At 45.7% G+C, this 576,716-nt stretch overlaps 1 protein-coding gene across 7 annotated transcripts; it reads right to left on the bottom strand.

Moving 5' to 3' along the window:
* Nucleotides 1-20,848: 20,848 nt before the first annotated feature.
* Nucleotides 20,849-322,381, bottom strand: ZFHX3 (zinc finger homeobox 3). 7 transcript variants are annotated; one of them, XM_050922216.1, is made up of 10 exons: nt 321,988-322,381; nt 223,990-226,742; nt 219,029-219,525; nt 154,657-154,888; nt 82,872-82,979; nt 65,800-65,933; nt 65,371-65,571; nt 55,651-55,753; nt 48,141-53,561; nt 20,849-22,383 (listed from the first exon to the last, which is right to left on the bottom strand). In XM_050922216.1, the coding sequence occupies exons 2-10, from the start codon at nt 226,694-226,696 to the stop codon at nt 22,367-22,369; spliced, it is 9,420 nt and encodes a 3,139-aa protein (XP_050778173.1). In that variant the 5' UTR covers nt 226,697-226,742; nt 321,988-322,381; the 3' UTR covers nt 20,849-22,366. The 7 variants fall into 7 exon arrangements, with proteins under 7 accessions (XP_050778173.1, XP_050778167.1, XP_050778169.1 ...); XM_050922210.1 differs by lacking the exon at nt 20,849-22,383 and adding an exon at nt 22,681-26,768; XM_050922212.1 differs by lacking the exons at nt 20,849-22,383; nt 321,988-322,381 and adding exons at nt 22,681-26,768; nt 315,852-315,877.
* Nucleotides 322,382-576,716: the final 254,335 nt, after the last annotated feature.

Genomic DNA, 576,716 nt, shown 5'->3' on the forward strand with positions numbered 1-576,716 from the left:
CAGGGGAGAGCTCATGCAGAGCCTGGTCCACACTATGTACATTAACCATGGCTCTCCAAGGGCCATTGCTTGTCACGGAATCTATGGCCAGAAGTGACCACCAGAGCGCACAGGCCACCAGCACCCACATACTAAACCCAACACCCGAAATCAGATCAAAGCATCCCAGCCCTCAGGAGCCTGGACTGTTCTGGCCACAGGCAGCGAACAGGAGGGACCAAGGTGCACCAGTGCCCGATGACCCATACCTTCCAATAGTGGGGTGGGGGGGGGGACAGAGTGAAGCTTCAACAGTGTTACTGAACATGCTCAGTACGAGCCAAGCAGCAAATCAGGGGTGGGGGTGAGGGCAGCACATGGCCCTGTGTGGCCCCGCCACACCACCTCTCCCAAGGGCCCCAACAGCTCCTGGATTGACCAGGTCTGAGGTATCCAGTCATTCGCTCCTTCTTGGGGAAGGCAGCAAAGCAAAAGCAGAGTCTCCACTGGACACCCTGGTACAGGTGATTGAATGTTCCAGCAGGTACCCCAGGGAGAGATCTGGTAACAGTGAAGTGAATGAAAGGGTTCCCCAGGAGAGTGGCGGTCAGTGGATTAACTCCAGAACAGAAGGTGCATCGGTACAAGGTCTGCACACAGGTACAGGAGGAGTAACATGCTCACAGATGTGCTCTGGCTCTGAGCACCAGCACCCTGCCCTAGTGAACCCTGCCCACAACAGTGCTTCTGCTTGGTAGCCTGCTCATCCACCTCCCAAGCACACACCTGGCTCCACAGCTAGCAAGGAAGCCTAGCTGGAAACAATGGTGCGTGATGGACTAAAACGCACCCATCTGAGGAGCAGAAGCCTGGATGGCACTAGGCGTGCAGGCCCCAGTCCCCCATTATCTCACTGGAAAGGAACTGATCCCAGGTGGAAAAAGAGCTCTGCAAAAACCCTGCAGCCAGGCTGGTGTTTGAGTCCAGTACAGAGTGTCATTAGTCTGGATGGAATGGAGGTTAAGGATAACCTAGGCATGGCCCAACATCTAAACAAGTACTTTGCCTCGGTTTTTAATAAGACTAGTGAGGAACCTTGCGATGATGGAGGGATGATAAATGGGAATGTGGATATGGAAGTGGATATTACTGCAACTGAGGTAGAGGCCGTACTTGAACAGCTCGATGGGTCGAAGTCGGAGGGCCCAGACAATCTCCACCCGAGGATATTAAAGGAACTGGCGCGTGAAATTGCGAGCCCGTTAGCGAGAATTTTTAAGCAATCGATAATCTCGGGTGTTGTGCCGTATGACTGGAGGATTGCTAATGTAGTTCCTATTTTTGAGAAAGGGAAAAAGAGTGATCTGGGTAATTATAGGCCTGTTAGCTTGACGTCTGTAGTATGTAAGGTCTTGGAAAAAATTTTAAGGGAGAAAGTAGTTAAGGACATAGAGGTCAATGGTAATTGGGACGAATTGCAACACGGATTTACTAAAGGTAGATCGTGCCAAACCAATCTGATCTCCTTCTTTGAGAAGGTGACGGATTACTTAGATAAAGGAAATGCGGTAGATATAATTTACCTAGATTTCAGTAAGGCGTTCGACACGGTTCCGCACGGGGAGCTGTTAGTTAAATTGGAAAAGCTGGGAGTGAATATGAAAGTTGTAAGGTGGATAAGGAACTGGTTAAAGGGGAGACTCCAGAGGGTCGTATTGAAAGGTGAACTGTCGGACTGGAAGGAGGTCACCAGTGGAGTCCCTCAAGGATCGGTTTTGGGACCGATCTTATTTAACCTTTTTATTACTGACCTTGGCACAAAGAGCGGGAATGTGCTAATAAAGTTCGCGGATGACACGAAGCTGGGGGGTATTGCTAACACGGAGAAGGACAGGGATACTATTCAAGAAGATCTGAACCACCTTGTAAACTGGAGTAATAGAAATAGGATGAAATACAATAGTGAAAAGTGCAAGGTCATGCATTTAGGAATTAATAATAAGAATTTTGGATATACGTTGGGGGCGCATCAGTTGGAAGCGACGGAGGAAGAGAAGGACCTTGGGGTACTGGTTGATAGCAGGATGACTATGAGTCACCAATGTGATACGGCTGTTAAAAAAGCAAATGCGATTTTGGGATGCATCAGGCGGGGTATTTCCTGCAAGGATAAGGAGGTGTTAGTACCGTTGTATACGGCGTTGGTGAGACCCCATCTGGAATACTGTGTGCAGTTCTGGTGTCCCATGTTCAAGAAGGATGAATTCAAACTGGAACAGGTTCAGAGACGGGCTACGAGGATGATCAGAGGAATGGAAAAACTGCCTTATGAAAGGAGACTCAAAGAGCTTGGCTTGTTTAGCCTGGCCAAAAGAAGGCTGAGGGGGGATATGCTCGCCCTATATAAATATATCAAGGGGGTTAACGTTAGGGAGGGAGAGGAATTATTTAAGTTTAGTACTAATGTAGCCACGAGGACGAATGGGTATAAACTGGATATTAGGAAGTTTAGACTTGAAATTAGACGAAGGTTTCTGACCATTAGGGGAGTGAAGTTCTGGAATAGCCTTCTGAGGGAAGTAGTAGGGGCAAAAGACTTTCCTGGCTTTAAGACAAAGCTTGATAAGTATATGGAGGGGATGTTATGATAGGATCGTTAATTTGGGCAATTGATCTTGAATTACCACCAGACAGGTCTGCTCAATGGTCTGCGGGGTGATGTTGCGTGCGATGGGTACTGAGTTGCTGCGGAGAACTCCTTCTTGGGTGCTGGCTGGTGACTCTTGCCCACATGCTCAGGGTTTAGCTGATCGCCATATTTGGGGTCGGGAAGGAATTTTCCTCCAGGGCGGATTGGCAGGTGCCCTGGAGGTTTTTTGCCTTCCCCTGCAGCGTGGGGCACGGGTCGCTTGCTGGTGATGTCTCTGCAGCTTGAGGTCTTCAAACCATTTTTGAGGATTTCAACAACTCGGTCCTGGGATAGGGGTTGTACAAAATTGGATGGGTGGGGTTCTGTGGCCTGCCTTGTGCAGGAGGTCAGACTAGATGATCAGATTGGTCCCTTCTGACCTATGAGTCTATGAGACTCAGGTACATGGCAGGGTCTGCATTACAGATAGAGGAGACAGGGTGAAGCCTCTCTTCTAAGCTTATCTCCTGTTACTGATCCATGCGCATCTCCAGGTCATGACTCTGGAAAGCAGAAGAGGAAAAAATGGATGATTTTCAAAAATGAGCATCTTAGCAGGACCTGCCCCTGCAATGAAACCCTCAGATCAGCTTCATCCCTGTGCCAGTCTGACCAACCGAATGAGGGGCATGGGCATCCCCCAGCCTCCAAGTCTGACAAAGAGTTTTTCTCTCTGAAATTACACTGGAAAGCAGCCACCACTTCAAGGGCTTTGGTGCTAAAATTTCCCCTAAGCTTAGAAATAGCCTCTGTGCCCTAATATCATCCCTCATGCCATACAGCGCAACCTGACGGCAGTCTGTAAGCACTAGGACTCCTGCTCATTCATAGAACCTGATGGAAGCAACGCAAGGCTTTCCCTCTTGGCTGGCCCCTCACTCATCACACTTACCCAGCATGGCATGAGGAAGAGGTCACTATCTAAAACACTTGGCACTAAATAGACGGGGACACACACAGGGCCACCATACTATGCCCGCAAACACACAGGCGCATGCATGCTGCTCCCCAAGACTGGGAGATGAGGGGGAGCTCCCCTCGTTAGCAGAGGAAGAGTTGTGCTCCTACATGCCACCTGCTTCTCTCGATACTCTAGGCAGCATCCTAGACAGAGATTTCCACAGCTTGGAAGCCGCATTAGGGCACAAAATGAGACATATGTAAAGCAGCCCTAAAGCTGAGCGAATGGCAGCACGTAGCTTACTCAGGGCACGGAACTGATGCTGGAGGAGTTCACTTGGTTAATGGAAAAATGAGCTGCTGGGCTTCCAGCAGCATCTACCAGAGCCATGGCACTTCCCTGGCATATGGAAACAAGGATGAAAAATGCATTTCACGCTTGTCTCCTCTGGTAACATCTCTGACCAAACAGTCAAAAAGGGACAATCATTCTAGCAGGCAAAGAAAAGGCAAATCTATTATACAGGCATGGCCATCAGCCCAGGGGTCTGTGGGTCCTGCTCCATCAGGTATAGCACTTTGGTATTGCACACCTCTCCTGTGGAGGGAGCGAGATGTCTGAGCTACTGATTAGAACAGGATTCTCAATAGTCACCCCTGCCTGTGCCAGCCCCTGAGGAGTCCCGCAGTGGAGGAATTCTAAGCAGAAATGGAACCCCCACCCTACAACAAGCTAACACATGCTGCTCTGGGAGCCACATTCACTGGGCTGGGACTATAGGGGCCAGATCTGCACTGCCCATTAGAGCCCTGGAGAAGAATATGAAATTCAGGAATTTACGGGAAACAGAAAAGCCTAAATCTCAGAGACCAAGTAGAGAACATGCCGACTCCAAACCAGAAAACGCAAAGGGCTTGAGAGTAAAGGCAATATGGCATTTACCACATTCCTGTCCTTTTTCTGCCTGCACAGGAAACCAGGTATTGATATCCAAAAATCTTTTGGAGGAAAAAGCCTCAGTATGAACAAATATGTTCCCTATGTGCTATTTCTACTGTCCATAGGCAGGTCTTGCTATGCTAGACCCATCTGGGCTTAGCACGAGGGAGGGAGGGGGTGGCCATATACCTGGATGTGCCCTATTAAAACCAGCTCTTGCCTGCTCAGTAATAGCCGAGCTGGGCTCTTGGGGAGCCTCTGTCATCCCTTCTCTGCTGACACTAGACAAAGGTGTGTGTCTCTGATAAGACATGGACGACCAGCATCTCCATGGCAACTGACTGAGCTCCAGATATCACACCTCATTACAAATGAGGATAGATAGTCAAAAATAATATATTAAAGTGGACAAATAAAAAAAGAAGCCTGCCTTCTATGTGGAGAGTAGATGAACTAAAACAAGTAACTTGGGGTGGGGGGCAGTGCGGGGGGGGGGGGGGCTTCCAGCAGGACAGATGCATATTTCACTCGTCAGTCCCCTGACTTTTTTTAATTTTATTTTACAGTCTACCCACCCTGCTGTGTCCTGAGAGATGAATGACGGGCACTGGGAGACGCAGGAGTGGAGACAGCGAGGGAGAGAAGGGAAACGTGGCCTATGGATTAATCAAAGAGTTGATTTCCTCGCTCTGAGTACCTTGCCGAACAAGAAACCCTGGGCCCAGGGGAATTGGGGATGTTCCACAGCCCAGTCCCTGGGACAGGAGAGAAGAGACTAATATGCCAAGAACACTGGTTTTCTGCATCTCATTATTTTTTGAAAATGAGCTACAGAAGGGATGTCCCCCAGACAGGGACTGACTTGCTAAGGCCCCCACAGCTTCTTTTATCAGAGCCATAGGGCTCTCGTTGGCCTACGCAGACCTGAAGGACCCACCTTCACTGCTCCTTTCCTGGGGCAAGGTGTAGTAGGACTGTGGGGCCTCCAGCAGGCGGCCATGGAGACCTGGCACACCCCATCACACCATCTTTAACGCCGTTAACAGACTGCCAAGCAGGGGTTTTCCCTATAAAACTCTCCACAGCAATATGGAAAGGGAACAAGGGACGCTGTCAGAATGAAAGGCTTACTTAATTCTCTACATTTACACATTTTAACTGTTTTTCCTTCCTTTTCTGTATCTTTAATTAAAAGGATACAAAGCCTTCTGCTGGTGGTTGCTACAATGGCAGTTGCCAGCAATAACCTGACACAAAGCCCCAGACCACATGTAACTGTTTCACATCACAGCGAACAAAGGATTCGTTAAGATCTTATCCTCTGTTGGGCCTGAGACACTCCCCTTTACAACACTGCAGGGGCAACATAGTTCTGGCCAAGGTCGAGCCCCTTCCCAGACAACATGCACAGGTGGAAAGGGAAATGCAAAATAAAGCATCAAGAGACCTGGTAACCCCACTGCCCACTCGGTACGAGTTGTAAGGCACTGTCAGAGTCTAGCTGAGCAAAGGCAGGAGCACAGTGGCGGAAGCACAGGGAGTGGAGCCTTGCACTTGGTCATTCTGAGTGCGGCTCTGACACAGGCGCACGACGTGGTCTTTCCCTCTAGTCTCTCGTTTGCTCTAACATGGGACAAGGCCGGTTTCTCACCAGGGCAGGGAGTGGGCAGGATCAGTTACCTGGAAAGAAGGCAGCTGCAAAAATGTCACAATCACCTAAGTGCAGATGAACAGAGGGAAGACATACCCTCGTCTCTCAAAAATGGCCTGGATTGGAGAAAACACCGTCTCCTTCACCTCTAAGGCTCCAGGGCCCAAGTACCTCTGACAGGCCTCCCAGTTCCTCTTCAGCTGGCTACAGCTGGGTGGGCTGGCTGGCTGGCAAAGGACAGGATCCACCCGCTCCTGATGGCCCTTTGCCCTGAGAAGAGGCCCTGACAGCTGGCCAGGAGGGGGACTTTATCGTGGCCTTTGCTGTGCAGCGCTAGCCATTCAGAACCGTGAGTCACCCCTGAGTGGCTCCGCTGCCATCTCTGTCACACCAGGCCCCTGCCAGGAACCTGGGACTGGTTCTCTAGAGATACGACTTGACGTCCCAGTTGAAAGATTCTATAAAAATACCCAAGAAGTGGCTTCGAGTCAAGCTGGAACTGCCGCACTACAGGTGTTGGGCCCTCTTCCTGCTTCCAGACACTCCTCTCCTTTCTGCGCACGTACCCCCGGCTGGACAGAGCTTTTCCCTTTGGCATGGTGTTTTCAGGGGCTTCCATTCCACAGTCCAAGCTGTCCCCCAGGCCGCCAGCACCACCAGTGCCGTTCTGCAGAGTCACAGAAGGTTTCTCCTCAGCCCCCAGAACTATTCGCGTTTGTTAGTGACAACTGGGCTTCAAAGGACCCCGTTCCATATCCTGACTTGTCTGGCACCCGTCAGCAGTGACAAGTTCCCGTCTCCTGGTGACAGGCACAGAGGTAGCAGGGCCAGCATTCATTGGGCCTAGCACCATTCAGGCAGCTTACAGGTTGAGGAAGGGCATAATGGGAGACCAGGCTGAGAGGCAGGCTGTGGAGAGGGGACTCCAGGGCTGAGTGTGTTTTGCTGTGATAGGTGACAGAATCTTCAGTTAAAACCTGAAAAAGCAGATCAACTTTGAGGTTTGTTAATCAAGGCATCCAAAACAGGACAGAACTCCCCACAACGGAACCAGCCCTCGCCTCTCTGGAATATTTCCCCTTACAGTCACTTTACACAATGCCATGTTATCCTGGGACCCTGCCACCTCTCCCCCCTGGCAGGACAGCTCAGGGGTGGCTCATATCCTCTCCCCCGCTAACTAGAGGCTGGCTCAGAGGTGTGGGGAGCGGGAGAAGTGGGACTGCATTCTAACCAGCAGGACCTTGGGCCCGTGAACAAAACCATTGGGATGAGGTGGCTCTGAGCATCACACACCATGCCTGGAAGGCAGCAGTTTGCAATGAGGAGTGATTCCCCACTGGCTCCCAGCACCCCTGTAGGGGGAAGTCTCTGTGCCCCATCTCCAAATCTGCCAAACCTGAGAGATGCCTGCGACAGAGCTGCAGTTGGAGTGTGAAATGCAGCGAGTCCAAAAAGTGCAGCAGGATACAATAAGACGGAGGCAAACCCAGCACGGGGAAATGGCAAAATCTATTAATCTGGGACTTGCGCTCCTGTTTCAGGCACCTGGTTCCCATTAATCTCCCCACACTAGATCCCTGAGTGCACCAGCATCTCCACCCTCCCTCCAGCCTTGTAAATTCAACCACAGATTTAATCTTTACAGATTCCGGCTGTGCAGGAGGAGGAGCGAATGGTGGTGATAGAGCCAGAGTCTGTCACAGTGAGAGTGTAACCACCCAGAGACCCTGCCTGCGAGAGCGCCCAGATGACATGCCGAGGGATTGCTTCCCGCCTGGAACCCCTTCCCACACAACAGGCGGGATAAGCCATTTTCCAAGAGCAGGGTATGGCTAGGCCGAAGGGACACATGTTGAAGTTATTAATATGCCTATGCTGTTCTCCCCACTGAGTTCAGTGATCAAAGACCCTGCTGAACGGAAATGGATACAGAGTCACAAAATGGACACTGAAATTCTACATTAAAAAACAGCTGTGCCCAAATACTCAGCAGTCTATGCACACATTAATCTGATTAGAGAGAGGAAGGAGAGCTTTTCCCTGCCTCTGCCCTGCTAATAATTTTCTGTCAATTCTGATTTTGCCTTAACCTCCGTCTAGCCCTACTGATGTCCCTGTGCACCAACAAAGTGAAAACAGAAGGTACTGTGAAAACTCAGCGATGGAACACTGGCCCCCGTTTGCAGGTGCTTCAGAATTTTGTTCACTGCCAAGACACAGCTGTTTCAGTCCCCTTCAGGCAAAGGCTGACCCCAGAATTTTTTTTTTGTTAACATTCTGTAGTAGAAACAGAGGGGAAATAGTTGGAAAATTCCCTTATCAACATGGCCAACAACACATGACATCTGGTCACTCACCGCTGGACACAGAGGGAATAGAAGATTAAAGAAGAAAATACCACAGGATTGCCAACACCAGGAGTTCAGAAGTCACCAGTCAGGCCACAAAAATCAGGAGCTTTCTTTAGACAGATTAGATTGTGTTTTTTGGTCTGATTTTATAACTCACCTGGCCCCTCACAATAGCTGTGAGACAGTCACAGCACTGCCAATGCTCACAGTTTATTGTCAGGAACGTGGTTTTGGCTCTCACTAGCAAGCCCCAACAAGCATGGGGCCTCAATTGGATCAGGCACTGTCCAAACACCAAGCACGAGACAGCACCAGGGCTGAAGAGTTTACAATCAATTGTAACGCCTGGTGGAGAATTTGTGCCCAAACACAACTCATATCAGGACCAGCAAACATCCACTAGCAGGGAACAACTGTCAACTCCTGCTGTGTGGCACTGGATTCCCTCTGTGGAAAGGCTGTATTGCTCCATAATGTCCTGAGGGATCCAGGCCCTGCTAGTGCTGGTGGCATGGGGCTGCTTTCTAGAGTGATATATTTATTAAATCAAGTTCTGACCTTTGTTGCGTTTACAAGGCAGAGTTGTCCACTCTCTGGCCACAGAAGCAAAATCTCCCTCTTACTGCTCCTAGGCTCTGTTAAACAAAGCTCTGAATGCGCCACCCTGGTCTTTAAAGGGGCAGCACTTACTAACTGAAATATACACATACTAGAATGCAACTGTGTAACAACTATTAATACAACAGCCAAATACTGTATTTTGAAAAATAAAAATAAACTCATTCAAACAATGACTCCAGGAGCCTCACATTAACTTTATGCACTTTAAATCCACTGAATTTGGGGTTAGGGCTGAAATTCAAAGGAGTCCAAACATGTTACGGTCTGGAAATACAAATTACAGTAGTGACACAACCCTAACTCTGCCCTGTAGTAACACCAGGCAGTAAACAGAGAATTCTGGTTGATGCATTAGATCACAGATTAAATTACACTGATTGTTGAAAAAAATCCTTTTTTTTTTTTCCTTCTTGCACCCCCTCTGCCACTTGTGTCACTTTCAAAATGGCCAGCTAGTTGTGGGCAAGCTAAGGACTCAGCTCCATTGAAACCAGTGGGAGATGGTAGACAGTTTTAAAGAGAGTAGCTGTACATAGAATATTCTGTAGAAGAACATTAGCCATCAGAAGAAACTTTCAATTAAGAACAACGGGGCCAACTTAACACTACCCCTCTGCCCCCCAAAGAGTCATTACCTGGTACGGTGAAATGGCCTTGCACCAGGTGCTGAATTTCCAGGAGGACCCATTTTAAACCTAATTTTAACTCAAACTAATTGGCCAATTTACTCATAAATTCTCAGAAAAATAATTCTGTACTCAAAGTAAGTGCTGTACATTCGGGGAGGATTAGACTGCATTCTGCACATGTAATAAAGTGTCTGGGTCCCTGTGTTCAGCCCTAACTATAGAACTGCAAGCAACACTGCCACAATGTATTTCTTCACACACCCCCAACCACAAAGTCAGAAGCACAAGTTACTACCATTTGAGCTGAAGATCCTGATCTCTCAGTGTAGCAACAATAGCTGTCGTACAGCTCTGTGGGTGTGCTGTGCTAGATGCACCAGTTATGGGGAGGATGGATGGCACTGGATGGAAATTGCCCAGTGGAACATTTGGTCATCAGAAAAAGGATGATTAATCAAAAGCAAGCTATTCAGTGGGAATGTGGTGAGTGGGACAAATCTTTGGAAGGCCACCAGAATGCAGGTTTCCTGCCAACTCACTCACCTGCCTGCCTCATCTACTAAAAAAAATTTAGCATACACAACTTTGTATGTAATTGAATCACTAGTGGCCGACGCAGACATCAACTGCGTTGATGCAGCTCACAACAGCACCTAATTTGGGTCACTCTTTCTGTATGGCAAGGTGGCTGAGACGTTGTTCTGTTATTTTAGAGAGCCAGGTTCTATGGCAAGATGTATCTGATGTGACCATGTGCAAGTTCTCAGTTATTTTACCTGTACATTTCAGTTATACCATGCGACCCCCCCACCCCACGCATGGTACGGTAACAGTAAGAAGCCTTGGTTTATAATGAGGGTTATAAAGCGCAGTCATAACGCATTCCAGTGAGGTAGGCAAAAGACAGCGGAATTTCATCGCACTGTTATTATTCTGCACTCCTCTAATGTTCTACATGCTGCACAAATCGCTGCCTGCTCAGGGGGGAGTGGATAATTAGTCAATTCTTTACTGCTCAAACCAAAAAAACATTTAACCCCCTGTTCAGCGGCCAAACCTGGGCCAAGAGACAGTCACTGCCATATAACTCATACACATTGAATCAATGGAGGTGCACCAATGAGTTTCGGGGGCGGGGGGGGGTGTGTCACAGCAAGATACTGGACGTTGCACTTCCTCTTAGCTACTGTTCCAAACGTGTGCTCTGACATAGGTCTTGTCCCCTGAAGCCCTTTCTCAGGGCCATGTCACTAAACTGGGCAAATAAGTGCAAAGTCAAAAAAAAGCAGGCTGCTTTCAGAGAAACAGCGCCTAGGAAATGAGCCAGTAAGCTATTCATAGAATATTAGGGTTGGAGAAGACCTCAGGAGGTATCTAGTCCACCCTCCTGCTCAAAGCAGGACCAACTAAATCATTCCAGCCAGGGCTTTGTCAAGCTGGCCCTTAAAAACCTCTAAGGAAGGAGATTCCACCACCTCTCTATGTAACCATTCCAGTGCTTCACAGGTGGTAGCATTACTAACAAGCAAATGACTAAGAGGTAACTGAATTTAGGCTTTGGCTCTGTGTGACAGGCCTATGTGAACAGCACTGAACTCGGCACACCTGCATCAGAGCTAATTAGCTGGGTTAGCGTATGGACACAAAGAAAGCACGATGCTAAGTATCCTCGCCCTTGCCCAAAAATAAAACCAGGCTGCTTTCCTCAGCCATACCACCTCATAAACACATAAGGCTTCCTTCAGCCAGCACAGCTAGTTTTCAAAGCCAACATTGTCCTCTGGACAACAGCCGATAGCCAGCTCTCGTTCTCTTCCTTCCTGGCTGGTTTATAAACCCTCAAGAAACCAGGTTCATGCTACCACCAAGGCTCATTCGGATTCTTTCATGGCGCACTTGCTCTTCCACCCACCTTTGTTAACTGACTGCGGCCGGTGGGTGGGGGGGGAGCTCGCTGCTGGGAGAGTTGCTTTTTGATACCTGTGTGACTTTAGCTGCCCTTTAAAAGGCATTCGCATATAGATGCGTAGAAAAATTGCCAATTAGGTATATAGGGTCCTGGACAGCTAATTAGCTATACAAGTAAATGCTATAAACACGACCCTTTCTCTCGGTGCAACACTGGTACACAGGACACTGGGGCATCATTCTTGCATAAAAGGATGGTTTGGGCCAGTAGCTCTATACGTGTTTTTGTAGCATGAAGAGATGATTGTAGGCACAGGGTGACCAGGTGTCTGGTTTTTGACCGGACCACCTGGTCGAAAAGGGATCCTGGCGGTTCCAGTCAGCACTGCTGAGCGGGCCATTGACTGTCTGGCTGGCGGTGCCGCACAGCAGGGCTGGCAGGCACTCAGCTAGCCTCCGTGCTGCGTGGCTCCCGGAAAGCAGCTGGCATGTCCCCGCTCTGGCTCCTATGCATAGGGGCAGCCAAGGGGCTCCGCACGCCACCCTCCACCCCAAGCGCCAATCTCACATCTCCCATTGGCTGGGAACTGCGGCCAATGGAGCTGTGGACGCAGTGCCTGCAGATGGGGCAGTGTGCAGACTCGGCTGGCCTTGCCTCCACATAGGCACCAGAGAGGGGACATGCCAGCTGCTTTCGGGAGCTGCTTGAGGTAAACGCTGCCCAGAGCCTGCACCCCTCAGGACCCATGTCCCAATCCCCCTCCTGCCATCCAAACCCTTCGATCCCAGCCCAGAGCACCCTCCTCCGCCTAAAACCCCTCATCCCCAGCCCCACCCTAGAGCCTGCACCCCCCAGCCAGAGCCCTCACACACACCCCTGTACCCTAACCCCCTGCCTCAGCCCAGAGCCCCCTCCTGCACCCCAAACCCCTCATCCCTGGCCCCGTCCCAGAGCCTGCACCCCTCACCTCCCTCCTGCACCCCAACCCCCTGAGCCAGCCCGGTGAAAATTGCAAGTGAGGGAGGGTGGGGAGAGCAAGCGACAGAGGGAGGGGGATTTAGTGAGCAGGGGGCAGGGCCTCAGAGGAGGGAACAGGGCAAGGATGTTCAGTTTAGCGTGAGTAGAAAGTTGGAAACTCTATGTAAGCCCAGTGTGTGTATGGCTGGTTCCATCACATCCCTGGTAGAAGAGCATGAATTAAAATGACTCTCTAGTGCCTTTGGCCATGAGGTGCGCACTGTTAAACGTAGAGGACAGAAGGGGTTCACACTGATGGAGTTAATCCTTCACTAGTGCAGCCACAGGCATGTACTGAGAGGTGTTGTGATGCCAGCCCCTAGCACAATGGGCTGGGGGAATGGCCTTTTCTCCTGGCACAGCTCAACATTTGAATAGTTACTCCACAACTGAAAGCTTTTAAACTGATTGTGCTCACAGCTGCATCTAAATGAATTTTACTGCCCAGGCAGCATCCAGGCTATTCAAATGGGCTGACTATGGGTGGGCAATTAATGAATATCAGCATTGTGCTTCCATCTTTTCTGTGGTGAATGAGGCTGGAGGCTCACTCCCCTCACGGAGCAATGCTTATGGACCACCACACTTCTGTGGGCGGCAGTTCCTGATGGGTGTGGGTTAGTGTTTCCTCTGATGCCAGCAGCAGCGAGTGAGAAGAGGGCAGAAATGTTCACCATGCCTCTAATGCAGAACTAGCCCCCAGAGCCTTGCCTATTTGAGCCTCAGGCTGGCTCCCCCCCTCTGGAGTTACTAGTTGGCAAAATGGAAAAAAGCAGACAACGTGCAGCTGCCTGGCTTGTGCTCACCTGCCACATGGAGGCTGCACACAAGAGGGACTGAATGGACAGGAGTGAGGTACTGATGACAAGGAACCAGAATAGTTGGTGCCGTGGCAGCTGACACCTCTTCCCTCTCCTTTTTGAGCTGCAGTCTCTTGAGTGAAGCCAGAGCCCAGGCAGTGTAGTTAATTAGGTCATCACACCAGCTTATGGGAACTAATGTACAAGTTCTGAACGATACCAAAACAGAAAGTCACTGGAGTGAAATCAGTAGCTCTACCGCATCCCCGGTAGAAGAGCATAATTAAAACAACTCTCTAGTGCCTTTGGCCATGAGGTGCGCACTGTTAAGCTTAGAGGAGAGAATGGGTTCACACTGACGGAGTTAATCCTTCACTAGTGTAGCCACAGGCATGTACTGAGGCTGGTTGTGGTGGTTTACTAGAACATCAGACTGTGCTTTCTTGGCAGGCCAGGTACATATACCATTTAGCAAAGGAATGCTTAAATAATTGAAACTGGTTAAAACTGGACCCTTTTCAGGCAGGCATTACAATCTGGCTTCGAAAATTGCATCAGTGCTGCCATTTCTGTTCTGAGAGAAAGACTCTGCCCAATCTCCAGCTGGAGTTGGTTGAAAACCAGGCTCAGATGTGAAGCAACAGCTCTCCTCAAGCCAGTTCTGAACAGCAGCAGTGCAGCAAGCTGGCTGGAGCCACAGCTCTCTTCCAAACAGGCTCTAAAAACTGCTTTGTCTGACTGACGTTCCTGGGGCCAGATTTCTCAACATGCACACAGCTGCCTACTGGCTTTGCAAAACATAGACTTCTCAGCCCCTTTGAAAGCCTGGACCCTATGTTACTGTGACGCTTTTGGAAACTTTACTCCAGTGCTCTCCCCAGGGTTGCCTGCAGAGTTTCTTTGCACTTGTGCCAGGAACTTATTCTCCATCACTAGCTGACCCTGTAGAATATGAGGGAGGGGGACACGGATTGACAGGTATTTGTAATTCTCTTAGCTGGAATGTTTTTCTCATCTGAAGATGGAAGCTAGCATAGCTGTAAATGAAGATGCGAACAATCCTCACTCTGGATTTAAAAAACAACAACATTGTGTGTGATGATGCTTTCACATGAAAAAGCCAACAATCTGCTCTCCAGAGAGGAGTGAATTTAAGCACATGGTGTGGCTGGAGCGGAAAGGGTTTTGATAACTGCGATTTACACACGTCACTGTTCAGGCTAAGGCAGAGTTACAGTGCTGATGGGAATCAACCTGCTTCGTGTGTTCAGATAATCACCTGCAAAGCTTCTCTCCATTTACAGAGATAAAAATGTGCTTTCCCCTATCACCCAATGAGCTAGATACATTGAGGTCTTTCACTTTAAGCATCAGGTAGAGCCCGGACATTGGGCTAAATGGACCTGTGGTCGCACCTGCTATTGCAATTGGAGGCTCCTGCAGCCTGCCACCTGTGCTAACGTAGGGTCTGTGGTGTGAATTACAATGCCCTCTCCTCCTTCAGATACTTGGATACATTTCACAAGCTGAATATTACTGACACGTTGGCTACAGCAGCTCCAAGACAGAGCCAGGCAGCAGATTTCAGGCTGTCCATGTCAGTATATACATAGGAGAGAACCATAACGGCACTAATGTTAGAGATGTGCAAGGGCCAAGCGGTCTGGCTAGCTCTTTCCCCGTCATGCTGCTTGAGCTGTTGGATTACTTAGTATTTTCCCCTCCATATTACTTAACAGCATCTGTTCCAACTCTCCTTACTCCTGCAGCTGCTGTCACTAATCCGCCTGAGTCCTGAGAGTTGTGCTAAATTCCTCCAGCGCCTGGCTCAGACTTTCCTCCTCCTTGTTTTAGGCTGGCAGTAAATTGCAAGGTGGCGCTATACTGCAGAATTCATACAATAACAGAAATACAGGCCTCTGCTTCGAACAGAAATTGAAAGCAAAACTGATGACAACTGTGGTTGAGAATCAAATATATGATACAGGGAGGCTACCACAGAAGTAATGGATGGGTGGCCCAGAAAAGTGGGACGGCCTCACAACAGACAGCAGATGTTACATGAGAGACAGGAAGAGCCCTTAGATGTTACAGTGCTCGAGGCTTACAACAGACAACTGCTGAGAGAGGACAGGATGGGGGAGAGAAAGGCCTTGTAAAAAGAGCTTCGCTCAAGGTCCCATAACTATTCTCCTTCCACTCCTCCACCCTTCCCTGCACAGGACACCAACCTGTTATTCCGCTGGTACCCTGGGATTAGAGTCAATTGCTACTGGGTCTCAATTTGCCAGGACAACCCTAATGCTGGCGGCCTACTTCCTGTGTCAGGGCAACCAGCAGTACACCCAAAGCACTGCTGCATCCCTCCCCTACAGGGCAGCATGTAAACAAACCTTTCCTTCTGTGGCTAATTCCTGGGCATGGAAAAACCAGTTACAGAGAACAAGGAGATGAGGCCATGTCCCTTTGATGTCAGCAAGCCACTGCCCAACTAGTGACAGAAAGCAAGCCGATGTGTGGAGCAGGAAAGCCGATCAAAGCCTTTGGCTACATCCATTTTATAAGTTGGTTACTACACAACTAGAGGCAAAAGCTTCCTTTGCCTCTGTGCATATGGTACCAAAGAAGAGCTGATGTCCCAAGGGAGCAAGACAGCACCCAGTCCAAAGACACAGCTGCAAACAAACACGAAGAGTTTCTGCTCTGTAGCACAATTCCAAGCCTCGCCTGGCTTGGGTTTCAGTTTTACATGTACTTTTATTATACCTTTCACTTTAACCCTGGACTAGTGACAGATACATTTCTTTTTCCTGTAAGTGATGCCAAAGAAAGTTTGCTGCATTTGCACTTGATCTCCTTTTACCAGATCAGAGAGAGCAGAAAGGTCTTTTTAGTTACATCAGAGGCCTGCACTGCTTCAGTTGCTGCCATTCTTTAAACTGGGAAGCAGTTGTAAAGCTTCTTGCTGGGAACTGGTGCAGCCCTGAGAAGTTTTCTGACCTATTTGAGTCTGATTTGCGCACTCAAGAATGGCTGTTTTAAACTGGAATTGTGCAGGCTAATCACTTGTGGGCTTGGTCCTGTAGGGAGTGACCTGATTCAAAACACTACAACAGCTGCACATCATCTGAAAACAGGGACATGCAGCTCTGATTAAACCCAAAGCCACTGACAGGCAACTCAGCACTGGTCTAAAATGGTGATTTTGGTTAAGGCTGCACCTATTGTCAAATCAGCGTGATTTCACAACACATGTAAAAGTTAACGTGTGCCATAATCCCCCCCCCCCGTGAAATTCACACCTTTCCTCTATTTTGTGCTCACTGTAGAGTGGGAGAAGAAAGCCTAAGATAGGGATGTGAGCAAGCTGATAAGAGGCAGTTGCGTTGGTGCCCTGGTTGGAACCAATTGGCCAATTCTTGGGCTTTATCAGGCTCAGCCTGCAGACCAGCCCTAGAGAGTAGTGGGGAGAGGCGGGAAAAGAAAATGGAGACAGGGGAGCCAACTTTCCCAGAGGAACCAGGGCTTTCTCAGGGTAGGGAGGCCAGGTGTCTGGTTTTTGACTGGACAGTCCAGTTGAAAAGGGGACCTGACAGTGTCTGGTCAGAGGCCTGACCGGACACCCAAAGTCTGGTTACTGTGGGTGGAGAGATGGTGCAGTGCTGGGTCATCACGCGCACCAGCTCCTACTCAGCCAGGGCCATCTCCTACCTGCGGCCGACGGCTGTAGCTCCCAGCCCTGGCTCCCCAGGTGAGATCCTCCTTTGATCCAGGCAGAGGAGTGGAGAGAGGGGAAAAGCCGTGAGTGGTGGAGGGAGGGGCCTAGGGGAAGAGGCAGGGCAGGGATGGGGTCTCAGGGGGAAGAGGTGGGGCAGGGCAGGTTCCAGCAATCCTGCTGGAGTGTCCAGTTTTTAAATATTAGAGTTGGCAACCTATCACTGAGGGATGGGTCTCCAATGATTCTTTTCCCTTCCCGCACTGCTGCTCTCTCTGATTTAGTTTTCAGGATCACGTCTGTGGCTGTACTGCTGATAAACTTAAGCTCCATAATTCACCAAGGACGCTGCTCCACTGCTACTGCAACAGAGGCAGGGCTGTGGTGCCACCAGGGATCAGGAGCCTTTGCTGCCATGTTGTCTAATCCTCCCCGTATCGAGCACAGTGGCAGCTTCACTAGGTGCAGAAATCATGAGCCAGGCCCCACAAACCATAAGGTTGGCAAAATAATTAGATGGTTGTAAGAAGATTATATTGTGCCAACCTCTGGGTGCCTGGCTGATTCTGAACCTTTGAAGCTAGCGAAGCTGCCGCTGTGCTCACACTCAGTGGCAGCGTAAAGGCTGCTGATCCTTGTCTGCACCACAGCCCTACCTCTGGCGCACCAGCAGTGTTTTGGCCCTCGCTACAGGCGCTCTCCCCCCGCCATGTGTCTGTCCCCTGCCCAGCAATTCATTCTGCAGCTCTAGGGGCTCTGCACCCTCCCTTGCCCCCATCCCAGGCTGGGTGCTGTGGGGAGCAGGAGGTGGGAGGGGGGGAACCCCTGCTCACAGGCAGGGCAGGGGGAGAGGAGCCACCTTGAGCTGCTGGGCTCACCCTGTTCTCCCAGCAACTCCTGTGAGAACGAGGCCTGCTCCTGTGGAGCAGGGGATAGGAGAGCCCCGCCTGCCCCCTGCCCCAGCCCCGATTGGCTGCTCTAGCTCAAGCAGTGGGGCTGGCCAGCAGTCACAGGGGCTCCCGCCAGACAGGCTTCAACCCTGGCTGAAATCCTGACTGGCGAGGAAATGGTGAGAGCTAGTGACACCGCAGGGGTTAAAGCACCTGAGCCCTGTCTACACTACAGTCTTCTTCACTCCACTGCCTGCCCTGAACACCAGTGACGAGCCCTGATTTCTGGAGGGGTGTGTCCCACTGTTCCCATAAGGCCTTTGGTTTTGTCCATTCCCCCATTTTTGAATGGTTCAGTCACCCCTCAGGGCACAGCTGGCTCTCACAACCCCACTTGCCATAGAGGATACTTCTGGAAACAAGCCTGGCAAAGGTTAAGCGAGTTTTCTGTATATGGAGAGTAAAACAGCACAGTAGACTCCACTCAAACTGGGAAAGTTCTGCCATATTTTGCTCACTGCACTATCAAAGCAACAGATTGCATGTGCCTCACACTGGTGTGCACACCCGGTGCTAGTCCAGTTGAACGTAAAAAGGAAAATGACATGACTGTCCTCTAGCAGCTGTGTGCCATATTCAGAAGAGGACATAGTTGGGTTTTGCTGCAGCTTGCTCCATGGAAAACAGGAATTGGGCACATTAACAATGCAAACTAAAACATGGCAATTTTCAGCTTGGTGGTAGCATTCCCGTCTGCTGATGTGCCTCTCAATGCATTGGCTAACTCAATTCTGCATCCCTTTGCTTCTTGCCCTTTTTCAGAAGAAAACTACAGCATACTAAAACACAAGTAGGGATTTAGTGTCCATCTTCAGACTTATACTGAAAGGTGTCTAAAGCTTTGTCTGGTGTTAACCATTAAAATGCATTTCTGAAATTTACTGTTGCCCTGGAACATTTGCCACTTTGGAACACGAAAAATGTCACTTTTCCCATGGAAAAAAATAGCTTGAATTATGGTTTTTACAAATTTACAACTAACAAGTATGCATGCCCTCAGTTAACTGAATTGACTTCTGTCGAGCAGGTGCGTGGCATGGCAAGCTTTTTTCCCCCCTGAAGCATTCCTACCTCCACAGTTACTGGAATGGTGTGCTGTCTTGGCAGACGAATGAGCACTTCTTTGTATCCCAGAAAATATCTTGCTTTTTTCAAATGTTCCTTAAAGAGGAAATTAAGTTAGAAAAAACATGTAAATAATGTTGAGTTGTAACACAAACCTTCAAGAGCCAGAAAACTAACAGCATCATAAAAAGCAGCCATGCCCCTTTATTCCCCGAGTGTGGTAAACTAGATATGAGTGATTGGATGTAGTATGCATTCAAGCCCTGTCATTCTTATTTTTGTGGGTGCAAAACAGTACAGTCTGTATCTTGCAAGATTATATACAGGTGCTACTTCCTGGGTGGCTTTGTACATACATTCAGCAACAAGGTCAAGATTTTCAAAAATAAGTGAGCCCTTTTTTAAAAGAGCCAATTCCACACACATTGGGTCACTGGGACCTGCTGCGTGCTCAGCACTTTTGAAAAAAAATCATCCCACATATTTGAGGAGTCTAAATGAAGAAGTAAAATAAAACACCCCAAACCAGAAGTACCCCTCTTCCCTGAGCTTTCTGGCTAGTCAATGTTCTAACCTTATTAATTAAAGAAAACATGTCTTCTCTCAAGCTTAGACTGTTGTTGTTTCCTGCTTCCCTTCACTGACTGATACTCAGGAGCGAGAAGCTCCCACCTGCCAGGGAAGGGTAGAATGCCGCTTACTACAGAGAAGTCTGCAGACCGTCCAAGGACACTATCATGCTAAACAGCCTTCAGATCTTACCTACAATGACTTTTTAAAAATTATTTATTCCTGTAGTTATAAATTAGAGATGAATGGGAGACCCTTGGGCTCTCTTTTGCAATGTGGCCCTTATTAATGAATTTCAAGGTTTTCCCACTGCAAGGGGCAGTTTTTGATAAGAGAAATGTACATGTTTACACTCAGCAGTTTACCAAGTTTTGCTCCCATTTCAGTCTCTGCTCTAGCAAGAGTGACGGGTTCTGTTATCAAAGGAAAGCGCAGTGAATCAACTACTTACCGTTCTTACCTTCCTTTGCTTCTGGTTTAATCAGCAGAAGAAAACATATGCTGACTGGCTCATTTCTAATTTACAGATGTGAAGCTGACATTATCTTGTAAGGCATCAAGCGTTATCTTTCTATCCATTAATTACAGTAATGTGCCCAGCTTTCTTACACAGTCATTTGGTAAAATTCAACTTGTACAATGCCCGTTTCATACACAACACATCCTAAAGCTGTAATACGAATGGTGCTACTTGGCTCATTACTTCCAATTAAACATTTGGACTCCATGCTGAGAAAAACTGATTCAAAGCACCAGCCCATGCACTCTCATACTAATGCAAACAGTGCCTATGGGCACACAACACCCACATGCTTGTAAGGGCAAATGACTATGCATGTGCGCGTGCGCACACACACACACTCTTGTGAGTGCACAGGGGGCATGTGCCTACAAGTATCTCCATGAACATCTAATTTCATGCACACAGATGAATGCACAAGAGTGTACACAGAGTCCTACCAGCGAGCGCACTTGCACGCACACACACACACAAAACCTTCACACACCTGGGGACATCGGAGACAAGAGCTTTTGCTCATTTTTTTTTAATGTATCACAATGAGCAGGAAACATACTTAATGAAATATTTTCAAAGGAGTATATTCAATTACCATCTACAATCAACTTAACTATGACAAAGTTTTTGTGACAATTTTTTTTTAAACTTTTGAAAGTTCCATGTGATTTCTGTTTGTCTCCATGTATTTTGGTACAGTTCGAGATCAGCATTGTTACAGTAACAAAAAAAGCTAACAAGACTACATTATAGAAAAACACCAAGAACATCATTTTTGGTTTCACTTGCTCTATTATTTGTACATTGCAAAGGCTGTTCATATACCTCTTCACCTCATTTACGCTTTCTGTTCTACCCAAACTTGCCCCCCCAAAATAAACAAAAAAATAGTCAAAGCTTTGTGTTTCACAGTGGGCAGTATCTCAGCCAACAAACCAACCAACCAAATTTCTGCTTCTATTTAAAATGTTTTAATTTAGTTAATTTATTTTAAAAAACAAAATATATTTTCACAAACATCAAGTGTGCTGGCTTGTGTTAATGCTTCTCTGCTGTCTGCATCTTCCTGCCTTGCCTGCTGCACGGGCGCAGGTTGGCCCTCTAAACACATGACTTACGGTGTAGAAACCTTTTTGCTCATTCTGCACCAGTGGTGAAAGGGCGCCTTTGTGTGTGAAATTTGGCCATCTTCGCCTCTTTAAAAAGCTTTTAATTTTAAAATAAACAGGAACCGGCTCTGTGCTGTGTTTAAAATCTTTTCCTTGTGGGGTTTTCCATCTCCCCCCTTTTCTAGGAAAAGCAGAAGGGAGGAGACCCCAGCTCTAGGGTTCTAGTTGGTGCTGTTCTAAACTGACTGAGTAGTACCAGCTACTTTGGGCTTGATGTCCAGCACCAGGCCACTTTGTGGGTTTTTCTATTTGAAACAGAAAAATGTATATTATGGGGAAATGTTTAAAAAGGCTTTGAAAATGGCCCCCTTCCCACAGCCTCTCAAGGAGCAGAGAGGTGCAAATTCTCAAGTAAAGGCCAGTCTGAAGGGCAGAAATATAGACAGATATTGAATTACTGGCATAAATGTTAGCGCTCATGAAAGTGAGAGACTAACAGTGCTGGCTACAGATTGGCTTGGTGTGAGCAGACAGGCACCATACAAGTTTCGCAACACAGCCCGTATGCATCTCAACCCTGACTGGCACCACACCTGGTATTCTAGTTCTGGGCCTCTCCTGAGCAGCGACTGCTAACTGTACCACAGTGTGTTAGAAGACATGGAGGTCGGGGAGAATAGTGATCTGATGGGGAAAATGATCCTCCAAGGACTTGGTTGAAACCATCACTCATTTCCTCTGCGATTGAAGCAGTTTTACAACTGAGGAGTCCACAGAACACCTTCAACCTCTGTGGAAATTCTGCAGCAGGAGTCAGACTTTGGCAACCTAACCCTTCTGATGCTCATCAATTTCACTTCGCGTGAGAGCACAGGATCTCAGCCTGGGCTGGAGAGAGTGAGCAGGCCCTGCACCCACTGCTGCATGGCACTTCAAAAGGATGAGGCAATCTCAGACTGAAAGAGTATCTAGAAATATTTAGAAAATATAAGGAAATGAGTTTAAAATACTTTTTTAGTGGGTGGGAAGGAAGAGGGAGAAGGAGGAGAGAGAAATTGCACTATGACCAAACGACATAATAAAAACCAAAAGAAAAGATTTCAAAAGATACCTAGCAGAATTTGACAGATAAAGGTAGTGTTAAATTGTTAACTTGTATCACACAGAGAACCAAAAACAAAACAAAATATTTCTATATGATACAGAGTAACATACAACAGTTAAATGGCAAAAAAAAAATATATATATATATATTTCATAGAATTACAAACAAGATAAAATAATGGAAAACAAAAAACTGTACAACTTTAGAATTTAAAAATGTTCATCTCAAACACAGGGAGAAATACAAGAACTTTGTTAAACGAAAACAGTTTGTTAAAATAGCAAACGCTTTGTGTACTTGTTTTTGTTTTCGACACCTTATGCTACAACTGGATACTCGTATGAATATTAGATGGTACTCTCTTTAGTATTGTCTACTTAAAAAACAATTAAAAAAAGAATTTGCACTGTGCATCAGCCTAGTTAGAAATATGTACAACATTTCAAGATCTAGTCTTTCATTAAACTAAAACCAAAAATTCATAAAAATAAGAGTCCTGGCTAAAAAATTAAATTCGTGTTTCATATCTCGGAATGCTCCAGTCTCTTGAAAAGTTGATGAGTGGCTTCAACATTGGGGAAAGAAGCCAGAAGGTGAACAATGGAACCTGCATTCACAGTCTTCGAAGTTCCCTTTTGAAATATAAGGAGGATGGCAGGGTGAATGGATTTCACACTTTCAAGGGGTGGGGAGGAAGGGAGATTGTTTCTGTTGATGTTTGGCTAGGGAAGTGAAACAGCAAGCATCTGTCTCCAAAATCTACATTTTAGCAGCACAAAGTTTTTCTTTCAAAGTACAGACCATAAGGGGTGTGTGTGTGTGTGTGTTTTCCACAAACAGGAATACAGAGATTAACAAACACAAGTGCCTCACATATGGGATATTTTTGTTTTGTTTTTGTTTTGCTTTCTGTACATTGCTATCTGATTCTTTGTGGGCTGCACCTCTCGGTCGCTCACCACTCAGACTGCCTAACACAAAGACAAAACTCTGAAGTAAAAACTTGTGTTTTGGTATGTTGAATTTTCATAAAGAATTGCCTCTCTGCTTGCAGAAGCAGCACAGATAACAACCTGGGTACTTTTTTATTCTTTTCTTTATTTAAACTTAGTTTTGTTTGTTTAAATCAGAAACAAATTCTCAAGTAAAAAGAAACCTTTTTGCTCATTCTGCACCAGTGGTGAAAGGGTGTGTCTTTGGATTTTATTTAAAGCATGAATTTTTTTTTTGAGAAAAAAATGTAACAAAAAGTTATTTTAAAAGAAGGAACAGATTGCAGCCTAATTACACAAACAAACAAACGCTTATAGTTTAGGAACAGAATCTTTGAAGCATTTACAAATGAGAAAAGGAAGAGAAAAAGGAAAATGAAAAATAAGAGATAAGTGCACAAGGGTAACAGACATAGGTAAATCGTATGTATATGTCTTAAAAAGTTTCAAACCCCCAACAAAAAATATTCTGCAAGGGATCCTACTGACCCCCAAAACCCTTTGAACTTCTTTCTTTAGTTTTTATAAAATAATTATGCAACCACCCTCTAAGAAATGAAGGCAGCGACCATAAGTGGAAGATTACAGGATGAGTGAAAGGGGAATAAAGGTTCAAAGGGGAGAAAAGCTTAGGCGAGTCAATGGATTGCAATCTATCTGGCTAGGAATGAACAAGACAACATCAAATGAGAAGCCGTCAGCTGGACCATACAAAAGCTAAATGTACACAAAAGGGTTTTTTCTTTTAAATCTACCATACTGCTTCAGTTCATTTCCAATGCAACAATCTACTCAACACCAAAAATGGTCATATCTATCATAAATACAGAAAGTCAGTTGTTTTAAAACTTATTTTTAAGCTCCAAGTCCTCAACACTCTGTGTTTTTTTCTGAAAAGTGGGAGTGCTTAACTTTTCCCCTTGAAATTGGCTTCATCAGAAAAGCTACCCTTAAAATCCCCAGAAAGCTAAAGCAATTCACATTGTTTCTCTTGAATACTTTCTGCCCATTTTAAATTAAAAAACAAAAAACTCCCCTCGCCCTCCCTAGCCCAAAACAACCCTTCCCCAAACCCAACAAAACAAAACTCTTTTCTGGAACAAAAAACAAAATGAAAAACCCAAAAAACAAACAAAAACATTTATATATATATATATATATATATATATATACACATACACACACACACACACACATATATATATATATATAAACAATGATTCTGAAAACAGAACAAAGTGTGAGCAATTGACCTGAGAATAAAAAGACATTACATTTCTTTTCTCTTTTAGCAAGCCATTGGTATCTGAATGCTAAGATAGCAAGAAATTTAAACTGTAGCACGGTGGGCTGCTTTCCCATACAGTGCATGCCGGCCTCTGCTGTGCTATCGATGTGGGGGCGTTATTGGAAAAGGGCAATATACAAGGGGCTTATGCTCCAAAGACACTAAGGAGGCAGTATGGACTTTTGTCTCCGAGACCAACAGGACAAATGTAAGAGGTTTTTTTTGTTTTGTTTTGTTTTTTAATTGAAAGAAAAAAATGTAAAACCCACCGGCACTGTTATATGGGAAAACAACCCACGCTTTTTCTTTTTTCTTTTTCTTTTTTTGGTTAGAAGCTTTGGAATTGCAGTTAGTCTATTTTTGAAATTGGTTTGTTATTCATTTTTTTATTTAAATTCATTTTTGTATTGTTCATCTTCAAAGCTTACAATCTGAAGGTGTCCATTCCTACACTAGTTAGACCACTGTCCTTCGGGCAGCTGGGGTCTTTAGGCCCCTCCCCCGGGCTAGCCGGTCCATCTGACTTTTGGCTAAGATCCGTGTCAGACTCCTCCGAATAGTCGTCTGTTGGCATTGAGGGCTGAACCCCTGAGGTGCTGCATGAACTTGAGGTAACCGTTGAAGATGAGGAGAGAGGAGGGAAAGAAGGAGGAGGCAGCTTCCCAAGTGGAGCCCGGGAGACCACTTGAGGCCAAGACTTTCTGGAGGTGTGGGGGGAAGCTGAAGAGGAAGAGGAGGACAGAGGGGCTTGGAGGCTGTCGTTTGAGTGAGCGGCAGACTGCGAGGTAGATGCGGTGCTAGGATCGGGGAGGCAGGCAGAGTGAGGTAATAGACTGGGGTGCTCTTTGGCGTTTCTTGCTGCTCTTGTGATTGTTCGGTGTTTGTGAGGGGCTGACTCGAGATGCTGACTCAGGGCTTCGTCCCCACACACTGTGCTCTCGCACGCCACACACTGGTACGAGCTGCTGCCCTTGCCGCTGCTGCCAGTGGGCACATGAAGCACCATCTCCTGCAGATTCACCACAGACTGGCCGAAGAAGCAGAGGGACTTCAGGTGGTTGCTGGCCGCCTCCTGGTCGCTGAAGCCCGCCTGGCACTTGCGGCAGACCAGCTTGTACTGCACCTTTGGAACAATGAAGGGGTCACACAGGGAGTCCGCACTTTTGCTTTCTGCTTCGGGCTCTTCTTGGGGTTTGGGCAGGATTGGGGACACCTCACAGGGTGCATTTTTCTGCTCTTCTTGTTTGGGGGATTCTTTGGCAGGGTCTTTGTCTGGAGTAGCAGCCCCCGGGGGGACTGGGGTTTGGCTTCCTTTGGGCTGTTGCTGCTGCTGCGCCTGCCTCTGCTGCTGCTGCTGCTGCGCTTGCCTCTGCTGCTGCTGCAACGCCTCCTGCAGACTCTGCTGATATTGCTGGTACTGCTGCAGCAAGGAGCTGGGGGACAGGCCCAGCAGAGCCTGGGACAGAGCAGGGCTGTAAGGGAACAGGCCTTCCATGCCGTACATGGGCTGCAGGTACCCGCTCTGCAAGGCCCCAGGAATCTGAGGGGCGTAATAGGGTGAAAAGCCTGGGACAAAGTAGGGAAGGAATTGGCTTGTAAGCAAGGCTGTTGGGTCTGAATTCAAGGCAGCCTGCAGGGCCTGAAGCTGGGCAGGCTCCACCGCATACTCCATGGTGGGTAGGGGGGCGGAAAGGGTCGCCGCGGGTGCCTCTCCTTTCTCCTTCTTGGGCCCCGGCAGGGAATCCCCTTTCCCTTTAGGCGCCTTCTCCTTCTCTTTAATCTTCTCACTTTCCTTATCCTTGCGCTGCTGCTGCTGCTGAGGAGCCAGTGCCACGGTTGCTTGTGCTGGAGTTGGGGAGCTCAGCGAGGCAGAGGGCTGTTTATTTGGTAATCCAGATGTGGGAAGGCTGGGTGAAGGGACGCTTGTGCTGGGCAGACCCATCAGGTTGGGTTTTGGAGAAGTTAAAGCTAAAGGGGGGAAGCAACAATAAAATCATTCAGCACCATGCAGGTCGAAGAGCCCTACCAGGAGTTATGGCTCGGCAGGGATGTCAGTCCCCGGCCCAGGCTGGATCCCGGCAGCGTCACCTGACGCCAGCTGCTCAGCCATGAGCCAGGCTGCAGGGGAGCAGCTCTGTAAGTGACACTTTTAACCTACAATGTGCTTTAGAAACGTGAGGTCAGGGTGCTAGCCTGGGACTCCAGAGACCGGCTTCAGTTCCCTGCTCAGCCAGACTCCCTTTGGACACTTGTCCTCTCTGTGCCTCAGTTCCCCCTCTGCACAATGGGGATGATAGCACTGCCCTGCCTCCCAGAGGGAGCGTTCATACAGACAGTAAAGACGGTCGGGAGTTCAAACTGTACAGGCCAGATAAACACCTAAGAATAGTGAGTTAATCCGTTCTGTTTCCCTACCTAGTTTTGGCGACAGGGCTGTTTGACTCACCATATTTAGCTGTCTAATACCTCGCACCAGAGATCAGCTTTCCGTACCACTCCCACAGCAAGGGGCCTGACTGTCCTGACCTGTTCTGGCTACAAGCAGATCCTGTCAGGCACGGAGGCAGCGGGGGCCGTGCTGACTTGGCAGAATGCCACCGGTGGACAGCAGCACTGATGCAGGGGAGATGGGGTGCGAAGGTGCTGCAATCATTTTTCCACTAATGAAAATAAATTTTAGTCTAAAAATATTTTAAAATGACAAATGACATTTTAAAAAGAAGAGAATGGAGGGGAGGGGGCAAACAGGGAAGGAAAGAAGTGGTGCAGAGCAAGAGGGGGGAAAGGAAAAGCAAAAGAACGAGTTATAACAGGTACAAAAGAAGAGCCCTCCTTTTCTTGTTTTCTTTGCCAGCTCACTGACTCCCACTGTCCTCCTCGAAGAAAGCAGATCTTCCCCTAACGCCAGTGTCCAACCACCTGAAGACCTCTCCCTCCCCCACCCTCTGTTCTTAGTCTGGCAAAATCCCTCTCTTGATGGTTGCAGAATGCTGGTAGGTGTCTGCTTTCCTAGGAAATGTTACATGCATATGAAGTACAGAATCCCCTTCATACTAGAGATGCCTGGAATGTCCCTTATTTGGCCAGGACAGATGAACGTCTGCTACAATCCATTATTTAGGAACTGCTGGAGGGTGTCCAAGGGGTCGGAGAGAGAGCAGCCAGGGGAATATTGGCGAGGCCAGGGAGGACTGCAGAAAGGAATAAGCACTTGCACTGTAACTAATCTGTTTTGTGTATAAAGTGATATGATGTTTGTTGTGTCCAGACACAGGACTGGAAAAGCAAGTGAAAAAGCCAGTGATTGGGGGAAAAGGGAACAGCTGGGAAACCATCGTCGAGAACAAGAGGGGCAGGTAAAGAGAAGAGCAAGAGACAACAATCCACAACTCTTTCACTTGCCAACATCTTCCCTAGACAATCAGACAATCCAATCCCAGATCAGCTAGCTGAGCGAGGAATATTGTGCACTGCAAATTGTAAGGGCTGGAAAAACTCTAAACTTCAGCAAGGCAAAAGTGGCAAACGTATAGTCCCATTCTCCGCTTTCACCCTGAGAAGGAGCCAGTGTTCAGTGGCAAACTGGGAGAGCCTCTGTTTCCAAACGCCAAGCATTAGTACACAGACTGCTAGGCTGTGGCCAATCACCACAATGACCTTTCCCTTCCCCAGCAGCTCTTTTCAGAGTGTAAGGCTGAGATCTTCAAAGGCACTTGGCATTTCAATGCCCATTACCAGTAAGCAGCTTGGAAAATCTCAGCCTAAACTCTTTGAGGCAGGGACTATGCCCTCTTCTGTGTCCATACCGTGCCAAGCACACTGTGGGCACCACTGAAAGCAAACACTAGGGTCTGTCTACACAGCAAAGAAAAACCTGAGGCTAGCCCATGCCAGCTCACTTAGGCTTCTGGGGCTTGGGTAAGGGGCTGTTCCATTGCTGTGTAGATGTTCCAGGCATAGCTGGAGCCCAAGCTCTGTGATCTTTCCACCTCGCAGGGTCCTAGAGTCCAGGCTCCCACCCAAGCCCAGAACAACTTAACAGCAATGGAACAGCCCTGCAGCTCAAGTCCCACGAGCCAGAGTCCACTGGCATGGGCCAGCCATGGATGTCTAGATGCTGGGTAGACATATGCTAATAATAGGATTGTAGACAACTCAGATCCCTGGTCCTCTCTTTGCTGGCCTTTCTCCGATATAACAATCAGTCACACAGCCTCATCTGACTAGGTGCAGACCTCAATGTAGAAATGCTAGTTTGTAAGAATAGAAGTAATTAACCCCACAGAAGGGATTTTTAAATATAAATAGCCACACATGAGCTGCTACGGACAAAGCACAAGCGACTCCTTTATGGTAGTGTTGCCAACCCTCCAGAACTGTTCTTGAGTTTCCAGGAATTAAAGATTAATCTTTAATGAAATAATATGTCATGTGACGAAACCTCCAGGAATAAGTCCAACCAATATCGGCAACCCTACTTTCTGGTGATGATAGTGCATACGTTCCCAGTCACAACAGCCGAAAGAGCATGTGATTAGTCAGACATTACCAACAGAATAAGAGAACTGTAAGATACCTCTTTCTAGAGGCAAGAATCAGAGGGATAGGAGTCTGGATCTGTAAAAGTAGCAAAGAGTCCTGTGGCACCTTATAGACTAACAGACGTATTGGAGCATGAGCTTTGGTGTATGCATCCAATGAAGTGGGTATTCACCCATGAAAGCTCATGCTCCAATACGTCTGCTAGTCTATAAGGTGCCATAGGACGCTTTGCTGCTCTTTCTAGAGGGATGTAACTGGAGCATTCTCATGAATGGATCTGCTCTGGTTAGTACTGACTACTCTTATCCTCTACGTCTGTCCCAACCAAAAACTGTGCCCAGTTACTTCAAAGCATGAAGTCATTTTCCATTTCCTATTTTGTGTGCGGCCAACCAGATCATCCCACGTCAGCCTATCTGAAAGTTATCCCCTCTAATTCCAGAGGTAACTCTAACTTCCTTCCAATTCATGTCCTGAATCAATTATGAAATACCACTCTTCCAAACACAAGGAGGGCTCCCCACTGAGAGACAGTTACATAAACTGATCTCTGACTAATGAGAGTTAGGAGATCCTCCCCTAAGAGCAGGTTCTCCTGTCACTGCCAATTGTGGGGTTCCTTGCACCTTCCTTTGAAGCAGCTGATATTGGCCACTGTTGGAGACAGGGTACTGGATAAGGACTTCTGGTTTGATCCAGACTGGAAATTCCTACATTCTTGCACTTGGTTTCCTGCAATAAATACTAGATCTGGATAAATATTCATTTGAAATCTTAATGAATTTGCTTGTGTCACAGCTCTTTTTTGCCATATTCTGTCAGCTTTCACAAGATTCATCTTGACCAGCATGGATACCTGTAGGAAGTAAATTTAAAATTTACTACCTGTGAACGTTTATCTGATTATAAAGGTTACACTCATCCATTGAGGGAAGAGAAACAATACCACGTGCCTTTTGAGATGTATCACAACTAAACAATACAGCTTTAATAACAAGCCACAGAGAACATGAAATTTGCCAGATATTTTCACCAGATAATTTATGAGAGAAAAATCACCATCAGTTTGTAGACAAACTACAAACCAATAAAAGGGAAAAAAAGCATGGAATAAATTATTCACTACAAATTATTCATTTTTCTCTGTTGCATACTTTTCAAAGTCTTTCCTAGACATAACTATGTTTCCCAAACTGGAGTTATTCCTACAGAGGAGACCCCATTTCCCTTCCCAGGTACACAGTACTTATGGGTGGCTCCTTGGATGTGTCATAGCAGTTTGCTATAATCAATTCCCAAGGTCCATACAACGTTGTTGTATCTTGGCATTCTAGGCCTGATTTTTTTCCTGACTGGAAAGGAAACCAAGGAAAGTCTTAGTTTGGGGAAGCAGAAAGAAGAAAAGACTTTGGGAGCTGCACCAAGGAACTTGTCTACAGCAGGTTTCCCCCCTAAAATTTCCCATGGGTGCAGCTCCACTGGTGGTAGGAAAAGTGTAGATGTGGTGCTGTCAGTTGCTGGCTTTTTAACCCTTGTTACTAAAACTGATGGGAAATGTTAGAGGAAAAAAAGCCTAGTGCAAAGAAGGCCTCAAAGGAAACCAGTAATGCCACATTCCCTTTCTCTTAGAAGCTTCCCTTGATTGGACTGGTTGGTGAGTCAAAAAACAATATATGAGCCAGGGTAACTAGAAGCAGTTAATTTTCTAGGCGGCAGGGAAAGCTGTTTCAATTTCTTCCAAAGAACTGAAAATCCACAGTAGCAATTTGACTCTTTCTGCATATCTGTCATAATGCCCAAGAGCCTAAGAGTTGATGTCACTGACAGGTACTTTTTCTACAGCTGCACAAGCAGCAATTGTTCCTTCAGCCAAAGGGCTCAAGAGTAGAAGGGAAAGTGCCTGTGCCAAGCAAAGTCATTGTGAACATCAGAAATGATCAACCTCATTAAACTCTCTCTAGATTCGGGAGAGCTGGGCATGGCTATTGCAGAGAACTGAACAGACGGAGTCTCTAAACTCTTTTGTCCTTATTGGGTAAAAATTCATGGATCCATAAACCTCTAATGCTGCCTCTGCCTTTCCAGTATGGGAGGCTTTGGGCATACAGCCTTGATGTAGTTCCAAAGTTTATGTAGTATTTAGATATCCCCTTAAGGCAAGAACCTAGTATTTTGGGTGGAAGTAAATGCACCCTAAGGTATACTCACAAAGGAGATGGATTAATAGTGGAACATGAAGCTGGCTAGTTTTCCCAGCAGAAGGGATAGCCAGTCACAATATAGTCTCCAGGGCTGTCAATCTTTACTCTACAGTTGTTAATAGCTGGGGCAAAAGGAGTGCCGCTGAAAGGGTTTGAAGCATCAGTCCTGTCCATTGCCATTGGCACACAAGTTCCTGAAAAGAGAGTCTCCTGATGCCTTGAAGGGGAAATAAAAGAAACATTCATTTTCTCATAGGCAGGGCCCACGTTTTCAGGGATCCCACAGCTGTGGGATTTGCTGCAGCATCAAGCCTTCCTGCAGATTTGTGCTGCAGAATCTAACCCTTCATTTAGGGAAATTCCTGCCTTATAGTTGCAAACTGCTCACAGGTGAACTGAGTGCAAACTGATGCAGAATCAGGAAATACTGCAGACAGCCAAAAATAGCCCTGACTAAGCTGTGCCTCTTAGGAGAGAGCGCTCAGGAGGTGAAAGGTCACCTTTGTACTTCCCAAAGCCTGGGCTGGGTCAGGGCAAGAGGGGCAGCATAAGGCCATTCCTGGCAGGAGAGATCCAGCTGCTTCTAGCTCCTTTATACCACAGCAGCAGCATAAGGGCCAGAATACAGTCAAGATCTGGGGCAAGGAGCTCTCAGTGAGGTGCAAAATGCCCCATTTATCTTGGTGTGATGTGGATTCTGAAAACTAATTATAATAATTTAAATGCTAGCATTGTTAACTATCTAGGGGCATGCCTACACTGCAGTAACACACCCACAGGTGGCCTGGATCAGATGCCTTGGGCTTGCGGGGCTTGGGCTATGGGGCTATAAGACTGCAGGAAGATGTTTGCACTGGGGCTGCAGCCTGAGTTCTGGGTGCTGCGAGATGGAAGACTGCAGGAGCCTGGGCTCCAGCCTAAGCCTGACGGGGGTGGGGGAGAGGGTGTCAATCTAAGATAGGCAACTTCAGGTATGAGCATAGCATAGTTGAAGTTGACGTATCTTAGATCGACTTACCACCCGTCCTCACGGTGCGGGATCGATGGCCGCTGCTCCCCCGTCAACTCCACTTCCGTCTCTTGCCCTGGTGGAGTTCCGGAGTCAGCGGGGAGCGCTTTTGGGGATTGATGTATCCGCTGATCCGGCAGGTAGCGTATACATACTTTAAGTAGCAGCTGATTGCTTTTAATGGCCAGAGTATGTAGCCTCATCTCTGCAGGATACTGATGGGGTTTTGGAAGAAATAGAGATAGTGATATAGCCCAAAGTGAAAATCTGATACAACACTGGTTAGAAATTTGGGCTGAGGCTTAAGACAGACCAATGCAGTATAAGGTTGGTTGGCCAACAGGGTCTACCGTTCCGAGAACGCTGAGATCAGCACGAAGTGATAGAGGAAGGAAGATCCCATGAACTAAGAGCCCCTCTCTGAGTATGGATAAGATGAAATTCACGGTACAAGAACCAGTAAAACCCCTGAATGGGACAGCACAAAAGAGCCTGTAAAATGGTTTCATCAGGGGACTGGTAAATACCGTGCTCCCTTTCACAGGGACATGATAAACCAGGGGTCTCAAACTCAAATGACCACATCACTGACACACACCCCTTGCTGCCTCTGGCTCCGCCCCCACTCTACCCCTTCCATTAGGCCCCGCCTCCTCCCACCCCTTCCCTGCCTCATTCCAACCCCTTCCGCGAAGTCCCCACCCCAACGCTGCCCCAGGGGGTGCGGCAGGGGGCTCAGGGCAGGGAGTTGGGTGCAGGAGGGGTGTGGGATGCGGCAGGGGGCTCAGGGCAGGGAGTTGGGTGCAGGAGGGGCATGGCAGGGGGCTCAGGGCAGGGAGTTGGGTGCTGGTGGGGTGTGGGATGCGGCAGGGGGCTCAGGGCAGGGATTTGGGTGCTGGAGGGGTGTGGGATGCGGCAGGGGACTCAGGGCAGGGAGCTGGGTGGAGGGGTGTGGGATGCGGCAGGGGGCTCAGGGCAGGGAGTTGGGTGCAGGTGGGGTGTGGGATGCGGCAGGGGGCTCAGGGCAGGGAGTTGGGTGCAGGAGGGGTGTGGGATGCGGCAGGGGGCTCAGGGCAGGGAGTTGGGTGCAGGAGGGGTGTGGGATGCGGCAGGGGGCTCAGGGCAGGGAGTTGGGTGCAGGAGGGGCATGGCAGGGGGCTCAGGGCAGGGAGTTGGGTGCTGGTGGGGTGTGGGATGCGGCAGGGGGCTCAGGGCAGGGATTTGGGTGCTGGAGGGGTGTGGGATGCGGCAGGGGACTCAGGGCAGGGAGTTGGGTGCAGGAGGAGTGTGGCAGGGGGCTCAGGGCAGGGAGTTGGGTGCTAGTGGGGTGTGGGATGCGGCAGGGGGCTCAGGGCAGGGAGTTGGGTGCTGGTGGGGTGTGGGATACGGCAGGGGGCTCAGGCAGGGAGTTGGGTGCTGGTGGGGTGTGGGGTGCGGCAGGGGGCTCAGGGCAGGGAGTTGGGTGCAGGAGGGGTGCGGCAGGGGCTCAGGGCAGGGATTTGGGTGCTGGTGGGGAGTGGGATGCGGCAGGGGGCTCAGGGCAGGGAGTTGGGTGCTGGTGGGGTGTGGGATGCAGCAGGGGCTCAGGGCAGGGATTTGGGTGCTGGAGGGGTATGGGATGCGGCAGGGGGCTCAGGGCAGGGAGTTGGGTGCAGGAGGGGTGTGGCAGGGGGCTCAGGGCAGGGAGTTGGGTGCTCGTGGGGTGTGGGATGCGGCAGGGGGCTCAGGGCAGGGAGTTGGGTGCTGGTGGGGTGTGGGATACGGCAGGGGGCTCAGGGCAGGGAGTTGGGTGCAGGAGGGGTGTGGGATGCGGCAGGGCGCTCAGGGCAGGGAGTTGGGTGCTTGTGGGGTGTGGGATATGGCAGGGGGCTCAGGGCAGGGAGTTGGGTGCAGGAGGGGTGTGGCAGGGGGCTCAAGGCAGGGATTTGGGTGCAGGAGGGGTGTGGGATGCGGCAGGGTCTCAGGCAGGGAGTTGGGTGCAGGAGGGGTGTGGCAGGCGGCTCAGTGTAGGGATTTGGGTGCTGGTGCGGTGTGGGATGCGGCAGGGGCTCAGGGCCGGGAGTTGGGTGCAGGAGGGGTGTGGGATGCGGCAGGGTCTCAGGGCAGGGAGTTGGGTGCAGGAGGGGTGTGGCAGGCGGCTCAGGGCAGGGATTTGGGTGCTGGTGGGGTGTGGGGTGCGGCAGGGGCTCAGGGCAGGGAGTTGGGTGCAGGAGGGGTGTGGGATGCGGCAGGGGGCTCAGGGCAGGGAGTTGGGTGCAGGAGGGGTGTGGGGTGCGGCAGGGGGCTCAGGGCAGGGAGTTGGGTGCAGGAGGGGTGTGGGGTGCGGCAGGGGGCTCAGGGCAGGGAGTTGGGTGCAGGAGGGGTGTGGGATACGGCAGGGGGCTCAGGGCAGGGAGTTGGGTGCAGGAGGGGTGTGGGATGCGGCAGGGCGCTCAGGGCAGGGAGTTGGGTGCAGGAGGGGTGTGGGATGCGGCAGGGCGCTCAGGGCAGGGAGTTGGGTGCTGGTGGGGTGTGGGATATGGCAGGGGGCTCAGGGCAGGGAGTTGGGTGCAGGAGGGGTGTGGCAGGGGGCTCAAGGCAGGGATTTGGGTGCAGGAGGGGTGTGGGATGCGGCAGGGTCTCAGGCAGGGAGTTGGGTGCAGGAGGGGTGTGGCAGGCGGCTCAGTGTAGGGATTTGGGTGCTGGTGCGGTGTGGGATGCGGCAGGGGCTCAGGGCCGGGAGTTGGGTGCAGGAGGGGTGTGGGATGCGGCAGGGTCTCAGGGCAGGGAGTTGGGTGCAGGAGGGGTGTGGCAGGCGGCTCAGGGCAGGGATTTGGGTGCTGGTGGGGTGTGGGGTGCGGCAGGGGCTCAGGGCAGGGAGTTGGGTGCAGGAGGGGTGTGGGATGTGGCAGGGGGCTCAGGGCAGGGAGTTGGGTGCTGGTGGGGTGTGGGATGCAGCAGGGGGCTCAGGGCAGGGAGTTGGGTGCAGGAGGGGTATGGCAGGGGGCTCAGGGCAGGGATTTGGGTGCTGGAGGGGTGTGGGATGCAGCAGGGGGCTCAGGGCAGGGAGTTGGGTGCAGGAGGAGTGTGGCAGGGGGCTCAGGGCAGGGAGTTGGGTGCTGGTGGGGTGTGGGATGCGGCAGAGGGCTCAGGGCAGGGAGTTGGGTGCAGGAGGGGTGCGGCAGGGGGCTCAGGGCAGGGATTTGGGTGCTGGAGGGGTGTGGGGTGCAGCAGGGGCTCAGGGCAGGGAGTTGGGTGCAGGAGGGGTGTGGCAGGGGGCTCAGGGCAGGGAGTTGGTGCTGGTGGGGTGTGGGATGCGGCAGGGGGCTCAGGGCAGGGAGTTGGGTGCAGGAGGGGTGTGGCAGGTGGCTCACGGCAGGGAGTGCAGGAGGGGTGTGGCAGGGGGCTCAGGGCAGGGAGTGCAGGAAAGGTGTGGCAGGGGGCTCAGGGCAGGGAGTTGGTGCTGGTGGGGTGTGGGATGTGGCAGGGGGCTCAGGGCAGGGAGTTGGGTGCTGGTGGGGTGTGGGATGCGGCAGGGGGCTCAGGGCAGGGATTTGGGTGCTGGTGGGGTGTGGGATGCGGCATGGGGCTCAGGGCAGGGATTTGGGTGCTGGTGGGGTGTGGGATGCGGCATGGGGCTCAGGGCAGGGAGTTGGGTGCAGGAGGGGTGTGGGATGCGGCAGGGTCTCAGGGCAGGGAGTTGGGTGCAGGAGGGGTGTGGCAGGGGGCTCAGGGCAGGGAGTTGGGTGCAGGAGGGGTGTGGGATGCGGCAGGGTCTCAGGGCAGGGAGTTGGGTGCAGGAGGGGTGTGGGGTGCGGCAGGGGGCTCAGGGCAGGGAGTTGGGTGCAGGAGGGGTGCGGCAGGGGGCTCAGGGCAGGGAGTTGGGTGGAGGGGTGTGGGGTGCGGCAGGGGGCTCAGGGCAGGGAGTTGGGTGCAGGAGGGGTGTGGCAGGGAGCTCAGGGCAGGGAGTTGGGTGCAGGAGGGGTGTGGCAGGGGGCTCAGGGCAGAGATTTGGGTGCTGGAGGGGTGTGGGATGCGGCAGGGGGCTCAGGGCAGGGAGTTGGGTGCTGGAGGGGTGTGGCAGGGGGCTCAGGGCAGGGAGTTGGGTGCAGGAGGGGTGTGGCAGGGGGCTCAGGGCAGGGAGTTGGGTGCTGGTGGGGTGTGGGATGCGGCAGGGGGCTCAGGGCAGGGATTTGGGTGCTGGTGGGGTGTGGGATGCGGCAGGGGGCTCAGGGCAGGGAGTTGAGTGCAGGAGGGGTGTGGCAGGTGGCTCACGGCAGGGAGTTGGGTGCAGGAGGGGTGTGGGGTGCGGCAGGGGGCTCAGGGCAGGGAGTTGGGTGCAGGAGGGGTGTGGCAGGGGGCTCAAGGCAGGGATTTGGGTGCAGGAGGGGTGTGGGATGCGGCAGGGTCTCAGGCAGGGAGTTGGGTGCAGGAGGGGTGTGGCAGGCGGCTCAGTGCAGGGATTTGGGTGCTGGTGGGGTGTGGGATGCGGCAGGGGCTCAGGGCCGGGAGTTGGGTGCAGGAGGGGTGTGGGATGCGGCAGGGTCTCAGGGCAGGGAGTTGGGTGCAGGAGGGGTGTGGCAGGCGGCTCAGGGCAGGGAGTTGGGTGCAGGAGGGGTGTGGGATGCGGCAGGGGGCTCAGGGCAGGGAGTTGGGTGCTGGTGGGGTGTGGGATACGGCAGGGGGCTCAGGGCAGGGATTTGGGTGCTGGTGGGGTGTGGGATGCGGCAGGGGGCTCAGGGCAGGGAGTTGGGTGCTGGTGGGGTGTGGGATGCAGCAGGGGGCTCAGGGCAGGGAGTTGGGTGCAGGAGGGGTATGGCAGGGGGCTCAGTGCAGGGATTTGGGTGCTGGAGGGGTGTGGGATGCAGCAGGGGGCTCAGGGCAGGGAGTTGGGTGCAGGAGGGGTGTGGCAGGTGGCTCACGGCAGGGAGTTGGGTGCAGGAGGGGTGTGGGGTGCGGCAGGGGGCTCAGGGCAGGGAGTTGGGTGCAGGAGGGGTGTGGCAGGGGGCTCAAGGCAGGGATTTGGGTGCAGGAGGGGTGTGGGATGCGGCAGGGTCTCAGGCAGGGAGTTGGGTGCAGGAGGGGTGTGGCAGGCGGCTCAGTGCAGGGATTTGGGTGCTGGTGGGGTGTGGGATGCGGCAGGGGCTCAGGGCCGGGAGTTGGGTGCAGGAGGGGTGTGGGATGCGGCAGGGTCTCAGGGCAGGGATTTGGGTGCTGGTGGGGTGTGGGATGCGGCAGGGTCTCAGGGCAGGGAGTTGGGTGCAGGAGGGGTGTGGCAGGCGGCTCAGGGCAGGGAGTTGGGTGCAGGAGGGGTGTGGGATGCGGCAGGGGGCTCAGGGCAGGGAGTTGGGTGCTGGTGGGGTGTGGGATACGGCAGGGGGCTCAGGGCAGGGATTTGGGTGCTGGTGGGGTGTGGGATGCGGCAGGGGGCTCAGGGCAGGGAGTTGGGTGCTGGTGGGGTGTGGGATGCAGCAGGGGGCTCAGGGCAGGGAGTTGGGTGCAGGAGGGGTATGGCAGGGGGCTCAGTGCAGGGATTTGGGTGCTGGAGGGGTGTGGGATGCAGCAGGGGGCTCAGGGCAGGGAGTTGGGTGCAGGAGGGGTGTGGCAGGGGGCTCAGGGCAGGGATTTGGTTGCTGGAGGGGTGTGGGGTGCGGCAGGGGGCTCAGGGCAGGGATTTGGGTGTGGGTGGGGTGTGGGGTGCGGCAGGGGGCTCAGGGCAGGGAGTTGGGTGCAGGAGGGGTGTGGGGTGCGGCAGGGGCTCAGGGCAGGGAGTTGGGTGCAGGAGGGGTGTGGGGTGCGGCAGGGGCTCAGGGCAGGGAGTTGGTGCTGGTGGGGTGTGGGATGCGGCAGGGGGCTCAGGGCAGGGAGTTGGGTGCAGGAGGGGTGTGGGGTGCAGCAGGGGGCTCAGGGCAGGGAGTTGGGTGCAGGAGGGGTGTGGGGTGCGGCAGGGGGCTCAGGGCAGGGAGTTGGGTGCAGGAGGGGTGTGGGGTGCGGCAGGGGGCTCAGGGCAGGGAGTTGGGTGCTGGTGGGGTGTGGGATGCAGCATGGGGCTCAGGGCAGGGAGTTGGGTGCAGGAGGGGTGTGGCAGGGGGCTCAGGGCAGGGAGTTGAGTGCTGGTGGGGTGTGGGATGCGGCAGGGGCTCAGGGCAGGGAGTTGGGTGCTGGTGGGGTGTGGGATGCGGCAGGGGGCTCAGGGCAGGGAGTTGAGTGCTGGTGGGGTGTGGGATGCAGCATGGGGCTCAGGGCAGGGAGTTGAGTGCTGGTGGGGTGTGGGATGTGGCAGGGGGCTCAGGGCAGGGAGTTGGGTGCAGGAGGGGTGCGGCAGGGGGCTCAGGGCAGGGAGTTGGGTGCAGGAGGGGTGTGGGGTGTGGCAGGGGGCTCAGGGCAGGGAGTTGGGTGCTGATGGGGTGTGGCAGGTGGCTCAGGGCAGGGATTTGGGTGCTGGTGGGGTGTGGGATGCGGCAGGGGGCTCAGGGCAGGGAGTTGGGTGCTGGAGGGGTGTGGGATGCGGCAGGGGGCTCAGGGCAGGGAGTTGGGTGCAGGAGGAGTGTGGCAGGGGGCTCAGGGCAGGGAGTTGGGTGCTGGTGGGGTGTGGGATGCGGCAGAGGGCTCAGGGCAGGGAGTTGGGTGCAGGAGGGGTGCGGCAGGGGGCTCAGGGCAAGGATTTGGGTGCTGGAGGGGTGTGGGGTGCAGCAGGGGCTCAGGGCAGGGAGTTGGGTGCAGGAGGGGTGTGGCAGGTGGCTCAGGGCAGGGAGTTGGTGCTGGTGGGGTGTGGGATGCGGCAGTGGGCTCAGGGCAGGGAGTTGGGTGCAGGAGGGGTGTGGCAGGTGGCTCAGGGCAGGGAGTTGGTGCTGGTGGGGTGTGGGATGCGGCAGGGGGCTCAGGGCAGGGAGTTGGGTGCAGGAGGGGTGTGGCAGGGGGCTCAGGGCAGGGAGTGCAGGAAAGGTGTGGCAGGGGGCTCAGGGCAGGGAGTTGGGTGCTGGTGGGGTGTGGGATGCGGCAGGGGGCTCAGGGCAGGGATTTGGGTGCTGGTGGGGTGTGGGATGCGGCATGGGGCTCAGGGCAGGGAGTTGGGTGCAGGAGGGGTGTGGGATGCGGCAGGGTCTCAGGGCAGGGAGTTGGGTGCAGGAGGGGTGTGGGATGCGGCAGGGTCTCAGGGTAGGGAGTTGGGTGCAGGAGGGGTGTGGGGTGCGGCAGGGGGCTCAGGGCAGGGAGTTGGGTGCAGGAGGGGTGCGGCAGGGGGCTCAGGGCAGGGAGTTGGGTGCAGGAGGGGTGTGGGGTGCGGCAGGGGGCTCAGGGCAGGGAGTTGGGTGCAGGAGGGGTGTGGCAGGGGGCTCAGGGCAGGGAGCTGGGTGGAGGGGTGTGGGATGCGGCAGGGGGCTCAGGGCAGGGAGTTGGGTGCAGGAGGGGTGTGGGGTGCGGCAGGGGGCTCAGGGCAGGGAGTTGGGTGCAGGAGGGGTGTGGCAGGGGGCTCAGGGCAGGGAGCTGGGTGGAGGGGTGTGGGATGCGGCAGGGGGCTCAGGGCAGGGAGTTGGGTGCAGGTGGGGTGTGGGATGCGGCAGGGGGCTCAGGGCAGGGAGTTGGGTGCAGGAGGGGTGTGGGATGCGGCAGGGGGCTCAGGGCAGGGAGTTGGGTGCAGGAGGGGTGTGGGATGCGGCAGGGGGCTCAGGGCAGGGAGCTGGGTGGAGGGGTGTGGGATGCGGCAGGGGGCTCAGGGCAGGGAGTTGAGTGCTGGTGGGGTGTGGGATGCAGCATGGGGCTTAGGGCAGGGAGTTGGGTGCAGGAGGGGTGTGGGGTGCGGCAGGGGGCTCAGGGCAGGGAGTTGGGTGCAGGAGGGGTGTGGGATGCGGCAGGGGGCTCAGGGCAGGGAGTTGGGTGCAGGAGGGGTGTGGGATGCGGCAGGGGGCTCAGGGCAGGGAGTTGGGTGCAGGAGGGGTGTGGGATGCGGCAGGGGGCTCAGGGCAGGGAGCTGGGTGGAGGGGTGTGGGATGCGTCAGGGGGCTCAGGGCAGGGAGTTGGGTGCTGGTGGGGTGTGGGATGCAGCAGGGGGCTCAGGGCAGGGAGTTGGGTGCAGGAGGGGTGTGGCAGGGGGCTCAGGGCAGGGAGTTGGGTGCTGGTGGGGTGTGGGATGCGGCAGGGGCTCAGGGCCGGGAGTTGGGTGCAGGAGGGGTGTGGGATGCGGCAGGGTCTCAGGGCAGGGAGTTGGGTGCAGGAGGGATGCGGCAGGGTCTCAGGGCAGGGAGTTGGGTGCAGGAGGGGTGTGGGATGCGGCAGGGTCTCAGGGCAGGGAGTTGGGTGCAGGAGGGGTGTGGGGTGCGGCAGGGGGCTCAGGGCAGGGAGTTGGGTGCAGGAGGGGTGTGGGATGCGGCAGGGGGCTCAGGGCAGGGAGCTGGGTGGAGGGGTGTGGGATGCGGCAGGGGGCTCAGGGCAGGGAGTTGAGTGCTGGTGGGGTGTGGGATGCAGCATGGGGCTTAGGGCAGGGAGTTGGGTGCAGGAGGGGTGTGGGGTGCGGCAGGGGGCTCAGGGCAGGGAGTTGGGTGCAGGAGGGGTGCGGCAGGGGGCTCAGGGCAGGGAGTTGGGTGCAGGAGGGGTGTGGGATGCGGCAGGGGGCTCAGGGCAGGGAGTTGGGTGCAGGAGGGGTGTGGGATGCGGCAGGGGGCTCAGGGCAGGGAGCTGGGTGGAGGGGTGTGGGATGCGTCAGGGGGCTCAGGGCAGGGAGTTGGGTGCTGGTGGGGTGTGGGATGCAGCAGGGGGCTCAGGGCAGGGAGTTGGGTGCAGGAGGGGTGTGGCAGGGGGCTCAGGGCAGGGAGTTGGGTGCTGGTGGGGTGTGGGATGCGGCAGGGGCTCAGGGCCGGGAGTTGGGTGCAGGAGGGGTGTGGGATGCGGCAGGGTCTCAGGGCAGGGAGTTGGGTGCAGGAGGGATGCGGCAGGGTCTCAGGGCAGGGAGTTGGGTGCAGGAGGGGTGTGGGATGCGGCAGGGTCTCAGGGCAGGGAGTTGGGTGCAGGAGGGGTGTGGGGTGCGGCAGGGGGCTCAGGGCAGGGAGTTGGGTGCAGGAGGGGTGTGGGATGCGGCAGGGGGCTCAGGGCAGGGAGCTGGGTGGAGGGGTGTGGGATGCGGCAGGGGGCTCAGGGCAGGGAGTTGAGTGCTGGTGGGGTGTGGGATGCAGCATGGGGCTCAGGGCAGGGAGTTGGGTGCAGGAGGGGTGTGGGGTGCGGCAGGGGGCTTAGGGCAGGGAGTTGGGTGCAGGAGGGGTGTGGGATGCGGCAGGGTCTCAGGGCAGGGAGTTGGGTGCAGGAGGGGTGTGGGGTGCGGCAGGGGGCTCAGGGCAGGGAGTTGGGTGCAGGAGGGGTGCGGCAGGGGGCTCAGGGCAGGGAGTTGGGTGCAGGAGGGGTGTGGGATGCGGCAGGGGGCTCAGGGCAGGGAGTTGGGTGCAGGAGGGGTGCGGCAGGGGGCTCAGGGCAGGGAGTTGGGTGCAGGAGGGGTGCGGCAGGGGGCTCAGGGCAGGGAGTTGGGTGCAGGAGGGGTGTGAGCTCCAGCCTGGCATCACTTACCTGGAGCGGCTCTGGGGCGGCAGCGGCACGCACCAGGGCCAGGGCCCGGTCCTGGCCCCATGCTGCTCCGTTCCAGGAAGCAGCTGGAACCGTGTCCCTGCAGCCCCTGGGGGAGGGGGAGGGGGAGGGGTTCCGAGCATGCGCTGCTCTTGCCGCTCCTCTAGGTACCTCCCACGAAGCTCCCATTGGCGGCAGTTCCCTGTTCCTGGCCAATAGGAGCTGCGGGGGGCGGTGCCTGGAAGGAGGCAATGCAGGAGCCCTGTGCCTCCTTCCCCCTCACTCCTGGAGCGAAGGGGCAGGCTGCCAGCTGTTCCAGAGAGCAGCACGGGGCTCGCAGCACCACAGGGGGCCATCTCGCGGGTAGGCGGGTGGGGGTTGCGGGAAGCTTGGCAGGCCACACACAAGAGCCCCGCGGGCCGCGTGTTTGAGACACCTGTGATAAGCACAAACAGTGATGGAGCAGACCTTCGCCATGGCTGAAATTGCTTTGCCACTGTCAGAGAGTGGAAAAAGTCTGGTAACCAAGCAGGAAAAAAGCCATGGCTTCTAGCATAACTTCTAATGAAGGGTTTTCTGGACTCCAGCAGTGCTGCCCTAATTTCTTCAGCTGAAGACATCCTGCCCTAGAAATTCAGAAGGTACACTGTCAGGTGAACACCCTGCTGTTTGGATGGGATAAAGGATCTTGACTTGAGGGAGGTGGAGTGGATGATCTTTGGAGAGAGCCAGAACCAGCTGTGCTATATCTAGTGTGGCACAACTAAGGTCACACTAGCTTTGTCTTGTCAAATCTTCCTGACTCTTGTGCATTGAGGATCCCTGTCCGTTCTCAAACAGAATTTTAGACACTCTTGTTCTGACTTGCAGCAAACTAGTTCATGATAAGCTCATCCTGCACATATCCGAAGAGCCACTGAGATTCAGAGAAACTACTCATGCTGATTTGCAGCCTTCAGAGTCGTGGTTGTTGGCTAAAATAGTGTTTAAGGGTCCTTCATTGTGAATGCATCATTCTCATGGTTTGCTTCCTGACACAAACTCCCTGTCTGTTCAGGTAATCTATCACAACCATAGTATCTGAGAGAATCTGCACTGAATTTTCTTTGATCCATGGGAAATGGGACCTGATAGCCAATCTGGTGACTTAAATCTCTAGCAAATTTGTATGGGACTGAACTCCTCAGGTCTCCATGACAATGAAGACTCAAAGCTCCTAGGTGTACCCCTCAACTCAGATTGCAATTATTAGCTAATGAACAAGAGCAGAGAAAGGTATCCACGTTAAGACATTCTCTGGTAGCACCCATCACAGAAGACAGCCTATGCCCTGCTGAGAGTAAACAAAGAAGGAGCAAGCCTCCTCCAAGACATGAATTACCCTGCGCTAAAACTGGGAGCTTGTAAGCCAGTCTTCCAGGTATGGATGTACCTGTTAGATCAGACACCAGATGTATCTGTCAAAACCAAGCATTTAAGGAATGCCCTCAGGACTGTTGCCAGCCTGAAAGGGCATGCCATGCACTGGTAGTGTTTTCTGGCCATCATAAACCTGAAGCACGTCCTGTGCCTTTACCTTCTTGAGATGTGGAAGTAGCACCTTGAAGGTTGAGGGTGAAGAGGAGGGGTTATGATTTCCAAAGAAGCTATGCATTATTTGATTTTCCTTAAATATTGGTTTAATTCATGGAGGTCCAGGATAGGACACAGGCCAGCATTTCTTTTAAGAATAATAAACTTTTCCTGCACTGTGCTTTAGCACCACACTTTTATGGTTCTTGTTATCATGAGGATTAAGACCTCTTCTCACAATAGTTTCTTCTGAGAAAGTACCCTGAAAAGGTATATTTTGGAATGGCTTTGAACCAAAGGGAGAATGCTTCATTCAATGATCTCTAGGGTCCAACAGTTAAAGAAATGGCTTTCTGTGCTTGGGATAAACAGTTCCTAAAGAGAGGAGTACAACAGGAAGCTGGGCAAGGGTCTAAATCTCTAAGAACTGGTGCTGAGTCCTCCAGCACATGCTTGCTTAGCTACAGCAGGACCGGCCATTGGGTCCCCAGGACTAGATGCCATTCATTAGCTGAGGCTGAAACAACAACTAAGGATGTTTGCAGAATAATTCAAGTCTTTCCCTGGGGAACTATAGAATATAGCACATAGGTGTATAAATCTAACTTCCTAGAAACTGAGTCAACAGAGGCAGGGTGTTTCAGACTTCTTTGGCTGGTTTCAACAGATCTTCATTAATAGGCTAGAAAGTTCTCTCTTTCTTACTTGGAATTCCAAGAATCCACACAAATTCTGTGAATTCTTGACCTTGGCAACTGCAGGAAACTCCAGAGCTACTGCCATTCTGCCCATTTTGCCCCTGAAAGGCCTAGGCATCACGCAGAGGAGAGGAGGAAGTAGTTAAGACAGTCTCATCCAGGGATGAGGATAAAAAGGGTGCCTCTAAAGGCTCTCCCACCAGTTCCTCTTCCTCCTCTGAGGTAGAGTGACTGAAGCATAAATACTGCAAGGGATGCAGAAAGAGCAGGCTACAGGATCCAGACAGGAGCCTTAGCCTTATCTGGAAGAAGAGACTTCCTGGGGAAAGGAGACTCTGATCTCTTATCATCGCTCTCCAATACAAGAGATGGAGGATCACAGGCCCCAAAAGCTCTCTCTCTACTCATATTGAGGAAATTCTAGGTAAAACTCTGGAGCTATCCAAGATCCCTTCTGGTGCTCCCCTGAGGTGTACCTGCAGCAGAATGTTAAAGAACCTGCTTTTCTCGATTTCAAGACTTCTGTGGGACTGAGTTGAGATCTGGCAGGAACTGTGGACTCTGGAGTCTGATGGCACTGGCTTAGTCTAGAACAGGGGCTCCTGTTGAGGACTCCTCCATATGGTGCCAGGCAAAGGACAGTTCTGGAGACAGCGTGACAAATCAGAAACCATTTGACACATCCTAAGAAGAGCAGTCAGGTGCAGCACTTAGGGCAGGTCCAAGTCCTCCAACATGTCCTCCTCCAGCATCTTCAAAGAATGGTCTCTCTTGTTCCTTTTTGGCCATGCCAGTCTGATGAGTGTTCTCAGGCAGATGAGATGACCATTCTGAAGAAGCCCTATTCTGAAACCCCAATAGTCCAGGGAAACCACACTGTGCTCCAGCTAGACTCAATAGTAGGGTCTTTGCTAGAGCACTTTTTCTTACTATGTGGCTTCCTCAAACCACTTGCACTGTAGAAGGTGCTCTACCTAGCTCCATTCAAAGAACTGCTGTAATAACTGGGGCCTAAGAGGCAAGGTATTTCCAGCAAAGATAAGGAGGTGTTAGTACCATTATATAAGGCTCTGGTGAGACCTCACCTGGAATACTGTGTGCAGTTCTGGTCTCCCATGTTTAAGAAGGATGAATTCAAACTGGAACAGGTTCAGAGACGGGCTACTAGGATGATCCGAGGAATGGAAAACCTGTCTTATGGAAGGAGACTCAAAGAGCTTGGCTTGTTTAGTCTAGCCAAAAGAAGGCTGAGGGGGGATATGCTTGCTCTTTATCAATATATCAGAGGGATTAATATTAGGGAAGGAGAGGAATTATTTAAGCTTAGTACCAATGTAGACACAAGAACAAATGGGTATAAACTGGACACTAGGAAGTTTAGACTTGAAATTAGACGAAGGTTTCTAACCATTAGAGGAGTGAAGTTCTGGAACAGCCTTCCAAGGGGAGTAGTGGGGGCAAAAGACATATCTGGCTTTAAGACTAAGCTTGATAAGTTTATGGAAGGGATGGTATGATGGGATAGCTTAATTTAGGCAATTGATCTTTGATTATCAGCGGATAAGTAGGCCATGTGGGCGGTGATGGGATGTTGGATGGGATGGGATCTGAGTTACTGCAGAGAATTCTTTCCTGAGTGCTGGTTGGTGAGTCTTGCCCACATGCTCAGGGTTTAGCTGATCGCCATATTTGGGGTCGGGAAGGAATTTTCCTCCAAGGCAGATTGGCAGAGGCCCTGGAGGTTTTTCACCTTCCCCTGCAGCGTGGGGCATGGGTCACTTGCTGGTGGATTCTCTGCAGCTTGAGGTCTTCAAACCACAATTTGAGGACTTCAATAACTCGGACATAGGTTAGGGGTTTGTTATAGAAGTGGATGGGTGAGATTCTGTGGCCTGCTTTGTGCAGGAGGTCAGACTAGATGATCACATTGGTCCCTTCTGACCTTAAAGTCTATGAGTCTATGTGAGCCTAACTGTTGGAAAAGCGGGTGGAAATGTATGAAATGGTTCTAGTCACCCGTAACAAGAAACGTGGATGGGAAAAGGTAACAAAAGTGCAACTCAGCCTGTTACAGAAGATTGTTTATAAAAATCAGTAAGAGTGGGGGCGGGGGAGAAGACAGTCTAAATAAATAGGCTTTACCAACACCACTCAAGGACTGACACTGGTACAAGTTTGCTGGGTCTCAGGAGTGGCCAAGACTGCGTGTCATGGCTGTGTTGCTCAGTGAGACTGCAAATATGAATCAACACCAAAGACAAGTTACATTTTCAAATCTTTGGTGTCCTTGTCTGTCCCCTCGTGCGTGTTTGTCTTGTTTTGTCTTCTAAGAAATGGGATTGGACTGTAACTGCAACAATAACCACAGCTTAAAACCATCTCAACTAAGTTATCTTTTTCCCAAAATGGACTGTTATTACCATCTCTAAAACCATCTATGAGACTGTCAAACAGAAGGCGCTTCCTTTTAAAAAGCTCTCTTCAGCTAGAGGGAACGGGAACAAGAGATGTTGTTAAAATGAAAGCCTTACTTATTTCCATTTCGTATGCTTTAAACCCCTCCCCTTTCTTTTCTATATCTTTAATAAAAGGTTAAAGATTTTTAATGGTGCGTTTGCCAAGCAAACAAGCATCCTGAGCTCTCTCTATTCCAAACCCTGGAGCTTGTTTAAAACTGTTTAATGCTGGACCATTTCAGGGTCATGTTAACACCTTGTTAGAGAAGGTGTCCCAGACTCATGCACTATATCAGAGAGTCGCTTCTGGACCTGAATCTCATAGTCCTTTTGGGTCCTGTAACAGCTATGGCAATTTCCTGCAATATCTTTGGGAAATCTTACAGTATTAAGCTGATGTCTCATTGTGGACCAGGGACTGTATGTAGTTCCATGGAAAAGGGAGACCACGGGTGTGTGTGGGGGTGTTATTTGGCAAATTCACTCCTGCTGTAACACCTCCAGAGAGCTACCATGTTCTGGGGAGGCACACATACACTAGTTTAAACTCCATTCACCAGGTGCCAACAAAGAAAGGACTTCTGGAAAAATGGCCTGAGTTTAAACTGACTCCGGGCCTTTTTTCCATGACTGCTCCAGCTGGCGAAGGAAGAGGAACGGAGGGTTCACTGGGGAGGATGGAGAATTCATAGCCTCTGTCTATGGAAAGTAGGCCATAAGGGAATTGTGTTTCCCTTTTACTGCCAACTATTGTTCAAAAAGAATCAGTGGCTGCATGGATACGCATGTAGGTGCTATTGTAAGGCACTCTGAAGGCTGTCATATAAAAAACACCAGATTTTCCATCACCATTTCTACAATGCAGTTTGTGTTGTCAATACAAACATCTGCAATATACTGAAAATTTGGGAGCAGTACCAAATTGAATTTAATGTAAAAAGAATCAACACAAGGGATATTGTATTGACTATATTATTCCTTTTTATATTTAATTCAATAAAAGCTTCAATTTTCATGTTACTTGAAGGTGCTGGAGAATTTACAGGATGTGTCAAAGCAAGCAGAGGTCCTTGCCCCACAGTACACAGGGCCTTGCTCACCAGATATGGAGACACACACAGCGAGTTAGTAAGTCTCTTGCCTTGCTAGAGAACTTGGATTAAGGAACTAGAGGTAAAATAACTACTCTTTACAGCCCACCAAGTAACATCACAGAACAGAGGGTTCATGAACCTGATTTCAGACATTGCCAGGGAAATATCCATTTGTGCTGAAGATGCAATACTAGGGAAAATGTCACATTTGAGCAGAGAGATGATGGTTCCAGAACCCACCTGTGTTGGATGGAGTGAAGCCTGGCAAGGATGGGCTGTTGAGGCCAGGGAGCAAGACTGGAGGGATGCCCTGTAGTGCTGGGTACGCAGTAGGAAGGTTAAGAGCTTGTAGAGGGGTATTATCAAACATGCCCTGCTGTTGAGCTGCCAGACCAAGAACCTCATTGGCTTTTTTGATCCGGTCCAACTCCTGCTGAGCCATCAACTGACGTACAGTAGCTGGGTCAAAGTACTCCTTCTCCTTATCCAACTGGCTTCCAATGGTGTCTTTAACTTTGGAGATATGCTGTTGAGAGAAGATATGGTCACGTACAGACAGCCGAGCGCTGTACTTGATGCCACACAAAGTGCACTCTGTTTTGGGTCCCTCGTAACTTGTTTGGTTTATACCAAAATGCTTGGCCATGCTTAGCTTGGACTTCTTCTCCTTTGCCCTAGCATTCTGGAACCAGACCTGAACAACTCTCTTTGGCAGTCCAATGTCATTACCTAGGACCTCACACTCCAGCATGGTAGGCGTCCTGTAGTCATTAAAGCATGACTTTAGAACTTTTAGCTGGAGATTAGTCATCTGAGTGCGAAAGCGTTTCTGCCCTGGCCGATCCCCACTGTCTCCAGACTTGCCTGCTGAACCACTGGCACCAGGGCTGGGTGAGCAGGGGTCTGCAAGGCTGGAGGTTTCGCTATAGTCCACAGTACCTTCATTGTCATACTCTTTACTATAAAAGCTGGGAGCTGGGCTGACAAGGCCAGAAGACAATCGATCTTCATACTCAGACATTGCTATCATGGCAGCCTTTGTCAGGCCCTCACTAGGTCCTGATGTTGATTTGAGTTCAGTTGCAATCCCTGTTGCACTATCGTTGTCTGCATTGCCTTCATCTCCTGTTGTAGTGTCTGTGATTGCAGTGTTGACAGAAGAGCAGTCATCATTGTCCAACTTTGTTTGGTCAAAGCTCAGATTAACTGAGGATATGGAAGGGCTTTCAAAGTCTTCTATTCCTTCCACTTTAATGGAGGACGGACTAAGCAGAGTTCGAGGTGAGAGCTCCATAGTTTTGCTTGCTGGTGAGAGAGGAATACCCTGACCATCACTACTGGTTGGTGGCAAGTGGGAAAAGCTTGCTCCATCAAAAATGTCCCCCTTCATTTGGAGTCCTCCATCACAGTCCAAGAGCATAGCAGACAGAGTCAAGTTGTACCCTGCTCTCTTAGCCTCATGCCAATGACGGGATCGGATATGAGCTTCCAGAGCCGTCTTTGCTTTAAAGAGAGCTCTGCAGAAAGGACACCGTCTATGGGCTTGGGCAGGCCCCACAGCTCTAAACTGCCCTTTTCTTTCCCGTGCTCGAGTGTTCTGAAACCAAACCTGCACAACACGTTTCTTCAAGCCTACCTCATGCGCAATGTGATCCAACATCTTCCGTGTTGGGTTAGAGTCAAGCAGGTACTTCTGGTACAGAATTTCCAGCTGTTCTGGGGTAATTGTTGTCCTTAGACGTTTATCTCTCTGAGGTTCTTCTCCGCCAGTCCCACTGTCATTTTCCCCAGGGCTTGCACTGGCCTTTTCCTCCAGCTTTCTCTTCAGAGTGTTCATTGTAGATGTTGGGGTTGAGGGTGAAGTGGCTGAGCTTGCTGGAATCTGAGGTAGAGTTCCAGATAGCAGCTGGCTTGCAAGTAGTGGATTACTGGGGTCAAAAAGCATGAAAGGCATATCTAGTGTCCTGTCCAGAAACTGCGGATGGATAAACTGGTTTTGTGCACTCAAAAAATGAAGCTGCTGATGCTCCTGCCAATGCTCAAAGGAGGGAAATGCCAGTTTGCATTGGTCACACTGGTACGGGATTAATTGAGGAGGTAGGTTTGCCAGTTGTTGAGGGGTGGACGTATGAAGGGGCTTGAGGGAAAGATGTGAGAGTTGAGATGGACTTGGGCTTGATTGTGGCAAAGGACACTGGGGTGGCTGTGGCTGTGGTGGAGGCTGTTGTAATGAGGATGGGGAGGATAATGGTGAGATCTTTTGGTGTGTTGAACTTGTCTTCTGTTCTCCTTGGTCTTGCTGCTGCTGAGGCTCTTGCTTTGGTTGCACTTGCTTATCTTGAGTTTGGTTTTGCTGTGTACTCAGAGGTTCAGATTGCTTTGGTTTCTCATCTGTAGCTTCTATTTTAGAACTATACATGGAGGAGTCATCTGCATCAGCTGTGAGCTGCACGAAGGCTGAAGAGGTTGCATTAGCTGAAGATGTGGGGGTGCTGTAAGCTTGAGAGGGCATTGGTGTGCTGCAGGAAGAACTGGTTGGTGTCAACAGCTCCATTGCATCCATAGAGTCTTCATTCTGGCTATCGTCCTGTCCATCCTCATCCTCATCCTTATAACAAAGCTTTTTCTGGTGTTTGATAAGATCAAAAATGCGCTGAAAGACTAGACTACATTTTTTGCACTGGTAGTTTAAGTTGCTCGTTCGAATGTACCTATCATTTGTAAGCTCCCGCCGTTCCCCATCTTTTCCTTCTCCTTGGTTCTCATAGTTTTTCCTAGCTTTCTGACGGGCGTTCTGGAACCACACCACTATAACACGTGTAGGGAGGTTCAGCAAATTAGAAAGTTGTTCAAATTCATCATCCTTTGGATAAGCATTAGCATCAAAAAAGTCCTGCAGGACTCTGAGCTGGTAATCAGTAAACCGTGTCCTGGAGGACCTCTTGCTTCCCCAGTATTCGTGCTTTTGAGGTTCTGGAGAGGGAGGCCGTGAGTCTATCTTCAGTTCTTCCAGGCTGGTAATTGGAGGATTGCTGAAGTTGTATGGGGAATCCTTGTTGCGCTGGCGTTCTTTAAACAGAGTGTTTCTAAACCAGTGTTTTATCACTTTCTGTGGCAGTCCGGACTTGTCTGCCATCTCTTTGATCTGTTCCTCACTGGGAGAGTTGTTAATATCAAAATACTGCCGAAGAACTCTGAGCTGGTCGTCTGTGATCCGAGTACGTGGCCTCTTGTTCTGCTGTTGCTGTAGAAGGCTAGGGTTGAGTTGATGTTGATACAGCTGAGCCAGGTCTGCAGGTAGAGGGTCTACAGGACCAAGCTGAGGTGGTAACTGGGCAGGTAATGTTTGTAGTGGCATAGTTTGCATCATAAGTGGTGAAAAGATGGGCAGCTCCATTGGCATAGAGAGCTGGGTGAGTGGCACAGATGGCTGGGCTGGTGCGATTGTAGGAGAAGTAATAGGTGGAGCAGAAGTAGGAATGGCAGGAGTGGAAGCTGGCTGAGGAGGTGCTGTGGGGAGTGGAGGTGGAGGAGGAGGTGGAGGCGGTGGTGGATCTGGAGTCTGAGGTCTCAGTGGATACAGTTTATCATAGTGCTCTCTGTACTGCTTGGCAAACCTCTCCAGCTGCTTAAAGGGGAAGTAGTGTTGGTGAACGTGCTCTTGGTGACTCTTTAGAATGAGGATGTTTGAGAAAAACTTGCCACATGTGTCACATTCAAGCTTTTCCAAGTTCTCACCCTGCTCTGTCTTCCCACTTTTCTTTTGCACCTTCTGCTTGTTCTCATTGTACTGAATAACCAGCTCAAAGCCAAAGTTTTCCAGCAAGGCTTTTGTGGCATTGCCTCTTGCATCAGATGCAATACGTGGAGGAAGTAGGGAGGGTTCTGAACTATTGCCTGGGGCAAAGTCCTTCTTGTCTTTGGGCTTTAGGTTGTCAGGCAGAGACTCCTTAGACAATGAACTGTTGTCTCCCCTCTCTGCATTTTCCCTTTCCCTCTGGGTGTCTTTCTCCTTCTCCTTGATAACGGATTTGTTTTTTTTCTCTTGATGCTGGCTCTGTTGTATATGGACAGAGTGAGGCTGTGACAGAGAGAGCTGGCCTTGCTGCTGTTGTAATATCTGCGTATGGCTCTGCTGTGGGAGCTGGACTTGAGCCTTTAAATCTTCCAGCAAATTTGGACCAGTACCAGACAGTGTCAGAGCGCCACTGGTCACAGGCAAGCTAACTTCTGGGTTGAGCTGGAACTCGGCACTGGGGATGTAAAATGGAAACAGAAGATGCTGCTGTTGCTGAAGCTGGAGCAGGGTCTCTGTGGCCATGGGGAAGTGTGGTAAGAGAGCAGGGTTGAACAGCTGAGACTGCAGGAGGGCAGCCTGTTGCTGCAACTCTTGCTGTAGGTGGGCCTGGACTTGGGCTTGCGCCTGTGCTAAGGTCTGAGCTTGTTGCTGTTGCTGCTGCCTGGATGCAATCATGTCTGCCAGTTTCTTCCGGTTGACATCCTTCGGCTCAGAAGGAGAGGAGATGTCAGCGCTAATGGGGTTACTCGACGGGGGAATTCCCACACTCTCACTGGATCCCTGGCTGAGTAAACTAGGGACTGGAGCTGTGCTAGCATTGCTGGTGTTGGTGGTTGTGAAGGTATTAGAGCTGCTAGTACTCACGGGACTTGATGTGGATGAACCCAGAGAGATACTGCTATTACCAATTCCATTACTATTGCCACTGCCACTAGCTGCCTCCAGCTTGGCAGCTCGAGCCTTGGTCTGGTGTAGGACAGACCTCATGTGGATCTCCAGTGTAGAACTCTGGCTGTAGGCCACATTGCAAGTGTTGCACTTAAAAGGTTTGTTATCTGGACTGCTGGTAGGTTCAGGTTGCCCAGTAGCAGACTCCTGAAGGGCTCTTTTCAGTTTATGCAGATGAGAAACTGAATTGTAATGGACCAAAAGAATGTTCTTTTGTGTGAAAGATTCTTTGCAGACCGTGCACTTGTATGGGCGAGATGGATCGAGAAACTTCTCCATGGTGAAATTAGGACCTTTCCTGAAAGGTAGGGCCCTCTTAGGTTCCAAGCCTGAGTCTTCTTGTACTGACCCAGAATCACTGCCAGTAGGACTCTGTTTATCTTCTAGGTCACTCTCTTCCTCTTTATCATCTTCAACAATGATAGTATGATCGTCAGCCAGCGAAGGATCACCCATAGCTAGGAGGTCTCCATTGACCAAAAGCCCACTGTAAAGCTGCTGAATGTCTGCTTCACTCAACTCCAGATGACTTGTCTCCAGGTGCTTCTTCAGAGCTTGGAAGGTTCGGAAACTGCGTTGGCAAAGACAACACATAGTAGCTGCTCTAATTACATGGTACTGAGAATGAAGTTGCAGCTTCTCGATGGTTTTGAAGGCCAGGCTGCACTGGTTGCAACGGTACTTGTAGACATGGCGATCGGACACTGGCAGTTGGGGCCGTTTAGCATGAACTTCATTGAAATGCGTCTGAAGGGCGGAAGAGCTTTTGAACACTTGGCTGCACCCCTTCTTCCAGCAAAGGAAGCCAGAGTCCTCTCTGGTGGAGCTCTGATCGGCAGGAACAGGTCTGGACTCTTCACTGTGCTCTACGCTCTCAGATGACAGAACGCTTTTTCCGGAGTCCTCAGAGGTCTCTGAAAACAGAACCGGAACAAAAAGGGTGAAGTGATGCAAGGAAGATACAGTTTAGACGGGGCTTGTCTCTGTCACTCATTTACAATTAAAATAAAAATATAAATCATTCATTTCTTAATTTGGATCCAATCCAGTACTTTCTTCCCCCTGGCCACAGAGGCATTTTCCTTCACCTCTACTTCTGCTGAGGCTGTTACTTCTCACCAAGTATTTTGTTAGCGCCCCCCATGCCCAAGATTACAGCAGCCTATGACACAGCTCAAGGCCCTCTCATAAAACATACCTTCCCCTTCTGTAAGCAGGCTAACGCCGCCATAAGAGTGTGTGGCCATCCCTCTCCATCAGTCTTGGAAGGAGGCCATGCCCCCTCGCTACATGCCAGCACATTATCCTTAGTGCAGAAGGACAGAATTTCCCCTAATATTCAGCTTAAGTTTTCACTTTCTTAACTTCACCTCATTATCCATGTTATGCCCCACTACACAACCCTAAATAATTCTTCTTTCACCTGGACTTTTACACCCTTTGACTATCCGTGGACTGTACACATCTCCCACATGATGTTGTTCAAACAAGCTGGGCATATTCACCCCCTTTAATTCCTCCTCAAATTAAACCCTGCGGTCCCATAACTATCTTTGTTACTTTTCCTTGCTGTCTCAGCTTGTCAAAGTCTTGCTGATAATGATGTGCCAAGAACTGAACGTGATATTAAGGTTCAGGTCCACTAACACTGCAAAAAAAGAGTGAAATTCAGCCCCTAATGGTCCCTACTCCACTGAAGGCTGCTACGCCCCAGGAGAACTCAGCCTTTTGGGGAAGGGAAAGCAGCTGTTCCACTGCAACCTTTCCTCCAGGTTCTACCCAAGAGAACAGAGCAGTTCTGGTAAGGGAGAGACACGCTTATTGGTGGAAGCTGAGGAGGGGATTTAAGGAATCAGCACATCTCCAGCAGCCCAAGCCATGCCACTGGTGTCCTCTCTGGAATGGTGCTGTTCACATGCAGGCCCTGTGGCAGAAAGGAGGTGGTGGTTGTCTTAATTCCAAACTACCTTATAGATCTCTCCCACTTTGGTCCCTGCACCAGGCTTGCACTGACAGAATCTGGCCTGGAGACTATTGCCTCTCCATCTGGAGACTAGGGACCTCACCTATGCACCCAAAACTGTAGTGTCTTTTTTTTGCCACCATATCACACACTAGAGTCAGGACTAAATAGCTGGCCACTGTTACTGGTAGGCACGACTTTACAACATTATACAGTAATAAAAAAGGCCAATGTAATTTTGAGCTGCCTTGCTAACGTGCCTCAACTGTGGTGTTACTTCAGTGAAATTAGCTGCTTCCTGGGCTGTATTCAAGATAGTGAGCAAAAAGGTAAAAAGTTTTAAATCTCACTACCAATTCTCTGAGTCACCCAGTATCAGAATTTCTCATGTCTGAAGAGGTATTTTAGTTCTTGTTTTAATACAACATCCTTTCCAAAAATTACTGGTTCTGGTTCTCTGTTCTGATGGAGAAGGATTTGAAACAAGCCTGGGGATCATTCTAAGCTACTTTTGGTCTACGCTAGTTTGGGGATCATCTGGGCACTGGACCTGCCCATGGCATAAATTAGAACACCCTCAAGATTGCTCTGTTGTGCACGGCTGTCAGTGATCCCCAGGTGCTGTTCTGACAGTGGGGGATCAGCCATGTGCAGAGACACTCCAGTCACACGCTTTTTTCCGACCATTGAGCCAACGCTAGTAGGAATGTGAGGTAGGAGCTGCTCTGGTGGCTCATCATCACTCTGAAGATTTCCCTGGAGCAGAGCAAATCAGCTCCAACATGCCCATAAATCAGGGCCTCAGACACAATGTTTATAAAATCAGTTCATTTCTGACCTAAGCAAACGTGTCCATCTGGAAATCCTGTTAGATCTCCTGCTGTCTGCAGTTGTCTTTGAAATGAATGATCTGAGGAGAAACTGCATGGGCAAGGGATAGCAATGAGGCCTTTTTCTCTCAGTGCATGGGAAACAAGAACAGTAAGCTGCCACAATTCAAAGCAGGATGATTTTTTTCAGGTAAGAGTTAAGTAACTGACCAGCCTTCTTCCCCGGCTCCTCTGCATTGGTGTTTCCATCTCTGTCTGGAGTGGCTGCTGGGAGAAACATACTGCTGGGCATCATCACTTCAGGTGTTGTCACCTGAGGAAGGAGGGATGGTGGGGAAAATGGGAGAGAGGAGAAATAAAAACAAAAACGTTTTTAAAATCTTTAAATAAGCAAAATTAGACATCAGCAGAAGTGTCACTTTTCTTAGCTCACTGAAGACTCCTGTTTATTAGACAAAGCTCACATCAGTAAAAAGTGTTTCTACAGTTACATTCTGGACATAATTAGCAGTGCACACTCGAAGAATAATCTTATTATTAATATTTTTCCTTTATGTAGAGTTCAGACTTTGATCACTGACAATGTTTTGTCATGGGCTGTGAAACTTTTTGTGCAACCAATTAGGTAGATAAGTTGAAAGGCCCACCTTAAGCTGCTGAAAACATAATAAGGCCCTAATTAAATCATACCTGTAAAGTACATTGTAATCTTGAACTAGGGAGCACTACAGCACTATTTTCAAAGTGTATTGATGCATAAAAAGGAGGGGCATGAGAAAGAAGAGTACAAATAAAGAGAGGTGACAAGAGAAAGGATGAATAAAGAAAGACTGAAAAGAGACGGCAAATGTCTGAAACACAAAACTTTTGTAATCCCTTCCATGTTCTGACTGTTGGAAAGAAAACAAGTGTTTACTCTGGCTCGCTTCAAAATTCTGTTTGCAATCAGCTGTGCTCTCATCAGCCCAAGACCCAGAGCCACGATTTTTACAAGAAACTAGTGATTCTGGATAGCTCAATTTTTGGAAGCCTGATTTGAGACACTTCCAAAGAAGCTTGGGTTTCAGGCTTTGCACCTTCGTAAGATCAGGCCCCCATAACGTAATTGAAGTTGGGCATCCAAAATCACTAGTTACTTTTGACAGTCTTGACCAAAAGGTCTAGTTCTTTGCCCAGTGCTTAACATCAGGCATGCAGCAACAAAACCCTATGTACTTCTGAGCGCCACACACCTAGCAACTTAAAGGCTGCTCTTCAACAGTGCTCCCCAACACAGCAGCTCAGGAAACCATTCAAGACCATTGTTCCCACTAGTGCAATCTCATAACACGGCCACATACAGGAGCTCACCCCACAAACAAGTGCTTGATGTCAGTTCTGCTGCTTTGATTGTCTGTGAGCATCCTCTCACCTAGATGCTAAAAGGAACATCCTTACCACGCCCTGAGTTCTTAGTGATTGAGGGAGCAGCAAACCCAAACGGACTCACAGTGCTATGCTCTGACACTGCCCTTTTCCAGTCACTGACTGCTGGGAGAACATGGCACGCTGTAGCCAGTGCTAACCTGTCACGGTCTCTAGTGAAGCTACAAAAGGGTCCCCTTCAGGCCAGGCAGAGGAATGGACTGATCCTTGGATTTCATGGCATAACAAATGATGCGATTACTTTCATACAATATAGCTACCTACCTTCTTCTAAGCAAACTTAAGTCATAGGCCACAAGGTGCATGCGGGATAACTAATGAAATACTAGCAAAGTCTGTGACTAAGGTATAGCTGAAATACTGTGAACTCTAAATAGGACATGATGTCTTCCTCACCGGCACTGATGTAAACCCTATACAGCATGTGTAGGGAAAGAAGGTCTGATCCAGCCATGCTCAGGTTCATGGGGAGCAGCAGCACATACATGGACAGCCTCACACGATGATCTGATTGTGAGAGATCTCGGCTGTCAGACAGCAGAGGGAAGGGATGCTGCGACTGCTCTGGCTACTCACACAGCTGTGCAAGGTGAGCTGTGCTTCATTTGTAATGAAAGAGGTGCTGGAGCTCACGTGATGTTTTTGCTTTGGTAACTGACACAGCAAGCCCAGAGGTGCCGGGGCTCTGAACGGCCGAGCCTAGCAGTTCTGGGACTCGGCCCTGGCACAAATTGAGCACTGAAGGTGAGTGATACAGACACAGCATGTGTGTTTTACAGATGTCTGCACCCTATAAAGGCAGCTGCCACTGATGAAGCACTAGGAAAGGGGTGGAGAATGCCAAACTCATTCCATCTTTTATTCCAAAGCAGAACATTTCTGAAGGCTGTGGCTGGTGAGTCCAGAGGGAATGCAAGAAGTGAAAGGTCACCGATTAATTCATAGTAACCAGACTCAGAGGAGGGGGAATGAGGTGGGAAGCAGAGGAGGAAAGACAGAAAGAAAGCAATGTCCCTCTCAGTTTTATCAGCAGGGAAAGTGCTTTCCCAGGATCTTTAGGAATTATCAAAAATAAATAACAAGAAATTTAAAAAACCCCAACAGAGTAGAAAAAATAAAATTATCTAACACCTCAGTAGCACATCATTATAGAAAACTGTGGGCTTTTTATACACATTACAGTAAGGCAGTCATCTCCACTAACAGACTCAGTACGACGGATCAGTAATTGTTTTCATACACTTTAATTAGAAAAACTCAGATGGCTATGAATAATAATGGAAAAGAGAGACTTTTGCACTTGAAAGGTTGAAGTCAATCAAGTGTGAATGACGGTAAAAAGGAAAAAAAAAAAAAAGACACCAATTCATCAGGGCTCTGTTGTCTCGCCGTGTCTTTAATCATAATTCCTGATTGGGATTCAAGAAGGCAGTAAGCAGAGTTTCTTTGTCTGACTTCACCTTCTGTCAATTAACTCACCCCGAAATATAATCATCAACCTCACATGCTCCTCTGCATCTTAATCTGGGCCTCCAAACCAGTAAATCCTGCCCCTCTATGTGCTTAAGTAACTACCTTTACCTACCTGCATCTCCACAGCCTCAGTTCTCCCCCCTTCTCCCTCTTTCCTCCCCCACACCCAGAAAGGGCTTTGCTACAGGAAATTGTTATAAGGCAGAAAATTCCTAGAGGAAACTGAGACAAAGGCAGAAGCGCAGGAAGTGAGAAATTGTGTGTGTGTCTGTGTATTCAGGACAACGGCAGGCTCTCCCAGCAAGCTATGCAAGGGAGCCACTGGCAGGTGAAACCCTGAATGCAAAGCTCCATGCTTGGCTCATTGCTTGATCTCCCCACCTCTCAGTTATTTGCCAGCTCAGCTCAGCTGCCCTCTTTGCTGCAGCCATCTTCCTGATGGGGGCTTCCCCCCTCCCACACCCTGTGTGTCTCCCGGAGGAAGTTGCCTCACCATTCATCAAACAGATCACTTGGCATACAGGCTGGGTCTCAAGCCCCCATCTTCATCTGTTTTCTTTCCACACGGGTAACTCTTTGAGGCAGAGACTATGGCTTCCTGTAAGTGCAGAGAGGGCCTGGCGCACACTGGTGATTTCACAATACAAATAAATAATCAGCGTATAAGGTGAAAAGGAAGGCACTGAATCCTGGCTGCCAATCACAGATAACCAGGTAAATGATTTATGGTTCTGTCTGTATTTAAATGGTGTAACTGTCATGGGTGGAAGGGCTGTGGAGGGTTGAGTCTTGTAGGGGAAGTTCACTTATATGCTGTTTCATGTGCTCACAGGTGGTCACCTCCCATTCAGCTGGTCCAGCAATAGCTGGGAACTAACCTAGCTCCAGTCTTCCAGACTCCTAAACGCTTGTATTTCCTCATTCAAGTTCCTCGAGTGCTTCCACAACACCACCATCATACGAACCAATATGAAGGTATTAAAACAACCCTAAGGTATGTATACAACCGCAATGCATCACTGTGTCCGCTTGCTGGGGTAACTCTAGACTTAGTAATTCTATGTACTGGGGCAGCACCGAGGAGCCCCAGCCATGACCCCATGGTGCTAGAAGCTGTACAAACTCAGAACAAAGAGATGGTCCCTGCCCCCAAAGAGCTCACAGTCTCCCTCTAGCATTTCCCTATTGCTTCTTAGCCACACTCATTGTACCATGTTCAAATCAGATTGTCATCCCCTTGGAGTTAGAGTTACATTTTTCTATCTGGGCTGAAAGTCACCTGCATGTTTCAACTCTAGAAAATAATTATCTAGTTCACTCTTGGAATTTCTAACCTGCCCATCCCCACAGTATGTAGGCATGTGTCCTAGGGGACCATACGCTAGCACTTCCTGGCTCTCTTGTAAGTCAGTCTTCTAGACAATGTTATCGTGTAGGCTATGAATGGTATCACCTACACAGGAAATGTATACCCAGTACTATCAGACCTTAATATGTTTCCTTCCTATCCTAGCAATGTCTCTCATGCAGTTTCCTGCTGCCCCAAGATGAAATTGGCTAGTGAGTATTTATGCGAGGGGTGAAAGTGGTCCCTGGTCTTTGTAGATGCTGAGAGCCCACTACTCCAGTTGAAGCCAGTAGAAGCTATAGGTGCTCAGCTTCTCTGGAAAGCAGGCTCCAGTATGTGTACCCGGTACCCCAAATCAGTGGCCAGTTTGGAAAAATTTGGTCCAATTGCTCAGTGTTACAAAGAGAGCAGAAATTGAACACAGATTTCCTCTCTCCTTGTCCTGTTTGTCTCCCTTAAGACTGTCCTCTCTCACAGAGACTAAGCCCGAATGCTAATCCTCAAGAAAAAATGAGCTTGCTGCTGTTTTTGAAAAGGACTCCGTAAGCTGCTTCCTCAGAGGAGACAGTCCAAAACGGCTGAGAGAAGTATGATCCTTCGGTGTGGAAATCCTGCTGAAATTGGGCCACACCCACACTCTTCAAGTGACAGCGCTGGAGAGCCTGTTGTAAGAGCCGAATGTAACAGCTCAGGGAGTGGACAAGGGGCTCAGTACAAACTCCAGTCTGCCAGCAATGCTGTGCTCAGTAAATGGCTGTTGGTCCCTGTTCTCACATTCCCCTCCTCCCACTTCCACACACCATACCCTTTTCTAAGGCTCAGCAAAGCTTATAGTTGGGGTTTTCAGAAAGCACTGCTTCACTGAGGCCTGAGCTGTGGTGGCTAGGATTCTCACTGTCTCATGGTAACACATCCGTACAGAGGTTCCCATCTTGGCCAGTCTCTCCTCTATTCTGACCCTACATACGTAACATGGGTCTTGGACACATCAAAGCCACGTACCCACCTTTGGACAATGACAAGAGATCAAGATTCTATACATTAGCTCTGCCTTCTCCCAGTGGCTGCCTCTGCCTGTCTGGGACGCAGGTCCAAGCCCATGGAAGTTCTAGGTAGCTCTTCATGAGCTCCCTCAACATGGCCAAAATAATTTAGATTTAAAAATAACCTCTCTAGCAAGGGTCTGAGGAAATACATTAATATCCCCTCTGTCCATGCAGGGGGGAAATGCACATGCAATGCAAGGTCCCCGAACCAGACAAAGGAGGGAATTTCCATTACAAAGAGAGAGAGGGGGCTGGAGTGAAAAGCTTCATTAGACTCAGAAAGGCAAAGCGATGGCAGTATACCAAGGTCACTTCTAATTTAGACCATCTAATTGGCAAACATGGCTCCAAATGGCTATCATCTCACAGGGCTCAGAATTAATGAAGCCCGATTATTTTCATTACCTTCATCCGAGATGGAGAATGAGACAGAATAAGAAAGAAGGGGAAGGGAGGGGGCAAGAGGGAGTGAGAGAGAAAAACTGACTGACAGCAGAAGGCAGACAGCAGTAAGAGGAGACAATAGAAAAGGAGAAAAGAATATAAAGATAGTGAGAGAGGAGAGAGGATGGCAGAAACAGGAAAGAATTATTTTGGGAGCAAGAGAGAAAAGAAAAAGATGAAAAGAGAGCTGGCGACAGGGAACAATGGAAGGACACCTTAAACACCGGACAAGAAAAATGACAACAGAATTCAATGGAGGCGAGAGGGATTTAGGGAAAGATAAAGGAAGCTGAGAGAGAGGCGGGAGAATTCCCTATTACTGGAGGCTGCCTGGGAAGCAGTCCCTGCTCCTATTTCGAGCCCATCAGTCTTGTCAATTGACTATGGAAGTGAACTGCACTTCACCCTCATTAAGGAGCTCTTGGCCAAAGCGGTGCAGGTCCAGGACTAGTGAAGTGGCTGTTGTGTGGAAAGACGACTAGACTAGTTTACAGCAGGTGAAATGCCACAGAAAACAAATTTTAAACACATTTATTCACCAGTGTAATCAAGTGGCAGCAGTAGAAGACTGGTGCAGACGGACTGGGGCTGCATGGAATGTTTCCTTCAGCTGTCAGGGTCTCTTGGGAGCGTCACTTACTGTATAAAAACTCTCTAGATTATGTCCTCCCCATCCATTAGATGCTGGGGTTGTTGCACACATGCCTTTGAGCTCCGGGACCTCTACATACCAATCACACACGTTTCTCTCATGCCTCCCCCCCCCCACTGATGGACTAGCAGAGTGTCTTGAGAGGATCAGTTCTCAGAAAGGAGGGCTAGTGCTCTGGCTATTCCCAGCAGGACTGTCCCAAAGTCACCCAGACTGCTTGTTGATATGAAAGGGAGAGGGACAAGAAACACACAGATATGAGATGCAGAGCATAAGCAAGCAGCTGTTACTATGGCAACAGACATATTAGACACTGCAGGTTCCTGAAAGGCGTCTGATAAGGTATTATTAACTTGAGCCTCCTTCAAATACTGAACGCAAAGACATCGTGTCAAAAGCAACCCGGCTCCCATTTATTGGGCTGCAATCCATTTATAGTGCATGAGCTGGGTCTCGGTGCCTTCAGATTGAGACAGGAATCTTGGCTGGAATGAGCAAAATTAGGAATTTACGGTGTTCCTGTGTCCACCACAAATGGTTGTTTCTTTATTTTTTTTTAAAAAACATGTTGTTTGCCATTTAAAGCAAAAGGAAAATATCTGCCTGCCCCCCGTTTGCTTTATTCAAAGCACGTAGACCATCCCACTTCCCTAGGTGTTATTTCCCCAGCACCACAGAGAAAAGCAGCCCAGGCTTCATGGACATGAACAAAGAAACAAGTCATGGGACAGGGTCACAGGAGACTCCCATCCTTTCTGATCTCAGCAGAAGGCTGGAACACTCCAGGTGCCCTGGACGGGGGTTGTTCAATCACTGGGTGAGTGAGGTCTTGATCACACACAGAAGGTGCACCAATCTAACTAAATTGCTTGCAGACTAAATGGTCTGAAGAATTCTGTGTATCGATTTAAATAAGGCATTCTTAACCATGACAGAGTGCCCACCCAAGGGGCGGTACCAATTTAACCACATCAGTCTTTAAACCAGTTTAGGTAAACTGGTACAACTTGTAGGTGTAGACAAGGCCTCATAAATTGACCCCATTTCTCTAGGCTAGAACAATGGAGAGCACTCTTGGCACACTGGGGACTCCCACTTGTATGGCAGAAGTTCTACTGCTACTCACTGCTCTCAAATTTCTTCTCTTCATGATAGGGACAAAATATTTTCATCTTCTGTTTGACTCTAAGCTGCCTTAGAATCTCAGTTCTTTGGGACAGTCCTTGAATATAAATGTATACAATGCCTCAGTTCGATCAGGCTCTGTCCTTGTTTGGGGCCTCTCAGGGTGTGTCAACACTGCAATTAGACACCCATGCCAACTGACTCAGGCTTGCGGGGCTCAGGCTACAGGGCTGATTAATTGCGGTGTAGGAGTTTGGGCTCAGGCTGGAGCCTGAGCATTGGGACCGTAAGAAGGGGGAGGGTCCTAGAGATTGAGCCTGAATGTCTACACTGCAATTAAACAGCTCCTCAGCCCGAGCCCCACGAGTCTGAGTCAGCTGGCACAGGCCAGCTGCAGGTTTTAATTGCAGTGTAGACATATCTTCAGTGCTATAAATGTTAGCTAACTAACATTCTCTTTCCAAAGCCCCCGGGTATTTTTTTATTGTTTATTATTGTTTTCACTGAGGACAGAAGTACCCGAATTTGGCATTTACTTAGGGGGGCAGTAATGGGACCTGTCAACACTGTTAGATGTTGATGTGTTCCAAGATCATGGTTCTCACACTGTGGTGCACAGATCTCTCCCAGATGTTCCTGGACCAACACTGATTGCCAGGCACAGCATCCCTTCTGGCACTTAATGAACTATTCTCCAGTGCGGAACAGAGCATTCCTTCAGCCCACCAGGAGCCAGGCATGGCAGAGGGAGGGGGATATGGCAGCAGACTTGGAAGGATGAGAAAGTGGGGGAAAAGCAGCAGAGGGAAGGAGAAATCTGACAAGCAAGGAGGGAGGAGAGAAAAAGACAGAAATCAAAGGGGAAAGAGGAAGACTGGTGCTGGATCAAGATCATGTGCTTCCACAAACTATGCCACCTAAGAAGAAACATGGACCCCTGGACATTTTTTCTTGTCTCCTGATACACATGGATTGGAATACTGGAAAGACAGGTGCACATACAAGATTATTTTTATTTAGTTGTATTGTTGCAGTGCTTAGAAGCCAAATTGTGCTAGGTGCTCCACAGAGATATCGTAAAAGCAAGTGCCCGATCAGCCAGTCCATGAGCGAGAGAATGTCGCTTGTACAAAAAGCCTGTTCAGAATGACAGCTTGAGCACCGCAATGTTAGAAATGTAATAAAAAGGACATTTCCCATCATGTACTGTAATGCTAATTTCCTTCTCAAATCAACTGGAGACAAACAGAATGCTGGATAAAGGCTTCCATCAGAGAGAGTGTTAGAACAAGACTCCCATGTTTGACACTTACAGCAATGCTGTAGAAGGGGAAAAAAAGTATGACAGAAACATCTTGGTACTGAACCAGATTTAACTGATCTCTCAAGTTTTGCTACACTTGTAGAGAAATTGCACTGGTGAAGATAGTCACAGCTGCACAAAGGTACAACCCACCGTGGAGAAACAATTACAAAAATTGATCTATTTCTAACTACATGTTTCCACGGAAATATTTGATATTATTTAGAAAATCTCCTCCATTTCAACGGCCTAAAGAACTTTCCACTTCAGAGAAGTTTAACTGACCATCCTTAAAGTTCAATTTAAAAGGAGGCATTTCAAAACATTTTGACAGTGACATTTTAAACAAGGAATTGACAGGATTTTACAGCCACACATTATCCATCTCACATGGGCCAACTACACAATATCCACATGGTTGTTATAGTTGCCTTGAAAAAAGTGATCTATTACTTGTAAAAAGTTACGTTATCTCTGACTGACTGATTTGTCATTGAAGGAACAGATCCTACTACTCCCATTTTGATGAGCATCGATCACTGACTGAAGAGCACAGTGTGAATTCCCCTGAGGCATTGTATCCCATGCCAGCTGCACCCTTGCCTCAAGAATGATAAAATTGCCCAAGACAGTAAACCTATTGCTTCTCCCAATTATGTTTTAAACAGAAAGCTAGTTCCTGATTTCCTGTAAACCATCACTTTAACGACCCCGGCTGTCCAGTTTCATGAGAGAGTTAACATGGCAGCACTTGCTCGCTTCTTCACAGTCACACGAACTGCTGCCTCTCCCACAAGCCTCCACCTAAGACTTGACTTTTGCAGTGACTTTAAAGGGTTGAGGGAGAGCATGTTTACTGAACATTCTTCTCAGTATCTCCACATGGTAACTCTTTCTCCTGATTGTGACGACCACCATGATACCCAAACATGGGCATGAGAAGAATCAAAGCAAGAGAAATTCGTGTAGGATCAAGGAGTGGGATCTTGGATCAGCAGGTTACATCAAAACTAGCCAGTGCCCATGGGCACAGGCAAGGCCCTTTCATTTATGCTAAGACAACTTCACTCTTGCTGGGAAGGCAGAAGGTGCACTTTGGCTCCCAGAGACTTACCGTCATGATGAGTTTTTCAACACAGTCAGGTGACACACTGTGCAGGTGCGTGAGGTGCAGCTGCAGATGAATCTTGTTGTTGAGCATGTCCTGGCAGAGCGGGCAGCGGAGCATGGGCTGCACTGAGTGCTGGGTCATGGCATGTACCCGAAGCCGGTTCACATCGGTGTTACTGTATTTGCAGTATGGACACTGATACGTCTATAGAGATGAAACAAAACATGCTGACTGAATCACGATTGACACAATCACTACTTATATTTCCTCCTTCTTTACAGCTTGACTGCAATAATCTTGTGCCTTTGTCCTACCACTCAATCACCACCTTTTCATCCACTTTTCTTTATCTCTAAACACCTGGGAAGTCAATTAACAGCATCCAGATTTTTATGGCTTTCCAGGAAGTAATGATGGGCTCCTGTGCCTCACCTGCTCTGATTTGGTCTCCTCCGAAGTTTTTGACCATTTAGAGGAGAGGGGTGACTCAGAGCTGCTGGGAAATGACATGCGTTTGGAGGATGCTGGAGACTCTGTCAGCTCCTTGTCTGCCTGGCTGGCTGGTGCTGCAAAGACAAATGAGATTAGCATTAGGACATCCCCATCAGGCCAGCTCTAAAGGGGTTCATGCTGGATGAAAAGATCAGTAATTCCATCCGTGCTGTTGTATTTTCTTGAAACAAACAGTCTAAGGATTTGAAGAGGAGGAACATCTGGGCCAAGTGGCATCTTACTAAACATGCTAGGGAGAAAGTACGAGTTTCTCTCTTGCTATCTGGCATTACTGGCACTAAGAAATAAGGAACTGTGACAGACCCATATAGCTACAAGCAGAAAAGCACAACCACTCACTCAGACTCCCTGGGTCAGTTTAAAATCTAGTAGATGCAAGACAGTCTTCTCCTGTGTTTACATGTGAGATTGGACCACTTGGCCATATGTCAGCGCTCGAGTGTCAGGATTCCCCCTCCTTCCAGGAAGAGTTGCTATACAGAGGACAATGCAGGATGAGATTCCTACCCTGAGTGCAGAAAGGTTCATACACAGCATGCTAAGCATTATGAGGCATTCATTCATTAAAGCCAGCCCAGGGCAGTGGTAGGTGCAACACAGAAGCTTCACATCTGGGTCCTACTCAGTCTCACTTTCCTAGACTGGCAGAGGCTGGGAGTTCAGAGTGTGGAATGCACTCAGCATTTGGGCAGAGGGCATGGCTGGTCTTACCCTCCACCAAGCAGTCCCACTGAAATCCCCAGGAAGTCTGGGTGACAGAGCCTGGCCTATGACCAGTGGTGGGACTGGCTCCGATATGGACACCAAGAATGGCTGTTTAGACAAACCTTAAACACGTTAATACAAAGCAATGGTATTCAAATTCAAATGTATACATAAAAGCAACAGAATCAGAGCTCAATGCAGAAAATATTCCAGGAAATTGATGCTGTTCCCAGAATGCACATCCTATGACCTATAAACCCTGTATTTTGGTAACCTGGAGTAAGTTAGTTTTTAGGACATCTATTATTTAAAAACTAGAAAGACAAGGATATTACACACAGCTCCCCCCCTGCCGAACACACATTCATAACAGTACTATAATCTGTCTTGAATCGACTTCAAACCCATTTCACCTTTAATGGGAGTTATTCATTTTCACTTGAAAGATAATACATGACAGCTGGATATTTAACATGATAGACTGGCAGCTGATTAACCAGGTGCTGTAACGTTCTTAGACTGGTTCCCCCATAGCCTGTTCCCAATCTCTTATTCACACTGTGAACCTGATGCTGTGGAACCAACCACACCTCACTTCAGAAGCTGCAGTCAGTGCACAGCTCAGATATGTCATTCACAAGCCAGAAACCCTTTCAAAGTTACCAAGGTGGGATTTATTCCAAAATGTGCCTTAAAATCGGAAATCTAATTCACACATTTAACAATTCCCCAGCACTAAGCATTCATAAAATAAACAGAGAGCAAAACCAGTTCCAGGAAAAGGGAGTCAGACAGACACTATGAATGGACATAAAAGGACCTGTGTCATTCTCATGGAGAGAGGATTTGATGAATGTTAGTGCTCCTGAATGTGTCCAAGTGATATAGTGGCGAGAGCCAGGACAGATGATTGGCAAGTTCTTCGTCACATAGGTCTGCTAATGCACTTAATTCCTGTCTTGCAGAACCCCTAATATTTCAGTCCTGTGTTCCTACAGTGATCTAATGCCTCTGTGTCAAATTTAAGCACATACCCCCAAAACACGTGCAGGATCCCAGTGTACCATTAAGACCTTTGTGCTGCTCATTCTACTAAAAAAAAAAAGGCCAACACTACAGCTTATTATTGTAAAAGAAGTCAATGCTTTCATGGTAAATCTACAGACATCAGAACGCATCCACCATTGTCTTGCCCACGTAGCAAGAACTTTTATTCAAACCTCCCTTGTGGATCAGAGATGGAGCTGCTTTAAAAAGATTTCTACAGAATTGAAGTTTACTTTCTGTTCAGGGGGAAAGGAAAGTAATCTCACAGTAAAAATGGAGCATCAGGGTTGTGGGTGAAGATGACCTGCCTGCCTGACCCCACGCCACGGGAAACAGTCCTCCAGATCTGATTCATGGTGTGACAGGAGAACAGCACTGAGCCCGGCTGTGCTTCATGAGCCCCCACCCTCCCAAGAACAATTCCTAGCAAGAGCTCCTTCGTCGTGGCAGTGGAAGATGATCCAGTGTTAAATTGCCTTGGCTGGTCCCTGCGTGACACGAGGCGAGAGGCCCCAGTAAGAAGGTGAACTACGGCTGATATTGTCCACTCCTCAGTTTGACCTCCAACATTAAAAGGTCAATCACAATTGGGAAGTCAAGCATCAGGCCCCAAGCTCTGTCTGCACACAGTCAGGCAGCAATTCAAGCACTACTCCCTTCCCTACTCATGGGGACTTGAATCACAGAGCCCTGCAAGATTTACGATGCCCTTCTGGGCTGGATTTCCAGTGAGGCACAGAAGGCATGTGCCTAGGGGCGCCAGCATTCTGGGGGTGCCTAAAAATGCAATGTTTGCTGCTCCCGGGTCCCAGCAGGGGGCGGGGCAGGGCCGGCTGAGGGGCATTCGGCCCCACGCAGCACTGCTGGGTGCTCCTACCATCAGGGAAGGTGAAGCAGGACCCTGTGGCAGGGGAAGAGCTCAGCAGTCCAATGCAGGCCCTGCCAGGCAAGTGCGACTTGAGGGAGCCCAGCCTGGGCAGGCCTTGCTCCTGCTCCTGCTCCAGCCTGGCTGATCGCGCCATGCCTGAGGGGCCAGAGCGATCAGCCTGGCAGACACAGTCATCTCCGGTCTTGGGAAGGTCTGTGCGTGTTGGGGTGCCAGGCAGTGGGGTCTCTGTGTGGGGCTGTGGGCAGTGGCGGGTCTGTGGGCGGGGGGCGCTGGGTAATGGTGTGCAAGGTGCTGTACTGTTGTGGTGGGGTCTGTGACCGAGGGGTGTGTGCGTGCTGAAGATGCTGTGCCTAGGGGCATATAAGGTGTAAATCTGGCCCTGTCCCCTTGCACTGACTGATAATTAGGTCTCCAGCATGGTTTGGGGAGGGACTCTCTGGGCTCTATCAACTTTCACTTCAACCCTTTAACTACTATTAGTTGAGTGCAACAGGCATCTAGTGATTCTTCTCCTGCGATGTTTGTGGCAGGAAGCGTCCCTATAGGATAAAAACTCCCCTTCCTAGATTTATTATCTGACAGTTTAACCACCTGTTTCATATACATTAAATGTAAAAATATACATGCAGGAGATGGATGTTCTCATGGGTACAATGTGTACAAGGTAACCGTAATTAAACACAAAAGTCTGTGTTAAAGTCTAAACAAATGTTTTATTTATCCAAGTCTCCCTATTGTGCCCTGCTATTGCCACATCCCTAGTATCTACGGTATGAGACATTAGGTTGGCCTGAGGCTCCCCAGGGAAGCTCAGGATGAACATTCCCAGAATTTGGTGGTCGAAATCAGACTTATCACCATGATCTTCCTGACACCTCCTGTCGGTAACGAGGAACATAAAAACAGAACTAGTCCTTTATTGACAACGTAAGTTTCTGGTTTTCACTCAGTGGAATGAACTGTGATTGACACATTGCAGGAGACATTCAGTGAGCAGGGACTGGCTTTGAGAGGGTTACTTGTGACATTAGATAAGACGTCACATTAAACTCCCACTGAATTATCAGAACTATTTTTTGGAAAAAGCTTCTGTGCTTAGAATCTACTGAGGTCTCTTCTCTGAGAAACATGCAGGAGAACTTATCTGTGTAACTTCTGGTGAGTGTTATTGTGAGTTGTGTATGAAAGTCAAACACTGCACAGTGACAAGGGAAAATAGAAATGCTGTCGCACAGTAAGTGATTCCAGCCATTACTGAGAATGTGCCACAGTCACTTTTCCAAGGTAAAGAATTCAAATGCTTTACAGTTTTGTACACAAAGAACTAAGGACCTACTTAATTTTGTCAAAAAGAAACCCCTATCTCTCTCAAACCTTATGGCTAACATGTGGGAAAAACAATCTTTGGAAATTTCCAACAATATGATCTCCTCTTCCACAGGAATAAGATTTGGTGTAATCCACGGCAGACTAGAGTAATTAACTCAGGAAATCCTGGGTTCTTGTATTTTGGCAATGCTGCTGATTCACACATCTTGGGAAGTCACCTGCATTTTCAGAGGTGGTCTTTAATTTTGGGAGCCCAGCTTCAGACAACAGAGGCTTGTTTTCACAGGTGATGAGTGCTGGCTGTTCTCTGAAGTCAGCTGGCACTGTGGATGCTTGGCTGCTCTGAATATCAGACCGTGGGTGTTTGAAGCACCCTAAATTAGTGCACCCTGGGCTGTTATGGCAGTTCTGCAACACCTGCAGCTACTAAGCTGTCTAACGAGCGTAGCCAGCTTCTGGAGCCATAGGCCTGTCTCTACGCCAGCCCTTGGTGAATAGGGGGATCCTCTGGTAACACAGGAGCTGCCCCCATTAACCTTCCTGCTATTGCTGGTGCATGGCCAGGTGTGGCTGGGGCATCCCTGGGTTTTGGTGACCTCTGTCTTCCATAATGGCTCCCTGGAGCCACAGGCAGTCAGCACAAGATATAGCAACATTTCAGACCACTAACTTCAGCTGAGGAACCATCCCGGCAAAGGATAGTTTAAATTCAGTTTGCTTCCTTCCCCTGATCTGGCTTGCCAGCCTTAACCTCTCTAGCATGGATACTTGTTTACTCCATAGGAGGGATGTGAAGATGAATTGGCTGTTTTCAGTGTTGTCAAAATGTATGCCACAAGAGACTGCTAAGGAGTATTTTTAAAGATAAAATTCGCATTTCGGCTATCAACACTGAGACCAAGTTACTGCTAATTGGCACCCACCCAAACCTACGGTATGTCAGATCTAAGTACACGAATGATCTTAGGATTAGCCATCATGGAACTAGTGATGGGACAGTGTCACAGAGCAGGGAGTTAAAAACTCCTTTACATTCTGGAGAAAGGGAGCATGCAAACCGCATCACTCTTGAGCACACCCAATGATTAACTGTAAAGCTTCAAAACAGACTTAGAAAAGAATGTGTATTAATTACCACATCACACACAGTCTGTCTGACCTACTCATCTGTTACAGAGTAGACTAGGATAAACATCCCGAAAAAAAGAAGTGTTGAAAACCTTGTATTTCACTTTCCTCCAAATCACTGCTCATCCAACTCACATACCCCCGTGCCACAATTAGGGGCCAAGGAGAGATTCTGCTCGCAGACCAGGGCTCTGCTCAAGAAAACAAATGAAAATGTGATAAAATGTCCTGAGCAGGAGGTAATGTGTGCATGGATTTGCTCATCTCAAGGTTTAAAGAACTAAAGAGGTTAGAAGAATATACCTTTCCACAGACAGAGAAGACATATATCTCACACCCATACCTGAAAGCAGTATGGCTGCAAGGCATTCTACCCTCCTGAAGCATTTCTGAGAGGCTACTTCTTCAGTGCTTATGCCAGACAACACCTGCTTTGCAGCATGGGGGGGATTCCCTCTCTCTATTTTAAAGGGGGGGATGCTACCCAGAAGTGACACTCATCCTTTTCTTTGCTAACCCCAGAGGTTAACACAGCAAGGGACCCAAAGAGCTGACTATGCTTGAGCCTTGTGGAAAGGCCAAAGGCAGCCGCCACCCCCTACCTTTCAACCATCAGACTCTCTTAGCTAAAGTACCACTGACAGCCCCTTCATCTAAACTTCCATCTCCCGACCCAGCAACATAATGGAGGAGCCAATTAAATGATTATTAATTCATGCTGCTTTCCGTAAGCCAGAGGTTCTCATCTCCCTGCATTCCGTAAACCAGCTTGCCACCTGCCCCACAAATTTATAGCAGGGTTTTTGCTACCTTGATTATGAAAATACTCTTCATACCAGCTCAGCAGCCAGTCTCGGCTACACTTTCAGCCCCACTAGAACGCTATTTTCGCTGCCTGATAGAAACTACAATTACCCAGTGGGGTTGCTGATTCCCACAGGCCTTTCTCCACAGTGACAGGTTCTTCAGACCTTTTCCTCAAATTTTTCCTGGAACAACCATATGGGACCCTACATACTGAAATTTTGTACCAAACTCTAACCCCCGAGTTAAATCTGGCTGCCTCTTGTAGAGGATTTTGTAGCGGGAGCTCCACATGGCCGTTTTACTCATTCAGTAGAAAGGTATCCTTGGAGTCCCTGTTGGTTCTGTCTGGAGAGCCCATGCTTGGAGAAGTGACAGGATTCTGTCATCCCTTTTCATTCCCCTATGTCAGAAGGCCTTCACCCTCCTATCTTTCTCAGAGTGGATGAGTGGTGAGGCAGCATTCTTACACTGGGGAGTGTTCACTGGAGCACACAGAGAAACATTTTTGGAATCCTGCAGACTTTGGTATCAAGTTTCAGGCAGCTCTCTCTATCGTACATTTGTTATTCCAGCAGGAACATACCAGTTATATTAATATAATAGGAATAAATACAAGTCAATAATTCCATTGAGGGATTCTAGTGACATAATAAACCATGAGACTAGAGCTTAAGCCTCACTGAAATGGAATTTCCTTGTCTAATATTGCTGCACTACTGCATGTTTGTTCCTTTTTGTGTTAATAACGTATGGTTAGAATGTTTCTTTCTGAAACGCTGTCTGTTTACATTCCCTATTCCCCAAAGGTCCCATTCATCCTAATGGGACGTTGTAGCCATACTAATAGGACTGAGTATCGCCTGTTGCTCTACTGGATTTTTTCAAACCCACATTTGATGAATAATAGGATCATACAGTAGATAAAATTAAATACACAGAGATATTTGCAAGTGCACTTTCGCACACAGACCTTTGTCTATCTTTTAAAAGTGTGACCCTGAAAAGGGTCAAAGGGATTTATTTTTCTAGCTTTGAGTTATACGTTTCATTCTGCAGTGAGTCTGAATAGCTGAACTGTTATTAAATATTTACCTTACCGCAGCACCCAGAAGCCCCAAACAGGATAAGGGGCTGTTCTCCTACACGAACAAACACACAGATGTGGTCCCTGCACCAATGAGCTTACAATATAAAACGACAAGCAAGACACAAAAGGTAGGAGACAAGAAGACAATTATATATACGTTTTGTAGTGACATCAATAATTTCTATCATCTTTCCCCAGCTTCCCTTCAGACCAGCCGTTAAGGGTTGGCTGATTTCCTGTGGGCTTCGCAACAGGAAAAGCCCTGCAGACTATGCTCTACGAAGGTGACACAGTAGGGAGGAATATGTGATGAGCAGACAAGTGAGTGGTCAAAGCAGCTGTAGCTGGCAGACCAGACTGGGACAGGATGCAATGTCACAAGAGACCAGAGCAGAGAAATAACACTAGCAGAGTTATGAAGGGTCTTGATGGTCAAGATAAGAAGCTTGAAATTGATACAGGGGGATCCAGCAGAAGGATTCAACTACAGGAGTTACATGGTCAGAGCAATGGGCCAGGACAACAACATGAAGTTAACAAGAAGTTTAAGTTGGTGCAGCAGGGTGGCTTGCCTCTTTAAGGGCTAGAGGCCAGGGCTCAGCCACACCTGTTTACTGTGGAGAGTTAGAAGGGCTCTTGCAGAGAGTACCCTGAGATCAGCAGAGTGGCCCCCGCCAGGAAGGCTTGGGAGTGGCCTGCTAAAGCAGGGAAGCCCCTGAGATACCCTGAGTGTAGGGCCTGAAGAAAGTCACTGACCCGAAAGCCAGCTCTGAGAAGGAAAGCTGGGGACTCCTCCCACAAGAGGAGAGAAAGACTGAACTGGGAGTGTGGCCTAAAGGGCCAACGTGTGTCAGGACTAAATAAACTGGACCTCAGAAGAAGAGCGTTCGATTACCTTTGGACTGTGCTGTGGAGTAAGTCCAATATTTTCTACCTTTCTAATCTGGGCAGTACTGTCCCATATCTTTAGAGCATATTATTACTGGGATGTACATGAAATCACCAGGTCATTGTTTTGCAATGCACAAGTCATGCATACAGGGACAACCCCTAATGTTGTACCTTTTCTTCCTAGCATAATCTTTAGTATTAAAGACCATGGGCACTGCTGGGGGACAATCTTGGTTGCTTTTTTTGGGAGAGGTTTACCAAATGAGTGGTTGAAAGGACTGCAGCATTTGGATTTCAATAGTTTGCTGATACTCAGTCTCATCGTATCTTAGTTGAAAAATGAACTAAAATGGCTAAGGTACAAAAACTCATTTGGACTGAAAACTGGACCAAAGACCATAGAAAAAGTTTAAGGCTAAAAGGCAGTTTTGTGCAGTGCAGAAGTGTCCACTGAGGAGTACAGGATCTTTTTTGGGTTCTGTCATTTCTAGCCTGGATGAGGCAGCAAACAGCATGGCTATGCAGCACATCACAGAACTGGCAAGAGCTGTAAATAGCAGTGAGGACATAAAATGAATAGAAAAAGACCTGTAGAGGTTAGAGACATGGACAGAACAGCCACGAGAGTCTATTTTTTAAACTGCTGCTAATGCATCTAGGAGGAAATAATCGACCAATGAGACTGAGTACGAAAAAGAATTAGGAGTGTCGAAGACTAGGTCATACCAGCATTATAGCTGTTCCCCTGCTGAGGGATCCAGTTATAATAAAGATGTCCTGTAAAACAGATAAAACACAGTTTAATCTTGCAATGTAGACAGGCTTAAACTGTTTTAATCACATTCTCATTGGGTACTATAGCCCTGCAACATAGGTGAGTTTTAGCCAAACTACAAGACTAATCTGTGTTTAAAGGACATTGAGCGGGGGACTTCTATGTTCTACCTGGTCTGCTTTCACGGTAGCAAGTGCAGAATAGGACTTTGGGGTTATAATGGATGGCAAAGTAGATAGGTGTTTACAATGTAATACGACACCAGAAGGCCATGGCATTGTGGGCTGCATGCAGAAATGCTCCTCTCTACAGAGCCCTCTTGTGATGGCACTGGGAATGCTACAGTCTGTTCTGAGTACTAGATTGGCTGAAAGATACTGATAAACTGAGGAAGTTCAGAGACGAGCAACAAAGCTGTGCAGGGGGCTGGAGGGGCTGACTGGAGGGAAAGACTAGCAATGCTAAATCCATGGGGCTTGACTAACAGACTCCCCAGGAAATGGGAGAAAGCATCTGTCTCCAAGGAGAAGGAGGGTTCTACACAGCGCGGGAGAGAGGAGTTACTGAGGCTGGGACAGGAGGTGTAACAAGATGGAATGGGAAGAGCAAATTCATGCAAAGACCTCCCTGGCACTGAGCCGTCCCAGGCTGAGTCTCCCAAGGGGAGGCGGAAGGAGTCTCAGCGCAAGGGACACTGCAAAGTAGGGCAGACAAAGCACTAGACAACGCCGCCCTGTAGCAACAACTGAGTCCAGTGCTGGGGCCCTAATGCTCCTCCCCATCTCTGCCTTCTATGACTGTAAGATTCAGCAACAAGACCTTCCAGAGCATTGTCCTGGGCCAGAGAACAGCGTCCCCAGCAGCACGTTGACCATATTTCCTTTATACGAATAATATACAGGCAAGTACAGTCAGACCTTGGAGATGGCGTCCTAGCTTAGAGATGAGCCATCAACGCTTTGCCAGCAAAGCCTCCGGGGGAGTTTTTGCAAGACACCAAGACACATGCATAGGCTCAAAACTCCCATGGGCTTTCAATGGGAGTTGGGTGCCTCAGTGCCCTCTTGTGCCTTGGAAGTCTGCTCCTGGTCTCTTGAGACTGAAGAGCAATTACACTGAGCTGCACGATCCCCCTATTTGTGCATCCCGCAGTTCGAAAGAAGCAGGGATCCAGAACTGCTCTAAATATGTCCTCCTGCCTTTGCCTCTCCTTTCCTCTTCCCACCTGATTTCTCCGCTTCCTTTACTCTCATGTCACCCAATATCCCAGACAGTAAGTGCCCACCAAATCTACAGATATTAAAAAAAGGCACGGGGGAGGGGTGGTAATAGATTTCTGCCAGGATGTGCCTGACATGTTTTTTTCAATTTCAGTAATTAGAAAGGCAGTGGACCTGTAGGAATTATTCATAAACTGCAGGAGCTGTGCAGTATACGTTTATGTTAAACATGTCAAATCCGATTGAAATCATGCCTGCCAGCCCCATACTCCATAAACACACTTTTCTGCAACAATTTCCCAGCTCTCAGCAGCCCATTAATACCTCCTTTAATAGCAATTACCACAGATTCAAATAAGGGATGCTCCATTGCACTAACTGCTCAGGGTTAGGTGAGCATCATGAATTAAAAAAAAAATAATAATTTTTTTTTCAAAGCCCTTCAGGCTAGTCCTCCAGAAATATTTCATTTCAATCTATATTTAAGTAGTGATTTAAAAAAACAAAAAAACACTGATGTACTGAAGTCCATACAACTGATAACATTAATAAAGTCTTTCATATAGCAGGGTCACTTGAGGTTGAGATGTTCTCTGACATTTTATCAACATTATATATTTCATGTTTAAAAATAATAAAACAAAATTCTTTAAATCCTGAATTGGTTTCCCTGGATATGACTCAGGACTCTTGGTGGAAACCAATGTGTCAGATATTAAACATTTACATCTAGCATTCATTCATATTTTCATGATTTGAAAATATGGTCAGGCAACAATTGCGGTTTTTTGCTTGTTTGTGATGAATCTGAAGTTAATCATGAAAACATGGATTTATTCTTTGCTCAGAGGCTGAGATTTGAGAATTGCCATTCTTCTTTGGCACTAAAATTGGAAGAGCTCGAACATAAAGACAGATAGGTAGGAAGGACCTTCAGGACCACTCATGCTGCATCTCTTGAAATGCACAAGCTATTTAATCCTACTACTGTAATGAAAATGAAAAGCAAACAAGCCCAATCCAGGAACAGGAAACATTAGCAATGTGCTTCTAAACCAATAAATAATTGATTTTAAAAAAGCACAAACATTCTGAACTCCTGTGAAAAGCTAGTGACTGTTCAGAGCCATTGGCCATGCTCTGGGGTCTGCCATGCATACAAAGCATTTGGACTAGTGAGTGTAAAAAATGAGAGAGCTTTTTTGTGCAACATAATGAAAACCCATTTGTAATTTCATTGTGGCCCATTTTATGATTTTGCTTTTTGCCAAACCTTCTAGAAATGGCTGGATTAACATCAAAATATGCAAAAATTCTAAATTTTGATTTGAAAACTGATCATTATGCACAAAAGATGCTGATTTTTTGGGGGGCGCGGGGGAGAATGTTACTTGAACACAGGACATTTTTATTCAAGAATAATCTGTTCTATTTACGAATTTTAAAAAAAGAAAATTTCACAGACTTGTTTTGAAACTGGAAAATTTTTATAAATTTGCAATGAAATAGGGAAACCTAAAGGGCTGAGTCTTTTCCTTTTCATTGCAAATATCTTTCAAAGATTTCATTCTGGCACACCATGCTGAGTGGTTGAAGAAGGCCAACTGCAGTGTTGACTGACCACTGACATTTTTCACTCTGCTCCAGCAATAAAGCTAATAATGGTTATAAGTTACAGAGCAGCTGTTCAGCAGAGGATCTCACAGTGCTTTACTAAGGTGGGTAATTATTCATTCTAGAGGTGGGAAACTGAGGCACAGAATGGTTAAGTAAATTCTGAAGGGTCACATAATGAGTCAGTGGAGGTTCTATTCTCTCCCTCCGCCTCTAAAGCTCTTTCTACTCCCTCCTTTCTCAATCACCGTGGCTACCACCACCATACTCTCTGTCATTCAGGCCTGAAACTTAGGCATCATCTCCTCTAAGTCTTCACATTTAGGCTGTATCTAAATCTTGCCAATTCTAAGATACCACCCCTTCGTATCTATTCATAGAGCTACAAAATTTCATCCAAGCTGTCATTATCTCATCTCGATGCAACATCCTTCTCTCTGGCCTTGAGAATGCAGTCTTGCTCTGCTCATAACCAGAACACAGCTACGAAGGTCATTTTCCTAGCCCACTGCTTTGACCATGTCATTCCTCTATTTGCATCCCTCCACTTGCTCCCTCTTCCCTATAGCATCAAACATTAGCTACTTATTTTCAGTTTCACGGCCCTTCATTACCTAAACCCTACCCAACATATCATCTCTCACTCGTTATTAAAAGGTGGACGCCTGCCTTGGATCAGATGATGATGTCAGCCTGCCTTGTCCACTTGTTAAATTTTTAAACATGCACCTTCACTCTTTTGCTGCCCTTCATGCTTAGAAGAAGTTCCTTTTAAACATCTGGGAAGCAATGTCCTTATCATCTTTCAGATCCCTCCTCTAAACAATATTGTCTCAGCAAAAGGAATGAGATGTGCTTGTGGCACCTCAGAGACTAACAAATGTATTTGGGCATAAGCTTTCGTGAGCTAAAACCCACTTCATCAGATGCATGCAGTGGAAAATAAAATAGGAGGATATATATACACAGAGAACATGAAAAAATGGGTGTTGCCATACCAACTATAATGAGAGTAATCAATTAAGGTGGACTATTATCAGCAGGAGGAAAAAAAAACTTTTGTAGTGATAAACAGGATGGCCCATTTCAAACAGTTGACAAAAAGATGTGAGTAACAGAAAGGGAAAAAATTAGCATGGGGAAGCAGTTTTTACTTTGTGTAATGACCCATCCACTCCCAGTCTTTATTCAAACCTAATTTAATGGTGTCCAGTTTGTAAATTAATTCCAGTTCTGCAGTTTCTCACTAGCAACCACACACCACACAACAAAAACACTAACCCAGGAACCTATCCCTGCAACAAAGCCTGTTGCCAACTCTGTCCACATATCTATTCAAGGGACACCATCATAGGACCTAATCACATCAGCCACGCCATCCAGGGCTCGTTCACCTGCACATCTACCAATGTGATATATTCCATCATGTGCAAGCAATGCCCCCCGCCATGTACATTGGCCAAACCAGACAGTGTCTATGCAAAAGAATACATGGACACAAATCAGACGTCAAGAATTATAACATTTAAAAACCAGTCGGAGAACACTTCAACCTCCCTACAGACCTAAAAGTTGCAATTCTCCAACAAAAAACCCTTCAAAAAACATACTCCATTGAGAAACTGCAGAGCTGGAATTAATTTGCAAACTGGACACCATTAAATTAGGTTTGAACAAAGACTGGGAGTGGATGGGTCATTACACAAAGTAAAAACTATTTCCCCATGCTAATTTTCCCCTACTGTTACTCACACCTTTTTGTCAACTGTTTGAAATGGGCCATCCTGTTTATCACTACAAACTTTTTTTTTCCCTCCTGCTGATAATAGTCCACCTTAATTGATTACTCATTATAGCTGGTATGGCAACACCCATTTTTTCATGTTCTCTGTGTATATATATCCTCCTATTTTATTTTCCACTGCATGCATCTGATGAAGTGGGTTTTAGCTCACGAAAGCTTATGCCCAAATACATTTGTTAGTCTCTAAGGTGCCACAAGGACTCCTTGTTGTTTTTGCTGGTACAGACTAACACAGCTACCACTCGGATTATTGTCTCATTGTTTCCTTGTAATCCCCCATCCATCTGTTGTCTCCTGTCTTATACTTAGACTGTAAGCTCATTGGAGCAGGGACTGTGTTTGTACAGTGGCTAGCTCAGTGGGTGCTGTGCATAACTACAGCTCTTAGGTGCTACCGTAATGCAAATAAACAAACATCATCAGGAACAGAAGCAGAGTCTCTTGACTTTCAGTCAAAAGCCCTGTTCACTGGCTCACGTGAGTGCTTGAACCTGCATTTCCCCCTTGCCCTGATCTTTCATTATCTTCAAGGGGATTCTGGAAGCAGAATGGACTCAACTGTAAGATTACAATTGCTCTGTATACCTACAAAGACAAGGTGGGCTACGCAATATCTGTTACTGGACTTGCTTCAGTTGGTGAGAGGAACAAGCTTTCGAGCCACACAGAGCTCACTCACCTTGTCCCGCTAATATCCGGGACAACATGGCTACAATCACATTGCTATGCTGCTCCAGTAAGAAAAGGTTTCGGTGTTTCTCTGGTTTGAAATAATGTGGGGTATTTTTATTATATGACAGAAATTAGGGCCCCAGTTCAACAAGGCACTTAAGCACGTGCTTAAATCCCACTAAACTCAGTGTCCCTGACCTTGCTACAGACTCTGGCCAGGGCAAGTCCAGTGCACCATTGGCTTCCTGGGGCTCTGTGGAAGCGCAGGGACCTGCCTATGTGGAGCCAGTTATAGCAGTGAGGCCTAATACCCAACAGTTTATTTCCCTTTAGATAATTTTTACACTAAGCAAAGATTAGAGGTGCTATAAATTGGTTTGAGTATTTCTTGTTTACATGGCACTTACATCAAAGATGGGCTAGGAATTTCACAGGAAAATGATAATACAAGGAGCTTGCCTGAAATGTCCAAGTCCAACATTGAGATTTTGTGGGTGAAAAAAAAAAAGGTTTTACAAAACTAAGAACTTATGTGAAAAAATTAAAATATATCACTGAAAACAATCTGAAAATTTAAAAACCTTCTCCTGCAGTGCTACGCATACCAGCGTGCCAGCACTGTGAGATAATTTGGAATACATTAACATTTACAAATAGTTCAAATAATCCTTTCAATGTGCTTCCCTTGCATTTGTTGACACTGAACTTCATTCATCTTCAATCTTGCTGCCCATTCACTCCGGTTGATGATGGTTAATTATTTGTATTGTGGTCGTGTTTGGGGGCTCCAACCAGTGGACAGGGTCCCATTGTACTACTCTTTGTACAAATACTTAGCAAAAGGATGGTCCCTGCTCCAGCGATCTTACGGTTTAAGTAGGTCCTGTCTGAAGTTCCTCACAGTCTTCTCTAGCTTACCTAACTTTCTGCCATCAGCACACTTGCCACCTGACCTTTGGCCCCATTTTCCTGTTATCAGTAAATCAGACAACACTGTCTTATTATGGAACTTGGGATCACTTCACTGTTAACCTTTTGCCATGGTGAAAGCTAAACGTTTATTTCTTTTTTGTTGTATCTTAGTCAGTTTCTAATCCATGCCAGACTTTTACCTCTCTCCCTGGAGATATGCAGCCTCGTGGGAGGAGCTTTGGAAAAGGACTGTCGTCAGTGGGTCTCCTTCAGGCACCATTTTGTTCAAGCTGAGGGAGACGAAGGAGGAGGACTGCGTAGAACGGATTCACAAACATTTCTGCATGCTCGTTGAGGCTTGTCTAGACTTGGAAAATGAGTCGTAACGTGTTAAAACAAAACCTATTTTCCCAGTCTTGACGTGCCCTTTGAAAGTGAAAGAATCAAAATCTTCCTGGAGGTGAAAGCAGGGATCATAATGCCCAACCCCGGTAAGACTGCATGCACTGCAGAGACCTGTGGCCTTCAGCTGTGGTTGACTGAGAAGCAGCTGTAAACAGGATGGGAACTATACTGGAGACGGCAGCCTGTGGAAGAGCTGTGCGCTCTCCCCCTCTCTCTGTGCTGGCCACGAAAGACAGAGTCAATGGGGCCAAACATCTGTGTTTCTGTCTAGCTACCTTGTGGAAGGGGAACATTTTAGATCGGCAGCATAAACAACCCTAAGGGGGAATTGCTGGGTTCCTCTCTCTTTGCCAGGACAGAGTGCCAGAACTCCTCAGACTTGGATGCTGGGAAATCAGAATCCCTCTTAATTCCCCTACCTGCAAGTAACCAGAACTGGTCAGCACAACCATGCTGCCAAGCGGAACTGCTACCTGCCTGTGACTCTATTCCTGGGAGTGAAAGTGACCCTCAAACTGCTTATTTCTCCATTTCTAATGAGCAGGGATTTTCCAAAGAGAGAGTTTTTTCACTTCTCACAAGTAAAAACATAGTGTATTTTCAATCGTGTTGTCAAAATTTTGTACAACTCTAGCAAAAAGTAAAAAAAGCAGTAAGTCTAGATAATACCTTGTCCTGCCATGAGTGCCGGGGACTGGACTAGATGACCTCTTGAAGTCCCTTCCAGTCCTATGATTCTGTGATTCTATGAAATAGCCTGATGGCAGGCTCTTCGGGGCAGGGGGAGTCTCACTGTTATGTTTGCACAGTGCACATCCACAACACAGCTGCAGCTGGTCCGAGTCAGCTGACGGGCTCACAGGCTCAGGCTGTGGGGCTATAGAACTGCAGTGTAGATGTTGGGCGTAGGCTGCAGCCCAAGCTCTGGGAGCCCATGAGGGGAGAGAAGCTCAGAGCCTGGACTCCAGCCTGAGCCTGAACATCTGGACTACAATTTATAGCCCCACAGCCTGAGCCTTGTGAGCCTGTCAGCTGACTTGGGCCAGCCAAGGGTCTTTTACTGCAGTGTAGACATGCCCAGGTGACACTGCAATACAAATAGGAAATGGTGAGAAAACCAACTAACCTTCTGTCAGTCTCACTAACAAAGTGTTAGCAACAGGAGAGCTGTGAGCATGACTTTTCATGCCGTGTTGATGGTGTCACCTGAATAGACTTTTAAAGCAAAGCAACAGTTTGCTTTGCCTGTAACTTTCTGCTGCCCACCATCGTGTCTTTCCTGCTAATTTGCAGAATGACCACACAACTCAGGACTTGCCATTTTCGTGACCTCCTTTCCCATCATGCCATGTCTCTAGAAAATACTTTGCGATAGAGACTCTCTCATAACTGTTTGTAAAGCCCAGCACACTTTTGGGCACTGAATTAGTAACTTCAGGCAGGAGGAGGAGGCTGGAAGGGCACACATTTTCAGTAAAAACATGAACTAACGAGCAAGTTGAATAGATGGAAGTTGAAATATCTGATTGAAAATTTTATGGAGTTTGTAAGTTCCTCTTCAAATAAAATCAAATGGAAGAAATATGAAGGCCCAGATTTACAGAGCTGAACAAGGCATCAGCTGAAGTGCCCTTACAAGCCACTCCGACCATCTATCTATCCTCAAGGCTAGCTGGACTTGGGGTAGAAATGGAAGCAAAACCCACCTGTCCATTTGTTCTGGTCCTTGTCACCGCCACTCTCTTGCTCTTTAGTTGGCTCTTCTGGATCAGCAGGTGTCTCATTCAGCCCTTCCACATCTTCAACCACCTCTTCTAAAATGTAAGAAGTAAAGAGGGGGAAAATAAAAGCAGGAGTAGAGAAAGGAGTGAGTCTCTCACTCAAAGAGCTCAGCAGCAGCTAATTTTGTGGTGTCTGTATAGAACCCAGCTCCCAGTGGTTCCGATTCCCCTCTTCCAGGACTACTTTGTGATAGGAACTGCCCAAAGGACCTGGCTAAACTGACAGATGATGGGTTGAGTTCCTTCACATTCATGAACTAGGATTGCTTGGTTATTTTCTATGATGTCTGAGGGTCCTCAGAACCTACAGTGCTAGTAGTTTCTTGCATGGTCAGTTCAAGCTACTCTGCTGATGACCAATCTCAGATAGATTTCCACCTACCCACATTTCAGACTGCAAGCATCGAACTGTTTGGGACATTTCAAGAAACAAACACCCTCAGTCTCAAGGCTAGATGTAATTTCAATAGAGCTCAAACAAAGACCAGTGAAATTCTAGAAACAGGAAAAGGAGTGCTGTTCTCACTGCTTCACTTTCAGGGATGTCCTGTTCTCCTTAACTGGGAAGATTCTTTGTTTGGCAGACAGGAATGTGCACCTACGACACACCTGGCATAATTTACTTTGAAGTTTTAACATTTCCAGTCCTGGATGTGGCTGGAACTTTTCTGCCAACAACCTGACCTTTGTATATCCCACAAGATCCCATAAAGTGGGAATTACTCACATTTAGCCAATATTAATCACCACAGAGAAAAACATATAAGGACTATTACCAGGAACAGTCACTTCTCTAGACAACAGGCTGCAGCACTTCACATGGTGAAAAGAAACATGCTGCCTGAGTGAAGGAGAAATTTAAGAAAAGCGAGAGTCCCTGAGGAAATGTACCATTTGGGGAAGTGAACTGAGGACTCTGACCCTCCTATGTAGTTCACAACTACTGACAAAATTCCAGCAGGACCATTTACTAGTCAAAAATGATCTCCAAGTCTAAAGAGAATTCCTTTTAAGTTGTACAACCCTCTCCTATCCGCGCACATATAACCCGAGAAGAGGAAATTGCTGAAACAAACTGGAGGATATGGAAATACATGCACCATCTTTTCTAGGTCCAGCCATGCTTGGCCATCTTGCTTTTATTTATTCAGACTTTCAACAAGATTATCCAAAAACTGGATCATAAAGTTAGTCTTTAAATGGTGAAATATTTCTTAAAGCAACACAGTTCAATTAGTTCTAGCCAAGCTCCCTTGTTCTCTACAAATATACTTACCTGCACATACACAGCCCATCCGATACTATGGCGATGGGAGCCATAAAAGCAGGTATTAACTCACAACAGAGGACTCCAGCAAAAGAACTCTAAGCACTGTCAGGCCCACGCTGAATATGAAATAACTGGGACTTCAGACAGAAGTCTGAAACTGTCCCCAGCTCACAGAATCCAAACAAGCTAGTGAGAAATAGCAATCTTTCCAATGGCTTTAGCAAAGAGGAACAGACTCACTAAAGCTTTGTCTACACTACACATCTTTTAGTAACATGGCTGTGTCAACACAACCCTGTCACTAAAAGTCAGGCACTGTAGCTTCTGTTTGTTGGCACTTTTGCTGACAAAATACAGCGCTCCTGCTGACAATCCGTTGTTTATACTGACACTTGCCATGGCAAAACTTGTGGGGGAGGGGGGCGGCGGGGGGTTGCACCTCTGAGTGACACACACGAATAATTAGTTTGCAGCAAGCTGGAGTGTGAAGCTTGCTGCAGACTAGCTGTCTGTATGGACCCTACTGATGCATATTAGGAGTTCATTAATGTGCTTTGATCTAGTCCTCTTTGACACAGTAGGGTCCACAAGAACACTTGGCCTGTGGCAGGCTATGCAGGACAGATTCACATCGTTCTTTGTGGTGAACTAAATGTTAATGTAGACAACCTTTACCACCAATAGAAAAGGGAATAATCTGTGACATTGGATTGAGGGGACGAGAAGCAAATATGCTTTTTTTGCATTTCTAACCATTTATTTTTTCCAGGCAATCAAAAGAGAGAGTGAATGTTGGTAGGACTATTAGGTTCATTAAGGAGGAGCTCTAGTAAGGAGTCTGATGGGTGAGTTCACAGCACCACCTCTGGTAAAAGGTGGGTCAGTCACTAGGGCCTGAGGATCACTTGCCCTGTAACTGAAGGTTACCACAGGGAAAAAGCCACCATCCAAGCAACATAAGCTTACAGGAATAGAATGGCTCGTGCAGCTTTCACCAGCTCTATCAGGAGTACATTAGTAGCCACTTGCAAAGGGGGCTTTGTAACAAGGGGTTTCAAAATTGACTCTGGCAAGGGGCTGCAAGTACCGGGGTTGACTTTGGCCTGACTGCCCCACACTGTGAACTTTCTCCACTTGGTGCTCTAGGTGCTGCTGCTTGAACACAAGCCATTTGCTTGAAGGTACAATTTTCAAAAACTTCTATATGACTTGGCCCAAGTTCTATCGACTTCCAGTGGAGACCAGGCTCATAAGTGACTATGGCTCTTTTGAAAAGAGGAATGAGGTACTTTTGAAAATGCTACCTGCAAGGCCTATGGATAGAATGGGTAGCACGTGATGTCTAACAGAGGGTGTGGCTCAATCTACACCACTACCACTGCTCTGCAGGTCAAAATTCTTTAGAGCTGCGAGAGTTGCAGGCGTCTTGTTCTGGGAAGCTCAGACTCCCAGGGTGAGATGTCTAGTGGATGGTATCCTTCGACAAAGACATTTTTCAGTAATATGCAGAAAATTACAATACTACAAATGATTGATGCAGAAACGGTCTCCTTGTGGGCTGAGCAGCAGGGAGTTTGCTGGAGGGAAGAACTGTGGAATTAACATTTCGATTCATAGTTAGGAACTGAAATTCCTTAATTCCCCTCACTTCAGGGAAAAACAGAGAAAAATTCATCTCTTTGTTACTGCCTAAGAGAAGCGGTAAGCCAAGGTGTGGAGAAAGTTTTTGTTTAACTGGGGAAGCAAGGATAAAAAGCAGGAGTTAAAAAGTTAACTGATTTTATGGTCTTCGTTAAAAAAAAATTTGAATATCAAGTCTTCGCTCTTTTTCTGTCCCAAATTAATGTTCACCATAGTGACTGGTTCCGAGACACCCCAGTGATACACAGACTAGAACTGCTTAACTAGACAGACAAGGAAGTAGCCTATGATCCTCCTGATAAAATAAAATGTGCACTTCCTCTCAGCTCCTCAAAGCACTTTAACAAGGTGGGCAAAGCATCCCCAGCCCCATTTCACAGAACAGAAAACTGAGGCACAGACAAGGTTAGTGACTTGCTCAAGGTTAAATAGGGGGGCCAGTGACAGCCAGAAATATAAACCTTGGTCTCCCATCTCTAAGTCCTCTGCTCCAGCCAACAGACAAAATACACATTTCCCTTATTTCTGAAAGAGGAAAGAGAAATGTACTAAAAAACTAAAGCCTTCCTCAGCTACAATGAAGCTGCAACATCCTCCGTAGCTAACAAAGATAAGCCTGAAGTGCTAGAGCCTTCATGCAATTCCACCTGAGACCTAGAGGTGTCACCATCTGCATGGAGAGGAAGAAGGGGTAGCCGGTCGCTGGATTCAGACACTGTCTGGGCTGCCTAAACTGAGCATGTGGAAATAATACATGTCTTCAAGTGAACTGTCTGGTTCTGGGGAAATAAAATAGGACATTCATAAGAGGTTACACCATCTGTCTTTATACCATCATCATCAACAACAAGGGGGAAAAAGAGCTCTTTAAATGGATGAAAACCCAGGCGGACAGTAACCGGGAAAATGTGAGCTATGAATACCAATAAAGGTAGAAAAATGATTAAAAAACAAGGATACAAACTGCAAATTCCTCTCCCCTGCTCAGCGCCCAGCCCCACTGACGTGAAGGCAGTTTGTTTTATTGGTCAGCTACTTAAAAAGAAAGCTACCAGACAGTAACGTGTAGTAGGAATTATCAAGCCCCTGTCACTAGAAAGCTTGCTCTTCTGAAAACCAAATCACGTCTGCTTCCTTTTGCCTCATCCAGAGCTTTCTGATCCAGGAACGGGATGAGGCTGCAGAACAAGGCCTTGTTGATGTGGAGGAGGCTGCTCTTAAGAATGGCCATGCTGGGTCAGACCAATGTTCCATCTAGCCCAGTGTCCTGTCTTCTGACAGTCGCCAATGCTAGGTGCCCCAGAGGGAGTGAAGAGAACAGGTAACCATCAAGTGAGCCATCCCCTGTTGTCCACTCCCAGCTTCTTCCTTTACCCCTTTTCTCTTGAACTCTCAAGAGCAGTAACACTGAAGGGTTTTTGATGTGTAATTTTCTTTCATTAGAATTGGCTAGAATATCCTCATGTAAGATTGTACTCATGCTATAGTCACACTTCAATGGCAAGACAGAGCTGACCCTTCTGTTGAAGTCAGCCAGACAACGGGAGAGCCCTGCAGCTGAGGGGAATGCTCACCCTCCTCTAGGGCAAGAATGTCCAGTGCCAAACCCCTAAAGATAGCCTGATCCTCTGATTAGTTAGGGGCAAAAGCCCCTGTAAAAACAACAAAGGCGCTTGTGTTACCTTATACTAGCAAGTACTTGCCATACTTGGTGCCCATTCCCATCCACTGCTTTCACTTGTTCAGGACTTTCTGATGCACCTAAAGTTTGAGCAAAAGCTCACTGGTCACTTTGTGCCTGCAGCACCCCTCTAAATTTTTCCACTTGAGAAAAAACAAAAACAAACCAACACTTGTCCTCTTTTCCCCTAGGCTTATAACTGAAAGCCAGCTTGACTTCGAGCCTTCAGTCATGGCCATGCAGATCCCCGAGAGAAGATTACGTCTTTGCTGAGTGTCTGAAGAGTCAGTAACATTCTAAGCTGGAGACATCTGCTCAGCTTGTTAGTCCAATTAAGTCCCACTCACTTTGTGACCAGGGCGCATGCACCCTAAGCAGGAGACACATGGATGCTATGCTGCGTGGGGAAGCTCACCTGCAGCACTGCGTTCGGGAACCTCTGCACCCTCTGTATGTCTGAGAGAAGCTCTATGCTGGTTCTCTCATTTACAGGAACAGAGCAGGGTGTGCTGAATCCAGGATGACAGAGCCACCTCAGCGAGTGCTGTTTAATCTGTAGTCTGGGGCCTTAACAAATAGCATTGAGGGGTTGTAGCTGCTATTCCTGTGCATTAGCTGGAGTAGAGGGCACAGGGAGGGTATGGCTGTGCTGTGGCCCCAGGCTGCAAACTGGATTTCCCCAAGCCCTGCATATGTCAAGGTTTATGAAAGTTACGTGAATTTCACCCTTCCTAGGCAGAGGAACTGGGGAAGACTCGGGCTTCTGCTAAGCAATTTGCATGAGAGAGATTGAGTCTCAGTGAAACACAAACAAGAAAATCCTCACGAGCCCCAGTGCCTTAACACGACCCCCGAGCCTCCCAGTGCCTTAACACGATCCCCCGAGCCCCCAGTGCCTTAACACGATCCCCCAAGGCATCCACTGCCTTAACACGATCCCCTGAGCCCCCCACTGCCTTAACACGATCCCCCAAGGCATCCACTGCCTTAACACGACCCCCAAACCCCCCGGTGCCTTAACACAATCCTCCGAGCCCCCCAGTGCCTTAACACGATCCTCCGAGCCCCACTGTGCCTTAACACGATCCCCCGAGCCCTACTGTGCCTTAACACAATCCCCGAGGCACCCAGTGCACACTGGGTGCTATATAAATAAACATACTTAGAACAATTTTATAAATCCCTGAGAATGGGCTTATACCAAGAGCACCGTCAGGAGCTGTAATTACAGAGCGGCAGGAATGCTAGGAAATCTGCTCTTCAGAATTTTGAAATCCACCCCAGTGCAAATTCCCAGGATGGGTCTTTTTTTCCTTAGTGAATAAATCATTTTAGACAACGGTATTTCCTTTTAATCTGAAATTAATCTATTAAGGAGCAGAGGAAAAGCAGTCTGGAAAATTTAAGTATCTTCTGACCTCAGCAGAATTCTAAAAATCCCTGAGCCTAAAGTAAGTAGCGAGAATGTGCCTCTGTCCCCAAACATCGCAGAACAAAATGTATCACTTCTGCTCCTTCCAAAACCCAGACAACAAAGCTTAAAATCAGTGCAGAGAGAAGTCACCAAATCCCTACTGGAAGTGTGCCAGTCTCCTCAGCTCTCTCTTCCTCTCAGCCTTATTTCCTTAACAAACGGACATCTCTGATGCAAAAGGATGAGGGGTATTTCTTTGGGGGACATGGGGAGAAGGAACTGAAATAGAGTGTTTGCCTCCTCTCCCTCCAGCAGGCTCAAGAGCTGAGAAACATTAGCTGTCATGAACCACAATCAAATCAGGTTTGAAATATTTAGCAGTGGCTTGGAAAATGCAGTGGTGCAGCTCTGACAGGCGAGATGTGCACAGACACTCATTTTCCATTATAATGGAAATATCAAGCCTGTTCTGAATATGTATAACCCAGAAAAATGTATTGATTTTTCATTCGGCATTAAAAAAATGAAATACCCTGCAGCTGTCAAAAGCCCTTTGTTAAAAGCTCATCTTCCTGGAATGAGGTTTACCAGAAACAAGTTTTAATTGTACACAGAGCATCTTCTGTGAAACAAAAAGGATGCCTGTCACCCCCACCCCCATGGACCTGAGAGCCGGCCTACCTCTGGCAGCAGTGACACTGCCTAACTTGGCAGCAGCAGCAGGCTACAGCTATCCACTCCACGTGACAGTGCGTGTGCACGCGCTTACCATCCCTAGACTTGAAGGGAGATGTTTTCATACAGCCGTGAACATGCAATGGTGGCAGCAAGGGCAGGGAAATTTGAGATGAGAAGGTCAGGGTAGCCCTGCCCTTCCCTTCCCAAGTACACATGCACCGATGGATGCTGCAATCCAGTTAGCTCTCACAAATGAAGCAGAGTCAGGGCAGATCAGCACTCAAGGCCCTCAGCTCCCCCCAACGTGAATTATTGTCATTTTCTCTCCTTCTGGAACTTGGCCCCCACATGCCATGGATCTCAGATGGACCACAGGAGGCCAGGGCCCTCTGTGCCCATCTTGTCACCTCCGACACAGACATGTGGTATACTAGGGGCTCTATGACTCCCCAACTCAGGGTTTTTAGTGAGCTGGGGGTGGGCCTGCCCTAGTTAGCATTGGCTTTCATGCAATTGCCCCACTAATTGTGTGCATGTGGGGGGGATGATAACAATACCATGGAGAGGACTGTCCCTCTGGCCAGCTGAATGAATCCCTAGGAAGAAGCTCTAGGGGGGACTGTTGTGGGGTAGGAGCAAAGCACAGTGAAAGGCTCGGTTTGCATTCCAGGCCATCTCCCACATGCCAGGTGTGCTTTGTCCTCTGAAGTCGCAGGTCCAGAATGGAACATTTGGGCTTTGGCTAGGAGCACTGCAGGGACACCTAGATGCAGCAGGACGCATTGCTGACAATCCAGAAGGGTTCACTCTTCCCTTGGAGTGCATAATAGGGCTAATGGGGCAATGTCTTTCATATAAGCCTGAGAACCAAGCCTCTGGCTGCTTGTCATTATTAAACAGCCAACAGCATGTGAGGCAAGGGGGGGGTGTTATCCTGGGAACCTAGCCAAATCTCAACTTGGATAATAACCAAACAGCTACCTACATTCCACCTGCAGCTTCACATGATGAAGGGATTTCTAAACCACTGGTGCTAGCATTTTGTGCTGTTCAAAAGCTGCTGGGCCTCACCCCAAGGGTGGGTAATGGGATTGCTCGCTGGAGTATGGATATCATCTTAGAATCTTTCAGGATGCAAGAAAATTTTTGAATTCAAATTGTTATACACACTGACCACGCATTTCTAAGTGGCAAGTGTTTCAAGGGACTCACTTCCACACCCTGCTTTACATCAGCAAGAGAAGAGGAAATAGGGACAGATCTGTTACTGGAGCGCTCCATGGCCTGGGTGACTGCGAGCACAGATATAGGGGGCAAGTCTGTCGCTGGAGTCCTCTGGCCTTTTTATTCGTGGACTAGAGTTTCAAGCCTTCAGCCTTTGTAACCTTTGATTTGACTGTGATCAGGCATAAGTGACCAAGATTCCGCATTCAGAGAGCAGCATCCTGAGAATAATTTGACTAAGTGCTGATGACAGGGCCCACCAGAAGACAGTTCTCCACATGCCCTGAGCTGCAGATTAACTGCACATCAAGCAGACACAATTCAGCTACTTGAAAAGGTGCATAAATCCAATTTCAAGACCTTTGGCAGCAATCTCACCTCCATGTCCCAAGCATGTGGGGCGGAGTGTCAGGGTGCAATGGTCGGAGGGGGGTGCTGTACAGCAGCATAGGGGTGTGTGCTGCCAGTGTAGAGTCAGAAGCTGCTCCTAGCTGGCAGGGGAGTGCTGTGTATAGGAGGTGCCCAGATTTCTCCTGGCTTCCTCCTACAGAGGAACATGGAGGGGGGAGGCAAGCGGTGACACACAGATACTGCTCTCCCCAATGTTCCTCTGTACCCCCTTAAGGGCGTGTGTGTAGGAGGAACGAGGAGCAATACCAGGCGCTCCATACATCCAGGTCAGTTCTCCTATGTGGGTGCAGGAGGGGTGTGCAGGGGTTAGGGACGATGGAGGCACAGTGCAGGGGTGAGGGTGTGGGTGGTGCAATGGGAAGGGGCACCCAAAAGGGCGAGGGGAAATGGGGGGGCGCCATGCCCATGGGGGCCAGGGGCGCCAAAATTCAAGTTCGGCCAGGGTGCTGTTTTCCCTAAGGCTGGCCCTGCAGAGCATTGCCTGCTGTTGGAGGAGTTGGTCACATTGGAGCCGTTTCCCTCCTCGGGCACAAACATACACAAGGATGCACACCACGGCCCAAAGACATTGTGTGGTGCTTTCTTGAGTGCGTCCCTCTGCACCTGTGCTACGCAAAGGAGAAGCAGGGCCCAAGGTGATGGGAGGGATATACCAGGGGCCAGAATGTGAGGAGTGATTCATGGGGCTCAAATCTTAGAGCAATGGGCTGGTTGGAGTGATTCCTAACCATTTAGCACAGAGCCTCAGAATGTAATCAAAAATCCTTCTGTTGATCTTGGGTTAACAACTTTATTTCTGGGGCAGCCCTGGGCAAAGGGTACGTCTGTGCACAACACACTGTGCACAACACACAGCTACAAGTTAAAAGCACATAACGCCCAACTGAAAAACAGCCCCTAAAGGCCTGTACTCCAAGCTGAAGCCTCGTACCTGGCTTTCCTGCAGCAACCTAGCAAGCACGCAGGCAGAGAACACTGAAGACAGCCGGCAGGTGCAGACAAACAGGTATGTTTGTTGTTGAATACTTTGGATTTTGCCTTTTGCAGGGAGAAATGCTGACCAAAGCGGACGCTTCTGACAGGGCTGTGGGGGTCATTTTATTTTAACATATGACAAAATAGACAAGGCTTTCGACTCTCCTCTGACGTGCTTCTCACTCAAGGAAAGCAGGCTGGCATTCTTCCAGCACACATCTGCATCTCTCCCTTTTGCATTAAAACATCCTTTTAATTAGTATGATCATTATTTTCACCAATCAAATGCATCGCCTCATTTACTAAATCCAGCTAGGGGTCCCATGCCTGGAGAGCCACAAGAAATGCATGTGGTCGAAAAATGCTAGCAGCAAGAAGAGCGCTGCACAAAAAGCCATTCCACTAAAAACTTGATCATAAAATTATTTACTCCTCTGCCCGTCGATTCTGCCAACAGGCTGGAGCAACAGAGAGGGAGAGACTCCGGCATGGTTCGGGGGATAACTGGAGAAGAGACCATTTGTGTCTTTGCATGCAGTAGTGGAGAGCTTACCGCTGTTTACAGAAACAAGAAAAAACAGGAGTTTAGACAAGAATGAGAAGCTTGCCTGTTCCATAAGGCTGCAATTACTGCTAGCGAAGGAAGAGGCGGCAGTCTAACCCTCAGGAGAAATATAGCATGAGGAGGAAATTTCAGCATCTTTGCCTTTTAATTTCAGTTTGTTGTTAGAGAGTTTGGATCAATCCTGCCAACACTTACACACGTGTTTAGCTTTAAGCATGTGAGGCATCCCATTGACTTCAATGGATCTGGGCCACAGACAGCTACGTGCTGAGAATGAACGGTGAAAGAGTCTGTACTACTTTGGAAACCTACAAGTTGGACAGGAATTTAGCTCTGCAGAAAAAAAAAATCACACTAGAAAACAGTTCTGCAAAAAGAAGGCCTGTTTGCAAACTACACAAAGTCAGAAATGCTCCCATTTCAGTGTCACTCAGTGAACACCATGTGTACACAACAGGAAAAGGGCCAGTTAGTTATTTGAACTCATCATATCCTACAAAAAAGTATTTAAAACACAGGAGATGAGGCATTACATACATAACTGTCTAGAAGTAGTTGAAACAAAATGAGCCGGGATACTTATCTTCTTGGCTAGTGGTCCAGAGACAGATCTAGTGACACTGTAAAGGAAACTAATAAAAACGAGACTTTTTTTCCTTCAGTTTATTTTTGAGGGTTCATTATAAATATACCTGATTGTTTCTAAAGATACTTCTGAATAATTTAATTCCACTTTAAAAAAGAAAAAGCTCAACAATCAGTTCTCTGAGATGGCCCCAGCTTTCTTGTACACTGAATTAAGTTTGAAGTCAGTAGAATCCAACAGGGATTTGTTCCCTTGAATTTCAGCAGAACTAGAATTGTTGCTATTATTTTCACACATGAAATGCAAAAAAAGCAAAATCCCTGAACATATTTGTAGTGGAGCGTGATGGAATTGTGTTGTCATTTATGGGAAATAATGGCAAGCCTATCTCTCCCTTCTCCCTCCCCCCGCACCATTTTCCGGTCCAAATAACCATGAAAAATTACACTTCAGTGTCAGGAGGACAACAAAGGAGGGGCTTTCTCCTCGGCTTGACAGCTTTTCAGGGTTTTTTCCTTTCTTTGGACAAAATCTACCTTCTATTCTATTTCATTTGAAATGTGATCTAACAAATGCATCTTGACAAGTTCCTTTCTTTTAAATAGTATTTTGCACAGTTTAACCTAGCTCTAAACGGAATCAGCTGCAAAGGGGAATCATGCAAAATAGAAACCAGCACCAAAAGAAACAAAACAAAAGAAAGCCCCAATCCAGTTCTTTGGGTCTGGAGAAAAAGGAAAGTTCAGCCCCAGAGTGGAGACAAATGGGGGGGTTAGGAAACAAAGAGGAAAGCACTGGAAGGGAAGAAAAAGGTGAGAAGAGGCAGGGAGGGGTTATCAGAAGGAGATGGCGAGCGACTGAAAAAAGGCAATGGAGAACCTGCCAGAGGCCATGCTTTTTAGAAGATGGAGCCAAACTCCTGCAGAGGAGGGGGGCAAATTCCATTTTAAATTGTGCTGTGCGCCAGTGTACTGTTTAGGGCTCCGCACTCCCCTTGATCACACCGTGAGGTTTGTACAGAGCTGAAGAGAAGAATCTGGTCCTTATGTAGTAGCTAGACGTTGAGTTAGTCTCATTTAATCAGGCCTTTATTATCCCATTCATTGTCATTCCTCACCTCCCAGGTAGAGACCATGCAATTTCTTCCATTTCTCTTCCTTCCCCATCCTGCTTACTCTGGTTCCCTCCTCCTTCCCTGTCTGAGTGTCTCATCCCCTCTCCATTTCCTTCCCTACAGTAAACCCCAAATCTATCTGCCCCTCCGAGCTTCTCTGCCATACCTTCCCCTTTCCGTGTGCTAAAGTGATCAGCAAGTAAATGGTTCATGCTGACATTAGTGTCCTCATTAGTGATACTGATGGGGCAATTGCACACCCTGGTAATTGTTCAAGGCTGCTTGCAGGTTCAGGCAGACAGCACCATGTCAGTTACTTTTATAAAAATGAAAGCTCAGGATTCTGCAAAATCTTAATGTTGCACATGGTCTATGAATAAGTCAGGCAGGCTGAGTGCCCATGGGCTGGGTGTGACATCCCAGACTGTGGATTTAGTTATTTAAAATTATTCACTTGACTGAGGCAATGGCCAGGTGCTGAATTCTGAACGATCACAGTTCAGACTTCAACCCAAGGCTCCACTGCAACCCCTTCTCAATTCCCAGACAAACGGGGGTAAGATGGAGCTACAGATGACAACGTGTCAATAATTTAGGGTAAAATACATTCTAGAGATGTAATTATGACAAAACCAAGCATTATAAACCCAGAAAATGTAGTGTTCAGGCTAACTAGAACATGTCTGGATTTCTTTTCAAGTCTGGAAAGGCATCCCACCCCCCAGGTATACACAAATATCCTAGTTTCCCCCCTCTGCTGGGTAGAGCTGGTACAGTAGAAACTTTTGAGAAGAATTAGGATTAGCGATTATTTTTGCCATTATTTTTCATAACCCAAAGTTTCTGGCAGATCTTCTCTTTCCCAGAAACTGATGAAGAATTGTTATCTTTCAAAATGGCCCTCATCTCCCATTTTTCTAAACGAGAGAAAACCCAGAGAAGGTGGTGGCCCTCAGGAAGTGGAGAGAAACTCTCAGTATGTCTACACTACAACTGGGAGGATGCTTCCGAACACAGGCAGATACACCTGCTAGCTCTGTGGTGGCAGGGGCAAGGGCTCAGTCTAGCTGAGTACAATCCTGCTGACCCGCAGGGAACCTCCTGTGGCAGCGAGCCTGAGCTGCTGCCCGTGCCACCGCAGCCACACTGCGATTTTTAGCTCACCAGCATGACTAGAACTAGTGCACATCTGTCTACCTGTGCTGGAAGCACACTCCCGCAGCTGCTGTGCAGCCATCCCGGGAGTCCCACTGAAAACAACAGGAGATAGTTGGCCATTATGAGAATGGCATGCAAGGGCAGTCTGGTTTCAGTACCACTGGGAGCAATAGGATCTGCCAGTTTGAAAGTGGACAGTTCTTCATGGATTTCTCTGTAGTAAAACATGATTCTTTAGCCCCTATTGCAGAAGACATTTTTCTATTATGAAGAATAGGGGGAAAAGATCACTAATCCTAAAATAAAAGTTCTTCAAATGTAGCCTATTCACAAGATTTCAGTGAGTTTAAATTACATGGGAAGATTGAAGTGTCTACGTTATGCTATTATTAAGATCATTTGGAACAAAAATGGTCTGGCAGCGGGTGCTAAATTTCTCAAAAGACCCTTTTAAAATTAATTATAGTTCCTACATTGATTAACCAGATTTACTTCTAAATAGTCAGAAAATTCATCCTATACTCAAAGATTCGGTGCTGCAATTTTGAGGAGGATATGCTGTAGTTATCATATATAACCATAGAAGATCAGGGTTGGAAGGGACCTCAGGAGGTCATCTAGTCCAACCGCCTGCTCAAAGCAGGACCAACACCAACTAAATCATCCCAGCCAGGGCTTTGTCAAGCTGAGCCTTAAAAACCTAAGGAAGGAGATTCCACCACCTCCGTAGGTAACCCATTCCAGTGCTTCACCACCCTCCTAGTGAAATAGTGTTTCCTAATATCCAACCTAAACCTCCCCTGCTGCAACTTGAGACCATTGCTCCTTGTTCTGTCATCTGCCACCACTGAGAACAGCCTAGCTCCATCCTCTTTGGAACTCCCCTTCAGGTAGTTGAAGGCTGCTATCAAATCCCGCCTCACTCTTCTCTTCTGCAGAGGTTAATCTTAATAATACACAGGTTAATCTTGCTTTAAGTGCAAAACTTATCTCAGCCTTAACTGGAGTTGCACCAGTTATGTCTACATGTAGCTACGTTTGTACTTGAAGATATTTCCAGGGAGCGCCAATGGATGTGAATGTGCGAAATCATCAATGACTGCATATTGAGTGGGAATATGTGTCCTACTGAGGTATCAGAGATCAGTTGTAGGAGTGTCTTATTTAACATCTTCATGAATAAACAGCACAGATGGAAGGAAGATCTTGTGGCTTAAGGCCCTGGAACAGGTTCAGTTTCTCTCATGCTTAGAGGGCTCTTACCTGCAGACGAAGGCATGACAAGATCCAGTGGCTAAAAGATGAAGTTTGGAAGTTGGACGAGTACTTCACTCCCTCAACCCGCCTGCCCTACCTGACAGGGGTGTTGACAAGATAAAGTTATCAGTGTCTGAGAGGCTCCGACACCACAGTACAGTGGTCCCCAACCCTTTCGGTCTGGTGGGCGCCAAACAACGAGCCATGGAGGACTGTGGCGGCGGAAAAGCATCTGCTGAAATTCCGCCGACAAGCAGTGTCATCCAGAGGCATTGCTGCCGAAATACAGCTGAAAACTGGCGGGGATTTCGGCGGCGACGTCTCTGGATGATGCAACTTGTCGGCAGCATTTCAGTGGATGCTCGTCCGCCAGCCAGTACACTGGCGCACTTAGATGCCCTGGTGGGTGCCATGGCACCCGTGGGCACCGTGTTGGGGACCCCTGCCACAATATTTAGGGCCTAGACAGACTCAACTGGAGAACAGCTGCTGAAACATGGAGGGAAAAATATTCCCAGAACCATATCCAATGGGCTGGAAATAGCTAGGAAACAATAAAGCTGAAAGAGACCTATGGGTAATGTGGACAGCAAATTCTGGGCCCTCTGGGGATTGAGCATTAGTGGACACATGGGGTAAGGAGAAACGTCGCTATCCAAGCAATGTGAAAGGAGGCACAGCATTTGAAGAAGGTCCACAGCATGTATATACCCCCAGGACAGTCCTGATGGTGCTCAGGCTCTGTGGTCACAGCCCTATGATGCATGCCTCACAGTGACTGCTCCCCTTCTCGTTTTGCAGTAAAAATGCACTATTCCATGCCCCAGTACCATCACACCCACCAGATGTTTCAAACTGGACTAATATCACCTCCAATACAAGATCTTAGAGAGCAAAGGTCCAGGAGCACCCTCTGGGCTGTACTGAAAAGGAGAGAACAGAGCCACTCAAAAGTGACTATTCCAACAAAGCCTCAGGGTCAATGGTATAGAAGACTGCCGTTAGAGTCTCCTCCACTGCTATAGCTTTGACCAACAGGAAGAGGGCAGTCTCCAAACCACAACTAGCTCTAAAATCAAACTGACGCAGGTCAAGGAAATCAGAGTACTCCAAATACTGCCAAAAGTTGCGTGGCTACAACCGTGCCTCCCTGCACTCCGCTCCCCCTCCGCACTCACACACAGGGCAGCCACCACAGAGGCTCAGATCGATTGCGCACTGTGATTGGACAGCAAAAGAGGCCATTTAGATTTTGAGCAAAGGCATCAAGTTACAAAGAAAGAAGAGAGCAAACTTGCTCTACACGGCAACAACGAGACTGCTACAGCAACCCTATGCTCAGCTCTGGGTAGTGCAGTACCAGACAAACTAGAGGGAGTTCAGAGAAACAATACTGCACAAACAATTGGGGGTGGAGGAATTCATTATAAAGAAAGATTGAAAGAGATAAATATTCAAAGCTTGGCTAAGTGATGGCAAAAAAGAGCAAGACAGGCTTCTACAAACATGGAAAAGATACAAAACGACAAAGAAGGAGAGGAGTTATTTAGGGCATGGTAAGAGGTAGAACTCAAGAGTAATGGGATGAAATTTAAAAAATTAAACAATTAATTTCAAGGAACCTTTCCAGACAGCGAGATGTGTTAGACAGGAAACAGTCTGCCAAGGGTGGGGGTGCTTGGGACACTGTCTACCCCAGTTTTCAACGCTCTAGGGAACAATTCAGCACAGGCCCCCAGTGACAGATCAGATGGGACCTAATAGTGCTCTCTCAGCTCTAATTCCTATAGTTCTGACTTCTGTTAATTAATACTAGAACATCAAGGTCCCCAAATCAATACTATTGCATTTCCACTACATTCTGATTTCCTGCCTGTTACTAGAAGCCCATAGCTAGAAAAATTAACTATGGCTCTCAGATTGCACAGCCTTTATGGGGACAGGCCCCAGGCTCAGAGCCTTCTGCAAGCGTCCAACTCCTCCCTTTCCCATGAGCTCGCACCTTCCGCCAGCCACCTGACCCCCCACACACCCAAAGCTCGCAGCCTTCTGCAGGCCACATGATCTTACCTCCTACAAGTTCGCAGCCTTCTGTGGGTCATCTGACCTCTCCCCCCAAGCTTGCAGCCTTCCACGGGCCCCCAACCTCTGCAGACTGAACTCAGACTTATGCTACTTTGAGCTACAGTTGACATGCTGGATCTGAACAGAAGACCCTGCCTTTTCTGGAGGTTCCCAGTTTCCTACCCTGTTCCCTTCTCTGCTCACCCTGGCAACCAGCTCCTTACAAATCTCTGGCTGCTACCAAGCTCAAGGCGGTGCGCAAGGTGCCTGGGACAGCTGGGCAGAGCAGCCACAGCAAGAGAATACAAATACCAAATACCCGCAGGAAGCCACACCAGAGAAGTGCTCACAGAAAGTGCAGAACATTCCTGCCACTGTGTCCCCTTCTGCCAGCTTTATGGCGCATAGTGTTGAAGGCAACCTATTTGCGCCTGCCCCACCATCTGCTCTCCCCCACTCCTTGCCTCCGCCCCATTGATCATCTAGGATAGCTTGCTCCCAGCCATTGCAGAATGGGCTCTATGCAGCGGATTCTCAAGGCTTCTGTCCAGGTTGGCATGATGTGAATCTAATGATGTGGGCCATGTCAGGGCTGGCTCTAGCCATTTCGCCGCCCCAAGCACGGCGGCACGCCGCGGGGGGGTGCTCTGCCGTTCGCCGGTCCGGCGGCTCCGGTGGACCTCCCGCAGGCGCGCCTGCAGAGGGTCTGCTGGTCCCGCGGCTCCGGCGGACCTCCTGCAGTCCACCGGAGCTGCCTGCCGCCCTCCCGGCAACCGGCAGAGCGTCCCCCGAGGCATGCCGCCCCAAGCACGCGCTTGGCATGCTGGGGCCTGAAGCCGGCCCTGGGCCATGTGCTCAGTCCAGTCTATTACAGGAAGGCGAGTTACGTTGCTAACATACCGTACTGGGAGTTGGGAAGTGCCAGTTCTATTCATGACTCTGTCTCCGACTTCCCATTAGAGATTTTCCCTTTCCTGTCCCTGTTTTACAGTTGGTACAATGAGGATAATGGGAAGGTTGTGCAGCTTAACCAGTGTTTGTAAAGTTCTTTGAATTTGTTGCCTGGAGAAGGCGAAGACTCTTTATCCTGCTGTGTCATGTCCCTCTTGCGGACTAGCACCTTACCATTAGTAACTCTTCCTCCAAGATATAACGTGAGGCTACTATGGTATAACTAATCTACTCCGCTCCAACAAATGAAGCCATCTACAGTCCCATAAAGCAATTTTTAAATGACTCTTGGCATTGCTATTGTACTGACAGCTTCAGAAGAAACAGAACAGAACAGGACAAAGGAAAAATAAAGATAAAATTAGCAAGCTTCAACTCATGCAAGCCCAAGTGCGTCCACAGGTTCCTCTCTTTGGGGAGGGGCTCTCTTCGGAAAGATGCCCTGGGAGCTGCCTGCTAACACAGAGAAGAAATGATGACATCCTGGCGGATGAGCTGCTCCTTTTATCAGTTTGGGTTAGTAGCACTAGCAGAATATCAGTAATTGCTTTTCCCCTTCTACTAACAAGCTTTTCAGCAGAGGAATATTCCAGCTTCCTGCAGCCAATGGGCTCTTTCCTTTCTCTCTGCCTCTCCCAGTTCCAAATAATCAAAAGTGACTGCAATTTCAGCCCTGCTTCTCTGGTATCAGCTGCACCAAGAGAGGCCACAGATTGTCAAGTGAGCCCCTCTCCATTTGCCTTCACACCACCAGTCCCAGCCTGCAGCATCACTCCACAGCAGATGACAGCACAAGAATCCCAGGAACTGCTAAAAAGCAGCCAAACCCCAAAACAACTGATTTATGGAAGGCAGGGTGGGCAGCGGGGCTTGGTCCAGACTTGGGGAAAGTGGTCCTGTTAAGATGTTTAACTAAGTGGAGATTGGGGCTGTTTTAAAATGAACCATATACTGATTCTGTTACCACACACGCTTATGGTGTGGCACAGCCTCTACTTCCCTCTTGGTCTTCCACCAATCCATCAAGACTCCAACACCTTCAGGCTAAGGTGACTTAGCCCTCCTGCTAGGCCATGAACATGTATGATCCCTTCCAGGAGGCCCATAATCCAAACTAAACACAAAGACATGTAAGCTCTTATGTAAGAACACTAGTACAGCCAGACTGGGTCATATCAAAGGTCCATCTTTCCCAGTATCCTGTCTTCTAGCAGTGGCCACTGTCAGATGCTTCAGTAGGAATGACTAGAACAGGGCAATTAACAAGCAATCAGTCCTGTTGTCCAGTCCCAGATTCTGGCACTCAGAGGCTCAGGGACACCCAGAGCCTGGGGTTGCGCCCCTAACCATCGTACTTTATAATCCGTTACTGATCCATGAGAGGACCTTCCCTCTTATTCCATGACTGCTTACTTTGCTTAAGAGTCTTTAGTGTGGGACCTTGTCAAAGGCTTTCTGAAAGTCCAAGCACACTTTATCAATTGGATCACCCTTGTCCATAAGCTTGTTGACATCCTGAAAAAATTCTAATAGATTGGTGGGGCATGATTTCCCTTTACAAAAGCTGTGGTGACTCTTCCCCAAGCATACTGTGTTCATCTATGCATCTGATAATTCTGTTCTTTGCGATAGTTTCAATCAATTTGCATGGTACTGAAGTTAGGCTGATCAGCCTGTAATTGCCAATACTGCCTCTGGAGCCTTTAATAAAAATAGCTATCCACCAGTAATCTGGTATAGAGGCTGTTTTACATTAGCTATCCACCAGTAATCTGGTATAGAGGCTGTTTTAAACGATAGGTTACACACCACAGTTCGTAGTTCTGCAATTTCAGATTTGAGTTCCTTCAGAACTCTTGGGGGAATAGCATCTGGTCCTGGTGACTTATTACTGTTTCATTTATCAATTTGTTCCAAAAGCTCCTCTAATGACACCTCACTCTGGCACATTTCCTCAGATCTGTCACCGCAAAAGAAAGGATCATGTGTGGGAATCTTCCTCACATCCTCTGTTGTGAAGACCACAGCAAAGAATTCATTTAGCTTCTCCGCAATGGTCTTGTCTTCCTTGATGCTCCTTTGGCACTTTGCTTATCCAGTGGCTTCCTTCTTTTGATGGTACTTTATTTTTTGTTGCTCTTAGTTTGTATGCCTTTTGCAGTTGCTCTTCAAATTCTTTTTCTGCCTCCCTAATTATACTTTTACACTGGACTTGCCAGAGTTTATGTTCCTTTGTATTTTGCTCGATAGGGTTTGACTTTCAATGTTTAAAGGATGCCTTTTTGCCCCAACTGCCTATTTTACTACCATTCAGTCATGGTTGTATATTTTTGGTCCCCTTACTTTTTTATGTTTTATTTAGAGTATAAATTTAGTTCAAAGCTTTATTATGGTGTTTTTCAATAGTTTCCATGCAGCTTACAGGCATTTCACTCATGATTGTTAATTTTAATTTCCATTTAACTAGCTTCCTCATTTTTTGTGCAGTTCCCTATTTTGAAGTAAATGCTAATGTGGAGCGTTTCTTTAGTATTTTCCTCCTACACAGACATTAAATTTAATTACTTATGGTCACTATTACTGAGCGGTTAAGCTATATTCACCTCTTGGACTAGATCTTGTGCTCCACTTAGGACTAAATCAAGAATTGCCTCTCCCTGTGTGGTTTCCAGGGCTAGCTGCTTCAAGACGACGACATTAATGGCGTCTAGCAATTTTATATCTGCATCCCATCCTGCGGTGACATGTACCCAGTAAATATGGGAATAGTTGAAATCCCCCATTGTTATTGGGTTTTCTGTTTTTGTAGCCTCTCTAATTTCCCTAAGCATTTCACAGTCACTGCCATCATGCTAGTCAGTTGGTTGGTAGTATGTTCCTACTGCAGTGGTTCCCAAACTGGGGTTCATGAACCCCTGAGGGTTTGCGAAATGTTACAGGGGGTTCTTGGGAAAAAATTCCCTAGTGGTGGACAGAGCTGTTCCTAGGGACCCCAGGCAGCACGGGGCCAGCAGCCCGGAGCTGCTGGACGTCCAACAGCTAAGCAGATCAAAGCAAGTATATCTATCACACTGAGGAGATTTAAACTTCAAGACTCCTTATAAGAAATGGAAAGGGAGGTGGATATTTTTTGCTGTTTTTAAAATTAGATAGGCAGCTAGTCTTGTTTTTATGATTATTATGAAGAACAAGCTTAACCTTTGTTGTAATGTGTGTTCTTTGCCCAGACTGCTCAAGACCCAAATGCGTGTGTAGGAGGAACTCTTTGAGTTGGCTTCTTAAATACATTCCTGCTGTTTTACATTTGATACTCCTTGATGAAACATAGGAGCCTTGTCTTATAACAGGCTTATTCAAAGTGATACAAGCTACGAAAGTGAGATCTTGGAAGCGTGTTGCCATTTTCATAATGTAATAAAAATACTGTAATGATAAATAATAATGAACAACAGTGTGTAATAAGCATGTCATAAAAACAAATTTTATATTTCCAAGATCACTGCTTTGATAATTTATACTCAGGTAAAAGGAGAAAATCCCTGGAAATATTCATTTTCAGGAGCAGGTTCGCAAGACTTGACATTTTAGTGAAAGGGGTTTACAGGTTGTTAAAGTTTGGGAACCATTGTTCTACTGTAATAGTCTTATTATTCAAGCTTGGAATTTCTATCCAGACAGATTCTATGGTACTGATTGATCCATTTAAGATTTTTAGGATATTTGATTCTAGGCATTTCTTTCACATACAGTGCCATTCCCCGTCTAATGTGACCTACTTTGACATTCCTATACATTTTTTCACCCTGGTATTACAAGATCCCATTGATTAGCATTGTTCTACTTAGTTTCTGTGATACCTATTATATCAATATCCTCATTTAATACCAGGCACTCAAGTTCATCATCTCAGTATTTAGACTTCTCGCATTTGTATACAAGCATTTATAAAATTTGGCAATATTTAGTTGTCTGCCTTTATGTGACGTAAGTGAATGGAACTCTCTTTCGTTTGACTGTTTTCCTCAGTTCCTACATGAAATCTATCAACTTCTATCCTCTGCTCTGTACTAGGCTATAGAGAATCCTCATTAATAAATCCTCCCCTTAAGGGATGTCTCTGCTCAAACCATGTGCTCCTTTGCAGCTGTCAGTTTAACCCCAGCCTTTAGTTTAAAAACTCCTCTACCACCTTTTTAGTTTTACATGCCAGCAGCCTGGTTCGATTTTGGTTTAGGTGAACCCACCCTCCCTGTTTAGGCTCCTCCTTTCCCAAAAGGTTCTCCAGTTCCTAATAAACCTAAATCCCCCTTCCCAACACCATCATCTCATCCGTGCACTGAGCCCCGGCAGTTCTGCCTGGCCTGCAAGTGGATCTGGAAGCATTTCAGAGAATGCTACTACAGAGGTCCTGGACATTAATCTTGTACTTGGCAGCCTATGTTTGGCCTCCAGGACTCTCTCCTCCCTTTCCCTATGTCACTGGGGCCTACACATACAACGACCACCGGCTCCCGCCAGTGCTGTGCATAAATCTATCGAGATGTCTTGAGAGGTCACACCCAGCAGGCAATTCACCATGCGGTTCCCTGGTTATCACAAAACCAGCTATCCAGATATCTAATAACTAAATCTCCATTACTTTACCTGTCACGTCCTAATAACTGAGGCTCTTTTCGCAGGGGGGGTATTCTCAGCGGGTACACTCCTCCCAGGCTCTGCAGCATGCCAAGGACACAACCTACATGCCAAGAAAACAAATGCTTCTGCCCTACCTGGGCTCCTACGAGCCTAAGTCAGTCGCCAGCAGCCAAACAAAGCAATCAGCCTGGGCCAGGCCAACCTTCCCTCAGGGAGGCTCTGAGAAGCAGTACTGAGCTCTGCCCAGGACCCCAGCTAGCCTTGTCTTCTGCAATGATAACTGAAGGGCTGCTCTCCCTCACAGCCAAACCCAACTGAGCTGAGCTCCCTGCTGTTTGCCTAACATCTACTTCAGGTGTTGCTGGGGCCCAGCAGCCCGTTAACCCTTTTCTGACTTGGGGGGCGGGGTTTGTACATTCTGTCACAGGCCCCTAAATTATTATTATTATTATTATTATTGACAGAGTGTACTGGTTCTAACAGCAGCGGCGGCTCTGGGGAAATTCTCTTAAACCCATTCTAACTCCTCTTAGCAGGCAATTCCATTTTGGAGATGGGACAAGAAAATCAAGATAAAATGCAGGAGAATTCCCTTTTCAATCCCTGTTTGCCAGTTCAGCCACAGGAAAGAATCTTACACACGCTGTCTTATCTGAAAGAGAAGCTGGGAAGAAATGAATGACAAAAAGAGAGCTCTCATAACCAACAAATAAAACACAGGTAAGGAATATGGCAAGGTTCCCAATATGACACTGATAAAAGGGAGGTGACCTACCACCACAGGGTCACAGCTTGCTCCAGGCAAGCAGCTGAGCAGAATGGCACAACAGCCAGGTCACTTTGGGGAGAAGTTTGGGGTTTTTTGCAGGTACTCCCTAAGAAGTGTACCATCCTTGAGATTTAATTGGGCAGCTTTCTTGGAACACTATGAAGGGAACACCAGCCGCTCGAAAAGCTTGAAATGTTCCTGAGAGCTGGACAAAGACACTCTCTCTCTCTCTCTCCAGCAAGCCCTGTGATAAGAATTTATTTCTCTCAATTATGTGCTCTTGTCCCCAGTCTCAGTTCATCAGTATAGTGCAGCCAAGTCAATGAAAGGCCCTGTAATGAAGTAATCAGATGCGCAGTGACTTCCTGGAACCTGCTGGCTACACAGACAAGTGGCTGCCATGGCTCTGAAACCAAGAAAACTTTCAGGAGCAGAATCCCTACTTCACTCCAATTCTCTGCTCACAAATGTCACATGCCACTTGTGTTTTACTATCAATTCAGATTTCTGAAAGGCCCACAGTGGGGGAGTGGCAGATGGAATTCTTCAGACTAGGGGGAAGTTCACTTCCACACCTTAGTCCAAATGTCTCCTCTCTGTGCAGGTAAAGCATGTCTGCTTGCTCTGTAGCTAGGAATCTCCTAACCTAGGAGCACTATGCATAGTCCAAAATGGCATTGGTTTGCTTTTCTTTAAATGGGGAGGGGCTGGAGGAAGAGTATTTCAGGCCAGATACTATGGTGAGGGGCATGCTATAAAGGCCATAGTCAGTCAGATAGTCTCTAACTATGTCTTCAGGGAGTGAATGAAGTTTGAACGTAACAGGAATGAATAGAAACTGGGGGTCCCTTCCACACCTCCCGGTCAAACCCAATACCATTGCTGGGAAACAGCTCCATGAAAGGAGACATGGCAGCCCCCACCTCTCACAGTGTGTGAATAAAGGGAGGGGGGCTGTGCACTGGGAGGCAGCAGGGACATCTCTACCGGTGCTGTGTGATTTCACTGGCCTTTGGGTTTGCTTTCCCTCAATAACATCCCCAGAATTAAATGCAGAAAAAAGCCTGTCAATTCAGAAGTCAGTCACTCTGACCCTGTCCCAGCCAAGCCAGCTTCTCCCCTCCTTGCCTGCACGCTGCGCCATGCCTGCCTGCACTGAACAGTGAAGGAACTTCCCAAATCATTAACCTCTTTCCCAGTGCAGTGTAAGGGGATGTACTCCCACTGCAACCTGCTCAAAAGCCCTATTGATCCAGCACACACTTGGTGCCTTCAGAGTTGTTTATGATCAATATGCAAATTGCCCATGGCATCGATCTAGTATTAATTTTCAATTAGGGAATCCACAAGGGGTCTCCCAGGGTCAATACCTAACAATGCAAAGGAAACTCCACCGCAGAATATTGGGCTTGACACTGTGAAGTACTTCTCCATGCCTGTCCCTGCGCCTCTGCCTTGCGTCTTACCCGTCAGCCTGTTTTTCGCTAATTCAACTTCATTCCGATTCCCACAAACATCCTTACCAAGACCCCTCAGCCAGCTCCCAACCCCCCACAGAGAGACCCCCCCATGACCTCTTAGAACCTTCAACTCCCTCTGTTCTGATTTACCCACACATGCCCCCCCAAGTCTCCCTGCCACAACTCTTCTGCTTCTCTGCACCACAGATCAGCACCTAGCAGTGCTCCTGGGAAGCAGCCCCGATGACACAGGCAGGTAGAAGGCTACCCTCTGAAATCCCAGGCAGCGAGGTTTGGTTTGTCAAACAACCTGCTCAAATCATTTCAGCATGGAAAGGCCCAGCCTACAACTGTCTGTTGCCCTTTTAACTTGCACCTGTTCTTCCTCAACGACAGAGGAAGAAGTGCTAGTTCCCCACTCTCCAAGCTTCTCAGAGCCTTGCTACACTAGGTTGTTCTCTAAAAATTTCTCACCCTTGCTAATACCGTCTTCTCTCCACCAATGGTATAGACTATGCATCACTATTGTAGGTGGAGGGTCGGTGGCTACAAGCTTTTTGTGGCCATGGTCTGTAGATTTGCCTGATCCTTAGCACATTTGTTGCCACCAGGAGCTTTGTCTGTACTGGTGCTGCCATCTTTGCTACCACGAGTGGAGATGAACCAGCATTCACACCAGTGGGAAATCATCAGAGGAAGGCCAGTACAGGGGGGGCAGTGCCTGCAAACAAGATGAGAGGCATGCTTAACAGATAATGTAACCAGATGGGATGCCAGCAGGTCTCCAGTGGCACAGAGCTGGGGCACAAAACCATTCCATTCTGCCCTCCATACGCAGGGCCAAAGAGACTGGCGCACACACAGAAATATTTGTTGGAAAAAGAAAAAAAAATTCTCAACTTTAATACTCGAAGCAGATTAAAAAAAGTGTAGCTCAAACTGCTCCATAAATCTGGCCACAAATTTCTCCTCTCTCAGTAAAAAAAAGCTCCTGTCACCCAGATCAGTCAACTTTCTTCCCTGTGAAAAGGCTTGGAGATGGTGGCTGGTTCCTTCAAATTCCAAAATTCTTTCCAACAGCCTAATCTTCTCTTTGTACTGGATGGCCAGTCTATGCACATCCACTGCTTTGCTACTCACTGTGCTAACCAGCACATTAGCTACCTAGGCTAATTGGTTTATGGATAACATTAATTACCATGTTGCTCATTAATGGATGAAATCTTTATTGGTTCCATTGATCAGCAGAACTTGTTAGCCGGCCTCCTAACCAATGGTGGATGTAACAAGCTCTCTTATTGGCATATCAATTAATGCAATCAATTTCTGGCCAGCGGCTGCCATTCACTTCCCTGCTTGTTAGAAGGTAGAAGACAGAGCCCTGTCAAGCAAGCATTTATTTAAAGGGTTTCTAATTCTTCACAAACTGACTTCCAAGCAGGCTTGCTTACATATGGGGATTTTCTGCCTCAAAATACCTTCTTTCCAGTTGCAAAAATCAGATCTTTATCAGTCATTGCAAACTCAGCCGAAACTAAATTATGTCTATAAATATTTTTATCAGATTACACAGGGGAGGACACAAGGCTGCAGAGTGAGAAATCAAAGCAGCAACAGTGCACAGGTTACCACAGTTCACACACACTAGAGGGCCTGGTGGGAGTGTTATCTAAGACAAGCGGGGAAAAAAGTAACTGGTCGAAGAAGTTTCCTTACCCCATGCACCTGAGCTAGACAACTGCAGGTGTCTGCATCCCTTCCTTATGGCTCTGTTACCTCAGAGTGCCACTCAGCCATTTAATGTCCCAGACCTGGTCTTCCTATCAAAGTGAATCAGCAGGATTGCTCTGTGTCTTCACACAAAGTCCTGTCATATACTTCTATGAAGGTCAACTGTTGAGCTGGCTTTAGTATCTACTTTGCTACACTCATCCTCAACCCCAAAGAAGAGGGAGCACGTTGCATTGCAAGGCCCAGTCACACCTGGGTTTTATAAGGATAAGGATTTATCTGTAATTTCTGACAAAAATGAACTCCTCTCATTGCCAAACACTTGAGCACTGGAGGCTGGGTCTAACCCAAAGGCTGCATCTTCTACTGCAAGTAATTGTCAGCCAGCTCGTATCCATTACACTTCTGGTGAGCTGAATGCTACTCTGGGTTAAAATGATAAATGGTCTGAAGTGTCTGACAGCCATCAGGGAGGCCATTTGGAGCAGTGGCTGGATAAATTCTCAGAGAACCTCTTGAGAGCAGAGAGGGCCTTAAGGCTGTGCTCCATATGAACTATCATGTTAGAGAGTTTATGGAGTTATGAAAACATACACAACCCGCCAGCTCCCAATGACCTAAGATTCTCAGGAGGAGATGTGGAAGACAGACAAATGGAGGTTCTCAAACTTCACTGCACCGTGACCCCCTTCTGACAACAAAAATTACTACACAACCCCAGGAGGGGGGACCGGAGACTGAGCCCACCCGTGCTCCACTGACCGGGGGTGGAGGGGGGCGAAAGAGAAGGGGGAGGCAAAGCCCAAATCCCACTACCATGGGCAGGGGAACAAAGCAGAAGCACAAGGGCTTCAGCCCCAGAGAGGGGGCCTGTAACCTGAGTCCCACCACCCCAGGCTGAAACCTGAGGGGGGCTTCAGCTTTGGCTCCAGGTGGTGGGCAGGGCCGGTGCAACCATTTAGGCAAACTAGGCGGGCGCCTAGGGCGCCTAGTGCTTGGGGGCGCCTAAAAGTCCCCTCAGGCGAGGAGGTGGAGTGGAGGTGAGCTGGGTGGGGGAGTGTGCGGGGAGGGCGTACAGGGGAACTGCTCCCCGCCCCAGCTCACCTCCGCTCTGCCTCCTCCGCTGAGCACACGGCCCAGCTCTAAGTCTCCTCCAATCAGCGCCGCAAGCCTGGGTGGGGAGGAGAATTAGAGCAGCGCCAGCGTGCTCAGTGGAGGAGGCGCAGCCGAGGTGAGCTGGGGCAGGCTACCCAGGCAGGGTTAGCTTCCGCGGGGGGAGGTCTCCCCAGGCAGGGTTAGATGCTGTGGCGGAGGGAGTCTCCCTGGGCGAGGTTAGTTGCTGTGGGGGGATGGGGAGGGAGAGGGGTTAGCTGTCGCGGGGGGGGGGGTAGCTGCTTTGGGGCAGGCTCCCCGGGTCGGATGCTGAGTTAGCTGCCATGGGTGGGGGTGGGTTAGCTGGGTGGGGGGTGCAAGGTGGAAGTTTCGCCTAGGGCGCGAATCTTCCTTGGACCAGCCCTGGTGGTGGGGCTCGGGCTTCAGCCTCGGACCCCACAAAATCTAAGCCAACCCTGGCAACCCCATTAAAATGGGACAGGAAACAAATTCCAAACTCTGTGTCACCACCTTTCAGTGGATAAGAAGCCCAAGATCCATGAAGGCCAGTTATTCCAAGGTTCACAGAGACTGTAAGGAGAGTAAATTATCCCTACAAAAGAGTAAAAAAAACCAACCAAGGCTGTCATTCAGATTAAAGGGGTTTCAGAACCAGAAGGAGGGGTTATACAGGCAGAAGAATTTGCTGGGACCACCACAAAGTCAATATTTAGCAGACATCCATCCTTACTTTCCTGGACCCAATACATCAATTCTGAGTGTGACATCAGAGAACCTTGAAACAAATAAGAGAACAGTTCCAGAGACAAGGGAAGTAATTTAAGCAGTCAAAGCCAGAAAAACTATGGGGAACTTTGGAAGGACCTAACTAAGACAGGAGAAGAGGCAACATGATGGCAGATGAAGTTCACTGTTGATAAATGCAAAGCAATGGATATTAAGGAGCATAATTGTAACTACTCATACAGCTCACAAGGTTCTAAATTAACAGAATCAACTTAGGAAAGAGACCGTGGCTCAAAAGTGCAGCTGTGTTCAGAAAAAGCAAACAAGATGTTAGGATCCATTAGGAATGGGATGAAGAATAATGAAGATAATATTCTAATGTCTTTATACAAATCAATGATATGGAGTCATCTGCATACTGTGTGCAGGAGAGATCACCTCAAAAGGACACTCCAGAATTACAGGGGTTCAAAGAAGCAGGAAGAGAATCAGAGGCCCATCAAAACTCTCATGAAGAGATATTTGAAAAGCTTGGGATTATTTCCCTTAGAAAAAGAGGCAAACAACAGGGGACATGATAAAAGTACATAAAAGAATAAGTGATCCAGAGAGGTAAACCAGGAGCTTCTGCTCTCCATCACATAAAAAACAGAACAAGGAGATAGTCAAACTGGAAGGTGGCAAATTCAAAACTGATAAAAGGAATAGGAACTTCTGATGTACTGAAACTTTCCTCTGAGTTACAAGATCCACAAGTCTGTTAACCAATGGGATTTTTACAGTAGTGAGATGTCAGGGAGGGTTGAGACAAACAGAACTAGATAAGGAATTTAAAATTTCTTTTCTACCACTAGACGATCACAGTGTGGAGCAACTCTGCAGCTGCCTGAATGCCATCTTGTTAAATTTTGAGAAATCATCAATGGACAAGCAGGTAATCCTGCTGCACATCTCTTCATATGATGAATAAGATTCCTTCACCGGGAAAGCTGCTACTCTCTCAATGGATAGGCTTTGATGGTGGTTGCTGGACAGATTTTTTGACTTGAGGGCTTCCTGGATGCACCCTGACAACCATTTTAAAATAGAAGATTTTTTTTTTTAAATGTGTTTGCGCTGTAACAGGAATACAAACCTGCAAGCTTCGGGGCATAAACCAAATTCTAATTATTAAGGGTTAGAAAGAAACCTTACCTGGAAGCAAGTTATTCCATAACTGCCTACTGTAGGGTTTTGGCACTTTTCTCTGAAGTATCTAGTAGTGACCACTGCTAGAGATAGGACACTGGACTACATGGAACACAGGTCTGATCTAGTATGGAAATCCCGATGGTCGTGTATATCCAGGAGGAGAGTTATTCCCAATCTATCCTCTTCAGGCTTCCAAGAATCCAAAGAAATAGACATGCCATGTCACAGTCCGATTCAATCCTTGATTCCTTGACCTCTTCTTGGATGAACTCTACTTCTTGGGGGCCTACAAGTGCCATCTAGACTTCCTTGGAGGGAGCAACAAAGAAGATGCAGCTACTGCCAGAGGTGAAAATATTAAGGTCACTTTCTCTTCCTTGATTTGCCCCAGTTACATGAAGCTCTTGGATCTATCCTCTGAGGGGGAACAGCCAGGAGAGGGATAAAGTCTTTTCCAGTCAGGAAATGCTTAAGATGAATGTCCATGGGTTGAATGCCCCTCACCAAAGCACTGCTAACAATGGGCATGGGTAAATCACAGTCTGAGATTTACTTTCTGGAACAAGAACTCTTCTAATTTCGCCACAACTGGCTTAAAAGACCTTCAGACTTGGAGAAAATCAACAGATCTACAAACATTAAAATCACTATGGGCCAGATTATGGCTTCCTTACTCCCAATGGTGAGCAATTACTCCCATGAGCAGTCCCATTGACATCAATGGGACTACTTGTGCAAAGAATGAGCAAGAGGCTCACACTCTGGCTCCAAACCAGTAAAATGCCACAGCTTTAAAAAACAGACCTAATTTGACAACATAAGAGAAATTCTGTGGAAGCCTCAGCTAGTGGTCAGAGAAGAACCCAGAGTTAGTGACCATTTCTTAAAAATGTGTACAGTTCCAGAATGCATCTCTCTCTCTCTCTCTCTCTCTCTCTCTCTTGTGCCCTTCTAATGTGCCTGTATTATTTAGGTACTTTAGGCACACTGAGGGTGGGGCTGTGTTTGTGGGTAGAGTTCAACATGGCTAAAACACTGCATTTCCCTGTCTCCAGCCCTCATGCAATCCCCAGTTCCCAGCACTATCCATTCATCTTGCTACTGAATGTCCAGCCTGTCCTCTGTGCTTCTAATTCCTTCCTCTCCAGACCTCTTTATTGCAAAGCCAGATAGCACCAGAGGCTTCCCAGGCAGTACTTTAAAGGGCCTGGGGAGGTAGAAGCAGGGAGTCCTGGGGTAGTGGCTGGGCTCTGGGGGCTATTTAAAGGGCCCGGGGTTTCCGCTGCCTCTATGGCCCCAGGGCTAAATAGCCGCTGGAGCCCTGCTGCCAGAGCCCTGGGGTAGCAGCGGCAGCTGGGGGCTCTGGCAGCGGTTTAAAGGGTCCAGAACACTAGCGGCGGCCGAGCCCTGGGCCCTTTAAATTGCTGCTGGAGCCCCCAGCTGCTGCTGCTACCCCGGTAGGGGAGGAAGAGGGGGAGGACATTTACTCCCCCATTCCCACCCCTTCCGCCTGAGGCCCCTCCATTCCGGGGGCCAGAGCTGGCCCCAACCCAGCCCCGTACCGGTAAGTCCCTATTTCTACTTTCACCCCTGGGTAGCACAGCTCCATGCCACTTGGGTCCCTCCCTCAGACCACTGTTCTCATCTCCCAAGTCCTACTCCTACCCAAGCCATGTCAGGAGTTGGGCGCAGTGAATTTATATTCATACATATTTTAAAATAATATTAATACTCTGGTTACATATGAAAACAGCTCAGCATGAGCATCACTCAGTTTACTGTACCGCAAGTTTTAAAATAAAAAACAAACACAAAAACAAGAGAAGGGATGGGGCTGGTGGGGAATTTGCAAGCTGGCACTGTAAAACATACGCTGCTCTTCCCAGAGCATTCCTCTGCACTGGCTCTCATGTACAGGAGTCAGGATTGGACCCCTTCTGCCTGCTCCAAACTAACTCAAAACTAAAAAGCAAGAACACACCAGGATAGCAAAATAGCAAACAGCCCGTAACTCGCAAAGCCTCTGAAGCAGTACAGAGAGACAGTGTCTGCAGTTCCTCTTTGCTTCCTGATTGAACACTACCTCTTCCCCTCAGAGGCCCTCCCCCAGCCATCCAGGCCTTCTGTTTAGAGCCCTGCTCTGATGAGCCAGACCCTAGCTAACTCCTTTCCTGCCTTTGCATTTACCCTACTAACTCCCTTTGGCACCACAAACAGCAGTGGCAACAAAAAAACTCACTCATGCCACACCACAGGTCAAAATCAATCCACCACTTGAAAACCAGAAGTAAACAATAAGGACATTTTCAAGACACCGTAACTTCAAAACACTCTGATTTTCATTGAGCTTCCCAGAAAACTCTACCTTTGGGCAATATATGGTGGCCACATTTCCAGGAGAATTATTTCTTTTGGGGGGAAGTAAGCAGGGTATTTTTCTATTATAAACCAGATTTGAGAAAATAAAACTCCTTAACTATGGAACTGCTACTGCAGCTCCATAATACACACTAACATAGCAACATAAACAGCGATTTCCAAGAGACCTTTGGACAGGCCTTAACATGTGTCACTCTTGGAAATTCACTAAGGAGTAACCATAAGCGGAAAAACAGAAGCTAAAAATCCCTCGCAAAGCTAGAAGAGTTCACCTCTTTCAGGTAGACTAGATGCTAGAGGCACCATCTCCAGTGCTGGCATCTTGTCTTCCTCAGGAAAGAAAGAGCCCCAAGGTCATCAGACAGAAAGTGTTTTATATAGAATGGTATATTAGTGCTAAACTTATTTGTTACCATGAAATAAAACCTGAAGATGTAAGCTATGAGAGAGATATCTAGGGCACTTCGAAAAACAAGTGGTGCTAATCAGCCTCCAGCAGGGTAGGTTTTTTGCTACACAAATCACTGTCTATTCCCCGAGATGCCATGGCCCACTTACACCATTCCAAACAGCACTGTCTTGCGGGGACAGTATATGTGGAGTTACATTGCGTTGTATCAGGAAGCCCATTACACAGAGAAATTGGGGTTATCAATGAACACTATTTAAATGCAAACAGTTCTCAAAGTGCATTAGGAGCTTTTGCTGCCTGATCTACACTGCTTGGGATCTTCACCCAGGTGATTATATAGTAAGGATCCCCACATCAAACACAATAATAAATCAAACCTTATCAGGGTTGAACTATAAGTCTGTGAAGACTCCAATAATTTCTAGCCAAGGGAATACCACCACAAAAGTACTTTTTAAACTAATTACTCAGATTCCGAAGTGCTGCCCTAATGAGACTTCTTTCTGCCCAGAACTTACTAAGAGAAAAAACTACCTTTGGCGCAGTAATTACTGCTTTCCCCTTCAAACTTCTAACTGGAGATCAATGCTGCATTTTAAGACTCATTGATTTACAATTAGCCTAGCTTTCCTACTAAAGTGTTTCTAAGCAGAGTTTACTTTTATTTTATTTTTAAAGCTCAGATCTGGTTCTTGGATCATACAGCCTCATGAGAGTGATGTGCTGGGAACCAGAAGAGGAAGATACACATCTGAAGGAAGAAAGGAACAAGGGATTTGGGTCATGTTGAGACTAGAAATTAAAAATAGCTGTTAAAATAGTTACGGGATAAATGTGAAGAAAAACAAAAAGAAAGCCAAAGCTAAAGACTGAAAAAATGGAAACCTAAAGGAAAAGACAATGAAACATGAATTGTACCCTACTAAAGCACAGTCACTGTCAGGTTGGCTAGAACAGCTCTTTATTGCCTCTGCTGTTTATTAGCATCCATGAAAAAGGAAAAAGCTTTGCGCATCTTTGCAAAACAAAGCACTAGTTAAACATAGTGTGTACAGCAGGGACAGTGCGCTAATACGAGAGTCCTGGCAGCTCCTGCATTTGCACAATCTGTCCCACGAGGGGAGCAGAAGTAAGTGAAGCAATTAAGAATTTCATGCTGATTGCTTCAAGCATGTTTTTCTATGCCATAAAGATAACAGCATAAGGGATACAACCTCCCTCCTCCACCCCCTCCAGCCTGACTTCTGCTTTCCATCTTTTGGACTGGATTTCTGCATTTCATACACTTTGGGCCTTGAGGAGATGGGGTTGAGCTTCACAAATGCACTTGTTTTGGAACCATTTTGATGTCATTTGTCACTTCTATAGGAAATGAGTCTCCTCACAATATACAAATCTCCCAGCTTCCCCTCCAAAACAAACAGTTTGGAAGTTCTATTAAGATTAACATAAGCAACAATGTGACACAGGAGCCAAAAGTGGGCAGCTTGAGAGGCAAAGAAAATTCTGTGATTCTGGGAGCTGCCATGAAGGTCTAGCCTGCCATTCATTTTAAGTTTTCATATATTTTACTATGGTTGGGTCCCGAGAGCCAGTGGCAGAAGATGATCATGGAGTGATGAAAGCTGAAAAGAAAAGAAAACAGAAAAAGAAAAGCCAATAACTTCTCTCTCTTTAGATTATATTTTACAGCTATCTGGTTAGCCCCACTTCAAAGACTAATATGAAAAAAGTGCAATTAAAGCCTCGAAAAACTGACAGATCAGCAAAACAAAACCACCCAGAGGAGAGCACGACTGAGCCTCATTAAGGAAGAGTTCAGTCTGTTTTTAAAACCTTTCTTAACACTTAGCTGGGTACCTCTCAGCAGCAAGCGCTCCCAATGCGCCTAGCATAATTAGTGTCAGAATGGAAAGGAAAAAAAAAAATCAACCTAGGAAATAGAAATTAAAAAAACACCAGATTGAAGAGGGGGAAAGGTTCAGATATAGTGAAACCATTCTAAATTCTAACAGTAACCTCTTCCTCCTGTCTGGGACAGAAGAATTACATTCCACCGAACGCAGAGATAAGTATGTGCCAATTAAAGAGAGAAGTGGCTGGGGCAAATTTGTGTTACAAGATTTCCTATCACTAACACCCCCAATCTGAAACAAAAATTCTATATTGCAGTCACATCCACTCCAAGAGGTCGGGCTAATGGCAGACAGACAGTAAATTACACTGACCTCCACATCAATTATAACTATCATGACTGACAACAGGGAAAATGAGACAGAGTGACAAATTCCCTGCACCTTCGGTCCCCAGGATCCCCTAGTGCAAGCGATGCATACATGTGCACACACACAGTCTCTCTCCATGTTAAATGGCTAGCTCATAATAAGGAGATATGGAGCTGAGATCTATTATTGTACAGTGGGGGAGGGGAGAGCGCTTGGGAGATAGGAAAGATGGCAGAGAGATGAAGCCATTTTATTAAATCAGGCAAATTCTAATTTATTCTGTGGAGATGGAAGGGAGAAAATGGATTCCTTCACAGCGTGCTCGCTTTGTATTTTCTCATCCTATCCCCATCACCTCACCTCAGGGGGAGGGGAAGTCAGGGTTCTGAGGCTCACCCAGAAACTGAGAAAAAAAGATTTAAAAGACAAAATGATTTTTTTTTCAATTTTTGCATCAGTCATGGAGAAAATAAAGTCCCTGCTTTTAATCACTTCTAGGTGGCATGCAGAGATTTGAGGGGCTTGCTTTATTGGAATGTTAAATCAGTAGCACAACCCTCCGACATATCACAGGTCTGGTATGACACACAGAAAAGGACATACAGAAAATGGTACAAGTAGCCTGAGCAAAATTATATGTGGGGAGAAAATCCAGCTGTTCCTTCCATTATTTACATGGCATTTGGTGTCCAAAGAGAGATTTTTACGGTAACGTAAAGGACGGTTACTCACCTTTGTAACTGTTGTTCTTCGAGATGTGTTGCTCATATTCATTTCAATTAGGTATGTGCGTGTGCCAGGTGCATGCTTGTCGGAAGATTTTTACCCTAGCAACACTTGGTGGGTCAGCTGGGCGCCTCCTGAAGTGGCGCCGCTATACCGCCGGATATATACCCCTGCCGACCCAATGGCCCTTCAGTTCCTTCTTGCCGGCTACTCCGACAGTGGGGAAGGAGGGCAGGTTTGGAATGGATATGAGCAACACGTCTCAAAGAACAACAGTTACAAAGGTGAGTAACTGTCTTTTCTTCTTCGAGTGCTTGCTCATATCGATTCCAATTAGGTGATTCCCAAGCCTTACCTAGGCGGTGGGGTCGGAATGAGATGTTGCAGAATGCAAAACTGCTGAGCCAAAGGCTGCACCGTCTCTGGACTGCTGAACCAATGTATAATGTGAGGCAAAGTGTGAATCGATGACCAGGTAGCAGCGCGACATATTTCCTGGACGGGGACATGGGCCAGGAAAGTGGCAGATGAGGCTTGCGCCTGAGTAGAATGGGCGGTGAGATGGCTAGCCGGTATGTGAGCCAATTCACAGCATGTTCGGATGCAGGATGTCACCCAAGATGAAATTCTTTGGGAAGAGACCGGCATGCCTTTCATCCGGTCTGCCACCGCTACAAAGAGCTGAGGCGAACGTCGGAAGGGTCTGGTCCTCTCGATATAAAAGGCGAGAGCCCCGTGGACATCCAAGGTATGCAGTTGTTGTTCCCAACGCGATGAGTGCGGCTTCGGGAAAAAGACTGGGAGAAAGATGTCTTGATTGACATGAAAGGCAGACACCACCTTAGGGAGGAAAGAGGGGTGCGGTCGCAGCTGTAACTTGTCCTTGTGGAATACCGTATATGGGGGATCCTCTGTCAAAGCCCGAAGCTCAGATACTCATCTTGCCGAGGTGATAGCAACAAGGAAGGCTGTCTTCTAGGAGAGGTACAGCAGCGAGCAGGTGGCCAGAGGCTCAAAAGGGGCACCTATAAGCTTGGCTAGAACCAGGTTTAGATCCCAGGTAGGGGTCGGACGTCTGACTTGAGGGTACAACTGCTCCAATCCCTTAAGGAACCTGGAAACTATGGGGTGAGAAAAGATTGAACTGCCACTTTCCCCTGGGTGGAAGGCGGAAATAGCTGACAAATGCACCTTTATAAAAGAGACTGCCAGGCCCTGCTCTTTCAGGGACCATAGGTAATCCAGGACAGTGGAGACTGATACCTGTCCGGGGACTAAGTTATTCTGAGCGCACCAGTAGGAGAAACGCTTCCACTTGGCGAGATATGTCGTCCTCGTGGAAGGCTTCCTACTGCCCAAGAGAACTTGTTGAATGGAGGCAGAGCAACGCAACTCAGACTGGCTCAACCACACAGCAGTCATGCCATGGGATGAAAAGACTGCAGGTCCGGATGGTGAAGCCTGCTGAAGTCCTGTGTTATGAGGTCTGACCAGAGTGGCAGGGGGATCGGTTCTGCCACTGAGAGGTCGAACAACAGGGTGTACCTGTCATAAACGGATAGCTAAGGGTTAATGTCTCTTTCACCTGGAAAGGAGTAACCTGAAACACCTGACCAGAGGACCAAATCGGGGAACAAGACTTTTTCAAATCTGGGTGGAGGGAAGTTTTGGGTGCGAGTTCTTTGTTCTTTGTCTTGGGTCTAACCCTCTCGGCTCTGAGAGTGATCTTTCTGTCTCCTGGCTTTCTAATCTTCTGTTTCCAAGTTGTAAGTACAAAAATAGTAAGGCAATAAGGTTTATATTGTTTTCTTTTGTATTTACATGTGTGTAGTTGCTGGAATGTTTTGAATTGTATTCTTTTTAAATAAGGCTGTTTATTCATTTTTCTTTTAAGCAATTGACCCTGTATTTGTCACCTTAATACAAAGAGACCATTTTTATGTCCTTTTCTTTCTTTTTATATAAAGCTTTCTTTTAAGACCTGTTGGAGTTTTTCTTTGGTGTGGACTCCAGGGAATTGGATGTGCAGCTCACCAGGGAATTGGTGGGAGGAAGAAGTCAGGGGGAAAATCTCTTTGTGTTAGATTTACTAAGCCTGACTTTGCATACCCTCTGGGTGAGGGGGGAAGAGAAATTAGCTCTCGGTACTTCTGCTTTCCAGGACTGGAAACAGGGAGGGTGGAGTCCCTCTGTTTAGATTCACGGAGCTTGCTTCTGTATATCTCTCCAGGAACCCAGGGAGGGAACACCTGGAGGGGAGGACGGGGAAGGGAAATGGCTTATTCCCCTTTGTTGTGAGACTCAAGGAATCTGAGTCTGGGGGTCCCCCAGGAAGGTTTTGGGAAGACCACAGTGTGCCAGGCACTGTATAGATTCCTGGCTGGTGGCAGCTTTACCAGGTCCAAGCTGGTAACTAAGCTTGGAGGTTTTCATGCTAACACCCATATTTTGGACGCTAAGGTCCAGATCTGGGAAAAATGTTATGACAGTACCAACGCTGTCTCGGCCATGCTGGAGCAATGAGGATCAGGTGGGCTCTGTCCCTGTGGAGCTTGAATAGGACTCTGTGGAGGAGCGGAAATGGTGGGAAGGCATAAAGTAGGTGCCTCTTCCACAGGATCAGGAATGCGTCTGAGAGGGAGACCAGGGAGCGTCCTTGGAAGGAGCAGAACACCTGGCATTTCCTGTTCTCTCGAGAGGCAAAGAGGTCTATGTGGGAAAAGCCCCACCTCTGGAAAATAGAATGGATAACGACTGGCCGTATCGACCACTCGTGAGACAGGAAGGAACTGCTGAGGTGACCTGCCAGAGTGTTCTGGACTCCTGGGAGAAAAGATGCTACCAAATCGATAGAGTGGGCTATGCAAAAGTCCCAGAGGCAAATGGCTTCTTGACAAAGGAGGAAGGAGCGTGCTCCGCCCTGCTTGTTTATGTAAAACATGGCCGTTGTGTCATCCATGAACACTGATACACAACGGCCTTGTAGATGGTCCCGAAACACCTGGCATGCTAGACGGACTGCTCTCAGCTCCCTCACGTTGATGTGCAGGGCCAGCTCTTGGGGCAACCAGAGGCCTTGAGTGTGAAGGCTCCCGAGGTGGGCACCCCAACCCAGAGATGACGCGTCTGTGGTTAGGGCCACCGAGGGTTGCGGCGGGTGGAATGGCATCCCTGCGCAAGCCAGAGAGGGGTCTAACCACCAAGTGAAGGAGTCGAGGACCTTCCTGGGGATAGTGAGCACCGAATCCAGACTGTCTCTGTGTGGACGGTATATTGAAGGTAGCCAGGTTTGGAAGGGATGGAGACGTAGCCTCGCGTACTTGGTCACGAAGGTGCAGGAGGCCATGTGACCTATTAGGCCAAGACAGGTGCGCACCGACTTTGTCGGAAAGGATTGAAGACTTCGAATTATTGAAGCCATCATTTGAAAACGCGACTGGGGGAGGCAGGCTCTGGCCAGATTGGAGTCCAGAACAGCTCCGATGAAGTCTATTCTCTGCGTGTGTGTCAGAGTAGACTTTTCTGTGTTGATCACGAGGCCTAGGCTCCCGAAGAGGTCTCTGACAATGCACAGGTGCTGCGATACTTGTGACTGGGAAGTCCCTCGAATGAGCCAATCATCGAGATACGGGTAGACGTGTACTCGACGACGCCGGAGGGAGGCGGCTACTACAGCCATGCATTTGGTGAAGACCCTTGGAGCTGTAGAAAGGCCAAAGGGAAGAACCGTGAACTGAAAGTGTTGGTGATTGACCACAAAATGGAGGTACCATCTGTGTGGTGGATAAATGGTGATGTGGAAATAAGTGTCCTTCATATCGAGGATCTCCCGGATCCAGGGATGGGATGATGGTCCCCAGGGATACCATGCAGAACTTCAGCTTTATCAGGAATTTGTTGAGTTCTTGCAGGTCTAGGATCGGTCGTAGACCTCCCTTTGCCTTGGGGATTAAGAAATAGCGGGAATAGAACCCTTTGCTTCTCATGTCTTCTGGCACCTCCTCTATGGCTCCCAGTTTTAGGAGCGCCTGGACCTCTTGTAAGAGGACTTGCTCGTGAGAGGGGTCCCTGAAGAGGGACGGGTAGGAAGGGGGGGGGGTTGAAACAAACTGGAGGTGGTATCCCGCTTCCACCGTGCGGGGGACCCAACGATCTGAGGTTAGCTGGGACCAGGCAGGGAGGAAATGGGAGAGGCGGTTGAAAAAGGAAGGAAGAAGGATCCGGTAGGATAACTGGTGGACCATCCACGGGCATCCCATCAAAAGTTTTGCTTGGGCTCCGTTGGTGGTTTAGGAGGCACTTGACTTTGGGTTCCCTGAGGACCAGACTGCCTCCGCCGATTCCCCCTGCCACGCCTTCTGGTAGCATCCTGATGCGGCCTAGACTGGTTGTAAGGGCGGTGTGGCTGCGGCCGGAAGGACCTTCGTTGGGTCACTGTCGTGTGCATACCCAGTGAGCGCATTATGACCCGGTTGTCTTTCAGACTTTGCAACCTGGGGTCGGTTTTGTCTGAGAAAAGGCCATGGCCCTCGAAGGGTAAATCCTGAATGGTCTGTTGCAATTCAGGGGGAAGGCCTGAAGCCAGGAGATACGCCTCATCGTCACTCCGGATGCCAGAGTTCTGGCAGCTGAGTCCACTGCATCCAGAGAGGCCTGGAGGAAGGTTCTTGCCACCTTTTTACCATCTTCAAGCAGGGCCATAAACTCTGGACGGGACTCCTGGGGAAGAAGCTCCGCAAACTTCCCCACGGACACCCACTTATTAAAGGTATACCGACTTAGGAGGGCTTGTTGGTTTGCCACCCTAAGCTGGAGGCCCCCAGCTGAGTATATTTTGCGGCCTAGGAGGTCCATGCGTCTTGCCTCCTTCGCCTTAGGAGCTGATGCTTGCTGGCTATGACGCTCCCGTTCGTTCACCGATTTGACAACCAGAGAGCAGGGTGGTGGGTGAGTGTAGAGATATTCGTACTCCTTTGAGGGGACCATATATTTCCTCTCTACTCCCCTAGCTATAGGTGGAATTGAAGCTGGGGATTGCCAAATGGTGTCCGCGTTGGCTTGTACAGTGCGGATGAACGGGAGAGCCACTCTAGTGGGTGCATCAGCCGATAAGATGTCCATGACTGGGTCCTCTATTTCAGTGACCTCCTCCACCTGCAAGTTCATATTCTGAGTCACTCGCCTCAAGAGGTCTTGATAGGCTCTGAAATCAATTGGCAGAGGGCCTGAGGAGGATGTTCCTGCTACCGCCTCATCAGGTGAGGAGGAGGAGGAGAGGCCTGGGACCAACAGGTCCTGAGGCGGGTCGTGCACTTGAGGGGTGTCATCTGCATCAGGCAGAACCTCGGTGACTGCAGAGGGAATTGGAGCCTTGTCCGTGCCGGTAGGGGGAGGGCGGTTCACTGTTGCCTCTGGTACCCGGTGTTCTGACGGGGCCAAGCACTGAGCCATTGATGGGGCACCTTGGGCCTGGTAGTATGCCCATGGTGTCCAGAAGAACCAGTGATGAGGCCCTTGTCCCTGCGGATATTGGCTGGGGACGTCAGATTCCCCCTCCTGATGGTAGAATGCACTACCAGCCTGAGACGATACTGATGTGTGTCTCGAAGGCCATGGTGGTGCCGAGAGACCCTGAGAGGGCACCACTGTTCTTGACGCTCGATCCAGGGGCGCTCCCGGGGAGCGGTACCAGGAACTATGGCGGTACTGCGAGCGAGACCGGGACCTTCTACCATACCGGTGCCAGGAGGTCGACCGGGATCTCAAGTCCCTTTGCCTGGAGCGACTGCAGAATACACAGTACCGAGATCGGTGCTGAGAGCCAGATCAGTACCGGGAGTATCTGTCCGGTGAGCGAGATATTGTACATCGTCGCGAGTGTGACCGATACCGCAATGGAGAGCGGTGCCGGACTGCGAGTGGCGCCGGGAACGGGAATGACGTGATCGAGAGTGTCTGCGAGACCGTGATCTGGAATGACGTCTCCCTGGTGGACCGACGGAAGGAGGCCTTACGAGGGCCGGCTTGCCGATGGATTGAACAACCCGCACCGGCGGTGCTGGGGGTTGACGACTTATCGGTTCCGTCATAGCAATGAGCTCCCTTGCCGTAGACAAGGTCTCTGGCGTAGAAGGGAGAACAAGCTCAACCACAGCCGGAGCCAGGGAGCTGTCTGGCACCAGACTCAATGGCCCTTGTGGGACCGGAATCGGCGGTGCCGCGCCAGGTGGAGCTGCAATCTGTGGTTCTGGTTTCGTCGGTGCCACAGCGGATGACGGTGCTAGACGAACCGTCTTAGACGAGTGCTCCTTCTGCGAGGCCGGAGTCGGAGCACTATGTCGTTCCCCAGTCGGGGAAATGGAGCGGTGCCGAGGAGTCGGTGCCGGTAGAGGTCGGTGCCGGGACTCCTCCTCGGTACCAGAGTGATCCGGTGCTGAAGGGGCGCTCCTTACCAAGGCAGTCTGTTGGGCGCTCGGTACCGATGTTGCAGGACTAAGTGCCGACTCCATGAGGAGCTGCTTCAAACAGAAGTCCCGCTCCTTCTTCATCCTTAGTTTAAATGACCTGCAAATGCGGCACTTGTCAACAAGGTGGGATTCCCCTAGGCACTTCAGGCAGGAGTCGTGGGGATCCCCTATTGGCATCGGCTTCTGGCACGCTGGGCACGGTTTGAATCCCGGTGCCTTGGGCATGGCCCCGCACCGGGGTGGAGGAAAGGGGCTAATCCCCGATCCCCCCTTCAACTATACACACTAACTATGACTAGAAGTACTAACACTAACTATAACTAGAAGAACTTGAACTATAAACACAGTAAAGAGCAAAGAACTACGAGTAACTAGGGATGTGGAGATCAGCAAAGCCACACTCCACAGTTCCAACGACTGTCACGGGCGGTAAGAAGGAACTGAAGGGCCGTTGGGTCGGCAGGGGTATATATACGGTGCTATAGCGGCGCCACTCCAGGGGGCGACCCAGTCGACCCACCGAGTGTTGCTAGGGTAAAAATCTTCCGACGAGCGTGCACGCAGTGCGCGCACACCTAATTGGAATCGATATGAGCAAGCACTCAAAGAAGAATTGTCATTTTCTGAGTGGGAGAGTTTTCAAGATAATGTTGTATATGACAATGCTGAAGAGGCTAGTGCTCATCTCGGTTAAAAAAGGGCTCGTGTGCTTAACGTAGAATTGAAAAACTAACATCTGAACAAAACAATTGAATCAAGTTAGCTCACATCCTGCACCTCTCTCCATGTCCAGGCGTTAGTGCAACACTGCATTTGCAGCTCTAGTCAGCATGGAGGGAAAGAAATCTGATTAGATACAAAGGGTTGGAAGTTGCATTTGTCTTTGGTTCAGTCACCATGTTCATGGACTGAGGAAAGCCACCAATGCTAATGTGCAGCACCCACTACGGTCCAGCTGCAAACCATTAGTAATACTGAACTACTCATGGCTGAGCAGCAAAGATTATTTGAAATGACATACAAAACCTGGAGGCCTTCAAGATGCCCACATATTGAAGCGATTCTCTATCGAATTGCTGGCCACGTGCAGACAGCTCACTATAGAGCCTTTTCCAAATGTCTCAGCACAGCCTTTTGCATTAGAGGGGAGGGGAGGAGGCGGCAAGGAGGGCAATGACATCCGCTGATTTCCCAGCCTCCCAGACGACAGCCAAAACACACTACCTGGTAGGAAATGAACTGATCCCAGGACAATATGAATTGTTCTTCCCGGGTTTTGGTTAAGGAACAGTGAGAACATAAGACTTTGGCTCAAATGAAACATGTGACTGACAAACAGTAAGGCTCCTGCTGACTCCTAGACTCCCAGACTAAGGTCAGAAGGGACCATCGTCTGACTTCCTGCACATTGCAGGCCACAGAATCTCACTCATCCCTCCTGAAATAGAACCCTAACCTCTGCTGAGTTACTAAAATCCTCAAATCATGGTTTAAAGATTTCAAGTTACTGAGAATCCACCATTTACACTAGTTTAAACCTGCAAGTGACCAGTGCCTCATGCTGCAGAGAAAGGTGACCCCCCCTCCACTTCCCCTCGGTCTCTCCAATCTGACCCAGGGGAAAATTCCTTCCCAACCCCAAATACGGTGATCAGTTAGACCCTGAGTATGTGCATAAAATTCATCAGGCAGATACCTGGGAAAGAGTTCTCTCTAGTAACTCAGAGTGCTTCCCCTATAGGGTCCCGTCTCTGGCCATTGGGGATTCTTGCTACCGGCAGTCGCCGATGGGTCACATATATAATTAACTGCTGCTCTGACTGACAGCAAATTGGATTACCACTTAACCTGTCCATTTCACTTGTTGCGGAAGGGCATGCTGCAGCCTGCATGCTGGGGGCATGGCTCATAGCACCAGCTACATGGATTCAAGTACCTACTGTTTCATTGTGCTCATCAGCATTAAACAGAGAGGTATCCGCCATAACTAGTAACAAAAGACAGAATGTAATCACCAATATCGAGAGATGAGACTCTCGGATGAACTATGTGAATGCTAAATGAGATGGATCAAATGGCACGTTCAGAACGCATTGGCTGGTCCCAAAGCCTCGTGTCTGTTCAGAAGTGAGATCATCCTAATTAAGGCTGCAGTTATAAAATGAACATTTCACACATGAAACTCATGCAGCAAACAAAACTACGAGGCTGCTCTACAGCACTTCTAGGGTCAAAGCGTTGTGTGGATTTAGTAGTTAATATCAGTACAACTCCCAGGCCAGGTAAGTATCAAAGAATAAAATCATACAATGGTCAGCTGGGTTAGTAAACGGTTCAATGAATATATGAATAAATATCCAAAATAGCCACATAACAAAAAGATTCCCTTCAAGAGAAGGAACACAGAGGCACCTCGGCAGCCCCCAAGGTTTGCTCACCTCACAAAAATTAACATATTTGAATTTATATTGGATAATTTTGAGCTACTGCAAGAAATTAATTCTGTTAGTACAGAAAGAATAATCCACCTGGCGTCTGACATGCCCAGCCTCCATCCTAAATCATAGGAAGTGAGGAGAGGGCTCTTGTTTTCCTTTATCTCCTGCTCCCTCCCCTGTCTTTGAATCCCTGTGGAATCTGAATATTCTAGGGTGAGTTTCTGAGTTGTACAGTTAAATCCCTGAGCCCAGGGCTGGAAGTGTTCCTTTTAGAGCCCCTTGAACTCAATTCTTCTTGACAAAGGCGAGTTTTCTCTCCAGCTCCCCCACCCCACATGAACGGTCTCCAAGTGCAAGGAATCCGGGAAGCAGCTAGACAGTGTGAAAGGGAAGGCAGCCAATCAGAACTAATCTCTGTACTGGAAGTAAATTCTCCATTCTGTTCTGAGAAACAGCACTGGGAGAGGCTTTAGAAGGTGGGTGCAAGGAACTAGCCCCAGAGGAGGGATGAAGGGGGGCAGCCAGTCATACAGAGGGGATGAGGTCCCAAGGGTGGGAGCGGGGTGTCACAGAGGGAACAAGGCTGGAGGGAGGGTTAGGACCCCGGGGTGGAGGAAGAGACAAGGGTACAACACCTTCTGCAACAATTATCAACTGAAGAAATTCCTGTTTTGCATCCAATTCCAAAGGAAATGCAGTGGAGCCAATTTTATGACTTATTTATTTCATCTTTGATGAACAGAAGGTTAATATAAGAACAACTCCTTGGCAAAGCTTTAGGGGTAATTCAAGCGACACTGATGTGAATCAATGTTCCCTTTGTGAACGCATTACGTGGCAGAAACTGGCTCTCTGTAACCCCCTTAAACCTAGCTGGCAAAACAAAGAGAGAAAAAAACGTCCTTCAAACAAAAGGATGAGGTGAAAATAAAGAGAGTCGACTGCACTTTATTCTCTTTCATAGAGGCAAATGGATTTGGTGCTTTTTATACATTAATCAATCAATATCACTGACTGTACATCAGCGGCGCAGCCAAGTTATGAATGACCTTTCTGGCAAAGAGGACACTTTTAATGCTCATAAGACTGCTCATAGCTTAGCAACTTTCCGAATTTATGCCTGCATGATTACCCCTTGGAGGCAGGCGCCTGTTAGCGCTGCACTAAATATGACAAGGTTAGTTCTTGCCAATTTGCGCAGGAGGAAGGAAACAGTTGACTGGGGGGCATCTCATGTATGCACTTGGCAGCTGCCTTCAGGAAGGCAAAGGGCAAACCTGTTATCAGGTAGCCCATGATTTACCATGTTCTTTCCAGCCAGAGAAGACCTCAGCTGGGTTCCGTATCTAGCTTTAGAAAAGCAAGTAAGAACTTTCCCTAGTTGCGAACTAAATGAACTGAGGAAATAAACTGCCCCAGAGCGTTGAACTTGAGCAAAGGAAGCTGCAGCCCATTCCTGATGCCGATGCAAGTTCGATGGCAGCTGGAAAGTGCATGCGCACACTGGAGTCAGAGTAGTGTTCTCACAGCTCAAACTTCCTGCTTGCTGCCAACAGCTCAGGTCGTGTCACTGGGGGCTCACTAGGCACACAGGAACGAAGTGACTTGCCCAAAGTCACTGTGACCCAGAAAGCCCTTCAGTACTAACTGGCAGAGCACGTGCCCCTACCATAACTCACATCAGGCCTAGTACACACACTGCCCTAATTCACTCTCGTCATAATCTGTATCTAAAAGGAGTCATGTAAGGTATCCTATACAAACTGGTAACTGCTGGTCATTAATATTATTTGGTGATGTATGTGTAGGAGATATATAATGCATTATAGATATGTGCTGGAAATATGTGGTTGAAAGTTATTTAGCAAGCATAAGTCCAGCCAGTCCTAAACTAAGTAATGGTGTTTTACCTGCTTGACTGTCTCAGGTACAAACTGAGGAAGGTGAAGCCAGAAATAATGAAAGTACATGTAGATAGAAGGTAAACAAAGCCATTAAACTAGCAAGTGGGGGAGATTTAACAATCATGATGGGGGATGGAGGAAGCCTCCCTGGCTCTTGAAACAGACAATGGACCTAGGGAAATATGAGCAGAAACAAAAAGCCATTTTAGCATTCATCATCTGAAAAACACAAAAGGCCAGAGATCCTGACATCTGAGAAAGGTGGATCCTTCAAGCAGGGGGCTGAAGTCGCTGGAAACTGACTGTAGGTGACAAAGATTGTAACTTGCTAAAATTAAGTTTTAGTCACTAGAAATTGTGTTTTGCATGTAACCTTTCATATCTTTCACTTGTACCTGAAATCACTTAAACCTATATTCTTTGTAATAAAAGAATAAGTTTATTAACAAAGTTATCTCAGTGCTATTATATTGAAGTGAAATATGGGTATTCAGCTAACCTAACAGGCTGATGTGTGCTCTGCCTCTCTGGAGGCAGCAAATTTAACTTCTGTGAATGTGCAGTGAGAGGGACTGGACACTGCAGCAAGATGTTTCTGAGGAACTTGGGAATTGGGGTTCGCTGATTGTTACTTGCAAGATAGGTCAGGATTGGCAGAATCTCACAGTTTGTTGGCAAGGCAGACAGGCTGGCACATCGGGGAGCTGGCATGTAGCTTGGCATTGGCTCACAGTTCTGGGTGACCTGAGCAAAGCATCAGAGTCACACAGTTCAAAACTGACATTGTTTTTAAAAAATGAGTTCCCCTACTTGCTCTTTCTACTTATTAAGCTTTAGCCTTCTCTTGTCCCACCACATGATCTTGCCATTCTTTGTGCAAGACTCTTTTCCCTCCGCAGCTCCTGCCATCTGGAACAGACTTCCACCTTGTAGGGCCTGATGTACCCAATCTCACTTCATATCTCAGCTAGAAACACCTTTTCTCCCTTGCCTGTGTGTCTGAATCTTTTTCCCTCTGTGCTATATTTTAACTCTGACATGCCTGGGGATACAGAGTCCTTGGAAAACAGTATATAAAATAAAGCAGGATTGCATATTTCACAGAAAGCATCAGTTTCTAACAGAGACATTTCACACATTTAAAGTATTTTCTGTTTCTGCCTGTTTAGAAATGCTGGTGGGATCAGAGGCAAAGCCCAACAACTTTCTTCTGCTCCCTTCTCCCCCGCTAGTGCTGCCCCCTGTGGGAGGCTCTGAAATCCAACAGCAAACATACAAGCAGTGTCCCTCTCTCTCTCCCCATGCTCCTGCCTGAACAGGGACAGCATCCACCTTCCATTATACAAACAACTCTGCATTTCCCTCTACTCTACAACATGGCCGTAGCAGGAGGAGAACTGGCACAAAGCAGTTCCAGAACATCCAGTACCATATTAGCCAGGGGTCTAAAGGAATGTTTGTCAACATGGGCCAAAAAGAATTGAACCCAACATCACAAATTATTAACCTCCAGCTGATTCAGGCTATTGCGTGGCAATGTTCAAACTGCTATTTGCTGGTCTTTACTCAAGAAAGGGAGTCAGTGATGGACATAATGGTTTTGTACACTTCCCTGGAACTCCAACACACACTCCCAAGGAAGAAAAAGTACTATCTGGGGAAAAAACAAATATTGCGTATCCCAATAGGTGCTGCAAACGTGAGAGAGGATGCAGGGCCCCTGGCCTTGCACACAGGTCTTCTCCTCTTGTGCAACTGGGAGAAGTCAGTCCCAGGACAGAGGCAGTTCTGGCAGGTAACTGTGGACTCCTTCCCTGATAGGCAGAGGTTCAGATAATGGGCACCATGCTGCCTGGGAATGCATTTAATTCATTTGCCTTATTTAACCAACACTGTGAATTCAGCCTGAAGCCATCTATGCGAGACATCCACAGAGCCCACAGTCCCCTGCAGGAGCAAGGACGGGCAGAGGAAAAGGCGCTAGCCCAGTTCTGAACCACCTCCAGGTTACGCAGCAATGAGCTGGAGAGGCTTTGCCCATGTCCCCCCTCAGACACTGTCATGTGCTGCAGGAGTGGGGTGGGGTTTGGGTTCTTTTATTCCCTCCTCGGTCTCTCCCAGATAAGTGGTTTGAGCATTGCTACCCCTCCCTTCTGCGGCTTGTACAGCATAAGGCTCATGTTCGTTAGGCTTGAGCCTAGAGTCCGAGTTCCAGCCTGAGCCCAAATGTCTACCCTGCGATCCAACAGCGCCTCAACCCAAGTCTTGCGACCCCTGCTCAGCTGGCATGGCCCAGCCACAGGGGTCTCATTGCAGTGTACACACACCCAAAGTGGGCAAAGGAAGCAGAGCCTGGGCTCCAGGGAAAAGCATGCTCAGCAGGGGGAAGATGCTGCTTACTTTCATGTGGCTACATGCCTGCTTCCCTGTGTGCTGGATCCAAGCAGTGACCTCTAACCTCCTCCAGACTGGAACAAAAACTCCACACAATCCTGGCACCACATACACCCCACAAGAACAGAAAAGAAAAGAGGTAGAGGAGAGAAGTGAGTAGGTGATGTGGAAAGCAGAGGCGGCTGCACTACTGAAGTGGAACGAACAGTGCTGTGCTCTGCCAGACTGCCTGCCTGCAAAGGCTGAAATTAATGCCATTGTCCTGCCACAAAGAAGGCAGCAAAGTAGCAGCAGAGGGCAGAGAACAATTCCAGACCCCAAGTCCTGGCTCACCCTTCACAGCAACAAAAAGAAGGAAGGGAGACACCAGAAAGCTTCAGTTTAAAAGGCTAAAAACCAGAGTGAGACACCAGCTCCCAGAAAAGGAGCAGAAGCTTCTGTTCTGCTTAAATACTAGAAGATCAGAAGAGAAGGAAAACTGTGCGTAGGTCACCCCCAACCTAACCCACCACCTGTCCAGGCCAGTCAGTATGTTTGAAGGGGGGCAATGGGTGGGGAGGGCTCAAAGCCCTGATGCAGGATGGTTGGAGAGATGCAGGTGGAGAGAGGAGTGGGGAGGGCTCAGGGGCCTGGTGCAGGACAGTTGGGGGGTGCGGGTGGGGAGAGCTCAGGGACCTGGTGCAGGACAGTTGGGGAGTGCGAGTGGGGAGAGGAGTGGGGAGGGCTCAGGGGCCTGGTGCAGGACAGTTGGGGAGTGCGGGTGGGGAGTGTGGGTGGGGAGAGCTCAGGGACCTGGTGCAGGAAGTTGGGGGGTGCGAGTGGGGAGAGGAGTGGGGAGGGCTCAGGGGCCTGGTGCAGGACAGTTGGGGAGTGCGGGTGGGGAGAGGAGTGGGGAGGGCTCAGGGGCCTGGTGCAGGATGGTTGGGGGGTGTGGGTGGGGAGGGCTCAGGGGCCTGGCGCAGGGCTGTTGGGGGGTGCAGGTAGGGAGAGGAGTGGGGAGGGCTCAGGGGCCTGGCGCAGGACTGTTGGGGGATGCAGGTGGGGAGGGCTCAGGGGCCTGGCGCAGGATGGTTGGGGGGTGCGGGTGGGGAGAGGAGTCGGGAGGGCTCAGGGGCCTGCGCAGGGCTGTTGGGGAGTGTGGGTGGGGAGGGCTCAGGGGCCTGGAGCAGCACAGTGGGGGAGGGAAGAGCAAGCAATTGGGGAGCACTGATGTTTAAGTGAATTGCACCAGTGAGTTAGTGTCAGAGCCACAAGGAGAACCCACATCTCTGGGGTCCATCCTATGTTTGGCCATAAGATCAACTTTTCCCTCCAATCACTGAGAGCGGCTGAAGTGAATTAGTAACACTATGGTCACCTCAATCCTAAAATGTGTCAAAAAAGGAGGACAAACACATGCTACCAAAGTGCCCTTAGTTTCTCTCCTAATGAAAGCCCCAGTAGCAGCCTTTGAAGTGAACTGTGGGACTACACTTCCTTATTGTCTTGCAAAGGCTTATGCAGAAACTGTTCATTACACTGGTATACAATTTTTGAGAAGTCGTCTGCTTCAGAGATAAAATGTGATATTTATTATGTATTTTGATGTGCTGAATTCAAATATGACAATTAAAACAACAGATTGGCTACTGTTTCTAAGATATTTAAGCAGAAAAGATGCATGCATCTGAAGAAGTGGGTATTCACCCATGAAAGCTCATGCTCCAAAACATCTGTTAGTCTATAAGGTGCCACAGGATTCTTTGCTGCTTTTACAGATCCAGACTAACACGGTTACCCCTCTGATACTTAAGATATTTAAGTTTTTACATTTTATGTCTATGTATATTGTGTAGATAGTAGAGTTTTAATCATAAATTGTAAACCTAGGTCTTTTCATGTGTTTATGGTTGCTTTACATGATAATATTTCACCTGTCCTGTTTATGTAACATTTTAAAAATCAGCAAAAGGATTACATAAATAAAATTTATTATGAAACAAAAGGCAAAAAACTATTATGTACATAGTTTAGTCCTATTCAGTATCTACTTGGCGCTTCTTGGCTTGTCTCTTGTATTCATTAAATGGAGCATCTCTTGTCACTGTCCAGCAATAGTCTGCAAGCATTGATGGGCTTCATTTGCCCTGATAGCCTGCCAGGAGATTCCACTGCTGTAGTCTGGAGCCCAGCAGCTCTGCCTTACTCTTGGGTAGTTCCAAATCCCTGACAAGGTCATCCAGTTCACCTTGGGTTATGAGGTGTGATTCAGAGGAGGAGGATGGGAGAAAATGTGGGTCCTGTGACACTGACGGTTCAGGACCAGAAGTTTCATCCTCTTCCTCGTCTGACTCAAGTGAGAATGATTTTGGTGCATCAGGAACCGGCAGTCCTCCGTGGGGTACTGGGCATATAGCTGATGGAATGTTTGGATAATGCACAGTCCACTTTTTCTTCTTTGACACACCTTTCCCAACTGGAGGCACCATGCAGAAGTAACAATTGCTGGTATGATCTGTTGGCTTTCTCCAAATCGTTGGCACTGCAAAAGGCATAGATTTCCTTTTCCTGTTCAACCACTGGTGAAGATTTGTTGCACAAGTGTTGCAGCATATGTGTGGAGCCTGATCTCCAATTTTGTCCTGATCTCCAATTTTGCAGCCAAAATATAGGTGATAGGCTTTCTTAACCAGAGTGGTTATACTGCACTTTTGTGATGCAAAAGTCACTTCTCCACAAACATAGCAGAAGTTATCTGCACTGTTCACACAGGTACGAGGCATCTCTGCTCACTTTGGCTAAACAGAAATGTGTCCCTTTGCAAAATCAAACACTGACAAAGAAGAGAGCACGACACTGTATGATTTCTAGAGCTGATATAGGGCAATTTGTTCAGCAGAGTGCTGTAAGCTTCGTTATGATTGCATCATCCATGACTTCTAGGAATAACATGATGCAATTCATATCATGTATGACGCAATACCAGCTTCAGATTGCAGCATTCATTGTTTTGCCGAAAAAGCAAGTACTGTCCAAACCCAGTCATAGATTTATTCATAGATCCAGTCAAAGATGTACTGTAGTCATTTCTGGTTTAAACTGAGATCCCTTCCCTTTATAACTCACTTATCCTCCGCCATTCCCAAGTGAAGGGTCGTATATACTGACCCAATAGCATATCTTGAAAACTAGAGCCAATCAACAATTTTAAGCATCATTTTCGTTCTCAGTGACCCAGAATTAGTAAAGTTGGACTACATTTATTTCAGAAGCACTTTGGCTGTAGAGCAGTGTTATCGGTGTAAGCATTAAACCACTGGACAGGGATTTTTACCTTGCAGAGAAAGGAGAGAGAATATCATACTGTTTATTTTAGAAAGTACTCAGGCAGCAGCAGAGAGGCAACCAATGGCAGATAACCCCAGGTGGACATACAAGGTGAGCCTGCCCTGCAATGTCTACCATGAGGAGCGCTGCAGACCAGAGAGCCAGTATAATGTTCACAGTGCTGTCTGATGGCAAAGAGGAAACAACGCCACATGAAAGCACCTGATGAGTTCAAGGAGCCAATGTCTGACCCAAATGAATCCACCAAGGAAGCATGAGTTTACTTTCTCTTCTCCCCTGACACACATTTCCACTGTCAAGTAAGGGCTCAGCACCCAGGAATGAAGCTAGTTTGGCTGAAATAGTCCTGCTGATGTCATATGCTTTAAAGACCTTGATGTGCTCTCTATAGAAAAGCACAACTTCTTCAAGGAGCCTGCTGTGCGCAGCCTGGCACACTCACAACAAAGCAAATGGGGCTGGAGTCCACTGGGTCCATAAAAACTAATTAAGAAAGTCACAGTCATAACACCTCCCTCCCTGCCACCCTCCCCTCATCTCCTATAAAGTAGTCAAAATAATGGTGGGAAATAGAACATTTTCCAGTCAGAAGTACTCCACTAAAAAGGACACACGTGTCTGACCAGAAGCACAAGCACTGTCTGAAAACCCAGTCCCAGCTCTGCACCAGGGCACTCTCTCTCTCTTTGATTTGGCACTAACACAGATACCTTGTTGAGGGTAATAGTTCAATAATTCTTACCGTTATTTATGTCCCATCACAGACATCTCACTCTCGTTTTTTAGGGATTCAGGAAACACAAAGTACCAAGAGAATCACTGTTTTGGATTCCTTTCGCCACAGCCTTGGTACAAGAAAGGAACTCTAAACTTGCCCTATCTTGGTCCTTATGTGGGGCCCATCACCATAGTCTCAGACAGACATTCTCTTCTGTTCCCCACATCAGCAGAAGAGGTTTCTTCTCCATGTGACTGTGTGGTGCCAACACCACTGCATACAATAGTAGTGGCATACTGTGCGAGCACTGATTCTCTGAAGGGCAATTTCTTTCTGTTCCTTTGCCACCCAGCTTAAACATTTCCCTCCACTGGAAACTGAGAACTGCTGGGTAAAAGTGATTCTGGGAGAAACCCCTTAGCCCAGGACCAGTGGTGAAAATGGAGTTATGTGAATGATGCACCATGCCAGAGAACACCACGCAGCATACAAGGAAAATCCCAGTTTTGTCCACAGAAAGACATGGACATGTCCACCTCCTCTCACTGCATCTCATACTGCTAGGTAGTCCAAGCAAATAAAGTGAGCCCTCACACATACAGGCAAACGTGAAATAAAACAAATACTGCACACATACTGATGGGCTTCCTTGGCAAAGACAAAAAATATCATACTGCCTCTATATAAATCCACGGTACGCCCACATCTTGAATACTGCGTGCAGATGTGGTCATCCCATCTCAAAAAAAGATGTATTGGAATTGGAAAAGGGTAACAAAGATGATTAGGGATATGGAACGGCTTCCATATGAGGAGAGATTAATAAGACTGGGACTTTTCAGCTTGGAAAAGAGACGGCTAAGGGGGCATTTGATTGAGGTCTATAAAATCATGACTGGTGTGGAGAAAGTAAGGAAGGAAGTGATATTTACTCCTTCTCATAACACAAGAACTAGGGGTCACCAAAGGAAATTAATAGGCAGCAGGTTTAAAACAAACAAAAGGAAATATTTCTTCACACAACATACAGTCAACCTGTGGAACTCCTTTGCCAGAGTATGTTGTGAAGGCCAAGACTATAACAGGATTCAAAAAATAACTAGATAAATTCATGGAGAATAAGTCCTTCAATGGTTATTAGCCAGGATGGGCAGGGATGGTGTCCCTAGCCTCTGTTTGCCAGAAGCTGGGAATGGGAGAAAGAGGATGGATCACTTGCTGATTACCTGTTTTGTTCATTCCCTCTGGCATTGGCCACTATCAGAGGACAGGATACTGGGCTGATGGACCTTTGGTCTGACCCAGTCTGGCCGATCTTAGGTTCTTAAGTCCACGTGCTTACCAAGAGCTAGGAGTCAGAGAGTTCTCTTCTCCAAGGTTTTACAACTCTTTTCAGGTCAAGAGGCAGACACACACATTTGACAGAGAAGCTGAAGGTCAATACAGTGGGACAAGATTTGTCACAGCTAATATGATGTTGGGGCTGCCTCCTGTACTTGGGTGTCCCAGAGAGCTAGAATGGAGCCACAATTCCTGCTCTGTAGATAACTAGCCATTTTAAAGAACAGCTCTCTGTTAAAAGGCAACGAAATGTATTTTCAGCTGTGAATGCTCTTTGAGTGAGTTTGCATGACTGAATGAGACAGGACTGTAGAGTACCATGCACTTGAAGAACCTATTATATCTCTATGGGCAGTAATACGAGAGAACTCCAGGTTTCTCAGAACAAATATCACCGTTAAATCTGGATGCAGTACCCAGGGGCCAATATGTCTTGGCTACAATGATCCCCAAGAAACCGGTTGGCAGATCGGTGCATTCTGACCACACTCCTCATCTCTCCCACACACCTCTTGCCTCCGCCGGCACACATTTAGCATGCGACTGAATTGGAGCGTGCCAAGAGAGCGCAGCACAGGACCATTCCATTGGCCCTGTAGGATGGTGGAAGCCTCCTTACATCAGGGGACTTTCCCAGTTGAGAGAGCTGTCTGGTTTCTTGATCCTTTATGACACCAGAATGAAGTAAAGGGGCTGACCTGCAGCTCCAGATAGGGCCACAGTCCATCTTCGGAAGTGTGTGCAGAGGGGACTGACACGGTACAGAGACTGACTCTACTCAAGAGGAGAACAAAACACTTGCTTTGAACTAGAGTTCTTGTCCTCTGCCAAGCACATAGGCCCAGCAGTCTGCTAGCACCGACCAAGCTCAGCTGCTGGTCACTTCCACGCAACGATCACGCCATAGGGCTGGAACACACCACTTTACACAGGGGACAGCCCTCTTCTCTTGTGTCCTACCCCCCAGATTTAGTCCATTAGTTACTTTGCACGAAGGGACAAGGGCTCCAATGTTAACATAAAACAAAAGCACCAAAACAAAGCAAAACCCCAAACCCAATCTTATTAGCTTTTTAGAACTGGAGTGAGACAAATTCATGCTGGGTGCTGACGAGAAAAGCGCAGTAGAGGGACCTCAAATCTTCCCAACACACTTCACTGTAGCATCTGCTGGGTAAGCTGGTGGGTTTTTTTTTATTATTATTATTAAGTGGAAAAGGCTTTAAGATGCAGCCAAACAAGAAAAACATTCTGGAACAAGTCAGCAGTCAGAGCTTCCTCTCTTTCTCTTTAATGAAAGCCATGAGCTCCTGGTGACAAGTGTCTGCTGGAGCTACATGGGGAGTTTATGAGATTCCTGCCACGTTTCAGTGATATTACAGCATGTCTTTGGTCTGCCATCCCTAGCCCAGCTATCTAACCACTTCCTTCCCGCCAGGCGCCTCCCATTAGAGCCTTTCATTAAGTGAATGCTTGGGGGGGGTTGTGCATATTTATATTACTCCCTCCATCCTCTTCTCATGTTTACCACGGCACATGGAAAAAAGTTATGATAAACTTTAATAAAAACAAAATTAAAACTATTAAACCTTTCATATCCTTTAGAGATTATCTCCCCACTGCTGGCTGGTCAAATGGATTCTGGGACACAACTGCTTTTCTTTTCTTTAAATTCAAGAACCAAAAGAGAAATAATAAAGGAAATGTGCCTCTGCCAGATATTAAAGAGGAACAAATGTTGTCCCTCTACTCTCAGCAGCCAGCCTCTCATCTCTGTGTTCATATCAGAGCCTCTTGGAAGAAGAGAAAGAAGAAGCCAGGTGTTGCATAATCTTGTCCAAATTAAGGGCAGAAAAGGCAGACAAGTGGGTAGATCACGCTGGAGAACAAGTACAGAGACAAGCAAGTTCCCCTATGTTTCTAAACAAACTGAGCCTGGTATAATGACAGGTTTCAGAGTAGCAGCCGTGTTAGTCTGTATCCTAGTGTGTTTTCCTGTGGGACCTGGAATTGTTGTCTCTCCATGTCCTGAAACTCTTTCTCACAGACGTTCCCGTCAGCAGCCACCCTGCCCTTTAACCACACAAAAAAAAATTCTCCAGTTTTGATGACTGTGAAACAATAGTACAAAGACTAAAGCAAAAGCAACGTAACAGTCGCAAATATCCCTCTCCACTTCTCTATCAAGGAGGAGCCTTTGAATCAGCCGGGTGTCTGAACACGTCCCTTGGAGGATATGATTACACAGAGCAGAGCTGTCTATGTGGGCCTGCCAGACAGCTGAGAGTCACACCTGGGGCATGATACCCTTCAGAAATGGAAGAACAACTTGGAGAAATGGGGCTTTGAGATCCCAACAGAATGACATGAGGTTAAAGCAACAAGTTTTCTTATGGCATAAGGAACAGGAGTGAAATGAAACCTTTTTTGGAAGACATGATAATCTTGTATGTGGGGGTGTCCTGGGGCTTTGGCACAAGGATGAGAAACACTGCAGGAAAAGGGGCAGTGTAGGTTTAATCAGCGTACACAAATACTGCCAAGAGCAGTGTGCTTTGTTGCTATTTCATGTATGTTACTCTGCTGAAGAGTGAATGTTTCCTCAAAACAGGACAACAGCTTTTCTCACTCATCTTCTGCTGAGGAGACAAGAGAAAAGGATTTCCTCTTCAGAGACCAAAGCTAGACAATCGCCCCAGCTGCAGCAAGCTCTTCGATTCCATTCCAACCGGTGCATGGCAGGACACACACAGCAGCCCTTTCTAGCCCAGTCTCCAGTACGCTGCACAGACTGGGCATTCACAACGACTTTAGAGCAAATCTTTAGAGTCTATGCACCAATGATCTGATTGTATTTACATGGCATCAAGTGTACAGCACTTCAGATATAAACACAGGTTTCTGCCACAAGGTACTTAGAGATGACATTTGAGGAAAGACAACATTGGGACAGGGGAAGATCAGTGGATGACAAAATAAGGGAAGAAGCTAGCAGTGCTGGGAGAGCATTTGATGTTTGTGCAGAGGGTTGGGCTCTTGTCTGAACTGTCCTATTAGACGGATTTAATCTATCCTGGGCAGGCCTGGAAGTGGGAAGGAGCGAGCACCTGAGAGGTAGCTAGGGATAGGGATGCTCGCTGAAAGAAGCTGGTTTGGAAGAGGAGAATAAGACTGGCAAGTGCACAGGACAGGGGAGACGGTTCCAGATCCACGGGGCAAAGATAAGGCCTGAGAATGGGAGAAGACAGCAATCTGAACAGTTATGAAAAGCAGCATACAAGGAAGACAAGGAGGCTTCTGCTCTGCTTCACCAACAGACTTCAGCTCTGCCCTGAAAGGCCCTTATCCTGCACAGAGGTGTTTCTATTGCACTTCATATGTGCACCCAAGAGATTTGACTTAATTTTGTTTACTGGTAATGTTTAGACAGAGGAATCAGTTTGGAAGAGCTGCTCACCCTGCCTACACATTGCTAATAAACAGAATTTAGTCAAATATCTTGTGTCCCTGGGCGAGGTGCAAAAGAAATTCCTCTGCCCAGGGTACACTGTACTACTGCAGCCACTGAAGTTTCTCCACCCACTGGGAAGTTTCTAAGCACCCTGTGTGCACAGAACTAGGTTCCACATAGACAGCAGACAAAGGTGTGACAATGACAATCCCACTCTTCTGAATCTCTCTAAAACCCTCCATTGCCTCTGTTTGGCAAGGCCAAATACTTATATTTGGTTATGGGGGCAGTTTACCTTTACTTACAATCTGAGACACAGATTTTAGGCATTACCAAAATAAGCAGGGATAGGCTGCACTGGGGAACGTTGCAGCTTACCTTGTTTAAACTTGGTACCAGTGCACCTACAGTGACAGCAGGAACCGGCAAATTCCAGCACAGGCAAGGCCTTAGAACATTACCGTGCAAGTGAGGAGACTGGACTCATGTAAAACTTCCACTCAAAGCAGGCACTTGTTGCAGCCTTACTTTAATAATACTATCTAGCTCGTATATGTCACTGACACCTACAAATTGGAAATGCCTTATATGGTGGTCCCATTCCCCCAGCATACGAGGCCCAGGGATGCTCATTTCCAAACCTGCCTCTGCCTACACCAGCTGGGTAGCAGGTTTTCCACAGCCTTTGTGAGCTGCCAGCATTTCGCCCTGTCCATTCAACGTGTAATCCAGGAAATGGCTACCGAACAAGAGGGACAGACTGGATGGTGGGGGCAGCTAACTTGGTTAAAACAGCAGTGAATACACAGCAAATCTGCTTTTACTTCAGCTTAGCGGCTCAAGTTCAACCCAGAGCCTTTAAGTCGAGTTGTAAACTGTTAAAAAAAAAAGCATTGTCATGTCCTCACTGCTATTTTAACTCAAGGTAGGAACACTTTCCGTTGTTGTTGGGGGGGTGGGGGGGCACAGTGAAGACATATCCAGAATCCCCTGTTCTCAGAGCAACTGAGAAGGAAGAACTCCTCTGTGGTTAAGACTTTTACATCTAGAGATAATGACCCAAGTTGCTGGCAGCCATTCTACCCTGAGTCTGAGGAGAAAGGCAGGTCCCTGGGTGGTTGCTAATGCTCGGATCAGAATGGGACATGTTTAGCTAGCATTCAAAAACGACTGACCTCAGGGACCTCCAGCACTAAAAGCCTGAGTCTCCAGAGCCAGGCTATATATGGGGTGGTAACAGACTCGCATCCTTCGTGGACCAGCACAGGGGGAACACAACACACTGACCACTGAGCTGCATTTACATCGATAAAACACCAATCCGGCAGTTCCACACCAAGTGCTGGCAGCTTCAAGCACAACTATCTGAGATGAGCACTAAAAAGGCTTGTTTTGTACCTGCAGCTTTTGGAGAAAAGATGCTTTCACAGGTTGGACAAAAATAGTTTTTATGTTGATCTCTGCCATGCCCTGTCTACTTACATGGTGCCAGGGGTGGCTCTAGCTTTTTTCCCGCCCCAAGCATGGCAGGCAGGCTGCCTTCAGCGGTGCGCCTGCGGGAGGTCCCTGGTCCCGCGGATTCAGTGTACCTGCTGCCGAACTGCTGCCAGTCCTGCAGCTTTGGCAGACCTCCCGCAGGCATGCCGCCAAAGGCTGCCTGACTGCTGCCTCACAGCAACCGGTAGGGTGTCCCCCGCGGCTTACCGCCCCAGGCACGCGCTTGGAGCGCTGGTGCCTCAAGCCGCTGCTGCATGGTGCTACCACCACACTATCTAAGATTATTTGCACATAGAAATAACACTCCTCCTTCACTCTTCCTTCCCAGCTGTAAAAACAGTACCTTGGTTAGTTTCTAGGGATTTTTTCGCCTGTGAGATCTGTGTGTGGGGAGGTATGCAGGAGTTACTGGGGAGAGCTAGGCTGAAGGAATGAGTTTAAATTTACCGCTGAGTTCTGTTGTCACTATCCCCTGCAGAAATTAATGTCACAGGAGCTGGGGCTAGCCTACGGAAGTTCTGTTTCCCATGCTCATCAGCTTCTCTCTATTCATTGATCATTGTTTAGGGAATTTTTTTGTTAAGTGGTCAGGATTAAAAGCAAATTGGCCCATGGGTGACAGCAAACAAATGCATCTGCAATGAGCGACAAATACCAGCCATAGCAGAAGCCCAGAGATGTGCTAAGATACTACAGAGAGGGGTGCCCTAAAATATCCAAGCTAGAAAAGCATCTCCTAGTCCCTAAGATGCACTGTTCTTGGTCAGCAACACTAACTGAGTATCCCACATGAGCTCATCTTCCTATCTGCTACAATATTAGCAAACTCTGCACAGAGCAAGCAGAAAAGCGTAATGGTCTTAAATCATCCAGCTCAAGAAGGCTCCCAGGTAATGGGGCTTGGGTTTCTTGCCCGGTGTCTGTGTAATTTTTCTGCCCATGGCTTCATTTCCCCTCCACAGGAAGCAGACTGTAGCTCCCAAAACTCTTTTCTACGGTAGGCAGAGAAGTTCCTGGGAGGTCTGTATCATCAGCTGTGTGTGTGTGCGCGCGTGCGTGGGCACGCTGTAAGGGGTTGGTGGGAGAGAGGGAGTATATGTATGTTCTGTAAGGGGTGGGAGGGAATGAGTTGCAAATAATGTGCAATCAGGAACTATCACAATTACAAATGTAAACGAACAAGCAATTGGCCCTGACCTTTGTAGATTGTTAGAGGACTAATTAAGCCAAATCAGGAATCTCTTCCATCAGGAGACTGAGACACAGATGCATGGAAATATCTACATGCAAACCCAGGGTGTTATACACCCCTTTTTTGATATACACAAATAAGCAACTGCACACATGCAATCTGGAGGTAATAATCCCACCACTCAAACTGTGCCTCAGCAAGGCACTAAAGTCTGTTGTGCACAGGCCAGTAATCGAAGTTATTCAGGGTAACGAAAGTCCAGCTTGGCCTGGTATATAAAACTATTTGTAAAAGTAATAAAAGTTGGAACCAAGTAGACTGGTACACACTGAATTGTAAAGTTAGAAGCCTTGTAATCAGGGGTCTTTCCAAACTCCTGGTAAAGTGATGGGCTGGCAGGACAACGAGCTGGAAGAGTCTAGAGAAGAAAGAAGCGTTTATAGTTGAAATGACTGAACTGTGTTAGAACTGATTAATTTTAATGGGATGAAGTTGCCACCCTGCCTTGGACATGGCTTATCTGGGAGTCACTTAAGGGGAGCAGTGGGATGGGCAGACTGGTTAGGAGCAAGCTTTACCATCATGGCTGCAAATGCCACTGCCTCCTGAGACGCTGCAGAAGTGGAGCGGGGTTTTTTGGCACCCTAGGCTCGCCGGTCCCGCGGCTCCGGTGGACCTGCCGCAGGCATGCCTGCGGATGCTCCACCGGAACCGCGGGACCAGCAGACCGTCCGCAGGCACGCCTGCGGGAGGTCCACCGGAGCAGTCTGCCGCCCTCCCAAATCCTGGTGTCCTAGGCGACCGCCTAGGTCACCTGAATGGAAGCGCCGACCCTGAGACCCTGGGATCCACCATGGCACCATTCACTGGGCCTTCACTGTCCTGATTCTGAAAGATATCCTGATCAGGTAGGGCCACAGAGAGAAAACCAGATTATATCATCACCACCTCCACCAGCTTCTACTCCATCCTGAATGATACCTGGGGGTGAGACACTTTGGTTCCTGATGTCACCCCGCCCTCATGTGTCATTTTCATTCCCTAGTTTATTTCTCCTCTTCTCCATCTCTCCTTTTGTCTTCTGTCTAACAAGAGTCCAGATTGGCCAGCCAAGACAACTAACTTCACCTCTGGCAAGACATGCTGTGAGCCAGTGCTAGATTCCTGACACTGGTAGAAGTTTTCCATTGCTGGGAGTAAGCCTACACAGCAATTAGACACCTGTGGCTAGCCCATGCCAGCTGGCTCAGATTAAGGGGCAGTTTAATTGCGGTGTAGACATTTGGGCTCAGACTGGAGCCCGGGCTCTAGGACCCTGTGAGGTGGAAGTGTCCCAGAGCTGGGGCTGCAGCTCAGGCAGGAACCCCTGACATGGCAATTAAACAACCCCTTAGCCAGAGCCCTGCAAGCCCAAGTCAGTTGGCCTCGGCCAGCTGTGGACATATGATTGCAGTATAGACATACTCTGAGTGGCTGGTAAAACCCTGTGCTGGGCCTGTGTTTCTCCAGGAGCGAAGCTGCAAGTGGAAGTCAGCACCAAAACACTACACAGATTCTCTTGTCTTTGCTTTGGTTGTTTCTCCCTTTTTGTATTCATGTCTTGTTTTATGGAAATTAAACAGGATCAGCTTCAACTACAACAGTGCCAGATCATCAAAGCTAATTCTCCTCTTTTCCTCACAAAAGCTGACACCATTGGCAACACCGTCTAAAACCTATGAAACGGGTCCAGCCTCAGAAGGGAAAAGGAGTAAGGAATATTATTTAAAAGGAAGCCTTCCTGGACACTACATTCCAAATGCTTTATAACTGGTTTCTCTTCTTTTCCTGGGTCTCTAATAAAAAGGATTAAAAGATTTTTTTGAAGGTGGTTGTTACAAGAGTAACTTGACACGACGCCCAAGGCCACACTCAGCTGCTAATGCTGTAACTGTGAACAAAGGTTTTATTAATAATCTTACCCCTTTGTTGGGCCTGCCACACACCCAAAGGCCCCAAACTCCGGCCTGTGCTTGAGTCAGGTGACTGAGGGTCATGTGACAGAAGCATGGCGGTGGCACTTCCTATGAGATGAGTTAGGCTCACCTAGGAGACAGGACCGCAGGGAGCAAGCCCTGGATGACTGCAGAGTACCTTGCACCTTGACGATGCAGTGCTGAGGAGAACCATGCTGTCTAGGGAGAAATAGTTTGGGCCTGAGAGGGCCAAATGAATCAATTATACAACTGGAATGGCTTACTAAAGCAGACCCCATAGGGGAGAATGATCATTCAAACTCTTAGGTATGTGGGACTTAATTGGATAGTTGGGGGGAACTGAGACTATGGTAACAAAATTGCCACTCCAGGGGGGTGGCCTGCTCTGAACCACTTCCTGCAACATACACATAATTCAGTGCCTCACCCACACTACCCCCTATACACAGAAAAAAGTGTGTGCAAACCAGCCCATAGAACAGAGCCCACAAATACCTAGGTGTGCACATAAACACATCCAGGCAGAGACAGGAAAATACATTATTTACATGACGGGAGGCTTTCAGACATACAGGGCATTGCACAGACACAGACACAGACAGGTGGTGCCTGTCCTAGAGCAGTGGTTCTCAACGAGGTACGCAGAGGCCTTCAAAGGGGTACATGAACTCACCCAGCTATTTGCTTAGTTTTAAAACAGGTGACAGAAAAAGCATGAGCCAAGTCAGTACAAACTAAAATTTCACACAGACAATGGCTTGTTTATACTGCTTGATACACTGAAATGCAAATACAATATTTATATTCCAACCCATTTATTGTATCATTGTATGGCAGAAATGAGAAAGCATGCCATTTTCAGTACTACTGCGCTGTGTCACTCTTGTATTTCTATGTCTGATTTTGTAAGCAAGCAGTTTTTAAGTGAGATGTAACCTGGGGGTATGCAAGATAAATCAGACTCCTAAAGAGGGTAGAGTAGAGTAGTCTGGAAAGGTTGAGAGCCACTGCCTCAGAGAGCTAGGAAGACAAATAATGCCTAGGGACAATGTACCCATTCCTTCCCTTGCCTATTGAAGCAGTGAAAAAAATTCAAAATGGTGACTCTCACACTTCCTCTGGGTCAAAATTCACAAACTTTGTTTTGAATTGAAAACGATAAGATTTTTGTTTTGCAGGAAATTTTAAAATTTTGTTCCATTTCAGAACAAAAAAGGATTTAGAAATTTCCTGTGAAACTGATATTAGTATTTCAATTAGCTCCAGATATACAGCACCCTTGCTATCTCTCCTCCCTCCCTCTGTCTAAGGGCCCTGCTCATTTATTCCACCACAGCTACTCCTTTCACCTTGACTGCTCCACAGCACAGATTCGAGTTCAGTATAAGACCTGAGCATAGACTAGCCATGTGCAAACACAAAGCATGGCTGCAACACCTGAATGCTGTTAATAGGCAGAGGAACAACAGAACACAGCTTTAGCCTGCACAGAAATGCACTGTAGTAGACTCTTCATTATTATTTATTGGTTCAGCACTGCACAATAAACGATGATAACAGCCCCTCCCCTAAGCACTTAGTCGGACAGGCAGGCAGAGGCCACAGGCCACCCTGGGAAATCTTAGCAGGAGGATTGTGTGTGGAGGCTTTTTGTTCAATTTATATAAACCAAGTAACAGGTGGTAGCCATGTTAGTCTGTATCCACAAAAACAACAAGGAGTCTGGTGTTGCACCTGAAGTGAGGTTTTTTACTCATGAAAGCTTATGCCCAAATAAATCCGTTAGTCTTTAAGGTGCCACTGGACTCCTTTTTGTTTATATAAGGCCCTGTCTGGGATGATTTAGTTGGGGATTGGTCCTGCTTTGAGCAGGAGGTTGGAGTAGATGACCTCCTGAGGTCCCTTTCAACCCTGATATTCTATAATAAACCAAGTTATACAATCATTCTCCGGGTCTTACAAAAAAAGGTGCTTTGAAAAAGAGTCTTGCATGAAGAACTGGTGGTGGCTTGGGGAAATGATTTCAAAATGATATTCCACATGTAGGAGCAGAGTGGGTGAGACAGTACAGAGATGAGGGTGGAGAAGGAAACAGGGTACTGGGAATGGCATTGCTCAGAGCAGAGGGTGACTGGAGACTGTCATCATTGGGGGTGAAGCTTTGAAGGTGAGGACAAGGAGTTTAAAGTTCTTAAGGAGGAGTCAGCAGAGGGACCGAAAGTGAATTGCAACCAAGTCTGAATAACTGTCAAGACAGATAACTGTGGCAGGGTATTTGGATCATCCTGAAAGGGATCCAAGTGCATGTTAGTGAGGCCAAATAGGAGGAAGATTGAGTAGCTAAGACTGAAAATAATTCCAGTGTGGCTCAATGGTTTAGTTGTCAGGCCAGCAAGGGAAGGCTGGATCTCTGATATGGTGTAAAGAAATAGAAAAATGTATATAGTCCTTAGATGTGCATAATATAAGGGGAAAGAGTGAAAGATAATTTCCAAGTTGTGAGCCCGGGTGAGGGAGGATGGGGTGTTTTAACAGTAACGGAGAATGGGGAAAGAGTACAGAGAGACAGTTTAGGTGCAGATAGAGAGCATCTGAGCAAATGACAAGCCACCTAGAAGAAAGCATTCGAGACACAGGCTTAGATGTGGGCCTGGACAAAGTAGATTTGAGAGTCATCTACATCAGAATGACAGTGAAATCATCCCTGTGAGTGGATGAACACACCTAGTGATAAAGTGTAGAAGGAGAAGAGAGGAGAGGTTTAGTGGGAAAGACAGACAGCTTTCCCAGGCTGACATATGCCCTACACTGAAATACTTCTACACATGTGAAAAGTGTGATTCAGTCAACCCGGACAGATCTGCTTGGTGTTGATGAGCTGTGTTAAACAGATCAGGCTAGATCTTGCTTTTATGCCCAAAGTGGTCCCTTCTGGCCTTAAATTCGATGATTTGGCCTTCCAAGCTGCTTGTGCTAAGCACAGAGAGTCAATGGTACCAGTCCCTCAGACCACACTGGTTAACTTGGATGGATCCGGGGAGCTCAGTGCTACTCATGTGGACACATCTGGTAAGTGGTTCTCAAGAGCACATGGTGTCAGATCCTCAGCTCTGGACTTGTCGACATGGATGGATCCAGGGACCATTCTGACAAGTGGCTTCTCAGTGTCAAGGGATGCCAGATTTCAATAGAGTTGGCTGACCAGGCCAGATCTAGGGACCTTGGTACCATTTACGCCAGGCACAGAAACATGATGGTGAACACATCTCCAGAGCTGATACTGGATTTAGACTGCCAGCCTTAACTGACTTGACTGGGACTTGGAGGCTTGAAGCCACAGGCTGCCACTGGCTGTGTAGATGTATCCTTACAGTCTGAGGTAACTGAGAAGGCAACGTTTTCTTTTGTTCAATTTCATCCCTTCATTTATAAATATTCCCCCTTGGACCTGTCGAATAATTCCTCTCCTCCCTCCTGAAATACTGCAGTGCCCCCCTCAGTCATTGCTTAGCTCTGCTATTATTATTTATCTGTTATTTTTAGCTGTCAGCAATGGGCTTGAGGAGCTACATACATCTCCTTTCCTTCGGGCCCTGCCAGCTCAGGTGGGCAGTCTGTAGGCCCAGAATCAACTCTGGAGACAGTGCTTTTAAGTTGTGGCTTGAGCAGGAGCTCAGGCCCTGCAGACTAGGAAGGGTAGGTGGGCTACAGAGCCCAAGATGCAAGGTCTACGGAGCTACTGTTAGTGCAGTGGCCTGAGCCTGAGTCTGCAGACCCAGGCTCAGAGACTCACTGCCACGGGCTGCGTAGACATCCTTTAAGAGACCACCACCACACTGCAATCACCTCTACTGGAGTGATGGGAGACCCAGGCAGTGTGTCATTGGAAATTCAACTGGACAAGACCCTGAAGCACACCCTGCAGGGAACAATCTGCCCTAACCCCGGAGTTCCAGGCTAGGTGAGACCTAGTCGGGGTTGTTGGTCTGTAGCTCTTAGGATCCGAAAAGGAGAGCATTTATTAGGGAGAACTAAACAACCAACCTCCAGCCCAGATACTAGCCAGGGCCTCTCTTCGCTGTCATACAGAGAACTGGCGCCATGCTCTATCATCCATTTGGGCACCTTCATCTTCAGTTCTCTATGGGCATAAAAGCAAGTGAAAGATGGTGAAATTATCCATTCTCCACTTTGGTTTTGTACAGTCTCAGCCAAATGCAAACTCAGTTGCTTTATTACTCTGGGAGCACACCCAATGAGCAGGGTCTTCTGCTGGGGGGGGGGTGACTTGACATTTTGGCAAACAAGAATCCTCAGGCTGTCAGTATTTATTAACTTCTCTCAAAGTTTGGCTGAGAGGCTTCTGAAAACTGTAAAGAAAGTGAAAAGATTCCAAATCATTAAGGTGACCTGCAAAAGAGCTGCCTCCTCCTTTGCATCTTTTTTAGGTAAAGAGATTTTTTTCCCCGGCATTTTTTCAACTAGGAACCTAGAAACATTAGGAATGTCAAGTTTTGCCCTCCTGTTTGTTGGTGCTTTCCAGGGAGATCCCCAGGGATATGGAGTGAGGGCTCTCTGCCAAGATTTGAAATGGTGGATCCCAGAAGACTGGAGAAGTGCTAATGTAGCACACATCTTCAAAAACGGGGAAAGGGAGGGGCCGGGGAGCTACAGACCACTCAGCCTGAGCTTGATACCTGGGAAGCTACTACAGCAATGTATAAATTATTCAATTTGCGAATACCTGGAGGGTGAAGGGGGTAATCACTAGCAGCCAGCATGGATTTACTAAAACAAATCATGCCAAACCAGCTTGAGTTCCTTCTTAGATAGGGTAACTGGTGGGGTGGCTAGGGGGAATGCGGTGGACACAATATATCTGGACTTCAACAAGGCTTTTGTCATAGTCCCACATGACATTCTGATAAGACAGAACAAGGAGCAATGGTCTCAAGTTGCAGCAGGGGAGGTTTAGGTTGGATATTAGGAAAAACTTTTTCACTAGGAGGGTGGTGAAGCACTGGAACGGGTTACGTAGGGAGGTGGTGGAATCTCCTTCCCTAGCGGTTTTTAAGGCCTGGCTTGACAAAGCCCTGGCTGGGATGATTTAGTTGGGGATCGGTCCTGCTTTGAGCAGGGAGTTGGACTAGATGCCTCCTGAGGTCCCCTCTGTCATAACATTTCTTCCCAGATCTGGACCTCAGCGTCCAAAATATGGGTGTTAGCAAGAAAACCTCCAAGCTTAGTTACCAGCTTGGACCTGGTATCGCTGCCACCAGCTAGGAATTATACAGTGCCTAGCTCACTGTGGTCTCCCCAAAACCTTCCCTGGGCGACCCCCAGACTCAGATGCCTTGAGTCTTACAACAAAGGGAAATAACCCCCTCCCCTTGTTTCCTTGTTACTTCCTCCCAGGCTCCCCTCCCTGGACGACCCTAGGAGATTCCCTGCTTCCAGTCCTGGAAACACAAGTACCGAGAGATCTAATCTCTCTTTCCCCTCACCCAGAGGGTATGCAAAGTCAGGTTTAGTAAATCTAACACACAGAGATTTTCCCCCTGACTTCTTCCTCCCTGGTGAGCTGCAGACTCAATTCCCTGGAGTCCCCACTAAAGAAAAACTCCAACAGGTCTTAAAAAGAAAGCTTTATATAAAAAGAAAGAAAAAGACATTAAAAATAGTCTCTGTATTAAGGTGACAATATACAGGGTCAATTGCTTAAAGGAAAAAAATGAATAAACAGCCTTATCCAAAAAGAATACAATTTAACACATTCCAGCAACTACACACATGTAAATACAAAAAAACAATATAAACCTATTGTCTTACTATCCTTGTACTTACAACTTGGAAACAGAAGATTAGAAAGCCTGGAGATAGAAAAATCACTCTCATAGCCAAGAGGGCACAGACCCAAGACAAAGGACTCACACTCAAAACTTCCCTCCACCCAGATTTGAAAAAGTCTTGTTTCCTGATTGGTCCTCTGGTCAGGTGTTTGGTTCCCTGTGTTAACCCTTTACAGGTAAAAGAACATTAACCCTTAGCTATCTGTTTATGACACCCTCCAACCTTGATATTCTGTGATAAGTAAGCTGGAGAAATGCAGGTTTGGCGGAACTAACATTAAGATACATAACTGATTAAAAAATCACAAACGAAGAGTAACTATTAATGGAATGATGTCAGATTAGAGGGAGATCTCCAGTGGGGTTCCACAGAGATCTGTTCTGGGTCTGGTGTTATTGAACATCTTTATTAATGACCTGGATGTAGGAAGAGACAGAATACTGATCCAATGTGCAGATGACACAAAGTTGGGGGGTGGGTTGCAAACACTTTGGAGGATGGAGCAAAAATTCAGAGGGATCTTCATAAACTGGAGAACTGGGCTTCAGACAACAAAATGAAATTCAACAAAGATAAATGCAAAGTGCTCCATCTAGGAAGGAACAATCAGTTTCACACATACAGAATGGGAGGAGACCGTCTAGGAAGGAGTATGGCAGAAAGAGATCTAGGGGTCATAGTGGACCACAAGCTTAATATGAGTCAACAGTGTGATACTATTGCAAAAAAAGCAAACGTGATTCTGGGATGCATTAACAGGTGTGTTGTAAACAAGACACGAGAAGTCATTCTTCCGCTTTATTCTGCACTGGTTAGGCCTCAACTGGAGTATTGTGTCCAGTTCTGGGCACCGCATTTCAAGAAAGATGTGGAGAAATTGGAGAGGGTCCAGAGAAGAGCAACGAGAATGATTAAAGGTCTTGAGAACATGACCTATGAAGGAAGGCTGAAGGAATTGGGTTTGTTTAGTTTGGAAAAGAGAAGACTGAGAGGGGACATGATAGCAGTTTTCAGGTATCTAAAAGGGTGTCATCAGGAGGAGGGAGAAAACTTGTTCACCTTAGCCTCCAATGATAGAACAAGAAGCAATGGGCTTAAACTGCAGCAAGGGAGATTTAGGCTGGACATTAGGAAAAAGTTCCTAACTGTCAGGGTAGTTAAACACTGGAATAGATTGCCTAGGGAAGTTGTGGAATCTCCATCTCTGGAGATATTTAAGAGTAGGTTAGATAAATGTCTATTAGGGATGGTCTAGACAGTATTTGGTCCTGCCATGAGGGGGACTGGACTCGATGACCTCTCGAGGTCCCTTCCAGTCCTAGAGTCTATGAGTCAGGTGCTACACTTAGGGAATAAAAACCCAGTGTACAAATACAGAATGGGGAATAACTGGGTTGGCAGCAGCACTGCTGAGAAGGATCTGGGAGTTGTGGTGTATCATACGAGACAACAGTGTGATGCTCTTGCAAAAAAAAAAAAATTTAGATTTCATTAACAGAGGCACAGCATGCAAGTCCTGGGAGATGATATTACGGCTCTAGCAGCGTTAGTTAGGTTTCAGCTGGAGTACTCTGTCCAATTTTGATCATCAATGTATAGAAAGGACGGTGACAAACCAGAAAGGAGCCAGATGTGAGTGACAAAGATGATCAAAGGGATGGAATGCAGCCATATGAGCAAAGGCTGAGGGAATTGGGTATGTTGAGTTTGGAAAAGAGGACCGGGGGGTGGGGGTGGGAGGGAGACACGACAGTAGTCTTCAAATATTTGAAAGGCTGCCATAAAAAAGATGGAGAAAAATTGTTCTCTCTTGCCACAGAGGGTAAGATAAGAGGCAGTGGGTTCAAACTACAGCAGAGCAGATTTAGATTAAATCTCACGAAAACCTTCCTAACTGTAAGAACAGTAGGCCAATGGAACAGGCTGCCTAGAGGTCACGGAAGAGCCTTCACTGGAGGTTTTCAAAAGGAGGCTGGATAGCAATCTTTGTTGGATGGTTTAGATACAACAAATCCTGCATCTTGGCAGGGGGTTAGACTAGCTATGATTGTTGAATCTTTAACAAAGGGAGATTTTCCCCAATGTTTATAAGACTTCTTGTTAAATAAGTGTTGAAAAAAATACAAATTTAAAAACTCTCCAAAATTCCCTTTCCCTCTCAGCTACTCAGGTTCCACTTCCTCAGTACCTGTGATATAGTGTGATCAGACAGCAAATGTGAAAAATCGAGATGTGGGTGGGGGGTAATAGGAGCCTATATAAGAAAAAGACCCAAAGAACAGGACTGTCCCTTTAAATCAGGACTTCTGGTCACCCCACTGTGATGTCATAATCCTGACAGTTCTCCATTCATTCATAAAGTTTTCCAGGAAAAACAGGTAAGTCCTGAACTTCTAAAGTAAAAGTAAAAGAAAAAGAAAATGTGTTTCTTTTAAAAAGCCTTTCAACCCTTCTTTACATAGCATAAAGGACCCAAGTCATTCTTTTTCTCTTTTGCATTTCACGTTTAACAAACTCACATGTGCTACAAAATACACAGAGTTGTATATTACAAGTCAATACATTGTACTGGGAAACTGAAAGGTCTTCTCTGGTAGAGCACGAGATCGCCTTCAGCAATCTCCTCTCACCCACAAAAACAAAGCCAAGGAGCTGCAGCGTCTATTGTAGCCCCAGCGGTGGGCTGGCAGCCACAGTATATTTTCACTGCTATTGTGAACTGCGAGGAGCTTGATTCCCTCCTCTCAGCCCCCACAGAACCCCTGAGCCTGCAGACTAGTTATTTGGGTTATAAAACCAGATTTAACTCTTAGTGATTTGAGATCTTTTGTTCTGCTTATTCAGGTGTTTTCAAGCATTTTAGTTTCTCTTTGGTCAACATGTATATCAGCAACCACCAAACCCTTCGTCCACCAACACATTTCTAAGATGTGCATTTTTTTTCTATCCACACAATGTAAGCATTCATCCAGATGTTTACCCTGTCTTGATGACTGCACCCTGAGATCAGTCCCTATGATAGGACTGGTCAGGGCTCTTTCCACAAATATGTAAACAAAACAAAACAAACAAACCAGAAAATGCTACTTAGTCAAAAACAAAAAACTTTCATCAGGAAGGTTTTTGAGGCCCAGGATGGAATTTTTGGTCAAAAGCAGAGAGAGAGAGAAACAGCCAGTCGTCCAGTGGCCCAGGCACTCACTTGGGACGTAGGAAACCCCCCAGGACCCTGCTCTGAATCAGGCAGTACATGGATGTGAACCTGTGTGTCCCATAATACAGGTGAGTGTCCTGACTATTGGCTATTCTGGGATGTTAAGGGCCCCGCACACAGTTTTGCAAGGTCTTGGTTTCATTCCAATCCAGAACACAAAATGTCCAAACCTCAACAAACTTTTGTGAAACAGACCTTCCTGTTCTCTTGCCATCCCTAATTATGCACCCTGTTGAACCCCTCCTCCAGCTCCCTGCCAGTGTCTCACATGAACATCACTGTGCCTGCTTCCACACTGCCCCTTACACATGGAACATTCCTTCAGAACCAGTCTGTAGGCCACTATCCTCTCCTCCTCCAAACCCGTCCTCAAGAGCCACCTCTGCTGCAATACCCAGAGGAAATCAATCAGTGAATGAGGATGTGAGGGGCACATGGCATAGCTGACCCTTATTTATAATCGGCCAAGAAAAATGCATCACAGACCGTGAAATCTGGTCTCCCGCTGTGAATTCTGATCTTTTGTGTGCTTTTACCCTATATTATACAGATTTCATGGAGGAGACCAGCGTTTCTCAAACTGGGGGTCCTGACCCAAAAGGGAGTTAAGGGGGGGTTGCAAGGTTATTTTAGGGGGGTTGTGGTATTGCCACCCTTACTTCTGTCCTGTCTTCAGAGCTGGGCACCCAGAGAGTGGTGGCTGTTGGCCAGGTGTCCAGCTCTGAAGGCAGTGCTCCGCCAGCAGCAGTGCAGAAGTAAGGGTGGACATACCATACCAGGCCATTCTTACTTCTGCATTGCTGCTGCCGGCGGCTCTGCCGTCAGAGCTGGGCTCCTTACCAGCAGCCACTGCTCTCCAGCTGTCCAGTTCTGAAGGCAGCGCCGTTGCCAGTAGCAGTGCAGAAGAAAGAGCAGCAGTACCACTACACCTCCTACAATAACCTTGTGACGACCCCACAATTCCTTTTTGGATTAGAATCCCAACAAATAAAGCACACTGACGTTTCAGATTTAAAAAGCTGAAATCATGAAATTTGTAATTTTTAAAATCCTATGACTGTGAAACTGACCAAAATGGACTGTAAATTCGGTAGGGCCCTATTGATAATTATCTGAAAGAAAGGAAAATATCCACCTATGAAAGTTGACTGAATTTGATTTTTATCCCTCATCCTCTTATGTCCCTAGCTATTTTAGGTCCCAGTCTGAAAAGACTTACGCGTGTACTTAACTTCACACATGCAATTAGTCCTACTGAAGCCCATGGGACAATTCACACATATGAAATTAAACGTGTTCAAGTCTTCACAGGGTCGGGGCCCAACACTGTAAGCTCTTTGAGGCAGGGATTACGTTTTCTGGCGCGTTGGTACAGCACCCAGCACAGTGGGCCTCTGAGCCTGACTGGGGCTTGTAAGGCTACTGTAATAAATACTAACTAACTATCACCTTGAAAGAGGAAGAGAGACCATGACAAGGAAATTCTGAAGCTGGCTGAGAAATTCTACAAACTCTTTAACTCTCCAAATCAAATATCAGAACATACACCAGTCAATAGCCATAGCTAAGAAATGCCACTCACCGGCATCAGCAGCTGGACACTTGCGGATGGTGAAGATCTGACCTAAGTCTTCCTCTTCCTCAGGGAGGCCCTTCTGAAGGTGCTGCAGTTTGCGCAGGCTCTCACTACGCTGATGTTTCATGGAGCGCACATGCTGGATAAGGTTCAGCTTGGCCTTGGTGGAATAGTTACAGAGGGCACAGTGATAATAGCAGCTTTCGCCCTCAACCCCGCTCTCATGATGCTGAAGGTGCTGTGAAGAACAAAGCAGAGACATGAGCGACGGAGTTAGAAAATGACCCATCCCCAGCCTATATGGGCTGCTGCAATTCAAGCTGCAGAAAGACTTCTTGGAAACTCGGGAGCAGGAACACACCTTGAACAAGAACAAGAGCAAGAATTTCCTTTGTGGAGAGTACTAAGAAGGTACCATGAATGGGGATTTCCTGGCACTGTTCTATGGATTGACAGCAATGGCAATTAGAGCAAGGCTGGGCCGACTTTGGGCAGAGGAGCGATACAAGTGGGCATAGGACTGTTTGTTTTGTTTTTTTAATTAATGCTCAGCACTGTATAAAACACACAGTCACTGACCCCAGGAGACTGTAATCTAACAGTACAGATAAAACACTTCAGCTCCAAACTGCACTAGAGGACCAAAAGGGCCATCAAGAACTCCAGAGTTTCTTTTTTAAAATGACTGCGTCTGTTGCTGTACCTCTCTCAAGGTTTATCTTTCACAGGCCTGGTGGAAAAGGGCATTTGAAGGGTGGATCTGAACCAAGAGAAGGGCTACTATTTGCACTGCAGTGAGATGATGTTTCAGTGGTCAGGGCAGCACAGAACAAACTCTTGATTCCTCAGCCACTGAATCCCACCGAAAATCATCTCTGCAGACCCCGCGATTATAACTGATCATAAGGGTCAACCTTCATTTGTGATCCGAAGTCCCCCACAAACCATCAATAACTCACTACTCGTGGCTGTCCACTATCAGAAGCGGAAGTACTAAGTCCTGGAGCTGAGCATCATACATGTGAAAGAAGTGAGCCCACTATCACACACATCCCTGCAGATACCGAGTCCCTCCATCCCTCCTCTGCCGTGTCCCTCACTTGGAGGCCTGGCTACACAGGGGATTTGACATGACCACACAACCTTTCAGGCTGATGGGGGGCCCCCCATGTGCATCGTGCTTCAGTGCTCCTCTCCCACAACTGATCACTGAAAGGCACTGAAGTCTTGCAGGAGGCTACAGATGTTACGGACTGGGGCTGTCCCAAGAGAGGGAGAGGAGAAGATGAGGGGAAAAAGCGGTAAATGATGGAGAAAGTTGAAATCCGTGTCTCCTTGCACTTGTGGATATTAAAACAGAACTTCCCACTCTTTGCTTCCCTGAAAAGTCTTCAGGGAGATAAGCATGTGGTGGAACAGTATAGCAGCAGCAACGAAGATCAAGCCTTTTCACTGAAAGAAAATGACCAATCCAACATTAAAAACTGTTCACAACCAAGTGTGGAATTTGCAAGAGTCTCTCCCAATAAAGCTGTTCCAGGGAGGAAATCAGAGAGGGAACTCTGATCTTATGTCCAACAGACAGAATTACATCTGATAAATGCTCAACTAAAACTTAGAAGACGAAAACAGAAGCAGCCCTTGATTGCAGTGAATGAATTCCAAGGGACCTTGGAAAGAGCCCATGAGAGCGGAGTTGCTGAGTATGTGCATCCCAGGGTTTTTTGTTTGTAAAGAGAAGGTTTAATGCCTACCACCTCAGGTTCCATTCCCTTGGAAATGGACGAAAGATATAGCATGACCTGGTAGAGCTGGACGTAGGTAGGGACAGACATCCAAACCTAATGGCCAGAGAGTAAGTGCACTAGCAACACCCTCCTTTTCAAGTAATTCAGAGCAAGCTACAGAACAGCATCCCCCTCCCAAACACAGATCTCATAGCCAAGCCAGCCATTGCCAGTGGAGGACAGTTTCCCCCCCTTGATCAGCAAATGAAACCTGTCAGTTCTCAAACACAGAGTCCCCAGGACACTGGGGAAAGGGATAAATGTTATTTACCACATTGCTGTGAAATCCAAAGGCTGCAACAAAGAATTCTTAGAGAAAGACACAGGCAAGAATTCACCCTCTCAGCTATGCAGAGGGCCGTAGCACAACCTCGCTTTGCTCTCTCATTTTTGGATAGAGTTGGTACTTTTCCCATATATTCTGCACTAGCATTCCCCATTCCCATGGCATTTTGTTCCTGCCTGCTGAGGTGAAGCAGGGACACAAGGTCAAAGGTCAAGGAAGAATTCCGAGGCCAAGCCATGTTGGGATTACCGCCCGTACCTGCGATAACCTGCAATTCAGCAATAACCCAAGTCCTCTCCAGTATTGTCCTGCACCATGAGCTTGAAAGTGTCCATTCCTAGCACACGGCCTCACAACAAACCGCTCCTCACCATCTATAGCAGCCCAGGAAAGCCTTCTTCCCCATTTGTTCTACTTGGGGGAAATTTACATCAACTAATCTTGGGCTGCATTCTCACCAAAAAGCATTACCTATATGAGGAGCGGTTACCCTAGACTTCAGACAGCTGTCTCGTTGCACCTGCCAGCGATGGCTGGGGACAGATGTCCTGCTAAAGACACACATTACCTGGCTCTTTATGTCTGGATGACAGGGATCTGTAGTAGGGTTCCGAAGAGATAAACAATCTTTCCAAGCCAAGGACATGCTTAAAACTGAATAGGAGCTACAGCTGCTGCTTTTGACCAGAAGGGGTAGGCGAAGAGAATAAATTTATTCCTGATCCAGCTAATTAGAATAGTCTCATTTGGGATCACAATGTATTTAATTAAATTCACTGTAATATCTGAAGAATCCACCAAGGCACCAATCCCTCTGGTGCCCTCAAAGAAACTTTCCCAAGCTCGCTCTCTCATGGGCATTTTATTCTTCCTACCTCTGCTCTCATCTCTACTGTCTTCGTGCATTAACTTAGCCTACGCTATAGCCATAGAAAGAGCAATTGCTTCAGATATACAAAACAAAAGATGACGCAAGGGAGTAGTGATTTGACAGTGTCCTGCCCAGCTCAACCAGCCCAGTGCCTTGTCCTGCCCAGCTCAGATTTCTGCAACACACTCCTACCACCAGCCCTAGATTTCTTGCTCAATGGGGCTACAAGAAAAGTCTTTGCTCCCTTGAGTGCAGACACCTTCTAAGTCTTGGTGGCACAAATTTCAAATTCTAAGACCCTGAATGAAAAGAGACAGATGTAGCAATTGCTAACCTGGTCCATCTAGCCCAGTTTCCTGTCTCCAACTGCAACAAGTACCAGCTGCTTCGAAACGGTGCAAAAAACCCCAAGAAGGCAATTCCAGAATAACCTGACATTGGGGGATTTTCTTCCTAGCCTTTCATAAGGTATTTCCTAACTGGGAATGTTGCAAGATCATTGTTACCACTATGCAAGGTTCCAGAGAAGTATTATGGACATGGCTTTGATTGAAGTGGGAGGGGGGGAAGGGAAGGGGGCTTACATCCTGGGGAAAATAAATTTTAAACAACTTAACAAATGTGGCTCATTTGCGGTGTTCCCTGTGCTTCCGTTCTAAGGATGTGAGTTGTAGTCAGAGACCCTGCCCTCTCAGGCCAGCTTCACTTGCTGCTACATCCCGTAGGGAAATCAAAATCCTGTGTGACCTACATCAGTCTGCCATGGAACCGACAGAGGTCAGTACTGTGATTTTACTGCAGGATTACACTAGAGGAGAGAAGTGGGTGAAAGTCACACACCTGCAATTTTTAGCTGGAGCGTTACTGAAAATGCTGAAACACAGATAGATAAGTACAGTTAATGGTCCATCATGTAGTAAAGCTTTTCCCCGATGAGAATTTTCCCTTACACAAAGCACAAATTCAAAAGACTAAACAAGAACTTTCATTAGACGATAATTCATCTTGGAAAAAAAAATCAAAAGAATATATTGTTCCTAAAAGCAGCAAAGAATCCTGTGGCACCTTATAGACTAACAGACATTTTGGAGCATGAGCTTTCGTGGGTGAATATCCACTTCTTCAGATGCATCACCCACGAAAGCTCATGCTCCAAAACGTCTGTTAGTCTATAAGGTGCCACAGGATTCTTTGCTGCTTTTACAGATCCAGACTAACACGGCTACCCCTCTGATAATTGTTCCTAAAGAAAACTAACCAACTTCATTCAGAGAACATCGATTTCAGTAAATCTGGAGGGGCTGTTCACCCCCGCCCTCCCACCTCGCCTTCCAACAATAGGAAACTTCTAACATCTGGTTCTTCATGCATGGAATGCAAAATATTGATTAGATTTAGTCAAAGCTCCACTTTAAAGTAGAAACAGACAGAAGTACATTCTGATAGAAACCATAAGGGTCACAAGTGAAGCTTCCCAGGGGAATAAGGCCTGTTACTGTACACACACTAACCACAGCAACACATGCAGCTCACAACACCTACTCTTACACACAAAAATCAAAAAGAATCCTGCCCAGTCCTTCAATGAAGAAACATCTAGTATCTCAATGCAAAGCTATCTGCTGCTCCTGTGGAAGAGGGCAGTTGGGGAAGGATTACAATGCCAAAAGTGTGTCTCAGTATGTAGCTGGTTGTATTCCAACACTAGAACATTTCTGAAGCCCTGGAGGAAATACCCCTGTATGTTACCATCTCTAGTACCTTGCCACAGAACAAGTCCTGCACATTACTAGCTCTTTAGTAGATGAAGAAAAGCTAATCAAAAAACTCAAGAGATTTGCCTCTGAGAAACTAGGTTCTCTATTTTATTCCCACAAACATACAAGCAAGAGAGCAAAAAGTAGCAAGAAATAGATGCAAGTAAGGTGGTTTTCCTTACACAAACTTTGTATCAGAAAGTTAGACTATGGAGGAACCTACCCTGTTGTCTCATTTGGAGGATGGAAGTCAGAATGACAAAATCATATGTCAAATGTTACGTGTTAGATCAAAATACTACATTATAGTAAAGATATTGGCATCAACTATTGTGTCTGCCTATTAGCTTTCAATAAGGTTAGTGTTTAAAAGAAGCAACCACAAGACATTTAGAAACCCAGGACGTAGAGTTACTTCCACAGTAAACCAGACTCACACTCAAATAACTAGACAGCCTACATTGTAACTCTGTACTTTCTCAGACTGATTCAGAAAGTGTTGCATAATGTTATTTTTTCAGTTCATCTTAAATCAATCAATCTGCTCAGTTGCCCTCTAAGTGAAATAAATCAGTTAAGAGAGTGATAGTGAAATTGACAATCGGATTGGTGGACTAACTTTCCAATTCTTGTTCAGAAACATCTGTCCTGGAAGGTTGTGTCTGGGATTCTGTTCTGATAAGTACCAGCATAATAAACATTCCCAGCCTATTACTGTGGCCAATGTAATTTTTAAACACTATACTTCATTTCTCCTTCCTTCCCTTCCCCTTTTCTTCTCACCTCCATCACTTCAATGCGGGGCCCCTTCTCTGTCTTTCCATTTAATCCCCTCCTAACAAACCCCACCCCCCTTTTCTTCTTTTGCAGTCAGACTGCAAGCTCTTTGGGGCAGAGACTCTCCCTCTCTCTCTTACTCTGTACAGCACCTAGAGAATATGGCCCTGATCTCAACTGGGGCCTCTAGACACTACTGCAAAATGCATCAAGACAGAAACTAGCTAAACTTCTCCAGGCACGTGTATACAACGCTTTAAAAAAATAGCATTAATAATGCAGGACACCTTACCCACATAATTATCTTTAATTTGTTAATTAACACACAATTCTTGAACTGCTAACTTGAGCTTAGCAGGTCTGCTTTGAATTTACGTCTGTTAGTCTATAAGGTGCCACAGGACTCTTTGCTGCTTTGAATTTGAAAGTGTTCTTTTGAACGTGTACAGCAAGTTTATTACTAATACTGTGCAGGAAGCCAATTCCTACTGTAGCATTAAGACACTAGACTCCCATTTCCCAGTGACAGTGCAGTGGAACGAAATGCTCTCTTCTGCCTAAAATCTCTGAGCCATCTTCACTGTGTCCAAGTCAAAGGTTTGGTGCCTATGTAAAGCGTAACTCTAGCCTGTTGTGGAAGTGCAACATTCACTCTGAATTGCCTGCTTCGTAATGGTTATTTTTTAGAAACACACAATAGACTGTGCCTGCAACCTTCACTTTACCTCAGGGGAACTTCTCCCCGTTTTTTATTTTAGAAGATCTTATGGTCTGCTGGAGAGGAGTGCAGCTACGGTAGATCCCAGGGACCCCATAAGATTGGAGCTCCAACTCTAACAAACCTTAGAGGGTCAATGGTGGGAATATTCTGCCCCCTCAGTCTGCTAACAGGTTCCCACCCACCACCCTACGGAAGAGTCCTGGTGCAGCCAGTCTCTCAAGCTCCACAAAAAGGCAGCCTCACTTCTCTAACCCGTTACAAGTACCAAGGATCAGGGCTCCTCGCCTGCAGAGCCAGGAGGTACATAGTAGTGTGGCTCCTCTCTTGTTGCCTTTCCAGGGGCCACAGAACTGGGACTCTCCCTCCTGAGTCCCACAAAAAGAGAAAGGGAAGATGGATAGCTGGAGGCTTGGGAGGCAGTAGAATTGGCAAAACCTCCCTCCCTCTCTCCCCTAGTGCTGCTCAGATCCCATGAAGGGGACCCTGGGGAGGGAGAGAACTCCCACCTCCGCTGCCGCCTCCTGTGCTCAGTCCAAGAGAGCTGGTTTGCTTTCAGTTCTTGTTTCATGCCTCCACTCTCCTAGAGATGACGGCGTAGGCAGTCTGCAGGAGCCCACAGGGATCAGGTGAACCGGGGGAACCTGCTGCAAAGGGATCATTTTAAACATGCCTACTCTACTCTGCCAGGGTTATATGTTGCAATACCCACAAAACCACGTCCCACTTACGCTCAACATAAATAACTAGAAGGCTCCCTCTCCCCCCACATCCCTCCACTGTTGATTTTTCTTCAATCACTCTACACTACTAACACTGGCTGCGAGTTCATTGCCGTACATTAGCATTACAAATTGATGGGACTTATTTCGTACCAAGAATGATAGCTGACTGAACATTATGCAGTACTTTCCCCAGTGTACTGAAGATCAGTGCCCAAAGAGGGGTCTTTAGTCTCTTCTTTTAGAGCTAGGAGATACACGTTTTCCTCTAAGGAGGTCTTGTGAAAGAAAGGAGTCATGTTAAAGAGCAGAGGCTTGCACCTCTCTTCTCATGCAGCCTTCCTTCCAGCATGGGAGGCACTGTAATTGATGGACTGGTAAATGTCAGTTAAAAAAGAGAGATGTTAAAAGAATTACCAAACATGGCTGCAAGAGGAAGGCGAGCAGGAACCAAATGCAGGCACAAAATACCAGCGTCTGCCATGCCTCCAAGACGCTCGTATCTGGACAGATATGTCCCATTTAGCACTTGCCTCTCCCCAAGAGGGGACAAAACAGAAAACTGAGAATCCAGACTTCTTCAAAAGCCCTTGTACACGTGCTGGCCCACTGGCAGCTGTGTGAGCAAGGCCTTGGTGGACAGCACATGCCAGCCTCATTACCTCCAACTGCAGACTGGTGACGGTTCAGGAACAAGCCTTGGGAACAGGATGGCACTGTTACACTAATGACAAAGGGGCAGTCTCTCCCTGGACTTGAATGTAATAATACAGGGTCACACAAGAGCAGTGGAACAGAGCGTGGCCCTCTGAATTCAGTCTGTCCATTGCAGTGGTGCACAAATTTTTCTAGTTGCTTCCCCCTTACCAGTAAGGGAATCTGTCCACGCCCCCCTCCATTACCGCACAGCCAAGGCTTCATCAGCAGCGGAGCCTGGGCTGAAGGTGGAGCTGGGCAGGGGGCAGAGAGGGAATGAGGGCGGAGCTGATCTGCGGGCAGGGCTGGAAGTGTGGTATTCCCTCCCCACCCCGTGTGGGAGTTCGCCCTAGCCCTGCCACATGCTCCCCCAAATATTCCTCTGTGGCCCCCTAGGGGTGTGTGCCCCCGAGTTTGGGGCACACTGGATACCATAGATATAAATTCCTGACACTGGGGTTATGTGGAAAGCACTTCACATGCCCACAAGGATTCCATTTTTACCGTCAGGCTGTAACTCTGTATGCGACGAGGAACTCCAGCGAAGCTAGAGGATGATGATAAATTGGAGCAGGTTCAGAGAATAGCCACAGGAATGATTACGGATTGGAAAACCTGCCTTCTGACGACAGACTCAAGGAGCTCAACTGTTTCAGCTTAAAAAAGAGAAGGTTAAGGGGTGACTCGATCACAGTTTATATACACCCTACACTGAGAACAAAAATTGATATTAGAGAGCTCTTCAATCACACAGAATGAGGTGGAACACAACCCAATGGCTGGAAGTTGAAGCTAGACCAATTCAAAGTAGAAATAAACTGCACATTTTTAACAGCGAGATTAACCAACCAGTGGAACGATTTACCAAGGGTCATGGCAGAATCTCCATTACTGGCAATCTTAAAATCAAGACTGGAGATTTTTCTAAGAGATCCGCTTGAGTTCAAAGAGGAATTAATTCAGGGGAGTTCTCTGGTCTGTGTTATACAGGAGGTCAGCCTAGATGATCACAGTGGTTCCTTCTGGCCTTATAATCTATAAATCTAGATAAGATGCCAAAATATTGATCCCAAGAGTCTGAGGCTAGGACCCATGTATGCAGAATACTGTGACTAAGGGAAGGGATCAGGGCCCACAGAGCCATAAGATGCACTAGATAAATCATACAATCCTTGTACACAAGAATTTGGATCCTTAATGAAAGTCATGTGGAAGCAGCTGTCTGATGCTGACCTGTTCCAAGTACTCCATAAAAATCAGAGCTGGCTCAATTCATCTTACTCTCCCTTTCACACCTGCAGTCCCTGCTGGAATTTCCTGGAGCCATCTGAGAAGCCGGTGAAACTAAGTACAGTGAGAACACATGCTGCCTGGCTGCTGAAATGAGGTGGACCTGCTCACCACCAGCCCCTTGCTGGGCATGCCTGTCCCGATGTCTGCAGGAACAAGGAATAATTTATTTTCACTGCAGCACGTTCAAAAGAAGAACCTTCACTGTCTCTAGACTCCTCGCATGTCCTTCAGTTGTGTACTGCTTGCGAAGAAGTCATCTCCACACCCTCATCTTGAAAGCCCTCCATGTCCTTGCCTTTATACATGCCTCCAAGCAGGAATTCCCACCTTGCTCTGAACAGTTTGCACACACTGTATGAAGTCCAGCCCTTTTGTCGCACAACTGTCTGCAGTTTGGGTTCACTGGTCATTTTTCTAACCAGACATCACAGTCTTCACCCTAAAATTTTCTCCCTAAACACAAGATTTCCTAGTACTGCCAATCCCAATCAATGAACAAACCATGAGGTTCTTAAAAACAAATTTAGGTCTTTATTTGCCTTTTGAGCCTTTAAGGTTCATGTTGTCTACATTTTTCTACACAACTCTAAGTGCTAGAAACATAGGCTCCCCCTCCCAAATAAAATAAAGCTGAGATTTTGATGTGATCACAGGCCCCGCAGCTGGGACATTAAGAAAAACATCAAATATCACAAGGGCGCAACATGTTGTTTCCAAGGTTCTCTCCACAGGTCCTCACTTTCTTTTCCAACTAAAGAGAATGCTCCCATTCTTAAATCCTACTTGGCAATAACTGAACCCAATTAACAGTATGACTCAGCAGTAATTATAGTGCACCTTCATGCACGTGTCAAACACCTGACAGCAGCACCACTGACAAGGGCCCTATGTCTCTGTGCAGGGTCTTAGGTCTTCGAATCTGCCATCATGTTATCTGTCTCCTTGAAGGTAATGCTGCATAGACGATTTCAAGGCCAGAAAGGACCATTAAGATCATCTAGTCTGATGTCCTGTAAAACACAGGCCAGAGAACTCCCCCCAAAATGACACCTAGAGCAAATCTTTTAGAAAAACGTCTGATCACGATTTTAAAACTGCCTGCGATGGAGAATCCACCATGACACTCAGTAAATTATTCCAGTGGTTAATTACTCTCACTGGTAGAAATTTACACCTTGTTTCATACGAATTTGTCTAGCTTCAGCTTCCAGTCCTTGGATCATGTTATACATTGCTCTGCTAGACTGAAATGCCCATTTGTTCCCCACGTAGATACGTTTAGACTCTACTCAAGTCACCTCTTAGCCTTCTCTTTGTTAAGATAAATAGACAGAGTTCCGAGGCTATCGCTATAAGGCAGGTTTTCTAATCCTCTGATCACTCTCATGGCTCTTTTCAGAGCCCTCTACAATTTATCAACATCCTTCTTGAATTGTGGGTGCCAGAACTGGACACAGAATTCCAGCAGAGGTCATACCAGTACCTCTCCTCTCCTCCCTGAGATTCCTGTTTCTGCACCTAGGATCACATTAGCTCTTTTGGCCATAGAGTCATACTGGGAGCTCATGTTCAACTGACCCCCAAATCATTTTCAGTCGCTGCTTCCCAGGGTAGTGTCCCCCAGCTCGTTAGTATAGCCTACATTCTTTGTTTCTAGATGTATATATTTACATTTAGATACATATTATTTCTTTGTGCCTGGTTTACCAAACAATTGAAATCGCTCTGAACCAGTAATCTGTCCTCTTCATTATTTATCACTCCTCCAGTTTGTATGTCATCTGCAAACTTTATCAGTGATGATTTCATGTTTTCTTCCAGGTCATTGATAAAAATGTTAAATAGTGTAGGGCCAAGAACAGATCCCTGCAAGACTCCATTGGAAACAGACCCATTTGATGACAATTTTCCTTTTACAGTTACATTTTGAGACCTACCCGGTGGCTAGTTTTTAATCCATTTAATGTGTGCCACGGTAATTTTACATCATTTCAGTTTTTAAACAAAATGTTGTGCGGTACCAAGTCAAATACCTTAAGAAATCTAAGCATAATATGTCAATATATTACTTTTATCAACCAAATTTGTAATCTCAAAGAGATATCAAATTAGTCTGACAGGATCTATTTTCCATAAACCCATGTTTATTTGCATTAATTACTTTACTCTCCTTTAGTTATTTATTAATCGAGTCCTGGATCAGACTGTTGGAAAAAGCAAGCCGTCTTACCCAGAAAGGATAAGACCCATCACAGTCTTTTCATACTCTGGAGACAAGCTTTTCATTCTACCTCATTACTGGTCTATCAATAATCCCCTTGACCCTTCAATCTCCCCTGTGTGCCCCACCTATGCCAGTAGAGGGAAACAAGGGAGGGAAGATGTCCCCGTTGGGGTTTAGAGCAAGATGAAAGGTGGCTGGCCCAGACATGCTCTCTCTGGTGGCCAGGAGGTTGTTCCTTGTGGTGAAGAGGGAAGGACAATACCTTTGGCTACTCTGAAGTGCTTTTGAGTTTCCCCCATAAACCACCCAGACAAACACCTAGCAGACTGGGTTTTGCTCCCCCACCCCTTTAAGTCTCATTAAAAGCCAATATTGTTCAGCCTAAAGATGGAGAGCTCAACATGGATTTTACTGAACGTTAAATCAACCAGCAAGCGTAGCCAGCAAACTCTGTGGCACTTTAACTTTAAATAATGCAATAATTATTGAATTTCCTTTTTATAACCGAAGTGCTGGAATGTAAACAATGGGGCTGTAATTGCAGGAAGGGGGGATCAATAGAGGCAATCGTTTTCAGCCATGTTAATTGTAAATACAATTGCTCCAAGATGTCAGCCTTGTTCTTCTCACTCCCAGAATCATCCTAACGGATGACAGAGTCCAACTTTCCCATTACAGCTGTTCGTTCCTTTAAGAGGTTCTCAATCAGGTCTGATCAATCTGTCAAGATAATGCATGGAGTAAGTAAGACTCTTCCAAACACAAGCTCCCAATCAATAGCCCGGAACAGCTTAATGAGGAGGGGCTAAGGCCCAGAGGGAGGCAACAGCACCAGTTTTCACCGTCTTTGGCAGGCTGGCTTCTTCACATGGCCTTCCTAAACCGATCAGCTCTTAACAAGGACATTGTTTATGCAGGCTTCAGTGAGCAGCAAGCCCCCCACACTCTCCAGGGACAGACGGACATACAACAGCATAGATTAACAAAAAACAAGATGTGGCCAAATCAGGTTTAACTTGGACTTTTTCCTCTCCTTGGCTGAATTGCGCAGTTGGCCTGAGAACATGAATTAATCATTCATCATAGAAGAGTCAGGTAGCAAAAGACTCTGCATGCTCATTACATTCGTACAAGTATCACCAGGACCCCTCCCACTTTCTTTAGCAAGTCCCTGGAAAGCCTCTTTGCTCAGCTTTTCGCACCAGCCACTTCCTCCTCTGAAAGTCATGGATCAAAAGGAAGAAAACACTGCTGTCCTAGGGCGAAGAGTCAAACAAACAACGAGAGGAGACATGAACGGAGTAAAACCGGGTGGCTGAAGGTGCCAGTTTCTATCTGGCAAATTATTGTTTGTCTTGTGGTAGCAGCTTGGGTCCCTACTCCCAGACCAGAACCCTTTGGGCTAGGCACTGTAGAAACACGTGACAAAAAGACAGTTGTAGTGATGGGGCTCAGTTCACTTGGCATCCTGCTTGCAGCCATGGTCTTCTCCTTTCCCACACTATTCCACTACAGGACTGGCAACCATACCGGAGCAATTCCTTCCTAAGAACACAACTCCGAAGAGCTTTCCAATCCCCTCAAGTCTGAACAGCCTCCACAGAATGTTTCTCACAAGCACATGCTCCAATACTGAGGCAGATGAATGTAGTGGCATGCTACTGTCATTAGCAAATTCAATAACGAGCCAACAGTCACAGTCAATGGTACGTCTCCTAGTGTCCCACGTATGTGGATCAAAACTGTTCTGGTGAGTGTTGCTCTTAAACCTCAAGACTTACTTCTTTTGGTCAACATCTTTCACTTTTAAAAAATCCAAAGACAAACTGAAAAAGGGGACATAGGATACTAAGCACGTTTCAGGATGTTCCACCCCGGCAGTTGTCGTCCTCTCAATCCTCTCCCCTGTTAACTGTCATTCGTTATTTGTGTGTGTGAATACCACTGCAGAGATAAACAGGAATGGGAGTGGAATGACGTGAGCACTCAGTGTCCCCCTTTATTCAGTATCACCAGCCCCAAGCCTTCAAAAATATCCAAGTCAAACCCCAAAAATCGTTATTGGCTTGAAATTCATTTAACTGCCGAAAACAGGACATGTTTGGTTTGTCGTCTTTTCATTTGCCTTCTGAGCCTTTAGGGGGCACACTGACTGGATTTTCAAGCTTCTCTCTGCAACCAGGAGGGCCAGGAATTTGCTGATTTTTTTTAATGAAAACGGAATTCTAGTGTAATTACCTGATTCCAGGAGTTGGAGCTTCAAAAAGAACCAAATTTCACAAGACTCACGATAAAGTCAAAGAGTTGGCACTACACTTCCCTGCGCTAGACCTCTCCTGCTGCCTCACAATCCATCCTCTCCCACCCTGCTTCTACTGCAGAAATCTCTAATCACCTATTTACCTTTGTCCATCAAGACTTCTTTGCTGTTTAGGAGGACAGGTGAGACAGCTATGCTGTTTGCAGACAACCTTAATCCTGATCAATTTACATTACAAGGAAAAATGTTGATCATAAGCGTAAACTGTAGCAAGAACGAACAAGAGCCTGTGTACAATTCAAAGCTTAAGAGGGAAGCTTGAATCATTGGAGCCCAGAGATCAAAATACTGTTGGAAAATTGGCACAGGTGATGCATGTTTTACATAAATGACATCAGCAGGTAAATTTTCAAAGCAGTCGACAGAGTTTCACTATGCAAATAATAGACATGACTAAAAGCCTCACAGGAAAGCTTTCCTGCACTGACATCTGCAGTACTTACAGTAGCTTTCACTATTGCAAACACTGTGATGTTTGTAATGGGTTTAGTCTCAGCCAAAAGGTCAAGTTTTTGGAAAGTTTGAGACTAAGCTAAATTAGGGAGGTTTTGCTCGCCACTAACAGATACAGCTTTACAAACATCATGCTTTCTTTCCAAAGGGCTAGTCCTCACTAAGGAACAGTCACTGTAGACATCAGACGAAAACGCTGAACATGATTTTTAAAAGCTACTCCATGGCAACTGCAACAGCAAAGTGTATGTTTTAAGATGTACAGCACCAAGATGAAGCTATGCAAACACCATATTTGTGCAACTCTACTGTATCAGCCCCAGGGGTTAATACTTGTTCCCCCTAAAATGGAGGAGAGAAGAAATGCACAGAGGAAGGACAAGAGACCAACAATCCAAAAAGCTTCATCTCACTGGGGCCGGAGAGGAGCAGGAAGAAGCCAGCCTGGGATTGGGGAGGAGGTGATGGCCAGAGACAGGCCCTGGCCCAAAGATCCTGCTTCCTTATACTACTCTATACAGTATGAATAGGCACATTTTGGTTGTTTACCTACAACCACCAGGTGAACTGGAGGAGTGTCAATGGCTGATATGAGGGAAGATGAAGTCTAGGGTTTGGAAAAACAGGGGGTCTCAGATGAAGGAAAGCAGAGTTGTTTGTTAGCTTTTCATATGGGAAGAGCAAAACCTGCTTTCTGTTTAGAGGTTGCATTATTCCCTCTGATAGCCAGCTAGGGTAGCCAGGTGTCCAGCTTTTCACTGGAAAATCCAGTCAAAAAGGGGACCTGACTGTGTCCAGTCAGATCTACTGACTGGACACCCAAAGTCCGGTCACTGCGGGCAGCGTAGGTGGGGAGGCGTCAAGTCATCAGCCGGGGCCACCTCTTACCTACATTACATGGCTGCAGCTCACAGCCCTGGCTCTGCAGGTGAGTCCCACCAGACACATGCGGGGAGTGGGGGAAGAGGGGAAAAGCAGTGAGTGATGGGCCGGGGGGGAAGGGCCTCAGGGGAAAGGGCAGGGCAGGAGCAGGACCTCAGGGGGAAGAGAAAGGGGAAGTCCCAGCATCCCTGCTGGAGTGTCTGTTTTTAAAATATTGCAAAGTTGGCAACCCTACAGCCATCCTGAATTGATTCCCAGTCCTGCCATCCAGACACACACGCCATGAGACGTCACGTCCAAAAGTGCAGTTCACAAAATTAGCCAGACAGGCAACACTAGCTGGGTATAGGCTCAGCAATCTGAAATCTTCACTCTGAATTTCCAGGATTGCCACTATTTTTTAAAAAAAATAAACATTCTAAGAATGTTTAATTAAATAATATAACTACTATCTCAACATTTTGGGTCAGGAAATTTCCTTTGTTTTTAGAAAGAATGTGAGAACCAAGTCTGTTATACTTCAAGTTCACAAATGCCTTGAATTTGCAGGTGAACCCAGCTTATAAACTACAGAGAAGGGAAATGGAGGCTGCATTCTGGCTCTGAAAGGTTAATTGGTTGAGTGGTGTGAACAGTGGCAGATAAAAGACGCGCTCTGTCGGGGAAAGGGCTGCATCTGCTGGAAAAACTAATGGAAGCAGCAGGAGATGAGATGCTGACTTATTTCCTGTCCACATCCAGGGCCAGGTTTGGCTACCCAATACAAAGCCTCTGGACATGAAGGCCACTATTACAGGTGTTCTCGAACTGTGGGTCAGAACTGCGAAGTGGGTTGTGATCCCATTATCACGTGGTCACCAGGGCTGGTGTTAGATTTGATGGGGCCCAGGCTGAAGTCCGAGGGCTTCAGCTCTGGGCCAAGGTTACTTGCTCTCTGCCCCAGTAATTGTTGTTGTCAGAAGGGGGGTCACGGTGCAATGAAGTATGAGAACTGCTGCAGTATTGCAATGGCTTTTTCACGGCCATATCACATTGCAAACTCATCTCTGATTCACAGCCCACTGTCACCCCTAGTTCTCTTTCTGCATCACTGCTTCTAATTTCTCCCTTGCTCGGAGTATCCTCGTTCCGGAATATTTTCCCCAAGATGTAGTAGCTGCATTTTTCTATGTTGAATCTCATTTGGTAATTTCCTGCCTAAATTCCCAGTATCTCTAGGTTCCTCAGAATTATTTCTCTGTCCTTATCAAGTTGGTATCATCAATGAACTATATCTGGATGGTGTTTACTCCTCCTTTCAGCTCATTAAGAAAGACGTTAATGAACGCTGGCCTTACCACCCAGCTTTGTACCCCAGATGCCATTCAAACTCATGTCACTGCTGTTCCTCACTATTGTTTGGTTTATTGTTAGCCCCCATAAAACTGTTCTATCCAAGCCAATTTGAATGTTTCAGGTCATGATTTTGAGATATCAAATGTTTTAATAAAATCCAAATATCAGATTTGTGTTCTACTTGTCTGCTAATTTTTAATCAGAGTTATTATATGGAAAAATCCCAGAGCAACTGAATAAAAGTGTATATTATTCCTGCTCCCTGGCCAAGTCCCAGCTCAGATGGTTACATTCTATTCAGCTTCCTCTTCTCAATTGTCAAAGTCTATTAAAAAGTTGCCCAGCTCTACCCTAGACACTACTGCATTTCAGTGGCAGGAAAAGCAAATACTAAAGATCCCTTACCTTTGCCACCTTACAGTGTTATGAGGCTTAGTTAATGCTTCTGAAGTGCTCTGTGATCCTCAGCTGAAAGGTACCACGGATGTCCAAACAGAGATTAATATAATGGAGTTTGATGCTACTGAGTAAATCCAGCAGGCCAGCTCTAAGGGAAAGTCTACACTTGCAGAGTTTTTGCACCGTAAGTTTCACCGGTGATAGAGAAGCGCTGGTTTGTGTACTCACTCACTTCCTCAGGCATCAGAGAGTGTTCACATTAGCAGCACTTCCATCACGGATGAGAGCAGTGCTCTAGGGAAGCTGTCCCACAGTGCAGCTCGCTCCAGTTTGAGGATGGGTCTTGTGAGAAGGGAGGGGAAGAGGGGAGATCTGGGTCCTTGCACAGCCTCCTCTCCCCCAAACACTGATCACTCAGCATTGCTCCAAGCAGGGGACTGTTTGCTCCATGGAGCAGCCATTGTCACCTGGCCAGATGACAAGTGAGCACTTGCCAAGAAAACAGGAAGGGGAGTTTCAAAGTTCCTGGGGCTTTACCAGGGGACGGGTTGACGTCTGTTTACCTGGCGCCAGAGCTGCTGGCCAGAGTGGTCACCTAGGCACTGTGGGATATTCTCAGGAGGCTAAAAGCTCTGTAAGCAAGAAGAATGTGTCTTCGCTTGCACATCACTAGTAACAGTTGTATGCCTCTTGTGGAGGTGGTTTTCTTTTAGCGGTGAAACTCCTGAGTTTCACCACAAAAAGTCACTGCCAAGTCTCGACACACATGGTTTTTGAGCAAAAAAGGGACTTTTTCTGCTTCAAATGGTAAGCGTAGACATGCCCTAAGTGGTTGCAACAGCAATGAAGGGAGGGAGAAGGAGGAGGAGATCTGGTTTATTTATTTTCCATGTTACCACTGAAATGTGCATGTGTCTTTCCCCCTGCAATGCAAATCCTCAATAGCTTCCTTTAACCTCTGAGAAGCATCCATCTTTTGTTCAGAGGACCTTTAAGAGACTGCTGTGGAGTTTTTATAATAGTACTGTCCTACCTGCTTTTGGGTTGGACTGACCCGTGCAGGCAGAAAGGTATAAATAAAAAGCTTGTTTTGGAAGAGCACAAGAGGAGCAAGGGGTGGACAATGCAGTTCTAGCAAAGGGGACAGCGAACACACTTCCCTCGCTAGTCTGCAGAGTACGACACTTAATGCAGTCATTAGAAACACACCTAGAATGCTTCAAGAGGTTAGTTTTTGTGATCTGTATCCATGAGACTTAACTCTCTGAAGGCCTCTCCGTTTACAATATCACCACCCACCAAAAACCCAAAGCAAACATTTGGAAATGACATGCAATGCAGACAATGGGCATAGCAGTGGCATTCTTCCAAAGCAGAATGTCTGAACTGTCAGAATGCATCAGACTAGAGGGCCACCTAATCCAGTATCCTGCATCCGAAAGTGGCCATCATCAGTTGCTTCAGAAGAAGGTGCAAGAAATCTTGTTGTTGACACTTACAGAATAACCTGCTCCCAAGGAAAGTTTCTGCCTAACTTCCAATAGTTAGAAGTTGGCTTATACCCTGAAGATCAAGGGTTTATATCCCTTCCACAATTTCCCTAAAATATTCACTATGACAAGCCTGGCTCTTGTTACTCATAACTGTCTGATCCTTTTTTGAATCCTGTTATCACCAAGAGCAAGAGTTTATTTTGTAGCAGTGAGTTGCACAGTCTTAACGTGTGTTGTAAAGAAATATTTCTGCATCAATTTTAAATTTGTGACCTCTCAATTGAATTGCGCGTCCCTTTGTCCCTGTATTATGAGAGTGGGAAGGGATATGCCCCCTTTCAATACCATTTATATTTTGTATGTTTTTATCATACCCCTTCTTAGTCATCTTCTCTACATGGTCAATGGAGAAAATGGGCAGGTGAAAAAAAAAAAAAAAAGACAATCAGAGGAAAAGAAAACAGGATTCCTCAAACTGTAGGCTGGATTCTGAGTTTGAAAAGATTGGGATCCCTGTAATCTCTTCATAGGAGACATTTTCCATGCCATTAATTATTCTTGTTTCCCAATCTGTGAACACCCTCAGGTGACCTGGAATTAGAACTGGAAATCAGCCAAACGCCCTCCAGTGAGCAGACAGGCCCACTGGACTTAGCGTACCCATGTGAGATGGGCTGCTCAGCTGGAGCAGCTCTTAACAGTGGTGCCGTACGGTTAAAGGTGCCAAGAGTGGCATGCAAGTCCATGAGAAAGAGCTGCTCTCACAGCTCCAAGCCAAGAGGGGTAGGTAAAGGGCAAGCAGCAAATGGACACGTCCTGCTGCAGCACCAAAGCAAGCAGGACAGACAAGAGAAGTGTAGTAACAGGCTGGGCTCCTATCCAGGCTAACTTAGGTGGAAAAAAGACACAATCAGAGGAAGAGAACCACAGACAGCATGGGGCTCTTGAAACTGTATGCTGCATTCAGAAATAATGGGGATCCCAGCGCCATGAGAACGATCTAGGCAGTGACAGAAAGGAAGTATGGCTGGAACCTGAAGTGGATTCACTGACCCCAAAGTGTCTCTACAAGGTAATTTTTGTTTGTTGCTTGATCAGGGGAAGAGGATAAAGCAGAGCAGAAAGAAAAACCCAACCTGTCTCTCCTACTGAGGGACTGGTGCCCAATGCATTCACTAGCAGAGAGTTTCCTGAAGTCTCTGGTTTAAAGCATTGCAGTAGGTTTTATGTACTCATATGAAAGAAATTATCTTCTGCAGAAACTCAGCTATTCAGTATGAGGAGACACTGCTTTGTGATCGTGTTACTGGCTGAGTAGTTGCAGGAGATTTTTGCAGGCTGGGACATGCGGACAACAAGAGGCCAGTGTAAAAATGCTTCAGAAATTACACAGGAAACTGGAGAGAGCATAACCTAGTTGGGTCTTGCTGATTTTATTCAAGGAAATACTTTGGACATAGATTAAACTTTCTTTGCTCACCATATGTTTCAACTATCTCAAATCAAATGAAAGCTACAAGTGTTGTGATTGTGACTCAGACTCATAGACTCTAGGACTGGAAGGGACCTCGAGAGGTCATCGAGTCCAGTCCCCTGCCCTCATGGCAGTCATGACAGATATGGCAGTCTCCTGCAATCTCTTTGGGAGATTTACAGTACTAAGTTTATGTATCATCTGGGCTAGGGATTGTATGCAATTCCATGGGGGAAGGGAACCACGGCCATCGAAACACTAAGAACATTGTGAGGTGTTAGGCAAATTCACTCAGGTGGTAAGACCTTCCGAGAGCTACCACCCCTGGAGATGCCTGCATCTGCTAGTTCAAACTGGATTTGCCAGAAGCCAACAGACAGGACTGTTGGATAAAAGGCCTGAATTTAAAAATGGACTCGGGGCCTTTTTTCTGATCCAGCAAAGGGACAGGACTTCTGTCCAAGGCCTGGGCCAATTCTTAGGGAATGGCTGGAAGGACTCACCAGAGCCCTTGTGCAGATGGGGGAAGGTGATCTTTGGTAAGCTTTTTAGCAAGATGCAAGTTATCTGACTTGCTGGGGAATTCACAGCATAAGCAGGGAACTGTGCAGCCTGGAGGGAGAGATGTGTGTCACTGCCTAAGAGAGATGATGGCTGGAGAAAGCAACCTTGGTCCTTTCTGGACCTCAAAGAGAGAATACAGGTGCAGCTGCCCCGAACTGTGACAATGACAAAGACTGATTAATACCCTGTTTTCACATAGTTTCTTTATAACTAACTTCCTACACTAGTGGTTCTCAGCCTGTGAGCTGTGGACCCCAGGGGGGCCACAGACTATGTCTAAGATTTCCAAAGGGATCCGCACCTCCAGTCAAAATTTTTTGGGGGCCACTAATGAAAAAAGGTTGAAAAACAGCAACATACCATAGTGAATTCCAAGAGATAATCCTATAGTAGCAACAGTGCCCCCAGGGGATTATGGCCTTACTCTCTCTGCAAGTGGAAGAATACCAGTACCACAGAAATGACCAGTATCAGGCTCTGTGCCAACCTACACAAACATTAACAAGGGCAGCAATGAAAATATACAGACCTAAGGTGGCCCTGTCATCAGTCCTCACTGATGTCAAGTTATCACATAGATGCATTTGTGAGTAACTTTCTACCATGTCCAGTTGGTTGGGAAACTCTGTCCCATCCTGGAGATGGATTACCCAGCCTCTGTCACACATACCTGTGTCATCTCTTGGCTATCTTACAGCAATGGAATATGCCTCAGAATGAAGCCTTCATGCCTTAGGAAAATCCAGCTGGCACAAAGCACTACTCCTCAGCAACACAAGCTACCGCAAACACATCAAAACCAGTCCTTCACTCCCTGGGCTAGCTGTCCATAAAATATCAAATAAAGTTAAAGGTCTAGGTCCGAGGTGGTCAATAGGTGGACCATGAGCCAAATCCAGACCACCGAATGCTTTTGAACCAACCCCCAAATTTTTTACTTACTTATTATTTTCTCTGGAGTCTGGAAGTTGACTAAGAAATTTGGATCCTGACAAAAAATAATTGACTATCCCTGGTCTAGGTCCTAATCTTCCAGGCACTCAATGGCCTGGGCCCAGGGTATCTAAAAGAGCCTATATCTCCAAGAAGATCATAGTTGACAATGTGACTCCTCTGACACAATGGAACTTTGTACCGTAAGGGCAAAGTTCATCTGGGCAAGAGACTGAGCTGTCTTGGGGGCCGGCCCAAGACTGTAGAAAGAACTCCCCCAGGAACCAAGGACTATCACAAACCTCCCCACCTTCCACTCTAAGTGCAAGGCTCACGTCTTTGGCCTTAGTTTCTCTAACATGAACACAAAGCAACGTGTGTGTGTGTGTATATATATTTTAAAAACTTCCAAAACCAAACACTCCTCCCCCTGGGGAGATGATGAGAGAACAAACCTTTGACAGATATTAGTCATATCACTTGCTGCACTACTGGAAGGTGCCCAGAAACTACAGGATGAGCGTGGTATAAGGAATCCTATAGCTAGAATAGTTCATTTGATAGGAGTAGCCCATCAGGAAACTCTGTTAATGAACAGAGTTAGGAAGCCATTTGATATTACCTATGAGCTAATCAGAATGTCAAACTGTGTTAATCTCATGCATGGATATGAAAGTTTAATATTTAATAAAATCACTTGAATGGAATGTGAATAGTTTGGATAATAATGATAGGCCACAGAGGTGTCAACAAAGACACAAGACTAGGCAGTCCCTGCTTCAAATAGCTTCCAGCCTCAGACAGAGAGAGAGAGAATTGGATTATGTTACCTATTGGTTGAGAGCATCCTGCTATGGAACAAAATCTTCCAAGAAAGATTAGGTGAATCCAGAGGATGACTGCCTTTAAGAAATACTGCACAACTTTCCTCTTCAAAATGGCCCTCCTATACAAAAATGAGAATTTTTAAAAGCTCTTGCATCTCAATACTTTGGAGCAGACACTTGAAATTTGACAGAGGATGGACGGGTGTCAGGGATGTGCCTAGCAGGGGCGGCTCCAGGCACCGGCACTCCAAGCGCGTGCCTGGGGTGGCAAGCCACAGGGGGTGGCCTGCCAGTGGCTGTGAGGGTGGCAGTCAGGAAGCCTTTGGCGGCTTGCCTGCGGTTCTGCGGCAGGCACGCTGAAGGCATGGGACCGGCAGAAACGCTGCTGAATTCGCGTGAGCAGTGGACAGCCCCCAGGTATGCCGCTGAAGACCGCCTGCCTGCCGTGCTTGCGGCGGCAAAAAACAGAGCCACCCTGGTGCCTAGCGCAGTTCCTATGAAAACACACCAATTTGGCCAAGTTATGAGCCTTGGGGGGGGGGGGGGGGACAAAACATGCTTTACACATGCTCAGTAAAATCGTGTTAGCATTTGGCAGCTAACTTCTCTGGAGTCTGCTTACAGCTCCAATCTGTGACCGGGCCATCCTGCTCCGACTTGGAGAAGCGCTAAGTTCTCACAGCTGCCTGTGCTTTGAACTAAGATGTACGACACAGGTTCTACCGTTGGGGTTTTTGCTGGTATAACTGTGTTTACACTAGGGATTTTTACAGCACCTGGGATTATGATTTTTCACACTCCTAACTGACAGTGATGTTGCTGAACTTTTCCTGACTAGACTGGAGAAATTTTAGGAGAGTTCAGGGCTAGCACTGCCCATGTGTCCTGGGAACAGACTCTTCCAAATCCATCAGTGGGAAAGGTCAATCAGGGTTTACTCAGGTCATACATATCTGCTATTTATCCCCTCACCATGAGCCCTGATACTCAAAGACGACACACCCTACCCCCAGGGCAGAGAATCAAAAACTTGCACTCCACAGTCTCAGAAATAAGAGGGAGTGACAGGTGAAGCCTCCAGAATTTAAAAGGGACAGGGAGTCTCGCTGTGTGGGATCTACAGACTTAACCTTCCCAATCTTATGCAAACAGGAAACTGCTCCTGAAGTGAAAAGGGCAGGCACAGATCCACAGATCCCTTTCCTAACTGTCTGAGATTCAGTTCTAAAAATCACAAGCCCATGGAAAAAATTTGAGCTGAGTGACTGAGGGGAGGGTTTGGGGTCACAGCCTTCCACTTGTTCTTTCGTGTTTTCCTTTTGATCCATGCTGGTTTCAGGCCCGAAGTGTCGGCTGGGGTCTTGTCCTAAGGAAACTGAGACCAAAGCATGTTGGTTTCCTAGCAACCCACATTGACAGCCAGGTAGCCCAGTCCCTGGCAAGAACAGAGATGAGTAGGAGGGTCGGTCTCTCTCTCTCTCTCACACACCCCCCAACAGAACTGGCTCGATTTGGAGCTGGGGTGACTTTACAATTCTGCACCCATTAGGACCAGCACAAACTTTTCTATGCAGATAACTGCAGGGAAAACGTAACAATTTCCAAAGCCCATCACTGCTTCCCAGAGGTGAAAGTAAGCCAGTCCGGTCCAGAGTACCAGAAAGAGCCAGTACGCCGTGCCGGACTGGACTGGCTTCCGCGGTGCTGATTTAAACGGCCTGGTGCTCCTGCCACTGCGGGAAGCCCCAGGTCCTTTAACGTGACGCCGGAGCTTTGGCGGCCCAGCTCGGCTGGGGATTTAAAGGGCCCGGTGCTCTCCACCGGCCGGAGCCCCGGGCCCTTTAATTCCCCCGACCCCAGGGCACCCAGTCGCCTCTGCAGCTGGTAGCTCCGGACTGATTTGAAGGCCTGCCTCTAAGTCCTTTAAGTTACTTTCACTTCTGCTGCTTCTGTTTAATTGTAGTACTCGGTGCTCCTCAGGGAGGGTGCATCCTCCAAACAGACAGGGACACCCAGCTTCTAATGTGGCTCCGGCTCGGAGGACTGGTTAATCACAGTGTTGAAAAAGTTGTTGCCTGAACATTAGAGCTACATCCAGGAACTCCAGAGTGCTGATCTCAGTTCTGAAACCTGCTTATTATGTGCCCTTAGACATAACCATTAACCTCTTTGCCTCCATGCTGTCACCTATGAAACGGGGATCCCTACGGAGGGGCTGTGAGGATTCAACAGAGATTGTGAAATACTGTTTAAAGATAAAAAATATATATAATTATCTTCATCTCACAATACCATAGTGCTGCAATACCCAGTTGCACCTGTGTAGAACCAACAATGGACTTTTAGCTTCAAAAGGACACGAACATGTTAAATGGGTTTAAAATTATATGCAGAGGGATTACTTTACCCTCCACTGAAATGTTTACAGTTTCTACAGTAAACTGGGGTAATTGTTTAACAGCGACAGCTAAGGAAAAACGTGAAGAAAGAGCACAGGGGAGATTTAAGTAGGCAGAATGTAATTAACACTGGTATTTGCTACAAATCCAAGTCAGAAATTTTCCATGCATATGAAGAGTGTCATGAGATCTTCAGGGCCATAAGCAGCCAGGATGTTAATTTTAACTCATCTGAGCTCTGAGACAACACCACAGCACCACCCAACCCTCTGCTGGGACGAGGCCAATAACACAGAGCTTCAATCACGATAGCCTTCACACATCCACGCCAACATTGCGCTGAGCCAGTAACACCACATGTGGAGTTTCAGTGAGTTGGGAATGTGGCAGAGTTTCCTAACTTTGGGGAAAGAACTAGAGGAGAAATGCCAGCACACTCTGCTATGGTTGTAGATGTGTGAGGAAGCTGTTGTCCTCAAGGCCAAGTCACAGACTCAGGGAATGACTATGCTGCAAAACTTGCTAACTCAGGTTAAAGTAGCTGTGGAGACCCAGCAACTCTGCTTTTAGCTCTGGTTAGCAGTTTGACTTCAATCCCAGGCTCCCCTCTAGGTTTTCCCTTGAGCTGCTAACCCAGAGCTGAGCTGCCATGTCTCCTCTCTATTCTAACTCAAGTGTGCAGTAGAGTGCAGTCAGACCCTCCAACTCACCCTTCCAGGAGATGGGTTCTCCAACTCCAAGGGCAGACCACATGAGTCCAGGGAGGGTGAACAGCTATTTAAACTGAAGTACAATATCAAACTATCCATGAATAAATGCAGGCTGGAAATTAGAAGGTTTCTAACCATCAGAGGGGTGAGGCTCTGGAACAGCCTCACAATAACTTAATTAACTTTAAGATAGAGCTGGACAAGTTTGTGTGTGGAACTGTATGAGGGGATGCTTGCGATGGCAGGGAACAGGGCTTGGTAGCCCTGGGCTCACTTCCAGTTTATGTACCTAAAAGCTCATGGGTTCAGGGTTTCAGCCAGTCACTTGCAGGGGTCAGGAAGAAATTGTTCCCTCCCAGTGCTCTGTTTTTTTTACTCTCCTTCCTCTGAAGCATCAGGGGCGGCCATGGCTGGAGGCGGGACACTGGCTGGGGAAGGCCAAGGCATTGAGGGGCTGCCTTGGTTAGTACCTTCACTTCAAGAAGTTCATGTGAGAACTAGACAGCTGCAGCGAGGACTACAAATGGATGCTGTGTCGTTCTCCATTGAAGTACTACACCCAGAGCTTCCTAGGACCTAAACAGGCTTAAATGCAAAGGTATCTCCTAAAAATCAAAGGCTCAAAACTAGAAGATCTGGATTCCATTTGAACCAGTTTCTATCTTATCTCATCGATTCAGACAGAGACCCACAGAGATCAGAGACAACAACAACACTGAGAAATCTGTACTGTGCAGCACAAGGACAACTGAGGCTGCTACCCGTCATTGCTTCTCTCTAGGTCTTCATATACCCTGCAGGGCTACACTCATTCTCCTTGCTTATGGCATTATTCACCCAGAGACATGCTTCAGCTGTGGGCCTGTAACATACATACCCACCAACTTCTGAAACTCTTTACTCCATTTCCATCTCAAGAAAGCCATGGAACAATTTCACATATTCATAGACTATAAATCCAGAAGTGATCATCTAATTTGATATCTTGTATTATACAGGCCATAGGACTTCCCGAAAATAGTTTGTCTGAACTAGACCATGATCTTAGAAAAACAGCCAGTATTTTGATTTAAAAATTTGCAGCGAGGCAGAATTCTTTTTAAGTTGTTCCAGTGCTTAATTACTCTCATTGTTAAAAATTTGCACCTTATTTTTAGTTTGAAGTTTGTCTAGCTCCAACTTCCAGCCACTGGATTTTGTAAGACTTTTCTTTCCTAGATGAAGAGCCATTTATTATCTATGGCTTGTGTGCAGGCACTTAAGGACTATAATCAAGTCACCTCTTAATGTTCTATTTGCTAAACTAAACAGATTGAGCTCCTCAGTTTCTCACTCTAAGGCAGGTTTTCTAATCCTTTAATGATTCCCATAGCTCTTCTCTGAACCCTCTACAATTTACCAACATCCTTCTGGAATTGTGAACACCAGAACTGGATACAATATTCCAGTTAACTGTTGCACCAGTGCTAAATACAGAGGTAACATAACAATAAGAACACAAGAATGGCCATATTGGGTCAGACCAACGGTCCATATAGCTCAGTATCCCATCTTCCAACAGTGGCCAGACGCTTCCGAGGGAATGAACAGAACAATTGTGAGTGATGCATCTCCAGTCCCTGCTTCCAGCAGTCAGAGATTTAGGGACACGCAAAGCATGGAGTAGCATCCCTGACCAGCTTGGCTAGTAGCCATGAATGGACCTGTCCTCCAGGAACTTTTCTAATTCTTCTTTTTAACCCATTATACTTTTGACCTTCACAACATTCCCTGGTAATGAACTCCACAGGCTGACCATGCAGTCTGTGAAGAAATACTTTCCTTTGTTTATTTTAAACCTGCTGCCTACTGATTTCAATGGGTGCCTCTGGTTCTTGTGTTATGTGAAATGGTAAATAACACTTGCCTATTGACTTTCTCCACATCAGTCATGATTTTATAGACCTCTATCATATCCCCATTTAGCCATCTCTTTTCTAAGCCAAACAGTTTGTTTGTTTACTCATCTCCCATGGAATCTGTTCCATTCCCCTTGTCAAGCTGTATGGATCTCAGGGCAGGCTGTTACAAACTAGGGAACAAACCCCAAACTGGTTGTGAGTTCTGTGCTTACATTTCACCAGGTGTGAACTCGCAGGCACTGTAACAACCTTACCATGGAGTCACAGACAGTCTCCTTGGGTCACAGTCCCTCTTGCCACCCGGGCACACTTGCCTTTGTGATAGAGGTCCCTTATACCAAAGATCACAACAGTGTTCAGGTAACTCCCAGTCCTAAAGGATCAGTCACTGACCCCACGTCAATTGTACCTCAGATCACACACCAAATACAAATGCTTGTAGCCAATCCTGTAATAAACTAAGGACTTACTAACTAAGAAAAGGAAATGAGAGTTATTTACCAGGTTAAAGCAGGTAACATACATACACCAATGAGTTAGTCTTAGGTTCCAAAAAGTAACAGAAGTTGCTATAATGTGCAAGTGCTATAGGCCCTCAGGTCTAACCCAAGCTAAGCAGCTCGGGATCCCTTGCTTCTGTTTAGAAATACTGCGCTCTCCAAATTCCAAGCAGCATCATGATGACAATTTCTTCTTGACAGGAATTTTTATTCCCTTCCACCAAAGTTCAAGCTGTGATGGGATGAGTGTTCGTGCACGTCCCTGCTTCATGGTGACAGGGAAAACAATCAACAAAGTCTTTTGTCCACTTATGTTCCACAATGGCTTGTAGGTATGTACGGCCTTCTTTTGTTGGGCAGAAGATGACACCTCTTGTGTAAACTGATACTTCACACTTTGTAATGTTTCTCTCCTGACTGCAGGTTTCATTTTCATAGCTAACGCTTTTATAGTTACAGAGCCAACACTTAAATATTTCTTTATAACACGGGATACAGATATTATAAGTGAGATTAATACATGCAGCAATTCACAAGCATTTAATAAATTCCAAGCACTAAACATATCTTTAAAAATCTAATATTTATTTTAACACTATTAACACACACTCCTCCTGGAGGAATTCTGCGCACAATATATAAAATTTTGTGCACAGTATGTTGAAATTTTGCAAAATTCTGCAAATTTTATTTGTCAAAATAATACTATATAATATCACCAGTTTCAATTATTTTGGTAATTTATTTCAAAATACCTGTCAACAAGTATGTCTGTAACAATACAGACACACACTAAAATTTCCCTAGGGTAGCCAACATCTCTGCAGCCCATATCTGTGGGGGAAGAAAGGAAATTCTGCGCACCCCACATTAATTTCTGCAAAATTCTGCATTGTGCAGTGGCGCAGAATTCTCCCAAGAGTAACACACGAGCCAGGCTGGTTTCCAGCTACGCACTTGTCAATGTTCAATGAGGCATAAGAGCCTTGGCATGAACTGGCACCTGGCCTGCCAGTATCACATCCCTAATCATTTTTGTTGCCCTTCTCTGTACTTCAATTCTAATACATCTTTTTAGAGATGGGGTGACCAGAACTCCACACAGTATTCAAGGTGCACACCTACCATGGATTTATATAGAGGCATTATGAAATTTTCTGTTTTACATCTATCCCTTTCCCAATGGTTCCCAACATTGTTAGCTTTTTCGACTGCCACTGCACACTGAGCGGATGTTTTCAGAGAACTATCCATGTTAATGCCCAACTCTTTTCCTTGCACGGCAACAGTGAGCTCAGAACTTATTTTGTAGGTAAAGTTGAGATTCTAACCTTCTCAAGATACCCTGTTTATACATCCCAGGATCACATTAGGCCTTTTGGCCACAGACTCACCCTGAGTGCTCACGTTCAGCTGATTATCCAGCCTGCCCCCACCTCTAAATCCTTTCAGAGTCTCTGCCTTCCAGGGTAGAGTCTCCCATCCTGCAAGTATGATCTGAATTCTTTGTTACTAAAAGTTGACCTTACATCAGGCCATATTAAAATGCATATTTTTGCTGGCACCCGTTTATGAAGCAATCCAGAACCTGCTCAGTCAGTGAACTGCTCTCCCCATTATTTACCATTCCCCCAATCTTTGTGTCATCTGCAAAAACTTTATCCCCACTTATCATATTGACCAATACAGTCTTGTTTCCACATATGCCCCTGTCTGCATGTGTCCATCTGTTCTCTCGTTTTCTATTTGCATTGTAAAATCCTCCGGGAACTTTTTTTTCCTGTGTTTTGCACAAGGGGGTCCCAGTCCATGACGGAGTCTTAGGGTGTGCCGTCACTGCAATTCAACATCCGCAGCTGGCCCGACTTGGGCTACAGGGCTGTTTACATTGTGGTGTAGACATTCAGTCTCAAGCTGGAACCCAGCCTCTGGGACCCGGAAGGAGGGGGCCCAGAAGCCAGGCTCCAGCCCAAGCCTGACCATCTACACTGCAGTTAAACAGCCCCACAGCCTGATCCCCATAAGCACAAGTCAGCTGACACGGTCCAGCTGTGGGCGTTTAACTGCAGCGTAGCCACACCCTCAGGCATTCTGATAAAACACATCCAACACGTCTGTTTTCTTCCATGTCACTGACAAAAATATTAAACAGTAAAGGCCCAAGAACTGCTCTCTGTGGGACCCCACTAGAACCAAAGGCATTTGAAAAGGATTCCTGTTTGCAATTACATTTTGAGAGCTGTCATTTAGCCAGTTTTTAATGCATATAATGTGTACCCTGTTGATTATATATCATTCTAGTTTCTTAATCAAATTGTCATGTGGCACCATGTCAAATGCCTTACAGAACTGTAAGTATATTGCATCAACACTCACCTTTCTCAATTAAACTTGTAATCTCAGCAAAAAAGAGATTGTTAGCTTAACAGGATCTATTTTCCATAAACCCATGTTGCTTGGCATTAATTATACTCCTCTCCTTTAATTCTTTATTAATCAAGTCAGGTATCAGCTGCTTCATTATCTTGCCCAGGATCAATATCAGGATGACAGGCCTATAATTACCCAGGTTGCCTCATTTACCCTTTTGAAATATTGGCACAATATTAACTTTCTTCCAGACCTCTGGAACTTACCCAGTGTTCCAAGAGTTACTGAAAAGAATCAACATAAACAGTCCATAGAGCTCCAAGGACAGCTCTTTTAAAACACTCATTTGCCAGGTATCTAGATGTGCGGATTCAAAAATATCTAACTTAAGGTGCTCCTATTCAACATCGTCCTGAGTTAGGGCTGGAGTGGAAAGTGATTTGGCATTGCATGCACGCACACGCATAACCAGATGGATTTGGTTGAGTGAGTGCAGTCAGTGGTGTGAACGTTGGAATTGTCTAATATTTTATAAATGTGTGCCTCAGTTTCCCTCTGTACTTTGTTTTGCTACCCAGTGGTTGCAAAAGGGTCCCTGACACAGCAAAGGAAAGGACGTGTGAGTGTCACCTTGCAGTCTGGAATGCAATGAATAGGGCCATTAAGGAACTGGTTCAGATCAACAGAGGCTCCAGAAATACAACGAAAGCTCCACTGACTGAACAATCTTCACTCAACAGTGGAAAGCTCCAGCAGGTGGGATTCTGAACCCAGCATGGGCCTGCCTGGAGACAAAGGACTTGGAGATGACAAAGGGCTGGCTTCTAGCAGAGGCTGGCTGCTCTCACCTTGGACTGATTAAGGGGTCATAGAGTATGTCCACACAACAATGGTGGAGGATCCCAGAGCCAGGACTCCAGCCCAAGCATCTTCACTGCAATTTTACAGCCCCATACCCTGAGCCCCATGAACCTGAGTCAGCTGATGGGGCTAGCTATCGGTGTTCAATTGCAGTGCAGACATACCCAGAGGGACAAGGCCTACAATGGAATCCATTATAGCCTGGCTGTGGACGGCTCTGGTTTGGCTAGATGGACTATGTTTTGACCTAAGGACGTCCCAATGCTGTGCTCCAGTTGACTAATAAATCTGACTCTGTTTTGAAAAGGCTGCCTGTTGTCACTGCAACTAATTCTTGAAGTGCATTAGTCCTTGATGAGGCTACAAGTCTCTGACCAGGAGTCTCTCTCAGAGCAGATGCGCAGGTGTGAAGCAAGAGGGTTGGAGCCCAGAGGCTCTGCCTCAGAAGCAGTGAAGCTGCGTGACTAAACCTGAGGGAAGAGAGAGACCTCTTGGGGGACTGGCACACTGAAGGGGCTCCTCCAAGAGACAGTTTAAAAGCTGGGGCACAGGCCAGATCCTGTAGATCTGTGGCAGATGGCATGCCAGTATTTGCGACTAACGCCTAGATAGTACGTCGATGGATGCAACGGAAACAGTTTCAGACAGAGCGGAGGTGGAAGTAACGGACTTAAAGTAAGCAAAAATAGTTTTCTTTTTGATATGGAGGTCAGGAAGATGCAGGGTTGGAGCAGGCTTCAACACAATGGGATGGTGGTACTAGCATGTCTATGTTTTCGGCAGTCATACTGGCCCCTCCTTATAGATTCCATAGTCCAATCACTGTGCAAGAGGAGCAACCACTGACATGAATAAGGCAGCAGTTGAGAAACTTGAAAGCAAGTTGGCCATCTGTGCACCCTGGACAGTGATTTTGTAAAGTTCACTGCTGCTCGCATCACCCAGGAAGCAAGGGTGCACAGAAGGAATGCTGAGGGGACAGCAGTGGAAAAGGAGACATAAGAATGGCACAGCTACAGTATTCCCATTTCAATCCTCACTCTGAATCGGAGGCAGTTCTCGTGGAGTAGCTGCATTTAGTCTGTTAAGAGTACTTCCAGGTTATAATCAATAATCAGTATACAGTACTCTCTTCAGAATATAAATCTCACTCGTTTCAGCAGGTCTTTGCCTACTGCCATGGTCACTTTGTCGGAGAATGCAATTCACCTTTCTCACTGGGCCCAGTAGCTCCGGGCTGCAAAAACAACATTACTGTTAGTCTAGCACCTAGCACAGTGGTGGATCAGATGGGGGGGGGAGGAGGAGGATAGCTCAGTGTTTTGAGCATTGGCCTGCTAAACCCAGGGTTGCAAGTTCAATCCTTGAGTGGGCCACTTAGGGATCTGGGGCAAAAATCAGTACTTGATCCTGCTAGTGAAGGCAGGGGGCTGGACTCAATGACCTTTCAAAGTCCCTTCCAGTTCTAGGAGATTGGTATTTCTCCTATTATTATTATATTATATCTGTTAAGGGCCTTACATGCTACCATAATAATCAATGATAAAGACACCATTACCCTGGAGTTTGTCAAAATGCAACAGAAGAATTCAAAACAATGCCAGACCACAGTGCAACTCTAAAAGCGCCAAGAGGCCCCCCTCTCTCCACGCAAGTGTGAGTAAGAGAACAAAAACTAAGGGGGGGGTGGAAGCAGGAGTGTTTTACAATACACAGGGTCGAGCATCCTCGCACAAGCCCAAGAGCCTTGACAAATGAGTTTAGGGCAAACCCTCAGTGGGAATTGTGCGTTCCATCTTTTGTGTATTACTGCCACAACCATCGAACAACAGGAGTTACAAACATCAGAATAAATAATTTAAGCAACAACCCCTCCTCTGTGGAATGGTTTCAGGTGGGAAGAATTTAATCCAGGAGATTCCAGCAGTTCAGACTCCTGAGCACAGAGGGATGGTGGTGGCTTTTCTTTTTCAGACTATATAGTTTGACTATTATTATTATTATTGTTGTTATTACAGAAATGGCAGTCATGGCTCCATAGTCAAGGTGGAGTTTTAAAGTGGGGATCCATTTCTTCACTATTTGACATGTTACCCTGCCCAAAATTACAACACTTACTCTGAGTACTGAATGAAGTTTGAGAATTTAACAAGTAAATCTGTTAATTCATTTAAGTTACAATAAATTTAAAAGAGGTTCTTTAGGAAAATTAGCATTGCCAGATCTTTTTATGTCCTGCATGATGTCAGCTCAAGGAGAATCACAGAGTATGACCCACGAAAGCTCACCCACGAAAGCTCATGCTCCAAAACCTCTGTTAGTCTATAAGGTGCCACAGGATTCTTTGCTGCTTTTACAGATCCAGACTAACACGGCTACCCCTCTGATACTAGTGTTAGAACGGACTTCAGGAGGTATCTAGTCCAACCCCCTGCTCAAAGCAGGACCAACCCCAACTAAATCATCCCAGCCAGGGCTTTGTCAAGCCTGACCTTAAAAACCAATCAGAAAGGAGATTCCACCACCTCCCTAGGTAACCCATTCCAGTGATTCACCACCCTCCTAGTGAAAAAGTTTTTCCTAATATCCAATCTAAACCTCCCCCACTGCAACTTGAGACCATTATTCCTTGTTGTGTCATCTTCCACCACTCAGAACAGTCTAGATCCATCCTCTTTGGAATCCCCTTTCAGGTAGTTGAAAGCAGCTATCAAATCCCCCCTCATTCTTCTCTTCTGCAGACTAAATAATCCCAGTCTCCTCAGCCTCTCCTCATAAGTCATGTGCTCCAGCCCCCTAATCATTTTTGTTGCCCTCCACTGGACTCTTTCCAATTTTTCCACATCCTCCTTGTAGTGTGGGGCCCAAAACTGGACACAGTACTCCAGATGAGGCCTCACCAATGTTGAATAGAGGGGAATGATCACATCTCTCGATCTGCTGGCAATGCCCCTACTTATACAGCCCAAAATGCCCTTAGCCTTCTTGGCAACAAGGGCACACTGTTGACTCATATCCAGCTTCTCCTCTCCACTGTAACCCCTAGGTCCTTTACTGTAGAACTGCTTCCTAGCCATTCGGTCCCTAGTCTGTAACAGTGCATGGGATTCTTCCGTCCTAAGTGCAGGACTCTGCACTTGTCCTTGTTGAACCTCATCAGGTTTCTTTTGGCCCAGTCCTCTAATTTGTCCAGGTCCCTCTGTATCCTATACTTACCCTCCAGCATATCTACCACTCCTCACAGTTTAGTGTCATCTGTAAACTTGCTGAGAGTGTTAGAAGGGACTTCCATGCCATCCTCCAGATCATTAATGAAGATATTGAACAAAACCGGCCCCAGGACCGACCCTTGGGGCACTCCACTTGAAACCGGCTGCCAACTAGACATGGAGCCATCGATCACTACCTGCTGAGCCCGACGATCTAGCCAGCTTTCTATCCTCCTTATATTCCATTCATCCAGATCATACTACTTTAACTTGCAAGTACAGTCCATCCACACAAAAATTGGCAGAGAAATAAAACTTGACTAGGTTCAATGCAATGGGTACCTTTGGAAAAGAAACACAGGATTCATAGTGCTTTTTACAGCAGTGGCTAAAGAAGAGTTCTCTCTTCAGAGAAATTCAAAGAATTGTCTTTTCAAAAATAGCTACCGTCCCCCATAGCTCTGTCACAGCCAAGAAGCCACAGGGCCTCTGCCGCCTCCTCTGAGCTAAAGTTTGCTTCACTCCCAGTGGGAGCCACGTGAAACAGTGGCCATCGGTGCTAAGAAAAGGCAGCTTGGGGCCTCCATGTCGCTGAGAACAAGGGGTGACAGAGGCCATTTTGAAAGAGAGGCATTCCCTCTGACGATGTTAAGCACCTGAGTCTGCTGAAGAATAAAGGTTCAGCAAAAAAATGACCATTAATCCTAAATATTTCTGTTCAAAAACTTCTTGCTACACCAGATCTATTAACAGAAAGGAACGAAGGAAGGAAGGAGGGAGACCGGGGAGCGTGCATATGCATGAAGGCAACAAGGCGTGCACGAGCAAAGGGGACACTGCGGTGGGGGGGGGGGGGGGGAAGAGTGCAGGCAGGAGAACGTGGACAGGAAGGGAAAACTGCGCTGTATCTGCCAGCTGCCTTGTACTTCTCTGGCAATACAAAGCAGCTGTAAATCGAGTTTAATCGGCCCCTATGTTCCAGCTGCTTTGTGCTGCTCCAGTGCATACCAGATAGTCTGGCCCTAAAAGTTAAAAATAGAATAAAGAAGAGTTAGGGCTGATGCTTAGAGCTGGGAGAAGTTTTTTGTACAAATAGTTTAGTTACCTAAAATACAGTTTTGATTGACATAACAGCTGCCATACTGGGACAGACCATGGCCCATCTTGCCCAAAATCCTGTCTCTGACAATATGCGGTACTGGAGCTTATGGGGAGAATGTACAGAACAGGGCAATTATCAAGTGATCCACTTTTGTCTTCTACTCATGGCTTCTTGTAGTCAGAGGTTTAGGTTGCCCCAAACATGGGGTTGTGTCCCTGACCATCTTGGCTAATAGCCATTGCTGGAACTATCCTCCATGAACTTATCCAGGTTTTTGTTTTTAACCTAGTTACATTTATGGCCATCACAACATCCCTGCGCAATGAGTTCCACAGGTTAGTAGTGTGAAAAAGTACTTCCCTTGCTGTAAGTATTAAACCTGCTATCTCTTCATTTCACCAAGTGATCTCTGGTTTTTGTATTGTGTGAAAGGGTGAATAACACTTCTGTCACCTTTTCCACACCAGTCAGGATTTTATAGCCCTCTATCATATCCCCCCTTAGCAGGGCCGGTGCAAGGAAGTTTTGCGCCCTAGGTGAAACTGTCATCTCGCGCCCCTCCCCCCCCAAGCCCTGTGGCAACTCTGCCCTGAGGTGCCTCCTCTCCCCCCCGCCCTCGGGGAGCCGTTCGGCACCTCCCCACCCCAGCTCACCTCTGCTCCAGAAGCCCTGCTGTCGGGAACCTCTGGGCTGGCTGCCGGCAGCTCAGACTCCTTCTCCCTCCCAGCGCAGCGGCCACTGAAAGGCTTTTAAAAAAATACTGGGGGCGCCGCTTTTTGGTGCCCTAGGCAACCGCCCGGTTGGCCTAAATGGTAGCACCGGCCCTGCCCTTTAGTCATCTCTTTTCTAAACTGAACAGCCCTAATCCTTTTAGGCTCTCCTTGCATGGAAGCTGTTCCCTACCCTTGCTATTGAAACTAGTGGTGAATTCGACATTAATTCATCGAATAGTTTCACGCAAAAAGAAAAAAAGTTCCAGCTGGATTCACATGGGGACTTAAGTGTCACTCACAAAACAGGGCGGAGGGTGACACTGGGCTCCTTTATAACTTTTAGCCCAGTGCCTAAGGCACTCATTTGGGATTTTGGGAGACCCAGGTTCAATTCCTCCCTTTGCTTGATGTGGAACAGGAATCTGAACTTGGGTCTGGTCCATTGCAGGAGCAACCTAAACAGCAGGCTGTAGGATCAGTCTCACTCTCTCGCCCAGCCCCATGACAAATCAGATTTATACAAAGCAGAACAGTTTCCACAGGACAGATTGTGTGAGACCCAACCCACAGTATCCTGTTGATTTGGTGAATCCCCTAACAGTTATAAAGGAGGCAAGTGGCACCACCATCAACCCCTCACCTTTGACCAGCTGTTTGGGACTCCAATCCTCACTTTCCTTTGTTTTTCTATTTATAATGCCCAACAATTAAATGAAACATTTTGTTCAATCACAAAACAAATGGATGAAATTCTTCAGAATTTTTGGTTTGCCCCAAACTGATTCTTTTGATCTGCTAGCAAACAAAAAATCAGCTCTTTGTCCAGCTCTATCGATACCATAGATCTTCAAATCATTAGAAATGGCACACACAGCACTCTCTTTGGATTTCTTGCTTCCTGTTTATGTAAGAACATTTTAATATTTAAAAAAACAAGGAAATTTCCAGAAAGAGCTGCGGTAACATGGAGTGAAGATGGAAAGTATATATCAATAATTGAGCATGAAAACATTATAGGGATGTTGTATTTATCCCCAAAACAGGCAAGATAAAACCCAGGAAATGCAGAGTTAAGTTTAAACTTAAAAGAAATTCAAATGTGTAAGATATGGAAATGCCCCAGGGAAGTCACTAGACAACCTCAGTTCTGCCTGTGACACTATGAGGAAAAATAAGAAAAAAAATCTAATGCGTCTTTAAATGAGACTGTTTTTTTTGATGTGTGATAACAAATAAGAATATATTTCAGTCACAGCTATACAGTTATTTGTCATCAATATAGGGAAAAATTAAGCTAGCCCTCTCTAATGAGAGCCATAAGAAAAAAACAGTTACCAACGCATGAGCGTGGCACTCAAGAGGGCGCCTCAGCCAACCCTACCGATGCAGCTAAGGCAAAAGTCTGACAACTGTGAACATGGGCACACTTAAAATGGAACCAACAGGAGCAAGCACTTGAAGAACTCACTTTATTTACTTTATCCAAGAGAAATTAAGAGGTGACTTGTTCCTAGTCAAACACACACCTATACAGGGAAAAGTTTTCTAACAGTAGAGAACTTATACATTTATCAGGAAAAGATCTAATATCCAGTGGTTTCAGACCTGAAATAAGGTGCAAGGTTTTTGTATTTTTTATTTTAAACAATGGAGATAATCATTCCTACAATTTACAAAGGTATGTGGTGGATCCTCCGTCATTTGAAATCTTTAAAATCAAGACTATGCCTTTCAAAAACGATATTCTATAGCTCAAAACAGAAGTGACAAAGATTATACAGCCTGTGAGAACCAGCAGGTCAGATGAGATGGTGATAATAGTCCCTTCCAACTGACCAGTTTAAAATTTTACCTACATTATAAACTCTTTGGGGAGGGACCATCTTTTTATCATCTGGTCCATGACTGGAGTACTTGGCATGAGGGCAATAAAAAGAATAGTAGTACAAAGAGGGTTTGGTGCCTTCACCATACATTAACTTACTCTTACATTTAACCTTAACTTTAGTTTCCTGGCTTGAAAATGCTTATTTTCAGAGCGACTCCATCATCAACATAAATTTTTTTTTTTTTTTTTTTTTTTAAACCATAAATGTATGATATGTACTCTCAACCTTAATTCCAATGTAACAATTTGAGACTGGGAATTTATACATGGGACAGTACTGCTGTATAGGTTATGTACATATTCTGTGCCCAATTCCCCAAAGCAACAGATCCTCCAGACTAATACTTTGCAGGCAAGAGTGAAAGAGGGGATTTTGAAACACAAGAGAGAGGCAGAGCGGTGTAAGTTACCCCTTTTAATATTCAGGGTCACCTACAACTACCAGTCACTGACCAACATTCCTGTGTGCAGAACACACACTGGGATGGGGCAGAGGGCAGGAGTGCTCCATGAAATGAGAGGTGGGTAAATGGCTTCAGCTGTTTACTGCTCCCTCACTTCAAGCGCATGTGGACACATCTGTTTTGGATATTTGTCCTACATGGGTGAAGGAGCTACTGGGAACAGCCCAACATCAGATTTATTTGCTTTTGAACAGTTCAGAGTCTGTGCAATCCCCAGCGTGGGGGTGTGTGGAGATAAAAGAGCAACCATTGCCCACTACAGCACTAAATCAGCATTCCATGGGAGCAGCACCAAGGAAGCCCTGGAATCTCCTTTGGAGCACCATCCCCTCTGTGCAAGAGAAGAGCTGACAGCAATGCTACAGCAGCCCTGCCAGAGGCTGGGGCTTGAAAAAGGCCCCTCTTTGCCTGTTTCTTGAGATCATGCTGTAAGAGAGTCTTTCCATGCCAGGCACACTCACTGCTGAAAGAGACAGGCATGCTGCTCGCTCTCCACCAAAAACCCTCAGGCCTCGTGTGTGTATGCTAACCACAAGCCTTTGAGAGGCTCATGTATTTACAAACTGAGGCATGTTGAAATCAAAGGGGATACCATATGACATAATTCACATTAAAATGTCAACAGGCTGACAATTTAGAGAGTCAATCCACTGAAGGTGGGGAGAACTAAGTCATGGTAATTGTTTAATTCCTGCTTAAACCAACAGCCACTTTGCCTTCAGGACACAGCAATGCACAGGGCCTTTGGAGTTGTGTTGTTAGCCAGCTGATGCCAGGACCTGGATCCATGCCACAAGTTAGGTAACAGGTTTAACTATTTATAGACATTTTTCACTGCAACTGAAACTGGGTGTAGGGGAGATGATGTGCTCCTTCCACCTAGCCTATTACTATCCACAATACAGCAAAAATACATTTCACCACCAGAACACAATTTTTCATAAATGCAGAGATCTGTTACAAATCCATTCAAACTGCATCACTGACCTTTCCCATCCCCCTACAACAGTCTCTTGACCAGGCTTCTCAAGTTCATGGTCAATGGCAGAGCCCATATCAATTAGCAACAGTCCAGCTCCTAGTCTTGATCCTCTTCTACCCAGTGCTGACTAAGCCTCTCAGCTGCTCAGAGAAGGCAACGCTAACTTAAGGAGTATTCTCACTAGTAGAAAGGGGATGTTCTTACCTGGGCTAACACCTGGTCATTAACACAAGGTAAAAGTCTAGTGAAAACAAGGCAATCTGTACTGTTCACCCATTAGCAGGTCAAGTTAAACTCCAGAAGGGAGCCCAGCACTACCTTGTGTGAAAACAACCAATTGCTCTGTCTTCTCTAGTATTTTACCTCATGCCAGTTACTATATGCTAGCCCCAACAAGGACACAGCCTCTCTCCTAATATGACAAGACTTTTGATGGCAAGCAATTTGGGACAGGAACATTTATTTCTACATGGACACACAGAGCCTGACACCATGTGGTCCTGATCCTGATTGGGACCTTTGGGCTGTATGGAGCAACACAGAGTGAGGTGACTCAGCCCTCAGAAGGTGAGTCAGTGCACAGGGCAGTCTGTTACTCCTGGGAGGCAGCACTGAATCTCTGCTTTAGCACTTGAGTCTTGCTAAGCTTCAGACTTCCCTGGCTGGTCACAGAGCTTGCCCTCTTCCAACTCGGAGCCATGCCAAAGGGAAGCTAAATAGGTAAAGGAGGAATATGCACCAGCACGCAGGACTGGCGAGGTTAGCAGCTGCACCTGCTTTTGAAGTGCTGGCTAACAGCTTTGAGAAGCTGGCCCTTTGGGAGGGATTGTGTAGGCTCCAACACAGCCCTCTCTGCACAGACTATCTGTGTATAAACAGTAACACCTCATTCCCTCTTCTACCTCATTAACTGAAACGCATTAAAACAAGTCTGCACTGGGAGTAGCAAATGAGACTGTTAAATCACGCTGATATAATCCTCATCAGCTGTGGGAAATGGGGATACATCAATTATGCTGAATCAGCTGCAGTAAGTGACTTACTCAAGGATATAAGCCCCCAAGAAAACCTCCCTCTGCCTTTGACTAGTTACCTCTTCCCCTTATTCCATGTAGTTATTATCCACCTGTCTGCCACACATATTATAACCAATCCATAATCTGTTGGATCTCTCTAGCTTTCCTTCCCACCTAGCACCTGTGCTTTAAAAGCAACATGTGGCTGCCTCATACTAGAAGGGACCATCACAATCCACTGGTCTGCCCTACTGCAGGCCCAGGACCTCACCCACCCACTCCTGCAATAGGCCCATAACTTCAATCCAACACTTACCAAATACCATAATACACACACGGGAAAAATACACTAAGTAGACTTGTCTTTGTTGTGAGGTGCTATGTAGGGATCACCAGGTGCGGATATTGCTATAGAAAACCGCTGGTCCTACATAACCTTTCACACAACTCAGTTTGGGTTGCCCTTGCTTTGGTCTTCTATCGTCTTCTAATGGAATGTCTCCATTTGGATAGAAAAACTGGGACGAGAGTATTCAGCTAATGAAATTATGTTCTTACAGCTGTTTCTGAAGATAAATGCCATCCACTAGTCTTGCACGGTTTGGAGCAGTTTGCAGTTGGAGAGTTCAGTTAATGGAGTTTTCCTATGAGGAAAGAGGAGCTGTGGCTCAAGGAGCACTTACTGATGGCTTGTCTCCACAGGAAATTGTGCTGGTAAAATTTCCCTGCGTGGACACATTTCTCCCGGAATAGACGTATACACATGGGAGCTGTACCCATGTAACTATAGCAGTACCAGTAAATTTCCTTGTCTACATAAGCCCGGAGACACACCCAAGTATCTGACCCCACCTGGAATACTGTGTGCAGTTCTGGTCTCCCATGTTTAAGAAGGATGAATTCAAACTGGAACAGGTTCTGAGACGGGCTACTAGGATGATCCGAGGAATGGAAAACCTGTCATATGAAAGGACACTCAAAGAGCTTGGCTTGTTTAGTCTAGCCAAAAGAAGGCTGAGGGAGGATATGCTTGCTCTTTATAAATATATCAGAGGGATTAATATTAGGGAGGGAGAGGAATTATTTAAGCTTAGTACCAATGTAGACACAAGAACGAATGGGTATAAACTGGACACTAGGAAGTTTAGACTTGAAATTAGACAAAGGTTTCTAACCCATTAGAGGAGTGAAGTTCTGGAACAGCCTTCCAAGGGGAGTAGTGGGGGCAAAAGACATATCTGGCTTTAAGATTAAGCTTGATTAAGTTTATGGAAGGGATGGTATGACAGGAGAGCCTAATTTTGGCAATTGATCTTTGATTATCGCCAGATATGTATGCCCAGTGGTTGGTGATAGGATGTTGGATGGGATGGGATCTGAGTTACTGCAGAGAATTCTTTCCTGAGTGCTGGTTGGTGAGTCTTGCCCACATGCTCAGGGTTTAGCTGATCGCCATATTTGGGGTCGGGAAGGAATTTTCCTCCAAGGCAGATTGGCAGAGGCCCTGGAGGTTTTTCGCCTTCCCCTGCAGCGTGGGGCATGGGTCACTTGCTGGTGGATTCTCTGCAGCTTGAGGTCTTCAGACCACAATCTGAAGACTTCAATAACTCAGGCATAGGTTAGGGGTTTGTTATAGAAGTGGATGGGTAGGGTTCTGTGGCCTGCTTTGTGCAGGGAGTCAGACTAGATGATCACATTGGTCCCTTCTGACCCTAGAATCTATGAATCTATGACCCTCCTACATGGAAACACAAAAGGCAGCCAAATGGGGTCTCAGGGAGAGGAATTTTACAGCTGACAGCTACTGAAATAAGTTGTATTAATTCATTTTTAAATGAATGTAATGTTGGTGAAAGAGCTGGACTGACATTGCCCTGACAGTAAACAAGAGCCCTCATCTATGAGGATAAGCCCTGGGTGTGAAATGGAAGTTGAGATTTCCTGTCCATTGACTGGCATCTCGAGACCAAAAACAAGGGGGCCAACTGGATGCCAGGTGTGCTGCTGGTTATCCAGACAGACCGATCACACTTACAAGTGGCTAACAGCTTCAGGTACTACAGAACTGGGTTGAATTTGAACAGGTGACCACAAAGCTGAGAGGCTCCGATGTCCAGACTACCATTTGCCTGAGCCAGCCAGTTGCCTCTGTTATACTGGTGTGTCCTATGCAGGGCTCCTCTCCCGCTTGGTGTCTGCCTAACTCCGATCACTTTCAAGCAGGAGGGTGCAGCTGAGGCTCTTATATTTCAGATGTCAATTAATCAGAACTATCACAGGAACGCTCTTTCTGACTGCCATCTATTTTGAATGAAGTCTAAACTCAACTCTCCAGGACCAGTTTCTTGATGCAATCAAGGCACAGGACTCCCCAGGCTTTAAAGTGACAGTCTCCAACAGCCTGAGCAGGCATTTTGAACAGGGCCCATGAAGTCTGTTTAACCAGCATGTGTTCACAACAGACTCACAAAGAATCAGGCATTTAAAGTGACATCTGTTGGATTAATTAGCTGTGTAATTAGCCTCCCCTCTGTGGAGACAGGCTTTGCTACTGCTGCCTGAAACTTCCCCAGGTGGTTTTTTTAAACCTACCATTCTCGGAGCATGAGGGAAAAAAGGGGGAGGAGTGAGAGAGAGACGGTTTTCCAACGTATGCACGGAGACGGAAAGTGCCTGAGTGAAAGGTACATGCCATTGGACAGCAGGTGCGAATGGTAGCATGCCAGAGAACATTAACTCCTTTCAAAAATATCCAAACACAGTAAAATGAAAGCACCAGGGCTTGTGAACTCCCTACTTGTGAACCTCACTGCAAGAGAGCTGATAGGAGAAGAGGTCGTGCTGGATCTGCCATCCCTGGAGGTACATCAGAGCAACATGACCTCCACTGCATCAACTCTCCATTCTTCCTACTGCCCTCTGCTGGCAGACTTGGAGCCCATGAAAAGGACCATGTGACAGGGTGGGGAGCAGAGAGATACAAGACCTGATCAACAGATTCAGAGAGAGAAATCATAAAATGAGACAGCACCTACGTTTCTAGCCAAACCATTACACACAACACCGATTAAACGACAGCTGGTTGCAAAGCAGCAAAAGTCTGACTAATGTGTGGGAGAGTGGGAAAGCCGGGTGCTAAGCCCAACACCACTTGGCTGACCAATTCAGGAAGTCTGGAAGAGAGATCTCCATGATAGCTCCCCCTGTTTCATTGCTTGAAAAGCAGCACAAGGGAAGAGGACAGGAACAAATCAAGGCATTTTTGGCAGCTGTCAGAAGGGGAACAATCCAAGGTATTATGGAAGTCAGATCAGACAACTTAACATAACTAGTTAATGCTTCAGAGTGGAGCCGTGTTAGTCTGTATCAGCAAAAACAACGAAGAGTCCTTGTGGCACCTCAGAGATTAACAAAATTTATTTGGGCATAAGCTTTTGTGGGCTAGAACCCACTTCATCAGATGCATGGAGTGGAAAATACAGGAGCAGGTATAAATATATGGTTGTTTTACCAAGTGTGAGGTCAGTATAACGAGATAAATCAATTAACAGCAGGATACCAAGGGAGGAAAAATAACTTCTGAACTGGGAAGAGAGTGGCCCATTACAGACAGTTAACAAGAAGGTGTGAGTAACAGTAGAAAGAAATTAGTAATGAGGAAATTAAGTTTAGGTTTTGTAATGACCCAACCACTTCGTATTTATACAGGCCTAATCTGATGGTATTCAGTTTGCAAATTAATTCCAGTTCTGCGGTTTCACGTTGGAGTCTGTTTTTGAAGTTTTTTTTTGTTGAAGAATTGCCACTTTTAGGTCTGTTATTGAGTGACCAGAGAGGCTGAAGAGTTCCCCTACTGGTTTTTGAATGTTATGATTCCTGATGTCAGATTTGTGTCCATTTATTCTTTTGCATAAAGACTGTCCGGTTTGGCCACTGTACATGGCAGAGGGGCATTGCTGGCACATGATGGCATAGACTCATAGACTCTAGGACTGGAAGGGACCTCGAGAGGTCATCGAGTCCAGTCCCCTGCCCTCATGGCAGGACCAAATACTGTCTAGACCATCCCTAATAGACATTTATCTAACCTACTCTTAAATATCTCCAGAGATGGAGATTCCACAACTTCCCTAGGCAATCTATTCCAGTGTTTAACTACCCTGACAGTTAGGAACTTTTTCCTAATGTCCAACCTAAATCTCCCTTGCTGCAGTTTAAGCCCATTGCTTCTTGTTCTATCATTGGAGGCTAAGGTGAACAAGTTTTCTCCCTCCTCCTGATGACACCCTTTTAGATACCTGAAAACTGCTATCATGTCCCCTCTCAGTCTTCTCTTTTCCAAACTAAACAAACCCAATTCCTTCAGCCTTCCTTCATAGGTCATGTTCTCAAGACCTTTAATCATTCTTGTTGCTCTTCTCTGGACCCTCTCCAATTTCTCCACATCTTTCTTGAAATGCGGTGCCCAGAACTGGACACAATACTTCAGTTGAGGCCTAACCAGTGCAGAGTAAAGCGGAAGAATGAGTTCTCGTGTCTTGTTTACAACACACCTGTTGATGCATCCCAGAATCACGTTTGCTTTTTTTGCAATAGTATCACACTGTTGACTCATATTAAGCTTGTGGTCCACTATGACCCCTAGATCTCTTTCTGCCATACTCCTTCCTAGACAGTCTCTTCCCATTCTGTATGTGTGAAACTGATTGTTCCTTCCTAAGTGGAGCACTTTGCATTTATCTTTATTGAACTTCATCCTGTTTACCTCAGACCATTTCTCCAATTTGTTCAGATCATTTTGAATTTTGACCCTGTCCTCCAAAGCAGTTGCAATCCCTCCCAGTTTGGTATCGTCCGCAAACTTAATAAGCGTACTTTCTATGCCAACATCTAAATCGTTGATGAAGATATTGAACAGAGCCGGTCCCAAAACAGACCCCTGTGGAACCCCACTTGTTATACCTTTCCAGCAGGATTGGGAGCCATTAATAACTACTCTCTGAGTACGGTTATCCAGCCAGTTATGCACCCACCTTATAGTAGTCCCATCTAAATTGTACTTTCCTAGTTTATCTATAAGAATATCATGCGAGACTGTATCAAATGCCTTACTAAAGTCTAGGTATATCACATCCACCGCTTCTCCCTTATCCACAAGGCTCGTTATCCTATCAAAGAATGCTATCAGATTAGTTTGACAAGATTTGTTCTTTACAAATCCATGCTGGCTATTCCCTATCACCTTACCACCTTCCAAGTGTTTGCAGATGATTTCTTTAATTACCTGCTCCATTATCTTCCCTGGCACAGAAGTTAAACTAAGTGGTCTGTAGTTTCCTGGGTTGTTTTTATTTCCCTTTTTATAGATGGGCACTATATTTGCCCTTTTCCAGTCTTCTAGAATCTCCTCCGTCTCCCATGATTTCCCAAAGATAATAGCTAGAGGCTCAGATACCTCCTCTATTAACTCCTTGAGTATTCTAGGATGCATTTCATCAGGCTCTGGTGACTTGCAGGCATCTAACTTTTCTAAGTGATTTTTTACTTGCTCTTTTTTTATTTTATCTTCTAAACCTACCCTCTTCCCGTAAGCATTCACTATATTGGACATTCCTTCAGACTTCTCAGTGAAGACCGAAACAAAGAAGTCATTAAGCATCTCTACCATTTCCAAGTCTCCCGTTACTGTTTCCCCCTCCTCACTGAGCAGTGGGTCTACCCTGTCCTTGGTCTTCCTCTTACTTCTAATGTATTGATAAAAAGTCTTCTTGTTTCCCTTTATTCCCATAGCTAGTTTGAACTCATTTTGTGCCTTTGCCTTTCTAATCTTGCTTCTGCATTCCTGTGTTATTTGCCTATATTCATCCTTTGTAATCTGACCTAGTTTCCATTTTTTATATGACGCCTTTTTATTTTGTAGGTCACGCAAGATCTCATGGTTAAGCCACACTTGTCTTAGGCGATATCATGGGATGAAGCTGACTTGTGAAGTGGTATTTCTAACAGATTATGACAAATCAAGAGCCAATCCTACATCACACTGATCCCCCTCTGGGTAGAGAGCACACCAAGATCCACACACACTAGGAAACTGACCCATTGCTGAACACATCTGTTCAATGGTCACCCTGAACAAGAGTTGAACAGTTTAACTATTGTACAGGGACAAAGCCATTTTTATTGGTTACAAAAGTGCGATTGTGACTTCATGGCATGAAGTTATTATTTGCTACTAGGAAAAGCACAGCACAAAGGGCTCAGCTTCAAGAGAGACTTCAGGGCTTGCGATATTATTGAATAAATATAAGCAGGGGAGAAGGCACCAAAAGATCCTGTAGTCACACTGCCTGCAACATGGCTGCAGCTACTGCAGCCTCAAATTCTGGCAAGGACACTGGTACCCATTTCACCTGGAAATGAGAGCCAGAGAGGGGAAAAAAGCAAAGCAGTTAAATATTCCAAACAGCATCTCTCAAGCGTCTGTCATGGCGTACTCTGCAAGGTAGGAATGTGAGAGTAGGGCCTCAGCCTAGCCATTTGGGACTATGGACTCAGGCAGATAGCAAGAAGTGATTCTATGAATGGATGTGCTTCTTCTGGAACGGCAAGCTGCCTAGCAGATGGTTTGCAGTGCAAACATGCCACAGGGTGTCTGGATTTGCCTATTCTGATCTCTTACCGGATGTAGTACTCCTGTCTCATAGACCCACCCACTACAGGGAATCTCTTAGGCCCAGACTTAAGCAATGGCACGATTGTCTTCTTAGCACTTTAAATAGGGTATGCCTCCAGAGAGCCTTGGGATCACAGACCTCCTGATACCAAGCTCTAGTAAACTTCATTTTAACTCTCCCAATTAGAACTTCTCACAATGCCAAATCTGAAGCTGTAATCAGAGAGAGTAAATATATGCAAGTGAGTACATCTATATCTGTTTCATTCCACTCTGACTGATCAGACACAGAGCTCAGGGCCTCTTCTCATGTGGTTCCGAAACCCAGAGCTGTCATTAGCAGGTGTTCCAAACAACCACCATGGTTGGTGGATTCCAGTCAGTAATCAGAATCTTCAGATTGCAACTCCACGCTGTTTGATTCGGACTCAAGAGAATCAGCAGTATAGCAAACTGGCAAGAAGTTGCCCCCCTGAACTGCCTTCCTTCAATCCTTGGTCTGCAGTCTGGTGGCTGGCGTTGAGAGTACTAGCTCATTCTGCTGAAGACAGGGTTTGGGACAGATACGGCACGCTGGGATGAGCAGACACTACTTTGTAGCATTTCAACAAAACACTCAGATACGTTCTCAGCTTACACTGAGAAATAATGAAGTGTGAACTCAGATGAGCATGGGCATTGTGCAGTGCCGTACAGGGCTCGGGTTGTGCTCTGCTCACAATTTACAATCCCTAGTTGTGGAGATAACAAGCAAAGCCTGGGCAGCTAGGAAAGAATCCCTTAAGCCCTCCTGCTCTCCCCCCCCCCCCTTGCTTCGGTGACAAAGAGAAGCCAGGCCCAAAAGGATTGTTCACACTTGTCTGTGAAGCGATGGTGACCGAGGCAATAAGAACTTCTTCCACCTTTCCTATGATTAGGGTCAAAGACTGGCCAAAAAAATGGAGAGAAACATTTTGGACTGAATTCTAAATCTTCCTTGACAATTTGGAGTTTGAATTTTACTTTAATAAGTAGACAGAAGGGTTGGGAGGCTGCTCTGCTCCAATATTCCCAACTCTTCGACTTTGGATTGCTCACTCCAGTTGCCTTTGGAGTCTATTTGGTCTCTTATCTTCAGTGCTTTTTCAGTTTCATCACTATGCAAACCAAATTTGCCTCCCTAGGACATTAGCTGAATATGGGTCAGGATATACTACAATAATGTAAAAGCAGGGACAAAACGTGTCTTAAAAAATTGTCTGACTTGAATTTTTGAATAAATGATGTATTTTACAAGTGGTTTTACACTCTAAATTCATTCAGTTCCAACCCCTCCCTAAGGGGCAAACATACAGAACATGGTTGCTGGTCCTATGTTAAGGTATTTTTGTATTACAACATTAAATGCAAAAATCTATTTTAGTGCCAGGGTAATGTGGTGGAGCAGGCTGGCACAGGGAGTATGAGGCCCCAGGGTTAGGTTTTTGAAAGAGTTAAATGGATAATATATGTTACTTGTATTAAAATTCCTTAATGAGTCCCAAGTGGAGAAAGCAAAGTAGAATCCAACTGCAGCCTGTTCATTGAAGGGTTGGTTTATCCTTCCTTCCTTAAATGCACAGAGATACAGGGATGTTTTACTTGGGGGAAAATGTGTTGGTGGAGTTTTATTTAGACTTGGGGGAGAGGCTACTGTGTTTGTTACCTGCAGAGAGACACCATTCTCAGTCAGGTGGAGGAGAATGTGTGACCCAAGGACCTCTTGATGCCAGCTGGCAGAGGGCGCAGGGGTGCATAAGGATTGCAAAGCCCTGCGGCTCTGGTATTCACATTCTAGTTCACCAAAGAGCATCACAAGGTTTCCACTGAAAGCCTGGTCAACATAATTTTTGTGAAACATACATGGGCATAATACGTAAGGAAGAGGAGTATGTGTGTGTATGCCCACGTGCTCTTAAGTCCTTGCAGTTAAAGGCAGGTCACCCAGAAGTGACATGCGTTAAGACAAGTTCTACAAGACAGGAGATAGGAGTCACTTATCTTCCTGGCTGACCACTGTGTACTGTTATGCAATAATTATAGCCATGTCAGTCCCAGGATATTCAAGGGACAAGGTGGGCGAGATAATATCTGTTATTGGACCAACTTCTGTTGGTGGGAGAGACAGGCTTTCTAGACTCACGGAGCTCTTCTTCAGATCTGGGAATGGTTCTCAGAACGTAACAGCTAAATACAAGGGCGAACAGATAGTTTAGTGTAAGTAGTTATCGTATATTCTAAGGGGCCTGTTAACATCCCTGTAGTCGTAGGACAAAAGGAGGGGAGGTTGCGGGTTACAGATTGTTGTAATGAGCCATAAATCCAGTGTCTCTATTAAGACCAGGATTTTTAGTGTCTAGCAAAATTATGAATTTACGCTCCCAGGCTCGTCTTTTGAAAGTGTTATGCAGGTTTCCTTTGAGGATGAGGACTGGTAGGTCAGATACAGAGAGTCACTTTGTGAAATGTCCACCCACTGGTGACAGGATGCTTTTGTCTTTTATCATTTTCCTGTGTGAGTTCATCTGAGAGCGTAGTGATTGTGAGTGAAACCTGACATGGTTATTGGGGCATGTAGTGCACTGGATGAGGTACACCACCTGTTGTGCGGACCATGTATCTTGAAAAGGGTGTTGTGGAGAGCGTTAATCATTGATACGTCTCCAGGTTTTGCATCTGTTGTTCTGGCAGTCTGGGGCGCTTCGGTTATGGACTGGGACAGAGTACTCTATCCGATGCACTTAGTGCTCTCCCAGATAACAAAGAATCAGCTGGGACAGCCAGAATCAGAGTCATCCAAGAAGCTATAGACACCATTCCAAAACTGAAATGCTGTAATGATGCCCTTGCCTATCTGATGAGACTTTTCGAATTCTGCAAAAGATGTCAGAGGCCATATAGTGCCATGATGCTGCTAAACAAACATTTACAAGTATTTTGGGGGCAAGAGCAAAAGTGGATTGTGAAGCTTATTTTGAGAACTGGGCAGAAGAGGGAATAAGATCTAATAAATAATGGTCTGCATTGAAAGCTATTTGATCACTTTGATCCAAAACTGGACTTCGCATGGGGTTTATGCCTGACAAAATATGGCTAATGGTAAAACATTCTCATCCCAAGAAAAAGGTCTGAAAAAAGGGAAAATATTATGAGACTGCACTTAAGCATCCTGAAGCAACTCCATGCCCAGACCTGGAAACATTAGTAGTAAATGCAATCCCAGACCCTGAAACCTGTATAGATGTACGCATGTTGGAAGAGATTTGGTCCCCGATAAAGACACTGCATAGCATGAGTGTTGCAAGACCCGATGGCATAATACCCAAACTTCTCAGGTGGGCCACAGAGCCCACAAGCACAACTCTTCATCTGCGCCCAGACTACTGGGAGCTCAGAGGAGGCAGGAGCATGCCCTGGTGAGGAGCCAATTTTAACATGGGAGCTTGCTATAGCTCACGAGCAGGTTGGTCCAGCTCCGAGTTTAGTGTCGCACAGACGCTTGTCCTAGATTTTGAAGCTCACTCCAGTCCTCAAACCCATTTCAGTTCAGAAGCTTTGTTTGGGCTAAGGAAACCTACACAACATTTCCATAAGTGGATAATGTCTCTTTTCTCTGGTCTGCACTCTGGGATAAAAACACTGATCTTAAAACCAGCAAGTATTTGTCTAGAAATCAGCACTTGACTGAGAGACCTCAAAAAAATACCTGGGTGCAACAAGAAGTGGTGCCAGTGATTCAGCTGGCAGGAATCTTCCCTCTGAGCCAGCACTAACCTAATGAGTAGAGCCCTGAAAATCTGTGGCTATCCGCAGAGCAGATGTCCTCACTTACAGGCAGCCCCCCAACCTAAAGCAAATACTCACCAGCAACTACACACCACGCAACAAAGATATCAACCCAGGAATCAAACCCTGCAACAAACCCCAGTGCCAACCCTCTCCACATATCTATTCAAGGGACACCATCAAAGGACCTAATCACATCAGCCACACCATCAGGTGCTCATTCACCTGCACATCTACCAATGTGATATATGCCATCATATGCCAGCAATGCCCCTCTGCCATGTACAGTGGTCAAACTGGACAGTTTCTACGGAAAAGAATAAAATGGACACAAATCTGATATCAGGAATCATAACATTCAAAAACCAGTAGGAGAGCACTTCAATCTCCCTGGCCACCCGATTACAGACCTAAAAGTGGCCATTCTTCAACAAAAAACTTCAAAAACAGACTCCAACATGAAACTGCAGAACTGGAATTAATTTGCAGACTGGGCACCATTACATTAGGCCTGAATAAAGACTGGGAGTGGTTGGGTTATTATAAAACCTAAACCTAACTTCCCCTATACTAATTTTCCCCTACTGTTACTCACACCTTCTGGTCAACTGTTCGAAATGGGCCACTCTCATTACCACTACAAAAGTTATTTTTCCTCCCTTAGTATCCAGCCGTCAATTGATCTGTCTTGTTAGACTGACCTCACACTTAGTAAGGCAACTCCCATCTTTTCATGTATTTATACCTGCCTCTATATTTTCCACTCCATGCATCTGATGAAATGGGTTCTAGCCCACAAAAGCTTATCCCCAAATAAGATTCTTAGTCTCTAAGATGCCACAAGGACTCCTCATTGTTTTTGCTGATACAGACTAACGCGGCTACCATTCAGAGCAGATGTGGATATCCCTGGACCATTTTTGCAGATCGATCAGATGTATCCATCTGGGGTTCTACTAACAAGCCAAGCTGTGGCGAGGCAGTGCTGTGGTGTAGATAGGCATTACAGTTCCATTGACACTTTTTGCAAGAGCAGTTAACTCTGGTCTTCTGGCCCAGTTCCAACCTGGGAAATTACTTTCTGCATCCACAGAAGTCCTTTGCAGTTTAACTGGATAATTCTTCCTAACTGCTTGTCCTTACCCTAAACCGCTGTGGATTGCAATGTGAAATGGCTGCTTTTCAAGTGGAGTATGAAGTGACTATTCATTTGTAAGAAACAAGATGGATGAAGTAATACCTTTTATTGGACTAACTTTTCTTGGTAAAAGACAGAAGCTTTTGAGCTCCATAGAGTTCTCCTTCAGGAAATGCATTTGTAATTCTTTGAGATCAGAGACACTATACAGAGGAAAAAGCTGGTTTACTGTGATGCAAGAAAGGATATTCTTCGCAAAAGTGCTGACTGCAAACCATTCAAGTGTGAGAACAAGTGTCCCCTGAATAAGGGGGGAGAAACATGAGGATGGTGAAACTCCAGTTCTTCTCTGATAGTTTCTTATACCATGCCCTTCCGGGTGGTACTAACTCCACTTCAAGCATACAGGAGCCCTGCCTGACACTTCACCTTCTGCAACAACTGGCCCTATTTTAACCTTTGATAAAAGCGAAGACAAACCCAGCTATATTAAAACAAGGTGTGAGAACCACAGGTTCCAAAGGCAGAGCGTGAGTCACAGGGTACCCTACTGCGGCCTCATACATCTAGCAGAAAGCAGGGGAGATACAAAGGTGAGTAACCGTCCTTTTTGTAACTGTTGTTCTTCGAGATGTGTTGCTCATATCCATTCCAATTAGGTGTGTGCGCGTGCCACATGCATACTCGTCGGAAGATTTTTATCCTAGCAACACTCAGTGGGTCAGCTGGGTCGCCCCCTGGAGTGGCCCCGCTATAGCGCCGGATATATACCCCTGCCAACCCAACGGCCCTTCAGTTCCTTCTTGCCGGCTACTCTGACAGTGGGGAAGGAGAGTGGGTTTGGAATGGATATGAGCAACACATCTCGAAGAACAAGAAGTTACAAAGGTGAGCAACCGTCTTTTCTTCGAGTGCTTGCTCATATCCATTCCAATTAGGTGATTCCCAAGCCTTACCTAGGCAGTGGGGTCGGAGTGAGATGTTGCAGAATGCAAAACTGCTGAACCAAATGCCGTGTCATCTCTGGACTGTTGTACCAATGCGTAGTGTGATGTGAAGGTGTGCACAGATGACCAAGTCGCTGCCCGACATATCTCCTGGACGGGTACGTGGGCCAGGAAGGCGGCAGATGAAGCTTGGGCCTGAGTAGAATGAGCAGTGAGGTGGCTAGTTGGGACGTGAGCCAACTCACAACAGGCACGGATGCAAGACGTCACCCAAGATGAAATTCGCTGCGAGGAGAGCGGAAGGCCCTTTATCCAGTCTGACACCGCTACGAAGAGTTGGGAAGACTTTTGAAAGGGCTTTGTTCTTTCGATGTAAAAGGCGAGAGCCCTACGAACTGCAACTGCTGTTCCCGACGTGAGGAATGCGGTTTCGGGAAGAAGATGTCCTGGTTGACATGGAAGGCAGACACCACCTTATGGAGGAAGGCGGCGTGAGGTTGCAGCTGTACCTTGTCCTTATGAAACACTGTATATGGAGGATCTGCTGTGAGGGCCCGAAGCTCGGATACCCGCCTTGCCGATGTAATGGTGACGAGAAAGGCAGTCTTCCAGGACAGGTACAGCAGCGAGCAGGTGGCTAACGGCTTGAAGGGAGCATCCATGAGTCTGGATAGAACCAGATTGAGGTCCCACGTTGGGGATGGGCGTCGAATCAGTCGGTATAAATGTTCCAGGCCCTTGAGGAACCTGGAAACTATGGGGTCCGAAAACACAGAGCGCCTGTTGTCCCCCGGATGGAAGGCTAGAAGTGAAACTTTATGGATGAGACCTCTAGGCCGCGCTGTTTTAGGGACCAGAGATACTCCAGGACAGTAGGAACTGGTGCCTGCATGAGGACAGTATTATGCTGAGCACACCAACAGGAGAAACGCTTCCACTCGGCCAGGTATGTCAACCTAGTGGAAGGCGTCCTACTACCCAGGAGCACCTGCTGGACTGAGGCAGAGCAACGTAACTCGGACTGGCTTAACCATGCAGCATCCATGCTGTGAGGTGAAGGGACTGCAGGTCTGGGTGGTCAAGTCTGCCGTGGTCTTGAGTAATGAGAACCAGCCAGAGAGGTAAGGGGATTGGGTCGGTCACCGACAGGTCGAACAACATGGCGTATCAGTCTTGTCTCGGCCATGCTGGAGTGATCAGAATCAAACGGCCCTTGTCTCTGCGGATCTTGAGAAGGACCCTGTGGACCAGCAGGAACAGTGGAAAGGCGTAGAGGAGATGGTCTTTCCACGTTATCAAGAATGCATCCGAGAGGGAGCCCGGGAGCGTCCCTGGAAGGAGCAGAACACGTAGCGTTTCCAATTCTTGTGAGAGGCGAAGAGGTCTATGTGGGGAAAGCATTACTTCCGGAAAACAGACTGGATGACGTCTGGACGAATCGACCACCATGAGACAGAAAGGATCTGCTGAGGTGATCCGCTAGGGTGTTCTGAGCCCCCTGGAGAAAGGATGCTACCAGATCAATGGAATGGGCTACACAAAACTCCCAGAGGTGAATGGCTTCCTGACAAAGGAGGGAGAAGCATGCCCCGCCCTGCTTGTTTATGTAAAACATGGTCGTTGTGTTGTCCATGAACACTGAGACACAACGGCCTTGGAGATGCTCCCGAAACACCTGACACGCTAGACAAACTGCCCTCAGCTCCTGCACATTGATATGCAGGGTCAGTCCTTGAGCCGACCAGAGGCCTTGAGTATGGAGACCCTCAAGGTGGGCGCCCCAACCCAGAGATGATGCATCCGTGGTTAGGGCCATTGACGGTTGTGGCGGGAGGAATGGCATCCCTGCACAGACCAGGGTGGAAGACATCCACCAGGCCAAGGAGCCCAATATGACCTTGGGAACCGTGAGGATCGTGTCCAGGCTGTTGCGGCCCGGCCGGTATGCTAAGGCAAGCCAAGTTTGAAGAGGACGGAGACGTAGTCTGGCGTGTTTGGTCATGAAAGTACAGGCGGCCATATGGCCTAGGAGACCGAGATAAGTGCGGACCGAGACCGTTGGGAAGCTGTGGAGGCCTCGGATTATTGTTACGATAGCCTGAAATCAAGGCTGAGGTAGGCAGGCTCTGGCGAGATTGGGAGTCCAGAATCGCTCCAATGAAGTCTATTCTCCGAGTGGGCACCAGAGTGGACTTCTCGAGGCTGATCATCAGGCCTAGTTGGCTGAAGAGATCTTTGATGATACCCACATGGCGCCGCACTTGCATCTTGGAGATGCCTCAAAATGAGCCAATCGTCGAGATACGGGAAGACATGCACTCGATGACGGTGGAGGGAGGCTGCGACAATGGCCATACATTTCATAAAAAACTCGTGGGGCCGGAGAGACGCCAAACGGAAGGACCGTTAATTGAAAGTGCTGCTGGTTGACCACAAAGCGAAGGTACCGCCTGTGTAGTGGGTAAATCGCAATGTGGAAATACACATCCTGCATATCGAGGGCAGCGTCCTAGTCTCACAGATCCAAGGACGGCATAATCGTTCCCAGGGAGACCATGCGGAACTTCAACTTTATCATGAATTTGTTGAGGCCTCACAGGTCTAGACGGTCTTAGACCTCCCTTTGCTTTGGGAACTAGGAAGCAGAGGGAATAAAATCCCTTGTCCCTTAGGTCTTTTGGTACCTCCTCTATAACTCCCATGGTTAGGAGCATCTGGACCTCTCGTAAGAGTGTTTGCTCGTGAGAGGAGTCCCTGAAGAGGGACGGAAGAGGGGAGTGGAAAGGTGAGGGCGAAACAAACTGAAGGTGGTACCCCAATTCCACTGTGTGCAGAACCCAAAGATTTGATGTCAATCGGGACCACGCAGGCAGGAAATAGGAGAGGCGGTTGTAGAAGGGAGGAAAAGAATCCGGGAAAAGGACTGGGGCACCGTCCTCAGGCGCCCCTTCAAAAGTTTTGTTTAGGCCCTGCCAGTGGTTTGGGGGGGCCCTGGTTCTGAACCCTTTGGAAACCAGACTGCCTCCTGTGATTGCCCCAGCCGTGTCTTCTGCCGAAGTCCTGTCGTGGCCTAGGTGGGGGGTAGGCACGCTGAGGCTGGGGGCGGAAGGGCCTGCGCTGTGTCACTGGGGTGTGCATCTCCAGGGAACGCATAATTATTCTGTTGTCCTTCAGGCTTTGAAGCCTAGGGTCAGTTTTCTCAGAAAATGGCCCCTGGCCTTCAAAGGGCAAGTCCTGTATGGTCTGCTGTAGCTCAGGTGGAAGGTCTGACATCTGGAGCCAGGAGATTCGCCTCATCGCGACTCCTGAAGCCAGAGTTCTGGCAGCGGAATCCGCTGCATCCAAAGAAGCTTGGAGGGAGGTTCTCGCTACCTTCTTCCCCTCTTCCAGCAGGGCCACAAAATCTTGGTGAGACTCCTGTGGAATAAGCTTCGTGAATTTCGCCATACAAGTCCAGGTATTGTCGTTATACCAGCGTTTGCCACCTTAAGCTGTAGGCTCCCTGCCGAGTAAATTTTGCGGCCAAACAAGTCCAGGCGTCTGGCCTCCTCAGACTTGGGGGCAGGGGCCTGCTGGCCATGTCGCTCCCTTTCGTTCACAGATTGCACCACTAAGGAGCAAGGGTGAGGGTGCACATATAAGTATTCGTACCCTTTAGAAGGTACCATGTACTTCCTCTCGACCCCTCTGGCCATGGGAGGAATGGAGGCTGGGGATTGCCAGATCGTATCCATGTTAGCTTGTATAGTGCGGATAAAGAGCAGGGCCACCCTGGTAGGAGTGTCTGCTGATAAAATGTCTACCACTGGGTCCTCTATATCAGGGACCTCCTCCACCTGTAAGTTCATATTCTGGGTCACCCTTCACAGAAGGTCTTGATGAGCCCTCAGGTCAACTGGGGGAGGGCCAGAGGAGGACATGCCCGCCACCGCCTCATCAGGTGAGGAGGAGGAGAGGCCAGGGACGAGAGGGTCCTGTGGGGGCTCCTGCTCTTGGGGACCAGATGCAGGTGGGGCCTGGGTATCCGCCGGTGGCTCAGCAGCATCATCTGTGCCCAAGGGCGGAGGTCAGCTTACAATCGCCTCTGGCATGCGGTGTTCCAAGGGGGCAGATCGTGGTGCAGCAAGGGGAACACCCTGGGCTTCATGATACGCCCAAGGTGTCCAGAAGGACCACTGGGGGGGACCTTGTTCATGACCTTGGTCCTCTGGAAAGGTGTGGCTGGCTGCCTCGAAGTCACGACCCCGTGCGTAATACCCGCTACCGGCCTGAGACGATGCTGAAGTGTCTCTCGAAGGCCAAGGTGGTGCTGAGAGTCCTTGAGCGGGCGACGTGTCCCGAGCTGGCAGGTCGCGGGATGGCACCAGGGAGCGGTACCAGGAGCTGTACCGGTACTGTGATTGGGACCGGGACCTACAACCGTAGCGGTGCCGGGAGTCGACCAGGACCTCGATGTCCTTCGCCGAGAATGGCTGCGGGAGGAACAGTGCTGGGAACAGTGCCGGGAGCCTGATCGGTACTGGATGTACCGGGCAGGCGAACGAGAGGCTGAGCGGTGCCGGGAGTGCGACCGGTACCGCAATGGAGAGTGGTGCCGGGACTGTGAGCGGTGTCAGGACCGGGATCGGCGGTGAGACTGGGATTGTCGGTGGGATTGAGATCTGGATCGGTGCCTCTCAGCTACTCCCATGGATGGCGGCCTCATCAGGGCAGGCTTGTCTATGGAGCGTATAACCCACACCGGTGGAGCCGGGGGTTGAGGCAGACATGGCTCCGTAAGAGCAGTAAGTTCACGCACTCTGGAGAAAGTCTCCGGGGTTAATGGGAGACCAAGCTCAACCACGGCGCGCACCAGGAAGCTTTGGGTCACCGGACTCGATGACCCTTGCGGGACCAGAATCAACAGTGCCGTTACCAGCTAGGTGATCCAATGTGGGCAGTTGCTCCAGCTGAGGCACTGATGGTGCCGAGGAAGCAGGAGTCTTGTGCTGTTTCCTGGGCTGCGGAGATAAGGATCGGTGCCGAGAAGTCATCAGTGCCGGAGGGGCCCGGTGCCAGGTGTCTTTTGCAGTACCAGAGCGCCCTGGAGCTGAAGGAGCACTTCGAACTGATGTAGTTTGTCCCGTGCTCGGTACCGAGGGTGCTGGACAGGAGGAGCTACTTCAAACAAAAGTCCCATTCCTTTTTCGTTCTAGGTTTAAAGGACTTACAAATGCGGCACTTATCAGGGAGGTAGGATTCCCCGAGGTAGTTGAGACAGGAGTCGTGGGGATCCCCTGTGGGGATCACGCCGAGCACAGTTTGAAACCCGGTGACCTGGGCATGAGCCCCAGCACTGGAGTGGAAGAAAGGGGAAAATCCCCGATCCCCCAACATCTATCTACTCTACCTATACACAAACGACTAAGAACGAACTATACCTGTAAAATATTGAACTATCAACGACTATTTATAAAGAACTACGAGAAGCTAGGGATGTGGAGATCAGCTAAACAGCGCTCCACAGTTCCAACGACCGTCACGGGCGGTAAGATGGAACTGAAGGGCTGTTGGGTCGGCAGGGGTAAATATCCAGCACCATAACGATGCCACTCCAGGGGGTGACCCAGCCGACCCACCGAGTGTTGTTAGGGTAAAAATCTTCCGACGATCGTGCACGCGGCGCACGCACACCTAATTGGAATTGATATGAGCAAGCACTCGAAGAAGAAACATCCCCTTCTCCCCACAGAGAACAGGGAACTCACAGCATGGTAGGTCAGTGGGTTTCAAACTTTTTGTATCGGTGACCCCTTTCACACAGCAAGCCACTGAGTGTGGACCCCCCATCCATATCAATTAAAAGCAGGGAGTAATTTAATTTAACAGGTGCTCGGGGCTGTCAGCCCCACGGAGCTGACAGCTTGTGACCCCCCATGTAACCACCTTGTGACCCCCTGAGGGGTCACAACCTCCAGTTTGAGTACCCCGTGCTAGGTCCTTTTCTTTGCTAAACAAAGGCAATTAAGGATGAGCTCCTGGCACATGACCTTCAGCAAGCACCTCGCTTCCAGAGCTTCTCTGCCCATGAAGACAGCAGCACTGAGCCTGCCTCACCAGATGTGTCTCTCCTCTGAGCCAAAGGAGTCTGGGGTGAGTCTCCAGCACAGCACACAGTGAACTGGAACAACAGCTTCAACGAAGAAGAGACGGTCTGCAGGTAACTCCACCGGCACCAATGAAACGTTTCCTCTTCCCACTGCACAGGTGCTACAGGTTAATGAAGAACCTCTCTATATAACTTTCTACAGCCAGCGTGTCATTGAAGGATGCCTCCTCTCCAAGTCACCCATTCCCTGCATAATACTGAGATAGCCACTGCAAAGAATGCAGGGCAAGGATATGGGACACTGATTACTTTGATAAACATGCTACACTGTGTGTCCCTCCAGTGCTCCCAGTCTAGGCTCTGGCTCTAACCCAACTTTTTACACTTCAAAGAGATCTTCACAGAGAGCTTATTGTAAAACATTCTGCAGGAAGCTCCAGCCTCCGCTCCTGCTCTAGTGAATTAATTCCCACTGGAAACTTTGTCTGTAAAATAGGCTCTAGTGTAATCTACACTTGCACCCTTCCTATATGGAGGATACTGCTTTGTCTCAGTCTCTCTCCTAGCAAAGGTGCTCATGAATAAGCCCTGTCACGACAATGGATTTGGATAGGTCCCAACTTCTCCCCTAGTGGTGGGACTCTTGTTGGAATCTCATGTGTAAGGAGTCTGGAAGGGTCTCTACCTACCTGCTTGGGGTAACAGATTTTTCATGGCAAAAACACTGACCAGAAAATGAGCTGTAACAAGCCAGTGGCTGTTACATGATGCAGAGCACTGGTATTAAGCCATCTCCATGCTTCCCTTGTAGGGAGCTGCACTTCAGAGACTGTACATTAGCTTGGCTGTCTTAGGCAAGTGCCTGAACATCTGTAGGGATCACACAGAAACAAGGTAATGCATAAACTATACACTTTGTTTCAGGATGGAAGAAGCAGGCGGGTAGTGGGGGAGAGTAGAGAGTTTTTAATTACAGGAAGTTTAATAATTTGTAAGTTTTTTAATATTTCAGCCCTGTAAGAATTTTTGGGAAAAAATTCTGTCTTTAACAGAGTTGAAACCGTTTACTAGGCTTTGCAAATCATTCTGGGGTTTGTTGTTTTTTTTTGGGGGGGGGTAGGGGGGAGAGAGAGAGAGAGAGAGAGAGAGAGAGAGCGCGCACGAGCGCGTGTGTGTATGTTTAAATTGAAATAGATAAAACCTGCTCTTCAACTAAAGACTTTTCATGTCCAAGCAAGCCATTTTGATGCAAGCCATTTCTCTTGTATACGTATCAAATTCCTAATTTTCAGGATTAGTTACTATTCTGGACCAGGGCCATCACTAGTTGCAAAGGATGATTTCACATTATCATACAGTCCAGTTATAGGATGTGCAGCATTCTGTTTATACGTTATTGTTGATGTGAAATAGACACCTGCTGGCGTTTCCCTTGGAGGTGTTCTTTCTTCATTGGGTGGCAGCTGCTCCATGTGGTCGCTCCAGAAGTAGTAGAGGATGCAGCCCAGGAGGCTCCAGCTGCCCACGGCGTACAGGGCGGCAAAACGTGCCTTCCAGCAACATCCACTGGCTGGGCCGCGCCACCAGCACAGAGAGTTCCTTTTAAATTGTAGAGTTTTACAGCCTTCCATCCCATACCCTTCCCACTATTATCCCAGTTACTTGTCCAGTGATACCGTAGAGATGATATAATTAACAGAGTTGAAGCCATTTGGTTTTCATCAGATTAAAAACTCCCCAAAAAAGCATAAGAGGGGAGGCCACAAGCTGCTCCACAGAACCTCTATGAAGGAAGCAAATGAGGTTTCTCCAAATAATTACCTTTGTAGAGTATCTCAAACCTGCCCTCCCCTTCCTCCACATGACTCCTGCAAAGAAACACAACACATGGGAATCCAAGTAGGAGCTGGGATGGAAAACCGGTGCCCAGGCTTTGGGCTCTCCTTGTGACACAAAATACTGTCAGCTGGCCGTTTAGAACACCCCTCTCTCTGTAAACCCAGTTCATCTATTCACCATACCAAGACCTCCCCAAGATCTCCAGTACCCTTTCGAGCTGTCCCCAAATGCCCCTCTTGTCCTGGATAAAATGGCATTATCCCATGAATCAGGGAATGCATCTCCCGCTGCCAGATGAGATACCATTCTCCCTACATTTCACAGGAAAGCCAAATCTGAATGATTTTTGCTAACCTAGTCTGAACTGGAACTCAGTTTATGATTTACAGGTTAAGAAGTTTCTCTGTCTGCATACTGTCTCAAGATCAGAAACACTCTGTAAATCTCAGAGCACTGAAGGAAAAGGAGTATTATTGCTCCCACGTTATAGAGATAGGAAGGGATCTGCCCCAGCTAATGGAGCAAGTTAGTGCCGGACCCTGGAATGGATCCCCATCTCTTGGCTCCCAGCCCCATGCTTTTCCTCTAGACCACACTGCCTCAACTAGACTGGAAATATTTCATCTCCTGAACCAGCATGTCCACCTCATTCCACTTAGAGCCGAAACAAGTATTTATGATACTAGTGGCACTTTCTGGGTAACTTGTCTGGCAGTATGAAAATATACTGACAAAGGACATGAGAGCACAAGCAGTGGTGAGAGAGAACTGCTGTGTTCCTCTGGACTCCCAGGATTTCAGCACAAGTCCTGGTTTGATAACTTGGGGGGGAGGGGGGAGGAGAGGAGAGTGAGGGAAGGTTGTCCGATCTCTCCATGTTTATCAGTGAGAGAAACTCCAACACAAAACCCCTCACTGAAGAATCCTCCCCCTTATAAACCAATGCTGTGTAAAACGGAACCGGGCTTAAGACATCCTGAAATACTGGGACCTTGGAAAGAGGTTGTGTTAAAGTTCGAAGCAGTCTCACTCCATCCTCACCAAAAAGCACTGGACGCATGGCAGGGGAGGACTCACAGACTCGTCATGCTGCTGACTAACGAGGTCTCAGGATCACATTTTCCAGCTCCGCCACTTGCTGCTGAAGTGGCTCTTGGGCAATCCAAGAGGCCAACAACATGATTTAAAGGAAAACGGCAAAGAGGCAGAGTAAGGAGGATTGTGCACGGTAAGCTTCGTGCGCTCTCTCACCCAGGCAGCATCTGGAGAGGATTTTCTCCAGCAGACAGGGAAGAACTCGATTACATCCAGTTAACTGTGCTCTAAACTGATTATGCATGTGCCAGGCTAATGGATTACATTAGCAAGAGGAAAAATAACATCCAATCAATCTCAATTTACTGCAGACCACACCAAGGGCTGAGAGAAGAGAAGAGAAACTGGTCGACGAACTGCCCCCACTCCAACTCCACCCATCAGCTATCACAGCTCCATGGCACTAAAACCACACTGAAGAATGGAAACCTTGAGCTGAGGACCTCAGTGAACAACTCTGTCTATCTACAGCCAATTTCTTCCATGTAAATGAACACCGAATCCATCAATGCGCTGGGCTAAAACTCTCTGGGAACCTCTCCTTTCATTGGATAGCACAATGGTAACTAATTAAGAACAGCAACATGACTTATACGATTTACAATGGAAGTGGTTGGGGTACCAATGCAATGAATTCCGTACAAGCATTTCATGGAATGTGTGGCTACACTAGCAGACTTTTATACCTATGCCAAACTGGTAGGTGCCCATGTTTGATATTTTGATACCAAGGTAGTTCCTGCTCTCTCCTGCTTCAATGTTTCACTGCAACTCTCACCTCAAAGAGGAACGAGATTTTAAAATCGTGACTAAGTGCTCAGGGCTGAATCTTCCGAGTGTCCCTGAGAATGAATTCCTTCGCCTGACTGGGGAAGGCCTTTCACAAGCCTCCAATATATTGTTTTAGAAAACCGTTCCCTGCACCATCTCTTCATTTATCATTTTCCTGTTTTGGCAGGAATCGGAAGGAAGGACAAAGCCAGTGCCCACAATCTGCTTTCTCACCAGGGAGCACAACAGAGCCAGAGGGTCTGAACCAAGAAATTTTGCAGCCTGTCACCATTGTCTTGTCCTCACACAACAAACAACAACAACTCCTCAAATCTAAAGACTATTACAAGTTGAAATCATGATGCTTGGTACAGGAGTTTTAATTCTGAAGATAGATCACTTTATTTAGATGTTCTCTCCTACCCCCCGAGAGATCTCTCCTGCTCCCACTTTCACCGCAAATTCCCTCTCATACATATCCCAGCTTCTTTGACTTTACTAAAATAGGATACTTGAAAGCAGAGAAATAGGAGTGAACTTAGTCATCTTCAGAGCCGAGCTGCGCCATGCCACTGATAACAGAGAAGTTCAGAGGAGCCCTGGTCACATCCACTGGGCCTGCAGCCCCGGGAGCTTCCTCAGGGCATAAGTCTCCAGCTGTTCTAGCCAAGGCTAAACTATTCACCCCTCCTATCGCTTTCCCCTGTCCCCCTGAAATTGCTGGAGTAATCCATTTCCTGGATCAACGCCCTATGTTAAAAACTGCACATTTCCTCCTTAGGCCGGGGGGGGGGGGGGGGGAAATCAACACAGGGAGAGATGCAAAGTTTTGAACTCACCTGATATGGGAGAGTTACACTCAAACAGCAAAAAGGCACGGCAGGGTTAGAAAATGGAATAAATAGGGTACAAACGAGACCACCTAGTCTAATCCAAAACTGTAGATCCCTTTAGGGTTACAGGGATAGGAGAGGAAAGGAAAGGAAAAAAGACAGACAGAATATAAAATTGAGCAAAATGAGAAGCCAGCGAGGAACAGAGCATGTGTAAGGGAGTAGAAGGTATGCGAAGTGAGGCTGCTTAGATTTATGGCGATTTGTACCTGATTGTTCATACTAAAGCCATTATGGGATGATTAGAGAAAAAGGTGAAGCTTTAAGTCCAATGAAAATCAATAAAAACGTCTGGAGAAATTCTGCTGTGCGAGTGAGAGGACTATTTACTGTATCCGGAGCTCCTCTTGGGTTACAGCTTACAGGGTTCGGGGGTGGGGAGGCGGGGTGGGAGGAGAGAGAGAAATGAGGCAGGAGAGGAAAAGATGGTTATAGAAGGGCCAGAAAATTGGAGGCAAGAGAAAAAAAAAAAGACAAAAACTCAAAGATAACAGTCATGGAGCAACGTGTAACGTGGAAGGTGAGTGGTAATCAAAGGCTGTGACGTATCATCCTAGGGAAGCTATCAGTTTGACCATGCCTCAGTCAACTACATGTATATAGCAACAGAATTTGTTCTCACTTCTTTCCAGCAGGCTCAAGCAGTGGTTCAATAACACATCCTCAGCACTCCCATATGCACAGCACAAAAGAAACAGGGCACTGGCAGCTTCTTTGACACTCCCCACATGCATTCTAGCATGAGCACGCTGCCTGGAGTTCCTTCTTGGATGGGAGTAGCTTTTTGAAAGTTGTTTGCAAGGATGAGCAACCTGACATAAGGCAAACCCTAGCTAGCAGAATCCCTTCTGAGATTAGCAGTGAGAAACCATTTGTTGGGATGCGATTTTCAGACAGGACTGATGATTTTGGATGTGCAATGGGACACACCTTAAAGGGATCTAATTTTCAGAGGACAGGTGCTCAGCCCCTCAAGCTGGGCACCCAACAGTCACTATCACTTTTGAAAAGTTTGGCCTAAGGCTTTCAGAGCCCAAAAGAGTTGCTAGCAAAAGAGCAAGCCGAGGAGGTATGTGATCCCAGTGAGCTGCGGCCAAGCCCCACGGAGGTACTAGACTGAGTGGATTTCAAATCCCACTCTCACCGTAGCTCAGAATTGACAATCGGGTCCCCCACAAGGAAGACAAGAGCAATCAAGCCTCACCTTGTACAGCTTCAGGCTGGCCTCATGCCTGGAGTTAACTGTGTGCAGACGCAGCTTCTCCAGACTGTTGGTGTAGTAGTCACAGGCATTGCACTTCAGATGCACGGGGTTGCCAATGGCCACACATTTCAGCCTCCACTCATTGGCCTTGCCACCCTCTTTGATGTGCGCTACTAGTTGGTACTTCTGCACATGCTTATCAGTTTTGCAGTGGAGCTGGAAGTTTGCCTTGAGCTGCGTGTTGTAGCGGCACAACTTGCACTGGTATGAGTCCCCCATCACTGCCTTCCACTCCTCCTCAGGTAGGCTGCGCTCCACAGTCATGTGCAGCCCCAGCATGTCCAGGTTGTCTGTGGTGAACTTGTTGCACACAGCACACTGGAAGAGCTTCAGTGATGGGTCATTTGTTTGCGTGAAGCTCTCACCCAGGTTCATTAGCTCCTCGGACACCAGTTGCCCGCCCCCCAGCCGCATGTCCAGGGGGATCTCTCCACCCACTGCACAAAGGAGAGAGAAAAATACAAGTCAGACAAGCTGGATCCTGTACCTCCTATGACAGTAGCCCAGTAGAACATTCACTCTCCCAGCATGCCCCATATATGCCCATCAGGTCATGGGTCAGAAGCAAAACACAGCAGGACTTCTCACCCCTTTCCCAGGCCCCTGCACTGATGGTATCCCGGGCTAGGCACAAAAGTGCCAGCTGCCTGGTTCTACAGCCATTGGGCCCAGAGCACAACAGTCCCTTGTTGCCCAGTCCAATATCTGCTGTCCCTTGGGCCAGGAGCACAGTAGGTCCCTGCCAGCCAGAGAGAAAATAAATGTGAGTCCCAACAGATTTTAGGAGGCGAAAAGTCTCCACTGTGCTGCTCTGTGAACAACTGTATGACACACTCTCACTTGCAGACTATCACCTATGTGGTCACCTCTCAGGAATCGGACAGTTCTCTTCACGCAGGTAAGGACACAGGGAAGAGACAAGAAGGGTCACCCATGGGACATCCAAACCCAGACCCTGCTGAATAAGAGATTCTCTGGCCATGGTGCACAGCAGCACAAGCAGCGTGATTAGGAAGTTATGCTGCAGCAGCACCAAAAGTAATTCATTTCTGCAACTAGCCAGAGCCTCCAGCTGCAGCTTCCTAAAAGTGCCATGCTCTTAGCAGGAAGCCTCAACACTCGTCAAACAAAAATTCAGAATGGTAGATACGTTCACGGAAAGTCCTGGCTGGGGGCAGATCTTATGGTCAAGGAAAGGATGACGGCTAATAACTGGGAAGTACAAGTATGCGTATGTGTGTCACGGAAAAAAAAGTCAGCAGGAAGCATGTTCTCTCTCTCGCTCTGTCATATCCCCGCTCTTCAAATTATCACTGACCCAGCTAAACCAAGAGCTGACCTCCATTCACTTAGAGTAAATTAATACAGCAAGCTCTTATTTATATCGTTAGAAAAGCTTGAGGATGTGGAAGGAGGGAAGACTCCTCTCCATTACCTGGGATCTCATGCTGAAGCAAATAGCCCAACCACCAGCCTCCATGGAGGAGCTCTCCTACTCCTCCCACACTTCAGCTAGTTTTGGTTTGATATTTTTCCCCCTTCAACAATTAAGCCTGACTGCGTGCCAGCTTGGTCTAAGGGGTTATTTTTAAGTCTGATTAGCCTTCAAGTCTAGAGCTAATCAAAAAAGGGAGATTGTAATGGTTTTCCTTTCTATGCTATCAGTCATTTGCTGAGGAACAGCCAGCATCGGGAGCGGTCTCAATTTGCTGAGCAGGTGTGCAACTTGTGCAGAATTCAGAAATCTACACAAACCTTTTCTAAGACAAGTACTCCTGGATGGCTGAGGTTAGTTTTCAATGCACTGCGTGTGCTGCCTCTCTTCCCTGCAGAGATGTATGGCCATAATGATGGTTACGTCTCTAGTCAGGGAAGAGCAATGAAGCCTTTAGTTCCATCTGGCTGCAAGGCACAGGTAACTGAAGCAGATGTCCCATGCCCACGAGCACACACAGTGCTCACAGAGAGGAGACAAGGCTAATGAGGGAAAAGTCCAGCTTGCTGGCACATGCAATCCTTTCCATGTGCCAGGGCTCGCATGGATTAGGGGTCTTTCCTCTATCTAGGTACGTTTTTCATCCCCACCACTGCACTGTCTGATCATCTACTTCAGGGTAGGCAGCCTATGGCACAGGTGCCGAAGGCAGCACGGCGAACCGATTGCAGTGGCACTCACGCTGCCCGGGTCCTGGCCACCAGTCCAGGAGGCTTTGCATTTTAATTTAATTTTAAATGAAGCTTCCTAAACATTTTTAAAACCTTATTTACTTTACATACAACAATAGTTTAGTTATATATTATAGACTTACAGAAAGAGACCTTCTAAAAAGTTTAAAATGTATGACTGGCACGCGAAACCTTAAATTAGAGTGAATAAATGAAGACTCAGCACAGCACTTCTGAAAGGTTGCCAACCCATGATCTACTCCCTCTCCTGCCAGGGCAGTATTGTGCACCCAAAGGCACTTGCTACTGCACAAGCCACTAATTTTTAATGTCCCAAACAAACAACTAGGCTTCCTCCGCTTCCCCTGGGAGATTTTTCCACAGCCTACCTCTGCCATCCCCAGTCAGGCCATCTTTCCTGACATGGAACCTAGCCTCTCTTCTGAGCTAGTCCATCGCAGCCACACTCCACAATGGAGGAATACTGAATGGAAATGGAGCCCCCAGAATAGCTAATGTTCTGCTCAAACCTACAAGCCCTGAGCAGGTCTGGGGTTCAATGGGAAAAAAAGGGGCAAAGCACCTCCTACCTACCAAAACAATGACTATGAATATGTTTATAAGCAGCAAATAAAAAAAAAAGGGACAGATGACTAAGGAATGAGGGGGAAGGGTCTTAAAAGGCATCCATGCAGAACAATGCCACTCCAATAGACCCAAAGTAAATGATTTATCCGAAAAGCTAGAATTGTGTCTAGTGCTTAATGGCAAGGCAGGGTCTCTGTCCTGCAACTCCTAGCTCAAGATTTGTAGCCAAGATCCTAATGCCATAAAGTGCACAAGTCACAAATCACTTCCCCAACGAGCTTAGACTCACTCAAGATGCTCATATTCAGCTGGAGTCACTCAACAGTACGACACCAGCTAGGTTACGCCCACTTCCTCTCAGGAACACTTCTCTAGAGCTTAAGGTAGGCAGGGCTGGGGACTTTGAGAGGGGTATGTCTCAGGAAACCCTAAACATGCTGACTCCCCATAATGTTGACAATGTCAACAAGCTACATTATAAATGTTTTTATATAGTTTCTACTGGCAACCTGGAACGATTAAAAAAAAAGTCACAGCAAAGACAAGACCATTGCCACCTTCCGCAAGGACGCAAGCTGGGACAAGAGATACGTGGAAGAAAACTGTAATTACTTTTTGTCTGTAGTGCCTTCCATTCCTCAGTTTTCCTTTTCTTTTCCTTTTTGATGTTCTGTGTTCTTTCCCCTCTCTCAAACAAACAGAGGCTTTGAAAATTTAAGATCATCAAGCCCCTCTGTGCAGCAATAAGCTAAATGGCTACAAAGGTACAGGAAAAAGATGCTTGAGTCTTGGGAACCCAAAACATAGTGTGTTAGGAGTAACGGGTCTTGGACATTGGACAGGCTAGTTTGGTCTATGGATGAATAAAATTACAAATGACGGAGTTCAGGAAAAAGAGGTCAGGTCAGAGGAATGTAGGATAAAGTAGGTGCTCTCCTTGCATATGTAATTTCTGAAAGCAATGTCAAATAATTGTGGTTATAGTGAACTGGGGTGCAGAGAAAGGGTTATTTCAGCTGGTAAGTGCTACAGACCCTTGCCAGAGCTGATCTGGTAGAGTTCAATTACGCTTCACTGTTTCATATTGGACTGGCAATAGGCAGCTCAAATACATATGGATGGATGCATACTGAGTGTACCATAGCAAGGATTCCTGTAGGTGAAGATACAGTTGTGTCTTTTAACTGACTATAGCAGTGTATCAGACTTTCAAGAGGAGATTTAGCCCATCATTCCAAATTCTAACTTTATTCTTAGATAGTAAATTCCTTGGGGCAAGGACTGTGCCTTTACTGACAATTGTGATGCCAACATGCATGCATAGATGTATAACAAAGTCTTGTTTTCAGGTAATAAAGTGCCATTAATATGCCTATTCACAGAACATGCTGTGTGGATGACAAACCCCCTTTAAAATAAACAGATGACCTCCCTTCCCTACACCAGCCAACCTTTGTCCAACCCTTCCTATCCTAACAACTCTCGGTGTTCAAGCTTTGAGTTTCAGATCTCAAACCAGCATCCATTGCAATCGTCTCTACTCACTCCCTTCACCAAGCAAATATCACTCATTCTACAAGCATCTATCACAACTGTCAATATATTTCATTTCTCCAGATCCAGATCCCCACAACAAACATCTACCCTCACTAATACAATGTAACTTCCAAGCATCAGACCTTTCCCTTTCTCATTAAACCCCCCTTCAATAGTATGCTTCCCCCTCTCCAAACTAAGGAGGGAGTAGAAGGTGCCTTTGCTGCAGGTACTGGAGAGCCCTTAACAATCCAAATCAGCCATGTTCACCCATTGCATCCTCTCTCAGTGGCTTCACTGTTTCCCTATTCAATTTATCCACAGAGTTTCCTGAAATTCACAAGAAATACATGGGAACACAAGAAGGTGCCAAGATTTTCTGAAGATAAGAAAAAATTAGGGTGAGAATGGAGGAGAGTCTATCCCTTCCATAGTTCACTAAACTGTGTATGTATTGCATGGAAGGCTATAGATATTTCAGAATAGGATTGGAGAAAAGATTGGGATGGACAGTACCTCAGTCACCCACAGGGCCTAGTGGCAAAAAGAAAATCCCTCTCCCCCCACACAGACACGACAGCAGCAAAATCAGGAAAACACTTCAACCTCACCTAGAGATGGAGCCATAGTTGCCATAGGATTGGTGGGATCGAGTTGGTATCCACCCATCATGAACTGGGCATCAGAGGAAGTGCTGTCCATCTTCAGGTTGGGTAGATTCATGTTTTGTGCCAGGTAGTACTGGTACAGCTCAGCCTCAGCTGGGGAGGGCAGGCTGCCAAGGCCCAGATGCCGGTTGTGTTGGATTTGGGTCATATTCTGCTGAAGCAGCATCATATTGTGCATATGCTTCTCACTGGTCATGTGAATGCGAAGGTTCCTAGCTACATTGGTTTCGTAGTCACACACCTCACAACGCCAGGTTGGTTTGGTTTTTGGTTTGGTGGGTGAGGGGGCCCCACAGGTGCTACCAATGTTTGCTGCCGCAGCTGCTGCCGCTGCTGCAGCTGCTGCCGCTGCCCCAGCACTGTGACTGAAGACTTGCTCTCCCCCTCCATTCTGCAGGTTTTGCATGTTGTTGAGATGCTTGTCAGACTGCATATGAATACTGAGGTTGCCTTTGGTAGTAGTGGAGTAGTTACAGACCTCACAGCGAAAAGGCTTATAACCACAAGTGTAGCTCTCGCCCCGTGCCAACCGGGGGTGTGGCTGCCCACTCTTGCAGTACACACAGGAGCCACCTGGCTCGGGGTGCTTCTCCTTCATGTGTGCCTCAAGTGTCTGCTGGTATTTGTAGTGCCAATTGCACTTGGGACACTTGAGTGTCTTACACGAGTTGCGAGAATGCATCATGGTCATGTGGCCGCCTAGTGATCGTGAGGAGCCCAGGACGGTGTCACATTTTGGGCACTCCACGCCACTCCCCGAGGGGCACTCCCCACCCCCAAGCTCGCAGAGGGGACCAGCATGCTGGTGATGGGAGAGGTAGCTCCCATCCTCACCCTCGGCACTTTCATTTGGTTCTGGTGCTGTGGCATTGTCTTTACTGGCACTTTCATCGATGAAGTCCAACCTCCTGCTGCCCTCTGCCACGCTGGCTCCACCGCCCTCATTGTTAAAGCTTAAACGACTCCTCCTGTTTGCACCATCAAAGACAAAGGAAGAAGCAGAATTAGAACTAGAAGAAGCTGTGCCCCTTGACAGGGTCTGGAGCACGTTAGGCATTAAGGGAGAGTTAGAAATGCTTTGGTTTGAGAGAGCAGGGTCCTTTTTGCTGCTGCTACCTGCCACAGCCCCAGACTCTTCATGGGACCTGTCTTCCAATTCATCCTCCAACTCGCTTGGAAACAGTCCTTTGCAACCCTCATCATCATCGTCTTCCTCCTCCTCTTCCTCATCCTCTTCTTCCTCCTCCACATCCTCCTCTTCTTCACCCTCCACCTCCTCAGTTGGCTCTGCCTTTTCCGAGAGGCTATCCTGGTCATCCATTTCTTGCTTCTCACTATCTGCTGCCCCAGTGTCTTTTCCCTCTGAGGATTTGGTAGGACTGGAAGCCAGCGGGCCCAGGGGAACTGAGGTAATTGGGGTTTTCAGAGCCGAGCTGGTCAGCCCACCAAGGTTCAAGAGGGCACCAGGCGCCAAGATGCCTGACGGTGGCTGCTCTGCTCCACTGGCAGTGCCAGTCTGGAGAGCCTCTTCCCCTTCCATTCGAATGCCACTGAATTTCCCATAAAAGCTGTGTCCAGGGCCTATGAGGTTAGCTGCAGAAACTAAAGGGTGTTGAAAGTTTTTGTTTTTTGGTTCCAGAAAACTTACAAGGGGTTCCTTGTCTTTGCCTATCCCTTGGATGATAGCGGAGATGTTCTTATTGCTAAGAATTCTCCGCTCCTCCTCACTCAGAGTCATTCGATGGTCATGCACTGCATGGGTCACAAATGAGCGGACATACCCAAAGGAGAGCTTGCACAAGAAACACATCAGTATGGGCTTCCTCTTCCCATAGAGCACAAAGCCATCAAATTTGGACAGGTCCACATTGTTGGGAACATCTTTGGATACACAGGAGCTTTTGGCAGAACCGTCGCTGTTCAGGTAATCCTTGTTGCTTTTGTGTCGCACATCAAAAACGCGGAAGCTGTGCAAGACAGGGCTGATGCCCGTCAGGGCTGAGGTATTCGGGAAGGACTGGTCTGAGCCCTCAAACCATTTCCCGAAGGATGAGGCTATGTGGAAAGTATTAATGATCTGTGGGTACACGGGTGCAGCAGAGGAGGGTTCTCCTTGTTTGCCCCCAGCGTTGGGTAGAGAGTTCATAATGAACGAAGAGAGAGCCCCACTGCCACTGCCACAGGCTCCCCCACTTTGGATCAACTGGTTGACACTTTCAACAATATACGCGGAGCCATCTGGCTGATAGACTATTTCTCCAGCAAGGTTCTCCACGTCACTCTCCTCGTCCCCCTCCTCACTGGTATCGCTCCCACTTTCCTCCCTCAGTGGAAGAGGTGGGTGGGCATTGGGGCAATGGTGCTCCATATAGGTCTGTAAACTGGCAAAGGAGGCCAAGCATTCGTTGCAGCTGACCTCTTTGCTAGTGGACTCAGTGTTGGGGCCAGCTGAGTTGGTGCTGTCTGGAATGCGCTCATTAAAGGGGACCCTCAGGCTGTCTAGGGCCCCGTGGTTTTCAGTTGTGGACTGCTCCATGCTACTGGGTTTGTCAGGGAGGTGGGTGCTGTTGAGTTCAGTCCATTGCTGGTGCTGAGGGATGCCACACCCATTGTCCTTCCCAGAGATGACAGGCGAGTCACAGCCTTCCATGATAAGGCCTGCATGGAGCTTTCATTGCACCCACTACGGCTTGGACCTAAAGGCAAAGAGAGAGGGGGGAGACAGAAAGAAAGAGAAAGGCGAATAAGTTAGAGAAGGCACACACCGCGTTTCCACACAGCAGTCGCTATAATGCGCACAGTCCATTTCATCCTAGAGCATCCAAAGCCCTGGAGGGGAGATAGCGCCCCACTAATAAGCTTCTGAAATGCAAGACCTAACCCAAGGTAATGAGGATAACACAAAGGGACTGAAGCCAGGGAGAACAATCATGCTGGGAGCTGAAAGAGCACTAAAACCAGCTCCTTACTGGAGGAAGAAAAGGTGGCCTTGCCCCTCTTTTGCAACTTAGTGACAGAGATAGAAAAAAGGAAGAGTCAAGACTGAGGCACTGGGTGTGGCCGGGGTGCAGTGACCCCCAAAGACTAGTAACTACACTGTATCCCTAAGCAGCTTAGGATCTTTTTAAAAATGATGCAATTTAAGCCAATTTTAAACTAGAAAAGCCTTTGAGTGGAAACTGAATTAAGAAGCTACAATGAAATAAGGAAAGTAACTGCTGCAACATTAAACCTCTATGGAGAATGTGCTACAGAGGCCCTTCCACTCTCCTTACTACCAGGAGAATTAATACACTTTCCTAGCACACACGTACAGAGCAAGTGACTCCTGAACTTGGATCCTGCCATTTCAAGGCACATTCTTCTGTTAAAAGTCCTGGGAATAGAGAGAACATTGCTGTACCCTTCACACATCCATCTTTGTCATGGACCACTAAGACCTGGACCAACTCCCAAGGTCCTCAAACTCATAGGACATTGCACTCACAGAGATTTAACGACTTGGATATCTAGGCAGTTAAATTCAGCCAAGCACATAGCAGAGAGAATATGAAATTATTTAAGAATGTAGAAATTGCCAAACCAGATCATATCAAGGGCCCATTTTAACCAGTATCCTGTGTTAGGAGCCAGTATCAGAGGCTTCAGAGGAGGCAAGAAACCGCACAGTGCACAACCTGCTCATGGGTAAAGTTTCTTTCCAACCCATGTGTGAATGGTTGGCTATGCCCTGAAGCAGGAGAGTTTACACCTCTCATTTTTTTCTACTGTCCAATATAACTAGATGTCCTCACCAGCTGTGTCTAATCCTTTTTTAATCCTATTCAGACCTTGATCTCAGTGATATCCTGTGGCAATGAGTTCTACAGGTTAATTGTGCCTTATTTAAAAACATCATTTCCCTTTATTGCTTTAAACATATTAATTACTTTCCAATTCCACTGGACATCCCCTTGCTCTTGCACTGTAAGAAAACGAAGAATGGAAAGACTAAATGACCTCTCGGCCATGCAAACAGTAAATGATGGGACGAAGAGCAAGTGACGGAACTGAAAGATGGTACAGAACATCTTTTCCCCAGACAAATGGATTGATTTTAAAAAAAGCCACCACCACCCCTCCCAACACACACACACACACACACACCAGAGCAGATGTAATACCTTTGGATTTCTGTTTTATACTTCTTTACAAAATGTATTCCTCTCAGTTTGAACTGAACTGTGACATGAACTGAAAATTGGTTAAAAGAGCCAGCAGAAGTGAAAGTGACGGCTGGTCCCAACTTTTCCCTCAAGTTCACTTCAACTGTCCTTTCTGAAACTGACAGAAGTCGTCTAACCTCAACATGGCAAACCCAGCTATGGGCAACTCAGGCGTAAGTCTGTAAACAAAGGAAAGGACACACACACACATTGTATCTAAGGAGACGACGAGCCAAATGCTGCGCCTCGCACGAAGCACTACAGCATTTCACCAGAGTTAGCTGTGGACAAGTCTTGCGATCCCTTCACCCTACTGTGGCTCTGTTTGAAGCCATTCAGCATTACAGAGCACTGGGCGTGCTGGGCACATATCTGCACATGGGTAACGAGTCCTAGGGTCATCCTACAATGCTCCTGCCCAGCCTTGTGTCACATCTGCTCCAGGGCTCACTAGAGGTCCCTAGTTCTAGCTATACCCACCTCTCGTTCAGACACATGGCTTGAACTATCTTCCTTATGCCGGTAACTCTCAGATTTACCTTGCTACTTCAGACAAGTCTCCTGTCCAAGCTAAAATCTCTTTCTGTCAGACACCCCTTTGTGGATGTCCAGCTAGCAACTCAATTCTGCATGGCCACAACTACATGACCTGCCCATCCCAACTCTTATCAGTCACCACCCCCACCATCCTCCTCACCACTCAGGCCCATCATCTCTACTTCTCTCTCTGAGCCCACACATTCAAGCTGTGTGAATCCTACCATTTCTTCCTGCTCATCAGCTCTACGAGTCAGCTTTTCCCTCTAGCTATAAAACTCATCCAAGCCCACAGTATCTCATACCTTTACTGTTACAACCATCTCTTTGCTGTTCTTAATGCCACCAAATCTATTCAAAATGCTGCTGGAGAAATCACCTTCCTGGCTTGTCATTTCAGCCATGTTACCCTACTCAGGGCCGCCCAGAGGATTCAGGGGGCCTGGGTAAAGTGGGGGAGGGGACATGAAAAAGGCAATACTACTCGCCAGGCGGTGCTCCGAGTCGGTGGCAGCGGCGGGTCCTTCACTCTCTCCACGTCTTCGGCAGCACTGAAGGACCTGCCGCAGAATTGCAGCCAAAGACCCGGCGCAACTGAAGGACCCCCCACCACCAAAGTGCCATCGGGTGAGTAAAAATTAAAAAGGCGCCTCTATCCAGGGAAGGGATTCTGGGCCAGGGCTCGGGGGGCCCCTGTGGGGCCCGGGGCAAACTGCCCACTTGCCGCCCCCCACCCCCACCCCCAGCAGCCCTGACCCTACTACATCCCTTTGCATCCTGGCACAGGCCCCATTCCCCATTATATTAAACAACGTACTTAGCTGGACATTTAAGGTCCTTCATGGACTACCACCCTTCCTATTTTTCATCTTATATGCTACTGAGCCATCAACCCTCATCCCTGGGCCAAAGCTGCCAGCCACAATTGCCAATTTTTCAAACAAGCATCTTGGTGCTCTCTCCGATGGTGCCATTTTTTCCTAGAGACGCTCCCTGTAAAAATCCACAGTAGCAGTATGTTATCCTCTGACTTTCCTTGAAATCCACCTATGACATGATACCTACAAACACCTGAAGACAGCAGTGCAGCTGGTGTCCAGTGGCTGCTGCATGCAACATGAATCCTGTCTCACTATTACCTCACCTTCCCACACTGTTGCATTCACCGGTTGTGTCTTATCTGATAAGCCCTTTGGGGCAGAGTGCGCCTTTGATATGTATGTACTCACAATGCCTAGCACAACAAGGCCCTGGTCCTGGATCAGAGCCACTAGGCACAACCACAATGCAAACAGCCACCAACAACTAACAACGGACTGCCAATCAGCAGGACCTTGCTGCAAATCACGACAAGCCGGTTTTGGTTACATACATAGAGGCATCGCCACATGGATGGAGGAGGCAGGAATTCCTTTCTGTAAAGCTCTGGAGCAACTGCAATGGACATACAGAAGTCATTGCTAAGCACCTCATTACCACAATGAGCACAGAAACCAGAGCTCGCAAACCTCATCTAGAACACGCTTAAGCCAATGCAGGGATTGTTCCTGCAGTGCTACTGAACTGTCCAGACTAGTTGTGAATGTCCCCAGTACTGACTTTCCCTGGGAGATTTCTTCAAACCCTAATACATCTTTGTCAGGAATTTATGTGATATTCAGCCTAAGTTTTCCATTTCTTAATTTTATATTTTAGTCTTAATTAGGTCTCTGAGTCAATCCAAGTAACGCATGTATACCTACATAATTTTTAAAATAACCTTTCCTCATAAATCATTTCTTACAGCTCCCTGGTCATTTTGGTTGCTATTCTCTGAACTCCCTCCAGTTAATCTGTAACTTTCTTCTTAGGAGGTGCCAAAAACAACCTGAACAATACTCCAGGTTTGGTCACCCCACGCCAGACCAGTTGAGAGGAATCACCACCTCACTGATCCATAGAGACGATGCTTTTGTACATACAAGCCAACGCTGCACTTGCCTTTTTTGCAGCCCTGTTAGTTTACAAACTCCAATAGAATTAGCTGTCCACCACCAACTCTGGGTCTCTTTCAATACAACTGATCTGTAATCTTTGATTACATGCTTGGAAAATGTAAAAATACTTTATTAAGTGCTAACTATCATGATCTGAATTTGTAAATTTATCTGACCCAAGGATTGAACCTAGTCGCTATGGTTAAAGACACCTGCGCTGCTACATTCTTCCAAAGCTGTATGCCCTGAAATTTAAAAGAATACTGTAAAAAACCCAAAACCAAACCACCCCTTTCAGTAACTGGGCCCTGTTGGGCAGGTACGATGTTTCATTGTAACATCATCAAATACATAAAATGAACTTTCCATTTCATATAGTTTAAATGTTACTTATGGGGGCTGGTGACACAGGAGAGAAAAATACTGGCTACATGTGCAATTGGACAAGTTTCACTGAGTTGAATGTTTGCCAAGCAGTATCTGGCCAGCTGCAGAGCGAGCTGAATGCCACAAAAAGTGGTTCTTGAATCAATTACTGACTATAACAAAGTTACCTGAGTAATGCATCACTTGGCAAATTTGTTAGACCTGCTCTTTCTTCCAGGCTTCACTCTTCACCTATCTTTATTTTTCTTTCCTATAATGGATCGTAGTGGATATTTTCCTGATTTGCCATCTATGCTATTTCTTCTCTCCTTTCTCTCTCTCTCCCTCTCCATGTTATTATATTTCCCTCTCCCTATGTAGTTCTCTTCTTCCTTCAATATATTATCACTTCCTCCTCTCTCATTACATATACATATTTACACACATGCATGCACTCTAATTTCTTCTGAGTTATCCCCTCAATCTCTCCAGTCCACTCCATTCACACCAATCCCACAGGTAAAATTTACAATTTCTGTAACGCTATGTCCAGGACAAAATTTACAAGTAGTAAATTGGCAAGAAAGCTGATAAGCCTCAACAAGTGAGAAGCCAATTCTCTCACATCCCAACCTGCTGGGATTCTTTTCAGGGTGCTATTCCTGGACCCTGTTTGGGATTCCATCTTTTTCTCTGCCTCTGGCTAGCAGTTCGATCGCTTACGCTAATCAAAGCTCTCAGGCTGGTGAAAAAAAGCGAGACTGTGAACCAGGCCTGCACAACATACGGCTCACTGTGTGGCCCGCGGGGGGATTCTAAATCCCGCACACATGGCGCTCTGCGGGTAGCCCAGAGGCCTTTGAACCCCGGCCACGGCTGGGATTTAAAGGGCTCAGGGCTCCCAGTGGCTGCAAGCAGCCCAGAGCCCTTTGAATCCCGGCCGCAGCTCCAGCAGCTGGGCTGGGACGGGACTGGGATTTAAAGGGCTCGGGCTCCCCTCAGTGGCAGGAGCTCTGGGCCTTTTAAATCCCTGCCCTAGCCCCGCAAAGCTCCAGGTTCCCCCAGCCCTGATGAAGCACCGAAAGCTCATGCTCCAGTACGTCTGATAGTCTATAAGGTGCCACAGGACTCTTTGCTGCTTATACAAACAAGTGTTCGTTCCCATTAACACAGTATTACTTTGTTAAACAAAAGTCAAAGTAATCGAGACAGAACTAAAATAAGAAAATGCAATTGGCTTCTCAAGAAATAGTTAAAGCCAAGAAATAGGGCCATTCAAAATTCCAGACTATTTCTGGGAATGCATCTGATTGGTTGGAAGATGCCTGATTGACAGTTCGGGCCAAAAAGGTTAGCAGGGCCAATGGAGTGGGAAGGTTAACAGCCTGATTGTAAAATCAATGTTGTAAATGCTTGGTAAGTTACAGAAACATGCGGGAAGAGGAGGCTGCGATTGATAAAGGACTACGGCTTTGATGCTGCACTGGGGACTTGTTTATTGACAGGCAAGCCAATCTCCTCTCCAAGCCAGGCCAGGCCAGAGAAACCTGCAAGCATTTACCAATTAATTGGTGGGCTTTTCTGCCTCTGCGTTGCTCTAACAACCCTCCTCCACTCAGCCAGTTAACTGGCTTAGGAGATGCTGCTTTAAGAATCTCCTTGCTTTTGTCTTTGATTTTCTGAATCTCAGACGGCTGCTAGTGAGAAACTCCTGAACCAGAATGCCCTGAATGCACTATTTCCATTGGCCGCTGGACAGGTTTCTGTCCTCTGGGCTCTGTGACTGGGAGCTTTCTTGCTCATTCCTTTCAGCCCCAAGAACAGACCTTCTTTCCTGGGATGGGGCCAAGAAAGAAGAGCTGAGAGTGACAAACGCCTGAAGGATAGTTGTGGGGGTTGTGTAACAAAGGTGGGAGAAGAGGCTAGAGGAGGGATTGAACAAGAGGTGTTTCCTTCAGTTAACTATGCAGGGTATGGAAGCACAGGTGGGCTTTGGGCTCTCACACTGTTCTCTTTTTTGAACTGAAGATCATTGATTTTATGGGAACCCACGTTTACAGACAGTGCTGATCGACATGACGAGTTGACTTCTACCTCCTTAAGTAAGACCGAGGTTTCCTTATTGACTGGCTGATAAACAGCAAAGAAGAGGAAAGAGAATTGTAAGAGGATGAGGAAGTGTACAAAAGATGCTTGTGCAGGAGGGCTCAGGCAATCCTCCTATATCTTGTTGCCTCTGTTCCTGGTCAGTCATAACCCTTTAGTCTAATCCAGTAGTTCCCAAACTTTTAACAACCTGTGAACTCTTTTCACTGAAATGTCAAATCTCATGAACTCTCTCCTAAAAATGAATATTTCCAGGGATTTTATCCTTTATCGGAGTATAAATTATCAAAGCAGTGATCATGGAAATAGAAAATTTGTTTTTATGATATGCTTGTTACACACTATTATTCTTTATTATTTATCATTACACTATTTTTATTACATTATGAAAATGGCACCACGCTTCCAAGATCTCACTTTCGTAGCTTGTATCACTTTGAACAAGCCTGTTATAAGACAAGGCTCCTATGTTTCATCAAGGAGTATCAGATGTGAAACAGCATAAAGGTATTTAAGAAGCCAACTCAAACAGTTCCTCCTACACACGCATTCAGGTCTTGAGCAGTCCAGGCAAACGACGCACATTACAACAAAGCTTAAAACTTGTTCTTCATAATAATTTTAAAAACAAGACTAGCTGCCTATTTAATTTTAAGAACAGCAAAAAATATCCACTTCCCTTTCCATTTCTTATAAGGAATCTTGAAGTTTACATCTCCTCAGTGTAATAAATACGCTTGCTTTGACCTGCCTAGCTCTTGGAAGTCTAGGGGCTCCCTAGGGACAGCTCTGTCCGTCACTAGGGAATTTTTCCCCCCAAGAACACCCTGTAACATTTTGCAAACCCCCAGGGGTTCATGAACCCCACTTTGAGAACCACTGGTCTAATTCTTCCCCAGTCCCTACATTTTTCCTTTTAAATCTCTGCATCTCAAGGCCTCCCAGAACACGGTCTGGGCATATTTGGTGATTAGATGATGAGGAATTATGGGCCAGTATCTTCAGATTAAACCATATTCAGGTGTGTGAAGCAACAAATTCCACTAAAAATATTCCTAATACTTTCACCAAGGGCCTCCATTAATCACAAGAGTTCCTTTTGCAGCCACTTGCCTGTCCAGAACATGAGTGAAGTCAATCCCAGCTTCTCACTGGGTGAGCTCCTACAGCATTCACTCCCCCAAACCCTATCCCCCTGCCCCTCAAATGATCCCTGTTCCAATATTTCCAGTGCTAGTAGCTGGTCTGAAGCTAGCTTCCTTCACTGTGCTTCAGCAAAGAGCGGACCTCTGGGGGCAGGCTCTGGTCTACAACAGCCTACTTCCTTCCCTACCCCCTTAAAGAGCTGAGGCTGCTGCAGTCATGAAAAGCAGAGAATGGAGAGCAGGAGAGAGGAGAGGGTTCCTGCTGTTGCCCAAGCTTCCAGAGAATTAAACATGAACAGCCGTGCTGTGTAATTTTAAATTGTTAATTAGCACAGGGTTAATTAGGCGGCCCTTCACAAGAGGCTGTTTGGCAGTAAACCAAGACTGGAAGCGATGAGAAAGGAGGAAAACAAAAGGAGACACAGCGAGAAACTGTTCCCTCTGCTAACGATCCACAGATGGCACCCCAGAAAGAGGGAGCAACATCAGGTGAGAGACAGGCAGACACTTGCCATTGCTGGCCATGACCCTGGCAGCCACCCTGAGGTGCAGACTGCCCAGGTCAGTGTTCTGGAGAGGAAAGAGCTCGACTACCAGAAGCCTTGCTCCTTCACGGCTTGCCTCAGCCACCAGCCAGCCAGCAGCAGGGCCTCAGGTGACATTCATTGGGTTAGGTGTGAGCCCTGGTTTCAGTGAGGACATGACTCCTGGCAAACATTTTTGTAGGCAGCAGCAGCTTGAGTGTTCCCCATTGTGGGAAGTTACGTAAGAAAGGCTTTAACTTTGTAAATATGCACCTAGGCCTTCTGATCCACAGCCACCATATGAATCAATAGTGTAAGTGCAAATCGCACCACCTCCTGCATTAGTACCCTGCCTTCAAACACCCAATGGGCAGCTGGACTACAGCACTGTGACCCCAACCTAGGGGAACTCTGGAACTGCACAGAAGCTTATCCCTGTCTCGGTCTTCCAAGGTGGCTTGCTGAAGTGCATGGAAAGGAGGATAGAGCAAGACAAGTGGTCTAGTGTATAGGTTACTGGAGTAGCTTCTGCTGACACTGGAATTTGTTTTTATGACACCTGTTCAGCTGATTGAGTTTATTCCTAGATTCACAGATTCCAAGGCCAGAAGGGACCATTGTGATCATCTCATCTGACCTCCAGTGTAACACAGGCCAGAGACCTGCCCCGCAATAATTCCTGGAACAGATCTTTTACAAGAACATCCAATCTTGATTTAAAATGGTCGGTGATGGAGAAGCCACCATGCCCCTTGGTGAATTGTTCCAATGGCTCTCACCATTAAAAACTGACTATTTCCAGTCTGAATTGTTCTAGCTTCAACTTCAGTTACTAGAAGCTGGGGTTGGTAGGGAAGGGCAAGATCTCAGACAAGGCCCCCTGGTTATCAGGGCTACTTAGGGATGACATAGTCTACTCAGCCTCTCCCAGACCCATCCTTCTTCCTCCATAGCTGGTGCTTTTCCAGCCTCTTTTGCAGAGGCTAAAAGGGAACACCCTCCATTTTCTCATGTGTGTAAATATGCTAATCCCAAAGCACAAGAGGGGCCTCCGGAGGATGACCCAGAAGCAGCTCCTCCATAGAGAAGTCTAACATTTATTTAGTCCCCGAGGACTGGCTGCATTCATAGCTTGATTCTCCGGCTAATTGGAAATCTAGTGGGGAGAGAGACAGACAGACAGAAACCAATTATCATGGCCCCAGCAGACTCTGGAGCACTGACCCTTTCTGCACTCCCATGACAGATAGGGCAACTTCCAGCAATACCTCTGGGTGCCACGTTGTATTAAGTGTGAGCTACGGACTATATGCATTCCACGGGGGGGAAGGTTAGCACAGCTCCTCCAGGAAGTGAAAACAGGATGGGATGATCAAGGCAGATCACTCAGGTTATACCACCTCCAGAGAGGTACTACCTCCTATGGACCCTCAGCTTTTCTGTTTCAAACTGGATTCTCCAGAGACCAACAGACAAAGAAAAGCCATTTGGATAAACAGCTAAGCTTAACTGTCTCGGGGCCTTTGTTCTCATTCTGATCTAACAGGGATGAACTTGTAACCATGGGGAAAAGCCAGTTGTGGGTTTTGACAGACTAACATCTATCAGAGCCCTAGGCTGGAACCAGGGGGTGACCTCAAGTAAGCTTTTTAGCATGTGTACATGTTATTTTATTGTTTTATAGGTTTGCTCTGTATTGCTTTTACCTTTAGAATAAGTGTGCGCTTGCTTAGAAAGAGCTGCATGATAACCCTGGGCATAGCCCTCAGAGAGAAAGCAAAGTACAGGCAGCAGTCTGGCTTGCTGGGGATAGTAGTGTAGGCAAACAGCTGCGCAGCCTTAAAATCCCTTGTCAGGAGGGAGTGAGAGGTGGTCTTCTGCCCACAAGTAACAGCTGGGAGCTGGAAGCCTGCAAGTGGGTGCCCTTGAGGGAGGAGAAATACAGGTTCATGTTCACACACCGCTCAGCACCACATGTGCTTAATTACAGGGATACCAAAACCCTGTACTGCTCATTAACAACACTGGCCTCATGTATGTAGGTTAACTGGATAAAGCTGGATGCTGCTGCATGCCAGGTAAAGTAGATGATGGGAAATATAGGTTTGGAAAATTATCAGCTTTTCAGAGTACCCAGAATACACAGCAGAACCATCTATAATAAAGAGTGTGAAATCTGTTAATTATAGGGAGAGCTGGAAACAAATCCTATATTTAGGTTGCTTAATACTTGCAAGATTTTTTTATAATGTAACTTTTTTTGAGGGGCTCTGAACACCTCTACTGTTTGCAGCACACCTTTGAAGTTTGCATGTGGACAGTCCTTAGGCCAGAGAAGTGCCTTTTCTTTGTCCCAGGAAATGCTGTTCACATTGTGCTGAGGTGAATGGTTAAAAATCCCCAACTCCCCTTTGTCACTAGCAAATCTCTGGAAAGATGTGGCACCCTGCCAAAACAACCACCAAATAAATATTTTTAGATTGGGCCCCTGCTGCTGCTTGCTGCAGACACCACAATGTAAACAGAGAGATGCCAGGTAAGCTGCAGCAGGGAAGGAAGGGGAAGAGAGCCAGGCAAGACTCCTCCCAACTATCCCCTGAATCCAACACCCAGCCCCGGAAACCCATGCCCTACTGGGACAACCCCTTTCCCCTGCTGCCAATTCTGTAACCATTCTGTCCTGGAGCTCAAGAGGCCAGTAACAGAAATATTGAAGTTCACAATCCCTATGGTACTGAGGATGCATTATGCATGCCCATATGTTTTAATCTTTTCCTTTTCGAAAGCATAGGAAATTACATACAGAAATGGCTATGTTCAAAACAGTTAGATTGGAAAGCCAAGCACCTGAAAATTAAGAAACTCCAGAATGTAGGTTACCCGTGCAGGCTCAACTCAGCCCCTTTGAGCACCCATCTGGAGTTATCTGAATGCACACTGTTCCTTCCCATAGGCCTCCTGCCTTAGTCAATGCACAGGACGGATGCACAAGGGGGTAAAACTAAGATTGCATGGGCAGGTCACTTTAGAACATTTATGCAGCAGATCTTATTAAACAAATACATGGAAGATGACTTTCTAGAATAGAGAGCTCTTGGCTAATTCCCAAAGCATCAGCTCAAAGGAATGGTGCAGCACAGAGCCAAAGTTTGAGCTAGGCAGCAGCATTCAGGGATGTCCTCCATGGTTCCTTGCTCTTTCAACTCCCAGCTTCACCAGATGGGTTTTTTCTTATACCCTAAACGTGAGAGACAGAGGTCAGCTCCTCCCTCCTCACTGAGGTGCCAGAGAGGCTGGCAGATATTCTTAAGAGGAATCTGAGGAGTTTGCAACGTGGAATAATAGAATAAAAATGGTGTTTATGGCTAAAAATCTAGGCATAGCAAGGAAGTATGTGCGTAGCTCGCAGAGTGGTTCTTGATAGGGGTTTCCAGCAACATTTCAGAGGGTCAATTCTCTGGGATTCTTATGATGTACTTCCTAATGATAAAACAATACCAGCATTTTTAAAGTCACTGCAGCCCAACATTTCAATAAGGAGCAACTAATTTCACGGGGCAAATTATTTCTCCCACATCTCTGTGAGAGAAGGCAACAGATAAGTACCACAGGAAGTAACTGATCGAACAGTTAAAGGACTACAATGCCAATGCTGTGTCCTCTGTGTTTGTTAGCACAAGGTATTCCTGCCCAGGTCTGGACAGCATCTACACACACTACAAGCCTTTATTTACCCCTTTTCAGAGGTTTACACTAATCAACAAAGCAAACAGCAACAAACACAAATCTCAGCCTATGCATTCTTCTTGCATTTGGCTGCTCCTAGAGTTTCCCTGCAGAGACCTCTGTCCAAGACTGTGGTTCCAGCTGGCCAGAGACAGTCACGGGCTCTGTTATGGGCAGGGTGATTAGCAAGTGAGTAGGAACCAAGCCAGCACTACCCTACAGGGTTCCAACACCCGTTGACAGGATGGGGGAACAGAACAGCCCTGCCATCCTGCTGCAGTGTTCCCTTTTCATCACCCAGCCTGCTGTTCTCCCTAACCAGGGAAGCTTCCCCGTGATTTACTGTTTACGTGCTGGATACTTTCTGTTTTGCGGGGGTCCTGCCAACCAGTGCGGAAAGGCGCCTGGCACTGGGAGAGAGCTAGGCAAAAGATGGCCTGAGGAGAGGAAAGACCTGCACAACAGGTATCGCCAAAGTGACTCTGAAAAAAGGTGGGTTTTCCTCACAGGAAGAAAAAAGCATAAATGAGGGCCCTTGCCATTGGCGGCTGGCTCTGGCACAGGGCTCTGGAACTGGCACACTGACAATACAAACAAGCGTTGCCCTGCACACACTCATTAATAGGGTAGAAAACACACATGCACAGACTCACACGCATAGGCAGAGCAAGTTCCTCAGATCTTCATGGGATCATTAGCATAAACAGCTTTTCAAGCAGCAGGAAGCAAAGAAAATGCTGAACAAAAGAGGACTGGAAGTTGCAGGGCTCAACCACTTGGCATGGAAACAGGAGAGAGGGTCCCTACCTGAAAAGGCAAACCCTGAACAGCATCTGGTCCCCCTGCATTGCGGAGTACACAGGGCCCTGCTTATACACAATATATATAGTGCCTTCCAGCAAAATGCATTTTACAAACCATATGCAAAGATCACCCACCTCTGGGGAGCAGCATAGCAGCTATTCTTCACAAGCAGCACCACACAACTAGTTAGGAGAGAAGTAATAAATAATTTAAACTGCAATACTTGGTGATTATCTAGGGGGTTTCACCTGTAGATGTCAAAAGGTAAGTGCCATCATCTCTTTTGTACAGATGAAGAAAACACCTACAGTGAAATTAAGTGACTCATCTGCAGTAACACAGCAAGTTGGTGGGAGCAGCAGGACAAAAATCCAGATCTCCTCACTCAGCCTTTGAACCCTGCCTCCCAAGTGCCTGTATACGCTGCGGGGGGATTCACAGACATTACACAATTACGCTTTGTCCACTCTAGGCTTTTTTGTGGAGTTTCTCATCTTTGCTACCACTGGCTCGGCTTCATTGGTCCTAGTGCTAACACAGACTAGGCTTTAAGCAGTCAACAGCAGTTTTAACCCTTGCAGCCATACATAACAGGGTATAGAAACTGACATCTGCCTAGTATCTTGTTTACAGCAGTACCACTGCTACCTCTGCTGAACCAACCAGTCGTAGCCATGTGGTAGACATCCCTACATTCTAACTGCAATTAGGTCACAACAGTGGGATTGACACACGTACTCTTATGACAAATGCTAGATCTTTAAAAAAGAGCAAAAAGACAGCTCCTCCAACAGTAGTGCTCCCCCGCTCCCTTTGGATCCAGTCAATACTGCCCCAGAGGCAAGAGGGACACTCAGGGTATGGCTACACTTACAGCTGTACAGCACTGGGAGTTACAGCTGTGTAGGGAAAGCGCAGCAGTGTGGCCACACTGACAGCTACCAGCGCTGCAGTGTGGCCACATCTGCAGCATTTGCAGCGCTGTTGGGAGTGGTGCATTATGGGCAGCTATCCCACAGAGCACCTCGTCCCATTTTGGCACCGTGGGTTGAGGGAAGGGGATGGAAGGGTGCGGGTCATTCCGCTTCCTGTCCCAACGCCCCGTGGTGCATCGCTTCACATCCCAGCAGTCACTGTTTTTCTGTCCACATTTGGCGACATTGAGAGTCTCCCAACGGTTTCTGTGCAGCACGATTTCTGTGGGAAATGGAGCCCGAGCTGCTGAGGACTTTGCTGATGAGTGTCACCAGCATATCACGTTTGGCAGTTGAGCTATTCCTTAAGCTACAAAGTGAAAGTGAGGAGTCCAACGACAATATGGAGTCGCCTGACGCATACAACACGACATTGCTTGTGGCATTCACGGAAATGCTCAGCACCGTGGAACGCCGCTTTTGGGCTCGGGAAACAAGCACTGAGTGGTGGGATCACATCGTCATGGAAGTCTGGGATGATGAGCAGTGGCTGCAGAACTATCGGATGAGAAAAGCCACTTTCATGGCACTTTGTGCTGAGCTCGCCCCCACCCTGCGGCGCAAGGACACGAGATTGAGAGCTACTCTGCCAGTGGAGAAGCGGGTGGCTATTGCAATCTGGAAGCTGGCAACTCCAGACAGCTACCGATCGGTTGCGAACCAGTTTGGAGTGGGAAAGTCGACTGTTGGAATCGTGTTGATGCAAGTTGGCAGGGCCATTAATCGCATCCTGCTAAGAACCATGACTCTGGGGAACGTGCAGGACATTCTGGATGGCTTTGCACAAATGGGTTTCCTTAACTGTGGAGGCGCGATAGATGGGACGCATATTCCTATTCTGGCACCACCCCACCTAGCATCCGAGTACATTAATCAGAAGGGGTATTTCTCTATGGTTCTCTAGGCGCTTCTGGATCACCGTGGGCGTTTCACTGACATTAACACAGGCTGGTCTGGAAAGGTGCATGATGCACACATCTTTCGGAACAGTGGCCTGTTCAGGAAGATGCAGGCCGAGACTTTTTTCCCAGACCGGAAGATCACAGTAGGGGACGCTGAAATGCCCATTGTGATCCTCGGAGACCCCGCTTACCCGTTAATGCCTTGGCTCATGAAACCGTACACAGGGAAGCTTGACAGGAGCAAGGACCGGTTCAACAGGCTGAGCCGGTGCCAAATGACTGTGGAGTGTGCTTTTGGCCGTTTAAAAGGGCGCTGGAGGTCTCTGTATGGGAAGCTAGACTTGGGGGAAAGCAGCATCCCTGCGGTTATATCCACGTGCTGTACCCTCCATAATATTTGTGAAGGGAAGGGTGAAACATTCAGTCAGGAATGGACCTCCGAGGTTCAATGCCTGGAGGCTGAATTTGCACAGCCAGAGAGCAGGGCTACTAGAGAGGCCCAGCACAGGGCTACAAGGATCAGGGATGCCTTGAGAGAGGAATTTGAGGCTGAAAACCAACAGTAACGTTTGGTGCCTTGCACGGTAGTGAAGTGCAGTGGTTACAATGTTAGTAGGAATATGTTTTACCTAAAATGACTTGCAGTGCCTGTTTCTTTCCTGGGCTACGGTATCTTTCACTTTCTGCAATAATAAAGACTGTTTTCAAAGCCAAGAATTCATTTATTGAAAAGAAAATCAACTTTCTTGACAGACACACAACATTTTGGGAACCTAAAAAGGCAGGGGTGTGTGGTGGGGAACTGTACAGTCACAGGTTTGAATATGTCCTGTCTGGAGTGCTGTGCAATGACTGCTGCACTTCAGGATGAAAACACTGCATGGTGATGGGGGTTGAGTGTAGAGGGTAAGGGTCGTAGTTCTCAGGGCTGGTTGGTGAACGTACAGGTTTGGGGGCAGCTGGTGGTGGTAAGAACCTGGATGCTGGGGAAGGGGGTTTGGAGCTGACACTGCGGCACAAGGGAAAGAGCTTTGGGACAGGGGGGGGCGGCCCGGCACAGTAGTGCTCTGCCTGCATGGCTACAAGTGACTGGATAGAGTCCGCTTGGCGCACCAGAATGCTTATCAGCTGCTTTGTGCTTTTCTTCCTGGCCGCTGCGTTTCTCTGGAGGAGCCTGCTTTCCCTTTCCCTCCAGTTTTTTCCTCCAGTCCTGCAGTTTTTTACTCTCTCTGGCAGAGTGATCCATAACTGCTTTCAGCATGTCTTCTTTGCTTCTTCCTGAGGTTTTGCAGCCTCTGAGCAGTGGATGATACGGGCAGTTGAGTAGTCAAGGACACTTTTCGAAAGGCAAAAATGGCAACAGTTAACAGAGGCTGCATTGTTTATAATCTCACCCAGACAGTTATTCCCACACAGTGAAGGAGTTTACAGTCTTCACTTTAGCATAATTTTCCCATACCAAACAGAGTGCACCTAACCCACAGGAGCCCCAAAATGGTGAGTAAGGGGGACTGATTGCTTCAGGGATGTGCAGGAGTTTCTGTGCGTTGAGGAAAGCAAACTACTGCAGGGGGCACCTACACTGAACACTCTCCCAACATTTTCCACAGGAGTTAATCCTGGAAGATACCTTGCTGCTGCGGTCACCTGGGAAGAGCAGGAGGGTCTTCTACAGCAATGGGGATTCCACCCTGGCCCCTATGCAGCTTGCCTGTGTGCAGCAATGGTCCCCCCACCCCTCGCGGCACAGTGGCGTGGACGCGTTAGCCTGACTGGGACAAGGACCACGGTGGCTCTCCCTATAAACTTGCGCAAGCGCATTGCCCACGCTCTGGCTGAAACTTTTGAAGAGATTACCGAGGCCGATTACTGCGACATGATAGACCACATCAATGGGCTATTCCACATCTAGGCATGCATGCATGCAGCCCTAACCCTCCCTCCTCTCCCAAAACATTTCCATCCTGAAAATAAAAGCCGCTTACCGGGAACCGCTCCTCTGCTTGTCCTTCACCAAGTACCAGCTGCTGCAACTGACTACCTTCCTCCTAGCTTGAGAAGAGCTCCTGGCTGCATGCCTCCTGGGTGTCTCCCCCCACCTCAGCACACTCACTCTCAGTTTCCTCCTCCCCCCCCCTCCGTCTCCACCTTCCCCACCCGCACTCTGAAGTGTCCATCGTGGTCCTCGGATTGGCGGTGGGGTCACCTCCAAGTATCGCGTCCAGCTCTTTGTAAAAACGGCAGGTCGTGGGGGCAGCACCGGAGCAGCGGCTTCCCTCACAGGCTTTGCAATAGGCACTCCGCAGCTCCTTCACTTTAATCCTGCACTGCACCGCGTCCCAGTCATGGCCCCTTTCCAGCATGGCCCTTGAGATCTGCCCATAGGTTATCGTAATTCCTACGGCTGGAGCGCAGCTGTGACTGCACAGCTTCCTCCCCCCAAACACTGATGAGGTCCAGCAACTCGCCATTGCTCCATGCTGGGGCTCATTTGGCGCGTGGAGGCATGGTCACCTGCAAATATACACTGATTGCACTCCACACCTGGCTGAGCAAACAGGAAGGGGATTTTTAAAATTCCCGGGGCATTTAAAGGGCGGGTCACTTGAGGCCAGGGCAGTAGAGTGCGAACTGATGAGCAGAGTGGCTGAGCAGGCATTCTGGGATACCTTCGAATACTCTGGAGGCCAATTACAGCGCTTTTGGTGGCCACACTGGCGGAGCGGCGCTGCATCACCAGCGCTGCAGTCGTTATTCCCCAGGCAGAGCAGGAGTACAGCCAGCGCTGCAGCCAGGGAGATGCAGTGCTGTATGTGCCTTGCAAGTGTGGACGGTGAGTAAGTTGCAGTGCTGTAAACCCACCACCAGCGCTGCAACTCTCCAGTGTAGCCAAGGCCTCAATGAATCACTAGCATCACTTCCTGCATCACCTGTTCCTCAAGTCTCCAGCCATTATTACTGCCTCTGCATTAGCCTGCTTATCTTACAAGATCAGATGAGATCACAGCCTGAGGTTACAGAGCTGCCTGCAGAGGTTCTTACTGGCTGTGCCTGAACCGAGGAGGAATGTAAAACTATAATCAACAGATTCTGTGCTTCAAGCAACAGTAATGACCCTGGAAGAAGCTTTTCACTCTTGATGTTTCAAGCTTCACTGCATCTTTGTCTATCCTACATCTTCCTAGAATTCCAACAGCCTGTGCCGTGCAGGGCCACCGCCTTCTCTCTCCAGCAGAAGTACCCCAGGCATTTCCTTTGCTACACAAACACAACTCAAAATGGAAATCTTTATAAAGACAGACAGTGAAGTCTCTACATGCCCCATAGCAGCTCATAAAAACAAGATATCCTCTAAACACCCAAAACCTTCTTATGCCCACTCACCCACCACAGGCTCACGGGCCTGGTGAGGGGTCCCTGCCATTGCTGTGTTCCCTCCACTAGTTTACTTGTTTCTTTCTAGTGTCAAGGGCAAAAACAGAGACCACAGTAGCCAGAGTTATCGCTCACACCCTCCTCCTTTGCCAGGTCTCAGACCCTGGCTCACATCCTTTGCAAAAGCCCATGCATAGGACAATTAAGCAGTGACTTTATGGATCCATGAAGTGCTCAGTCCTGCCACCTCGGCAACATTATGGCCTTCTACAATCGTTCTGGTGACCAGTCAGAAGAGAGGTCAAGCAGCACAGTGAATTACACGACGGCAATGCATGCCACCCATGATGGACACATCAACGCAGTCCTTTAATCTTCTAATGAGGAATGTGGGTATTAAGCAATGATCCTAGCAGAGAGGTGTGCTGTACGGACTGAACTGATCAGCTGAATGACTGATGCAAGCTAGACCACCTATGGGACGCAGTAACCTCAGCAGCAGAACTCAACTTTGAATAAGAGAATGGTAGGGAACGAGGTGTTGGAAGGCCAGTAAAACAAGCTCTCCCCCTGGAAACAGTTGCTACTGTTTGGTCGGTTCCTACACACAGGGCATTAAGGCTGGTCTACACAAATATAAGCTAAGACATTAAACTGCAGCAGTTCTACTGATGCAATTCCCTAGGCAGACACTCTTACTCCGGTATAAGCCTGCCTTTTCTGGTTTAGCTTTTGTTGCTTTGGAAGCAGTTTAGGCCAGGTCTACACTGTCACATACTTCGGTAGAACTTACATCATTCAGGGGTGCGAATAAGCCACCCTCAATCGATGCAACTTACACCCACCTAAGCACCAGTGAGGGGAGCGCTATATCGGCAGGAGAGCTTCTCTCACCAACACAGCTACTGCCTCTTGTGAAGGTGGATTTATTATGCCTGTGGGCATAGACTCTGTTCACGAGACGCAACACTTCTAGTGTGTGCTAGCCTTTAAACTAGGCCAATAAGCCACTGGAAATAAGAAGTGTCCACACAGGGAGTTATACCAATATCTCTACACCCGTTTAACTACACCACTGTAACTGGAAAAATTTCCCATGCAGACAAGCCCTTATTCTTATGTGTAACCTTGTAACAGACACGAGAATTCCTAAAACAAGTTGTTCCCAAGGGCACGGCATCTACCCATCCATCTGCTACTGGTGTCTAGGACATGGTGTCACTTCAGAGGCAGTTGTCTGATTAAAAACAAAGCCCATTGAGTGGGCATCAACAAGCTGAATCCCATTCCATAAGCTGTGAGTCTGGAGTTCAGGCTCTCCTGGCCCATGCCACACACTGCCACTGTTTAGCAAGTGCCAGACTTTTGTCATGCTTTCAGGGAAATAGATCCCTAATGTAACTTGCAGTTGTTACCTACTGAACGGCTAAACTGTGACCCAAATGGGCAGAAGTTCCAGGATGTGCCCGGATGCATGCAGATTCCAGAGCCCACCCAAGAGCGGGCCTACACAGGATTCAGGGGGCCTAAAGTTTGAACTGCTAGGAGATTTTGGGGGAGAGTGAGGAGTCACCAAATGTAGCTCTCCTGGTCTCCAGGACTTAGTGTTACTCTGCTGTTCAGCCTCTTGCTAATTGTGGAGTTTTATTTTTATTTCTTATTACCCTCTCACATGCCTGATGAGATTATTTTACCGGAACTGACACAGCTGGAAGCTGCAGCCATACATGGAGCCTCTGAGGAGGTGATGCAATTTCATTTTCATTGATCAGAAATCAGCAGGGCAGTAACTGATGGGAAATTCCATTAGGAGAAATACTGGGCTATGAGACCAAAACTTCCTAGTTACACCCAAGGTCCAGGAAGTATTGCTTTCCTCACACTCCTGTCAGGAACCTGAAGAGAAGAAAGTAAACTGCTGCCTCCCAACACAGAACACGCTCTGAACTGCTGTTCTTGAGCTGAGACTGTAGCATGACAAGGCTGTTCTAATGCTGCAACAGATTCACTTAGTTAAAGCCTTTTCTACACATTGCACTACACAGTTCAGACCTGTGTGCGCCACTGCAGGACCCAGGGGGTCTTAGCAATTGGTCCAAATTCTGTATCCAAGGGAAACCATATCTCCCCCCCCCCCCCATCTGGGGACCTTGGGTGCTAGCTGAGAGGGAACTCCATGTGAGTGAGCTGACCAGTTCTCACGCAGTCCCTGAAGACCATGGGATTCCAGCATTGAGAAATCAGGGCCCTGGTAGAAGCTGGAATGTCTGGGACAAATTCTTACTCCCAGAAAAATTCTGAGCTCCTTTCAATTTCTAAGGACAGTGGGGCCCAGGACCCTGGATAAAGAGGTGTGGTTTAGCCTCCCAGAAGTGAGGTACAGAGATCATAATCATGCTCAGGAGAAAAGCCACTTATATAAAAACTGTTCTACAAAAAGGTACAATGGAGTAAGTAATGATCACAAATCAGAATCCACCAAGTAGGGAAAGCAGAGGGAAATATTTAGGCTTTTGATAGTTGCATTTTGGGTCACATTTTAATTCAATTCCTCTAAATGTTTAAAATATATCATTTCCCCAAAACTTAACAGGCTCCATATTTCTCATTTAAAAGCTACGGTCAGGCATTGCAGGATTAAAGCTGATTTTGGCTTGGCCTGCTGTCAAATTCATGATCTTGCCTAGACTGAAAACAGTTTTTTTGCCTCCTCCAGTGAAAGTGCAGGCCCTACCAGCAGAGCAGGGGTTAACACTCGCTAACCGCAGCACAGTTGTTAAGGTAATCAATACCACTGAGATACTAAAGCAGAGTAAGCCACATTATTGATTGCCAAGCAGATGATAAAACTGTTTATTATGATAATTGCTGGGTGCCTGCAAGATGCTCCCAGTGCTTCCTTAAGCTTTTTACAAAAATAATAGAGAATTCCCAGGCCACAGTCTTCTGTCTGAAAACCCCACAAAGTGGGGCCAAAGTCCCTCACATTGCCATAGCAAAGCAGTCACCCTGAGTTAATTTCATTTCTGAGTTACTGCTTGAACTGGAGAACCTATTACCCATGGGGGCATCCCCCTCTTTGATGTGGGTCAGTGCAGTATTTACTGAACATTTTCTCTTTCCCAATGCTACCTTAGAGGAAAAGTGTGTGAAAGCAGGACAATGATTGAAAACTGAGGCCTTGGCTACACTCACACTTTACAGCGCTGCAACTGGGGTGTGAAAAAACACCCCCCATAGCGCTGCAAGATACAGCGCTGTAAAGCGTCAGTGTAATCAGGGCAGCAGCGCTGGGAGCGTGGCTCCCAGCGCTGCACGCTACACCCGTAAGGGATGTGGTTTACATGCAGCGCTGGGAGAGCTCTCTCCCAGCGCTGCCGCTCTGACTACACTCACACTTCAAAGCGCTGCCACGGCAGCGCTCCCGCAACGCTGCCGGGACAGCGCTTTGAAATTCCAAATGTAGCCATACCCTGAGGCAAGGTCTGCACTAGAAAGATTGGCTGGCATAAATGTTTCTGTTAGGAGGGTGTCCCCCCTTCCCCCAGGAAATCACACCTCTAATTGACACAGCTATGCACATAGATGCAGCTTAGAGTCGTTTTGCCAACATAGCTTATGTCCTTTGGGGAGGTGTTTTAACTGCATTGGGAAAAGTTCTCCTTTTGCCAGTATAAGCCATTAGGGGACTCTGCCAGCACAGACTACACCTGTTCTCTCCTCTGGGCCTCCCAGTGGATCTTACCTCACGTGTCTATCAGGTTGTAAACTCAAGTCAGGGACAATCTTCAGATTTGTGCCCTGTACAGCTCCAAGCACGCCGTCTGTAGGTAAATGAACAGATCAACTAAACCTCTCCAGAAGTCTGCAACCATAACACCTAGCCCCTCAGTTCTCACAGACTAAGAGCAGGGCACATCAGGACGTAGACAGGTGCTCTCCCAAGACCACCAAGGTGCTGCTGGAAAGAGTGACGGTGATCCAGCAGATGGTGCTAAGTCCAGTAACCCAGCATGACATACCAGAATCACAGCACAGCTGGAAATGAAGTATTTTGGGTACAACACAACACAGAGGATCCATGAATTTGTCACTAGAGCTCATGCACTCTTTGCAAAACACGGTACATTAACTGACATTCTAGTCAGATTTCAACTTGAGTACTTGCATTTTGCCTCCCTAAATTCCTCCCTGCATTCATCAGCCATATGACATTAGCTTACTTTCTACCATCAACTGGTGTAGAGAGTCATTTTCCACAAGTACAGGGCTGTCAAGTTCCACCCCACATGGGGCTTCACTTCATTCCTGGAATGACCCAAGGCTAAATGCACTGGACTAACCATTCTCTAAAATCTGTTCAAGCCACCTAGCAATCATTTGGCTGCTTCTACAACAACTTTCTGCAAAGTCCACTCCAGCCCACTGAAAGTAGAGCGCTGAACAGAGAATTCTCAGAGACCAAAACACAGCTGACTAGCACACATCTCTTGGCATTTGCTAAATTCTTTCAAAGGTATCCCATTCTCTGACCCCTCATGTCATTTTCCCATGTCAATTTCTCTTGCATGAAGTTTCACTGATTGGCTCAAGACAGGCAGAAGCTAGCGCTTCATGACTGGTGTACTGCCAGGTGTATTGCCTAGTTTTTCTATTTTGTAGTTAGTAGATTTTAAAAACAGATTGGCAGAGCAGGAAGAGTTATTTGACCAGTAACGAACACTCGAGACTTGCCCTCAGAAGCCCTGGGACAAACTGACTGGAAGAATTCCGAATCTCATAATAGTCCTTTATAGATGCACTTGGGGATTGGCACTCTCATTCCAGATTGATATTTTTCACTGTAGTTTTGAATCTATTTAAGAAGGGAGCATCTTTTCCCACTGAACACTGGAAACAGTGATGAAAGGTTTCTCCTTAAAGCATTCAACCCATTCTGCCAACAGCCACTTACCTACCTTTTCTCTGAAGGAGCTCACGAATTTAAGTCAAGGTCAGTGTTGTACCCCAGCATGCACCATTACTCCAAAACAAATACCTTTTTGATCTTCTAAGCAGACAGATATTATTCACAGCCAACGCCCATCTCCACATCTGCCTACAACAGGCCTGCTGAACGATTACATCTAGAACTGTGATACTGTTCAAATACACAGGTCTCAGCTTCAAGAACAGAACATCCTGCTTTACCAACATCCTCTAGTAGCTGATCAGATTTGTGCAAAAAATGGAATTGTGGGTTTTATGATAAAAACATGAAATTTATTATAGTGATAGGGCATCACCTAATAGGGATTTTTAGATATGGGGCCATCGCCAACTCATGTCATGTCATTTAATCAACATTGCCATATTCAGCAAATAATGTTGGTTTACAATTGGACATAGAATATCAGGGCTGGAAGGGACCTCTGGAGGTCATCTAGTCCAACCCCTTGCTCAAAGCAGGACCCATCCCCGATTTTTTTCCCTCCGATCTCTAAATGGCTCCCTCAAGGATTAAACTCATACCCCTGGGTTTAGCAGGCCAATGCTCAAACCACCGAGCTATCTGACATACAAGGGATATGTTCTTGGTTTTCTTCAACCTGACCTTAAAATTGCTGTAAGGACACATTTTGTATGGTCAACGTGGTCTTGGCAACATTTGATCACATTTCTTTTTTTTTCCTCCTTTCAGATGCTTCCTTGATTATGTGAAAGGTACTTGATGATTGGGTAATATTAATTGTAAACAGTAATGAAAGATTAGATTACTATTGGCTATTACTAGTTCTTCATACATGTCAAAAAGATATAAGCTTGTTCAACAATCTGATCCATCAACAGAAATATCCTCATTCCTATATTGACTGAAGCAAGTGTGTACACTGGCAGGAAACACACAGATGTGGAATTAATTAATCCTACATAATCAAAAGGAGCATGTTGGATCTGACTATCAAACTCCAGCAGAAAATATTAGACTTTTCCATAAGCTGAATGCACTTCCCATATCCCAAGCCATATGCAGATGAGATGATGGTACTGAAAGACTTTGAACAAGAACTGTTGCCATTGGCACAAATCCTGCTACATTAACTTTAACAGGACCAAACTCAAAGGCCAAGAAAAAAAAACCAAGGAAGTTGTGGATCACTCTGATGGACTGCAAAAGAGACATGTTTAAGTGACCAGCACAAAGATCATCCAGAAAATGAATTGTGCTTTATTTGTGAGATGAACATACCTTCAGAGGACTTCCATGAAGCTTCTACCCTTGACACTGACAGTTGGGTCCACAAACGTGTATTTCGGCTTCAAGACCAGTGCTTGCTTGCAAAACTAAGAACTGGGGACTTAATGGCCCAAGAGGCAAAGTATCATGCAACATGTTTGGTGTGTCTACAACAAAGTCAGAGAGAAGAAAAACTGAGCAAAGCAATGCAGAGAAGATTTGGGGTTGCCTTTGCTCAACTGACAGCATACACTGAGGAGACATTGAGAAGTCATGGCTCCAGTCTTTAAATTAGCAGAGCTCACAAGGCTCTGTCCAGCTGGGGGCGATAGTGGCTGGGCACATTTCAGAGCACTGAACTAAAATCCCACATTCCAGATCTCTAACTGCACAAAGACAGACGAGATGCACTCCTTGCCTTCAACCAGGACGTTGCATATGTCCTCCCAGAAGCACGTGAGGAGGACTGACCAAGAAGCACTTCATATGCCCCAAACAGCAAAAATTTTTAAGAGACGTTTCAAATGACAACACAGTTTACTGGATCATTTAACTCAAGAAAATCTGTGCCCGAGTCACTGTTGGCATTGATGTCCATGATACTGGACAGACCAAACATTAAAACTGAGCCAGAACAAGTTTCTTAACTTAACTAAGAACTTACCTAAACTTACTTTGGCACAGCTACTGCAGTACAAAAACAACATCCGCTGTCATGAAGGAACAGAAAGTTTGTACTCCAATTAAGCTCCAGAAACATCTTTACCGAACTACGGTGCTTTGACACTTCATGCACAGACATGAAAAGTGAGTTAGCAGATACCTCCTTTAAACTTGGATTGTCCATTTCCTATGTCCAAGTGTTGGCCATCTCTACCAGCTTGGCAATGCCAACACTCAGAGGATGAGAAAGCAAACTGTCCTCTAAAGCAACACAGTGGTCAGTTCACTACTGCACCTAGATAACACAAACCACAATCCCAGCTCCATCACAGCAACAGACACCTTCCATGGAATGGTGCTATCAATTTTTGAGCATCCCCCAGTACTCAAGTAATGGGAATTCCCACCTCAGACTGTGAGACTACAGACTATATCACCACTTCTTAAGTCTTAGGCAATTGTACCTTTAATGATCTTGAAGAAAACCAGTGCTCCCATTGCTGCTGCAAATGTTGAATTCAAGACTGCCAACTGATTACCCAAGCCTGCAAGAAGAATGCAGATGGCTTAAATAAACAGAGAAAACAGCAAGGCTGAATACCTTCAATGGAGATCAAGACATTTCCTGGGCAGCTTACCAGGCCCAGCAAACAGCCAGAGCCAGACTTCACCCCAGCCATCACTGTGTTTCTTTTCCTCTTTGCAGAGGAGTCCACCTAAACCCACACCAAGTGCCAGGATCACTGTGGATCAACCCTTTTCACCATATAGGGTGACCAGACAGCAAATGTGAAAAATCAGGACAGGAGGTGGGGGTAATAGGCGCCTATGTAAAACAAAGCCCCAAGTATTGGGACTGTCCCTGTAAAATCAGGCCATCTGGTCACGCTATCACCATAATCAAACAGATACAGTAGCCCTGGCCTGCTAGGTATGGGAGGACAAATTTGTCATCCTGCTAAGGGGAGGAGCTTCATCTGGAAATGGCAAGTCTGAAGCTGACTGGAGACTAGCCAGAAAACAGTTGATGGATAAAAGCCCTTCTTCAGGCTCAAGTGGCCTGCCAGAAATGGCTGACTCCTTGAAAGTGCCTCATGCTACACATACAAGGCATGCCCAGCAAGCAGCTGCCAACCATCTGTATGCACATAGTACACCCAAAGTCTCAGGAAAGAGGAGGCGCCCCAAGAGGTATGACCTGGGAAAACTAGAAACCCCAATATTCCACTTCTGGCATACCACACTTCATCTGGAACTGTGTGTACTGACCTACGCGCTGTCAATCTGGCGGGCAAACTCTGTTCTCTACACTGAATGCCTTGGGAAGCTGTCACCCTGGTTCTGTGTGTTAGATCACACTCATTATGCTTGTTGGGTACATGTTCACCTCTGAGACATGGCATCCTTCACACAGGGCATCAAAACACAGCTCGCGTTCTCAAAGGGGAACTTCACAGCTCAGAAGCCAGCATGTTTTCTCTACAATCGCTCTTGACCAAGCTTGTGAGCACAACACCATCACTACCAAAAGGGAGGTTGAAGCTGTTCATCTAACACAAGGTTCAGAGCCCCTTTGGCCTGGACGACAGCGGGACCAGAGATAGCCAGGTTGACAGGAGAATCTGAAGCTGCAGCAGAGGAAGGAACCACTCAAAAAAGGGTCTAACACAACACCATGAGCAGGTGAAAGGTGTCCAGGCTTCTTTTCCACAACATGTGAAGGCACTTGCTGAGATCACAGATGACATGGGCAACCTCTTCTCAGAAGAGAGTGCAGACTTATTTAAACTGGACCCCAAAAACACTGCAGATCCCGTGGTGACTGTCTCTGATAGGAAAGCTTAGAAGACCAGGCAGCAGCAGTACTCCTTGTTTGTAAGAGACTGCAAGAAAAACCAAACCATTAACAGAGCCCATCAAGCTAAACACACACTCCTTTTTCAGCAGACCTCCTGCAAGGGAGCTTTCCAAGACCAAATTGCAGCTCTCCTCCTTCAAAAATAGTGTGGAATGCAATCTTCCACTGTACTTCAGACTTGGACCGACTGCTTCAGACTGCATGCTTTACTCCTGTGGCAATTCTGCACCACTGCACATGCACAGAATTCATGTCTCCCACAGAAAATACATTCTGCCCCAGAAGTGCTGCAGTTTCGCCTTTGCATGAATGCAGCAGGCTGTCTGGTGCCACAGCGGCCTCTGGTGGGCAAAAGGCAAAACCTCAGCACTTCTGGGGCAGAATGTATTTTCTGTGGGGAAAAAAAATCCTGAGACACAGAATTCCGCAGGAGCAGAAGTTAATCTGCCCACAGAGCCAGGTTAGGACAGAGTGGGGCACATGGGGCTGCTGGGGTGTGTGTGTTCAGAATGGCTAGTGAGGGGGCACAGAGTGGGGCATGAGCTCAGGAGCTAGTGGGGTACAGCATTGAGTCAGGAGCTGAATGCGAGTGGAAGTGCATGGCTACATGGGGAGAAGGCTACAGGGACCAATCAGGATGGGAGGAGAATACAGGGACAGGGGCAGATGTGCCTGACTGAATGGGAGAGGCTTGGGATCAGCCAGGGTCTGCAGGGGGAGGCTCCCCAACAATCCTGCCACTCCCCACAAAAAAACCTGTTCCATACTTCTCCCACCCACACCCAACAACCCTCCAGGTTGACTCCAAGCTCCTCCCTTCTCTCTCAGCTTCTCCGTTATTTCCTATATTTCCTGTACCTTTGCTGTGCTACTGACAGGTACAGGAAATATAGTTCTGTACTGTAATTTAAATGAATTACTCAAAGTTCTGTGTTAATACACCTAGTAAGCATTCTATTTGTCCAAAAAAGTTACCAGGATCAATTTTTGGGGGTCTGTATTGTTACAGACATACTTGCTGACAGATATTTTGAAACAAAATTACCAAAATAATTGAAAGTGGCATGATTACACTATTATTTTGACAAATAAAATACGCAGAACTTTAAAATATCGTGCACAGAATTTTTAATTTTTTGATGCAGAATTCCCCCAGGAGTAATGTTTATACAAGCTCCCTTTTCAATCCTTTTGAGACATGGCACTATCCTAATGTGCCTAGATTAATCTCACATATCATTATTAGCAAAGAGAAATTTAACTCTCTTCATTAACAAAAACTTGTGAATTTACTTTGTCATTTTTCTATACAATTAATATGTTAGTAAATACACCCTTGTGACATGCTACAGAACATGTTAATTCTCCATATTTTTGTATAATCTCTAGCCATCACAATTCATTGCTTTACTTTTTAGGACACTTCAGACAATAGGAATATAAAAGTAAAAAAATAAAAACCTACTGGAATGGTTTAATACCATAAGCAATCAATCAGTAGAAAAAAATGCATTCAGAATTTAAAATGGCTGCTACAGTCAACATGGCATGAGTTGGCCATGGCTACATATCTGAAAATCATTATTAGGTCATGCCCTAAGACCGGCAGATTACATACTTTTATAATAAACCCCACAGTTCTTTCACACATCTGATTGGCAACAGAACGAGGCAATGAACCAGGGAATGGCTTTACATGACACATGGTCTAGAACCGGACAAGTTACACACAATTGGGTTGATGTAGGTGTTAGTTATTAGAAAGTGGCTGAAATCTGAAACCAGCATTTAATGCCATTGTCCAAGCTGTCTGGCATGAGGAGGTTGCTCCCAGCAAATCCAATTAAATGGATGCCATCTTTCTGCTCCAGCCATGGAACATGGCATTCACAGAAAGCTATTTCAGAATCCTTGCTCCAATCCATCCATTTGTAAGGAACAGTGATTGTGAAGAGTACGCTCAGATGATGGGAAGAAATAGGTGGCACACCACCACTAGAGAGCATCTGAACAGAAAAACAGGCCAATCAGGGAGTAGTAACTAGAGCGTGTCAGAAAAGGGTAGCATTTCCTCCCTCCCCCACAGTGAAAAATTTCACAAAAAAGCCACTTCTATTAGCAAGAGAGGCACTGTTCTCAGGAGCTGACTTCAGAGCACGAAGACAAGACAAACTCAGGTCCTAGAACTTGTTACTGAAGAGCCTTACTTCAAATGCAGGCACCTCTCCCTCCCAGCTTCCTGAAAAGAGCTCTCCAGCAATCCGATCAGTCAAAAGGGGCACCTTACGCATCCCTAAAATACAGAGAGCCTAGCACAGAAAGGGCTACAGAATTCCAACAAATCTTCACAAGCTTGCCACACTGTTAATGTGTTTTTCGCTAGGAGAACTATCACAGGAGGGCTGTTTAGTAAAAGGCCCTCAGGCTGACCTCTGCTGACAGTCTCCAAGCTCCCCATGTAACTCATCTAATGCTAGCCAAGGTAATTAGTACCAGAGCAGTAATTGCAACCTCTGAATACGCTGGACCAAGATTGCAAAAGGTCCCCAGGGGGTCCTGTTGGGGGCCCTAACCCACATACAGCAGCATCTGCTCACACCCAAAGGAGGGACTCAGCAACATTTCTGAGAGAGACCAGCACTTTCCCAGCTCTTAATTAAAGTGAGACTGGGGATCAGGATAAGACAGCTACAAAAAGAAGTGAATAAATAAATGGAAACTCAGACTGTCAGCGGTTTAGCACTACAAAGCCCATTTGAGCAGGTACTCTTCAGATGGCTACTCAGCGGGCAGCAGCTACTGTAAAACAAGCACCCAAGCGGCACTGTCACAGATCAATGCTCCTTGCACCTCTTCGCTTCTGACATTACTCTTCAACATTTATATTGTGATAGCACCTAAAGGTCACAGCCAGGCTGGGTCTTCTTTGGGTTAGAAGCAGCCCACCCTGTATACCACATTCCAGGTTCATAGAGCTCCCTCTCCTCTGGGACATGGAGACAGGAAGGAGAGTTAGCTCTTTCCATACGTGCCTAAACTTCCAGACCTCAACATCAAAAAGCTATGCTCGGACCCCCAGACAGCAGCCCACTCGAATTCCTGCCACATGTGCTTTCTGCTGAAGTCAGAAATGTGAAATCAACTGATGTTTAGCATTCTACCACTACGACAAAGAGACCTTCCACCCCTTGCCCTGTACCTCAGGCTGTGTATGGCCTGCTGTTTCTCACTTAGCCACACACTTTGCTCAGCTTTCTGAATAATACAAGGATTTTAATGTCCACTTTCACTCAGGGAGGAGACACCCTTACACATTTCACTGGCCCAAGAGCTCAAAAAGTCAAGCGCAAGTTCTGAGAGAAAGATCCAACATCGAATGCAATTACTATGATGACTCAAATTCCTTAAAGACTTGCCTCAAGACACTAAAGTAGTAAGTAACTGGCTAAAAGATAGGAAACAACAGGTAGGAATAAATGGTCAGTTTTCAGAATGGAGAGAGGTAAATAGTGGTGTCCTGCAGGGGTCCGTACTGGGACCAGTCCTATTTAACATGTTCATAAATGATCTGGAAAAAGGGGTAAACAGTGAGGCTGCAAAATTTGCAGATGATACAAAACTACTCAAGATAGTTAAGTCCCAGGCAGACTGTGAAGAGCTACAAAAGGATCTCACGAAACTGGGTGACTGGGCAACAAAATGGAAGATACAATTCAAAAAAAATGCACAGTGGAAAACATAATCCCATCTATACATATAAAACGATGGAGCTTAAATTAGCTATTACCACTCAAGAAAGATCTTGGAGTCGGGGTATGTCTACACTATGGGATTATTCCAATTTTACATAAACCGGTTTTGTAAAACAGATTGTATAAAGTCGAGTGCACGCAGCCACACTAAGCACATTAATTCAGTGGCGTGTGCCCATGTACTGAGGCTAGTGTTGATTTCTGGAGCGGCGCACTGTGGGTAGCTATCCCGTAGCTATCCCATAGTTTCGCAGTCTCCCCTGCCCACTGGAATTCTGGGTTGAGATCCCAATGCATGATGGTGCAAAAACAGTGTCATGGGTGATTCTGGGTAAATGTCATCACTCAATCCTTCCTCCATGAAAGCAACAGCAATCATTTTGCGCCCTTTTTCCCCTGGATTGCCCTGGCAGATGCCATATCATGGCAACCATGGAGCCTGTTTTGCCTTTTGTCACTGTCACCGTATGTGTACTGGATGCTGTTGACAGATATGGTACTGCAGCACTACACAGCAGCATTCATTTGCCTCTGCAAGGTAGCAGAGACGGTTACCAGTCGTTCTGTGCCGTCTGCTGTGCCATTGTAAATTGGCAATGAGATGACGGTTATCAGTCTGTCTTTCTGTACCATTTGCAATTGGAAATTGGCGATGACTGTTATCAAGTATCATCTGCTGCTGTCATGGGTGCTCCTGGCTGGCCTCGCTGAGGTCATCCGGGGGCGCATGGACAAAAATGGGAACGACTCCCCGGGTCATTCCCTTCTTTATGTTTTGTCTAAAAATAGAGTCAGTCCTGCCTAGAATATGGGGTAAGTCTAGTAGAGAGCCAGAGAGCACAGCTGCTCTGGGTCAGAGCCCAGAGATCCCGCAGAAATGATGAGCTGCATGCCATTCTAGGGGGTGTCCCTGCTACAACCCCACCCGTTGCTTCCCTACTCCCCCAACCCTCCTGGGCTACCATTGCAATATCTCTCCATTTGTGTGATGAAGTAATAAAGAATGCAGGAATAAGAAACACTGACTTTTTAGCGAGATAAAATGAGGGGGAGGCAGCCTCCAGCTGCTATGATAGTCCAGGCAGGACAGAATCTTTTCTTTAGACACGAAAGGGCGGGGGCGGGCTGGTTGAGCTCAGGCTCCAGCTGCTATGATGAGGACGGTTACCAAGCATTTTATACTGTCTGCCAGGAATGACAGGGAGTCATTCCCATTTTTACCCAGGTGCCCCGGCCGACCTCACCGAGGCCAGCCAGGAGCACTCACGGGATGATGAGGACGGTTTTCCACCATTTTGTACCGTCTGCCATCAGGAAAGGAAGGGCATCTACCAGCAGCATGCAGTAAACATACGGTGACATTGAAAAATGGCAAGAAACTATTTTTTTCCCTTTTCTTTCAGGGGGGGAGGGGGGAGTAAATTGACGAGCTATACCCTGAACCACACCGGACAATGTTTTTGACCCTACAGGCATTGGGAGCTCAAACAAGAATGCAAATGCTTTTCGGAGACTGCAGAGACTGTGGGATAGCTGGAGTCCTCAGTCCCCCTTCCCTCCCTCCATGAGTGTCCATTTGATTCTTTGGCTTTCCGTTACGCTTGTCACACAGCCATGTGCTGTGGACTCTGTATCACAGCCTGGAGATTTTTTCAAATGCTTTCTCATTTCGTCTTCTGTAACAGAGCTCTGATAGAACAGATTTGTCTCCCCATACAGCGATCAGATCCAGTATCTCCCGTACGATCCATGCTGGAGCTCTTTTTAGATTTGGGACAGCATGGCCACTCGTACTGATCAGAGCTCCACGCTGGGCAAACAGGAAATGAAATTCAAAAGTTCACGGGGCTTTTCCTGTCTACCTGGCCAGTGCATCCAAGTTCAGACTGCTTTCCAGAGCGGTCACAATGGTGCACTGTGGGATACCGCCCCGAGGCCAATACCGTCGATTTGTGGCCACACTAACCCTAATCCAACATGGCAATATCGATTTCAGCGCTACTCCCCTCGTCAGGGAGGAGCACAGAAATTGGTTTAAACAGCCCTTTATATCGATATAAGGGTCTCGTGTGGACGGGTGCAGGGTTAAATCAGTTTAACGCTGCTAAATTCGGATTAAACGCGTAACGTAGACCAGACCTCATTGTGGATAGTTCTCTGAAAATATCTAATGTGCAGCAGCAGTCAAAAAACCGAACAGAATGTTGGGAATCATTAAGAAAGAGATAAATAATAAGACAAATATCATATTGCCTCTATATAAATCCATGGTATGCCCACATATTGAATACTGTGTGCAGATATGGTAAGCCATCTAAAAAAAATGCATTGGAATTGGAAAAGGTTCAGAAAAGGCAACAAAAATTATTAAGGATATGGAACGGCTGCCGTATGAAGAGAGATTAATAAAACTGTGACTTTTCAGCTTGGAAAAAAGAGATGACTAGGGGGGGGATATAAAAGAGGTCTATAAAATCATGACTGGTGTGGAGAAAGTAAACAAAGAAGTGTTATTTACTCTCTCATAACACAAGAAGGGGCCACCAAATGAAGTTAATAGGCAGCAGGTTTAAACTAAACAAAAGGAAGTATTTTTTCCACACAACGCAGTCAACCTGTGGAACTCCTTGCCAGAGGATGTTGTGAAGGCCAAGACTATAACAAGGTTCAAAAAAGAACTTAATAAATTCATGGAGGACAGGTCCATCAATGGATATTAGCCAGGATAGGCAGGGATGGCATCCCTAGCCTGTTATTGCCAGAAGCTGGGAATGGATGACAGGGGATGGATCATTTGATTCCCTGTTCTGTTCATTCCCTCTGGGGCACCTGGCATTGGCCACTATCAGAAGACAGGATACTGGGCTAGATGGACCTTTGGTCTGACCCAGTATGGTCATTCCTAAATAAGTATTGGCAGTAATCTCCATTAAGTTGACCTGGCCTCCTTCAAAAAGCCAAGCCATGCATCATTGCAGCTTCCACCACTCAAGCTTGAAGAAGAAAGGATTCCAAAAGGGACACCAAGAAAGGAAAGGGTTTATCTGACTGGCCAACAATGTTCCCAGTGCCTACCCATGATACAACACGGTATCCAGGTCTGAACCGCAGATTCGGACTTCAAACTTCAAAACAAGTAATGGCAGCGCCAACTTTTTTCAGCTGATAAAAAATAAGAATTGGGGTTTGGCCGAACCCTAGACCACTCCCCACTCAACCAGTGCTCAGATACATTCTAAAGATCATTCTTCTGAAATGTGTTATTTACAAACCCCTCAAGCCCAAGAACACAATCTGCAGTATCCCTTCCTGCTGCCAGGAGCTACTCCAGAAGTGCTCCCGGTCCTACACCACAAGGTGACCAAGAGGCCACCTTTCCAGATTCTGTCCCAAGACTAGCCCCTTTTTCACATTCTCTGGGATGGCCTGAACTTAATTCATGGGTTTCTGAACTGTAAATAATTTGCTTGTTAACTCAAGTCTGAAAAGTCAAAATCTGCAAAATCCTTCAAGACACCCGTGTTCATGACTCAGGGCTGGTCTACACTATGGGGGAAAATCAATCTTAGATACACAACTTCAGCTACGTTATTCACGTAGCTGAAGTCGAAGTATCTAAGATCGAATTACTCACCGTCCTCACGGTGTGGGATCGATGTCCGCGGCTCCCCGTCGATTCCACAACTCCGTTCGGGTTGGTGGAGTTATGGAATCGATATAAGTGCGTTCGGAGATCGATATATCGTGTCTAGATGAGACATGATATATCGATCCCTGAGCAATCGATTGCTACCCGCCGATACGGTGGGTAGCGAAGACGTACCCTCATACACAAACAGCAGGTTCTATCATGTGTCACTCACACTATGGCAATACCACATTTCTCAAGTCCAGGATTAGCACAGAACTTTACAATAGAAACGGCTCAGCCCCCGCTGTACTTATGGACGCCTGCTAGCTGCACCTTAGACACCACTACATACTGGACACACAATGACAGCTCTAGTAAGTAAAAGAACACAGGCTATGCTAAATATTAATATTACTGGATGACCCCACTGCATCTAATTCTGTTAGCTCTGGGGAGTCCAGAAAGTGTATGAATCCAAGGATTCACTTCAGCAGCAGTTCATCTCACTTACTCTGTGTTCAGATATTTACTGAGTTCTCCACACATATTGGAAATGTAATGTATCTTCAGAAGGGAGAGAGGAAGGAAGTGAAAAGTTTGTGTCCAATCAACCTAGTTATTGATCAAACCCTGATCCAACAAGGGGAAAAAGGGAAACACAAAATAGTTAATTCTTGGCTTCTTGCTTTGGCTCCAGGCAAGGAAAGTGCATAGGGGAGAGAGAGAGAGAGAGAGAGAGAGAGAGAGAGAGAGAGATTGGAACAAGCTGAAGCTGGGATTTGCTCCAAAAGCCCCAAGGGGTACAGTGCTGGCTCCTAAATATGGAAACACACAGGACTCCTCTCCAGCAGGTAGAAGGTTTACACAGACAACTCCTTTGAGCAGAAGGAAAAAACAGCCAACCTCTTTCTTGATGCCTGTGCACTCATGCCCAGATAAGCCAGCCAGGGAAGATAAATGAGCAAGCTAAGCAAGAAAGCAAGTTTAACTACAACTCTTCTGAATGATTAGAGCACTACAATTCAGAGACCGCTACCTCCGTGTGGTTCCCAAGGCAAATGTCTCCTTTCTGTGACAGCTAACAGGGGCTCAACTGCGCAGTCTAATCCCCCTTTTGTGGTGTTTTGCCAGATGCCCATTAGCACCACAAAGTGCAAAAACAAACATGGGGCTATATGCGCCAAAAGCTGTCCAGGCAAACTGCCATGATAGAACTACCCATTGTGATGGCACGACCTTAGGGTATGTGAAGTCCTTGACCATGACAATACTGAACCCCTTGTTCTCCTTTTAAATTAATGATTAGTTAAATGTTATTTTATGACTCCATTGAGAGAAAGTGGGGTTACATGGCAAACACAAACTCCAAACCGCCTACCCATGGCACGGATGGAATCTTTACCAGCTCTAGAAAACTTACAGCTTATCAGGTAGATTGCACAGCCATAAATGACCACTGCAATCATCCAGTCTGACCTCCTGTACAACATAGGCCACAGAACTTCCTCCGAGTAACCCTTACAGCTGATCTTAGAGAGGACGCATCCCATCTTGATTTTAAAATTATCAGTGATGGAGAATCCACCGCAGCCCTTGGTAAATTGCTCCAGTGGTTACTTACCTTCACTGTCATAGGTTTACACCTTATTTCCAGTCTGATGTTTTCTAGCTTCCAGATACGGGATCGTATTATACCTTTCTCTGATAGGCTGAAAAGCCCATTAAATATTTGTTCCCCATTTAGATATTTACAGACAAGTCACCCCTTTGCCAACGGTCTCTGTTAAACTAAACAGATTGAGCATTTTGAGTCCATCACTATAAGGCAGGTTTTCTGATCCTTTCATCATTCGGGTGGCTCTCCTCTAAACCTGCTCCAATTTATCAACATCTCTCGAGTTACGGGCATCGGAATTGGAAACAGTGTTCCAGCAACAGTCACGCCAGTGTCAAATACAGAGGTAAAACAACCTCTCTGCTCAAGACTCCCATGTTTATGCATCCCGGGATCATATTAGCTCTTTTGGCCACAAGTACCACTAGGAGCTCATGTTCAGCTGATTATTCACCAGGACTCAAATCTTTCTCAAAGTCACTGCTTCCCACGATAGCGTCCCCCATCCTGTAAGTATGGCTGACATTCTTTACTCTTAAATGTATACATTTAGCCATATTTAACACACATTGTTTGGTTGTATCTAGTTTACTAAGAGATCCAGACAGTTCAGAATAAGCAATCTGTCCTCTTCATTATTTATCCCTCCTCCAAATTTTCTCTCGTCTCCAAACTTTCAGTGATGACTGTCTGGATAAAAATGTTAAATAGCGTACGGCTGAGAACTGATCTCTGAGGGACCCTGCTGAAAACAGACCCACTTGATGATTCCCCATTTACAGTTATGTTGGACCTACCTGTTAGTGAGTTTTTAATCCATTTAATGTATACCATGCTCATTTTTTACTGCTCTACTTTTCTAATCAAAATGTTGTGTGGTACCAAGTCAAAGGTCTTACAGGAGTCTACATATACCTCATCAACACTATTACCTTTAGCTACCAAACTTGTAACCCAACAAAAAGATATCAGATTGGTTTGATAGGATCTATTTTCCATAAACCTAAGTTGATTTACATTAATTACATTATGCTTCTTTAATTCTTTATTAACCAAGTCTTTATCAGATGTTCCATTATCTTGCCAGGGATAGTTGTCAAGCCTATAATTACATGGGTCATCCTATTTATCCTTTTTAAAAATTCGCACAGCATTGACTTTCTTCCACTCTTCTGGAGCTGCCCTAGGGCTTCAAGACTTATTGAAAAAACAACACTGATGGTCTACCAAACTCTTCATCCAGTTCTTTGAAAACTCTTGGATTCAAGTTATCTGGACCTGCTGATTCAAACTGTCTGACTTTAGTAACCTCTGTTTAACATCAGCCAGAGATATTGGTGGAATGGCAAGAGTGCTATTATACTACATGATAAGACTACACAATCTGTTCCCTCATCCCAAGTACAGAACAGAGATTTATTGACTACTTCTGCCTTTTCTGTAGTAGTACTGATAATTCTACCATTTCTATCTAGTAATGAACCAATATCATGGTCAAAAATCTTTTTTGTTCCTAATATTGTCCTTAAATTTGTTGGTCATAGATTCCTCATATCAGTTTTCCACAGCTAACTTCTGATTTATATTCTTTACTATCAAGTTCCCCTTTCTTCCATTTGTTATATATTTTTCTATTTTTTTATAGCTGTCTTCACGTCCCCTCTAAGCCAGGTCAGTTTTGTTGGTTTTTTTTTTTTTTTTTTTTTTTTAACCAAAATGACCTTCCTCAATTGTGATTTTGGGGGCATTTAAGTAAGTGTTCTTATACAATCCCCAATTACTATTTACATATTTCTGATCAAATTCCTCCTCCCAAGTAATTTGGCAGAATTGTTTTCAGCTTTGAGCAACTGGCCCTATTAATGCACCAAGTATATCTATATTATTGGTCTGGACTTTATTTTGCTTACACATTATAAATGCGATTGCAAGAACAAAAGAATGTCCATAATGGGTCAAACCAATGACCCAGCTACTCCAGTATCCTCTCTCTGCCAAGTGGCCAGTGCCAGATGTTTCTGGCAATTGGAGGTTTAGGGATACTCGGAGCATGGGGTTGCAGCCCTGACCATCTTCCATGAACTTAGCTAATTCTTTTTTGAATCCAGCTATACTTTTGGCCTTCACAACATCCCCGGCAATGGAGTTCCACAGGTTGACTGTGTGTTGTGTGAAGAAATACTTCCTTATATTTGTTTTCAACCTGCTGCCTATTAATTTCATTGGGTGACTCCTGGTTCTTTTGTTATGTGAAGAGATAAATAGAACTTCCTTATTCACTTTCTCCATACCAGTCATGGTTTTATAGATCTCTATAATATCCCCTTTAGTCATCTCTTTTCCAAGCTGAATCGTCCCAGTCTTTTTAATCTCCCTTCATACAGAAGCTGTTCCATACCTCTAATCATTTTTGTTGCCCTTTTCCAATTATATTACTGGGTTGTTTTTTTTTTGAGATGTGGTCACCATAACTACACACAGTATTCAGGATGTGGGCCTACCACGGATTTATATAGTAGCATGATGATATCTTCTGTCTTATCTATCCCTTTCCTAATGGTTCTGAACAGTCTGCTACCGCTTTTGACTGCCGCTGCACATTGAGTGGATGTTTTCAGAGAACTATCCACAATGACTCAGAGTTCTTTCTTGAGTGGTAACAGTTAACTTCCACCCCAGCATTTGCATATATAGTTAGGATGTCTTCCAAGATGCATTACTTTGCACCTATCAACACTGAATCTCATCTGCCAGTCACCCAGTTTTATGAGATCCCTTTGTAAGTCTTCATAGTCTACTTTGGACTTAACTATCTTGAGTCATTTTGTATACTCTGTAAACTCTGTCACTTTACTCTTTACCTCATTTGTCCAGATCATTTATGAATATGTTGAACAGCACTGGTCCCAGTACAGAGCCTTTATGCATAGTATGCATAAAACTTGCTGGCAGAGAAAGTCATTTGACTAATTGAATTAAACACAAAATACCAGTGTAGAAGAAAAATGAAGTCCTTTATCTTGAAAGAGTTCCCAGGGAAGACAAATAAGCAAGATCTCAGATTAAAAGAGATTGTTCCACCTGGTTATGAGAAACAGCAGTTGCTGACTGGGAGCAACTATTCACAGTCTGGAAGCAAGGTCTTATGAACCCTGGTCAACAACTGAACTAAAATGTACATTCACGTAAGAGAGATGAATCATAGAATAGAATATCAGGGTTGGAAGGGACCTCAGGAGGTCACCTAGTCCAACCCCATGCCCAAAGCAGTCCAATCCCATGTCCTCCAACCCCTAGTCCAACCCCATGCCCAATCCTCAACTAAATCGTCCCAGCCAGGGCTTTGTCAAGCCTGATGGATACACACAAACAAAGACAAAGGCCTGCAGAATTGCGAGACAAAAAATTCTCAAACAATCGGCTGAAGACCAACCAAAACATCAGAGACTTAAGTCAAGTCCACTTCCATAGATTGTCTCTTCCTTCCCTCTGGAGGTCCAAAATGCCAAGAGATTGAACAAGGGCAATGATTATCCCAAACGCAGACACATAAAATGCTAGATGAAAAGGAGAGCAGCAAAGAGCGATATACAATCTCATCTTCAAGAGTGATCAACTGAACTAGTCTATCTTCTTCAGTGGCATGTGTGCCACGCCCCTCTAGATGAAGCTTTCCAATGTTATCAGAGAAAGCTAGAGACCAACACACCTTCCAGGGATAAAGTCAGTTTAGTTCTCATAAGGTGGTTAATAGCAGTGATTGAGATTTTACTACCACAAAAAGCTTTCTCTAAGCAACTCTGTTAAAAATAAAATTAGTTCTGGAACTCACTCAGGTCTTCTTTAAGAACTCTGAGCCACTAAGGGTCACTTATTTGGTTAGTATACAAGTGAAGTGGCCATTGTCCAGTGATGTCCTGCGGTGAGTGAGGGGACTTTCAGAGTATGAGCAAGGACAAGCCACCCAACTCTTTAGTTAGAGAGCTCTGCTGTACTCTATAGACATTCTGAGCTCTTTCCCAAGTGATGACCCAGCAGATCTTCACGCCCAATTGCCAAGCATATGAGCATGTTACAGAAGGGCCCTGGGAGACTATGGAATATGTTGACACCGATCATGAGGAACATCACTGGAAGTGACAAAAAAGGTCTGACAGATTACCATTAGCAACAGGAACATGGCCCTCTTTGGTTCATATAATAGCCTGGAGCAATGGCTTTTGCAGACCTGAAACTTCATTTAGCACAAGTGGGAGACTCAGGGAGGGCTCATTTCCTTTTTCAGTGGTTTCCTACCAGCCTGTTAGGCCACTTGCTGTGCACTGCCCTCAGTCTGCACAAAAGCTTGAACTAACTTAGCAAGGTTGTCTTGTACGCTAGACACATCACCGCACCAGTCACACAACAAATCAAACTACCCCTCTTTAAGTCAACTAGGCATGAGATTTGAATGGCACTGCTCAGGAATGAATGAGCTAGCATGTGATGGTGAAGGCCAGTCCCTTCTCTAGAACAGACTGTTTGGGCACTTTTCAGTGAGAGCGTAAGGAGGAGAGATTGAGTGTGGAAATATTTTGCCAACATGGAGGCAGGGAGTCACTCACTCAAATTTAGCCCTCGTCATTGTGACAGAGAGGTGGCTGGACCAAATTTGAGCAGTGCTGGGACCCTATGCACTGGGATCACAACACCCAGAGTGGAAAGCTGAGCCCAGCCAGCCCATGGTCCTTTGGTGCATCCAGTGAACCAATTTTGGGACATGACCTTCAGGCTGAGAAACTGCTTTAGGGAGACAGCATGACAGCTATAGTAATCCCTCTGTCTGGACGTTAGTAGTATAAGGTGTATTTACAATGCCCTCAATTCAAACGGCAGCATGATCAGAGTTTTGCACACAGTGACTAGGCAGAGTCTCTCCACTAACCCTCTGAACCACAACACTTCTTTCTAGCTGCCTTACTGTCAAGCAATCTCATCCTAGATGGCTTTTATCTCTTGCAAGCCCCATGCCTCACCTCTTTGAGAAAGCTGCCCTGCAGTTAGGCTCAGGTTTCATATGCCATATAAAAAAAAAAAAAAAAAAAAAAAAACCACCACACACGTAGAAATGCAGGGGTGGAAGGGATCTCAAGAGGGCATCAAATCCAGCCCCCTGCACTGAGGCAGGACCAAATAAACCCATCCCTTGATGGATGTTTGTTCAGTCTGTTCTCTAAAGCCTCCAGTGATGGGGATTCTACACCCTCTCTTGAAAGCCTGTTTCATAGCCTAACGATCCTTATAGTAAGAAAGTTTTCCTAATATCTAAACTCAATTTCCCTTACTGTAAATTAAGACACTTACTTTTTGTCCTACCTTCTGTGGACATGGAGAACCATCCTGTTTGTGACAGCTCTTAACATATATGAAGACTTACCACATTCCCCCTACTCGTCTTTTCTCAGGACTAAACATGCCCAGTTTTGTTTTTTAACCTTTCCTCCTAGTTCAGGTTTTCTAAACTGTTTTATCATTTCTGATGCTCTCCCCTGGGCTCTCTCTCCAGTTTATCCACATCTTTCCCAAAATGAGGTGCCCAGGATTGCACACAGTACCAGTACAGCAGGATAGTTACCTCTAATGTTGTACATACCATTCTCCTGTTAGTACATCCCAGAAGGATAGCAGCCTTTTTCACAAATGCATCACATTGTTGATTCATAGTCAATTGGTAAGCTATCACCCCCAGATCCTCTTCAGCAGTATTACTGTCTAGCCCAGCGGTCGGCAACCTTTCAGAAGTGGTGTGTCGAGTCTTCATTTATTCACTTTAAGGTTTTGCGTGCCAATAATATACATTTTAACCTTTTTAGAAAGTCTCTTTCTATAAGTCTATAATATACAACCAAACTATTGTTGTATGTAAAGTAAATAAGGTTTCAGAATGTTTAAGAAGCTTCATTTAAAATTAAATTAAAATGCAGAACCCCCTGGACCAGTGGTCAGGACCTGGGCAGTGCGAGTGCCACTGAAAATCAGCTCGCATGCCATCTTTGGCGCCCGTACCATAGATTGCCTACTCCTGGTCTAGCCAGTTATAGCCAGCCTTGCACATAGTAGGAGCTCTACTCTGGTCCAGAATTACAAACGCTGCCTCTTGTGGTGGGCATTCAACTTAATAGGAGAAATGTGCTCTTGTCCCTTTAATAACTAAGTTCCTTGTCCTTCCACTAAGCACAGTGGGAAAGGCCATTTTTGTTGCATCCAGAAGTCAAGATCCCCTTCTAACACACTGGTATGGACAGACCATAAAAAGAGAACATTTCATCTTTCTACAGAGACCTCCAACTGAAGATCCCAAAGTCTCCCAGCCTCCAGATGACTGCTTGTTAGGGACTGCACCCTGCTCCGAAGCCCAATCTTGGTTCAAGGAGAGGCTGTTAACCACTCTGTCTAGTAGATGTCCGACCAATCAGAATGTTGGCGACAGTCAATTTCTCTCCTGTCCTCTTTCACATTCTCTTTCCTCTTCCAAACAGAGGCGATGCTAGGAAGCCTCGTGTGTCAATAAAAATCTTCTGCCTCCCCCACATCTTCCCTAGAAGCTATGAGGGAACGTGCCTCTGCTCTCTTTTAAGCAAGTTGTTAAGCTATATGGGTAAAGTAGCACAGAAAAAAGGAACAGACCCCAGAAATGGCCACACAGATTCAGAGTCTCAGGCCAGAAGGGACTATTAAATCTACTAGCCTGATCTCCTGTGTACCACAAGCCAGAAAAGGACTGCTCTGCTTCAGCAAGACCCACTGGGATCAGTAGCTCTGAAAAGAAGGTTGGAAGCTGTCTGCATTCGCTCATTAGACAGCTGGAAGTTTCCACTTGTCACTGGCAAATGGGAGGGTAATCTTTTTCAAACCCTGGGTTAATGTTGTTCCCCTCTGATGAACAGCAGCAAATGGCAGAGCTTGCAAGCCTGTTTCCGCTGGAACAGAAGTCGGTGATATGGAGAATGGGTATTTGGTTTGTGTAACTTTTTTTTTTTTTTTTTACTTACACTATGTACACCAGTCCTTGAACAAAGATGGCCAAACAGCATGCAGGAAATCCTCTTTCAGGAGCCTCAGTCCAAACACCAAATTCCTCATGCCCAGAAAGCAACTCTGCCTCAAGGACTGATTCCTAGTTCATGATTAAGGGAGAGAGAGTTAACTTTTGGTGTTTACAAATGTTCCCCGAAAGAAACTATCACAAAACTGAAACTAACACAAGCATTTCTTCAAACACTGAACAGTGCTCTCATGTTAAGAAAAAACCTCATCAGACTCTTGGAAGTACTACTCCCATTTTGTGGAAAGCCACACGGTAAGTGGCAGAGTTGGAAATTAAACTAGAATCCTGGCTCCCTGCCAAACTGAAAGGTTGCGTGCGTGTGTGAAACTTTTTCAAAATGTGGAACACATTGTAAAGAGATGTCACATGGGCCACCTCCTGCTATGGCAAATACAGAAATTGCTTATGTGGAAAGTAACATCAGTAAGGTTATGTGTGTAGCTGTACTCAATACAGCATATTGGAAACAAGGACGAAAGCCAGCACCATGTGGTCAGTTATCTGTGAACTACCACTAACTGCTGTGTCTGGGGCTTGGGAGCTTGCTGGACTGTAATTTGTAAATAAGACCGTAAAAGAACATCTCATTGCTAGGAATCCATTCCCAAAGTGTGTGTACTCTTCCGATAGGAAGCCTGTGTTCTCCTATTCAGTCGCACTAGAAGTCCCATTCTGCAGGCTTTTCCTATTCTGCCTCAGATATTGAGTAAATGGCACAGGACTGTGGGGTCTCTCACCGCCCAACAAAGTGGGTCTGAGATGAAGAGTGACTCACTGGGTTAGCCTACTTACTTAGGTACTAACATCAGCACCATCTCATGAAGTAGGGAAGTTTTCTACTCATTGTACAAACAGGGGACTGAGGCAGAGAGAGATTAAGTGACTTGCCCAAGCTCACATAGGAAGCGTATGGGAGGGCTGGGAATTGAACCAAGTCTTCCACGTACCAGTTCAGTGACTTAACAAAATCATAATTCCCTCTCTCTCAGCTAAGCCTCCTTTATCCCAGGCTCATATGCTCTGGGGAAACAAATGACGTGGCTGCTTGGGACAATGCCTGTGGGAAGCTCATGCTCCATGACCTCCAGTTAACTTTCTTTGATTTCTAGTTAGAAGCACTACCCCTGGAAGAAAGCCAATGCTGACTGCATCTGTGTTCCGTTCTCAGGTCAGGACGTCAGTTTACACTTGTAGGGTTTTTCTCTCGAAATATGAACCTGTTGCCTTTTCAAATCATTCTGATCATCCTTAGAGGGAATTTCCTTTCCCTTATCTCCATCTTCCTTCAGGTCCTTCCTTTTCCATGAAATCACCAGCCAAACTGCAGAAAGAGTCAACTGGACTCCAGTTAGCCTATATTTGATCTCTCAGCTCCTGGGGGGACATAAACCAGTATTCAGATCTCTGAATCAGTCCAACCAGAGACAGCAGGTTCAGTGAGCGATTTGTTTCTTACCCCTCGACGATTCAAGAGCTTTCTCTGAAACTCCTGTCATCTGGAACAGCCATCCTGGATCTTGCCAAGTATCAATAAACTCTCTCAAAATCTCAATTCAATCTCTCACGTTTTTAGCTCTTAAAAGGAACACTCTCAGGTAAAAGACAACTACTGCCTTTCCTCACCTTTATCACCTTAGAGGAGTGGGTCAAAGGCATTTCATAATGTGGCCCATATTTTAACACAGATTGTCCCATGAATGACTGCCCTCCCAGTTATGATTACAGTTCTCACCTTCCTTTCCAGTTCTGATCCTGAAAGTACCCTTGCAGCAATGATAGCAATTGTGGGCATGAAAAAGGATAGTGCATTTTTAGCTGTATTTTACTGCAGTGTGGTAGGTGGGAATGAAGAGAAAGATGAAAGCCAGTACCATATGAGCAGCCTGCTCTCCACAGAACTTCTGCCTTGGTCATCACAACTGGAAAATTTAAAAATCTCAACTTTTACTTGTCTTTATTTTTGTTCGTTTACTTTTGCATTTCATTCAGCTAAAACACTGAAAACAGACTAGCCAGTTTCACTTTTGGGTCTCGTTCTAGCACAATGCTGAATGTCTGAGCGGCAGACGCTGCAGGGAATAGTCACAATTCAACTGCTGTCTGTTAGAATTTAAACACAGTTGTGACAAAGAGTAATTAATTAATTTAGGGATCTGAAAACTCCCCGACCAGTGCATAGAACCTGGGTGCTAAATTACCTGCTAGTCCCTCTAGCCCCTTAATTATAATAAAAAAACCTGAAAAAGTTATTTTCTTTTGTAAAATCTCTGTAATGAAAGCATTTTATGATACTGTTTGTAAGAAATATTCTGTACATAGAGTAACTAGTCTTTACAGTTCCAGCTAACACTCCTTTCAGACAGTGAATCCCTCCAGTTCCTATCCCACAGCCTCAGTCTGGGGAGCACGGAAGAGTTGCAAGGCTGCAGATCAGCTCTGTACAGTGGCCTTGCCTCTGCTGCCACTATCCACGCTCCCACAGCTACACTGCTGCTTATGCTACCACGAGATGCATACTTAAGCAAGGGAATCACTCTCTCAGGTTCACAGTATGGACATAGTCTAAGATAAGCAGAGGGCTGGTCGAGTTTCTTTTGTCAGACCTGTCCAGAGAGCAGAAGCGCTGAACATTTCAGCCTCTGATCATTAAGCCGCACTTCCTTTTTCAAACTTAACCGATCAGTTGTAATTGCACTCCTCAAAAATTGGCAGATAAAGACCAACCTGAAAAGCAAGAGTGATAGGAAAAGGGGCAAAAAGTTGCTTTGCTTTGCCAATAATCCTGATCACCACCTGCCCTGGAGGCTGCAGTCTCAGGTTTAATGCACCTGACTCTTGCCACTAGCAGAATGGAAACTCAGGCTGCAGTTTGAGGCGGCGGCTCCCACGCAGCCTGCCTATGGAGATGCTCTGGCACAGAGCTGGCAGCCTGTGGAACTGGAGAGCCTGAGCTGTTGCGCTCAGACAGAGACAAGAACAGGAAAGTACTTAAAGGCAGTGGCATCCTGCCCACTCCTGTGGTAGCCTCAGGCCATCAGCTCTCTTCCAATCTTTGCAGCACCTGAGTACGTGTAATCTGGGTTGCCAACTACATTAGGAGCTGGCTGTCTGCCTGCTCAAATGTCTCAAAATATCTGCTGTCTCAGCTTTCCAGGACTGAATAGCTCGAACTCATGTGAATTCTGGAGGCATCACAACTAACGGGAAAAGAACAGTCAGACTAACATTATCTGCCTCAATACAGGGTCACTATGGCACTAAGAAGAAGGGCTTGCCCGCTCAGATGCCTGTTGTGTGGCTCCTTCCAGGGCTCTGGTACCCATGCAGCCACACACAGGAGAAGACGGACTACAACTGTTTACTAAAGATGTGGTCAGTGGAGAAGACGGATTAAATTGCCGTGATGAAGTGCCAGTCAACGATACCAGCATCCCGCTGTTGTCACACCATGGCTACTCCTAGCGCATTTTCCAGTGTGCGGAGTGGTGACTTCGGTTTTGTTCCAATTCTATTATGATATTAGTGTTACCTTTAGGATATCTTATGAACAGTTGCAATGAGGTTTGTATTTGTTACCAATTACACTAGGGCACCATGTTTAGATTCTGGCATTAAGCATTGACCCCTTTGTAATATTAGGGAAATATTGTAGTAACACTGCTCCAGAAGCCTGCCAGTAAGTCCCCACAGTTCCACTGAAAGGAGCTAATTTCTACTCCCTTGCCAGCGCTTGGCACTTGGTAAAAGATGTGCTTTAGGGTTGAATCTACGTTGGGAAAATCTGTAAATTTTTTCTGTACCACCGTAGCTCTGCCTATGCTACCAATGGTGTAAGCGATACTTGTGCTTTCTCTACACTCTTTTACTACTATTTGTCTGACCTACTCCGAGCAGGTCTAAATGACATGATGGTTATAATATCCCCAGTCTACACTAGCCAGCACTGCCACCTGTGAAGCTGTATGAGATTTTAATGAAACTGCTGTAGTAGAAAAGGCCTATTAGGCTAGAACACTTTTGCAACAACTGCCAATCACACCTCTGAGGGTATGTCTACATCTACAATTTTGCAGCGCTGGTTGTTACAGCTGTATTAGTACAGCTGTATAGGGCCAGCGCTGCAGAGTGGCCACACTTACAGCAACCAGCGCTGCAAGTGGTGTTAGATGTGGCCACGCTGCAGCACTGTTGCACACCGCGGGGAAGGAGACCTGCTTGGAGGGGGGGTCGGGGAACGCTAGAGCACACCGCGGGGAAGGAGACCTGCTTGGAGGGGGGGTCGGGGAACACCAGAGCACACCGCGGGGAAGGAGACCTGCTTGGAGGGCAGTGGAGTTTGCTTGATTACCAGAGAGGCTTCTTCAGGTATGCTGGGATACCTGCTTATTCCACGGAGGTCAACAAAAACGCTGGTGAGTGTCTACACCTGATGACCAGCGCTGGTGATCCAGCGCTGGATCCTCTACACCCGAGGCATAACCGGGTGTACGGCCAGCGCTGCAAACAGGGAGTTGCAGCGCTGGTAATGCCCTGCAGGTGTGTACACCTCCTAAGTTGCAGCGCTGTAACCCCCTCACCAGCGCTGCAACTTTGTAGTGTAGACAAGGCCTGATCTGCATATGAATAGCAGCTTGAAAGTCAAAGGGTATGTCTACATCTACAATTTTGCAGCGCTGGTTGTTACAGCTGTATTAGTACAGCTGTATAGGGCCAGCGCTGCAGAGTGGTCACACTTACAGCAACCAGTGCTGCAAGTGGTGTTAGATGTGGCCACACTGCAGCGCTGTTGGGCGGCTTCAAGGGGGGCTCGGGGAACGCGAGAGCAAACCACGGGGAAGCAGGTCTCCTTCCCCGCGGTTTGCTCCAGTGTTCCCCGAACACCCCCCACCCCCAAGCAGGTCTCCTTCCCCGCGGTTTGTTCTCGCGTTCCCCGAACCCCCCTGCAAGCAGGTCTCCTTCCCCGCAGTTTGTTCTCGCGTTCCCCGAACCCCCCTGCAAGCAGGTCTCCTTCCCAGCGGTTTGCTCCGGTGTTTTTTGAACCCCCGTGCAAGCAGATCTCCTTCCCCGCGGTGTGCTGTCGCGTTCCTCGAACCCCCCTGCAAACCACGGGGAAGGAGATCTGCTTGCACGGGGGTTAGGGGAACGCGAGAGCAAACCGCGGGGAAGGAGACCTGCTTCCCCGCGGTTTGCTCTAGCGTTCTCCGAACCCCCCTGCGAACCGCGGGGAAGGAGATCTGCTTCCACGGGGGCTAGGGGAACGCGAGAGCAAACCGCGGGGAAGGAGACCTGCTTGATTACCAGAGAGGCTTCCTCTGGTATGCTGGGATACCTGTTTATTCCACGGAGGTCAAGAAAAACGCTGGTGAGTGTTTACACCTGATGACCAGCGCTGGATCCTCTACACCCGAGTTTCAACGGGTGTACGGCCAGCACTGCAAACAGGGAGTTGCAGCACTGGTGATGCCCTGCAGATGTGTACACCTCCTAAGTTGCAGCGCTATAACTCCCTCACCAGCGCTGCAACTTTGTGGTGTAGACAAGGCCTCAGAACTCAGGCTACTTAACCTGTCAATGATCTGGGTGCTGAATACAACCCAAGCATGAGAGAACTCTTAATGCAGCAGAGTTAGATCCCTGGTCCTCTGAATGACGTCTACAAATCCATTGGCTCAGAGCACTACGACTTTGCTCTAAACAGTGTACGTTCCCTTTTAAAGGTGAATGTGCAGTGGGTAAAGCTAATACTCATCTAGAAAGGTGAGATGTGAGAGTGAGATGAGGGGTGATGGAAGACAGCAAGTTGGACATATTCATAATGCAGAAGTGAGAAAAAAGGCCAGTGAAATTCTGTGGCACGTCACAGAGCAGGCAGGTAATATCTCCTTTGGTACAGTGCTGGTGGCCACGCCTGTAATACTACACACAGTTCTAGGTGCTGGAATGCCAAAAGAGACATTTAAAAAAACCAACAACAGATGATGAGGAGCCTGAATCCTAAGGAAAGATGAAAAGGAGTTAAATGGTATAATTTGGTGGAGCATTTCAGCCATCTAGTGGCCACAACCACTGACACCTGGGTCCAAAAGACAACCCCTTCCCAAACCATCCACATAGTTTGGGCTCACTCAGTTCGCTTCCTCTGAGCAAATGTAAAGGCTGAAATGTTGGTGACACAAACCCCACTCCTGCTTCCTTCCATAACACAGTCACAAGGATTTCTTACAGGAATATGCCACAGTTAAGAAGAAAACAAAGAGGCTCTTTCTTCTCCACAGCGAACTCTGCCGAGTCACAGTTAGCTGGACTTTTTCCAAGCAGTCAATTGAATGATAAACCCTGACTACACCGAAGCCTCTGACTACTCTTAAAAATATCAACTGAATAAGAGAGTCTCTCTCAGGAATGAAAGATATTGTTGTAGAACATATCAAAGATCATCCCACTTTTCATCAGAGGTTCGACCGAACAAGCAAAGCATTAAAAGCTCCAAGGGACATCAGGACCTGTCCCTGCACCTCAAACCTTGACCCATCATGGTTGTTCACGGGTCCTCAGCTAAGCAAGATCATCTCTCCTTAAAAGAGAGCAAGCTACCTAACCCTTGAACAAGTTTAGCAAAGATGATTAGAAGATTATTATCATTATTCGTATTATCATAGTGCTCAAGAGCCTTAGTCCTGGATCTCGTTGTGCTAAGCACGATACAAAGAGAACAGAAAGTCCCAAAGAGCTTAAAGTCTATCTAAGACAGACAAGAGACAACAGCTGAATACAGGCAAAAAAGGGAGTAAAAAACAAAACAATGCTGGTCAGCATGATAGGCTATGGTCTCAGCACACCAGCAGCCAAGCCATTGTCAAATTTTTTTTGCAGGCACCCTGGCAAATGAGAGTTTTAGGAGGGCTTTGAAGAAGAACAATGAAATGGTTTTGCAGGTGTTTACCAGATGCTCCTCTCAGGTGTGAGGGGCAGAACAGGACAAAGCACAAAGCGGCTTGTTGGAAAATGTAACATAAGTGATGGAGGCTGGCATCATGGGCTGACTGGAGGTGGGAGTGGACCTGTGGACAGTGAGAGAGAGATATAACAGGAAGGGTCAGAATAGACCACGAAGGGTCTTGAAAGTGAAAACAAGCAGCTTATGTATGACATCAAATATCAGAGGGGTAGCCATGTTAGTCTGGATCTGTAAAAAGCAACAAAGAGTCCTGTGGCACCTTACAGACTAACAGATGTATTGGAGCATGTATGACGTGATAGAGACGAGGGAGCCAGCAGCGGGATGCAAAGAAAGGAGAGACATGATCAAAATAGAAAAACACACAGTGAATGCTAATGAGTTTGCAACTACCAACCAGCTTCTGACCCGATTCCCAGACAAACACACCAAATGTGTTGAGAATCAGGTCCAACAGAACCCCACCTCTGCTTGTTAACATCCTGGACACTTCGTACATCAGTACTCAGGCTAGGCATAGCACAGAGATGGCTCTAGTAATACAAATGGATTGGTGACCTCCTCATGGCAGACAGAGGCCAAACCTCAATGATCAGACTGCTCAACCTGTCAGGGACGTTCAATACCTTTGACCAGGATGTGCTGGTGACCTACATTCAAAATACAATGGGAATAAACAGTACAGCACCAAACTGAATTTCAGTCACTCCTTTTAACAGATTGCAGGTGACAGGCAACTGCTCCAGGAGTACTCCTATAAAATCCCATCAGAATTAACCCTGTCCCCTCCCTCTTTGTCAACATGCATATGGAGACAGTTTCAGTAACACCAATTTGCTGATAATCATCATCATCATCCCGATAACAGAGATAACAGGATGAAAAACAAATAAGTGAAGCTCAACCCAGGAAACCAGAAATCACACTAGCAGGGTAAAAGAAACACTTAGCCCAGCTTGCCCACAGCCCAGTCATGCCCTGCACAGAAGACATTATGGATCTGGATTTCAAATGAGTGTGTAGGGAAAGTGGGTGGGTTGAGAGTATACAGAGACACTACTAAGAACCAGGTACCAGTATAGCAACTTCTCTTCTCGACATGGTCCCTGCACATGCTCAGAGCCTAGCCAGCAGTACAACTCCACGAAGAAAGACAAATATGCAATTTGAACTAAACAAAGACTGCAGAACTGTCATTCCAAAGTGAACACTAGCTCTAGATACCAAGTCAAAATAACAGCGCCACGTACATTTGTAACTAACTTCAGATAGCAGCTCTGCAGATTCCTAGGATAGAAACATTATGAGGCAGGGGGCAATGCTGTGTTAGCCCATCAGAGTGAGCCCTCAGACTCTCAGAAAGTAACACATTTCATTGTCTAAGACAGTGGTCACCAACCAATTGATCGCGATCTCCAGAGGTGCAGTGGGACTGCCGCTAAGGCAGGCTCCTTGCCTGTCTCAGCCTCATGCCATCCCTGGAAGCAGCCAGCATGCCCCCGTGGCCCTGGGGGAGACAAGGGTCTCCATGTGCAGCTCCTGCCTGCAAGCAGCACCCCCACAGCTGCAATTGGTGGGGAATGGGGAACTGTGGCGGCGGTGCTTGCAGAGGGAGCAGTGCACAGGGATGCAGGAGTGTGAGAGCCCCTTTTGGGAGCAGCTTGGGGCTGGGGAAGGCAGGGAGCCTGCTTTAGAGGCGGCCCTGCTACACCAACCAGGAACCATCAAAAGGTAAGTGCCGCCCACACCCCAACGCCCTGCCGTGTGTCCCCTCCTGGAGCCAGCACCCCATACCCCCTCCTGCCAACCAACTCCCCACCCCAGCTCTAAGCCCCCTCCCAGCGCCGGCAGCCCATATCCCCTCCTGCACCCGAACCCCCTGCCCAAGGCTCAACTCAGAGCCCCCTCCCACACTCCGAAACCCTTGGCCTCAGACCAGAGCCTGCACCCCCTTCCTGAACCCCAACCCCTTGCCCCAGCCTGGTGAAAGTGAGTGGGGGGGGGGGGAAGAGCTGGAGTGAGAGGCGGGGCCTCGGAGTAGGGGCAGGGTAGATCCTGGGTTGCACTTCAATTCAAAAAGTGATCTTGGGTGTAAATAGGTTTGAGACTACTGGTCTAAATTAATCTATTTTGATAGCATTGCACAGAAGCGGCATTCCTTTTAAACTGGTCTCTGAAAGATACACAAAGCCCAGATAAATTCTGAGTGCTTTACTCCATAGCCTGTTGGGGTTAAGCATTGCAGACACACTGTCCACCAGCACTCACAGGAGCTAAGAGTGCCAGTAAAAGAAAAGTAAAGCACACTGAACATGTGCCCACAGCACATCATTCCTTAAGGCACTAATTCCAGGAAGACAGAAGCATGAAAGTCTTTTTGAGGTCCAAATCTGACAATGCCCCAGAACCAAGCTGAAGCTTGCCCAGCTTGATAAACGTATTGCATAAAGGCTCCATTCATGATGCACAATTCAGAGTAGTTTCTGTCAATAAGCAGCTAGAAGTCTGGTGAGAAACTAAACCAAGATTCTAGACAGGGTGAAGTCCTTACACCTACAAGTAGCCAGGAGCGGTGCCAGGGTTTCTGGCGCCCTAGGCAGAATTCGGGGGGCAGCATTTTGTGCGTTCCCCACGGGGCACGCGGAAGCGTCCAGTTCCACTCCCATCGTGCCGCCAGAGAAGGACCCTCCGCCGAAATGCCGCAGGCGACAGCGGCAGTCATTGAGCTGCTCAATTGCCTGTTTTCCATGGCACGTCAGCAGAAGGTCCTTCTTTGGTGGCACAACGGGAGAGGAACAGGAAGTTCCCGTGCGCCCCATGGGGAGCGCACAAAATGCCTCCCCCTGAATCCTAGCAACATAGGTGACTGCCTAGGGTCACCTAATGGAAGCGCTGGCCCTGCAAGTAGCCGTGGAAAGGAATGAGCTGGGAACAGCATGGTCTCGTCCTCAGCTTTGAACATTCAGTGCCACCAAGAGGCTCCCAAAGGGCACTGCTTTTTAAAAGCGTGGGTGCATCCAAAAACTAGGAGTATGCAGATGTTAACTCTGGGCATCTGCTGTGGAGCAACACCCCTGCACTGAAAAATACCTACTTGTACTTGCATGGAGCAGTGCCCCACTCTGGCACTGAAGGAGTTGCAGCAAACCAGAGAGGCTGCGCAGAGCCCCAGCCAATCGCAGAAGGGCTTATTGGAAGCCAGTCAAGTGGAGGTTTGAAAGCAGCCTATCAGGGCCAGGCTGGGCCCTATAAGAAGGCTGCAGGGCAGAGAGGAGCCGACTCTCTCCCTGGAGGGCAAAGGGAGAAGAACTGGCTCTTAGAGAAGCACCTAAGACAGAGCAGGGTCAGGGTCAGCAGAGGCTGGGGGAGCTCAGGGCTGATGGCTACCAGACTGGGGCCCTGACAAAGGGGCAGAGAAGGTGCTGGGGCAGGGGGAAGTGGCCCAGGGAAGCAGGCAGTAGAGGAGAGTTGGAGGAGGGCAGTAAGTGGCTGTTGCTAGACGGTCCCTGGGTCGGAGCCCAGAGTAGCAGGCGGGCCTGGGCTCCTTCCCCCCCCGCCCCCTTGCCAGTGATGAGTGGCTAAGCCAGGCTGCAGTTGGCCCTTGGAAGAAGGGGCTAGACTGAGGACTGCAGTGAGCCACTGAGGTGAGTGATAGAATCAGAAGCTGCCGGTCCCCCGAAACGGGGGGGTGTGAAGCAGCCACAGCTGGAGGGCAGTGTCCGGAAGCAGACCCCACAGTCCAGGAGTGATGTGGGTCCGACTGTGAGGACAGTGGAGACCGAGGGAGTAACAGTGGGCGAGACACCACTAGCGAAGGCGTACTGCTGAAAGAGCTAATTCCCAAACCAGCCAGCAGGAGGTGCTGCCGTGGTGAGTCACAGTACAACATTTCAAAAGGCACCTTAATACGAGTCCTCAGCTGAGAACATACAGAGGGATACTCTCAAGTGACCCTTTACAAACTGCACTTGCATATGTATTTGAAGTGCCATGGCTCCTTATCAAAGGATTCCCCCTGCCACCCGCATCACCTATGCTAAACTCACATCAAAAACCCACTGTGCTTGTGTGGCACACACCTCACCAGTCATGCCAACAGTCCCCCAACATCCCAGCCCTCATGGTTGGGGAGACAAGCACAAACTCCACCAGTCTATGATTGCAGGGTAGAGGGGCACACACCTGCCTACAACCCTCCCAACCATGCTCACAAGCACAGAAGAGTGATTCACCTGTCTGTACTTGATCTCTGGTTACCCTCTGATCCACAGAGTTCACATTTATAGCATGAGGTGAGCATTTTTCCTGTGCAGATCTTCCTTCTCCAGAGCACATGAACTTTGCTGACATGAATCACCACTGCCCTGAGGAACAGTCTCATTCTGAAGAGTGACTGAGCCAGGCTCTGAGCAGATCAACACTTTTTTGCGGTATTCCTTTTGCGAGGATGGGCTCTTAACGTCTGTCAGAGCCCCGAAACCCCCTTCGTTTGGCCTTGCTTTCTACCTCTAGCCCTTGAACTCTTGGGTTGTAGCCCTTGGCCTACCAAAACTGTACCGGCCTCGTTAGAGACGCTCACCAAACCCACTCACCAAGAGTCACTGTTGATTGACAAGGCACTTCCCAGCTCACCCCGTGTCCCAAATGACACTTGGAAACTCACCTCCTACATGGTTTTGTTTTAAAACATTCCTCACAGATAGTCCTTTGCCCAGACTACAGCAAAGCCTGCTGCTTGGAATGGCATCGATCACTCACGGGCCTCAAGTCCTGAGTTCTGCTAAAATAGGGCCACTAGGACCACATAGATTCCCTCCCCCTACCAGCCCACTGATGCAGCTCAGGGGACAGAAACTGCAGGAAGGAGTCAGCCAGAGACAGCAGCTGGCATAGCAACTCCAGAAGCACTTGGAGCAGGATACACTGATGACAGCCTGCCTGCTGCATTTTCACTCTGAACATTCTCTTTGGTGCTGACTGGTTGTTAGCTCAACCTCCTCTCCCCACCTTCTTTTCTTTCTATTTAGCTAAACCCTTCCCAATCAGATCCCCCATGAGAGACAAACACACACATCACGGTTACATGCCATGTGCACACCTCACTTTGCCTGGACAGTGCAGCCCTTCCCCCTACTGAGTCTGTCTTGTTTATTTAGATTGCAGTCTTTGGGACAGGGATTCTCTCTTCTACAATTGTCGAGAATTTAGCTTTGGGTAAAATCATCATAATCCTTCAAAATTACAGAGACTTGGTTTTTACTGAACCAAGTAAATACAATGGGTGGGCAGGTGAACTTGCCTGACCTCTTCTAGGGACAGCTAAAAACCAAGAGCTGGCTTAGGGTCTTTTCAGCAACATGACAAGCACATTCAAAGCAGAGAAAACCTAACTTTTCCCTTCCTGCCCCTAGTAGGGGACCACTCCACTGGTTCTCCCCTCTTTCACAGTTTCAGGGCCTTGTCTGCACCAAAAAAGTTTGCTGACATAAATATAGTGGTAAAGGTGTACCTGCAATCCCTGAGAGTGCACACACAGTTTATACTGGTGTAAAAGTGCTTATGCTGGCATCGTTTATAACATTTCCCGAGAGAAAGAAGCTACGCTGGCAACAGCATACCAGTGCAAGTACATCTATGCTAAGTACTGGTATAGCTACAGTGGTGTAATTTTTTTTTAATTTATTTTTTTTTACCGCTAAGTGACACATTATGGCAGGATACGTTTGTCACGTGCAGACAAGGCCTCAGCAGTGTTTAACAGGTAGAACCAGGAATTTCAGCTGTCACTGACTTGCTGTATGATCTCAGGCAAGTCCATTAGGGAAAGGGTTTTCAAAGGGGCAGCTGATAATGCATAGAGAGGGCAGGGGCCCCCCTAGGAACCAACTTTCGAGCTGCATAAGGTCAACGTTAGCAATGAGCTAGTTGTGATTCTGGCAGACACAGATGGAGGCAGCTACCAAGCAGCCTTCCACTGGTTGCTGACTCAGCCCCTTTTGCTCAAGAGGACGGCTGGGGCACTGTGGATGGAGTCAGAGCAGGTTGGGAAGGGACGCTCCAGAAACAAGTGGCAAGTTTACTCTCAGGAGGAATATGGGAGAGGGACAGCATAAAAAAAATGGGGTGACCACTGGAATCGGCTGCACCTACAAGCCTTTCAGCCCACACTTTGCCTGAGGCATTGTCAGGTGTACAGCAGCCCCTAGCATATCAGTGGCCTGTTCGCATAATACCATCTCGTAAGTGACTAGAAAATTTACCAGACAACACAAATTCAATTAAATATTCCCCTCTCCCACTTCCTTCGTGCAGTGGCTCTCAAACTTGCCAGACTACTCTACCCCTTTCAGGGATCCGATTTGTCTTGCGTACCCCAAGTTTCACTCATTTAAAAATTACTTGTTTACAAAATCAAACAAAATACAAAAAAGTGATTATTACTGAAATTTATAATTTTCATTTTTAACCATATAATTAAGCAAATAAATGGACTGGAGTATAAATATTGTATTTACATTTCAGTGTATAGTACACCGAGCAGTATAAACAAGCCATTGTCTGTACGAAAGTTTAGTTTATAGTGATTTCACTAGTGCTTTTTATGGTTGCCTGTTGTAAAACTACGCAAATATCTAGCTGAGCTGACATGCTCCCTGGAAAACCTCTGCGTACCCCTGCCTTAGTGAGTCCAGCTTCCTGGAGATACCATTCCAGCAGTCACCATGTAAACTTCAGTCCACACTAGTGTAAGTGCAGTAACAGTTTATTAGTTTACAACTTACCTTTTCTACTTTCCCTTATTTCTTTTGCAGGAGAAGCAGCCAATTGGGTAGAGTATTTTATCTTTGATTTAGTTTCTTATCCAACTGTCCGACAGTTAATATTTGTGTTCCTTAGAAAGACCAGGCTTGCAATGCCTCGACTGCTCTCTTCCCTTCCGGGACCAGAAGCAGAGGAAGGGGAGTAGAGATGCACACAAACAGGCATCAAAGCAGCCTCTGCTCCCTACAGCCTCTCTTCAATTTGTGCATGCTGTTCTTGGATACACTTCTCAGGCCTAATTTTCTGATAACCCAATGGGTACATAAGGGCATTTAAAAACCAAGTGTCATTCTGAGGGCAAAGAAAAGCACAAATGGCAGCATGAGCATACACAGGCTTTCGAAACTCTAGCTCTTAAACCTCTCCTCACTCCAGATACCCCTTTCCCTCTGCCCTGCACTCCCTCCCCCTCAGGAAACCCATGCCACTGCTCCTATGCTGTCATATCATCCAATATTGTTATGTTTGGTAGAATTCATTTTTATATAATTTTACAGATAATATTGATGTATTTTAAAGCATTTTTCAGTCACTACATTTTCATCATTATGCAAAATTATGAAGTTGCAGCTCTTTATTTCTACTGACTTAAATTGACGGTTGCAGGAAATCATGGGGGTCAGAATTATTTAATGACAGTAGATGATGAGATTCACAAAGTTAATGCTTTATAACCATTAAGCCACCAACTGTATATTTTGACAAGTGATGTTCACAAAGTAAATATCCTTAAATCACACTCTAATTAGTTCTCAAGGAGGATTCTTCTTACTTTGTCTATTTGTAAATTTCAGTCATCATCTATGGGAAAACAATTTCTGGTTTGTGTGTGTGTACAGTGAAATCAACATTTACCAGTAAAAATCTACTCCTATGGCCTATTATTTTATTTTGTGCTAGAGACCCTGTCTTTCCAACTGCACTCTGACAACTTACAGTACCAAAATGCTGACTGTGAATTGGCATTTCCCCAGCCAACATACTAAGGACTCTGGCTGTCACATCACCATCATCTTCTGGTTAAAGCCACCAGGCAGAGAGCAACCAGTTTTCAAAGCCAGCACTTCCTGTTTATTCTGGCTCAGGAGCTCAAAGAATCCCCTCCTAGGCAGGGCCATGTCAATCTAGATGTGAGGTCTGGGCTTGACTCAGAACCAAGGAAGATAGCATGAATCCTACAGGCTGGAAAGCTACATTTCAAGCAGGGAGGTCAATGTCGAACACAGCCAATCAGCTACATTATATGCTATGCAATGGGACCACAGGCACTTATCTCAATTGGAAGAGACAGAAGGTTCAGTACAGGTGCAAGGCAAACCAGGGAGCTGCTGCCTGCCTTTCACTTCTAGTCTGATTCCCTTTTTCTAAGGTAGTTTTAAAACAAATTCACATTAAAAACAGAGTGAAAACATCCAGGCAGGTATGCCCCAAAAACCAGAGCAGGCTGCCTGAAGTGAATTAAGGAGCTAGCAGGAGCTCTGAACTCCAACTTTCTTGTATTTGTTACTTCTCAACCCTCTAAACAGTTTTTTTCAATTTGTGACCCAATTCTCCTTGTCAACAGGAATTCCAGCTGTTCTACCAAGTGGTCACACTGCATTCCCTGCCTCCAAAGTAGAGAGACACCATTCTCTCAGGTGCTACTGATGTGCAGCTGCAAGCTGCTTTAAGGTAAGAGGAAAGCAGACCCCTCTCCTCCACACCTTGCAGGTAAAAGAAAGAGTTAAATGTAAAAAACATACAACCAGAAAGCATGGAGCTAGACAGACATGCGTAAGTGTGATCTGAAATCAGAAACAAAGCATGCGCATCATCTTTGCTTCTGTAGGATTTAAAAAAAACGTCCAAAATGTCTTCATCCAACAAAAATAGGTTTTTGTTCTGCTTCATTACATTCAGAATTAGAGTTTCCTGTGTCCTACCCGTCCTGGAAGGCCCATAAACAACTGAACAACTAAAGGGATAACACCAACTCTGGCGTTAAGTGACACCTGGGCAAAGTACAATGGGAGAGATTTTTATTCTGACAGTTTAAAGCTCTTTGTCAGTCAACTGAGTTAAATAAATCAAAACAGGCAAGCTGAAAGAAACACCCTTAATTTCAAACACTTCTCCCTTCAATTAGGGAGCGAGAAAGCTCTCCACTTACATTACCTGAACCCATCAAATGACCTCTTGCAGGAAGAGGAAGGAATACCAGTCCAATCTTAACTACATTTTAAGCATTGCCAGAGTTTATACAGCTTTAAAGAAGGGGGAATAGGCCCCATTTTCAGATCACTTAATATCACTGCTTGATCAGTGATTCCATCACATCTCCTCCATTCCTTTGTGTATTGTACATTTAGAGAGTTACCTCTTCAGGCAAAGGACCTGGGCTTGGTATTTGTCTGTGGGCGTTGTGTTGCAACGAGCACTCCCCAAAAGATGAGAATGAGCATGTCAGGGCACGTGTCCCCATCCCACAAGAGGAGGGAAGCGTGGCAGGAAGAAATCCAGCCACTCCATAGATTCCAGGCACTCCTTTTCTCCCTCCCCCACAACAGACTAGCAGTTTTAACCTCCCCATATTCTGGGCCTCTACATCACACAGGCGTGGAAGAGGAGATACATTTTTACAGATGTTGAATCCCACGTGAAGGGTAAAGATTTCCCTCACATCCTAGGGCTTAGAGGAGCACATCCTTGATCCCAGCTTTCAGAAGTCGTGTGCCAAATCTTCATTTATTCACTCTAATTTAAGGTTTCACGAGCCAGTGATAGATGTTAACGTTTTTAGAAGGTCTCTTTCTATAAGACTTTAATATATAACTAAACTATTGTTGTATGTAAAGTAAATAAGGTTTTTAAAGTGTTTTAACAAGCTTCATTTAAAATTACATTAAAACGCAGAGCAAGGACCCGGGCAGTGTGAGTGCCGCTGAAAATCAGCTAGTGTGCTGCCTTTGGCACCCATGCCATAGGTTGCCCACCCCTGTCCTCGCTCCTGACAGTGTGAGGAGAGCATGGCAAATGAGTAAGAGGGAGAGAAGAGGTACTAACTTAAAAAGAGATCCTCACTTTCTTGTGGGCAGGCATGCATGGAAAAAATGATAACCTCATTTATTCCCTCCCACCTGCACGTTTGAAGTTAAGGTAGGGAGGCAGGTGTAAAGGAGAGTTTGGCAATGGTTTAGTAGGAGCTGCACCTCTGGGAATGGATTTGATGTCAAGTGTCAGCAAGTAAATTGCTATTGGCTTCTCAATAAGCAGCACTAGTGAGCTAAGTGTTTCCCTGTGTTGTGCAGGCTCTCTCGGACTCAATACAGCAGTATTGACAGCACAATCACACAGTAATCCAAGCTCCACTAATATCTCAGCACTTCCTCATTGAAAATACACTTTCTGCTTGGACATCAGCCCATTAGCCTGGGCTGGAATCATCCCCCAGCCCACTAGGATATGTAACTGGCATTGCCCTCAACGTATTGTTTCTTTTGGCTGTGCCTGACAATCACAGACAAGGGCCTTCTCTCCTAGCAATAGATTACAGCAGAAACAAAACACAAGCAAAAGTCTTTATGGATAAAATCTCAGCCTCTGCTAAAGAAAACGGGTATTTCCTTTCTAGAAATACAGGCTCACTGCAGGAATTACGCATCCTCCCACCTCCACACCACTTTGCTGTGTTATGTCTAACTCAGGTTGTAGCCTCCTCGGGGCAGCTGCCTGCCCTTTCATTCATCCGGAAAGCATTGCTGATGTCCATTGTGACTAGAGCGCTTAAGAGGTAGCCACTTATGGACACTGGCTCTAAGCAGCCCACACCACCAGGGTAGCAGAACTGTTCAGGGAAACGCTGCACACAATTCCTCCACAGCTCTGTGTTGGAAACTTTGACTAGCCTGGCAAACGGCCTCATATTCCTCACAGCCAGACACTCCACTGGGGCTCAGCTTCACAGTCTAATGTTCAACTTTTACCCAGTGCAGCTAGTGTCTGCTGCCATCTACACCTGGTGTTTGTCCCGCAGCTCCAGCTCCCTTCCTCGCACAAAAGACAAGAGAATGGAAGGTTAATATTGGACACCAAATACTGCCAGGACTCCCAGCTGTGCAGGGCTTCACATCCCAACACTCCAGCATGGTATTAGGGCACTGCTGGCTGGACGCAGGGTCAAACAACATCGGGGATTGTTCAGAGTTGAACCCTGCCTGTTTCCAGGTGTAAGCCAGCCTGATACGAGGATGGCTCTATCTCCACGATTAGGAAGGAGAGGTCAGAGACTTCTGTTGCCGAGAGGAAGGTTATCCTGTTTGGAGTCAGATGGAGAACTGATATCTGGTTAGGAAAAGGTTAACTCTGTCCCAGCCTGCAATCTGATAAATAGCTCTGCAGAAAGCAGGTTCTCTCACTTGGATATATGATGTCACTAACCTTTATTGATCCACAATCAGAGAACTTTGCTTATCTCTCTCCTGTGATATTCTGCCCTCCTGTACTCAACTAGTGTTTAATACACTGCCGGGCATCTGCAGTCTTCATAGCTCACCAGACCACCGCTAGGCCACCAGGGGCAATATTTTACAGGCTGTGCCAGCACAGGTCACTGAGGGGATGGACACCCCCCCTACCCCCAATTCCTTTCTCCTTTTCTGCATATCCTCATTCTAGATCCACTGTACATGTTCCTATTTAAGTACTTAAGGCAAGAGTTAGCAGTATGAAACTGATCACATTAACTCGAATACATTTTAGCCTAGTACTTGGAGCCTATTTTAAAATCAGATATCTGATATTAACTATTTTTTCCAAAATTCCTGAATTTAAATTTAATCCTAATTTCCATTATATTTGGAAGGTAAAACACAAATGAATAAGTGAAGAAACAGAGCAGGAATAAATGATGAATTTTCAATACAGCAATAAGTTAACAGTGGAAGCCACAAGATGACATACTAAGACTAGTGTTTTTTTTAATATATTAGTGATCTTGGAAGACGGGTGAACAGTGAATCAATGTTGACAGTAGCAAGGTGAGGCACACTGGAAGAATTTATATGAACTACTCACACACATTGCTGGGTTTTTAATTAACTGTGGACTCTCAGGAAAGATCTGGATATCACTGTGGACAACTCAATGAAAGCCTCCACTCTACATGCAGCTGTGGCCAGAAAGGCAAAGAAAATGTTAGAATGATTAGGAACAGGATAGAAAAAAACAGATGTTATAATGGCATTATATAACTCTCTCACTTGGAATACACCTCTACCCCAATATAATGCGGTTCCTGGGAGAAATCTCACCACCTTATAGGCGAGACTGTGTTCTATCGGGTATGGGTTGGTACGCCATGCTGGACTGGCTTCCTCGGCAGTGATTCAAAGGGCCTGGTGCTCCAGCCACAGCGGGGAGCTCAGGGCCCTTTAAAACACTGCCGGAGCTCCGGCCGCAGGGCTTGGGCAGCGCTTTAGAGGGCCCAGGGCTCCCCACAGCGGCCAAAGACTCTAGTCCTTTAAATCCCACCCGAGCCCAGCTGCCAGAGCCCTGGGGCTCGAGCGGGGATTTAAAGGGCCCGGGGCTCCCCGCTGCTTTACCGCATTCTATCGGGGTAGAGGTGTACTGTGTTCAGTTCTGGTCACCCTATCTCAAGAAAAGAGTGTAGCAGACACAGAGGATAAAAATTGTTGGGGATTTCGGGTGGGCATCTATTTGAGGAAAGGTATAAAAGATTGAGTGTTTAAAGAAGGCTGAGTAAGAGAAAACAAGATAGATGTATGAAAAAATAATGACTGGTAGAGAGGATAGAAGAGGCGCTCCTATCCCATACTACAAAATCAAGTGGATGGCCAATGAAATCGAAAAGCAAAATAATTAACTTATGAAACTCACCACCATCTCTGAATCCAAGAAATTAGGAGGATTCAAAACATGTACTAGAGATTGCATTAGGCTGGATAAAATATCTTTTAAAAGGATATAAACCCTCCTGCTTCAGAGCATAAGCCAACATTTAAATGCTGAGGGTTAGGAAGACACTTCCCCCTTGGGTATGTTATTCCACAGCTGTCTACAATGAGGTCCTTGCATCTTCCTCTGAAGCACCAGGGCTAGGCCAGTCAGAAACAGCATTATTGGAGTAGACGAAGTTCCAGTCTGGCAATTCAGACATTCCAAGACTTTCGTTGAATTTAATTTTTTTTTTTTTTAAGTTAAGCCATTTTGAGTCACATGCCTACAAAAGCATCTTGAAGTAGCATATACCTGCCCGCCTTCCCCCGCCCGTGGAGATTAGATAGGACTATTGTCCAAATGATCAAGTAAAGGAGGCAGCACAAAAAAACCCAAACCTAGACTTCTCCCACAGCCTGAAGGAGTTTTAAATCAGGCCTCTCTCTTATGAGGCAGAAGCTATTGCAAGGGCCAGACCACAAGACAAAGCAAATCCAACAGAATCCAGAAACAGTGCCAGATGCTGGGTTTGGTTTTGACAAATGACACTGTGCCCCTAGCCTTAGTACTGAATAAGCTGGGAGAAGATAGGTAGGAGAAGCCACGCAGATTTGTTCTCCTACCCACGTGAGCCATCTATCATGCAACCACTGGGGCCCTATCACTCCAGTTATATCACACCCCAGGGTGCAGAGAAAAAAAAAGAAAAAAGGGAGCTGAAAGTTCTGATCGTGCTAATTGCTGTGTACCAGTTTAGGTTAGTAAAATATTTTCTAGACCCTTCTAGGTTTCTGCAGTATTTACCAGGACAACAGAAGGCAAAAAAGTAGTGCATAACATTCAGAATGTCCTTTCACTGCTTCAGAGCACCCACTATTTGGGTAATTGAACATTAACAAGTTGCTACAATAAAGTTTGTGGTTTTAGTAAGCAACTTCCAGTCTGCATCTTCCAGTCTGCCAGCGCGTCACCACCACCAGACGTGAGCAGGAGTCGAACACCTCACACAATACAATGTACAAAGGAGAGAGAGTCAGTCACTCCCGACCTCTCAAAACTCTCGATAGCAGACTCTGGCCAAACAAACCTTTCCCTCTCCCTGGGCTCCTCCATGCTATAGGATTTTTCTTCTATTTCCCAGCATTGCACTGCCACTGAATCCGCTTTAAACAGAGAGGAATCCTAGGGTAAAAAGGGTACTACTGGCCTCTTCCAAGCAGGGCTAGGCAACCTGGAGGTTAAAATATTGGTGCCCTGCCTATGTTTGCGTGCCCACTGTTACTCTACTAGAAGTACAGCTGTTGGAAATTTGAAGAAAAATCTTGGTGTAGAGCCAGTTTTGATGCCCCATTTTCCCTACAGATAGGCACTCTGTGTGACTGTGCCCCCACCGCAGCTCCGCACCTTGGATAGGCCTTGTAGCGCCTCCATGACAAACCTGCGAAAGCTGGAGTGGTTAAAGTCTTCACTGTAAAAGTTCTCATCATCAGTGAAGGAACAATGTTCAACAACATATGTGATCTGCACACAGAGCCAGGCAAGTAACCTCACTTCTGAAACACACATCTTTATGAACACATTTGTGTCCCAGGCTGGCACAGACTTTACCTTTTCTTCCAACATATAAAATTTCAGCCACACCAGGCTATTTCTGGGAATTCATGCTGTGCTCTCAAACAGGGATTGCAGTCTCTTTCCACAATAAGCTCTACAACAGGTCTCCAGTGTTGCCATCTCTCATGATTCTGTCAAGTCTCAAGATAATTGTTTTCCTTAAAGCTCCAACTCCTGGAGTCAAGTGGCTAGGTGAGGATTTCAGCCTTCATTCTTATAGAAAAAGTAAGTTTCTAGCCCCCATGGCTGTGGAGAAAGCTTCAAAATATGACCCCAGTGTAGCCTAGAGACTCAAGAAGCAGAAGGCAAATAAACACCAAATCTATTATTTTTACTTCATCTCATGATTTTCGGTGAGCTTAACTCGTGATTTTTGAACATTTGGGGCTGGCAATACTGGTCTTCTCCTCACTGCCTGGAGCACCCTAAACAGACTGTACAATAATGAGGATATGATGCAGGTGCTACTCCATCACTTTACAAGAATGGGTGAGTAGCCTCATTTTAATACAGATGTGGAAATAGGAAGAGGTTAAAGTCACTTGGCTTAGCCACTGCGTGACCTCAGTCGAGACTAGAGCCTACATTGGCTAGCTCACACTCCTCCTTTATGTAAGCAGCCCTGTAGCACTTGACCCTAGGTCTGCACCTGTGTCGCACTTGTGGCCAACCATCAATAAAATAATAAAAGCAAACATTGTTTGAGGAAGCCTCTCCGAAGACCATACTGCTCTGCACATTGAGGCACCCTCAGCAGAAGCCAGTCTGTCCCACAAACAGCACCAAAGGGAGGGCTTTTCCCTTTTCTTTATGTATTGAATAGGTGCCGTTGGAGGCACAAACACATGAAAGTCTGTGTAGGACAAGGGAAGGAATTATCCCTCTCATTGATTTTCGCTCTGGGGTATTAGAAAGAACACAGCGTTTATCTGGAGATTTCTTCCCAAAGCCAACTGCGGACTTTCAGACAGAAACAAGACTTGAAAGGAGCTTATCAGACAATCGGCTGAAACCATCATCACGGAGAGTGGGAGCCCTGGCAGGGAGCTCTATGATCCCATTGTTCCTCCTCGGACATCTGAAAGCAACTGTTGTTGTTGCCCAACTTCAAACAAGCAGGCAAGAGGGCACAGAGGGGAGACACAGACTGACCAGGGCATAAAAAGGTTTTCCACATTTCCTTTTTTCCAGAAACGTATCACTTCTCTTCACTGCTCTGCCTCTTCTGGCAAGACCTGCAAGGTCCCATTCCTGCTCCTTCCCACCACCACAGCAAAGCCATGGTTTCATATCTCAACCTGTCCAATTTCTATCTCATGAAAGAGAATTAATGGAGGGGGTGAGAGTGAGAGAAAGCACTATTCTTCTAACTCCATGCAGACAGGGAGAGGATCCTAAACACGAAAGTGAAGGCTAGCAATATGGTCACACTGCCTTCTGCATTATTCACCGGGCAGTGTTCCCCCAAGCGTTTGGGTGAAGAGAAATAAATAGCATAAGAAAGCCTTACCTCGGGGGAGCCTTACATAGAACTCCTGGAGAGGTGAGTGACAGATTCACTATTAAACTGAAGTACAGAGTTCTTTCCACAAATAAACCACATGCACAGAGGTGAACTCAACAACTGATGTCTGAGGTACTGCTAGCTAGTCCCCAACTCACCCACCCCCTTTCCTCCTGCCTCATCAACAGGCTAGCTCAACAACAACAAAAATTCAAAAGCCCTATCTCCCTTTCACTCTCTTTTCCAGGTAGCAGGAAGGTTGTAATTGGCGAAGCAGGAGATTAGAAATATCGGCAGCCTCTAAGTAAGACTTTAATTTACTGGCAGATCAATAGTGCTAGGGTTATATTGGCAAAGTGTCTACAACTCTATTGACTCACGCAATTCCTCTTATCAATTTATCAGAAATCTGGAAGCCATAAGATATTGTTTGAAGAAAAAAGGCAGGCAGCAGCTTGAGCATTTAGTGTGTGCTGCCCAATCGGGCTCTCAACACTAAGCATTTTACAGCAGACATATCGGCTACAAAGGAGGCTAATATATACATACATATGAGATACAATTAAGAATTAACTTGCTTCCTCACATGCCACTCTCAGCCTTTTCAAGTGGCTCCCTGTACCTTAGACCTTTAACATAGTGATAGTTTCTATGACAGGCACCACCCCTCATCCTGCAACCAGTATGATCTGAACGACAGAATATGTATTTAATAAACTCCAGTCCCAAATTCAGGGGCCCCCATTGGGTTTTGCACAGGTTCAGCTTCCTCATCAGCTCACAAGACAACTTTAAAGAGAGGAGGACTTCACACTGCCAGCTCTCCCCCCACCCCAAACTCCCAGGAGACTGCTGCTAATGGGGATTTTGTCAAATGAATGTTTCCGCCCTCATTCCTACAGAAAGGAGAAAAGGAGAGGAGACGAAACCCCTCGCTACCAAAGGTCTGGCCCAGGAGGAAGGAATGTGAACACCATGAAGCACACTAGGGAACATCACTGTGGATGGAGTCCAGAAGAGAAGGTGCACAGCATCCCTACCATCAGGCAGCAGCACCATAAGGAGAGCATTTATTTTGTTCAGGGGGAAATCACATTCTGTTTTTTGACTGGCTCGATTCATACAAAAAGAAAATTCTGCTTAATTGCTGTTCACTCCTTGTCTCAACAAAATGCAAAATAATATTTAAGTGTTTCCAGACAAAAATAACTCACTAATGACAAAGGCTCTGCTAATTAAATTGCCCTACCTTGACACCAATGACCTCAGACAAGGAATTCAGCTGCCCAGCCCCACCCTGTCCCCAGGAGGAGCTGCTGCCCCCAAATGGTAATGTGAAATACTGCCACACTGAGAATGTGAGAGACTTCTCCCCCTTCAAGTATTCCAGAAACACTTTTGCAAGCAGCAGGACAAGACTTACACGTCAATCTGCAAAAAGAAATATCAAATATCACACAACCCCGCAGCAGGCCTGATGCGGCAACTAGAGAGTTTCATTTATAAACTGATCTGGTAGCCAGAAAATTCCCACTGACTCCCTCTGCCTGGACAAGGAACATTCTTATGAGAGGACCATTCCAGAGATGCTTTCTTCTACTCCTGGAATCAAGCAGCAAGGAGTGTGCTCATACTGGGATTGAAAAGGAAATCCAGCTATTCTCCTAATGCAGCCAGGTTTGTACTACTGATCCAAAACCTGAGAGGTGGAACATCAGAATTCAACAGGCAAACTGGGTTTCAGCTTTTAAGAGTATCACCAACACACTCACTCTATGAGGCAGTTTAGAAACTCCAAGTTGCAGAGACCTTGTCCACAGTACCAGTGCAGCTGCTCCTCCTCAGATTTACCGAACATAGTGATAAAATGTTGCAAATGACTAGAGCTCTCAACTGCTACTTCTTGGGGAGGTGCACAGGTGCAGATAGGTAAAAATGCTAGTGCATACCAGGCCCTACATGCACTTGTGGTTTCCAAAGTGAATCACTCTCTCTTACAAAAAAGCAGACAAGCCAAATATCTGGCTGCAGACTCCTGCATTGTCCTCATATTCTGGACAATATTGAACACATGCAAAGATGAGCGCTCTTATAGTGGGCTTGCTTTTCCAGAAGGTACACAATAGGTACACAGTGGCCTAAACATCTAACAAGAAGTCTGTTAATAGCTTTCATTTTCCAGTCTTTTCTCCCTCTCCAATCTAGTCCTGATAAACCAGAAATCCCCACACCACTCAACAGATCACATTGTGTTGACACCTAGCTGGAAACTCAGCATGTGAAAAAGCAAAGAACTGTAGATTCTGCTACAATAAAGTTTTTCCTTTGAAAATTAACTGAATTTCAACTTGCTCTAGGTGAAAAGCTCTTCCGGTCCTCCCTTAGGTGACCTTCCCCAAAATTAAAATACTGAAGCTGCTGGAGTGCACACACACAAGACATCTCCTCTGACTTCTGTTCCCCAGACTCTGCACCAGGTCCCACCGTATGAATAAGAGTCATGAAACTCATTTCTCTGTAGTCCAGAAGGCAGAGTCCTAAAGTTCAAGAGCTGTATCTTGCTCCTCCCAGCTTACAGACCAACTAGTTAGCAACCAAATGGAGCAGGAATGAATGAAACCCTAGGCGCCTCCTTAATCTCCATTCATAGTCAAGAGAGAAGCTAAACTATTTACATTTGTCTAATGCTTGTAAACAAACCAAATCTACTAGGTGCTACTCAAATCCTCTGCAGAGTCCAATGCACTTTTAAGGGTAGGAAGAGAAAAACTAATGCAGCATATAGCTCAGTGAGGGAGTATCAGGACTAAAAAGAACAGGACTCTTCCCCATTAGGGCATTGCCACATGGCTTAGGACACCAAGCCAAGACCCTCCAGCTGTTTCCCAGATGCCAGAGCTGTTTAGAGGTGAGAAACCTCTGACCCAGGTCTTTAAGCAGGAGTAAGAGGGACAGCCTGGCCTGCAGGGAAACAGAGAACTTCTCAACTCATTCCTAACACCCAGGAGCTCATTTCAAACTGCTAGCACGTAACAGAAACGGGACTCTCCCTCCCCTCGCCACCTCTCTTGTGAGGCATGCTGAATCACCATGGAGACACAAATCCTGCTCATACTAACGTCTGGCTGCCCCAGTGTGGATTTGTGAACATTAAGTGGGGGAGGGGAAGGCTGCAATCCCACACAAGGTTACCATGGAGCTCCAGCAGTTTAATATATTGGGGGGGGGGGGCAGGAGCAATGCTTCAGGCCTGCTGGCCAGTGCATGGGATTCAACAAACGTGAAGCTGTGGAGCGTGGTCTAGTGGTCCGAGCACAGGCCAGGGAGCTAGGGGACCTGGTTCTGTACCTGACTTCTGCGGGCTGTGTGCCTGGGGCAAGACACTGCACTATCTGTACTGCACAGAGATTTGTAAGAGAGAAAGGTGCGAGAAGCACAGAATACAGGATTAGATCTTCAGGGGAAACACAACCAAAAGATGGGTTCGGAGTTGAATGCCACCAGCAGAGCCCCAGTTCCATGAGGCCATGGGTTCCGTTTCTATCCCTACACAAACCCAAGCTCCTCAGCGAGCCCGAGGCCACTGGGAACAGCAACGGTGGCGTACCAGCAAAGCACGCAGGACTGCATGGAGTCCGAACAAGAGGCCAGCTCAGTGTCTTTTAGAAACAAAAAACGTTTCGACTTGACTGGAGACTGTCCCAGCCACTTAATGGCTCTCCTCCTTTTAAATGCAGATTTGAACTTTTCACCCAGGGTCAGGCAGCTGCAGTTCACCCCATCCTTAGCAGGGGCCAGGCGCCAGCGCCTTTCTTCAGTCTCCCTCCAAACCCAGGCAGAAACAGAGAGCAGCTCACCCCTTGCTTGAAAGGCACAGGGCTCAAGCCAGGCACCGTCAGTAAGAGCACAAACCAAAGGACTGAACAGGCACTAAATTCTCCTTCCACAGCTTCACGGGCTGGGGTGAGTGGAGGGCAGAGTTTGGAGTTTCCAACCTACCTGATTCTCCCAATTATAACTGCCTGTAAAGAGCAGTTAATGAAAACCTCAGAGGGTCCCACCTGGAAAAAGAATGGCTCCCTCTGTAGCACAGGTTTCACACTAAGCCCCCTGGAGGCTCTCTATTTACCTGAGCTGTGTCTGGGGCAAAGATAGCCTCTTTGGAAGGGGCCCAATACTCCACTTCCCATAAGCATTTACATGGAGGTCACCCCCAGGATACCTAGTGCTGAAGGCACTTTGTCTAGCTTGGCTCTCTCTGAAGAGAAGTGTGAGATATAGCTGCTGAAAGAGCAGAGGTATCATAGAATATCAGGGCTGAAAAGGACCTCAAGAGATCATCTAGTTCAACCCCCTGCTCAAAGCAGGACCAATCCCCAGACAGATTTTTGCCCCAGATCCCTAAATGGCTCCCTCAAGGATTGAGCTCACAACCCTGGGTTTAGCAGGCCAACGCTCAAACCACTGAGCTATCCCAGGTGTTTTAGGATTCTCCTCCTACAGGACAGTATTCTGGGAAGAAAGGCAGGATGGCCTTATGGTTTAAGCAACTGACACACTCAGGAGATCCAAGAGATCTCGGACAAGTCACTCTGGCCTTACACTGACAATGTTAGGGAAGTCTCCCACTGTAGCACCAATGTTAGCAGAGGTGGGAGCACTAGCCAGCTATTTTACAAGTGCATCATCTATCTCTTCTCAGAGCAGCTGTAGATAACATGATGGTAAAAATGTTGGCAGCCATTCTACAGCAGCATTTTCACTTTTGCTAGGGCCAGCGGAGCTGTACTGGTGTTAGACCAAGGGCTAGAAAATTTATGAAAATCCTCTGTTTAGATCTGGGGTCGGCAACCTTTCAGAAGTGCTGTGCTGAGTCTTCATTTATTCACTCTGATTTAAGGTTTCGAGTGCCAGTAATATATTTTAACATTTTTAGGTCTCTTTCTCTAAGTCTACAAGATATAACTAAACTATTGTTGTATGTAAAGTAAATAAGGTTTCAGAATGTTTAAGAAGCTGCATTTAAAATTAAATTAAAATGCAGAGCCCCTTGGACCAGTGGCCAGGACCTGCGCAGCGTGAGTGCCACTGAAAATCAGCTCGCGTGCCGCCTTTGGCATGCGTGCCATAGGTTGCCTACCCCTGCTTTAGATGCACTTGTTTCTCCATTCTTCAGCTGTAAAATGAGGAGAATGTTCTCCTGCCTCACAAAGGCGGTCCATTAAGGTCCATGAGGTGCTCAGCAGTGAGCACCATATACAAGCCTTTTAATAAATCATGACTGAGACCCTGCTGCTGCCTAAGCCAACCTCGATGGGCTCCACACGTATGCCCAAACCCAGGCTGCCAGATGCTTCCTCAGTCTCACCACACCCACAGCTAACTTGCTGAAATCCTCTCTGCCACTCCAAACTCACCCTAGGAGCCTACCCAAGCCTTTGTTGCTATCACCCTCATTGGCTGAGCAAGACAAAACTCTTGTTGCTTCTAATGTTTCACTGCTCGTTTGTCCAAACCCTTGCGGTCATTCCCTCAAGGTCTTGTGAGGATGCCAATGCCACCTCCACCAGGTGTCCCCCAACTCTTTTCTCTGAAAGGCTGGCTCAGTTTAGCCTCAGCACCATTACCTCCGTTATTGGAGCCCTCCTTCCTTCCCGCAGGCAGCGAGAAAGCAACTTTCACAGGACTCCAGGACTGGAAGGGACCTCGAGAGGTCATCGAGTCCAGTCCCCTGCCCTCATGGCAGGACCAAATACCGTCTTAGACCATCCCCGATAGACATTTATCTAACCTACTCTTAAATATCTCCAGAGATGGAGATTCCACAACTTCCCTAGGCAATTTACTCCAGTGTTTAACTACCCTGACAGTTCGGAACTTTTTCCTAATGTCCAACCTAAATCTCCCTTGCTGCAGTTTAAGCCCCTTGCTTGTTGCTCTGTCCTTAGAGTCTAAGGTGAACAAGTTTTCTCCCTCCTCCTGATGACACCCTTTTAGATACCTGAAAACTGCTATCATGTCCCCTCTCAGTCTTCTCTTTTCCAAACTAAACAAACCCAATTCCTTCAGCCTTCCTTCATAGGTCATGTTCTCAAGACCTTTAATCATTCTTGCTGCTCTTCTCTGGACCGTCTCCAATTTCTCCACATCTTTCTTGAAATGCGGTGCCCAGAACTGGACACAATACTCCAGTTGAGGCCTAACCAGCGCAGAGTAGAGTGGAAGAATGACTTCTCGTGTCTTGTTTACAACACACCTGTTAATGCATCCACAATTCAACACCAATGTCACTACATCTCTAAATAAAGGATGAAGGGGGAGGGGGCACTGACCCATCTGGCCCAAATATCTCTCTGAAACACGGCTTAACTCACCAGCCTAAAGACTCCTACTGCTGGGGTCATTTGCCTCAGGTTCCTCAAATATCACCTCAGCAAGAACTGACTCAACTATTCGTGCTGAGCTTTTACTGTGTTCAAGTGCTTCCTGGGCTGGTTTATTTCTAGAAAATAATTTACATAAACTCTTGTCCTACTGGATCACTCTGACACCTATCAAGAGTCTAATCCAGCCACTGTTTCCACAAACCCATGGTTCTGTAACCTCCCAACAGTGCAATATGGGACTAGAGCGACATTTCATCCTAGTGAGACTACACTGTGCATACAGATATTCAACCCCAGACCAGGCTGCTACAGAATCTGGTCAATCTCTGCAGGTTAAAGTTTATACTGTAAACCCACAAGGCACCAATCATGGTCTAGTCTAACCTCCAGTATAAAATGTGCCATAGAATTTCAGACAATTCTTGTATCAAGCTCAATAATCTGAATAGAGTTTATCTTTGAGAAAGATCTAATCTTGATTTAAATGGAAAGGAGAAGACACAAAGAAAGGAGGCTGGGGAAGACAGCCAAGCAAAGGACATACATTGTAATAGTGCCCAAGGAGAAATATTTTCTCATTGACTGCCTATAAATGTGCAATCCTCCTTCCTTTCTGGAGGAGGAAAGAGTGACCAAAGGAGAAGAAAGTCAATTTACTTCTTGGACCCCGATTTTCTTTTTTTTTTTTTTTTTAATTAAAGAAGGTGCTCAGATACTATGACAATAGGAACCTGATAAGATCCTAGACAAAAACAATAAGATTCTTTAATGATGATGATTAAAAGTTTAAATTACTAACGGCTAAGTTCTCCATGTGATCCTCATGCAAGCCTCTCCTTCAGAACAGTAGGAGACTCACTGTGGATCATAGGTCATATGTAGTCCTCATTATATACCATGACCCACTGCTCATAATCAAAAATACATTTGTCCCTTTCCATGGAAGGACTTTGACACCCTGCTGCACAGTTTTGTAACCAGCTCCCACAACATGGCAGCTTTCTGTCCTGAATAAGGTCTCCTCTATCATAACGCCAGCTTGGTTTCACACTGCCATGAGCTGAAATTATCTCATTGCTCCTAGTGGGCATCTGACACTCATCCAACTTAGATCCATCAGGAGTGGCAGATGTATAAACTCTCTCACTCAACCCAGGAGCACGAAAGAGGTAAAGAAATTACTTATGCTTCCAGGAAGGAACCTATTGCTGTCCCTTCTTCGCATCTGACCTGAACCTAGTAATCCTGACAACTGTCCCAACAGAGAAGGAAAAGTGCCAAGTGCTTTGTGAAAGTGAAATGCTTAGCCATCTCTTACAAAAAGAAAAGATGCAGATATGGAAGAGCCATCCTGGGTCTTACAATTAGAGGTATTTGCATTCCTTCTGTAGCAGGATTAGCACAAGAATGTGTTTTGCAGGGAAAAGGAGTCCTGGAAGAAAATGCAAAGAGGAGGGGTGGGGGAGGAGTTTTTCTATCTATCAAAAGCTCTCTTAGCACTAGCATGAAAAATCAGAAAAGTGGAAATAACTTGCCAAAGTAGTCTGGGTTGAAAAGGCCACCCCAGACAGTGGGACAGGAACTGCTTCTCCTGGCACTTTGATCCCAATGGTCGCTATGAGAAACCAACTTCTCTCCCTTGAGTTAATCAAAACCAAATTACTCAGGAATGCAGCAGGACAGGTCTGTGCTTCCAGGCCCTCTTGTCTTTGAGGATGTGAAATAAGAAAAAAAAAAAAAAAAGGAGGTGGAGGAAAAAGCATCCAAGGGATTTAAAGAGAGGAAAATCTGCCTACCAGGCCAAAAATCAAACCAGAGTGCTGATGCATCACCAGTACCAGGAGAGAAGAGTGGAATAGACTCTGCACAAGAGGATGGGCTAGAAGAGGAAAACTGCAGAAAAACATCCCCTTCGCATGCAGAGGCTTCAGGTGCAAGTGGCAATGTGTGCCCCTCTTTTCCCACCCCTTCAAGGCTTTAAAGCCACCAGGATAAAAGGCTGCGAATAGATAACCAAGTGGCACCAAGGTAAATTCTCCCTTTCCTCCCCTCCGCCCCCGCCTGAATGCCACAGGATACAGAGTGGTCCTCTCCCTCTTACCAGGGCCCAATGCAACAGAAGTCACATCACTTTTCCTCCATTCACACTCAGACACACACACATTATGACTCCACATATCAGGAAGCAAAGAGCAGAAAAAAATGTCAATCAAAGCTGGAACAAGGGCTCACTGACTTCCACTTCTGCCTGCCTTGTCTGCAGCCCCTGTCTCAGGCTTCTAATCCACTTCTCTTTCCATTATTTAAATTGTATCCCAAAACATGCTAGCTGCTTTAAAGACACTTCACTGCCCAAGGAGCTTGCAATTTATGTAGACAACATACAGAATAGAGGTGGGACAAAGGGAATAAAAGAATGCAACTTGAGACTCTAGCCTCCAGTCAAAAGAAAATGGAGCGATTCTGAGAGAGAGCTCTGCTTCACAACTCCTGCCTCCAGGACACAACCCATGTAGGAAAGAGAATCTCACAGTGCCATCTCTTCAGGAGACCCCACCCTCCCTAAATCTTGTCACTGCTGGAGATTAGCACCCCTTTCACCCAATAAATTAATCCTGTACCTCCAATTATCTCGAGTTACTGTATTGTAAACTCCAAGGAGAGAACACGGCCCTGTGGAGATTTACCCTCTTTTCCAGATAGGCCAAATGTGCTGTGCAGCTCCCTCCTTCCCACATAGAGGCAAGAAGGTGGAAGCTTTTGCAGAGATTAGAGGTTGCAGGGAGCTTGGTCTCCTCTGCTTCACGCCTGCAGCTGTGCAGCCACGGCCCTACCTTTCAAGAGTAAAAACAAAGGCTTTAAAAAAAAACAAACCCAAACCACTGTTCTCACTGACTCAGTAACTGTGAAAAAGACTTTGCTTCAGGGCAGAAAGGAGGGAGGGACAGGCAAGGAGGAGAGCGAAGCACTCTCAGAACAGGATACACACCAGCAAAAAGGCACTTAAGGCTCTCAGGGCTGGTCAGGAATTGCACCTATTGCATTTATTTGGATCAAGCAAGTAAAATGGCAAATGGCGAGATCTGACTCCAGGGTTTCTTTGTACAGACCCTGACCTTTCCTTGGGTGTCAAGAGAGCGAGCTAATGCCATTTAACTCATTTCACGTGTAAACCTTACTAGCACGCCAAGTAAAAGGAAGTACCCCAGAATGGGGCAGACTAACCAAACCTTGTATTTTGGCAATAATGAGACAGATGACAAAATTCAAATGAGTAAAATCCTCCAGGCACACAAGTGAACCTCTGCTCCGTACCCCAGGCGATGTAGCTGGGGTCCAAAAATTAGTTTCAAAGCATCAGGTGGAGGCCACCTCCCCCCACACACAAGCAGCGCACTCTAAACTCTGCAATAACTGGGCCACAAGAAAGCCACCATGAAGTCATTTATCTGATTGTATTTGGTGTTTCTAGTCATGCCGTGAAAGAAGAAATTCTGTGTTTTCGAGATAGGTTGGGGTTTTTGTTTTAAAAACACCAGATGTCACTTGGTTGCAGAGAGTAACTAGCAAACACCAGCCACTTCTGAAGCAGAACACAATTAAGGTAGCCAAGAGAACCAGAACTTCCTATACCAACACTTGGAAAAAAGGTACAAAACTCTTCCTTGAGCTGTGAGCTGCTGGCCTCCACTCACTTTGCAAAACCATGTTCAGAACCAAGGAAAAAGTGAGATTTCTGCAGTGACACAGGTGCTGGCAACTTTGACTGCATGTCAGCTGACCTCCACAGCTGCAGCCATATTCCTTTTATCTAGTGATTAGATTGAGTCCAGAGCACTATTCTGCTGCCCCTCTATTCCTCCAACAGAGGGAAGGGAGGGGCATGGTCTGGCACTCCCTCAATTACACGTGGGTGGGGGGGAGTTAGGTCAGACGACTGGAATCAAAAGAATAAAGCCCCTTTCCTAAAGCTGCAGGAAGCAAAGAGAAAAAATGCTAATTAACTCAGCAGCAAGTTGTTAGTATTTGCATATAAATGCAGTCACAAATCACTACAAACAAGCTAGGACAAGTCAGGCTTATTAGCATATACAAATCCACCCTGGACAGTCGCTCTAGGTGGGTCATTATGAGGTGTTCACTTTGGAGGCAGCCTGCCAACTTCCTCTTGGGGGAGGGAAACAGAGAAAGGGTCTGAATTCAGACAGACACTTGCACTACTGAATCCCGTGGCACAAGTGTAGCAAGAAACACTACCCCCAGCCTAGTAAGAAGAGCGGCTACATGAAAACATAGAATTTAAATTCAGAACAACGAGGAGGGTCAAGCAGAGAAAACTGAAAACTGTGTTAAGTGAGCAAGTGGCGCCTAGGAAACAGGGTGCCGAGGTCCCAGAAACTGTTTATCACATAGCAATTTCCTACCTGCAAAATACCAAATGAACTGTGCAGGGTCAGGAGGAGAAAGAAAGCCCTGTCCCTACAGAAGATGTACAACGGCTGGAGGGAATTAGAAAGCAGACAAAGATCTGTTGCAAGTCATCAAGAACTATGCAGCAGTGCAGTCTCTCTCCAGTGGGTATAGATCTGTGCTTCAGAGTGCCAGAGGTTCTCCGCGGTAGGGCGTTTTTTTAAGTGTGAACTCATGCTGCAGGCTGCTGGAACCATGTCAGGAAACTATACACTGCACACATGAAGCAACTGGTTCGGACTCCTACAACCTTGCCACAACAGTTACTAGCTATGCAAATACAAAGCATGTTGCGCCAGTCACAGTGCCTAATGCATCGCTGGAAGGTGCTCAAAAGCCATGATGTTAGGCGGAGTAGAAGAATCTAAAACAGAACACAATTCTGGGCTACTTCTATTGCCCACTTGGTTCTTTATTCTCTTCTCCTCACCCAAATCAGGTGGATTTGATTCCTCCTTTGGCTTCCTTCCTTGCTGATAAGAATTTCATAACTTCTGCTGCATGAACTACATGGACTGCAGGTGGGTTCACCTCTGGGACACCTCTCGCCATCCTCCTCCTAGGTGTGCAGTAAAAGGGGCTGAATCAGCACTCTCTACTTTATTCATGTTGTCCAGCAAGTCACCCATTACGGCAGAGGAGGACACTTCATCCAGTGCTTTTCCTGTTTCTCCCCTTCCCAAGCCCAGCCTGTGTGGTCCCACTGTTTTCCCTGACTGGAAACTAAGTTAAAGGAAGACTAGAGATTAGTAGTTTATAGATCCACTCACTAATGTCCACTAGAAGATCTTCCCTAGCAAGAGACCTACAAAATTTAAACTTTCACACAAAAAAGTGAAGTCTCCAGACATTTTAACTAGAGATTGCCTTCCAACGCTAACAGCCTGGAAATCTGTGCAGTGGTGTTCGGAGTCTGCAGACAGCTCCACTGCCGCCTCTGCCTTTGCTCAGAGCTTCACCAGGAAGCCGCAGAATGAGCACTTCACTCCACCTAGGGCTTGGAGGTTTCTTCTTGCTAGTGAGTTTCTTCACATAGGAAACATTTTCTACGATACACACAAGCAGGATTTTCAAAGCAGTTTTTAGAAATCCATGATGGATCTTTCTAAACACTATCACATCTTTTTTCGGCAGGTCTCTGGCCTGTGTAACACAGAAGGTCAGATGAGATGAACACAAGAGTGCCTTCTGGCCTTGAAATCAATGATTCTTCAGTCAGCATGTGTGCCAGCTCTCTCAGTGGAGGCTGCACTTAACATTTAACTTGATCCTGCTGGACTGTGTCAGAGCGGGACTAAAATGAGCAGCTTCTCCATTGGAACGGTTCTCCAGCTGTCTAAAGTCCTGAAGTTCTATAATGTGAATGTTTTCGGTAATTACGCCCAATTAACCATTTCTAAATCAGTGGTCACCAACCGGTAGATCACGAAAGAGTTGCCAACCCTCCTGCAGCTAACAGGCTGGTAGGCTAAGGCAGGTTCCCGCCCTGCCTGGCCCCACACCGCTCTAGGAAGCGGCCATCACGTCTGGCAGTGGCTCTGGGAGGGGAGGGGCAGGAGGTCTCCTCGCACTGCCCTCACCTCCAGGCACCGCTCCTGCAGCTCCCATTGGCCAGGAACAGGGAACCACAGCCAATGGGAGCTGCAGGGGCGGTGCCTGCAGGCGAGGGCAGAGCGAGGAGACCTCCTGCCCCTCTGCCCCAAGCCACTGGAAACTGGCCTTTCTAGTCCTCTCAGTCCTACTGTGTGCAACTCGTTGTTAAAATCACAGCTTCAAAGCCTGCATGTTAATTATTATTTATTACACATAACGCAAACATTTCTTAGTGATTTACTCTTTGTAATTAGCTGGCGCAGTTACAATCTGATGGTTTTGTGGTCAGCATTTTTTTCTTGAACAGTTAGGAAGATACGGGGCACCAGAAAGATACCCTACTGAGACTCCAGAGGAATGGCAGCCTCACACATCACTTAAGCCTTGTCTACACACTAAAACTGTACCAATTTAGCCAATCACTATAGAAACTGATTTAGTTAAATCTGTGCAACTCTCGTGTGGATACTCATTTTGATTTAGGAATGCCTTACATCAATTGGTTTAAGCCAGTATTTGTATCAACAAGCTAAAACTGATCTGAGGCATTACTACCAGGGAGGTGCACTAATTTATCTATATCAGTTTCTAAAGAAAATTTAGCTAACCTAGTACACTTTCTCCTGCATGCTAGCTAGGCCTTAGCACAGAACTTTAACTTTGTGTCAAGAAAAAGTTGATGCTCTGCTATAATAAATATAAAAACAGCTGGTCATGGCAATGTTTGGGATGAGAGCACCACAGAGCTCGGCCAATTCTAACATTACATTGGTGTAAATGAGGAGTAACTCCACTGGAGTGGATGGTACTACACCAGTACAAAAACCAGAGTGAAATTAAAGTCAGAGGCATTCTGTGAGTCAGCACTCAACCAGTATTTAATATTTAGCTTTAAATACACAAAAAATCCAGTATGTACCATATACTCTAGGCACTGCTGACAACTTAAAAATATAATAAAATTCTACCCTAACATAACTGACATCCAACAGCACAATTCAAACCTAATATAGCCCACTATCAGGAAAGGCAGGCAATTCTTCCCTCTCTCCCAGGGCTTGTCTACATCACAAAGTTGCAGCGCTGGTGAGGGGGTTACAGCGCTGCAACTTAGGAGGTGTACACATCTGCAGGGCACCACCAGCGCTGCAACTCCCTGTTTGCAGCGCTGGCCGTACTCCCGTTTTGTCTCGGGTGTAGAGGATCCAGCGCTGGTGATCCAGCGCTGGTAATCAAGTGTAGACACTTACCAGCGCTTTTCTTGACCTCCGTGGAATAAGCAGGTATCCCAGCATACCTGAGGAAGCCTCTGGTAATCAAGCAGGTCTCCTTCCCCGGCTTGCTCTCGCGTTCCCCGAACCCCGAGCAAGCAGGTCTCCTTCCCTGCGGTTTGCTGGGTGGTTCCGGGAACGCGAGAGCAAACCGCGGCGAAGCTGGTCTCCTTTCCCGGTTTGCTCTCGCGTTCCCCGAGCAAGCAGGTCTCCTTCCCTGCGGTTTGCTGGGTGGTTCGGGGAACGCGAGAGCAAACCACGGCGAAGCTGGTCTCCTTCCCCGGTTTGCTCTCGCGTTCCCCGAACCCCCGAGCAAGCAGGTCTCCTTCCCTGCGGTTTGCTGGGTGGTTCGGGGAACGCGAGAGCAAACCGCGGCGAAGCTGGTCTCCTTTCCCGGTTTGCTCTCGCGTTCCCCAAACCCCCCTTGAAGCCGCCCAACAGCGCTGCAGTGTGGCCACATCTAACACCACTTGCAGCGCTGGTTGCTGTAAGTGTGGCCACTCTGCAGCGCTGGCCCTATTCAGCTGTACTAATACAGCTGTAACAACCAGCGCTGCAAAATTGTAGATGTAGACATACCCCCAGACACAGTCACATTTTTGTTTGAATTCATGTTTCTCTCTCTCTCTCTTTGGATCATGCCTGATTGTAAAGACTCTGCAGCACAATGTTAATGCAGATGTGAAGAACCCAGTTTCCAAATGTTAATACTGGGCTGTTTAAATTGGAACTAAACTATCTGAAAGCCTGCAGCAAAAATTCATTTTAGAACAGCAAAGAGCCTGAAACACATTAGAAGCCTGGATACCACTTTCTGCAACTGCAGAATTTAGCAGTAGAGTTTTTTTTCAGGAAAAGTGAAAAAGGTTATTGCTCTTGGGCAGTTCAGGCTGCAGGAAGAGGAATATGTGCAGCTAACATACCTAGCAGGGGTGTTAGGAGAATGGGACAGCATTCATACCGAATTCAATAGACCAGTGCTACTGCAAAAGAGCATGTGGAAGGTAAACATTTTTTAATGAAGTGGACCAAAAGCACTGTTAAGAGCTGCTCTGAGCAGCCTAGTTTTGGCAGGGGTGAGATACTAGTGCAAGTCACAGATGACACTACAGCATTGCATCCACAGTACTGGTTTGCACCAGTGCAGGTCCAGGTGCAAAAGAGTGCACAAACAAGACCTCAGGCTGCAAATCTGTCCCACCTTCAGCCTATGTTGTTTGCGATATCAGCGCAGACACCATGGCAATAACCAAGCTCAAAAGGGAGTGTTAAAGGGGGAACTGCAGTGCTTAGATACACTACCTTAAACAGCTGCGTATAAAAATTTCCACTGCCATTTTTAGCCATCCTTGTTCCATGAACAGGACTACAGGTTCTCTCAGTGGAGGGGGTGCCCTATGAATGATACTTCCTCAGGGAGGTCCACAGGACTGAATCAATCAGCTTTTCCATACCAAAAAAACTAGAAGCCAAACTTTGTAAAGTTTTAAAAAGGCAAGTCCTACAAAGCTTTACAAAAATTCTTATGTTAAATTAAAATCTCTTATTTACTTTGAAAAGAATCTGAAAAACAGCACCGTCTTGTTCAACAAATGTCCCCCCCTCGTGCATATTTAGAATCGTACCTGCCCACTCCAGTGAGAGCTTTTCGTGCTTTTGGCTCCCTTTAGGTCTTCGGAGTCAACACAGTTATGACTGAGTGAGCTGGATTCTATTCCCACCTGTCGATCATCAACAGAATTATTTACTAAGGAATTTGTCTACATGGGAAAATTGCATCAATTTAATCTAAGGTGTGAATTCAATCTAATTTACTAGTGAAAATCCCTGTATGGACACTCAGATCAGTTTAAGAAAGTCCTTTATGGTTTAGCTTAATTTGATTGGGAACAGATAAAATTTAACGAAAGTAAGCCACCCATAAACCAAAATTAAAGAGAGCATCCACCCCGCACAGGGGTTTGAACTAGGTTGAATAAACCAGTTTTTAAACCCATTTAAATTAAACCAGTGCAAATTCTGGGTAGAACAGCCTAACTTCCAATAAATCACACCTATGCAAATCCACCGAAGGCACCAGAGCTGCACAGGTGTGAATGAGGGTCTCATTTAGCCAGAAGAACTATTATAGTTACAGATAAGGGATATTTAAAAAGACAGCTTATATCTGACAGCACAGGCTGAGTTTGCAGAGTTACCAATGAGAAAAGGGAGCAGATCTGATAGAGAAATCTTAGAAACAATAAACCCAGAGATGTATCACAGCATTTTTATGAGTGGTTTTTCAGAGTAAAATTGTTCTCTATTGTTTAAGTCACTTAAAAGAGGGATGTCACCAATATGAAATATGGTCAATTTAAAAGAAAAACAGAAGTAGTTTCAGGTCCTACACACCCAACGGGGAACTCTCATTTTAGGAAATGTATTTTCAATTTTTGTTAAAGTACAACTTTTTCTTCCACTGTGTGAAAGACCCACACCAACAAGGAAGAAACTGACTAATCAGAGAAAGTAAAATACACAAAGCACTATCCAACACGCACTGCAAACAAAGAAAAAACCTCTAGGCTTTCCATTAAAATATCCTTAGATGTTGCTTCTATCAATTTTCAGACAGAAGCATGATTTTGAGCTTGACTTACCCCTTTAAAGATAACCCACATTAAGGTGATTCTTACAAAACTATCATGTATTAAACTATGAAGAGGGAATAAAAATAATGTAAAGCATTTGTTGATGTTTTACGCTGTGTAGTTAACGTTGGGAATGAAATCGTACGTCACGCTGTCACTCCCTATAAAGGTGATCTGCCAAGAGAAGGAGAAGTTGTCTTGTTTTTGCTTCTTTACAGTATAGGAAGGAAGGAAGGAGAATCACTCCCCTAACACCCAGCATTAGAAATTCAGGTTTTAGCTATTCCAGGGGTGGCCAAAGTGCGTCTCGTGAGCCATATGTGGCTCTTTTACGGTTAAAGTGCGGCTCAGAGTCCCCCATGCCACCCCACCATTCTCCACCTAACAGACAGGACAGGGGGAGGGGGAGCTCAGGACCTCTGCCTTGCAGTGGAATAATGAGGTAGGGGCGTCTGTCCAGCAGGAAGTGGGAGGCGGGTGTCCTAGGGCTTCTGCCCCACAGGGTGCACCTGCTGGGGATCAGGGCTTCAGCCAAGTGGGGTGGAAGCCCCGAGCCCTGTCAGGAACCACCTGCAGGGCTGACACCCCGAGCCCCAGCAGGCTGCCCTGGCTCTCTAACTGAAGATTGTCATATGCGGTTCAGAGGGTCAGTAAGTCTGGCCACCCCATCTGTTGTTTTCCTGGAAAGCTCTAGAGATGACTGGGAAACTAGTAGGATATCACAGTACAGTAGCTAGGGACTGAAACCTGAACTGAAAGAGAAAGGGGTATAAAGACTCTTTAGAAATCTGTGTTCATATATATTTAACTCAAAGGCTTGATAAACAGTTGGGGAAAGTAGCATTCTTGTTAAACACTTCACCCTTTCAATGGTAGGCTAAGAAAGCTCCCATTCCACTTCTCTGGTTCCCCCAAGGAGACTTCCAGCAAGAAACAGGAAAGATAAATTTGATATTCCTAATATTTCTAAAGAAAAAAGAAAAAATAATTTGAGAGAAATAAGACAGATGCAAAACTATTTTTTCCTTTGCTGGGCAACTTCAAAGGGAATGTTAAAGGCTTGAGCTTTATGACTCACTCTTGGTTTCATTCCACTTCTTGGATTTTAATACTAAGAACCTGAGCATTGCAATGGTAGAACACAGGCTCTCTCAGATACTCCGCTATCCCCACTGAATCTTCCTTCCTCTTTATTCAACTCTCCTACACTTGTTAACTTGGAGATCCAGTCCCCCATCAAAGCCCCCTCCAGGCACTACATATCAGCTCTATTCCCAGCTCCATCCGGCCCCTCATCCTCACCCCCAGAAATTCATGTACAAGGTCTGAGCAGTCACTTACCTCTGTTAATAAAAATGGAGGGAGGGGGCACAATTTCACTGCTGAATCAGGGCTCTGAGACTGAGAACACTCAGTACAGAGCAGGAAGTCAGCAGCAGATGAAAATTCCGCTATCATTTCAAATATTTTAACATGCCAGCTACTCTGTTAATGTTAAGCTTATGTCCCCCTGCCTCCAGCACTCAGAGGGGAATCTCTCTCCACTCCATGCATGCCAAACTCCCATAAGACACTTTCACATTAAGTTAAAAGGGTCCAAATCCTAGCTCCTTTCACAAGGTCCAGACGGAGGGAGGGAGACCATCTTGCTTGAGCTCTCAGCGTTCCTCAAGGGTCTATGCACATGGAGATTTCTTCTGCCTTCAGAATGGGTTGGGAGAAGAGGTGTCACTACTTTGGAGCACTGCTAGCAGAGCCCTAGATGCCCCCGTAAGAGAGGACTAAATACAGGAAAGAGGTGCATAACGCTGAAGTCTAATAACTGAGCAGCTAGGAGCTTCAAGATTCCCAGGGGACCGTCCAATGCCTCTCTCGAGATGCTCACTTCACAGGCCTCATTAATTTTTGTGTTCCCTGACTGTATCATGACCTTCAGATGCAAAAGGAAGAAAAACCAGTTTCATCCAGAATCCTGACAGGATGCCTACTGCATGGAGGAACAAGCTGATGCTTCATGTCCTAGTGGCCTCTCAGACTAATGGAGAAAAAATGAGCAGAAGAGGAAACTTCAACTCCCCTAGACTAGTCTCCCTCTTCCCACCTTCTACAAAGCTCAGCTCCAAAAATTACAATTCACAAAGGGACTCACAGTAAGAGGAAGAATCTTCAGAGAAAAAACACATGAACAAGGCAACTGCAGTTTAGTTAAGACACTGCCCGTATGTCAGCAACATACATGGTCCAGATGCAGAGCTGCTGCCAGCCAGGCTCTTGGTCCTGAGCCCAGGGACAGCTCACTTCAAAACATCTGGGGGGGGGGGGGGGTGTAAAAAAAAAATCAAGAGGTTTACTCCTCAAGGTGAAAGTGGTTTCACTGCCTCTTGTTAAACCCAGAGAAAGATAACTAACTGACACTCCTTAGGACAGAGTTAAAGCTTCTTTAGCCATTTGTTTTGAGTAATTCCCTGGACTCTTCCAAAATTCTGCTCAGATGCTTAAACATTTGCAGTTTCAGATGAAACTGTTGCGAGCCTGCAAGGAAAAGAGCTTTTTAGGCATGACTGCTTTGGCATCAGACCCACTTCAAGCACTTCTAGGATCTCATGCTGACCAGCAAGAGCTCCTGCCTGCTTAAAACAAAGGAGAAAACAGTCAAGAGACTGATTAAAGCAACTAGACAACCGAGGAAAAGGTTGTAGTAGCTCCCTCCCAGCAGATGCCACCATAGGCTGAAAATGCATCAACCAGACTCAACAACAGTGGGGACGAGAAACCATTTACACTCTAACGGAGGGAGCCAGGCATTGCTCTATAGTACTCAGCACACCTCCCTTCTAGGACACTATACTAAGCAAAAAGAATCAAACTCCCCAGCACTCTACCACATCCCCCCTCCTCATCTAGTCAGAGACTGCAACAATGCCACCTGACCAGCAGTTAGCGCATCCTTCTCCAACACCACTCTTAAGATAATCATGTAGCAGACATCTTTCCTCCTTTTGCCCTACTCCTTCACGTTGCAAATGGACTAACAGAGTAGTTGGTATGCGCCTCCCAAACTCCCCTTGCTCTCTGACCCCAGTATATAACAAATCAGGTATACTGCAGAGATCCCAGCAATACCTTTAAGGCTCAATTTGGGGGAGGGGGTACAGCTAGGAGTAGAGTATATCGGCCTGCCCTTTTAGATCTGTCAGTTTTACTTGACTGAACTCTTCTCTTTAAAACTGCTACACTGGCTCTCCTAACCTGGACACCTCCACACATAGAATTTACACACCAGGAACCACTGGGAGCAGAAGAGATTAAAGGTGACATTTCTGCAGTGGTAAAACGTGGATTCCAAAGCAATCCCCTTCCCCACAGCAGTCAGACAGCCCCTCTGGATTAGAGATGGACCTTTCACCTTTGCCAGATGTGCACATCCACTCCTCTCCATACCATAACTGCTATCATAGTGCAAGTATTTTATAGCCACCGTCACTGCCCTCTTTCCACAAGATAAGGCAACACATACTAACAAGTGTGATCCAATAAAAATCTAGCACAGCTGCTCAGACAAGAAGATTCATATCCCACCCCCATTCCAAAATAATGGTCAATTAAACCAGAGCCCCAGGCATGTCTATAATGGTCCTGCTGAATGAGGCCCCAGGAATGGAGATGGTGGCAGCCGTGACTGCAGCAAGGTAAGAGAAGCGGAGGAAGGATAACAAGACTAGACTAGGAGATCTCCGTATACAGTCACTTTCTATCTGACAGGGAAAACGGACACTGGGCAGTTTCTACAGGTCTGTGAGCAGATGTTTTCCCGGGTAATCATTCTGTTACCAACACAGCCCCCAAACTAGTTACACAGCTACACTAGTTTGGCCTGCTCTCTTTTCTAAGATGAAAGAATACAATTCATAAAGCCCCCAATATGTGGAATTATTTAGAAAATAAGGGAAGATTATGAAGCTGAGAAATAGCTTCATACTCAAATGCAGATTATGGATCCAGGGAGGAGAGAGTCCTTCTCTAAATAACTCTAGTCTGAGCACGCCTAGTATATGGCTAATTCCAAGCATCTGACTACTAGAAAAGCATTGACAAAGTGGAGGCTATTCAGAGCAATGCAACAGAAATGGCAAGGGGATGGACATAATGAAGTGCTTTCCATATTCAATGCATATGACAAACCTTCTACCACTAATCCTTACTACAGTTCTGTGACATAACTAAGTTTTATCTCATTTTACAGATGGAAACTGAGGCACAATGGTTAAGTGATTTGCTCAAAGTCACCATCATGACTAGGCTTGGGCATTCCTGACTTCAAATCCATGCTCTACTCAGAAAGCTGCATCTCTAACAGCCTACAGGTATTTGAAAGATGCAAACAGAAGAGAGGGAAAAGAACTCGGGACAGGAACACATATAACTAAGAGTAAAGGGGTGAAATTCAGAAAGGGAAGGCTTAGGCTCAACATCTGAAAGAACTTTCTAGGAGCAGATGTTTTAAGGTTGTGGAATCATCTCCCAAAGGAAAGGGTGGAATCCCCATTGCTTAAAACTAAACTCGACAACCTAGTATAAAAAGCAATCCTGCATGGGACACGATAATCTAGCAGGTCTTTTCCACCGTTGGCTGCTACTTTCGTCTTGAAAGGGAGATGGTCAAATCCCCCATACCCCAAACTGTCTCTGGAAGGGAAACTCCCCTCCCCGCACTGCCTGCGAGAGCTGCTGGACTTGCCCAGTCGGCACAAGGCGGGATTCTGATTGCCATCCCCCAGAGGGCCACCGCCTGAACGCAGTCTTCCTGCTGCCCGGCTTCTTGTAATAGCTTTATGTAAATTAAGCCAGGCTCTCACAATTTGCCAGCGTGCACTGCACTGGGAGGGGGCTGAGGGGAAGGGGGGCTTCACGTTAGACATCAACAAAGCAGAAGGTTAATTTGAAACTCACAGCCCTGCTGCTTGTAGGCTTGTCTCTCCCTCACTGCCTCGCTCTCCTTTCTGTGCAAAGCCTGACATCTACAGTTCTGTCTGGCACAGTAAGGGGCGGCTAATCGGAAACGCACGCAAGGACGTTGGGTACACAGCAGCCAGGAGCTCTCGCGCTCCTTCAGCGAGCGCGCAGCCTCTCAAACACACAAACCAGGCAGGCACAAATCCACTTCAGCCTGTGACTGGACCCCTCTCTGAAACCAGGAGGGGCTCCTGTAAACCTAGGGGATGTCAAGTGTCCCCAGCAATACTATGCTTGGCCATCAACCATTAGCAGTCTTCTGCCAGCCTGACCAACAGCACAGAACACACTGCTTCAACTCAGCTGGAACTGGCTCTTACTGGCGTGCACTGATGCTTCCTGCTTTCAAATAAAAGTCTTCACTCTTCTAAAAGGGACCGGGCCTCATCCTACAATCTCAGTAACCAGACAGTGAGAGCTTCAATTGTGAACAGTGTGAGGGAAGGGACCATCTTTGTTATGCATCTGTAAAACAATGCCTAGCACAATGGCTCCTGACGTATGAGCGGGGCTCCGAGGGGCACTCCTGCAATACAAATGAAATAAATAAAACGTGATAACATAACCAATCTAGTTGGCAGCACACACACAAACCCACATCAACAAAATCTGTGCAGTTCTGTTTCCTGTACTGCCTACAACAGTAGTGGGCTCTGCCTTCAGTCAACCTCCCACCTCAGACTCTAACCTAGAGCCCCATCTTTCAGGTACCCATCACTTTACCACACAAGATACCTTTGGCAGGCCAAAATGGAACCCCGCACTGACCCCTCACTATTTCATCTGACTGCAACCCTTTCAGGCTTCCCAAGTGCCTGCCCGTGTATTCTGCTTTTACCACTATACTGCATCATACAGAGAGAACACAAAGCTACGGGCACCTCACTGGATAGCAACGAGGCAGGTGCTCAGATACTCCAGCAATCTGTGCAGTTATTTATCCCATGCTCCTCACCAGAACATCTGGTATAAATGCTTAGATGGCTCGGAGTTTGTATATGTGTATTAGTACTTTTGCACATGCTAAAGCACAATTACAATGGGGGGGGGGGGAGGCAGGTGTTGAAACTCCCTGTTACCTAACAAGCTGTTTTGTCATTAGTATATCATTGGCTAGAAGAAGCCAACACTCTCTGGTACAGACACCAGGCTAGCCCCTAGAAGGAAGCACCTGCATTTTATTCCAGAGAGATGGTAATTCTATCCACTTCCTACCCAGCCAACACCTCCAGAAGCAGGGACAACTACTCTAGGGTTATCAGGGCACTGGGAGGGACAGAATAGGTCAGGAGTATTCAGAGGAAAAAACAGCATTCCAGTGAGCTGAGACTGCCCAGGATGTGTCTGTTTCTATTCGGTCACAGGAGGAGATTACTTTTCTACAGGTGTATTCATACGAAAGTTACGGTTCTGAAAAGACTATACATACCGTAAAGCGGAAATGTTTTTTATGAAAACTCGGGGGTGGGAGGGATTTTCTGCAGATAGTAATACTGTGTGTTGCAGTTTATCACCAACACCCCAAACCTCACCCGTCCCCAAAGAAAGAGATAAAGACCAGAGCCTCATCCCTCCAATCTCGCCTCTCTTCTGAAACATGTAACTTGAAAGCCTGAGTACTCTGGGCTTGCACCTTCTTCCTGGGAACACAAACTGTACAATTAAGGACAATAAGAAAATGTTTGTGTGCTGGAAAAAAAATCTAATTTTGCCACTTTGCTTGAACATGGAGCACATCTGTAATTTGATAATACCAAAAAACAGACAATTAACAGTTAAACATAATAATGAATTCAAGAGCAAAACAGAAACACCTGGAGTGCCACATAAACATCATCAAGATTTAGCAGCAAAAGAGAAAGTCTTTAACGATGGCTACCAGAACCTGCTTCTTCCACCTCACAGACCTAACAGGGACACAAATAACCTGAGATCCCCCTGGACACAGAACACTTGCTATGAGCAGATGCTCTGGGCTACATGCAGAAACAGGCAGGTAATTTGAATGCTGGGCTGCTCTTATTACAGAGTCGGTCAGCAGGTCTCCCCCATTCTGACACCTCTGAATCAAAACAATTTCAAACAAGACTGAACTTTACCCATATGTTTCACCCTTTCTCTGAAAATATATACGTAATGTATACCTGGTATGGAATACCACTGGTCTTTAAACCTTAGTTGCTCTGGAGATAAACACTTCACCTCCCCTGCACCAACAGATAGACATTTTCTGTCCTGCAGAACCAACAAGAAAAATAATAGTATTGGAAATGGTCACTCCTCTCCAATTCCAGTCCTTTAGAAACTAATCCAGTTGCATCTGAATGCATGAACTGACAAGAGCTAAATACAAACATTTTAACAAAAAATGCTGGCTTCACATGCCCCGGAAATGGGAGACTTATCACTTCAGAGGCTCAGCTAGCTGTTAAGTTACCAAGATAAAAAACTGTGCCAACCAGATTTCTTCACACATATGCAATGAGCACACATAACCTGTTCGCATTCTCTCACCGAGAGCAGATATAATTCCTGAAATAAGGGACAATGAGTAAAGGAGCTCCCTCATTTTTATCTAAAAGGGAAACTTAGCTATGTGCTTTTTTCTTACATAACTGAGTTTAATATATTTATTTTTGCAAATCCTTTGCTACACTTAAAAAAACCACACACACACACACACACACACACACACACACACTGTAAATCAGCGACAAAACCAGAGGCAGACATTCAGCTGAGTTTCTTGTTCTGCCCTTATCTCACCCCATTGTGCCTAGGTAGTTATATTTAGGTACACTTTCTGATCTGTGGTACCGAGGCCCCCCTCGGGCACTACGTAGAATGCAGATTTTCCAGACAACAGACCACAACAGCTCCGTCAAAACCATTAGAGTCTGCTGTGCCGAGGCCTATGCACAGATGTTTGGATTCCCATTCTCCTGACATGACAGCCCTCAACTCCATCGTGGCAGTGGTAGTTTCACAGATTAAAAATCCCATCCAAGTTTAAAATGACAGAAAAGGAAATGAAGGAAGCAGAGGAAGCTCTGGGCAGCTGCTGAAGACAGTCTGTTACTAGAAGAATCTCTTTCATCTAGTTTTCTTTTCCTCACCTCAAAATACAGAGGCATAAATCTCCTATAAGGGACTAATGGGCTACAGTACAATTCCAAATAGGGGGTGGGGGAGGGAAGGGGAAGAAGAGGTTGAATTATAGGAAAACAAAAAATAGAGTAGCCTTGCATACAACACGAACATCTCACCTTATCCCCGGGAGGTTTTTCTAAGATATAACCTGCAAATTTTAAGAGTTCATAACAGAAAAGCTGACAGACCTCTAAATACGGCATCCCAGTTGATGCAGATATATTGGGGGGGGGGGGTGGAAGAGGAGAAGGATGGGAAAAATCGGACTCCTGCTTTGTTCATGGACCATCTCTCCCATCTGATGCATCCGTTTATATTCAGCGTCGTACAAACCACACAAAGGCAGGTGGTATTACGTTAAAAAACAAAGTTAAGAGCCTTAAGAGGTTGGGGGGGTGTAATTAGTCTTTTCTAAAATGCACCAATCTCTCCTATGTGCAGCATGTGTTACATCTTTATAATTAAATTACTATATCAGAAACACGACTCATACAAGCCATAGTACAACCTAAAATAAGATGGTTGTCTAATAATTCTTCCAGTACAGACAAGCTTAGAACTGATGGGAGTGTGGTGTATGCGCAGTAAAAGGTCATAAAAAATGGTGCCTATAAAATACTAAATCAAGTTAAAATAAAAAAGTCTTGTTTCATTTTTTACTTTTTCAGCACAACATTTTTATTTTAAAAAGCTGAAGAAAGTGTTAACAGAGAGACTAATGCACTCAGCCATATGTGCATCAGTTTAGGATTTAGCAATTTCTACTGAATCTGTTCAACTGCTGGCCTGGTCTACGGTAAATCTGCTCCATGTTGTTCCACTCATCTCTCTCAAGACACAAACTGAAACTGTGAAATTTAAAGAATGAGATGAAAAATCCTAAAACAAAGAGATTAAAAGATAGACAACTGTTTTTGCATTTGTGTCTCGCCAAAACGATTGTTTGCTAGACTCTGCTCAGACAATAATCATGAGGAGGCCATCCAAAGGCGCTACACACACAGGGAGACTTCTGGTGCTGCCTTTGGTCCGAGTGAAAAGCACCTTAGCTCAGTTCTCCAGGAACAAAAGGCCAGAGCCATGAAGGGGAAAGAGGTTACCCAGGGTTTCACATCAAGCCAAGTGTCAATGCTGGCTCATTTTTCACTCCAGCTTGGATACGGAAAACCTGAAGCAAACAGCCAAATGGCCACTCCTTTCCGAACATAACTAGACATTTAAACAAAAAAAACTTTGCCCTTAGAAATTTGGTTTCTTTCTTTTCCTCCTCTTTCCTATGTTTGTTTGTTTTCGTTACTGACTGAAGAATGCTTGCAGAGGAGAGAACTAGGCTAGATAGCAATGTTAGTAACATCAGGAGAACAGGGCCCATACCTCTGAAGTCAGTCAACTGACCACGGAAAGGAAAAAGCCACTTAGAAATGTTTAACTGGAGATGAAGAACAGAAATAAAGCGACAGGGGGAAAAAAAATCTTGAAACACTTTCGTTCTTTTCACAGCAGGAGCCCCACTAATGCTGGCCTCAGATTTGCAAGTGAATTGCGGTTGTCAGAACTTTTTTTGGCGGGGGAGGGGAGGGTGGAAGGGACAGAGGGGAGTATTAAAGGCATTAAAAAGGGGAGAGAGCGAGAAAAGGAAATTGAGATGAATCATCGCCTGCCACTGCAGCCAATGGACAGGCCACAGAAAGTTGATGTCTGAGCATTTAACCAGATATTGGGATTGGAGCTTCTTTCCAAGCAGGCAAATCAGAGAATGACAAAAAGGCACCATACGACCCTCAGCCTTTGAACCCAGAACTTACTCAGCTGCTGCACTTCCCCACATTGCCCTAGGCTCCAGCTGGGGGCGAGGGGGGGGGCGGGGAGGCATAACAAACAACTCAAATATGAAAGGAAATGACATCAGCAAACTGAAGGACCTGTTTAATAGAGATCAAAACAAAACAAACTTCTAAACCTTTTGTGTATACAAGAGACCTCTCTCAAGACAGACAGAAAATCTCACCACTGGAGAGCAGATATACAGCTCACACTAAAACACACAGACAAACATGGTGGGGTGGGGAGGGGGAGAGAACTAAGAGGAGGCCGAAAGCCCAGCTGACTTTATTTTTTCCTCTGCTGATACTTAATATTTATTGGTGTTTATAATCTAAAAGCCATGTGGTGTTTCACTTAATACAGGACCAGACAGTGCTCCCTAATGAGGGAGCATTACAATCAGCTTGTAATACTGAATTTTTAATGCTACCAAGGATTCTGTTACATAATAATATGAAAACAACCGCAGAAAGTGGGCTACCAATGACATGCCACAGTAGGTCACCAACATCTACAAACATGGGTCCTTCTTCCCCACATTACTATTTCCAATCAGTGCTGAATCCCAACGCAGGTGGCTAATATTTAAATAAAAGAGAACAGCCTGACTGCCTTTTGCTAATCCCAACCATGACATAGTTTAACTCCAACATTTCACATAACAATAACTAGAATTCCTGCCCTTTTGGGGTCAGAAGATTTTACAAACTTTTTTGAAGGAGGTGGGGAGACTTGGCACAAAAATATAAACTTTTTTGTCTTTCAGAAAACAAAAAAAAAATACAATTTAAAAGTTCACAGAAGACACAGGCACACTCATACATATAGCCTCTGCTTCTCCTCTGTAATACCCTAAGACTGTAAATCTATAACCACTGCAATGATTTAGTGATTAAAAACACGATAACATATTGTGTAACTGCAAACCACAGAATGTCTGCCAACTCTCCTCCAAGATACAGGAACAAAAATACAGAAAATGTGTTGCTTGCAGCAATCTTCCTAAACTCAACTGAAAGATTGTAATGAAAGAACAAGACATAAAAAAAAAAAAGTATTGATACTCTGCAAGTATGGGAAAAAATTAGAGAGAGGGCATTAAATATGTAATTTATGAGTGTGAGAGAGTCAATCTAAACCTGTCTTTCCGTTTTCTCTCTTTTTTAAATTTGTTGTAACTGGAATAACTGGTCTTGTGTGATGTCTTGCATATTCAAAGTGCTTCGTAATAGGATATGGAGACTGAACATTATTTGCCTAAACTCAATGGATTTTATTTTTTCCCCTTCTCCTCACTACATTTCTTGGGGGGGGTGGGGGGCAAAAAGAGGGAGAAGCAGCTTTAAGCTGTAAAGCAAATACCTGAAAGGGGAGACTGCAATTTGTAACATGGCAAGGGGAAGGAAATTTTTTAATTAAATTTATTTATTTTAAGGCAGCTATGGGAGTTTTGGCCTCTAAGGAACCAACCTGACCCCATTCTCTCTACTCTCTTGCTCCCCCCATTGCAGGATTCCTGCACCTTCGGTGAGATTCGAACTCAAAGTGACCCTAAGGAGGGAGTCACTGAGCTTCCAGAAAATTGCTCCATGTTAAACAAGAGGGAGAGAAAAAGAGAGCAGGCAGAGATGTACATATACACACCAAGTCCTGGAGCTACCGAAGACCAGCTTCAAGCACAGTTCAAAAGAGAAACAAATCTTTCCCTGAGCCCAAAACGAGTTTAACACAGTTTCAAAAACACCTCCTCAATTTATAAATTAAAACTAAAATGTGTGTTTTTATACACATAATATACGCACACTGCTCTAGTGATTTCATTTTAAAAGAGCATGAATCACCTCCTCTCTAAAGCAAAGGAGGAGAGTGTATTCAGAGGAATCAATAGGAAAGAGCATTTGCAAATATTTAGATAAGCACTGTGCAATTCAGCATTAAGTAATTAAAAACTGAAACTGAGAAAGGAGGGATTGGCCTACAGTGGCATTTTCTGCCTTCACCTCTCCCATCCCCCTAACCACAGTCTTCAAAACTAGCTCCATGTACACTTTAATAAAATAAAGGACCAACCAGACTAAGTTGAACTTCTCCTTCAAAATAATCCCAAACACAAATTCACCTAAGGCAGCAGGATTACAGGGACTGGCAACAAGGATGGAATGGTGCCTGCACTGGAACAATTTTTTTAAAAATTAAAATATTCTTAAAATTGCTCTTTGATGTATTAATTGTACAGAATTGTATGATACTTAACACAGCTGAAATCTAACCCTAGATTAACAGAGAAGGGATCCTAGGAAGTGTTATTGTTCATTTGAAAGACTAGCAAACAACCACATTAATCCACATTCAGGAACTGGTCGAGTTTAAAGACATCTCCTATTAAACCTCTCAACACTCACCCGGAAAAAACACACACACAGACACCCGTGAAGAGGAAAGTAAAGGGCCGGAATTTGGAAGCGAGGCAGACAAAGTGTCTCTCCTTCGCAGGGACAGTAGCCGAGAGCCGACTGTAAATTCGGGGGTGCTGGCTGCAAGGAAATGCACACTAGTAAGCTGCACTCGGGGAGCCTCGCTGCAGAGATTAGAGAAATTTACAGTAAATGGAGGGACACGATTTCTGCACGTTGCCCTATCGATTATGCAGATTATTCTGATCCATGTTCTCTCGTCCCCCACAAACCTGTGCTGGAGCCACTCAGCCCAAGCTCCTGTCCCTCCCAGGCACTCTTCAAAAAGGACAAAAGTCTCGGGTGCCTCGAGGGGAGCCCGGGAGCCCGCTCCTGTCCCGCAGTGAATTTCTGCGCTGTAATTCGTGACCTAACCCTGCGCCCCGAGCCGGCTGCTGCTCCGCGGAGCTGCGCAGCCCCGCCAGGGTCACCCCAGCCCTGGGCAGGCGAAGCAGCCTCCTCCCTGCGCAGCCCGCTCGCTCGCTGCCATTGTCCCGGGCGCCGCCGGGCAGGGCACGCAGCAGTCCAGGGGCGCTGGGCATCTCCTCGGGAGCAGGCGAGTCCCCCGCCTCCCGGGGCCCGCGGCGCGGCGCGGCGCCTGCCGGAGCCGGAGCGATCCCCGAGCCCGAGACACCTGCGCGCTGCAGCCCGAGAAGCGGTCGCGTGTCCCGGGGCAGCTCCCCGGCGGGGCTCCGGGACGGCGAGCGGCACGAAGTTTGCTGCGGGACCCGAGCTGGGCGGGTGGGAGAGAGAGAGAGGGAGGGCGGGGGGCAGGACCAGCCCCATGCAAAGTAGCCCGAGCCCCGCGCAGGAGGAGCCCGAGCGGGGACAGGGCAGGAAAGTTGCCACTTACGCGGTCGCTTCTCCGGCAGCGGCGGCGGCGGCGCTTTTAATCCCGGGCAGCGGCGCTGGGGCCACAGAGCCCATGCAGGCTGCCGCGGCTGCAGCGGCGGGAGCGGCGCGCTCCGAGGAGGAGCCCGGGGCAGCAGCAGCGGGAGCAGGAGGCAGCAGCCGGAGCCGAGCAGGAGCCGCCGCCGCCGCCGCCGCTGCCCAGCAGCAGCATCGTTGTTGGGGAGTTTGCAGCCCCCCGGAGAGAGGGGGCCGCGGGCGGCAGCAGCAGCAGCAGCGGCGGAGCGGGGAGGAGCGGAGCGGAGCGGGCGGTGGGGCTGGTGGTCGCCGGAGCAGGAAGCGCCCGGACTCAGATCTGATGATTGGGAAGAAAAAAAACTCTTTGGATCTTTATTCTGCTAATTAGTTTCCTGCAAAAAAATGGCTGATTAGTGCAGTGCGCATGTGCCTCATTACCCAGGCACGACGGGAAGGGCTAATTAGCCACCTTCTGGATCAATAAGATTCAGCCCAGGCGGCGGGGGAGGGAGCGAGCGAGCTGGCGGGGGGAGCGAGCGGGGGGGGAGCGCGGCGGCGGCGGCGCAGCGAAACTTGGGGCATGTGGCCGCCCGGGGGGGCCCGGCCGCCGCCGCCGAGCCGGAGGGGTCTGGGCCGAGGCTCCCGCACCCGCTGTAGCTCTGCCCGCGGGCGGCGCTCCCGGCCACCTGCCCGGCCAGGCCCGCGGGGGCCCCGCCGCGCCGCGAAGTTCCCGCGAGCAGCTGGGAAAGTTGCAGCTGGAAACACGCGCAGCTTTGCGGGTCTCTAGGGGGAGCGCCTCGGGCTGCGGCCCGGCGCGGAGCCGCCCCAGGAGAGCGCTGCGAAGGCCGGCGGCTGCCGCGGACCCCGCCGCCCTACCTGCCCGCAGCCGGGCGAGCCCCGCAGCGTTCCTCCGGCCCGAGCCTCCGCGCCCCGCTGCTGCCCGAGCTCCAGTGACACGGATGCACTTGTGTAACTTCGCCCGCTGCCTTAGCAGCCTCGCAGGGCCACTTGCACGCGTGTCCCGGAGCGGCCGCCGAGCTCCCCCAGCGCCAGGTGCAGAGAGCCCGCTCCTGCCCGGCTCGGGCAGCCCCCCACCAGCCCGGGCTGGGCTCGCCCCGACCCTCGCTGGGCAATAAAGCTGCTTTTATGCGGAACGCTCCGTTTAACAAATCGGGGCTTTCCTCTCCAGGAACCAACAGCGAGTTCCCATTCAAACTTTCCTGGCTGCTTTTCCAAGCGGGACAGCTGATCAATAAAGCCAAGGCCAGCCTCGCTGGAAATCGGGCTACAGGTTTCACCAGCCATAGCTGCAAAAGCTTTGTCATTTTCTAAAAATAAAAAGCTAAAAGTTATTGTAGAAGAAGGGGCTTTTTTTTGTCCTCAGCACAATGTGCCTTTTGTGAGGTTAATGCCATTCTGGGGCTCTCTATTGCCCTGGACAATGGGGAACTCCGGGAGGCGGCTGTGCCTCTGCCTTTTTTCTTGCTTGCTTTCTCTCTTCCCCCCCCCCCCCTTTTTTTTTTTAAGAAAAGGATGTAGCATTCCTTCAGTCCCAACAGAACCTGTGCTTTGATTAAATATTTCTTTATTGTTACGGTAACATTTTTGCTTTCAATTTGTTCCATTTGTGATTAGTATTTAAACGTTCCATTTGCAACAGTTAATCGCTCTTTTCCCCCCAACCCAATGCTTGTAAAATCTAGCTGACCAGAGGGAACCTGGAGTTTGAATTTTTAGGAGATGGACCAGGCAAAAAACCATCTAAAATTTTGTTGTTGGTTCCCACCCCCCTTTTCTCGGTTTCCAAGAACCTGTGTAAATGTTAGTTTTTCTGGGGGAAAAAATGCAGCCAATTTATGTCTTCCTCCTTGAAGATGTAGAGAAGCTTTAAAAATGTCATTAATTTATATTTTAAAAAATAGTAACAAAAATAAATAAAACCTCCTGATTTTAGTTTACGGAACAAGGAATCCAGTTGCAGTCGGTGTTTCCATTTGGGAGATTCTGAATACAGATGGATTTCAAATTGTAGTATAGTAAACTGCATGCTAAAACTAGTAAATATCTGTATTTTTAATTCTCTGATCCTACCAAGCATGCATTATTTAATATTGAGGTGGTAATTTTGAAGTCTTCACAATTTTAGTAGGAAAGGAGAAGGAATGCTAGAAATCCAAAGAACAGCTGCTATTTGGTAAATTAATGAAGGTATTTTGCAGTTTGGGGATGTTTGTGAGATAGAAGAAAATGGGCATTTAAATATATCATTTTATTTGTAAATTATGAACACTAAGAGCTATGCATGGAGGGTGTGTAACTATTTGCATGCCTGCATGTCATTTGTGAATTTACACACATCAGTAAGTATATGAATGCAAGCATGTACTTCTGTCAGCCTTGCAAAACAGTCATGGAAATTTACCTGTCCCTGCACAAAAATCTGTTTGCCCATTCTTACTATGATAACTGAAAAAAAACAACTTGCCTATTTAAAAAAAAAAAATCCTACTTGCCTCAGGCAAGCAGAATTTTGCAAGGCTGCTCCGTGTGCTGCCTAGAGAGGTGCACAGAATTTGTAGCTGTCATTCTTTGTGAATATAAAACAAATTGCTTTGATGACAGTGAAGCTAGGAGAACAGAATAAAGACAACAATTGCCTGCTAATTCCCGGTAGAGTTTTTAAGGAGAGCGTATTTTCTCCAAAGGTTGTAGATGTAGTGGGGCAGGCAGGCAGGACCCATTCTCTGTGTGCACATTTTTCTCCAGGGTACAGGAAAAAGTAAACGTGTGGATAAGGGGCAAGGAAGTCTAATACCAGATACTATGTTGATAGGTGCCTTAGAAATAATGTGTGTACACATACCCTATTAGACATGTACATTTCTCTGTGCAGTCTAGTCTGTTACTGTCCATTCACTTCCTATGAAAACGTATGGTTCTGTAAATGCAAACATGCGGAAGTGCATGTGTCTGGGTAGTCAACACTAACCAAACCTCCTTCTTTTTGGCAACTCTGGGGTATTCCTCTGGCTCTGCTGCTCTCGCCCCTCTTGTGACAGTCTCCCAGTGCTCCTGCATTCTTGTTCTTCTGTGCTTTCTAAGTGATCCAAAGTGCCCACAAAAGGATGAGGGCAGCAGCGCAGCTGGGGTTAGAGGCACTAATGCTACTTCTCCGTTTCAGAGTAACTAAAGGGTTAAGCAGAAAAGCGAGGGGAGAGGGTTTTACTCTTCCTCTTTTTCCTCCCAGAGCAGGGTCCAGTCACAAGCAGTTCTGCTCTGGGGTCAAGTCCTAAGATGCCTTTCTTCTGCCTCCGGAAAGGGCAGAAGATGAGGCCAAGGGAATTAAGGGAGCTGGGGAGAGAAATAAGGCCAGACTAAGATGAGGGGATAGAATCTCTCCCTCCCCTCCCCGCAGCCTCACCAATAAGATAGATGAGGAGAAATAGAAGGAAAAAAAGGAAGAGTTCCCCTTTTCCGTGTACAGAGGCTGTGCAGAGCTTACTGAGTCATCTGAACTGTCCTGCAATTATTAAACCCTTGTGCAAACACAAATCTGACTAAAGGATGCTGAAATAGCTGAAGATAATGGTTACAAATGCATATAGTAAATTTTATATGTACAGGTTGGTAATAGTAATTAGAAAATTCAATTGTTCTCGAAAGAGTTTGGAGACTAAATTCTATCATTAAAGTATAAAATATCCGTTTTAGTCTTGGTTTTTAAGTGGAAATCAACATAATCCCAACTGCAGAGTCACTAGGGTTGCCTCCATTTTATTTATATACACACCTTTACATTAATATGAAAGTATTTAATCTTTTGTTTGGATATCTTGTATTTAATGGAAAGCTCTCAAACTCACCTGGTAAGACTTCAAAAAAATGTAAGTATTTGCATATAGAAAAACAACACAAATAATTGCATCAAGAAATACCAACTGTTTATCCATCTAATTTGTTTTGACCTGCACATCGAAGGGATATGGATGTAGACGTATACCATTGCAGTTATCTAGTTTACACTAATTGAATGAAGAACAGTTTGTACAACTGAAAGACTAACAAATATATCTACAGAAATTTACTTTTCTTTAAAAAGTTGCATGAAGACTAAAGCGTTTTCGGAACGCGCTGGCTGGAAACTGCTTAATTCCTGATATATCGGTTGTAGTTTTCTGCTGACTGAGTTCCCAGATGAGTGGTGGTTATCCGTGGTGAATAGACTTGGGGCATGATTCTGGGTCCCTAAGTCTTGTATGGAGGCAGAGTCCTTCCGTGGAAATGCAGTTTGGCTACCCAACAAGGTACTCCCTGAAGTCTGGGTATGGCCCCAGTGAAAACAGATTAATGCAAGGAGTCAGTCAGCAGGGAGCAGCAACCATGTCACAATTTCAAATAGAACCCCAAACTGGTTGAATACTACCTACTCTAATGTTTTGGGTGAGGTGGTAAGTCATTGATGCTAAAGATAGAAAAGACCTATTAGATCTTCCAATCCATCAGCCCTACGGAGCAGTTCATGATAATGATGCCTGCATGTAAAGGGAGAGTTCCAAGCTATTTTTCAAAATTCCTGTTTAAATAAGACAATAACCCATTCTAAAATGTAACCCCGCTTAGAAAAAGTCCATTATATGAATTGTTGATATGATTTTCTGCTTCTTGGAAATATGTTTAAAGAATCAGAATAAAACAGAGGCCCAGAGTCCTTGAAGTAGCTCCAAGTGATAAAGTCTGCCGTTCATTTTAAACACAGTGTGCATTGTGAAAATACAGGTCAATTTGAAGGCATTTGTCAAATTTCCAGTTCTCTGCTCCTTTGCAATGGAAATCTGCAATCAAACCTTAGCAGTAAGAGTTGGGAAGGGTCTGGTTTTCTCAGCATTTATTTTAGTTCACCTGCACAATACTTTGGTTGTATTTTTATTTAAGAGTTTGCTTATATCAAGTTGAATGTGGGGCAGAGGGGGAGGTTAGCTAACATGAAATAGATCAAGCTGGTGCATTAATTTAGGGGTTCCTACAGGTACAAACAGCACAAATAATCCAAAGCATTCACTTGCAAAAGAGTTATGCAAGCCACAGAAGTGATCTGATGCTTTGTGCCCATATACATACATTTAGCAAGAGGCATGGAAAGGGATATGCCACGGCAGCACGTTCATTGTTGGGATGCAGAAATGCAGCAGGGCTAGAGAGATAAACAGAGGGCTAGAGAGAGATGCACTGCTGAGCAATTCTAGCAATGTATGAATTTCTTCTGGAGGCATGTATGCGTGTATTGTTTAATGGACAGGAGACTGAGTTCCTTTATTGCTGAGAGATGTATATGTGGATATGCTAGAGGGATGTATGTATTTCATCTTGAGAAATACCTGGTGTAGGATTTAGAGAGCGAGCAAGCTCTGGAGTGAGGAAAATCAGGGGGATGTTTTTTCTCTCCCTGTTTTTTCATGTCTCTTCCCAGATACTCTTTATTCAATGATTTTTTTTTTTTTTTTTTTTAAGATTCGGACATCCATTTTTTTCATCACCGGAATTATCTTAGTCACTAAGAATGAAAGGCATCAGTGGACTAGGAGAGCTATTTCACACCCTTGCCTTTGTCACTGTTTATAGCACATAAATATTCCTTCAGGGTAGAGCAGCTTCATAATAGGGCTGTTATTTCAAACAGTGTTTCTCAACCTTTTTGATACCAGGGACTGGCTTGCTGCCTTCCTAAACTGTGTCAGGGAGATCTCAGGGACCAGTGCCTGTCCACGGATGAGTCATTGAGATCTTAAATGACTGATTTAAAACATACATATTTGCCTATTTTTGTAGGTTTTAATGCAAGGTATGGTACATATTATTGTGATGGGGGAAAATGGACTCATTATGTAGCTATACATTAATGCACTTTTAAAAAAGAATCACCGAGGAAAAAAATCTTGGCATTTAATTAGGACTCACTAACCTGATATAAATATTGAGCATCATTTCCCTCTGCGCTGTAGCTTATGCCTGAAATACTTTATGGATATTCGCTGCAGTTGTACTCGTTTTACGCTTGTACACCTTCTGCCTGTTGTACTGATGTCATCTTCAATATTCGAATTTATTAACATATTTACAGAAATCACTGAGTTATGGTCACTTCCCTGATTTTTAAAAAATATATCAAAATAAGGTCATAGTAAAACTAATGTCTGGGAACAATTTTAAAAAGGTGGGATTAAGTTACAAAGTAATATAATTAAAAAGATAAAATAGACATTTTGCTTTCAAGGCAAAAGGATAAATTAAAGGTTCTATATTTTTCCAACATAGTTCTCTCACAATTTGGTATAAATGTATCAATACACTAAAAAGAATCTGCATTTCTTCAACAGTCAGGGCCCTTCCACAGGAAATCTTGCAAAGGAGAGAGACTCACCCACAATTCACATAAACCTCCTCAAATCGAAGACACCAGATCTTCAAGGGGAAGATTTTTAAAAGGTTTCCAGTGGGAGTTAAACACCTAACTGGCCTTTGTGCTTTTGAAAATCTTCCCCCTAAAATTCTTTTGGAGTGAGAAGGAGGCCTAAGAGAGAAAACTTGAGTCAACAGATTCTTCAATAATTTCGGTGCCGGTGCCTGGCCTGCTAACCTTATACTATATCAGCCTTACTCCCCTTGCTTCCAAAATTCGAAGTCGGAAAATAGTGAGATACTCATTGTGAGAGAGGGGGACAAGGTCCACCTACATCCGTCTTAATCAAATATGTTCATCTTGTTACCTTTTACTAAAAATAGATGTTTTCTCTCTAAGAGTCTAATTTACAACTGCACAAAAACCTGCTGCTGTGAAGGGGGTTTACAAAGATTTGTGTTTATTTTATAAAATCATACATACATGTAAAATACCTCACACAAAGTTCATTTCAAAGAATCACATTTTTGAATGTTTGTTTCAGAATATTTCCTATATATAACATAACATAACCAAGTCTAACATTTGCAAAAAAGAAAGAGGCTTGTTTGAGACATGCCTATTTGAAGGTGGGATCCAGTACCTGACTTCAGTCAGTTATGTACCCTGCAGCTAAACCCTGGCCCTCCCCTAATAGCCAGTATAGCTGCTCTGGTTAGTGCCCTCTGAGGGCTGGGATGTGGGGGCTGACCATCAGGGAGCTACAGAAACCCTAAAGGAGGCTTCCCGCTCCTCCCTCAGCAATTGTTCTGATCAGCAAGAAGCTCTGCACCAGAACAGCGAAGAGGATGGATGAGATGTGAGTAGACTGCAGGGCTGAAAGGAAATGCCTCATTGCAAGGATTCTCCTCTCAGCACCAAAATCAAACCAGGAATCTCCTCCTTTTCTTACCACTTAACACTTCCTTCACTTCCCCCCTCTATTTTTTCTTGGAATGCAGCTTCCCAGATCTGGTCAGTGCTTGGGATGTGTGTGTTTTCTATCAGTCCTGAAGTGTTTTACAGATGGAGATGATTTGGGGGCATTTCTAGCCTGTCCATTTGCAGCAGGGTCTGATGTTTGTCTGTTGCCATCTCTAACATTTTATGTGTTGTGTTCACCAAAAGATGAAATTAAGTGTTCTGTGCGAGAGAGGCAGAGAAACTGGTCCAATGTTTCCCATTTTGTATTGTTTCCTGCAGAGGCGAGTCACTAGTAACCCCTCTCCCTTCCTTCCTTTCTTCCCACCCCCTAAAAAAAGGTTCTACCAGGTACCTGCTGCCACTAATTTCAGAATTCCATAGTATGAGGCCAAGACTGCAAAGAACTCAGTTGTGGGCAGCTGCATAAAATCCCAACCCTTTGATTCAAACCATAAGCATTAGTTTGGTTATAGGTTGTGTTCTCCTATCACACATTATTGATCTACAAAGAGTCTGTTCTGACAGACCATAGCAGCCCAAGAACCCCCAAAGACCAGACCAACACTTTCCACTGGCAAAGGGAATGAGCAGGACCAAAGAGCATCCCGTCTGCAAACACTACAGCACCTTGGTTTTGGTAGAAATAAATGGCATGTCAAGAGCTTCCATTTAAAGTATATTTGCATTTGGCATTAAAGTGATAGAGGTGGCTGAAATATTTTTGTTATCCTCTAAAAAAAGAAAGGGGAAAGATGGTGGGTTTGTACAAAACCCTCTTCCCACAGTCAGGGGAGGCTGTGCTAGAGGAAAGTATTGCTCATAATGACACTTAAGCCCAGACACTTGAATGCTAAAGGTTAAACGTACATTCTTCAGGAAAGGGCTCTTTGCCAACTTGAACTGTGTTGTGTTCACGATAGCCTCTCCTCCTCATCCACCTCTATCTGTATATACGGCTTCTAGCTTTTGGCATTTGTTAAAATAGTGTAGAAAATTCTTTTTTGGCATTTTGCGTTTGTTTTCTATGCTTGTCCTCCAAGCTGTCTGTCAATCTTATCTGCCTGTCATTGTTACTCATGGTAAAAACTGTGTAAGACTCGTATAAAAGTTAAGATTTTTTTCTTCATCTGAAAACAATCTTACAGATTTTAAGTCTAGAACGACCACTGTGGTTATTTGTTCTGCCCTCACATGTAACACAGGTCATAGAATTTTACCCAGTAATTCCTGCATCAGGCCCAACAACTTACGGTCTTATTTTCAGCCTATGCATTTCAGTTACTATGGATTTAAGGCAAAAATTGGAAGCCATATAGAAGTGTCTGTTTCAGGGACTAGAAAAAAAGAGAAGCAGCATCATAATAATCAAACCAAGAGCTGAATCTACAGTCAAGGTTTCCAACGGCTCAAGTGAGGAAGGAGCTATGGAAAAATGTTTCTCACCAGCCAAACCAATTGCATGGACATTTTAGGACCATGAAAGGCCAAACTTGCGTAATATGAAAAGACCAAGCATGTATACAGAATTCCTCATAAATGCTGTATCTAGATCTGTATTATCAGGAATTTACTGTGCACATTTCTACTTTTTGTCCCCATCTACTTTTTCCACCAAAAAAAAAGAAATAACTAGGGCTGTCGATTAATCACAGTTAACTCATGTGATGAACTCAAAAAAATTAATCACGATTAAAAAAATTAACTACAACTGATCACAGTTTTAATCTCACTGTTAAACACTAGAATACCAATTGAAAATTATTAAATAGTTGTGGATATTTTTCTATATTTTCAAATATATTGATTTTAATTACAACACAGAATACAAAGTGTGCAGTGCTCACTTTATTATAATTTTTATTACAAATATTTGCACTGTAAAACTGATAAAAGAAATAGTATTTTTCAATTCAGTTTATACACTACTGTAATGCACTCTCTATCATGAAAGTGCAACTTACAAACATAGGTTTTTTTTTTTTTTTTTTGCTACATTGTAAACTCACCATCAGAAAGTTTAGACTTGAAATTAGATAAGGTTTCTTAACCATCAGAGGAGTGAAGTTCTGGAACAGCCTTCTAAGGGGAGCAGTGGGGGCAAAAGACATATCTGGCTTCAAGACTAAGCCTGATAAATTTATAGACGAGATGGTAAGATAGGATAGCCTAATTTTGGCAATTAATTGGTGTTTGACTGTTAGCAGTAAATATGCCCAGTGGCCTGTGATGGGATGTTGGGGTGGGATCTGAGTTACTACAGAGAATTCTTTCTTGGATGTATGGCTGGTGAGTCTTGCCTATATGCTCAGGCTTTAGCTGATTGCCATATTTGTGGTTGGAAAGGAATTTTCCTTCAGGGCAGATTGGCAGAGGCCCTGCGGGGGGGGGGGGGGGGAGTTGCATTTCTGTGCAGTCTGGGACATGGGTCACTTCTTGGAGGATTCTCTGCACCTTGAAGTCTTTAAACCATGATTTGAGGACTTCAGTGGCTCAAACATAGGTCAGGGGTTTGTTGCGGGAGTGGGTAGGTAGATTCTGCGGCTTGCGTTGTGCAGGTCAGACTAGACGATCATGATGGTCCCTCTGACCTTAAAGTCTATGACTCTATACACTCAAAAACAATGTAAATCTTTTGAGCCTACAGGTCCATTCAGTTCTACTTCTTGTTCGGATGATTGCTAAGACAAACAAGTTTGTTTACATTTACGGGAGATAATGCAATGTAGCCAGCATTGCAAGAGATTTACATGCCAGATGTGCTAAAGCTTCATATGTCCCTTCATACTTCAACCACCATTGCAGAGGACATGCTTCTGTGCTGACGATGCTCATTAAAAAAATAATGCATTAATTAAATTTGTTACTGAACTTGGGGGGAGGGGAATAGTATGTCCCCTGCTCTGTTTTACCCGTATTCTGCCCTATATTTCATGTTGTAGCAGTCTAGGATGATGAGCCAGTACATGTTGTTCGTTTTAAGAACAATTTCACAGCAGATTTGACAAAATGCAAAGAAGGTACCAACGTGAGATTTCTAAAGAGAGCTACAGCACTTGACCTAAAGTTTAAAAATCTGAAGTGCCTTCCAAAATCTGAAAGGGATGAAGTGTGGAGCATGGTTTCAGAAGTCTTAAAAGAGCAACACTTCAACGCAGAAACTACAGAACCCGAACCACCAAAAAAGAAAATCAACCTTCTGCTGGTGGCAACTGACACAGATGATGAAAATGAACATCCATCAGTTTGCACTGTTTTGGATTGTTATTGAGCAGAACCTGTCACATGGATGCATGTCCTCTGAAGCATGAAGGAACATATGAATGTTTACCGCATCTGGCACGTAAATATCTTGAGAACAGGCTAGAACTGTGCTACGCTGTTCTCATTTTCAGGTGACGTTGTAAACAAGAAGGGATCAACATTATCTCCTACAAATGTAAACAAACTTGTTTGTCTGAGCAATTGGCTGAACAAGAAGTAGGCCTGAGTGGACTTGTAGGCACTAAAGTTTTACATTGTTTTATATTTGAATGTAGTTATTTTTTGTACATAATTCTATATTTGTAAGTTGCACTTTCACGATAAAGAGATTGCACTACAGTACTTGTCTGAGGTGAACTGAAAAATACTATTTCTTTTGGTTTTTACAGTGCTAATATTTGTAATAAAAATATTAAGTGAATCCTGTATACTTTGTATTCTTTGTGGTAATTGAAATCAATATATTTGAAAATGTAGAAAACATGCACAAATATTTTAATAAATGGTATTCTCTTATTGTTAACAGTGCAATTAATGTTTTTAATCGCTTGACAGCCCTAGAAATAACATTAGTTTGATAGTTTTTTCTAAAGCATTCTTCTTACATAATATCAAAAACATTTCTAAGGAGAGTCAATCATTGATTAAGTGCAAACAAAAGTTTTAACTCCTCACCAACAGTTGAGAGCCACAGGGAGAAAAGGCCAAGACTGGAAGGATGCAGGGAACAGACAGAAAAGGAGGGTGGAGCAGAACCAGGGTGCATTTTGAAAATTAGGAAACAATTTTGATTTGGATTCAGATAGTGATAGAAGGCCAACAGTATTCATGGAGGATTGGGGGTGATATTTTTCTCCTTCCTGCAATAAGAGACTAGTAGGTTTGTAGTATTCTGCATCTATTTGAACTACTGCCCACCAGAGTGTATCTCTTGGCACAGTCCCAGTTGCATCCTCTGGTCCCAGCATAAACTCACACTAAAAAAAAAAAAGAAATTATACATATATAATTGCTTCTGTAGCTGCTGCCACTAGTCAGTTGTCCCTCACAAATAGGATGGAATGACTCAGCAGAGTCATAACCAATATACTGACAATAGTGGTAAGAGACTGATAAAACTGTATAGAACAGGAATAAAAGACAGGGATCAATACGGATTTTCCCCTCCTTCCCCACCCACTTTATACTGTATTGCATAATTGGCTAAATATCCTATGGAGATTTTACACTGTTCTCTGAGGCATCAGGCATGGGCCAGGGGCACGATACCTGACTTGATGAACCAATGGTCTGATATGGTATGGCAAAATCTATGCTCCTATGGGTGGTGATGAGAGGAGAGGAAAATAGAAATCAAAACCCCCTGTTTGCCCACTCACACTGTTTGAATGCAACAGATAGGCCCAATGGCAATCTTTCTTTTAAAGACATTCACCTCAGGGAGGGTAAAGGGTTAGGGTTAGTGGTCTCTTCCAGTTCAGAAAGCTACTGCTAGCTGTCCTCCTCTGTCATCCCCCCCAGTTTTTGTTTTGTTTTTTTCAGAGTAAGACACTGGATCGTGCTCTGAGAATCACTCTCCAGAAATCCCAGCTAGTGAGGAGAGCAGATTATCTGTTCAGTGCTTTGGTTTCATCTGTTTCTTAACTGTATTTTGCAGCAAGTTCACTCTAAACTGACGTGTGTAAGAGTTGAGGATTGGCTGAGGCAAACGCAGAGGGCTTGCTGAAAGGCTTGTTAAGGAAGCAAGCCTGACCATGCAATCCAATTACATAATGCTTCAAAAAATAACTATACTAGGATCTGGGAATCTTGTCTGGGTGATGTGTTTCAGCAACAGAGAGAGGTATCAAGTATCCATCTTTCAACCCAAAGGCAGACAGTATATTTCTGCCACAATCTGACACTGCTCCAGCTCTAAACTGCTGTAAAGGGGAAACTTGTTTCCAAGCAAAGTGTCTGCTGTTCCCTTTGAAGGGAGTGCTGCACCCTGCAGTCCAATCCTGAGGCCTTGTAAAATTACCACTAATCGCCAGTCAGAATACAAGGCATTTGAGGGGCATACTCTCTTTGTGAGGGGTTTGTAGGGTAAGAGAAATTGCTTGGCAGGAACAGACCAGCTACTCATCAAACTGTCCCTGGTTTTACCTTCCCCCAGCTCTCTATTCTTTCAGTTTCCCTCTGCCACTCCAGAATGGTTTACATATAATTACTGGGCCCCAAGGCTGTGCAGGATACTCTGTAACACTTGGAGAAGATAGGGTCCCTTGCCCCCAGCAATTGACAATCTAATAGCAAGGTGCTGAGCATCTTTTTCTTCCACTAAAATCAATGGGAACTGAGTACAAACAGGACCTTTAAAGATCAGGCTCTCAACTGACAGTCAGTCCAGTCCAGACATTATAAATTGCATGACCAGAGATTAGAAGGCGCAGTCTCCAAGCAGCACAGGTAGCTTTTTGTTGTTGTTAATAATGTAATTGGTGGATTACATTGAAAGGCACCACAGAAGGAGCCAGTTTCAAGGAGGGATTTGAATGAAGAGAAGGAGGTGAATGGCACATTGAAGAGGAAACTGCTCTTGGGGTTTCACAGAGCTTCATATGCATAATCTGCTGTGACCTCACTTACAAGTCATGAAATAACTCATTAAATAAAATTCATGTTTGCTATAAATTCTCTCATTTTCAGTTGTTCCCTGAGGTTCACCCTCTCAGCTCTGAGAACAATTTATTTCCTTCCACTTTAACGAGTCCCTTCAGCAGTTGGAATCTTTTCCACTGAGTCCCCTTAAAGTTTTCTCTTCCCTTGCTGAAAAGAAACATCATCATTATGTTTTCCTAAATCAGAACCTTCCTAGCCCCCTCGGCTGTCTCCTCTTCAGGGCTGAAATGGATGTGCTGTAACCAAGGTCTTGTGAAATAACAAAATCTACCTCCTTTGATTTGTCAGTGTTTTCAAATCAAAATGATCATTAAATATTTAAGAGCTTAAATCAATCTTTAGTCTTTTATTTCTCAAGGGTTGGGTTTTTTTTTGGTAACTCTGCTCTAGAGAATCTTGCTTGAGCTATGGAAGCTGTTTGTGTAAGATGCAGCAGTAAGGAAAGGAAAGGGTGAAGGAGCCTGAGCTCCTCTGGCCCTGCTCTACACGCCATACGCTGCCTTCCTCTCATCTATTTCTAGACTGTTTACCTGGCAAGCACCACATGACCGATCCACAAGGAAATGCTGACATCACTGTGTCTCTCATACGTGTTCCCTCCCTCTCTGCCTGGCTGTCTGGAGACTCCCTCTCTCACACACACACTCTTCCTCTGCCTATGCATTTCTGCATTAATTCTCTCTTTCCTCCACCCCATTCCTGAAGATTATCTCCCCCTTTTCTTCCTACACATTCTCTCTCCCTACATGCTTTTCCTGGGTCAAGACCTAGTCTGTAACACTGTTCCCTAGCACAGCTGAAGAACCATGTTGTCCCAACTACACTAACAAGAAAAAGTCATGTTAGATCAGTGGGTCTCAAACTTGTGTACTGGTGACCCCTTTCACATAGCAAGCTGCTGAGTGTGACCCACCTTAACTATATAAACACTGGAGGCAAAGCAGAGTTTGGGGTGGAGGCTGACAGCTCGTGATCCCCATGTAATAACCTCATAACTCCCAGAGGAGTCCTGACCCCCAATTTGAGAACCATGACCAACAGCTGTACTAGCACACAGTTATAGTTGAAGTGTGAAAAGACCCTAAGCTAAATGGGACTGTGAGACCCAATAAAATTGCTTGTCAGTTGTGGATGGGGGCGCATGAGCACAATAAGTACTAGCATAAATTCCCCTGCTGTTGTGGATTTAAGAAATTGTTTGGGCTTTTTATCTACAGTTACTTTTGGATTAATCCCCTTTTATATCTATCATGCCCACCCTTCCCCCTGACATCAGTATATACATTTAGCTCCCTTAGGTAAATTGCCTCTCTCCCTCCCCCCACCAGATTGGATCCCTATCTCTAGCAGTTAGCATTTGGAATTAGGTGGGTTCAGTCATCTTTCCCCAGTGTAGGGTGACCAGATGTCCCGATTTTATAGGGACAGTCCCGATGTTGGGGTCTTTTTCTTATATAGGCTCCTATTAGCCCCCACCCCCATCCCAATTTTGCTGTCTAGTCACCCTACTCCGGTGCATAATGGCTGCCTTGGTCCCTCCTCTCCATTTTTTTCTCCATATGTATGTTTAGGGTCAGTGACACAAGAAATCAAGAGGACTTCCTGGGAGTTTCTTCGCCTGGCCCTTGAGAGCTGGGAAACCCCCTGCAGGCAGCAACTAAGAGAGGAGCCTCCAACACAGAGGCTTGACTTTTCAAAGGGTATTTATCCTGGGAACCATGTGGCAGGGCTCTGGGCTTGTGCTGCTCTGTGGGAGCTTTCTCCCTGTAGAGAGCCAAAGTATGCAGTTAAACGGAAATGTTTAATAAAGACACAGGAGCCTCAAAATGTTTACTTTTCCTCCAGAAAGGTAGAGAGATAGTGTCCCTGGAAACTGCCTTAAGAGCCAGAGCAAGTCAAGGAGGCCAGAGACGCAAAGAGAGCTGGCTGCATAGGCTGTAGGACAGAGCTCATCCTTCAACCTTTTCCTCCCTTAATAACTGCCATCCTAAGGGGTCATAAACCGTTGGGGAAAAGGTGGCCCATTAGTGAGTCTATTAAGTCTCCATTAGTTAGGTGTGAACTCATTATCCTAATACACTTGGAGGTGGGATTCCACTTGCAGGACATTAGCACTTTAACAGGCACATTTACCACTTAGAGATGGTGTGTGAGAAAAGAGAGAAACACTCAAAGTTTTAAAGCAGCCACAGATGCTTTCTGTATGGAGCCTGATTGAGTGGGGCTTCTCGGGAAGTGCTCATTCTCATCCTAACTTCCTTGGTTCCCCCATACATGCACCACTCTTCCTGAACTGCCCACACAGATATTTAAATTCTTCCTCAAGACCTTTTGTTTCTGCAATACCTACAAGAAATTAGCTAACTAATCTTCTACTTATATTGTTGTATGCAGTGTTGTTTTAGCCCTGTTGTCCCAGGATATTAGTGGGACAAGGAGGGTGAGGTTAGGACCTTTTATTGGACCAACTGGTATTTTCCACTTCTTGTTTTTGTGTTGGATGGGTGTCATCAAGTGGGGTTTTGTTGTTGTTGTTTTGTGTTTCTTGCATGATTTCCAGGTATTTTTTTCCCCTTCCTGTGTGTAGAAGCATATGATGATTTCTTGTCTGAGGTAGTCCCTTCTGGAGTACGTGAGGCGTACAAGTGGTTTCTCGGTTTTCAGAAGTCCATCTGCAGAGCTGTTCAGCACATTTGGAGTTGTATGTAGCGGTCTGAGGGACATAGCGGGGAGACCTCTGGGGAAGATGTTTTGTTTCTGGCATTTGCTCAGGAAGTAGATGTCACTGTTAAGTTTTGCTTCCTCTTTCTTCATGTTGTGGTGTTTCCATTTCAAACAGCAAAATTTGTTATCTTCCATTGTTGTATGCAGGGTTGCTGTAGCTGTGTTGGTCAACAAATGTTGATTGAATACAAGCTATTACCTCACCCACTTTGTGTCTCTAATCTTCTACTTGGCTATTTTATTTGTCTCATGAGTGAACTGTTCACTTATATGGAGGGAGGGAGCTGAACTGGAGAGGGGGAGGATAAAGACACTAGAATTAAAGGTGGCGATTGGTGTGGAAGGGAGATAAGTGGGCTGATTTGTGGGAGGGAGAATAGTATGTATAACTTAAAACAAAACAACTCCCCAAAACCATAGGCCATGACGTATTAATTCCATGGTTATCATCCTCTGATGCCCTTTCTTGTTTGTTGTATCACTTTCTGCCTTAGGGCTTGTCTAGAGAGAGAGTTAGTAAATCTACAGCACACTAGCCTGCTACACATTAACTGTCTGTGGGAACCCTGCACACTAATAGCTCCTTAGGGTACGTCTACACTGCAGTTAGACACCTGCAGCTGGCTCATGCCAGCTGACTCAGACTCATGGGGCTTGGGTTGGGTACTGTGTAATTGTGGTGTAGACATTCTGTCTTGGACTGAAGCCTGAGCTGTACGGCCCTCCCACCTTGCAGGATCCCAGAACCCGGGCTCAAACGTCTACACCCTTATCCCAAGTCTTGCAAGCCTGAGTCAGGATGCACAGGCCAGCTGCAGATGTCTAATTGCGGTGTAGACATACCCGTAGTGTGCTTTTACCTACTGAGGTTTCAAACAGCAGTAGGTAAAAGTGCAGTAGGAAACTTTTAGTGCATGGTAGTACGGTACACATGGACAGTTAGTGTGCAGCAGGCTAGCGTGCTGTGGATTTACACCCTAGCTTGTTGTTCACTAACTCTTTGTGTAGACACAGATTTTGTGGTTTTAGGCCTGGTCTACACTTTGCGGGGGAATCAGTCTAAGTTACACAGCTTCAGCTATGTGAATAACGTAACTGAAGTCGACGTACTTAGATCTACTTACCACGGTGTCTTCACTGCAGTAAGTCGACTGCTGACACTCCTCCATCGGTGGAGTACCGGCGTCGATGAGAGAGCGCTGAGTGGTCGATTTATTGCATCTTCACTAGATGCGATAAATCGACCCCTGCTGGATCGATTGCTCCAGAGGTAAGTGTAAACATGTAGATTGTTCACTGTTTGTAGCAAGGGCCATGTCTTCCTCTGTCTGGAAAACACTGAGCACATTTTGGGTATTATCACAGTCAATGATAAATCAGCCAATTAATGATGGCTAGGATGTGGGGGAGGGGGGAAAACGATTCTTCATCAGTTTACAACAACAAAATCAAATATCTATTTTTAGAAACATTGTATGAATTGTAGTGTATCATCCTTCTTCTGGCCTTGAAATATCACTGTCTTAGTCTGGAAGCAATTCGGGGCAGGGGTCATGTCTTTGTATGTAACTGTATGGGTTTTAGCACAGTGGGGGCCAATTCCTGATTGGTGCATCTGGTAAAACGTCTATATTAATAAAGTAGCAATGAAATTGGCCAACAACAAAGGTCTCAGGGGGTTGTAAATGTGAAACCACTCAGTACTTGACAGAAAAAAGTTGCAGCAAATGTGAAGAAAAGATAGAAGGTGTCTGAGATATGGCAGAGAATTCTGTAATTCATGGCTAACAGAAGAGGATCCTAACATTTATGCTCATAGATAAGATATTTCTTTATCCGCTGCATTTCTTAGCAGGGTTCTCCTGCTAATGTCATGCTAGTGTTTCCTAATGAACCTTCTCTGTAGTTTCCTGCTAACTGTTGTTTCCTCAGAGAGAAGGGGGGTGGGGAGGATCATGCCTTGCAGCGAGAAAGAAATAGAAAAGCACTGTCCCCTCATCACTCCACTAAAGCACAGTCCAAACAGCTCTCTTTCCAAAGCTGGTTTTGAACACATCTGGTCAGTGGAAGGGGCCAACTGTGTGCAAAATCATTTAACAAGATATTAATGAGCATGGTTGCAGAAGGAAGAATGATTTTGTACCTTAGCCACAAGACTTGGAGTCAGGACTTGTAGTGCCTCAGATTCACTGTCTGGCCTGCAGCATCAAGATACAGTATTGACAGGTAAGTTATAAATGCCTAAAACAAAGATATAGCCAGACAGACTTTGTACAAGTCTATATTACAGACCTATTTGGGTATAACTATGTTGCTCGGGGTGTGAAAAATCCACCCCTCATAGTAAGGTAGTTATACTGCCCTAAACCCCCATGCAAATAGTGCTATTAGATGAGAGAGCTTCTCCTATTGCCATAATTTTTGCCTCTCGTAGAGGTGGAATAACTACACTGATGGGGGAAGCTCTCCCATCGGTGTAGTAGCATCTTTGCTTAAGTGAAGCTGCATTGATGCAGTGTTTTAAGCGTAGACCTGCCTTAAGTTTCTGTACAATACAGACAATAATTCTAGTTGACTTGGGGGAGGGCCAAGAGAAGAAATGGGGAATTGTGAGGCTTAATTCAGTAACATTTTTGTAGGGCTGTCAAGCAATTAAAAAATTAATTGTGATTAATCATGCTGTTAAACAATAATAGAACACCATTTATTTAAATATTTTGGATGTTTTCTACATTTTCAAATATATTGATTTCAATTACAACACAGAATACAAAGTGTACAGTGCTCACTTTATATTTATTTTTATTACAAATACTTGCACTGTAATAAACAAAAGAAACTGTATCTTTCAGTTCACCTCAGACAAGTACTGTAGTGCAATCTCTTTATCATGAAAGTGCAACTTACAAATATAGAATTATGTACAAAAAATAACTGCATTCAAAAATAAAACAATGTAAAAATTTAAAGCCTACAAGTCCACTCAGTCCTACTTCTTGTTCAGCCAAATGCTCAGACAAACAAGTTTGTTTACTTTTGCAGGAGATAATGCTACCCTCTTCTTATTTACAATATCACCTGAAAGTGAGAACAGCGTGGCACATTTCTAGCCTGTTCTCAAGATATTTACGTGCCAGATGCGATAAAGAGTCATATGTTCCTTCATGCTTCAACCACCATTCCAGAGGACATGCATTCATGTGACAGGTTCTGCTCAATAACAATCCAAAACAGTGCAAACTGATGGATGTTCATTTTCATCATCTGTGTCAGATGCCACCAGCAGAAGGTTGATTTTCTTTTTTGGTGGTTCGGGTTCTGTAGTTTCCGCATCAGAGTGTTGCTCTTTTAAGACTTCTGAAACTATGTTCTACACCTCATCCCTCTCAGATTTTGGAAGGCAATTCAGATTTTTAAATGTTGGGTCAACTGCTGTAGCTCTCTTTAGAAATCTCACACTGGTGCCTTCTTTGTGTTTTGTGAAATCTGCTGTGAAAATGTTCTTAAAATGAATATATGCTGGGTCATCATCTGAGACTGCTACAACATGAAATATATGGCAGAATGAGGATAAAACAGAGCAGGAGACACACAATTCTCCCCCAAAGAGTTGAATCAAAATTTAATTAACACATTTTTTAATGTGTCATCAGCATGGACGCATGTCCTCTGAAATGGTGGCCGAAGCATGAAGGGGCATATGAATGTTTAGCAGATCTGGCACATAAAAACCTTGCAATGCCAGCTACAACAATGCCATGTGAACGCCTGTTCTCACTTTCTGATGACATTGTAAATGAGATGAGGGCAGCATTAGCTCCTGTAAATGTAAACAAACTTGTTTGTCTTAAATTTGGGCTACACTAGTGGGGGGTTTGAACTAAGATATGCAACTTCAGCTATGCTATTCGTGTAGCTGAAGTCAAAGTATCTTAGTCTGATTTACCTGGACATCCTCATGGCAGAGAGTCGACTGCTGCGGCTCCCCCGTCGACTCCTCTTACTCCTCCTGCCGAGGTGGAGTATGGGCGTCGATTCGCAGATCAATGTATCGTGTCCAGACGAGACGCGATAAATCGATCCCCGATACATCCAACACTACCCACCAATCTGGCGGGTAGTATAGACGTACCCTTAGTGATTTGGCTGAACAAGAGGTAGGACTGAGTGGACTTGTAGGCTCTACAGTTTTAAATAGTTTTATTTTTGAGTGCAGTTATGTAACAAAAAAATTCTACATTTGTAAGTTACATTTTCATGAAAAAGAGACTGCACCACAGTATTTGTATAAGGTGAATTTAAAAGTACTATTTCTTTTTTATCATTTTACAGTGCAAATATTTGTAATAAAAAATATAAAGTGAGCACTGTACACTTTGTATTCTGTGTTGTAATTGAAATCAATATATTTGAAAAAGTAGAAGAACATTGAAAATATTTAATAAATTTCAATTGGTATTCTATTGTTTAACAGTGTGATTAAAACCGCGATTAACCATGATTAATTTTTTTATCGCGATTAATTGCTTTGAGTTAATTGCGTGAGTTAACTGCAATTAATCGACAGCCCTACATTTTTGTAAATTCCATTGATGTTTTCTAAATGCTTGTATACAGATATGCAAACAATATAGATGGAGATGACAGCTATATGACAAATTGCAGAACCATGTGATATATATAGTTATCTTGCACCCTTACCCACTCTCAGTTGCCCTCTGCTCACTTATTCAAGACTTATTTTAACAACTGAAACCTCTCAACAGATTCAAATGGCTGAGAATAAAAAATAAATCAAGCTGGCAGAGAAGTGTTTTCCTCCTCCATGAAAGAAGAATTTCCTCCCAAAATATCCCAGGCTGGGCTAGTGGCAGTTTTTCTATACATAAAAATATAATGGATGTTAAAACCCAATATCCTGAAAGACCATAGAACTAGAAAAAGGAGCTTTATCCCACTGGAAAGAGAAGACTTGCAGCTTTCTATGGGGACCCAGCACCTGCTTCTAGCCTGGAAGATGCTGAGATTTCTTGACTTTAAATGTGACGTTTTAGTTATGAAATCTATAGACATTTTTATGGGTCTCTCTTGTCTTGTGCAATTGGATTCATGGTAACAAAGGCACCTGGGTTTACAAGAAGAGAGATACAAAAAAATAGTTCCAATAAAACCTATAAAACTCTAAACCTTCCTAAAATTGCTTTTCTATAACATATGTTTTATACAGGACACAATTATATGATATTAAGGTTTTATCAGCAAACACTTGGCGTAACCTGCATAATTCACTTGTAGTGTCACCACTTGTAAATAATGGGACCATTCCAAAGTCATAGTGATAGAACCTTTATACCACAGCACCCATTCTACATAGATCTATGTCGTAGCAGGGAATAATTAGCTGTGTTGCCATTTAAACTGTCAACATGAAGTTTCCAACTTAGCACCCAAATGGGACGTTCACCCCTCTCTGAGCTACTGTTTTTGGCTATGATTGTGCAGTCTCAGATCGTGTGGCACAGATTCATAACAAGAAAAGGTTTTTTTCACAATGAAGAACCATTTTTTTTTGGTAAATGAAAGTTAAAATTCTTCTGAAAGTGATGAGCTCTTCAGAGCAATTTCAGTGAGATGTTCCACCCAATGCCAGTTCAGCTGGAGTCCTGTGGCTAACCTGAAACAAGATGTCCCACTGCAGCTCTCCTATGACATGCTGGGGGAAAAGGTGCAGAATGGGCCTAGGAGGAGTCAATGAGTGACTAGGACTAGGACTAGGAGCAATGGAGAAGAACTCTTGTTGGTTTACACATACTTTGAGACTATAAATTACTCACAAGAACAGCAGCACTATAGTTTTCCTGCTCAGACACAGAATTTCCACTTGAACCCCTCTCTGCTGGATTCACAGTAGAACACATTTATTTTTCCACATTTAATCAGCTTTCAGAATTACTAGTTCTCTTTCTTAAATAATGTAAGTGAGACGGACTGAAGGTATCTGGTGACAGAGTAGCTAAAAATAGATTCCTTTAGGAAAAGCTTACCGATTTTCCAGAGGGGAGAGTGTGTGCCCATATGGGTGTGAGTAGATGAGAATGAATGGGTGTTACAAAAGCTGCATGTATTAAAAAAGAAACTAATTTTGATTATAATTTGAAAGGGGCATCAACCATAGTCCAAATGATGGCTGTAATTGAAGACTGCAGCTGGACTGGTTAGCTGCCTGCAGATCAGAGTGCTATATAGATATAGGCCCTGAATGTTTTCCTGAGGGTAATGATATTGCAAGAGATCTTGTGAAAGAAAGACAAGAAGGGGAGAGAAGGCAAAGATTATGTTTACCGGAAAAGAACTGGAAGAAAAGAATGAAGCTCTGTCAGATTAAATCAACTATTACAATTATTTCCATGTTTATAGTGTTTTGAGCAATGAAGCTAAGCTGGAGCATTAGCAGCTGGGACACACAGCTCCACCCCTGGAGAGATCACTTATATGGCCTTCATGAGGCTAAGAAATAAACACTTTGTCTTCACCCTGCTATTTATGGGTTGCTTGAGGGCATCAGGCTCTTTTCTGCATTTACCTGGGCATAAGATTATTATGGAACCGGGCTTTAATAAGATCAACAATAAATTAGAATGACCACACATGAACAGCTAGCTACTGCTTCCCAGGTCTACAGTGCTCATTACAGAGTTGTCCTGGATTGCACTAATTCATATCCATTGTCCTCCCCTCTTTTGTGGATATGTCTAAGGCTTACGATTACAAACTGGAACTGTTGTAACTGAGTTAGAGAACAACCATGTTCTAACTGAATCAGGGGACCTGGTTATCATAGTAGGTTTATTTCTCATTTCTCCCTCTATTCAGTCTCACACTGCAGCTTGCATCTGACAATTCCTCTTAGATAGCTTATTGTCAACATGCCTAAAATTGAACTTATTTTTCCACTTAAACCCTCTTCACTTCCTCCCTTCTCCACTTTTGTCTAGTCTACTGCAGTGCTCTTTGGCACCTAGACATGGAATTCTGAGGTCATCAGAATGCTGGGAATCATTAAGAAAGGGACAGATAATGTGACAAAGTTCCTCTTCTACCTTGGTGGGTCCTGCACTTATTGGCGGATTTGCTTGACTCAGAGATCTTCCCCTCTGGTGGAAGCCACAGTCCAGGTCAACTTCTCCTGTGTCTGATCAGGAGCTGGGAGATTTGGGGGGAACCCGGGCCTGGCCTCTACTCTGGGTTCCAGCCCAGGGCACCGTGGATTGCAGCTGTCTAGAGTGCCTCCTGTAACAGCTGCATGACAGCTACAACTCCCTGGGCTACTTCCCCATGGCCTCCTCCAAACACCTAATTTATCCTCACCACAGGACCTTCCTCCTGGTCTCTGATAACTCTTGCACTCCTCAGTCCTCCAGCAGCACAGCCTCTCACTCTCAGCTCCTTGTGCCTCTTGCTCCTAGCTCCTCACACGCACACGACATGGTTTTCCTACCCTCTGTTTGCCAGAAGCTGGGAATGAGCAACAGGGGATGGATGACTTGATGATCGCCTGTTCTGTTCATTCCCTCTGTGGCACCTGCCATTGGCCACTGTCAGAATACAGGATACTGGGCTAGATGGACCTTTGGTGTGACCCAGTATGGCTGTTCTTATGTTCTTATCTTTTTATTTGTTCAATAAAGAACCTAATATGTGTTGGACACAGTATAAATAATAGTTAACTGTAATAAATAGACAATATTTTATTCTCCATGTCTTTCTCTGCCTTCTACTCCATCCCCTCTGTCTTTATTTCTTACATCTCCCATCATTTCATCCATTTTTCTCGTCTTCCTCCACCCTATCCTTTTCTCTCTGTCTATAATACAGGTTCTGCTCTACAGTTCCAGAGAAGCCATTCTAATGACAGCATCCTCATTTCAGAATGCACAAATAGAAGCGACGGTCAGCTGGTGTGAAGGAGAGGTTATTAGGGAAATCTCAAGAAGGGAGAGGGAAGAACTACTGTAAGATAAATGAAGAGGAGGCATTTAGTCCCTACCTGTTGCCGTCTCTTATGTTGACTTGAATGTCTTGTACTTTTTCTTCAGACTTTTTCTTTTCATACAAATCCTGGAAAGGTGCACATGCGTGTCAGTGGAGTCAAATGGGCCCAGAGTTGCAGAACACTTGAGAGCCACTGGAATCAAATGGTCCTGTTTCTGCAGACCAGATCTTTTGGCGAATTTCTATTACTATATTTGATACAGTCCCATTTGTGATTTAAAATATCTTTGAAGTCAGATGAGGGGTGATGGAATGGAGATGAATAAATTACTTTTGCATGTTATCGTCTAGCTGATGGAAAGAGCACAGACTCAAAGTTCTTACACTTCTTCAGCTTCCTCTTTTCAATGGCAAAATTGTCTCTTCCTAGGAGAATGAGAAGACAAGACAGAAAAGACAGAGTTTGGCCTCTTATAACTTAAGGAAGCTGCCCATGGCGGCATATCTCACAGACAGGGCATCACCTTTGTATAGTGCCCTTCTGGCTCCAGCCTTAGGACAATGTAACCAAGAATTTAATAAATAATAATCCTAATAATTAATAATGTAATACTTAGCATTTTATGTTCTGAGAGCACTGTATAATCTGAATAATAAAAGACAGACTATATGTTGTTCCTTTTATATGTGAGTGAGAAAAGGGGGTGAATTGTAGTACATATGAAGTAAAGGACTACATGCTGCAGGCTAGAACCAGTCTTGAGGCAGGCAAATATGATGCAAATAAATCAACCAACACCCACTAACTCCCCTGCTGTCCTGGCTTGCATCACCCTACTATACCAGACCTGGGACACTTCCCCACTCCAGCTCTGCCTCAGTCTTGACTTATGGACCCCTACTATTTCAGTCCTGGGCGTCTTGTGGAGAGGCCTTTACTCTGGTATACACTTGGCTTCAGATATGTGCTGGGCCATCTCTCTCTCATGACAAACTGGAGGATGTAGCCAGACATCTCCTATTTGGGACAAGACTGAAAACAAACTCATTTAACAGGTGAGTGACTGAAACCATATTTGAATCCAGGAGTCCTGGGATCTTTAAATTATACATGTAGCTCTCAAAGTTCATCAGAGTTATTCACATCCTTTGGCAGGAGAATTGGCTACCAGGACTCCAAAAGGGAAAGATTAGCCTTCTATTACTCCTTTGTGTCTTCTAGTATCAGAAACACTATAAAATTGGAAACTCTGTTCAATGTGGGCATTAGTTGGGCTGTAACTTCAGAGGTGCTGGAAGTATGGTTAACCACTTGGAGTCATCCAGGGTCTCACAAGAACAAAGTCCCAGAAGATGCCATGATGAAAGGTCAGGCTATATGAACTTTCTGGTTTTGGCAGCTGATTTTCTAACCCTATTATCACACTGTAGAGACGGGTACTGCTAGTTGATGGCAAAGTTCTAGCAGGTCTAATTAAGCAGACTGAACTAATAACCTTCCATTTTAGGACTGGTATTATTCATAATTTAATGTATTGCTGCTGAAACATTAACCTTTCGACAACTGGCACTGAGCCCTGAGCACAACTTAGTGCTGACCATCTTTCAGTAAAATGAGTATTATTGTTGAAACAGGCATAAATCATTCATGGCTTCAGCTTTTGTGTTAAACTGTACATGAGAAGAAGGAGTAAACTAGATAATTTATTTACCTTTTGGTGATTATTTTTTATGATTTTATGATCATAGTCAATGATTCATAAACATTGGCTAAATGCCATTTCACACTCACTTTTACCTTTTCAGTGCTTTGGTGTGCTGTTTTTCATCTTTAAAAATGTCAGCACAGATATAGGAGAGCTTAATCCAGGTACAAATACAATCCCATTTCAAGGGGAAAACACCCCTTACACACCTTTGCCACCACCACCGTCACAAAACTCAAATAAAGCCCACAATCAGGTTTCAGCATGGCCACTGGAAGTTTCGCACTTACAAGAACAAATGTTTATTTGAAGATTCACACACAATGTGCTTCAAATTCAAAAGAAAATAATATTTTAAAACAAGTTTGAAAAATTTCTGTTTGGAAAGACAACATAAACTGCTGGAAAGGGGAGATTGTAAAAAGCTGGAATGGTTCCAAATGTGTTGGAAAGCAACATGCCCAGCTCCCACCATCTGGTTATTGGAATGTGATTGCACACCCAAAGGACACTTACACTAACTTCTGGGACCTTCTGGTGATTCGCTGCATCGTGTTTTGCTTTCAAAGTGCCACCAACATGATTTTTCTTGTACCATGGAAAGATAAGAGAATCAGAGCTAACTGGTGACTAGATGACTGCATCACAGAGCTCTATAATAAGGATTAAGGCTCTTCTGTTGACGAACCCTTGTGGCAGCTATTAAATCCCTGCATAAAATTGTGCAAGTTCTAATACCTGTTAATAAGGTGGGTAAGCAGAAGAGTTCACTGTTACAGACTCCTTATGTGTAGCCCATAGCACATTCCAACACATGGAACAATGCAAAACCAAAATAATTCTAAGTTAGACACATTTTATGTCCAAATTTAAGGTCCAATTCAGGAAAAATATGGTGCATTATCACTAGAATTCTGCCAAGTCCACTCTAATCAATTTTATAATGCAACCATTGCAGTAGTATGTACGTTACGCAAAAAAGGAGGATCATGCCAGAAGAGGACAACTGCTTGTTGCATAAACTGGTTTCACCAATATTCCATCCCACCATGCCTCTTTGTGAAACCCTCCTTTTATGCTCTACAGGTGACAGCAGCAGAGACGTGAGCAGAGAAAACACAGATCAATACAATTTCAGACTCACAGCACCAAATACCTGCCTCCAAAACATCAACGGCTGGATTTTCAGGGATGCTAAGCACTTCCACTTCCCATTGACATTAACTAAAGCTGTGAGTGCTTAGACCTTCTGAAAATCAGGCCCAAACCTGACTGCTATGATCTGCCTCCAAGTGGTACCATCTCCAAAGGGCTGTTCTTACCATTCTCAGTCTCTGTAGCCTTTTTCAGCGCAACTGGCTAATTTATCTCATTTAGCAAAAAATCTTAAAATAATAATAAAGAAATTGAGCTAAACATGTGAGACAGCAGCACTCACAAAGGGGATCTATTCCAACGTGCAGCTATGGAAGTCCTCTGAGCATCCACACAAGGACCTTACCTGTGACAGTGAATAACAGACATAATCTGGAGAGACAAGGTAGGTGAGGTAATATCTTTTATTGGACCAACATCTGTTGGTGAGAGAGACATGCTTTTGAGTTTATACAGAGCCCTTCTTCAGGTCAAGAGCTCTGTGTAAGCTCAAAAGCTTGTCTGTCTCTCACCAACAGAAGTTGGTCCAAAAAATATATATCACCTTAACTCCCTTGTCTCTAATATCCTGGGACCAACACCACTACCACAATGCTGCATAACATATAATTTACTAATTTTATATAAAAAAATAAAAAAGTCTCCTGCCATCTGAGAAATATGCCTTGAAATGTTTAGGCAGTGACAATCATGTAAAAAGAAACATCTGACCCATTGTGTCAAAGGAGTTTTTCAAAATGTTACAAAATGTTCATTGTTATGTCATTTTAATACTATTTTTTAACAAAAAAACTAGTTTGTGCCATATTAATCATATCAATGTAACAATGCAATGAAATTTTTACAAAACACTTCATCACAGAGCTCTACTGTGGGGTGGTGGGGTGCGATTTGGGAGCTGAAATACACATCTTGATGGTGTCACAACTGTGTTGGGGTCCCAGTTTTGATGGTGCTTTTGATGGAAGCTGCCACAGGCTGATCATTGCAGTGATGCCTCACATCTGTTCCAGATGCTGACTGATGCATCAGGCATTGCATGTCAACTGACACCTGCTTTTCTGTTGGATTTTTCCAAATCTCTGTCTAAGAGAGAATCTCTTTTCTTTGCAATTTCTGAGCCTCACATAGAGTAATAAGTGATAAACTAGAGTAGAGATTTTATGAAGGAATTGGGTCCTTGATTATCAGTTTCCAAATATAATCTGTCACTGTATCTTGGTGTTGATTGTCAGGAATGGCCTCAACAGCTGCAATATCTGAAAAGTAGCAATATTTGAAAAGAGAAGCATCTCCTGGACTTGTGGGAGGAGCTCATAACGTTGTTTTAAATGGAATGTATTCTATCTGGGGGGCAACAGAAGGTGCAGCAAGCCTAATGATTCAGCCTTTGGAGTCCTGGAGTCAGATCTGCATTCATATTTGACTGAGGTCACACATGAGATGCAGACCTAATGTATTTATGCACATCACAGAACTACAGAGTTTTGCACAATCAGTAGTGAATCTCTTTCTCTCTTTCTCAGATTTTCATAAGGTACTTATCACCTTGCTGTCTAAGCACCTCTGTTTAGGAGAGGCCCTGTGTGGGAATACTGGGGAGGTTCTGAGGCATTGGTTGAGGTGAAAGAGAAAGCACAGGGCAGTAATAGCCAGGACTGAAGTGCACTAGTGGAGCTGGAGGGTGGGAGCACAAGACAAGAATAGCAGGTTGGGCTGCAAGTGCAATGGCCAAGCTGGGCACCTGAAGCTTTCTCCCCACCAGACCTGGTTTAGGCAGTACTGCTAGTCCCTCAATTTCATTAGGAGCAAGTCAACCACACTAAGGAGAAAGAATGCTTGGAATGCTAGGGTCTTTACACATTTCCCAGTTCCACTGCTAATTTTCCACAGCAGCAGGGAGAGAGCAGCATGTGCATTTACAGTTTTACAAATGGATTACAGTACTTTGTATCTTTTTTAACCAAAGTTTTGATAGGTCCCACATTTAACTGTAATTGTCTCCCATCTCTTGTTAAAAGATTCACTTGGGAATCAGAGAAAGGTGGTTTGTTCTGTGAAGTCCATCCACCCTAGATAGACCATACCTTAATCTATGTAGTGCAGCTAGCAGACAATAACTAGAACACATGCTTACCTGGGGCACTCCCCTGCTTTTTCTGCTTAAAATCCAAAGGAATTTACCACTAGAGCTAAAAGGGCTGATCAGTAAGGAGGGTCTCATATATTTTGTGATTTTGCAACCATGAAATTTAGCTTGCTCCAGATTTCATCTTACATTTTTTTAAAAATAAGTTTTTAGCCCTTATGGTTACAGACATAAATGTGATAACACGAATAGAGCATTAACTGTTGTAGTGATGTCTATCTGAATCTGATGAGGTACTGAAATAGTAACTCTAAGATACGTGAGCTGCCCCTTTTATTCAGGGCCTCAAGAACTCTTAGCTGGCTGTGGAATCTAGTATTTTTACAAGATGCTACAGAATTCAGGATTTTTGCTGCACCCAGACACTCAGCATTTTGTTTCCTGTCTCCCTGCCTGCCAGGACCTGTCTGCAGTGCCTCTTGCTCTCCGGTTCTTCCTGCAGGGGGAGATAATTGGATCACAGGCCATGTCCCTGCTGCTCTGTTCCACCTGGCTGGAAGGTGACAGCAGGGGCGGCGCCAAGCACCAGCACAGCAAGCACCTGCTTGGGGCAGCCCATTTGCAGGGGCGACATGGGAGCTGAGAACCAACAGGGGGGTCTGGGAGCTGTAGTTCCTTGGTTAGCTCCCAGCCTATAGAGCCAGCCCTGGAGCAGGGAAAGAACTACATTTCCCAGAATTCTCTTGGCCACTACCAACTTGAAAGGAAGGAGGGGGACCTCGTGCGGCAGCGCTGTGAGTTGAGAGTTGCACTGTGAAGGGCAGGGACCATCTGTTAACATTCAAAAAGCAGGACACTGCACGGGGGGGAGGGCAGCTCCACCTGCCACCATCCACCCCCTCCGACTGCCCCCCCCGAAACCCCAACCCATCCACCCGCCGCTCCCTGCCCCTGATCACCCCCCCGGGACCCCTGCCCCTAACTGCCCCCCGGGACCCCACCCCCTATCTAAGCACCGCTGCTCCTTGTCCCCTGATCACCCCCCCGGGACCCCACCCCCTGATCACCCCCCCGGGACCCCACCCCCTAGCTAAGCGCTGCTGCTCCCTGCCCCTGATCACCCCCCCCGGGACCCCTGCCCCTAACTGCCCCCCGGGACCCCACCCCCTGATCGCCCCCCCGGGACCCCTGCCCCTAGCTAAGCGCTGCTGCGCCTTGTCCCCTGATCACCCCCCCCGGGACCCCTGCCCCTAACTGCCCCCCGGGACCCCACCCCCTAGCTAAGCACCGCTGCTCCTTGTCCCCTGATCACCCCCCCGGGACCCCACCCCCTGATCACCCCCCCGGGACCCCTGCCCCTGGTTAGGCGCTGCTGCTCCTTGTCCCCTGATCGCCCCCCCGGGACCCCTGCCCCTAACTGCCCCCCAGGACCCCACCCCCTAGCTAAGCGCCACTGGTCCTTGTCCCCTGATTGCCTCCTCCCAGGACCCCTGCCCCTAACTGCCCCCCAGGACCCCACCCCCTAGCTAAGCACCGCTGCTCCTTGTCCCCTGATTGCCCCCTCCCGGGACCCCTGCCACTAACTACCCCCCCAGGACCCCACCTCCTATCTAAGCACCGCTGCTCCTTGTCCCCTGATCACCCCCCCGGAACCCCTGCCCCTAACTGCCCCCCGGGATCCCTGCCCCTAACTGCCCCCCGGGACCCCACCCCCTAGCTAAGCACCGCTGCTCCTTGTCCCCTGATCACCCCCCCGGGACCTGCCCCTAACTGCCCCCCAGGACCCCACCCCCTATCTAAGCACCGCTGCTCCTTGTCCCCTGATCACCCCCCCGGGACCTGCCCCTAACTGCCCCCCAGGACCCCACCCCCTATCTAAGCACCGCTGCTCCTTGTCCCCTGATCACCCCCCCCGGGACCCCTGCCCCTAACTGCCCCCCCAGGACCCGACCCCCTATCTAAGCACCACTGCGCCTTGTCCCCTGATTGCCCCCTCCCGGGACCCCTGCCCCTAACTGCCCCCCAGGATCCCACCCCCTAGCTAAGTGCTGCTGCTCCTTGTCCCCTGATCACCCCCCCGGGACCCCTGCCCCTAACTGCCCCCCGGGACCCCACCCCCTAGCTAAGCACCGCTGGTCCTTGTCCCCTGATTGCCCCCTCCCGGGACCCCTGCCCCTAACTGCCCCCCAGAACCCCACCCCCTAGCTAAGCGCTACTGGTCCTTGTCCCCTGATCACCCCCCCGGGACCCCTGCCCCTAACTGCCCCCAGGACCCCACCCCCTATCTAAGCACCGCTGCTCCTTGTCCCCTGATCACCCCCCCGGGACCCCTGCCCCTAACTGCCCCCAGGACCCCACCCCCTATCTAAGCACCGCTGCTCCTTGTCCCCTGATCACCCCCCCGGGACCCCTGCCCCTAACTGCCCCCCAGGACCCCACCCCCTAGCTAAGCACCGCTGCTCCTTGTCCCCTGATTGCCCGCTCCCGGGACCCCTGCCCCTAACTGCCCCCCAGGATCCTAACCCCTACCTAAGTACCACTGTGCCTTGTCCCCTGATCACCCCCCCCGGGACCCCTGCCCCTAACTGCCCCCCGGGACCCCACCCCCTATCTAAGCACCGTTGCTCCTTGTCCCCTGATCACCCCCCCCGGGACCCCTGCCCCTAACTGCCCCCAGGACCCCACCCCCTAGCTAAGCACCGCTGCTCCTTGTCCCCTGATCACCCCCCCCAGGACCCCTGCCCCTAACTGCCCCCCGGGACCCCACCCCCTAGCTAAGCGCCACTGGTCCTTGTCCCCTGATTGCCCCCTCCCGGGACCCCTGCCCCTAACTGCCCCCCCCCAGGACCCGACCCCCTATCTAAGTGCTGCTGCTCCTTGTCCCCTGATTGCCCCCTCCTGGGACCCCTGCCACTAACTACCCCCCCAGGACCCCACCTCCTATCTAAGCACCGCTGCTCCTTGTCCCCTGATCACCCCCCCCCGGGACCCCTGCCCCTAACTGCCCCCCAGGACCCCACCCCCTAGCTAAGCGCCACTGGTCCTTGTCCCCTGATCACCCCCCCGGGACCCCTGCCCCTAACTGCCCCCCAGGACCCCACCCCCTAGCTAAGCACCGCTGCTCCTTGTCCCCTGATCACCCCCCCGGGACCCCTGCCCCTAACTGCCCCCCGGGACCCCTGCCCCTAACTGCCCCCCGGGACCCCACCCCCTAGCTAAGCACCGCTGCTCCTTGTCCCCTGATCACCCCCCCGGGACCTGCCCCTAACTGCCCCCCAGGACCCCACCCCCTATCTAAGCACCGCTGCTCCTTGTCCCCTGATCACCCCCCCGGGACCTGCCCCTAACTGCCCCCCAGGACCCCACCCCCTATCTAAGCACCGCTGCTCCTTGTCCCCTGATCACCCCCCCCGGGACCCCTGCCCCTAACTGCCCCCCCAGGACCCGACCCCCTATCTAAGCACCACTGCGCCTTGTCCCCTGATTGCCCCCTCCCAGGACCCCTGCCCCTAACTGCCCCCCAGGATCCCACCCCCTAGCTAAGTGCTGCTGCTCCTTGTCCCCTGATCACCCCCCCGGGACCCCTGCCCCTAACTGCCCCCAGGACCCCACCCCCTATCTAAGCACCGCTGCTCCTTGTCCCCTGATCACCCCCCCGGGACCCCTGCCCCTAACTGCCCCCAGGACCCCACCCCCTATCTAAGCACCGCTGCTCCTTGTCCCCTGATCACCCCCCCGGGACCCCTGCCCCTAACTGCCCCCCAGGACCCCACCCCCTATCTAAGCACCGCTGCTCCTTGTCCCCTGATTGCCCGCTCCCGGGACCCCTGCCCCTAACTGCCCCCCAGGATCCCAACCCCTACCTAAGTACCACTGTGCCTTGTCCCCTGATCACCCCCCCCGGGACCCCTGCCCCTAACTGCCCCCCGGGACCCCACCCCCTATCTAAGCACCGTTGCTCCTTGTCCCCTGATCACCCCCCCCGGGACCCCTGCCCCTAACTGCCCCCAGGACCCCACCCCCTAGCTAAGCACCACTGCGCCTTGTCCCCTGATCACCCCCCCCAGGACCCCTGCCCCTAACTGCCCCCCGGGACCCCACCCCCTAGCTAAGCGCCACTGGTCCTTGTCCCCTGATTGCCCCCTCCCGGGACCCCTGCCCCTAACTGCCCCCCCCCAGGACCCGACCCCCTATCTAAGTGCTGCTGCTCCTTGTCCCCTGATTGCCCCCTCCTGGGACCCCTGCCACTAACTACCCCCCCAGGACCCCACCTCCTATCTAAGCACCGCTGCTCCTTGTCCCCTGATCACCCCCCCCGGGACCCCTGCCCCTAACTGCCCCCCAGGACCCCACCCCCTAGCTAAGCGCCACTGGTCCTTGTCCCCTGATTGCCTCCTCCCAGGAGCCCTGCCCCTAACTGCCCCCCAGGACCCCACCCCCTAGCTAAGCACCGCTGCTCCTTGTCCCCTGATCACCCCCCCGGGACCCCTGCCCCTAACTGCCCCCCGGGACCCCTGCCCCTAACTGCCCCCCGGGACCCCACCCCCTAGCTAAGCACCGCTGCTCCTTGTCCCCTGATCACCCCCCCGGGACCTGCCCCTAACTGCCCCCCAGGACCCCACCCCCTATCTAAGCACCGCTGCTCCTTGTCCCCTGATCACCCCCCCGGGACCTGCCCCTAACTGCCCCCCAGGACCCCACCCCCTATCTAAGCACCGCTGCTCCTTGTCCCCTGATCACCCCCCCCGGGACCCCTGCCCCTAACTGCCCCCCCAGGACCCGACCCCCTATCTAAGCACCACTGCGCCTTGTCCCCTGATTGCCCCCTCCCGGGACCCCTGCCCCTAACTGCCCCCCAGGATCCCACCCCCTAGCTAAGTGCTGCTGCTCCTTGTCCCCTGATCACCCCCCCCGGGACCCCTGCCCCTAACTGCCCCCCGGGACCCCACCCCCTAGCTAAGCACCGCTGGTCCTTGTCCCCTGATTGCCCCCTCCCGGGACCCCTGCCCCTAACTGCCCCCCAGAACCCCACCCCCTAGCTAAGCGCCACTGGTCCTTGTCCCCTGATCACCCCCCCGGGACCCCTGCCCCTAACTGCCCCCAGGACCCCACCCCCTATCTAAGCACCGCTGCTCCTTGTCCCCTGATCACCCCCCCGGGACCCCTGCCCCTAACTGCCCCCCAGGACCCCACCCCCTATCTAAGCACCGCTGCTCCTTGTCCCCTGATCACCCCCCCGGGACCCCTGCCCCTAACTGCCCCCCAGGACCCCACCCCCTATCTAAGCACCGCTGCTCCTTGTCCCCTGATTGCCCGCTCCCGGGACCCCTGCCCCTAACTGCCCCCCAGGATCCCAACCCCTACCTAAGTACCACTGTGCCTTGTCCCCTGATCACCCCCCCCGGGACCCCTGCCCCTAACTGCCCCCCGGGACCCCACCCCCTATCTAAGCACCGCTGCTCCTTGTCCCCTGATCACCCCCCCCGGGACCCCTGCCCCTAACTGCCCCCAGGACCCCACCCCCTAGCTAAGCACCACTGCGCCTTGTCCCCTGATCACCCCCCCCAGGACCCCTGCCCCTAACTGCCCCCCGGGACCCCACCCCCTAGCTAAGCGCCACTGGTCCTTGTCCCCTGATTGCCCCCTCCCGGGACCCCTGCCCCTAACTGCCCCCCCCAGGACCCGACCCCCTATCTAAGTGCTGCTGCTCCTTGTCCCCTGATTGCCCCCTCCTGGGACCCCTGCCCCTAACTGCCCCCCAGGACCCCACCTCCTGTCTAAGCACCACTAGTCCTTGTCCCCTGATTGCCCCCTCCCGGGACCCCTGCCACTAACTACCCCCCCAGGACCCCACCTCCTATCTAAGCACCGCTGCTCCTTATCCCCTGATTGTCCACTCCCAGGACTCCTGCCCCTAACTGCCCCCCAGGACCCCACCCCCTATCTAAGCACCACTGCTCCTTGTTCCCTGATTGCCCCCTCCCGGGACCCCTGCCCCTAACTGCCCCCCAGGACCCCACCCCCTATCTAAGCCTCCCTTTTCCTTGTCCTCATCTTCCCCCCAGGACCCCACCCCCTACCTGTCTCCTCACAGACCCCTGGGACTCCCATGCCTATCCAACCGCTGTCTGTCCCCTGACTGCCCCCCCGAACCTCTGACCCATCTAACCCCCCTTCTCCCTGTCCCTGACTGCCCCCCCCAAACCTCTGCCCCATCCAACCCCCCTTGCTCCCTGTCCCTTGACTGCCCTCCTGGAACCCGCTACCCCTTCTCCAACCCTTCAGCCCCCTTACCATGCCACTCCGACCAGCGTTTCTGGCTCCGCGCAGTTCCAGACACGCTGCTGCATACATGCTGCCGTGCTCCCCCGCGGAGCCCACAGCCGCCCACTCCACACACACACACACCCAGCACCTGCCTTCCAGATTTGAACACCTCAACATTCAGGAGTGCTCAAGCTCAGTTTGGGCAGCTGTTACTTCATTTCTCCCAAATCAAATATACTGATCCACTGTAACCTGCTGTAGAAAAAGTGGGATAAAATTGAGCAAGAAATGTTTCCCAGTGGTTATTAGGACTGGAATTGCTATTTTCAACAGCCATTGCCTTGTTTGTTTGTTTAAAAGGAAGACAGTGATATTGCATTGGCAAATTCCCCATAGAAAGAAAGAGTGGAACAAAAGAATAATAAAGGCACCTCAACTTTTCCTCATTTCTGGAGGACAGTCTTACAATATGCATCCAGAAATCCTCCAATCACACAAGCTGAAAATTGTTCCACTTTACTGCAGCTCTGTAACTATATGGGAACCAATCCTGTCTGTGTTCTGTGCACATCCAAAATTCCTGCTGAATGACCTGCCCTGGGAGCGAGTTACCAGTGACCCAGGGCTGCAGCGGAAGGAGGGTGCAGGTGGTGGTGGGGAGCCCAGGGCTGGGGCAGCAGGAGCTGTGGTGGGGGGGGCACTGGTGAGGGGGAAGGAGGGAGCCCAGGGCTGGGGTGGCAGTGGGGTGGGGGGAGGTCACTGGTGGGGGGGGGAAGGGGGAAGCCCAGTGAGGGGGGGGGGAGCCCAGGGCTGGGAGAGGGGCAGCCAAAATTTTTTTTTCCTTGGGGCAGCAAAAAGCTAGAGCCGGCCCTGGGTGACAGGTAATCAGAGCTGGAGTTCAGCTTGCAGCCAGGGAGTGGGAGCAGCAGAATTGTAGGCTGGGCTGTGTGGAGAACAACACAGCAGCCAAGGCCTGGGGAGAAAGCTACAAGATGGCTACAAGATCCCTCCGTCCTTGGTACGGCTGAGGGAAGGAGATTCTGAGTTGAGCCACCTAGAAAACATTGCAACAATGGAGACAGGCCACTTGACGAATATAGCTGAAAACCCCCAAACTCTCAAAAATAATCTTTATGGAAAGCATTGACTAATTTTATGTTGATCAGCATTTTCAATTGTACTCCATTCTAATGTGGGGAGGGAATTAAAAGTATTTGATGGCCATAATCTTCTGATTAAAATATTATCACTATACAAAATCAATGCAGCACATAGTAGATTAAAAACTGGATAACTGGTAGACCTCAGAAAGTAACAGTAGTTATGGAACCACTGGGCAATGGGGGAATTTCTAGTGAGCTCTTGGCCCAATCCTATTTACTTTCTTTTTCAGTGATCTGGAAGCTGGTAAAATTTGTAGAAGATAACAAAAATTGGTGGATTGGTAAATGATAAGGACCAGTCATTTCTACAGAGTGATCTGGATTACATAGTAAAATAGTCTCACTTGAACAACATGCATTTTAATACAGCTAAATGCAAGGTTAATACCTCTGCTATATCACCTCCTGAACAAAGGGTCCTTTTCTCTTGCAAACATGAGTTCCATTGCCTAGCACTTACTTATACAGGCTTCAGTCTGGTAGGTAGACTACATCAATAGGCCTGAGATGACCCACCTTGCTTCCTTAGGCTATTTAGAACACAGGAAGTCTTGACTAGATAAGAAAAGAGGCAGAATAGCATTAATATATTTCTCCATTCTGGAATTCTAGAAAGGAACCAGGAAATACAGATCATCTGAATTCCTTTATATAACATGTATAACCAAACAGAAACTAATCTGGACTTTTTTCTCATCTTCAGATGCCTGAAGAACAAAGGATTAATAAGGGAATTGAAGGAGGCATTGTTGGAGACAGCAATGAATTGCCAGTGAGGAAACAATGAAACAACGTTGGTCAGCATGATAAGTAGGGTTGGCAGAATTTGGTTTTTACTTTTTTCTAATTTTGATAATTAATATTGATTTTTACTTTTAAGATTATTTTTCTATCATCAATTTTTATTTTTTAATTTTTTAATTTTTATCTGTTTTTATTTTTACAGTTGCTAGAAACTAATGGAGGGAGTTAGGGTGCGGTTTGAGATAGGGCAGTGCTGACAGCAGGGGCTGCAGGGGGCTCCCTACACAGCCAAGAGGCCCAAAATACTGGGTGCAAGGTGCAGGGGAAGCTGCAGTGCTGGCCCAGCAACTGCAAGAAGGAAGATGAGCCCCCTGCTATGGGGTGTGCTTAACAGTTCCTGGCTGGGACCAGCTCTCACAGTCCTGGCTAGTGAGTGAGGGAAGGGGGCCATGACAGTGGAGCTGCAGCCTGGTTTAAGAGAGAAGTAAGAGTAACTATGAAGAAACAATGTATAACAAGTGGAAAAAAGGTGTAGTTGATAGCAATATAATGAATATAATATAATTAATATATAATATATGGAAGTTACAAACTGTAGAAAATTGATAAGGAAAGGAAAAGGCACAAGGAGAAATCTGTGGACATCAGAATTAAGGACAATCAGGATTTTTAAAGTATATTTGCACTGAAAGGGATCCTAACAATGTTATTGGTCCACTGCTACATGGAAATGGAAGAAATTCTGAATAATCAGAAAATGCAGAACTGTTCAATAAATATTTCTGTTCCATATTTAGGAAAAAGCCCGACGATATACTTAGTCCTGCCACAAGTGCAGGGGACTGGACTAGATGACCTCTTGAGGTCCCTCAGGTTCTATGATTCTATATAGTCATATAATGTAATGATAATAAAATACTTTCCATTCCAACAGTAACTGAGGATAATATGAAACAGCAGCTACTAAAGTTAGACATTTTTAAATCAGCAGATCTAGATAATTTGCATTCAAGAGTTTCAAAAGAGCAGGCTGAGGAATTCTCTGGACCATTAATATTGATTTTCTGTAATTCTTGGATTACTGAGGACGTTCCAGGGGACTGAAAGAAAGCTAATGTGCCAATATTTCAAAAGGGCATGTGTGGTGACTGGGAAACTGTAGTCCAGTCAGCCTAACATCAGTCCTGAGGAAAATAATGGAATGACAGATACAGGACTCTATTAATAAAGAATTAAAGGAGGGTGGTATAATTAATGCCAATCAATGTGGGCATATAGGAAATAGATCCTATCAAACTAACTTGGTATCTTTTTTGGTGAGATTACAAATTTGATTGATAAAGGTAATAGTGTTGATGTAATATTCTTAGACTTCTGTAAGGCATTTGACTTAATATTTCATGACATTTAGATTAAGAAACTAGAATGATATGAAATCAACATGGCACACATATTGATTAAAAACTGGATAACTGACAATGTAATGGAAAATGGGAATCCTCGTTGAGGAGGTTTGCATTTCTAATGGGGTCCCACAAGGATCAGTTTTTGGCCCTACACTATTTAAAGTCTTAACCAATGACCTGAGAGAATACAAGTTTAAATAGCAGTTTTAATATTTACTTCCAGATCACTGATGAAAGTTTGAATCATGTTGCGCTTTGTACCAATCCTTGAAGAACCCAACTAGAAATCTCCCATTCAGTGTTCCCCATTGATGATTACTTTTCGAGATGTCAGTTGGCCAGTTCTTAATCCATTTAACTTGATTTATTGCTGTTGTACAGTGCTAATGTTTTAATCAGAATGTCAGGTGATACAGAGTCAAATGCCTTACTACAGTCTACGTATATTATACTTATGCAATTACCTTATCAACCAAATTTGTAATCTCTTCAAAGAATTAAATCTAGTTTGCTAAAATCCATTTTTCATGTTGACTGGCACTAATTCTATTCCTGTCCTTTAATTCTATATTAATTGAATCTGGTATCAGTTTTTCCATTTTTCCTGGAATTGATGTCAGGCTAACCAGCTTATTGTTACCTGGGTCATCCCACTTGCCCTTTTTAAATATTGGCACATTAGTCCTCTTCTAGTCTTCTGGAATTTTCCCAGTAATCTAAGATGTATTAAAAATGAACTTCAGGTGGGCCAGAGATCTCCTCAGCCAGGTCTTTTAGAACTCTTGGGTGCAAGTTATCTGGGCCTGGTGATTTAAAAATGTTTATTCCTTGTAGATGCCATTTAACATCTTCCTGAGTTATTAATAGACTGGAAAATATTTTGTCATCCTTATGTGATACATCATCCTGCTTCTTTCCATATATGGAACAGAAATATTTATTTAACATGTCTGACTTTTCTGCATCATTATTAACAGTTTTACCATCTCCATCTAGTAATGGGTCTATAGCGCTGCTAGCCACAGATTTTTTTCCATGATATGTTTAGATTCCCATATCAATGTTCTATACTTCATAACATTTAATTTATATTTGTTGCTATCTGTTTCCCCTTTTTCCATTGTTATATGTTCCTTTTTTATTTCTAATTTCTGCCTTAATTTTGCCACTGAACCAGGAAGTGGTTTTAGGTCAAGTTGTTTTCTTTCTTGACAGTGGTATAGCTTTTGACTACGTATTAAACTCTTCTTATAGAACTCCCAATGTTAAGAACAAAAGAACGGCCGTACCAGGTCAGACCAAAGGTCCATCTAGCCCAGTATCTGTCTACTGACAGAGGCCAATGCCAGGTGCCCCAGAGGGAGTGAAGCTAACAGGCAATGATCAAGTGATCTCTCTCCTGCCATCCAACTCCATCCTTTGATGAATAGAGGCTAGGGACACCATTCTTTACCCTTCCTGGCTAACAGCCATTTATGGACTTAGCCACCATGAATTTATCCAGTTCCCTTTTAAACATTGTTATAGTCCCAGCCTTCACAAACTCCTGAGGTAAGGAGTTCCACAAGTTGACTGTGCGCTGTGTGAAGAAGAACTTCCTTTTATTTGTTTTAAACCTGCTACCTATTAATTTCATTTGGTGACCCCTAGTTCTTGTATTATGGGAATAAGTAAATAACTTTTCCTTATCCACTTTCTCCACATCACTCATGATTTTATATACCTCTATCACATTGCCCCTTAGTCTCCTCTTTTCCAAGCTGAAGAGGCCTAGCCTCTCTAATCTTTCCTCGTATGGGACCCTCTCCAAACCCCTAATCATTTTAGTTGCCCTTTTCTGAACCTTTTCTAATGCTAGAATATCTTTTTTGAGGTGAGGAGACCACATCTGTACACAGTATTCGAGATGTGGGTGTACCATGGATTTATATTAGGGCAATAAGATATTCTCAGTCTTATTCTCTATCCCCTTTTTAATGATTCCTAACATCCTGTTTGCTTTTATGACCGCCTCTGCGCACTGCGTGGACATCTTCAGAGAACTATCCACGATGACGCCAAGATCTTTTTCCTGACTCATTGTAGCTAAATTAGTCCCCATCATATTGTATGTATAGTTGAGGTTATTTTTTCCAATGTGCATTACTTTACATTTATCCACATTAAATTTCATTTGCCATTTTGTTGCCCAATCACTTAGTTTTGTGAGATCTTTTTGAAGTTCTTCACAATCTGCTTTGGTCTTAACTATCTTGAGTAGTTTAGTATCATCTTCAAACTTTGCCACCTCACTGTTTACCTCTTTCTCCAGATCATTTATGAATAAATTGAATAGGATTGGTCCTAGGACTGACCCTTGAGGAACACCACTAGTTACCCCTCTCCATTCTGAGAATTTACCATTAATTCCTACCCTTTGTTCCCTGTCTTTTAACCAGTTCTCAATCCATGAAAGGACCTTCCCTCTTATCCCATGACAACTTAATTTACGTAAGAGCCTTTGGTGAGGGACCTTGTCAAAGGCTTTCTGGAAATCTAAGTACACTATGTGCACTGGATCCCCCTTGTCCACGTGTTTGTTGACCCCTTCGAAGAACTCTAATAGGTTAGTAAGACACAATTTCCCTTTACAGAAACTATGTTGACTATTGCTCAACAATTTATGTTCTTCTATGTGTCTGACAATTTTATTCTTAACTATTGTTTCAACTAATTTGCCCGGTACTGACGTTACCCTTACCGGTCTGTAATTGCTGGGATCACCTCTAGACCCCTTTTTAAATATCGGCGTTACATTAGCTAACTTCCAGTCATTGGGTACCGAAGCTGATTTAAAGGACAGGTTACAAACCTTAGTTAATAGTTCCGCAACTTCACATTTGAGTTCTTTCAGAACTCTTGGGTGAATGCCATCCGGTCCTGGTGACTTGTTAATGTTGAGTTTATCAATTAATTCCAAAACCTCCTCTAGTGACACTTCAGTCTGAGACAGTTCCTCAGATTTGTCACCTACAAAAGCCAGCTCAGGTTTGGGAATCTCCCTAACATCCTCAGCCGTGAAGACTGAAGCAAAGAATCCATTTAGTTTCTCCACAATGACTTTATCGTCTTTAAGCGCTCCTTTTGTATTTCGATCATCAAGGGGCCCCACTGGTTGTTTAGCAGGCTTCCTGCTTCTGATGTACTTAAAAAACATTTTGTTATTACCTTTGGAGTTTTTGGCTAGCCGTTCTTCAAACTCCTCTTTGGCTTTTCTTATTACACTCTTGCACTTAAGTTGGCAGTGTTTGTGCTCCTTTCTATTTGCCTCACTAGGATTTGACTTCTACTTTTAAAAGGAAGTCTTTTTATCTCTCAGTGCTTCTTTTACATGGTTGTTAAGCCACATTGGCTCTTTTTTAGTTCTTTTACTGTGTTTCTTAATTTGGAGTATACACTGAAGTTGGGCCTCTATTATGGTGTCTTTAAAAAGGGCCCATGCAAGTTGCAGGGATTTCACTTTAGTCACTGTACCTTTTAACTTTTGTTTTACTAACCCCCTCATTTTTGTATAGTTCCCTCTTTTGAAATTAAATGCCACAGTGTTGGGCTGTTGAGGTGTTCTTCCCCCCACAGGGATGTTGAATGCTATTGTATTATGGTCACTATTTCCAAGCGGTCCTGCTATAGTTACCTCTTGGACCAGCTCCTGTGCTCCATTCAGGATTAAATCTAGAGTTGCCTCTCCCCTTGTGGGTTCCCGTACCAGCTGCTCCATGAAGCAGTCATTTAAAGTACCGAGAAATTTTATCTCTGCATTTCGTCCTGAAATGAAATGTTCCCAGTCAATATGGGGATAATTGAAATCCCCCACTATTATTGGGTTCTTAATTTTGATAGCCTCTCTAATTTCCCTTAGTATTTCGTCTTCACTATTACTGTCCTGGTCAGGTGGTCGATAATAGATCCCTAATGTTATATTTTTATTAGAGCATGACATTTCTATCCATAGAGTTTCTGTGGAACATGTAGATTCGCTTAAGATTTTTACTTCATTTGAATCTACATTTTCTTTCACATATAGTGCCACTCCTCCCCCTGCACGACCTGTTCTGTCCTTCCGATATATTTTGTACCCCGGAATGATTGTGTCCCATTGATTGCTCTCAGTGCACCAGGTTTCGGTGATGCCTATTATATCAATATCCTCCTTTATCACAAGGCACTCTAGTTCACCCATCTTATTATTTAGACTTCTAGCATTTGTGTACAAGCACTTTAAAAACTTGTCCCTGTTTATTTGTCTGCCCTTTTCTGATGTGCCAGATTCTTTTTTATGTGATTGTTTATTATCTGATCCAGCTCTTACATTATCCTCTTCCATCCTCTGCTCCTGACTATAACCTGAAGATTCTCTATCATCAAACTCTCCCCTAAGAGAAGTCTGTGTCCAATCCACATGCTCCTCTGTAGCAGTCGGCTTTCCCCCATCTCCTAGTTTAAAAACTGCTCTACAACCTTTTTAATGTTTAGTGCCAGCAATCTGGTTCCACTTTGGTTTAGGTGGAGTGCATCTCTCCTGTATCGGCTCCCCCCATCCCAAAAGTTTCCCCAGTTCCTAATGAATGTAAACTCCTCCTTTCTACACCATCGTCTCATCCACGCATTGAGACTCTGAAGCTCTGCCTGCCTACCTGGCCCTGAGCGTGGAACTGGGAGCATTTCTGAGAATGCCACCATAGAGGTCCTGGATTTCAGTCTCTTCCCTAGCAGCCTAAATTTGGCTTCCGGGACATCTCTCCTACCCTTCCCTATGTCATTGGTACCTACATGTACCACAACGACCGGCTCCTACCCAGCACTACACATAAGTCTGTCTAGATGCCTCGAGAGATCCGCAACCTTCGCACCAGGCAGGCAAGTCACCATACAGTTCTCCCGGTCATCACAAACCCAGCTATCTATGTTTCTAATGATCGAATCTCCCATTACTAACACTTGCCTTTTCCTAGAAGCTGGAGTTCCCTCCCCCGGGAGGTAACCTCAGTGCAAGAGGCAACCCCAGTACCATCTGGAAGGAGGGTCCCAACTATGGGAAGGTTTCCCTCAGTTCCCATTGACTGCTCTGCTTTCCTGGGCTTTTCTTCCTCCTCAACAGCACAGAGGCTGTCTGACTGGAGGTGGGACAATTCTACAGTATCCCGGAAAGCCTCATCAACATACCTCTCTGCCTCTCTTAGCTCCTCCAGTTCCACCACCTTGGCCTCCAAAGTCCATACCTGGTCTCTGAGGGCCAGGAGCTCCTTGCACCGACTGCACACATACGCCACCCGCCCACAGGGCAGGTAATCATACATGCTACATTCAGCGCAATAAACTGGATAGCCCCCACTCTGCTGCTGGGCTTCTGCCTGCATTGTCTCCTAGTTAATGAAAGGGTGATTTAAAGAAAGGGGTTTTGGAATATGGTTTGGATTATAGGTTTTAAGGGGACCACAGGGGCACAGGTAGGACCGACAAGGGACCCCCGCTCCCTTCCCAAACTCCCTTGCAAAACTCCCTGTTAGCAGCCTCTGGTCGCAAGCAACCTGGTCGCTTGTACGCGGCTTTATAAAGCCCTGGCCTGAATTAATGCCCCGCCCACTGATTAAGGCTCAGCCACTTACCAGAGGCTTCGAGCTTTCAAACCTTCCTTTGAAGCTCACAGCTGCCAGCTGCCAGCCACAGCACACGGTCCTTCAAACAACCAAACAACCAAACAGACTGACAAACAAGCTCAGCACACAGCAAGTAACCCCCAAACACAAACACACACACACTACAGACAGTCACTTAGCCCACAGATGCTGTATTTGCTCCTCCTTCACCTGGAGAACTCCCTTGCAAAACTCCCTGTTAGCAGCCCCTGTTCAGATTTTTCTGTATACATTTTTCCTCCATGTCAATTTCATAACTTTCCTCAGCTTTGGAAAACTAGTCCTTTTGAAGCACCAAGTATATAGATTACTGGTTGAAACTGTTCTCTGTTTGCCCATATTGAACTTGGGCACCTAGAATGATGCTGTGGCCAAAACAGCTAATGTGATCCTTGGATGTATAAAAAGGGGAATATTGACTAGGAGTAGAAAGGTTATATTACTTCTGTATTTGGCACTGGTGCAACTGCTCCTGGAATATGGTGTCTGGTGCTGGTATCCACACTTCATGAAAATTTAATTAGAAAAATATGAATTATATTTGGGAACCATTTAAGAACACCTTACTAGATGCCCCAAAAGCCACAATCCCACAACTGAGGAAGAAGGCCGTGCGGGTTAAAAAACTGACCTGGTTTAGAGGGGAAGGGAGTTACAGAAAAATAGAAAAATAATATATAACAAATGGAAGAAAGGGGAATTTGATAGTAATGAATATAAATCAGAAGTTAGGAATGGTAGAAAGTTGATAAGGGAAGCAAAATGAAACATGGAGAAATCTATGGCCAGCTGAATTAAGGACAATAAGAAGGAGTTTTGTTAAATATATTAGGAACAAAAAGAATCCTGACAATAGTACTGGTCCATTACTAGATGGAAATGGTATAATCATCAATAGTAAAGCAGAAAAGGCTGTTCAGTACATCTTTCTGTTCTGTATTTGGGGAAAAACAGATTATATAGTCTAATCATATGATGATGATAAGACTCTTTCCATTCTATTAGTATCTGTAGTGATGTTAAACAGAAGCTACTACTAAAGTTAGACATTTTAAAATCAGTAGGTCTAGATAACTTGCATCCAAAATTTGTAAAATAGCTGGCTGAGGTGTGTGCTGGACCATTAACACTGATTTTCAGTAAGTCTTGGGGCACTGGGGAAGTTCCAGAAGACTGGAAGAAAGTTGGTGTTGTGCCAATTTTAAAAAATGGTAAGTGACATGACGTGAATTTTTATAGGCCTGTCAGCCTGACATTGAGCCCTGGCAAAATAATGGAGTGGCTTATAGGGGATTCGATTAATAAAGAATTAAAATATGGCAGTACAATTAATGACAATTAACATGGGTTTATGGAATATAGATCCTATCAAACCAATGGGTTTTTCTTTTTATGAGATTACATGTTTGCTTGCTAAAGATAATAGTCTTGATGTAATGTATTTTGACTTCTGTAAGGTGTTTGACTTGGTACTGCCCAACATCTTGATTAAAAATCTGGAAAAATATAAAATTAATTTAGCACACATTCAATGGATTAAAAACTGGTCAATCGATAGGTCTCAAAATGTGACTTTAAATGGAGAGTCATTATTTACTGGGTCTGTTTTCAGTGGAGTCCTGCAGCAATCAGTTCTTAGCCCTACACTATTTAACATTTTTATCAATGACCTGGAAGCAAACATAAAATCATCACTAATAAAGTTTCCAGATGACGGAAAAATTGGAGGAGTGGTAAATAATGAAGAGAACAGGTCGTGATTCACAGCGATCTGGATTGCTTGATAAACTGGGTGCAAACAAACACTGCGTTTCAATATGGCTAAAGGTAAATGTATACATCTAGGAACAAAGAATGTAGACCATACTTATAGGAGGGTGTACTCTATCCTGGGAAGCAGTGACTCTGAAAAAAATTTGGGGGTCATGATGGATAAACAGCTGAACATGAGTTCCCAATGTGATACTGTGGCCAAAAGAGCTAATGTGATCTTGGGATGTATAAACAGGGGAATCTTGAGTAGAAGTAGACAGGCTATTTTCCCTCTATATTTGGCACTGGTGCAAAAGCTGCTGGAGTACTATGTCCAGTTCTCGTGCCCACAATTCAAGAAGGATGTTGATAAGTTGGAGATGGTTCAGAGAAGAGTGACAAGAATGATTAAAGTATTAGAAAACATACCTTACAATCATAGACTCAAAGACCTCAATCTATTTAGCTTAAAAAGCTATTTAGCTTAACAAAATCAGTTTTTTTAAAGTACATCAGCAGCAGGAAGCCTGCTAAACAAGCAGTAGAGCCACTGGTTGATAGAGATGCTAAAGGAGCACTCAAGGATGATAAGGACATTGCGGAGAAACTAAATGGATTCTTTGCATTGCTTTTCATGTCTGAGAATGTGAGGGAGATTCCCAAACCCATAGGCACCAACTTTCCCCGGCGCCGGAGGGTGCTTGCGCCCCACCGCCCCAACTCCACCTTTTCCCCTGCCCTGTCCCCATTCCAACCCCTTCCCCAAAGTCCCCACCCCAACTCCACCCGCCGCCTGCCCCTATTGGACCCCTTCCCCAAATCCCCACCCTGGCTCCGACTCTTCCTTTAGCATGCCACGTTCCCCCCCTCCCAGCCGGGTGAAACGCCTGTTTTGTGGCGCAAGCGCTGGGAACTAGGGGGAAAAACTACTAGAATTCTTTGAGGGGGTCAACAAGCATGTGGACAAGGGGGATCCAGTGGATATAGTGTACTTAGATTTCCAGAAAACCTTTAACAAGCTCCCTCACCAAAGGCTCTTAAGCAAAGTAAGCAGTCATGGGATAAGAGGGAAGGTGCTCTTATGGACTGATAACTGGTTAAAAGATAGGAAACAAAGGGTAGGAATAAATGGTCAGTTTTCAGAATGGAGAGAGGTAAATAGCGGTGTCCCCCAGAGGTCTGTACTGGGCCCAGTCCTATTCAACATATTCATAGATGATCTGGATAAAGGGGTAAACAGTGAGGTAGCCAAATTTGCAGATGATACAAAATTACTCCAAATAGTTAATTCCCAGGCAGACTGCGAAGAGCTATAAAAGGATCTCACAAAACTGGGTGACTGGGCAACAAAATGGTAGATGAAATTCAATGTTGATAAATGCAAAGTAATAGACATTGGAAAACATAATCCCAACTATACATATAAAATGATGGGGTCTAAATTAGCTGTTACCACTCAAGAAAGAGATCTTGGAGTCACTGTGGATAGTTCTATGAAAACATCCACTCAATGTGCAGCGGCAGTCAAAAAAGCGAACAAAATGCTGGGAATCATTAAGAAAGGGATAGATAATAAGACAGAAAATATCATATTGCTGCTGTATAAATCCATGGTACGCCCACATCTTGAATACTGCATGCAGATTTGGTCGCCTCATCTCAAAAAGATACACTGAACTTGGAAAAGGTTCAGAAAAGAGCAACAAAAATGATTAGGGGTATGGACCAGCTTCCATATAAGGAGAGATTAATAAGGTTGGGACTTTTCAGCTTGGAAAAGAGACGACTAAGAGGGGGATATGATAGAGGTCTATAAAATCATGCTTCGTGTGGAAAAAGTTAATAAGGAAGTGTTATTTACTCTTTCTCGTAAGACAAGAACTATTGGGTCACCAGATTAAATTAATAGGCAGCAGGTTTAAAACAAACAAAAGGAAGTATTTCTTCACACAATGCACAGTCAACCTATGGAACCTCTTTTCAGAGGATGTTGTGAAGGCCAAGATCATAACTGGATTCAAAAAAGAACTAGATAAGTTCATGGAGGATAGGTCCATCATGGCTATTAGCCAGGATGGGCAGGGATGGTGTTCCTCGCTTCTGTTTGCCAGAGGCTGGGAATGGGTGACAGTGGATGGATCACTTGATAATTACCTGTTCTATTCAGTCCCTCTGGGGCACTTGGCATTAGCCCCTGTCGGAATATAGGATACTGGGCTAGATTGACCTTTGGTCTGACCCAGTCTGGCCATTCTTATTTTCTTATGTTCTTATGTTAAGAGAAGGTTAAGGAGTGACTTGACTGCAGTCTATAAATATCTATGGGGGTAACAAATACTTACTACGGGGTTCTTCAGTCTATCAGAGAAAGGTATAACACAGTCCAACAGCTGGAAGCTGAAGCTAGACAAATGGAGATGATGTGTAAATTTTTGACACTGAGGGTTATTAACCATTGGAACAATTTACCACAGGACATGGTGGATTTTCTATCGCTAACAATTTTAAAATCAAGATTGGTTGTTTTTTAAAAACATCTGCTGCAGGAATTATTTTGAGAAAGTTCTGTGGCCTAAGTTATACAGGAGGTGAGGGATCACAATGATCCCTTCTGGTCTTGGAAACTATGAATGATTAAAAATTGGAAAACAGGCCTTTAAGTGTTAGCGCTGTCTATTTAGTTTATCAAAGAGAAGCTTAAGGGTGACTGGATCATAGTCTATAATTAGCAATATGGGGAACAGAAAATTGGTAATATAGAGGTCTTTCAATTTAGCAGACAAAGGTATAACAAAAGCCAATGACAAATTCAGGGCTGGTTTCTACTACAGAGTTAGGTCGATGCAAGGCAGCCTATGTTGACCTAATTAAATCAGTGTCTGAACTAGAATGGTGTGTCCACCGATGTCAGTGCCCTACTCCACCGACATCATAACTCCACCTCCATGAGAGGCATAGGGCTTATGTCAGTGCAGTTAGGATGATGGTGTAGTTAGACCCGGTGTTACTTACATTGACTGTTGGCTGTCTTCAGGGCAGAAGCCATGAAATTGACAAGAAAGCAGGACAGCTAGAGCCCAGCTGCCCCCAGCTCCCATGGAGAGCTGGGTAGCTGGACCCCAGTCCTGACAGGGAGCTGGAGTGAGAATAGATCCCACTCAAGGCAGGGAGCTGGGCCAAGAAGCCTGGATAGCTGGACCCTGCTCCCTGCTGGGAGCTGGGCTATCCTGTCAGTTTCACGGCTTGGAGGTGGGTGTGTGTGCGTGCAAAGAAATTCTGCATGGCTTCCCCCTACTCCCAGCAGGGAATGGGGAGATGAGAAGTCTCAGGTGGATTCCCACCGCTCTCAGCAGGGAACAGGGAGTGGGGGAACGAGGGGGACAGCCCACTGGGAACCTGTGAGGCAGCCAGGCTCCTGGCAGGGAGCTGCCAGTGCAGCTGGGAGACCAGGCTCTCAGCTTCCCACATTGTCCCTCTCAGGTCAGTAGAAGTGCTCCTGGTGAGGACATGTACCACTGACCCAAGAAATGTAGTATGGACATGCACCACCACAGTAATTACTGAGGTGTTTGTAAGTTGACCTAAGATAGGTTGACTTATGTTTCTAGAGTAGAGATATTCTCAGTCTAGAAAGAAGGTGCTAAATTTTAACAATGAAGGTGATAAACCATTGGAACAGCTTACAAAAAGTTGCGGTAGATTCTCCATCAGTGGACATTTTAAAATCAAGTTAGAATGTGTTTCTAAATGATATGATCTAGTTCAACCACACCTGGTAGACTTGAAGCAGGAATTAATTCAAGGAAGTCCCATGGCCTGTGTTATATAGGAGGTCTGACTAGATGATCACAATGGTCCCTTCTGGCTTTAAAATCTATGAATCATTGCCTGATCGGAGATGGGAGACAACATCTCAGTAGTAAAAAAGAGATGATAGATATGGTCCGAATATGCCATGAAGAGCTTCGAAGGTGAAGACAAGTAGCTTATGTTTGATGAAATGGAAAAAGGGGAGCCAGTGAAGGCATGCAGAGAGTGGGGTGACATGGTCAAGGCAACAAACTAAGAAAATAATTGTTGCAGCAGCATTTTGAGTAGATCTAAGACAGACAAGATGTGATAAATCCAGAAAAGAGGATGTTGCAATAATCATGAAATGATGAGGACTTGGACAATAATTTTTGCTGTGTGGATGGATAGGCAAGGCTTAGAGATGTTGTGTGGAAAGAATGAGCAGGAGTTAGATGCAGCCTGGATGTGAGGCTCTAGAGCAGACGTGGGCAAACTACGGCCTGCAGGCCACATCCGGCCCATGGGACTGTCCTGCCCGGCCCCTGAGCTCCTGGACAGGGAGCCTAGTCCCCAGACCCTCTCCTTCCTCGCACCCAGGCCGCCGCAGAGGCTGTGCTCTGTCCCTCTGGGCAGTATGGGGAGTGCAGCTGGCTCTGGCTCCTGCTGCTGGTAAAGGGGTGCGGTGCGGGGGAGAGGGGGTTGGGTAAGGGAGTGGGAGGTCCTGGGGGGCAGTCAGGGAGGAGGGGGTGGTTGGATGGGGTGGAGGTTCTGGGGGGCGGTCAGGGGATGAGGAACAGGGAAGGTTGGGAGTGGGTGTCCCGGGAGGGCCTGTTGGGGGTGGGGGTGTGGATAGGGGTCGGGGCAGTCAGGGGACAGGGAGCAGGGGGGGTTGGATAAGGGAGTGGGATCCCAGGGGGCAGTTAGGGGTGGGGGGTCCCGGAGGGGGTGGTCAGGGGATGAGGAGCCAAGGGCGGTTGGATAGGGGGTGGGAGTCCTGGGGGCGCTGTCAGGGGGCGAGGTTGTGGATAGGGGTCAGGGCAGTCAGGGGACAGGGAGCAGGGGGGTTGGATAGGAGGCAGGGGTCCCAGGAGGGGGCGGTCAGAAGACAAGGAGCAGGGGGGGTTGGATGGAGGTTCTGAGGGGGGCAGTTAGGGGGCAGGAAGTGGGAGGGGGCAGATAGGGGATGGGGGCCAGGCTGTTTGGGGAGGCACAGCCTTCTTTACCCAGTCCTCCATACAGTTGCGCAACCTCGATGTGGCCCTTGGGCCAAAAAGTTTGCCCACCCCAGTTCTAGAAAGAGGGCCAGTCCCAGGTAATGGCCAGAGTACAGACTGACTGACAGTGAGGATGGTGTTGTTTTCCACAGACAGAGAGGACTTGAAAGGAAAGCTTTAGGAATTCTGTTTTACTATGTTGAGCTTAAGCTGACAGCTAGTCATCCACAAGAAGATGTCAGAAATGGGACTTGGGCACAAGAAACAGGAAGTTCATCTCCACTCTGTTTCTTCTTTAGGAATCTCACAGGTAATTCCTTATCGAGACCATATCGCCAGATACACCTTGAATGTGATCTTCAGACTAGAGGTCCAAAACATATCCAGTTACAAAAATAGTTTACCATTTTATCAGGGAGCAGCAGATCTGGGGTGTCAGCATGATCACGCACTTGCCACTGCCCTCAGAATAATCGCTCTCAAATGACTCCGTCCTCCTCTTTGCCATGCAGGTCTTAAGGGATCTCAGACAACTTGTAACAGATGAACTGGAAAGTGTAGTAACTTGGGTATTTGTGATAGAAAACTTGAGCTGAGGCAAACAAACTGAAGAACAAAGATTTCTTACATGCTTATGTTTAGGCTGTTATAGTAAGAGAATCTTTTTCTCTTCCTCCATAGTGGATGGCAAAACATGCCTGAAAGAACTATTCAGTGTGGCTTTTGCTTAATCAAAATAGATTTTCTGCAATCCATAACAGAACCCAGTATGAGTCACTGCAGTTAGACTTCTACACCAAGATTATCTGCATTTGAGAAGGGTTCTCAGGATACCAGGAACCAATCACCCTGGACTTGCCCATTACATGACACTTCCCCTCCTAAATTTGATCTGTTTACCTGATAGGACATCTTGGATATATCAAAGGAGACAAAAGCCATGACCTCATGCTTCTCCTAACAAAGAGTGTCAACATCTCATTCAAAGAAGGAACTATACCTCCTCATTTTAAGACATATTATACATCTGGCCAGCCTTAAAGAAATCTTCAGGAGATGCAACAGACCTTGTCTACTAGCACCAGGTGGCAAAAGTTTCTGAAAAAGTTAATTGAGAGCTATCTCCAAGTATGTCTGTCCACAGCCAATAGCCAAGATCATTCCTGTTCCAGGACAGGATATTGTGGACAGTCTCTAACTATCCATTAATAAAGGACAAATACCAGTGCTCTTACTCCTAGATCTTTCCTCTTTATTCTAGATGGTCAGTTAGAGAATACTGCTGTCCAGTTTTAAAGATGCAGCAGGAGTAAAGAGAAATATTTTTAAATGGTTTGAAACCTTCCTTCAGGGCCATACCCAGATGATGCTGATGAGCAGCTGGTCCTCTATTATCAAAAAGCTTCACTTGTAGGGTATTACAAGGTTTCCCTCTCTCTCATGTCCTCTTTAATATATATATGCAGCTGTTGGTGTAACTGTAGAAACATAGAAACTGCTGTAGTGACCAGATCAGTGGTCCATCTAATCCAGCTTCTGTGTCTCAAATGTCAACAATAAGCAGATGATCCTCAGCTCTATTTATTGTTCATATCATACACAAACGTAACCCAGCACTCAGTTGAGATCAGCATCTGGATGGGGAAGAGGTGACTGAAGTTAAATCCAAGCAAGATGCAGGTTATGCTTGAAGGCAGAATGAAAGAGTTTGAAGAGACACCATGATGTTGATAAGAACTGAGGATGGATGTCTCCAAATCAAAAACGTATTCAACCATCTATGGTTCTATTCTGGATTCCGCTTTCAAACTGGACACTCACATTAGCCACAAAAAAGGTATTCTGCCATTTGTGACTATTATTTTCAAGGCCATCAAATCTCTAAAACCAAGATACCTAAAGGATTGCCTCACCCTTTGCATCCTCAACTGTGCTTCACAGCGCTCCCCTTTAGAAACAATGGAATTGCACAGGAGGCACCTATCTTGGCTGCTGTTCCAAGCTTTTGGAATTTGCTTCCATAGGAACTTAGAATGGCCACAATTTTTAAGTCTAAATGTAATTCCTACCTCTTCAATCTAGTTTTCTAATCCAGCAACTGTAGACCTAATAGCATCTCTGATTGCCAATAAAAATAATATTCTTGCATTAATAATTGCAGTGTTTGTTGCACAATTGCCTGTGTTCGTATTTGTCAAGCCAGTGCGGTAATGTTTGATTTCATGACAAGCTATACAAATGTTGCCAAAGTGTATCTGCCTTGGGTATCTGCCAGAAACAGGTAAAATAAATCAAATATCTGTTCTGGTCAGGGTTTTATAATGCACTTCAGGTTTTATGCCGTTGCCTTTTGTTATTGACTATTCTTGATTTTCTGGCAGTGAAATGCAATTCCTGCCATCTCTCTTGTTACTTACAGTTTTTCTTTATCATCTCTGATAATTTGAGGAAATGCCTTTCTCACATTCCCTTATACTTTGGACACTAGAGTAGAATCTCTGTGTCAAAAATCCTGTACAGTCATTCCTCACTGGATTTGAACAGCATTTTGTGTCTGCTAGTTGGTCATGGATTTGATATTTAATAAGAGCCTGTCTTAGTTTTTCATATTTCATCATGGTGATATATTTGATTATGTGATTGTTCTGCATAGGGATATGTAGCTAATTCTCTTGTTGTTTGTGATCTGTTCTTCCCAGTGATCATTGTACTGGTGTTTTAGATTTTGATCTGGTATCCTGAATCATACTCTAGTCTAAACTAGTTTGCTCTGTTAGTCTGGAGGTTAGTGTTGTCGAGGCTTGGGAGTGATGTTAGAGGTGGAGTATGTTTTCATTTGGCATGAGTTTTGCACTTGATATGGCAGATGTTTTTGCTGATTTGGAAGAGATGACATTAGAAGTTGCGTTCTTTTTTATGGTGGAGCAAGAGAATTATTTTAGTTATGTTCTAATGTAACTCAGTAACTGTGCACATGTAGTACTTGCAGATCTGTAGATGCAGTTTCTATTTTTTCCCCTTATAATTAGTTAGCTGGACCGCAGACTTTACTCCCCCATATTTGAACAGGTTGACTTATACTTATGTATGCTTTTAGCATGGCATAGAAAGCCCACACAGTTGTTTCTTATAATGCTTTTATAGTCAGTCTTATGCTTCCTGATTATTTATTATGAGGTACAAATCTGTGTAATTTACAGTGTGTTCACTCAGTGGTGGATTAACTATGGGCTATGTAGGCCATGGCCTGTAACAATGGTAAACGAGGGGCAATGCTCAGCTGTCAAAAGAGAAAGAGAGAAGAGACACGCTACTTATCACTAGATCCCTATGAAATTCTTGTGTTTTGGTTTGGTTTTTGGAGGTAATTTTATTTTATTTTTTATTGTGGAAAGAGGTCAGGGGCCTTCTCCTGGGGTGGGAGCCCTGGGGATCAGATCCTGCCCCTGAAGTGGGAGGCCCTCAGGCAGGTGTATGGCAAGACAGCCTGCCCTGCACTCACCCTGCAGCAGCAGCTCCTGTCCTGTGGGATTGGGACTGGCTTCCTGCTCTGGGCATTGTTTTACAGCTTTATTTCATTTTATAGGTTATTTTTCATTTTATTGCATGTTAGTTTGCACTGGTAGAAACCACTGGTCTCTACCATATCACATTTTTCCATTTGTGTTCTGATTTGGCCTGTGTTTCTCGCTGGTCCATTGGCAGCTCACTGATCACTGCAACACCGCAACTGTTGCACTCTCAAGTATACTTAAAATCCCTCTGTCTTTATTTCTAAAAGTATTCCTTTATGTCTCAACACTGACACCCCACATCGGACACTTTTCAGTGGGCATGCAAAAAAGAAAAATTACGACCATACCTCTCTTTAAGTAATCTGCAGAGTGATGCCTTCTGTCAGTAATTTTAAAGGTCTGTTTTCAGTTCTAATGATTGCTGAACAGCAAGACTAATGTTACGTGGCCAGCTGGTCAGAAGGTACGCTGGAGGATATGTGCAGTTTGTCTTTGTCTACCAAGGAGCAGACAGCCTCTGCCAACTTCTTGAATTGTTTCCCCAACCTCACCAGGAACACTGTGACAGCTGAGAGGCAGCACCATCCAGATGTGAGGAAAATGTAATAGAGCGGTGTGTCATCTGATGATTGAGGACATGGCATTCCAAACTGTTTCACTGTCGCCCCCACTGGCTTCACATACACATTGAACAGGAAGGGTGAATTCATATCACCCCACGTGATGGAATCTTTGGGTATGAGAGCAACTATTCAATGAACACTTATCCCAGAAAGAAGAAAACAGAGCTACACAAGTGCAATTCTGTCTGCTCTGCCACTGTCTACAAATACACTAACACCACCTCATAATCTAGACCGCTGAAGGCTGCTGACAGATCTAAAGGAATCAAAATGGACAACTAATATTTTAGCTGCTGGGATAAGTTTTATTCTTTCAGTTTCTTATATTCTAATAGTATCTGGGTTTTGTCAGTATGTTTTGTGTTAAAGTGTGATATTTGTTTTTAGGACAAACAAGACCTGTCTTTTCTCTATACCACAGCAGGGTCCTGGCACAGAAGGAGTCCCTCAGAAAAGACATTTGGAAGGCTTACTTGGGGACAATTTCTAATTTTTTACCATGATCCTACCATATTTTTAAGAACGAAAACCCCTAAGGTATGGAAGGCAGCGCTCCATCTCCTCCCCCACAAAACTAATACTCTGTGTAGATCTCTCTCTTTACATGTCATAGAGTTTAAGGACGGAAGGGACTCCCAAACCATCTAATCTGACCTCCTGTATATCATAGGCTATCAACACCACCCAGCACATGCGCACTAAACCCAACACCTGAAATTAGACCAAAGTATTATTGCCCACAAGAGAATAGACTATTATGTGCCACAGGCAGAGAATGTCTTTATACATCCCAGTGCAGGTGGATGTGAAATAGTCAAGACTTTTCTAAATTCCTGGCTTGACAGTTTGGAAAGGAACACTTGCCCCAGAGCAGCCAGTCCTCACTGCAGTTGCTACCCTGATCAACTGTCTTCTAACGCAATTTCTTGCTTTCTGGTGGCTGGATAATTTGCTAAATTGAATAACAGTGAGAAGTATTTAATACTTAGCTCTTCTCTGGCACTTTCCATCCAAGTTTTTCAAATTACTTACAAGCATTAACTAATTAAGCTTCATAACCCTCTGTAGGAAGGCAATTATTTTTATCTCAGTTTTATATATGGAGAAACTGAGGCTCAGAGCAATTAAGTGACTTGTCCAAGGCCACAGAGAAAAAGCCAGAAAAAGAGACATAGGTTGAACACTGGCCTCCTTGTCTCGTTAGGTTCTATCTATCAGGCTGCGCACATGCAGTCAGCAGAGCAAATCATTCAAACATTGGTACTAAGAATGGTACAAGAATGGCTTTCAGATTCCCAGTACTTATTCCTCTGCAAGGAATCATGCTGCATAGCCCCAGAGCAGAAGCAAGTTACTCTCTCCACTGTGGTTTTAACAGAGTTAAAGCTGAGGTTTCTAATTGCTCTCTTGAGGCCTTATTACATGTTGATTAGATCCTTTTGGGAACACATCAAACCTACAACAATAATAAACACTCACTTCTCTGGAAAGTTTGTAACAACCCTAGATGCCCTGCAGGCCTTATGCTGCTATGCGCTGGGTTGGCTACATGAAAACTGGAAATGGCAGCATGTTTATTTTAGGCTTGCTGCTCCCTTTTTGTAGGGAGATTTCATATTTGCATGTGCAGGATCTGTGGAATATTTAACAAGCTGATTAAGGACTGCTAAAGATTCATATTTGCCAAAGACTTTTACTCTTCTTTGTTTGCTTTTTTTCCACTTCCCAAAAGTAAAAGTAAAGGCTGTACAGTGGGCTTGGATGAAGTGTTTTTATCGTTGAGGGTGTGTGAAAGCATGAGAGTGAACTGCGCACAGGTTTGTTGTGTGCTGTGCTTTCTGTGGAGCCCTCAGAAGACGCCCAAAGAGTTTGATGCACAAACAGCTCTTTTCATGTCTGCAATAGCCTGGTTTGCTCTCAAATGCCTCATCAGGGCCAAAAAATACTTGTGCAGCACAAAGAACAGCTTCATTTTGGATGGGCCAGCTGCTAGAGTCAATACCTGTGTCGATCTCATCATGCAGCTCAGGAAAGTTGAAGTATGACACCCAGAAATGTGGAAGCGTTACAGCCTAGCAATGCTTTCATACAAGGACAAGTGAACGGTTGTCACTGGAACTTTGCTCAGGATTCCCTGAAGAGAGGAAAGAAGCAGATGAAGCTGGATTTGAATTCCCAATTAACCTTCCATATTCAGAAATGTGTACACACACTAGTTAATATGTTGCTTATTTCAGCTGTAATACATCTAACCTAGCTAGCTATTAGGTGTTTATAATGTGCCAGTCATTCTAGTATCTAGACTGTCACCTGACCACTATAATAACAGCAAGTGCAGTTACAGCGAGATCTGTCAATGTGTTGTTAAAAGGTCTGGTGGAGGGGGAAGAAAAACACATTGTCAGTCACCATAAGAATGTTGCTCCCTGGAAATGATATATCGGGCATACATGGTCTATATCTACCTATAACATATCCACATCCATATCATTAAAGTTTACAAAGAGATGGTAAGCTATAAATTCTGCACTAGGCATGATTCCTGAAAAACTGAAGATCAGCATCGGTTCCTGTAAACTTTAGAAAGTTCATGTCAGGAGAGTGAGGAGGAGGAGCAGGAATCAAGATGTGGAGAATATACCCTGAAAGCTTCTAGAACAGCAGAGTCTCGTATTCCCTCCCTGTCTCCTACATGCCTCTCAGTCACCAGATGTTGAGGGGATTTCTTAGCAGTTCTCCAAAGTTTTCCCCTTAGCTATAGCTTTTTGGTCCGGATCTGTTTTTTCCAGCCCATCATTTTTTGCTCCTAGGCAGATCTCAAAGCTCTAGGTAGGAGGATGGTCCAGTAGTTAGAGCTATAACTTGGGAGACTGGTGTTCAAATTCCTATGGGACCTTAGACAAGTCAGTTAGTCTCACTGTACCTCAGTTCCCCATCTGTACAATGGGATATTAGCACTGTCTTGCCTTACAGAGATATTGCAGAGATAAAAATATTACAATTTTTGAGGTGCTTAGATACTACAGTGATGAGGGCCACATGAGTACCTTGGACAGATGGTCGAGAAGCTGGATATGAGTCAACAGTGTGCTTTGTTGCCAAGAACGCTAATGGCATTTGGGGCATTGCCAGCAGATTGAGGGATGTGATCATTCCCCTCTATTCGACACTGGTGAGGCCTCATCTGGAGTACTGTGTCCAGTTTTGGGCCCCAAACTACAAGAAGGATGTGGAAAAATTGGTAAGAGTCCAGCAGAGGGCAACCAAAACAATTAGGGGGCTGGAGCATATGACTTATGAGGAGAGGCTGAGGGAACTGGGATTGTTTAGTCTGCAGAAGAGAAGAGTGAGTGGGGATTTGATAGCTGCTTTCAACGACCTGAAAGGGGAGGTCCAAAGAGGATGGATCGAGACCAGGGGTCGCCAACCTTTCAGAAGTGCTGTGCAGAGTCTTCATTTATTCACTCTGATTTAAGGTTTCGCATACCAGTCATACATTTTAACATTTTTAGAAGGTCTCTTTCTGTAAGTCTATAATATATAACTAAACTATTGTTGTATGTAAAGTAAATAAGGTTTTTAAAATGTTTAAGAAGCTTCATTTAAAATTAAATTAAAATGCAGAGCTTGCTGGACCAGTGGCCAGGACCCAGGCAGTGTGAGTGCCATTGAAAATCAGCTCGCATGCTGCCTTTGGCACGCGTGCCATAGGCTGCCTACCCCTGATCTAGACTGTTCTCAGTGGTAGCAGATGACAGAACAAGGAGTAATTGTCTCAAGTTGCAGTGGGGGAGGTTTAGGTTGGATATTAGGAAACACTATTTCACTAGGAGGGTGGTATATTACTGGAATGGGTTACCTAGGGAGGTGGTGGAATCTCCTTCCTTAGAGGTTTTTAAGGTCAGGCTTGACAAAGCCCTGGCTGGGATGATTTAGTTGGAGACTGGTCCTGCTTTGAGCAGGGGGTTGGACTAGATGACCTCCTGAGGTCCCTTCCAACCCTGATATTCTATGATTCTAGTCTTTCAGCTGATCAGTTTCTGCTAGTCCAGTGCACCAGATTGTCAGTCCTTAATACCTCTTCCCTCACTAGACGCCATCTTTCTGTCTGCTACGATTTGTCTACCAAAAGCTTTCTACTTACCTCAGTACAGATACTTTATAATTAGTAGCAGGTATGTGAAAAAGACCATTACCACTATATTGCTGTTTAAATCTTAAAGTGATGCCTCCTATCCATACTCTCTGACGCTGATCTGCTCAATATCACTTTCCATCCCATGCTGTCTGAGAAACAAAACAGATGTTACATGTCCATCTGGTCAGAAGGTGCAGTGTTGAAGAATGTGTGCTGTATGCCTTTGTAAATTAAACTGGCTAACTTACATACAATGAGTTGGCAGTCTCAGCATAGTTTCCAAGGTATATTTGTTCACATCACTAAAACCTCCATAAAAATTTGAATTTTGCACTTGACAGGAATAGCAGGGATTGCTACAGGCCAGAGTGAAGGTGTTTTGACAGAGCAGCGTCAGAAGCAAGCACTGGACTAACAGGGATGTTGTAGCGCAAGAGTTTGGAGCATTTGTAGAGGTGTGTGTATGGGACCATGGACTGGTATAACGGGACCTGCTACAAGTCAGGAGAAGATTTGGCAGAGATGCTTTGTGGCAGCTGAGAGGATGCCTGGCCATACTATTCCTACCTTTTCCATTTCATAAGTTCCAAATTCATTTAATTCAAAGTAAAATGTTTTGAAGTGTAATTTTCAGTCTGTGGCTTTTGTAATGATTTGGATGGTATCTTTTCTATAGGCTGCATTTCAGACAGGAGAGGGAAGGAAACAAAGGTCTCTTGGAATCTGAAGCAGGAGAGTTGCTCTTGAATCTCTGGTATCTATGAGTCTCTCAGAAATAGGGCATAGGGCCTCCTTGAAATCTCTCTATAATGAATTAGCCTGAAGTAAAAGTAGGTGTTTATCTCAAGTCATTGCCTCAAATAGCTGGCTACCTGTTGGAAGAAGGTTCTGATCGATGCAAACTAAAGCAGCCGTGCGTGAGCTGTTACACAGCAGTTAGTATTGATCAGAGCTAAAGGCTGCCGATAGGAATGCAGAGTGAACTGACAGGAGGAGAAGAGGGAAGGAGGAAACGGCCTTCGCTGGTGGCAGCCGTACAGAGGAAAGCCGATAAAAAGTCAATTCCACTTAACAGAATGGCTGCTAACTAAATATTTTTGGGGCCAGAGCCTTCCCAGATAGCAGCTGGAGTGTCTCTGTTCCGGAACTGAGACATCAAGTGAGTGCCAGGCATCGACAGGTGAGATAACAAAGACACTTGTGATCGCTGGTGGAGCAGGAAAGCCCTTCAGAGTCTGTGCACAGTCCCTGTTCATTCTGCTGAGCTAAGTGGAGCACCTCCCATGATTAGGGACAGCTGCTGATGGCAGGAAAAGGGAAGGAGTAAGGAGGAGTATGTGGGATACCCATCTTCAGTACTGTGATAGCTACTTCATACAGAGAAAGCAATTATCCCTGTCTCTGCTACCACCATCTAAGGTCACTGTAACAAACCACATAGAAACATTTCCTGGCTGTGAGGAAGCTGCATAGATTCTCTAGTTCCAGCCTCTGCCAACAGGGAGGCACTTTAGTGAATAGTGTAAGAATAGTGACCATCAGAGAGTGATAGCTGGCTAGAAATAATTGCACCAAGCTGCGTAGATGCAGCATGAGCTAGTTTCAGTGGAAACACCATTTCAGATGCACATATTATTTTCCCTTTGTTGCTGAAACTTGTGTAATAACACTGTGTGCTGCCAAACTGCTCCCAGGTTCCAACCCACAGGTAACTACATTTCTACAAAGGGTGAAGGGATACATACTATACATATAACCAGTTTATAAAGAATGTAAAAGACTTGGGAATCCTTCTGGATTAATGGTGTTTAAAATGTAAGTTAAATTATTATAATCTAACTGCAACATTGGCTGGTGTGAGGAGAAAACTGATAAATTCTCCTTGTTCTGTTTACTTCCTTCCTGAGCAAATCAAGTCAGGCCAGTTACTGGTTGTCTTCCTCTCTGAATTGCTAGGATTAGTTCTGCTTTATGGTCTGTTATGTTGTGTGGCCACATACTGTAGAACACAAAGAAATCAAAAGCAGTAGAGACATTTTCATGGATCCAGTATTCAGTATCTATACTCATAGGCGCTGGCTTTCTCTGGGCCCGGAGGGTGCTCAACCCTCTGCCCTGCCCCCATCTGACCCTTTCCCCCAAGTCCCACCAATGTCCCGCATCCAGCCCTGGTGCACCCATGGAGTCGGTGCCTATGCCTATACTGTATTTCAGGCCAACTTTTAGTGGGCTGGATCAATGTTTAAGGCACATAATATAAAATGATTCCCCAAGAGTTTGATTATTAATGTCACAGTCACAGCTTTAGTTCAGGTTCTACCTTTTAAACGTTTTATTATTTTACAAAGTAATAAATCAGGAGTGTAGAAAAAGATGGATGTAGGAAAGTGTCCATCCATCTCTTCATATAGACAGTTGGTGAATCACTGTCAACAGAATACAGACTATAGGCCCCTGGTGGCAGAAATTCCACATGGGGGGAGAGGTGGCTGGCTCATAGCAGTGCAAGCTACTTGCAACCCCTATTTCAAAGGTGAGAGAGGAGGCTACCTAGTGCATCCCTGAGAGTAGGAATCATAGAAACATAGAACTGGAATGGATTTTGAGAGGTCATCTAATCCAGACCCCTGAGCTGAGGAAGGATCAAGTAAATCTAGACCATCCTTGACAGCTGTTTGTCCAGCCTGTTCTTAAAAACCTTCAGTGATGAGGATTCTGTAACCTCCCTTGGAAACCTACTCCATTGGTTAACTACCCATATAGTTAGACAGTTTTTCCTAATATGTAACTTAAATCTCCCTTGCTTCAGAATAAACCAGTGGACATGGAAAACAATTGATCACTGTCCTCTTTAAAACAGCCCTTAACATATTTGGAGACTGTTACTAGGTTCCTCTCTCTGTCTTCTTTTCTCAAGAGTAAACATGCCCAGTTTTTTAACCTTTCCTCACAGGTCAGGTTTTCTAAACCTTTTTTCAGTTTTGTTGCTCTACTCTAGACTCTCTTGAATTTATCCACATCTTTCCTAAAGTGTGAATTGGACCCTACTACAGCTGAGGCCTCATCAGTGCCAAGTACAGTGTGACATGATATGTTGGGAAAGAGTCAGGGAAATCATGCCCTACCAATCTATTAGAATTCTTTGAGGGGGGTCAACAAGCATGTGGACAAGGGTGATCCAGTCAATATAGCATACTTAGACTTTCAGAAAGACTTTGACAAGGTCCCTCACCAACGGCTCTTAAGAACAGTAAGCAGTCATGTGATAAGAGGGAAGGTCCTCTCATGGGTCAGTAACTGGTTAAAAGATAGGAAACAAGGGTAGGAATAAATGGTCAGTTTTCACAATGGAGTGAGGTAACTAGCCGGGTCCCCAGGGATCTGTACTGGGACCTGTGTTCTTTCAACGTATTCATAAGTGATCTGGAAAAAAGGGTGAATAGTAAGTTGGCAAAGTTTGAAGTGATACAAAATTACTCACGATAATTAAGTACAAAGCTGTGAAGAGTTACAAAGGAACCTCACTAAGCTGTGTGACTGGGGAAGAAAATGGCAGATGAAATTCAGTGTTGATAAGAGCAAAATAATGCACATTGGAAAAAAATATTCCAATTATACATACATAAAGATGGAGTCTAACTTAACTGTTACCACTCAGATAAGAGCTCTTGGAGTTCTCTGTAGGTAGTTCTCTGAAAACATCTGCTCAATTTGCAGCAGCAGCCAAAAAAGCTTAGCGAATGTTAGGAATCATTAGGAAAGGGCTAGACAAAAAGAAAGAAAATATCATATTGCCACTATATAAATCCATGGCACCACCACATTTGAAATACTGTGTGCAGTTCTGGTCACCCCATCTCAAAAACAGATATTGGAATTGGAAAAGGTACAGAGAAGGGAAACAAGAATGATTAGCGGTATAGAACTGCTTCCATATGAGGAGATATTAAAAAGACTAGGATTGTTTAGCTTAGAAAAGAGACAATGCAGGGGGGATATGATATAGGTCTATAAAATCATGAAAGTGAATAGGGAAATGTTATTTACCTCTTCATATAACACAAGAACTAGGGGTCACCCAATGAAATTAATAGGTTTAAAATAAACAAAAGGAAATACTTCACACAACACAGAGTCAACTTTTGGAACTCATTGCCAGGAGATGTGATGGCCAAAAGTCTAACTGGATTCAAAAAAAGAATTAGATAAGTTCCTGGAGGATAGGTCTATCCATGGCTAATAGCCAAGATGTTCAGGGACACAACTCTATGCAATGGGTGTCCCTAAAACTCCAACTGCCAGAAGCTGTAACTGGATGATAGGAGATGGATCGCATGATAATTGGCATGTTCTGTTCATTCTCGCTGAAGCATCTCACACTGGCCACTACCAGAAGACAGGACCATGGGTCTAACCCACTATGGCCATTTTTATGTTCTTATGATCCTATGTTCTTATAACAATTATCTCCTGTGCCTTACATATGACACACCTGTTAATATGCCACAGAATGATATTTGCCTTTTTTGCAAATGCATCACACTGTTGACTCATTCAATTTGTGATCAATTATAACCCTCGATCCTTTTCAGCAGTACTACCACCTAGACACTTATTCTCCATTTTGTAGTTGTGCATTTGACTTTTCCCCCCAAGTGGAGTACTTTGCACTTGTCTTCCTTGAATTCCAACTGTTGATTTCAGAGTAATTATTTAATTTGTCACAGTAATTTTGAATTCTAATCCTGTCCTCCAAAGTGCTTGCAACCCCTCCCACATTGGTGTCACCTGCAGATTTTATACACATACTCTCTACTTCCTTATCCAAGTAATTAATAAACATATTGACTAGTACTGGACCCAGGACTGACTCCTGTGCAAACCCGCTAGATAAGTCACCCAGTTTGACAGCGAAACATTGATAACTATTCTTGGAGTACAATCTTTTAAACAGTTATGCATCTACCTTATAGTAATTTCATTTAGACCACATTTCCCTAGTCTGCTTATGAGAATGTCATGTGAGACCATGTAAAAAATCTTACTAAATCAAAGATCTATCATATCTACTGCTTCCCCCCGCATCCATATTCCAGGTTTTGAAATTTTGACCCTGTATGCTATGTTAGCTCCTTGACCGATCAAAGGCAAAGTGGAATAAGTTTTATAAAGTTGCCTCACAAAGAGACTTAGAACAGAAGTGACTATTTATTTTTGACAGATTTTCTTTTGCTTATTAAAATTTAGTTTTAGTTTTTTCTGTTATGGTGCCCAGCAGTCTCAGTGCATAGGCATTTCTGAATTACATTTTATTATCATTACCTGTTAGTAAAACTAAGAGGCTCTTAAAGGGACAAAAGTCACAAACCATAGAACTGATCCTGCAAACACTTGTTATCAATGGGACTATTCACATGGGACTGTTCACACTCCTATATGTTTGCATGTTCAGGCCCCATATATTGATAGCATAACTGTCCTCGTTTCCATTACTAAATACAATTTATGTTATTAAGACTGGCAGAATAATTTATTTATCCCAATTAATGCTGTTTGTTTACTTAGAGCATTTCATTCATCTTGTACAATGAAAATAGATTAGGCATTCCCCTTTTTTCCTAGTCAATTTCACTTTCTAATTCTCATGCATCAGCAAAATGCTGTAATGCGTGGGTTGCAAACATGTCTTCCTTGATGTATTTTTAAAAAGTCATGAAAATATTCCTATTAATAATAGCTTTTATAATTGATTTAAACAAAACTTGGCCAATTTACTCAACAACAGTGAGCAGATCTAATTAACAAAACGGTTCTTCTTCCCCCCATCTCTTTCTATAAAATATTCTGCAGTCCAAAACTGGGTTGAGAGCCACTTATTAAGGCTTAGCCTATTTTTCTGTCCTGTGTTTCTACTAGTCTACTTCCTACAATGTATTCTTATGTTTCAATGCTCTGTCTTTTCAGACAGTACAGAAGAAAACAAATTAAATCTTTAAGACCCACAGTAAAAAAAAGAGAGTGATTTCTAAGAAATATTGCATGAAAAATGCACACAAGGAACGGCAGCAGCAGAGAACAGCAAATGTGTTCTATGAAAAGATGAATACAAAAAGTGCTAGCTCTCCCGTATAAGAGACCACATTCCTCCATCTGTCATCTGGGCCCATCCACTCCCAACTGTTCTTAAATTAAACGAATGAATCTAATGGGAGATTTTCTCATGAAAGCTTATGAGAATTCATCCAAAGACAAATTAAAACATTGCAATGTAATCTCACAATTCAACTCACTAACAGGTCGCTTGGCTCCAGCACTCTCGTTTACCCAGAGAAGAAAAGAACCTTAAGATTCCAGATAGAGAAAAACAGCTAAAGAGCAAATCTACCTTCCCTTCACCCGTTCAATGGCTGAAGCTGATACAGATGCATTGTTCAGTTAGCTAGAATTTTGGTAGCAGAGTACCATAGGCTGAAGGGCTAAATAAGAAAGGAAACAGTTGCACAGGTCTTGTTTCATTATTCTAATCTTTGTAGGGCTTGCAAATTTAAAGTTTCAAAAGGGACTGTCAAGGTCAAAATCATATATTAAAAACCAAATTTCCTTCCTTGTGTAATTAAATATCATCTCAGATTATTAAGTCTATAATAGTTTTCAAAATCTAATTTCCTTTTAATCATTAATGATTTTTATTTACTTTTTGCATGTTAACTAGGTTGGATAATAGATTTCTCATTTTTAATTTTTGTTTCTAATTCATTTCATTTTTGGCTTCTTATGCAGTAGTGCAATTCTGCAGTGTTTGGGCTGCAAATGTTTAGATTTAAATTTTTGTATTTCAGGGAGAAATGCTACAAAAATTGTAATGACAACATTTCTGTTAAGATTAGGATTTACAGATTTTTTTTTAAAGCAAACCTTCAGTTATGGTCATAATCACGTCACAGTGTCTCTTTAACAACAGATCTTAGTTTCCTCTGACTGTTTCAAAGTCCTGCTGTTTGACTACTCAGCAGATTGTTTAGAACAAAATGAAAGATTTTCGTAGAAAACAGACACAGAGATGACAGTTCAGGGGTAGAAGGGAGCATGCCAGAGGATGGAACAGGCATTGTTGGGGTATTCCTGTTCCCTACTTATTCCCTGGCTGTCACAAGGCCCAGAGGGGCCATAGCAGCTGTGTTTCAATTTATGGCAGCACTCAGGAATGCCCTAATCTGTATCTAAAGAAAAGGAGGCACAAGCTGCCTTTCTTCAGACCTTGTACCAGACTCTGGACCAGCATGTGGATGAATCAGCACCTCGATGCTCATTCAGCTCAGATCCACATTGTGTATGCTGACTATACTGCTCATTTCCTTCCTGTTTCCCTAGTCTCAACGTCTAACCACAAACCTCACTTTAAGTTACGGATTTGCCTGAATTTCCTTTTCTTTTTGCTGCTGAGTAGAAATAACATGTCGTACTGCAACCACCTCTGAATACCTCCTGTTCCTTTCTTGATCTCCCCTTTTCATTACATGTTCCTGCACACCAGAGACTCACTAGTTTTCTGAGCTTCCTTTTTGCTTGTGTCCTTCTATCTCAGAGTCACTCAGATACCACAGTGATGGGCACTAGTAGAAGAACCTAGAGAAATACACACATAGGCCTTAAGGTCAGAAGGGATCATCATGATCCTTTAGTCTGATCTCCTTCACATTGGAGACCTCAGAATGTTGTCCACCCTTTCCTGTAATAGGCCCAATAACCTCTGGCCAAGTTACTGAAGTCCTCAAACTTTGATTTAAAGACTTTAAGTTATAGAGAAGTCACCATTTAGTCTAGTTCAAAGCAACAAGTGATAAGGTCCTTGCTGGGTCTTCTGATCACACCTCCTTGCTTTGTGTGCTCCTACCAATTTCTTTTACTAAACACTCTCAGTCTTATGCTTAAACTAGTGTGAATGACAGAAATCCAATGCTGACCCCTTCATTATCTGATGACCTTGAGTCTCTGGCCTTGTGCCTCTCTCTCTCTCCTGGGTAGCGTGCCCAATGTCATAAGTCCTTGTTAAAAGTCAGGACCTCCAAACCATCAGGTCTGGCCATGTGGTTTTTACTGTACCACCAGAGAAATCACGCCTGTCGGAGCTCATTAAATCCCTATTTATGGGCCATTCCCTGTAGTGAAGATGAGCTGCTACCTTTGAAGTACAATCTTCATCAGTTCAGATCAGTATATCGTGAGGATTATATTCCATCAATCAATCTCCCATAATCTGCCCCCATCCTGATTGGCATGGCTGCTGCTGTCCCTGCATGAAGAGGGAAATCCTCTTAAACAAATACTCTCTACAGGAGTAAGACTATGAAATAGATACATTATTTCAAATCAAATGATCAAATCTATCCCAGGGTAGGTGATCACACTGATAACAGGAAGATGAGTGATCAATGAATACATTGCACTATGAAATTGTCAATACAACAGCTATCCATAACAATGCTTTAGTACTTTATATATTCAAAGTGATGTATAAATATTCATTAACCCTCTCAACATCCTTTTGAGATGATATTGCCATCTCTGAAGTAGGGAAATGATGTGATTTCCTGAGGATTAGACAGCAAATCAATGATAGAGGTGGGATTAGAACTCAAGAAGGACGGCCTGATTCCCAACCTTGTAATCATTCCTTCAATCTATGCTGCCTCTCATTAGCTGCCTATCTTGAGCACACATTACAAAGGGGAGAGATTTTTTTGGCAGTGGTTTTAAGAAATGGCAAATGTAATGCTGGAACTGTGCTGAAGAATTTCCAAAAGTATTTTTGACACAGGAAAAGAAATGGAAGCAACATATGAAGCTCTAGGGGTGTTGCTATTTCACTCATGCAGAGTATTTGTATTGGTTGGCTGTTTTGCCATATATGCCCCAAGATTCTAGTTTATAGGGTCACGTCTCATCTTATCATACTGGGCTTGTAACAACCTAGCAGCGTTTGCCTGAAACGTCCTACCTTGTTGGCAGGTTTTGATTCTGTTAACTCAGAGAGGGAGATGTTGCTGCTCCCCTCAACAAGATATAAGAGAAATGGGAGTGGTTTTCTGGGGAAAGAGGATGTAGACTCAGCAGTCCTGAGGAAGGAATCCGAGGAGCAGCTGACTTGGGGGGGGGGAGGGGAAGGGAGGGAAGAGTCTGAGTGGATTTTTACATAGTCTTATTGTTGTTTTCTTTATAAATAATGCCAAATCCTAGGAAAGGGGTGAGTTTGACTTTGTATAGTGTGTGGACTATTTTTGTGGTGTAGGTTGGGGAAAGGCAGCTTCTTACCTGCAGAATCAGTAATGATATTTATTATTTTTTAGGTCCTTCTGCAAAAGAGGCATAAGAGAAGGAAAACTAAAGAAATCCTGAAATAGATGATGTAACAGCAGACAAAAGAGCTGTAGGCCTAAGATACAGCCCACCTAAAAGAGCAGATAGACTCACTGCATTTTATGAAGAAACTTGCAAGTCCATGCAACATCTCCAAAGGATGAGCATAGACAGTTCCCAGAGAAGATGTTCCAGGGCCTCAATAACCCAGGGACACCACCCAGGTTTCAAGAGAATACCAGCCCTTCTCAGTCCAAGATAGGGCCAGACAGGTCTCTTTTCATTGTCATACATGTATACAAGGGAGGATCACAATATATGAGAGGTATAATAGTAAAATGGTCCTAACTAAGAGGAATATGTAAATCTCCATTCCAGGGTCTCAGTCAGACTCTGCATACTGGGAGAACAAATTTAGTACATGCATTCAAAGGGAAGAAGATCTGTTTTCTGGTTAGGTTACTAGTTCTTATAATCTATCATAGCCAGTTGGGCCAGCTAAGAACACTTGGGTTGGAAAACGTGACCCTTACATTTTTCAAGGCTTCTCCTGCATCATTATCCTAAGAGCGTCTATAACTTGTTCTTAACTAGTAGCAGTGCAGGTATCTCAGTTACCTCCCTCTCTCATTGGTTTATCTAGTTATTTTATTCATGCTTTGTAGATATTTTCTGAAAAATGGTTGATCACTAGGAAAGAAACCTTTGAATCAGGATGAAGCAGCCTTTTAAAATATAATTTAGTACAATTGTTGCCAACTTGATGATAAAGCCTTGTTAACCAGACATTATATAACCTTTCAACTTTTTCTAAAATAGTAATGGCTTTAAGAATTACCTGAGAAAATAATCAATATGTTAATCCTGATGCTGATGACCAGCATGTTTCTTTGCAAAGCTATAACTCCTCTATCTGTCCATCTAACCAACTAGTAAGAACATTTTAAACAGTTTACTACAGACTTTCGCTGAATAGCTGCGGTGATTTTGCTGCCTATCTGCAGCACTGAAACTATCCATCAAGTCTAAAGGAGAGAGAGTGTTTGAAAGGCAAACATGATCTGTGATCAATATCTTTACAAATCCAAAGGAAACCCCAGCTCCCAAAGGGTTAATCCAGAGAAGCAAAGCCATCAGAATGGTTAGTGAGCTAATGTTTTTATTGATGGGGGAAGGCCTTTAAGTCCTCAGTAGAAAAACTATAGCGAGATGACAAAGGGTAAAGACCAGAAAAAATGAAAGTTGAGAGGATCTGATTTGGAAGGAACGTTCTGTTAAAAGTTTTCTCTGCTATTTTAATTCCAGAAAACTTGAAGTCCCATTATACCCAAAGCACCCTGGATCCTGATAAAATGTGCAACTCAGTCTAACAAGCCCAATACTGTATAACACATAGCTCAATCTAGCAGTCCTGGTAGAAAGTTTATCCAAATTTAACAACACTGGAATAGCACACATAACAAGTTACTGCTTCTAGTATAAAAGCATATCTCATACTAACACTCTTATAAAATGCACATTTCACTTTGTTTACTCTTTGTTTTTTAACTTATAAACTGCAGTTTGCAATTTCCTCTCTAAATATCTGGTAACAGCTATCCTCAATTCTGTGCTAAGAGCCCAGAATCCAGCATTGGCTCCTATACAGACATTTTGTTATGTATAATTGATTCACAGCTGAATATTAAGTTCAACTCCAGTCTGCTTCTGAACTTCATGATTTAAAACTTACTATTAGGAGTGTATCAGTATAATCACAGATTATCAGCACAGTTCAGCACTACTGGTCTTGACAGACCTCTGTTGTGGTAGCTGTGAGGGCTGTTCTAAGTAACTTTAACAGTCCACCTTAAACTATCAGCGTCCATCCTTCTAGTGGGCTGTCTGCGGTCAATGTCAGGGTCAGGGGTCAGGGTGTAGCTGCCTGCTAATAGAGTGTAAACTAACATTGTTGTCAAATTGCTGGAGTAAAATGACAATGCTCGGCTCCTACTGATGACCTTACCCTGGAGGAGGGGGATATTGGCTTTATTGGAAAACTGCCAGTCTCAGAGGTGATGGAAGTGGCTGATAGCAGCTAAAGACTGTTTGATTGTTGCTGGAGAACCAGTTCAGTGGTCGGTAACCATCTGAAAGGCAGTTCATTGACTGACCCTGCGGAGCTGCTTATTGACAGCTGGGTTTTCCTCACTTGACGAATCTCTCACAAGCTTTACATGCAGCTGAGATATTGTTCAGTGGTAAAAGAAGCTAGCTAGCATATCAGTCCACTGGTTCCTGGACAGCTCTGGAATATCCTTCCTTGGTTCATCCAACAATTACCAATGACTGATTCACCAGCTTCCAGAGTGGAATTCAGCTCCTTATTATTGATGGATGGCTCTGATGAACTATTAAGAAGATTACAGAGCAGACTGAAGTGAGATCAACTGCAAGAGAATTTCATATTGTGGACTGTACACAAGAATTATTTATACCTTCCTCAATGACATGATCTGAAATTACTTTTAAAAACCATGACAAAGAGTGAGACCAGGAGGTGAGAGGCATTAATAGACTTTGGAGAAAAATCAATAATCCTAGCTCTTTGGTAGGATTTTCGTTACATCCCATGCCATATTGTGCATCCTATTTGGATATTTTAGTGCCTTGCAGCATAAGAAGGAAGACTTTGTGGTTTCCTGGTCTGCTCATGGCAAATACCCATGCTAACAGAGCCCAATGGTTCTCTTATAAATGTATAAGAATGGTATATGCACCCTGACATTCTGAAAGCTACAGTATATGGAGAGTACTGTAGGTTAATGAGTTATATCAAATATGCAGAGTACCTGGGAGTTCATAAATATATGGTGGGCCAAGCAGACTTGTCATTCTTCAAAGAAAGATTTCAAAGTTCACAGCTACTGTGGAATAATACTTTAGATTAATTTTGTACCTGTTTTAACATGGCTTCAGGAATAGAGAATTGTGGGGTTACTTCATTATTTTATGCACTGAGAAGTCTTTTTACTGAAAATTCCAGACTCAGGTAATCTGGCATGTGTATGGCACAACATGGCACAGTTCAAAAGGCAAAATTTCTAAGGCCATAATGTCAGAGTTTGTACCATTTGGGTGACGAATGATGATGAATTGATTTATGACACACAGTAGCTCAAGACTCTAACTCCTCAAACTGTTAAGTCAGTCAAAACATTTGATTGACCGGAATACAAAATATAACATGCCATTTTAGGTCTTTCCTGTTGAATTTTTTCTTTTCTTAATTTGCATATTCAAGGTCTCATTCGATGCCTGGCTGTCAGAGATGGTGACAGTTGTGGGTTTTTTTCTAGCTTTATCAAGGAGGATTATTTTTAACCCAAATTATTTTGCATTGTAAATGTTTAAATCCACATTAAATCCAGATTAATGCATGAAATAGCCCGACAGGGTATTTACTGAAAAATATAAATCAAATTATTGTGGCCAATTCCCATTCAAAGTGTTTTAAAAAATGCGAAAGTCTCAGATTTTGGCTAAAAGATAAGACTTAAAAAGGTCACTCTTCACACCTATCTCCCAAACAATCAAACTTTATATACAAACTAGAATCTTTAGCACTTTTCTCACAACATGACTGGAATTAATAATACAGATAAATCCTAAATAAATCGGGATAAGTGTTAACTACATATTGAGATTTATACGCTATAGGAAAATGAAAAGAGGGTGGAAAAAAGCTTTGACTTTAAATATTGCCTGTGAATGAATAGGGCGCTGGCGGGGGAGGCGAGCACAAAGTCGGGGGAGAAAGCATTTTAGAGAACTGAGGACCAGCTGAGCTAGGTAATCAAAGACTGTCTAATCACTGCAGCTCTGAGGATGGGTTCAAAGGATCTTGTCTGACCACAGGCTGTGCAAGGTCACAAATGAAATGCAGTTGCAGAGGAGAGGGGAGAGTGCCTTGGATTTTTGGACAGCTTTACTATTTGGATTTGTTTTGAGGAGGTCAGCTGGATTGCAAGATTTTAGCATCTTAGCAAGATGATTCAACTTCTCCTCATGGTTAAAGGGCCACGCCCCACTCTTAAAAGAAAATATAAATAAAACTACAGACCCAATCTCCATAAATAAGAAATTTGCTATGATACACTAACACTATAACTGCAAAACATGCAAAGACACTTTTTGGTAACCTTGTGCATTGCAGCCCAGAATAAATTTCAGTGAGGAATTTGGACCGTTTGTTGGTGTAACATAATGCCACTGACATTTCCCCTCCTTTGCTCCAGAATTTGTAACATATTCCCCCATTATGCACCATACAACAAAAGTGAAAGCAGGACAGGATTTAGCTGGTTTCTTTGTTAATAAGGACAAAGTATAAGTATATTTCTGCCAGCTTCTTACTGTTTGGGTCTCCTAATGTTTTTCTCTTCTTCCTCTGCTCTCAGAGATGTACTCAGAGCTCATTTCAGTGTGAATGGAGATCCCACTCTAGTCCTCTTATTCTTCCTTGTGCTAAATGAATTCAAAGACTGATGTGATGTCCTATGTATTTGATGCTAATAAATATTTACATAATCAACATTTTTCACATAACTCACACACAGGGAAGTACTGGAGTGCATTTTTGTGCTCATTTGTAATAAACCAGGAGTATACTCCTCTTTTCCACATTTCTGCTGTCTTATTTTGTATCTGTGCAAAGAGTAATGTTTGTTCTTTGCTACCCTTAAATCCTCAGGTGTGAGACTGGCCTGAAATTTCTGAGAATTGTGGAGTTTTAAGAGATCTCATCTCCCATCTGTTTCCTGTTCCCTTTTTGACACTTCCTCTGCTCTCACACCATTACTTTGAGTCTTATAAAGACAATGGGCTAGATTCTCCACTGTTTTACGCCAAATGAAGTTATTTACACCTGTACAAAGTGGGTGTAAATCACTAACATCAGAAGTGTAACATGTTACAAATTATTTGCACTGACCTTGCACAGGTGTAAATGACTACTTGAGGTGCAAAGGAGTAAATAATCAGACTCTATGTGAAGTCTGGCTTAACGCCTTTAATTTCTTGTTAGGTATGCCACTCTAAAGCAACTTGGAAGTGTAAGGTTAGGGTGAAATTTCTTGACTTTATACTCATAAAATAATTTCTGTGCATATTTTAATACAAACACACTGTTTACAATTCTGCCTCAATGCAGACATCAAATCTCTTTGCAGCTACCCTTGAGTGTGAGAGATTGTGGTTGTACCAGTTTCTGAGTAAGTATAAATGTACCAGTAAGTAGCAAAATTGTGCTAGAGTGCAAAGATATAAAAAACAAACCAACCAACAACCATGCTATAGATAAGCACACTAACAAGTTTGTAAAAACTCCCTCCAAAATGAAGCCAATTCACTAACCTTAAGCACCAGGTCATTTTTTAGACTTCGTATGATGAAGAGGGGAAAAAAAGGAAACTCTTATGTTTGATGAAATATTCGTAAATAAGAAATGAGGTTGGGTATTATGTCATTCTTTAGTGTTTAAAAGCCTGAAAACATCACATGTTATGCTACTGGAAAATGATCCAAATAGTTAGCAGTCCTGTTGCTGGTGTTATTTAGTCAGATTTTAAAAGAAAATAGATGTTGTGAAAATTAATAATTGTTATCGGTCTCCTCAAGAAGAAATGGAGCAATGGAGCTGAGGGGATTCTAGGCTAGGCCAATGACCACTATACTTACCAACATGCCTCCAACTTCCATCCATATCACATGAGCCATTGTCTACAGCGAAGACCTAAGATATAACCGCATTTGCTCCAAACCCTGAGACAGAGACAAACATCTACCAGATCTTTATCAAGCATTCTTAAAACTACAATACCCACCTGGAAAAGTGAGGAAACAGATTGACAGAGCAAGACAGGTACCCAGAAGTCACCTACTACAGGACAGGCCCAACAAGGAAAATAACAGAACACCACTGGCCATCATGTACAGTCCTCAGCTAAAACCTCTCCAGCACACATCAACGATCTACAACCTAGCCTGGAAAATGTTCCCTCACTCTCACAGACCTTGGGAGGCAGGCCAGTCCTCGCTTTCAGACAGCCCCCTAACCTGAAGCAAATACTCACCAGCAACTACACACCACACCACAGAAACACAAACCCAGGAACCAATTCATGTAACAAACTCTGTTGCCTGCTCTGTCCTCATATCTACTCTAGCGACACCATCACAGGACACAACAACATCAGCCACACCATCAGGGGCTCATTCACCTGCACATCTACTAATATGATCTATGCCATCAGGTGCCAGCAGTGCCCCTCTGCCGTGTACATTGGCCAAACTGGACAGTCTCTGCATAAAAGAATAAATGGACACAAATCGGACATCAGGAATGGTAACATACAATAGCCAGCAGGAGAACACGTCAATCTCCCTGGACATTCATTAACAAATTTAAAAGTAGCCATCCTTCAACAAAAAAACTTCAAAAACAGACTTCAAAGCGAAACTGCAGGGCTATAATTCATTTGCAAACTTAACACCATTAATTTGGGCTTGAACAGGGACTGGGAGTGGCTGGTCACTAGAAAAGCAATTTTCCCTCTCTTCATATTGACACCTCCTCATCAATAATTGGGAGTGGACCACATCCACCCTGACTGAATTGGCCTTCAACACTGGGGGCTTGTCTACATCACAAAGTTGCAGCGCTGGTGAGGGGGTTACAGCGCTGCAACTTAGGAGGTGTACACATCTGCAGGGCACCACCAGCGCTGCAACTCCCTGTTTGCAGCGCTGGCCGTACTCCCGTTTTGTCTCGGGTGTAGAGGATCCAGCGCTGGTGATCCAGCGCTGGTAATCAAGTATAGACACTTACCAGCGCTTTTCTTGACCTCCGTGGAATAAGCAGGTATCCCAGCATACCTGAGGAAGCCTCTGGTAATCAAGCTGGTCTTCTTCCCCGGTTTGCTCTCGCGTTCCCCGAACCCCGAGCAAGCAGGTCTCCTTCCCTGAGGTTTGCTGGGTGGTTCCGGGAACGCGAGAGCAAACCGCAGCGAAGCTGGTCTCCTTCCCCGGTTTGCTCTCGCGTTCCCCGAACAAGCAGGTCTCCTTCCCTACGGTTTGCAGGGTGGTTCGGGGAACGCGAGAGCAAACCGCGGCAAAGCTGGTCTCCTTCCCCGGTTTGCTCTCGCGTTCCCCGAACAAGCAGGTCTCCTTCCCTACGGTTTGCAGAGTGGTTCGGGGAACGCGAGAGCAAACCGCGGCGAAGCTGGTCTCCTTTCCCGGTTTGCTCTCGCGTTCCCCGAACCCCCGAGCAAGCAGGTCTCCTTCCCTGCGGTTTGCTGGGTGGTTCGGGGAACGCGAGAGCAAACCGGGAAAGGAGACCAGCTTCGCCGCGGTTTGCTCTCGCGTTCCCCGAACAAGCAGGTCTCCTTCCCTGCGGTTTGCAGGGGGGTTCGGGGAACGCGAGAGCAAACCGCGGCGAAGCTGGTCTCCTTTCCTGGTTTGCTCTCTCGTTCCCCGAACCCCCGAGCAAGCAGGTCTCCTTCCCTGCGGTTTGCAGGGTGGTTCGGGGAACGCGAGAGCAAACCACGGCGAAGCTGGTCTCCTTTCCCGGTTTGCTCTCGCGTTCCCCGAACCCCCCTTGAAGCCGCCCAACAGCGCTGCAGTGTGGCCACATCTAACACCACTTGCAGCACTGGTTGCTGTAAGTGTGGCCACTCTGCAGCGCTGGCCCTATACAGCTGTACTAATACAGCTGTAACAACCAGCGCTGCAAAATTGTAGATGTAGACATACCCTGGTTCTCCACTTGTAAGGTAACTCCCTTCTCTTCATGTGCCAATATATATTTATGCCTGTATCTGTAATTTTCACTCCATGAATCTCAAGAAGTGGCGTTTTTTACCCACAAAAGCTTATGCCCAAATAGATCTATTAGTCTTTCAGGTACCACCGGACTCTTTGTTGTTTTTGTGGATACAGACTAACATGGCTACCCCTTTGATACTGGGTTAGGCTACTGATGCAACCTAATGAATCCCTTAGTAATGGTCAGCATAGCTGCCTCACTGGTGTTGAGAAAGTTTAAAACAAGATAAGGCAAATGAATTAAAAAAAACATATTTTTGAAAGGAAAATAAAAAATGGGTCTAGCTGCAGAAATATAAAAATATGTCAGTAAAGAAAGGATCAAACATTTGTAAGAAATCCTGTGGTATTTTTTGTTAAGCTAATTTATACAAAAAGTTAACACGCTTTTTATGAAAAGTAAACAGAAAGCTTCATTTATTTATCCATAAAACCTACATCCCCAGGTCAAGACACTATATGTAGTTAAAAGTTCACCACCAATACTAATGGTAACTTCAGATTTGTTAACCTGGAGCAATTTTAGAACTCAAAAATTCTGTGCTCTTTAGCAATGGAAGAAATCTGACCTACATAAGATTTTAGATGATGGGAAGGATTTTTACAAGAGAAGTAATGACAACTAAACAATTTAGGATATGTAGAAGTCTTGTATAAAATGCATAGATATGTCAAGAAAATAGTTTTTTTTATATAATCTTGGATGTTTTCATGTAGGAACTATTGAGACAAACCAAACCATTTATACATCTACAATCCCTCACCCAGGCAAACACCCTCTACAGATTAATATCCCTATATTTAGACATCTACATCCAGGAACATAAATCTTTCAGACGAAGGCAGAATGGCCAGCTAATTTATCAATTCCTAAAAAGATTTCTAATAATTTTCAGGACAAGTCCTCTAGAGGAACTTTGGGATGTATTTCAGAAACATTTTTGTGAGCTATCTAGAAATATTTCTGGTAGTTGCAATCCCAAATGTTCAAAATTCATGAGCCAGTCCCTCATCAAACCATGAAATTGGCTTAAAAACAATGAGATGTTAAAAATATTTTTCTCTGTTGTTTTTGTTAATTTGCCTTCTGGTGTTTGAACCTTTAGATCTTCCTGTCAAGCTTTTCTCTGCAACCAGAAGGGCTAGAAATGTACATTTTTAAAATAAAAGCTGAAATTCTCATGTATTAAAAAGGCTCCAAGAGCTCGGTTTCAAGTAAAGCACCAAATATCATGAGACAGGAAATAACAGTGTGAGAATTTACAATACCATGTTTCAGAATATTCTTTTACTGTATTAATTTAAGAGAGAGCTCCATATTCTCTATATTCAGTATCATTAACTATGCATATTTTAGACCTAGGTAGTTGTAGAACCTACACCTTGTGCGCTGCACCCCTTTGTTGTGAGGGGAAATCCTCGGACCGATGCAGCCTGATTCCTGCCTGAGGAGTCATCTTCGAACCTGAGGATCATTCATGGAGTTTGTGAGTGCACCATCTTTTAGTTAGTTAGTCAGGGAATTTGTTTTGGGGACCCCCTACTCCCTGAACTGTGTCCTCAAGTCAGGGAGTAAGGGTTTGAGGATTTTGTAACCTGCTGCATATTACACCTGTGGAGGGATTTACCACCTCCTCCCACTTGTGAGTCCATTGGGCTATACTGAACCCAGTCTGCCACACTGCTAAACCACTGCAGAGAAGAATTTTATAGGTCATCAAGGGCCCCAACAAATTACGCCTACCAGCAGGACACTAATTTTACACTTGTCACATCAAGTCATGGGTATTTTCAGTGTGGGCACCGATGACCCTAAAAATAGTGTTTCACCCTGTTATTTTGTATTTGTCTCCTGTTTAATATAATTATTGTGTTGAATATATTTTCATGTGTTTGTGTTATTTCTTGGAAGTCTACAACTATCTGGCAAGTAAGTGAGGATTACTCTGTAGTTAGAATTTGCTGCCCAAGCTGCCCTGATGACCCTACCAGGAAGGAGCGAGGAGGGTGGAGACACCGCCAAATAATTTCAAAGAAAAAAAGAAAGATACCCCCTGCTGAGTGGGTGGTGGAATCCAAAAGAACCCAGACCTGTCCATCAAAACCTGTTAGCGGATTGCCATTAAAGGAGGTAACCAGCTGGAGAGGGGCACTACACTGATACACTGCACAGCAAGATGCACCGACAAACTGCAGGAAGGCTCCTGTTTTCTGCAGGTGAAGCAAAATGGAAACTGTATGGCAGCTTAATGTAAATTCAGAGCTAGATCTGTCATTTCATTAAGTATAATAAGTAATATGCAGGACAGTATTGTGTCATTTCTTTTGACATAAAATTACATTTATTTTATGCTGCCCCCAAATTTTTATACCCTGCAGATTATGAAAACATCTAACTACATGGTTGAAGTTGCGGGGTGGGGTGTTAACTGGTGGGTAGGGGACAGTGGGACTTTTGGCACCTAGGAAGCCATGGGAAGTGGTTTTGGCATCTGGAAAACTAAGGATTTTGGTAATGAGGAGGGTATGCTTAATTATTTGCTCCAGTATCTTTCCGGGAACTGAAGTTAAACTGACTGGTCTGTAATTCCCAGGTTGTCCTTATTCTGCTTCTTATAGATTGGCACTATATTGACCCTTTTCCAGTCCTCTGGAACCTCACCTGTCTTCCGTGACTTTTCGAAGATAATCACTAATGGCTCAGATATCTCCTTACTCAGCTCCTAGAGTATTCTAGAATGTATTTCTTCAGGCCCTGGTGACTAAAAACATCTAATTTGTCTAAGTAATTTTTAACTTGTTCTTTTCCTATTTTAGCCGCTGATCCCACCTCATTTTCACTGCCATTCATTAAGTTAGATGTCCAATTGGTACTAAAGTTTTTGGTGAAAACTGAACAATACTATCATACTATTTCCCTACATAATATGTGTGTTCAGCTACTTCCCTTAGCTGTTTACTTTTGTCAAAATACAGTAAATCTTCCATATTCCAAAGTACCACAACTTGCAAACCCAGCAAAATATTTTGAACTGATACATTTGTCCAGATATTTTATTATTATTTATTAAGCATCCAGAAATTTGAGTGCAGACTCAAAGGATACATGCGTCACTAGGTTTGGTGGACATCAGGTTGGCAAACCAAGATACACTAGTCACATACCCAAGTCATTTACTGTGCACAGAAACTCAACAATTTCTAACAATATTCAGTTCTAACATTTAATCTTTAAAATTAAATACCCACCTTTTCCTGGTTGTGGAGCGTGAAGCATCTCTTAATGAGACTGGCTATGAACCTTCAAACCACTATTCAATGTACTATAAATTTTAACACAAATGTTTAAAGCCTTCAAAATAAATTGCAATGCAGGACTTGTTTTCTTGGCAGAGACAATGAAAACTGGGACCCAGCTCACCAATAGATTATTCGCTATGCAAACTAAAAAGGATAATATTTTTCAAGGTATTTATTTTATTGCAAGTAGCTGGAACTGTTATTTTCTCATTATTATATCACAAATAGTTGATCAATCACTGTCATAAATTTACATGGTAGAAATGACAAAGAGCAATAACAATGTGCTGTCTTTCAAACTGTGTCCTACTACCTAAAATATTTTGGTTCTTTTGTCAAAGGATTTAGAGGGAAATCCCAATTGCAAGGCTTTACATATTGACATTATTACAGTATTTTAAAAACACTATACTAAACAGTAAAAACGGAGGTGTTACAGATTGTAGAAAAAAAGCCTATTTTTTAGTCAAATGCATTATGATTTGGGCTTGAATATGGAAGACTGGGTAGCAATTATAAACAAGTGGAATACTATGGACAGAAGAGGGGAAGGTCACTGGGAAGTGAGTGGAAGTTGCATAGTGAAATGGTGATACAATATTACACCCCATTGTGATAGGAAAAGATCAACTGATCATTTAATTAAACATTAGTGGCTGCCTAGTTACAAGTGATCATGAACTGGTTACCTTCATTTTGTGCAGACAAATTATAGTCCAACTATTAGCTAGTAGATTCATATCCTAGTATACCTAGTTCTTTAAAGGGGCAAATTACCCAAAGGTATAAACAGCTGTGAACAAAATGGATTACAACAGAAAATTTAAACAGAAAAATGTGACTGACAATTGGGAATTGTCTAAGAATACTTTACTTGCTGACCAACAAGTTATAATTCCTCATTCACAAAAAAAGTTTAAAAAAATCTTGGTTAAAAGAGGATGTGAAAGCAGTCATAAAAAATAAAAAATCCTTATATAACAAATAGGACAAAGGAAAGGTCTGTGGCAATGAATATAAATCAGAAGTAAAGAAATGTAGGCAACTGATAAAATAAGCTAACAGTATCAACAAAAATATCAATGGCCAATAGGGGTAAGGACAGTAAGAAAGATTTTTTAAAACATTTATCAGGAACTAAAGATATCCTAGCAATGCTATAGCTAATTAGTAGATAGAGATGTTAAAATTGTCAACAATGTTGCAGAAAAATGGGAAGTGTTCAATAAACGTTTATGCTGTGCATTTGGAACCAAGCTGGAAGATGTAGCCATATAGTAGAATGATGATGATACAATAATGAAAGAGCATGTTAAGTAGCATTTATTTTAAAGTTAAACATTTTAAAATCAGCAAGTCTGGTTAACTTGCATCCAAGAATTTTAAAATGTTGGTTGGGGAATTCTTCAGAGGTTTTTGGTTAATTCTTAATAAGTCTTGGAAAACTTGGAAAGTTCCACAAGACTAGAAGAAAGCCAAGCTTGTATTACTATTTAAAAAGAGTACACAGGACTGACCTGGGTAAATATAAGCCCATAAACTGACATAAATGTTGGGCAAACAATGAAAAAGTTGATATGGGACTTTATCAATAAAGAGTTAAAGGGTAGAAATATAATTATTACTAATCAACACTGTTTCATGGAAAATAGGTCTTGTAAAAGGAACTTGATGTTGTTCTTGGATAGCATTAATAGATTTTAAGGCCGAAGGGACCATTAGATCACTGAGTGGAACCTGTATATCACAGGCCAAATAATTTCACCAGCTGCCCCTGTATTGAGACCAATAATTTGTGTCTGGCTAAACTAGATCTTCCAGAAAAGTATCCAGTCTTGATCTGAAGACTTCAAGATACGGAGAATCCACCACTTCCCTGGTGGCTTGTTCCAGTGGTTAATCACCATCTGTTAAAAATGTGTGCTTTATTTCTAAGTCAAATCTGCCTGGATTTAACTTCCTGACATTGATTCTTGCTATGTCTTTTTCTGCTAGGTTTGAGTCCTTTGGTATATGATACTTTCTCCCCAGGAAGATACTTATATGCCATAATCAAGTCACGTCTCAATCTATTATTTTATAAACTGAATAGATTGAGTTCTTTAAATCTCTCACTGGAAGACATTTTTTTGCAGCTGTCAAATCATTTTTGTTCTCTTCTCTGCACCCTCTCCAATTCTTCAATATCCTTTTTAACTGTGGATACCAGAATTGTGGCAGCATTCTAGTATTGGTAAAATCACCCCCATTCTCCTACTTGCTATTTCCCTGTTTATACATCCGAGGATCACATTAGACAGGTCATTGATACAGCGCAATCTGTCACTTGGCAAAATGAAGTCAAACAAACAATATGAGTTTTAATACAGTCACATGCAAGGCCATATGTCTATGAACAAAGAATACAGGCCACATGCAGAGGATAGGTGACAGTATCTTGGAAAACAGTGACTCAAAAGGAATCAGTGACTGAAAAGATGCTACAGGTATGATGCTGGAGTCAAGAGGGCAAATGCAATACTTGAATATATAGAGAGGAAAATATCGAGTGGGGAAAATGTATTATCGCTGTTTGTTGAATTGGTGAGGCCATTATTGGGATACTGTGTCTAGTTCTGATGTCCACATTTGAAAAAGGATGTTGAAAAATTCCAGAGGGTTCAAAGACCAGAGATAAAAGAATGATTTGTGATCTGGAAAACATGCTTTACAATGAGATACTAAAGGAGCACTATATATTTAGTTTATTGAAGATGAGAGTAAGTCAGCTTTATACCAGTCTGTAAGTACTATGCCTATACAGGGAGAAGTTTTTGATCTTACAGTGCTCTTTAATCTAGTATACAAAGGCATAAAAAGAGCCAATGGTTGGAAATTGAAATCAGCAATGTTGTAATTGGAAATAATATGCACATTTTAAAATGAGTCTAATTAACCATTGGAACAGATTACAAAGGAATGTGGTAGATTCTTGGTTACTTGGAAGTCTTTAAAGCAGCATCGAATATCAGAATAAAAGATATGTTCTAGTTTAACCACAAGTTATTGGGCTAGATACAAGAAGCATTGGATGAAATTTTTATGGCCCATGTATTGCAGAATGTCAAACTAGATTATTATAATGGTCCCTTCTAGGCTTAAAATCTATGTAACAAGTTCTCAATTTTGTGAATGTCTGAGAAGGACAAATTAATTGCAATCAATCTTAGTAAAAGTGAAACACAGTCAAAACACCATGGAGCAAATATCTATCAAATGAAAAAGGGGAGGAGTGCAAAGTAAAATGAAGTTAGTAATGGGGAAGTACTCAGAAATGTAGGAACAACGAGAAATTAGGTACCCATTTTACACTGATTTAATGGGAGTTAGGCTCCAAACTCCCATTTGTGCCTCTGAAAATCACCTTAAAGTCTCATTAAGTTTTGTTTTGTGGTTTCCATGCTCCAAAGGAAGAAAAATATACAAGGTCCAGGCTTCAGCTAGATAGAAGATAACTGTTTTAGTCCATGTTGGAACATACAACAATGAAGAAATAAAAAGCAGGTTTTATAAGAAAAGTCTGAAGAATTAGAAAGTAAGCCAAAGAACAATATAGTTCGTTCAGAAAAAATTACCAGTGGCATATGAAGAGCCATGTTCATTGCCACAGGGATAGACAAACTAGGAACTTGAATGTGTGGTTGAAAAACTGATGCAATTAGGAATGTTTTAGATTTGGTGCATTAGGGCTCATAGAACAAAACAAACAGGTTACAAGACAGGCAATGAAAAATGTGTATTTGAGGAGACGATATTGAGGAGAAAAGTAAGAAGAACAAAGAGAAGAAGGAAAGATTTTAAGGCAATTGAACTGGGAGGCACTTGACGAACTTAGGGGTTGGTACCTGTTTATTATGGTTTAAAAATAAAAGTGACACAGAAATATGCTGACAGAGTGAATAGGCTACTATTTGTCTGATCTTATGAGCTATCTGGATGAAGAGATAACTCAAGTCAGTGAAGGTCTATGAGGTGTTAAGAAAATAAAAGAGGAACAAAACCTGATACTTGTACATTGATTAAGTTTTAGTAAAACTTCGAAGAGCAAATATTCTATAGGTTGTGATAAGAAAAAATATCAACATATAGATTATTACTGTATATCCCTGAAGGGTTGAAATTGCATATTAATTTGTAATAAAAACACTTTTAAACAAAATAAATGTTCTGAGAATTAGTAGAGATGAGAATTGCAAGTCATGGACACTAAGTGAAACACAAAATGTAAAGGAGAAAATCAAACAAAACTGTAGGTTTGTGGGATATGATTTAGGAGAATGCTTCTTACGAGCTATGTAAAAGAGGAAACTACAAACCAATTATTCATTTAGATATGGGTGATATTGAGTACAAGACTATAGATGGGAGGAGCTGTGAAACAGGGACCATATTCCAGTTAGAATTTTAATTAGGACAAAAATTAATCCTAAAAAGTGATTAGTAAATTTGCTGGATTTCAGCAAAGCATGTTAAAAGGAATGAGAAAACTATTGGGCAGAATCAAATGGGATAAAGCAATGAAAGGAAAATAATCAAGAAAAGAAACAGAAAGCTTTGAAAGCAAAATTACCATGGTCCTGATTCAGAAAAAGCATTTAAGCACATATTTAACTTTTGAAGTCAGTGGGATTGAGACTAGACCAGCATTATTAAAATTTCATTCAATCCTTGTTTTAGTGTTCAAAAGGAGGAGTGGGGGCAGAAATGCCTACTTTTGTAAGAGAGGTAAAAGAAATAGTAAAGGAAAACAGGTTCATACCATTGTGACATTGCACAATATATGATTTTATGAAAATATGTTAATGTAACTGGAATATGCTTCATGCAAAAGGTCTCTTGTAAGGTATCATTACAAATCTTATAATCTACTGCGTAGGATCATCCTATTTGTATAAATGTACCACTCTTGTATCTGAAACTAGAAATATGAAATATAACTCTGAGGGCCTATTGTAATTATGCAAAGTGTGGGCCATTAATGGTGGCTTGGAAACTTAATGACTCCCATTAACCAGGACAATTGACTGCAGATGGCTCTGTTTTACTTGTAAGTCTTCCTGTATATGTGTATGCTAGCAAGTGGGTAATGAAGTCTTACAGTGAGTGACACGTGATCATGTTACCTGAACTGGAGTCCATCTTTAACCTAGTGCTTTTCCATTGAGGAACGGGGGTGGGGGGAGCCAAAGGAACAAAGGATTCCTGTCTTATGCAAAAGATATGTAAATGAGTGGAACAGAACAAAGTGGGAGCCATCATGAGGAATCTCCTAGCTACCACCTGAGCTGGAACAAGGGCTGTACCAGGGGAAAGGACTATGCTCAGACTAGGAAGGCATCCAGTCTGTGAAAGAAACTTATTGAAACATCTCTCAGGGTGAGATTTTATCTGTACTCAATTGTATTACTGTATTAGGCTTAGATTTGTGTTTTATTTCGCTTGGTAACTCAGTTTGTTCTGTCTGTTACTACTTGGAACCACTTAAATCCTACTTTCTGTGTTTAATAAAATCACTTTTTACTTATTAATTAACCCAGCGTATGTATTAATATCCAGGGGTGGGGCAAACAGCTGTGCATAACTCTCTATCACTGTTACAGAGGGTGAACAATTCATGAGTTTACCCTGTATAAACTTTATACAGGGTAAAATGGATTTATTTGGGTTTTAGACCCCATTGGGAGTTGGGCACCTGAGTGTTAAAGATAAGAACACTTCTGTAAGCTGTTGGGGTCCTGAGCTGGCAGGGAAACAGGGGCAGAGGCAGTCTTGTCATATCAGGTAGCAGCTCCCAGTGGGTTTCTGTGATTCAACCCGTCACAACCATTCTGGAAAAAATGCTTGCTTACTTGAAAATTTGGTTTCTTGGAATAGGCAGGTCCACAAACAATAGAGATTCAGTCCCTACTGAAAAATTCAGATATATATCTGAATCAGTCAACTGAAACTTTAGTAACTCTTTGATGTAGATTGTAAGAACTGTTTATCCACATTCTGAGGATAATCCTTTTTTGTAATAGTTAACACACTGGAGTGTAACTGTACACCTGTCTGTTTAAAAGAATGCAATTTTCAGGTACCCAAACAAACCTCAGAACGTGGTGGATTCTCCATCACTTGAAGTTTTAAAATCAGAACTGGATATCTTTCTAAAATATCTGATCTAGCTAAAACAGAAGTTATGGTCTTGATGAATAAATTAGTGGGCAAGGTTCTCTGGCCTGTGTTATGCAGGAGATCAGACTACATGGTTACAATGGTCCCTTTTGACAATTAACAATCTATGGATCTACAAAACTCAAATAACATGGGCTTGTAAAGGAAGGTGATGTGGTTCTTGTTCTGTAGGCTTCTGAGATACAATATCTTTGAAACTGGACACAAAATCTTGAGGCTTTAGTTAATCCTTAGATTTCTGGGTAATTTAGAAAAACTAATCTGATTGAAAGAAAATAGAGAGAATCTTCCTGAACTGGTTCAAATGGATTTTTGTAAGATCATTAAGGAAGACGTTCAAGTTTTGAGGAAGAGCCCTGTGAGTTTGTCAGGGTCTATGTGCTGATCTGATCTTTATAACACTCCTATCCAAAAATACCCTTAACTGTGCAGTAGAATATTTGGGGTTCCCTAATTTACTAGGTAGGTCAAGGAATCATGGCACCTTGGTCTTTGAGAATGACCACTGATTTTCTCTTTTGAGCTTCTGGAGAATTTTGGAAATGGAGGAAAAGCATACAGGAATTTTTGTGGCCAGGACTGGAATAATGCATCCAGAGCAATTACCATTTGGCAATTGCCACTGATGAAAAACCAGAGCACTTTATGATTTTGTTTGGATGCAAACAACGATCTAACTTGGGTTTGTCAAACCTCTTTATTATGGTTGTGCATATGGGAAGGTTTAGGCTCCATTCCAGCTACTTACCATCTGTCTGTTGGGCTAGTCTTCTGCCTTGGATCCAGAGTATTATTATAGAGAAAACATTCTTCTTAGTCTAAGAGAGTAATAGCTGTGCTTCCATGGGGAAACCCATGGATCTGATACCCTGTTTGTTGAGGTAGGTCATGAGGCCATAATGTCTGTGATTATGAGAATGTGTCTGTTTTGAAACCAGGGTAACAAATCCTTGAGGCTACTATTTATTGTATCTGATAGCAATACTATTCTGACCATTTTCCATGGCCTACTGCATAGTGAGTGCCCATCTCTTCAGAAAGATGCTCACTATTAATATTCATTTTGAGCATTTGGCTATCACATCCTTTTAAGAACCTGTTTTTGTTGTCTACCTGTTTTAAAACGGTTAACTTTCTGAATAATTCTGATTTTGTAGATGGATACTTCTGGAGGAAGGGAAAGCAGATAGCTTTGTACAGTCTTCATCTACAATCTGACGTGAGAAAATGGATGCACATTACTAACAACCACAGGAGACTCATTACTACTTGTACTGATAAAACTAGGGAGAGTACTTGATTTCTTGAATTGTTGAGCCAATTTTCTAATGTCCTTCCTGGGATACTTTATGTTTGCCAGTGTCTATGAGTACTCCCAAGTGTAAAATCTGTTGTAAGGAAATTGCATGGTTCTTCTCCTGATTTGTGAGAAATATGTGTATCTCTAGAAATTGCAGCTGAGTTACAGTATCTGATCTGGTCTCTTATAGCAGTGGTACTCAAATCAATAGATTATCTAGGAATGGATATACATGAATGGCCCTTTGCCAAAAGCCACTATTAGTAAAGCTAAGACCATGGTAAGCACTCTTGGAGCCACAGACAATCTGAAGGATTGGAATTTGTATTAGAAATGGTTGCCCCAATATGAAAAGTGAGAAATCTCCTGACCTAATGCCTGAACAGGCAAATGGAGGTAACACCTCCTCCAGGTAGCCCAAAATTAGGAAGCACACTTGGAATAAAATATTAAATAGAGATTTCAATATTTCTATATTGAACTTGAAGTTCCTCGGTTGTTTGTTGAGAAAGTTGAGGTCCAGAACTGCTCTGTTTATACACAATCTCTTGGAAGCTAGAAACAAGATAGAATAAAGGCCTGTTAAATCTCAAATAGGTAACATTTTCAGTACACTAATTTGCATAAGGCATTTTTTTTTGTCTGTATCTCCCATCTTCTTATTTTGGCTGTTGAGAAACAGTAAATCTGTGTCTGGGATGGGTCTGAAACATATTGGTTGGAAGTAATCAGTGGGTCACTCATCTGCCAAAAGGGATCTGTTCCAAGATAACCAACTGTGCATTTCCAACAGCGTGGTCTGACAGTCATGTGCTTTGCTTGCTGCTAAAAGCAACTCTGGTGGAGAATTATTCTGTGACCCTAATCCTCTAGGTTTGTTCCATTTTTCTTCTATGTTGAAGTTGTCTCTCCTTGAGCGTCCAGATGATAAGCAGCTACAAAAAGGGTGCTTGTTTTTATAATATGTTCTCTAGTCACTCTTGATTTATTTGGAAGACAACAGGATTTCTTTGGCTTTTCGAAAATCTTTGCTATCTCTTTACTTGTTCACTGCATAGCTGTCAGAAAGTTTGATCCACAAACATACATCAGATCATGGCTTCTGAGTGGGAAAAGTATCAACTTTTTTACTGCATGCAGAATTTGCAAGAAAGAAGAGGGATGATAGTATTATGAAGCTCAGCACAATCCTTCTGTGTCTTCTTTTCCCTTTACATCTGGTTGATCTGAGAAATAGTCTAAAGAACCAATCACATGTATGAACATACTGTTAAAAATACTCTGCTAGAAAGGGTCTTTCCTATGCTTTTTCCTGTGGGACTTCTGGTCCTGAACTAATAATGTCTCTTTTCATTAAGATTACAAAAGGTTCATCATGGTTCTTTCTTTCTTTCTTCTGGAAAGAAGAGGAATTGTACTAATAGATTTTAAGGCCAGAAGGGGCCATTATGATAATCTAGTTTGACCTCCTGCATAACTCAGACATAGAATTCCTGTCTGAGAGGAGCAAGTGATGGGTGGAGGGAGCCAGTGGGGTCTCGGAGCACACTGCAAGCGGAGCAGGCCGGGACCCCTTCTGAGCATGGGCCCAGCTCCATGGAGCCACTGGAGCCATTGTAAACCCAGGACAGATAAATTATGGCAATGGTGTATTACCCTCACTGTTAAAAATTTGCATGTTATCTCCATTCTGAATTTATTGACCTTCAACATCCAGCCATTGAACCTTGCTATGCCTTTGTTTGCTAGAATAAAGAGCCCTCTATCATCAGATACCTTCTTCCCACCTAGGCACTCATAGACCATGATAAAGTCATCTCTTAACTTTCTCTTGGATAGACTAACTAGATTGAGCTTCTTAGTCCTTCCCTTTAAAGTAGCTTTTTCAGTTATCTAATAATTCTTGTAGCTTTTGTCAACGTCCCTTCAGATATGTGGACACCAGAACCAGACTCACCAATGGGATTCACCATTCTAGTAACAGTCTTACCAGTGGTGTATGCAGACATAATACCACCTCCTTACTCCTACTCAATATACATGCAAGTATAGTATTAGCTCTCTTGGCCTCAATATTGCACAGGAGGCTCATGTTCGATTGAGTACCCATCATAATTAGGGTGACCGTATTTCCCTATGCTGAATATGGGACACCTGGTAAAATTAGTCATATTCAAGGGAGTTCAACAGCAATCAGAACTGCAGTACAAACATTCAAATTAACATCAAGTTGACTGAGCCCCTGATAAAAAGAAATACTGCATAGTTGGATTATTTCTATTTACCTTCTTATCTTTAAGGCTTTAGGGTTCACATGAGGAGGGGTGATACACACACACCCTTACCCCCTACATACACACACATGGAGAGATGGTACACCCACACTCTCCTCTCACAAAATGTGGGGGTGACCAACCGACATGACTCTCCCTGCCCTCCATGCCTGGCTGCATCCCTAGACAGACCTGCCTCTCCTGGTACCTGGTGCAGTGAATTCCCAAGGCAACAGGTGTGTGTGGGGGGCATACAGGGTCACATGTCCTCCTCCCCAGATTTCTGCTAGGGTTCACACCAGAATGTGGCCAGCAGCAGCCTTTCGGCACTGTGCAGGAGGGAAGGGACAAGAGCTGCTTCCAGCTGCAAGGGAGGAGAGGGGGAAAAGAAATGACCTGCCCAATGTCTTTGCAGAGCTCATCTCCTGACTAACCTAATTGCCTTCCATGATGAGATAAATGTTTCTGTGGATGAGGGGAAAGCAGTGGACATGTTATTCCTTGACTTTAGCAAAGCTTTTGGTAGGGTCTCCCATAGTATTCTTGCCAGTAAGTTGAAGAAGTATGGGCTGGATAAATAGACTATAAGGTGGATAGAAAGCTGGCTAGATCAATGGCTCCACGTCTAGTTGGCAGCCAGTTTCAAGTGGAGTGCCCCAAGGCATGTTCCTCCTGGGGCTGGTTTTGTTCAATATCTTTTTTAATGATCTGGAGGATGGCATGGACTGCACTGTCAGCAAGTTTGCAGATGACACTAAACTGAGAGGAGTGGTAGATACGCTGGAGAGTAGGGATAGGATACAGAGGGACCTAGACAAATTAGAGGACTGGGCCAAAAGAAACCTGATGAGGTTCAACAAGGACAAGTGGAGAGTCCTGCACTTAGGATGGAAGAATCCCATGCACCGCTACAGACTAGGGACCGAATGGGTAGGCAGCAGTTTTGCAGAAAAGGACCTACGGGTTACAGTAGAGAGGACAAGCTTAATATGAGTCAACAGTGTGCCCTTGTTGCCAAGAACGGTAATGGCATTTTGGGCTGTATAAGTAGGGGCATTGCCAGCAGATCGAGGGATGTGATCATTCCCCTCTATTCAACACTGGTGAGGCCTCATCTGGAGCACTGTGTCCAGTTTTAGGCCCCACACTACAAGAAGGATATGGAAAAATTGGAAAGAGTCCAGCAGAGGGCAACAAAAATGATTAGGGGGATGGAGCACATGACTTATGAGGAGAGGCTGAGGAACTGGGATAATTTAGTCTGCAGAAGAGAAAAGTGAAGGGGGATTTGATAGCTGCTTTCAACTGCCTGAAAGGGGGTTCCAAAGAGGATGGATCTAGACTGTTCTCAGTGGTGGAAGATGATAGAACAAGGAGTAATGATCGCACGTTGCAGCTGGGGAGGTTTAGGTTGGATATTAGGAAAAACTTTTTCACTAGGAGGGTGGTGAAGCACTGGAATGGCTTACCTAGGGAGGTGGTGGAACCTCCTTCCTTAGAGGTTTTTAAGGTCAGGCTTGACAAAGCCCTGGCTGGGATGATTTAGTTGGGGATTGGTCCTGCTTTGAGCAGGGGGTTGGACTAGATGACTTCCTGAGGTCCCTTCCAACCTGATATTCTATGATTTTTCCCCACCCTACTCCCCTGTGGCTGGAAGCAGCTTGTCCCTTCCTGCCTGTACAGCATCAAAAGGCAGCTAATACCTCCAGACTGCTGCTGGCCACTGACATAACCAGGCCGCTGACATAACCCAGCTGCCTCCAGCGCAGGCAGGAAGGGGTTAAGCCCTAAGGACGCATTGCGCACCAGGGCTCAGGAACCTGACTGCATGGGATTCAGTGAACCTGGCCAGGGAGGTGGCTCAGCAGGTGAGGGTGCCTAGGGGACAGAGCAACCCTGCGCTCCCCGGGCAAGACCAAGGGTGGGGGTGTGGGGAGTGAAGATGGTACTAAGCCCCTGCCCTGGGGGCTGCTATGTAACCTGCAGGTTCAGAGTGTGAACAGGCTAGAAATAGCTCCCGCCCCCACCACTCCACAGCTTAGCTGAGGGGCGGAGAGGCTTCTCCGTGCCAGCGCTGTTTGCAGGGCTTTGGCACATGCAGGGCTCGGTTTCTCCTGGCTAGTGTTCTGGGCCAGAGGGTCTTGGGCTTTCCCGGGGCACCAGCCCAGCCAGAGGCAGTAGGGGAAGGAAGGAGCTTGCCAGCCAGGCTGTTGGTGAGCTGGGTGCTCTGACCGGGGCTGGTTCTCCACACAGTGCTGGGAGTGAGATGCGCCCCGCTGGGGGGGAATATGGAGGAGCAGTGTGGCTGTGGGGCTGAAGGGGCAAAGCATGAGAGGAGAGTGAGAGGGAGAACACGTAAAGGATCCATGGGTGGGCAGCAGAGGAGACACGTAACCAGCCGCCACCTGGCACCTGCCCCCACACACCAGCCTCTGCAGCTCGCAGCACGCAGCCAGTGCTGGCCTGAAATAGGATTGTGCTTGGGGCCCTGCTGGCCAAGAGCCGGCACACAGCAAGGGCTGCGCTGATGGACCAGCAGGGGGAGCATCCAGCCCCATGCGCTGCATCTTCGCCCTGCCACTAGCCTTGCATATCCACCACTGTCGTCAGCTAGTGGATCCCTCCTTCACTGCTGGTGGGCAGGTGGCTGGCAAGCAGGGATCTGGCCCACAGCAGGACCTGCCAGTACTGATGGATGTGGGGGGAGACAGAAATATGGGACAATTTGCCCATTTTTAAAGAAAAAGTCGGGAAACCTGCAGAAAGGCTTAAATACAGGACTGTCCCTTTAAAAACGGGACATCTGGTCACCCTAACCATAATCTCTAAGTCTTTTTGTGAGTCACTTCTTGCCAGGACACAATCTCCTATCATCTATGTTCTAAACAAATGGCTGTCAAACTTTTTTTACTGGTGACTCCTTTCACATAGCAAGTCTTTGAGTGCGACCCCTCCCACCATAAATTAAAACTCTTTTTTATATGTTTAACACCATTATAAATGCTGGAGGCAAAACAGGGTTTGGGGTGGAGGTTGACAGCTCACGACCCCCATGTAATAACCTCGCGACCCCCTGAGGGGTCCCGATCCCCAGTTTGAGAACCCTTATTCTAAACAGTACTGAGACTTCTGAAAATCAAGTCTCTTTAAGGTGTCTCAAGCTGTGCATGTAAAATTATTAGTCACTTTTGCAAATCTTGGCCATTGAATTCAAATGGTGTGGATGGGTATAACTGAGGGCAGAATTTAGTTCAAGGAACTAACAATGATAGGTAGAGGGGCTACTGGAAATATATAGAATTGGGAAAACAAACAAAATAATACAAAAAAATGCACACTCCTCGGACAATTTTTCTAGAGAAGATAGAGATGTAAAGGGAGCACAGAGGGAATTTTAAAGATAATAATTCAAAAATATTTTAAAATTATTTTGAACTATCTTGTTCAAATTCTTTGTCTATATAATTACATGATCTTATTACTGTTACTCTCAACTTCCCCACCTCTTTTCCTCCCTATTTTTTGTTATTCTTTTTTGTATTTGGTCTTAAATCAGATAGTAATCTCTTCATGGCAGGCAGCTTGTCTTGTTGTATGTTTGCACAGCTCCAAGCACAAGGAAACCCTTATCCCAATTTGGGCTCTATTATAATAAAAATAATAAATAACTATAATAAGATAGTGATTAGGTCTGGCTTCCAAAGTCAGCTTCAGTCTTGAAAAATAGATAGTTTGCTCACAACAAAGCACAGTGAATGATACAATGCATAACAATGTAATTAATAATACTGTGAAATGAAGAGGGTCCTCACTATGGTTTAGAAATTTAAGACTCCCATTAATCTGACCAAATTGACAAACAAGTTCCATTCCTGACCCAGTAATAGTCCATTATTCATCAATGGATGCTATCTCAAATACCTCTAGCCTTTGATGCATAAACTACATATATGGTAGCTTTCATATACACAGTGTAATATGGAAGTTTTCATAATTATTATTATTATTTTTTTAAATCAGAGACAAGAAACTGGCCTTGGAAACATAGCAGCCCACAGATTAACCTGTGTGGTTTTAATAAAATGGACAATGAGTAAAAAGATAGGGAATTTTAAAAAAAGTATATTATTTTGTTACATTCTCCATACAGGAAAAAGAAAAAAATCCATCTCCCATTTGCCCCACAAACCACATATTTAAATTTATGTCAAACTTAATTGCAGCACATTTGGCATAAAATAACAATACACATCCTTGGAGAGGGGAACTTAAGTAGTTAATATGTGTGATTGAGTGAAATTGCTTTGCTGAATGTTTATGGGAAACCTAAGAAGAATGAAATGTGATGATATTTTAACCATTTAGATGCTAAATCTCCTCTCCAATAATGTCCTCAGTGTAAAAAGTTGCTGGTTTGACACCTGCCGTGGCATCTGCAAAAATTTCTTCTAAGTGAAACATAACACAGCAGAACTATTTCTTTGCGTGGTCTTATTAAAGGTTTTGAAAAACAGTAAATTTATAGGGAGAGATTCTGGCCCGTAGACACTGCCTCAGTGGCCTACAGGGCTCAGAATTTCCCCCCAGGAACTGTGAAATAATTCCTCCAGTACAGACACACCATAGGCCTGCTTTAAGTACCTGTATTTCAGCTTCTTCACAAGCTCCAGCATGCGGGCTGTAATGGAGGTGGGAGGGGAAATTTATGTTGTGCACCCTGCTATAGAGATTCTGGGCTGCCACGGTCTGGCACTACCCATAAACCTCATTTATGCCAATGGAACCATCAGCACCCAAAGCACTCCAAAATCCTAAAGGTACACTGGTGGCTTACAGTCACATTCAACCCCCTTCTCAGCCTTGCCTTAAGTGCTGTTCCTCCAGGAAGCACAGCACAGAATCTCAAGATTTTTCAGGCCAGAAGTGAACATTTTGATCATCTAGTCTGACTTCCTTCATAACACAGGCCAGAGAACTTTACCCACTAACTCCTGTATCCAGCCCAACAACTTGAGGTTGAGCTAGAGCTCATCTTTTAGAAAGACGCCAATTTTGTATATTGCCATTCCTAATATCTTTCAGATATTAGGAATGGCAATATACAAAAACCTGTAGGAGAACACTTCAACCTCCCTGGCCACACTATAGCAGACCTTAAGGTGGCCATCCTGCAGCAAAAAAACTTCAGGACCAGACTTCAAAGAGAAACTGCTGAGCTTCAGTTCATCTGCAAATTTGACACCATCAGCTCAGGATTAAACAAAGACTGTGAATGGCCTGCCAATTACAAAACCAGTTTCTCCTCCCTTGGTTTTCACATCTCAACTGCTAGAACAGGGCCTCATCCTCCCTGATTGAACTAACCTTGTTATCTCTAGCTTACTTGCATATATATACCTGCCCCTGGAAATTTCCACTACATGCATCTGACGAAGTGGATATTCACCCACGAAAGCTCACGCTCCAAAACGTCTGTTAGTCTATAAGGTGTCACAGGATTCTTTGCTGCTTTTACAGATCCAGACTAACACGGCCACCGCTCTGAATCTTAAATTAAAGACTCCAAGTGATGAAGAATTTATCACGTTCCTTTGATACTCTGTTCCAATAGTCAATTATCCTCATTCTTAAAAATCTGCATCCAATTTTCAATTATCCTCATTCTTAAAAGTCTGCATCTAATTTTCAGTTATCCTCATTCTTAAAAATCTGCATCCTATTTTCAGTTCAAATTTTGCAGACATCAACTTCCAGTCAATGGATCTTGTTCTGAGTATCAGTTTGGAACTGCTAGAGTATTAACTCTGGTCATTAAAGTTTGATCTCCTTGGGACTGAGAAGGGAACACTACACTATCTGAGGTAGAATTCAACTGCTTTTACCTGCATGAACTGTCAGCGTACAGTTCTTACCTGATTGTTCTCTAAAATCTATTCACAAAGGATACTCTGAGAGATGGACTCATAGACTCAAAGGTAAGACTGGACCATCATCTGTGTCTTGTATAAAGGTACTAATACTTCCCTGTCTTTACTGGAAATACATTGCTTGATGCATCCTAGGTCTGCATTAGCCTTTTTCATTGCCGCATTACATTGATGGCTCATAGGCATCCTGTAATCCACCAATAAACCCAGTTCTTTCTCCTCCTCTCTCACTTCCAACTGAGAACTCTCCCGCTTCTAGCAAAAATTCTTGTTGTTAGTCCCTTAATGCATGACCTTGCATGTCACATTTCTATTACTCCAGTTTATAAATTCATCCACATATTGTATAATATTCTGGTCCTCCTCCGTATTGGCAATACCTCCCAACTTTTTGTAATCTGCAAATTTTATTGGCACACACTCACTTTTTTGTGTGCCAAGATCAGTAATAAAAATATTAAATAAGATTGGTCCCAAGACCAAATCCTGAGGAACTCCACTAGTAACCTCCCTCCAATCTTACAGTTCACCTTTCACTATGACTTGTTGTAGTCTACCCTTTAACCACTTCCTTATCCACCTTTCAGTTCTCATATTAATCCCCATCTTCTCCAATGTAACTAATAATCTTCCATGTGGAACATTATCAAGCGCCTTACTGAGATCCAGGTAGATTAGTTCTACTCCGTTTCCTTTGTCTAAAAAAATCAGTTATCTTCTCAAAGAAGGAGATTAGGCTGGTCTGGCATGATCTACCTTTCGTAAAACTATGTTGTGTTTTATCCCGATTACCATTCACCTTTATGCTCTTAACTACTTTCTCTTTCAAAATTTGTTCCAAGACCTTGCATACAAATGTGGTCAAACTAACAGGTCTGCAGTTTCCTAGACTGCTTTTTTTCGTTTCTTAAAAAATAGGAACTATATTAGTAATTCTCCAGTTATAGAGAATGACCGTGAGTTTACAGATTCATTAAAAATTCTTGCTATTGGGCTTGCAATTTCATGCACCAGTTCCTTTAATAGTCTTGAATGGAGATAATCTGGGCTCCCCAATTTAGTCCCATTATGCTGTTTAAGTTTGACTTCCACCTCGGATGTGGTAATTTCTACCTCTATATCCTCGTTGCCTTTAGCTACCCTGCCACTACCCCTAAGATTTTCATTAGCCTCATTAAAAACTGAGGCAAAGTATCTGTACAGGTGTTGGGCCATGGCTAGATAATCTTTAACCTCCACCCCATCCTCAGGGCTTAGAGGTAACACGTCTTTTCTTTTTTTATTCTTATTTATATGGCTATAGAACCTTTTACTACTGGTTTTAATTCCCTTTGCAAGGTCCAGCTTTGTTTGTTTTTTGGCAGTTCTCACTTTATCCCTACACTTTCTGACCTACAAGAGGTAGCTTTCCTAGCTGATCTCTTCCATCTTCCCTTCTTTGTAGGCTGCCTGCTTTCTTTTAATCACCTATTTGAGATGCTTGCTCATCCAACTTGGTCTGCAACCTTTCCCAATGAATGTTTCCCCTTGCTTGGGATGCAGACTTCAAATAGCTCCTGCAGCTTTGATATAAAGTAATTCTGAGCCTCCTCCACATGCATATCCTTGAGTTCTTCAGTCCAGTCCACTTCCTTAATTCCCTTAATTTTTTAAAGTTAGCGCTTTTGAACTCAAGGACCCTTGTTGCAGATCTGTTTTTGTTGGCAACTGCAGGGAAGACCCTATTCCACATGAGAGGGCCAATGTCTCAGATACACAATTCCACTCTCTGACTCTCTTTTGGTTCTTGCCTATCATCAAGGCCTCAGGATGTCTCTGTCGTCCACTAACACTACCCTGTCCGTAGAAATCAAATTCATTCTCCTCCTATCCCTACACTTCGAACACAAATCTCCACGGAAAGTTTGCAACTCTGTAGTACCCACAATCTGAATAGGCATATCAAAAAATGAAATGTGGACTGGGGATTAAATCAAAATAATGTACCTATTTATACTGCTCTGTAGGCATGCATGTTGCTCTATAAGCAGATAAAAATGATGGGCCCTTGCCCAGAAGAGCTCACAGTCTAAAGGAAACATAAGATAGCAATGGATAATGGCAAAGTAGATTGGGGAGGGGGATGGAAGCATGAGGGTGATAATGGAAGATCATGAGATATGCTTATTGTCAGGAATATTACATTTGAGGGCAAAATCTGGAATCAAGGCTGGGATCTTCAGTGACTGTTGAACAGAAAGAATCGAGTTCAGAGCAGGGGTCTGATGGGGAAGAGCATCCAATGCAGAGCTTTGGAGGTGAGGAAGACATGGTTGGAATACCAGGTGAGGAAGGTGATTTTGGTGGTAGCGTGTTGGGTAGACCTGAGAAATGCAGTCCAAGAACAGGGGCAGCTAGAGATTTAGAGGTTGTAGCAATCAACATGCAAGTTAGTCAGAACATGGAACAAAGTTTCAGCAAAAGAAGGAGGGATGGCTTTTCAGACTATTATGGAGGAAAAACTGGCAGGATTTAGCAATAGCCTGGATACAGGGAGATGGGTAAGAGAATGGAGCTGAGTATAACACAAAGGTTCTGAGCCTAGGAAGGACTTGATTCTGTTCTCATACAATTTAATGGCAAAACTCCTATTGGCTTCAGTTATGCAGGATCAAGCCCTAGAGCAGCTGGTGACATGGATAACAGCGATTGATTCAGAAGGAAAGAAAGAAAAGTTTAAACACTTCATTTTCACCTTATTGACTATGAGTTGGTGATGAAATACTAATGTCCAGTATTTCAGAAGGCAAAATACATAGTTTGCAACTGATACTTGAATGACGGGGTTGCAGATTATGCTCTACAAGTTAGGGCAGGTCTATGTTAGAAAGTTTTGCTGGCATAGCTATATTGGTTAGAGGCTTGATATTTTGCCAACATAACTATGCCACTAAAAGCCTAGTGTAGGCATAATTACATTGACACAAACATTCATAATTACATTGACACAAACATCAGGATAATGTATGCTAGTCAAGGATTTTTATGCCGCTATAATTTTGTTTTAGCTAAGAGGGTTTGCCAGTTTAACTCTACTGGTAGTTAAAATGGCAAAACCTTCCTTGAGTAGACTAGTCCTTAGATCCATGCTGCTCTTGGGTGGTTAAAAACTGGGATTTCTGCTGGAGATGACCATCTCTGTCTCTGTAAACAGGTGAGAGATAAGGTGGGTGAGGTAATATCTTTTCACCCACCTTGTGTCTCTAACATCCTGGGACAGACACAGCTACAATTACACTATATACAACATTGGTAAAAATGTGGCAGGACTCTGCTGTTACCATAGATTAATTCCTGGTGATTTTGGGGAGGCTGAAAATAATCTGAGAACTATGGAATGGGGCTGAAAAAATTTATGCAAAACACTCTAGTATATAACTAAACCTGTGGAGCTTGTGGTAGAGTTTACATAATCTTTGTTAGGGTTATCCTGTTAGTAAAGCAAAAAAGCAGAAAGAAGGGTTAGTTTGCATAGTAACCTAGAGTTTGTCTGTCTCTTGACATTTATGATCTCACTAGTTATTGCGCAGAGCTGAATCTTCCTTTTTGGAGAAGATTATTGAGAAGGTTGTGCTAAAACAGTTCTGTCAATATTTGGAATTCTCAGGATTTCTTGACTCTAGCAATTTTAGTTTTAGATCTTGGAATAGTACAGACACCGTATTGGTCATATTGGTTTATTTCCTCCTGGGAATGGATGGTGTCCAGGCTGATTCTTCTGTATTTGTCATCTGCCTTTGGCACCTTTGTTCATGAAGTGTTGTTGACTCACTTTACAAACCAAAGGAAAGGTAGATGGAGTAGCTATTGTATGGCTCTGTCCCTTTCTTCTGACAGAAAACAGTAGTACTGGGCAATTCCTTTTTGCCCCTCAGGGTTCTCTCATGCGGAGCTCCACAGGGACTACTCTGTCATCCCCCGATTTAACATATACAAGGGGCCGTTATAGGATTAGTGGGGATACAGTGGTTGTAGAGTCTTCAGTATATGGATGAGCCCAAGTTATGTATCTCCATCTCTTCTGACCCAGTCAATGCAATTGAGCACCTTGCCCAGTTTCTCAACAAAACTAGAGTGTGGATGAGAGCTAACTGGCTAAAGCACAACTCAGATAAAATAGAAATGATGCTGATACAGTGGGGAAAGTAACCAGAAGAAATTATGAAGATTTATCAGAACCCTTTTTGACGAGGTATGCCTGCTATTTTTTATGGAGTCTTTCAGCCTGGATTTCTTGTTAAAATTCTTAGCACCTGCTGCCTGTTCTGGTAGGAGTGGTACCAAGAGTGTTTTCCATATTTTGTGTTTGGCAACAAAGCTGTTGCCTTTTCTTTCAGGTCTTTTACTCACCACAGGCATCCTTGGCTTTGTCACCTCAATCTTGGATTACTTTAGTGTTAGACAAAAATTACAGCTAGTGCTGAATTCCACCAGTCATCTAGTAAACAGGGATTACACTAGTGCTGCATGATCAGAACAGGCTACCAGTTGATTTGTGGGTGATGTTTAAGGTGTTGATTGTAACCTATAAAGCTCTAAATGGTTTGGCCCTTGCCTATTTTTGATACTGACTCTTTCTCGGAGGCAACGGCAATCAGCTGAGGCATTTGAGACCTAGGAGGACCTTGATTTACAAGAGAACTGCCACTAGCACAGCATTATCAGTGAGGGCTCCTCCAGATCCCACATTTGATGATTTTTAGGGCAAGCTGCAACACCATCCTCTCTTCTGAAGCTTTCCCTGGGAGACGTGTGTGTAGAGAAAGGTTTAGCGTATGGAAGGCTCTAAATATTGCTGAAAGATTATTTGGTTAGTACGGAACCAATTTGTAAATGCTTGTGATTGTTTTAAATTTGTATATGTGCTATGGAGACTAGTGTTCAGCACATTAAAAAATCTAAATAAAAAATACAAAGAGAGTATAATACTTTCCATATGCTGGAAAAGAAAGAGACTTGAGGCCAGATTGTGTGGCCCTCTGCAATGCACAGCAGGCCAGGAGGGCCTAAGAGTCTCCCCTCTCCCTTTCACATTTGCATATGGTCAGGGCCGGCTCTATAGTTTTCACTGCCCCAAGCAGCGCCAAATTGCCGCCCTGGGCGGCGGGGGCAGTCCGTGTGCCCTTAGGGCGGCAGGCGCATTTCCGCAGCGGCGGCAATTCCGCAGCAGCTTCTATGTTTAGCTGAAGCTGCCCCGGAGAGCTAAACATAGAAGCTGCCGCCGAATTGCCGCCGCCGCGGAAACGCGCCTGCCGCCCTAAGGGCACACGGACTGCCCCCCCACCTGTGGCAGCAATTTGGCACGCTGCTTGAGGGCAAAACAAGGGGGACTGCTGCCCCTTGCAGACTGCCGCCCCAAGCACCAGCTTGGAATGCTGGTGCCTGGAGCTGGCCCTGCATATGGTCCAGATGGTATAGATGGGGAGTACAGGCACCATGTCAGGCAAATGTGCCCTCTGATGCTAGCCTCCCAAAAGGCAGTAGAGCCATCACCCCAATCTTGCTCTGCCTACTTAGCAGAGGTAGGTGGATATGAAAAGGAAAACATCCTGCATGCTCCAAAAGGTCTGCTGCTTTCTTCTATTACAGCCTCCTCTGTCCAAAGGGCTGTGCCTTTTGGGCACAATCAATCTATCTGCTGCAGGGTTTATCATCACGTATTTTTAAATTTTAATGTACGATTATTTGCATGAGATTTTTGTGAAGCTGCAACTAAAGTTTCCCCTAACACAGGTATGTCAGTGGCCTATTCAGGCAGGTCTGGCAGCCCCAATGTATGACAAATAACAGAAATCTAATGATTTAATGGGGAGCTTAGGTCTCTCCAATAAGAGGGCAGTAAAACGGCTCATTCTGCTCCCTCCCTATTTTACCAGGGATCATTCTGCTCCCTCACCAACAAGAAGCTGAAAGCCAATCATCTATGTATCTAGGTATTTATATGATCCTCATCACCATAGTATTTGAGTACCTCACAATGCTTAATAGATTTAAGCTTCACAACACACCTGGGAGGCAGGTAAGTATTATTCAACTGAGGCAGAAGATAGATTACATGACTTGAGCAAGGCCATACAGTAAGTCTGTGGTTGAGCTGGGACTTGAGCACAGGTCTTTGGGTCAGATCAGTAGCCTATCTACTAGACTATCCTTCCTACTCTCATGTGCCATTTGATCATTTGACAGCCCGTTATTGATTACTCAGACAGAAAACCAAATATGTTGGCATCTCTCATTCCTATTTTATTCAATCTTGGCAGCTGCCAAGTTGTTCCCTCTCTGTCCTGTTCTGAGTGCTGAGTCCCTCTTCCCATGTTTGCTGGAAAGATCTGTCTTCTCTGACATATCCAAAATTCCAGGCAGAACTTTCCCATGCCATCGTCCCTCAAAATAGCTGTGTTCTTCATATTTATAGCAATGCAAGACTCCAGTGGGCCAATTTGTTGAATTTCCACTGCTTTTGTGTTAACTTACCTCTCCTACATGGCCAGTCTCTTCATGCTTCTATTGATAGGATGTGTTTGATGGTGGTGGTGGTGGTGGGGGAAGTGGAGTATTCAAGATGGTAGTTGAATAGAGTGAAAGCTGTTTTGCATATTTACTGTTCTTTAAAGCTGGTTTTCTAAAAGAGAGAAAAAGACAGAGAAAGGGATTTCTGTAAGTAGCTGGGACAATGAGAACAAGGCAGGCAGTATGCCAAGCATGGGATGGCTGCCAAAACACATATCATTAGCTTGGACCAGCTATAAGCAAGGAAATGAGAAACATATGTTGGAGAGCAAGGTTAGGAGTGAGGGACTATGGGTCAGTGACAGTCGTCCGAAAACTTTTCCCTTGTTCTTCGGCTGTGGCCTGATGGTGTCAAATGTCATTCTGATGGGCTTAATTTCTCATGGTGGTCAGGCTTATTTTGGCTTGGTTTTTTCTGGAAGGGGGGTGGTGTTTTTTTCCCCTGATGTGAATTATTGGGAGGACGAAGAGAACAGACAAGGAAGCTCTTTCTATTTTTTTTCACAGTTATGGGAAAATAACAACCTTGTTTTTTGTGATGCTCTCTAAATTCCTCACCCTTCTATGAAATAACGGTGTCTCTGAGACTGGAATTCTGATTGGCCTATGAGAGAAGAAAGGGGTGGGTTGTGTGTGTTCCTAAGTAGTTCTTGCTGTTCTTTCTTAAATATAATTAGATGCGCCTCATTACCTCGTACAGAAAGTCTTTTGTACTTTTTCAAAACTGTATTTCCTGAGAGTCATGACATGCCACAGCTTGTAGCATCCACTCCTATTTTATCATATTAACAGTTTATTTTTAACATTTTTATCATTTATGCACACTTTATCCAAGCTGTTTGCAAATTATTTCATTTTTCTCCAAAGGCTGCACCCAGTTGATCTGTTAGTCACTGACACTTAATAAAGCGTTTGAAGTTCCTGCTCCCTTCCTCCACACCCTCATTCCCTCCTTTCTCTTCTCCTTTGATGGAAGCTTCACTGGATAGCGCCTAAAGAATTTTGCTCTTTCCCTCCCCAGGGCTGAGATCTGTTGTTCTCTCTAATTCCCACATGTAGAACAGCACAGTCAGAAGCACAGATGATATTCCAGGAGGCTATTGTTTGGCTATTGTTCAGAAGAACACGGTAGCCTTAGTTGGCAGGCCCCTCAAACTCATGAGAACTGTGCCGTGGAATCAGGTTTGGCCTTAGCTCTATTATGTAGCACAGGTTCATATGCATCTTTATGCTTGGAAATGTGTGCAGTGTTGGAAAAACTGTGCAGGGGGGCAAGAAAGAAAATCAATTTACAAACTGAGTCCTACCCCTAAATAAGCCCCCTAAACCTTTGTTATCAATGGAAGATACAGGTGATTTTCAGATGGTTTCAGCACTGTCTTCTTTCTATTAAACTGGGATTCCTTGTTCTGGAAGGTGCAAGTACTCCTGCTTTTACACCAGCATCACAAAAGACATAAGGGGATAAGAACAGAAAGGGACAATGCTGAATGTCTGAAACTTGAACTGACCCACATTGCATGGAACATGGAGAAAGGTAAATAGTGGTGTCCCCCAGGGGTCTGTACTGGGACCAGTGCTGTTCAACATATTCATAAGTGATCTGAAAAAAGGAGTAAACAGTGAGGTGGCAAAATTTGCAGATGATAGAAAACTACTCTAGATAGTTAAGTCCAAAGCAGATTGCAAAGAGTTACAAAGGGATCTCAAAAAACTGTGTGTTTCAATGTTAATAAATGGGAAGTAATGCACATTGGAAAACATACTCCCAGCTAAACATATAAAATGATGAGGTCTAAATTAGCTGTTACCACTCAAGAAAGAGATCTTGGAGTCGTGGATAGTTCTCTGAAAACATCCACTCAACGTGCAGCGGCAGTCAAAAAAGCAAACAGAAAGTTGGGAATCATTAAGAAAGGGATAGATAATAAGACAGAAAATATCATAATGCAGCTATATAAATCCATGGAACGCCCACATCTTGAATATTACGTGCAGAGCTGGTTACCTCATCTCAAAAAAGATATATTGGAATTGGAAAGGTACAGTGAAGGGCAACAAAAATGTTTAGGGGTATGGAACTGCTGCCATATGAAGAGAGATTAAAAAGACTGGGACTTTTTAGCTTGGAAAAGAGATGACTAAAGGGGGATACAATAGAGGTCTATAAAATCTTGACTGGTGTGAAGAAAGTAAAATAAGGAAATGTTATTTACTCCTTCACATAACACAAGAACTAGGGATCACCCAGTGAAATTGATAGGCAGTAGGTTTAAAAGAAACAAAAGGAAGTACTTCACAAAACACATGGTCAACCTGTGGAACTCCTTACCAGAGGGTATTGTGAAGGCCAAAACTATAACAGGGTTCAAAAAATAACTAGATAAGTTCCTGGAGGATAGGTCCATTAATGGCTATTAGCAAGGATAGGCAGGGATAGAACGCCATGCTCTGAGTGTCCCTTGCCAGAAGCTGGGAGTGGATGACAGGGGATGGATCACTTGATGATTGCCTGTTCTGTTCATTCCCTCTGAAGTACCTGGCATTGGCCACTGTTGGAAGACAGGATATTGGGCTAGATGGAACATTGGTCTAGGGTGACCAGATGTCCTGATTTTATAGGGATAGTCCTGATATTCAGGCTTTGTCTTATATAAGCATCTATTACTCTGCAGCCCCTGTCCTGATTTTTCACACTTGCTGTCTGGTCACCCTACATTGGTCTGACCCAGTATGGCCGTTCTTATGTAACTAACAGCTACTTAAACCTTCTAGGGCTAGCTTACTGGCTAAGATAATGGTCCTTACTGGTGAGCTCCTGGAACTCTTCCAACCACAGTCAATGTCAGTTTTTCATCTTTCATTCTTCCTTGCAATCTGTCTGCCTGTCTTCATTCGCATATGTGGAAGTAGAGGGGAAGGGGCTATAGTGGATCCAGTCAGATTTGCTGCCAGTCCTTTCATTCCTTCTGCAATTACCTTTCAAAATGGACATAGGTCAGGACATTGGACCACTACTCTGGTGAAAAAGAACCATGGACTCTCTAATGACCCAAAGAGATTAGGATCTCATTTTATGCCTGATGATTACATTAACAACAATATTTTTCACTTTTCAGTTAAAGTTTTCCAGGTTTTTAAAAATCCACTAATTAAGTCTCACAACACTTCTGTGATAGAAGTATTATCTTTATTCTGCAATGGATAAAGGGGTAAAGAGACGTGCTGGAGGTCACACAATAAGTACACGATAAAACCAGGAGTCCTGACTCCTAATTGCTTACTCTAGCCACTAAATAACAATCTTTATTTGCACACATCTGTGGAATTACCTCTTTGAGCAAGACTATCTTATCTCCAATTTCTCCTACTTCAAATCCCCCTTAAAACACACTTCTTTCATATGTACTTAAATAGTACAATGATAAATGTTATAGAAAACTCTAAAATAGATAGATGGCAGATTTCCCAACACTGAAGCATTAATAACCTTATCATTAGAAACAAATCAACACAAAATTCATGATCACAGGGGTGACTAGGAGCAAGGGGTCATCTTTCCATAGTGCAACTGTCTCCATCTCATAATGTCATCTATATCTCATAATTTTCATGCCTTTTTTAAAAAGCCCACAAACCAGAATGGCCCTTCTTGCTGTCCACCATTTCTTACAGAAATACAAAGCCTGCACAGCTCTGCACTATTGTCCTAAGCATTTCAAGCAAAGGATACATGACAGTCCTGATTTGCAGAGCTGTAAGAACAACCAAATTAGCAGGAAATATGATGATTTCTTGGAGGACAGATTATGTGGGACATAGCAAGAACCGATTCAAGGTTGTTGGTGGCATTCATGGAGCAGCTGCAGATGGTGGAGTGCTGCTTCTGGGCCCGAGAAATGAGCACTGACTGGTGGGATTGCACTGTCAAACGAGTTTGGGAAGACAAGCAGTGGCTGCAGAACTTTCAGATGCACAAGGCCATATTCCTGGATCTGTGTGCCGAGTTTGCTCCAGCCTTCCAGCACAGAGACACCAAAAGGAGAGCTACATGGACAGTGGAGAAGTGAATGGCAGTCGCACTGTGGACATTTATAATGCTTGATTGGTACTGGTCAGTGGGAAATCATTTTGGAGTTGGAAAATCCACTGTGGAGGACTATTGTCATGCAAGTTTGCAGGGCCACTGTTTCCTATTACACACGACTGTAACTGTTGGCAATGTGTGGGACATAGTGGATGGGTTTGCAGCAATGGGGTTTTTGAATTGCAGTGGAACAATATCCCTATTTTGGCACCAGACCACCTTCCCACAGTGTACATCAACAGAAAGGGCTGCTTTTCTATGGTTTTGAAAGAGTTGCTGGATCCCCAAGGATGCTTCACCAACATCATTGTGGGAAGGTGCAGGACTGTTCAGAAAGCTACAAGCAGGGACTTTCTTTCTTCATCAGCAAATTACCATTGGTGATGTTGAAATGCAAATAATTATCCTGGGCAATTCAGCCTACCAGTTGCTCCCCTGGCTCATGAAGCCATACATTGGCCACGTTGACAGCACTAAGGAAAGATGCAACTACTAGTTCAGCAGGTGCAGAATGACAGTTGAATGTACTTTTGATAGCTTGAAAGAATGCGGACTTTTTCACTCACAAGATTGGATCTCGGTGAAAAAGACCTCCCAACAGTTATAGCTGCCTGGTGTATCCTGCACAATATCTATGAAGCAAAGTAGGAAAAGTAGCTGCTGGGATGGAGAGCAGAGGTGAAGTGGCTGTCTGCTGAGTTTGAGTAGTCAGACACCGGGGCTATTAGAAGAGCTCAATGTGGAGCTGTATGGCTTTGAAAGAGCACTATAAAAGTGATGCACAGTAATGCATTGTGGTGTACTGTGCTCCATCTGGCCCTTCAGTTTTGGGGTCTATTATGAATTGTGCAATACTTGGTGTACATCTACGACTATAACACTGTCAATGCACTTATGAATTCTGTGGTGCTTGCTGTACATATATGATTATTACACTCTGTTTGTCACTGATCCTATGAGTTGTGTTACACTGTACAGTAACAAGTAAGTGGGTGCTTTCAGAACTGCTAGGCACTTTGCAACATATGTTGTGAACTAATAAAGATGAATTATGTTCCAAATAATAGTATTTTATTCAGTAACAAAAGCAGTGCAAAGAAAAAATCTGTGGAATTTAAAAGCAAATACATCAAAAACTTAAATTAATGGAACAGAACTTAACAAGGGGAAAGAATATTCACATCCATTTTAGCTACACATAGAGTTACCATGACTTTCACTGGTCAGTGGATGTGACATTGAGGTTGTCCTTAATGTGCCTCAGGGTGGAGTAGTGTGGGGTAAGGATGCAACCCCTGATGCCATGTAGAATGTTGAGAGGTGGTGTAGGGAGGTGCTGTAATGGAATTACATGATTGTTGAATCTGTAGGTCCACAAGAGTCTGCAGCATCTGTGCATGCAGACAGAGAAGCCTCATTATGTCCTGGTGCATATCCCTCTCCTTTTTCTGCTGGAAATCCTGGGCCTCTTTTTCGTCTGCTCTTTCCTTCTCCAGGCTGTCTTCAATGTTCATAGTCTGTTGCAGTACTTGCTTGCCAGATCTTATTGAACATGTAATCCCAAGTCCTCCTCTTTCTTCCCCTTATCTGGCTCAAGCATTCTACAAGTGTGGAGGGGGTACCTCTCAAGGCTACAGTGGCAGCAGCTTCAGATAAAACACACAGAGGTATCATTGTCAATATAATCACAACAGAAAGTAAAAATAAGATTCAGAAATCCCTTCCCTTGTGCCCCTAAAATTTTACTGACACTTCTGCTTCAGAGTGTTTGTACACAGTGCCACTCCCAGCACCAGCCATGGTGAGCATGGCCCACCGGGGTGAGTGAAATGAGGAGGGAATTCCTTGGTTGCATGAATATAGGGCAATGGCATTCAATTCTGGCACCGTTTTCACAGACAGTGGTGATTTTAGCTGATATTTCATTCCTCAGGGTAACAAAGGCACAGAGAACATAGGTGTTGCTGGCATCCTGAAGCCACCCAGGCCCATATGCTGCTAGCCTGTGTATTCCAATGGTGACTGCCAAAGTTATTGCTGACTGGTATGGGAAAGTGTCCTACCGCAGAGGAAGAAATAAGGCTGCCATCCCTAGGAACTTTGGAAGAGGATTTCAAAGTACCTCCATGAATGCTTCATCAAGATCTCTCAGGAGAATTCAAGGGACACCCCTGTGTGCATAAACAAACTGCTCTTTATGCCTCCATCCCTTTGCCTAACTCTACATGGGAATGAAAACCAGATAACTACTCTACCTCTTTTTATTGTACTAATATCTCTTCTAATATCATAAAACTAATAAAAAGTTGATAGCTGTGTCCTGCTAAGTTGGGGGCACCATCAGTACATCACTGTAATGCGAAATACGATTAAACACTTACTCGAAGTTCCTTCCCCTGCATTGGGCTCACTTGTGCTTGACTGGCAGGAGTGACTGGACTGTGTTGGAGTTTCAGAAAGGTCCTGGCTTGCAGCATAGCTGGAACGCCCGGTCACATGTCCCCCACCCTTCTCTTCCTCCTCTTTGTCCTCACTCTTCACACCAGGGGCCTGTGGCTCAGGCTCTTCAGAGGAATCCATAGGGGTGTGGGGGGTGATGGTGGATTTTCCGCCAAATGTGGCATGCAGTTCTTTGTAAAAGTGTCAAGTCTGTGGCTTGGCACTGGATTGATGTTGGCTTCCTTGGCCTTCTGGTATGCCTGATGCAGTTCCTTCACTTTCCTGCAGCACTGCTGCTGGTCCCTGTTGTATCCCTTCTCCTGCATCCGCCATGCAATCTGCTCATGGATGCCCACAATTCTAAGGCTCGCATAGCCTATTTTCCCCATAGGCCTAGGAGATCCAATATCTCCTGTTTATCCAAGCTGGAGCATGTCTGGAGGGTATAGTTGGCATAGTCAGCTGGGCAACTGCACACAAAAATTGAGAGCTGCTAGGTGTTCACCAAGTGGACAATAAGGAAAAGGCAATTTAAAAATTCATGGGGCTTTAAAGTGGAGGGAGATCTTCTAGTCTCTGTGACCCCCAAGCAGTGGAGTTCATAGTTGTGACCAGAACAGACAGTGTCAGGCAGGGGTAGGCAATCTATGGCAGGGGTGCCGAAGGCGGCACGCGAGCTGATTTTCAGTGGCACTCACATTGCCTGGGTCCTGGCCACTAGTCCAGGGGGCTCTGCATTTTAATTTAATTTTAAATGAAGCTTCTTAAACATTTTAAAAACCTTATTTACTTTACAAACAACAATAGTTTAGTTATATATTATAGACTTAGAGAAAGAGACCGTCTAAAAATGTTAAAATGTATTACTGGCATGCGAAACCTTAATTTAGAGTGAATAAATGAAGATTCAGCACACTGCTTCTGAAAGGTTGCCGACTCCTGGTATAAGACATTGTGAGACAACTGCTGGAGGACTGTTTGGGTCGACATAAGTAACACCGTGTCTACACTCGTGCTGCGTCAATCTCAATAAGTTGACTATGGGAGGTGGTGTTACTGAGTCTCTGTAATGGGGCACTTACATCAATGGAAGATACATTCAAGTGTAGACACATGCACTACTAGGTGGACAAAAGTCAGCTTACATCGACGCAATTTCGTAATGTAGACCATGCCTCAGAGTAGAATCTGGCCTATAACTATTAGATACAGAGGAACACAGTAATTGTCATACTAGATCAGACCAGCAGTTAATGGCATTGGAACAATTTTATAGCAGGGGTGCTGAAAGCTATTGAACCAAACTGTAAAGCCGGTCTATGATGGAAACCACTTCAAGCCAGGGGGTGCTGACACATCCCCAGCACTCTAGTTCCAGCACCCTTCCAGTGGCACGTCTACGCTGGTATCCAGCTCTCTGACAGTGGCTAATACCAGATGCTTCAAAGAAAGGTGTTAAAATTCCCTTAATGGATAATTATGGGATGACCTGCTAACAGTGTACTTTCCCGCCAACTTTATTCCTTGATTTTTACGTCTGTTCCTGAGGCTGAGGGGAAAAAACATTTACTTCATTTATATGGGATTTTCAAAAAGTTTAATGAGGTTACAGATGAAATGATACCTTGACAATGGCCTTTGGGACCAAAATATAACTTTTCATCTGTTATCCTATACATTTTTGAGAACATACAGAAATTAAGATAAGTAAAACTGTTTTCCCCATCCCCCTTGGGCGTTGACAAAATCTGCCATCTAGAGGATTTTTTGTTAGATAGACAGGTGATATAGCAGATGACTGAAGAATTTCATGAGCAATACATGAAAGACTCGGAAGAGTACTTTAGCAGACATTACAGTGTTGTTGTACATAAATACTGTAGATAGACAGGAAGCTCCAAAGGGATGGAGAATGTTAGAAGAGAATGAGAACCAACTGATTAAAATTATTCTAGTTAGATTTTTATTTTACTATTTTTTGAAAATTGAGTTCAAACCACTTTTCATATGGGATTATTTTTCATCCTGTAAAATTGTTGTGTAATATTCAAAGTATTCAATACATAGTTGTATTTTCTATTCAACTTATAATATTGACAAAAATTGTTTAATAATCCCAGTAAGACACATCAGAGTGCATATTCTACTGGAATATCACCACTCCTCTTGTAGCTGCAATGCTGGACCTCATGCCATCTTAGATATAGCAGTATTCCAACACTTACTCATGCCTTGTGGTGTCTATTTCATTATAGTTCAATGCAATGTTCCTCATTTCTTTCTTTTTGAACCAGGACACAAAGAAGAAAATGCAGCTGGTATGAGGGCCCAGCCACAATGTAAAACCTTCAAACTGATGATAAAACATTATCTGGGGACACTGTTAATGTAGTTGAGAAGTTGTTTATCCTTGTGTGGTACTATAATTTGAGGGCTGAACTTCCTAGGCACAGATACTAGGTGGGACACTCTGAAGCTCTTGTTATTCCTAGCCAGTTGGAACTGAACAGAGAATAAAGCAGCTCTCTTCCAAGCACTGTAAGTACTGAATGATCACTGAACACCCCATGGCAGCAGGAGTAACAGGGAACTAAGAAATACCCTGAAGGGAGCAGTTAAAAGCCCCACCAGCGCTGAAGCCTTTGGAAATGTGGCAAACAACTGCAGAAGGTTTAAAAAGCACTTCATTCTGTATCAGCAAGCAATGGGTGCCAGCAAAAAGGCAGATAGTTAGAAGGTGGCCTTATTTCTGACAAAAACTGATTCTGAAGTACTTGATGTGTTTAATAGTTTTTGATTACTCAGGCAAAAGATGCTAATTATGAAACTGTATTGCAGAAATTTCAGAAGTATTGCACTACACGTAAAAATGACGCAAGAGACATGTTTTTAACTAGACTACAAAAAGAAGGTGAAACCATAGAAGAGTGCGTGACTGATGTAAGGCTGAAGAGCCAATCTTGCAATTTTGGGTGGGGGTGGGGGGATAACTGAGTCCCTGAGAAGAAGCCAGAATGTGATTGGGACCTGGAAGAAGACATTCAGAGAGAGATTACTGGATGACCCGTGATTAACTTTTGACAAAGCAATTAGAATTTGACCAAAAACAGAACTCACCCAGTCCAGAATGAATCTTATGGAGTGCTTTGACACTGTAGAAATGATAGAAAATCCAAACCACTGTGAGAAAAGAGATCTGTGGCAGAAAGGTATGCAGAGCTCAAACTCAAAGTCCATCCAAAAGAGCACATGGGGCTGCACATAGCAAACAGCACAAGACAAGGTGATGCCTGGCATATGGGAAAAGATCCAAGAAATGCAATGGATTACTTCACTTTTCCGGCATTTGCACATAGCAGCAATGTGTGTCAACTTGGTCAAACAGGATGGCAACAGCACCACTAGTTCAGACAAATTCTTCATGGAACAATGGACAATGTTGCAAATGAGGATGATTGGACTATCAACCTGAAGGCAAATGGGACATTTATTAAGGTGGACACTGATAGGAACTAAATCTATTGGTAAATAAGAAATTGGAAAAGATACAATTTATAATAGTACCAGTGAGAAGAACACCTATTATTGGGTTAAAAGCATTTCAAGTCCCTGGTCTCATTAAGAGGATGCACTTTCTGGAGGAGTAGGGTACTAAAACAATTGAAGAAGATTTGAAGATGTCTTAACAGGGGGTAGGGAATTTCTTGGAGTACAAAACAGATCTGAAGGAGGCCAACCACCCTACAGTTCATGTGCCTGTGTGACCGCGTATAACAACCCCGCACTGGCAAAGCAAGGATTAAAGAACAGTTCTTGGCTCAAGAGGTCACACCCCCTCACTCCTGCTGGACATGCTCCCAGTGGAGGCAGCATTCAAAATGGAGCAGTTCAGCTCAGTCTGGGCTGACTGAAGAGGAGGGCAGTTGTGTGCAGCAGCCTTCTGCCAGGAAGCTGCCAGGACTCTAAGCCACTATGGTCAAGCCTTCTAGCTGCACCATGAGAAGCCACCGACTGCGAGAGCCAAGAGGGATGGCTTGCTGTTGGCTAGCAGAGGAGTTTCTGGAGTTGACACAGAAAGGACATGAGAGACTCCCATGTCTAACCCCGGAGATGATGCTGGAGTGACTGGGACAAGGGTAGGAAGCATCTCAGGAAACACATTTGAGGGTATTGGGACCTGAACCCTTTGTCGGTACCCTGGTTCGAAAGGCCTGGGTTGGAACCCGGTACAGTAGGGCATAGGTTCCCCTACCTTCCCCACTCTTGCTGCTAGGTGAAGTGGTCCTTTGAACTCTTGCCAGCAGGCATTACACCCCAGCGCATGGCTATTAGGCAATACTGGCAGACAACCCCTGACAGCCTAGTAGGGCTGCCAACTTTTTAAGGCAGAAAACCGGAAACCCTTGCCCCCTACCTTCCCGAGGCCCCACCCTTACCCCACCCCTTCTCTGAGACCCTGCCCCCACTCCCTCCAGCCCCTCTCCCTCTATTGCTCACTCTCCCCCACCCTCATTCACTTTCACTGGGCTGGGACAGGGGATTTGGGTCTGGGAGGGCGTGAGGGCTCTGGGAGGGAGTAAGGATGTGGGAGGTGGTTAAAATCTGGGGCAGGGGGTTGGAGTGCAGGTGGGGGTGCGGGGTCTGGGAGAGAGTTAGGGTGTGGGAGGGGGTTCCAACCTGGGGCGGGCTCCGGCCAGGGGGTGCTTACCTCAGGCGGCTCCTGGTCAGCAGCTTCTAGCCAATGGAAGCTGCGAAGCTGGTGCTGGGGGCGGGGGTGCTTCCTTGGTTGCCCCTGATGTGCCTAGGATCAGACATCCCAGCCACTTCAGAGGAGCTGCACAGAGCCAGGGCAGGCAGGGTGCCCGCTGAGCGGAGCCACCAGGGTCCCTTTTCAACTGGGTATCAAAAACTGGACGCCTGGCAACCCTAGAGCCTAGGCAAGTTCCCTTTGTGCTAAGGCTGAGGCTGAAAGAAGAGCTAGATAGACTCATTGGTCTGGGAGGCATAGAGCAAGTAGAAGAATCAATTGAGTGGGTACACTTGTTGGTCGTTGTAGAAAATTTTCTATTATCCATAAGACAGAAATTTTTGGAGAAATGGCTGATGTCAAATATCTTTCTACAGTTGTTACATCGGTTAGGTTCTGTCAGGTGCCCTTAGAAAAACAGAGTACATGTTTGTGTACATTCAACACTCCTTTGGGAGAGACACTGTTTCTACAGATTGCCATTTGGGTTGTATTCAGTACCCAAGGTGTTTCACCAGAAAATAAAACAAGCTGATTGTATATAGGGTACTAAGATTTATATAGATGATAGTTTGATCTTGAGAAAAAATGTAGAAGAACATGACCAGAGGCTCTGAGGAGATTTGAAAAGAATCACAGCTGCTGGGCTAAATCTAGACAAACAGAAATATAAATTCCATGTAATGGAAATAACATACCTGAGGGAGAAGTTAATATTGCAGAGTGTACAGGTACATCACAGTAAAGATGAGGCAATCACCAACATGCCTGCCCCAACAGGAGCAGGGACAGCTCAGTAGTCTGAGCATTGGCCTATTAAACCCAGGGTTGTGAATTCAATCCTTGAGGGGGCCGTTTAAGGATCTGGGGCAAAAATCTGTCTGGGGATTGGTCCTGCTCTGAGCAGGGAGTTGGACTAGATACCTCCTGAGGTTCCTTCCAACCCTGATATTCTATAATTCTAAGGGAGGGGTCCAAAGATTTATTGGAATAGTGAACTATATAGGGAAATTCATGCCTAATTTAGCTGCCCAAACCAGCAATCTGAGAGTGCTACTGTGCAAAGATGTCCAATGGACATGGGATGTGAATCTTAATAAAGAGTTTATGAAACTGAAGGATTTAATTAAAGAGCCCCTAGTCCTGAGGTACTATGACAGTAAGCACAAAACTACGATGTCCAGATATGCTTCCCCAGGAGGGTATCGGTATGGTCCTCTGATAAAGACTTATAGTCAAAACTGGAGACCAGTGACTTGTGTGTCATGGATGCTAACAAAAACTGAGTGGCAATATGCTAAAATAGAGAAGGAGGCTTTAGCCTTAGTCCACGGATGTAAAAAGTTATGTCTATTTATGAGGAGCCTGTGTTATCTGAAACTGAACACAAACCACTTACTGAGATTGCTAACAGGGCCTGGAAAACACCGTTTTAAGAATAAAGAGATTATTTTTCAGCTACAAATATATTATTAGAAAAAATGCATACAAATCTAGAACAGATTTGGTGGTGTAGACACACTTTCTAGGCCATTTGCCAAATGAGTAGTGGAGCAAAATTCAGAGCTAAATATCAATGTCAATCTGAATAAAACAACCCTGTCAGGTCTCAGACAACACATGGACTGTAACTGTCACAGCTACTGCTCAGAATGAGACCCTGCAGGGGGTAATTAAGGGTACGTCTACACTACCCGCCAGATCGCCAGGTGGTGTTCGATGTATCGGGGATTGATTTATTGTGTCTCGTCTGGATGTGATAAATCGATCTGCTAATTGGGACCCATACTCCACCTCGGCAGGAGGAGTAAGTGGAGTCAACAGGGGAGCCGTGGCAGTCGACTCGCCAGGTAAGTCGAACTAAGATACTTGGACTTCAGCTATGCGAATAGCATAGCTGAAGTTGCGTATCTTAGTTCGAAAGTCCCCACCTACTGTAGCCCAGGCCTAAGGCTGTTAGCCAAGATGGCCAGGAAAACATATTCCCACCTCTTATTATAAACTTAAAGGGGAGTTCTCATGACTAGGTGGGATTTTGTTGAAAGATACTGTTAGAAGAGCGTTTTGAGTCTGAGGTCAGCACTACCGCCTAGTGGCAATAATCCAAACTGTTACTAGCCACAGGTAAGAGTCAGTGGCTGCTCTGCCTAGAGACGAGATTCAGCAGCTGTGGTGCCCACTGGTGAAAATCAATGGCTGCCTTGCCTAACTGTGGGATCCAGTGGCTGTGTCGTCCAGTGCCAAGAGTTGGTGACTGGGAAGCATGGATCCTCCTTGCTCCACTGGGTTCCAACCCAGGACCCAAAGAAACAATAATTAAAATTGTTGCCTACGAGACGGATGCCTCTACATCTACTCTCTGGGTCATTTCCTAACCCAGTTTTGGATCCTCTGCTGGGTGCCACTGGTCTTTCTTGAGGTCCCCCTTGGAGTTTTTTCGGGCCACTCTCTGGAGAGTCTCCTTCTGTCTGTGGCAGTTCAGCATTCTCAGCCCCTGCGGCTGAAGGGTCTGCTGTGGCTTGACCGTAAGGCCTCGTCTTGGCCTTTCGGAGCCTGGGAAGCTCCTTTGCAAGAGGCTATAGGACCCAACTGTTTTCCTGCTTGGTGAGCCCAGACTGAGCAGAGTTTCTCCCTTTTGAATCCAACCTCCACTGAGAGAATGACCAGCAGGAGCAAGGGGGTGTGGCTTCCTGTGTCCAGAACAACTTCTTAACTCTTGTCTCCCCAGTGAAGGTTGGTACATACCAGGATAGTGATTCTTAAACTGTTACAGAAAATATGTTAAAAGGGATCATGGAAGGTCATTTAGGATTGAAAAACATAAGGGGAGGGTCAGAGTTCTTTTTTTCTGGCCTCAAATGAATAGCAACATTGAGGAAGCTGTTAAGGCTTGCTGTACATGCCAAAAACTTAAGCCAAATCATAGGAAGAACCCACATTGGTGGTACAGGAAAAATGGCTCCCCTGGAGCAAAGTAAGTATATATTTGTTTACACTGGCTAGAAAAAAAAAGACGGTTACTCACCTTTGTAACTGTTGTTCTTCGAGATGTGTTGCTCATATCCATTCCAATTAGGTGTGCGCGCGCCGCGTGCACGTTCATCGGAGACTTTTTACCCTAGCAACATTCAGTGGGCCAGCAGGTTGCCCCCTGGAGTGGCACCGGTATGGCGCCTGATATATACCCCTGCTGGCCCACCCGCTCCTCAGTTCCTTCTTGCCGGCTACTCCGACAGAGGGGAAGGAGGGCGGGTGTGGAATGGATATGAGCAACACATCTCGAAGAACAACAGTTACAAAGGTGAGTAACTGTCTTTTCTTCTTCGAGTGCTTGCTCATATCCATTCCAATTAGGTGATTCCCAAGCCTTACCTAGGCGGTGGGGTCGGAGCGAGACGTTGCAGACTGTAAAACCGCTGCGCCGAAAGCGGCATCGTCTCTAGCTTGCTGGACCAGTGCATAGTGTGATGTGAAGGTGTGCACAGAAGACCAGGTGGCCGCACGGCAGATTTCCTGTATGGGGACATGAGCCAAAAACGCGGCCGACGAAGCCTGAGCCCTGGTAGAATGGGCGCTAAGGGCCCCTGTTGGCACGCGGGCCAAGTCGTAACATGTCCTGATGCAGGACGTGACCCAGGATGTGATACGCTGGGAGGAGATTGCCATGCCTCTCATGCGTTCCGCTACTGCCACAAACAATTGTGGTGAGCGTCGGAAGGGTTTAGTTCTCTCAATATAGAACGCGAGAGCCCTTCAGACATCCAAGGAATGGAGCTGTTGCTCTCTTCGGGATGAATGCGGCTTTGGGTAAAAGACTGGCAGGAAGACGTCTTGGTTAATATGGAAGGCGGAGACGACCTTAGGGAGGAACGCCGGGTGCGGTCGCAGCTGTACCTTGTCCTTATGGAACACCGTATACGGAGGGTCCACGGTTAGAGCCCGAAGCTCTGAGACTCGCCGAGCCGACGTGATAGCGACTAGGAAGGCCACTTTCCAGGACAGGTACAGCAGCGAGCATGTGGCTAAGGGTTCGAAGGGGGGCGCCATGAGCCTAGTCAAGACAAGGTTCAGGTCCCAAGTAGGGGTAGGCCATTTGACCTGAGGGTATAGCCGCTCCAGGCCCTTGATGAATCTTGACACCATAGGGTGGGAAAACACGGACTTGCCAGCCTCGCCTGGATGGAAGGTGGATATAGCCGCGAGATGGATGCACAGAGAGGAGATCGCCAAGCCCTGCTGCTTGAGAGACCACACGTAGTCCAAAATGGTGGGGACTAGCACGGAGAGTGGGTCGTGGCCGTGCTGGTTGCACCAGGAGCAGAAGCGTTTCCATTTCGCTAGGTAGGTTGAACGCGTGGAAGGCTTCCTCCTGCCCAACACCACTTGTTGTACTGCACCAGAACAGCGCAACTCGGACTGGCTTAACCAGCCAGGAGCCATGCAGACAGATGGAGGGACTGTAGATCCGGATGGCGCATCCTGCCGAAGTCCTGTGTGATCAGATCTGGCCAAAGAGGTAGGGCAATTGGATTCGCCAGGGCCAGATCGAGCAGCATGGTGTACCAACGCTGCCGCGGCCAAGCCGGAGCAATCAGGATGAGGCGGGCCTTGTCTCTCCGGACCTTGATCAGGACTCGGTGGACGAGAGGGAAGGGTGGAAAGGCGTAGCAAAGACGTCCCGTCCACGGCATGAGGAACGCATTCGACAGGGAACCCGGGGAGCGACCCTGTAGAGAGCAAAACACCTGGCATTTCCTGTTCGATCTGGAGGCGAACAGATCTATCTGGGGAAACCCCCACCTCCGGAAAATGACATAGAGGACGTCCGGACGGACGGACCATTCGTGGGACAGAAAGGATCTGCTCAGGTGATCCGCAAGAGTGTTTCGCACTCCGGGGAGAAAGGAGGCCACTAGATGAATAGAGTGGGCTATGCAAAAGTCCCACAGACGTATTGCTTCCTGACACAGCGGGGAGGACCGGGTCCCACCCTGCTTGTTGATGTAATACATGGCCGTTGTGTTGTCCGTGAACACCGCGACACAACGGCCGTGTAAATGGCGTTGGAATGTTTGGCATGCTAGGCGAACTGCTCGCAGCTCCCGCACATTGATGTGAAGAGTCAACTCTCTCTGTGACCATAGACCCTGTGTACGCAGTGTCCCCAGGCGTGCACCCCAGCCCAGCGATGACGCGTCCGTCGTCAAGGACACTGAGGGCTGAGGGGCGTGAAATGGCAGGCCCACACACAATTGGGAGGGCGTTGTCCACCAGCCTAGGGAACCGAGAACATTCGGTGGAATCGTTACAATTGTGTCTATGGCGTCCCTGCCCGGTCGATAGACCGATGCGAGCCAGGTCTGCAGCGGGCGCATGCGGAGTCTTGCATGCTTGGTGACGAAGTCGCATGCGGCCATGTGTCCCAGGAGAGCGAGGCACGTTCGAGCAGACGTGGTCGGGAAGGCCTGTAGGCTTGTGACCATGGACACTATGGCTTGGAATCGGTGCCGGGGGAGGCTGGCCGCCGCGAGGTTGGAATCCAGCACTGCCCCGATGAACTCTATGCTCTGCATAGGCACCAGAGTGGACTTGTCCGGGTTGATGGTCAAGCCTAGACTCGCAAACAGCTCCGTGATGATGGTGATGTGCCCGGTCACCTGCGCCTCCGACGTGCCTCGAACGAGCCAGTCGTCGAGGTAAGGGAAGACATGGATACGACGACGGCGCAGGGCAGCGGCGACAACCGCCATACACTTGGTGAACACCCGGGGGGGCTGAGGAGAGCCCAAAGGGGAGGACCATGAACTGGTAATGGTCCTGATTTAGCACAAAGCAAAGATACCGCCTGTGCGGGGGAAAGATCGCAATGTGGAAGTATGCGTCCTTCATGTCGAGAGCGGCGTACCAATCTCCGGGATCCAGGGAGGGAATGATGGTTCCTAAGGTTACCATGCGGAACTTGAACTTTTTGATGAATTTGTTCAGGCCCCGCAGGTCCAGGATGGGTCGAAGGCCCCCTTTTGACTTGGGGATTAAGAAGTACCGGGAATAAAACCCCTTGCCCCTTAGCTCCCTTGGCACTTCCTCTATAGCTCCAATGAGCAGGAGCTTGTGAACCTCCTGGATGATAAGTTGCTCGTGAGAGGGGTCCCTGAAGAGGGACGAGGAGGGAGGATGGGAGAGGGGTGGAGAAACAAACTGAAGATGGTAACCAAACTGCACTGTGCGCAGGACCCAACGATCCGAGGTTAGCTGGGACCATGACGGCAGGAAGGGGCAGAGGCGGTTGAGGAAATGAAGTGGATCCAGGGAAGGGATTGGTAAGCTGCTCTAGGGCGTACCTTCAAAAGTTCGCCTTGGGTCCCTGCGGTGGCTTGTCGGGCCCGGAAGTATTACCCCTTTGAGGACCCGGCTGACATCTACGGTTCGGCCGACCTTGCCTCAGGTTGAAATCTTGTCTGGGGCGAGGTGGGGGGTAAGTGCGCTAATGGTAGGGGCGGAATGGCCTTCTCTGAGTCTGGGGCGTGTGCATTTCCAGTGAGCGCATGATGACCCGGTTATCCTTCAGGCTTTGTAGCCTGGGATCTGTCTTCTCAGAGAAAAGGCCCTGCCCATCGAATGGCAGGTCCTGAATCGTGTACTGTAGCTCCAGTGGTAGTCCGGAAGACTGCAGCCACGATATACGGCGCATGGCTACGCCCGATGCCAGTGTTCTTGCTGCCGAATCCGCGGCATCTAAGGACACTTGTAGCGAGGTCCTGGTGACCCCCCTGCCCTCTTCCAGGAGAGATGAAAATTCCTGGCATGAGTCCTGGGGAAGCAGCTCCGTAAATTTGCCGACAGCCTCCCAGGTGTTGTGGCTGTAACAGCTCAGGAGGGCTTGCTGGTTCGCCACACGGAGCTGAAGGCCTCCAGCGGAATAAACCTTGCGGCCCAGCAAGTCCATGCGCCTGGCTTCCCTGGATTTTGGCGCAGGAGCTTGTTGGCCGTGGCGTTCTCGCTCATTGACTGACTGTACCACCAAGGAGCAGGGAGCGGGGTGTACATAGAGGTACTCATACCCCTTGGATGGTACCATATATTTCCTTTCCACTCCGCGGGCAGTGGGTGGAATGGAGGCCGGAGACTGCCCGATGGTGTCCGTCTTCGCCTGGATTGACTTGATGAAGGGGAGGGCTACCCTGGTCAGTGCCTCCGCAGAAAGGATGCTTACCACCGGGTCCTCCACTTCCGGGACTTCCTCGACAGGAAGGTTTATGTTCTGGGCAACTCGCCTCAGAAGGTCCTGGCGTGCCCGGAGATCAATCGGTGGGGGCCCTGATGAAGATGTGCCCGCTACCGCCTCATCTGGGGACGAGGAAGAAGACACCCCAGGGAGGAGTGGTTCCTGAACGGAAGCCTCGTCCAGAGGGACCTCCACTTCCCGAGCATCCTGCTGCGCCGGGGGATCCGTGGGGTCTTCCTCCATACCTGAGGGGGGGGGGCGGCTGACCGTGGCCTCCGGTGCCCGATGCTCCGATTGGCCGGAGCGAGTGGGGCCCGAAGGTTCGCCTTGGGCTTGGTGGTATGCCCAGGGCGTCAAAAAGGACCATTGTGGTGGTCCCTGGTCCGGGTGGGCCTGCACATCTGAACCCCCGTAAGAGTCGCTGTCCATTCGGGAAGAAGCGGACGAGTGCCCTGAAGGCCATGGAGGAGCCGTCGATGACTGCGTCAGGCCCCTGCGCACCCCGACGTCGCTGCGCGGTGCCGGTGAGCGGTACCGGGAGTCATAGTGGTACCTCGATCTGGACCGGGACCTGCTACCAGCTCGGTGCCGGGAGGTCAACCGGTGCCGTACGCTGCCGTGCCGGGATCGGCTGCGGTAGGAACGTCGGTGCCGCGATCTAGACCGGTGCCGAGAGTAGTACGACGGCGACCGGGATCTTGAACGGTGCCGTGAGTACGAACGGTGCCGCAGGTAGCGGTCTCGGGACTGCGAGCGGCGTCTGGATCTCGAGTGGCAACGCTGAGAGTGGTCCCTCGATCTGGAACGAGACCGATGCCCAGTAGTGCCTGACGAATGCGGCCGCACCATGGCGGGCTTGCCCATCAATTGGAGAACCCGCACCGGCGGTGCCGGGGGTTGGGGCAGCTCGGGCTCTGTCATGACAATGAGGTCGCGTGCGATGGAGAAGGTCTCCGGCATGGAGGGTGCGACGAGCTCAACCGCTGTTCTCACTGGGGAGCTGAGATGCACCGGACTCAACGGTCCCTGAGGAGCTGGAGTCGACGGTGCGACGACGCTCGGTGCCGCGGCGGATGACGGTGCCGGGCGGTCAGGTTTGGAGGCACGCTCAGACTGTGGTGCAGTTGTAGGCACCGCAGGAGCCCTGTGCTTCTTGCTCCTCAGGGAGAGGGAGTGGTGCCGGCTAGGATGCAGGCCGGTGCCGAGCGGGAAGTTGAAGCCTTTGCCGGCGCTGGGCGGTCTGGAGCGGAGGTGACACTTGGCCCCGGTGCCGGAGTCGGTGCCGACGGTGGGGGAGTCAGCGCTGCCTCCATCAAGTTCTGCTTCAGGTGACTGTCCCACTCCTTCTTCGTTCGGGGCTTGAACGCCTTGCAGATCCGGCATTTGTCCATAAGGTGGGACTCGCCTAGGCACCTCAGGCAGGAGTCGTGCGGATCTCCTGTGGGCATCGGCCGATGACAGGCCGCACAAGGCTTAAAGCCGGGTGAACCGGGCATGGGCCCCAGCACCGCGGGTAGGAAAAGGGGCGAACCCCCGATCCTCTGTATAACTATCTACAACTGCACTTAACTAACTTTATAACTACAACTATTACTATAATAACAGAACTATATACACTATACTGTAGAAGAGTGAAACGCTAGGGAGGTGGAGAACAGCTAGCCGTGCTCCACAGTTCCAACGACTGACACGGGCGGTAAGAAGGAACTGAGAAGCGGGCGGGCCAGCAGGGGTATATATCAGGCACCATACCAGCGCCACTCCAGGGGGCGACCTGCTGGCCCACCGAATGTTGCTAGGGTAAAAAGTCTCCGACGGACGTGCACGCGGCGCGCGCACACCTAATTGGAATGGATATGAGCAAGCACTCGAAGAAGAATATGTACTTGTTCTATACTATTATTCTCACTTCCCTGAGATAGCCTTACTAGAAATACTATGGATAAACAGATGATTGTGCATATGAAATCTATTTTTGCTAGACATGGTATATCTGACACTAATATCTGACAATGGACTATAGTTTAGCAAATTTTGGGTTTAGAAATGTAACAGGTGAAAAATGGTCTCAGAATAATAAAGCAACTACCGAAAAAGGCTGCAGAGTCAGACACTAATCCATACCCAGCACTATTAGATTACAGAACAGCACTAACGAAGCCTGGGTTGTCAGTTGCTGAAATTTTGTTCAACAGAAATCTGAAAATAAGAATGCCTGCACTGTTAGAAATGGACATCTGTCACTGGGGACTTGCAAACATATAAGGGAAAACAAAAAAATTGATACAGTTTGGGGCCCTGAGAGCTGCAAAGGATACTGTGCAGCTCTACGATGGGAAACAATGGTTGCAAATAGCTGCGGCACCACAAGAGCTTGAGCTGCAAACACATACTAGGGAAGATTAGATTATATCTTCTCCATATCCCAGAAGGGAGAGAGCTAAGAGACACTGAATCTGCCATTTTGCTCATGAGGGTCTCAGACAGGCAATGACAGCAGGCTGAGACAACAGAGTCTCTGGCTATGGAACAACCTCGTGGGAACTTGCCACTTCCTGACAGTAATTCTGCTGGCGAAAATAAGCGGAGCCCCATTGGTTCAACCGACAGTGCAGGGAATCTCAAAGACTAACTAAACATTTTTAGTAAGTTTAGTTGTTAGGTTGGCTATACATATTTTAACTGTGTGTTATATTATGTTGGTTTTTAAAGTGTTGTATTATTAAGTTTTGGGTTGGAAGGGAGTATGCGGTATTGGGAACTGTGCCTTTAAGAGCTAAACTTGCCAGATAGAGAGTCTAGGAGGGGTGCTGTGAAGCTCTTGTTATGTATAGCCCTATGGTGGCTGAACTGGAAGAGCTAAGGGAGACAGAGAACTAAGGGAGATATAGATGAGACTTTCTGGGACACAGTAGAACGGTCCCATCCCCTGTCTGACAGCCTCTGTGCTGTTGAGGAGGATGAAAGCCTCAGGGAAAGAGAACATCCAACTGGAGCAGAGGGAAATGATCCCATAGTTGAGACCAGGGCCGGCTCCAAGCACCAGCCAAGCAAGCTCGTGCTTGGGGCGGCAGATTCTAAGGGGCGGCATTCTGCCCAATCCCCTTTTTTCCCTTTTGTTCGCTGCTCTGGCTGCCCTGTAGGGGGCAGCGGTGCGGAGGAGGGGAGCACCCTATTGGGAGCCGGCTGCGTGCTCCGTCAGCCCCAGCTGGTGCCAGATCTGCAGCAAGCCCAGCAGCCCACGTCCTTCCCTCCCCACCGACTGGAGCGGCGTGGAGCCCTTCCAACAGGTGGTGCGGCGGGAGGGGCCAAGTGGCGAGTGCCCCGGCTGAAGGAAGCCCTGGCCACCCCCCTTCACTCTCTCCCCCCCCGCTCCTCCCTCTCCCCTCTGCTAGCCAGAGCGTGCACTGCACTGCCCAGAGCACGTCTGCAGCGCAGGGAGTCCTGCTAGCCAAAAGTTTGCACCCTGGCTTCTGCCACCCCGCAGGTATTGTTTTTTTTTCGCTTCGCTGCTCCAGCTGCCCTGCAGGTCTTTTTGTTTTTTTTTGCTTGAGGCGGCAAAAAAGCCAGAGCTGGCCCTGGTTGGGACCCTCCTTCCAGATGATGATGTAGTATCCTCTCGCACTGAGGATACCTCTCCAGGAGAGGGAAATCCAGTTATTAGGAAGAGACGGGTATTAGCAATAAGTAATTCGATCATTAGAAACATAGATAGCTGGATTTGTGATGACTGGGAGAACCGCATGGTGACTTGCCTTCTTGCGAAGGTTGTGGATCTCTCAAGACATCTAGATAGGCTTATGTGTAGTGCTGGGGACAAGCTGGTGGTCGTGGTATATGTAGTTACCAATGACATAGGGAAGGATAGGAGAGAGGTCCTAGAGGCCAAATTTAAGCTGCTAGATCAGAGATTGAAGTCCAGGACCTCCATGGTAGCATTCTCTGAAATGCTTCCAGTTACACACACAGGGCCAGTTAGGCAGAACTGCAGGGTCTCAGTGCGTGAATGAGACTGTGGTGTAGGGAGGAGGAATTTAGATTTATTAGGAACTGGGGAGCCTATACAGGAAGGATGGGTTCCACCTAAACCAAAATGGAACCAGATTGCTGGCATTTAAAATTAAAAAGGTTGTAGAGCAGTTTTTAAACTAAGGGCTGGGGGAAAGCCGACAGGTGCAGAGGAGCATGTGGTTCGGACGTCCCTTAGGGGAGGATCTATAAAGGAGATTCCTTATGTCATAATAAGGGGGAGAGGATGGAAGATGATAAAATACAGGTAAGATCTGATGAGAAACAGTCAAATGAAAAAAAGTCCTATTCAATTACATCATGTAATGGCAGGCAGCTTAAAAGTGACAAGTTCTTAAAATGCTTATATACAAATGTTAGAAGTCTAAATAATAAGATCGGTGAAGTAGAGTGCCTCGTATTAAATGAGGATATTGAAATAATAGGCATCACAGAAACTTGGTGGAATGAGGATTATTAATGGGACACAGTAATACCAGGGTACAAAATATATCAGAAGGACAGGACAGGTTGTGCTGGTGGAGGAGTGGCATGATATGTGACAGAAGGTCTAGAATCATATGAAATAAAAATCATAAACGAACCAAACTGTACCATAGCATCTCTATAGATAGTAATTCCATGCTTGAATAATAAGAATATAGCAGTAGGAATATATTACCGACCACCTGACCAGGATGGTGCTAGTGACTGTGAAATGCTCAGGGAGATTAGAGAGGCTATAAAAATAAAAAACTCAGTAATAATGGGGGATTTCAACTACCCCCATATTGACTGGGTACTTATCACCTCAGGATGGGATGCAGAGATAAAGTTTCTTGACACCTTAAATGATTGCTTCTTGGAGCAGCTAGTGCTGGAACCCATAAGAGGAGAGGCAATTCTTGGTTTAGTCCTAAATGGAGCACAGGATATGGTCTAATAGGTGAATATAGCTGGACTGCTTGGTAATAGTGACCACAATATAATTAAATGTAACATCCCTGTGGGAGGGAAAATACCACAGTGGTCCAACACTGTAGCATTTAATTTCAGAAAGAGGAACTACATAAAAATGAGGTGGTTAGTTAAACAGAAATTAAAGAGGTACAGCATGAAAAGTAAAATCCCTTCAAGCTGCACAGAAACTTTTTAAAGATGCCATAACAGAGGCTCAACTTAAATGTATACCCCAAATTAAAAAACATAGTAAGAGAACCAAAAAAGAGCTACCATGGCTAAACAACAAAGTAAAAGAAACAGTGAGAGGCAAAGAGGCATCCTTTAAAGTGGAACTTAAATCCTAATAAGGAAAATAAAAAGGAGCATAAACTCTGGCATATGAAGTGTAAAAACATAATTAGGAAGACCAAAAAAGAATCTGAAGAACAGCTAGCCAAAGACTCAAAAAGTAATAGCAATTTTTTTTAAGTACATCAGAAGCAGGAAGCCTGCTAAACAACCAGTGGTGTCACTGGACGATTGAGATGCTAAAGGAGCACTCAAGAATAAGGTCATTGCGGAGAAACTAAATGAATTTTTTGCATCAGTCTTCAGGGTTGAGGATATGAGGGAGATTCCCAAACCTGAGCCATTCTGAGACAAATCTGAGGAACTGACCCAGATTGAGGTGTCATTAGAGGAAGTTTTGGAATAAATTGATAAACTAAACAGTAGTAAGTCACCAGGACCAGATGGTATTCACCCAAGAGTTCTGAAAGAACTCAAATATGAAATTGCAGGACTACTAACTTTCATCTGTAACCTATCATTTAAATCAACTTCTGTACCAAATGACTGGAGTATAGCTAACGTGATGCCAATTTTTAAAAAGGGCTCCAGAGGAGACCTGGCAATTACAGGCTGATAAGCCTGACTTCAAGACCGGGCAAATTGGTTGAAACTATAGTAAAGAACAGAATTGTCAAACACATAGATGAACATAATTTGTTAGGGAAGAGTCAATGTGGTTTTTGTAAAGGGAAATCATGCCTCACCAATCTACTAGAATTCTTTGAGGGGGGTCAACAAGCATGTGGACAAGGGGGATCCAGTGGATATAGTGTACTTAGATTTTCTGAAAGCCTTTGACAAGTTCCCTCACCAAAGGCTCTTAAGCAAAGTAAGCAGTCATGGGATAAGAAGGAAGGTGCTCTTATGGATTGATAACTGGCTAAAAGATAGGAAACAAAGAATAGGAATAAAAGGACAGTTACCTGTTCCGTAAATGACGTTCTTCGAGATGTGTTGCTCAGGTGTATTCCAAAGTAGGTGTGCGCGCTCGCCACGTGCACCGGTGCCGGAAGTTTTTCCCTTAGCACTACTCATAGTGGGGGAGCCCTGCTGTGACCCCTGGAGTGGGCTACAGGAAGCCCCCACGGATCGAGCAGGGACCTCAACCTGAGACCTGGCCAGTGATGGCTCGTGGGTGCCCAGCGGCGGCTTTCCTCGGGACCGGGGCCCCAACTTGGGTGGCCCACTCGGTACCGGCATGATGAGGATGTCACGTGGTGCCTGAACTGCCTCTGGCATTGACGGAATCAGCATCGTCGGGGAGGCACGTGCTGACAGGGCCGGACTACTCCGCTCCACGTGAGTCGGAGGTCTGGGTCCCAAGGGGGATCGTGTGCTGCCCAACTTGGGTCCGGCCTCACCCCTGTCCTTGTCCCGGCGCCGCTGGGTCTTGCCTTGCTTCTTGGTGGGGGAGTGGCACCGACTGGTGGATGGGGCCTCACTTCGTACGGAGGACGCGGTGCCTGGCGCTGGGTTGGGTTGGCGCGCCAGTGCTGGGGCCAGAGCCGACTCCATAAGCAGAGTCCGGAGTCCACTTGGACTCCCACACGAACTGATGGAGCAAAAAAAAAAAAAACAAAAAAAACCACTCCTCCCTCACGGATCCTTTTGCGCACCCACTTTGGAGACCACTGATCTAAACCATTGAGTTGGAGTGAACTGTGTGGGAACCATAACTCAGGGGCAGAGGCTGTTGCATAAACATTGGGGGGCGGGGTGATTTTTATGAGCTTCAGCTATACAGTTCCCTGTGCAGTGCAAGGTGGTATATTTTTGGGTTTATACTCCAAAGTGGATGCGTGCCTGGGGAGCTGGGAGTTGCCTTAACTGTAGCTTTCCTATGCAGAGGCTGGTCAGAGAGCCTGCATGTAAGTGCAGGTAGGTGTGTCCCTTATTTGTATATACGCTGGTGAAAGTGCAGGCTGGAGGACTTCGCAGCTTGTCCCAGCAGCACAGTGTGAGAGGGAGCCCAGGCTGATGGGTCAGGAGGCTCAGTGGTACCCCAGTTCCAGGTGGCACCCCGGGGGGTCACAGTGATAATATTGGTATTTTACTTGGTGTTTTTCATGGGTAGGTAAAGATTCTTACTATTTACTCTGCTCCGAACAGTTTACATGCAGAAAGATGTTAGTTTGCAATTCCCTCCAACAGACCTACTATGCTTTAACATATAAGGTGTGTTTTTCAAACAAATATTAAATAATCATGGTAAAATGCCTGTGTGATAAGGTGAAGGGTTCTGCCATTACAGAGCACAGACCTATTTGGTTCCATTGCCATAAAATTGGTATTTGCATGGCATATGCCAGTACCGACTAACAGAACAAATCAAAGAAGTGTCATTACTGTACTCATTAGGTGTATTTTTCAGGAAATAAACTAGTACAAAACAAGAACTGTAAAATGTTAGGGTTATAATGATTTTCAAGCCTGTGTAACCTAGATACAAGTTTCAAGGTTAGGCTCTGTGACCATCTTCTAGAGCTTGGAAGTAGAAGGAGCTGAAGAAAACCTAAAATACACATATTAAAATTTTGCATTTAACTTGAATATGAAGGCACTTAACTCCCCTGTAGTGGGATGGCTGCCCACTCCTGGGAACAGGGGTTAAAAGCAGCCAGGCTAGGCTGATTGGGGAAGCAGCCACAGCTGTGGCCATGCCCCAATCAGGCCACAGTTGGCCCTAAAAAAAAGGGGCTGTGAGCCAAGAGCTGAGTCACTCTCTCTCCAACCTTGGAGGGAGAAGGACCGGGCTGCCTATGAACTCCGGGTACAGGGAATGGAGCAGGGCTGGGGAAAGGCAGGAGGAGCTGGGGAGCTCCAGCTTGGTAAATCCCCAGGCTGTGGGCCTTGCTGAAAGGGCCAAAACAGGTACTGGGGTTGCAGAGGCAGCAGCCCAGAGATAGGCAGAGGCAGCTAATCCAACCTCCTTGCCAATGATGAGTGGCCATGACAGACTGCAGTTTGCCCCAGTGAGTGGGGGCTAGATGATGACTGGCAGTAGCCACTGAGGCAAGGTGGGTGAGAAGATTGAGGGGTTCCCCTGGGAGGGGAAACCCAGAGTGGGAGTACTGCAGAGGGCAGAGCCTCAGGGTAAGGGGCACCAGGGTCCAGGAGGGACACGAGGGCCTGGGGCAAGTGAGACATCAGCCTGCAGAGGATGTTCTGGGCTGGAATCGAGCTAGTTCACAGGACAACCAGCAGGGGGCGCTGCACCGGCGAGTCTCGCTTCACTACATCCCCGTGTAATTTTTCCAGTTCCTTCCATGTTCTCTTTCTGATAAATATAGATCAATGTGAGCATTTCTTTGCCTTTTGTCTCTTTCCAAAGGGATTCAGTAAGCCTTTTGCAGTGAATTACTGGCTACTGTTCCTGTAAGCTCATCTCTTTTCATCTTCCTCTGGAGGCTGTACAGGTCAAATGTCATACACTGTCTTTAATTCTGAAAAACTCTGAAACTTTTAAAAAGGAAGTTATCTTTAATGGAGCTCAGCGATAGCCTCAAAGTTTTTAGTATTAGGATACAGTCTAGTATATCTGGCAGCGATGAGGTCCTTGGGGGAATATATTTGAGGTCACTGCGACAGACAAATCTTGTCCATTTTTGAGAGTATGTGTAGTGAGTAGACTGTTTTCTGCTGTGTAATAGTACTCTTTTTACCTCCTCTGAGCAGGGTGTCTCTAATCCCATGAACTATTGACCAACCACTCTTTGAGACAAAGCACTCTGAGGCTGCAGTGAAGGATCTTCCTGTCTTCCTGGAAAAGGAGATGAGGAGTGGCCTGGAGAGTAATCAGCACACAAATGACCAGCTGTACCAGGTAAGGAAACCATGTTTGTCTGGGTCAGGTTGTAAGTATTAGGATGATTCTGGCTTTGCCCTCATTTATTTTGAGTAGAACTTTGGCTATTACAGGAGTCGGTGGGAAAGCGTACAGTAGATCTGATGAACAATCAAAATGAAAGGCATCTCACAGGGATTGGTGACCCACCCGGCCTCTAGAGCAAAACTGGGCATATCTCTTGTTTATTGTTGTGGCAATATGCAGAATATGTGGTGTAATATGCTGGAATCCTTTTTCCACTTATGGTCTTGGAAGAAGTGCCTGCTGAGTGTATCTGCAGTCATATTCTGAACCTCTGGAAGATAGGCTGCTGAGATGATGATCGGATTGTGAGGCATCCTTCATTATGATGACTGTTGGGGAAGGATGTGCAAACAGGACTCCTGTGTAAACATTGTGATGGTCTTTCTACCAGCTGAGGGCTTCCTTTACACAGGTGGGTATGAAAAGTAGCATATTTAAACTGTGTCTGTTTGGTGAATAAACAGTCCTGAGCCACCCTTGAAGGCAGTGCATTTGGAATCTTGCTTGGGCTATGATGAAGGCACCAGCTGCCATGTGCCCCAATAATTGAAGACAGATCTTGACTGGAGTTTGGGGGGCTGTGCTGGATTGTACTGGCTATGATGGAAAGGGCCACAAACCTGTGCAGTAGAAGGTAGGCTCTTCCCATTATTTATGATGAGCTCCTATGAATTCTAAGTTTTGCACAGGGGTCAAAGTGACTTTCTAAATGTTCAGTTGTAGGTCCCATTTGAGGAAGATATATATAGCTTCGGAAATTGCCTAGGAAGTTCACTCCAGGCAGTGATCCTTCGGCAGCCAACCATTCAGGTAAGAGAACACTAAAGTACCTTTCCTGAGGAGTTGTAATGCTACAACTGACATGACCTTCAAAAAGATCCTTGTGGTGGATGACAGCTGAAAGGGTGCAACCTGTACTGAATGTGGTCCTGGCTGACAGTAAAACCTAGGAATTGTTTGTGAGATTGTTGGATTGCAATATGGAATATGCATCCTGGGGATTGGTTTCTCAGCCCTCAACCTTCTTGATTTAGTGATGGAATTATTGCTGCAAGCGTCCCCATTTTGATTTTTTTTGCCTTCACATAAGTGTTGGGTGCCTCCAATCTAGGATGGGTCTCCAATTGCCATTCTTTTTTGGTACCAGGAAGTACCTTGAATAACATCCCTTTCCTTTGTGCTGCATGGGAACTGGTTCCATAGCACCCTAACAAAGGAGAGAGTCTATTTCTTGATAAAGCAAGCTCTTGTGAGAAGGGTCCCTGAAGAGGGAAAGAGGAGTTGGTCAGTGGAATAGTAAAGTGGATGGCGTACCCTGTGGAAATGATCTCTAAAACCCACTTGTCTGTGGTGATAGACTCCCAAGCTGCTTGAAGTGATAAAGGTGGTCACCAAAGGGAGGAAGGGAGGTGAATTGGTGCAGCTGGTAGGAAGAGGATAGTAATTCAGACCTTTGACCAGTCTGTCAAAATTGCTGCTTGGAGGTGTGAAGTTGAAAGCTCAGATATGGATGGTTGTGTCCCTTTTGATGCAAATCATATGACTTCTAGGAGGTTGGGAATGGAGCAAGATGGGATCTCTGAGCCATCTGGGACTTGCTGAACCTTCTCTTGTAGGCTGGTATATAGATTCCAAGAGAATGCAAAGTAGCCCTGGAGTCCTTTACTGAGCGCAGAGATTAGTTTGTGCTATCCGCAAATAGTTTAGGCCCATCAAAAGGGAGGTCTTCCACCATATTCTGGACTTTTTAGGAAATCTGGAGAGCTGGAGCAGGAAGCCCTTCTCATAACTACCATTATAGAGATCAAACGGGAGGCACTACCAGCAGCATCGAGGGAGCCTTGTAGTAAAGTTCTGGCAAGCAGCTGGCCTTCCTCAATAATTGCCTAGTAAGAGGTCAACAAAAGAGTTCAGTTTGGTGTAATTTATATGATTATATTTTGCCATTAATGCTTGGTAATTGGCAAATCTAAATTGTAAGGAGGCCGATGAATAAGATTTTTCTACCAAATTGGTCTAGACACTTAGGAACTTTGTCTTCTGATATGGATTTAGCATGGTGCTGTCTTCCACATTTGTTAAATGCATCAACCACCAAAGAATCAGGAGAAGAATGAGAAAATAAAAATGCTGAGTTGTTTTAAGAACATAACATAAGAACGGCCGTACCGGGTCAGACCAAAGGTCCGTCTAGCCCAGTATCTGTCTACCGACAGTGGCCAATGCCAGGTGCCCCAGAGGGAGTGAAGCTAACAGGCAATGATCAAATGATCTCTCTCCTGCCATCCATCTCCAACCTCTGACAAACAGAGGCTAGGGACACCATTCCTTACCCATCCTGGCTAATAGCAATTTATGGATTTAGCCACCATGAATTTATCCAGTTCTCTTTTAAAAGGTGTTATAGTCCCAGCCTTCACAACCTCAGCCTTTTCTGGAACAAAATATTTCTTATCCGCTCTCTTGCCTGTAGGTGGAATTGTCTGGCACATGCCAGCTACTATCTTTGCAGGTCCAGAAGGGCCTGGTTGACAGGCAAGGCTATGTGGACAGATGAGACTGTATGGAGGACGTCAAGCAGCTTATAATGAAGTTCTTTAACCTTCTTGGGAGGGATCTGCAAGGAGTCAGCAATTCTCTTGATCAGATCCTGAAACCGCTTAAAATCATCTGCCAAATACGGAGGAGGAGGTATAACTGTTTCATCTAGAGATGAACAGGAGATGTTGGCTGGAAGAGAGACCTCCTCATTGGCTCTAGTTTCCTGCTCTTCAAGGGTTTCTTCCTGAGAATCAGGTCTCCTAGAGAGGGCAGGCAATGAAGGCTGCCTATTTCTGCAATGGGTTTTGTGTGAAGCCTGGAAAATTCCTGGTGATGGGCCACCCAAGGGTCTCAGTAAGGCCAAGGAGGTGGTGCATAAAGTATTGGAGGGGGCAGCCATGGGTGTCACACCAGTGAGATGGTGGCTGTGATCTTGAGCCACAAGTGGTCATAGGCTCATCAGAGACTTCTGGAAAGCAGCCTCTATAGAAGAGAGCCCTGAACCAATATTTGGGAAACTGAGACAAGGTCTTCATCAGAAAACCCTCTTCCTCCAATTCACTATGTAATGGTGGAGCACCTGGAGAAATCTGAGGTGAAACTGTCAGTACTGGTTGAATTTCTGGTGATCTTGATGGCCTCTGTAGTAAAAACATGTCGGAGCGAAACAGCAGAGAATTGTGCATCTCAGATACAACCAGGTCTTGGGGAAAACAAGGCCTTTCATTCTGTCTGCTACAGCCACAAACAATTGGCTGGACTGCTGAAACAGTGTAGTCCTTTCTATATAGAATGCTAGAGCCCATCTAATATCCAATGAGTGAAGTCATTGCTCCTCCTTATTTGCACGAGGTTTTGGGTAAAAGACAGGTAAGTAAATCATGAAACTACTTTGGGAAGGAAACCAGGGTAAGGACTTAAATACACCGTATCTTAAAAAGAAGACTGTGTACGGTAACTCTGATGTGAGGGCTCATAGTTCAGAGACTCTTCTGGCAGAAATGATGGAAATCGGAAAAGCCACTGTCGGAGAGAGGTATAGTAGGCAGCACATCACTATCAGCTCAAATGGTGGTCCTATAAGTTTAGACAAGACCAGGTTCAGGTCCCTGGGGAACAGACTCCGTCAGATGAGGATACAACCTTTCTATACCTCTGAGGAATCTGACTGTCATGTAATTTGAAAAAACAGATTGGTTAAGTGGAAAGCTAATATTGCTGCCAGGTGGATCTTGATAGAGGAAATTGATAAGCCTCGACGTTTCAGGTGTAAAAAAGAGTCAAGTATATTTTGAATCAATGAATGCATTGGCAAAACTCTGATTTGGGAAGCCCAGATGAAGAATTGCTTCCATTTTGACAGTTAGATGGCCCTGGTGGAGGGCTTTCTAGTGCTTACTAAAACCTAAGGAACTTGCTCTGAGCAAGCTTATTTTCTGGAATTTAGCCATGAAGCTTCTAGGCCATTAAGTGAAGGAAGCTTAAGTTCAGGTGGACAAGTTGACAATGGTCCTGGGAGATCAGATCCAAGTGTAATGGGATGAGATTAGAGTCACCACTGAGAGGTCTAGCAGAGTGAAGAACCAGTATTGGTGGGGCTATTAATATAATGCAGCTGCGCTCCCGCTTGATTTTTAGTAACACTCTGTGAAGAATGGGATTGGGGAAAAGCATAATAAAGCTCTACTGTCCAGGTTAGCAGGAAGGCATCTGTGATGGAACCCAAACAGCGGCCCTTAAGGAAGCAGAATTGGTGACACTTTCTGCTGTACTTGTTTGCAAACAGGTTTATTCCCCCAGTGCTGGAAAATATCTCTGGCTACATCTGGGCAAAGAGACCACTCGTGGTGACTGGAGAAAGACCTGATTTAGTGATATGCCAGCTCATTCTGCATCCCCGGAAGGTAAGAGCCTTGAGGTTGATTGAGTGGGCTATACAAAATTCCCATTGACTGCTTCCTGACAAAGGAGGGAAGAGGGCGCTCCTCCTTGCCTGTTTAAGTAAAACACGGCTGAAGTGTTTATAAGAACAAACAATTTTTTGCCCTTGATGTGAGGCAGGAATATCTGACAGGCAAGACGAATGACTGATTCCTCTGACATTGATATGAAGGGACAGCTCCAGCTGAGACCAAAGTTTCTAAATGAAGATGGCTTGGTAAGTACACTGTGGCCAGCCATGTCTGGAGTGGTCTAAGGAGCAATCTTGTGTGTTTTACCACGTGAGTGCATTAGGCCTACGAGCCTCATACAGTTCCAGGCTGTTGTGACTGGATGACCTTTGACATGTGCCACCAGGAATAGATTGATTGGAATCACACCTCTGGGAGGAATGCTCTGGCCTGGGTAGAGTCCAACACTGCTCCAATAAACTCTTTTCTCTGTACTGGACAAAAGGTAGACCTGTCTACATTGATTACAAGGCCTACGCGCCTGAACGTCAACTGCGTGACTTGACTGCTGGACACAACTTGAGCTCTGGATTGATCCTTCACTAGCCAGTCACCCACATAAGGGTAGACCTGCACCTCAATCTCCTCAGGAATGCTGCCACTACAGGTGCCCAGAGCCAAAGCAGGAGCCATGGGAGCAAAAGCCATGAGCTATGACAGAAGCCCCAATCCCGGGTGCCTCAAGCCCTGGCAGAAGCTTTAGAGCAGGCGTGGGCAAACTTTTTGGCCTGAGGGACACATCAGGGAATAGAAATCGTATGGCAGGCCATGAATGCTCACAAAATTGGGGTTGGGGTTGAGGAGTTTGGGGTGTAGGAGGGTGTTCTGGACTGGGACTTAGGGTTTCAGAAGGCGGGAGGGGGATCAGTGATGGGCAGGGGTTGGGGCATTGGGAGAGGCTCAGGGAGTGCAGGCTCTGAGTGGAGCTTACCTCAAGTGGCTCCTGGAAGCAGCATCATGTCCCTTCTCTGGCTCCTATGCAGAGGCGTGGCCAGGTGGCTCTGCACACTGCCCCATCTGCAGGCACTACCTCTGAAGCTCCCATTGGAGCGCATAGGAGCTGGAGTAGGGCCATGCCACAGCTTCTGGGAGCCTCGTGGTGCAGCCTCTAACCCTGTGCCCCAGCCAGAATGGGGCTGAGATATGTGGTGCAGCCCCGACCCAGTGCCCTGGCCAGAGCAGGGCCAGCAGCCCCTGCCCCGTCTGGAGTGCCGGAGCGGGGCCAAGCCGTGTGGTCCAGCCCTGAACCCACAGCCCCTGTCGGAACAGGGCCGACCTGCATGGTGTGGCTCACGGGCTGGCTTAAACTGGCTCACAGGCCAGATCTGGCCTGCGGGCTGTAGTTTGCCCACCCCTGCTCTACAGCTTCCTGCAACAGAGGGAGCTACCTGGAGGTGGGTCTGATCTCCCCTTGAGAGTGCTGTGCAGGGAAAGAACAAGTCCTGTCCCTCCCCAGACCAACCTGGACTAGCAGCTAGGACCTCCTGGCTGGGGCCTCCCAGCAGCATAAGAGAGATTGAATTTCATGGGGAAAGGCTTATTTCATGGTCCATGACATGTTTTTCATGGCCATGATATTGGTAGAGCCCTACCATAACCCCTATTTCTCTTGCTCTGCTGGTCCTGACAGGCAGTCAAGGCAGAGTACCAAAGGGGCTGTTGAGACCTGTAGTGTTTCATTGAAGCAGCTGGGATGTGCTACCCAAGGGACTTATGGGCTGCTCTCGACTCCCTCAGTCCATGAAGCTTTGCATTCATCTGCTCTGAAAAGAGCAAAGCACCTTTGAAAGGAATGGTTCTGAACAGCCTGTTGGACCTCCCTGCAGGAGCCCAGAGAACTGCAACCATGAACTCCTACGCAAGGCCAGTGCAGAAGACATAGACCTTGCAGCGGAGTGAGACGCATCCAGAGTGGGCCATAAAGTGGGATACCAGGAGGAAGCACGAGTAGGAGAGCACAAGAGGGGAGGACTTCTGCCTCTTACTGAGAAAGTAGGATGATCAGTGAGTTATCTTAAGTGTCTATACACAAATGCAAGAAGCATGGGAAACAAGCAGAGAGAACTGGAAGTCCTGACACAGTCAAGGAATTATGATGTGATTGGAATAAGAGACTTGGTGGGATAACTCACATAACTGGAGTACTGTCATGGATGGGTATAAACTGTTCAGGAAGGACAGGAGGGGCAGAAAAGGTGGAGGAGTTGCACTGTATGTAAGAGCGGTATGACTGCTCAGAGCTCCAGTATAAAAATGCAGAAAAACTTGAGTCTCTGGATTAAGTTTAGAAGTGTGAGCAACAGGGGTGATGTTGTGGTGGGAGTCTGCTATAGACCACCAGACCAGGGGGATGAGGTGGACAAGGCTTTGTTCTGGCAACTAACAGAAGTTACTAGATCACAGGCCCTGGTTCTCATGGGGGATTTCAATCACCCAATATCTGCTGGGAGAGCAATACAGCAGTGCACAGACAACCCAGGAAGTTTTTGGAAAGTGTAGGGGACAATTTCCTGGAGGAACCAACTAGCGGCAGAACTCTTCTTGACCTGCTGCACACAAACAGGGAAGAATTAGTAGGGGAAGCAAAAGTGGATGGGAACCTGGGAGGCAGGGACTATGGGATGGTCGAGTTCAGGATCCTGACACAAGGAAGAAAGGAGAGCAGCAGAATACAGACCGTGGACTTCAAAAAAGCAGACTTTGACTCCCTCAGGGAACTGATGGGCAGGATCCCCTGGGAGAATAATATGAGGGGGAAAGAAGTCCAGGAGAGCTGGCTGTATTTTAAAGAATCCTTATTGAGGTTGCAGGAACAAACCATCCCAATGTATAGAAAGAATAGTAAATATGGCAGGCGACCAGCTTGACTTGCTGATCTTAAACACAAAAAAGAAGCTTACAAGAAGTGGAAGATTGGACAAATGACCAGAGAGGAGTATAAAAATATTGCTCAGGCATGTAGGAGTGAAATCAGGAAGGCCAAAGCACACTTGGAGTTGCAGCTAACTAGAGATGTTAAGAGTAAAAAGAAGGGTTTCTTCAGGTATGTTAGCACCAAGAAGAAGGTCAAGGAAAATGTGGACCCCTTTCTGAATGAGGGAGGCAACCTAGTGACAGAGGATGTGGAAAAAGCTAATGTACTCAATACTTTTTTTTGCCTCTGTCTTCATGAACAAAGTCAGCTCGCAGACTGCTGCACTGGGCAGCACAGCATGGGGAGGAGATGACCAGCCCTCTGTGGAGAAAGAAGTAGTTCAGGACTATTTAGAAAAGCTGCACGAGCACAAGTCCATGGGGCCAGATGTGCTGCATCCGAGGGTGCTAAAGAAGTTGGTGAATATGATTGCAGAACCATTGGCCACTATCTTTGAAAACTCATAGTGATCAGCGGAGGTCCCGGATGATTGGAAAAAGGCTACTGTAGTGCACATCTTTAAAAAAGGGAAGGAGGAGGATCTGGGGAACTACAGGCCAGTCAACCCCACCTCAGTCCCTGAAAAAAGTCATGGAGCAGGTCCTCAAGGTATCAATTCTGAAGCACTTTGAGGAGAGGAAAGTGATCAGGAACAGTCTGCATAGATTCACCAAGGTCAAGTCATGCCTGACTAACCTAATTGCCTTCTACGATGAGATAACTGGTTCTGTGGATGAGGGGAAAGCAGTGGACGTGTTATTCCTTGACTTTAGCAAAGCTTTTGATATGGTCTCCCACAGTATTGCTGGCAAGTTAAAGAAGTATGGTCTGGATGAATGGACTATAAGATGGATAGAAAGCTGGCTAGATCGTCGGGCTCAATGGGTAGTGATCAATGGTTCCATGTCTAGTTGGCTGCCAGTATCAAGCAGAATGCCACAAGGGTTGACTTTAGGGCCAGTTTTGTTCAATATCTTCATTAATGATCTGGAGAATGGTGTGGACTGCACCCTCAGCAACTGGGAGGAGTGGTAGATATGCTGGAGGGTAGGGATAGAATACAGAGGGACCTAGACAAATTAGAAGATTGGGCCAAAAGAAATCTAAGGTTCAACAAGGACAAATGCAGAGCCCTCACTAAGGATGGAAGAATCCCATGCACTGCTACAGACTAGGGACAGACTAGTGGCTAGGCAGCAGTGCTGCAGAAAAAGACCTAGGGGTTAAAGTGGATGAGAAGCTGGATATGAGTAAACAGTGTGCCCTTGTTGCTGAGAAGGCTAAGGGTATTTTGGGCTGTATAAGTAGGGGCATTGCCAGCAGATTGAGGGACGTGATCATTCCCCTCTATTCAGCATCGGTGAGGCCTCCTCTGGAGTACTGTGTAGTGTGGGGCCCAAAACTGGACAAGAAGGATGTGGAAAAATTGGAAAGAGCTCAGTGGAGGGCAACAAAAATGATTAGGGGACTGGAGCACATGACTTATGAGGATAGGCTGAGGGAACTGGGATAATTTAGTCTGCAGAAGAGAAGAGTGAGGGGGGATTTGATAGCTGCTTTCAACTATCTGAAAGGGAGTTTCAAGGAGGATGGATCTAGACTGTTCTCAATGGTGGAAGATGACAGAACAAGGAGTAATGGTCTCAAGTTGCAGTGGGGGAGATTTAGTTTGGATGTTAGGAAACACTATTTCACTGGGAGAGTGGTGAATCACTGGAATGGGTTACCTGGGGAGGGGGCGGGGGTGGAATCTCCTTCCTTAGAGGTTTTTAAGGTCAGGCTTGACAAAGCCCTGGCTGGGATGATTTAATTGGGGATTGTTCCTGCTCTGAGCAGGGGGTTGGACTAGATGACCTCCTGAGGTCCCTTCCATACCTGATATTCTATGATTCTAAGTGGCCCTTGCCACCAATTTTTCCCCCTCCTTTGTCCAGAAGCGAGGAGAACTCCTGCCTGGTATGTGATAGCAAGTCTTTGAACTTTTGCAGGAATTTCCACAAGTTGAAATTGTACTTGCACAATAGTGCCTGCTTGTTTGCAATTCTGTGTTGAAACCTTCCAGTAGAATAAAATTTCCTACCAAACAGGTCTAACTTCTTTGAGTCCTTTGATTTCAAGGTTGCGCTTTGATGCCCCTGACTTTCTCTCTCATTGGCAATGGACACTTCCAGGGACTTGGGGTGGTGGTGGCGGTATGTGTGAAGGAACACTCAGCTTTGGGCAGGCACGTAATACTTTTGTTCAGCCCTTTTAGAAGGGTGGGAAAGGAATACAGGGCGTTTGCCACAAAATCTTAACTGGGTTGATAACGATTTTATTGAGAGATAGGGCTACTCTGGAAGGGCTTCCAGCAGTCAATACGTCAACCAGGCTGTGGGAAAACTCTTAATACCTCCATCTGTATGCCCAGGTTCAAGACCACCCTCTTTAACAGTTCTTGGTGAGCTTTATTGTCATCTGGGGGAGGTGACATGCTCCGTCCTGAGGCTGCCTCATCAGGGGAGGAGGACGAGGAGGCCAACACACACTGCGGATACTCTTCCTTCTTTTCTGCATCAGCAGGATCCCATTGAGCTGGGTCTTGGAGGCTGGCACCAGGCTTGGTACCAGAGTTGGGACCAGATGCCATCTGGGGGAGTGATGCCATATGTCCTTCTGAGGCCACAAATAAGAGCATCTGGACTATGTCGTGGAAACTGGGGGAAACCCTCATTGATTCCAAAAGGTCCACTGGATCGGTTCAGGTCCCCAGTAACCTCCTGGCCAAACACTCGTTGGTACTCCTGGTGACCGCAGGGGTGCTATTTCCAATGGCACTGGCAAGCAGTGCCGAGGCAGATAGGTTTGCACCAAGGCAAGCATTGTGGGTTTTCCCCTTTGATGGTACTGAAGGGCGAGCCAATCTGGGTAGTTGGGGTTGGCATGATACCGAGTGTTGTAATTATCCAGCCAAAACACTCCGCTGGCACTAATAACGTTGACTCTTGTACTGTGATACCAGTACCAACAGCAAGAGATTATTCCTGGCAATTGCAAATACCTAAGGCATGGTCAGTACCAAGACAGTATCGGTACTGTGTGGTGCTTACCAATACGGAAGTCTCTTCTGGCTCTGGACTCAATTGTACCAGTGTAGGTGCCAGAGTCAATGTTGCCAGGTTCTGTGGTACCATGGTAGAGGACTGCTTTGGTTTAGACTGCACTCTACTCTGATCCCCATGTCTGGCAGCCTTTGGTGCTAAGGATTGCCTCCTTTCAGCAGCCTGTTTCTTATGCCTTTTTCTAGGGATGGGGATGGGGATCAATGTCAGGACTCTGGTATGTTAGGAGGAACACTCTTTGCCCACTCCAAGGCACTTGGTGCCGAGTCTGACTGGTCTGGCTCAGATGGAGGTCTCAATGCATCCTCCATGAACAGGAACTTTAGCTTGGCCTCCCAAACCACCTTTGTGCAAGGCTGAAAGTCCTTACAGAACTGACAACAGTCCCCAATATCAGCTTCTCCCAGGCACGTCAAGCAGCTTGAGCGTGGGTCACTCAGAGGCATAGCTTTGTTGCAGGAGACACAGGGCTTAAAGTCCAGTGACCAAGGCATCCCTCAGCACTGGGGATTGGATGAAAAAGCGATAAACACTGATAATGAACTAATAACTTCACTAAAACTATTTATTATACATAGGAAATGTCCACTGAGAACTTGTGAGAGCAGAGGAGCAGTTCCAGCACCTGTCATGGGCAATAAGAAGAAACTGAGGGGATGCAGGGTTAGCTGAGCACTAGTTAAAATACCCGTGCTAGCGGCATGCAGCAGCGGAGGGCACTCAAGTTGCCCCAACAAATACTACCAAAGGAAAATTTTCTGGTGACTATGCGTGCGATGTGTGCACACCAAGCGTGGAATGCACATGTACAATCACTCTAAGTAGTAGCGTTGGTTTGTTCAAGACCAGAGAATAATATTAATTAGTCTGATACAGTCAAATTGACTGTATTTTATTTGTGACCGATGGGTTGTTTTTTCCATTACCCATAATCCTGGGTATTGCAGCTAAGAGGCTCAGAAATAAAACAGTAGATTAGGAATTGTAAACTCCCCTCGTATTTTGGGTTGCAAGAGGGCCTGGTGGAATTCTGAATGATTTTTAAACTTTTCATGTATTTTAAAAAGTGTCTGTTTGATGTTTTTGTTTTCTTAATGGTAATACGCTCATTTTTGGGAAAGAAATCCTTCTGAAAGTTTTTTGTCATTTGTTGAGAGTTACTTTAATGGTCTGAACTAGGCCAAAATACTTCTAATTTATTAACATTCAATTTGTATTCTGAAAGAGTACTGAAAAATGTTGTTAACTTCTCATAAAGGTGAAATTAAATTGAATGTGAGAGTGACTAGGTTGTCTGCATATATAGGGTTACTTCGTGTTTGATGTTTCTGCCCAAGAGGCAAGTGGGGCATGTGGCTCTATACAGACAGTCTGACTGAAAAATTAGTTTTCCTTGGAAAAATTAACCTCCATGGATATGGATCTGAAAAAGCCCTAACTAAATAAAGAGCCAGGTGTAATCAGGAGAACAGACTTGCAATAAGTCAAGGGAGTGATCCTTTGTAAATGGTTAAAATGAGCTGCAGGACATCTCTATATTATAGACATGCCACTGGCAAGATGTGGAAGTTGCTTTTAATCTGGGAGGCTGTACGATGAGGACCGCAGGGACTGAGGCAATGCAAGGTCGTAACAGGTTTGAATGCATGGTCTAATCCAATTAGACAAATCTATGAGATGAGCTTTCCTCTCCTTCAGACTTGTTTCTATAAATTATAATTTATGGAAACTATGAACAGGTATAGTCCTATCCTGACAGCAACTCAAGACACTTTTCATGTTTATTTTATTGTTTTGGCAAACATATTAATGAAATGGATATTATGAATTATTGTTATAAATACTATGTATTCCACTCTCCATATAAAGGGTAAAAGATAGTGGGCCTGGTCCAAGGGACTTCATGGGAGCTGGCTAAAACAACTGCACCTGGATGATTGCTAAGTGGATTGTATGGATTAAGCATCCACCAGTTAGCTGGAGGATAACCAGAGGAGCTGGTCCACAGGGCAGGGGTATAGCTAAACCCATCTAAGATTCCTTTCTGTGCAACTGCTCTGCAACACAAGGAGAGTCCGCACCAATGCCCACCTGAACTAGCCCATTTTTAATTCTGGGAACAAGGTCCAGGCTGCCAAAAGCAAAGAGAAGGTCAAAGGGTGATTTGATTGCAGTCTATGAGTACCTACATGGAGAACAAATATTTAATAATGGCCTCTTCACTCTACCAGAGAAAAGTATAACATAGAAGTTGAAGCTAGACAAATTTAGAATGGAAATAAAGTATATATTTTTAACAGTGGGAGTAATTAACTACTGGAACAATTTATCAAGGGTCATGGTGGATTCTCCATCACTGATCATTTTTAAATCAAGATTGGATGGCTTTCTATAAGATCTGCTCTAGGGATTATTTTGAAGAAGTTCTATATACTATACTGTGATACAGCATGGCCAGAGGGAAGCAGGAGAGTGTTAGCAGGAAGCCTTATTCCCTGCAAGGGGAGGAAGGTTTGCTATAAATTAACTAGAGCACCTGAAGCCAATTAGAGCACCAGCAGTCAGTCATGTGATAAAACCCCTTGCTTCAGTCAGACAGTGTGGGAGCTGGAGCAGGAAGGTTTGGTTGGAGCAGAGAGCAGTTTGAAGGAGTTGGAGCAGAGAACAGTATTGGAGAGAGACAAAAGGAAAGTTTGGAGGAGTGCTGCGGTGGGCTGAGAAATCCAAAATAAACCCTAGGTAAAGGGCACCTGGCTTGTGTAGGAGGACTAGAAGCCCCTTCACAAGCTGAAGGGCAGGAGAGGGAAGTAGCCCAGGGGAAGGAACTGCTAGTTCAAGTGGTTCACCACAAACCTCAGGGCCCCCGGGTTGGGACCTGGAGAAGAGGGTGGGCCCAGGTCCCTCCCTCTCCACTCCCCTCCTCAAGGACACTAGTGGGGTAATTAAAATACCGGTTCAGAGGCAAGCAATGGTGCCCTGAACCTTCCGCAAAGAAGAGAAAGCGTGAGACCCAGCATAACAGTACTGGCAATTTGCCACAGTACTTATAAAATGATGGGGTCTAAATGAGCTATTACCACTCAAGAAAGAACTTGGAGTCATTGTGGATAGTTCTCTGAAAACATCCACTCAATGTGCAGTGGCAATCAAAAAAGCAAACAATGTTGGTAATCATTAAGAAAGTTATAGATAAGACAGAAAATATCATATTACTCCTATATAAATTCATGATATGCCAACACCTTGAATACTGTGTGCAGATGTGGTCACCCCACCTCAAAAAAGATATACTGGAATTGAAATAGGTTCAGAAAAGGGCAACAAAAATGATTAGGGGTATCGATCAGCTTCCATATGAGGAGAGATTAATAAGATTGGGACTTTTCAGCTTGGAATAGAGATGACTCAGTGGATGATATAATAGAGGTCTATAAAATCATGACTGGTGTGGAGAAAGTAAATGAAGTGTTATTTACTCTTTCTCATAACATGAGATCTAGGTGTGGGGGGGTCACCAAATGAAATTAATAGGCAGTAGGTTTAAAACAATCAGAAGGAAGTATTTCTTCACACAACACACAGTCAACCTGTGAAACTCTTTGCCAGAGGATGTTGTGAAGACTATAATAGGGTTAAAAAAAGAACTAGATAAATTCATGGAGGACAGGTCCATCAATGGCTATTAGCCAGGATGGGCAGGGGTGGTGTCCCTGGCCTCTGTTTGCCAGAAGCTGGGAATGGGCAACAGAGGATGGATTGATTACCTATTCTGTTCGTTCCCTCTGGTGCACCTGGCATTGGCCACTGTCAGAAGTCAGGATATTGGACTAGATGGACTTTTGGTCTGACCAGTATGGTCATTCTTATGTTCTCTGGCCTGTGTTATACAGGAGATCAGACTGAATGATCACAATGGTCCTTTCTGGTCTTAGAATCTATGAAAAGCTAGTGACTTTGAGCTAACGGGCCCTGTAATTTATACTGGGAAAGCCCAAGTAAGATAGAGAAACAGGCAGTGTGGTAAAAGCAAGGGTGGGAAAGAAGGGAGATTTTTTTGGCAACAGGGATATATGGAAGGCCAATACTTGCCCAGCATCTAAGGTATGAAAAGAGTAGGGCTGTCAATTAATTGCAGTTAATGCATGCGATTAACACAAAATAAATTAACTAGATTAAAACAAATAGCCACGATTAATTGCAGTCTGTTTACATTTGCGGGAGATAATGCTCCCTGCTTCTTCTTTACAGTGTCACCTGAAAGTGAGAACAGGTGTTCGGATGGCACTGCAGAGTATTTACATGCCAGCTATACCAAACATTTGTTTACCCCTTCATGCTACATTGTTTTGATGTTGAGTGCAGTTGTGTAAAAAAAAATTCTACAGTTGTAAATTGCACTTTCATGATAGAGATTGCATAGTACTTGTATGAGGTGAATAGAAAAATACTATTTCTTTTGTTTACCCTTTTTACAGTGCAAATATTTGAAATAAAAATAAAAGTGAGCACAGTACACTTTGCAGTTTGTGTTGTAATTGAAATCAATATACTTGAAAATGCAGAAAAAAATCCAAAAATATTTATAATTTAAATTGGTATTCTACTATTGTTTAACAGTGAGATTAAAACTGCAGTTAATTGCAGCTATTTTTTAAAATCTCACAATTGTGGTGCCCTCAATGGTTGAATCTTTTTCATTTCTATAGGTAGGTAATTTGAATGGATTCCCTTCTACTGGTTTAATACTACTTGTATTTCTGTCAAGCAGGAGGATTCTAATCCCATGAACCATCTAGGAGCTATGCTCCAAGGTGGAGGACACTAGTTTGGGGTGGTGCATATCCCCTGCATCCTGGAAGAGGAGATGCAGGGATGATCCGAAGCTTCAACACTTGTTGGACACACAGGTGAAACAGGTAAGGATACCAAGCTTGCCTTGGCCATATCTGTACTGTAAGGATAAACCTGGCTTTGACCTGTCTGATCTGGTTCATCACTCCTAGTATTAGCGATGCTGGAGTAGAACAGACCTTTCATACAAGAAATGAAAAAGATATCTCTGAAACAGTGGTGACCTAGACCTCTTCTTGAGTAGAATAAGGGACACTTTTTGTTGCTAAATGTGGTGAATAGGTCAACCTCTGGAAATCCCCATCTTTGAAATATCCTGTAAAGAATTTGAGAGTCAAACTCCCATTCGGAGTCCTGGAAGAAAAGCCTGCTGAGCATGTTGGCTGTGACATTCTGGACTCCAGGAAGGTAAGAAGCTGAGATTTGCATCTGATAGGCTATATACCAGTTCCACAATTTTATACCTTTGGTGCACAGGGAGGAGGATCTTGCTCCTCCCTGTTCATTGATATAGAATATGCAAGTCACATTGTCCATCATGATCCTGAATGATTTCCCCCAATGAGAGTTCATCAGCTGTAGGAACCATGACCACTTTGTCTAAGTCAGGGGTAGGCAACCTATGGCACACGTGCTGAAGTCGGCACACAAGCTGATTTTCAGTGGCACTCACACTGCCCAGGTCCCGGCCACCGGTCCGGGGGGTGCTCTGCATTTTAATTTAATTTTAAATGAAGCTTCTTAAACATTTTAAAAACCTTATTTACTTTACATACAACAATAGTTTAGTTATATATTATAGCCTTATAGAAAGAGACCTTCTAAAAATGTTAAAATGTATTACTGGCATGTGAAACCTTAAATTAGAGTGAATAAATGAAGACTTGGCACACCACTTCTGAAAGGTTGCCGACCCCTGGTCTAAGTTGTCTCTAGCCAGTGAATATCCTTCTGAGTCAGCTCTGAAAGCAGCAGAGGTGTAGTATTGTATGCTCAGTTACAAAGATGCAAGCTGACATATGACTCAGGGGATGTGAACAGTTCCTTATTGTAGTTTGGGACTTCCCTGAACTGTCCCCAACCAGAGTTGACGAAGTTATGAATCTTGCTGTGGGCTAGCAGTGAATCCAAGTATGCCCCTATGAATTGTATTCTCTGTACAAGTGCTAATGTGGATTTTTTTTGTTTGTTTTTTGTTTAGCTAGAGATTCAATCCCTGGAAGAGAGAGAGGGCCATTGAGTAATCAGTCATCAAGATATGGGAAGACTAAAATCGCTTCTAAATGAAGGTAAGCAGCTACTACTGCTAGGCTCTTGAGAACACTCTTGGGACTGAAGAGAGGCCAAAGGGAAGTACTCAGTATTGAAAATGATCCTGGCCTATAGTAAAAGGTAGGTATTTCCTATGCACTGTGTGTATCACTATATGGATATAAGCATCCTGTAGGTTGAGGGCTGAAAATGAATCCCTGCCTCTGCAGAAGGAATTATAGCTGCCAGAACCACCATCCTGAACTTCTGAGACTTTACAGATTTGTTCAGGAGTCTTAGATCTAAGATCAGTCTCCGTCAATTGTCCTTATGAGGAGCAGCGACTAGTTCTATAATGCCTAAATAAAGGTGAATGCCCTCTTGTCTCAGTATTGTCTCATGAGAGGAGTCCCTGAAGAGGGATGGAGGGTAAGAGGGAGAAGGAGAGATGTGAAGTGGATGGTATAGCCTGATGTTATGACCTACTTGTCTGTTGTAATATGCTGTCAAGCATATTGAAAATGGGATAGGTGGTCACCAGAAGTGGGATGGTGGGCCAATGGTTGACGTTTGTGAAGTAGAAATGAGGAAAGATTCGAACTCTTGACCTACCCAACAAAATTGTTTTGATGATCACTGAGTACTTGCTGAAGGAAAGTAGTTAGTTCTTTGTCTGGAAATTTTGCCTCTTCCTAGCAGGTTCAGTGAGTCTATGAAACCCAGAGAACTGACAGGATGCGATCTCTGAACATTTTGAGACCTACTATATCTTCTTTTGTTCATAGTAGTTTATATATCCAGAGATCTTGGCCTTGAACACCTTTAGTGTGCGCAGAGACTCATCCGTGGTCTTGGACAAGAACGTTCAACCATCAAATGGGAGGTTCTGAACCTCTCTTAGGAACCCTGAGAGTTGGAGCCATGATGCCCTATACATAATAACCGTTGTGGAGATGGATCTGGTGGCAGTGTCCAAGACATCCAAGGATGCTTGAAGAATGGTTCTGGCTAATAACTGACTGTCCGCCATGATGGCCTGAAATTATTCCCTATGCTCCTGTGGAAGATGCTTAATAAAGGCTGCACATTTATTATAGTTTGTGAAGGTATGCTTGGCTATGATTGCCTGATAGTTTAGACTCATAGACTCATAGACTCGTAGGTCAGAAGGGACCAATCTGATCATCTAGTCTGACCTCCTGCACAAGGCAGGCCACAGAACCCCACCCATCCAATTTTATAACAACCCCTATCCCAGGACCGAGTTATTGAAATCCTCAAAAATGGTTTGAAGACCTCAAGCTGCAGAGAAACCACCAGCAAGCAACTCGTGCCCCACGCTGCAGGGGAAGGCGAAAAACCTCCAGGGCACCTGCCAATCCGAATCTGAAACTGGAGGGTCACAGATGACTAAGACTTCTGACCAAAAAAGGACTAACTTCTTTTGGTGTTTGCCCTAAGGGGTAGACTCAGAGTAATGCTGTATACCCTGCTCATTTAGAGTATCCACTATCAAGGAAATAGATAGGGTGTGGGAAACAAAAATGCAGAGTTTTTGGGCAGAGCATAATATTTCTTATCTGCTCATGTACAAATTGATGGGATGGTGGCAGGAGTTTGTGACACAGCCTAAGCTGGATCCAAGAGATCCCCATTAATGGGTAGAACAACATGAGTGGGAGTTGCTGATTGTAAAATGTCCAGCAGCTTGTGTTACAAGTTCTTGACCTCCTCGTGAGGTATCTGAAGGGCATCAGCCACCCTTTTCACAAGGAATTGGAACTGCCAAAAATCATCAGCCATAGATGATGGTGGAGGAATGACTGCTTCTTCTGGAGATGAGGATGAAATAAGAGTTCGAGGAGCGGCCTTCTTATTTGCCCTAGTTTTCTGTTCTTCACAGCTTCACTCGTGCTGGAGGTTTGGTTGTGGGGACTGAGCAACCTAGCCTCTCAGTGTGATGAAATCTGAGATATACTACCCTGGGATCCCAGTATGCCCACAGTAGAGAAACCATATGGGAGAGGGATGACATTCACGGTAGACTCCAACTCCATTTCATGGATAAGGATCTTTGTCAAATTCCTGTATGGATGGGAAGGGGAACACTGCACTGATATGGAAGACACTGATTGAAAGTCTCCTTCATCCTGCTTAATAACCTCCAATGGAAGGATACCAGTGGAAAAGGATGGAGAGTCCTGTGGTATCAGAAAGCAATGGTAATCCAGAGACTGGGGTCTCGGTACCGAGAGTCATTCGGTAAGTAAAGGAGACTCTGGCTCATCTAACACTGATGAGTCCTTGGAATACCAATTTGTTACCGAGTGGGTAGGTAAGTCAATAGTACTTTCAATTTGGAGTGTGTCGATGCAGGAGCTGAATGTGTCTAGACTTTGATTTGCCTGGTACCAAGTGGGAAGGCACTGATGGTAAGTCTGCATTAGATGGTGCTGGTATGGAGGAGTGCTTGCCCTTGCCCTTGGCTTCCCTGTGTCTTGCAAATGTTATGGGGGAGCGGGGCTATTGGAGCCATGTTTCTCTGTAGAGCCATGGACTTCACAGCCCTGCCAGTACCAGAGGAGGGAGTCTTTTGCGTCTATGGTATTGAGCTGAGTGATCGAGGGTTCCAACGCTGTGGACTTAGTGGGAGACAAAGATCTTTTGGCAGCTGGCTTCTTGTGGTAAGATATCAAGCTCCTCTTGTGTGGAGCTTTCCCTGAGTCCTCCACAGTCTTTCTCTTCTCAGGGAGATCTGTGCTGAGGTCAAAGAGGCACTCGATCTGTCCAGATATAGATGTCTGGAAGAGTAATTGACCTGACTTGGAGGTGGGTTGAAGCAACTGCTCCATCATCATAAGCCTCAATTTAATCTCCTGGTTCTTTTGTGCTCTGGATTTGAGATGTGGAACTCTCTCAAGCAGTGGTCACACTTAAAATAGCTAATGGGTAGCCTCCTGACAAGAGAGGCAGCATATGAAGCCTGGTGAGCCAGGCATATCCAGCCAGGAAAGTATGGGCAGGTCTACACTATGGGGCTCAGTAGACCTAAGTTAAGTAACTCCAGCTACGTGCATAAAATAGCTGGAGTCGACATAGCTTAGGTCAACCTTTTGCGGTGTCTCGACCTCGCTGGGTCGACGGGAGAAACTCTCCTGTCAATTTACCTTATGTTTCCCATTCTGGTGGAGTACTGGAGTCAACAGTAGAACGATCAGTGGTCGATTTAGCAGGTCTTCACTTGACCTGCGAAATTGACACCCAGTGGATTGATTGCCATGCATCCATTTCCTGGTAAGTGGAGATAAGCCCTAAGGCTCACCAGAAAAGGGGAGGGAGAGGAAAACAAAGTCAATCCTCTCAGTACTTATCTAACTGTATACTAACAATGAAATAGCACTAAACTACTAACACTAAACAATCTTAAGTAAACTGTACAATAATATGATAATAGTACAAGGCAGATACACTAGGGATCCATCTCAGGCCGAGGAATTTGAGAAGAAACTGAGGACAGTTCACCTGTGCAGCCTATATACTCTCAGCATGTGTCATGAGGTTATAAGAGTGCGTGTGTAGGCCAAATGGACCTGTGAAGCAAACACCTCAGAACTGAGGTATAAGAAGAGGTGATGGAAGGAAAAAAACTAAATAGAACCCTTTGCAAATTATCAAAGAACTAAATCAGGTAAGTTAAACTAAAATTATAATTATATCTAAAACTTGAGGCTAAGGTAAGCAAAGCTGAAGCAGATATACTAGATCCTTCATCTCAGGCTGGCAGCTGGTTGAGAAGGAACTGAGTGTGATTAGCCCAGGCAACTCTATATCCTCGGTATAAAGCAGTGGCTCTCAACCCTTCCAGAATACTGTACTCCTTTCAGGAATCTGATTTGTTTTACATGCCCCCATGTTACACCTCACTTAAACTACTTGCTTACAAAATCAGACATAAAAATACAAAAGTGTCACATAACATACTAATAAAAATTCCTTATTTTCTTATTTTTTACCATATAATTATAAAATAAATCAACTGGACTAGAAATATTGCACTTACATTTCAGCATATAGTATATAGAGCAGTATAAACATGTCATTATCTGTATGAAATTTTAGTTTGTACTGACTTTGCTAGTACTTTTAATGTAGCCTGTTGTAAAATTAGGCAAATATCTAGATGAGTTGATGTACCCCCTGGAAGACCTCTATGTACCCCGATTGAGAACCACTAGTCTAAAGCATGGGGGTGCCTGGAGCACATGTGTGGGGCAAATAGGCACTACTCCCAAAACATCTCTGATCAACGGTGCATGGGGCACATGTATGCATGACAGGGCCACCTAGAGGATTCAGGGGGGCTGGGGCAAAGCAATTTTGGGGGCCCCTTCCATAAAAAAAGTTGCAATACTATAGAATACTATATTCTCATGGGGGCCTCTGCGGCCTTGGGGCAAATTGCCCCACTTGCCGACCCCCAACTTCCCCCGGGCGGCCCTGGGAAAAATAAACATTTAAAAACCTTCCACATCTTGGCACAAACCCAGTTTTGAAAGAACTTCTTTTCAAGTCACCTTTACAAGGTATCACTGGTTCTCAGCATCAGCTAGTGCTAAAAGGCACTAAAGCTCATTAAAAGGGTTGGACAAATATTTTCCATCAAAACTTTTTTTGGATCAAAAACTAGGGCTTTTTTAAAAGCAGGAAAAAATCAGGGACAATATCTGCTTTCCTTCAAAATTTGTTGTTTTTTTTTTAATTGAAAAGCTGAAATTAGTCTGCCAAAACCTGAACATGGTTTGGGGTTTCAGAAGTGTGTGGCCAAATATTTGCTGCTTGCCGTGTTTGATTGTTTAAAGAAACAATAAAAAAAATTCTGCTTAAAAAAAATCCAAAACTTTTGAACCACCTCAGCTTGTGACCAAATGCCTGAGCCCATCCTGTCAGATTTTTCCAGGTTTCTGATACTCTGCTGGCTTCCTTGACTCATATCTGTCTCCATAACTTTGGGTTCATTTAGGTTAGAACATAAGAATGGCCATACAAGGTCAGACCAAAGGTCCATCCAGCCCAGTATCCTGTCTACTGACAGTGGCCAATGCCAAGTGCCCCAGAGGGACTGAACCTAACAGGTAATGATCAAGTGATCTCTCTCCTGCCATCCATCTCCACCCTCTGACAAACAGAGGCTAGGGACACCACTCCTTACCCATCCTGGCTAATAGCCATTAATGGACTTAACCTCCAGGAATTTATCTGTTTTCTAGAGACTGGCTCCATGGGGTCCCTGTCAAGGTTTTTTCCCCTACTTTGAACATTAGAGTAAAAATGTGGGGGACCTGTATGGACCCTTCTAAGCTTAATTCCTAGCTTAGATCTGGTACGCTGCCACCAGCCAGAAGTCTGTCTGGCACACTTCTGTTCCCCCAAAACCTTCCCTGGGGAACCCAAGACCCAAACCCCTTGGGTCTTAAAACAAGGAGAATTTAACCAACCCCTTTCTTTTCCCCCCACCAATCCCGGGTGAGTTTAGACTCAATCCCTTGGATTCTAAAACAAGGAAAAATCAATCAGGTTCTTAAAAAGAAACCTTTTAATTAAAGAAAGAAAAGGTAAAAATTATTTCTGTAAAATCAGTGGAAAATGCTTTACAGGGTACTCAGATTCATATAGACTAGAGCGACATTCCCACCCACCCCCAGCCTGAGATTCAAAGTTACAGCAAACAGAGGTAAAAAATCCTTCCAGCAAAAAGACACATTTACAAGTTAAGAAAACAAACGTAAGACTAATCTGCCTTGCCTGGCTCTTACTTACTATTTTGAAACATGAGAGACTGATTCAGAAAGATTTGGAGAGCCTGGATTGATGTCCCGTCCCTCTCAGTTCCGAGAGCGAACAACAACAACACAAAGAGAACAAACAAAAGACTTCCCTCCACCAAGATTTGAAAGTATCTTGTCCCCCTATTGGTTCTCTGGTCAGGTGTCAGCCAGGTTTACTGAGCTTCTTAACCCTTTACAGGTAAAAGAGACATTAACCCTTAACCATCTGTTTGACACGCCCCCCAAAAATCTCAGACAGTGTGGAACCACACTGGTGGTGATTTCTTCCTAGAACTTTAGAATAAATAGATTAATAAAACACATGCACCTTTACATATATTACTAATCATGTAAAACTACAAGACTTTTCACATTTCAAGGACAATTTTTAACCAGTTGCTTCTGGGAAACTTTCATGGGAGAGTGCATCAGCTACTTTGTTAGAAGCTCCTGAAATGTGTTGAATTTCAAAATCAAAATCTTGGAGAGCTAAACTCTATCGAAGCAGTGTTTTGTTGTTTCCCTTGGCAGTATGAAGCCACTTTAGCGCAGCATGGTTGGTTTGTAGCTGGAAACGCCGTCCCCAAATGTATGGGCGTAGCTTTTCCAGTGCATACACAATGGCGTAGCATTCCTTTTCACTGACTGACCAGTGACTTTCCCTCTCAGACAGTTTCTTGCTGAGAAACATGACAGGATGAAATTCTTGATCCGGTCCTTCCTGCATTAAAAGTGCTCCTACACCACACTCAGATGCATCTGTGGTTACTAGGAATGGTTTGTCAAAGTCTGAGGCCCTTAGCACAGGGTCAGACATGAGTGTTGCCTTAAGCTGGGTAAAGGCCTTCTGACACTCAGTAGTCCACTTAATTGCATTCGGCTGGGTCTTTTTGGTCAGGTCGGTTAGTGGGGCAGCGATTTCGCTGTAGTGTGGTACAAATTGCCTGTAATACCCGGCCAAGCCTAAGAAGGATTGGACCTGTTTCTTTGACTTTGGGACAGGCCACTTTTGGATAGTATCCACCTTGGCCTGTAGGGGGTTTATGGTTCCTTGACCCACCTGGTGTCCAAGGTAAGTCACTCTGTTTTGGCCTGTTTGACACTTTTTAGCCTTAACAGTTAGTCCTGCCTGCCTGATGCGCTCAAAGACTTTTTCCAGGTGCTCCAGGTGTTCTGCCCATGAATCAGAAAAAATGGCCACATCATCAAGGTAGGCAACTGCATATTATCCCAATCCTGCTAGGAGACCATCTACAAGTCTTTGGAAGGTGGTGGGTGCATTTCGCAGCCCGAAAGGAAGCACATTAAATTCATACACCCCTGCATAGGTGATGAAGGCTGACCTTTCTTTGGTGGGTTCATCGAGCAGTACTTGCCAGTACCCCTTGGTTAAGTCTATTGTAGAGATGAAGTGGGCACGTCCCAGTTTCTCCAATAGCTCATCAGTGCGTGGCATTGGATAGTTGTCGGGATGAGTTACAGCATTTAGCTTACGGTAGTCCACGCAAAAGCGTATTTACCCATCTGGCTTGGGTACTAGAACCACTGGAGATGCCCATGCACTGGTAGAGGGGCTGATTATACCCATCTGTAGCATGTTTTGGATCTCCCATTCTATAGCAGCTTGGGCATGAGGAGACACCCAGTAGGGTGAGGTTCTAATTGAGTGAGCATTACTTGTGTCAATGGAGTGGTATGCCCGTTCAGTCTGTCCTGGGGTGGTGGAGAACAATGGGGCGAAGCTAGTGCACAGCTTCTTGATCTGTTGCCACTGCAGATGTTCTAAGGTTGTGGAGAGGTTCACCTCTTCCACACCACCATCACTTTTTCCTTCGTAGTAGACACCTTCAGGCCACTCAGTGTCATCTTCTCCCTGGGCTGTAAACTGACAAACCTTTAAGTCTCTGGAATAAAAGGGCTTGAGAGAATTAACATGGTACATTTTAGGCTTTAGGGTGGAGGTGGGAAATGCTATGAGATAGTTAACAGCTCCCAGGCGCTCTTGGACTGTGAATGGCCATTCCCATGACGCTTCCATCTTATGGGCCTATCGCACCTTCAAGACCATAACCTGGTCTCCTACTTTGAAGGAACGCTCTCTGGTATGCTTATCATACCAGGCCTTTTGCTCTTCCTGAGCATCCTTTAGGTTTTCTTTAGCAAGGGCTAAAGAGTGTCGGAGGGTGCTTTGCTTACAAAGTCTAGAATGTTAGTTCTTTAGAAGGCATAAACCTCTCCCATTGCTGCTTCACCAACTGTAATGGTCCCTTAACCTCATGGCCATACACAAGTTAGAATGGTGAAACTGGGATATGGTACAGCCCTGTAGGCAAAAAGCAACTGCTGCGACACTAGGTCCCAATCATTGGAGTGTTCATTTACGAATTTACGTATCATGGCCCCCAAAGTTCCATTAAACCTCTCCACCAGCCCATTGGTTTGATGGTGGTAAGGGGTGGCAACCAAGTGATTTCACCCCATGAGCTTCCCATAGATTTTTCATGGTCCCTGCCAGAAAATTAGTTCCCAAATCTGTAAGGATGTTGGAGGGCCAACCTACCCTGGCAAAAATGTCTGTTAAGGCCTGGCACACAGTTTTAGCCCTGGTGTTGCTTAGAGCGACTGCTTCCAGCCATCGGGTAGCAACGTCCACGAAAGTCAGTATGTACTGCTTTCCTCTGGGGGTCTTTTTTGGGAAAGGACCCAGAATATCCACAGCTACTCACTGAAATGGGACTTCAATTATGGGGAGTGGCTGGAGAGGGGCTTTGACCTGGTCTCGGGGCTTTCCCACTCTTTGGCACACCTCACAAGACCGGACATAATTAGCAACGTCCTTGCCCATCCCTTCCCAGTGGAAGGACTTCCTCAACCTGTCTTTGGTTCTGTTCACCCCAGAATGGCCACTGGGATGATCATGGGCTAAGTTTAAGAGCTTTTCCCGGTACTTAGTGGGAACTACCAACTGTTTTTGAGGATGCCAGTCTTCCTGGTGTCCACCAGAAAGAGTCTCTTTGTATAAAAGTCCTTGTTCTACAACAAACCGGGATCGGTTAGAAGAGTTGAGAGGCGCTGGGGTGCTCCATGCCACCGCCCAAGCTTTCTGAAGGCTGTCATCTGCTTCCTGCTCAGTCTGGAACTGTTCCCTTGAGGCTGGAGACACCAGTTCCTCCTTAGACTGTGGACTTGGGCTTGGTCCCTCTGGAAGCGATGTAGGTGATGGGGTTGTTTTAGTTGATTGTGAACCGCTCTCCGCTGGTGCACTACGTGATATTTCAGGCTCTGACTGAGCCTCTTGGGTAGGGTTGTCTGCTGCTTCTGCCAGTTCAGGCCCTCTGGCGTTGGGGTTGGAGATGGGTTTGCAAGTGCTGGTGTCAGTGCTGGCAACGGTTCTGGTGCTGGTTGCTTTTCCAGTTCCGGTTCTGGGACTGGATGCACTGTGGCTTTTGCAGTCGTTGGCAGGGAATCCGGGTCCACCACCTCTGTCTGGGTCTCTGATAACACAGACGGGGCCCTTGTGGACGGCTCAGGAACAGGGATGGGTCTGGAAGCTTGCCTGGCTTGGCTGCGCGTAACCATTCCCACCCTCTTGGTCTGCTTCACCTGGTTAGCCAAGTCTTCCCCCAGTAGCATGGGGATGGGATAATTGTCATAGACTGCAAAAGTCCACATTCCTGACCAGCCCTTGTACTGGACAGGCAGTTCAGCTGTAGGCAAATTTACAGATTTGGACATGAATGGGTAAATTGTCACTTGGGCCTCTGGGTTGATGAATTTGGGGTCCACTAAGGATTGGTGGATAGCTGACACTTGTGCCCCCGTGTCTCTCCATGCGATAACCTTCTTTCCGCCCACTCTCAAGATTTCCCTTCGCTCCGAGGGTATTTGAGAGGCATCTGGGCCTGGGGATCTTTGGTGTGATGGTGGTGTAATGAACTGCACTCAGTTGGGGTTCTTGGGGCAGTTGGCCTTTATAAGTCCCAGTTCATTACATTTAAAGCACTGCCCAGCTGACTAGTCACTGGGCCGAGGTGGGTTGCTGGAAACTGGTGAGGTGGGACAATAGGGTGTCTGGGGCTTTCCTTGGGTTGTAGGTGGGGTCTTGGGTTGCCCTTGGTGATATTCGCTCCCCTTGTTAGTAGCTTTTTCTTTTCTGCCACTTCCACCCATCTGGCTCCAATCTCCCCTGCCTCGGTTACAGTTTTGGGGTTCCCATCTAGGATGTACCTTTCTAGTTCCTCAGGAACACTCTCTAAGAACTGTTCCATTTGCATTAGGAGGGACAGCTCTTCCAGAGATTTAACATTTGCTCCTGATATCCAGGCATTCCAATTCTTTCCAATGTGGTAGGCGTGTCGGGTAAATGACACATCTGGTTTCCACCTTAGAGCCCTGAACCACCGACGGGCATGCTCAGTGTTAGCCCCATTCTGATTCTGGCCTTGGTTTGAAAAAGTTCATAATTGTTCATGTGTTCCTTAGGCATTTCAGCCGCCACCTCTGCTAAGGGTCCACTGAGCTGTGGCCTCAGCTCTATCATGTACTGGTCTGTAGAGATGTTGTACCCACGGCAGGTCCTTTCAAAATTTTCTAAGAAGGCCTCAGTGTCATCACCTGCCTTGTAGGTGGGAAATTTTCTGGGATGGGAAACAGACCTGGAGAAAAGTTGTTAGGGTTGGCTGTTCCATCCGGCTTAACCTTTGCTACTTCCAGGGCCTGCTGGTAGGCCTCCCTCTGGAGCTCCAAAGCCCTCCGGTGGGCAGCCTCTTTGGCTTTCTCTTCTGTGTCCAGCCTAGCCATTTCCTGTTTAACTGCTTTCTTGGCACTCATTTTTCTGCTTTCTTGTGCTGCCCGCACCCCTCTGCAGCTCAGGCTGCTTGGTTAACAGAGATTTTCTAACTAGCTATACCCAAGAGGAAGAAAAAAACAACAACTCAACTTTTAAATGCCTTTTGCTGGCTGTCTGCTGGCTCACAGCTTGAAGCCTCCTCTTAAGAAAGACCTTTGTTAAAAAAAACACCTCTTCCCTCAGGCTGCTTTCCAAGCAGCTAGAAAGAAGACAAAAAAAACCCCTACTGGCTTTTGGTTCCTAGAAATCCCAACTCCGCTCACCATGTCAAGGTTTTTTCCCCCATTTTGAACTTTAGAGTAAAAATGTGGGGGACCTGCATGGACCCTTCTAAGCTTAATTCCTAGCTTAGATCTGGTACGCTGCCACCAGCCAGAAGTCTGTGTCTGGCACACTTCTGTTCTGAACCCAAGACCCAAACCCCTTGGGTCTTAAAACAAGGAGAATTTAACCATCCCCCTCCTTTTCCCCCCACCAATCCTTAAAAAGAAAGCTTTTAATTAAAGAAAGAAAAGGTAAAAATTATTTCTGTAAAATCAGGATGGAAAATGCTTTACAGGGTACTCAGATTCATATAGACTAGAGGGACACTCCCACCCCAGACTGAGATAAGACGGTTACTCACCTTTGTAACTGTTGTTCTTCGAGATGTGTTGCTCACATCCATTCCAGTTAGGTGTGCACGCTCGTCGGAAACTTTTTACCCTAGGAACTCCAGTGGGCCGGCAGGTCGCCCCCTAGAGTGGCGCCGCCATGGCGCTCGATATATACCCCTGCCGGCCCACCCGCTCCTCAGTTCCTTCTTGCCGGCTACTCCGACAGTGGGGAAGGAGGGTGGGTGTGGAATGGATGTGAGCAACACATCTCGAAGAACAACAGTTACAAAGGTGAGTAACCGTCTTTTCTTCTTCGAGTGATTGCTCACATCCATTCCAGTTAGGTGAATCCCAAGCCATACCTAGGCGGTGGGGTCGGAGCGAGAAGTCGCGGCATGGAGCACTGCAGATCCGAAGGCCGCGTCCTCTCTTGACTGCTGGACCAGGGCGTAGTGTGAAGCAAAGGTGTGGACCGATGACCAGGTCGCTGCCCGACAGATTTCCTGGATGGGCACACGGGCGAGGAAAGCCAGCGACGACGCCTGCGCCCTGGTAGAATGCGCAGTCACACGGCCCATAGGAACATGGGCCAGCTCATAGCAGGTCCTGATACAGGAAGTTACCCATGAGGATAACCTCTGCGAAGAAATGGGAAGCCCCTTCATGCGGTCCGCTACTGCCACGAAAAGCTGGGGGGATTTGCGGAACGGTTTGGTCCTCTCCACATAGAACGCGAGAGCCCTACGGACATCAAGCGAGTGGAGCTGTTGCTCCCTGCCTGAAGAGTGAGGTTTCGGGAAAAAAACCGGGAGGAATATCTCTTGGTTGACGTGGAAGGCTGAGACCACCTTGGGGAGAAAGGCAGGGTGTGGCCTCAGCTGCACCTTATCTTTATGGAAGACTGTATACGGGGGGTCTACCACAAGAGCCCGGAGTTCCGACACCCGTCTAGCTGAGGTGATAGCTACTAGAAAGGCAGTCTTCCAAGAAAGATAGAGTAGGGAGCAAGTAGCTAACGGCTCGAAGGGGGGCCCCATGAGCCAAGACAACACCAGGTTAAGATCCCAGGTCGGGGCAGGGAGTCGGACGTTAGGGTATAGACGTTCCAGCCCCTTCAGGAATCTAGTCACCGTCGGGTGAGAAAAAACGGAGCGGCCATCTCTACCCGGGTGAAAGGTAGAGATAGCCGCCAGGTGGACCCGCAGGGACGATATCGCCAGGCCCTGTTGTTTGAGGGACCAAATATAGTCTAAAATATTGGCCACCGAAACTTCCATCGGGCGGAGACCTTTCTCCACGCACCAACAGGAGAAACGCTTCCACTTGGCCGAGTATGTCGCTCTAGTGGAAGGCTTCCTGCTGCCCAAGAGTACCTCCCGTACCGGGGTGGAGCAGCACAACTCAGAACTGGTCAGCCACGCAGGAGCCACGCTGCTAGGTGCAGCGACTGGAGGTCCGGGTGACAGAGAGTTCCGTGTTCCTGGGTGATCAGGTCCGGGTGAAGGGGCAGGGGAACTGGGTCGGCTATGGCCAAGTCCAGCAACATGGGGTACCAATGCTGTCTGGGCCACGCCGGGGCTACCATGATCACGCGGGCCCTGTCCCTGCGCACCTTCAGAAGGACCCTGTGGACCAGCGGGAACGGGGGGAACACGTAGAACAAGTGGGTCGTCCACGGAATAAGGAAGGCATCCGCTATAGACCCGGGTTCCCGGCCCTGAAAAGAGCAGAACGCCTGGCATTTCCTGTTCCCCCCGGACGCGAAGAGGTCCACACGGGGACAACCCCACCTCTGGAAGATCGAGAGGGCGACGTCCGGGCGAAGGGACCACTCGTGGGAGAGGAAGGATCTGCTCAGGCGGTCCGCCAGCGTGTTCCGTACTCCGGGGAGGAAGGAAGCCGTGAGGTGAATGGAGTGGGCTATACAAAAGTCCCAGAGTCGCATCGCCTCGTGACATAGGGGAGAGGATCTGGTGCCGCCCTGCTTGTTGATATAGTACATGGTCGTCGTGTTGTCGGTAAATACCGCGACACAACGACCCCGAAGTTGGTGATAAAACGTTTGACAAGCAAGGCGGACCGCTCTCAACTCCCGCATGTTGATGTGCAGCTTCACCTCCTGCGGGGACCACAGGCCCTGTGTTCTCAGGGTTCCCAGGTGGGCCCCCCAGCCGAGATCTGAGGCATCCGTCGTTAGGGACACCAAGGGCTGGGGCGGGTGGAATGGGAGCCCCGCACACACTACGGACTGGTCTAGCCACCAGCTGAGAGAATCCAACACCCCCTGGGGGATTGTGATCAGCATGTCTAGTGGTTGCCTTGCCGGCCGGTAATGTGCGATGAGCCACGACTGGAGGGGCCTCATGCGGAGCCGAGCGTAACCGGTCACAAATGTGCATGCTGCCATGTGGCCTAACAGGGTTAGACATGTCCGTATTGATGTTAAGGGGGCTGCCCGCAAGCGCTGAACGATCGCCGACAACGCCTGGAACCTTGGCAACGGCAGAAGGGTCCTGGCCACGGTGGAGTCCAGGACGGCCCCAATGAACTCCACCCTCTGCGCGGGGAGCAGGGTGGACTTGTCCACGTTGATCATGAGGCCCAAGGTAGCAAACAGGCCGGTGATCCTGCGGACGTGGCTGCAAACCTGTAGCTCCGACGTGCCCCGAATTAACCAATCGTCTAGGTAAGGGAACACGTGGATACGACTGCGCCGAAGATGTGCCACAACGACGGCCATGCATTTTGTGAATACCCTCGGAGCCGTAGAAAGGCCAAATGGGAGGACTGCAAATTCGTAGTGAAGGCGGCCCACCACGAATCGAAGGAAACGTCTGTGGTGTGGCCATATGGCAATGTGAAAATAAGCGTCCTGCATGTCGAGGGCGGCGTACCAGTCTCCCAGATCCAGGGATGGGATAATGGTCCCCAGGGATACCATGCAGAACTTCAACTTCACTAGGTACTTGTTGAGCTCTCGCAGGTCGAGGATAGGCCTGAGGCCTCCCTTGGCCTTGGGAATCAGAAAGTAGCGGGAATAAAACCCCTTGCCTTTCTCGTTTTCCGGAACCGCCTCTATAGCTCCTTTGTTGAGGAGCGTCTGTACCTCCTGTCGAAGGAATTGCTCGTGAGAGGGGTCCCTGAAGAGGGACGAGGAAGGGGGGCGGGAGGGAGGAAATGATACAAACTGCAGGTGGTATCCCGTCTGCACCGTGCGTAAGACCCAGCGGTCCGATGTTATTTGGGTCCACGCCTGGAGGAAAAACGAAAGGCGGTTGGAAAATGGGGGGGAAGGATCCGTGGGGGAAACTGTTATTGCGCCCTCGGGCGCACCTTCAAAACGAAGGTTTGGGCCCAGGCGGGGGCTTGGAGGAGCTTTGATTCTGCCCCCCTTGGTTCCCCGACTGTCTGCGCCTTCCATTCCTGCCGCGGCACCTATTAAGGTCCTGCCGCTGGCGGAACTGGGGGTATGGCCTACGCTGCTGCTGCTGTTGCGGCTGGAAGGGTCTGCGCTGCGTCCCCGGCGTGTGCATCCCGAGGGAGCGCATAATGACCCGATTGTCTTTAAGACTTTTCAGTCTCGGGTCTGTCTTTTCTGAGAACAGGCCCTGGCCTTCGAACGGGAGGTCCTGGATGGTGTATTGGAGCTCCGGTGGAAGGCCAGAGACCTGAAGCCAGGAGATGTGGCGCATCGTTACCCCCGAGGCGAGGGTACGGGCAGCCAAGTCTGCAGCGTCCAAAGAGGCCTGTAACGAGGTTCGTGCAACCTTCTTGCCCTCGTCAAGAATCGCCGCGAATTCTTGACGAGCCTCTTGTGGCAGCAGCTCTTTAAACTTGTCCGCTGCCACCCATGAGTTAAAAGCGTAGCGGCTAAGAAGGGCTTGCTGATTTGAAACCCTGAGCTGAAGGGCCCCAGCCGAATAGACCTTGCGGCCGAGGAGGTCCATACGCCTGGCCTCCTTGGATTTGGGGGCTGGGGCTTCCTGTCCGTGGCGCTCCCTCTCGTTCACCGACTGCACCACCAGGGAACACGGTGTCGGGTGAACGTGGAGGTACTCATAGCCCTTGGAGGGAGCCATGTACTTCCTTTCGACGCCCCTCGCCATAGGGGGGATGGAGGCCGGTGACTGCCAGATTGCATTGGCGTTGGCCTGGATCGTCCTAATGAAGGGTGGGGCGACCCTGGTGGGAGCATCGGAGGAGAGGATGCTGACGACGGGGTCCTCGATCTCAGAGACCTCCTCGGCCTGCAGGCTCAGATTCTGCGCTACTCGCCTAAGGAGGTCCTGGTGTGCCCTGAGATCTAGCGGAAGGAGGGCTATTGGAGGAAGTGCCAGCCACCGCTTCATCGGGAGAGGAGGATGAGGAGACCCCTGGCAAGAAAGTGTCCAGCGGGGGGTCCGCCTCAGCCCTCGCCTCTGGCTCAGGAGCAAGACCAGGGTCTTGCTGCTTCGATCCTTCCTCTCCATCCGGGGAGGGAGGGGGGCGAGACAACGACGCCTTTGGCACCCTGTGCTCCGCTGTTGCAGGCCTAGGAGGAAGCTGTTGGGGGCCCTGGGCTTGATGGTACGCCCAGGGTGTCCAAAACCCCCACTGCTGCGGACCCTGGTCCTGTTGCGGAGGGTCCTGGAATAGAGCCGCTTGTCTGTCGGTGCCCAGCGCATATACGCTGTCCGCTTGTGATGACACCGACGGCTGTCTGGAAGGCCATGGCGGGGTCTCCGCGGTCCGGCACCGAAGATGTTCTCGGTGCCGGAGATCGGTACCGGGAGTCATACCGGCGCCGGGATCGGGACCGAGTTCTGTCTCGGTGCCGGGATCTGGACCGGTACCGGCCGCTGCTTCGGTGCCGGGATCGGGACCGGGACCTGCCACCGACGCGGTGCCGGGAGGTCGACCGGGACCGGGACCTGCCACCAGCTCGGTGCCGGGAGGTCGACCGGTGCGCTGAACGACGGCGAGACTGGCTCCTAGAGTCACGGTGCCGGTATCGGCGGCTGGAGCCAGACCGTGACCGTCTGGAGGTCGATCGGTGCCGCGAGTACGACCGGTACCGCCGAGGGGAGCGGTGCCGGGACTGCGAGCGGCGGCGGGATCTCGAGCGACCGTGGCGTCGAGACCTCGATCGCGAGCGTGAGTCCCGAGACGGCGCCGTCATCATGGGCTTGCCCCTAGATGCTACCCGCACCGGAGGTACCGGGGGTGGCGGCTGAGTTGACTCAGTCAGGGCAATGAGGTCCCGTGCCGAGGCGAAGGTCTCTGGAGTAGATGGGACCAATAGCTCAACCCCAGATCTTATGGGGGAGCTCGGTGGTACCGGACTCGACGGACCCACCGGGCCCGGAGTCGACGGTGCTGGTAGCGCCGCGGCAGATGTCGATGCCGGGCGCTCCATTCGAGTCTGCCTGGCTGGAGTTGCAGACTTTGATGGTCTTGTTTCTGCACCCGGTGCCGGGGAAGGTCGGTGCCAGGGAGTCTTTCCGGTGCCGGTGCGATCCGGTGCCGGCGTAGAGATCACGGCCTGCGAAGCTGCTGGGTCAAGTGCCGCTTCCATTAGGAGAGTCCTGAGTCTCTGGTCTCTCTCCTTCTTTGTTCTGGGCTTAAAAGCCTTGCAAATGCGGCACTTGTCTGACCTGTGCGATTCCCCCAGGCACTTTAGACACGCGTCGTGAGGGTCGCTGGTTGGCATAGGCTTTTTACAGGCCGCACATTGCTTAAAGCCCGGCGAACCAGGCATGAGCCCGGTGCCGGGTGCCGGGAAGGGCTACAGCCCAGACCGGCTAACAACTATGTACAAAATTATTTACACTACAAACTAATTAACTAACTATACTTAACCACTAACTAACAACGGCAGTAACAACGGTAGTAACAAGGAGAGCTAGGGACGTGGAGGACAGCTATGCCGCGCTCCACAGTTCCGACGACCGACACGGCGGTAAGAAGGAACTGAGGAGCGGGTGGGCTGGCAGGGGTATATATCGAGCGCCATGGCGGCGCCACTCTAGGGGGCGACCTGCCGGCCCACTGGAGTTGCTAGGGTAAAAAGTTTCCGACGAGCGTGCACGTGCGGCGCGCACACCTAACTGGAATGGATGTGAGCAATCTCTCGAAGAAGAATCAAAGTTACAGCAAATAGAGGTAAAAAATCCTTCCAACAAAAAGACACATTTACAAGTTAAGAAAACAAACATAAGACTAATCCGCCTTGCCTGGCTATTACTTACTATTTTGAAACATGAAAGACTGATTCAGAAAGATTGAGAAAGCCTGGGTGTACATCTTGTCCCTCTCAGTCCCGAGAGCGAACAACGCACCAAACAAACAGCACAAACAAAGACTTCCCTCCAGCAAGATTTGAAAGTATCTTGTCCCCCTATTGGTCCTCTGGTCAGGTGTCAGCCAGGTTTACTGAGCTTCTTAACCCTTTACAGGTAAAAGAGACATTAACCCTTAACCATCTGTTTATGACAGTCCCTCACAAACTGGAGACGGTTACTGTAGGTTTGTCTTTAGTATAGCTTATGTACATACTCCACGAACTGAGCATTTGAGATGAGCCTACGTTGTGAAAACTGAAATACTCAAAATAGCACGTGCATGTGAATGGACACAGGGTGCTAAAATTAAATTAGCCCATGGATTCTCAAACTGGAGGTTGGAACCCCTCAGGTGGTCACAAGGTTATTACTGGGGGTTGCAAACTGTCAGCCTCCAGCTCAAACCCCGCTTTGCCTCCAGCATTTATAATAGTGTTAAATATATTTAAAAAGTGTTTTTAATTTATAAGAGGGGTGTCTCACACAGAGGTGTGCTATGTGAAAGGGGTCACCAGTACAAAAGTTTGAGAATCACTGATTTAACCCCTCTGGAGCCTCAGGGAATGCAGGGGAGGGGGGGTCTCCCTTGGTAGGGTTGGGAAAGAGGTAGGTGGTGTATGATATTTCTCTTCTCATGTGATCCCTCCCCCATGGCTCTCTTGATTCTATCACCATTAATCTAAAGTGGCTAATTTTAAATGAAGCTACCCTCCCCTGACACGAATCTCCCTATGATACTGAAATTAAATGTAGACTATAATTTGGCATTTGAGAAGTGAAAGGGATGGTAGCCCTAAGGGAAAAGATAACAGCTTGGCTCTTTGTGTTAAATAGCTGTCTGCAAGCCTCAAACTGCTGAATGACCTTTAGGGAGGGAATGCCGTGCCTCCCCAAACAGCGTGGCCCCGCCCCCTGACTGCCCCCCTCAGAATCCTCAACCCATCCTGCTCCTTGTCCCCCCACCACCTCAGGACCCCACCTCCCACCAACCCCCCGTCCCTGACTGCCCCGACCCCTATCCACCCTCCCGCCGAGTCCTTACAGACTCCCAGAACGCCCATGATCCAACCCTCCATTTCCCGTACCCTGATCACCCCCAGCAGCACTGTCCAGGGCCACTCCTGGGTTACCGCCACCTCTTCCCTCTCTCGGAGTCACATCCAGGAGCTGCCCTGGCCCCTGGACAGCGCTGCAGCAGCGTGGCTCCAGCGGGACCGGAGCTTGCAGTCCCGCCCCCTTATCACGTGGCTCTGACTCAGTGGGAGGAGCTCAGGTTCTGCAGCTGCAGCGCTGTCCAGGGCCGCTCCTGACGCAGCGCGCTGAGGCGCCGGGGCATGGGGGAAGGCGGAGGCAGGGCCAGGGGCCCCTGTGGGGCCTGGGGCAAATTGCCCCATTTGCCCCCTCCCGGGTGGCCCTGACGCATGAAGTGGACCACACATAAGGACACTACTTGAAGGAGGAGGATCTGGTTTATGACACATATAAATCTCTGCCAACATCTAGGCAGATGGTTGGGCAGTGGGCAGAAGCAGCAAATGAATGATTGGTTGAGTTCAATCTTAGTAACCAGGTACCAATTTGAAAAATAACTACATTTCATGCAGAGCAGAGGCAAAAAGGAAAACAGGAAACACACAAATGTAAAAGTACAGTGTTGTGGATCCAACACTGCATAGAACTATTGTGGATCAGTTATTCTCACAATTTTCATAGTGTGGACCACCTCCTCTGTCATCTGCAATCATATTAACCACTTTTCCTTACATATGTGATTCCATAACATCCTTGGGGCAGCAACAGCAATTGCTTATATGGAAAAGTAATATTAGGAACTATTTAATGTGGTGTTAGCTTCTTTTAATATAAATTTAGCAGTTGCAGATGAAGAGTCAAGCCAACACCATGTAACAAACTCACTCTCTAAACTACCAGAGTAAGTGCACTGCAGGCCACCAGTTGGCCAGAGACCACAATTTCAGAATATCTGATTCATATTTATAAGATGTTATTTGAAAAAAGTAAATTAAATGAAGAGAATATAGCAATGAACTGAGTTAACTTCTGAGAAACCATGAGTTTTTGAAGGATGCTACACAAGTAATAACAATATTCTGGAAAGAGCTGCCCCCCCCTATGTTTGGGACAACCGTGTGAAGACTAAGTCCTCTGTAAAACCTGGGATGAATTCTGTGAAGGCAGAGTTTTATTTGTTATATGCACTTAATATGAATCTTCGTGTGCTCTCATCAGGCTCTGAAATTCAACAGTAACTTCAGCAGTAATCCTGGAAACCTGTCTTGATTGTAAGATACCTGTACAACAAGATTATGTTTCAGAGCACCTGACAATGAATCATAGAATTATAGAATATCAGGGTTGGAAGGGACCTCAGGAGGTCATCTAGTCCAACCCCCTGGCTCAAAGCAGGACCAAAACCCAACTACATCATACCAGCCAAGGTTTCGTCAAGCCTGACCTTAAAAACCTCTAAGGAAGGAGATTCCACCACCTTCCTAGGTAACCCATTCCAGTGCTTCACCACGCTCCAAGTGAAAATTTTTTTTCCTAATATCCAAATTAAACCTCCCCCACTGCAACTTGAGACCATTACTCCTTGTTCTGTCATATGCTACCACTGAGAACAGTCTAGATTCATCCTCTTTGGAATCCCCTTTCAGGTAGCTGAAAGCAGCAATCAAATCCCCCCTCATTTTTCTCTTCTGCAGACTAAACAATCCCAGTTCCCTCAACCTCTCCTCATAGGTCATGTGCTCCAGCCCTCTAATCATTTTTGTTGCCCTCTGCTGGACTCTTTCCAATTTTTCCACATCCTTCTTGTACTGTGGGGCCCAAAACTGGACACAGTACTCCAGATGAGGCCTCATCAATGTTGAATAGAGGGAAATGATCACGTCCCTCGATCTGCTGGTAATGCCCCTACTTATACAACCCAAAATACCATTAGCCTTCTTGGCAACAAGGGCACACTGTTGACTCATATCCAGCTTCTGGTCCGCTCTAACCCCTAGGTCCTTTTCTGCAGAACTGCTTCCTAGCCATTCGATCCCTGGTCTGTAACAGTGCATGGGATTCTTCTGTCCTAAATGCAGGACTCTGCACTTGTCCTTGTTGAACTGCATCAGGTTTCTTTTGGCCCAATCCTCTAATTTGTCTAGGTCTCTCTATATCCTATTCCTACCCTCCAGCATATCTACCACTCCTCACAGTTTAGTGTCATCTGCAAACTTGCTGAGAGTGCAGTCCATGCCATCCTCCAGATCATTAATGAAGATATTGAACAAAACCAGCATCAGGACTGACCCTTGGGGCACTTTGCTTGATACCAGCTGCCAATTACACATGGAGCCGTTGATCACTACCCGTTGAGCCCGATGATCTAGCCAGCTTTCTATCCACTTTATAGTCCAATCATCCAGCCCATACTTCTTTAACTTGCTGGCAAGAAAACTGTGGGAGACCATATCAAAAGCTTTGCTAAAGTCAAAGAATAACACATCCACTGCTTTCCCGTCATCCACAGACCCAGTTATCTCCTCATAGAAGGCAATTAGGTTAGTCAGGCATGACTTGCCCTTGGTGAATCCATGCTGACTGTTCCTGATCACTTTCCTCTCCTCAAAGTGCTTCAGAATTGATTCCTTGAGCACTTGCTCCATGATTTTTCCACGGACTGAGGTGAGGCTAACTGGCCTGTAGTTCCCCGGAGCCTCCTCCTTCCCTTTTTTAAAGATGGGCACTACATTAACCTTTTTCCAGTCATCTGGGACCTCCCCCAATCGCCAGGAGTTTTCAAAGATAATGGTCAATGGCTCTGCAATCACATCCGCCAAACTCCTTTAGCACCCTTGGATGCAGCACATCCGGCCCCATGGACTTGTGCTCGTCCAGTTTTTCTAAATATTCCTGAACCACTTCTTTCTCCACAGAGGGCTGGTCACCTCCTCCCCATGCTGTGCTGCCCAGTGCAGCAGTCTGAGAGCAGACCTTGTTCATGAAGACGAAGGCAAAAAAATCATTGAGTACATTAGCTTTTTCCACATCCTCTGTCACTAGGTTGTCTCCGTCATTCAGTAAAGGGCCAACACTTTCCTCGACCTTCTTCTTGGTGCTAACATCCCTGAAGAAACCCTTCTTTTTACTCTTAACATCTCTTGCTAGCTGCAACTCCAACTGTGATTTGGCCTTCCTGATTTCACTCCTACATGCCTGAGCAATATTTTTATACTCTTCCCCGGTCATTTGTCCAGTCTTCCACTTCTTGTAAGCTTCTTTTTTGTGTTTAAGATCAGCAAGTCAAGCTGGTCGTCTGCCATATTTACTATTCTTTTTACACATTGGGATGGTTTGTTCCTGCAACCTCAATAAGGATTCTTTAATATACAGCCAGCTCTCCTGGACTTCTTTCCCCCTCATATTATTCTCCCAGGGGATCCTGCCCATCAGTTCCCTGAGGGAGTCAAAGTCTGCTTTTCTGAAGTCCATGGTCTTATTCCTAAATGTTCACAGTTGAATTTGTGTTTCCATCCTGAAACATGTGTATCACCTCATCTTTGAAAGGAAAGATATCCTTTATGGATAAGACATTTTATGTGGCTCAGAAATCTTCACGGAATATCTTCAGATATAGAATATATTCATAAAAGACTTATCTACACAGAAGGGATATCTTTGTGGGCAAGATATTTTACATTGGTGAAATACTGTATTCTGTATGAATGATAAACATTATATATTTCCTCTACTATCAAGTTGAAATATAAATAAAAATAAGGAAACAAAAGCAAATCTCATTATTAACTTTAAAGCTTTTTATAAAAGAAGTATTAAATTTATACTGAAAGTTAATCACACTTTGAAAGTATTTCCGTCTGAATGGTATGTTTCCATCCTAGGTTTGTTAGATTAAGCCTGAGAATTCAGATAATCTTTGTAACTCCAGATATATGTATAGATGCTACTGAAAGTGGAAACTATTTCTGTGCTTATAAGTAATTCTGTGGGAGTGAATTTGTTCATAGTTTACAGGCCAGGAAAACTGACCCTTCCAGATCTTTAAAAGGCTGTGAAAAAACTGTAAAAATCAAATCAAATAAAAATAGACACAGGCTTTCTTACAATAAAGCTGCTTGGAAAAAAAGCATAGAGAGTGAAAAATTATGTGTAAAAAGCACACAAGCACTAGTAAATATTTTTTTAAAATTAAATTAAAAACATAAAATGACAGTATTTATTTCTGACTCTCTGTCTCTCATTTCCAGCTTATTCTTATCAGAATTCTGTCAGCCCCCAAACTGACATTTTCCTGTCCTGATCATTCCTGAGATAGTGAAGAAGGAATTTTTTTTATTACCCTGATGCAAACAGCAGATCTTCCTACAGAGAAACGTCAAGGACAGTTTGGAGTCCTAATCCCTGACCTGCTTGCCCTCGCCTAACTAGCTATTGACATTGAACTTAAAAAAGCTGCAATCCAAGATGAGATAATGAATTCTGTTTGCTTTTAGTGAGAAAAGAGAAGAGGTCTTCAGTGGGGAATAGTCGGGGAGCGCCTTCAGAAGTAAAAGTGCTGTTAAGGGGCAATATAACTTAAATCTTCTAATATGTGAACTTGTTTAGCAAAAAAATAATTCAGGAAAATTAGTCATGACCTCTTCTGAAATGCATCTTGGTGGAAGTAGAAATGCAACATAAAAAGAGTATCTCTAAATTTTTGGGTACCTTAGCTTGGAAGCTTTTCATCCTGAATAGCTAATAAAAAACAAATGGCATTTATAGATGTCACTTCTAGTTTGAAAAATTCACTAGTCACTGCTATATTTCTGTACTTGGTTTGGTCTTAATTTTCTTTTTCTTTTTGTCATCCTTTCTTTGCCTTTTACTTTTATCTTTGCTCGATAAAAATGTTTTCATGAAATGGACCACTTATATTTGACAAATGCTAGAACAGGGGTCGGCAACCCTTCAGAAGTGGTGTGCCGAGTCTTCATTTATTCACTCTAATTTAAGGTTTTGTGTGCCAATAATACATTTTAACATTTTTAGAAGGTCTCTTTCTGTAAGTCTATAATATATAACTAAACTATTGTTTCAGAGTAGTAGCCATGTTAGTCTGTTGTTAGTCTCTAAGGTGCCACGAGTACTCCTAAACTATTGTTGTATGTAAAGTAAATAAGGTTTTAAAAATGTTTAAGAAGCTTCATTTAAAATTAAATTAAAATGCAGAGCCCCCTGGACTGGTGGCCAGGACCCAGGCAGTGTGAGTGCCACTGAAAATCAGCTCGTGTGCCACCTTTGGCATGCATGCCATAGGTTGCCTACCGCTGTGCTAGAAGAACTGATTTCTCTCTGGTCAGGAATGCAGTAGCTTCAGTTTAGCACTAAGAATGAAGAAAAAAACAGTCATAGCATTCAACAGCACAACAGTCTCACAAAAGAACAACAAAATCACATTCAATAAAACTGAAAGATAGCAAATTGAAATGGATAAAAGACAATTGTTTTTCAATCAACGTGTAGACCGTGGAACTCACTGCCATAGGATGTTATTGGTGAATACTTGCTCTTAACAGCAAGTATTCCTTCATTTTCCTACTGATCGAAGGGACACAATTATAAATACTGAACTGACCTTGTCATTTCCGTAGACATGGTACTTTTGCTTAGCCCTGGTCTACACTACGAGTTTAGGTCGAATTTAGCAGCATTAGATCAGTTTAACCCTGCACCCGTCCACACGACAAAGCCATTTTTGGCGACTTAAAGGGCTCTTAAAATCAATTTCTGTACTCCTCCCCGATGAGGGGATTAGTGCTGAAATCGACCCTGCTGGGTCGAATTTGTGGTAGTGTGGATGCAATTCGACAGTACTGGCCTCCGGGAGCTATCCCAGAGTGCTCCATTGTGACCGCTCTGGACAGCAGTCTCAACTCTGATGCACTGGCCAGGTAGACAAGAAAAGTCCTGCAAACTTTTGAATTTCATTTCCTGTTTGGCCAGTGTGGCGAGCTGATCAGCACAGGTGACCATGGAGTCCCAGAACTGCAAAAGAGCTCCAGCATGGACCGAACGGAGAGGTACTGCATCTGATCGCTGTATGGGGAGACGAATCTGTGCTATCCAAACTCCGTTACAAAAGACGAAATGCCAGAATATTTGAAAAAATCTCCAAGGGCATGAAGGACAGAGGTTATAACAGGGATGCGCAGCAGTGCCATATGAAGCCTACCAATGAACCAGAGAGGCAAACAGCCGCTCTGGGTCAGAGCCCCTGACATGCTGCTTCTATGATGAGCTGCATGCCATTCTAGGGGATGCCCTTACAACTACCCCAGTCCTGTGCTTCCCTCCTCCCCCACCCCTCTCGAGCTACCTTGGCAGTTATCCCCCCATTTGTGTGATGAATTAATAAAGAATGCGTGAATTTGAAACAGCAATGACTTTATTGCCTCTGCCAGTGGAGATCAGAACGGGGAGGATGGTTGGCTTACAGGGAAGTAGAGTGAACCAAAGGGGTCGGTTTTAATAGCCTGCTTTTCAAAGCTTCTCTGATGCACAGCGCGCCCTGCTGTGCTCTTCTAACTGCTCTGATGTCTGGCTGCACGTAATCAGTGGCCAGGTGATTTGCCTCAATCTCCCACCCCACCATAAACGTCTCCCTCTTACTCTCACAGATATTGTGGAGCGCACAGCAAGCAGTAATAACGATGGGAATATTGGTTTTGCTGAGGTCTAAATGAGTCAGTAAACTGTGCCAGCGCGCTTTTAAACGTCCAAATGCACATTCTACCACCATTCTGCACTTGCTCGGCCTATGGTTGAACTGCTCCTTACTACTGTCCAGGCTTCACGAGCCATGGAAGCAAGGGGTAGGCTGGGGTAGGTGCGACTGCGCGGTGCTGCCGACTGGGAGAGCAGCCAGAGGCAGAAGCCTCCAGCTGGCATGATATTCCAGGCAGGACTGAATCTCCATTTGAGGAAACTTAAAGAAGAGCATGACCTGGAGTCATTCCCATTTTGTGTCCCGGTGCCCTCGACCAACCTCATCGAGGCTGGCCAGGAGCATCCATGTCTGCCCAGGTGTCCCTGACCAACCTACCAGAGGTCGGCCAGGAGCACCCACGGGACGATGACAATGGTTAGTAGTTGTATTGCACTGTCTGCCTTCCGCAAGGCAAAGCAAGGCAAGGCAAGGCAAGGCAAGGGGATGCTGCTTTGTAGCACTTCAGTACCGTGTCTGCCAGCAGCACCCAGGAGATATACAGTGACAGTGAGCTGAGCGGGCTCCATGCTTGCTGTGGTATGTCATCTGTACGGGTAACCCAGGAAAAAAGGCGAGAAATGATTTTTTTGCCATTGCTTTCATGGAGGGAGGGAGAAGGGATGGAAGGGGGCCTGATGACATGTACCCAGAACCACCCAGTACAATGTTTTTGCTCCATCAGGCATTGGGAGCTCAACCCAGAATTCCAGTGGGCGGCAGAGACTGCAGGAACTGTGGGATAGCTGCCACAGTGCAACGCTCTGAAAGTCGACATTAGCCTCGGTACTGTGGACGCACACCTCCAACTTAATGCGCTTAGCGGGGACACACACAATTGACTGTATCAAATCGATTTCTAAAAAATTGACTTCTATTAAATCAACCTAATTTCGTAGTGTAAACATACCCTTAGTAACTTGTGCTAATTGCACACTGTAGTTCTCAGAATGAACTTTCAAGAGCAACATACTATTGCCATAATCTTCTCATTTAAATGCCTCCTAAAATTCAATTCTGCCATATCATCTTCAAAAAGTATTAAATTAAAAAACAAATACAAATCCACCCAAACCACCAAGATCCGTATGTGGCTAAACTGAGCAATCCTTGTTATTGTAAACCTTGCCCTACCTTATGCCTACTCCACTTCTATGTGCCATCTCTAAAATCTAAATTGCGCAGGGAACTCTCTTTCACTTATTCTGTGAAGTGCCCAGCACACTCTTGGTCACTGTAAAAATAAACAATCTATGCTGTTTTGATCCTCCTTGACCAAGAGGATCAATTATTATAATAATGCCCTCACAGAAAGGCTTTGGATTGGACAGCATTGGTTATATTATATCTGTCCTGCTTGACACTTATCTTTTGGGGTCTTTACATAAGAATGACCACACTGGGTCAGACCAAAGGTCCATCTAGCCCAGTATCCTTTCTTTGGACAATGGCCAATGCCAGATGCCCCAGAGGGAATGAACAGAACAGGTAATCATCAAGTGATCCATTCCCTATCTTTAAAACTAAACTAGATGAAGCATGAGCAAATATCTCTTTGGAACAATTCCACACTGTCCTAGATGATGGATTAGATTATCTAGATTTTAGGGACTAATTACAATGATTTTATAATACACTGACTGCTCTTGAAGGGACAACTGTGATCATTTTGTCTGATCTGCTGCACAACACAAGCCATAGATCTTTTTTCAAACTCTTTCTAATTTGTCACATTTTAATTGTGGATACCAGAACTGGACAAAATAATCCATTGATTCCACCAGTACTGTATGCACTCTTACTCCATAATCCTTTGCCTATACATCCAAGGATGGTGTTAGCCTTCTTACCCACACTATCACTCTTCTTCAGGTTTCAGAGTAGCAGCTGTGTTAGTCTGTATCTGCAAAAAGAACAGGAGGACTTGTGGCACCTTAGAGACTAACAAATTTATCTGAGCATAAGCTTTTGTGGGCTACAGCCCACTTCATCGGATGCATAGAATGGAACATATAGTAAAGAGAGATATATACACGTACAGAGAAGTGGAAAGGTGGGAGTTGCCCTACCAACTCTAAGAGGCTACTTAATTAAGATGAGCAATTATCAGCAGGAGAAAAAAAACTTTTGTAGTTATAATGAAGATGGCCCATTTCGGACAATTTGACGAGAAGGTGTGAGGATACTTAACACGGGGCAATAGATTCAATATGTGTAATGGCTCAGCCATTCTCAGTCTCTATTCAAGCCTAAATTGATGATATCTAGTTTGCATATTAATTCACGTTCAGCAGTTTCTTGTTGGGGTCTGTTTTTGAAGCTTTTCTGTTGCAAGATTGCCACCTTTAAGTCTGTTACTGAGTGACCAGAGAGGTTGAAGTGTTCTCCTACTGGTTTTTGAATGTTATGATTTCTGATGTCAGATTTGTGTCCATTTATTCTTTTGCATAGACACTGTCCGGTTTGGTCTCTTCAGCTGGTTATTCACCATGATCCCATAGCACTTTCAGTGTCTCTGCTTTATAAGATATAGTCCCAGATTTCTAAATCTCACCTACATTCTTTGTTCCTCTGTGCCTATAAAGCAATGCACTGAATTTTAAATGGTCCTTTTTGTTTTTGAAACATTAGGAGAGAGAATTCATCACATCTCAAACTTTGCACAGTGCCTGATCATTACAGATACCTCTGCCCTGAAAACACTCACTTTTTAAGGGGCCCTATCATCGTATTTTAAATTGGAAAATGAATGAGTTTTTGTTATCATGGCTCCTGAAAGATCCATCTTAACTTATCTTTCCATTAAAAATATTAAAAATCCAACTCTGAGCAATAATTATTATTTGCCTTGATACAATACTTTCAATATCCCTGTTTCAAATGATATGTGACTATCTGCTTTTATATTGTATATTTGGTGTTTTACATATTGCTTTCTTTTTAAATCAGATATTAATTGACAGGTGTAGCACCGTGAGAACCTTCGGAGGGGAGAAATGAGGCAGTTTATAAATTCACAGCTAATCTGTATTAGAGAGCACCAACCACTAAGTAACTGAATGCAAATAATAAAATTATTGTTACTAATATCATACACCTGAAGAGAGAACAGCTGTCTAGGTCAGTGTTAAAATTCTGATAATAGGCGTACGATGCATTGGGTGTTCCTTCTGTGCCATGGAGATATTAACCATAGAAACAGCTAGAACTAAGAATGCATACATCCTGTGGAAGTAAAACAACTCTAGGATGATTTCAGTTCTCATCCACAGAATGGACTATGAACAGCTGCGCCAGATGATATACCTTTGTGCAGTTAAGTCATGTGACAGCATTCGCCTTTCTTCTGAGGCTGCTAGAATATGTAATAACCATCATTCCTCCTTGGATTTGAAAGTAATTTTGATAAGTAACAGTACAGAGGCCAAAAGGGAAACCAGAGGAGACAAGAGAATTGGAGATATTTACTGATTCCTGGTGGTACATCTACGGTTATAGTTTATAAAAATAGTTGATCATTTTTTAAAGTATTTGCTGCTTTGGGAATATTTCTTTTTTTTCTACCAATTGCTATCACAGACAATTTGAACTTTGCCTCGCATTACTTTGATCCAGGCACCCGCTGCATTAAAAAATAAGCATGAAATGCCAGACTTTCATTGAAGTAAATGAAAGTTAAAATTAGTTTTAATTGTGTTAAAGATACCTAAACAAGTATGTTAATTAGCTGGGCATCTTGCACTAGGTATTAGTTATAGGGGTTATCTAAATATGAAGGCATATGCAGCAGTCTGATGAAAATTCAGGATACAAATCACAAGACTGAATTCGTCTGTCCAGTTCTGCAAAGTTCCATAGGCTGCCCAACCCTACACAAAAATGAGGCTTCAAAGTCAGCATGACCAGTAACCAATATCCACAGGTGCATTCCCAGTTTGACTTGTTCCTAATAGCTGCAGAGACTGTGCAGTTGGGATTAAAATATTTTTTTTGCTGGGGGAGGGCAGAGAGAAATTACTGAGTTGTTTTTCATATGTGATCTTTTGGCTTCAAACGGTTGCACTGCTCTACAGCCAAAATGCTTCTGAAATAAATGTAGTCCAACTTTACTAATTCTAGGTCACTGAGAACGAAAATGATGCTGAAAATTGTTGATTGGCTCCAGTTTTCAAGATATGCTATTGGGTCAGTATATACGACCCTTGACTTGGGAATGGCGGAGGATAAGTGAGTTATAAAGGGAAAGGATCTCAATTTAAACCAGAAATGACTACAATACATCTTTGACTGGATCTATGAATAAATCTATGACTGGGTTTGGACAGTACTTGCTTTTTCGGCAAAACAATGAATGCTGCAATCTGAAGCTGGTATTGCGTCATACATGATATGAATTGCATCATGTTATTCCTAGAAGTCATGGATGATGCAATCATAACGAAGCTTACAGCACTCTGCTGAACAAATTGCCCTATATCAGCTCTAGAAATCATACAGTGTCGTGCTCTCTTCTTTGTCAGTGTTTGATTTTGCAAAGGGACACATTTCTGTTTAGCCAAAGTGAGCAGAGATGCCTCGTACCTGTGTGAACAGTGCAGATAACTTCTGCTATGTTTGTGGTGAAGTGACTTTTGCATCACAAAAGCGCAGTATAACCACTCTGGTTAAGAAAGCCTATCACCTTTATTTTGGCTGCAAAATTGGAGATCAGGACGAGAGGGGGGCCCCACACATATGCTGCAACACTTGTGCAACAAATCTTCGCCAGTGGTTGAACAGGAAAAGGAAATCTATGCCTTTTGCAGTGCCAACGATTTGGAGAAAGCCAACAGATCATACCAGCAATTGTTACTTCTGCATGGTGCCTCCAGTTGGGAAAGGTGTGTCAAAGAAGAAAAAGTGGACTGTGCATTATCCAAACATTCCATCAGCTATATGCCCGGTACCCCATGGAGAAGGACTGCCGGTTCCTGATGCACCAGAATCATTCTCACTTGAGTCAGACGAGGAAGAGGAAGAGGATGAAACTTCTGGACCTGAACCATCAATGTCACAGAACTCACATTTTCTCCCATCCTCCTCCTCTGAACCACACCTCATAACCCAAGGTGAACTGAATGACCTTGTCAGGGATTTGGAGCTACCCAAGAGTAAGGCAGAGCTGTTGGGCTCCAGACTACAGCAGTGGAATCTCCTGGCAGGCTATCAGGGCAAATGGAGCCCATCAATGCTTGCAGACGATTGCTGGACAGTGCCAAGAGATGCTCCATTTAATGAATACAAGAGACAAGCCAAGAAGCGCTGAGTAGACACTGAATAGGACTAAACTATGTACATAATAGTTTTTTGCCTTTTGTTTCATAATATATTTTATTTATATAACCCTTTTGCTGATTTTAAAGTGTTAAATAAACAGGACAGGTGAAATATTATCATGTAAAGCAACCATAAACACATGAAAAGACCTAGGTTTACAATTTATGATTAAAACTCTACTATCTACACAATATACATAGACATAAAATGTAAAAACTTAAATATCTTAGAAACAGTAGCCAATCAGTTGTTTTAATTGTCATATTTGAATTCAGCACATCAAAATACATAATAAATATCACATTTTATCTCTGAAGCAGACGACTTCTCAAAAATTGTAGACCAGTGTAATTTGTCAGCTTTCTTCATGCATTAAATGTCAATACACCCTTTACAAAAGAAAACCTGCCACTGAAATGGAGCTTGCTCTATCATCTCCCCCAAGAACCCCCTATCAGCATAATTCATGGTGAAGAGGGAGGAAAATGTGCCTCCTTCTATGATATTTCATCAGGATTGTGTGAGCTTCATAAGCAGCCCCTCAGAAACCAGAAAATGAAACAAGACATATTTCCAGGGTTGTCAGCAGGTAGATCCATTGGTTTTGTGGTAAGTAATCTCTCTGGGAGGAAGTCTTTGCTGTGATGTCTGTGTTGAATGTTATGTGGCTCCCCCCAGCTGCACCAGTGCAGGTCTGTTCACTGGGAGACAAGGCAGTGATGATATTGCTTCTAACAACCAGAATGAAGTGTAGCCTGAGGCTATCTCCAAAACCCCTCCAAAGAGCCTCTAATTAATTTTTATCCTGCCACTCCAATGAGTCCCAAGAGTGCAGCAACCAAAACAACAAAAAACCCTCATCAAGTCATTCAGAAAAGCTTTGACGGTAACGCTTCAAGATTTTAGAGCTCCAACCAGAAAATGGTGCAGAAGCTTTTTAACCTGATTTTCCTCCACTTTCTCTTATTTATTTTATTTCCTCGTGGCTGTAAAGCAACATCTTACCACTGGTGAACAAGACACTACACTTTTCTCTACAGGTGCCCAGGAGTTCATTCCAAAGGACACTTTGATAATTATGCTATAAACCATTGCGACCAAAGATGAAAAACAGTCCCCTCCAGAGCCTGGGTTCAGTACCTCTGCAATGTTCCCCTTTGCATTCATCTATAGGCCTCTATCTCTAAGTAGAAAGACTATCTGGAAGAGTTGGAAACAGAAGCAAGGAAACACACACAGAGGAATTTCTGACATCAAACACCCAACATTATGACCTCAGTCTTTAGAGCCGTTGCTGGCAATAACACAGGTAAACTGGATGTCAGCAGCAGGAACTCTCTTCAGAGTCCATTAAAAAGGTCTGCTTAGGTTGTCCTAATCTTTATTATGAAGGGAGATCATACTTATTCTCTCTCAGTCTGGCAACAGAGCTGGGTGAATACTGAATTTTTTTTCTGGGAATACTTTTTTGAACATATCAGTGAATGTACTTTGCCATGCTATCACTTTTTCTGTGTTTGCTTTCTGCAAACATTTATGCAGTTGGATTTTACTGGAATACACGTTAATGGAAAACAAATTTTCAAACTACCAGCATAAAAATTCACAAAAAAATAATTTTAAATGTACAGGTATGAGTATTTGTGATGGAAAATATTTTCATCTAGAATAAGATATGATGTAAGAAAGAGTGAAGACGGTCACCAGGGGGAGGATGGGTAAGAAAATGCTATTAATTAAGATTATATAGTCACTCTAGTAGTTTTGTGCATACTCTTAATGAATCAGCCCCACAATTAAACATTTTTTATATATTTTTTCGTAACGTCCAGGATATTTTATGGAAGAATTAAAATTTTAAGAGAGATTTAAATAAGGTAAGTGCGGTAGCTTGGCAAACAGATTTTGGTTGAGTGATCCAGGCATGGGGTGGCCAGAAAAAGGCTGGGAGATGCTTGTCTGAGAAGGAGACAAAAGAGCAATCAAGACTGACATTGTTAGCAGAGCATAGAGGGAAATGTGAAAGGAGATCAGGTCAGAGATCAGGAGGGGGTTGAGTGATGTAGGGTTTTTAAGGCAAGGACATGAAGTTCGAATTTGTTGCAAAGAACAAAGGTGAGTATATGGGGAGCTTGAAATAGGGAAATAATATAATAGTAAGAAAGAGATAAGTTTGGCAGAAGCAATTTGGACAAACCAGTGAGTGAGGAGGGTGTTAAGAAGACTAAAGAAGAGCTGGCTGGGAGGCTTGCTCCTGCAGGTTGGGTAGAGATACCTTCAATGTCCTTTTTTGCCTTTCTTCTTCCTTGTGTCTATCAACTCACCCACTCCCAACATTCTTACTCTGCCTTCTACATAATAATGAGTACACACACAAACCAAAAATAAAATAAAAATCCATGTATGAAGCTTAATATCTCTCTGTCTTCTTCTACACTGACCCCCATGTGTGGAGCATCCTTTCAGAGCTCATTTGGAAGGCCTGTAACACAGTACATATTTAAATCTCTGCTGAAAATCCATTTCTACTATATCACTTGAGGAATCTAGCTGACCATTTAACCCAAGACATGGCCACACAGCATCTTGATTGCTCTCTTTATAGATTTCACTCAATCCCCCCACTTTAAAATAATATTATTAAGATTAAAAAGTCAAGCACTCAAAAGTCACCAAATGCCACACCTAAGTTTGCAAGTGCATATATATGATGAGACAGTTTTAATTACATGATCCCATAATGTTTTTTTCCAGTCACCCCACCAACACCAGTTTCCCTCCCTGCTCCAATGGCCAGTGTCCTTGCCCAGCCAGTCCTATCCTCTTCACCCACACCAGCTCCCAAACCAGTTTCCCTCTCCTGTCCCCACTATCCTTCAGTCCCAGTTTCTGCCACCCCCTTCCCAGGTTCCTTGTTCCAATCTACTACTCTCATTCCTTTTCAAGTCCAGCTCTTGTCCCCTCCACATCTGAATCAGGTAACTGCCTCATCTAGGCTGCCAGGCCTAGCAAGGGAGGGTGGAGAGGGAAACAATCATAAAGAGCACAGGAAAGACAGGGTCCTTAGTCTTTGTTGAGGTGCCTGGCCCCAAACCTAATACCACCACCATCAGCCCAAAGCTGCAATTTCAGGAAAAGCCCTGCTCAGCCCCAGACAGAAGCACACCCAGTGTGGACGGAGTCTTCAGGGAATTTAGATGTTAAAATTTAAGAAGTTCTACAGAGCATGTGGGATCTGAGATTTTTCTGAGGCTTATAACTTTGTGAATTTTGGGCAGAGTTTCACAGAGACAGCAACAGACATCTGTGATACAAAGGGTGCCTCCTGCCAAATTTCAAGTCTCTGTTCGGAAGCACTGGTGTGTTAGTGCTTAAAGAAAATTCGCTAGAATTTCTTAACAAGGACAAAACAACATTTTTCTAACCCTTGTTCTTGGAAATGGCTGAACTGTTTTGGTTGTTGATTTTTTTTTAAATTCAGCCTGAGGCAGGCACTTAGCATGTAAAATTTCTGCCCAAATGGTTATAATTTGGCAAAGTTATAAGTAACTGAAAACAGAGCCTTATAATGGAAAGTGTTGGGCAAACATAACAGCAGGCAGTGCTACCAGTCCTTAGTATCACTATATCTGTTTGTCTAAAGATTGTAAGTTTCTCAACTGAGTCTTCTTTCTGTTTGAAAAGCGCTAACAGATGTTACACTAAAAGAAAAAAATAATAAATGTGAGCAATCTTTAGCTAAGAAGCTGCAGTGGTGGCCTTCAAGGAGAGAAACAATGTAGTCATTGTGGATAGTTCTACACAGATGTGAGGGTTCCAAGTGGAAGGAAGGGGAGCAAAGAGCCTTCACCTCCTCCATCTCTGCAAAGAGGAAGTCTGAGTGCCTAGAGCCACCAACTGTACTACCCTCACTAAAATAGGGTGGGGGTGGAGCCATGCCCATGGTCCCCTCCATATGGGCCAACAGCATATCTACGTGCAATGGGAAAATGAAAAGCCTGAAATGTTCCTCTTGGTTGCCCTTAGGCCCACAACCTCATTAGTACTTCTGGTTTCTTTTTTACTATTTGAGTGTGGGGGAAGGCATTAAATATTGTAATTTGTTTTCAATAAGAAAAATAAACTCTCGCTGACTTTAAATTCTAACAGTAGGGATCAAGGATTCCAGAGTGTGCATGACTGCAGACTGCCCTACCAGGACCCATCTCTCTATTCCTTCTCTAATCCATTAATGAACCTTCCATGTGTAACCATGGCATTTACAGCAGCACTGAAAGTCCTCGTCATAGCAAAAGTCTTCCAAAGGTCTGAGATTAGGTAGGTCTGGTCAGCAGACAGATTATTTCATGCACTTCATGCAAAAGAGAACTTTGCCTCTCACCTTGGCCACTTATCAGAATTTAAATCCAATTCTAAACAAACCAGCATTCTTTAAAGAGACCCTACAGAGCTGGCAGACTTGCAGTGGACTAAATTGAGGACCCAATCATGCTCGCCAGGTTTAGTACAAATCTCTTTACTTTTAGGGGCTAGTCTTCTTAATCAGGATCCGAACAAAAATCTCATTCATATATTTAGGATTTCAAGAGCATCTGGGTTAGGGCTCCCCATTAACCTAACCTTCTGAGCTTTTTCTCATGATGCTATAACATAAGATTGCATAAAATGGCAGGCTGGAGCTTTAAAACAGAGTTTGCCAGTATTCCTGATGTTGCGATGAATGAGGATTCTCTCAAACAATTATCTTACTCAATCTAAACTATCTGTAGCTTGCTTTGCTTTGACATCTGAGTGCTTAGATGAATGGAACGTTTCCATCAGATTCCTGTGGTGGCTTGAGAATGGCCATAGCATCCCTGGGACCCTCAGATGGTACTCTTAAATTGGGCTTGCTGAAGATGGGGTTAGTAAAGACTGATAAAAACTTATGAAGCAGTCAATTCCTAGGTAAGTTGGCCTGGAAAACTCAAGCTCTTCAAATGGAAAAGACGGTTACTCACCTTTGTAACTGTTGTTCTTCGAGATGTGTTGCTCATATCCATTCCAGTTAGGTGTGCGCGCCGCGTGTGCACGTTCGTCGGAAGATTTTTACCCTAGCAACTCCGGTGGGTTGGCAGGTCGTCCCCTGGCGTGGTGACGCCACGGCGGCGGATATATACCCCTGCCGGCCCGTCCGCTCCTCAGTTCCTTCTTGCCGACTACTCCGACAGTAGGGAAGGAGGGCGGGTGTGGAATGGATATGAGCAACACATCTCGAAGAACAACAGTTACAAAGGTGAGTAACCGTCTTTTCTTCTTCGAGTGATTGCTCATATCCATTCCAGTTAGGTGATTCCCAAGCCTTACCTAGGCAGTGGAGTCGGAGAGAGATGTCGCAGAGTGCAACACGGCGGAGCCGAAGGCTGCGTCATCCCTAGATTGCTGAACCAGGGCGTAGTGGGAAGCGAAGGTATGGACAGAAGACCAGGTCACTGCCCGGCAGATTTCCTGAATGGGCACGTGAGCAAGAAAAGCAGCCGATGAGACTTGAGCCCTGGTGGAGTGCGCAGTCACGTGGCCCGGGGGGGGCGTGCGGCAATTCATAACAGGCGCGGATGCAGGACGTTACCCACGAGAAAATCCTCTGCGAGGAGACGGGTAACCCCTTGACACGTTCCGCCACCGCAACAAAGAGTTGGGGGGTTTTGCGGAATGGCTTAGTCCTTTCTATGTCAAAGGCGAGCGCTCTACGGACGTCCAGCGAGTGTAGCTGCTGCTCCCTGCGAGACGAATGGGGTTTCGGGAAGGAGACAGGTAGGAAGATCTCCTGGTTAATATGGAAACCCGATAGCACCTTGGGGAGGAAGCCTGGGTGTGGTCTCAACTGCACCTTGTCTCTATGGAACATGGTATACGGGGATCTGCCGTGAGGGCTCGAAGCTCCGAGACCCTTCTCGCTGACGTGATGGCCACCAGGAAAGCGGTTTTCCATAAGAGGTAGAGAAGGGAGCAAGTCGCTAAAGGTTCAAATGGAGGGGACATGAGCCGGGTCAGAACCAGGTTAAGGTCCCAGGTAGGAGCAGGGTGGTGAACCTGGGGGTAGAGACGCTCCAAGCCCTTAAGGAATCTAGTCACCATGGGGTGAGAAAACACCGAGCGGCCATCCCCGCCTGGGTGAAAGGTGGAGATGGCTGCTAGGTGAACCCGGAGAGATGAAATCGCCAGGCCCTGTTGCTTGAGAGACCATATTTAGTCTAAGATCTGAGCAATGGAGACCTCGGTGGGAACGAAACTCCGTTCCGCACACCAGCAGGTGAAGCGTTTCCATTTGGCCGAATACGTCGCTCTGGTGGAAGGCTTCCTGCTGCCCAAGAGCACCTGCCGCACTGGGGTAGAGCAACGGAGCTCAGACCAGGTCAGCCACTCAGGAGCCACGTCGTGAGGTGGAGCGATTGGAGGTCCGGGTGACGGAGCTTGCCGTGGTTCTGAGTGATCAGGTCCACATGAAGGGGCAGCGGGACAGGGTCGGCTATGGACAGGTCCAGCAGCATGGAGTACCAGTGCTGCCGAGGCCACGCTGGAGCTATCATGATCAAGCGGGCCCTGTCCCAGCGCACCTTCAACAGGACCTTGTGGACGAGCGGAAACGGTGGAAAGGCATACAGCAGGTGCGTCGTCCACGGAACAAGGAAGGCGTCCGCCACCGAACCCGGTGAGAGGCCTTGGAAGAAGCAGAACATCTGGCATTTCCTGTTCCCGCGGGATGCGAAGAGGTCCATTTGGGGAAACCCCCACCTCCGGAAGAGCGAAAGAGCCACATCCGGGCGAAGGGACCATTCGTGGGACAGGAAGGACCTGCTGAGATGATCCACCAGCGTGTTCCGCACCCCCGGGAGAAAGGACACAATGAGGTGAATGGAGTGGGCTATACAGAAGTCCCAAAGTAGTAAGGTCTTGACACATGGGGGAGGATCTCGTGCCGCCCTGCTTGTTTATACATGGTCGTCGTGTTGTCGGTAAGCACGGAGACACAACGGCCCTGCAGATGGTGACAGAACGCTTGACAAGCAAGGCGGACCGCTCTCAACTCCCGGACGTTGATGTGGAGGGCTAGTTCGCGAGGTGACCACAGGCCTTGTGTTTTCAGGAGCCCGAGGTGAGCTCCCCAACCCAGGGAGGAGGCATCTGTTGTCAGGGACACCGAGGGTTGGGGTGGATGGAACGGGAGCCCCGCACACACTACGGAAGGGTCCAGCCACCACTGAAGGGAGTCCAAGACGTGTTGCGGAATTGTGACAATCATGTCGATTGAGTCTCTGGCCGGATGGTATTGAGCGTTGAGCCAGGACTGGAGGGGTCTTAGGCGGAGCCTTGCATAGTTCGTTACGAACATGCAGGCCGGCATGTGGCCCAGGAGGGTAAGGCAGGTGCGCACCGAAGTTAGGGGCGCTGCTTGCAGTCTCCGTATGATGGCTGCCAAAGTTTGGAACCTCGAGGGAGGCAGAGAGGCTGTGGCAGGCATGGAGTCCAGGGTGGCGCCGATAAACTCTATCCGCTGTGTGGGGATTAGCATTGATTTCTCCACATTGATCAGTAGGCCTAGGCTTATGAACAGGCTTGTGACCATGTGGATGTGCCTGAGGACTTGCGCCTCGGAAGTCCCCCGGATAAGCCAATCGTCCATGTACGGGAATACGTGAATACGACTGCGGCGAAGGTGGGCGACGACTACAGCCATACACTTGGTGAACACTCTTGGGGCTGTAGATAGGCCGAACGGGAGGACCGCGAATTGGAAATGTTGCTGGTTGACCACAAACCGGAGGAAACTCCTGTGGGGTGGGAAGATGGCTATATGGAAGTAGGTATCTTGCATGTCGAGGGTGGCGTACCAGTCTCCAGGATCCAGGGATGGGATAATGGTCCCCAGGGATACCATACGGAACTTCAACTTTAGTAGGTATCTGTTGAGTTCCCTCAGATCGAGAATAGGTCTGAGACCTCCCTTGGCCTTGGGGATTAGAAAGTATCGGGAATATAACCCCTTGTCCCGCTCGAACTCGGGAACCTCCTCTATGGCTCCTTTGGCGAGGAGTGCTTGTACCTCCTGTAGGAGGAGTTGCTCGTGAGAGGGGTCCCTGAAAAGGGACGAGGGACGGGAGTGGGAGGGAGGAGTTAAAGCAAATTGCAGGCGGTATCCAGATTCCACCATGCCCAAGACCCAGCTGTCTGATGTTAGCTGGGACCACGCAGGGAGGAAAAGGGAAAGACGGTTGGAAAAAGGAGGGGATGGATCCATAAACGAAACTGGTACAACGCCCTCGGGCGCACCTTCAAAAGGAAAGTTTGGGCCCGGAAGAAGGCTTGGAGGGGTTCTGGTTTTGGCCCCCTTGGTTGCCGGATTGTCTGCAGCGACCATTCCTGCTTCACCGCCTGGTGAAGTCCTGTCTCTGCCGGGGTTGGGGGAAGGGCCGGCGTTGCTGCTGTGGCCGGAAGGGTCTGCGCTGGGTTACAGGTGTATGCATCCCCAAGGAGCGCATAATGACCCTATTGTCTTTTAGGCTTTGTAGCCTAGGGTCAGTCTTGTCAGAGAACAGGTCTTGGCCCTCGAATGGGAGGTCTTGGATGGTATATTGGAGTTCCAGGGGAAGGCCGGAGACCTGCAACCAGGAGATACGGCGCATAGTAACACCAGATGCCAGAGTACGTGCGGCTGAGTCCGCAGCATCTAGGGCAGCCTGCAGGGAAGTTCTTGCGACCTTCTTGCCCTCATCCAGGATCGCGGAGAACTCCTGACGTGCGTCCTGAGGGAGCAGCTCTTAAAATTTGTCCGCTGCAGCCCAGGTGTTATAATTGTAGCGGCTAAGGAGGGCCTGCTGATTAGACAAGTGGAGCTGGAGGGCCCCGGCAGAGTAGGCCTTGCGGCCGAGTAAGTCCATGCGTCTCGCCTCCTTGGACTTTGGGGCTGGGGCCTGCTGACCATGTCGCTCCCTCTCGTTCATAGATTGGAAGACGAGGAAACAAGGGGAAGGATGGACATACAAGTATTCATATCCCTTTGAGGGGACCATATATTTACGTTCCACCCCTCGTGCAGCGGGGGGAACAGAAGCCGGAGACTGCCAGATGGTAGTGGCGTTGGCTTGGATGGTTTTAATAAACGGGAGGGCCACCTGAGTGGGGGCATCCGCTGACAATATGTCCACCACTGGATCTTGTAGCTCCGAGACCTCCTCGGCCTGCAGGTTCATGTTCTGTGCGACACACCTGAGGAGGTCCTGGTGCGCCCTAAGGTCAAGTGGAGGCGGACTGGTAGATGATGTCCCAGCGACAGCCTCCTCCGGAGATGATGACGAGGAGAGACCCGGGAGGTGTGGGTCTGCGGAGGGCTCTGTCTGAAGGACTGCATCCGACTCCACAGGGGGTTCCGGGTCTTGAGGCTGGGACAACCGTTCCTCCGCGGTAGGAGGAGGAGGGCGGGAAATCGTGGCCTCAGGGACCCTGTGCTCTGAGACATTGGAGCGTGGGGGCCCTGGCTGAAGGCCTTGGGCTTGATGGTACGCCCAAGGTGTCAAGAACCCCCACTGCTGCGGTCCATGCTCTTGGGGCTGGAGTTCGTGGAACAACATGCCCAGGACATCCGTGTCCGGGGCATATAGGTTATCCGCCTGGGAGGACACAGACGGTTGGCGAGACGGCCGGGGGGGGGGAGGGGCGATCGAGGTTGGTACGGGCCCCTTGCCCCCGTTGGTGGAGATCTTCTCGGTGCCGGAGACCAGTACCGGGAATCATAACGGTGCCGAGACTGCGATCGGGACCTGCCACCAGCTCGGTGCCGGGAGGTCGACCGGGATCGGGAATGTCGACGTCGTGAGTGGCTGCGGGAGTCTTGGTGCTGGTAGTGGTGGATAGAACTGGAACGGTGCCAAGAATACCGGGAGGTGGATCTGCGCAGCGAGTACGATCGGTACCGCCATGGTGAGTGGTGCCGGGAATGCAAGCGGTGCCTCGACCGAGATCTTCCACGGGACCTGGAGTGGTGCCGGGACCTAGGTGGAGTTCGGTGCCGGCTTGTCGACTCCCGGGACGGAGGTCTCATGGCTGCCGGTTTGCCTCTAGATTAAGAACCCGCACCGGCGGTGCCGGGGGTTGAGGCAGAGCAGACTCAGTCATCGCGATCAGGTCCCTGGCCGACGAGAATGTCTCTGGCGTAGATGGGACCGTCAGCTCTACCACAGGTCTCCCCGGGGAGCTCACCAAGACCGGACTCGATGGACCTCTCGGGCCCGGAGTCTATGGTACTACTGGCGTCGGGGCTGCGGCAGGAGTCGGTGCCGGGCGGTCCGCACGAGTCTGCGTCGCAGGAGTGGAAGCTGCTGATGTTCGTCTGTCGGGACCCGGCGCCGGGGAAGGCCGGTGCCGAGGTGTCTTCGCGGGGGCCGGCGCGGTCCGGTGCCGGTGCGGTGTCGGCACTCGGTGCCAAAGAAGTAGGGTTGAGAGCTGCCTCCATGAGGAGAGTCTTCAACCAATGGTCTCTCTCCTTCTTGGTCCGGGGCTTGAAAGCCTTACAAATGCGGCACTTCTCGGATATGTGCGATTCCCCAAGGCACTTTAGGCAGGCGTCGTGGGGATCGCTCATGGGCATTAGCTTTTTGCAGGCCGAGCACGGCTTGAATCCCGGCGACCCAGGCATGAGCCCGGGCACCGGGTGCGGGGAAGGGCTAGGGCCTGAACCTGCTAACCTATATACACAAAAAGTAATTGACAACTAAGAATTAAGTACTCTATACACTAATAACAACTATATACAACAAATGAACAAGGAGAAGCTAGGTACGTGGAGGACAGCTATGTCAGTTCCAATGACCGACACGGTGGTAAGAAGGAACTGAGGAGCGGATGGGCCGGCAGGGGTATATATCAGGCGCCATAGTGGCGCTACTCCAGGGGGCGACCTGCCGACCCACCGGAGTTGCTAGGGTAAAAATCTTCCAACAAACGTGCATGTGCGGCACGCACACCTAACTGGAATGGATATGAGCAATCACTCGAAGAAGAAACAGCACACACAACATTTAGCAGGAGATACAGTATATAACTTTAATGTTCTTGAAAGGAAGGAATGGAAATGAGAACAAATGATGAAAAGCCAAAAGGTATTACTATTGTTACTTTAACACCCCAAGATGGAGTTTGCTCTGGAGGCAGCTCTGGCCAGAAAAGGCACATGCAGAAATGCAGCAGGGAAACCCCTTTCCAGCCCAGAAAAACCTGTTCCAAATCCCCTGGAGTGAACACACACTTGCTGGAATAGTATAATGAATATAGGAGAAGGAAATATTCATTCACAGAGGGATGAATGGAGAAAAACTACAGGGGGGAAGATGGTTGGGAACAGTAAACCATGGTTATGTTCAACACAAGGCCTCACAGGCCCAATGGTAGCATAGTCTGAAAGGGCAGACACTGAGCAATGTGTCTGCACTCAGAGTTCAGGAGTCCTGGGCAAAGTTCGAGTCCTGTGCTCCCGGTCATCTTCAGCACCAGTGAACTTTCCCCTAACAAACCCCTCAGGTGGCCTCTTCTGCTGCTCTTGCAAAGCCACACAGCGCAACAATCTCCTCACTTAGCTAACTACAGCCTCCCTCCTTATTCTCAATGCAAGGTCAGAAGCCCCAGGACTCATGGCTCATGCAGTTCTGGGCAGCAGTGCTGCTAAGTCCAGTTCAAGTTTGTCCTTCTCGGATGATTCCTCCTTGGCACAGTGCTTCTCCTAGCTCCTGTCCTGGGGTGTCGCTGGTTGGCTGCTCTGTCCCTTCTAAGCTTTGGGCAGGCTCTTGGCTGCTTCGCTATGTGAGGGCCTGCTTACTGTTGCCCTTTTTGTCTAGAGCTCCAGACACACACTCCCTTTCACTCTCCCTCTCTCCACATTCTCAGTCCCGAAACAGCATTTCCTCTTCCTGGAACAATCACCACTTCCTTGCACTCAAAACCAAGTTTTATAGGGGCCACACACTCTAAACTCCAAGGGGGTTACACTATATTGCTAGAACCCTGTCTGGTAATTTCCAATCAACATGTGATTGGATAGTCAACATACCAGCAGCAAGAAGGGGCCTCAGATTTATATAAATGTTTTTGTTTCCAGGATCAGCATTTTACATCCTACTGTGACTCATGAGATCCCATTAGTATTTACATGCTACTGCTGATCTGTAGCTTGATCTAGCCAAGTATTTACATTGCACTCAACATATCTGGCAAGAAAAGAGAGCTCTGGTTTCTGTAACTCAGAGAACTTAGGATGGAATGAAGGTCCTGATCCAAACTCATTGAATCAAATGGGTGTCTTTCCTTTCAAAGCCTGAACCAAATTTATTGGTTCACTTCTAGTTTGTTCAACTGCCAACTCACTCAGGACATTTCCCAACTCTGGTGGTAGCAGTTGTTCATTTTCTGCACACCAATTAGTTCCCTGTGGTTGCCTCTTAATTATAAGGAAGAGCCTGATGACCTAAAGCTCCAGATAGAACCAGGAATGAGAAGCCAGTTCTCCAAAGATTACAATTTCAGAGCCACTGATTTAAGCCAAAATTTATCAGTATATGGGATTCTATGGCAGGATTTTACTGACCTATACCTGTTTAAACAGAAAACATTAAATCATATAAAATAATCCAGCAACATTACCGACAATGTTTTTCCATCTCCTCAAGTTTCAGTGTCCATGGCTAGCAAAGGACTGAAGGACACAAGGCCTAACCCCAAAGACAGTAGAGAAGCATTCTATTTTCAATCCAGAGAAGTGAATACAGAGTCATTAAAAAAACAAAAACAAAAACAAAAGACAGTTGGTTTGTCACTTTTTCCCTGATGTCTTTATAGTTTCTTTCTCTATGACCTGGGCCTACAGAAATAGCTAGCAGCTCACCATACTTCACGCTCACTTCCTTTTATAGGCAGATATCCAAAGAGGGAAATAGGTTGAGCATGATAACAAAGGGCAGGGCAGAGCAGGGGATCCTCCCCTAGTACCAGAAAGTAGGTTTCTCCTTGACAAGGATGACTAGGCTTGTTAGGGTTTTAGTCATTCATTCTGTTCAAATAAAACATACTTTAATCAACCCTGTAAGTTCAAGAAGAAACACCTCCTCAGTGTGAAGAACTAATTCTAGAGAAACTTCACAATTTATAGATTTAAATAAAAGAATATCCAAAAGTACTACTCAGCTTTTGGAATCTTATTTCAGCTCAACCGTTTTCATCTTCATGTGTTTTTCTTTTGGAACAAAACTTTCTTTTTTATGTGCAATACAATATTTTAGGACTGCATATTCTCTGCTTAATGAGAGCCCTTTCATATCAACACCTGAAACAAAAGTCACACTCCTCAAATCTTTTGATGATTTTTCTAACAGAGAAATTGTTCTGAGGTACTGAACTCCATGGCAGAAGGAGAAATGTCCTCCTGTTGCTGCTTCTACTCCTCCAAACCTGATGTCTAAGTATGTTATGAAGAATGGATTTGGTGATTCTTTGACATTCAAAGCAGACATGAAATGATGCAAGAAGCCAGGAGATGTCTGAGTCCAGAGCACATGAAGACTGACAACCATTTCCATTGCTTCATTAAAGAAAAGCAAAATGACTGGATAATCTGCCACAGTAGGATTACATGGAGCCCACTATCAGAGGGGTAGACGTGTTAGTCTGGATCTGTCAAAGCAGCAAAGAATCCTGTGGCACCTTATAGACTAACAGATGTTTTGGAGCATGAGCTTTCGTGGGTGAATACCCACTTCGTCGACGGAGCCCACTGCATTCTTATGGAAGATGAGAGTCAGAGAGAGGCACATTCTATACCCTTGCTACCCCTCTGGTGGGCAGAATTTTATAGCTTTTTTTTAATACTTTGACAAAATTAAACTGAATCCTTGGGACTTTTCCATCCATTGCTTTCTTGGCTACTTCACTACAATACTATTTCATTACTTATTGATTTTTCAGCATGTCTGCACCACTGTAATTTACACAAGTTCTGGTAGTCATTAGCAATTCTTAACACCTCAAGGTGAAACCATAGAGCTCACTTGGGATAGTAAATGTAGGCAAGTAGCTCTTTGGAAAAGATGACAAACTGGCAAACTTGATAGTCAAAGAGGAAATGTTAGTAGCTGGAGATGTGTCATGCACTGAATTATCAAGATGCTTACTGTACTTGGCCAGGTTACATTAGAGCAGCTTTGCACCCCAGTATTACTGTGGCCTGTAAGTAACAGCAAAGGAATATGGCAAGCAGTCAAAGAATTCATTACATATGTTCCATTTATAGCAGTTGTCCCCACACTATTTTTATCTTGGCTTATGACTTTTGAAGTCAACTGGGATAACCACTAGTGAATGGACACTACGCACTATTCTCCATTCAACAAAGAATCCATCAGTTTGGAGCTTAGTGAAGCATTTTCCTCCAACAGGTGTATATGTTAAAGGCAATGGGCAAATGCTCAGTGAGGCTCTTGCTGCAGAAGATGTACAACTAGAGGAAACAAGCTCAAGAAAAATATAGATTCACTATTAAGAGGAACAATTACTTGCTGTACACTAATTGTGGTTCTTTGAGATGTATTCTCCATAACTTTCCCACTCTTAGTGTGGATGCACCCCAAGTGCTCAAATTCAGACTCTTCTCACCAGCAATGTCTATAGGGGCCAAATCTGTGCCCTAGGTGTCGTCATGTCACACACAAAGGCATAAAGGGCAGCACGTTACAACCATCACTTAGTTTTTTCAGCAACATAGAATCCATACAGTAAAGGACTCCACATTAGTGAAGAAGAGGACAGTTCATGGAATACACATTGACAGCACATCCCAAAGAACTACAGTTACTGTAAGGTGCATATCCATTTATTCTTTGACTTCCTCTCCATATTTATTCCACTCTTGGTGACTGACAAGAAAGGAGGTGGGTGCTCGGAGTCTATTTGAATGGTCACTGAAGGGAAGCTCTGCTAAAATGGACATCCGATTTTGATGGCACTAGCACCAAATAATCTTGCGTTAATGTATATCTCAATTCCCATGTTGCTGCTCTACAGATTTCTGAAATTGGTACGCTTCTTAAAAGAAACTGCAGTAGATATCTGTGCTCTATTAGAATGGGCCTTATTGTTACTGGAGTGTTGAATACCACTAATTCATAGCCCACTCTGATGCAACTGGAAATTCCATTAGATAATCTCTGGGTAGATACTGCCTGACCCTTCATCTTATTTGCAAAAGCCACAAAAAACCTAGGGGAATTTCTGAAAGGCCTACTCCTGTCTAGATAAAATGAGCACAACCAGAGTGTGCAGTTCAGCCTCTCCTTGGTTGGAGTGTGGTCTAGGGAAAAAACAGGCAGGTGGATTCCTTGATTTATATGGAAGTCTGAGATTACTTTCAATAAAAGTTTAGGGTGAGGCCCAAGAGCCACCTTTTCCCTATGGGATATATTGTACACTGGTCCACTTATAACTGCCTGTATCCCACCTACCTTACATACAGATGTTATTGTCACTAGGAAGACTGTCTTAATGGATAAATGGTAAAGTGAGCAGAGGATCAAAAGGTGGGTTCCATAAATCTCACTAGCACTACCTTATGGTCCCAACAAGGTGGGGGTAGTCTCCATAGTTGAGGGAAAACACACAAAGACAACCCTCAAGGAATCTAGTTACCATAGAGTGAAAGAATACTGCTTAACCATGAATGAGGGAGATGTTCAGTGGATATTGCTGCCAGTAGATTCTTACTGAACTGATAAACACTCCTGAGTTCTTCAGTGATAACAAGTAGTCAAAAATAGTGGGTAACTGAACTGAAATGAAGATAGTTGGTGTTGGGCCCAAATAGCAAATCTCTTCTATTTGGGAGAAGATGCAAGTCTGGTAGAGTCCTTTCTATTATGAATAGTATATTCTAAACCTCTTCTCCATAATGGTTAGGCAGTTCAGCATCCATGCTACTAGGTGTAACACAGCTGGCTCCAGATGAAGGATATGCCTCTCTTTTTGGAAGATTATGCCTGAAAAAAGAGGTAAATGTATTAGAGGATGAATGGAAAGATTCATCAGGTCCAAGAACTAGAATTGTCTTGACTAAGCCAGTGCCAGCATGAACATCATGGTTTAGTCCTGTCTGAATGTCCTTAGTACCCTTGGTATCAATGGATAGACATACATAAACCCTGGGTCCAGGGGATTAGGAAGGCTTTTGACAGAGAATCTTGGCTATGATCCCCCTCTGGAGAAAAATGTGTGATACTTCTTATTCTTATTTGTTGTGACAGCTCCATCATGGGGTGACCACACTTGTTGAATATGTTCTGTGTGATGTCTTTGGCTGACCAATTTTGATCACTTGTGAATTCCCTGTTGAGACGGTCTGCTAGGACATTCTGCAAGCCTGGTAAGTGAAGACCTAGTGGGATAATTTTGTGGCAAATGCACTTGCTCTGAAGATGCACAGCTTCTTGTCACTGTGTGAGAGATGAGAGAGAAAGCATGTGTGAGAGAGATTTGCTTCCCTCTGCCTATTCGTATAAACCATCACTGTGGTGGTGTTGGTCATTATTTGAACAGTCAATCCTGTCAGTAGGATTGCTGCTCATGTCTGACAAACAGCTCTCAATTTCAGCACATTTATGGGCAGATGGGTTTCCTGAGACCTTCAGAGGTCTTGCATCTGGAGATGGTCTAAAAGCTCTCCACCTGAGTGCAGAATGCCACTTGGATGGCAATGGTGGAGAAAAGGATAGCTATTTGCATACCTTTAGAGCAGTGGTTCTTAACCTTTACTGCAGCCTGCATCCCTTTGGTTCTCAAAAATATTTTCTCACACCTCTTATCAAAAATCATTGAAGTAGGTCAGGTCTTTAAAAGTAGATATATCATAACTATAGAATGAAAGAGATAGAATTATATATTTATTTTAATTTTGCAGTTAAAATTCAATGCAATAATCATTAAAAAATGTATAATGTTAATAAATACATAGGTTTGATGAAACAAAGTAGTTGTACTTATGTTCCTGTGCTTAATTTGTGTTATCGATGATTTATCTTCTAAAAAAATCTGGCATGTCTCGCACCCCCAGTGGGTGCGTGCATGCCAGGTTAAGAACCACTGCTTTAGAGGATCCTTCCCCCAGTTTAATGACTATAGGACTATGGCACCTTCATGTCTATATGAAGCCTACTAAACACCGTTGCACGCAATGAAGGTGAAATTTGGCATGCTGTGTTATGTATGCTCAGAAGACCATGTGCCCTAGAAGTCTGTGTTTGTGAGTGACCTTACAGTTGGTTGATGAGATCTGCTATACAGTGTTGAATCTGTTCTGAGGCAGATAAACCTTTGCTGTTGTGGAATTTGATTTGCCCCTATCAATTCTATCTTCTCTGTATGTACTAACAGTGTCTTCTTTGTTGACTCTGAGACCTAGGGAAGTGAAAACCTGGAGTATCTGATAAATGGAGACTGGGATATGTTCTGGTCATTTCCCACAAATGAGCCAGTCATTGACATATAGGTATACATGGATTTCTTGCTTTTGTAGGAGAGTTCCCCCTGTCCCCTCAGACATTTGGTAAAGACTGTTGGTACTGCTTATAGAGTGTAAGGCTGAATTTTGTACTGATAATGAGAATCCTCTATTTGGAATCTCAGCTATTTCCTGTGAGCTGGATGTATTGTTATGTGAAAACAGTAGGGCTGTTGATCAATTGCTGTTAACTCACACGATTAACTCAAAAACAATTAATCACGATTAAAAAATTTAATTGTGATTAACTGCAGTTTTAATCACACTGTTAAACAATAGAATATCAATTGAAATTGATTAAATATTTTTGCATGTTTTTCTACATTTTCAAATATATTGATTTCAATTACAACACAGCATACAAAGTGTACACTGTGCACTCTATTATTTTTTATTACAAATATTTGCACTGTAAAAATGATAAAAGAAACAGTATTTTTCAATTAATCTCATACAAGTACTGTAGTGCAATCTCTTCATTGTGAAAGTGCAACTTACAAAGGTAGATTTTGTTGTTACATAACTGCATTCAAAACCAAAACAATGAAAAAGTCCACTCAGTCCTACTTTTTGTTCAGCCAATTGCTAAGACAAACAAGTTTGTTTACATTTACGGGAGATAATACTGCCCACTTCTTATTTACAATGTCACAAGAAAGTGAAAATAGGCATTTGCATGGCAATTTCGTAGTCAGCATTGCAAGATATTTACATGCCAGATATGCTAAACATTCGCATGCCCCTTCATGCTTTGGCCACCATGTCAGAGGACATGCTTCCCTGCTGATGACGCTTGTTAAAAAAAATGCATTAATTAAATTTGTGACTGAACTCGAGCTTTAGATGAAATGGCTCGTTTATTGTTTGGAAACTGTAGCAAGCTGCGACCATGAGCTGGCTTCTCTCAGCTGACCTTTTAAATTACTTCCACCCAGCTCTCTCCACTCTGGGTACAAAGCCTCTTAAATACACAAAACAAAACTGACATTTTCTCCCCAACCATCTCTGGTAGGTGTGTGGTTTTCCCAATGGTGTTCTACCGTTTGGAGGCAGACTCAAAAATAATTCAAGTCTCATTCCCCTTGGCCTGGGAGAAGTTAGCTGGTAGTTCTCTTCCGACCAGTGTCTCTCCTTGGTTGGAGGGAAGAGGCAACTTATATTCTATCCTATTTATCACAACTTGTCCTAGTTGGCTGAGAGAAGGGGAGTTCTGACTTACTCTACATCACAAGACTTCTAGTCCCAGGCCCTAAAAAGTCAGTAGCATGATGCTTTTCCAGACACTAGTTGTTACCTGAGGACCACCCTGCCATTCTCTAGCTCTCTGTCTGTTGCAGAACTCCTGGGATAGGGTAGCCTGGCCCCCAAGACTTCCCCCCTGGCCTTTAAAGGTCCGGTATACTCTGTTACAGAGACTTTCAGTAACTTGATAAAAAATCTGATGTGTTACATGTGTAATTACTGTTAATTGTGTCAAGAGACAGAAAATGTGTATAGTGGACTAGGTAGGAGCGATAAATGCACATAATAGGCTAAATTTTCTCTAGCAGTGTTCGGATTATCCAAAAATAATTCATAATTAAACAAATTTTCATGATTAAAAGTTTTGCAAGGGTGTAAATAATGGAGAAAAATTAGTGAGGACATAATTTTATAGTTTTTGTTGAGATGTATGATACACTACACAAATTTATTAGTGATTTAACTGAATTTACAAATTTATTTAATAAATTAATAAAGTTTAAGTCCAGAGGGGCCCCATTATGACTATCTAGTCTGATCTCTTGAATAACTCAGACAATAGAATTTCACCCAGTAATTCCCGCATCAAGTCCAACTCAGATCATATTTTAAGGAGGAGATCCAATTATGGTGCAGACAAAATGGGCTGCAGAGTGCATGAGATGAATCTGGGGCTGTAATAAGACAATGCTATCTATATGTGGTATGAATATGTATATGACTATGAAAAACATTAAAAGTTTAACTTTTTTTCATAAACTAAATTAAATCCATGTCTAATATGAAGATGGGTTGTATTTATTCTGATTATTTCCTTCTGTTCAAAAGGATTTTCTCAGGAAGAATGTTGGAATTTTTGTTTTCGGGTTATTTCAGGTAAATTTTATGAACAATATCAGCCAAATATATTTTCATTTCTTTTTTATTTGTACTTTGAATACAATATTAATCTTGTTTGTACATTTCTCTTTGTGAAGGAACTACTCAGTGGAGCAGTTTGTAGTGAAGTAAAATCTTCCTGCAGCTGTGCTAAAAAACTGCTATGTATGTGGCTGTTCAGGCTCATTTCCCCAGAATGGAGGCATAAAGATAGAGGGAAACTTCTGCACTTCCTGTAGTGTGGTTGCTCTAGGATAGTCTCTTGGCAGTCCCTCAACAGAGCTGGTTGAAAATTGGAATTTATCTCCCATGGGAAATTCTGAAATTTTGACATTGATTTTGGATGAAATGTTGAAAGAGTGAAGATTTTCATAGAAAGCAAAGATTCCACAATTTCTGATTTAGGTATCTTGAATTAAAATGTCAAAATGAAACATTTCAAGGAGAAACATTTTGACATTCCCAAATCGAAATGTGAGTTGTCAAACCAAACAGACATGTTTCAGTTGGCTCGGTTTGACTATGACCTATATCGATGTTGCTCCCTGAGCTGCTGCACATGGTGCCTCATAAGAGTTATAGTCTCAGTGCCTTCTAGCCTCATTTTCCTGTAGAGGCTTAGTTCCACAGCTGGACTACATCTTCCATGATGCACCATGGTGGTTCAACCAGAGGGGAAAATAAATGGGTACTTACTGTAAGTGTAGTTCTTTGAGATGTAATGCAGACATATATTCCACTTAGGTGTGTGTGCACCCAGCACACTAGACCTGGAGAACTTTGCTTAGCTGTTCTTGTAGGGAGGCGGTGGTCACAGCTTGTGGCCATAGGTCCTCCCTTGGCTATATGATGTGGTGCCACCCCAACCACCCTCAGTTCCTTCGCACCGAACACCCAGAGATTAGACTCCAATGCAGAGGGGATGGAGGGTGGGTCATGGAATCATAGGACTGGAAGGGACCTCGAGAGGTCATCTAGTTCAGTCTCCCGCACTCATGGCAGGACTAAGTATTATCTAAACCATTCCTGACAGGAGTTTGTCTAACCTGCTCTTAGAAATCTTCAATGATAGAGATTCCACATCCTCCATTGGCAATTTATTCCAGTGCTTAACCATCCTGACAGTTAGGAATTTTTTCCTAATGTCTAACCTAAACCTCCCTTGCTGCAATTTAAGCCCATTGCTTCTTGTCCTAGCCTCAGAGGTTAAGAACAACATTTTTTCTCCCCCCTTCTTGTAACAACCTTTTATGTACTTGAAAACTGTTATGTTCTAAACAAATCCAATTTTTTCAATATTCCCTCATAGATTATGTTTTCTAGACATTTAATCATTTTTGTTGCTCACCTGTCTGCATCACATCTTGAAGAACTACAGTTACGATAAGTAAGTTTCTTCTTCAAGTAGAAGCAGCCATGTATTCCACTTAGATGACTCACAAGCAGTACCCAGAGGAGGTGGGGCTCGGTGTCTATTTAAACAAGGACTGCAAGACTGCCTTCCCAGACTTTGCAACTGCTCTGGACACAGCAGTAATGGCATAATGGTTTGTAAACGCATGCATCGATGACCATGTGACAATCCTGCAAATGTCCGATATTGAAACCACCTAAAAATGCCACTATTGTAGCCTACTTTCTTGTTGAATAGGCTCACACCCATTCAGGGGGGATAACTGAAGCTGTTTCATATGCAGTCTTGATGCAGAAAGCTATCCACTTGGAGATTATTTGTGAAGATACCTGCCTGTCCCTTCATATGGTCTGCATAAGACACAAAGAGATGAAGTGAAGCCTGAAAGTGTTTAGTCCTGTCCACATAGAATGCCAGACATTGCTGAAGGTCTAGTATATGAAGTCAAGTATCAGAGGGTAGCCGTGTTAGTCTGGATCTGTAAAAGCAGCAAAGAATCCTGTGGCACCTTATAGACTAACAGACGTTTTGGAGCATGAGCTTTCGTGGGTGAATACCCACTTCCTCAGATGCATGTAATGGAAATATCCAGGGGCAGGTATATATATGTGTGCTAGCAAGCAAGCTAGAGATAACGAGGTCAGTTCAATCAGGGAGGATGAGGCCCTGTTCTAGCAGTTGAGGTGTGAAAACCAAGAGAGGAGAAACTGGTTCTGTAATTGGCAAGCCATTCACAGTCTTTGTTCAATCCTGAGCTGATGGTGTCAAATTTGCAGATGAACTGAAGCTCAGCAGTTTCTCTTTGAAGTCTGGTCCTGAAGTTTTTTTGCTGCAGGATGGCCACCTTAAGGTCTGCTATAGTGTGGCCAGGGAGGTTGAAGTGCTCTCCTACAGGTTTTTGTATATTGCCATTCCTAATGTCTGATTTGTGTCCATTTATCCTTTTCCGTAGAGACTGTCCAGTTTGGCCGATGTACATAGCAGAGGGGCATTGCTGGCATATGATGGCGTATATTACATTGGTGGATGTGCAGGTGAATGAACCAGTGATGGTGTGGCTGATCTGGTTAGGTCCTGTGATGGTGTCGCTGGTGTAGATATGTGGGCAGAGTTGGCATCGAGGTTTGTTGCATGGATTGGTTCCTGAGCTAGAGTTATTATGGTGTGGTGTGCAGTCACTGGTGAGAATATGTTTCAGGTTGGCAGGTTGTCTGTGGGCAAGGATTGGCCTGCCACCCAAGGCCTGTGAAAGTGTGGGATCATTGTCCAGGATGGGTTGTAGATCCTTGATGATGCGTTGGAGGGGTTTTAGCTGGGGGCTGTATGTGATGGCCAGTGGAGTCCTGTTGGTTTCTCTCTTGGGTTTGTCTTGCAGTAGGAGGCTTCTGGGTACACGTCTGGCTCTGTTGATCTGTTTCCTTATTTCCTCTTGCGGGTATTGTAGTTTTGAGAATGCTTGGTGGAGATTTTGTAGGTGTTGGTCTCTGTCTGAGGGGTCAGAGCAGATGCAGCCACACCATCACTGGTTCATTCACCTGCACATCCACCAATGTAATATACGCCATCATATGCCAGCAATGCCCCTCTGCTATGTACATCGGCCAAACTGGACAGTCTCTACGGAAAAGGATAAATGGACACAAATCAGACATTAGGAATGGCAATATACAAAAACCTGTAGGAGAGCACTTCAACCTCCCTGGCCACACTATAGCAGACCTTAAGGTGGCCATCCTGCAGCAAAAAAACTTCAGGACCAGACTTCAAAGAGAAACTGCTGAGCTTCAGTTCATCTGCAAATTTGACACCATCAGCTCAGGATTGAACAAAGACTGTGAATGGCTTGCCAATTACAGAACCAGTTTCTCCTCTCTTGGTTTTCACACCTCAACTGCTAGAACAGGGCCTCATCCTCCCTGATTGAACTGACCTCGTTATCTCTAGCTTGCTTGCTAGCACACATATATATACCTGCCCCTGGATATTTCCATTACATGCATCTGAGGAAGTGGGTATTCACCCACGAAAGCTCATGCTCCAAAACGTCTGTTAGTCTATAAGGTGCCACAGGATTCTTTGCTGCTAGTATATGAAGATGCTGCTCCTTCAGGGATGAATGCAGCTTTGGAAAAGACATAGGCAAATAAACTGCCTAATTAAAATGAAATTGATAGACCACTTTAGGCACAAGTTTTGGGTGCAGCCACAACATTACTTTGTCTTTGGAGAATTATGTATAAGGAGGTTCTGCCATCAAGGCCTGCAATTCACAGACACACTTCTTGCAGATGTTATCATTATGAGGAATGCAGATTTTTGCCGCAAGAGAGGAAAGGGAAAGGATGCCAGAGGCTCGAATGGAGATCCCATCAGAGCTGCCAAGACTGTAGGTCCCATGAGGGAACTGGTTTCCACACTAGCTGATGGAAATGAAGAATTCCTTTTAAGAATCTTCCTATCATGGCATTAGAAAATACTGATCTTCCATGAATGGGTGGCTGAAAGGCTGAGATCACTTTTAGATGCACACTCAATGAGCTAAGCCTAAGGCCCAACAACTGACGATATCTCAAATACTCCAAGATGTCCTGGATACAAGCCAGTGTAGGCTTAACTCTGTAGGCCAATGACCACATCAAAAACTGCTTCCATTTTGCCGAATAGGCCATTCTGGTAGAGGATTTTCTACTATTGAATATGATCTCTTGAATCGCCACTGAACATTGCTCTTCCTTCTCATTCAACCATGGAGCAGCCATACCATGAGATGTAGGGAGCTGAGCGCAGGATGAAAAGTGTAACCATGATTCTGTGAGACCAGGTCAAGATGAAGAGGAAGGGATATGGGAAGCTAAATGGACAATGTGAGAAGGTCAGAAAACCAACACTGCCTCGGCCATGCTCAGGCAATGAGGATGAACTTGGCCTGATCCACTTTCAGTTTGAGGACGATCTGTGAAATGATCAAGATTGAAGGAAAAGCATGTAGGAGAGTTGACTGACAGCTGAGGTGAAAGGTGTCGGTCAGGAAGCCTGGACTGAGGCCCGCCCCAAAACAGAACAGACATTTCCTGTTGTCCCTTGTACTGAACAGCTCAGTTGTTGGGATGCCATGAAGATGACTCATAGAACACTGGGCTTCAGGGACCCCTTCAACTCGGAAAAATTCCTGCTGAGATAGTCTGTGAGATGATTCTGGATCTCAAGCAAGTGATCAGCTATAGGAATGATACTTTTTGTTGCAGAACTGCCACAGCCTGATTGCCTTGTAGTGTGTGCACTCCCTTGCCTGTTCACATAATACATCTGTGGTATTGTTGGTAAATAAGTGAATAACTGAACCCTCGATGTGGTCAAGAAAAGAATGATAGGCATTTTAGATGGTCCAATGCTTCAGCACGTTGATATGCACTAAAGCTTCCTGCTCTGAACCTTCATCGATATTTCATATAGAGCATGCCACATAAGGTATCATACCATAGAATATCAAGGTTGGAAAAGACCTCAGAAGGTCATCTAGTCCAACCCCTGCTCAAAGCAGAACCAATCCCCAGACAGATTTTTACCCCAGATCCCTAAATGACCCTCTTAAGGATTGAACTCACAATCCTGGGTTTAGCAGGCCAATGCTCAAACCACTGAGCTATGAAAGGTCATGATCTGCTGAAACCCGTTGTTCTGTCCAAATATGTATATCATTAGTGTGTATGAAGTTATGAGATTTTGCTCTATGATTGTTACTGAAATATGCTCTAAGTTTGCTAGTAACATACAAAGGACCCCTACCCAGGAGGGTGCTCCATGACCATTAATCAGCAGGAGAGCTGTAATCAAGGGATTTACAATTCAGTGACAGTTGCCCAAGTCCACACAATGGGAGTTTACTTGATCACTGTGACTCAGCAAAGCTCACTAGAACATGTCTGAGCAAGTGTCTTCCAGGAACATGGATTGACGATATAAAATCAGGAATAGCTGCAGCATGTCTTGGCCTCTCTCTTCCCTCACCTATGCTGGAAGCAACTGGAATGCTGGGAAGACTAAGGTCATCTGAGAAGACCTATCCAGACTTAAGGAGAAGCTTGTGTATTAAGACCTGTAACATTCACTGGGATGAGAAATAAGGTTTAAGATTTAAATTGTATGTTATTTTATTTTATTTGGTAAATTTCTTGGATCTTTTATGCCTACCACTGAATCACTTAAAATCTATCTTTCTGTAATTAATAAATCTGTTTTATACTTTACCTAAAACAGTGTATTTTGCTTGAAGTGCTTGCGAAACCTCGGCTCAGGAACAAAAGCTGATTGAGGGAAGGGCAGAGTCGATTATAAATTTACATTGGTCAGATTTCTGACCAGGGCAGGACAGTACAGCTCAGGAGTGCTAGGCTGAGGAACTGGGGGGAAGTGGCTGGAGCCTCCCTATCCTTAATTAATGAGTCACTGGGAGAAGCATTCATGTAACTCAGCTGGGTGTGTTCCTGCCTGTGGATGTCTGTGTAAGTGCAATACCAGCCAGAGGTTTGCAGTTTGTCACAGCATCACAATGGGAGTGGGAGCCCAAGTTAGAGGGACAGAGGGCTCAGCGGTACCCCAGTTCTAGGATGCATCCCAGGGACCCTGTCACAATGATAAACTGTTCTGAACCACATTTAAAGAAGGCAAAGGCACAAAACTGGCAAATTGAACCACGTGCACAGCAGATATTTGGCCCAAGAACCTCAAGCAAAGTCAAACTGTCATGGAAGGCTGAGATTGCAGACAAAGATGGCAAGTTGTCTGAAAATGATCAGTGAGAAAAAACACTCTTGAACTTGTAGAGTCTATTGCCATCCCAGTTAACTCGATTTTCTGAGTGGGGACCAATCTTGACTTCCCAGTTTTTAGGATGAGACCCTGACTTTTGAGTAAGTGCAGCATAATCAATATGTGAGAAGGAAGGTCCCCAGAAATTCTCCTTAGTAGCCAGTCATCCAGATACCGAAAAACAGGGATTCCCTTCTTTCTGAGGTATGCTGTCACCATAATCATATATTTGGTAAAAACCTAGGACCACGTACTGAAAATGATGGTTTGCCATGACTAACTGGAGAAATTTTCTGTGGCTAGGGAGACTTGCCATGTGGAAATTAGCTCTCTGAAGGTCCAGAGCAGCAAGCCAGTCATTCTGAGTCAACACAGGAAGGATAGTCGATAGAGTGACTATTTGGAACTTCATGCATCTGACATATTTGTTCAGTTTGCAGAGATCGAGAACAGATCTTACTCCTTTGGTTTTGGGAACTAAAAAAGTAATGAGAATATAAACCTTGAACCTGGTGCTCTGGAGGAACATCCTTCACCATTCCCAAAGCTAGTAAAGAGTGGACCTGCTTGAAGAGGGGTCCCTGAAGAGGTATAGGGAGGAAGTGTGGAGAAGAACTGGATAGCATAGCCCAATTTGACGGAGCTTAGGATCCAGCTGTTGGTGTAATCGAGCCCCAAACACTGTGATACCCATCCCCCCGACAGGTTAATGGAAGTCATGACTGGATCACTGCTCTGGACAAATAAGTCAAAATGGGCGCTGGGGGGGCCCTGGGAGAAGGCATGTTGACTGGTCAAACCCAGAACCTGAAAACCTCCGCCTCTGGAACCAATATCCCTTTCTAGGGTAGTCTTGTTGTCTTAGAGGAGTGAAAGATTGCCCAAAGGGACATTGCAGGCAGTACTTTTACTGCTATTGCTGACCATCATACTAGTGTCTTTGCATTACTGGTGTGTACACCCCCAAGAATGTACGGTGGCCCTAGAATCCTTGAAGAAGTGCAGAGTTTTGTTAAATTTGTTTGAAAAGAGAACCCAACCACAAAGGGTAAGTCCTCTACATCCTGCTGCATGTCTGGAGCAATGTCCTAACTTTGTAGCCAGGATGCCCTTCTCATGGTCACCGTAGAAGTCATCACTCTGGCCAAACTGTTTGTCATGTCCAGCACGGACTACAGCTATATTCTGGCCACCAACCAGCCTTTAACAATAAATCCCCCAAATTCCTCCTTGAAGGTTTCAGGAACCTGGGCTGTAAATTTAGACATACTCATCCAATTTACAAAATCATATTTGGACAACAGTGCTTGCTGGTTTGCAATCTGCATGTGCAGGAAAGACGAGATATAGATCATTCTACCAATTAAGTCCATCCTTTCAGAGTCCTTGTCCTTAGGTGTGGACTTAAATCTGCCTCTTCGGGGTCTGTCATTCACTGCAGTCCTGAACCAGTGAATTAGGAGCCAGGTGGGAGTAAAATTCCTCGAATTCCTGCATTGGAACAAAGTAGCATTTCTCCAAACACTTCGCTGTAGGCAGCACCAAAGCTGGCATGCTCCAAAGAACCTTTGTAGGCTCCAGGAGTGCACTGCTGCTGGGGAGAGTTATTCTCCTGGGGGTAGATGACTGCAGGATGTGTAACAATTTATAGGTATTCTTATGCAGGAACTCGGCTTGGACGCCAAGGGAAGCAGCTATGGTCACAAAAGGACCTGGTAGTCTCAAGCACTTGAAGTCCTCAAGCACTGAAGGGAAGGAAGAGCCAGTGAACAGATGAATCATCCAGGGATGATGAAGAAGCAGTTAACTGTGCCAATGATAGGTCCTGCTCCTGGACAGGTGAACATTAATGGGACAATTCCAGAAGCTCCACAAGAGGGATGACAACTGGTGCCTGAAGTTGTGGTAGGTTGACAGTCCCAGTCACCAGCGTGTCTGGTGATCTCACCTTAGAGTGAGATGAGGAGTACAACCTCTGCAATTGAGGAGTATCCCATAAGCTTCAGGGGAGTCGCTACGCATAAGGGTAAGGCATTAGTGGCCAGCAGGCTAGGAGTTCTGACTGCGGGAAGAGTGACAATTTCAGTATCCATGAAACTCCATGAACAGTTCCTGATGTGGGTCAAGTGATGGAGTGTGAGAGGGTGATCTCAACCTGGGGATAAAGGTGGAGCCAGGCCTGAGGGTGTGAGCAACTGGTCCAACTCACTGTCATCCAAAACGAGGGAGGAACCGGTGCCAGCTATGGAAACAGTACAGCTGGCACTGAGTACCCAAAAATTGTTTCCAGTGCCAGGAATCATGTTGGTACTGAAGTCAGCAGTAGTACCGAAGCCACCAATGATGTTGAGGAAAAGGGTGGGGAGTGACACCATAGTAACAACAGCATTACCCTCATCGGTACCTGACTCAACTAACGCCCCATGGCCAAAATAAAAAATCGACAGTACGGAACCTTTGGCATCTCTATGTGATACTGGGCAGAGGTTGGAAGGACCTGCTCCATCCTGGATACCAGCAGCATGTATTCTTTCTGGAGGAGGAAAAAGAGTCTCCATGAGGCCTGGAGTGGTCACTACTGGTCTTATGAGACCTTTTCTTTGGTACACTCAAAGGAGAGTGCCTTCTGCACCTCTTCGGAGAGGCAACAGCTGCAGAGTGAGATGGCACCATACATCAAGGTTGAGGACGACCTCTGATCCGATGTAGGCATTGGTTCTGAAGCAGGCCTCAGGTGCTGCTTCAGGCAAAGGTCTCAAGCCACCTGAATCCATTTTGTGAACAATTTACAAATCAAACACCACTCTTTGACGTGAGCCTTGCCTAAACAGCAAGCACCCTGTGTGAGGGTCATTGTTGGGGATAACCCCCAACACGATGGACAATGTTTGAACCAGGGAAAAACATTTAACTAAGCAAACTAAAACTAATACTAAGGGTAAAAGAAATTCAAAGGATTTTTGAAGAATTGTGAAGGTAAGAACCATACAGAGCTCTGACTCCAGTCATGGGCAGTAAGAAGGAATTGAGGGGGCTGGGGTGCCACCACCTCATATAGCCTGGGGAGGTGCTATAGCCACTATGTGTGAATGCTACCTCCTTAGGTACTGCTAGGCAAAGTTCTCCAGCTCCAGAGTGCTAGGCACGCACACACCTAAGTGGAATACACAACCACATCTATTCAAAAAAGAATTCAGACACGTTTGCCAAAATAAAATTTTTGCATAGAAAATTTTAATGTTGGTAAAACTGCATTTTCCACAAAACAAAAACATTTCAACAGAAAATCCCCAACCAGCTCTATCTCTCCCTATTGAGTGACGAGGGGAACTCAAATCCATCCCTGACTTTTGAGATCCCGTCTTGGGCTCTGAATTTGGGGCAGCAGCCTGGATTTTCTGCCTAAGCTCTTCTTCCTTCCTGATAAATACTTGGTTGCTTTTACTTACATTGAATTGATAGTTCTGTGTTAAACTATAGTACCCCCAGGGAGTGAATCCGGCTCCTGTGGTGCTCCAGTTTTCAGATCAATAGATTGAAAGATGCCCTTCATGATTCTCTTAGATTGGGAGTCTCTTAGGAGCACTCGAAGAATGAATACAGTGACCACACACAGCTACAAGTAAAAAAATCTTGTTTGTATTATGTTACACTCACATATACATATACACACCCTGAGAAAGCCCAAGCAATAGTCAATGTCATATTCATGCTCTTTAACCCAAAGATATTATAGAGTCTAGTGGATCTCTCAACAGGTGCTGGGGTGTTCCCTTGGGGTCTTGCCTGATGGGATCTTTCCACCCTATCCATACCAGGAACCCTTTTTATTCTGTTATAACCATGCCCAGAACCGTATGCATATGCATCAGTGTTCCAACCTCTTTTTCCTTATCTACACTTCCACACCGCATACATTTTGGGGTGCTCTGCTTTCCTCTTATTCTTATTAGCATCTACAGACATGTGTTTGCATGGTAATCTATGGTAAGAGCAGAACTTTTCATGATGTTACAATCAGGCATCTTGTGGTCTAGACAGGTACATTACAACATATTTCCCTGACACCATCTATTGGCATATTCTTTATAGTAACTTTGTAACTTTACTGGCAGAGAGTTATTCCTCGGTCACCTATTTATGTCAAGCCTCCTTAAGCTTGAGGGCTAGTATGGGTAAGCCTATAGGCCTTGCATAACAGCTTTGCTTTACTTGGATATCTAATATACAGTCATCACTCCTAAATACTTGTCAACCTTATACTCCTATGATCCTATTCTACTCATATCTATACCTACAATTTAAACCTATTTAGCACACATTGATTACATATGAAATAACATATGATTTAACCATGACAAGAGATAACACAGTTACATGATGAAATGAACAAATTAGCTACAATTTCCGGTCAGTCGATTAAATGAAGTTTCTGTCCATCTCTTTTTGAGGGCTGGAGTGAGGGGTTCGGTGTGCAGGAGGGGGCTCAGGGCTGTGGCAGGGGGTTGGGGTATGGGAGAAGGTTCAGGCAGCTCCTGGAAGCGGCCGGCACATCCAGGTCCTAGGCAGAAGGGCCAGAGGGCTCTGCACACTGCCCGCATTTGCAGGAACTGCCCCCACAGCTCCCATTGGCCATGGTTCCCAGCCAATGCGAGCTGTGGAGCTGGTGCTCCGGGCGGGGGCTGCGCACATAGCCCCCATGGCCGCCTCTGCGCCTAGGAGCTGGACTTTCCAGCCACTTCTGGGAGCTGTATGGAGCCAGGGTAAGCAGGGAGCCTCCCTTAGCCTCGCTGTGCTGCCAACCAAACTTTTAATGGCCTGGTCAGTGGTGTTGACCGGAGCTGCCAGGGTCCCTTTTAGACCAGGAATTTCCATCGAAAACCAATGCCTGGCAACCCTATGGATGACTGAAAGGGTCTATCTGTTTCATGTTCTTGCTGATTAACTCTTGCTGTGAATTCTGTTCACTGAATTTTCTCAACTGGTTACTCTTCTGCGTCTCCTGCATCCCAAATGGTAGTATCTGCTCTCACAGAGGTACTTACCTATGACCATCCTAAATCCAGGAGCCATATGAAGTGGAATACTGATAGTGACCATTCTAAATCTATAACTGATAAAGTGGAACACAGTGTTTGTTAAAGACCAGAAAGAAGCAAAGCAGTCCAACAATAATTATTCAATACCAAGCTGAATCCCAAGTAGACAAAATCAGAATGACCCTGGAATTTGTGACAATTTGCTAGAATCCAAGCATTCAATTTGAAAAGGCTGACCATCCCTCTGCTGAGGTTTCCCTATTACATTAGGTGAGGAACAGTGGCACCATACTTCAGACAGCCCAGTTAAGGAGGATATGCCCACCAGATATATATGAGAATGTGAAACTACTCCTGAACACATAATGATTGCTGGCAAAAAGGCGCCTGTAAAAGTGAATGAGACAAATGATATAGCGCACAGGGCAATTCTCTGCTTCCTTAATGAAGAATGACACTGGACAGTCAACATTCTTTTTAGCATGTCTCATAGTAATTGCAACAGCCTCAGAATATAGTACTGATTTCAAAGTTCTTCATATCTTTGCACCAAAGAATGCAGCATGCATGAAAACAACTTTTACTGATGTGTTGAATGATCTTCTTTTAAAAACTGCATGTACAACACTTATCTAGCTCACAAAATGGACCTAATTCTGGATGCACTTGAAAAATGGTTCACTTACAATAACTTTAATGACACTGTTCAGAAAGCTGTGTGCCCTGCCAAGTAGAAGGAAGACAAAATACTTGCAATGTATAAGAGAAAATGACCCCATAAGGAGGACAATAATGCTATTGACCCCTGTAGAAACGGATAGCTGTTTGAAGGCAGCTGTGTATCATTTAAACCACTTGAAATATCAGCAGTCCCTCCTGCTAATAGAACCATGCATAATCAGCACACTAGCTCCAGTTTTACAGAGTTTTAAGCTGGGTGTGGATAAGGGAGCTTACATTAAGCTACCCCTTCACAAGTATTATTGTTCATTTTAGAAATTGTATAACTGAGACATACACATACACCTACCCACCCACACAAATAACATTTAAACAAATTATTTTTGTAAAGGACTTTAGAGACTCAGGATGAACGTACTGATAATGTCTATTTTATTACAGAAAGGGTAAGAGTACATGTTTATCAAAGAAATTATAGCATTATAAAGGTAGAAAGGCAATATTTTTCAGAAAATACCAATATTAACATTTTTTTAAGGAAATTCTTTTTGATAATGGACAATATGTCAGACTATGGGTACAGCTGGATTTTCTGGTTGATACCAAGCTGTGCACCCTTCTGAACAGAAGTCAGTCACGATTCTCTACTGCAACTGAACTACTAGTTGGGATTCTATGCCAGTGGAAGCATGTGGTCACTATAAAAGATTCCAGGATCAATTTGTGTACCAGCTATTTATTTGTCTTATTTATATACTTTTTGGATGGATAAAATTGCTAAAAATAAGCACCTATACATATTGTGACAAAGTTTCTCCTCTATCTTGGTGGGTCCTGCGCTTATTGGCAGATTTGCTCACCTCACAGATTCACCCTGTGGGTCGGGAAACAGCCTAGAGACCTTCCCCTCTGGTAGAAGCCACAGTGCAGGTCAATTCCTCCTGTGTTTGATCAGGAGCTGGGAGGTCTGAGGGGAACCCAGGCCCGCCCTCTACTCCAGGTTCCAGCCCAGGGCCCTGTGGACTGCAGCTGTCTTGAGTGCCTCCTGGTATGGTTGCGTGACAGCTACAACTCCCTGGGCTACTTCCCCATGGCCTCCTCCCAATACCTTCTTTATCCTCACCATCGGACCTTCCTCCTGATGTCTGATAATGCTTGTACTCCTCAGTCCTCCAGCAGGATGCCTACTCACTCTTAGCTTCTTGCACACCTCTTGCTCCCAGTTCCTCGCATGCACTTCCTCTCCTCTGGCTCCCCCTGGCCTGACTGGAGTGAGTCCTTTTATAGCACCAGAGGGGCCTTAATTAGAGTCAGGTGCTTAACTGCCTCATCTGATTCTTAGCAGGTTAATTGGAGTCAGGTGTTCGTATTAGCCTGGAGCAGCCCCTGCTCTGGTCACTCAGGGAACAGAAAACTGCTTATCTAGTAGCCAGTAGATCTCCCTTCTACTACTCTGCTGTTCCCAACTGGCCTGGGTCTATCACAATATGCACTAGTTACCATTGTCATAACTTAAAAAAAAACCTCACAAACATATTTAAAGTGCAGCAATACCATTCAATGTAACCTCTCATAATAAAGTATCCAGTAAAGATCTCAATATGTTCTGGAAAAATGCCTGTGTCTGAGTCCCAAAGCCGGTTGAAGCAGCAGAAATTTGTATTAAGTCAGTCACAACTTCTGTTGATGTACAACAGCTTCACTACACAACCTTGTACTCTCTGATCAACACAGAGGTCTTTCAAAAAACTGCATGTGTCAAACATTAATCCTCTGCTTCAGTGCAAATAACACGTATTGCTTTATAAAAGACAGTTACTCACATTTGTAACTGTTGTTCTTTGAGATGTGTTATAGACTCATAGACTTTAGGGTCAGAAGGGACCAATATGATCATCTAGTCTGACCTTCTGCACAAAGCAGGCCACAGAACCCTACCCATCCACTTCTATAACAAACCCCTAACCTATGTCCGAGTTACTGAACTCTTCAAATTTTGGTTTGAAGACCTCAAGCTGCAGAGAATCCACCAGCAAGTGACCCATGCCCCACGCTGCAGAGGAAGGCAAAAAACCTCCAGGGCCTCTGCCAATCCGCCCTGGAGGAAAATTCCTTTCCGACCCCAAATATGGCGATCAGCTAAACCCTGAGCATGTGGGCAAGACTCACCAGCCAGTACTCAGGAAAGAATTCTCTGCAGTAACTCAGATCCCATTCCATCCAACATCACATTGTTCTTCGAGATGTGTTGCTCATATTCATTTCAATTAGGTATGTGCGTGTGCCGCGTGCATGCTTGTCGGAAGATTTTTACCCTAGCAACACTCAGTGGGTCAGCTGGGTCGCCCCCTGGAGTGGCCCCACTATAGCGCCGGATATATACCCCTGCCGACCCAACGGCCCTTCAGTTCCTTCTTGCCGGTTACTCCAACAGTGGGGAAGGAGGGCAGGTTTGGAATGGATATGAGCAACACGTCTCAAAGAACAACAGTTACAAAGGTGAGTAACTGTCTTTTCTTCTTCGAGTGCTTGCTCATATCGATTCCAATTAGGTGATTCCCAAGTCTTACCTAGGCAGTGGGGTCGGAGTGAGACGTTGCAGAATGCAAAACTGCTGAGCCAAAGGCTGCACCGTCTCTGGACTGCTGATCCAATGCGTAATGTGAGGAAAAGTGTGAATCAATGACCAGGTAGCAGCGCGACATATTTCCTGGATGGGGACATGGGCCAGGAAAGTGGCAGATGAGGCTTGCGCCTGAATAGAATGGGCGGTGAGATGGCTAGCCGGAATGTGAGCCAATTCATAGCATGTTCGGATGCAGGATGTCACCCAAGATGAAATTCTTTGGGAAGAGACCGGCATGCCTTTCATCCGGTCTGCCACCGCTACAAAGAGCTGAGGCGAACGTCGGAAGGGTCTGGTCCTCTCGATATAAAAGGTGAGAGCCCTGCAGACATCCAAGGTATGCGGTTATTGTTCCCGACGCGATGAGTGCGGCTTCGGGAAAAAGACTGGGAGAAAGATGTCTTGATTGACATGAAAGGCAGACACCACCTTAGGGAGGAAAGAGGAGTGCGGTCACAGCTGTACCTTTTCCTTGTGGAATACCGTATATGGGGGATCCTCTGTCAAAGCCCGAAGCTCCGATACTCGTCTTGCTGAGGTGATAGCGACAAGGAAGGCTGTCTTCCAGGACAGGTACAGCAGCGAGCAGGTGGCCAGAGGCTCAAAAGGGGCACCCATAAGCTTGGCTAGCACCAGATTTAGATCCCGGATGTCTGACTTGAGGGTACAACCACTCCAATCCCTTAAGGAACCTGGAAACTATGGGGTGAGAAAAGATTGAACTGCCACTTTCCCCTGGGTGGAAGGCAGAAATAGCTGACAAATGCACCTTTATAAAAGAGACTGCCAGGCCCTGCTCTTTCAGGGACCATAGGTAATCCAGGACAGTGGGGACAGATACCTGTCCGGGGACTAAGTTATTCTGAGCGCACCAGTAGGAGAAACACTTCCACTTGGCGAGATATGTCGTCCTCGTGGAAGGCTTCCTACTGCCCAAGAGCACCTGTTGTACTGAGACAGAGCAACGCAACTCAGACTGGCTCAACCACACAGCAGCCATGCCATGGGATGAAGGGACTGCAGGTCTGGATGGTGAAGCCTGCTGAAGTCCTGTGTTATGAGGTCCGGCCAGAGTGGCAGGGGGATCGGGTCTGCCACTGAGAGGTCGAACAACAGGGTGTACCAATGCTGCCTCAGCCATGCTGGAGCAATGAGGATCAGGTGGGCTCTGTCCCTGCGGAGCTTGAGTAGGATTCTGTGGACGAACGGAAATGGTGGGAAGGCATAAAGTACGTGCCTCTTCCACGGGATCAGGAATGCGTCTGAGAGGGAGACCAGGGAGCGTCCTTGGAAGGAGCAGAACACCTGGCATTTCCTGTTCTCTCGAGAGGCAAAGAGATCTATGTGGGGAAAGCCCCACCTCCGGAAAACAGAATGGATAACATCCGGGCATATCGACCACTCGTGAGACAGGAAGGAACTGCTAAGATGACCTGCCAGAGTGTTCTGGACTCCTGGGAGAAAAGACGCTACCAAATCGATAGAGTGGGCTATGCAAAAGTCCCAGAGGCAAATGGCTTCTTGACGAAGGAGGAAGGAGCGTGCTCCACCCTGCTTGCTTATGTAAAACATGGCCGTTGTGTCGTCCGTGAACACTGATACACAATGGCCTTGTAGATGGTCCCGAAACACCTGGCATGCTAGATGGACTGCTCTCAGCTCCCTCACGTTGATGTGCAGGGCCAGCTCTTGGAGCAACAAGAGGCCTTGAGTGGGAAGGCTCCCGAGGTGGGCACCCCAACCCAGAGATGACGCTTCTGTGGTTAGGGCCACCGAGGGTTGCGGTGGGTGGAATGGCATCCCTGCGCAAACCAGAGAGGGATCTAACCACCAAGTGAGGGAGTCGAGAACCTTCCTGGGATAGCGAGCATCGAATCCAGACTGTCTCTGTGTGGATGGTATATTGAAGCTAGCCGGGTTTGGAAGGGACGGAGACGTAGCCTTGCGTACTTGGTCACGAAGGTGCAGGAGGCCATGTGACCTATTAGGCTGAGGCAAGTGCGCACCGACGTCGTTGGAAAGGATTGAAGACTTCGAATTATTGAAGCCATCGTTTGAAAATGCGACTGGGGGAGGCAGGCTCTGGCCAGATTGGAGTCCAGAACAGCTCTGATAAAGTCTATTCTCTGCGTGGGTGTCAGAGTAGACGTTTCTGTGTTGATCATGAAGCCTAGGCTCCCGAAGAGGTCTCTGACAATGCACAGGTGCTGTGATACTTGTGACTGAGAAGTCCCTTGAATGAGCCAATCGTCGAGATACGGGTAGACGTATACTCGACGACGCCGGAGGGAGGTGGCTGCTACAGCCATGCATTTGGTGAAGACCCTTGGAGCTGTAGAAAGGCCAAAGGGAAGTACCGTGAACTGAAAGTGTTGGTGGTTGACCACAGAACGGAGCTACCATCTGTGTGGTGGATAAATGGTGATGTGGAAATAAATGTCCTTCATATCGAGGGCGGCATACCAGTCTCCCAGATCTAGGGATAGGATGATGGTCCCCAGGGATACCATGCGGAACTTCAGCTTTATCAGGAATTTGTTGAGTTCTCGCAGGTCTAGGATAGGTCGTAGACCTCCTTTTGCCTTGGGGATTAAGAAGTAGCGGGAATAGAACCCCTTGCCCCTCATGTCTTCTGGCACCTCCTCTATGGCTTCCAGTTTTAGGAGCGCTTGGACCTCTTGTAAGAGGACTTGCTGGTGAGAGGGGTCCCTGAAGAGGGACGGGTAGGGAGGGTGGGAGTGGGGGTTTGAAACAAACTGGAGGTGGTATCCCGCTTCCACCATGCGAAGGACCCAACGATCTGAGATTAGCTGGGACCAGGCAGGGAGGAAATGGGAGAGGCGGTTGAAAAAGGAGGGAGAAGGATCCGGTAGGATAACTGGTGGGCCGTCCTCAGGCGTCCCATCAAAAGTTTTGCTTGGGCCCTGTTGGTGGTTTAGGAGGCACTTGACTTTGGGTTCCTTGAGGACCAGACTGCCTCCGCCGATTCCCCCTGCCATGCCTTCTGGTAGCATCCTGATGCGGCCTAGACTGGTTGTAAGGGCGGTGTGGCTGCGGCCGGAAGGACCTTCGTTGGGTCACTGGAGTGTGCATACCGAGCAAGCGCATTATGACCCAGTTGTCTTTCAGACTTTTCAACCTGGGGTCAGTTTTGTCTGAGAAAAGGCCCTGGCCCTCGAAGGGTAAATCCTGAATGGTCTGTTGCAAGTCAGGGGGAAGGCCTGAAGCCTGGAGCCAGGAGATACGCCTCATCGTCACTCCGGATGCCAGAGTTCTGGCAGCCGAGTCCGCTGTGTCCAGAGAGGCCTGGAGGGAGGTTCTTGCTACCTTTTTACCCTCTTCAAGCAGGGCCATAAACTCTGGACAGGACTCCTGGGGAAGAAGCTCCATAAACTTCCCCACGGACACCCACTTATTAAAGTTATACTGACTTAGGAGGGCTTGTTGATTTGCCACCCTAAATTGGAGGCTCCAGCCGAGTATATTTTGCGGCTTAGGAGGTCCATGCGTCTAGTCTCTTTCACCTTAGGAGCTGCTGCTTGCTGGGTATGATGCTCCCGTTCGTTCACCGATTGGACAACCAGAGAGTAGGGTGGTGGGTGGGTGTAGAGATATTTGTCCCCTCAAAGGGATCATATATTTCCTCTCTACTCCCCTAGCTGTAGGTGGAATTGAAGCTGGGGATTGCCAAATGGTGTCCGCGTTGGCTTGTACAGTGCGGATGAACGGGAGAGCCACTCTAGTGGGTGCATCAGCCGATAAGATGTCCACGACTGGGTCCTCTATTTCAGTGACCTCCTCCACCTGCAAGTTCATATTCTGGGCCACTTGCCTCAAGAGGTCTTGATGGGCTCTGAGATCAATGAGTGAAGGGCCTGAGGAGGATGTTCCTGCTACCGCCTCATCAGGTGAGGAGGAGGAGGAGGAGAGGCCCGGGACCAATGGGTCCTGAGGCGGGTCATGCACTTGAGGGGCGTCATCTACATCAGGTAGAACCTCGGTGACTGCAGAGGCAATTGGAGCCTCATCCGTGCCCATAGGGGGAGGGCGGCTCACTGTCGCCTCTGATACCCGGTGTTCTGACGGGGCCAAGCACTGAGCCACTGATGGGCCACTTTGGGCCTGGTAGTATGCCCATGGTGTCCAGAAGAACCAGTGATGAGGCCCTTGTTCGTGGCTTTGTCCCTGTGGATATTGGCTGGGGATGTCAGATTCCCCCTACTGATGGTAGGATGCACTGCCAGCCTGAGATGATACTGATGTGTGTCTCGAAGGCCACGGTGGTGCCGAGAGACCCTGGGAGGGTGCCACTGTTCTTGATGCTCGATGCCAGGGTGGTACCGGGAGCTATGGCGGTACCGGGAGCGAGACCGGGACCTTCTACCGTACCGGTGCCAGGAGGTCGACCAGGATCTCGAGTCCCTTCGCCTGGAGTGATTGCGGGATACACGGTACCAAGATCGGTGCCGAGAGCCAGATTGGTACTGAGAGTGTATGTCCGGTGAACGAAATGTTGAACCCCGCCACGAGTGCGACCAGTACCGCGATGGAGAGCGGTGCCAGGACTGCGAGCGGCGCTGGGAGCGGGAACAATGTGATCGAGAGCGTCTGTGAGACCATGATCTGGAATGACGTCTCTCTGGTGGACCGACGGAAGGAGGCCTTACGAGGGCCGGCTTGCCGATGGATTGAACAACCCGCACCGGCGGTGCTGGGGGTTGAGGACATACCGGCTCCGTCATAGCAATGAGCTCCCTTGCCATAGAGAAGGTCTCTGGTGTAGAAGGGAGAACAAGCTCAACCACAGCCGGAGCCGGTGAGCTGTCTGGCATCGGACTCAACGGCCCTTGTGGGATCGGAATCAGCGGGGCCGCGCCAGGTGGAGCTGCAATCTGCGGTGCCGGCTTCGACGGTGCCACAGTGGATGATGGTGCTCGATGAACCGTCTTAGACGAGTGCTCCTTCTGCGAGGCCGGAGTCGGAGCACTATGTCGTTTCCCAATCAGGGAAAGGGAGTGGTGCCGAGGAGTCGGTGCCGGTAGAGGTCGGTGCTGGGACTCCTTCTTGGTACCGGAGTGATCCGGTGCTGAAGGGGTGCTCCTTACCGAGGCAGTCTGTTGGGTGCTCGGTACCGATGTTGCAGGACTAAGTGCCGACTCCATGAGGAGCTGCTTCAAACGGAAGTCCCGCTCCTTCTTCATCCTTAGTTTAAATGACCTGCAAATGCGGCACTTGTCAACAAGGTGGGATTCCCCTAGGCACTTCAGGCAGGAGTCGTGGGGATCCCCTATTGGCATCGGCTTCTGGCACGCTGGGCACGGTTTGAATCCCGGTGCCTTGGGCATGGCCCCGCACCGGGGTGGAGGAAAGGGGCTAATCCCCGATCCCTCCTTAAACTATACACACTAACTATGAATAGAAGTACTAACACTAACTATAACTAGAAGAACTCATATTATAAACAGTAAAGAGCAAAGAACTACAAGAAGCTAGGGATGTGGAGACCAGCAAAGCCGCGCTCCACAGTTCCAACGACCGTCACGGGTGATAAGAAGGAACTGAAGGGCCGCTGGGTCGGCAGGGGTATATATCCGGCGCTATAGTGGCGCCACTCCAGGGGGCGCCCAGCCAACCCACCGAGTGTTACTAGGGTAAAAATCTTCCAACGAGAGTGCACACGGCGCGCGCACACACCTAACTGGAATCGATATGAGCATGCACTCGAAGAAGAACTTAATTTTTCATTTTGGCTTATTCCTAATATCTGTTTCATAAAAAGTGAAGAGTATAGCATGACAGTGTAGTATATTAATATTACTGCAGAATTCAGGGTGTCCTGCCTCAGTAGTTAGCAGACTTTTCCCTAGAATTTGGATCCAATGAGCTGCAGAGTAAATGAGGCCTTGATACCAAGGGACAACCCTGCACTTACAAAATTTTCTAATAGGTCTTTTCTGAGTCTATATTCTAGGATGATTAATATTAAGCACGTGAAAAAGAGAACAAACCAAGGCAAAGATGTCTTACAGATGTTCCATTATTTAGAACAAAATAACAACCTGGTCCTGCATACTCTAACTGGTGTGACCAGGGCTTACTCAGATAAAAACAAACAAAAAACCAATTGATTTAAATGGACTTATCTTTGTGAGTAAAGATTTGCAGGGTCAGTCTCTTAAGTAAAATAGCCCATGAGTATCCCAAAAGTGAGTGCTGGCTGTCAGTGATAATGGAGAGAAAACTGGGATTATTCTGCAAGAGCTACATGGTCCTATTTTGTCAAGAGAAAAAATACTTGGTGATATTCTGATAAGGTCTTCATTCTAAAAGGAATCAGTCTATATTAGGGTTTTGTAAAGCACCCATTACTGTTGCATCTAATTGTTTCCCAGGTTCATTAGATCTATTGGTAAGATTCTTAGTGGATTTCATGGTGTTCTCTGCCCTGGGATCTGCAGAACCAGGTGCATGAAGCATTCCCTCCCCCATATCCCAGATCTGGGAGACCTGGAAATGAAATGGAGAATCTCAGGTTTCATTAAAAAAAGAAAGCAAGTTTCTATACTTTTTCCTTGCAAAGATATCTTTGAAAATATAAAACAATATGAACTGATTTAAATCAAAGTTTACAAGGAATTTATGTTTCTCCCTATAACAAACCAGGACTCATCTTTGGGATCCAAAACCACCAAAGCTATAAATCCCTAGATTTTTCAAAGAAATCCAAATTAATTTGTGGACGGGAGGAGAGTGGGGCAGTGCCATTCACATTTCCACTGATGATGCTAGAGTTGTTGAAAGCTCTTTCTTAGCCAGCTGCCTGCAGTTGAGCTGACTCCTCCGCTGAACAGCCAGTGGAGGGGCTGCTCAGCAACATGGAAAGTAGCATGATCTAGTACACTAGCTATAGGACTAATTCTAATCCTACTCTGACACTGATTTCTTTCCCCTCCCCAGCCTTTGTCAAGCTTTCCCAGGTGTAAAATAGAGAGAATACTTATGTACGTAATGAGAGGGGCTGGTGATTAAGCATTTAAGCCTGGATCCTCAGTTGGTGTAAATGTGTGTGGCTCCACTAAAGCCAATGGTGCTACACCAGCTGGGGATCTGGGCCTTAATGTATGTGAACTGCTATATATATTCCAAAATTCATTAGAATGCATGCAGTAGCCACCAGTGTCTGGGGACTTACCAGGTTCCATGTCTCTGGCTTATCTAGACAATTCTGCCTTGCAAAACTTTTAAATTTTTGGCAAATATGGGCAGACCACAGCATAAGGAGGTGATTTACACTTCTACATCAGGAGGGATTTAGGATGAGGGAGCCTAATCAGCCCAACATACATATGCTATTTTATGTACAATCTGACAGTTACAATTGAGGAATATCCCAAAGAAATCATGTAAGCCCTGACCAAAATCTGCGAGCGGTGAGCCTTTTCCTTCTTGGAAGAGAAGAAAGTTCTGAAGCCAGTGTCTGGCTCTCTTGCACTTGTTAAATACAAGCCAGAAGTCTGGTTCTTAGTGGATTTCATGGCAGTACTGGCATAGTACTTGCAAATTCTGCACAAGTAGCTTTTAAGTACACATCCTTTAAAAGATTAATGCATTATTGCACTAAAAAGAGGTAACAGTATGATACTTACAAATGTATTTATAGAAATCTGAACTGAGGAGGTTTATTCATGGATTTTTATTTCACTTTGGAAGAAAACCTCTTGAAATTAATTGCAAAAATATTTTTTTCACGGTAAAATTGCAGAGTTAAGAATTTTTAAAAGTCAGAAAAAGCAAACATCAAGGTTGTCTGAACTTGGCATTGTTGTACACTTGTAGTATTTTCAGTGTCTGTTTCTCCCTCCCACAAATGAATGTCTTAATCTATCACTGTTTAAAATTATTAAATAAATACCATAAAATGTATATGTGCAATGAGGCCAAATATATTATATTATTATTTATTGAACCACAATAGTGTGCTCAGTGCTGTATAGTACAGAAAGGAAGACATGAATAGTCCTTTGAGAACCGTAACTATTGCATTTCCTGACTTTATTTCAGCTGTGTAACTTACACATTGTATTATGGGTATTTTGCATTATATAATTCTTTACAACTTATGATTGCATCAAATTGATTATCGAGGTTTTGTGAATAATGCCAGGAAAAGACACTCCTCTAAAAATCAATACGTTAAAAGTGCTGTTTTAGGGTTGCTGTAGTTGTTCGTTGTGTTTCTGTGTTATTCCTATTGACCTGAGTTCAAAAACAAGGTATTGATTTATAAAGTACCTTCAGTAAATAAATGCACATTCTTTCTGCTAACCCTAATAACCTGTAGCATACAGAACAGGGTTTCAACTCAGCTCAGTACAGCACAGCTCATAGTGTCAAGAGTTTTCTAAAAGCTGCCAGCCTTTTCTGATATAAAGGATAATGGAGATAATATTTAAGAAAGTAGTGCAGTTGGTGGGGCAGTAAGGGGAAATTAAAAGGGGCATGAAGAAGAGCAGGCAGGGGTAAAAAAATTTTTCAAGGAAGCCCTGTGAAAGATTAGATTTAGATTTGCTGAGTATTTAAAAGCTACAATGTTATTGGGTGTAGTTCATAAAGCTTGATGTAAATTTATTACCGATAAGGATTTGCTTTTAAACTTTAATGATAAATGTGGAATGTCTCTAATTGTTGGATGAGTTGCCTATTAAAAAAAAGGATAAAGTTAAGACACTGGTCTTTTGACAGTAGTGAATATCTTTAAACTATAACAAGTTTGCATTCTGCAGAATGTTATTGCCATCTGTAAATCTTGAACTATTTGTGGGCTTGATCAGCTCCTACTGAAGTCAACGATAAAGCTCCCATTGACTTCACTGTTGCCATATCAGGCACTATGTGTTTTAGGTGACATTACTACCATTGTGAAATCCACAAGGTTAAAGATTGAGATCAATAGTACAACTTAAGTGGGAAAGAACATTCAGAGACTAGGGCTGTAAATATAAATACAGACTGGCAGTAGATGTATTCAATCTACTGTAGCTATTGCCTTGTGCCTCTGATTTTGTACCATCACCACAAACACATTGGTCATCAGCATTGGGTCATTTTTTTTATGTACCAGGCCTTTAAGAGGAACATGCCCAACATTTTCTCTTTACTTCACAGTGTCACATGGAAAAGCCAACATGGTGAACAATAAAAATAATGACTGTAGAAGGGAAATGGAGACCAAAGGGAATGTAAAAGGGAAAGTTTTTATGAGGCTATTGTGTGACCTACTGTACCGTAAGCATATCATGTCACCTAATGCTTATAGTCTCTTTATAAAAATAAGAACAGGTCCCTCTCTACAAGACTCTTGTGTTTTTTCCATTAGTAAACATTATTCTGTTTTGCAAATCTTGATTTTTGCTGCATTTGTATTTTTTCTGTTCATTTGCATTTCTCTAATGAAGTGTTCTGGTTGGTTGCAACTTTTCCTGTAGCATTCTGGGGAACTGCAATAGGCTGGAAAGGAAATGCGAGACTGGTAGGAGATTTCTTCTTCTACCAGAACAGATTCTGTTTTTTAACACTTTTCCTGTTATTGTTTTCCCATTTCATTATTCATCATTAAAGCCCCTTTTCCTTCTAGGGATAAGATAGCAAGTGGGTAAATATGGTGGGCTGCCTATATCAAGACTGTCTATATCACAAATGCACTGAAAGTCAATATGGCAGTGGTAAAGAATCATAGAAAGAGTTGTATTTTTCTATCAAAGAACTTTATTAGAATAAGAAAATATCCCTAAAGCTCCTCCATCCACTTGACTGTAGACTTTCTGCCTAGGCCTTCCCCAACCTCTCCTGTCATGTTTCCAGCTACAGATTTAAAGAAAGAGTGCACATATGCTCAGAGTGACCAGCAAAGCATGCTTTAAGAACAAAGCAGAAGACTCTCAGCCCTGGAGGCCAAAGTGTTACCCTTATAATGTCAATGTTCTTTCCAGACTGCTGCTAAGTGGCATGAGACTCCATTTCAGAATTCTGACCCTTTGTATGTCACTGAAATGTCCTACTCCAACAAGTAATGTAAATTAAGTTTTACCATTAGTAATTAGTCAGAGCAGTGCTGCTTAATTGGAGTCTGTACCTGACATTTATTCAGCAGGAAGGGATCATGGTAGACTAGCATTTTACTGAAGTAGATTGTGCTGTATACTGAAATACATTATTAAATCATCATTATTTAAAGAGAAAGTCAAGACTAATAATACTTTAGTTACATAGCATCATGTGGCTTAGATAACTGCCAATTATCCATAGTTATTTACAAATCAAGATGTTCAGGAGCTATAATGATGCATTTGGAATTTCATAGGCCCAAAGAGAAGAAGATGACCATTTACTGGACTCCTCTTTATTATTATGAAACCATTCTGTCAATGTCAATGGTCTTTTTATTGTTGTTCTTTGTTCTAAGCCTCTTAATTATTAGCAGAGTTCTCAAGTATACATAGTTTTTTGGATCACTCTACTTTAGAATGGAATCCAGCTGTAGAATTGTTTAGAAATTTTCCAGTCTAATTTTTTTCATCAGAAAATGCCAATTCATCAAAAGAGAAATGTCAATTTCAACAAACATTTTGAAGGACACTAGGGAGGCTTCATGTGGAAACCTGAATAGTTTCCTGTCAACTCACCTGCCTCTCTCCCTAGTTCCTGGTGGGCTGCCGAGGAGCTGGGGCTCCCAGGCTCCAGGCTCTTCAGCAGCTCAAGTTCCCTTGCTCTTAGCAGCCAAGTAGTGAAGGAACATATTTCATTTTGGAAACAGCAAAACATTCCCATTGTAGGTAAGTTTTGGTGTTTCTGAAATGAATGATTGAGAATTTAACTTTTGCAAAAACTTTGAAGCTGTGGCTTTTCATCCTGATTTGGGTCAATTCCCTCCCTCCCCCAATCTCAACATTTTTAATGGAACTTAAATTCACTTTCCCAGCCCATCCTGTCCAGCTGCTGTTCTACTGCACCAACACATCAAGTAACATTCTGCAAGCACGTGTGCTCCTCATGAAAATACCCTGTAGTCTAGGGGAAGGCGCACTGAGCTGGAAGTAAGGAGATCATATACTCTGGTCTTATCTCTACTGACTGCCATTTATATTTCTGTGCATTATGACAAATCCAAGTCTCATCCATTCAGTCACACTGCCTTTCAGAACAATTGGACCAAATTTACGTATGTTGATTATCCTATCACCAGCTGCTGCTGTGATTACTTGAAATACTTCCCTCCCAGAGCCAGGGGTAGAACACAGGATTCCTGTTCTCCAGTATTACTGTTGTGTAGCAAGTAGTGTGTAACACCCTTGCAGAGTGTATCTCAAGTCTCCTTTTAGGGACATCCACATAAAGGATAGCAATTATTCTTGAAGCTCAAGTGGTAGATGTCTGTGCTACAAATTTGAAACTCCAGGATTCACCTATGCTAATAACCCATGTAGGGAATGCCTTGTGGTTGCACATTACTGAATATATTTTCCAGTTTTCTTTTAAAAACAACTTGTTTAATTCACACACTGAGAAAATGTCCTTTATAATTCATTTAACTATAATAATTTTTTTAATCTATCAGCTATTTTGATCACTGGTGACACACAGCGATGACAACTTCAAAGGTTGAGTTCAGTGCAGTACACATGAAGGAAAAGAAAGATGTTGGATCCAAAAATCAACCAAAATCTTTTCAACAACAAAATACTAAAATAACTACGTGTGGATTTAAATGCTTTATGAGCTTGAAATACACTGACAACCCCCCCCCATATCTAGCAGTTAAAGAGAAGAAATTACATTAGTATCTCCATGCTATTGCTACAGACCTTTGGTTCATTCCATGCTCCTCTATTCTTATATTTCACAATCATTTCTGTTCATTTGAGGTAGCGTTGTCTAATGATCTAGCATGTAGATGGGAGGCAGGAACTTCTGTGTTCCACTCCTGGTTTTGCTATTGATTCTGTGTATGACCATGGACAAGTCATTGATGAGTTGATTTTCAGAGGTACAAAGCCCCCACCACTCCCATTGATTCTATGGGAGCTGTGAATGCTCAGCACCTCTAAAAACCAGGTCATTAACCTTTCTAGGTCAAATCTGCCACAAGCAAAAGGTGGGTGCAATACATTAACTTTGAGGAATTGTACTTTCCCAGGTCAGTGGTGACTTTCTCCGCTGTAGCTTCATTTCCACATTTATAAACTAGGGATAACAATATGCCACATTTTCTATCTTTCCTAACCAAGTTATTCCGATGGTTAGGAAAGATAGAAAATGTGGCAAAAGACCACGTTGGCTTACCCTTGAGATCTTGCGTGACCTACAAAATAAAAAGGCGTCATATAAAAAATGGAAACTAGGTCAGATCACGAAGGATGAATATAGGCAAATAACACAGGAATGCGGAGGCAAGATTAGAAAAGCAAAGGCACAAAATGAACTCAAACTAGCTATGGGAATAAAGGGAAACAAGACGACTTTTTATCAATACATTAGAAGCAAGAGGAAGACTAAGGACAGGGTAGGCCCACTGCTCAGTGAGGAGGGGGTAACAGTAACGGGAGACTTGGAAATGGCAGAGATGCTTAATGACTTCTTTGTTTCAGTCTTCACTGAGAAGTCTGAAGGAATGTCTAGTATAGTGAATTCTTACGGGAAGAGGGTAGGTTTAGAAGAGAAAATAAGGAAAGAGCAAGTAAAAAATCACTTAGAAAAGTTAGATGCCTGCAAGTCACCAGGGCCTGATGAAATGCATCCTAGAATACTCAAGGAGTTAATAGAAGAGGTATCTGAGCCTCTAGCTATTATCTTTGGGAAATCATGGGAGACGGGGGAGATTCCAGAAGACTGGAAGGGGGCAAATATAGTGCCCATCTATAAAAAGGGAAATAAAAACAACCCAGGAAACTACAGACCAGTTAGTTTAACTTCTGTGCCAGGGAAGATAATGGAGCAGGTAATCAAAGAAATCATCTGCAAACACTTGGAAGGTGGTAAGGTGATAGGGAATAGCCAGCACGGATTTGTAAAGAACAAATTGTGTCAAACCAATCTGATAGTGTTCTTTGATAGGATAACGAGCCTTGTGGATAAGGGAGAAGCGGTGGATGTGATATACCTAGACTTTAGTAAGGCATTTGATACAGTCTCGCATGATATTCTTATAGATAAGCTAGGAAAGTACAATTTAGATGGGGCTACTATAAGGTGGGTGCATAACTGGCTGGATAACCGTACTCAGAGAGTAGTTGTTAATGGCTCCCAATCCTGCTGGAAAGGTATAACAAGTGGGGTTCCGCAGGGGTCTGTTTTGGGACCGGTTCTGTTCAATATCTTCATCAACGATTTAGATGTTGGCATAGAAAGTACGCTTATTAAATTTGCGGACGATACCAAACTGGGAGGGATTGCAACTGCTTTGGAGGACAGGGTCAAAATTCAAAATGATCTGGACAAGTTGGAGAAATGGTCTGAGGTAAACAGGATGAAGTTCAATAAAGATAAATGCAAAGTGCTCCACTTAGGAAGGAACAATCAGTTTCACACATACAGAATGGGAAGAGATTGTCTAGGAAGGAGTATGGCAGAAAGAGATCTGGGGGTCATAGTGGACCACAAGCTTAATATGAGTCAACAGTGTGATACTGTTGCAAAAAAAGCAAACGTGATTCTGGGATGCATTAACAGGTGTGTTGTAAACAAGACACGAGAAGTCATTCTTCCGCTTTACTCTGCGCTGGTTAGGCCTCAACTGGAGTATTGTGTCCAGTTCTGGGCACCGCATTTCAAGAAAGATGTGGAGAAATTGGAGAGGGTCCAGAGAAGAGCAACAAGAATGATTAAAGGTCTTGAGAACATGACCTATGAAGGAAGGCTGAAGGAATTGGGTTTGTTTAGTTTGGAAAAGAGAAGACTAAGAGGGGACATGATAGCAGTTTTCAGGTATCTAAAAGGGTGTCATCAGGAGGAGGGAGAAAACTTGTTCACTTTAGCCTCCAATGATAGAACAAGAAGCAATGGGCTTAAACTGCAGCAAGGGAGATTTAGGTTGGACATTAGGAAAAAGTTCCTAACTGTCAGGGTAGTTAAACACTGGAATAGATTGCCTAGGGAAGTTGTGGAATCTCCATCTCTGGAGATATTTAAGAGTAGGTTAGATAAATGTCTATCAGGGATGGTCTAGAAAGTATTTGGTCCTGCCATGAGGGCAGGGGACTGGACTCGATGACCTCTCGAGGTCCCTTCCAGTCCTAGAGTCTATGAGTCTATGAGTCTATGTCCCTATTTTAAGGGACTATAGCAGTAGGGATATACTACCAACCACTTGACCAGGATAGTGATGGTGACCATGAAATGCTGAACGAAATTAGAGAGGCTATAAAAATAGAAAATTCAATAATAGTGAGTGATTTTAACTATCTCCATATTGACTGGATACGTGTTACCTCCGGATGGGACACAGAGATAAAGTTTCTTGACACCATTCTTGAAGCAGCTAGTCCTGGAACCCACAAGAGGAGAGACAATTCTTGATCTAGTTCTAAGTGGAGAACAAGATCTGGTCCAAGAGGTGAATATAGCTTAACTGCGTGGTAATAGCAACCATAATAATTAATTTAACATCCCTGTGGGGAGGGGATACCAAAGAAGCCCACCACAGCAGCATTTAAATTCAGAAAGGGGAACGCCACAAAAATGAGGAAGCTAGTTAGCAGGCATTCGTCCAGGTATGGGAAGATCAATATTCTCTGCCTGGGCAATTGCACCACTACCACCATTAGGGCTTTAGTAAAAACTTGTGGAGCCGTTGATAGTCTGAATGGCAATATTCTGTATTGGAAGTCTTGTCCCACTGTGAATTGTAGGAATCAACTGTGAGCAGGATGGATGGTAACGTGAAAATATGCATCGTGTAGGTTGACGGCTGAGAACTAGTCCCCCTCTTCCAGAGCTGGGATGATTGATTCAGTGTGACCATTCTGAATCTGCGGGTATGGACAAATTTGTTGAGTTTTCTGAGATCTAGAATGGGTCTCCAACCTCCAATTTTCTTTTGAGTCAGGAAATAAAGGGAATAAAATCCTTTCTCTCTGTGTTGCGTTGGGACTTGTTCCACAGTCTCTACTTGTAGAAGGTGATACACTACTTTTCTCAAAAGGTGCTCATGAGAAGGGTCCCTGAAGAGGGACGGGGAAGAGGAGTGGGTCAGTGGGATGGAGGTAAAGGGGATGATACAACCCATTTGAATGATTTCTAAAACCCACTGGTCTGTGGCAATAGAAGCCCAAGTATGGTAAAATAGTCAAAGCTGATGACCAAAGGTTGTCATGCTCATCTTACTGGCACTGGTGGTCAGGAGAAATCAGTCAGACCCTTGACCAACGTTTCAAAATTGCGTCTTATTTGGTGGTGCTTGGGACGTTGCAGCCTGAGATTGGCTCTGTGGTCTGTGCCTTTGGTCTCTGATAGCACAGTGTCATGTTGTCTCTGCTATGATTGTAAGGATAGTATTTGCATCTCCTGTTAGGGTCTGTGTAGATCTCAAGGGTCCTCAGTGTCATGGAATGGAGGACTTCACCCATCTTAGCGGAGAAGAGCTTGTCCCCTGTTGAAGGAGAGGTCCTCTACTTTGTTCTAAAGTTCCTTTGGGATACCCAATAAGTGTAATCAAGATGCTCTGCACATGACGATGACTGTCGCCATCATGCATGCCTTTGTGTCTGCCATGTTGAGGGATGCCTGAAGTGTTGTTCTAGCAATAAGTTGGCCCTCGTTGATGATGCCTCAGAATTGGTCTTTTTTTTCCTCTGGAATTTCCTGAACAAAATCATTCATTTTGGTACAATTGTCATGATCATAGTTAGCGAGTAATCCATTTAATTGACCGTGCAGTATTGAAGAGTCGCTGACGAGTAAACTTTTCACCCCAAGAAGTCTAATGTCTTCCAATTTTTGTCTTGGTGCGTGGATCTGAATTGAGGTTGTTCACCTTGTTGGTTGACCACATCCACCATTAAGGAATTAGGTTGCAGGTGTGAGAAGAGGAAGTCCATGCCTTTATTTGGCATTTAGTATTTTCTGTCCGTATGCTTATTGGTTGGAGGGATGGTAGCAGGTGTTTGCCACACTGTTTCTGCAGGTTCCATCAGAGAGTCATTTATAGGGAATGCTATTTTTGTTGTAGAAGTAGTATGTAAGATCCTGAGGAGTTGGTGTTGCATCTCTGATACCTTCTCAAGAGGAATATTTTGGCTCTGTGTCACCTGCCTGAATACCTCTTGAAAGTGTTTGAAGTCATCTGTAGTAGTGGAAGGTGGGGGCATTACTGCCTCATCAGGGGAGGAAGAAGAGTTGTGATCAGGGGATGTTTCATGTTCCATGGTCTCAGCCCTGTCTTCCCCCACCTCCTCTGTTGCCTCTGAGGGCTTGGGTACTGATCTCATTGCAGAGTGCATAGGTTTCCTATGAGAAGTGGGAGGTCTGTGGAACTGAGACCTGTAGGCTGCCCATGTGTCCCACTGTGGTCACTGAATGGCATGGGAGGCACATCCAAGGGTTAGCGAGACATGGGGGAATGTCCCTGGTGCTCTGTTCCCTGGATCTATGAGATTCTGTGCCTGATGGAGAGCAGCGTCCAGATGAGAAAACTGCCTTCTCCATTCTTGTTTTAAGATTGTTGCAGTGAGTGCATTTCTGCGGTATGTGTGACTCACCTAAGCATTGGATACATAAGGAATGGCCAGCGACTGGCATTGTGTCCTTACATGAAGTGCATCTTTTAAAGCTGGGGAGCCAGGCATATTTGAGGCATCCCTTTTGTGAAAAATGGGGGACAGGGAAAACAAAAGTTTTTTTTTTAAGTGGCTATCTAACTAGGTTTAACTAACACTAACTATACTAAGTAAAGTAGCAAACTGTTAATAAACAAGGGTAAAAACTAAGCTATCTAACGTAACCTCATCTTATTTTAAGGTTTTCAGTGACACTGCTAACAGACTCCATCTCAAGCTGAGGATGGTTGAGAAGGAACTGAAAGGTTCGGGCCATGCACATGCTATATGAGGCACCAGTGGCGCCATGAGACTGCTACTGCGCATCGCACCCCAACCAGACATTGCTACCGAAAATCTCCGAGCACCCACAGGGACAGCATTTGAAGAAGAACATTCCTTCTCTCATTTCCTCCTTAGAGTAAGGCTTGGAGAATGCTGCTCTCATTAAATGCCTGCAGGATTCTCAGAGAGCTCAGAGAAGTTGTAACAGCCCATATTTGAGAATTGTTTTCCTTCAAGACAGCCACAAGGTTTAGCTTTTAAACAACTGATTACTAATTGGGGACCTGAATCCTTTCTACAAGGGACAGAAAGCAATTTAGATCCTCACTATAAACAATGGATTAAGAAGCTTAGTTATAAATTAAAAGTGTGAAACAAATTACACTAGCCTCATAAAACAATTAAATCATTACCAAAGTATGGAATATGACAGTATCGATGAGCTGTTAGAAGCACACACCAGGCAGAGCGAGATCAGGAGTCTGTCAGGAATCCTTCCCTAGGCCCCAGGACTATCTCCTCATTTCCACTGCTCTTTTTCCCTTTATCAGTTTTTCATTATAGTTTCTCCTCTCTGTCGTTTCCCACCTTCCCCCAAAGGCAGATGCAAAAACAAACATCACAGCTGCACTGCTCTCAGATCTGTACATTCAAATCATATGGGCGGCTGGCTTGCAGTTGCTGCTAACACTACTTCTCAACCAGAAGTCCATGATTGTTCCAACCATTCATCCGATGTTTTAAGATTTTTATCCATTCAGCAATTCTTGAGTGATATTGACTTTTTTAGACAATGAGTTGGGACTGTAAGGTAAACTTCTGTAGCTGCTATGAGCTGTTATCTGCTTGAGTTTTATCAGGGTCGTTGGGTTCCTTCACTTTAAAAGATCTCTGTTCCACAGGGACACATGAGCGTGGTATACCATGATTCAGAGTCTCTCTGACATGCTGCAAGCTGTGTGACTGTGGCAGAAGCAGGAGGTATCCATGTACCATAACCACCCCAAGATCCAGATATGAGACTCTGAAAGATCATATGTATCTCTCTGAGCACCGGTGCCAGACTTCACACTTCCAGTGCAATCCCCTTTGGGCAGACAGCATACTTCTATTTATAGTGGCCTCTCTCAGTCTATAATCTAAACTGTAATGCTAACCCAAGGGCTGCCTCCTTCAGTGGGGAAGGAAGAAAAGAACTGAGTGTGATTTTTCCTAGTAGATTTTGTACAGTTTTGCTGGTAATAACGTTGTTTTCCGTGTGCTGTGAGAGATGCTGCCAGTTGGATGAGTGGGCCCTGCAGCTCTTGGATAGATCAATCCTATTGATCCCAAAGGCTCCATGTCATTTCCAGGGGATTTGCTAAAGAAGCTACTTATGTCCCTTTTTCATTTTCACCAACTCATTACCAGCTGCTGCTGCTTCCTGCAATTCAGCAACACCTGCAGGAATGAAACCGCACCCCCCCCCATCCTTTCTAGCCAATTCTGGTTTTGATAACTTTCTTCATAATTAAAAACAAGACAACATTAAAACAACTGATCAGTCCCAAAAACTGAAGCCAGGTCACATCAGCACACAAGGTTGGGTTTTTTTCCTCCCTATTTTTTTTAAAGGGCAGCCCAGCTCCAGACTAAGCAACTGATCCCTAGCTTAATTTTTAAATTAAGACCATTGTAAATTTGGGAACTTGAGAAGAGATAGAGAGGACACCCATAATCCTTTGCAAATGTCAAGTGGCTCTCAATATTGGTTACTTTTCAAAGGTAGCTAGGTTACAATGTACTGCAGTAATGAAAAAGCCCTGTCAGGACCACTCCATAGGGTTTCAGTCAATATGCATAATATTATTGGGCTTTGAAAGGATTAAAGATTGTTCTCCTGCTTCCTCAAATACGGTGATCTCTTGAGCTCCAGGCACAGAAGGTGCCTCCTTGTTAAAAGAGGTACATAGGGAACTTAAGCATTAGACAGGAGGTCAGGATGCCCCTATCAATTGCTTCCTCTGGTGGCGAGCTTGTTTATACAGACAATATTTTTACATTTGAGTATTTGTCTCATTGTTTTAAATAGTTTACATAAACTGTTCTGATTGCTGCTATTGATAGTTTATTTATTCCATTTATTAGGTGATCTTGATGTATAGAAATTCTACCTGAATCCTTTTATTGAGTGCTTTCCACAGACTTAAAGGAGAAATTAAATGTTTCTAAAGTAAATTTTAAAAGATGCTTAAGATTCTAATTTAGTAACAGAATATGGGGATGGATTTAGAAATTAAAAATACATTCTTGAACAAAATATCTGAAAAATCGTTTCCATTTTACATAGCTGTCTGAAGCTGAATTCAGGATGGAGTTTCCCCTCCAAGTGTTTATTTCTTGACAAACACCTGATGCAGAATAAGGAATTATAATACTTAGCACTTATATAGTGATTTATATTTTCAGAGACTGATCTCTTCACCTCCAAGGAAGTTTTGTCTGAGGAAGGGGTGTAGGATCAAGCCCTCAAAGCAATGTAAATATGTATTGTTATGAGCTCTTTGTTCTCTATGTTAAGTGATTTTGAAGACACCATCTCTTGCAGAAAACACATCAGCTGCTGAATTCAGATCGGAATTCTGTCAGATACAATAAAATTCAGTAAAAATTTCACTTCCCCTTCAAGTTTGTATTACCTTGTTCTGGTATTAAATACAATTTCAACTAATACTGTAACATTTAGCTCCTCAACTGCCTTCTGAATTTTACAGACTTTGGTGATGTTCCCTCTGAATCTACTTTTTACAAATTCATATACAGAACATAAGAATGGCTGTACTTGGTCAGACCAAAGGTCCATTTAGCCCAGTATCCTGTCTACTAACAGTGATCAATGCCAGGTGCCCCAGAGGGAGTGAACCTAACAGGTAATGATCAAGTGATCTTTCTCCTGGCATCCGTCTCCACCCTCTGACAAACAGAGTCTAGGGACACCATTCCTTACCCATCCTGGCTAATAGCCATTAATGTACTTAACCTCCATGAATTTATCCAGTTCTCTTTTAAACGCTGTTATAGTCCTAGCCTTCATAACCTCCTGAGGTAAGGACTTCCACAAGTTAACTGTGTGCTGTGTGAAGAAGAACTTCCTTTTATTTGTTTTAAACCTGTTGCCCATTAATTTCATTTGGTGACTCTAGTTCTTGTATTATGGGAATAAGTAAATAACTTTTCCTTATCCACTTTCTCCACATCACTCATGATTTTATATACCTCTATCATACCCCACCTTAGTCTCCTCCTTTCCAAGCTGAAAAGTCCTTGCCTCTTTAATCTCTCCTCATATGGGACCCGTTCCAAACCCCTAATCATTTTAGTTGCCCTTCTCTGAACCTTTTCTAATGCCAGTATATCTTTTTTGAGATGAGGAGACCACATCTGTACGCAGTATTCAAAATGTGGGCGTACCATTGATTTATATAAGGGCAATAATATAGTCTCCTTCTTATTCTCTATCCCCTTTTTAATGATTCCTAACATCCTGTTTGCTTTTTTGACCGCCTCTGCACACTGCGTGGACATCTTCAGAGAACTATCCACGATGACTCCAAGATCTTTTTCCTGATTCGTTGTAGCTAAATTGGCACCTGTAAGGGTCCGGTGTGGGGGCTCAGCCCTCTCGGGGGCAGCTGGGAGCCAGGCCGCCTCGCTTCCATGAGTTGGGTGATCTGTTGCCTTAGCCTGGTGAAGCAGGAAACAGTCAGGAGCTCCGGCCCTCAGGCCGGGGCTGAGCAAACAAACAGGATATAAGCCCAGGCCCTTGGGCAGGGCGGGGCAACAAGCAGTTCAGGGCTCAATCCTTTAAGTAGGGACTGAGCAACAAACAGTACCTAAGCCCAAGCCCTTTGGCAGGGCGGGGCAATAAACAGTTCAGGGGCTCAGGCCCTTAGGCAGGGACTGAGCAAATAGACAGTATATAAGCCCAGGCCCTGAGGCAGGGTGGGACAACAAGCAGTTCAGGGCTCAGGCCCTTCTCAGGCCAGCGAGAGGGGAGTCTGCCACCCCTGGAAGGGTGGCAGGGGGGACGCAGGCCCTCCCATTCCACTGCGTCCCAGCCCGGGGCCCTAACAGCGGCAGGCAGTCTGCTGCGGTGTCAGTGGGGATCCTGACCGCAACACACTGACATTGGTTTGGGGTCTCCTGGAGCCAGACTAGAGTTGGCTGCCCCCAGGCCACTTCCAATCTTCCCCCCTGTGGGTACCTGTGTGTCCTCTGCGTCTTCCGCAATGTCCCACACCATGGGCTCCTCAGGATACTGAGTGTTGGGTAAGCAGGGCTGGTCCTCGGGATACCGGGCGCAGTGAAGTTTAGGCAGCGCCTCAGGATATCGGGAGAGGGGAAGGCCCGGCCGGTCCTCCTCAGTGTAGCGAGCACGGGGCAGGCTCAGCCCAGCAGGAGCTAGGGCACCAACATCTGTCCTCTCCGGCGGCCAGCGGCCAACTGAGCGCTGGGTTGGGCCTTTATACTTCCTGTCCCACCCCTTGATTTCCGGGGGGTGGGAACAGGTGGCGGTGGCTCCGCCAACTTCGGTGTCTGTTCCGGCTCGGCCCTCTCAGGCGCGGCTGGGAGCCAGGCCACCTTGCTACAGCACCCATCATATTGTATATATAGTTGGGGTTATTTTTTCCAATGTGCATTATTTTACATGTATCCACATTAAATTTCATTTGTCATTTTGTTGCCCAGTCACTTAGTTTTTGAGATCTTTTTGAAGTTCTTCACAATCTGCTTTGGTCTTAACTACCTTGAGCAGTTTAGCATCATCTGCAAACTTTGCCACCTCACTGTTTACCCCTTTCTCCAGATCATTTATGAATAAGTTGAATAGGATTGGTCCTAGGACTGACCCGTGGGTAACACCACTAGTTACCCCTCTCCATTCTGAGAATTTACCATTTATTCCTACCCTTTGTTCCCTGTCTTTTAACCAGTTCTCAGTTCATGAAAGGACTTTCCCACTTATCCCATGACAACTTAATTTACGTAAGAGCCTTTGGTGAGGGACCTTGTTAAAGGCTTTCTGGAAATCTAAGTACACTATGTCCACTGGATCCCCCTTGTCCACATGTTTGTTCACCCCTTCAAAGAACTCTATTAGATTAGTAAGACACGATTTCCCTTTACAGAAACCAGGTGGACTTTTGCCCAACAATTTATGTTCTTCTAGGTGTCTGACAATTTTATTCTTTACTATTGTTTTGACTAATTTGCGTTAGACTTACCAGTCTGTAATTGCCGGGATCACCTCTACAGCCCTTTTTAAATATTGGCGTTACATTAGCTATCTTCCAGTCTTTGGGTACCGAAGCCAATTTAAAGGACAGGTTACAAACCCTAGGTAATAGTTCCGCAATTTCACATTTGAGTTCTTTCAGAACTCTTGGGTGAATGTCATCTGGTCCTGGTGACTTGTTAATGTTAAGTTAAATTTATAAATTAATTTATAGAAATTGTGGGCAAAATTCTGCTCTCACACTGACATAACTCCACTCAAGTCAATGAAATTACTTCAGATTTACCCCAGTATAACGAAGAGCAGAAATTGGCCTATTTGGATAACAATGCTTCTTGAATCTCTGAAGCATGCTGGCTGTCACTGCTGAACTTTCTCCAGTTCTAAAATATGCTTTTTATATTGTAATGACAGTGGTTCATGGTATCAAAATGTGGCCATACTAGTACATTGTATTAGAGTTGGAATCACCCCTCATATTGACTTGATATCTTGAGATCTGCAAAGCACACTTATTTTCTCAGAAGATGATAGTTCTAAAATATCATTGTCTCTCTCTTATTAATTTTATTACCTTTACTGTATACAAAGAAAATGAGACAATAGGAAACCAGAACCTATAAATTTATATAAGTAAAGAGGCAATATCTTTAGCTCAGCCCAGTGAAATATTACAGCCAAAAATGATTATGTGTGTTGCAAAAAATGACATATAATGTCTGTCCTTCACATTGCAAATTGAGCAAAGGCCTTGATACAATCAAATATGTAGCAAAATCTCCTAATCGGATGTTTCTGGCCATATTCACACCAGCAAAACTTGTGTCAGAACCCATGACCTGGAGGTACAGACTGAAAATAAACTGGGAAAGTATAAATTTTCAGTTAATCACAAGATAATGACACTAGGAAAAGAAGCCTCAGGAAATATCAAAAGCCTGAACTTCTGTTTTAGGATCCCCAGTCCTCCAGTAAGTGCTAGGAACCAATCATAACACAGGTGTTTACCCAAATTTCAATACATCAATCCTACCCCAGGTCACTTCTTCTTTAAGGGCTCATTAAAAGCCCACTAATAACACATCAAAATACTGTCAGGGCCTAAAAATAAGCAATTTTCTTATGAATAAATATTAAATATTTTATTAAATTAAAAAAGATCAGTTTAGATATATTTCTTTGGTCTGATCCTGCCCACACTGAAATCAATGGAAAACCCCCATTGACTTTAATGGTGCAGGATCAAGACCCTTTTCATTATCCTGTCACTCAAGCAGGTAGATCACTGAGATCTTGTCTTTACTATCAGCTACATCGGTGCGGCTGCAATCAGTGCAGTCGCATCAATTTAGCAGGTGTGGTGAAAACATGATAAGTTGATGGGAGAGTGCTCTCCCTTTGACATCAGTACTCTACCTCCTTCAGAGGCAGAAGCTATGATGGTGTAGTGCGACTGCTGTAAGTCGACCTAAGCTAATTCGACTTAAGTTACATAATTTACGTCACTTAGCTTGACCAACCTCATTAGTGTAGACCAGACCTGAGAGAGTGCAATGAAATTGTTTTCCAGGTGGTTTTTCTAAGCTCAACATGAACTTTTGTATTATAAACAAAATTAAAAATAAGTTTCTCATAAACAGATAGTTAGGGGTTAATGTCTCTTTTACCTGTAAAGGGTTAAGAACCTCAGTGAACCTGGCTGACACCTGACCAGAGGACCAATCGGGGGACAAGATACTTTCAAATCTCTGTGGAGGGAAGTCTTTGTTTGTGCTGTTTGTTTTGTTTGTTGTTCGTTCTTGGGGCTAAGAGGGACCAGACGTGCACCCCAGGTTTCTCCAATCTTTCTGAAACAGTCTCTCATGTTCAAAATAGTAAGTACTAGCTAGAAAAGGCAGATTAGTCTTATGTTTGTTTTCTTAACTTGTGAATGTGTATTTTGCTGGAAGAATTTTTACCTCTGTTTGCTGTAACTTGAATTTCAGGCTGCGGGGGGGGGGGGGGAAGTCCCTCTAGTCTATATGATCTGAATACCCTGTAAACATTTTTCCATCCTGATTTTACAGAGATAATTTTTACTTTTTTCTTTCTTCAATTAAAAGCTTTCTTTTTTAAGAACCTGATTGATTTTTCCCCCCTTGTTTAAGACCCAAGGAGATTGGGTCTGAACTCACCAGGAATTGGTGGGGGAAAGGAGCGGGGATGGTTTATTTCTCCTTGTTTTAAGACCCAAGGGGTTTGGATCTTGGGTTCCCCAGGAAAGATTTTGAGGGAACAGAAAGTGTGCCAAACACTATATTTTGGCTGTTGGTGGCGCTATCAGATCTAAGCTAGGAATTAAGCATAGAAGGGTACATGCAGGTCCCCACTTTTGGACACTACAGTTCAAACTGGGGGAAAAACACCTCGACAAAGTTAAGAAATAAAAAGGCTTTATATCTGTTTTTTCTGTAGTGTCTTAATATTGTGGAGACACTAGGTCTAGTTTTATTCCTGCGTTGCAGCTGCTTTATGATGCATCACCCGTGGATACTGGATGTAAATGTTGGCATAGCTGGGCTCAGGAGCATCACACAAGCATAGGACGGGTATAGAATTAGGGTAGCAGCACCAATACCCTATTTCCCAGTTACTGACACAAAGCTGGCTAGTCGTTTTTGCACACAGCCTCCTGAGTGGTGACTAAGGCTAAGGCTTGCCATATGTAGTGAAAGTAACTGTCCATTTTTAGTGTGATTTTGGCAGCCCTACAATATCACCAAGGCTAAACCAATCAACACAATTTCATAGCTGTGTCCTTATGCCATGGTAGACTTTTGCTGGATAATTGGGGAGAAATCAGACAAAAGACTAGTGAGATATGAGGGTTCAAAACATAATATCACCTGACTTTTTGAACACTGTCTTAAATTATGCCATGTGTCAAACTTGATCTTGGAGAAAATCCCACTCTCAATCAAAGCTAATGCTGTTATGTTGTGGTGGGTTTCTACTGGTTAGAAGTCCATTAGCTGCTCCCCAATAATTTCTGGAGGAAAGCCAACAGATGCGGAGGAACATGTAGTTAAAACAGACACATCCCTTAAGGGGGGACTCTATTAATGGAGATTCTCTATGCCCTAATAAGGAGGAGAGGATGGAAAATGATAAAATACGGGTAGGGTTGAACGAGAAACAGTCAAATGAAAAAAAGTCCCATTCAATTACATCATGTAATGGCAGGAAGCTAAAAAGTGACAAGTTTTTAAAGTGCTTATATACAAATGCTAGAAGTCTAAATAATAAGTTGGGTGAACTAGAGTGCCTCGTATTAAATGAGGATATTGATAAAATAGGCATCACAGAAACTTGGTGGATGAGGATTATCAATGGGACACAGTAATACCTGGGTACAAAATATATCGGAAGGACAGAACAGGTCATGCTGGTGCGGGAGTGGCACTATATCTGAAAGAAAGCGTAGAATCGAATGAAGTAAAAATCTTAAATGAACCAGACTGTACCATAGAATCTCTTTGGATAGTAATCCCATGCTCTTATAATAAGAATACAGCGGTAGGGATATATTACCGATCACCTGACCAAGATGGTGATCGTGACTGTGAAATGTTCAGGGAGATTAGAGAGGCTATAAAAATAAAAAACTCAACAATAATGGGGGATTTCAACTATCCCCATATTGACTGGGTACATATCACCTCAGGATGGGATGCAGAGATAAAGTTTCTCGACACCTTAAATGATTGCTTCTTGGAGCAGCTAGTCCTGGAACCCACAAGAGGAGAGGCAATTCTTGATTAAGTCCTAAGTGGAGCACAGGAGCAGGTCCAAGAGGTGAATATAGTTGGACCGCTTGGTAATAGTGACCATAATATAATTAAATGTAACATCCCTGTGGTGGGGAAAACACCACAGCAGCCCAATACTAGCATTTAATTTTGGAAAGGGGGCGATTCAAAAATAAGGCAGTTAGTTAAACAGGAATTAAAAGGTACAGCACAAAGAGTGAAATCCCTGAAAACTGCATGGAAACTTTTTAAAGACACTATAATAGAGGCTCAACTTAAATGTATATTGCAAATTAGAAAGCATAGGAAGAAAACCAAAAAAGTGCCACCATGGCTAAACAAAAATAAAAGAAACAGCGAGAGGCAAAGAGGCATCCTTTAAAAAGTGGAAGTCAAATCCTAGTGAGGAAAATAGAAATGAAGTGCAAAAATATAATTAGGAAAGCCAAAAAAGAATCTGAAGAACAGCTGGCCAAAGACTCAAAAAGTAATAGCAAAATAATTTTTAAGTACATCAGAAACAGGAAGCCTGCTAAACAACGAGTGGGGTCACTGGATGATCGAGATGCTAAAGGAGCACTCAAGGATGATAAGGCCCTTGCAGAGAAACTAAATGAATTATTTATGTCAGTCTTCACCAGTGGTGGGCAACCTGTGGCAGGCCGCATGAGGCCCATCAGGGTAATCTGATTGTGGGCTGCGAGACATTTTGCTGATGTTTACGATCCACAGTCACGGCCCCCCTGCATCTCCTAGTGGCCACAGTTTGCCATTACTGGCCAATGGGAGCTGTGGGAATCAGCGGCCAGCACGTCCCTGTGGTGAACGGCGAACCACGGCCACTGGGAGCTGCGGGAGACCGTGCCTGCAGATGGTCAACGTCAGCAAAATGTCAGATTACCCTCATGGTCCACACGTGGGCCGCAGGCTGCCTACCACTGCTCTTCACCACTGAGGATGTGAGGGAAATTCCCAAATCTCAGCCATTCATTTTAAGTGACAAATCTGAGGCACTGACCCAGATTGAGGTGTCATTAAAGGAGGTTTTGGAACAAATAGATAAACTAAACAGTAATAAGTCACCAGGACCTGATGGTATTCGCCCAAGAGTTCTGAAGGAACTCAAATATGAAATTGCAGAACTACTAACTATGGTGTATAACCTATCATTCAAATCAGCTTCTGTATCAAATAACTGGAGCATAGCTAATGTGACACCAGTTTTAAAAAGGGCTCCAGAGGTGATTCTGACAATTATAGGCCAATAAACCTGACTTCAATACCGGGCAAACTGGTTGAAACTATAGTAAAGAACAAAATTGTCAGACACATAGATGAACATAATTTGTTGGGGGAAGAGTCAACATGGTTTTTGTAAAGGGAAATCATGCCTCACCAAACTACTAGAATTCTTTGAAGGGATCAACAAGCTTGTGGACAAGAGGGATCCAGTGGATATAGTGTACTTAGATTTTCAGAAAGCCTTTGACAAGGTCCCTCACCAAAGGTTCTAAAGCAAATTAAGATGTAATGGGATTAGAAGGAAGGTCCTCTTATGGATTGATAACTGGCTAAACGATAGGAAATGAAGGGTAGGAATAAATGGTTAGTTTTCAGAATGGAGTGTGGTAAATGGTGGTATACCCCAGGGGTCTGTACTGGGACCAGTCCTATTCAACATATTCATAAATGATCTGGAAAAAGGGGTAAACAGTGAGGTGGAAAAATTTGCAGATGATACAAAACTACTCAAGATAGTTAAGTCCCAGGCAGACAGTGAAGAGCTACAAAAGGCTCTCTCAAAACTGGGTGACTGGACAACAAAATGGCAGATGAAATTCAATGTTGATAAATGCAAAGTAATGCACATTGGAAAACATAATCCCAACTGTACATATAAAATGATGGGGTCTAAATTAGTTTTTACCACTCAAGAAAGAGATCTTGGAGTCATTGTGGATAGTTCTCTGAGAACATCCAGTCAATGTGCAGCGGCAGTCAAAAAAGCAAACATAATGTTGGGAATCATTAAGAAAGGGATAGATAATAAGATAGAAAATAACATATTTCCTCTATATAAATCGACGGTGCATCCACATCTTGAATACTGTGTGCAGATGTGGTTGCTCTATCTCAAAAAAGATCTATTGGAATTGGAAAAGGTTCAGAAAAGGGCAACAGAAGTTATTAGGGTTATGTAATGACTTCCATATGAGGAGTAATTAATAAGACTGGGACTTTTCAGCTTGGAAAAGAGACAACAAAGGGGGCATATGATAGAGTTCTATGAAATCATTACTGGAAAAGGTTCAGAAAATTGCGACAAAAATTACTAGGGGTATGGAACAGCTGCCATATTAGGAGGGATTAATAAAACTGGGACTTTTGAGCTTGGAAAAGAGATGACTAAGGGGGAATATGATAGGAGTCTATAAAATCATGACTGGTGTTGAGAAAGTAAATAAGGAAATGTTATTTACTCCTTCTCATAACACAAGAATTAGGGTCATCAAATGAAATTAGTAGGCAGCAGATTTAAAACAAACAAAAGGAAGTATTTTTTCACACAACTCACAGTCAACCAGTGGAACTCCTTTCCAGAGGATGTTGCGAAGGCCAAGACTATAACAGGGTTCAAAAAAGAACTAGATAAGTTCATGGAGTATAGGTCCATCAATGGCTATTAGCCAGGATGGGCAGGATTGGTGTCCCTAGTGTCTGTTTGCCAGAAGCTGGGAATGGGTGATGGGATGGATTACTTGATGATTCCCTCTTCTGTTCATTCCCTTTAGGGCACCTGGCATTGGCCATTGTAGGAAGACAGGATACTGGGCTAGATGGACTTTTGGTCTGACCCAGTATGGCCGTTCTTATGTTCCCCCACCATACTGCCTCCGAAGAATTCTGCCCTTGTAACTGAAGATGAATTTTTATATTTTGAAATGATAGGGAACCATGTATACTTGTGCTGGGAATGGTGACAGCAAGGAGCAGAGGGGGCTGTCTATTAGCCCTTGTATGACTAAGGCGTAGCTTTGCCAATAAAATGTTTCATGTTGCAGAAGTCCATGGGAGAGTGCAGAAACGTTAAGTCATTCATCACATATATTTAAAGTTGAATTTGCTGATATTTTATGGTATTGGATATTATTTCTATTAACATTTTATGCTGAAATTACAGAATGATTCGTGAGTACTGAATTTTTGATTGCTTTTACACTTGCTGGGACACTATTAAAGTTGATTTACGTTAATAGCACTGTAAGAAGATATTAACAATGAAATTTCCAAAAGCACTTAGCATCCAATAATTGGAGTTAAATGACAAAAAAAAAAATGAGTGGATAATAAAGGAGAGAGAGAGAGAGAGAAATTTTTGACAATTTTCCCTCTAACCTGTGTTTTCAGAAAGAATTCATGCAGGACTGTTTTATCAAAGCATAAAATCACTAATCAGGAAAGGGAACACTAGTTTACTGATTGAGCAATATGATAGCAAATTGAGATATGAGTCAAGATGAAGGGTTCAAGATTTGGTTCTCTTGGCTACTGGAGACATAATGGAGAATTAAGAGGGAGATCCTGATTGTATGTTCCTCTTCTATCTGGCAGCTGCCAATCTGTTTTAAAACGGGGTGCTTATTGGGTAGCCATGACAGACTGATGAAAACACCTAGAGATACAGAAATTAAAACTAAACAAATATATGAAGAAAAAGCATCGAAAAAGATTTTATCTTCCATTTTCCTGGGCAAATTTTAGCATAATTGATCTTTGCAGCCCACAGTTCAGATGGAGAGCAGTTCTTTGCTTCATCTAGGGAAGCCAAATACAAACATTAAAGACAGAAACACAAATTAAAAAAAGAAAAAAATATATTAAGTTCTATCTAATCCATCCCCCTAAAGAATAATGCAAGATCGTTCTCAACAGTATATGTGTAAGTGCAGGACATATAAGTTTTATTTTTAGCTTCATTCCTGTGTCTCTGTGAATCATGTTAGGCCTGTGTCTCTTGTCATTGCAACTAAACCACAAGCTTAGCTGCACTCCTACTGCAGCAACAGGCTAGCTTTATCTGTGTCAGCTCTGGAGGCTGCTGATTCTAGTCAACAAATGCAAGCAAATAAATAAAAAAATAAATAAAATAAAATAAAATAAATAATCACAGTTCCATGTTTGACTAAAACAACAACAGTATGAAGCCCCTCTTAGGATATGGCCATGAGAGAAATTGATCTGCTTGAGCTAGCACACTAAAAATATGGCACAGGCAATAAACCCACCTGACCCATGGGTCCATGATTGCATGGTTAGCTCATGTCACCACCAGTGCTGCAACATCCACACTGCTGTTTTTAATGTGCTAACTCAAACGGAGCTAGTGCATGTCTGTCTACCCAGGGTGGGGAGCACACTCCCAGCTCCAGTGTAGACATACCCCAGAAATCTTCTCCATATGCCACTTTCTGTACAAAAGTAAAGAGATGGAGCCCCATAGCATATTGGAAAATATTTGCTGTTATTCACTCATCTCCAAGGTCTTTCTTGCCCCCTTCTACTTTAACAATTTATGTTAGCATTTGGACATCATCAGATCCCACCAGGGGTAAATTTTCAACAAGCTTGAAGAATTAGCTCTTGGTGGCTAAAAACACCCTAAGGAAAAGAAACAGGAGAGAGCATGATGGATGTTTTCAATTTCCCTGTACAAAATCTCTGTAAAAATGGAGTTTTCCCATTCCTCTTCCAAATATGTTTGCATCTCAGTTTATTCTCTCAATTAAATAATTTAAAAAATAGAATTGGCTCAATGGCAGCCAGTAGATTTCAACCTCAGTTGAGGGTGGGTTGCCTGCATGTCAGCCAACGCCTTTTTTTAAGGGAGCATCTGGACAGTAAGGAAGACATGAAAAGAAACAAATGTGAATCAGAATGATGAGAGAAGGATGAGTTTTTTCAAAACACTTTTTTGGTTTCTTCCTTCAATCACCAGCAAGGAAGAAAACCCCCCAAAGTTTTCTCCCAAATCCTGCACTGGCATCATCCCGTGTTCTACTAAAAAGGGGATAGGAAAGTCATATTGGCAACCAAACTTCACAGCAATTTAATGAATAGTTCCTGTTAAACCTAGATAAACCTAGCTTACATTAAGTTGGGAGTGTGAAATAGAAAGAACAAAGCCAAGGAGTCTGACATTGGGCCAGATACAACCCAAGTGTAAATCCATTAATTAATTTTAACTCCAATCTAACAGTTTCATGGGGCAATTTCTGCCTCAGGTCCATGTCTTGTGGTTGAGTTGGAACATATTTGTTTAGAAGAACATAAATCTTAATCTGAAGACTTCAAATAATGAAGAAACCACCATGTCACTTGGTAAGTTGTTCCAATGGTTACTTACCCTAACTATTAAAATGTGTACTTTATCTTTAGCCTGAATTTATCTAGCTTCAGCTTCCAGCCAGCAGATCTTTGGAGTTGAGAGTAGGAGTGAAGAGTGGCTTCAGCTGATACTAAACAACAAACAATGTTATTTGGAAAATGTCATTTTCTTTTGAAAGATGGAGACACCTTTCATTAGTAGGGAAGACTTGTGGCTGAACATGTTTCTATAGTTAAAAAATATTTTTATCCAGTTGAGACTGTTTCCTTACACAGGGTGTTTGATAGGAGACCACAGTGAATCAAATGGAGCTGATGTACCATGTATATCAAATAAACAGGAATTTTGATACATATCCTCATTTGAAATTATTTACCTAATGATCATTTTAACAATAGATCTCTATACAAATTAATAGAAACCTAATGACAAATACATTTTTGATTGATGAATGAATGGAAAGATACATGAATGGATAGGCTGATGAGCTGATTAAAAATTGAGAGATGGATAATAGAGATGAATGGTTAAATTAATACATGATTGATAAAAAGATAGATCAGACAAATAAAGAAAAATGAATGGATTAATAGATGATGGATACATACATAGATATACAGCTAGACAGAGAGTTATGAATGGACAAATACATAGATAAATGGATAGTTGAATAAATAGTTGATATATAAACAAATGGATAGATGATATTGCCAGTGAGATGAATGGATATATACTGCAGCTTGATGGAGAAATAGAGACATTTAGAAATGGAAAATGGTAGACAGGATATGACGATACAAAATACTCTCTGTATCCATCTAGATGTTCTCCTAATTCCAACTTGCTGTAGCATCATTTCAGGAAATACCATCTTTAGAGGGACTCACAATACATCTCCAGGAAATCAACATCAGAAGTACTATCTGAAGAGAGAAGCATTTCCAGGAATGATACTATGACACCTGTAAATTACCATTTCAGGAGCAAAAATGTCAGTTGCAGGAAAATTATCTTCTAGTTGGCAGAGCTTCTGGGAAAGACAGAAACAAAGAATAAGGAGGGATCCACTGTAGTCAAACAGTGATTTCAGTAACACAGAATACATTCTGCCCAAGATCAGTGCCCATCTCTGTGTTGTGACGTACATCAATGGGTGGGGCATCCACTATCTCAAGCAAAAAAAAAATTAAGGTTTCATCTAGCATCACTTTCAGCACTCAAGCATAAGAATAAATTTAAAATTAAGAATTTCTTAATAAAGCCACAGGTACAGAATTTATAATATATTCCTAATCCCCCAGACAGCTTCTGTGTATTTCTATTTGTCAAAATAATGTGCACATCTAGTTCACCTGACACCCTGATCCTTTTCTGAAAAATCCACAGGTGCCCTAGCACATCATCAGTGAATCCTTCATGCACACAAAACTCATTCGGTTTTTCTCCTCTTTAATTCTGATATTCATGTGCATCTTTGTTTGCAAATCTTCTCTTGAAGGCCCAGAGCTGTAATTAATCCATGTCACAAGGAAGATGTAGTGTCGGTAGAATTTATGACTGGGTCTGAGCTGCTGTGATGAGCAGGGGCACCTCAGCCCCTTGTGATATAAATGCCTCTGCTAATTGGATTGCTGGAACTAATCAGAAGCCAGGGAGAAAATAAAAAATCAGCCTCCCTCCTGCTGGTGCTGGCTGATAAAGCGGACAGTTCCTCTCAGGAAAGGAGACATTGGAATTGAATCCTCACATGGAGGTCTCACTCAAGATTGCTGTCTCAAAGGTTACTCATACTTCTGTCATGAAACCAGCAGCAGTGTACATGCATAGGAAAGGAAGCAATGGGAGAGGGTACGGTAATCATACAAAGAAGATTTTACTACCCAATGAGAGAGAGAGAGAGAGAGAGGGAGAGACAGGGGGTGTGTATGTCTGTGAAAGAAATAACCAGACCAATAACCCATCTGAAACCAAAGGTTTTCAGATAAATAATGGTGCGCCCCACTGGGTCACTTTTGGAAATGACACCAAACACAACAAGCAAAACTGAGGAAGTGCACACTAGGTCCAATGAAATGGCAGCTTGATTTAACAGACATAGCCACAACAACACAAGGAATTAAGGAGACATTCTCTGCTCCTACATTCAATATTTTTTTCATGAGTTATGTTGCCCACCTCAAGTCTTTAAAGACTTTGAATAATCAGTGGCCCTGATACTCTAACAGTCAGTATTTTAAACTTGGTTGTACCATTTCCCAGAAAGACAGAAAATGGGAGATAAAGATGGAAAAAAAGAGAAGGAGAAAATTCCATACAAATAGTGAATCTTCCTCACAAAAAAGGGGGTGGGGTGTCAGCTGCACTCAGAGAAATTCAAATGTGTGTCATCAACAGCTTGCCCCCAGATGCGCTGGGACCATAGAAATATTTTCATTTAGAGGTATGTCTATGAGAGAATGGTGCCCCAAGAGGGCTTTAGGGTGTTCTCTCAAATCTCACTGACTACAATCTTTACAGCAAGTTTCTTTCCCTTAATAGTGTCAGAGGGGTAGCCGTGTTAGTCTGGATCTGTAAAAGCAGCAAAGAATCCTGTGGCACCTTATAGACTAACAGACGTTTTGGAGCATGAGCTTTCGTGGGTGAATACCCACTTCTTCATGCATCTGAAGAAGTGGGTATTCACCCACGAAAGCTCATGCTCCAAAACGTCTGTTAGTCTATAAGGTGCCACAGGATTCTTTGCTGCTTTCCCTTAATAGTATCATCTCTCAGTTAGAATGGATCAACTCAGCTGAGCTGAAATAGATGGGGGAATAGATATGATTCACGTAGTTGAGTCTTCTTCATTTCGTACCTCAGATTCTTCCAGACACTTAATACCCTTCACTTCTCCCTAATTCTTTCTTATTGCCACTTTTCTGTATCCCCTTCACTCTAGTGCAAGGATTTGGAAGTAAATCCTCAACACTGATAATTAGATAGCAAACCCTCTTTCATATAATAATTTTCTGTGTTTTAAAAATCTTTTTGGCAACATGATAAAATATAACCTGGTATTTATGCAAATTTAAGAGTAGCATGTGATGATGGAAACAAAGCAGTGTTGGCCTGCAGCCAAGGCCTGGCACTGATGGGGCCTATGAGCCATTTTGCCTCCTGATTCTTCAGAGAAAGCAGCTGTAGAGATGTGAAAATACAGAACCTCACCCTCACCACCATACGTGCATGTGCACAGATATACATTCCAGTACCCGTCACCTCGGAGCCAGCAAGACTCGGGATCCAAACAAGGTGTTGCCTCCAGCTGCCTGTCGTCCCCCACAAACCTCCCTTTCCCCCATTCCTGATTCCTTTTTAGGAATTTATAAACATTTCCCACAGATCAATATCTGTATTGATTATTCATTGTGAGCGAGTTGTGTGTCTTTGGTGATCCAACCTGGCAGAGAGAGCAGCCAAAGGCTGCTGCAGTAAAAAATAACAGAAGGCGAGAGGGACCCAGATCTTGATGGGTTTGCTGCTGCCGGCAACACAGAGACAGAGAGGAAGAAAAAAGAAAATGAAAAAGCATAAAAAAGAATGAAGAGAGGAGGGAGCCAGAGAGAGAGAGCGATAGCAAGAAAGACAAAGTCACGGCTGGAAAACTGGTTCCAGGGCATGTTGGTAGCTTGGGGAAATTTCCAGCCTTGTGTCTGCCATTACATACACAGATGCAGAGGACTTATTGCTCTGGGAGTGAAAAGTGACTCACAGATTTGGTATCTGCTACGTAAGAGCTTTGGGGGGATTCCTTGGCTCGCTGACAGGAAAGGAAGAAAGCAGCAGCAGTGAGGTAAAACACGATTCCTTTCTATTGCCTTCCTGGAAATATGCAGTCGACTGGTCTGACTTGAGCAGCTTGCTGCTCTCTTATAGTACTTGAAAGGAGAATAATTAAAAGGGCCAGCATTACTTACAAAGTGAGTAAACACAAAGCCTTTCAAAACGTACTCTCCAGCTAATGAGAAGCTGTAATTCCTTAAACTCAAGGGCAAAACAAGACAGAGATGGGACTCACTGGAGAGTGAGAGAGAGAGAGAGTGTGTGTGTGTGTGTGTGTGTGTGTGTGTGTGTGTGTGTGTGTGCATGGAGATGGGGGAGGGGAGATCAGCTAATTGTTGGTGATGTTTAAAAAAGGGATTACGAGAAAAGACAGTGAAATGATGACAGGAAAACATCTTGGACCAGAGCCAAAATTAAAAAAAAACCCGAAGGACAAGCAAATCTGCAGCTTCAGAGAAAGCGCTGGTTGCTGCCGTCGGGGACTTGGGACAGATTAGCCCGGTGCTTCTGAGCTGCGAATGGAATACACCTCTGGCACTAAGGGACAGAACATAAAGAAGCAATATGCCAGGAAACTGGAACAGCTGAAAGAAAAACTACAGTTGTGCTGTAATTCAGAGCAGAAAAAGACGTTTCTTTCCTTTTAATTGGAGCCTCATGCCTGCTCACAACTGATTTGGTCTATAAAATAAACAACTTTCAAAATCTGCTAAATGAAAGTAGAAGCTGATGATTCTCCACTTGTCTCTAGGGAACTGCTGCGACACTACAGATACATACGGAAAGGGAGGTTTGGAAATTAAGTTCTTTGGTTAGAGATCCAGAAAACATACCAGGTTATCATCTGTACCAGCTGGACCTGATCGCATGAACTGTTTCTGGATTCAAACCCTTTTCTAATTCTGTGAATCCCAACCTCCCAAGAATGGCAACGGCAATTCAGGTGCTCCAAAGTTACTTGAAAAAATGGCAATCCCCTGGAATAATAGGAGCTGGCTTTTCTTCAGGGTGTATGTTTGATTTTCATACAAAACAAATGGTATACAGGGCTCTTTTTCACCTGAAGTTGAGGGGTAGGAGGAGAAATCTTCTAAGGATTCTTAAGAGTGGGAGGTGTTTACAAAAGGTGTCATTCTTCTCTTTGGAATTTTAACCTCCATGTTACTTTATTATTGCTGAATTTTGGCCCATTACATTGTGAGCTTCTTCAGCAGAAGGAATACATTGTCTGCACAAGTGACCGCCTTTGGGGACACAGAGGAGGAGGAATTAGCCAATCACAGATGACTTTTTCACATTTCATGTTTTCAGCATTTGTAGAAAGCTGCTTGGATGGTATATATTTTGTGCATGTGTGTGTGTGTGTGTGTGTGTGTCGGGGGGTTGGCTAAGAGGGGGAGAGAGAACACAGCAGGAGCAGACAGAATGTTTGAGTATTTATGTAATTCATGCACAGAATGTTCAGTGCTGCTAGGCAGACACCCATTCCTGAGCTCCAGAGCTCTGGAGAGTCTGCCCAGACCTGATCTGAATGTTAAATGCAAAAGACTAAATTAGCATACTAACCAAGTCATGTCAACCACAGGCAATCAGCAAAAGGCCATCTCCTCTCTAAGGCTGGTGCAGCAGAGTCTGTGAGCTACTTAACAATGTCCTTTGTCAGATCTCTTTTTGTGTTTGTATTTTATTTTTCAGTCAGACCCTGGAAGTTAATAAGAAAGGTAGAAGGAAGGCACAACTTCAAAAGGCTATAATTAAAAAAAAAAAAAAAAAAAAAGAGAGAGGGGGAGAGAGAGAGAGAGATCCCTTTAAACGCTGTGATGGCCAAAAGGAGGGGACTTGCAGCACTGGGACCAGAAGAAAAGAAAACCCTGCATACTGGAAAATGTCTGGACATCCTGAGGGTCCATTCCAGCATGAGGGTTCAAAACAGACAGTCAGTAGAATGTCAGGGCTGAACATACAGCATTGCCTTCCTGAGAAGGGAATGGCATCATGCTGCCAAGAGGGAAACTAGCAGTTGTTCCTGTTCTGGCTATTATTATTATTACTCAAGCTTTAATCTGAAAATGTTTTAAACTCCTTCAAATGTAGGAAGATTCCTTTTAGATCATCTGACCACACGCACATTTTCTCTTTGGTTTTGAAATAACAAGCATTTCTTTTGTGGTCTAAACGGTCAGGACATCTGCTTTTATTTTGATCTGTACCACACAGGAAAGCACCAGGTAAAGGGCATTGCTCCCATACTGATGTACTTCAGTGAGCATAGATTGCCCACCAGCCATGATTTTGGCCCTGGCTCAGTGAAATCTTTATCTTGTGTGTGTAGTGTATTTTTTAAACAAATTAAGTCACAAAAATTAAATTGTCCTCCTAACAACCACATTGTGGTGGAGAATAAATAAGTTAAATTCCAGATGGCCTTTTGATAAGAAACATTCAAGAAAGGGACAAACCCAAAGAAAAGGTATATATGTGATCTTCTTAAAATAGTGGGGGTTGAAAGGTCAAGGAGGCAGGATCTATATATTTGCAAGGAGAGTGGCTAATACAAAACATTAATGTGAGGAAGGGAGTGATCAGCTCAAAGATCCTCTTGTAGTTTATGTCTCTATATAAGCTTTGGGCTTCTGTCCCTCTAGTTCACTGAGGGACAGAAACACCCTATGCACAGACCATGGATACTTTCTCTGCTGGTCACCTCGGAGTAAAGGAATCTGAATACCACATCACAAATAATAAACCACTGTCTTGAGAATCTTATGAGTTCAAAATACCTGGATAAGAGTAGCAGGGGAGAGAAAGAAAATGTGTGTTCCACCTAAATCACAGCACACCTATTATTTTCAGATCCCCCCATTAGGTGCTTTTCCTTTGTCCTTATTGATAAAACTGGCTAAAATGGGTGAAAATGAACATAAATGGGCAAGGTCCTCATGTGGTGCAACCCCCATTTACACCAGTTAAAGATCTGTGTTTTAAATATTTTAAATACTCAGTGACTGATATGTTTTATTGGTTGCATAAATCAATGCATCCTGATTTCCCAGGACAAAGAAAAAAGCTCAGGTTGAGTAAAACTCCCTGATGCCCATCTAAGCATCTTCCACATGCCCATGCATTCAACAGGGCAAAATAACATTAAAAAAAAAAGCATAAAAAAAAGAGCATAAAATGTGCTGCCTGATATTTAAAAAAAAACAAAAACTCTATTTAATATGTGGCCTGGACACAGATGACCTTACTCAGTATTTAGTATTGTTTTACCTGTCTTGGCACTTTCATTAACAGACTGAAAGATTATCTACGTTACTGTGGCTTCTGTCCTTGTACCATTTTCCAAAACGATATTTTATAAAATTCCTACAGCACTACGCTTCAGCGATTCCCAACACATACCACTATGCATCTCACAGCAGCCGTACACCACAAAGATGATATGTTCTCCTTTTTCAGTAGTGGAAAAATCACTAACAGCAGACATCTATCTTTTATACTGATGCCAGTGGACTCTGAAGTACTTAAATTGCAGACCCAAAATGAAAGGACCCAATTTTAGATGGGCTGTGGGTGTTGAGAGAAATGTTTCATTTGAGATATTTACATTTATTTAGGTCATCTCTTACTGCTGAATGGCCAAACCAGGTCTCAGAGAAAATTCACCACACTCTGAAATAAATGATGATCTTCCAGGCCTCTACTTTGCTCTCAATGAGATATGGGAAAAAAGAGAATATTTGCTTTACTGGAACAAACTATTTCATTACATTTATTGGACTAGATTAATATAACCCAGGGCTTAGTTTCTTTGCATAACCCATGGGTCCGAAAGTCCAACCAGAGGACAGTGATTGTACAACCTCCCATCTGCCAGGAATCCTTCAGATGACTAGTGCAGCCCAGGGCTGGCTCCAGCAATTTTGCCGCCCCAAGCACGACAGCAGGCCGCGGGGGGCGCTCTGCCGCTCCCTGGTCCCGCGGCTCCGGTGGACCTCCCGCAGGCTTCCCTGCAGGGCGTCCGGTGGTCCCGCGGCTCCGGCGGACCCTCCGCAGGTACACCTGCGGGAGCTCCACCGGAGCCGCCTGCCGCCCTCCCGGCAACCGGCAAAGTGCCCCCCGCGGCACTTTGTCCTTATTGATAAAACTGGCTAAAATGGGTGAAAATGAACATAAATGGGCAAGGTCCTCATGTGGTGCAACACCCATTTACACCAGTTAAAGATCTGTGTTTTAAATATTTTAAATACTCAGTGACTGATATGTTTTATTGGTTGCATAAATCAATGCATCCTGATTTCCCAGGCCAAAGAAAAAAGCTCAGGTTGAGTAAAGGCTTGGTGCGCTGTGGCCTGGAGCCGGCCCTGGTGCAGTCCCACCATTGGGTGATGAGGGCAAAGCAGGGAGACTGGCCAGGTCAGTCAAAGGGCAAGTTACTTAAGAACATACCCTGGGCTACAGTCTCCACTGTCAGGGCTCTTCTAGAAAGCTCTGACTGAAAATTAAAACTGTGTTATCTTGTTGGAACTCTTGAGGGAAAGCAGCAGTGCAAACAACATCTGCAAGTGGGGGAAGGGAAGGGGAGGGTGAAATCTCCTCTCCACCCTGCCCCCGGTGCAGCAGTCCCTGGTTCCGGAAGGTTCAAACTATGCTAGTGGAAGTGAACCAAATCTACCTCTGTAAAACCACAGAAATTATGTCATAGTAGTTCAGAGCAGCAAAGCCATGTGTTGAAAATAGAACAAAAGGTCTTATTGAAATGTAGTGAGACAATGTAGTGTCAACTCTTTCTTCTGGGCAGCAGAAGCAGTCTCTAAGATAATTCAATTTATTTCTGTCATATTGTTTTTATTCTCATTCAAAATGGATCTCCCAAAATAGATTTTTAGACAGGTGCTTATCTTTTTTAAAATGTATTTATATTTTATTGTTCCCCTCCTCCCCCCACATCGGGGAGAACAGAAAAAAAAAGACGAACAAAAAAGGCAAGGGAGAGAAAGGAAAGGAAGGGTGGGACCAGGGAAAGGAAAGGAGAGTGACATCTCCATGTCTCTCTGCTAGGAATTAATCAAAGGTTCTAAAAAGTTAGACCAAACCTTTTCAAATTTGTCTGAGTTCCCTCTTCTCTGAAACGTTATCCACTCTTTGTGCTTCTCTGAAACATTTCAGTGAAATACTATCCAACCCACTAACGTTTATGAAACCTTACAGTTACAAGCATTACTAAGAAAAGCTACCTCGTACACTTTCTGATTTATATTTGCCTTCTCCACTCCCTTAATGCTTGTTCAGCTCCAATAATCGAGTAATTATTTCTATACAACATATGACAACCCTAGCAGAGAATAAAACCAGGAATTTTCCTCCCTTTTTGGTAACTTCAGGTTCTGTCTGGAAAGTGAGTGCATGTTAAACCTTCACTTAACAATCAAGTCTGTTCAGATACCAGGAGGAAAAAAATACAGACTAAAATACCAGAAACCAACAGTATATATTTACAACTGGAACATAACCCACTCTTATTGTATCCTCAGCTACTGCTGGATGTTCAGAAAGCTAAAACACTTTTTTCTCTTTGCACTCAGCTATGAGATTATGTCCATTCCTGTCAGAGGAGGCCCACACCATGCCCAGTTATCTGAGACCTTGTCGTTTCTAGACTGGGTTACTGCTATGTGCTTTACGCAAGACTATACCTGAAGACCATTCAAATTTCACTTAGTGAAGAATGTAAATTACTTTTCACAATCCCTCAAACCATTGGCCTCTAATAAACTCTCGTTAAGCAATACTTTTAAAAGTAATTACATTAAGCTCACCCAGGCACCCCAACACCCCTATCCACTCCAGAAATTAACATGATGCATGCTGTATTACCTAAGCAATCACATAACTTTATTCTGTTTAACTCTTTCACCCCATCCTCATCCTTTTGCCCATTTTCTTTTAACCTCACCTCGCATCCTGTTCTGGTACAAACAATTTTGATTGTCAGTTCTTCTGGAAAGGGCCCACATGAGCTCTGACTGTATAAGCAACATGCACACCGAGGCTGTAAATACATAGTCCATTGAAAAAAACCTACTTTAAGAGAACATCATGCTTGCATGGAAAAACACTCAATAATCATGAAATGCCAGAGTTAAGGTACATTTATTCCCCCTGTATGAGGCTTCATTAAATAATTTTTTTGAGGTGCAGGGAATTATTAAGGCAAGTCAGTGGAAGTGAATTTATCTCCTAGGCCTATGTACTTTCCCCTAGACTTAGGGGGCATTTTGCTGAAGAATGAGGCTGGATGAATGAGGATTCCTTCTAGCACAGCCTATGTTTCACTAAAACATTTGAAAATTGGTTCTAGTCAGTTTTGTGCTAATTTAGGGGAACTCAAGAGTTGAGTTTATTGTTTAGCAAAATTCAGACATGTGCTATGCAGCTTACCTGTGCTTAGAGATTTGGTAAAATGAACTTAAAACTGTACCAAACAGTTTTCACCAGGACATTCAAAGACACTTCTCCTCTATTAGGGTATTTTTTCATCAAATTTCAATCCAGCCAATTTAGCACTAGAACAGCTTCAAGATAGTCAAAATAATTGTTTTTGATAATGGAACTGTATATTTTTTCTCTGTCATTCGCAAATACAGCCAAGCCAGTTTTGATCATAGTTAAACAGTAAATCACCCTCAGGCAGTGACCAAATGTCAAAAATCATAGCCTAAAATGAACATTTCCAAGAGTTATGAAAAACTGAAAACAACAGGCTATAATGGAAATGCTTGGGAGCAGCCTCAATTATAGCAGTTGCTCCAGCTCCTGCTATAAGTTAAATATAATATTATTATTAGTAATAACAACAAAGACAGAGTTACCTGCTTGCTTAGTTGTGCTTATTGCATAAAGCACATTATACCTGTGAACCACAAATTGAACAGGCTTCTACTGGTCTGACTTCTACTGTGTATATATTGCATATGCCTCTTTACCATTATTATAACCTAGCAGTTGAAATAAATGGACACACTCAAACCAACAGTCAGCACCATCATATCTAGCTTTATATACTGCTGTTCATCCACAGATTTCTATGTGCTTTACAAGAAGGTCAGTATCATCAGCCCCATTTGACACATGGGAAAACTGAGATCTGTACAGGATGTTCATTCACCCATCTGTATGTATGTTCACGCATTCCATTTTCAGACTTCACTCATAGCTGCATTCTCTCTCAACTCTACATACAACTGTGTTCTGTGGTCAATTATTTCCGCAATACAAAAATATAGGGAGGTTAATATTAAGAACATAAGAACGGCCAGACTGTGTCAGATCAAAGGTCCATCTAGTCCAGTATCCTGTCTTGGAGCCCCAGAGGCAATGAACACAACAGGGAATCATCAAGTGATCCATCCCCTGTCACTCGTTCCCAACTTCTGGCAAACAGAGGCTAGGGACACCATCCCTGCGCAGCCTGGCTAATAGCCATTGATAGGCCTATCCTCCATGAACTTCTCTAGTTCTCTTTTTAACTCTATTATAGCCTTCACCTTCACAAAATTCTCTAGCAAGGAGTTCCACAGGTTGACTGCATTGTGTGCAAAAATACCTCCTTTTGTTTGTTTTAAACCTACTGCCTATTAATTTCATTTGGTGACCCCTTGTTCTTGTGTTATGAGGAGGAATAAATAACACTTCCTTATTTACTTTCTCCAGTCATGATTTCATAGAACTCTATCATATGCCCCCTTTGTTGTCTCTTTTCCAGGCTGAAAAGTCCCAGTCTTATTAATTACTCCTTATATGGAAGCCATTACATAACCCTAATAACGTCTGTTGCCCTTTTCTGAACCTTTTCCAATTCCAATATATCTTTTTTGAGATAGAGCAACCACATCTGCACACAGTATTCAAGATGTGGATGCACTGTCGATTTATATAGACGAAATATGTTATTTTCTGTCTTATTATCTATCCCTTTCTTAATGATTCCCAACATTCTGTTCACTTTTTTGACTGCTGCTGTACATTGAGTGGATGTTTTCAGAGAACTATCTACAATGACTCCAAAATCTCTTTCTTGAGTGGTAACAACTAATTTAGACCCCATCAT

Source organism: Gopherus flavomarginatus, chromosome 14 (assembly GCF_025201925.1).
Source record: "Gopherus flavomarginatus isolate rGopFla2 chromosome 14, rGopFla2.mat.asm, whole genome shotgun sequence".
NCBI lineage: Eukaryota > Metazoa > Chordata > Testudines > Testudinidae > Gopherus > Gopherus flavomarginatus.

Coding starts and splice junctions, on each gene's coding strand:
- ZFHX3 (XM_050922210.1), bottom strand. CDS start 226,696: ATGGAAGGCTGTGACTCGCCTGTCATCTCTGGGAAGGACAATGGGTGT. Junction 55,754..65,370: donor TTGAAAAACTCATCATGACG/GTAAGTCTCTGG, acceptor CTCCTTCCTCAG/GTGACAACACCTGAAGTGAT. Junction 53,562..55,650: donor GGAGCCGGGGAAGAAGGCTG/GTCAGTTACTTA, acceptor TTCTGTTTTCAG/AGACCTCTGAGGACTCCGGA.